Raw genomic sequence first — 442521 nt, 5'->3', positions numbered from 1 at the left:
ATAGGAGTACTTTTGGACTATTGCTCACTCCTTTTCATTACAATGAGATCCTGGAAAAATGGTATAAGGTATTGCTTTGATGGTGTTGCTTTATAATTCATTAATGAACTACATAGATATTACAGCTGAAATTGCTGGATTTCAATATCTAACAATGTCAGATAATATATAGATTCAGATTTCATTGTGCTTAAAGTAAACATATTGAAACCAGTGGGGTTTACTTTGAGTGAGAATGTATTGGTCTCATTTATTACAAGTCCCGATCCAACACATTGAAAGGTACCCCTGATCAACCTATGCTGGATCTGCTCTTGGTCTAACAAACATTAGAGGATGTTTAAAATTCATAATGGGCAGCTTGTTGAACCCATTAATAAATTTTTTAATTTATAGATGACAATGGATATGACAGCAATGAAGAATTCTAAAGGACTGATAAATACAGTACAGTAATATCCTATGTGATTACAGCAGTACAAATGGTTTTGTATTAAATCATGGAGACTAATGAAAGTGACATCTTTGAAAGACCATGGGAAAAGAAAAGAAAAAAGAAAAAATACGTATGTATAGAAAAATTGACAGCTGTCATTTTTTAAAATCTCTAACACCAAAATGTTTCCAAATAATTGTAATAGAGCTGCCATTTCCCTCTATATATCAGCTCTAATCTGTCTTCGACTGATAGTTTTTGTGTTGTGTGTTACCTAAATTTAATCTCCAGTTAGCATGAGCATTGCCATGTTTCCAGGTGCTTCTGCTCCCAGCCAGAACAGGAGCCCTGCACTTTTGATAAAAGGCAATAGGGAATTCACTAAATAACTAGCAGGTCTTTGTCTATAGAGATGACAAAAGTTATTCTGACATCCCCAGAGGCAAAACCCAATACAAGCACACTTCACGTAGATTATTGAAGTTTGTTGTCTCCATCTTGAAACTTTAATTACAGATCCTGCAATTCCAACATCTAGCCATTATTAGATTCTACTCTCCCTCCAGCCGTAAACCATACAATGCTTAGCCTGATAAAGAGTCTTCCAAGATTCAAAAACTCTCCTTTTAATGATATTTCATGGTCCAATAAAGGTATTACTCCACCCTATTTTGAGGTTTGTTGTTAATAGTGGTGGTGGAACTACTGCAGTACTGTACTGTGAATGAATGACTGTACATAGCCTGACCCATCTGATGGTGATCCACTGGTCTCCAGATCAGGAGGTCACCGGGGATCTGAGATATTCTTAGGTTCTGAGATGCTGCTGCCGAGACTAGCAGCTTGCTGATTCTCTCTGACATTGTAGGACAATAAAAACTTCAGAGTTAGGATGGGACTTTGTCCCCACCAGGCTCATCTCTCTTGTCACTCTGTGGCTGCAAGCTTATGTTCTCCTGTCACATCCGTGGAGCACATTTTCATTGGTAGGAGAAAAGAGAGACTAGTTCTGTTTCCTTTCCACTTGGATTCACATGGTAAGAACAAGAAATAAGAATTTTCCTCAGTGTGTGATCTGACCATGAAGAGCTATGCATCAACAGAAAAACTTGCCAAGATGTTCTTAGTTCAAGGACAAAGACTGTAAAATGTTTGACTGGTAAATGTGAAATCTAGAAGCCACAAGGAAACACTTTTGTCTCATTGAATTCAGTGGGAGAGATTTAAGTGTGTAGTTTTTTAACCAGTTAACCATCCAGCTGCTAACTGAAATGAGAGCAATAAATTACAGTCAACCCTTGACTTATGAATGACCACACATGCAAACTTTTCAATTTACGAACAGATCCATTCGCAAAAATTGACATTGACTTGCGAACAGAGCCTTGACCTATGAAAGAGGTCAAGCCTCCATTCGCAAGTCAATGCCATTTTTTGCGAACGGAGCCGTTTGTCACCTTCGGAGGTTTCAAAGGGCTTTTTGCCTGACATTGGAGGAAGCTCTTTGAGACCTCTGAAGGCAAAAAAAGCTCTCAAAGGGCTTCCTCCGATGTTGGGGGGGGGAAGCCCTTTGAGAGCTCCGAAGCCGCCAATTGCAGTGGCGGGGACACCCAGGGAGGTCTCCCATGGTGGCAGGCAAGCCCTGGGAGACCTCCCTGGGGGCCCCCTCCACCGTGATGTGTAATATATCCCATATACATGTATTTAGTTACTACTGTTCTTTCATTAAAGATCTATACCTGAGGGAAAAAGACTGCTTTGAGGCAACTTAAAATGTCAACTTTGTGTAATTGTGTCTCATAACTCCCTCATCCCTGTCCCTCCAACTATTTTGTGAGGTTCTCAAATGAATATTCTTTCAAATTGATATTATAGCCAAAGAGCATTTTCTCAAATGAATCTGAAACTTCAGTCATCCTTGAGTAACAATCTCCGGATTCCCTCCCTTTCCTTTCCTCCTCCTTCAGCCTTTAGAACAGTGGGCTGCCTGGGCCAGGTGAGGATTGGTAACTGATGGTGCATGAAGAATCTGCTCTTGTTTTGACCAGCAAACATAAATAAGAGCCTTAAAATAGCTGTTGATGAATGAAAAGAAGGTGACTGAGGTGTTTTGGAAGACTGTGACAGGAGCAGAGATGCTGAACATAGATAGCAAGAACAGAATCTTATTGTCATAGCAACAGTCCAAAATAATGTAATCATGTGTAACAAAGGTGGGATGGGATGGAGCAGGCTGGAAGGTGGATGCCTTCAGGTGTGCCTGTGTGGAGAAAGGAGAATACTTTCTGGTTTCTTGATAGGGTATATTTCTGACCTCTGGGATAACAGTGCCATCTAGAGAATAGGAATGGCAAGACACTTGAATGTTTTCCCCAAAAAGAAATAATACTAGACTGTTTTAAAAAGTCTTTGTGCCTCTTTTTAAAATTACTTATTGGTGTAATAAACAACTGTGAGATGTTATTTTCTTTATTTACTGTATTTTAATTGTTATAAGCCACCCAGAGACCTTTGGGTAGTGTGGGCAGCATATAAGTTAAATAAATAAATGATTATACCATCATAACTGTAATCTGTTGGGGTAAAAAGGTAAAAGGTAAAGGTTCCCCTTGACAATTTTTGTCCAGTCGTGTCCGACTCTAGGGGGCGGCGCTCATCCCGCTCTTCAAGCCATAGAGCCAGCGTTTGTCCGAAGACAATCTTTCCGTGGTCACATGGCCAGTGTGATTTAGACACGGAACGCTGTTTACCTTCCCACCGAGGTGGTCCCTATTTATCTACTCGCATTTGCATGCTTTCGAACCGCTAGGTTGGCGGGAGCTGGGACAGGTGACGGGCGCTCACTCCGTCGCGTGGATTCGAACTTACAACTGCTGGTCTTCTGACCCTGCAGCACAGGCTTCTGCGGTTTAGCCCACAGCGCCACCACGTCCCTGTTAATCTGTTGGGGTAATGGATGCTAATATTTGATTTCTACAAACAGGGCAAACATTCAAACTAGTTTAAACTTCCCCACCTCAGACTCAATAATACTGATTTAACAAGTGCCACATGTGTTTAGTCAGGACCACTAAAAAGTGAGTGCTCCTAAACAATTCTATTATCTATCAACACCTCAATTTTACATCTTCTCAAACATCTGTCTTTTTAGTGTGCTTTGCAGCACCATCTACAACTGACATACCTAGTGTGGGTGCCTTTTAAGCATCCCAAACCCCCCACTGTGAGATGTTCAATGTTTTTGTAGTATTTGAAAACTGACGTTTTGTTCTTGTTGTTTGTTTGTTTTTTAGAACAAACAGCAAATTTTGTGTTGAAACCGCTTTCTGCACTTTGCTTACCGGAGGCAATCCAAGCAGTGATTTTTTTTTTTACTCTTAAAGGGCCCCCTCCCATCCTGAAGCCCCCAAAGGTTTCCCTAGGGCAGACTTGGGCAAACTGTGGCCCGAGGGCCACATATGGCCTACGAGCCGCTCCTGTTTGGCCCGCCGGACATCAAAACCATTTATAGCTTTTTGTCTAAAGTTGATCAGTTGCTTATCTTTAACATACCACAAAAACCTCTTTAGTATTTGTGAAGATTAACAAGTTTAAAATAAAAACAATAATAACACCACTGTTTCATTTTATTTTTAAGTAAAGTTGGCTTGGCCCCCGAACACAGTTCAGATTTTTCATGTGGCCTCCCTATAGAAATTAATTGCCCTTCCCTGTCCTAGGGCAAGAGGAAGTCCTAGGAAAGAGACTGGGGGGAAAGGAAGATTTCAACTTGCTTACACTGATTATTGGGTTTATGCTGACGTTACTACATGAAGAAGATTTTGCCCATTATTTTGTTAAGCTATTTTGTTTAGTAGAGGAATGGTGGGTTATGGGGTATAATTTTGTTTATTAATATTGAACAGTAGCTGACACTGAAAAATACTGACCTTGATATATAGAACAATTAACCATAGATTTACCTGCATAACGCAAAACACTATACATAGTTCTGCATTTGTTTGTAAGGCTATATTGCTATTCAAATATGATAATCTGCATAATTTAAAAGCTGTGCAACCATGGGAAGGACCAACAGATATACCAGCTCTCCTATCTTGCCTCTTAGTTCCAGATCACATTTCTCCTTCTTTCTGAAGGTGTTCTCCAATCTGGAGTCAGCCAGAATGCTTGCTCCCAAAGCATTCAAAGATTGGATTAGAGTAATCAATCTGATTCCCTCCCAATGTTTATAAGGTAAGCAGGATGCAACCCTCGAGGTATTGCTGAGCAATTAGCATCATCCCTGCCCATGGACCATATTGTCATGGGTTGATTGGAGGTGAAGATGAACAAGAGCTGGGTAGCTGGGATTTAGCTTGCTCACCCACATTTTATTGTTAGCCATTATTTTAGTCTGAAATCCAAAATGCACTTGCTAAGAGAGACTGGGAGACATATTATGGAAGAGAAAGAAACGCCCTATTCCAGCAGCAGAACACTATTTGCTGGTCCCTAGATATAACTGTCACCATCAGACATGGATGAAATCAGCTGTTGCTTTACAAGAAAAAAAAGATTATCCCTCACTGATGGAAAGCCAATTGGGTAACAGCAAAACCTCAGCCAATGAGGTGAGAGTAAAAGATTTAGAATGCAGTGGTTGACAGTTTAACTGCCAGGTAAGGTTTAGACTAGTTTTGGTTAGCAAAGGAGCCAGACTCAGGATGGATTAATAAGGTAGGTTTGATTACTAAAGAATCCAGTGAGGGCTTGAATATGAGAGACACCAAATAGGGTTTGGCTAGGAAAAGTGACTAGAAAGGTTTGGTCAGGTAGAGCTAACTTCTGTATTTTCCTTGGGTAGAGGGAAGGAACCTAAAAAGGGCTACAAGTACTGTATTTTCAAATGTATTAGTAAAAGGAAGGACAAGCTTTCCAGTGAGCAGTTCTGAACTAAGTATTGTGCCTTTAGATACGGTAACCACCAAGCTAAAAAATGCAGGATATCAAAGGAGCCACCGGATAAGAGAGAGGTTAAGATGTGGCAAAGGACAATTTAAGAGAGAAATCAGCCTGCAGACAAAGTAGACTCCACCTCATGCCTATGCTCTGAAATCTCTCTTTTTTAATTCAATCAGAAGCCTGAGGAAAAATTTTGCCCAAGTGAGGCACACACTCCCACCACCAAACAGCTGGTCATAATAACAGTTTTTACCTGCTGACTCTGAAAACCAGAAGACTTGTTTTTAAAGAGAAGTCATATGTCCTCCAGTATCAGATGTTCCTCAACACAAGAGACAAGGTGTGAGGTAGAACCAGCTATTCAACATTGTCCTGGAAGAAAAACTGAGGACTGCACACATCCACACCTTAGAGAATGTCAGGACACTCAGGGTTTCCTTAATATTGGTTGACTCATGCCAGTATGCCTCAAACCCTGGTGGCAGTTTCTAGCTTTAGGGCACCCATGTTGGGAGAAGTAAGGGGAGCATCCATCAGACAAGCCAAACTGGTCATAGAAAGCCATTGCTGTATCTCTTCAGAACATGAAGACTGGCTGGGAGATAGTGGAGATCAACTTTCAAGGTCGGCCAGTGAATCACTTTTAAATTCTACGGGACTATTTGCTTTCTTAGATACCAATTGATGAACCTTCCAAACACAATTTCACAAAGTGAGTTTCTTCTTATTCACAGTTATATAACAGACAACATGAGCAATTATGACAACAAAATGTTACAGTTTGTGCACCCAAGTCCTTGGTAAACGCATCAATTCAGAAGTTGCTCGTGGATCTGCAAAGTTCAAGTGCCCTTTGGAATTCAAATTCAGACAGAAATCCAAGATATCTTCCACCATTGTGTTGGACAGCCATAACATAAAAGGATCAGCTCCACATGCAGAGTTTTCAGAACGCTAGAATAAAACATCAGTTCAATATTTCAATGTACATGAATTCACTATGTGGATTCACCCCTCAAACACAACCATATAAGAATTATACCTAGACCAAATTGGCAAAGGCTTTAACAATCTAAGCGGCAACAGCAGTAAATGTGAAAAGAATATCAAAAGATTTCAAGATGCCAAGTATAGAAAGAAATAAGAATTGGGGGTGGTTATTAGAAGTTATTATTCTAAGGTATCTTTGCAGTTGTTTCTAAAATCAAGCTATATAATAATCAGTCTGTTGTTACTAGGCACAGAAGCAAGGCCAGGAAAATAAGCAAATCAGCTCTGAGCCTGGAAATATTACTGGGTTCTGGCAGAGTTAGGCCGCTTGTACTGGTTCAAAAAGCAGCAGTTGCTGCTTTGGATTCTAAGGCTCTTGTGTTTACACAGCCACCATGACAATGAGGTTCTGAGCCAGTCAGTAGCTGCTCACTGACTTTCTGGACTTGGCAGCTGATGGAAGAACCTCTAGGTCTCTCTTGACAGCAGTTACTGGTTGATCCAGTGCTCACTGCCGCTTGGCCACCACTGAGGTTGTCAGCACTTTTAGCACATGGCCCCGTCCAGGGAATTCAGAGAAAGTCCTGACCACTGCCATGCTGGCTGGGAGATTCTGGGAGCTACAGGCCACCCATGCACTGGGTGGAGGGTAGGATAACCAGAGATACTGCCAACTACATCTACTTTCTACGCAATCTCAAAAAACTCAGTTCTGAAAAGTGGTTTCTGAGCAGCAACAGCTACAAGAGAAAAAAGGTATTTAGAGCAGCCAATTTGGCTCTCTGCTGGCAGAAAATGACATTGATTTCCACCACCTTCGCCTCAGTCCTTCAGTTAGACCCAGTATTCCTTGAATGCCAGGAGCTAGGCTTGGAGAAAGGGGGAAAAAAGAAGGAAAAGAATGAGTGCACATCAAAATCCTTCATATTGCAGCCCTGTAAATGCTGCAGATATCCCTCAGAACAAGTGGAATTGGCTTCTAAAAAAATGCAAAAGCAAACAAGCAAAGTGAATAAGTAAGTCTCTTCTTCCCTCCCTTTCTATACAGTGGTGCCCCGCATGATGACAACACTGCTAAACGACAAATCCGCAGGACGATGACTTTTGTGATCGCTATAGCGATTCACAAAGCAGTCATTTCAGTGGGGGATTTTCGCTTCGCGACAATTAGGTCTGTGCTTCGTGAACTGTTTGTTCGCAAGATGATGATTTTTTCAGTTCTGCAAAATGGCTGCCCTGTCTTTTCCGGACCCATGCTTTGCAGGGCAGCCATTTTAACAGCTGATCAGCGCTAGGAAAATGGCTTCCCCTATGGGCAATCTTCACTGGACGATGAGGTAATTTCCCCATCGGAACGCATTAAACGAATTTCAATGCATTCCTGTTGATTCAGCCCATTTATTAAATAAGTCCCATCTTTCTGTTGCCTTTTGCAGGGGTTGATTTTTCATGACTTCTGATAAGATATCCATTTCCGCTATTTCCCGTATCTTTTCAATAAGATCTTCTTGTTCCGGTACCGTCTGACTTTTCCAGTTTCTAGCATACATAATTCTGGCTGCCATGATAATGTATATAACTATATGTTCCTTTGACTTATCTATATTATCGGGTATCATACTTAGTAAAACCAGTTCTGGGATTAGTGGTACTTTACAAAGCAAAATTTGTTGTAACATAGCATGTACTCTTTTCCAATATTTTTTCGCTACTCCACATGACCACCACATATGATAATAACTTCCCATTTGTGTTTCGCATTTCCAACACTTATTTGATACATCAGTATACATCTTTGACAATTTTTCTGGGGTCATAAATTTCAATGCATTCCAATGGGGAATTGTTTTTTGCATGACGACAATTTCGCTTAACAGCGATTTCATGGGAACAGATTGTCGTCGTCATGCGGGGCACCACTGTATTTTATTGGAGGGATTTGGAATTTGGTTATTCTTTTATCAATGGAGAGAAACATGGACAGTTCTGCCTAGTTCGATCCCTTTCTGTGGAAAAGGATGATCACTCTAGAAGCTTGTCCTAAAATGGTCTTTTCTATCAGTTTGTTAATATTTTAAATAAACCTGCTTTATAACTATCACCTGGCAATAAAAAAGGATGATCTCTAAGACTCTGAGCTGTGTTGAAAAATATCTGTTTAATAGCAGCTACAGAGCATGCTCCCCACAGATACCCAGTGTGAAAGGAGGAGCATACAGGGTGGTATTTTTCAGCACATCAGCTGAGATGGAAATACCACACATTTCTTTATCCCTCTAAACACTGATTAGAATTCATAGTTCACCTTTAGACAATAATCTATGGGGAGACCATGGCCCTCCACAGCCAACCACCCGCGCCACAGGTTTCTAATTTCTCCAGGTTTCTCTAAAAAGTGACCTTGGTCTCCAGAAATCTCCAGAGAACCAGTGCTGAACATCTGATGAGCCAATACTGCTGTATCACACCAGCAGTTGCAGGGTGTTCTCAACCAGCAATCACTGAAAGAAAAACCCATACTTAGAGGAAATTGTTAATTGCTCCAACCGTGGTTCAAGGGAATGGAGAAGCAAGTCTGGGTAAAGTACCTGTATAGGAGATCTGCATGGTGTTTATGTGGACACATGGCTAATTATTTAAAGAGAGGAAAAAACATGGAAACTATTGTTGGGTAAACGTTGCAGGACAAAGTGAAGAGATTAAAAAATCCACTGAATGAAAGGCAGAGAGGAGGTTCAAGCTAATTCCAGCCTTTGGCAATTAATTCATTTTCCCAACACACCTGTTTCCTCATAATTTCTTTGCCAACAAAGAAAAATAGTTTTAATGTGGTGTAAGAAGGGGTAGTGGAGAGTTGCAGTAGAATGCATTCTGGCCAGAAATAAGTTCCTTGTGTGTATGTTTGTGGCACATTGTATAGCAGCTGCCAAACTAGGTCAACGCCTCTGTACACCTTAAGAGGTCTACCATTTTTAAAAATTAAACATACACAAATCAAGCCCTGACAGTAAGTGACACAGTTAAACAGATGCCATATTTGTGTGGCTCTTACAATGAATGGTGGAAAGAAAACACTTTCAAGATACCCTGTTTCCCCTAAAATAAGACCTAGCCTGAATTAAGCCCTAGTATGATTTTTCAGGATGCTCATAATAAAAGTCCTACTCAAAAAATAAGCCCTGGTTAAGTGAAGCCCTGCCCTTCACCATTGTGCAGCAACCAGAAGATGGTATGACTGGACTTGAATAAATGTAGATAGTTGTACATCAGTGGACCCCAATCTTTTTGGGATCGCAGACCAGCTGAGCCTCCAAGGAAGGCGGGGGCCCCCGCAGGTGTGCACGGGTGCACGCACATTCTCAGGCACATGCGCGAAGCAGTGGGGGAACACCTGCCCACCTGCCGGTGCCAGCGTGAACGCTCCCCCAGCCTTTCATGCATGCACAGGGGTGCCTGCACACCCATCCGCGCGTCTGCCCACCCCTTCTTGCGGGTGCTTGGGCACATACGTGAAAGGGTGGAGGAGCGCTCACACTGGCTCTGGCATGCACGCACGTGGGGAGGAGACTGCGTGCGGGGGTGCGGGAGGTCTGCCTTCACGACCTGGTCTGGGCCATGGACCGGGGCTTGACAACCTCTGTTGTACATGACAAAAATAAAACATCCCCTGAAAATAAGCCCTAATACGTTTTAGGAGCAAAAATTATTATAAGACCCTGTCTTATTTTTGGGGAAACAGGGTAGCTTCCTCAAGTACTCTAGGAGAATGAACCTACAGTTTTCCAATCAATATGACGGAACAATAGTAATAAGAAGCTTACAGAGAGCATGTAGCATAAAGAATTAGTGGAACAAGAGAAAAGAACAACATAAATATCAAAAAAAATTCCTTTTTTAAATTTATTTTTAACAAGGGGTGACAGAAAGGAAAAAGGGAATTGAGGTTAAGGGGGAAAAGGAGAAACAATAACATACTAACATCCATTCTATACATATTGCCATATCAAAATTCCAAATTGTTCTTTTTACTATTTTCTGCCTTCCAGATTTAAGTTCTCATTTCACTGTATGCTCTTCATACGATGTCTATTGACTCAATCCATTTATAGAATAAGTCCCATCTTTCAGTTGCCTTTTGTAAAGGACAGTCCTTCATCACTTCTGATAAAATGGCCATTTCCGCTGTTTCCCTTATCTTCTCTATAAGATCTTCTTGTTTCGGTACCGTTGGGCTTTTCTAATTTTTGGCATATAAAATTCTGGCTGCAGTGACTATGTATATAACTATATATTCCTTTGTCTTATCTATGTTATCAGGTATCATACTCAATAAAAACAGTTTTGGGGTTAATGGCACCTTACAGAGCAATATTTGTTGCAACACAGCATGTACTCTTTTCCAATACTGTTTCGCTACTCTACATGACCACCACATATGATAATAGCTTCCCACATGTGCTTCACATTTCCAACACACATTTGATACATCTGTATACATCTTCGACAATTTTTCTGGAGTCATATGCCACCTGTAAAACATCTTTTATATATTCTCCTTAAAATTAGCCGACCTTGTAAGCTTTATATTATTTTGCCATATTTTCAACCATTGATCAATATCAATATCATGCCCTATGTTTTGTGCCCACTTAATCATACATTCTTTAACCATTTCATCTTGCATTTTGATTTCTAACAGATAGTTATACATTTTCTTAACAATTTTGTCTTTTGAACCTAGTAAAAGCTTATCAAACATTGTTTGTTCTGAGTAGAAACCTTCTGTTTAGTCTTTTATATATCTAGACTCCAGCTGTGCTCTGAACCACCAGTCTATGTAAATATTCTGTGACTCTAGCTTTTCTTTGGACCTTAATTCACCATCCTTTTTAAATAAATCCTGATATCTTAAAAGTTTTGCATTTATCATGAAATTAGGTTGTATAAAGGCCTCTATAGGTGATACCCACATAGGTGTTTTTTGATAAATTTGTTGTGTAATCTTTCTCCACGTTCCTAATAAAGCTCTTCTTATCATATGTACATTAAAATGTTTTTGCTCTTTATCCTTTTTATACCATAGATAAGTGTGCCAGCCTAGCTGTAAATCATGTCCTTCCAAGTTGAGTACTCTATCATTTTCCAGAGTTATCCATTCTTTTATCCAATCTAAAATACAAGATCTATAATACAGAACCCAATCTGGAAAACCAAACTGGCCCTCTGTTTGGCATCTTGCATTGCTTTAATTTTAATTCTTGGTTTTTTGCCTTGCCATACAAATCTCATGATTATCTTATTAAGTTCTTGGAAAAAGGTCTGTTTTAATATGATAGGGATTGTCTGAAATAAGAATAGAACTTTTGGCAAGACATTCATTTTAATCGTCACAATCCTTCCCAACAGCGATAGTTGTAGTTTATCCCATTTCTCCAAATTGTTCTGTATCTCCTTCATCAATTTCATATAATTGTCTTTAAATAGTGTACTCGTCTTCTTTGTAATTTGGATCCCTAAATATCGAATTCTCTTTTCCTCTTGGAAGTTCGTCTTCTCTACTAACTTCTGCCATTCTTGTTCTCTTATATTTTTAGTATTTTTGTTTTCTTTTGGTTTATTCTCATTCCTGCCGTATCACCAAAGTTTTTCAGCGTCACCATCAGATCCTCTATTGAATACACTGGATCTTCCAGTATAATGACTAAGTCATCTGCAAAAGCCTGAAGTTTGTAATTTTGGCCTTTTACTTTCAATCCTTTCTATTCCTTTTTATCTGATTTGTTCGGTTAATATTTCTAGAGTCAAAATAAATAGTAGTGGAGAGAGTGGACAACCCTGTCTGGTACCTTTCTGTATTTGTATTTCTTTTGACAGTTCACCATTAATTCTCACTTTTTGCCTTTTGTTGAGTATATATTGCTTTAATTAGCTTCAAAAAATCTTTCTCCAACTTGCAGTGTTTCCAGCAAATACAACATAAAATTCCAATTAAGATTATCAAAGGCTTTCTCCGCATCCAAGAATATCATGGCCATCTGTTTCTCCGGGTGTGCTTCATAATATTCCAAGGAGTTTAGGACTATTCTTATATTATTTTTCATCTGCCTTTTTGGAAGAAACCCAGACTGATCTTGATGTATTAACTGAATTAAAATTCTTTTCATTCTGGTTGCCAGTATGGTTGCATATATTTTATAATCCACATTCAACAATGAAATTGGTCTATAATTTTGAATTTCTTTACCCTCCGTATTTTCCTTGTGGATAAGGGAGATTATCACTTCAGTCCATGTTGTTGGTATTTTCCCCTCTTCTTCAACACATTCTAAAAGCTTCTTAAATGGCTTTAGTAATACCTCTTCCAATTCTTTATAATATTCTGCTGGTAACCCATCTGGGCCTGGTGCTTTCCCATTTTTTGTGTGTTTTGAGAGCTTCTGTAATTTCTGCATATGTTAAGGGCTCATTTAGGGACTGAACTTGTTCTTTAGTCAATTTCATTTTGTTGTGTTTCCATATATATTCTTTCTGAGCTTCTTTGTTAACTTCTTTTTTCTTATATAGCTTCCGATAGAAGTCCTCAGCAATCTTTTTTATTTCTTCCTGTTTAAATTTTCCCACTCCTTTTTCATCTTTCAAAGTTCATATTATTGTCTTCTCTTTCTCTTTCCTTAATTTATATGCTAGCCATCTTCCCGGTTTATTTACGTTCTCAAAAAAAATTTGCTTTGCAAATTTAAGCTTCCTTGCAGTTTCTTCAGTGAGTAATATATTTATACCTTTTATCCTCTCTTTCAATTCTGTATTTGTTGGGTTTTGTTTCAACTGCCTCTCGTCTGAAGCTAATCTGTTTTCCAAAATCTCATATTTTTTCTGTCTTTCTCTTTTTTGTTTTGCTGCAAATCTTATAGCTATTCCTCTAAAGAATGCCTTACTTGCCTCCCAGATCATAAACATTGAGGTATCTGGTCTCATATTCTGTTTAAAAAAGAAATCAATTTCTTCTTTTGCTTGTTTCTTGAAATCTTCATTTTTTAAGTGGAATGTGTTAAGCTTCCAATTAAATTCTCTTGGTCTACTACCTACTTGTAATGAGATTGGGTTATGGTCTGCAAATGTATTAGGTAAAATGTCTATTTGTTCCAATTCTTTCATTAAGCTCATTGATATCCAGCATGTATCAATTCTTGACCATGATTTGTGTCTGTTAGAGTAAAAGGTATAATCTCTTATCCTTGGATTACATGTTCTCCACGCATCTATAATATTTATTTCTTCTGCCAATTGTAAAAAATTTCTTGAAATTCTGCTTCTCTTTGTTTTACTTGTTCTTTCTAATTTTTGTCAAGTTCTTTATTAAAGACGGCATTAAAATCTCCAAATACACAGTAGTAATCATAATCTTTGTTTGCCAATTCTAGTTGCAGTTGTTTAAGTTTTCCTGATTTCCATTTGGTGCGTAAATATTAACAATTAGCAATTCCTTTGATTCTCTTTGGGTTTCCACCATTAATATCCTTCCGTTGTCTGAGGCAAAAATCAGGTTTGGCTCTAATTCTTTCTTAATATAAATAGGTACACCTTTCTTCTTTTTACTTACGTCTGAAGCTGCAAATAATTTTCCTAACCTTGGCCATTCTAACAGTTTCAAGTCTTTTCTTTTCACATGAGTTTCTTGGATGCATATAATGTCAGATTACTGTTTCTGCAATTGTAGAAAGATCTTTTTCTGCTTTTGGGGTGAGTTTAGGCCATTTACATTTACTGAAAAATCTTCATTTGTTTTCTAGACATCTTGTTGTAGATTACTATCCTTTTGTTTTTTCTTCATCATGCTTCTAGTACATCTTGGCTCAGTTGCTTCATGTTCTCCTGATTCTGTGTCTTATTCTGGTTGTGGTAATTGCGTTGGCTTCTCTTGAGGTCTTTCTTCTGGTATTTTCAAGTTCTTCTCATTTTTTTCCATAAAATCTCGTGCTTTCATCAGGGATGTTATATTATATCTCTGTGTGTCAATCCGAAAAAAATAAGCCTTGTGGTGTTAGCCATCTATATGAGATTCCATTTTGTTGGAGTAGCTGTGCCAGAGAGGAATATTCCTTTCTTCTCTGTCTCACTTGCCATGGAATTTGTTTTAAGACATTAATTTTCTTATCTTCTATTATCTTCTTTGTCTTGTGACGCTCTTAAAATCTTATCTCTGGTTGTCTTCTTCGTGAATCTCAGATGAACTTCATTGAGTAACTTATTTTTTCTACCATATGCTGTACTCACTCTGAAGGATGCTTCCAGACATTGGCGGAATTCCACTACATCCATCTCTATTTATGGCACCAAGGCTTCACTCATTAATGTTTCTAAGTCTTCACCTTCCTTTTCTGGTACATTTTGAAATCTTAACATTTTCATTGCTCTCTCCATCTCTAGCATTATTAGCTGGTCTTCACATTGCCTTTGATTTCTCTGTGTCAGCTGTACTGTTTCTTCAGCTCTGTCCAGTCTGGTCTTCGTACTTTTCACTTTTTCTTCTACATCTTGTTTTTTTGTTTTAATTTCTATTACCTGTTGCTTTGTTTCCGTCAAATCTGCCTTCATCTCCTTCATTTGGTCTGTTATTTGAGTCAGACGCTCATTTATTTGTTGGAATCCTGTAGTCAATAGGCTTTGCATAGTGCTTTGCCACTCTTTATCTGATTTTTCTGATTCCTGAGAAGTTAATTTTCCTAGCACTGATGTTTGAGCAGGGGAGGTTCCAGGTGTGTGGGGTTTAGGTTTCTTTGCAGCCATTATGGTTCACTATGCAACCAAAGTACAAGCCTACTATCAACCACCTCACCTAGGCCTTCCTCAGATCTTTACCCAATATTACAGTATATGAGTCAATTTTTAAACTAACACTTTAAATTACAACCTTAATACATGTTCCTTCTTATTCAGAGACTTAACAGCATTGATGTACCCCAACCACTGCTTTTAAGTTGCCCATTTAATACATAAAGAGAAATCCAGGCTAGATAGAATCCCGAAGACACAAGAGTCAATATTACACGATTCACAGTATTATTCCAAAAGGCAAGTTGAAGCTAAATATCAACATTTCTTAACACCCCCCCCCAAAAAAAATCATCTCAGGAATATATGACAATAGAAGAAGTAGCCCAGGTTTAGCACAATGCTTCTACCTATCATTCAGCTTATGTAGGCAAGACAGTGGAAATAAGTGCTTCAAAGAAAATTACCTGTTTCTGAAATTTTCATATATATTGGCATTAAAATAACTAGGATTTTTAACTTAAAAGACTTCAATTGTGTCATTTTTTACATTTCCCCCCTCTTGTACTAAACAAGGAACACAGAAAATCCTTCTCAGTAACTTTTCTTTGTCTGAGGAGATACAGTAGAAAATGATTATCTGTGGAGAAAGACACACTATTATCCCCACAAAAGGTGAAGGTGTGGAAGTAGATATGCTAGTTTCAGGAATCTCCTCACCAGATTTGGCAACTCCACACAAGCATACCAGTTATTTTTTTGCTGATACACATACAGCTCTTCTTTCTTGCTGCTGCTCAGCTATCTCTCCACCACCCATTTGTGCAACATCCTGCTCTCCTTAGACCATCCCTGTGACAAACCCAGACCTACTGGGATATGCCACAGTTTCACTAAGCTGCCACCAACCATTCCCTATAAGGAGTCACACAGACCAGGGATGGATTTTTAACAAATAAAGGAATAAGGTTTATTTAAACAACACACAGGGAAAATAAAATGATCAGGTGAATAAGATACAGTAACGTGGCTTAGTCTTAATCATACATACACACAGTTTGGTTCACACAGAACACTTAACTTGAAGCACAGACCCTGAACCTATCAGTTCTGGCCAACCATACAGACACCTGAACCTATCAGGTTGGTACTGACTGACACACAGTAGTACCCTGTCTGACACACAGACTCCCACTCAAGCTTCTTCTCTCAGCTCTTCTCCAGCTTCTTCTCACACGCTCCACATATATATACAGTACAGCCCCTCCTCCTGATGTCCCGCCTTCCACTCCCCATAGGATGGAACTTTCCCTCCAAACCCATGACAGACAGGTAACATCAGTGCTGTATGTAACACCTCCCCTCTTTATAAGTTGTTTTGTAGGGGGAAAGCTAAGGTGCTTTTCACCAAAAAAACAACCTGGACCCAAAACAAACAAAAACAGTCATATAATAACATACAATACCATACTTACTTATACTTACACTCTATTAGGCATTTAAACATTTACCATTAACAATACATCAAGTTACCTTTATTCATACAAACCAACATGTTTAATAAACAGACACATTTGACTTTTTGTCATCAAAATATATACATAGTCCATGTTTCTTTCGCCGTCTTCATTCTTCAGGTCTTCTTGACAAGGCGTCAGCAACACAGTTCACTGACCCTCTGACCACCTTCACTTCAAAGTCATAGTCTTGCAGGTTTAAAGCCCACCTCATAAGTTTACTATTGTGGGTTTTCATTGTCTTTAACCATTGCAGTGGTGAATGGTCAGTGCACAGAATAAAATGTCTTCCCCAGATGTAAGGCTTGGCCTTCTGGATCGCGTAGACTATGGCCAGGCACTCCTTCTCCACGGTTGCCAAATGTCTCTCACCTTTCTGGAGTTTCCTACTCAGGTAGGACACTGGATGCTGGTCACCATTTTCATCCTCCTGGCAAAGAACTGCTCCTACCCCGCTGTTAGACGCATCGGTGTAGATGATGAACTCCCGGTCGAAGTCTGGAGCACGCAGCACTGGACAGTCGACGAGGGCCTCCCTCAACCTCTGGAATGCCTCCCCACAGTCGCTGGTCCACGGGATGCGGTCATCAGTCTTCTTCCTCGTCAGATCGGTCAGCGGAGCCGCAATCTCGCTAAACCTCGGGATGAACTTTCTGTAGTAGCCCACCAACCCAAGAAATGATTTGACTTTTTTCTTGGTGTTGGGTCTGGGCCAATCACGAACTGCTTCTATCTTGGCCTCTAGGGGTTTTATCACTCCTCCCCCTACTATGTGACCCAAGTATTTTATTTCTGGGCTACCCAGCTGCAGTTTGTTCTCTTGGCAAGGCCTAGGCCAAAGCACTTCCTCCCCTGGGTCAAAGTGCCTCTCCCGGCCTTCCTGGTCATCCCAAGCTTTCTTTCTGACCTTTTGAGCTTGCAGGGTCTCTGCTGCTAGCTCTAGGTTTCTCTTTAGGTCATTCCTTGAAGAGTCTATGTATGTCACAACGTCTTGTGGGTCATCCTGGGTGATCTGCTCCCAATTTTGTTTGATCAAATCAAGGGGCCCTTTCACCCTTCTCCCAAATAAAAGTTCAAACGGACTGAACCCGGTACTGGCTTGTGGCACTGATCGATAAGCAAACAAAAGGGATTGCAGCTTCTGGTCCCAATTGTTTGGATTCTCTGCCAAGTAAGCCCTAATCATGCGCATTAGAGTCCCATTGAACTTCTCAGTTAACCCATTACTTTCAGGGTGATAGGCAGTGGTTTCCTTGTGCTTAATTCCACAGATTTGCCATAACCGTTTCATGAGCTTCGATGTGAACGATGCGCCCAAATCTGTGATTATTTCTGAGGCAAATCCCATCCTGGACATATACCCCACCAAGGCATCTGCCACTGTGTTAGTTTCGATGTTAGTCAAGGGAATGGCTTCAGGGTACCTCGTGGCATGGTCCACAATGGTGAGAATGAACCTGTTCCCCCTTTTTGTGGCCTTGGGCAAAGGTCCCACAATATCCACCCCTATGCATTTGAACGGAGTGTCAATCACAGGCAAAGGGCACAACTTTGCTTTGGTCCTGTCGCGGCTATTCCCCTGCCTTTGACACACATCACATTGTTTACAGAACTCCCTGATCTGCTTCCCTATGTCAGGCCAGTAAAAATTCTGTGTGATTCTCTGCTGTGTTTTGTTCACCCCTAAGTGCGCAGCAAACATGTCAGAGTGCCCCCTTTGTAAGATCATGGGGCGATACTTTTCAGGTACCACTAGCTGACTTCTGATCCCATCTCCCCCTTTTGAGATATTCCTCAGGGTCTCTCTATATAAAATTCCCTTTTTCTCCCAAAATCTCACTGGGGTTTCAGGTGTTAGCTGGGCGTCTGTCACCTGTTCAAAACACTTTTGGAGAGTGGCGTCTGCCTTTTGCTCTTGGCCAAATCGGCTGTCTGTGGTTAAGGTTTCCACCACAGCTTCTGAACTCCCCTCTGCTTCCGTCTCTGGCTCATCAGTACCCCCCTGAACTGTCCCCGTGGTGGCTTGTGAACGTGTAATCACTAGCACCCGTTTCACATGTTCAGCCAGGTCATTTCCCACGAGCACGGCTGCTGGCAGAGTCGATGAAATCGCTAGCCGCCAAACTCCCCTCCAGCCTTGAAAGTTCACAGGTACCTCCGCTACTGGCAGTGAGATCACCTGCCCCTCAATCCCTGCCACCTTCATGCTCTCATTTGGGATTATATATTCCCTAGGAATAATATCTGGATGGCACAGGGTTACCTGGGAACAAGTGTCCCTCAGCCCCCTATACTGATGGTCAAGTATTCCTACGTCCACCCCTGCTGTTTCAAACAACTGAGAATCTGTTCTCACGAGCAAGCAGCGCTTGACCTCCACAAGAGGACCATTTTCCTCAGCCTGATCAGCAGATGTAACTGTTCCAGATTGAGTAGCCATGGCAACAGGCTCCCTCAGTGACAAGGAGCTTTGCTCTTTCTGGACACAGAACACAGCTTTTGGCTTGGTTCCACTCGAATCCTGAGGCACATTTCCCTTTATCTGCTTCCATTTCTCACACCCTGAGATTAGATGGCCCTTTCCCTGACAGAAATAACATTTTCTGCTGTACTTGGAGTCTTTCTCCTCTGGTTTTAGTTTTCCCTCCAAAATCTGAGGTCTTGGTTTCATGTCTGAGGGCTTCCCTTCACCATGGGCCCCTCCCCCTTGCTGCAATTTCTTCCCTTTTATTCTCAAATCCAGCTCCTTTCGCTTAGCCTCAAACTCAGCCCTGATCTGTAAAATTTCTTCCTCAGCCCTAGCTTTTATCTCTTTTACTTTTTCTTCAGTCTTATCTCTGATTTCCTTTAATTTAATGTCTTTTTGCTGATTATATTTTTCAAGATCTTGCTCACTTTGTCTGGCCTGAGCCTCATACTTTTCTTTTTCCAAAATTTCTTCAACTGATAAATTGTTATTTCTCTTATTGAGGAATGTTAATTCTAATTGTGCCATTCTAATTCTGTGTTTCAGTTCCATCTCTTTTATCCTCATGGCCATTCCCCTTTCCTTGGCATCTGCCTCTGCCTGACTGATTTCAGCTCTTTCTTTTCCTCTTATTTTAAGCTGTTCAATTTGTTCCTCCTTCTCTAGTTCTTTCATTCTGAATTCATGTTCTAGTGATAACTTAAATTTTCTTAGGTCTCCCTGTGGTTCTCTCACTTCCTCCATTTCCCTCACCCTCAGTTCATGCTGTTGGGCTAGGAGTATTTTCCTGAGTTCTGGGTTCTGTTCTCCCGTGCTGTCACCCTGCACTGAGCCAAATTCATCCTCAGAACCTTGGTCAACCTGGGGGTCTTTCACTTCACCCATTTCGGCCATTTGGCTTCGAGTCAAGGGCATAATCCCCCCCCCCAGAACAGGCTGCTTTCAAAAGTCAAGCCTCAAAATAAAGCGACCACTTTTTTTTTTCTTTTGCCTCAGAACCAGCTTTCTACAGATTACTGCTGTTCTTCAGCACTAACTTGCAACAGTTGCGAGCCAGAGTCTACCCCCCTCTGCTAGGCCTCTCAGCAGGCAGGCTAGATCACTGCTACTACACAGTTTTGCCTCAGCCTTTTTTCCCGCCAAAACAGGCTGCCTCAGAGCTCCCTAATCTAGTCCCCAGTTGGCACGTTCTTCCACTAGCGCACCTCCCCATGAGGTACACCTAGAAGATTACCTACGCGCCCTCAGATTGTCCCTGACTAGACCCCCCTTGCTCTGGGCACACTTGCCAAGGCTTTGCTGGACCACTGGACAACTGGACCAGTCGTATCCCACACGCTGGACACCAATCAATGTGACAAACCCAGACCTACTGGGATATGCCACAGTTTCACTAAGCTGCCACCAACCATTCCCTATAAGGAGTCACACAGACCAGGGATGGATTTTTAACAAATAAAGGAATAAGGTTTATTTAAACAACACACAGGGAAAATAAAATGATCAGGTGAATAAGATACAGTAACGTGGCTTAGTCTTAATCATACATACACACAGTTTGGTTCACACAGAACACTTAACTTGAAGCACAGACCCTGAACCTATCAGTTCTGGCCAACCATACAGACACCTGAACCTATCAGGTTGGTACTGACTGACACACAGTAGTACCCTGTCTGACACACAGACTCCCACTCAAGCTTCTTCTCTCAGCTCTTCTCCAGCTTCTTCTCACACGCTCCACATATATATACAGTACAGCCCCTCCTCCTGATGTCCCGCCTTCCACTCCCCATAGGATGGAACTTTCCCTCCAAACCCATGACAGACAGGTAACATCAGTGCTGTATGTAACAATCCCCTGTTAAAATTTTTTAAAAAAAATTAAAAAGAATTTGCTTGAAAAAAGAGAAGGCCACTCTATGACATCTCCAGCCAAATGCTGAAGTCTGCAACTCAGTCCCTGCAAGTGGCCTCCAGATTTTTTTTTGTACCTGGCCTAAGAAGCACATTTGAGAGAGACCCACAAGGTTGTCACAATCAGAAACAGTAGTCTCTTCTGCAAATTGTTTTGGGATTCTTGGACTTGTTGATTCTCAGAGGCCTGATGAGTTGGTACTAGTATATAACAGTAACAGGACTATTATATCTACATGTTACTCTGTGGTCAGAGGAGTGTAAGAAAGAAGGGAGTGAGACAATTTAGGGTCCAAGGGTATGTCCAAGGGAGTCACTCTTGGGGTATGGTCACATCACAGAATTGTTCCCTAATTATGCCCAAGTTAGATCATCGCATAAATTTGTGGTCACATGACGCATAGCCGTTAGCAAATCATTTTACTGGCCAGCAGTGTAACTGCAGTTCAATTCCCCCTTGCTGGGAAACTTCCTGTGATTTTTGTTCCAGTGGTGTTTCAGTATTTTCCTGAGCAGTATGGCATGTGTGTATGATCCTATCAATACTTTTTCAAAGCAAATTCACTGGGAATGGCAGCCACCATTACTATTGCATGGCTGGCCTTCTTTTAAAAAAGTCTATTTTTCCCATGGTCAAAGTGTCAATATGTTGGTAAACTTATGTCAACAGCTTTAAAGGCATTGGTAGGTGTTGCATCACTCCACCTACTGTCTGGCAAGCTGAACAGCCCTGGGTGGGGGTGCAAGGACCAATGTTAATTGCACAAGGAAAAGCAGCATCTCCCTGCACACAATGTCTTTGTCGTGCACCCCCCAGTGTCCCCTGTTTGTTTTCCCACTCACATGTTCACCTTCGAACACAACTTGTTTTTTTCACCCTTTTTCGCTGCCACCAGAGGATATTACCCTCCCTGTGCCAATTATGGATCTCAGACTATTTCTGCCAAATATAACAAGGTTTATTTATGGTTTGGTAGGTAAATCACAGAAGTAAAATCATGGATATTCTTTTATTATTCATTCAATAAATGTAGATTTGATTACATATAAATGTGGATTTGATTACATGTAAGCTTGCTTGTATTCCTTTACTTTAATCAAGGTCTCAATATATTCTTACTGTCTATGTATTTCTTATTACTTTTAACTCTTTTATTTTCTCTAACACACCAGCTTTCCAATCTCTTGTCACAATATTTTTCCTAACCAACTCTCTACCCCCCCAATTCTGTTGACTCCACCCCCCTGTCCTGTCATAGGCTCCTGCACTAGAGCTCTACAATGACTGATAGGAGTGACGTGTGGGCTGTCCGCCACATATCTCCCCCCCTTGGAAAATTTGTATAATGGGGTAACACCTACAGTAGGTTACCCTCATGAACAACGTATGAGATAACTTACCAATATTTACAATTTCTTCTTTGAAACATTGCTCAGTTATACATATACCATATATACTCACTCAGTTATACAGTTTAAAGCATATTAGTATCATTACTTTATATTTAAATTACATTTTTCAACATTTTTATTACTTACAATACAAACCTTACTTACCATTAATTCACATATAACTTACATTTTTAATTAATTTTCAAAGTAAAATACACTTAGAACTTTTAATTAGAAAAGTTTTTATAACATTAAAGTTACATATTACATTAGTCCCTTCTGTCAGTCTTCTGGTCTTCTTGACAAGGCATCGGCCACCGCATTTTGAGTCCCTTTAACACTCCGGATCTCAAAGTCAATGTCTTGTAGGAGTAGGGCCCACCTCATCAACTTATTATTGTTCACTCTGATAGTCCAAAACCACAGCAGTGGGGAATGGTCTGTGCAGTGAACAAAATGTCTTCCCCATATGTATGGTCTGAGCTTCTGTAAAGACCATACTATCTCCAGACACTCACGTTCTGTGGTGGAAAGGTGTCTCTCACCAGCCTGCAGCTTCTTGCTCAGGAACATCACCAGATGAAAGTCCCCGTTGTCATCCTCCTGGCTCAGCATGGCTCCCAGTCTGAGGTTGAATGCATTTGTGAAGACAGTGAACTCTCAATGGAAATCTGGTGCTCTCAGGACAGGACTGGTCACCAGCCTCTTCACAGACACTTGATCACTGGATCTTGTCAGCTTTTCTTTTATGGGTTAAGTCCGATAAAGGGGCCACTATTTCACTGAAGTTCTGGATAAAGCACCTATAATAGCCAACTAACCCTAAGAAAGATCTGACTTTTTTCTTTGTTGTTGGTCTAGGCCAGCTACCGATTACTTCAGTCTTCAATGTAAGGGATTTGATTATGCCTCCGAGTGTTTTAACTCAGAGTTACCCAGCTGGCATTTACTAGCCTTCACTGTTAATCCGGCCTCATTTAACCTTTGTAGCACTTTCTCAATATGCTGCAGGTGATCTGTCCATGTCTGACTATATGTTTTTATATCATTGATGTATGCTACAGTGAATTCTCTAAACTTGATCAAGTTTACATGGACCATTCTTCAACCTTCTTCTCCCTCCTCCTGAATTATGTAATTTACTTCCTTCATCTTGGATTTTATTCTAAAAGGACCTGCCCATTTTAATTGCAGTTCAATCCCTTTTATAGTCCTCAGCATCAGGACTTCCTCTCCTGAACAATCTTTCTCTGGCCTTTTTATCATACCATAAATTTTGCTTCCCTTGCTGGCTCTGCAAGTTTTCTGCAGCTAACTTCAGAGATTGTTGCAAGGAATTCATTAAATTATCTATGTACTGGATCACAGTCTCAGGGTCTTCTCCCTGTGGTTCCTCACAATTTTATCTGAGTAAATCCACGGGTCCCCGCACTTTCTGCCCAAATAACAGTTCAAATGGACTGAAACCAGTGCTTTCCTGGGGTACACACTGGTGTGCATATAACAAGGGTTGTCTCTTGTGATCCCAGTCATTGGGGTTTGCAGCCGTATATGCTCTGATCATTCGCATTAGGGTCCCATCAAATTTCTCCACTAATCCATTTGTCTGAGGATGGCATGGGGATGATGTAATATGAGCTATGCCAAAAAGTTGCCACAGCCTTTTCATTAATCTGGAAGTGAATGATGTTCCTAAATCAGTGACAATTTCTGAAGTGAAGCCCATGTGACACATATAGTTCACCAAGGCATTTGCCACAGTTTCAGTCTCTATATTTCACAATGAAATGGCTTCTGGTGGCATAATCTATTATTGTTAAAATGAAAATGTTTCCACCTCTAGTTACTTCAGATAATGGTCCCACAATGTCCAGGCCTATGCATTGAAATGGAGTTGATATAATTGGTAAAGGGCACAATTTAGCTTTAGTTTCATCATTGCCAGTACCCTGCCTCTGACATATGTCACAGCTTTGACAATATGATCTTATTTGCTTCCCCATCCCAGGCCAGTAAAAATTTTGCGCTATCCTCTGCTTGGTGCATGTGATTCCCGAATGAGCAGCAAAAGTGTCTGTATGCCTCTTCCACCTTCCATTCCACCCTTGATAATTCATGTGTACTTTAGCCGTGAATAGAGTATTAATTAATTCAGTCCCTATTCCTTTTATGGTTATCTGTTCATTTTCATGATATCTCCCCGAGGGACAATATCAGAATGACACAAAGTTACCTGAGAGCATGAGTCTCTCAAAGCTAGATACAGTCAACCCACGACTTACAAACTTAATCCATTCCAGAAGGATGTTCGTACATTGAAAAGTTGGTAAGTAGAAGTACCATTTCCCATTGAAATGCATGGGAATGGAATTAATCTCTTCCAGCATTTCAAAATATATATATATACCAAAATAAAAATAAAAAGAGCAAGTCCCATGCTGGGACTGCAAACACACACACACACACACACACACACACACACACACACAGAGAGAGAGAGAGAGAGAGAGAGAGAGAGAGAGAGAGAGACAGAAAACCCCACAGAAACATACCCCCCGTCCAAACCCACCCTCCAAAACCCACATAGAAAAGTTTTTTTAAAAGGACTTACCAGTCCAAAGCCCGCCGGTGCTCTGCTGCCTCCACGAGGTTATTTATTTTATATAAATAGTTTCTCCAGAGCAACAAAGTAGCTCTTGGTTGCTTTCAATAAAATAACATTGCACCACATTTGCTAAAGGTGGCTCTTCTTCCTGGCTCTCTGCTCTAGCAGTCACTGCATCACTTTCAACTGCCTCAGTGTTCTCTCACTGCTGTTGTATACAGTACACTTTCTTGGGCAAACTTTCCCCTCCTTTTTGCTGACTAAAGTATTTATTCTTTGATGTCTGACACTGAGAAATGAAATGTCCTTTTTCTCAACACCCATAACAAGTTTTTGGGGCTCTTTGTTCAAAGAAAGGGGGCTTGTCTCTCTTCCCTTCACTGCTTTCATACCTCTGTTGATTTTGCTCTGAGGGTTTGTCCCTAAAATGGCTTCCAGTTGCCTGTTTGTTTCTGGGGTAATCCCTGGGCTCTTTCTTTCTGTCCTCCCAACTTCTACCACCAAATTTTACCCCAGAAAATTTTGAGTTTTTGATTTCTGATATATAAGCAGCCGTCTCACTTGCTTGCTGTACTGTTTTAGGCTGTTTATCTCTGACTAAATATCTTAGTTCTCCAGGCAAAATTGAATAGAATTGTTTTAGCCCAATAATATTTTTCATATCCTCTAAAGTTTCAACATTAGCTTGTTCTAGCCATTTATCTAAATATCTGACCAGATTTGCTCCTAACTGAGAATATGATTCCTCAGGTTTTCTTGTCAGTGCTCTAAATTTCCTTCTGAGGTGTTCAGCATTGATTCCAAATCTCGCGAAAACCAGTTTTCTGAATGCCTCATATTCTCTTGCTTGATCTTGTGGCATTTGAGAATATATCTCAGTTAATTCCCCACTTATTTGCATTCTTAAAATAACCATTTTCTCTTCTCCTCTCACATTATAATCCCAGCATGCTCTCTGAAACAGGATCAAGAAAGATTCTGGGCAATCACCCATTCGAAATTGAGGGAATTTCTTAATGTCCACTTTTGAGATCCCCTCCGCTGAATTATTACTGTTGTTACAGTTTAGAGATGCTAATTCTAATTTTTTCATTTCTAATTGGTATTCCATTTCTTTTGCCCTCATTTCCAGTTGTCTTTTTTTTCTTCAGCTCTTTCTTTTTCCCTTTCTCTTTCAAAATCTAACTCCTTTTGTCTGACTTCAGCCTCAGCTTTGAGCTGTAATTGTCTTTCCTCAGCTCTGGCTTTTCCCCTTTCCCTTTCAAAATCTAACTCCTTTTGCCTGGCTTCAGCCTCAGCTTTGAGCTGTAATTCCTCAGCTCTGGCTTTTCCCCTTATCTCTAATTCTTTTAATTTAAATTCCTGTTGCAACCTCCACCTTTCAAAGTCCTGGGAGGTCGGCCCAAATTCTCCCCCTGAGGCCTCATCCTGAGCCTCCTCTTGCTCTCTCATTTCAAGAGAGCTCTCCTCTTCATGAGGTAAACTTTGCACATCAGATCCCTCCATAGCTAACTTTTTCCCTCTCTTGGAAGGCATGTTTCTATGTGTTTCTTTGGACAAGTTGGCTGGTGTTTTTACAGAGGCAGACAGGCAAGCCTCAGTTTAAAATCTTTTTTCTTTTCTGTGTTAGAGATATTGATGCACTGTAGTTCTCCACTGGCAGCTACAGATGGCTACATTATTTCTTTAGGCACCTAGCCTTGCTGTTCCTGTGTCTGAGACCCTGTTTCTTTTAGCCTCCAGACACCCAGCTGTTTTAGGAGTATTTCTCTTCTTTAAGCCGTTAGTTTCAGTCACCTCAGCTATTTTTCTTGACCTGGCTTCCACTTTTGTCTCCTCAGTGATCCCTTTTCTTAGAGCGTTGGGATCTACAGCTAGCCCCTTGGTCCTTCCTTTCTAAGCGTGAGGTAAACTTTTTAAACCCAGACTTCTCTTCAGAGTCTTTTCCCTGCCTTAGCCTTTCCTAAAGGTCTGTGATATGGAGTCCCTTCCAAGCTGTTCACTAAGAGCTCTAGGGTTCCCTGCTCCTTCTCCCCAGTCTTCCACTAACAGGTCCCTCAGACTCAGAAGATTTCTCTTCACTTAGGCTCACTGGAATTCATTTGTTTCGAATCCCACCGTTCTGCCACCACTTTTGTAGTGCACCCCCAGTAGGGGATTGTTGAGGTCACCATGGACCTATAGGAGGGGTTCATAGACACAGGGGTCCCCTGTGACCGGAGCACGGCCTCAGGATTGGCCCTAAAGTGATGTGTCAGCCCCGTGGCCCTGTAGGCCAATGGGGTGAGGTTGAAGGGGTTTGGCTACAAAAGGGGTAGGCCTCATGGATCTGAAATGCCACAGAGGTTGCTGAAATGCCACAGTGGTAATTTCAGGGCCCTTCTGCATGTGCTTGCCACTCTTTGCAGAGACTGGTGCAGTTTGGAGATGATGGTGGACAAGGAAAACCTGATCCCTGGTACCCAGGGGTCCCCAAAGGTGGAAAGCGAAAAGGACCTAGACTCCTAAACCAATGACAACCCCAGAAAGCGCTACATAAATACAGAGTCTGACAGTGAGAATATGCCACCATTAGCATTATGACATCTGGAAGACCCTGACAGACCCTGGCATAATATGGAAGCTTCATTTTATACAGAGAAATCTTCTGAAATGCAGGTATGTTATCCTTTGTGGAAGGGTGGTGGCAGAGGGTTGCTATATATGATTACTCTGTGTCTGTGTGTTTGTTAAAACCCCTCTTTGATTCTTCAGGGAAGTTCCAGTCGGCTCCTGAAAAAATGGTGGCATATTCTCACTGTCAGACTCTGTACTCATGTAGCACTTTCTGGGGTTAGCATTGGTTTTGGAGTCCAGGTACTTTTGGCTTTTCACATTTGGTGACCCCAGGTACCAGTGATCAGATTTTCCTTGTCTGCTATCATCCCCAAACCGCACCTTGACATGTCCTACAGCCACCCCTTTTCTAGTCAAACCCCTTCAACCTCACCCCATTGGCCTAAAGGGCCACGAGGGTGACACATCACTTTGGGGCCAATCCTGAGGCCATGTTCTGGTCACAGGGGACCCCTGTTTCTATCAATCCCTCTTATAGGCCCATGGTGGACTCACCAATCCCCTATGGCAAAGCCCTGCCCACCTAGGAGGAAGGCCCTGGGTCAATTTTTGACCCCCTTGTCCTGCCCCGCAAGGGCGGCGTACTTGTCAAAATTGATTTGATGAATGTTAGGTAGTATTACTACTCACACAGTCCCCTTTTCTGAGTTTTGGAACTTCTCTTTTTTTTGGTTTCAGCAGAGGTCCCAGAGGTCCCTTTCCAAATGGCCAGAGCATTGTGATGATTCACATCTGCAGGTCTACATTTAATACTTCTATGAATGCTGTGGTTATAACTTTTAAGGAACTGTGGTAATACATCAACATACCTGTAGGTATTATTAGCTGTGAAATACCTCCACATTTTTGTTTTTAATGTTCTATTAAACCTCTCCACCACCCCCACTTTGACCTCATTATTAATGACAAAATGTTGCATTCCACATTTCTTGAATAAGCTGCTTACAGGCCTGTTTAGAAATTCACCACCGTGGTCCATCTGTATTTTGTCAGATTTTCTACCATCTTGTCTGAAAATGGTATCAAATGTTTTGGCCACTTCTTTACCTGTTTTGCCTTTGAGTACTTTTGCCCAGCTGTACTCAGAAAGGATGTTGATGCATACCAGGATATACTTGTAATCCTTGTTGTACTGCACAAAATGTTGCGTATCGACCAAATCTGCCTGCCATTGAGCATCTACCTTAGAGACAATGGTCTTACTTCTTTTAAAATGAACTCTAACAGCTCTATGCAGTGTATAGGCATCCTGATCAGAAAGCCATTGAGAAACATCTTCTACCTTCAATGTTTTTATCTGCTTTTTGGCTTCCCTAAATAGAGGCTTCAGGCCACCAAAACTTCCCACTGATGAGGGTGTATAATAGATATTGTGCAGTATTTCCCTCCATGCATCCATCTCAGCTGTTGGCACAAATATGAACAAGGTATGGTACAATAAAGACTCTATTAAAAGACAGTATATTACAAGGGTATTGTAAAGCAAACATCTAAGCCTCAGGGATAGTAGAAACACATGACAAGCTTTATATGTAGAAGCACGTGCAATATAGGCTAGATTTACAGGCTGTATATTCAAGCAGGGCAGTTTCTCATCCTCAGCAGCCCAAACCTTCTCCAATGGGGGAGGATGAAACAACATCGTTTGCTGCTTTCAGGGCAGTTCTGCTTGACCCATGTCCACAGTCGCACTCAAGCCCATCATCTTCATCATCATGCCAAGCCTTCTCCTGTGGTTGAGAATGAAACAAGCCTTTAGTAAGTTTTTTAAAGACCTTAAACCCCCCAACACACCCCATAACTAAGGCTTTTAAAAACACCCTTATAACATTCCCCATAACTATAGCTTTTAGAAAATGATCTTACCTGGCTAACTTGATGCTCTGCATCACTCTCAAAGCCTTCATCTGAAACCTCTTCCACTATCTGCTCCTCAGGGCTGTCAGCATCTCCTGCAAAGCCCAGTTTCACCAGCACACAGGCATCCACTTCCTCTGCTGATTTCAGGGCAACACCTTTTGGCTTCTGTAAAGCTCTTTTTGACCATTGCCCACAATCACACTCAAGCTCATCATCCTTCTCATCACCCCACATCATGACTTACCTGTTAAGTGGATTGCCACCTCTCTGAGGTTTTGAGTCTAGGAGCTTTGAGTCATTTTTGCTCTGGGATAAAAAGAAGCAGTTTAGGGCCTTCTTATAATGCTGAAACAAAAACAGAGAAAGGAGGAGTATACTCATTCACTTCATTAAAGAAACACCTCCCAAACTTAACATCCTACTGGTCTATTTATGTGTTCTAATTTTTCAGAACAAGAACATATGCATCCATCTTCACAGCTACCTTGAAGATCCATGATTTTATGGATTCAGGTGGTCCCTCTCTGATGCAGATCACAACTACATCATGTCGATGTTATGTACCTAGTTGCTGTGGGCATTTCTCACATGGTGGCCTGCCAATGATGAGAATTTTGGTAAGCTGATCCTCAAATGGCAGACATGGAGTCCACCACCAAGGTCGTCCTCAGAGTCTTAACAGAAACTTGCCTATGTTAGAAAGAGTATTCCAACAGGAACAAAGCAAAAGAAGCAACCATCTTTTCCTATTGTGTATTTAATATCCAACAAATTACTCTAGAAGCAAATAGTCCAAAGAAACACTTAGCCTCCATTGAGGGTCTTCTGGTTTCCTGCAGAGTCCAAAAAATCAAATGTTTTGTGCCTAGCCCTCGCTCAAGTACACCTTTGTGAAGTGGGTTTCTTTAAAGCTTTACGCCATTGGTTCCTTTCTCTTGAAGGAGTTCACCTGTATCTGGGTTGTGGTATTTCAGATGTCAGCTTCTAGTAACCTCCCTCTTGCACAAGGCAAACAAGCCTATAGTGGAAGCAGATCCCGTTCCTTCTCAAGTTATCTGCAGAGAGGGCCTGTTTTGTGTGATGTAACATTCCAGAGAGGTTCCACCTGTCTTTTGAAGTAGTCAGGCCTTGCCACAGAACTAAATCTTGGAACTGTCTGTCAGATAATTGATCTAATCAGAGTTCTACTTCCTGGGAGCAGATAGGTGACAGCATCAGCAACGTTTCACACTCTTGACAGTTTTGGGCCCACCACCCAACCCCTGTCAAGCACTTGCTGCCTAGTGATGTGCCAAGCCATTGACTGTGACTTTACATTGCAGCAAGAATTCCACTTGGATTTCTGTGGGGTTTCAGTCATGGAGGTGCAGCAAGACCATCATGAGGCTGCAGGCAGCACCAACATTTCTTTCTTCTTCTTTATTAAGCTTTCCTTCCTAGTGAGTTCCTTCTCCTCCTCTTTAGGCACTGGGTTGTCTTTTTTTTTTTTCTAACTTGGCTGTCAAAAAGGGGATTATCATTTCCTCCATCTTTTTGCCTTCTTATTGAGAATAGAAAGCTTCCAACTAAGAGGCTCTACTGTAGATGGGAAGTGCTAAAGTCCAAGTAAATAGTAGATTTTTTAAAAAAGACCAACAGATCTGGGAAGGGGGGAAAGTGCTGGGAACATTTTTTTACAAAATACAACAGCATGTTAATGAGGAGATTGGGTGAGTTGTAGCCTTCTCTATCAGTAGCTCTCCCGTGTTTTGAATAAAACAGAAGTATTTGCAATAGCAATGGCAATAAAAATGTCCTCAGCAAGACTATCAAGTAGAGATGGGCAAATCTTATCAATTTTGCTTTTCTCACCATTTGCATTTTTCAAATTTTGGTGAAATCTGCTCAGAACCAAATGGAAATACATTTCTCACCTATCCATATTATGGATGGACAAATCTTTTCATTTTACTTTTCCTACTTTTGACTTTTGGACATGTTTGCAAATTAGCATCCAAAGCAATCTGAAATGAAATTGTCACTATAGTAATCCCAAATGTCTTTGTCTTTGGACTACATACTTAGCCCTTCATTGCCCCCTGGTGGATATTATTTTGATTTTAGAACTACATTTGAAGTGGTTGATTTTGAAAACAACAGGTAAAAGACAAAGAAACACAAAGAAAGGCATAGCACTTCCTTAATTTCATTCAACTGAGATATGGAAAGAGAATGACCTGCTGCCAAATGCAAGGGAATTTTGATTGTGATTTAGACTGAGGACTAGAGGCTGGCCACCAAGGAAGCTTCACAACTTTCCTTTCAAATGGCTAGTACCAACAGGACTACCACCAGAATCAGTGAGGTCTCATGCAGTCTGGCAGGCAAGACTCATGTGAATATATGAACATAAACTTTTAGTCTATCATTCTGTTCACAAAGTGGCCAACTGGCCAGTCATGAGCTGTCACAGAGAGAATATAAGTGCAAATGCACCGTCCACCTTGTTTTCCTTGGCAAATGCTACATATACTTCCTCTGATGCTGGAATAATAAAGAGAGATCCCAACTTATGGCCATAGGTGGATGAAATAAAATGGAGAGATCCAGATAGCTGTGACCTGCATGGATGCTCCTGACCTTCTGTCAACACTGACCCAGGACATGGCCAGATTACCATTTGTCATACTGTTTGCCTTGCTTTCTTCACCGATCATTTTGATATATTTTTTTCCAATGATCAGGCAATGTTATTGCTAATCCAGGTTGATCTAACCTTTCTGAGTGAACATCTATTTTGTTCAGCCCTTAGTGCTTCCCTTGTGTGTGTGGGGGGGCATGACCAGACAGAATGATTGCTCCATATTGATGCACACCCTCCGTACTGAATAGTCTCAGGTCATACCAAATGTATGATTCACATTCTCTTTTAGCCCAGGATGATTTCAATTGTCCACAGAATGGATGACATTCCTACTCTAGGCCCTCTCCTCATGTGTGCTCTGTGCCATCAAGTTGGAACCAACTTATAGTGACCCTGATAAGGCTTTACAGGTAAATGAGATTTTTAAGGGGTGGTTTTACCAGTTGCACTCCCCCAGTGAGTTTCCATGGCCAAGTGGGGATTTAAACCCTGATCTCTGGAGCCGTAGTCCATCACTCTATCCTCTACACCTGTGGTCACCAACCTTGGGCCTCCAGATGTTCTTAGACTACAACTCCAAGAAGCCTTCCCCATCACCTCTGCTGGCCAGGATTTCTGGGAGTTGAAGTCCAAGAACATCTGGAGGCCCAAGGTTGGGAACCACTGCTCTACACCACACAAATTGTCCTTTCCTTACCCATCATGATTCTTTGCCAACCTCACCACTTTTTATTCCACCCCTTACACTCCATTTTACATGTTGTTTCCACACACAAGGTGCCTGCCATTGCGTGTAAGTGCATATAAACTAAGGGATGGATATACCAAAACCTTTTGTAATGCATATATGTATTTCGCAATAAAATGATTGTTGGGTGTTAACAAAACATGTTAATGTTATGCACCATGGCCCGCAGAACAATGGACTCAGGAAAAGGTGAGGAAGGGGATTAGTTTTGTACATGGGCTCCACTCCACCTCCACAAGGCAGCGCAGCCCCAGCAGAGTCCCAGCTAAGGAGATAGGCAGGAAAAGGAGTTAACTTCTCTTCCATCTCCCCAAACTTCATCCCAATGTTTTCCCCTTACACCCACCACTATCCTCAAATTGGTGAGGGAGCAGAGTATATGGTCAAGAAATTGCAGCCAATCCCTTCCAAAAAAATGTCATGGCAAAGAAAGAGCAAAGGAAAAGCAGCAAAATTCTTTCTTGTCATATTGTCCATTCTTACCAGAATAAACCTTCCTTTGACAATGTAACTGAAACTCAGAAACATTATATAAACTGTCCTGAGTTCCAGTTGATTGATACTGTTACCTGATACTGATCTTTTCCATCTATGTGCTGGAGAATCCTGAAAGTCAGTTCTCACAGTCTCTTAAGCTGGCATCTGTGGTTACTTAAATTCTGGTTGGCTCTCTCAGCATGTTTTCTGTAACAGATTTGATAATGGAGTGCCCTCTACTGGATGAGAGGGAAATAACACTTCAAAAAGCATAATGGTGGAAATTATAAAGGACTCTTTAATATATAAAGAACTTCTCCTTTTAAAATAAAGAATTGATTCATGCCAAAATAGAAACCAAAAAGTAAAAATCTGGAAAGAGTCTGACAAATAAATAGACCTTTGGATTATAGGCTTCAAAGAATCAAACAAGAAGAGGCAGAAGAGATGGATGTGAGAAAATTAAAAAGCCCTGAGAAAGGAAAATGATCAGAATTTGCTCAAATAATGACTCAGTTTAAGAATTTAAGTAACAGATTAGAAAATTAAATGGAACAAAATTATTAAGCAACTGGAGGCAGTCACAAGAAGAATAAAAGAGAATGAAAATAAAATATCAAACTCTATGGAAATAAAAAGACAAGATAAAGAAATAAAAGAATTGAAAAAAGAAATCATAGCTATAGAAAACCAGCAGAGGAAGGAGAACTTACATCTTCAAGGCATGAGAGAGAGAGACAAGACAAAGATGTGAAACAGCTGGTTAGAGAAATTGTTGACTAGGTTGGAAATATAATGCCTGAAATTAAATTTCAGAGAAAAAAGCCAAAAGAGCACAACCTAGAGACATCATGATCAAATTTTCATTGTATTTTAAAAAAGAATGTTTAATGAAATAATTAAGAGGGATGCAAGATATTAAATTGAAAGAGGATATAATTCAAGTCTATACAGATTTATCTGAAAGCTACGATACAATACAGAAGAATCATGAGACAAATCTTCATAATTCTGGAGAGGGATAATGTGGAGTACAATTGGGGGTATCCAATTTTTATGAAAATAAAGTATCAAGGAACATATTAAAGAGTGGAATCCTGTGAAGAATCATTGGAAAATATTGAGGACCTGGGGATAATAAATAAGGAACAGTTCCAAAAGGAGATCAAGAAAATGGAAATGAATCAAGGGAAAGAATCCAGTATGGAGGCTGAGGGGAGAAGAGATATGGACATATCCACATAAATTGGAAGAAGAGAAAGACTTAGGAGCGAGAAAAAAGAAGAAATGGAAGAGGGGGAACAAAAGAAAAGTATAATATAAGATTATATTAAAGGGTAATAGGTAATAAAATATAATAAAATATTAAGTAATTATATACAGTGCTGCCTCGCACAGCGAGGTTAATCCGTTCCGGATTAACCCTCACTGTGTGAAAACATCGCTGTAGGGATCAAAAAAAGCCATTGGAACGCATTAAACTTAGTTTAATGCGTTCCAATAGCAGCTTTACTCACCGTACAGCAATGTTTCTCCGATGGCCGGCAGCCATTTTCGCGCCCTCCCCTCGCTTAACAAGGGCGTGAAAACGCTGCACACGGCTATTTTGGGGCTTCTGGCGGCCATTTTGAAGCTGCTGAACAGCTGATTGGCGGGTCGCAAAGCGAAGGTTGGTAAGCGAACCGCTTACTGACCTTCGCTCTGCGATTTTGAGCCATGGGGCTGTCAGTGTGCAGAACGGCCCCGTTGTGCGGATTCGTCGTTCTACGGTGCACTCGTTGTGCGAGGCACCACTGTATTAGTATATAGTAAAGAATAATAATTTTAGTAGAAAACTTTACACATGTTTTATAAAATGCAGGTTTGAAAGGGGGAAAATAATAGTAGCAAAGAAAGGGACGAATATGGATATATGTATGTGTGTATATGTGTGTATGAGTATATGTAGGTATACATATTTGTGCATGTATTTACATATATACATACAAAAAAACTATAATAATAATTTAAAAAGTTGAGGGTGGGAAGGGGTGAAGGGTGGCAGTCTGTTCAATGACTGTTGGTCTCCCCTCCCCAGAAGCTGTGAAGTGGTGGAATGAGAACATTCCCAGGAGGAAGGAAGGGGGAGAAAAATGGGTACGTGTGGTGTTGGGGATAGGTAAGGGGATTAGTTGGGGGGGGTATAGATTTAGATAATGTTTATGTTTAACTAATAAGTGTAATATGGTATATTTATGTTACATTTTTACAGACACAGAGGGACCTGAAAGTGAAAATGATATTAATAATATTTTGAAATGGTTAAGAGTATAAGATTTGTAATGTGGAATGCGAACAGCTTAGGTAATATAATTACAAGGAAAAGAGATGAAAATATGATTAATAGAGAGAAGGCAGATGTTTTATTTTTGCAAGAGACATATATCAAAAGAAGGAAGGAGCAGATGAACTCAAATTCTATTGGGCTGATAAATATGAAAAAGTGTATGGAAACAGTAAAGCAAGAGGGATGGCAGTTATTATAGGTCAAAGATGTGAAATGAAAATAGAAGAGATAAGAAAAGATGAGATTATAAGATATATTATAATGCAATGTAGGATGAAAGGACAAGAAATAATGTTAGTAAATATATATGCACCCAATAAGAAATTGAGTTTTTTAAAAAATTATGCAAAAAGTGGAAGAAATAAAAAAGGATGTAATAATGGCTGAGGATTGTAATATGTTAATGGGTAAAGAGACACAGAAAACAAATCCAATCAAAAATGAAATGAACTAAATGAACTAAATAAAATAGTAAAAATGAGTCTTATGGATGTATGGAGGGAATTACATAAGGGGGGAAAGAGTTATACATTTTATTCAAATAGATATAAACGCTATTCTAGAATAGATTATATATTTGTAATTTTAGACATATTAAATCAAGTAGTTAAAAGGGATAAAAGTTTTGGACCATGCAGCGGGAATGATGTAAATAAGGAACGGAGAGTAAAGAAGCAAAATGATGAAGGATTGATGTGAATATCCTTAAAAATAAAATGGTAATAGAGAAAATGGAACAATAATTGAAAGAAGCATGGCAAATTAATGAAAATGGTGGAAGTGGTATAAATATAGTGTGGGATAATTTAAAAGCAGTAGGGTGAGGATTAAATATAAAACATTCTTATAATTTGATAAAATTAAAAGAGCAAAAAGTGAAGGGGCTAAAGAGAGAGATTAGGGAACTAGCGAGAAGATATTTAAAGTACAGAGAAAGAAATATATTGATGGAAATTATGGCAAAAAGGAAAGAAACAGAAAATGTGGAGATAGAAAAAGTACAGAGGAGTTTAATATATTTAAAAAATGATTACTATGAAAATAGCAATAAAAATTCTAGAATGTTGGCTAAAGCCACATAATCAAGAAAAACAAAAAATATGATAGAAGCAATAAGAAGGGAGAAAGGAGAAATACATAATAAGATGAAAGAAAAACTGAGGATTTTTCACATTTTTTTTTGAAGATTTATACACTGGGAATACAATTACTGGGAATAAAATTAAACCGCAGAAGTCTCTGTGCTGTCAGGTCAGAACACCAAGCAGTCATAAGATCAAACCCACACAATGCAGTGAGCTCCTGTTGCTTGTCTCAGCTCCTGCCAACCTAGCAGTTTGAAAGCATGTAAAAATGCAAGTAGATAAATAGGTACCAACATGGTGGGAAGGTAATGGCATTCCGTGTCTAGTCACGCTGGCCACGTGACCACGGAAACTGTCTTTGGACAAATGCTGGCTCTACAGCTTGGAAGTGGGTATGAGCACTGCCCCCTAGAGTCGGACACAACTGGACTAAATGTCAAGGGGAACCTTTACCTTTATCTTTATTGCTTCCTCAGAATGTCATCCAGCAGAGCTGTTTCGGGTGGTTCAGGATCTTCTTCAACTAAGAAATCCAGTGGAGGTCCTAGACCGCTCATCAGCTCACTGTGATCAGTTTGCCATTCATTTTGAGGGGGAAATCACTCATATTCGCAATGGGTTGGATTCCACCATTAGTGCAGAATCAGAGGACGTGTCCAGTGTGCAATGCTTAGGTCAAGTATTACTGAATGAGTTTCCATTGTTGAGACCTGAGGATGTAGACAGAGTGCTTGGATCTGTCCGTTCTACCACCACTCTACTTGACGCTTACCTATCTTGGCTAGTTGGAAGATCTGCCAGCGTGGTTCACACCTGGGTCCAGGAGGCTGTGAATGCCTCTTTGAGAGAAGGAGTGGTCCCTACCACCTTGAAAGAGGCAGTAATTCAGCCACTCCTTAAAAAGCCTAATCTGGACCAGAGCTGGTGGTTAATTACCAACCAGTGGTAACCCTTCCTTATTTAGGCAAGGTGTTGGAGTGGGTTGTGGCCGGGCAATTCCAGGCTCTGCTGGATGAAATGGATTTTCTGGATCCGTTTCAGTCAGGACTTTGGTATGGAGACTGCCTTGATTATCCTGTACGATTTGTAAATTCACCTTTGCCAGAAGGGAGACAGGGGTAGTGTGACTCTGTTGATACTCCTGGACTTCTCAGCTGCTTTTGACACCATCGACCATGGTGCCATTCTGGATAGGCTGGCTGGGTTGGAAGTTGGGGGCACCGCTTTATGGTGGTTCCACTCCTTCCTGACTGACTGTGTCCAGAAGGTGATGCTGGGGGACAGTTGTGCTGCCCCATGGCATTTATGTCATGGGGTTTCTCAGGGCTCGATGCTGTCCCCCATGCTGTTTAACATCTACATGAAACCACTGAGAGAAGTTATCAGGAGGTTTGGGCGGAGGAGTCAGCAATATGCTGATGACACTCAGCTCTACCTCTCATTTTCCACCAATCCAAGTGAGGCGGTTTCTGTGCTGAACTTGTGTCTGGACCTGATAATGGACTGGATGAGGGTTAATAAATTGAAACTCAATCCAGACAGGACAGAAGTGCTGTTAGTGGTTGCTTCACCGGACAGGCTAGAGGACCATCTCCCTGCCTTGAATGGGCTTGCACTCCCCCTAAGGGACAGGGTCCACAGCCTGGGGGTGCTCCTGGGCCCTGGTCTAACTCTGGAAGCCCAGGTGGGGCTACCAACTACAGCCCTACCTGGACAAGCAGAGTCTCGTGACAGTTACTAGTAACACCCCGTATAGATTGCTGCAATGCACTGTACGTGGGGCAGCCTTTGATGATGGTCTGGTGACTGCAACTGGTTCAGAATTGAGCTGTGCAGCTGGTGCATGGTGGGTCCACATGGGAACACATCAGGCCGATTCTATTCAAATTACATTGGCTACCAGTTGCTGCCTGGGCCCAATTCAAAAAACTGGAAGCAGAACTGGAATTCTAGCTGCAAGAGTTACACAATGAAATATGGAATATAGCAGGTAATTATAAACTGACTTCAGAAATTAAATTTTAAAAAGGAGCAATAAAGATTAATACATTCAATGAAATATGGGAAGAATTTTTAAAAGCTGTATAATGTAAAGGGAAAGGGGAGAAACGGGCAATAAATATATGTATTTTTGGAAGAGTTTTGGGGGCTGGATAAAGGAGAAGGAAGATTATAAGTAAAAGTATATAAGATATAATGGTCCCTAGAGGGAGGGGTGCACTTCTATTTTATGTTTATATATTATAAGTTTTATTCACTTGTAAAAAAAAGAAGAAAAATTTTTAATTTCCCCCAACCCCTTAAGCTGGCATCTGTGGTCATTTATATTCTGTTTGTCTTTCTCAACATCTTTTCCTTGAGCAAGGCTGGGGATAGCCACCAACAAAGGGGAAATTTTACTTGTATCTGAACCTTGAGCATCAAATTCTTCCAGGCAGCCCTCTGTTACTGCCATGGAAGGAGAAATCACTTGTATATCTGAACATGGAACCTGACACATGGAACCACCTCAAGCAAGAGATCATGTATACTAGATGTTTGACTAGGTAGAAATAAGCATGAACTTGAGACTCCTCAGGTGTGCAGTTGCTATCACCAGAACCTTGATGAACATTCTGGAACTGGAAGAATGTCCCAAGAGCAGAGCCTGATACTGAAAGTTGAGACCATTCCTTGCTGTTGCTTGGAATGTATATATCAGGCCTTCATAGAGGCAGTTCACACATTCAACTGGGAATAATCCAAATATCAAGCAATGTACATACCTCTGTAAATGGGGACCATAGACCTTTAAACATTTGAGATTAGGATTAAAGACTTAACCTCACTCTCAATGTTTACAGCAGGGGTGGGCAACCTGTGGCCCTCCAAGGGCTGCGAGACTCCAGCTTCCACCATTCCTGAGCATTTGTAATGGCACTTGGTGTTGATGGGAGCTGAAGTGCAGGAATATTTAGACAGCCACAACTTTCCCATCCGTGGTTTTCAGGACCAGATGGGACATTTTTGTAAGTCATTATCTGAGGCTGAAATCGTAAATACACTAAGAAACAAGCCTCACTGAGCTGTGTGCAGCTCACCTTTGAGTGAAGAGGCACAAAGTTACACTGCTTATTGTACCGTTTTGTCTCTTAAATGAACATGTGCTGAATATAAAACTTTCTTCCACACAACGTTGAGGACACAGTTCATGCAAATTGCAAAGCTGAGGTACAGCTTCTGTATTATACCATATCCTGGACTATTCCAACAGATCCTGAGGGCTTTGTTGACCTGTGTGTTTGTTCTAGATGCCAAATCTCTATGGCAGTTTGCGGGCCTTATCCAGATTGTTTATACCCCTGCAATGGTTGAGGGGGGAAGAGAGAATGGTGGGGCATGTTCTTTTACATTGTTGCTTCTATTGGGACCTTTGTAAATAACTTGTTTTATCTATTCTTCAAAACTCTCAGGTAGGGTAGAAGAATTTTTTATCTCATTTTTTCATTCTCATCGGGTCCTCCATATAATTAATAAATTAGCCAAATGCTGTGCAGTTGCCATAGCTGTAATTCTTTAATAACACGCTGATTCCTCCCTGACCCTCGTTTTGGATACTTGTGACATAAATTTTACATACTATGTGGATGCAGCTATTTGGCATAATGTATATTGCAGGTTTGTTTTGTACTGTGAATTTGTTTGGTCTTCATTCATAGTATAAGAGCAAATTGAACAGCAAAAGACAGATGATACATCTCTAAAATACATCATTTAAAAATTTAAAGCATTGCAACTTTAAGTTTTTAAGCATATTAAAAATACACACAAACAAAATTCCCTCAAATGCTCACCAGCCAAGCCAGTTTGAATCTATGGAGGAAAATCTATGTGGATTGTTTTGCCGGCTTTTGGAAATGCAGCTCTTGTGCTGCAACCTGATTTTTGCTCTTTGATGTCGGGCGCCCAAGTGGCAGAGTGCTGCCTTGATTATTTGAATAGTGCATTTGTGTGTGTGTGTGCATCTTTTTTCCCTATATTTATAAGTCTTTATAATTTATAGTTTGTTTACAATATCTTTTCCAAGGGCCTGGAGATCCAGGGATCTGCAGCTCCAAAAACACATTTCAGTAGGAAATTCTATTGTTTCTGCACCTCCTGCAAGTCCAAGGTTTTGTAAAACCTGGCAAGCTGCCATCTGTTGTAAAAATACAGGTGTGTTTTATTCCATCAAGAACCAGCTATTTTCAGGTACGTGGAGAGGGAGAGAAGTGACCACAATCCAATACAATAAATGGGATTTTATATTATGCAGGGTTTAATGAAAGATAGCATTTCTTGCAGGAAAGGAAGTGACAGGAGTATAACTCAAATCATGTCAGCTCAACGGTAGAAAAAGAACACATTACCTTTATAGGTCATGAACCATAACAAGCTTGAGAAACAGGACCAGGAGGTTCCTTCGTCAAGGAGAGCCAGAGGTAGTTTGATCTGCAATCCTACTGTGGACTAACCTTGCATATTAACATGTGGTAGTCAGAAGCACACAAGTATATAGAAACATTTGGTTACTTGAGGCACATTCTCACAGCTTTGTAAATACACTGTATACAGAGAGTCAAGTTCATTCTCAGGGAAGCGCCAACCGTTCCATTGTTATCAGCTTAGTGCTCTTAGTTTTGAAGTTCACTTCCTTTTTTACTCCTTATCTGCTCCCTTCCCAGACGAAGCAGAGACAGATTTGTTTCTCTCCCGGGCCTTCCCCTTTCATAAGAAAGCAGTTACTGTGCTTGTGTGTAGCAGTTGGGCAAAATTCCTCTGGTCAGCTGTTTACTCTTGAATGAAGCCTTGTTACACTTGACCTTAGGGTATAGAAGCTTAGGAATTAGAGTATAGTAAGATATATGTATTTAATAGTAAAATAAGGGGAATTTGGTTTTTCCTGCACCACTATCAAAAGAATGTAATTGTTTTGACTAAAATTCTGCAAAGTTTAGAGGAGAACTGAAGGCTTCTTGTATCTGGACCCTCAAACGCCAGAACATTGTAGCTTCAAGGTACTGGAACTACAAAGTACTATAGCTACAAATAGTTCCAGTTATAAAAAGTGCAGGTTACAAGACCTGCAAATTCCACCTCCACACTTACTCACTGCAATCAGGATATTATGATACAGTAACATTGCTTGGCTGGAGAGCTGGCTAATTGTTTTGCAACAGCTACAGTAAACCTCAGTTATAAAAGCACTTTCATTGTCAGGGCTACTTTTTCTAACCTACCCACTCCCAAATTAACACTTTATACACACAAAATGTCATATCTTTACAAGACAAGAATGGCCTATGAGTTGTCTGAAGATGTTGTGATGGATTGAACAGCCAACACCAAGTCCTTCCTTTTGTCACCCAGGCCCCCAGGGATACAGGCTCATTGTTTTGCCTTCCCAGAAGCAAGCTGCAATCCTACCTATCATCATGGATGATCCAAGAGCTGGCATGTGACTGTGGTGATTCTGGGGTGTGTGTGTGTGTTTGTGGTGTTGATGTTTACTTTTTTATATGGATGTACAATAGACATGTTACAGTTGCCTACATGGGAAGAGTGCTGGAGTGATGTTGGAATGCTCACGTGTGGTTCTGGCTGCTGATTGGTTGGTGACAATGAATATGGAATGAGACATGAGAGAAGTGAAGGTTGGCTTCAGCAGTTGGTTAGAAAGCTTGAGAGGACTAGGGAGAATTATGTCTATGGAATATGAGCAGTCTATAAATCAGAGCATGGACCCTTTAGAATAAGGGGTTGTCTTCAGATAGTCGATAAGCATTTTTTTTTCTTTTACACTTTTGGGGATTTAATCTTTCAGCAGATTTTTCCCGCCTAAGAAGTTGGAATATAAAGCAAATCACAGAGTATTCAGAATCTGAGGAAGGTTGTTGCATTTAAATGTAGAAGCTCTAAATGTGGGTGATTTTTTGTAATGTAAGGTGTTTCAGACTCTTGTGTTTTCTCTACTGATAGAGTATGTTTTCTCATACTGCTGAAGCCTATCTTGTAGGATTTTTAGCATAACCTTGCTAGCGTGTGAAATGAGTGCAATTGTACGGTATTTGGTGCATTCTTTGGCATTGCCCTTCTTTGAGATTGGGATGTAGACTGATCTTTTCCAGTCATCTGGCCACAGTTGAGTTTTCCAAACTTGCTGGCATATTGAATGTAGCATCTTAACAGCGTCATCTTTTAAGATTTTAAATAGTTCAACTGGAATGCCATCACCTCCACTGGCCTTGTTGTTAGCCATGCTTTCTAAGGCCCACTTGACTTCACTCTGGCTCGAGGTCAGCAACCACACTATCTGGGTTTGTCCATTTCTGCACACTCTAATTTTTTTTGATAATCAATTCATCTTTTGGCGGGTCTCCTTCTTTCCATACCTGTGCCCATGCTAATCTAGCTTCTGTCAGGACATGTGATACTATATAATAGCTTTGCTTGTTTATATTATTTGGTATTAATCCCAATACTGTAAGAAGATTTCTGGTTTAAATTGTATTTCTTGCTTAGTCATTTGCTTAATCCATGTATGAAATTTAATCCAATATTTCCTTGCAATATCACATGTCCACCATGTGTGGGAATAAGTTCCTTCTTGGTTTTTGCATTTCCAGCATTTATTCGAGATATTGGCAGAAATTTTTGCAAGTCTGGATGGAGGGAGATGCCATCTATAAAACATTTTGTATAGATTTTTTTAATAAGAGGTTGCTAGTGTTATCTTAAGATTTTTAGTCCACATTTGTTGCCGTTTTTCAAGCTATATCCAATTTTTTTTTACCATTTTACCATTGTCTCCTTAACCTCTTCATCTTGGGTGTCCCATTGCAATAAAAATTTATATACTTTTTGAATTTGTTGTTTTTCTATAGTAATACTTGTATATTCTCTATAGAATCTATATATGTTGTATGTTCTCTATAGAATCTATATATGTTGTATATTCTCTACAGAATCCTTGTGTTTTTTTGTCCTGATTATAGATCGATTGTAGTTGCAATTGGGGCCACCATGAAAAAATCAGTCCTTGGCTCTCTAGTTGATCTTTTGTCTTTAATAGTCCTTCCTCATTTAAGAGCTCATTATATGTCATTATTTTCTCAAAATTTAATAGGTTTGAGTGAGTGAATGCTTCCATCGATGAAATTCACATAGAAGTTTTCACATATATTTTGCATTTAATTTTTCCCCAGACTTTTAACAAAGAATTTCTTATTATATTCCTCTCAAAGTATTTATGGGTTTTTGCTTTTCCATACCATAAGAAGGCGTGCCAGCCCACTTGAAGGTCATGTCCTTCTAGATATAATATTCTTCTGTTTTTTAATTTTATCCATTCCTTAATTCAATTTAAAGCACTCACTTTATAATATAAACTCCAATTTGGTAAACCAAATCCTCCCCTTTCTTTTGCATCTTGTAGTAGTTTATATTTGATTCTGGGCTTCTTGTTTTGCCATATAAATTTTGTAACTCAAGTATTTAATTCTTCAAAGAATTTCTGCTCTAATTTAATTGAAAGAGGAAAATTACTTTTGGAAGAATGTTCATTTTGATTGTTGCGATTTTACCTAAAAAGGATAATTGTAATTTCCGCTATCTTGCCAAATCTTGGTTTATCTGCTCAAGAAGTTTCCCATAATTGTCCTCTTTTAATGAGGAACATCTAGTGGTCAAATTAATTCCTAAATATTTTACTCGTGGCGCAGCGGTTAAACTGCTGTACTGCAGAGCCTCGTGGCGCAGCAGTTAAACTGCTGTACTGCAGCCAAAACTGTGCTCACAACCTGGGGTTCAATCCCAGGTAGCGGCTCAAGGTTGACTCAGCCTTCTATCCTTCCGAGGTCGGTAAAATGAGTACCCAGCTTGCTGGGGGGGGGCAATGTGTAGCCTGCATAATTAACTTGTAAACCGCCCAGAGAGTGCTTGAAGCACTATGGGGCGGTATATAAGCAGCACGCTTTGCTTTGCTTTGCTTTACTTTCTTTGCTATTTGGATTTCTGTATTTGATATAAGTTGGGTCTTTTGTTTTGGGGTTAAGTTTTTAGTTAAAACTTTTGTTTTTTCTTGGTTCATTTCTAATCCGGCTACATCGCCATATTCCTTTATTTGTTGGAGTAAAATCGGATCTGTTTCCACTGGCTTCTCCAGAATAAAGACCAGGTCATCCGCAAATGCTTCGAGTTTGTATATTTCATCTTTAATCTTTGTTCCTTGTATTTCTTCACTTTTCCTAACTTCTCTATTCAGTATTTCTAGTGAAAAAATAAACAGCAATGGGGAAAGTGAGCATCCTTGTCGTGTGCCTTTGGCAATCTCAATTTTGTCTGTTCCTTCTCCATTTACAATTATTTTTGCTGTTTGCTTTGTACAAATTGCTTTTATCATATTTAGGAAGTTTCATCCAAAGTCCATCACCTCCAATTGTGTCTTCATAAATTCCCAGTTTAAATTATCGAAAGTTTTTTGAGCATCCAGGAATAAAAGCACCATTTGTTTTCCCAGATGTGCTTCATAGTATTCTAAAATATCTATTATTATTCTTATATTATTCTTTAATTGTCGTTTTGGGAGGAAACCATTTTGATCTTCATGTATAAATTGTATTAAGTATTTATTCAATCTTTCCGCCATAACAGTTGCAAATATTTTATAATCTACATTAAGTAGAGAAATCGGCCTGTAATTTCCTATTTGTGTCGGATCTGTTCCTTCCTTGGGTATTAGCGTGATGTTTGTTTCTGACCAGGTTTCCGGAATCATGGCTTCTTTTAATGCTTGGTTACATAGCTGTTTTAATGGTTCCATTATTTCTTCTTGGAATATTTTGTAATACTCTGCAGGAAGTCCATCTGGCCCAGGAGTTTTCTCATTTTTTGTTTATTTATACTTTCCATTATTTCCATCGTTATTCAGCATTCATCATCTTTTTTTATTTCTTCTGGTACTTTAGGGAGATTTAGTCTTTCCAAATAGTTTCTTATCCTCTTCTCATCTATTACCCACGCTTTATAAAGATTGGTATAGAAATCCATTATTATATTATGTATTTGGTTTTTTCAAGTTTGTAGTACACCTTTTTTATCTTTTAGTATATTTATTAATCTTTTTTCTTTTTGTTTCTTCAATTTATATGCTAACCAACGTCCTGGTTTATTTGCATTTTCAAAGAAATCTTGTTCTGCGGCCTTTATATGTTGTGCCATTTCTTCTGTCTCCATAAGATTCAGTTTGTGTTTCAACACGCTCATTTCCTTTTTCACCAATTTATTGTTAGGGTTCTTTTGTAGCTCTAGTTCCAACTTCTAATGTTCTTCTTTCATATTATTATATCTCTGTCGTTTTGTTTTATTCCTTTTAATTATATATGATATTGTTAATCCACGAAATACCACCTTGGCTGCATCCCATATTGTTTGTGTCGATGTGTGTTGTGTTTCATTTTCTTTGAAGTACTATTTCATTTCTTTTCTTGTGTTATTTATAAATTCTTGTTCTTTCAGGATCTTTGTGTTAAGTGTCCACCTTCCTTTTTGTTTCATTTCTCCTTTCCAGATAATTTTAAGTGGGTTGTGATCTGCCCACATGTTTGTTTGTATATTTAATTCATCTATTCCTATCCTCAAATCACTTGTTGTCCATATCATATTAATCCTGGACCAGATTCATGTCAGTTCAAATAGAAAGTATATTGTAGCTTTTCTTCATTATATCTTCGCCAGGTATCTTCCAATCTTAACTCTTCTGCCAATTGGAAAAAATATTTTAGATAGTGCATTTCTTTTATTTTTTCCTTTATGGTTCTTTTTGTAGTCTTTTACTGGATCCACTATGGTGTTAAAGTTTCCTATTAAACAAATATTTTGATAATTCTTCTCTCTTAGAATATTATAAAGCCTCTTATAAAATGTTTCTTGAGCTTGATTAGGGGCATATATAGCAACTACCAGTGATTTTTTATTATTAATCTCTGTTTCTACCATTAAGATTCTTCCCTCTTGGTCCGCGTAGATAAATTTGGCTTCCTTATGGACTTTAACATAGATGGCAACTCCTCTTTTCTTTTGTTTAGGGGCACATGCATAAAACAAATTACCTGTTTTTGGATATTCTAATAAGTTGCAATTTTTTTCTTTAATATGGGTTTCCTGAAGAACAATTATATCTGCTTTTTCTTTTTGTAGCTTTAAAAAGGTTTCCCTTCTTTTCTTTGGAGAGTTTAGTCCATTTATGTTTACTGAAAATATTGTTGTTATTGTTTCCATATTATATGTTGGATTTTTTTGCTCTAGTTTCCCTCTTTCCCTCAGTTTCCTAGTCAAACTCTTTTTTTCCCCTTTGTTGTCACACATCTTTCTTCTTCTTCTTTCTCTGCTGAAACACTTTGTTTTTCTCTCATAGCTATGTATTTTTCATAGAAATCTTTGGCTTTATCCAAGTTGTCTAATATAAATCTTTTCGATTGCCAATTTATTATGATTCCTTCAGATATTATCCCTCTAAAATGTATGTCCTTCCCAATTAATTTTTTTATTAAGAAGAAATATTGCTTTCTAATTTCTCAGATTTTCCAAGGAATCTGCTTTAGAATTTCAATGTCTTTACCTTGGATCCTTAATGGGTTTTCTCTTGACCTCTTCAATATTCTTTAATTTTCCTCCTCAGGAAAGTTATATGGACATCTCTTGGTGTCTTGTTCCTCCTTGCAAAACTTTTTATTCTGAAAATCTCCGCAATTTCACTACTCATCTGTGATTTTTCTGTATCTAAGAATTCCACCAGGGCTTCTTCCATTTGATCCAATAGATCAATACCGTTATTTTCCAGGACATTGCGGAGTCTCAGAATATTGGATGCGTTATCCATTTCTAATGTCAATTTTGCTTCTTCATACGTCTTTAAGATTTCTTGGGTTTTTTCTTTTCCTGTTTCAATGTTAATATTTCTTCTTTATTTTCTGCAAATTTTTGGTCTAGCTGCTGAATTTGTGATTTATTCTGTTGAACTTTCTGATTTGTTTCTGCAATTTGGTTAGCTAATGTTGATTAATCTCCTCCATTTTATTTTCCAATCTGGCTTGATTTGTGCCAATCGTTTCTTCTACCCATTGTTATTTTATTTTTATGTCTGGAAACATCTCCGAGGTAGATTGCATTTCTTTACTCTGTTGTTCTTTTTGTATCATATCTCCTATATTTTTCTGCTGGGCTGGGCTTGCTGTTGTTGAAGATGCATTTGAAGAGGCCCCTGAAGTTGTCCCCACCTTTTTTGAACCTTTGGCTGTTCTGGTACTCATTTTCTAAAGCTCCTTGCAGTCCTTCCTCCTCAATAGGTCTCTTTAGTACTATAACTCCCACCTATTCTCAAATATTATTGGGGAGGAAAATCACAACCTAGACCAGCTTTCCTTTAACAGAGTATTACTAATATGTCCCTTGTATTAATATTAAGTATTTGTTTGTAACATATTTCCAAGATTCAATTTAAACTTCCAGTTCTTTTTATAAGTTTCCTTTTAGTACTCTCAATACGTTATTTATTTTTAATGTTCCAAAGATCCCTATTGGATCTTAGTAGGTTTTTATTCCAAAATGTCCAAAATTCAGAGAGATATAATAAAGAGCTCCGAAAGTACCAAAGTTCCAGACAGAATCCTAGTAGAATTATAATCTCAGGAGGTTAAGATTGAAATTCTGTAGTGTTTTATCTAGAAATTTTCTAGGGTCGTCAAAAGTTCTCGGAGGTCACTTTGGTTCTAGTGTAATTGTTTTCCAATAAAGCCAGACTTCAATAAATCCAAAATATGAAAAAAGGAGCCAATAGCAAATATAATAAAAATAACAGACAATCGGAAGAGTAATGCTAGAAAAAAAAGCGGGAACAAAAAAAGAAATAAAAAAACAAGAGCAAGGGAGGACAAAATGCAAAAGAAAAAAAGGAAAAATACCACAAAAAGGTAAAAATTCAAAAAGCAGCAAGAAAAAAGAAAAAAGAAAAAAAGATATTAATTTTTTTAAAAAAATTAAAAAATAATATTAATCTTCTTTAGAGTTAATCCAGCTATAGAAACCACAATTCTCTAATGTAGTGTACAAAATAAGGAGTGTAAAAAGGGAAAAAATAAAAAATAAACGTATCCACCAAATTCCCAAATGTTTGACTATCACAATAATACAGTTATTTGTATAGTTCCAACAATCATGATTGGTCTAGGTACAGTAACAGAAGAAAAACAGAAAAAGGAAATCTTCTTTAAATATATGAACGCTCTGTATTCTATTGTCTTCTACTGCCCTCTAATGGTTCCTGAAGCACTTATTTGGTCTTTCCCTTTCTCATAGGGTGTCAGGTACAGGGTTAACTCCTATAAGTTTATCTCAAATGTCCTTGAGCGCTTGGTGTTTTTGATTGTATGCCAGACCTGGGCAAAGTGCAGCCCGAGAGCCACATACAGCCCGCGAGCCGCTCCTGTCCGGCCCGCCGGTCGTCGCTCCAGTCCGGTGTTCAAGCCCTTGTTCAAGCCCAAGACAGACTGGATTTCTCTCATTGAACAAGATGAACATCAAAACCATTTATAACTTTTTGTCTAAAGTTGATCAATTGCTTATCTTTTATTTTTAAGTAAAGTTGGTTCAGCCCCTGAACACAGTTCAGATTTTTCATGTGGCCCTCTATAGAAATTAATTGCCCACCCCTGTTGTATGCCAATAATAGGGAAAAAGGAAGGAGGGGCAAATGGTGTCTTTCAACGCGTGTTCTCCAACATGGCGTTTCTCCTCTCAATGCAAGAGGCACAGTAAATTAATAATAATAATAATAATAATAATAATAATAATAATAATAATAATAATAATAATAATAATAATAATAATAATAATAATAATAATAATAATAATAATAATAAAATGAGCCCCTCTCCCCCCCTTTTTTGTAAAAGTTCTCACCAAATTCCAGCAACGCAAATATAGTGGTTCCTCACAAGACGATGTTAATTCATTCCGCGAAAATTGCTGTCTTACAAAAACATTGTCTTGCAAAATGAAAAAGCCCATTAAAATGCATTGAAACCGGTTCAATGTGTTCAAATGGGCTGAAAACTCACCGTCCAGCGAAGATCCTCCATAGGGCAGCCATTCTCGCTGCCTGTAAAGCAGGGAATCCATCCTGAAAACACAGCGGGGAGCCATTTTGCACAGCGGGCGGCCATTTTAGAATCGCCGGTCAGCTGTTTCTAAATCATCATTTAGCGAAAAATCGGTTCCCGAAGCAGGGAACCGATCATCATTTTGCGATCGCAAAAACTTCATCATAAAGCGGTTTCGTCGTTTAACGAGGCAACCGTTAAGCGAGGCACCACTGTACAGCTCTTTAATGCTTCGTTACCTTTGATTATTCTCTTGCTTTTGTATTCATTACCCCTTCTCAGTTCTCCACACCTCCACATTTGTCTTCGCACAAAGCCGCTATTTAAAAGGAAGGTGTGGGTAATGTAAAAGGAAGGGCTGTTACAAGGCGGGATTTCAAAGGAGAAAGAATGCTTCTTGGAGAATCTCACCATAAAGGATTGCTTGTATCCTGCTGAATTTTTATTCTCCGGAGCCAACAGCTTCTTTGGAAGGGCTTTCCTAGTTCCTCCTCTCCACCACTGCTGGGGAGAAAAAAGGCTGCTGGGTCTAGCACAAGCCGCCGCCATGTTCGCAATCCAGACCCCAGTTGTACCTCTTCTTTGGGAACCCTCCAGGCTCCATTACACCCTCTGGGGCGCCCCTAGGCGGTGTGAACCCCCCTTCGTTCGGAGCTCCAAACTTGGGATAAACCGGAAACTGGAAAGGCGTTAGAGTTCTGATGGTCTCCCTGCCCATTATGCTTCATACAGGGTGCCTCTCAGGAAATTATCAGACACCCCCCCAATGCCTTGCAGCTCCTGTAGAACTTGGCCCCTCCTGGCCATTTCCTCCATCATCATGAAGATTCATCCTCTATGAGAAAAAGATTTATTCCTCAGCTTTAAGCAGTTAAAAACATCCAATAGGGACTTTGATGTTTTAGCTAACACACTCAGAATTCTGGCTGGGAGAATTCCTGCAAACATGTAGCCCAAAAATACAAAAATCCCACGCTTAGCGTTGGATGCATCTACTTAGACCTATTGCGCCATTTGAAGTAAAGAAGGGAACAAAGCACCAGGACTATGATTCATGAGACTTCTTGTTGCACAATCCCAGGAGCAATAATAGAGGACATGAGAGGAAAATTCTTGCGTGTCCAATAGAAGCTCAGAATCTGTAAAAAACCCCGTGCACCATATGTGGTGTAAGTCCTAGGATGTAAGTCCTAGGATGAATGATGGCAACTGCCATAGCTGCCTGGTGCATTTTGCAAACAGCCTGGCTATCAAAATACTTTTGTTTCCTTTTCACTCCAGGTTTACGTGTGACCCGGTTAGATGAATTTTACTTGAATTCTGGGCCTGTTTATCTGGATTCCCAAATGCTTGTTTCCACAATCCACTGGCTCTCAGTAGTTCTCCTCTCACATTGACCTACCTATGACAGCATAAGGATCTGCCCTGATCTATCCTAGGTTCCAGACTCTGGCCCTAAAATCTCAGGGAACAAGAAGCACCTGATCTGGTATACCTACAGCAACTAGAACTGGAACAAGTACAGATTTATGGTCGAGGAAGGAAAGATCAAAAATATTTTAATAGCTTTGTTAAACTAAATGTATTGCAATCCCTCTTCAGTTCCTCTCGCACAAGCAGGGAAGGACAAGGGGGGACAAGGCCAGTATGTGCATCCTCATATTCTTTCTGTGTGTACAGTTTTATAATATCTGGTTAAGGCTTATAAAAAACTCCAAAGGGGTCTTTCCAAACTAAATAATGTGGCAGTTCTTGTTCTAGTTGCATATAATTTTGATCTAAATATTTGAACTTCCTTACAAATACTTCACTGTGAGTCTGATGACTGCTAATCTTAGTTCCTTACACTATACCAGTGGGGGAAAATATTGAGAATATATAAGGAAGGGGTTCCAATGGTTGTTGTGGGTTTTTCAGGCTCTTTGGCCGTGTTCTGAAGGTTGTTCTTCCTGATGTTTCACCAGTTTCTGTGGCTGGCATCTTCAGAGGACCAGAGCACAGAATGCTGTCCTATGAAGATGCCGGTCACAGAGACAGGCGAAACGTTAGGAATAACAACCTTCAGAACACTGCCAAAGAGCCTGAAAAACCCACAACAACCATTAGATCTCAGCCATGAAAGCCTTCGCGAATACAAGGGGTTCCAAATTGATATTTTGTGCCATTTTTATAAGCAATAGGTTTCTGTCACTGGGAACAACGTATTGTGATCTGCCAGTACTTAGTTCCAAATACAAATGATTGGACATGGTAGGAAAAAAGTGAACTGAAATGAGCAGGGACCTAAGAACACCTTCTTAGGAAGGAATAGCAGCCAATTAGTCCTTGTGGGTTTCTGGAGGGAATTTCTACTTCCCCACAAGGGGGCACCATACTGCTTCTACAGTTGCATTTGTAGTCAATTCTTTAAAATAATGCCTTTTCATATACTCTTTGGAACCAGAGACACATACTGGATGGTATTTTTTTTGTACATTCTTTCTCTTGTTTAGGTTTTTAAAGTCTACTTATATAATTCTGGTGCATTTCCTTCCTTGAATGAAGCTACGAATAACTTTTAAAAACATCCGCAATATTACAGTTGTGGTCTTTTCCCAAGCACGTGCTGTTAGTCATTTATTTATTCAAAATTATGTTGCAGTTTTCATATATGATATATGAAGTTAGGAATACACAGAAGCACATCTACCCCAGCCCAATGTGTGCTCAAATACAAGAAAACACAGATCAGGACCAACCACCTCTTTAACATTTAGGAAACATTCTGGTTATTTCTTGTCTGGGACCATGAAATTATTTGTGTGTTTCCAGATCTCCATTTTTTAAAAAAATCTACACAAAGGCCAGCAGCCAATGGTCTTTGCACCACCACAACAAAAAGAGCGGGAGAAATGGAGAGGAAAAAAAGACCTTAAGGCTGTAATTGTTGTGACATATCCATTCATAAACAGCAAAGGCAATATAACAAGCATTCTTACACAAGCACATACAAGCACATACTCAGCACTAACAGTGTAATAGTTTGAGTAAAGTTTAAGAAACTAAGTTGAGAATGGGGGGAGGGGAGGGATAATATTCCAAAATGCAAAGACTACTCTACACAGCAGTGGAACACCTTTGCTTGGCCTTGCAGCTCTGCAAACTGGATGGCCAAGTGGCCATATCGACTGAACAGTGATTTTGTCGAATCCTTCCTAATGTCTTAGAGGTTGGAGTGCTCCAGAGGAGATCAGTTGCCACGCACCTTCTCCAAATCACTGGGCTTCACTGAAAACCTTTAATACAAATGGCAGGTGGAACGTGGAGGATATGTACAGTTGTGTTCAAAATTATTCAACCCCCACTGAAACTGAATGTTTTGGCCATTTTGACATTGATTTTGATCATTCAGTCATCTTGCTTACATTTACATGAAAGAGGCACTTGTAGGTCAGAGAAATATAACCTTAGGTTTATAATGAAATAACCACAAATGTCTTTTCTGTGCTCACATCATTATTAGTTTTTATTCAACCCCCAAGTGACATTCAATCTTAGTACTTAGTACAACATCCTTTTACAGTTATAACAGCTTTTAAACGTGAAGCATAGCTTGACACAAGTGTCTTGCAGCGATCTATGGGTATCTTCGCCCATTCTTCATGGGCAAAAGCCTCCAGTTCAGTCAAATTTTTAGGCTTGCGCACTGCAACTGCTTTCTTTAAGTCCCACCAGAGGTTCTCAATCGGATTTAAGTCTGGTGACTGCGATGGCCACTCCAAAATGTTCCAGCCTTTCCTCTGCAACCATGCTCTAGTGGACTTGGAGGTATGCTTGGGATCATTGTCCTGTTGAAAGGTCCAACGTCTCCCAAGCCTCAGGTGTGTGACGGACTGCATCACATTTTCATCCAATATCTCCTGGTACTGAAGAGAATTCATGGTACCTTGTACACGCTGAAGCTTCCCTGTACCTGCAGAAGCAAAACAGCCCCAAAGCATTATTGACCCTCCGCCATGCTTCACAGTAGGCAAGGTGTTCTTTTCGTCATATGCCTTGTTCTTCCTCCTCCAAACATAGCGTTGATCCATGGGCCCAAACAGTTCTAATTTTGTTTCATCAGTCCACAGAACACTATCCCACAACTTTTGTGGTTTGCCCACATGACTTTTGGCATACTGCAGTCGACTCTTCTTATTCTTGGGAGACAGCAAGGGGGTGCGCCTGGGGGTTCTGGCATGGAGACCTTCATTACGCAGTGTGCGCCTTATTGTCTGAGCTGAAACTTCTATACCCACATCTGACAAATCTTTTTTCAGTTCCTCAGCAGTCACACGGGGACTTTTCACCACTCTACGCTTTAGGTAGCGCACAGCAGTCGAAGTCAGCATCTTCTTTCTACCACGACCAGGTAGCATTTCAACAGTGCCCTTTGCCTTGAATTTGTGAATGATGCTTCCTATGGTGTCTCTTGGTATGTTTAACTTCTTTGCAATCTTCTTATAGCCATTCCCCTTCCTGTGAAGACAAATCACCTCTTCTCTTGTCTTCCTGGACCATTCTCTTGACTTCACCATGTTTGTAACCACACCAGTAAATGTCTAGAAGGAGCTGAGTATCACAGTCATTTTAAAGCTGCCTAATTGGTGCTTATTATGCTTGATTGGTGCTCGGTGACATCCACAGGTGTTTTCAATACCTGATCGAAAACACCTGAATGAACCTCTCTTCTTCAGAGTGGTAGTCTTTAAGGGGTTGAATAATTGTGGCAATGAAGAAACCACAAAAGAAACATTTACTACTGTATTACATAAACAATTGATGTTATTTTAGTTGCATTTGGTTCTTTAAAATGTCCTTGTAGGATTTCATTCTGAATACAATTCCAAATGTACACTATAGTCCCTAAACCCCTTTACAGCATTGGGGGTTGAATAATTTTGAACACAACTGTAGGTATATTAAACCAGAAGCACTTTGTTCTATGCTGTCACTGCTCAAAAATCAAACAAATGGCCATAATCTGATCTGTTTCCGCACATTTATACAAAGACAGTGCACCTCCCTACATGACGTTCTTTACCTTGGAAGGACTATACAACTGATGAACAAGAACACCATGTGAAATAGCATAGTATGTTGCTTTCATCCACAAGCAGCTCATGGACCAGACTGGGAAGCAGGTCTATACCCCAAAATGTCAAGGTGGCGCTCCTTCTGCTCTACTCGTTAGCTGCCTAATGTTCACAAGCAAGCAAGCTCCTATTAATAATATGAAATGACGCTATATCACAGCGGAACCTTCTGTGAATCTCTAGCTTCGGCTGCCTTACTGGAGACTTCATGGTTTATCTGGTTTTAGCCAGTTTTATTCAGTGGAAGATTACTATTTGAGGTGTAACCTGAAATCAAGAGCAAATTTGTGAATAAAGTGGAGGAGATGGCTACACAGAGATGCAGCCAGGCCTGCAGGCACCCATGAGCAGCTTGTGTAGAGTGACTGTTGAAACACTCAGAATCTTTTCTTGATCTCAACAAATGCTGCAATGGTAGATACTACCATTCAGCTGAGGCTGGCAAACCTAGCCCTCAGTCTCCCAAATGACATTACTTTTGAGTAAGATCAAGCATGGTAGGAAAGACTTCTGAAGAGGTTGCTTGTGTGCTTCCTACTGGTGAGTTTAGTCCCAAGATGCTAACTGTTTATGAGCCACTTTGAGGCCCTTGCACTCCTTGCTTATGGTTCTTTATCTTAAAGTAGACCTGAAGATGAGCAGCCATTCAAAAAGAGAAAGCAATCAAACAGAGCACCATATTCTCTAAATTAGGACTGCCCTAGCATAATATAGTGTCTGATGCCTGGGCAAATCTAGAGTGTACTGAAAGCCCTAACATGAGTCCCCAGTTTCCCCAGTTCAAAAAGATTGAGTATCAGCCCCTGGTGGCTCACTCTATCACCCCTCATACTACCATGCTAAATGGATCAGTATTCTGACACGGGATAATAACACATTCAAGACCTGTTCTGAAATCTGGGCATTTCATCAGCTCTGAAATGGATCAATGGGTCAAAAATACAGGTCTCACTCTAAAGTTGCAAATTGTGGAGTTCTTAATCTAATGCGCTATTTTTAAAAATGTATGTTAACAGATTCACTAGCAGGGGTTCTGTGGCAATGATGGTGATATACAAAAACTCTAGAAAATATTGTGGTCAATATTTATCTTTTAAAGGAGAATCAGCTTGATTTTTGGCAAATTAATATCAAACAGAGTAAGAAACTTCAAGCAAAGTGTTATATTTTGTTTGTATTTGGAATCAGTTTGTGAGAACATCAACTTTGAGCTGGGGGTGGTATCATTTGGGAGTGCACTAACATTTTAAAAGGTCATGTAGGCTGAAGCTGATCATAAATAACTTTATGCATAGTCCCATAAAGTCCAAATAAGCCTTTGGAGGGGCAGCCAATTGTACACGATCAAGTGAATAAGCTTGAGGTGATTCTCCCATTAAAACGGCTCCCTTTGGTCTTTGTGAGAGGCTGCCAAGGGAACCTTTCAAAGAGAGCACCCACATGCCAATGTGTGGAGGGCATTGGCTGGGTCTTCAAAGGGGGCTTCATCTCCTGCTAGCTTTTCTGTTAAGGTTGAGGCGGCAGCGGCAGCTGCTGGAATTGGGGGTGGGGGAGAGAATAAAACTTAAATCAAGTTGGAATTCTGTCTTCTTGTTTTTAAACACATACTTTGGGGGGGCATTCAATATCAAATGTAATATTAGTTAAATGGGATAGATGAGATGAGAGAGCTTTCTTTCTTCCTTTTAAAAAATGTATATTTTACATATGAAAAGGAAAAGGAAAATGTTTGTCCATAAAATAGAAACAAATCCTGTCAACTGTGGCACAAATAAATGCTACTTGTTACAATACTTTCAACCAAGAATATAGTTCTATATCATCAAATGGTTTGTGATTCCATGCCATTGAAAATATACCAATTTTGGGGTAGGGGAACCATCTGGATTCTCTCAAATCTATGTGATGGGTGAAATCCTGTGGCAAATCTCCATGTGTACAACAGCAATGACATCAGCAGCAAATCATCACTGATTGTAAGCTTCCATTGGCAATCTCAGGGCGAATGTGACATCATTGCATTGTGCATGAGTCACGTGGTTCCTGCACTTGAGCTCCACATGATGGACAGGAGTGACGTGGGCATTCCGCCACAAGTGGGTATAGATTTAGTTATTTGATATCCAGATGGAAATAATATGCTATAAACTCAGACTAATCTTAAATCTAGAACTGAAACAGATTTGAGAAATGTACAGCTGAAAAAGGTTTCTCCCAAAGAGTACCAAAACCAAATCTGAACATTCTCAAAGATCTTTTAGCAGACCATTTCAGAAGATGGAGGATCCCAGACATTTCATCCAAATCTATCAAGAAATAAAGAAGTAGTTAATAAAAATGTTGAGGAAACAGTCTAGAAGTGTATATATATTTGTAGAGGCTTTGCTCACAAGGAAACACTAGATCAGTGGTCAGAGAACATGGGTAAATTTCCCCAAATGGGCTAAAAATGAAAATCCTGGGGGTAATGAGGACAGTCACGGCAGCGCGACCATCCTCATTACCCCCAGGCATTTTATTTCCAACAATGCTGTGTGTAGATGGAGATTCCATTGCAGGGAGAGTGAGCCCCAACGAGGAACTGCACAGGGCACCCACCTGCCCTCCTCATGTCCAAAGTGGGGGGGGGAGGGTAGTGGACCAGGCCAGCTGGACTCTACCTAGCAGAGCCCTGGTCGGTGCTCTCCTTCCTGCCCAGTGCGCTGACGAGGAGGCCTCCTTCCCACCCCACCTCCCTGAGCTCATGGCCAGTGGACCTGCCGGCCCTGCGGCGCCCACCTCCCCTCTCCAAGAACGTCCCTTCCTGGAGGTGTGGCAGCTCCAGACTGGCTGACTGGGTGACGGCTGTCATGATAATGGTTTATGTGGTTTAGATCTTGTGCTGAAGATGGGATATGCAGTGATGAGCAATATAAAATGGATTCCATTTTGGTTCTCTGTATAAATGATTTCTGCAATGCTGACAGTGTAATTTTTCCAGAAGGAGGGGGAATGTTTTTCTGTAGGCCTGAGAAGAACATTCCAAGATAAGAAGAATGGACTTTGTTGTGGCGTATTGCAGACGGCTAAGACAAACAACACCTGTTACCCATGGGAAGACGACCAAGCAGAGAAGAAAGAAGATAAAGGGGGAATGTTTGCCTGACTTCATGCCGTGATTGGATGACAGCGTGAGAAGTAGGAGATAAGGGATGTGTCAGCGAAGCTTGAAAAAGGAACTTTTTCCTATGGACAATTATTCAGGATTCGGGATTCGGGATTCGGGATTCGGGATTCGGGATTCAGGATTCGGGATTCGGAATTGGGATTGATTCATCTATTCATTCCTTTGGACATTTATTCTTTCTTGGATTACTTTATTCATTATGCTTTTTCTTATGGATTACCTTTTTGGACTATTTTAGAAATATAGTTTTTCTAGGTCTGCTTGCCTGCTATTCAATGCAGGTGAGAGACTGAAATAGGATGTAGGGAATTTTAGAAGGAGGGGGGACATCTGCCTTTTTGCCTTCCCTTAAGTAGCTTTTTGTATATTTTCATGGATTTTTGGTATTTTTGGTATTTTTATTGTTTTTGTATTTTTAATGGATTCATTGCTTCATTTCTATTTTGTAATCAACCTGGAAAATGATCTTTTGCTTGCTTATGCATAAACTGACTTTCCTTCAAGGAATTTTCTATTTTCTCTAATAAAATAATAATTATAAAAATCAATTGGTCTCTTGAACAGTAAAGCTGTCCTAGGTCACCTGAGGGGAAACTTAGGCCACATTTTACTACTGAGTCCTAACCTGTTGAGCATATGGAGTCTAAGGACTACAAAGCTCATGTGTTTGACTTTTTGAATTTTCCTAAGGTACAGAGGTGTTCTTATTAGGGCAGACTTGTAAGAGGGTGTTTGCCACAGGCCTTTGCTGAGTTACCAGGACTCAACCCAGCAACTTAAGGGTGTGCAAACTCCTAATTACTCTCTGTCTGAATGGTCTGGTATCTTCTAGGGGATCCTGATAGCTTACAACGGCCTCAGATCCTGGGTGAGCGCAGAGGTGAGGCGGGGGGTCGGCCACGGACGGCAAGAGTGGAGGGGCAGTGCTGGGAGGGGATTGGATTTCACTCTTTCCTAGTCCCCCCACCATTGGCATCTCCCTCCCTCCCTTAGCAGCTGCCGGTGAAGGCCTTCAGTCTGCGCCTGTAAAGGAAGTGGGTGTTCTCACCACTGGGTGCCAGCCTCTGTCTGGGGCTTGGGGGTCCAACACGGGTGGAGCAGGGGCAGCCCTGGCGGGGAGGGGGATCCGGCTTTATGGGAGTGCCTGTACCCGAAGTCTCAGGCAAACTTCAGGGCCTGCTGCCACTCACGGTGATCGGTCCCATCCACAGATCCTCTCCTTTGGCCTCTTTTGGGTCCGCAAGCAAATCAAGACACAGCCAGAGGGGAACGAAGGCCAACGCTCAGCATAATAAAGGGACGGGAAAGAAGCACAAAGGGATTCCTGGGGACCCAGTCAACCCCCCTCCTCTCCCACCTTGTGCCAAAAACACACTTCCATCAACGTAAAGCCACTGCCACCCTGGGTGTTTTGTGCGCCACAGTTTGGGGTGCCTGGTGCACGTGAGAGAATCTGTCCACTCTCTTTCGCAAACAGAAGTCCCTGAGCGGTTTTGCCTTTAGGCTGCGAAAGAAGGACAGGTTCATTCTCGCCCTGGGCTCCAGGCACCCCAAACTTTGTACAGATAGATATCTAAATAACTGCAAATACGTATAAAAAAGACACTGGAATCCATTAAAAATATTAATTAGAAAAAGAATGTGGAGCCCTTCCAGGAAGCATGCAAGGTCTGGCCTCAGAATATTGTTTTGGTCGAAAGCACCGCATTTCATAACTGAAAAAAAGTCACATGGGGATCTTGACCCAAACGCTCGGTTAGCCAGGCGGGGGAATGCTGTTACTTGGCCGGAGCATGATAGGGGGACACATGCTCATGTGGATGGTACTATGTGCACCTCCTCGCCTCAGGATTTCCTTCCTTTCAAATCAAGGAGGTAATGTTGGTGTATATAAATATTTGGGGGGGGAGGTAAAAAAGTTCCCTGACCCCTGCACTAGATTCATGGAGGATGGGAGCAGAGGCAGTGGACATGGTCGCATTCCACCTCTGCAATGCTAATAGTCATGCCCAGATACTATGTGAAAAGAGGTGGGTTCACCCTGGAAAAGATTCCTGTAAAAAGTGGGGACAAGGTGATTCTTTGTTCACATGGCTCTTCATACGATGCCATGTGATCCCTGGGTATCCCAAAAATAATATTTCTACCTCAGAATTATGGTTGGGGGATGGTATAAAAACACCTAGAATAAAATACAGTAATATAATAAATATATGTATTACTACAAGTGATCTCCCATTATAGAGACATTAATTTTTTAAAGCCTCTATAACTGCCTTTCCTAGTTGGGCCTTGACTTCCATTAGCCTCTCCTTTCTCAGTCAACAAGCAAGCAGTGAGCTTCAGCTGGCTTCTGAATTTGCTTTCCCTTTGCGAAGATCATGAGAGAGGTTGTCTCCATCTGGACTCAGCTTCTAGTCATGGAGCGAATAGCTGTAGAAGCAGCTAGTTAACTCTGCCCTCAGTGCCCTCCCTGATGTCTGGCTGCCCAAGTTTCTCTACCCATCTGTTCAGATGGCACAATGCCCAGTCTGAGGCTGGTTAGGACCTTTGTCTGGCGTATACAAAGGGGAAGCAAAATAAAGGATTTTGATGGTGCATATGTAGAACAATGCAAGTGCCATCTCTTCAGCAGGAACTCCTTTTCACTCCAATGATTAGTGGGGCAACCTGCAGGGTTCCCCGGCAAGCCAGCTTGGTGAGGGGAGACAGGCTGGATTGTACTGGTCTGCAAGCTGTGAGAACTTTGTGTTTGTTTACTCATTTCAGTCCTGGCTACTGATAACAAATAATGAGAGATACACAGCCACAGATCCTGCTGAGACAATGCTTAATACGTTGCACATGTAAGTCTGCTTTAATCATAAATAGTGGTTTTAGGTTCAGGCAATTATAAAATATACCACATTGATAAGACTATTAGATACTGGGTTTACATGTCCTTCACCACCTGTCAACTGCACCTTGTCCCTTTTAGTGCTTCTTTCAGGAATGCAAATAATATGGATATAACTGAGGCATGGTAGAGCAACTCCCATGATTGGAAAAGGACAACTGAAGGCTACAACTTGCAGAACTTCGTTTCTTTTTCTTTTTTACTGTTTTCTTCTTCTTTTTTCTTTTTCTTTCTTTCTTTCTTTATTTTGACTACAGTTCCCAAATTCCCCAGCCCAGCTGGTTGAAGGATCAGGGTTTGCAGCTGAAAAAGTAACTTTTCTGCATTCTCACAACTTGTTCAGAAAGAACAGCTGAAACAGAAAGAGAAAGGGATTAGCACAAGATGTTAAAAACAGGTACACTTGCACATACGTTTCAAGACTCAAGTAAGCATAGTAACCTTACGGGGTACAGCTGAATCAGACTAAATGTAGAAAGAAATAAAAGCAACATATTTAAATCCTCAATCTTTTATAGTGCTCACAGAGTGACCATAAACAGGAAAAAAGCTTCAGGTTGGGTGCTGCAGGGAGAAAGACAATCATTGTGCAAACTATGAAACAATAGACACCAGAAAGTTTATCTATTGATCAATTACTGTAGAATTATCCAATTAATTGATCAATTGATCCATTGATCAATAAATCTGTTGATTTACCAATTAATCTAGACAAGATAAAAATTCTTCAGAAATGGAGAATTTTAATTTTACTGTTACGAAGATTTCTGCTCTTGGCCTAGTACTTGTCACCTCTCTTATCAACAACTTAAATGAAAGAGGGAAAGGAATCCTTCCAAATTTTATGGATGACAAAAATATGGACGATTAAAAGAACATTAAAAATGAGCCTGATAGAACAAGAATATGAGCTGAAACTAACACAGTTAAATTGAGACAAAAGCAAAAATCTGCATTTAGGCAGACACAAACATTAAGGTGGATAAGATGTATTGGATTTTAGTCTTTCACTTGATGATGAGCTGAAGCCAAGTGAGCAGTGTCATAGGGCTGCAAATAAAGTAATGACATTTTGGACAATGTTAGCAGGACCGTTAGTTGTTTCCAGGTGGAAAGCTCTGAGCATTGCAGAACAGTTGTTTTTCCACCATAAAATTACACATTCAGTTTTCAGGTTTGAGTGTTTTACACTCACTTCCAAACGGGATCATCAGAATTCTTGCTGCTGCTGCTTTTTCAATCCCCAGAAACCCTAGAGGCCATTCAGGATGACACCTGATGAGTTTAATTGGAACCTCCACTGAGGTCCTTCACTGACCATATCTACAAACAGGAGGCAGACTATGTGATTTTAAAATGAGTCTTTTCCCAACCAGTCACTGCCATTTGTAACATCATGCCTGAAGAAGAGAGCTGTGATTCTGAAAGTTGGCACAACCATTTGTGAATTTTCGGTGGGCTCAATAAAGCCACAATCACAATGTGGATTTTGCAGTTGGTTTAGTGAGTGAGGAACTAGTGTGTGGGCAGGGAAGAGATAGTTCACCCTTCTTCCTCTTTCCTTTGTCTCAATTTCTTCTTCCCTCAATGTATTTATTTTAAAGAAGTCATACTTGAGAGACAGCTGTCTTTTCACTCTGGCTAACAGATGCACAGAGACACACAGACACACTTCAATCGTTGTTGTTATGTGCTGTCAAGTTGCTTTAGACTTGTGGCGACTGGAAGCACAAGAGAGTGGATAATTTTGGTCTTGGTTTCCAGTAATACATCCTTACACTTGATGATTCTCTCAACCATTTCAATTTTTTAATTCTCAGCATTAAAGTTGTATACTGTAGTTCTGTAGTGATGATTTTTGTCTTCTTAACATTCAGCTGCAGTCCGCCTTGGCACTTTCTTCATTCAGTTTCCCTAACAGTCATTTCAAGTCATTGCTGTTTTCTGCCAGTAAGATGGTGCTATCTGCATATCTTAAATTACTGATGTTTCTTTCATCAGTTTTCAGTACTCCTTCATCTGAACCTAATCTGGCTTTCTGTATATGTTCTGCTTTTGGACTGAAAAGATAAGGGGATAAAATGCACTCTTGTTTGACATTTTTACCTGTAGGAAACCATTCTGTTCCTCCATATTTTGTCCTAACAGTAACTTCTTGTCCACAATTGAAGGTTGCACATCAGGACAAGCAAGTGCTGAGGCATGCCTATTTCTTTCAGAACAACCCAGCTACACAATCAAAGGCTTTGCTGTGGTCTATAAAGCATAGACTTCTGAATTTCTTCTGAAATCTCTCCAGTAGCAAGCAGATATTTGCAATGTGATTTCAAGTGCCACTTCCTTTTTTGAAATCCAGCTTGAACATCAGGCATTTCTCACTCTGTATAAGGTTAAAGCCTCTTTTGTGACACCTTGAGCTTCACTTGAGTGCACTCCTTGGCATCTCCTTTCTTAAGGATTGGAATGTACAGTATATTGAGCATTTCCAGTCTTTCAGCCACTGTTTTGTTTTCCATATTAGTTGATATATTCTTGTTAGGATTTTGTCAGATTCATTCTCTCTGGCTTGGAACAGTTCTGTCCAGCCATTTCTTTCTTTCTAATGCTTTCAGAGCCAAACTGTACATAATATTTAATATCATTAGGGTTGCAGGATTTCTAGTCAAGGTGGACTGTGGGCAAAGTGGGGTTGCTATAAAGAAAAGTGCAGCTTTGTTGCTTTCAGTGGTAAGAAGGACATTGAGGGAGAGCCTGGATGGATTTTGAAGGAGGCAACTAGATATAAATTCAATAGAGGGATGAACAGGGTTGGAATAAGATATAAAATTGTCTATGCATTCCTTGTCTTTCAACCATCTTCCTGATTAGTTGGTGGTTGAGACAGAAAAACAATCAAATCTTAAATATATTTAAACAGAGGAAGAACTTATGGATTTATAAACTTGAAATCTTACCACTTTATGGTCAATCTGACCTTTAGAGGACAACACCTTACCTTGTCCATTCACTTTTGAAATATCAGTCTTTTGTGTTCTGTAATGGGCTTTCATATTTCTTGGACTGCAGCCCCTAGAATTCACCAAGAATTCCCTCAGATAGAATTCTGGAGACTCTCACCAAGAAATCAAAGTCCTCACAGGAATTTTCTATTAAACATGGATGGGAAACGAAGACTTCATTTTAACCTTGTGGGGTAGAGGAAATGTGGGAGGGGGTCTAAGCTCCATGGGAGCTACAAGGAATTAGGGAACTGGCAGATTTTTTTAGAGTTGCCCTGTACAGGGTCTAATGTATATAGAGATAGAACTATCCCTATGGAGTTTAGTCACCACCACCCGTTTCCTCTTCCTTCTTCATGGTATCAAAATGTCTGACATAGCCTTCATTCTCCATCTTTGTGGGAAAATCTTGGTGAATTCTGAGGGGGAAAGTCTAAGAATAGGAAAGCTTCCAAGAAGGAGATAGAACAATTGGTAATAGGCAATAGAGGAAAGCTTCTAAGAAGGAGATAGAACAAATGGTAATAGGCAAAAGAGTATATAAAACAAATATTATCAGTGTTTCCCCTGAAGGCATAATGTAATCAAACAATTAGCAATAATTTTTTTAGGAAGAATGAGGTTTTTTAAAAATGGAAATTTGCTCTGGATTTTGCAATTAATTTACCTGAGCTGGGAAATAAAAAAAGAAAACTCTGAATGGTTCACCAGAGTTCATCAATAATTCACTGATTTTAATTCTCAATTGTTATTCTCTGAGATAATCCCTCCACCTGTAGTCTAGATATCTCCCTATTTACTTCCTTGCCCTTAGATGAAAAATTCACCAAGGATATGCCCAGGCTTTTCCATATAAGAAGATTAATCAAGAGGGACTTGATTAATCATCCGGGTCCTCTTTGCATTCCAAAAATCAATCAAGACTTCAAGAGCATTACCATGCATACAAGCCAGAAAATCTGCAGAGTTCTCTCGAATCAATTGGAATCCATTAGCAAATAAGCCTACATATTGAAGAGGAAAATAGCTACTAGTAGTCTCAATCTAAACAAGATGTCATGTGACTATGGCAAAGTGTGAAGCTGTAAAATCCCATACCATGAGACCATTATGCTCCATCTCAGTAGAGAGAACTGTATCTACTATGTGTCCAGCAACATCTGTTGGTCTAATAGGAAGTTAGGATGTCACATGATTTTCATGATGGCTGTAAAATCTGAACTCCTCCAGTTCCAATGGCCTCCGCATGAGTTATTAAGTCCCAATAGATAATCCAAGTTAGTCATTGACACCATGTCCAAGATAAACACCATCAGCTGGCCAATAAATTGGTGGGTGTTGTATCATCAGACTCTTCAGTATCTTAAGTTTACTGAACACAGCATACAAACACTCCATTCCTGCATCCACCCAAATAAGATGCCAGAGAGAGAGAAAATGAGGTGGTGAAGAGAGATTTCCTATAGACCCCAGCAGTACTCCCTTCCTGGCGACACCAGGCTATTTTGATGCTCAACTGAGCAGGATGTGCCTTGTCACTAGATGGGTGAGGTGATCACCTGAGAAAACACAGCATGTGAGGGCCAATAATTACTTGGTGAATCCACCCACCAGCCCACCCCAGGTTGAACACAGCAAGTAGTTTATGGACAAGGCGGAGGAGGAGGAAAAGAAAGCACTGCCACTGCTGTACTCAGGCAAAGGTAAGAGGGTAAGGAAGAGGAGCAGAAGGTTCGAAGGAACTGCCTGGTGGCACCAGCAGCAGCAGCAACTCAAGGAGGAACAACAAGAGGTGGAAAAAGTTATATGATCAGGCCTCCTGTCAAAAGCTAATTCTGTTTCTTAAATCAATGACTGGTTCTAAATATATTTGTGGTTCCCCCTGCCCTGCCTGCTACAGGATAGTCACAGTTGCTATTTTATGGAAGAAGAGGAAAAGACAGTGCAGAAAGTAAGGAAGAGGTGGCATGGAGGAGGAAGAGGTGTGCACATGGCACATGCCTCCCATTAGAAATTGGTTCTATAGAGCCAGCTATTTCATGAATTAGTGCCTAAAGACCCTTGAAGATAGACACTCTGGTGGAAGATGTGTACCTGGTAGCTTTCTTCTCTCTGGGTTTCTGCCCCAACGGCCATCACAAGAAAGTACCTCTCCCCCATGTCCTGTGAATGTTGTAGTGGACACAGCAGCGCCATCTTCTTCTATACCACCTCCATGCTGGATAGCAGGTTTCTGCCTTTGCTACCACACTCTGTGGTGTGGGAAATGCCCACCTCCCCTCCACTGGCATGCAAGAGGTAGTTGTTTGTTTTACTGTGTCCACTAGTGCAGTGGTCCCCAACCTTTTTGGGACCGCGGACCAATTGGGGGGGGTGCAGGCTCCATGCGCAGGGGGGCAGGGGCACCCCTGCACTCATGGGTGGGTGTGTCATGCTCATGGGTGGGTGTGTCATGCTTGCGGAGGGGTGTGTCACGCTCGCGTGCATGCATATCGGGGGTGGAGATCCACCTCAGTGGCTCAGTTCCAGGAAGCCCACGTATCAGCACCGGGCTGCGGACCAGGGATTGGGGACCCCTGCACTAGTGCTCATGCACACACATGCAAGATGGGATGATATCTTGCTTCTTGACTCAGGCAGCAGGACAGTTTGGGCTGCCTCTAAAACTGAGTACCTTCAGCATCCACAGCTGGTTCTAATTCTCTTCGGCTTCTCCCCATCTCAGGGCATATTTACATTTCTATTAAATAGGGTGTGATGTGCACCCTCTTCCCTGTGTGCCCCCAGGTTGTTTCACTAACCCAAAGCACACAACCCAGATTCCCTTTTTAATTTCACGCTGCCACCAGTTGGTCCTTACCAACACAATTTACTCAGAAACACTGAGGTCCACATGCTGCGTGACTTTCAACATAAAACAGGTTTATTGATTACAGTTCATTTGAATAAATTGTTAAAAGACGTGAAGCCATTTATTGGCTTCTTAATAACTTATTCCTTATTTAACTTTCTTTTACATCCTCAGTCTTAACTGTCACCTCTAACTCTCCACAGCCTAACTCCCCACTTCACAGTTAACTCTCCAATGGTAAAGCCTCTCACTCTAACTCTCTCAGTAACTGTAACTCACTCACTCAAACTCACCTCTCCCTCCTAGTTTCACTCTGGCTCCGCCTCCTAACAACTCCCATTGGTGCAGGCTAATACAATTATATATATGGGAAGGCAGGGTGTCTGCAGGGATTTTGAACTGAGTTCAGCTATTTATAAATCAGTGTTTTAAAAAGTGTTTAAAAATACAGTTATCAGGGAAACAGCCACCAATATGGACTGGAGAAAATTTCCAATCACCTTCTTCACTATACTCAGCGAGTGTGTATCTTGAAATGTATCATTTCCTCACTACAGGAAGACGTGCATGATTGAATGCTTCTCACCTTGGCTGCAGCAGGTTCAACAGTCAGTCCCATGATACCCTTGGCATACAGGGACTTTGCTGATGTCTTTGAGGAAAAGGGGGCTGACCAGCTACCCCTGCATTGACCTATGATTGTGCCATCAATTTGGTGCCTGGGGCACCCCTCCCTGTGGCACGGATCTACCCTATGTCCGAACCAGAACTAGTGGCCTTGCTGGCCTTTCTTGACAAAAACCTGAAACAGGGATTCATCCAGCCATCCATGTCACCCCTGTCTGCACCCCTTATCTTTGTAAAAAAAGGGGGGCAGAGAGCTCCACCCCTGCAATGATTACCAGGCCTTGAATAAAATAACCATTCAGGACCGCTACCACCTGCCATTGATCGCTGAACTCCTGGGTTGCTTTAAGGGGGCCCAGGTCTATACCAAGCTGGACCTCCATGGTGCCTACAATTTGGTGAGAATTCGTGCAGGCAATGAGTGGAAGACGGCTTTTGGGACTCGTTACCTGATCATGCCTTTCAGCCTGACCAGTGCTCTGGCCATATTCCAGCATTCCGAGACCTGCTCGATCACTTTGTGATCATCTATTTGGATGACATGTTGATTTACTCCTGAAACTCCTCTTGCACACAGAACATGTTCACCAGGTCTTACAATGACTACAAGATCACCAACTGTATGCCAAGCTGGAGAAGTGTGAGTTCATCCTGCAGGATGTTGAGTTCCTAGGCCACATCGTGTCACCTCACGGGATCCAGATGGACTCAAAGAAAATAGAAGCAGTTCTGACCTGACAGAAGCCCCGGAACAGTAAAGATGTGCAGTGGTTTCTCGGCTTCATGAACTATTACCGCCAGTTTATACCAGCCTATGCGGATATAACCATGCTTCTGAACTGTCTCCTCTGGTCCAAAGAGCCGTTTCTGTGGACTCTGGAGGCAGACCATGCCTTCACCACCCTGAAAACCTGCTTTACGACGAGGAGGAGGAGCTTCGTCCTGGTGAAGCTAGCAGCTCTTGGGAATAGCTCCCGGAGAAACTAGAACCGCTTCAGTCTGGGATCCCCCTAGGAATGGGGGGAATTTTGGGGGGGTCAGGAGAGACCCTCCTGAAGCTTGTGTGAGCCGCAGAAGTTAGAAGATTGGGCAGCAACTCGATTTTTCTTTCTTCTGGAAATTCACATTAGCACAGACTGAAGACGGGCGCCATCTTTGGCAACAAGCCAGGACAGCTTCAGCGCCGAGAATAAGAGAACAAGAAGCACAGTGAAAATATAAATAAAGTAAGTGGGAGCCCTTGTTCTATGAAAAACCCCATTAAAATGAAGAACAAGTGATTGTGTGAAAATTTATGACCGAAATGAGATAAGGAGGAGCGGCGTATTTAGCATGTCAGCTCGTAATTAAGCTGATCAAGGTCGTGTGGATTTTAAGAGAACAGCCAGGCAGAAACAGCTTGTGTTTTTATTAAGGGAAAAACTTCTGGACACTGGACAGGCTTTGAGAGAATAAAATCTGCTGTAAGCTGTACACTTTGGACCTTCTCTCCTTTTGGATATACAATTCTTAGACTGTGTGGGACTCTGTTTGCTGTGGAAAATACATTTGCTGGGACTCTGATTGTTGGCCCTCCCTGTTTGGGGAAGGAGAAGGAAGCCTTTGGAAGTAAAAAAATAGACTGTGAGCTGCGTTTGAACTGAACTAATGATTTAAATGGCACTCTGATAGTATAGCCCGGCTGGGTGAAGGTAAAAATAAATCTTGAGAAGAGAAAAGAACATCTTCCGGTTTGGCGGCTGGCAACGAGAAAAGGGATTGGACTATAAAAACACTTGAGAGACTCATGTTTTAAATTCTATCTTTTTGTTTGAGTTTCCCTGCTACTTTATTGTTAACACTGCAATAGTTTTAATGTAAAATATTGGTCTTGAGGGTTACTTATATAATATGTATATGTAGGCAAAGGGGAGAGGGAATTCTAAGTGAGGGATGAAAGAGTGGGAATTAAAGAGTATTTTATATATATAGAGAGAGGAGATATATTGGAAAAATGGAACTTCTCCCTGGGGAAAATAGAGATCAATGGCTAGATTGGAAAATTTCCTTTCAAAGGACAGTGTTGGAAGGATTTGCGCAGGTAATTTATCGTCTTGACCAGATACAAGATCTTATTAAAGATCCTAAGGAAGAGAAACTAGCAGAGGTTAAATCATACCTAAGAGAAATGCCAGAGCCGGGTAGATTGAAAACAATACCAGATAATACAAATGGGATGGTGTGTTACCCACTAAGCTATGTAGCCATAACAGCTGAGAAAATTGAGGTTGAAAAGAGAATTACTGCTTTAGGGGTTGTTCCCCTTTCAAAATACGGAAGAAAACAGAGTCACAGAAAAAAAAGAAGCACATGGAGAAAAAGGGAGAAGTGAACAGAATATATACTATTTTAGACCTGTTGAGTGTACTTTCAAGACAAAAGGAGGGTGAAAGAGAGGATATATTTCACAATTGGTCTTGGTGTTCTGATGGTGTTGGAATAACTTAGATGTAAGCTGTGTTATAATTGTAAGTTGAAAGCTAAAGGGGTAAATACATAGATAAATAGCTAGAAGAAGAAAAAGAAGAAGAAGAAAGATGAGCTTTTATTGGAATATGAATAGATTATATGTTTATATACTTAGTATGAAAAGATTGAATGATTATACATTTGATGTTCTCTTATACTCAAAACCCCCTTTCCCACCCTTTCCATTGCCCTTTACCTTCTGTATCCCTTCCCCATTTCCTAATAGTTTTGAAAACAAACAAATAAATAAATAAATAAATTAAAAAAACCTGCTTTACGACCAAGCCAATCTTGCATTATCCTGACCCCCAACTACCATTTACTGTGGAGACAGATGCCTCCAGTGTCGCCCTGGGTGCAGTGCTGTCCCAGTGGGAGGACCCTTCACAGCCACTGCAACCCTGCGCTTTTTACTTCCGGCAGTTCACACCTTCAGAATGCAACTACACCATCTGGGAGCAGGAACTCCTGGCCATCAAAACTGCTTTCAAGATCTGGAGGCATTACCATGAAGGGGCCCGTCACCCTGTCCAAGTTTTGACTGACCACCGGAATCTAGAACGCCTGCAGACAGCCAGATGCCTCAATCAATGGCAGATCAGGTGGTGCCTCTTCTTCTCCCGGTTTGACATCCGCATTACCTATATCCTGCAGACCCAGAATCGTAAAGCCGACACCTTGTCCCCCAAACCGGAATTCACTGTATCACCCTCTGAAGATACTCCGGCCACACCTATCTTATCACCCTCAGTCTTCACAGCCACTACAACCCGCTTATCCCTGGCTGAGGAAATTTGAGCCAGCCAAGTTCAAGATCCCTGGGCCAAGCAATGCTTGTGGGAACTCCAAGACGGCCCTGCTGGAGACTTTGCTAACCACCAGGGTCTCCTATAGCACTGAGGACGCCTGTATGTCCCGCCAGGGCCCCTCCATACTAGTGTGCTCTATTTGACCCATGATTCCCCTCCTGCAGGACACTTTGGTCAGTGTAAGACTCTACATCTACTCACACGGGAGTTCTGGTGGCCCCGGGTTCACGCTGATGTTGCTCGTTACGTTGATTCCTGTGAGGTTTGTCATTGAGCCAAGGACGTACCAGCCAAACCTCCAGGGCTGCTACATATACCCATACCTGCTGGCCCTTGGGACACAGTATCTCTGGACTTCATCACTGACATCCCGTGGTCACAAGGGCACACCTGCATTCTGGTAATGGTGGACCTGTTCACCACAATGGCTCATTTTGTCCCGTGTCCCAAGCCTCCCACAGCTCAGAGATTTGCTCAGAGAGCAACTTCAGCAAGCTAAGGATGCCTACAAGACAGTCCAAGGTCAGAAATCCCGCTGAATCCCCTGGGAATGTGACACCCACAGGATCTCGTTTACCTACCCCTACTTTTTTTTTTGTTTTGTCCCCCTCCCCCTTGATGAAAAGGCACCAAATGCTTTTTGCCTTTCCACACAGGGAAACTCATGGCGGGATATAAAATAAATAAATAAATAATCCATTTGTGAACATTTTTCTTGCAACTATGTTTTTGAAATGTAGTGACAGAACAATATGGAGTTTTCTAAAAGTCACAGAAACAGAGACCTACAGCCATGTGATACTTAGTGGTTTACTTTCAACTATTTTACCTTGAATTACATAGAACCCCCCACTGAAATGTTTTCCTCTTAAGGAACAGTATTAATGCTTTTTTTGTTTTTTCTGTCGCTTTCCATGCCAACTTTGCCTGAAGCCACTCCTTCCTTTCATGCAAAACAAAGAACTGTCTGAATGACACGTTCATTAGTATGTGAATCATCTCACTTTCCCCCCACAAAATAAATAAGGCCATGTGCTGATTTTGCTCCTTATAATGAAGAAACAAACTGGCTCTCACAGACCTTTTATGTTTCCCACTAGAAAAAGCTTGCACAACTTGTGAAAAATCAAGAAAATGCAGACCACCTGGCCAATATGAGAGCCTTCTCACACAGACACACATGCGCCTGTGCACATGCACATATGCATGTACCACTTTTCTTGCCCTCACAACCATCCAGGAACCACAATTCACATATTATGCCCTCTTATTAACTTGTTGGTCAAGAATGGCATACCACAGTTTTTGCTGTTTTTTAAAATACTTCATTAAAAAAAGACAAAAGGTTTTTATTTTTAAAATCTATAAATGATAGCTTTGTTAAATATGTTTGGAAATATTCATTTAGAACAGGGGAAAAAGGAATTAAGTATTATGTTAGCAGCGGTAGGATTGATATTTGCAAAGAACTGGAAAAATAATCAGTTTAATATGGAGGATTGGTACAAAGAAATGTGTAATATGGCTATCAATAATAAATTAATATGTGAATTGAACTTTAGAAATGGAATATTGAAAAAAAATTGTTTTAAGGAGATATGGAATGGTTTCTTAACACGTATTTTGTTTTTTAAAAAGGTATACCCCCAAGACAAGAATCATTATATTTCTGGAGAGAGATGGGGAGAGCAATGTAAAAAAAAATACCGTGGGTGGTGGGGAACACTGTATATTTTGAGTTATGATTCTATTTTAGTTTGTTTCTACTGTTAAGTTTTGTTTATTTTGTTTTAATATAAAATTTAAAAAATCAATAAAGAGCCAAACTTGGTCCTCCTTAGTAAAGATCCATTAAAATCAGTGGGACTTAAATTAGTTGTATTTAGGGTGTAATCACATATGGCAAAAGAATTCCAGTTATATCATTTTTGCAGTTATTTAAATCGTCTTATAAATTTCCATTCACATGACACATGTGTAACATTGATTCAATTGGCCAGTTTTTTTCCACCTCACCAGAATGGCCTTTTAAAAATTATTTGACCCTTGTATTGATTCTGTCCTTATTGATTCAACCCATGTGAATGCAACTGTTGATTTATATACTGTGCAAACTTGTTAAGTTTTTGGGCTCCATGGCTGCTGCATGACCACGATGCTTGTGCCCCTATTTTTTTTAAAAAAATCATTAAATGCTTACTATCCTTGGAAAGTTCTTGCAGCAGTAGCAGCAGCAACAACAGCACAAACTACATTACTTGGAAGGAGACAATCTACCTCCACACATCCCCCGCACCCAGTTGAAGGAAGGAAGGAAGGAAGGAAGGAAGGAAGGAAGGAAGGAAGGAAGGAAGGAAGGAAGGAAGGAAGGAAGGAAGAGCTGCATGTATCATAGCCCACCAAGTGGTGCATTTTCCTGTCACTTCCAACTGTTAAATAGTGACATATCACTTTCAAAGTTATAAAAAGGAAAAAAATTAATTTTTCGGACAGTGGGGACCCAGAAACAGGACAGAAAATGAATCAATTTGTATGAGATGACGTTTGTAGCCTACAGAACTGATAGAAATAGCAATATATATATATATATATATATATATATATATATATATATATATATATATATATATATATATATATATATATATACCGATTGAGCTGACAACCATGTGAATAGGCCCAGCAGCATATTTAGCATGTGACTATACATGCAAATATATCGACATTAAAAAGAAGAAGGAAAAAGAAGCCATTCAAATGGTCCATGTGATTAGGCCCTCACTCTCAGAAGAAGGGAATGGTAAATCACTTCTGAGCACTCTTTACTAGAAAACCTTGAAAAAAGTCACCATAACTCAGAATGGACTTGACAGCATATAATTATTATTAGGAGTACATCTGGATCCAACCCACCATTAACAAAATTATGTTATTTCAAGGCAGAGAAAAGCCTTTTTAGCAAAAGCAAACAAACACAAAAACAAAACATATTGAATAATAATAATTTTAATGGTCAGATTTGTGTCATAGATCTGTGGTCCTCTTTAACAGCAAAAAGAGGCAGGATTTCTGCTGTCATGAGAAAGAGGGTCCCAGGCTGCATGCCTTGACATCTATGTTCCAAAGGATTAGGCCACTGCTATCTGATAGCAAGTGATGGGAAAGATGCTAGTTACTTCTTCACACAGCGCATAGTTAAACTGTAGAATAAACTACCCAAAGAAGTAGCAATGTCTTTTAACTTGGAGGGCTTTAAAAGGGGATTAGAGAAATTAATAGGGGATAAGAGTATCAGTGGCTACCAGTCATGATGGCTATATATGACTTCTGGTATTAGAGAGGCATTATCCCTCTGAATAGGGATGTAAATCCTCCCTCGCTTATCTTGTTCTTTTCTGGAAGAAAGAAAGAAAAAACACCACATTTTTCTACTTGCAACTTCGTGAGATATTTTTTGCTGGTATTGATAAGAATCCCAGCACCTTTTTGTATAGACTTTTTTTAATAACAAGAAGCACCAGAGGAATTGTTTGTGTATTTTAGGATGGTCTTCTGTGCTTGTTCAATGTGTGTGCACTTCACTTCACAAAGAGAAAAGATGCTAGTTTTCTTCATAGGCATTTTGCACAAATTGCAGAAACCATTGTGCTAAAAATTTTGTTATTCCTTATCTTGTTCTTGTACTACAGGCAAGAAATTTCACAGGGACCAGTGACTTCTCAACAGGCTGTTTCGATCTGTTTCGCCAGGAATGATTCAGTTTGCAAGGATTCTTCACATTCCTACCTCTGACTACCATTTGCTGGACAACACAAGCAGAGGGTGCTATTGTATCCACATCCTCTTTGGGTCCTTTCACAGAGGCCTCTGGTTGTCACCGTGTGAACCAGACTAGAGATGTCTTTGATCTAATCCAGCATAGCTGTTCTTATGTTCTTACATTCAGTCCATTGCTCAAGCTACTTTCTCCCAGTCCTGACACTGGAGCTGATTATCAGATTTGAAAGCAAGAAGATCCCTAGAGTAATGTTGTTGTTGTTTAGCTCACTTCCATATAACACTACTGGAAAAACCATAGCTTTCACTACGAGGACCTTTGTCGGCAAGGTGATGTCTCTGCTTTTTAAAATATTGTGTAGGTTTGTCATCGCTTTCCTCCCAAGAAGCAGGTGTCTTTTAATTTCTTGGCTGCTGTCACCATCTGCAGTGATCATGGAGCCCAAGAAAGTAAAATATGTCACTGCCTCCATATCTTCCCCTTCTGTTTGCCAGGAGGTGGTGCGACGAGTGGCCATAATCTTAGTTGTTTGGATGTTGAGCTTCAGACCATTTTTGCGTTCTCCTCTTTCATCCTCATTAAGAGGTTCTTTAATTCCTCCTCACTTTCTGCCATCAGAGTGGTATCATCTGCATATCAGAGGTTGTTGATATTTCTTCCGGCAGTCTTAATTCTGGCTTGGGATTCCTCCAGTCCTGCCTTTCACATGATGTACTCTGCATATAAATTAAATAAGCAGGGGGACAATATACAGCCTTATTGTACTCCTTTCCCAATTTTGAACAAATCACTTGTTCCATATCCAGTTCTAACTATTGCTTCCTGTCCCACATATAGATTTCTCAGGAGATAGATAATGTGATCAGGCACTCCCATTTTTTTAAGGACTTGCCATAGTTTGCTGTGGTCCACACAGTCAAAGGCTTTTGCGTAGTCAATGAAGCAGAAATAGATGTTTTTCTGGAACTCTTTGGCTTTCTTCGTAATCGAGCACATGTTAGCAATTTGGTCTCTAGTTCCTCTGCCCCTTCGAAATCCAACTTGTACTCCTGGGAGTTCTCAGTCTACATACTCTGAAGCCTACCTTGTAGGATTTAGAGCATAACCTTGCTAGTGTGTGAAATGAGTGCAATTGTACATTAGTTGGAGCATTCTTTGGTACTGCCCCTCTTTGGGATTGGGATGTAGACTGAACTTTTCCAGTCCTCTGGCCACTGCTGAGTTTTCCAAACTTGCTGGCATATTGAGTGTAGTGCCTTAACAGCATCATCTTTTAAGGTTTTAAATAGTTCAAAAGGAATGCTATCACCTCCAGTGGCCTTGTTGTTAGCCATACTTTCTAAGGCCCACTTCACTCTCCAGGATGTCTGCCTCAAGGTCAACAGCCATACTATCTGGGTTGTCTGGAACATCCAGATTTCTCTGGTATGATTTTTCTGTGTATTCTAGCCACCACTTTTTGATGTCTTCTGCCTCTGTGAGGTCCCTACCATTTTTGTCCTTTATCATGTCCATCTTTGCACAAAATGTTCCTTTAATATCTCCAGTTTTCTTGAACAGATCTCTGGTTTTTTCCTTTCTATTATTTTTCTCAATTTTTTTGCACTGTTCATTTAAGAACGCCCGCTTGTCTCTCCTTGCTATTCTTCGGAAGTCTGCATTCAGTTTTCTGTAACTTTCCCCTTCTCTTCTCTTCTCTGCTATTTGTAAGGCCTCGTTGGACAGCCACTTTGCTTTCTTGCATTTCCTTTTCTTTGGGATGGTTTTTGTTGCTGCCTCCTGTACAATATTACAAGCCTCCATCCATAGTTCTTCAGACACTCTGTCCACCAAATCTAGTTCCTTAAATCTGTTCTTCACTTCCACTGTGTATTCATAAAGAATTTGGTTGACTATGAGTGCTACTCCATTTCTTCTATGGGATTTTTGCCCACAATAAGTAATGGGGAGCTTTTAATGGAAGATGAAACTTTTCATAGCTGTACTTTTAAAGAGACAGCCCCACCTTAGTTTATTTATTAAAGTGATAGCCAACATGACTCTTGGCTCAGTGTTCTTTTGTTTGCTGGTCTGCCCCTAAAAATCTGTGTTTATAAATATGAGAATAACATACATTGGGTAAACCCTGGATGAAACGACTTCATTGCAATAAACCAAGGAAAATGTAGTTGCCGTGGGTTAGCCACAAACAGGTACCACCCCATGTGGAACACATGCCCAAGTTGCAATGCTTTTTCTCTGTGTTCTAATCTGGCACATCAGCACACATAGTGGGAGATATTGCAGTGTGGGTGGACATGCACACTGCCACCATGGGCCTGTCATGGGATGGACATGATGTCACATGAGAACATCATGCTCCCCTTTTTAAATTTGAACATGATGATGTTTATGCAGTTGTGTGGACATTTGATCTCTTTGTTCCCAAGCCTGTGTATCTGCCTGTGTGAATTAAAATTTGTCAATTACTGTAATTTAAGATGTGGACAACACCCCCCCCCTCCCAACCCCAGCAGAAAGCCATGTATATACATACAAGTTTCACATTACACATAGGACAAACTGCTTGGAAAAGTTATTGATTATGGTGGCTCTTCTGCAAGAGCCTGTTCACTCCCTTGTCATCCAAGATGTCCAGGAGGTCTATCTCCTCTTTGGGGCACCACAACATAGCATGGATTATGGAAGAGAAATCCTCCATGAGGAAATCACAATTTCAATCCTCCACATGTACAAACAGAGGGACAAAGGAGAGGGAAAAATTAAAGACATAATGGAGGGGACCGACATACAGTATAGGGCAGTCAAGGGAGGTGCAAGGAGGGGGCTGGTGAAAAGGGGTGGGGATCGGGAGAGTAGACAACTGGAAGGAAAAAGGGAGCAACCCTGTACCATGCAAAACTGCACTGTATCCAACACAACGACGACGACGATTACTACTACTACTACTACTACTACTACTACTACTACTACTACTACTACTACTACTACTAATAATAATAATAATAATAATAATAATAATAATAATAATAATAATAATAATAATAATAATAATAATAATAATAATAATAATGATAATGATAATGATAATGATAATGATAATGATGATAATAATGATAATAATGATAATAATTTGAGCAGAAAAGAACTGATGTGCCGTTTTGAACCACTGTATGACTTGGCATCATGTACGATAACAGGAGGTGCAGTGTATTTTTTTTTAGAGGTGTATCATTTTGGTCCTTGTATAATAAGGCACTATACAGAAAATGCAGTAAAACATGTGTCTTGCTTCTTGGTCTACAATCAAGGAAACTATTTACAGAAAAGGAGAAAAATCCCAAAGAGAAGAGCTTGATTTTTAAAGTGGTGGATTTTAAGCAGCCCAACAGATAGATGCCGAGTGGTATGGAGTTTCAAAGGTGCATCATTCAAGATTGCTCTGATTGCTTCCGCAATGTATATGAAGTGCTTTGAAGACTTTAGAAGTACCATTATTATTAGCCTATGAGCCAGACAAACAGCTCAGTGAGTTAAGTGGTCAAGAATCTGGTTCCCCTCTGTGCCTCTCCACAGGAGTGACAGTCTGTGTCACTTTGGACAAGCTGCACATTCCCCAGAGAAGAGACTGGTTCTGAGAATTGGGACATTTTCCCACCTTGCTCCTAAGCTGTGGAATTCTTTCTACCAGCATCTTTGTAGACCTTCATGGTGCAGTGGCTAAACTGTTGTACTGCACCCAAAACTGTGCTCACAACCCAGGTAGCCGGCTCAAGGTTCACTCAGCCTTCTATCTTTCAGAGGTCAGTAAAATGAGTATCCAGCTCACTTGGGGGGGGCAATGTGTAGCCTGCATAATTAACATGTAAACTATCCAGAGAGGGATCGAGAGTGCTATGGGGTGGTATATAAGCAGCGCACTTTTTGCTTTCATACAGAACCAGAGTTGGACAAATTTAGATGAGATTTGAAAACCCATCTGTTCAACTTGGAGCCATATGTATCGGGTGTAAGGAGAAGTTAACATATACACACACACACTGGTCATACACACACACACACACACACACACACACACACACACACACACACATTAGTCATTTTACTGGAATGCATTCTGGTTTAGAGCATACATCATTATTAGTAGTATTAGTAGTATTAGTAGTATTAGTATTAGTAGTATTCTAATGCTACTGCTGCTGCTACTACTACTACTAATAATAATAAATAACAACAACAACAACAACAATATAAAATGGCAGGCACAATCAATCAAAATTATAAAGACATTGCCTGATATTATATAATAGACAGCCTCCAATTTTTCTTGGTAAGTATAATCTGTCCATGTCACTTGGATGTAGTGCATGATGCATGTTCATTAGTTTCCGTGTTATTTGATACAATTCTTCTAATTTATTTTGGGTCCAAAATGAGTCATCGTTATCATCTTTGATGCCTAGAAAACGCTGGGAAGAGTCTCCATAATTTAGAACTGACTTGGCATGTAATTATTGATTAAAGACTGGTGATTTGGCAGAAAGGAGAGTGATTGAGAGATGTAGGGTTTTTTTTACCTATCTGCTCCCTCAGCCTGCTCTAACCTCACATTGCAGCTTTCTAGCAATCACAGAAATCATTCCCTCATTGAGAAGAAGGTCCAGGAGCTAGGCTGAGGTCTGCACAGTTCTGTCCTGATTTTCTGCTTCTTGATCACATTCCAACATGACAGAATGTTGGGAACTGATAGCTTCATGGTGGTGTACATTATCCAAACAGTGTACAGTATTTATTATAATCCAATATCCATTCCCATAATAAAATTGTATGTGCTATTATATACTAAACACACATATGTTTTAAGGTGTTTATTTGATGAGAAACCTTGACATCCAAGCGTTCAGCCTGGAGGCAGGCAGTGCATCACGGCCTCTCCCAATTTGAAGGGACCCTTGTCCAGCAGGCCAAGGCAAAGAGGAAGTCACAAAAGCAGCAAAATCAAGGAGCTGGACAGGGGACAGATTGTACTTGTCTTCAGTGTGGACGGGATTGGCACTCTTGAATTGGCCTTCTCAGCCACACTAGACGCTGTTCCAAGCCACACTAGAGCACGTTACCATAGTCTCTCGAGACTGAAGGATGCCTAATCTAAAATATTTGACACTGATTGTCATAAATGATCTTTGAACATCTGCTAACAACGAAAAGCCAGATTTTATGACCAAAAGTTAAGCTTTTTTACAAAATGGAAACATGAAAATATTGTCCTTCCTTCCTCTCTTTATTTCTTTCTTCTAATTTTTTTATTGAAAATGGAAATATATTTATGTGATTATACAAGAAATAAAAATAACAACTGATACTTGGTTGGAAAAAAGAAAATTAGGAAAGGCATACAGTAGTAGGAAAATAGGAAAGGTTTGGTACAGAATTGCAGCCTCTTTCAACTTAAGTGTAATTAAATGTATCTGATCAGAATGATATATGCCTCTTAGGAAAATATAGTGGGGCTGAGAACTCCTTCTTAAGAATGCATTTAAATGCTATCCCAAATTGCTTAGAATACAAACCAGATTCCCCATTAAACCAGTTTTATAGCTTTTGAACCTCCTTCCCTGTCACTCCTATTCCCCACTGTCAGCCTATGGTTTCTAATTGAATTTCATTTCAGAATTAGCATGCATTCAAATTAGTATGCAAATGACCAATGGTTCCCATCCCCTTCTCTCCCTCCCACCTTTATTCTTATAGACTTTGGCATTCCTAAGGTTGCTAAACAGTAACCACAGCCACTACCATCCTTAAAGTGTTGACTGTTCTGGTCTCTTAAGAAAAAAGTTCAACCTTCATACCAAAAGCCTAAGTTTCATTTTCTTCAAAGGACGCAACATGGCAGTCTAGGATGTTTACCTGGTTGCCTCCCCCCCAAAAAAAAAATCAGTTTGAGGCATAAGAGTAATAATGTCTATATTCCACTTATCTCTCTTGCTTACACAGAAAGCTACAAGCAGCCAAGACTACTGTTCTTCCAAGGTGTTCAGCTAGGTAGCTATCCTGCTTCGTCTTCTCAATGACCTTTGGAGTAGTGTTCATTCAAGGCACCATGAACCACATAAGCTAGGAACTTCCATGGTTGAGCAGAAATTTGAACCCAAGTCTCCAATTCAACACTGCCCTTGAAGGACGCCAACTGCCAACCAGTGGCTCACCAAGGTGTAGAGAAGACCTTTGTGCCAAATGAACCTCATGGTCGACCCCTTTAGAATAGGAGGACTGAGGTGCTAACAATTGCAATTGCCAAGCAATCACTAACCAGAGCTGAACCTACTCCATCTGCCTCTCAGGGTCAGGGCTCAGTCTATGTCCTGTGTTTCTTTCGCACTGCTTTGGTCTTCTGCCTCTGTTGTGTGTGACAGAGAGAGCAATGATCAACAAGAGCAGAAGATGAAGCTGTAATTCCAGTCTTTTTTTGTTTTTTGTTTATTTTATTTTTTTGTGGTTGAAAGGACAGCATCAAGATGTTTGTTCCAATAGAACACTTTTTTTCCAGAGTGTATTCCAGACCTGTTAGCGAGTGACTAGAAACAAGAATTTATGGCGTCGGCCTTAGAGATTTGTTGCTTGTTGTTTTTGTTTATCCACCTGTTTTCTGACTCCTTGAATAACTTTTCTCTCTGTCCCTCCCCCTCTTCCCCCCTCTTTCTGAAAAAGAAAGGCCTGCTGTTACTGAAACAAGTATGTACTGTCGAGCATCTGAGTCCCCCTCTTTGTTTTGCTCTTGTATGTTAGGTGGGTTTAGTGGCCAGATGCAATGAAGTTTGCAACAGACAGTCCTTAGACCATCTGTGCATTGTTTGGGGTGGGTGGGGGGAGTGGATGAGTGGGGGGGCGTGAAAGAAAGGCTATTTGTGTAAGTCGTGGGAAACCTAGTGGCTGGCCTTGCCAGCATGCTGTATGAATTGAACTAATTGAAGATTAGACTGGAGAGCTCACCATAGCTGAGGGAGAAGATAATCCTTCATCAGCCGCAGTGGAAGGCTAGTAATTGGAGCTTATTACAGGGTGGAGTTCCCCTACAGTGCTGGAGAAACTGAGACGCTCTTGCTGTTTAATTATGAATTCTTGACAGAAATTGGGGTTATGGGCTCCATGTGTGTGTTAGAGTCTAGAATAAGAAAAGAAGTCCAGCAAGAGGGAAGAAGTGAAAGGGAAGTAATGCAATTTTGATAGTCTAGGCTCAGCTTTTGTTTTAACAGATGAAGGCGTCTTTTGTTGCTCAGTCCAACATTTAGCATGCATAATGAGCCTTGGAATTGTATGTAATTAACCCCGAAACCTATCTGCAGGAATTTTGCTGTTTTTGTTTTTGTGTGAAAATAATTCTGGAAGTATTTTTTTTCCACAATCAATACTGATGCAGACGTTTTCAAAAGGCTGCTATCTGCTACTATTTCCATTAGTACACTTGCTCCTTATAGGTTTATATTTAAACTCCAGAAGACATTCTTAATGCAATGACATTCCCACTTCAATTTAGGACAGACCACATTAAGCCACTTAAATGTTTCTCTGTCTGTATCCTAAACAAAGGTGGGCAGATAATTGACTTTTTACCTAATTGTGCTCATCCAGCCTGTGTGCTTCTTTATTTCCTGTGAAATAAACAATAATGTACTTTCATGTATCATGCCTCGCTAAATTTCAGTTTGACTGTGTTGACTGTCTATACTCAGATTGGGCTGAATCAGGTACATTATGCTGGAGTCTAGACTTCATTTATTCCAGTGAAAAGCTTCCATTTTCTATTACAAAAATGAGTTATTTGGTAACATCAAATTTGGTTCCAGTTACAAAACTGTAAACAATGACAACAAGTTTAATGTAGGAAAATATATATTTTCAAAGTGGAACAATGACAAACATATTCAGAAGTACAAAGCCATAGACTTACTTTTCCCAATATTTACAATTCAAACACTTCTTTTAAGCAAAAATATCCATCATTACAGAGTCTCATAAAAAATAGGGAATTGCCTTTCAGTAGAAGAAAAAGAGAAAAGATAGCAAGAACTTTTGATATCATAGAAGATGTGTAGAAAGTTCAGTAGACCAGAATAATGGAATGAGATGTGCACACATGACTGGAAATCATTGTAATTATCTGATTATTTTTCATTACACTGAAATCCAAAGGAATCTTGGTATAAATGTGGTTATGTGTCATGCGTCTACAGACACAGAAGCAGAATGCAGGAGCATAGGCAGCTGTATGTCAGCAAGGCAGCATTTTTTCTGAATGCCACTAGGATCCGTTTGATTGTCATTAGTGTAACAGCCAAATCCTGTATACCCATCTACTGCACTTCAGAGAGTGAGGGCCATAAAACACAGCCTCAGACGTCTATGAGCATGTAGGTACACCTGCACCATGTCACCCCCAAAATCTCTTTATTTTAAAAATACATTTTTAACTTTAAAAAAAAACACCTCTCTCATGCTGTCTAGTGGTCAAATCTTTTTTTTAAAAAAAGTAAAAGTGAAGGTGAGGCGATGTGCTGGAAATAAACAGTAAAATTGACTGCCGTGCCTTGTAGAGGTCACAAAGAGACTTGGGGGTGACTTTATTATTTTGGATTGGGGCTGGAGGGCTACATGTGGCCCACAATCTGCTCTTTGTCCAGCTGACCAGCGGTCTTTGAATTAAGCCTGGAGACAAACTAATAACCAATGAAGTTGGAATAAGACTGAAGTCACCTGTTCCATTCAGCAAACTTGAGTTAGAACTCTGGCAGTTATACTTCAAATATTGAGATCCCTACCTATCACCACCACCTCTGGGCATCCTAGAGTAGTGTTGAGTCAGGGAGAAGTCCCAAAGTACAAACATGATTCTTTAAGGTATATCCCCACCCCAAACAGTTTAGAGTCCTACACACAGAACAGCAGAATTCTCCTTCCCCTAAACCAGTTGTACTTCTATCTTACCTGAAATAAATCTCAGATGATCCATCTGCCACTTGTCCATCACTAGTACTAAAAACTCCATTACTTTAAAAGAGAGGGACAGAGCTGGTTATCATTAGTATAATGATGATGTGTGTTTAGTCGTTTAGTCGTGTCCGACTCTTCGTGACCCCATGGACCAGAGCACGCCAGGCCCTCCTGTCTTCTACTGCCTCCCGGAGTTGTGTCAGGTTCATGTTGGTTGCTTCGCAGACACTGTCCAGCCATCTCATCCTCGGTCGTCCCCTTCTCCTCTTGCCATCACACTTTCCCAACATCAGGGTCTTTTCCAGGGAGTCTTTTCTTCTCATTAGATGGCCAAAGTACTGGAGCCTCAGCTTCAGGATCTGTCCTTCCAGTGAGCACTCAGGGTTGATTTCCTTTAGAACTGATAGGTTTGTTCTCCTTGCAGTCCAGGGGATTCTCAAGAGCCTCCTCCAGCACCACAATTCAAAGGCATCAATTCTTCGGTGGTCTGCTTTCTTTATGGTCCAGCTCTCACTTCCATACATCACGACAGGAAAAACCATAGCTTTGACTATTCGGACTTTTGTTGGCAAGGTGATGTCTCTGCTTTTCAAGATGCTGTCCAGATTTGTCATCGCTTTCCTCCCAAGAAGAAGGCGCCTTTTAATTTCAGGGCTGCTGTCTCCATCTGCAGTGATCATGGAGCCCAGGAAGATAAAATTTGACACTGCCTCCATATCTTCCCCTTCTATTTCCCAGGAGGTGATGGGACCAGTGGCCATGATCTTAGTTTTTTTGATGTTGAGTTTCAGACCGTTTTTTGCTCCAGCCAAATATCTACACACCCTGGTTTTTGTTTTTTTGTTTTTTGCTTTTTGTAGATGGCATGGGAGAACAGATGTACCACTGTGACATCTCAGAAGCCAATAGCCCGACAATATCTCCCAGCAACCTCAAAACAGTTCTGTGAATGCAAATGGTGCTGAAAGCAAGAGGCCCAGGAGGACTAATGTAGACATAACCCTCCTCTTCATTTCCTTTCCTACCGCACATCACCCAATGGGTTAGCAGTTCCCAAACATTTTTATACTTTGGTGCTTTTTTTTTTTTTTTTAGAAAGCCTCACAGCTTCTCACTTCTCTTTTACCATCACTCAACACTTCTTCTTTAAAAAACAACTGTATTTTAAAATTAAAAGTAAACACAAATAGTTAGCCCAACTTTGGGAAACAATGAGATCATAGGCATCCTTCAGTCTCGAGAGACTATGGTAGCGTGCTCTGTATGGAGGGCTTGGAACAGCATCTAGTGTTTTGACGCTGTACACGAAGCTGGAGTGTCCTCTCCAGAGTACGAAGCCTGGGCAAAAACAATATGGAGGATAGGTTGTTACCCAACAAGCAAATCCCCCCTCTCCACGTCCCTGAAATAGTCCAGTGGAAAGGCAAGAGCCAATACAACTGGTTTCAGCAACGTCGCAGGAGTTGGCAGAATGACACGAACTGCCTCCGGGACTCCAGCTCCGGATTTTTCCTCAAGATTAACTCCTGAAGCCTTTTCCATCAGTGGATGTAGCCACAAGGCAGTGGGGGTTTGAAATCAGAGTTTTCCTTCTCTTAGGTGAGCTGCCTTCCGGGGCTGAACGAGTCCCACCTACCCGGCCTTTTCCCTCATGGCAAGGAGGACGATGGTGGCGCCTCTGTGGGGGTTTGAAATCAGAGTTTTCCTTCTCTTAGGTGAGCTGCCTTCCGGGGCTGAATGAGTCCCACCTATTTAACTTATTGATGCATCAATTAATGTAATTTTACTGGTATAGACGGAAAGCTCTTTAATCTCTCTAGACTGAGAGCGAGGACCAAAGTCCAGCTGAAATGCATGTGGGACTTCCTCTTCGCAGATGATGCAGCCATTGTTGCCCACTCTGCTGAAGACCTCCAACAACTCATGAATCATTTTAGCAAGGTCTGCCAAGACTTTTGACTAACTATCAGCCTGAAGAAAACACAAGTCATGGGCCAGAGCTGTTATGGGAAAGTAAAGCCCTAATAATGAACAAATTTTACCAATAATCAATAAAGTTTTATGATTAACAAAGGCTAGGCAGAAATTGCTTACAGTTGCTGTTGCAAAAAGGTATTTCAGGATATTGCTTGACTAATACGAAAAGAGGAACTGAACTTAGACACAGAAAGGAAGAAGCATGTTTGTTACACCGGATATGTTCTTGGTCAAGGGTGAAAATGGGAAGTTGAGTAAACATTGCTAGTGTCAGTTGACCTGATATAATCTAATGTACTAAAACATATAGTTTGAAAATAACATTTGCTGATTGCTGAATTAGGGTAAAGAGGAGACATTAATCATAAACATAATCAAAAGGGGGTTGGATAATCAGGGGGAGAGATTGATTTGGGTGGCAAAGGGGTGGAATAATGGGAGGATAATTAGCAAGAATGGAAGCCCATTCAGTAATCCGTGAATGGGACAGTCAGGGTTCCTTTGGTATATAAATTTATGCGGCTACCTCATAAATTCGGAAGTTCTTGGGGGGATTTCCAACTTGAACTTCCCCGCTACTGCAGTGCGAAAACAAATAAAGCTTTTCCCTCCATTTTACCTCAGAGCTTGTAAGAGTCATTTATGCTCTCAGCAGATATTTCTACATTTGACACGGCGTGGACTCACCTCCTTCTATTACCATCTCCACACAAGAATTGGAAGTTGTTCATTACTTTGTGTACCTTGGCTCAACAATCTCTGACACACACTCTCTAGATGTCGAGCTGGATAAACGCATTGGCAAAGCAGCCACCATGTTCTCTAGACTCACAAAGAGAGTGTGGCTCAGTAAGAAGCTGATGACACATATGAAGATCCAGCGACTTCCCATCTCTCTTTCCCCTCCCACACAAACAAGGCCCACTAAAGATTCCCCTCCCCCAGGATAGGAGAGGGGGGTGAGGTGGGGTGGGGGTATATTTCTCCCCTTTGGGGGAATATCTTTCTAGAGACCCCCCCACTGCTCTCTCCTCCCCCCTGGGGCCATTGCCCACCTCCATCTGGATCCTCAGGCAGTGGAGGGGGTGGGGGCATAGGAGAGGCCCCAGAGAGATGGGGCTTGGAGGGGGGGAGAAGATAGGGGGTCAACTGGGAGCGAGGGAGGCTAGATCCAGGCCCCTTAGTCTGCCCTCCGGCCAGGCGGCCTCTGCCTCTTTCTCCCTCACCCCCCTCCAGCCAGCACTGGAGGGGTAGATCCTGCCAGCCAGTTCCTCTGGTTCCCCCAAGAAAGGGGATCTCTGCTGGAAAGTTTTCTCCTTGCTGCCAGGAAGAGCCCTTTCCAGGGGTCGGGTCCCAAAGGTCCCCTTCAGGACCAGCCTGTTTCCCAAAGGCCGGCTCCTTGTGTCCGAAGATGAACCACCTCTCCGGCCGCCTCTGATTTTGGAGGCTCCTCTTGACGGACGGACGGAGGGGGCTTTGGGAAGAGACAGAAGAAGAAGACTCGTCCCTCCTATAGGGAGGGCTGGAGAAAATAAAAAGAGAAATGCAACCCAGAAAGAGTCCCTCCTCACAGGGATCATTTCAGCCGTTGCATCTGGGGGTGGGTGGGAGGTAGGTCTTTTGTAAAGCCAATGGCTGTGAAGCATCCATTCCAGACCAACCCAGGCATCACGATAGAGGGGGGAGTCAGCTGTAAGACCCCACCACCTGCGTCCCTCGCAGCTCGTGCGACAGTTGTGAGTCAAGTCTGAGGGAAACGTTCGAGTGGGTAGGTTGGAAGATAGCTGGGAATGTGGATGATGGATACTGCATTTCTATGCTGCCCAACTGGCAGCCAAAGCTGAACCTCAAACCCCCCGCACTCTTCCCACCCACAGCAATGGGGGCAGGAGAGACCCTGGGGAGAGGGCCTGTCCATTTTCTACACTAGGAGAAGTTTGTCTCTGTGTGTGTGTGTGTGTGTGTGTGTCTGTGTGGTTTGCTGATGATGATTTTGGGTTCAAAAATATTCTCAGGAAATTGTCTGAATCTCCTCTTGGTTTCCTATTTCATGCATATCTCATACTGTAGATGTTGTTGTTGTTTAGTCGTTGTGTCCGACTCTTTGTGACCCCATGGACCAGAGCACGTTGTGTCCGACTCCTTGTGACCCCATGGACCAGAGCACGCCACAGGCCCATGAGATACTATTTGTTATTTCTTATTAGTTCTATTTGTAACTTACCTTTTCTTTTGTAGAGTCAATGCACCATACAGTCATGTGAAAAAGAAAGTCCACCCTCTTTGAATTGTATGGTTTTATATAGCATCTGGTTTATTTTATAAATTTTATAAATCATCTGGTCTTTAGCAGGTCTGAACATTATAAAAATACAACAACACATGGCATATTATACCATGTCATGATTTATTTGATAAAAACAAAGCCAAAATGGAGAAACCATATGTAAAAAACTAAGTATACTTTATTATTCAATAGCTTGTAGAACCACCTTTATCAGAAATAACTTGAAGTAAGCATTTTCTGTATGACTATCAGTCTCTCACATCTTTGTAGAAGAATTTTGGCCCACTCTTCTTTACAACATTGCTTCAATACATTCAGATTTGTGGGGATTTGTTTATGCACAGCTCTTGTAAGGTCCCACCACATTTCAGTTGGGTTGAGGTATGGACTTTGAGCCTTCATCAGGCCCCTTTCTCAGGAAGAGCTTAAAACCTATGGATCATCAAGTAAAGATCATCCTATCCTTACAGAGACCAATACATCTCCTGCTATTTGGCCCTTGCAGCTGGCTAGGAAACGAATGTGTGTGAGTAATCCTTTCTTATGTTCACTAAGGAACCTTAGAAGACCAACAGCTGGAACAGACACAGCAGTAGCAGGCAGAATGTCCTCAAGCCTGGTACATATTAAACTGCATTCCCATTGTACTAAGCTAGTGTAAATGACTAGCTAAATGACAAGCTGGAGGAGGTGTGGTGAGCCTGGAGTCGGGGACCAAGAGGCTGGCTGAGGACAAGTGAAGCTGGTGCCAGCTTGTGGTGGTGACTCTTTTGCGAACTTTTCTGGGGGGCTGTCTGGAACTGGGAGTCATCAATACCTATGGCCAAGGGAGGTGCCTTTCCAACAGAGGACCCTGGAATGTTTAAGGGGGAATTCTCTGACTGTACCCCCGTTGCCATGTTTCCAGCAGCTCTCCATCAGCTCCCCCTGCTTCAGATTTTATTGCTTGCTTTGCCTCTGCTTTTGACTGCTCGGCTTGGGGCCTTCGCCCCCATAAACTCAAAACCATCTCCAACAGCCTCCCTGAGGGAAAGAAGATCTGCGGCCAGTGTGTGGTGGGACAGGTTCAATTGTGTGTGGGAGAAACTTGGGCTTATTTTGTTTATAGCATGTATATATGTATGTGTGTGTGTGTGTATATGTGTATATATATGTATATGTGTATGTGTGTGTATATATGTATATATATATGTATATTCTTTTTTTTCCTTTTTATTATCTCACTGATTATTTAGTTGTATAGTTGATTAATTTTAAATATTGTTAATTATTTGATTTTATGTTAATGTTCACTTAACTATTACTTGTTTATTTTTCTTACTGTATTTAGTTTATTTCTATTTGACATGGAGAGGAGGGCCTGCCCCCCCCAGCGAGGGCTCCAACATCAGTGTGATTACGGGAAGAGGGAGATATGGCGCTGGCACAGTGCCTACTCGTGTTAGGAGAACAGTGAACAGATGTTTGAAGGCTGTTCACTGTTCTGACACTGTGACGAACTGCCAGTATCGAGGTAGGTAGTCTAGCTGGATTTTGTGATGCTGCAAGGAGTCTTTAAGAGGTGAGAGTCTTGTGCATGGTTTGCCCACCCCTGGTGCTATACTCTGAGCCTGGTCCTGTTGAATGCCAGGTCTGTATCCAATAAATCCCAGCTTATTCAAGACCTTATTCTGGAGGAGGATGCAGACCTGGCGTGCATAACTGAGACCTGGATGGGTGGGGAAGGAGGGGTTCCTCTGACCCTTTCCTGCCCTCCAGGTTATGCAGTCCAGCACCAGGGCAGACTGGAGGGGTGGGGGAGAGGAGTTGCCATTGTTTATAGAAAATCATTAGAGGTTACTAGGCGCTCCTCGGTCGTGAAGCCAGGTCTGGAGGCCCTTCATGTGCGGATTGGGGCTAGGGATGGTATTGGGATCTTGCTGGGTTACCGCGCTCCCCGTGACCCAGCCACCTCCCTACCGGAGCTGGCGGACTTCGTCTCCGCGGCACTGTTGGAGTCCCTGAGACTTCTGGTCCTGGGTGACTTCAACATCCATGCGGAGGCGGAGGTATCCGGTCCAGCTCTTGAGTTCTTGGAAACCATGGCTTCCTTGAACTTATCCCAACATGTCAACGGCCCCACGCACATGGGTGGCCATATGCTCGACTTGGTTTTTTCCACCGAGTGTAATGAGCGTGGTCTGATGGTGACTGACCTTGTGTCAGTCCCCTTGTCATGGTCAGACCATTACCTAATAAAATGTAACTTCACAATGGCGCTCTCCCCTCGGAGGGAGCATGGATCTATTTTGATGGTCCGCCCTCGAAGGTTACTGGATCCAATTGGTTTTCAGGATACCATGAGAGGGATTCCAGCAGAACTGTCTGGCGCTCCTGTCGAAGCTCTGGTCGATGGTTGGTTCTCCGCCGCTACTAGGGCTGTTGACACGATCGCACCCAAACGCCCTCTCAGGAGCAGAGCTCGGCCAGGACCCTGGTATAGTCAGGATCTACGAGCGATGAAGCGAATAAGGAGATGGCTAGAGTGCGCTTGGAGAAAGAAACCGATGGATTATAGTAAAATAGCTGTCAGGATCGCAACTAACCATTACCTAGCCAAGGTAAAGGCTGCTAGAAGATCTTACCTCGCTGACCGGATAAGCGAAGCTTCCAACCGGCAGGCGGAACTTTTCCGTATAGTTCGCGATCTATCCAGAATTGGTCAGGGTGAAGGGCCTCCCACTAGCATCTCACCTGACCAATTTGCAGCGTTTTTAAAATCCAAAGTGGAGGCCATCCGCCGTGACCTTTCTACTTTTTAAAATACAATGGATCGAGCAGAGATGTCCAGCGCTCCGTCCTGCCCGGTTATTCTCGACTCCTTTCAGCCTGTAACACCAGATTTGGTAGGCAAGGCGCTTGATCGCTGTCGGGCCACCACCTCTTCTCTTGACCCTTGCCCGGCCTGGCTAATCAAAGCAGCCAGGCCGGTAACAACTGAATGGGCCACTGCAATAATTAATGGGTCTCTCCAGGAGGGCAAGGTCCCCCTCGCCCTCAAGGAGACACTCATTAGGCCCATTAGGAAGAAACCAAATTTGGCGGCGGACGAAATTGGCAATTATAGGCCCATCACCAATGTTTCCTTCCTCAGCAAAGTGGTTGAGAGGGTGGTGGCAGATCAGCTTCAGGCGCTCTTGGACTAAACCAATGCTCTGGACCCATTTCAGTCAGGCTTCAGGCCGCGCTATGGTACAGAGACGGCACTGGTCACACTGTTGGATGACCTGTTGAGGGAGGCCAATGGGGGCAACATGTCCTTGTTGGTCCTCCTTGACATCTCAGCTGCCTTTGATACCGTCGACCACGGTATCCTCCTGGGGAGGCTCTCCAAGTTGGGAGTCGGTGGCCTGGCACTTGCCTGGCTCCGCTCCTTCCTGGAGGACCGCCCCCAGAGAGTACAGCTGGGGAGAGGGTCTTGGCCCCGTGGAATCTCAATTGTGGGGTTCCACAGGGGTCGATCATCTCCCCAATGCTGTTTAATGTCTATATGAGGCCGCTGGGCGGGGTCATCAGGGGCTGTGGGGCACTGTGTCATCAGTATGCTGATGACACACAGCTCTACATCTCCTTTACACCAACTTCAGTGGATGCCGTCCGGTCCCTCCAGCGCTGCCTGGACACTGTACTGGAATGGATGCAGTCAAATGGATTGAGGCTGAACGCGGACAAGACGGAGGTCTTGAGGGTGGGCGGCCCTTCCGTCAGCGGCATAGGTGACTCCCTCTCCTTTGGAGGGACGACCCTTGCCACAAAGAGTGAGGTCCGCAGCTTGGGAATACATCTGGACCCGGCGCTTACCATGGAAACCCAGGTAGCGTCCGTGGTCCGCTCTGCCTATTTTCATCTATGGCGGATTGCCCAGCTGCGACCATATCTTGATCGGGGGGCCCTCACTACTCTAGTCCATGCGCTCGTAATCTCGAGATTAGACCATTGTAATGCACTCTACGTGGGGCTGCCTTTGAGACTGACGCGGAAACTTCAGATGGTCCAGAATGCAGCAGCCAGGCTCCTTAGTGGGGTGAGAAAACACCAGCATATCTCCCCACCCTGGCTGCTTTGCACTGGTTGCCCATCCGTTTCCGCGTTGACTTCAAAGTGCTAATGATCACTTATAAAGCCCTAAACGGTTTGGGACCTCAATATTTGGCAGATCGTCTTCTCCCACCCAGATCTACCCGGATCACCCAATATAGCCAGCAGGGGCGGCTGAGGGGTCTGACGCCGAGAGAGGCCCGGAAGGAAAAAACAAGAAACCGGGCCTTCTCGGCGGTGGCCCCTTGGCTGTGGAATGCCCTCCCAACAGAAATTCGGCTGGCACCCTCGCTGGGTGTTTTTAAAAGCCAGTTAAAAACTTGGTTATTCAAGAAGGCCTTCCCTCCAGTCAATTAAGTCTTTCTCTCTCTCTGTCTCTCTGTCTCTCTGTCTGTCTCTCTCTCTCTCTCTCTCTTTTTATTTTATTTTTTATTTTATTTTATTTTTTTGCTATTCCATCTTGGTAATCCTCTCTTTGAATTAATTGTTTTAAATTGACATTTGTAATTTTATGATTTTATATATTTTATACTGTTTTGTTTTATTTTGTAAGCCGCCCCGAGTAGACATGGTCTAGAGGGGCGGGGTAAAAATCAAATAAATAAATAAATAAATAAATAAATAAATAAATAAATAAATAAATAAATAAATAAATAAATAAATAAATAAACAAGGGACGTGGTGGCGCTGCGGGCTAAACCGCAGAAGCCTGTGCTGCAGGGTCAGAAGACCAGCAGTCGTAAGATTGAATCCACGTGATGGAGTGAGCTCCCGTCACTTTGTCCCAGCTCCTTGCCAACCTAGCAGTTCGAAAGCATGGAAATGGGGGTAGATAAATAGGTACCACCTCGGTGGGAAGGTAAAACGGCGTTCCCTAGTCACACTGGCCATATGCCAACGGAAACTGTCTTTGGACAAGTGCTGGCTCTACAGCTTGAAAACGGAATGAGCACCACCCCCTAGAGTTGGACATGACTGGACTGAAAATGTCAAGGGGAACCTTTACCTTTTTAGTGTAAATGACAGAAATGACTCTGGAGGGCATCCAGCTACTGAAGGGAGCAAGATCTGGGACTGGACAGCTTCAGTCCTCCATTTACTCCCAGAGCTGTCAAATCACCACAGCCTTCATCTGTCATATAGAATGGCCATGTGATGCATTAATAGCAATTAAGTCTGAAGTTAGTCAACACCTTTACTGGATCACATTACGGAGAAGAATGCATTCAAATTTTCCAAAACTCTTCATCAGGCAAAGATAGTATAAAAGTTGGGGTTAAAGTAAAGAGTTCAAAAATTGGGCCAGAAGTAATACTGCTAGCTAATGAAGCAGACCACCAACAAAATAAAATGGGTTTTCTACGAGACTGAACCTTCTATGAGGTTTAATGACTGAATTACTATCAATCTGGTGGCATATCAGACAACAAAAGAAAACAAAAACAAAGAAGAGACAAAATTGTTGTGGCATCTCAGAGGCTAACTGCTGTATAGTATTTGAATGTGGGCTTTCATGAATGAAGTCCAGTTCCTCAGACATTGGAGTAAGAGTGTATGACTACCATATTTACACATGGCCCCATGACCATTTGATCTACTGTGCTGATGTAAAGACTAAGACCTTGCTTTATATTTTACTATTACAAGCCTACAAAAAGGCCTGCATAGTTTCATCAAAGGCAACTAGCACATCTGCCAGAGGGTCAAGTCACCCTTTTGACTACAGTACGGGAGGAGGTGGACTCTGTCATTTGTGCCTCATGCAGAATCTGAACTCCATTTTGCTTTGTTGGTAGTTGGGCTTCATGAGTCAAGAGTACTACATATGGCTCCGATTTTCAATAACATGCCATAATGTTTTATTAATCCAATAAAGGTATTGCCCAGAGTTTGGCTACATTGTGTATGTCACACTGTCAAGAGTCTTTTTTTGCCAGACCAGAAAAGTGAGATATAAATGCTTTAAATACAAAAATTATATACTGTAAATCAAGGGCTATTTTCAAATGTTGTTAGAGTTCCATGGACCCATGTTGATAAATGGCCTATTTCTCTTGTCCGTCATTAGCATTTTTAAGACAGTTTGAGATGAGAGTGAAGTGTTTGACAAATGGAACAAGCCAACCGAACTCCCGTGTTTTTGACAAGAAAAACAAAGGCAAGATTTTTGTGTTAGATTAGATCACTGTTTCAGAAAAATATATTCTCTTTTTTGTTCCAAAGATAAGGGGCATATATTGAGACACTCTTAATTTTAGCCACTCCATTTTGTAGAATTATAAATAGCAATAGGAACTGGCAAATATCGTTTTGCCCAATTTCAAATCCACATAAACCTCATGGGTTTGAGAATTGGAAACATTTTGAGGTTTTTGCTCTGCTGGGAATTGGGCCATTGCCAGAGCGTATCTGTACATTAAACTGGAAACCCACAAGCCAAGTACATAATGGTTTCTCATTATAGGTCATTTACATTTCTTTATGTTTCCTGTTGCCTTTTATTCCAGCTGCTTCATTGGCAGCAAATTTGGAACTAAATATGTCATTAATTTCCTTTAGGATTATGTTATGTAGCATTTTGTGATTATCTGGAAGAAAATGGTAACAAAGAACCTAGTGAGAAATTTGGGAAATCTTGGTAGTTTGAAGCCAGCTGGGTGCACAGGTTAGATGGGAAGACTTTATGTAAGCCGTTCAGCTGGGCAGAACAGGGATGGCCAGCTTCTGCATTCTTAGGTAGTGCTCAGTTCACAGGCAGTCCAGAAAATTCCACTGCCTGGAGAAGAGGATGAGGTGCTCCCTCTCCGCCTTCACTTTATGTACAGAATAATAGAGACTGCCCAAAGGATAGGGTCTTCCCCTATTCTTGAGGAGGTCCATCACTTACCTTGGGGCAGACTCACCACTCGGTTCCTCAAGCAGAAGGGGACGGCCAGGAGTCTCAGGGAGAATTGCTGACATTGGTTCACCAATCGCCCACCAACATTTGGCACTTGAGACAGCTTCTCCTCTCTGCCTGAAGGTGGAGTTGCCCCTATCTCTATTATTCAGATAGCTATCTGAAAAACTGAAATGTACTGAAAGGCAACAAGAGAAGATTCCTGTGAGGAAGCACTTGTTGCTGAGGAAAACACTGCAGCCATAGTTCTCTCTCTTTTTACCTAGTTTCATTGGCTTCCCGATTGTTTCCTTCTCAGTTCAAGCACAGGCTTTGGCCTTGAAAATACTTAATGATCTCTGTGATCAGCAGATCTTGGGACTCACTTCCTCTCATATGAATTGTTTGAAATCTTCGCTCAATTTCCATGGTTTCCAATTGCTTCCTCATCAACTACGAGGAAAACCTCAAATCATGGAATAACCTGCTAAGGAAAGCTGAATCTGCCCCCTTTTACAGTTCGTTTTTAGTGTCCTAATAAGCAGAGCTTGTAAACATTGCTTCTTTTATAGAAATGAGGCAGAAATGAGGCAGCTGTATCCAATTTTGACTGTCATGCAGGGGCACCAAACTACTACTTATCCAGCTTCTTATTAACTGTGCTTTTATTGCCTGGAATATGGAGAGACATTTGTGGGATCTTCAGTACTATGTGCAAAATAACTGGGGTGGCCTTGGATATTTTGCACCCTGATATGAGTCAACAGGAAACACAATTTATTACTCCATCTTCTTGGGAGACAACTCTCAACTTGCCCCAGCATGGCACTTGCTGGAGAATTCTGGGAACTGTAGGACAGTTTGATTCCTTAAGGGAAGCTAGTCATTTTCTCTACTGTCCACTGTTGTACTTTATAGTGTTGTTTCATGCAGCATTTATTTTGTACACCACTTTGGTTACAGTTTTCCATAGAAAGTGAATGCTGCAATCAGCCAATCTATCAGTGAATTAACACCGTGCGCAATGCATACTCAGGCAATTCATGTGTCTGATAGATGTAACAACTCTTGTATAAAGACACACAACACACATTACATGCAAAATGTGAAGAGAAATATGGGCAAAGTGCAGCCTGCAGGGCTACAGAGTCCCAAATAAGGCACCTAGTGTACTTTTACTTCTAGGCCTTCTACACCTTCCAAATTTTACAAAGATATTTTGATTTTACAAAGATATTTTTAAAGTCCTCTTTTTGCTGCTAGGCAGTATAGGGAGCAATTTCTCACATTCCCCAGCACCTCTACTCCTCTATCCAAAATGTATTTATTTTAATCATCATTAGAGAGCATGAGCATGCTTTTCCAGAAAACAACAAATTAAATAAATATATTTTGGGAGCTGGGGGCTGCCAGAACAGGTGTGGTTTTCCAGGTTTCAGGTATGTCTACTTGTGGCCTCTTAATCCCTGGAATTTGCCTATCCTTGCAGAAGAGGATATAAACATTAAAATATGGGAAATGTTTTATTCCTTATAATTTTAAAATGTTTCCTTTTCTTTTTGAGTCAAACTGTTTTGAAACTTTTTACTTTCAGGTGACTCAAATTTGATAGGGCTGCCATGATGACAGATAAAAATTATTTAAGTGGAGAGGCAGAATATGAACGTAAAGCTACAGTGAAATTTTGAAACATACAGTATATTATATGTGGTATTTTGTACTTATTTTAGATTGACTTATGAAGACTGCATTTTTGTTCCACAGATGAAATTAATAACTGTCCTTAACTATGCCTAGAATATGTAGGTCAGTAAAGTGACAAGATGCCAAGTACTTATTCACTTCTAGGTTTATATTCACTTTGAACTTCAAACTATCCCATATTTTAAATTTTCCTGTATGTATTTAGAAATCTAGCATTTAAAAGAGAAATGTGTTCAATGGGAATGAGTATCTCGTCCCAAAACCTCAGGAGCTAGATGGGGGCAAATGAACGAACATGGGGTTATTGTTGGTCAGAGGTTCTGGTGATGTAGAACAGTGGTTCTTAACCTTTGTTACTCGGATGCTTTTGAACTGCAACTCCCAGAAACCCCAGTCAGGACAGCTGGTGGTGAAGGCTTCTGGGAGTTGCAGTCCAAAACTCTTGAGTAACCCAAGGTTAAGAACCAGTGATGTAGAAGGAATGTCCATCTCCTTCTGGATGAGGTCAGGGCCAGTCCTTGGATAAACAGCATTTTTCAAATATTTTCTCCAACCCTATTCTGGCACAGCTTGTTTTCACTTCTCGAGGCTTAGCCTCATTGGTTTTAATCTGTGGCCTGCTGCTGAACTCCACTACACACTCAGAAAGGTGCCCTCCCTTAAGGCCTAGCCTCACACCACTACTACGCCTTTCCCTATGGTGAGCGCTACAGATTACTCTCCAGTAGCATCTTGCCTGGAAATCTTAGGTGGCCTTTATCCACTCATTCACCCACACACTGCTTGAGTGGGTGTCTGGACTTCTTTCTGTGACATGAACACGCCAACGAATCTCTTTCTAAAGCTGTCTCTCTTCCTTCTTTCTTTATAACAAAGTCCCTACCTAATTGTGCTGGGCTGATCCTAAGTCTGATTGACCAACTAGGTTTGATTTAAGCCAAATTGGTAGAAAATATACATTTTACAGCCTGCTTGAGTTTGAGCAAAGGAGCAAAAATTTAATTTAACCTGTTATTTACCAGACTGAATCCACACCAATAACTTAAACCAATGCTTCCCAACCTTGGGTCCCCAGATGTTCTTGCACTAAAACTCCAAAAAAAGTCTTCACCACTAGCTGTGCTGGCCAAGATTTCTGGGAGTTATAGTCTAAGAACATTTGGGGACCCAAGATGTACTGCTTTAAACAATCACTGAAGCTTCAAATCATCGTCCACCTTTAAAAATATTTATTTTGTTGCAGCCAAAGAGAGCTCCCATTACAACACATTTACATGTTAAGGTTTGATGTCATTTTACATTCCACATCTTACACAGCAGACCTTGCAACTCATAGGCCTCTTCCCAGGAATATTTTCAAAGAGCTGCCTCTTATTTTTGGCTTTGCTTTCAATGCACTTCTGCTCCAGATCTAGGTTCCTAACAATGGCTCTTGTCATGTGGTGTGGCTGGCTCTCAAAAGATGACTATCCATACAGAACAATGCTGCTAGTAACCTGGATGTCTTTGCTGCTGTGCTATAGTTGTGGCAGTATACTGTGGACCACAGAAACAGCACATTTGACTTTTGTTTTACCTTTAATAATTCTGGCTTTGTCATAGTTCATGTCTTTTGTTAACACACTGCTGACAATACAATAAAAGCACAGTTATTAAAACTCACCTTGGTGCCCTTGGCAAATTTGCAGGTTGGCTATCCCGAAGGCCAGACCCTACAATAACCCTATGAGATTGTTTTTTAGACTGAGAAAGAATACCTGGTGAGTTCAATGGCTCAAAAGGAACCAGAACCTTGATCTTCCAGTTCAGAACTCTAATCACTGCATCATACAAGCGCTCACACTTTCTTTTAAAATTTTGCAGTGAAAACGCTCCGTTCCAAGAAGCTCAATGCATTCTTTGTCTCTTAGAGCATCTACTTCAAAATCAAGAGTTTATTTCAAATACAGCTGTGAATCAAAATGTACAGCAGAAAATATAGCCACCTTTGTGGATTGCAAAGGAGGAAAATAAAAACATTTTTTTTTAAAAAATTACATTTTTGTTATTATGAAGAGAAACAGTTTTCTACATTACACTCAGCCGATAAAGTCAGCTTGCCCCCCCCCAGCTTCACAAGCACTATGGCCAATTACCAGGGGATGATGGGAATTGTAGTCAGGCATCATCTGGATAGTTACAGGTTTCCCACTCCTGCAGTGTATGAACATGACAAATCTCGAAACCATGAGCTGTGTGGAAAGAACAAATCATCAAAATAAATCATCCATTTTTCATAACAGTCAGGAGTCCAAAGTGTTAAGGTTGCAACACTCAAAACTTAAGTAGTTCTCCACACAAACGAAAGGTAGCCATTGCCTTCCCTTTCTGCCAGAGGCATCTGGCTGGCTGCTGGTGGAAACAGAACACTGGGATACAGTAGAGGGACGTTCAGCAAAGCTTTTCTCAAATGGCTAAATCATCAGCAGCGCTCCTGCGTTTTCTCCTGTATCTTTGCCTAAACGCCAAGGTAAATAGGTACTCCATAAGGAGAAATAAAACAGTATATTTCACTCTAGGTAAACTGAAAAACTTCAGTATAAAAACACTGTTAATTCATGTTCCACACTGTATTGAGTTGGAAATATGGGAATAATTATTGCTTTGAAAGGTTTTCCTCTAAGAGCTCTGCCAGTGTATGGTGTGTGTCTTTCAAAAGAAACATATGGATTTCTTTAAAGCTTCTCATTGAAATGTTTTAACTTCAGTGTGTCTGATAGTTCACAAGCTGTTTTACCATATGAAGAGTTCATTTCAGGACTTAGGTTTTCCTGTTGTTGTTTTTTAAATGTCTTCCTGTGTAAATCATGGTTGGGGGGGGGATTAGGTTCTGGACTCTTGATGCTGTTGCCTTCTGGCGTTCTGCCTCTTGACTGTTTTATTGTCTATTTTGGCTGGACTCGAAGTTCCAGTTAGAGCTGCCTGCCAAAAGGAAAGGAGGAAAATGTTAGGTCCTTTAAGGATACTGAAAAGTAAAGCCAGTTTTTAAATCTGCCACGTCCTGTAAGCAAATAAAAACTGAATCTCTATGGAGCTCAGACTCTCTTTCCTTTGCTCCTTTTTGGATTCCAAGTCAAAATGGAGCCATTTTTCTTTGCCTCACGTAAAAAGGGGTTCAAGTGCTTCACAGGCCTCCAAACAAGGTCTTTTCAAGGTTTGTGTTTGCTCAATTTCATAACAGCATGCAATTTTTTTCCCATTTTTTTGCATGTTGATGTCAACAGGGTGCAGATTTATAGCTTTGAGCGGAAAAATTATTAGGAAGTTCATGGTTTTGCATGTTTTAAAGAAGGCAAACAATTTTGATCTATATATCACCCTTGTGGACATGAGCTGCTCTGTAGTTTTGCTGTCAGGTTACTGTGGCCTGAGACATTGACCTATAAAAGCTTCTGGGTTTGTTTGTTTGTTTGAGAATTATGGGCACACTCCTACCAGCAGTTGCACACTTTGAAAGCCCACCATTTTTGATGGGAGGGGTAAACATGCTATGAACATAGTTCTCTGACATTATCTCACACCTGCACTGAGACTTCAAAATAATTTACTTTGCTTGGAAATGGAAATAGGGGAGTGTGCTTGTCCTGGGTGTTATCCTTTCAGGCTGCATGGAAACAATAATTTGAGGGTATTCATGGATCCATCAGTGTCATTTGAGGTCCAACAGACTTCTCTGGCAAGCAGTACCAACATTGTCTGGCATGCCAACTGCAGTATGCCCTTTCCTGGACAGGAAATACTTGTTCACATATTTCTAGCCTTGCACTTAGACTACTACACTTTAGCACATGTTGGCTTATCTTGTGCTTGGCTTGGAAGCTGAGGTTAGTGCTGAATGCAATGGTCAGGATTCTGAGCTGTGTATATATTACATTGGTGCTGAAGCAACTTTATGGGCTGTGTATCAGCTGCTATGTGAAATTCAAGGTTATGTTATTGACACATAAAACCCTGAACAACGGGGACCCAGGTTGCTTGAGAAATAATCTTCTCAAGCATAGACCAATGGGATCAATTCACTGCTGTCATTGGAGGAGGCTTGCTGGCTATCCCACAGCTTGCATTTTGTCATCTTGCAGTGCTTTGAACACAAAACCTCCCCACAGTGCCCACAGTTTAATATCCCTTAACCCACCCACCCCAGGTTTGGATTGCCTCAATTGTGTCATGCTCATAGGCACCTCATAAAAATGTACCTCTGAGTTCAAGGCTTTCCTTACTAATTTGCATCCTGACTGCTTGCATTTTAATTATTATTCTGCTTCTTTTTAATCGGTTTTACTTTCTGTACACCCTCTTTGATATATCTTTTTGTATATACTGAGCAATGTACATAAATTGATTTAATGAGAGCTGTGAAACTTTTAAAAACTTACATATATACATTTATTATTAAATTACCCTGTTTCCACAAAAATAAGACCTAACCTGAAAATAAGCCTTAGTATGATTTTTCAGGATGCTCGTAATATAAGCCCTACCCCAAAAATAACCCCTAGTTAAGTGAAACCCCACCCTCCACCATTGTGCAGCAACCAGAAGATGACATGACTGTATTTGAATAAATGTAGATTGTTGTACATGAAAAAAATAAAACATCCTCTGAAAATAAGCCCTAGTGCGTTTTTTTGGAGCAAAAATTAATTTAAGACTCTGTCTTATTTTGGGGAAAACACGGTATTTCATTTATTATAGAATTGTATGTGTTGTTGTTTGTTTTTATCTTACTGTATTACATTTTCTGCAATGTTTGAAATGATCCTCAGCCTATCAAGAAATGTCTCTGACTTAAAGAGAAAATATAATACGTGGCTCCCATCCTGTAATTTCTGCAATCATTTACAACTGCAAGTAACTAAAATGCCTTCAAGATTTTTACTTCTGGGTACCTACTGCGTCAGCCAGAAATCACCACATCCTTTCTCCTTGCTGGTTCAAACAAGTTAGATCTTATGATCAGGCTGGCCATCCACTACAACAATGAGTCATATGTAACAGCAAATGCATATATCACTTCAAAAAAGGAAAATTCTGTAGTTCTATCCCTTGCACAGTGTTTTAAAGTAGTGTGAACAATTGACCTTATGATGTACGTCTTGGCCACACAAGTGGGTAATCTGGGGAGCAGATTTCTTCTGCATTGGACCTAAAGCCTGCTTGATACCATCATACATTCCCTTGATGTTATCTGTGTTGCTGCTATCTGTATCTGAGAGCAGAGCTGAAGCCAATGATCATTAGAACATCTCCTGGCACTTTGTTGGATTTTGATACAAGCAACTCAAATACAAGTATTTGTATCAAATACTTTGATACAAGTACAACTTGCAAATACATGCAAGTTGTACTCACTAGGACAGGCTTTGTAGGCTGCTAGAGCTCTCCTCTTTTCCTTGATGGCTGGCATCAGCTTCTCCGAATGGGCTTCAAATCAGTCTGCCATCTTTTTGGTCTTCTTGCCAAATGTGGACAAGGCAGCATTATAAACAGCATTCTCTAAATGTTCCCATTGTTCAGGTGCATTTGCACCAGCTGGGCCTGGAAGAGTTTCCTCATGCGCTTGAGCAAATTCCTCCACTTTTCTCTGATTGCGAGTCTTGCCAATGTCAATACAGTACACAGTCTTCTTTCCTTTTTGTGTGATACAATCTCTTTATTTGCAGTTTTACTCTGCTACACACCAGGGAGTGATCAGTATCGCAATCAGCACCTTGACAACTGTGTGTGATCGTAATACTAGGAAGGCTAGAGCATATTGTTATTGTTAGTAGTTAAGTCGTGTCCGACTCTTCGTGACCCCATGGACCAGAGCATGCCAGGCCCTCCTGTCTTCTACTGCCTCCCGGAGCTTTACAAAGCATCTAGTGAGGATCAAATTGAGCTGATGCCAATATTTCGATCTTGGATGTCTCCAAGACATTGCATAGAAGTTTACAAACTCATTGGCATTTGCCAGAAGCTAAGTTCTTGCTGTCCTGAAAACCTTAACTTGTTATTTAATTAATTTACTCCAAACCCTATCCAACCAGTCAACAAGAGATTTAGTATGATTTCTGAAATTACTCTTGCTGAGGATTCAGCTATCACATGGACTTTCTTTACTGTTCCCTAGCACCCAAGTCTTTGAGACCATTATCTGCTGCAGGGCTGTTTCCCACTTCATGGAGAGATATATCTGGGTCTGTCTTTGAATCTGCCTATGTCAAGGAATTACAGTCAATCAAGATTTTCTGACAAGTGTGTACTCTTCACATATATGTTTTCAGACATCTTTGTGTCACATTTGCTGTTTACATTTGCACTTTCAAATTTTTCAGGTGTACCTCTAAGAATATGTGGGGCATGGTGATGCTGCGGGTTAAACCACAGAAGCCTCTGTGCTGCAAAGTCAGAAGACCCAGCAGTCGTAAGATCGCTTGTCCCAGCTCCTGCCAACCTGTGTGTGTTTAGTCGTTTAGTCGTGTCCGACTCTTCGTGACCCCATGGACCAGAGCACGCCAGGCCCTCCTGTCTTCTACTGCCTCCCGGAGTTGTGTCAGGTTCATGTTGGTTGCTTCGCAGACACTGTCCAGCCATCTCATCCTCGGTCGTCCCCTTCTCCTCTTGCCGTCACACTTTCCCAACATCAGGGTCTTTTCCAGGGAGTCTTTTCTTCTCATTAGATGGCCAAAGTACTGGAGCCTCAGCTTCAGGATCTGTCCTTCCAGTGAGCACTCAGGGTTGATTTCCTTTAGAACTGATAGGTTTGTTCTCCTTGCAGTCCAGGGGATTCTCAAGAGCCTCCTCCAGCACCACAATTCAAAGGCATCAATTCTTCGGCGGTCTGCTTTCTTTATGGTCCAGCTCTCACTTCCATACATCACGACAGGAAAAACCATAGCTTTGACTATTCGGACTTTTGTTGGCAAGGTGATGTCTCTGCTTTTCAAGATGCTGTCCAGATTTGTCATCGCTTTCCTCCCAAGAAGAAGGCGCCTTTTAATTTCAGGGCTGCTGTCTCCATCTGCAGTGATCATGGAGCCCAGGAAGATAAAATTTGACACTGCCTCCATATCTTCCCCTTCTATTTCCCAGGAGGTGATGGGACCAGTGGCCATGATCTTAGTTTTTTTGATGTTGAGTTTCAGACCGTTTTTTGCACTCTCCTCTTTCACTCTCATTACAAGGTTCTTTAATTCCTCCTCACTTTCTGCCATCAGAGTGGTATCATCTGCATATCGGAGGTTGTTGATATTTCTTCCGGCAATCTTAATTCCGGCTTGGGTTTCTTCCAGTCCAGCCTTCCGCATGATGTATTCTGCATATAAGTTAAATAAGCTGGGGGACAATATACAGCCTTGCCGTACTCCTTTCCCAATTTTGAACCACTCAGTTGTTCCATGACCAGTTCTAACTGTTGCTTCCTGTCCCACATATAGGTTTCTCAGGAGACAGATAAAGTGGTCAGGCACTCCCATTTCTTTAAGAACTTGCCATAGTTTGCTGTGGTCCACACAGTCAAAGGCTTTCGCATAGTCAATGAAGCAGAAGTAGATATTTTTCTGGAACTCTCTGGCTTTCTCCATAATCCAGCGCAAGTTAGCAATTTGGTCTCGAGTTCCTCTGCCTCTTCGGAATCCAGCTTGTACTTCTGGGAGTTCTCGGTCCACATACTGCTGAAGCCTACCTTGGAGGATTTTGAGCATAACCTTGCTAGCGTGTGAAATGAGTGCAATTGTACGGTAGTTGGAGCATTCTTTGGCACTGCCTTTCTTTGGGATTGGGATGTAGACTGATCTTTTCCAATCCTCTGGCCACTGTTGAGTTTTCCAAACTTGCTGGCATATTGAATGTAGCACCTTAACAGCATCATCTTTCAAGATTTTAAATAGTTCAACTGGAATGCCATCACCTCCACTGGCCTTGTTGTTAGCCAGGCTTTCTAAGGCCCACTTGACTTCGCTCTCCAGGATGTCTGGCTCAAGGTCAGCAACTACATTGTCTGGGTTGTCCGGGATATCCACATCTTTCTGATATAATTCCTCCGTGTATTCTTGCCACCTCTTCTTGACGTCTTCTGCTTCTGTTAGGTCCCTCCCATTTTTGTCTTTTATCATGTTCATCTTTGCGCAAAATGTTCCTCTAATATGTCCAATTTTCCTGAACAGATCTCTGGTCTTTCCTTTTCTGTTATCTTCCTCTATTTCTTTGCATTGTTCATTTAAGAAGGCCCTCTTGTCTCTCCTTGCTATTCTTTGGAAGTCTGCATTCAAGTTTCTGTAACTTTCCCTATCTCCCTTGCATTTTGCTTCCCTTCTCCTCTCTGCTATTTCTAAGGCTTCGTTGGACAGCCACTTTGCTTTCTTGCATTTCCTTTTCTTTGGGATGGTTTTCGTTGCTGCCTCCTGGACAATGTTACGAGCCTCTATCCAAAGTTCTTCAGGCACTCTGTCCACCAAATCTAGTTCCTTAAATCTGTTCTTTACTTCCACTGTGTATTCATAAGGGATTTGGTTTAGATTATACCTGAGTGGCCCAGTGGTTTTTCCTAATCTCTTCAGTCTAAGCTTGAATTTTGCTATGAGAAGCTGATGATCAGAACCGCAGTCAGCTCCAGGTCTTGTTTTTGCTGACTGTATAGAGCTTCTCCATCTTTGGCTGCAGAGAATATAATCAATCTGATTTCGATATTGCCCATCTGGTGATTTCCATGTATAGAGTCGCCTCTTGTGTTGTTGGAAAAGAGTGTTTGTGATGACCAGCTTATTCTCTTGACAAAACTCTATTAGCCTTTGTCCTGCTTCGTTCTGAACTCCAAGGCCAAACTTCCCTGTTGTTCCTTTTATCTCTTGGCTCCCTACTTTAGCATTCCAGTCCCCTAGAATGAGAAGAACATCTTTCTTTGGTGTCAGTTCTAGAAGGTGTTGTAGATCTTCATAGAATTGTTCAATTTCAGTCTCCTCAGCAATGCTGGTTGGTGCATAAACTTGGATTATTGTGATGTTGAATGGTCTGCCTTGGATTCGTATTGACATCATTCTATCATTTTTGAGATTGTATCCCATTACAGCTTTTCCCACTCTTTTGTTGACTATGACGGCTACTCCATTCCTTCTACGGGATTCTTGTCCACAATAGTAGATATGATAATCATCTGAGCTGAATTCGCCCATTCCTGTCCATTTTAGTTCACTGATGCCCAGGATGTCGATGTTTATTCTTGCCATCTCCTGTTTGACCACCTCCAGCTTCCCAGTGTTCATAGATCTTACATTCCAGGTTCCTATGCAGTATTTTTCTTTGCAGCATTGGATTTTCCTTTCACTTCCAGGCACGTCCACAGCTGAGCGTCCTTTCGGCTTTGGCCCAACCACTTCATTAGCTCTGGAGCTACTTGTACTTGTCCTCCGCTCTTCCTCAGTAGCATGTTGGACGCCTTCCGACCTGAGGGGCCCATCTTCCAGCGTCATATCTTTTAGCCTTTTGTTTCTGATCATGGGGCGTTCTTGGCAAAGATACTGGAGTGGCTTGCCATTTCCTACTCCAGGTGGATTGCGTTTAGTCGGAACTCTCCACTATGTCCTGTCCGTCTTGGGTGTCCCTGCACGGCATAGCCCATAGTTTCTCTGAGTTACTCAAGCCCCTTCGCCACGACAAGGCAGCAATCCATGAAGAAGCCTGCCAACCTAGCAGTTCAAAAGCATGTAAATGTGAGTAGATAAATAGGTACCACCACAGTGGGAAGGTAACGGTGTTCTGTGTCCAGTCGCACCGGCCACGTGACCACAGAAACCCTCTTTGGACAAACACTGGCTCTACGGCTTGGAGACGGGGATGAGCACCACGCCCTAGAGTCGGACGCGACTGAACTAAATGTCAAGGGGAATCTTTACCTTACCTAAGAATATAATGCATGAATAAGAATGACTTGACTTGAGAGACCTTAACAAGAAGTCTTGGCCGTCATATACCTAAGAGACTTTAGTGAGAGATACCACAAAGTGAAGTTGGTGACTTGCATGTAAAACATATTCTCATCACAGAGCCATAAACCACTGGGAATTGCAGTTAAAATAAAAAACACGGCATTCCTTCAGAACTCTGATGATGTGCTATTACAGAGAAAATTAAAGACATTTTCTCTTCAATTCATGCAACTGCACTCCCTTCCCCCATCTCTCCCCCCAACACTGCAGTGGTTTTTAAAATATTAATGGTTCTAGCAATAGCAATTTTTCTGCTTATCATATGCTTCTGTCTCTGTGCCATGTTTAAGTGAGTGTAAAAGCCACTTATTTCCAGTAACATTAATTTTTTTAATGGATTCATTCAGGCTTATGGATTTCAGCAAAAAATAGATATCTTTATTTCATTTTACACCCAGCATGTCGACAATAGTAATGTTTGACCAGTTATTAATCAAAAAGCTAAAAGGGCGAGCGTTCCAATTGAGATACATTAGCTTGCATTCAATATTAATAGCTTATGCCAATATTTATTTTGCCCATTTTTTAAGTGGCTGATGTCATTATAGTTGAGCCCTCAGCTTGATGTCAGCTTTTTGAAGCAAAGCTACTGGAACTGGGCGGGGGAGTTGGGTCACTATATATGCTGATATTCACCTATGGATTAAGATTAGACCCATTTTGTGCGAGTGCCATGGAAGTATACAGGGACAAGTATTTGACCTGATACTTCTACATGGGCTATATCAGCAGCAACTCTGACTTTTTGTGTCACTGGCACTTACAAGTCAAACCACACTGATTGCACAAATCAGAGTCCCTACAGCTATTACATGGAGGCACAGTTTCACATAAATTGCCCTTTCCTGGGAGTGTGGTCCAACCTCAAACTCTAGTAGCCCTACAGAATCTGGAGGCGCCTGCCCAAGGCATGCATTTTAAAAATACTTTCAGATATGAGAACTTCTGCCTTGCTGTTATGGATCAGTCTCAGCTGGTGATTTGGGGAGAGACGCAGATGACAGGAGCCCAATCTGACACTGCAGTCCCTTCTGTTTCAGAGGACTCACGGCTCCCATTTGTTATTGTTTTTTCACTCACAATTGTTTTGCAAAAGTTATATGTTAAGTAATACAGCACAGAACCACATCCAAATTCAGCACAAGCAAGGGCAACGTTCTCAGACAGAAATGTTGTAATTATGAGAGAAGTAGGAAGGTTTCCCTGCCCTTGAAATGTGCAGATAAAGGTATCTGAATTACTGTTATAAATTGCAATTTTTAAAGCAATACTGCATTCAAGGAGTGACAGCTTTCCCCGCTTTTCATTTTTTTAAAGAGGTAAATTGCTGTGCACCTACACATCCCTACTAGGAAGTGACCAGAAACCTAAAAGATTAGTGCCTGTAACAGTGGTACAAGCTGATGCAATTAAGTCAAGTTGAAACTGCTATAAAATATGAAGTGGAATAGCATTCCACAGCTATGCAGCAGGTCCGATTAATTATCTCCTGAAGCATCTATCTCCCTTGTTCTGCAGCAGATTATACAGTTGCACCAAGAAGCCATTAGCATCTCTCCAGCTGCTCAGCACAGGAAAGCTTTCTACAGCTTGGGGTTGTGTCGACCTCATGCAGATGTTTAGTTGGAAAATACATGTGTAACCTCCTCTATGCAGGTTACTTGCTCTCTCACTTTTCTGCCCTGAAAGTAGGTCTATGATATAATTCTCATGTTTCAGGATGGATCCTGTAAACAACACACATACCATGGAGCCCTATTTTACACATGCCATGGAGTCATGTTGTATTCTTCTTGTTGTTGAGTATTTTAGTGGAGATGCGGCAAGAACAAGCAGACAAGTGTAGCATGAAGAGAGATGTAAGACGGATGCATTGTTCAGCAAACGTTAGTGTTTCCAGTTTGTAATAATTTCTGATTTCTTACAAGGCGAGATATCAGCAAGAAGGAAATATGCTAAACTGGTGAGAGAAATATATTATCCAGATATAGGACATCAAGCAAATGAGCCACCCCTGATTGCAGCACTTTCATGTGACCTGTGGGATATTTTGTAAAAAATGGTTGAAATTCACCGTACTCTGAACTGGAGCAATAGCATTATCAGGAAGTCCGTATGGCTAAAGAAGAATGTCACCATAACTTTCTAGAGATTGCCAGATATTTGCTTCTGTGAAACAACATCATCATAATTCAGAGTGGGCAGATCTACATGACACAAACTATAATCATAATATGGCTGGGAGTAGAAAATTGTACTACAGAGGCACAATTGGCCAAAATCCTGTTATTGTCAGTGGCAGATTGCCACTGATTAAAAACTTGTTTACTTCAAATTTGGTGTGTGTGTGTGACTTTTTCTCATTGTACGTGAGTTGTGCACACCCCAAAATTGAAAACAGAGAAGTTTTTCATCAGTGACAATTTTCTGCTGCTGCTGCTGCTGTCATTCCTCCTGCACAAGCAGAGCTCTGCAAGGTGATTTTGGCCCACAAGTCTTAGGACGTAAGGCAGGTATGCGTACACACATACTTTTTCTATTTAATGTAGCATCTCTACCACACAGATATGAGAAATTGTTGCTGTACAATTTATAACGCTCCTTTTTAAAAAAAGATAACGGGTGGATTTGGGAACTGATTCTCCTGTCATGTTTGACCCTCACTGATCATATCACAAATAAAACTTTTAATGGGCCAAAACCCACCAAAGACATTGTTCCTATTGGAGTCACTCAGTTCACCAATACAAGACTTCATGAAAAATTGTACACTACACATATATTGAGACTGTGTACAGTATAGTGGTGCTGGATATATTGTACCATCATAGGCTACCTTTAAGGAGTTTTTAGATGGGAGGGACCTTTCTGGACAGGGGTTGCTGTCAATCAACTCAGACTGTGCTCACACTAGAGAAATGCTCCCCTTCTTTCTCACATCTTCTGCTTCCTGCATAGTCATGCATTGTGGTCACATGGCATAGAGCCTCGTGGCGCAGTGGTTAAAACGCTGTACTGCAGCTAAAACTGTGCTCACGACCTGGGGTTCAAATCCCAGGTGGCCGGCTCAAGGTTGACTCAGCCTTCCATCCTTCCGAGGTCGGTAAAATGAGTACCCAGCTTGCTGGGGGGGGCAATGTGTAGCCTGTATAATGAAATTGTAAACCGCCCGGAGAGTGCTTGTAGCACTATGGGGCGGTATATAAGTCCAAAAATAAATAAAAATAAATAAATAGTGGTTCATATGCTTTTTAACTTTTCTACTTTTTTAGAGTGAATTAGATGCGGTACATTCATCTACACCCCTTAAACGGGACATGCCCCTTTCCCTCTTTTTTTTGGTGCCTTTCTCTGCTCCCCTTCCCTTTTTTCTTTTAAATTTGTGTGGTTATAACGATGTATCGACAAAATGCCCATTCTGGCCATGTAGCAATCTGGGCCAATTTTTTTCCTGTTTCCATGCTTCGTGATCCTCTATAGCGGAGAACCCACAGCACACTCCAATGGCAGTCAAAAGACAGTAGGGGGGCTGAGGCTCCATATTTGACAGAAGTATAACAACGTGCCAAGATTTTTGTTTAAAAATTATTTTTTTTAAAAAATTGACAGAGTCGAACGACAGTGAGGGAGTGGGGTTGGACCGCAAGCCAGATGCACACGAAATTAATTAGTTTTGGAGTACAAACTCAGTGGGATGTTGGTTGTACTGCATGATGAAACATGGAATAAATATAGTAGTAGCCTCTCAGTGGGATGGATCTGATGCAGAGATAGCGTGGAGAGGGGGGGGGGAATTGATAATGGCCTTGTGTCATGTGAACCAAAAAAAAAAAAGTTGAAATTCATGAGGAGTAACTCAGAAATATTTTGCTAGTATAACTGCAACCTCAGTAGCAGCCAATTCTTCCTTCACTACCTCAGATTCCCCCCCAGCTCCCCCCCCCATTGAGGATTCTGTGAGTTGTGGAGTCAGAAGTGAACAATTAGAGTGCTCTGTCAGCAGTGTAACTAATAAGTTAGCTAATAATGAAGTAAACTAAGCAATTAAGCTCAATGTAACATTAACATTTCTATAAAATATTATGCTTGTTTTTATATTTATTATTTATTTAAATATTGTTACCCTGCCTTTCTCCTTAAAAAGAAACCGGAGGCAGTTTATAAGAACTGTGAGTAAAATAAAACTTTTTATTTTTATTCATACCAGAGTCTCTGAGTGAATTTATTTAAACAAATAAGTGCCAGTTGAGGTAAACTAAAGGTGGTCTACCAAGAAAGGTAAAGGTAAAGGTTCCCCTTGACATTTAGTCAGTTGTGTCCAACTCTAGGGGGCGGTGCTCATCCTGATTTCCAACCCATAGAGCTAGCGTTTGTCCGAAGACAATCTTCCGTGGTTACGTGGCCAGCATGACTAGGCATGGAACGCCGTTACCTTCCCACTGAGGTGGTCCCTATTTATCTACTCACATTTTTAGATGCTTTCGAACTGCTAGGTTGGCAGGAGCTGGGACAAGTGACGGGAGCTCACTCCGTCGTGTGGATTCGATCTTATGACTGCTGGTCTTCTGACCCTGCAGCACACAAAGGCTTCTGCGATTTAGCCCGCAGCGCCACCATGTCTGCTCTTTAGGTTCCAACCAGAACCATTTTTTAAATCTGCTCCATAATCAGATGGAAAGTTTATTATTATTAAGGGCCACACTCAATTTTCCTCACACCAAAATGCAAAACCGACCAATTTTATTACCCTCCATTTTTTAGATAATGGGTGGATCTGGGAACTGATTCTGTTGTCATGTTTGACCTTCATTGATCATATCATGAATAAAACTTTTTATTTGCCACAGCACATCAAACACATTTTCCCCACTAGAGTCACTCAGTTCACAAATACAAGGGCTTGTGGAAAAACTGTACACTACACAAGTTTTTAGACTGTGTATAGCATAGAGGTTGGAGACATGTAGATATCTTCAAAACTCTGAAACTGGAAAGAGGAGGGGGATTGCTGACATTGGTGCTACGATGCAGGGCAAGACAGCCTGCTCCCAAGTGCAGGATGTCTGGGGCAGGAGAAGCAGTCAAATGGCAGGCTGAATGCCACAGGCAGTCTTTTAAAAATGCCCTCAGCAGAACATGTGTGTTTTGACACTGCCTGCCTGAAGTAACAAAATACCTTGGGCTAGTTTTATACTCTGATAATCATTTGAATTCTGAGAAGTTTGTCCGAGGTGAGACCTTGTAGGAAGGGAGGTAGAAAGGTAAAAGTACAGTAAAAGAGGCAGCAGTCTAAGGATGGCTGTGAATTGCTCTGGAGACTCTCAAAGAGATGCGCTCAGAGAACCGCTTGAGCTTCTTTCTTTTGGCATGCCTAATCAAAACAAAACAAAACAAATTCTAGTACCTTAAAATCTGACCAAATTATTTCACTGTGAGTTTTTGTGGATCACCATCTAGTTCCTCACATACATGGAATGAAACATTTAGCCAGTTATACATGGTGGGAACGGTAGTCCAGTTGAAGATGAGTGCAAATACAAAGAAAGTGAATTCTAAAGTGACAACAATATGATTAACTCCAATACAATCATGAACTCTGAGAATGTTGATGACATAATCATCGTGGCTACTGCTAAAGTGATTGAATGTGTGTGAGGAAAGCAGGAGAAATCTGGCCTTGGGGACTGTGCCTAATATACGTAGCCGAGAGAAGTAATGAATGGAACCTTACATGATCATGCCTTTATATATATGGTAGCTCTGGCAAGTGATAAGCAGAACTATACATGTACATGTTTTGGTGAACAAGCTCAACAGGCCACCATCCCACAGCGGACACAATCCCACAGCATTACAACAACTCTGTTTGAAGATGAGAACTGAAGATCCAAGTATACCTTAAAGTCCCATCCACAACAAGCATATAGTATTCATTTTACCATGCACCCGTGATGCTTGTACTGCATCCTGATAGCTACACAATGTAAGGGTGAAACTAGGACTAACAGGGTCAAAGCAGGACCAACAGAATTTACCTTGTTTTTTTCTGCTTTGTTCCACTGCACCATCTGCTCACGTGGGCCCCAGTTAAGGATTGTAATGTGCTGATTTGTGCGCTTGGTCACTGTGGGTCATCTGATGGTGCTTTCTTATTTATAGGCATGTTTCTGTTGGCTCTTCTCTATCTCTCCATGCCTTAGGGTCACTCCTGTTTAGTTTTCTTGGGATGCCCTGCTTTCTCCTTTCTAATTGTTTTCAATGTTATCACTTTTGCACCGCAGTGCAAAAAGTGAAAACTGAAACTCAAGAAAGAAAGAAAAATTAGAAAGTAGAGCAGTGCAAATATGAAGGGAAGAGAAAAGAAAGTGAGGTGGAGGGCAGAGAAGAGAGGCCCAAGGGCATGGTAGTCTTGGCTGGGAGTGACTGAGTGTCCAAATATACATGAGAGATACCAGCCACTAGGAGGAAATTTCTCAACTGCAGAAACATGGATATGTGTGGCAGGAGCTTTTATCACCTTCTCACAATTTGCAAATTAGTTTGCTTTATTTTATGATTAGTTTTCAGTACATTCTTTCATTGGAAGTCTCATTTTCTTAAGACACAAAATATTGCCTGTTCCTTAAATGCTGATTTCTGCTCTGATGTTGGATTATCTGTAAAGTTTGGCCCTGACCTATGAATTATGCAGGGTTTGGTTTCAGTCTTATCTTTGCTGGCAAGGCAACATTCGCAACCCCTTATTTCGGCAGTAACTCCTCGTCCTGTGCAGGGGATCACCCTGCAACATGGGAATCGCATGGGCCTTCCTTGCAAGGCTGTTTAAAGATCACGAGAGGGAAAGATAGTGCATTTTGAACATTGGAACATGCTACTTAACTGTTCATACGAGATAAATAGGTGAGAAACATGCCAGCACAAACCTGTATTCATACCCTTGTGATGAAACAACTGCAAAACCATGATTTTCCCATTCTTTCTTACCCCGTGACTTTTAGGGGAGACAGGCAAAATAGTTTCAAGAGAGTCAGATGTGATTTGAAAGTCATTGCTTCCCACCATAGATTTACAATGTCTCCACTGAGGTTTTGCATGTTACTGTGTAAAACTTGCAACGCCTGTTACCTGGAGGCAACCAGAATCTCCATCATAACCAGCAATTCTGCTTACAAGCACCTTCTGATGCCTTAAAACAGTTATCTGTTGTCTGTCCCCAGACTTACTTTCTCTCCCCAAGTCCCAGCGACTCTTATGAATCTGTCTGTGATATGTATGGAAACCTCAGAAGGCAGCCTCAACTAACGCCTCATCGGTTGAAAATCCTAGCACTCTGAATTGGAAATGAAGAAGCCTAATGCATTTTACAAATGCTGCTTTTCCACACAGAGCAGCTGCTGAAGCAGAGCCAGGAGAAGTCATATGTTGACCTCTGTATCCATTCTGCTGTATTTGAAAATATATGACCTGGAACTGTAATAGTGTCTGATTGGTTGGCCAGGAAAATATGGACGGGGGGGGGACGCGGCGGCGGAACAGACGACACCCATATTAGTACTGGAGGAGCGTTGTGTAATCCAATTTTATGCGCTAAAATAATGGAGTGTCGAAGATACTGCTTGCCAGCAGATGGCAGCAAAACGGAAAAAAGGAGAAACGAAGCGAGGCTACAGTGGACAAAAGATTTGAGATTTCTAAACAGCTTTAGTTTCACTAGCCTGTTTTTGATATGCAAGGTAAGTTAGCAAGGGCAAAGAATACGGTGCTTGCTTTTCCTCAGCACTGGTATTGCTGTTATTTGACATAAACTGTAATGAATCCTGTAAATGTAAGATTTCTAATGGTTTTGAGAAGTGGCTACTTTTTCCTCCACTATATTTTCTCTGCAACTTTTAATATGTCATAATTGTACAATGTGCAGATCCTTGCCCACCCCTACACCCACACGCACACACCCCCTCCCTTTCTAAACTAACCCCCATTTGCAATATCGATAGTAAAATGTTGCTGGTACTGAAGCTTTGTTAGCTGCAAATAAGGCCACTGTGGGAAAGTTATTTTCTGGAGTCGGTATAGACTGAATTGTAGTTAAGTAAGATTTATATAAGTATATATTGCAACTAATTGTACAATTGAGAAATAGATAAGGAAACATTTTCAGGTCTGTTTACTGGATGATTTTTTGTTTTTAAAATGTTAATCTTTTTGTTTTTGTTTTGTAAAGCTATGTGAATGATACATTACATTTTGTCTTTTTACATGTTTACATTTTCTAATTTATTGACAGGGCAGAGTTAATTTTAAACTGATGTGCTTGTGTGTTTCTTACAGGGTCCAGCTGCAGATTTAGATTTTTCTGGTACCAGTCAATGCAATTCTTGTCCTTCATGAGAGGTAAGAAATACATTTCATAATCCATTATTGATCTTTCAAGGATGTGGTTGTCTTTAAGTTCACAGAACATGCTTTTGAATTAAGGGTTTTGTATGGTGATTTTAAGTTGCCCTTTAATTGTTTAAAAGTCTTGCTGCTGATGCATAACTTTTTCACTGGGTCACTGACACTTTTGCTGCATAAATCTCATTCATAGTGCATGGTGTGGCATGTTTCTGAATGCTTACCCAAATTTTAATAGGTTTGATGTTTAAACTATATTTTTATATGAGTATTCTTGAGGGAAATTCTAGCTACTTACTGCAAGTGTAATCTGTTTCATTTTATACATTGATGCATACTGGCTTGTCAATCTTAATTGTCATACTGATTTTGGCCATTTTTACCAATTTGTGTAGAAGCATTCTTTCTTTCTGCCTCATTCATCTTCCCAGCAAATATTTTGACACTTGAAGTAATATGCTCCCAGTTTTTGAAAAAGTCCAACCAGTTTTAACGATGGGCTCTAGGGATCTTTGGCTGTAATTGGCCCAGGATTAGTTTAAATATGTATGTCATTGCTCAATACAGAATCTGTTGTTTCAAGACCAGCGGAAGGCAGAACTTCTCTTAGTAATTAGAAATAGAAAGTTTTATTTGTGGATGATGTCTGAAAAAGGCAAATAAGGGAAACAGAGAAGGCCCAGTCTGTCAGCAGGATATTGCCTAGGGTGGACACTGGCTATTATCCTGCAATTCCCTGGTTGGCCCCCCAATAAAAAGCTGGAATGGGGAGTACTCACCAGTCATTGTATGACATAGTTTGCCAAATCCAAATCCTTTCATTTCAGTGTTTCCAGATGCGAAATTATAGAAATATTAATGTCCTGGGTTATTGTGAAGTTTGCACTTCTAGAAGGAAAGTAGTTGAATTACCTTGCTGACCTAGTTAGATGTAATTATGGATATTCAAACCAAGGCCAACCTAGAAGCAGGTCGTATGTAGCCTTCCGGTCTCTTTTGAATGCCATTACCTCATCAGGAATCCATTCAGGAAAAAAGAATCACAGTTCCCAGAGGGCCTGACTTAAATTAGCTGAACTTATAGCATTAACTGGATATATAAGTAGATTTTTTTTTCTTACAGTACTAGGAAGCCAATTTCTGAATAGGAAGTTTTCTCTCTTCCCCCCCACCCCCACCCCAATTTAACATTTTACATTTCAATACAATTGTTGTGAAGAAGTGCTAGGCTCAGTTAAACTGGGTTTCTTCCAGGAGAGGATTTTTTTTTTCCTCTGATGTTTCTGAAATGACAGATTTAAATAAGGCATTATTTCTAAGGAAGCTTTCCTGCAATAGATTTAATCAGTGATGTTTACTGTTTTTGATGAAACAAAATTAATAAATGTGGGTAGATCAGGACATAGATTTTATGGAAGGAGAAAATGTATGAATATGCTGATGTTTTGCTCATGTAATATTTCAGCGTGAGTAAATTAAATCCCTTGAAACAAATCACATGTTACCATCAGTGAAGTTACCCTAAAAATGAAAAATTGGGTAGGCCAGCTATAAAATTACATTTTATATTTATGTTATAATTGGCAAACAAAGTCTCCTGTCACTGGGGAGAACGAAGAAGAATGCAAAGATTAAAAATGTAGAATGTGATATAGTCGAAGTTAAACATTTCTGTATCTCATAGGTCTGAATTCGCAATGTCTATTGATTGGTCTTCCCGGTTCTCTTTAATGTGAAACTTAAAAGAATTCAACCGGTTCCTCTTATCACCAAGAGGCATTTGAAATGATAAAATTATCAAAGAAGGAAGAGGAAACTGCATGTAACTTTGAAGCATTGAAAATGAAAGTACCATATCAGTTTGATTTCCTACTGTTTAAAAGTCGAGCAGGGAAATATATTATTTGATCTGGCATTTTTTAAAATAAGAAAACAGAGAATAACAAATATAGATTTGCTGATTTGGATATATCCACTTTGTACGGTAGGCCTAAAAAGATATTAAGGAAGATGAAGAAGGATAATTTCAAATTATTGAACAATGATCCATAGTTCTATCAAGCAGGTACATCTTAATTATTAAGTTTTTGACTAAAGCACTTTCAGACTTATGTGCATTAGAACACTCCATCTAGCAAGGATTGTACTTTTAAGGGAAAAAAATGAAATGTTAGCTTAACTACCTCTTCACCTTAACAGAGAACCATGTAATGTACTGTATGTGAAACTATTACTGGAAATGTTAAGTAAACACGATAAGGTAATAACTCCCACATATAAGGATAAATACGATGCTTCTAGGTTAGTTATTAAATGCATTCCTGGCCCCATAAAAATGCAGACTCTCCCAATAAAAACAATGGAGCTTACTTTGGGGTAAACATACATAGGATCAGATGTGAGGGAAAATTTCATAGTGTGTGATTTGGCCGAAACAGTTCATATACAATATTAATTGTTTGACTTTTTAACAATTCTAAAACAGAAACTTTTCCAGTCATCTTTACGACCTAGAAGTCACATTCATTTAAAATTTTAATAACAGTTAATTATATAGTGAATACCTTGCTAATTGGTTTGCATGTTCTTCCATTCATAATTTTTAAAGTTCACTGTAGTAATGTTGTATTGGTTTATAATGAAGACTATAAACTTTTGCAGTACAATCTTATGCCATCTTGAATCAAGTAGGACTTTCTTCTTTCTTTCATTCAGGATTACAATTTTAATTTGTATAAAATATTTTTGATAATGTATAAGGTACCCAGTTTCAGTGGCCTTACATAGCAAGCTTCCACGTTATTACTGAAAGCATGTAAAAGGTTAAAAATTACTATAGTATGTGTACAAAATTTCAGATTCCTAAAACAAACTTTTAAAAAGCCCTAACATTATTTTTTTTCTAACCCAGAGAAATTGGTATCCTTTGTAATGTTAATGTTTTTTGCTGATTTTTAGGGTTTTAAGGTGGGGAAGGTTTATATTATTTTAATTCAGGTTTCAGCTAAATGATGTTTTTATTTCTTTTAATTACTTTTAAACAAACAAGCAAACAAACAAAAAAATTAATTCACATTCCCTACAAGACTACTGAGACTGAAATGTAGGCAACTAGGGCCTGACCCAGCCTGAGTTGTCGTTGTCGGTGTTGTCGTTGTCGTTGTTGTTGTTGTTGTTGTTGTTGTTGGTGGTGGTGATGATGATGATGATGATGATGATGATGATGATGATGATGATGATGATGATAATAATAATAATAATAATAATAATAATAATAATAATAATAATAATAATAATAATAATAATAATAATAATAATAATAATAATAATAATAATAATAATAATAATAATAATAATAATAATAGTAGTCATCTTAGAACTGCAGAGCTGGAAGGGACCCTATGGATCATCATGGATCATCAGGTGTAGCCCCTGTCAAGGAGGCACAGCAGAGAACTGAACTTCCAACCTCTGGTTCCACAGCCAGAAGCCTAAGTCACTGAGCTGTTCAGGAAGTTTAAGAGCTTCTACATTCCATTAATTTAAGTAGGAGAGTTAAAATTATTTAAATATATGAAGCCTAAAATTGTTTAACTTCTGCTCTTAATTTTTAAATTATTGGATATAAAGAAAATGTTTCTCTATTTTTTTTTTTACATTATAGCGAAATAAGACTATTGCAATATTTTATGTATGTACTATGGACATCTATATAGTTTAGACAGAAAGTCTTGCGACACCTTAAAAATTAATGAATTTATTGTAACATAAACCTATGTGGACTGGAGTCCAATTTAGAAAAAAACACATCTGGTGAAATGGGCTGTCATCAACATATGACATAATAAATCTGTTAGATGTTGAGGTGTGAATGCCACATGGCTCTCTCGCTCTGTGTGTGTGTGTGTGTGTGTGTATGTTACAGACTAAGCTGTGTGTTTCCAGAAGTAAATTTAAGTAAGTGAATAAGCATGCATTAGATTAGGTAGTACTTTATGACTTTCCATCCAGAATCGTCCACATCTTCAGACACGCTTTACATCAGTGGTCCCCAACCTTTATGGAACCGTGGACCAGTTGGGGGTGCGGGCTCCGTGTGCAGGGGGGAACCCCTGCGCTTGTAAGCGCAACGCCCTTGCGAGCGTGACACACCCACCGTGCATACGTGTGGGGGCAGAGATCCATCTCCGCAGCCAGCCCTGGGAAGCCCACGTGTTGGGGACCCCTGCTTTACATAACTCCCTGATGTGTAGCAGATAAGTATGGACCATCTTTTTAACATAGAATATTCTCTGTGCTCTCATCAAGCACGTACACACACAATTAGAAGTTGGTAAAGAACTTTATACTGCATTAGTTGCAATATGTGACTGTGTACAACATGTAGTTCTTTAGTGTTTAGGTGCCGGTCCGTGGGCTTGCCAGAACTGGACCCCCACGCAAGCACACGGAATGGGGGGGGTTGACGACCCCTGCTTTAAAGTCTTCAAAGACTTTGATTCCTCAAAGAGAAAGAAAATATGTTCTTTAAAAAGAACATCTCTCCCTGTGTGCAAAGTTCCTTTTCAAAAAATATCATAAATGGCTAAAATGGAGTCCAACACACATTGCCATTAGTATCATGTCTACTTTAAATATTATTAATGGATATACTTCAGAAGTCCCCAATTAGCAGGAACTATCTACATCTTGGTGTGTCGCGCTCACGGGGATGTGTCGCGCTGGCATGGGGGGCGTGTCAGGCTTGTGTTCATGCGTGCGGGCGCAACACGCTCCCCGCAGGCATGACACACCCCTGTGTGAGCACAGGGGTGCCCCCCACATGAGCTCGCTCCTCCCAACAGGTCCATGGCCCCAACCAAAAAAGTTGGGGACCGGTGCTTTAAAGGACTAGCTCTTTGGCTTGGTGCCAGGTACTGTATGCTTCCTCCTTCCGGGTTCATTGCCCATATTGAGGGTCAGAGGTGTGGATGTCAGTTGTTGGTATGAAGGGGGCAGTTTCGTGGGAGTAGAAGTTTTGGAAGTATGAAAGTTAGAGGTCCTGACTCAGAAACCCCTAGATGAAGGGCTGCATTCCCAACCAAGTTTGCTTCAGCCCCAGTTGATATGTTGAAGCCCTGAGTTGGGTAAGAACATGTTGGCCAGTAGATCTGGCAGTCCCCTCTTCATCCTATCTGAAGATATAGTTCCTATTGCTGTTAAGGGTAAGGATTATAACAACAATTTCATAATCTACAAGCTATTTTTAATAGATTTACCTATGAATTAGAGTGTTGGGCATTAGGGGCTTGGGTTCAAATCTCCATTCAGCCACAGCAAATCTAATTTTATTCTCACAATACCTATGTGACAGGTTAAACTAGATGAGACTGACCAAAGATCGTCTAGTGAGCTTCTTAGGTATGCAAGTCTAACACAATCCAGGCACAGTGTCTTGTATCAACCATAGCACTGCAGTTAGGACATGGATGTTTGGCTTCAACATGAGTTGTATTAAAACTTACACTCTAGTAACCTCTTCCATCTCTAACTAACAGCAGGGACAAGAATTGATCCAAGTTTAGCGCAATGTGAGGAAATAGAAGTTGGCAATAGAATATCAGCATTATTAATTGAAAGGGTTTCTCCATCTCTGTGTTCCTTGTGCTGTGCTTTGTCATCCACTCTGTGGGCATGCATGTTTTAATAAATTACTTGCCTTCGAGATAAACTGATTTGTTTTTATTTCCCTTGTCACAATATATTTTCACCAAATATGATCAGAAGAGAGTTAGAAAGTTGTGTCCCCTCCCCAAAATTTTTAAAATCCCTTCCGTCCATATGCTCCATTTTAATCTCTGATATTCTGTCTTGGAATTAGTAGTGAAAATAAAAGCAAGATCCTCACTAGATAGCAACATTTCCCCATGTTCCCTCTCCTCTGATGATAGCATATACAGTCGTGCCTCGCTTAACGATTGCCTCGCTTAACAAGGAAATCGCTATACAATTAGGTTTTTGCTATCGCTTTTGCGATCGCAAAACAATGGTTTAAATGGGGTTTTCTCGTTTAACAATGATCGGTTCCTTGCTTCGGGAACCGATTTTTGCTTTACAACAATCAGCAAACAGCTGATTGTCGGGTTTCAAAATGGCCGCCGGCTGAAGAAAATGCCCCCCCCGCTGTTTTCCAGGACGGATTCCTCACTTTACAGGCATCGAAAATGGTCGCCCTATGGAGGATCTTTGCTGGACGAGCAGGTATTCAGCCCATTGGAACGCACTGGGTTTTTTCATTTCGTTTGACGATGTTTTCGCTCTACAGCGATTTTGCTGGAATGAATTAACATCATTAAGTGAGGCACTACTGTACGGTGGTGCCCCACTTGACGATTACCCCGTTCCACGATGAATCTGCTTTACGATGAGTTTTTTACAGGCATCAGAAAATGGCCACCCTATGGAGAATCTTCACTGCACTATGAGGTATTTCACCCATTGGAATGCATTGACCGGTTTTCAGTGCATTTCAATGGGTCTTTTAATTTTGCTTGACAACGATTTCGCTTAACAGCGATTTGAACAGAACGGATTATCGTTGGCAAGCGAGGCACCATTGTAGTTATGGAAAAGGGTGGCGCTGCAGGTTAAAGCGCAGAAGTCTCTGTGCTGTAAGATTTGTAGATCAAATGTCTTTCCACTTTTACCTTCCACATGACTATAGAGTGTGAATATGGAAACCACACACAGACACAGTTTTCATAACCCCTGCCACCAACACAATGGAGTTTGCTGCAAAAATATACAACAACTTTAATTTAAAAGAAAACATTTAGTTTTCGAGCTGAATAGAACTCCGGGGAATAGACTTCTGCTTGTTTCCAATGACTGTGCATTGTGTTGCAAGGATATACTGCTGTGTTTTGCTGCCTTAGAGCCAGCATAGTTTCTTTCAAAAAAGAAATGGCTTGTTTCCTTCCGGCATTGCACACTGCCAAACTTCAGGGTGTTGATGGGGGTACACTGTGAGTGTTGGAAGGTTCTGGGGACCAATGCAGCTTGACTCAGTTGTGGTAGGATGGTAGAATGAGTCAGAAGATATGGGTGGAGGAACAGCAACCACAGTTAGCAACTAATGGCACTGGAACGCCACCAGGCCCTCTTTCTCTATTCAACATGTCCTCAGGGCTAACTAGACATTTCTCTGTGCATGAATTTTGAAGTGCAGCAAGTTAATCTCTCTTTCGTGTGTGGGCATTTCATCACAATTACCAAGGGGCTGCTCCAGTTTCATATTTTGCTCTTCTGCAGATGGTGCAGTTGTGCTCCTGTGCTATGTTTGTTTGTAATATATTTAATTCATATGCAATGAAGATATGTGTATTCTGATCCCTCAGCAAAATTTACATCTGCAGTTTTCATGAAAAGAGCTCTAATCCTATATGTACTTTTGGTATTTTCTTCATCTAGAGAAGTAGGGTGCAGCAGTTCCTAGACATTTTAGATTGAGTTAGTAAGGATGAAAACCTCTCCTCTGATTTGACCCCGGATTGTGGTCTTTTAAGTCATTTTAGAAGCATTTTTCGATTTGTATGCCATACAAACATCAAGATATAATACCTTGCCCTCCAAAAAGAAGAGCAGAGAGTACGAGAAAAGAATGAGTAGCACAAGTAGTGAAATAAATTATTTCTTCAGCAGAGCAATAGGTGACAGCAATAGGTTGCTTATCAAACACCAGAATTAATATTGTGGATTAATTCCTTTTACAAAGTAGTTTTCCATACTCTCAGTTTAAGCATATGCTTCACTTTCCTATAAAAATCAATGTGATTCAGAAGAGAATAACTCACGCTAGAATGTATCTTGAGTGGTTTGCTTTGCAGTCATAGGAACATGGAAAAAGCTCTGTCGCTACATTCAGCTTTCTCTTTCCTCTGTTGGCTGATCATAATTTCTGGTGTTCATTAGCAAGGCCTGAAGGTGATAGATGTCTCCTGTTGTTTTTCTTCAGCAGACAGGTTTTAGAGGTATCTGTATGCAGCCTTTGTGTGTACAGTTATGGTGAATCACTCTTGATGGACTTATCCTTTCATTCATTTTAGAGGGATGACTGGCCATGAGCAAATGATTCTAAAGACGTACTCTTTATAAACAATTCCAGATAGAAATCTTTTGTAATACAAAAAATTGTTCTCTCTCTCTCTCTCTCTCTCTCTCTCTCTCTCTCTCTCTCTCTCTCTCTCTCTCTCTCTGTGTGTGTATGTGTGTGTGTGTGTGTGTGTGTTATAGAGAGAGTATGTGTTAAACTTTATATTCACCTTCATGTCTGAGACAGAACTCCTGAAAGCTGTTATTTCTGGGTGGTTGTAAGAGCAGTAAACTAGACAACAGCATCACATGGTCCATCTGATGCTTACAGTAGACAAAAGGTCTATTTATATGATGAGAAAGGGGTCATTGAAGACAAAGGCATCCAGTGATCCTGATGGCAAAATAAATCATCCGACCACTAAATGGATCAAGCATCTTGCTCCTTCAACAATTGTACTAATTCAGTCAGTCTAGTGAGATTCTGAGTCTGCATCATATGCGTTTGAAGTCAAGAGAGGACAAGCAGTTACATTTGTCTGGCTCAAGAGACAGTAAAAAATGCATTGAGCCCATCAGATGTTATAAATGAATTTGATATCACCATGGTTAGAATTGTTTTATCGATGTCTAATAAATGTTAAAAAATGCCTGCCTTGCTATAATAGAAATTACAGTTTATTATTTACTAGAGAAAAAAAAGATACTTGTCAGGTCAAAAGAATTACCGTATTTTTCTGTGTATAAAACAACACATTTTCCTAAATAATTAGACAAAAAATTGAGGGTCGTTTTATACACGGAAGGCAATCATTTTTCCCTGCCTTTTGTGAAGCCATGGGGCTTAGCAAAAAGGAAGGAAAGGCTCTCTTCGGGTAAAGCAGCGATGAAAGGGTTGCACGATCTCAGCCCTTTGATCCTGAAGCCCTTTCCTGGCTGCTTTACCCACTTCCTAAGCCCTGCAGGGCTTAGGAAGTGGGTAAAGCAGCCAAGAAAGGGCTTCAGGATCAAAGGGCTGCAATATTGCAGCCCTTTCATCACTGCGTTACCCAAAGGGAGCCTTCCCTTCCTTTTTGCTAAGCCCCGTGGCGTCACAAAATGAAGGGGAAAACAGCGATCAAATTTTCTAATTTGGGGTTAGAAAAGGGGGGGTTGTCTTATACATTGGGTCATCTTATAAACGGAAAAATGTGGTAGGTGTTTGCAGGCCCATAATAAAGGGATCCCTGAAAAAGCAGGAAGTCTCAATATACTTTGCTCACAGAGATGAACTGCTGCCACTCTTGGGATCTCTGTCATTCTGGATTAGGCTCTTGGAGATTAGTAACATTTCCTCACTGCAACACTGATCCCAGTATGCTGGCTAGATGGCCATCCAACATTTTGCTAAGAGCTTGGAACGGCATTTTTTGCAGCTCCAGCAGTCATGTTGATTAGGGGAGTCTCAGGATTAGTGCAGAGGCATTCTTCAGTCTCGAGAGATTATGGTAACATGCTCTGAATCGAGGAGTGTCCTCTCCAGAGCATGAAGCCCAGGTAAAGTAATATGGAGGATAGGCTGTTACCCAAGCAGCAGATCCCCCCACTCCACATTGCTGAAATGGTCCAATGGAAAGGCAAGAGCCAATACAACTGGTTCCAGCAACGTCACAGGAGTTGGCAGAACGACATGAACTGCCTTTGGGATTCCAGCTCCGGATTTTGCCTCCAGGTTAACTCCTGAAGCCTTTTCCATGAGTGCATACAGTCACAAGGCAGTGGAGGTTTGAAATCGGAGTTTTCCTTCTCCTAAATGGGCTGTCTTCCATGGCTGACAAGCCCGACCTAGCCGGCCTACTCTTTAATAGTGCGGAAGTATGATCTGACCCTTAAAACTTTCCTGCCTCCCAAGTGTATGCAAATCAAATTGGCTTTCCTATTTACCATATTATGGCCAGGGATAGAATCAGAGGAAAGAGCAGGACACGCTTTAGAGGCCATGCAGTGGTGGTGGTGGTGGGGACAAAAAAAAGCCCAGAAAAAAACTCCTCAGCAAAATGTCCATGCAAACATACCTGGCCTTCACCCTCAGCCCAGCTTCCTAGGGAAAAGGGCAGTCTCAGGATTATACTCCACAGAAATACTGTAACTCTTCCAAGCTTTACCCGTGCTTGTGTGATCTGGTGCTACAATATTTTTGTTTGTTTGTTTGTTACCTGTCAGGAAGATAAGGAATATAAAAGTTGTTAAGTTGCTTGTTTACATTTTGTAATGTGGGCTCTGGTCAAAATAGGCTCCTTCAAAATAAAGAGGCTATTATCTCGAAACAGAAAATACACCTAAGGGGAAAAAACTCAGGGGATTAACTGAAGGATATTTAGAAGTCCCTTGAGAATTTTTGCTCCTTCCAGCATAACTGTTTGTTTTCTGTGAAATTCCTCAGGTGGAAAACTCTGACAGAAACATCCATGTTTAAGTTTAAGAAATATTGCATATGGCGACTCACATCTTATCAATTTTTGTAAGGAGAAACCCACCCTACCCCTGTATTTTCTTTACATTTTTGTATTTCATCAGGACTTTTTGTTCCTGCATTTAAATTAATATACTTTTTACCACTTCCCCCTAATATGCACATTTATTTACACTGCTTGTCTAATGCGCACATTTCCGTATGTACACATTTTGCCAAATTAAGAGATTTCTCCCACTTCTTATTTTTCAGTTGCACAACTTTTAGCTATTCACATTGTAAGTTCTGTACATTGTTTTTCATGCCCTTTTTTATCTGAAATATCATATAGGTCACACAGATGCATGGGAAAGTGAGTTTTTTTTTCTTTTTTGCTGTTGCGGCTGCCGCCATTGTTGCAGTGAACCTCAAGAGGTGTGAACACTACTTTCATCAAGACCAGACCTGGGCAAAGTGCGGCCAGAGGGCCACATACAGCCCACAAGCCACTCCTGTCTGGCCCGCGGACAGTTTTGAACATCAAAACCATTTATAGCTTTTTGTCTAAAGTTGATCAGTTGCTTATCTTTAACATACCGCAAAAAAACTCTTCAGTATTTGTGAAGATTAACAAGTTTAAAATAAAAACAATCATAACATCACTGTTTCATTTTATTTTTAAGTAAAGTTGGTTTGGCGCCTGAACACAGTTCAAATTTTTCATGTGGCCCCCTATAGAAATTAATTGCCCATCCCTGATCAAGACTGTTGCATGTAGCTTGATCTTTTCCCATCCATGTCATCAACTGACAATTGCATTCATGCTTTTTGTGGTCCCAGATGGTGTAATTTTTGGAATTGAACCAATTTCTGCTTCCCTTGAAATTCTAGACATATTTCATCTGAGGTGGAACCTTGAAATTCATTTTGGAACTGTTTGACAGAGATGCTTATTTTTCTGTTAACAGAGCTTGAGAATAGACAGAACGGGGTTGAGTAATAAATTTTTATGATACTGTTATCTGGATGTTTCTGTATAACACTTGCACCTTCATAGTTTTGGAGAAATGGTTTTTTAATTTTTTCATACCATACATACCATTGGGGAATGTATGACACTGGTTGGCTTATATACAACTTTTTGAAACTTGAGTAACAATGAATTATTCACTGTCTCTATAGTAATACATTTTCTTCTGTAGCTGCCAAACTTCCAGTGCTAGAGAGAAGCAACAGTAGTAGAAGTGGTTATGAGATTTGAAGGTGGTGTGTAAACATATAAAGTAACTTTTATACCATCATTTAGGCCATTTGGCTCAGCTGTGTCTTCTCAGTCTTACCACGGTTCTCTGAGGACTCAGGCAAAGGGGTTAAAAATATTTCCTTTGCCTAGAGTTGCTGGAAATTTGACTTTGACAATTGTACATAAAAATCATTTGTTGTATTGATTTATTTAAAACTTTGTACATTGTTTTCCTCATTTCATCCACACAGGAATTCTGTTAGGTACGTTAGGGCAAAAAGCAAGTCTAGAAATAATTACTGTTGAAAAAGCAGGGAGAAAATTCTGTCATGCCTCTCTCATTGCCTCCACAGGGAAGCGGTTGTCTGAAGAGAAAAATGTCTGCTATATCTGGAGTCTCTCCATGTAATTGAGAATAATGATATGGAGAGGCTCCACATATAGCAGGCTGCTTCCTCTTCAAAGTGTCTTTCTTCACAGGAAGGCAGAGACAGGCAGGTGGCAGAGCTAGAACTCTCTTCCTACCTATTATTTCAAAATAACCCTTTTTGAAGGCCTGAACAGGGCTAAAATTACTGACCAAAGTCACCTAGCAATTCCGTGTTTCAATTGGCCCTCCCAGGTCTGAAACTTCAGCAAAAAAACACTGGCCAAAATCCTGTTGCTTAGTGTAATCAGTTGTACTAGAGTAGGCCCATTGAATCAGTGGAGATTTGTTGAGTCAACTCCTGTGTACCATTGGTTCTAATAAGCCTACTCTAGTTCCACTTTGCTGCACTAAAGAAGATCAGAAATACTTTGAAACATTAATCGACTCACCAAATCCCCACTGATTCTTTGGACATATTCTGCTATGCTGAGTAACAGGGTTTCAGTCTTTGCTCTGACTGGCACTGCCATGAAGTCTCTGATTTCTACCCTACATATGTGAATGGTGAACCAGGAAGTTCCTAATTCAGATTTGACCACAGCCGTGACTTTTTTAGTTGCCCTTAAGCAAGCCATTATTCAAAAAGGCTTAGTTCTGCTTTTGAAATACAGTGATAAGAATATCGTCCTACTTTAAATGACTGGTGTAAGAACATATGAGCTGTACTCTGTGTAACAGATGCAGAGTGCTTGGACACTCAGCAGATAACTAGGAAGACAGCTGCAGCAATTGGGTGTTTCTTTAAAAATTTTATTTGTTTGTTTATTTTAGTTAGATTTCTATTCTGCCCATCTAGTAATAAGGCACTACTCTGTGCGGCAAAGAACAAGTTAATAAGAATAATAATACAAAATCTCTCAAGCTTCACAAGCCTTGAAATTTGGATTGTGGTGATTTGTTTTATAATCCCTCATAGTTTGACTTATATATCCTTCAATAAAAGAATTTATTTGATTTAAGTTCAGTCTAAAAGGCAGGGCATCTGCTTCCTCCTGTGAGATGGCTAGTAATTACTGCTTTCTATAGAAAGACAGTTAAAAATGGACCATTTTTCCTGCCTGTATGTATGGAGATAATTACAAACACGAGGCAACACCAGCTAGGCTGGACCTCTCTGCCTGCCCTAGAGACCATGAATCTTCCAGGCCAGTATTTTTGCAGGTGATCACAATTTAGGTGAGGTTCTAGCAGCTGGGACTCCCAAAAGGGAGAAAGAAGGAAAGAAAGGAAAAAATAGCGGTACATTCATTTTCCTATGTGTCTGACTTATTTATTTTCAATGCTTTCACCCTTTTCTATCACAATAAATAATTTATTGTTGATTATCCAACTGAGACTGAATCCTAAAAATTATTAATGCCTGGCATTGTGAACTATGGATGAGATAGTGAGGAATGGTGATAAGTAAACTACCACCAGAATCCTGCTGCTGTTCAATAAATTGCGTAACTTGCTCTGACTAATTGACAAAGTGTGTTGTACAGTTGGAGTTGTGACCATGTATACAACTGAGATTTGTTTCGCTACCTTGTCAGTGAGCTGCAGTAGGATTCAGGCCAACAGCTCACAAGTCGGAAATGTTCAATATGCGTGGCAACCTCACACCCAAAAAGGGCCAAATATTATAATAACTCTAAATTCATTGCATAAATTTTCCATGTACATGAAGTGATGCTCAATATTTCACTACATTTTTGATATATATGGAGTGAAGTATAACTGACCTTGAAGTTGGATGCAAAATATGAAGATGCACTAGAGATCAGATCAGAAATATATATCAGCTAGTGGAATGTAGCAAAAAGTTTAAGAAGGTAAGTCTGTGACTTGTAGATTACAGTACAGTCTTTGATTGTGTGGATCAAGAAAAGCTGGAGATTGTTCTAAGAGAAGTGGTTGTACCACAGTTTTTGATTGGCCTAATTCATAATAGTTCACTTGCACTTTATTAGCCAACTAGTTATTTTGCATGAACATCAAACACACAAAGAATGAGAAAAGATAATGAAACAATAGTTAAGCAGTGCATAAGAGGTTATAAATATTTTGAGCATGTTAAAATGCTCCAACACATAATTAATTGAATAACTATTGATTAAAATAGTTTTAAAAGTATTAGCACCAAAGAGAATAGAAATGTTCTTCGTCTGTAAATTTACCATATTTAGCAACCCTAAATGCTGTGTAATTATCATGTTCCTCCCAGAATAAATATACTGTAATTTTATTTAGGAAAATATTGTTTCCAGCATGAGTAAACAAGGGCTCAAGAAACTGGGTTCTTAAGTCAAGATATAATGGGTGCTGTAAGAAGTGAGTCAAGACCCATACCTTTGGCAACTGGCAGGGTGATATATTTTCATGTCTGGTTGACTCCTATATCATCCTGTAACTTCTATTAGCCACAGGGTATTTAGTCTGCATCTAATCAGAAAGCTATATGGGCTAATGAGAACCAGATATGGTGACAGATTCCAGGGAAATGGGGAGTAAAGTTTTTAGGCAGTCTATTACAACGCAGTTAGCCTTGTATGTCAAGGTAGCATGATAATCAATATCAATTATGCAACTCATGATTTCTCAACAAGCCCTCTGGTAGCCTTTTTTTTAGTCAAACAGCAAACTAATCTCCCCACTCCCCCATTCTGAAAATTTCAGCATTTGTTGATAGTCCAGAATTTATATTCTCAGATGCCACTGAGAATATTCTCTTGAGCCAATGGTACATAATTGCTGCCTAGGTTTAAGTTTGTTGCAGAGTTTTGAATTTTTGGTTGAAATTCCTTTTTACTACAGAAATCCCCAGAGGAGAATAGTTTTGAATTCCCCACATAGTCCACACATAGTCTCAATAACTCATTCTGAGACATTTGTACAAGAAAGAATAAAAATATTTATTTACTTACTATTGTGAAGAGATCAACAGCAAACAAAACAACTCTGCTTGCAACAGACTAAAGAGAGGGAAATAAACACTCAGTAGAGAGGCGGGTCTCTCTTTGAATTTAGAGGTGGGAGGGAATGATTGGTTAGTGCTGGATAGATTGACAGAAATGTCCCCTGCATTCATGCATGGAAGTGGCATAGTCAGTGACAAACTTTCCAGTCTGCCTTGTAAATGAAATACTGTACCAAAAGTTAACCTTATTGTTATGCCCTAGAGGCAATGCTGACTGTCCAAAGTATCAGGATTGTTTGATTGTCTCCTTCGTTGTGCTTCTTGAAATTAAAAAAAAAGTTAGCAATATAGAGGTTATTGGAAAGTAACAAACAAGTGCCTCTATATATCTTGGACTCAGGAAAGTATGTCTCAGTGTGGTTAGCTGGTCAGAGGACAACAAGCAGTCCAAATCTTTGAAGTTTGTTTGTCCAGTTGATGCATAGTAACCACAAGACTGGAAGGTAGATGAAGAGTACCCTGCCATAACTTGACCTCCTAGGGCAGTCCATCTGGTATACTACTGATTGGTGATGAGATGTTGGGTAAGAGTCTATTTTAAAGAGTGATATCACTTCAGGAAGTGCTGATTGCTATGTAGTCCACTATAGTATATACGCTTCCAAGTGGTTTACAGAAGTGTACACATTGTATCCTCTGAATAAGAGCTATTTAGGAGGGCTTGGTCTGCTTGAAGGATCAAATAGGCACCCCTATTTTTTGTTTCTTTACATGATTAGATTGAAGGCTACAGAGGTTTGAGTATCAGTTGAAGGGATATCGACCTTGATTTACAGAGGGGATAAAAGCAGTGCCTTCTTACCCTCCCAGGTTTAATATCTGATGGTCAGGGTTGGAGGTTTTAGAATTCAAAATTGTCTCTTCAGAGATAAGACGAACAAGCATTTCCCCATGAGTACGCTGGGAAGGGTTGTGCACTAATATCATTATTGATGTCTGTTAGTTTTTAAACAAAGACAAAAACCGCAACAAAATAAATCCATGAATGCTTATATGAAAATATCAATGCAAGAGTAGGCGATACCTTTTAAAATATAACTGTCTTTATGATGCCAAGACATTTTTGTCTTAGATTTTTTAAAATACTATTTTTGTTTTTTGTCTGAGATGCTTCCGCAGACTAACGTGGCTGCCTCTTTGAAAATTACAACTATATAAAAGTAATATGTTCTTTAAAGATTCATGGTCAAAGAACAGATCTGAAGGATGTGTTTTGAAAATCCATCTGATTCTTGCACTAAATTTACCTAAATAACACCTAGCTGCAAAATAATTGTTGACTTAAGCCTGGTGAATCAAATATCTTTAGATGTGGAACCATAGTTGGCAGCTGTTCTTAACTCTCTCTTTTTGGCACAACCATAAACATTATATGAAATAAATATAGCCTGAATCAGAACCATATAAGGTTCATAATGAGTCTTATAAGATGGTGCGTGTAGAATTGTTAGTCTGCGGACCCTTCAAATGTGCCAGGGGCCCCTAGGAGACCATATTCCCCCCCCCCTTGAGAATGCAGCCAGGAAATAGTTTGTAGAAAATAGTTGGGTAACATTAGGATTTCAAGTTATAACCTTGAATCAACAAATAATTCACATTATACTACTCCAACTTTAGCTGTCCCATTTGATAATGGTGATATTTCAAAAGCCACTTGGTTTGGGACCAGGATTACATTGCCCTTGGATATGGGATTCTTTTGTCTGATCAATTAATCCCCTGTTACGCTATCTTTACTTGAAAAGGCCAATGTACATATAGGAAGGGGATCTGGCATTGATTTGTTACTCTGGAGATGTTTTGACAAAAGATCTCTTAAGAGATATGATAAGGCAATCTGAAGTAGAAAATAATTTATCGTTCGTATACCCCAAATGCTTAGATCAGGGTTTCCAAACTTTTTTAGAGTGAGGGCCACAACAAAATGTCCGCAGTCCCACACATACTCCCACCTGCCTGCCTGTACACACGCATGCCCTCCTGCACACGTGCACGGCAGGCTGTATATGGCCCATGGGCCATAGTTTGGAGACCCCTGTCATAGATGTTTATCATTGTCTTTTAATTGGCAGGCATTGTTTTGCCGTTGTGTCAGGAGTAGAGTCTGGTCCTGAAGTTTGCATCTTGTAGCATTTCTTATAGGGGGTATAGAAGCCCAGGTTCCTTCCTCTATGTTGGGCAGGCACGAGGTATTACTTTCAGGCATTAGAATAGAATACAAGCTTTTCTTTTGGAAACGGAGAAGCAGAAACATGACCATTTCTGAGCAAAGAATAATTGATTTCGGATTAGTTTAAGTTCAGGAATGACAGTTACAGTCACTGGTCACTGGTCTTTAAATTTTTTGTTGTTGTCTGTGGGTGGCTTTGTTGTTTAGTCGTTAAGTCGTGTCCGACTCTTCATGCCCCATGGACCAGAGCACATCAGGCCCTCCTGTCTTCCACTGCCTCCCGGAGTTGGCTCAAATTCATGTTGGTCGCTTCAGTGACACTGTCCAGCCATCTCGTCCTCTGTCATCCCCCTTTCCTCTCGCCATCACACTTTCCCAACACCAGGGTCTTTTCCAGGGAGTCTTCTCTTCTGTGGGTGGCACCGGGACATAATTGCCATTCATTTCTTTCTGCCAAGAACAGTATGTATGCTCAAGTTTACAGGATAAGGACAAATAAGATTAAAGAGAAATTCAAAGAATGTCTGTAATAAGACAGCAATCATAATTGACTCAGCTGTGGGAGTCATTTCTGGAGACAAAAGTTATTTTCAGATTGCAGTTCCACAGCTTATAACAAAACAAGGCAAAAGCAAAACTAAATTAAAATAGAGTAGTCAAATAATAAAAACTCACCCTCTTTGTCATGCAGGACTAATCTTTATTAGGGATGTGGACTTGAAGAAAAGCCAAAGAAACTGATAGGACATAGTAAGTTATATTCCAACTTTAAGCTTAATCAGTTGTACACAGTAAACCTGACGGCTTGAAACTTTTTGTAGGCTGCACAGTTAGATATTTAAAACCTTGAAAGGCTACCACACCAGAGTCTTCATGTTTTCAGCAGATAAGAGGATCCAAATAGGAGGAAAGTTCAAGAGATAAGAAAATAGCTGCCTTTGAGCCTGCTATAATAATTAAAATAATTTCCAGGAAGAATGATATAAAATGATCTACTATGCTGCACCATCTTCCCATTTCATCCATTCTAGACAAAAAGCTATTTGTAGGACAGAATATGGAGAGGTGGAAGGGTTTCCACTAACATGAGAAGGATTGATTCAATAAAGGAAGCCACCGCCTTTAGTATGTAGAACATGGATAGAACTGCTAGTGCTAGTGTATTTTGATGGTTATTAATTCATAAGGTTGCATATAAGTCAGAGTCAACTTGACAGCATATAACAACACCAATAAATAACTCTTCAAGGGCCACGTTACTGTAAATACTATTAGATTTTTCTCATGATCATTTAAGTAATTATGGTGGTTGTGATCATGAATATTCACCCTTAGTAAGGGAAAATCTTGAGTAAGCCATACTTTGGGTTGCTCTTTCAGATGAGGCTATTGTTATGCAGTCACCCTGCCTGATCCGGTTAATTTTTTCCTATTCTTAAATTGTTCTCATTCTGAAAACAAGCTATCATTCTTTAAATGGAGGATGACGTTTTCTATCATGTGATAAATCAAAAAGTTCAAAAAAAGAAAGAAAATAAGGAAAGTGAATCAAAACAAAACAAAAACACTGGGGAGTAGGAAGCACAGCTAGGGGGGGTGCAACCTTCAGGGCTACATACATGTGTCATATTTTTAGAAATTACTGTACATTGGCTACATTGTTCTCTTGAGAGAACAGTGGCTAGTCTAAGGGAACCTAGAAAGATCATAGCTGCGATAGAACTAGAAACTTCCTGGCTCACAGTTCATGTACTGTATGTCACCAGTAAGATAGAAGATAGAGGTTTCATGGCAGTGGCTGTCAGTGTCAATGGCTGATATCCTGTTGCTGAGCAAAGTAAACTACACTAGAGTAGGCCCATTGAATCAATTAGGATTTGGTGAGGCAACTCTTCCATAAATTCCATTGATCCAAGCAGACCTACTCTGACTTGTTCTATCACAAGTCACATTTAGATTAGCTCCATTCCTGTCAATGGAACTTATGGAAGAGGTGACTGCTACATTCCCATTGATTAAATGGGCCGTATCTAGTGCAATTTACTGTACTAATCAACAAGATTTTGGCCAGTGTATGATTATTCAAAGTGCTTTGTTAATTAAAATATATTTTAGGAATGGTGGTAATACTGATTTTTTTAGGGTATTCATTCATGGTCTGTAATGTTCTTGGGGGCAGTTATGTCACAGCTGTGGGATCCTACTTGATGAGCTAAATTTGTTTACATTGGATAAATCTTGGAAACATTGTGATTTTCCCTTTTGGAATGGTTTTCCATTTCTAGATCTAGATTTAGCCACCCACAAATTTTATTGTGAAACTGTAGGGTTAAGGCTGAAATTTTGATCTTTGATTTCATGTTGAAATCTTGCCCTGCTATTAAGCTCTGTAGAGAACTTTGGATTGAACAGTATCTACTACAGTAACCTCCCTCATAGAGTTCTTGCCAGTTCTTCTTCTTCTCTATAAATGTTGTATATGAGGTGTAAAGATAATAATGCACATGTACAATCAGTGGTGAGCTTTGAGGCTTGAGTATAATGTTGATTATTAATAAACAAAAGGATTTGCATATGTATTGGGATTTAGGGTAGACTGAACGCTGCCTATATAACTTCAAAGTGAAGGTTTAAATGATATTTCATGCAATTTTATCAAAATGTGTTGAGAAGAATGTTGGCTGGCATAATAGTTAGGACAGTAAATGTGGCTTGTTATTTTTTTCTCATGCTTTCTACAAGCAGCACATTTGGATTTACTGCAAGAGGCAATGATCTGATTCAACAAAAGAAAAGAAGGGCAGGAGCAGAAAATTCTTTCCCAAGCCGTCCGGGTCGTCTTGGAGGCAAGAGAAATGCCTCCCAAACTCTTAGGACTCAAATACTTCTGCTTAACGATTGCTTTTTATACCTGACCTGTGGCTGCTTTGTGGTTCAGTTGATTTATGGTGGCTTTGAGTAATTGTGGGGAGTCAGTTTATAAGAAGACTCCTCTGGCTTAGGCAGACCAAGAACGCTGAGGATTATGTTGCTTATATTACGATTATCTAGGTCAGTGGTGTGCTCTCAGACATTATTCTTAGAGATCCTGAGGTTTCTTGGAATTTTAATAGGGCTCCTTTCTTTGATTATAGTATCAGTATTGACAGGCAATCTGAAAAGCAGCTTGCTTGCCATTACTGATCTCTTCTGGCTGCAGTAGGTAAAGAGGATATATAGTGTGCTCACTCTTAATTTGTGTGAGGCAACAGAAACAAACAAGGTTTGGCTCCCCCCCCCCCATCTGTACTGAAACTTAAAGTCAGACTGTGTCAAGTTCTCATCTTCACAGTTAGAAGCTTTCTTAACAGGTGAAAGGCATTTGATTTTCTTCAGCTCTGCAAATTGCAATGAGCTTCCCTTGCTAGGTAATCCCAGGTTTAGTTTGTGATTTTTTTTTTGTAAAAACATGGCTCCTTTGAAGGAATGGATGTCTGAAGGGGTAGCATTTTACCAGCTCTAATGAAACTGGCTTCTCTTATAGTTTGGTCAGAAATCATCATCATATCATCTTAAAACTGCAGAGGTGGAAGGGATCTTATGGATCATTGAGTATAGCCCTGTCAAGGAGGCACAGTGGGGAATTGAACTCCCAACCTCTGGCTTGCTAAACCACTGAGCTAACCAGCAGTTCCATTGTGAGAAACCAGTTTGATGAGTTCCTTCATGTTACTGAATGCTAAATCAGTGCTTCCACGAAAAAAATTTTCTCGCACATATAAAACTAGTGTGTCATGAAAAGCTAGAACCATGTCCCAAGACATACTGTTTGCATGTTCGTCTGTTTTGTACAAAGGAGCTTTCTACTTTGTAAGGCTGTATTAACAATCTGAAGTCATACAGTCCCTATAAAAGTATATATAATCTATAAGAATGTGGGACCAAGAATTATGCATCCAGTGCCTGAATCAGCACAGGGCAAATGTTGGGATGCTAGTGTCTAGATACATCTCACAACAACAGTGCCAGTATGCTGGCGGCCACAATAATGCAAATCTTTTTTCCCCCAGTCATCTTGCCTTTGAGATACAGCTATTCTAAGGATATTGTTGTGGAGAATAAAGGTGGTGCTTCATTACTTTTCTTGGAGTCCCATTGCTTGGCACCACTGCCTATACCAATTCGAACCTGTTGGCCCTTGTAATTTCTTTCTTGGCTGGGCAGGCAGGATGGCACAGGCCTTATGTGAGGTGGTAAGCAATGGCGAGAGTAGCTAGCATGTTGGGGGAGATAGAGCTTCTTCAGCCACTCTTGCCAAGCATTGTAGTTTAAGGGAAGTCCCAGATTCGAAGCACTGCAGGTGATGAATTCTCCTTATTTTATTATTTATTTATTTTTATTTTTATTTTTGCTACCTGACCCTTGCAATCTCATTTCCTTAAAATATCTATTATTACCTACTGAGGGGCTTGGAGGTCTAGGCTACACTGTACACTGTACACTACAGTACACTGTTTTGTTGGTCACCCCTGCTGCCCGGTAGATCTGGGTGGGATTCTGATGCTTACTGGGAGAGGTACCCCATGCAAGACCCAAGAAAGCCAACTTGCCCATAGTCCCACAAAACTTGGAACTGGCTGTACAACATGAACGGCTTTACTTACAGTTTCCATGGCAGCCAAACAAGGCTCCCAGGAGATAAGATAGATCTGAGTCAATAGAGGAAAGAAATCTGAAAAATACAAAGGCCTACATTAAGTTATGCTGTGTTCACAGGCAATTTCTGAAATGGGATTTGGGGTGGGACAGCTATTCTAGCCATTTTTTCTCAAAGACCTGCCTGCATTTGCTGTGGTCTGATTTTCATATAGAGAACCAGCTTCATACCATTTACTTAATAGTCATATTGCTAAGAAATAAAGTACTTAATTGTGGTTGGGTTGTACCTGTTGCTTTTGACAGGGCCACTCAATAGTGCTTTAACGGTCCTGTAATGATGCTTCCAATACTGTTGTTATATAAATTGGAACAGGTGGTTGCCAAATGTACTGATCTTCCTTTTTGTTATATGCTATCCTGGGAATAGTAAAAACAAAACTGTAATGAAACATCTGTCACCGGCTGGCCTTGAGAAACCTCCCCATTTTAACCATAAAACCATCAACTAAATTAATCAGACCCAAAGCATTGTAGCAAGGAGTGTGAGATCTGCCCAATATTAATTCTTCAAGAACATTACACATTTTTTTCCTGGTATGCATGCACAATTTTTTTGCATGTAAAGCAAGCTGTCCTGCAGTGCTTTGCTTGCATCTCCCATTTAATTATGTCTTGACCGAACCTCTTCCGCTTGATAGAGGAAAAGGGCATCTGGGGCAATCTCTCTCTTTTACCTTGCTCTTGTTCTCTGCTTTCAGTTGTTACTGTCAATCCTAGTGAAGCAATAGAAAAGAAGAAAACTTTGAGAAATGCACTCTTTCCACCCCCACATACTCATATTACAGTATATTGCTATAGCGATGTTTCACTTCAGTTAGAAACAAGTATTAAAGATAGTCCATGACAGAAAATTCTTAATGTGAGCACCTGAGGGCCACAGGATAAACTTCTATCATTTTAAGGATTTGCAAGTTCACTTGCCTTGTTTGGTGATTGGTCTTCATGGCTTAAATGTGGGATTCCTCTGAAGTCTCTGATGTGACAAACACCAAGCAACTACTTTAGTTGCCTTTCTAAAACATTAATATGCTTTCAGCTCTGAATACCAGCTCTTTCTGAATGTCCCTTTCTAGCCTAAGACTTCTGGTATAGGACACAGTGGTTGTGCTCTTTGGTTTGTGTCTCTGTGTTTTATTTCCCACTCCTACAGTTCTCTGAGGACAGTTCCCCAGGCAGAATTCTGGGAGTTTAAGTCCGCATACACACTCCTACAGACACTGATATTTTGCCCACCTGAAGAAGGGCTTCCTGTTGCTTAATGTGGGGGAATTGCAGTCTCATGCTGAATTAAACTGTATAGAGGGTAACTTCCAAAGGACTATCGTTCCTATGAAGTACTATGGCAGCTGCTGCTTTATTTATTTATTTATTTATTTATTTATTTATTTATTTATTTATTTATTTATTTATTTTAGGGCCACGGTAAAGCAAGTTTGCTCAACTCGGTGCAGCATGTCCTTTGTGAGTGTGACATTGTAACGACTGTGTAAGACATTATGACAACTAGGAAACATATTACAGCAGGCTTGTCCAACCTGCGGCCCGAGGGCCACATGCGGCCCAGGTCAGCTCATAATACGGCCCAGTGCAATTTTTTATTTTTAAAGAAATTCCAAAGTTTCAAGTTACAGTGCTGGCGCTTGCGGCCAGAATGTGGCCGGGGCATGTCACAACAGTAGAGGGGGGGAGAGGGAAGGAAGGAAGGAGTGGGAGGGGAGGGGACAGGGGGGCTGCATGACTGCATTGCGCCATCCCCGTCAATAGGTGGACCCCCTCCAGGCCCCATAAAGCCACCAGAGTTGAAGCTGGCAGCCTCTGCTGTCTGAGATCGCAGCTGCCGGTAAGCGCACTTGGAGTGGGGCTGCGGAGGACAGCTAGGGCTGCCCCCCCCATGTGGCCCAAACCAAATGTATGTGCGGCCCAAACCAAATTTTCATCTTCTAATGTGGCCCAGGGAAGGTGAAAGGTTGGACACCCCTGCATTACAGTATTCAGGTGAGCAGAATGTACTGTAGGTGTCTATTGCAGTGTGTCTGTGGGGAATTCTTCCTGGAGAATCCTTAAGGTATTCTAGAAGCTGGAGTTTAAAAACAACTAACATAGCTATCATGTGCCATGAGGTAGGGAAGAAATGTAACAAGGGAAGCATTTCTAGTCATGGGTTATAGCAATTTACATGCATGCTGTTTTTGTCCCCAGCCTACAGGGTTCCCAAAGAGAAGTGCCAACAATACAGAGTTAGAGTTCCAAATGATCTGGAATCTGCACCTATTGCCTCACAGAGGCAGTGTGGATTTGCTTTTCTGGACAGCTAAAAATGTTCTGGTTTATTTACTTAAAATAGCTCTTGGTCCACTGGTTGTGGATTGCTGATTCAGGAGTCAGTTTAACGCTCCAGCAGAGTTGTTGTGGGGGTAGAGAATGGGAAGAAAGATAAGAAAAACTAACAATAATAGTCTGGAGTTAGATGTAGATGAGGTCACTGACGAATGTGATGAATGCTAATATTATGTGACTGCTTATGATCACATCTTCCCATTGGGAGAACCAGTGGTTCAGCCCTGCCATGCTAAGGGGGGATGCAGTTTGTTGAATCCTAACCGTAAGGTAGGTTAAATCATATTTGGCAGTAGGCCAAGCTGCTTCAGGGCTCAAAGTACCAAATAGATGAATTTATTTCAGAGTTTTTAAGATGGGGAAGTTCTATATTTATGCTGGGTCTACATTCCTGAAACAAAAGCTTCACACATTAGCTGCATGTTGATTTAATAAGCTCAACATTCCTGTTAGCTCTTTGAATGCATGGAGTGAATGTATTTACACCATCTTGACCAGAGCTCCAAGTAGAATTTTTAATGAAGAGATATTCCAGTGAATTTGGAGGGATTCTCGTCATGCATAAATCCATATTTTGGATGCTTCAGAATAGAAGGAAATGCAGGATTAGCTATCGTGAACATCTCAGGGGAATATTTTGAATTTTCTCTGGGCTCCAGCATCTGAGCAATTTCTAGTGGTCTTTAAAATGAGGATGGCTCTAATCCTGTCATTATTTGGCTAACAGCTTGTATGGGTTTTCTGCTAAAATAGCCCATACAGTTCTCCTAATTCATCGACAGTCCACAAAGGAGAAAGGGTTATGCCCATGCCATGCTCCCTGTGCAGGTATTAGCCACATTAATGGCCCTGTGTCTGTACAATACCTGTGTATTGTTCCTCCATGCAGTGGGAAATCCTGAGTATTCTGGGATTTCCCTCCATGTGAACAATCCAGTTAATTGTTCACATACATGTAAGACTGTGTATCTGTATGTCATACATTGGATGTGCAAAGGATGAGATGCTCCTCGCCCCATATGTTCTAGAATATGACTGTGCACATTTCATTCTTGGGTCATACTGCTTTATCTCCCATTTATAATGTTAATTTCATGGCCTCTGCTATTGCCCTCTGATGTTCCATCAACTTCCAACAGTGTGATGCAGCAGGGAAGTACTGGTACCATTTTAACATACATTGGTCTACTCTCACCTGGGATACTGTGTCCAGTTCTGGGCTCTGCAGTTTAAAAATTATATTGAAAAGCTGCAGTGTGTCTGCAAGAGGGGAACAAAGATGGTAAGCAATGTGGAAACTAAGCCTTCTAAAAAATAGTTGAGAAAGTTGTAGTCCCCCCCCCTCCCAAGTAACTTTTCCCATTTCTACTCTTTTCTGTAATATTTTTCCCCACCATTTCCTCTTTTCTTCTCTGAACTGTTCTCCAGTTGCTCCTCATTTTCTAAATGGTACAGAATTCCTTTTCCTTTTCCTTCTTGCTGTCATAGGTAGTCATAGGACAAGCAACGACTCTGTTGCAAGGACTGAAGCAGGGCATTCCCTTCCTCCTCAGGTGTAATGAGGAAGTTAAAGTGAAAAGAAGATAAAGGGTGGCAGTGTTTGAATGTGTGGTGACTAATCAGGAAGCATTTCATGTAGTAAACAAACGGAATAGTCACTAAACACTAAGCCATTTCTCCTTGCCCGAGGAGCCAGTTTGCTTGTTCACACATTACTTTTTAATTTTTTTAAATTTAATTTTATTGAAACATTGTTGCTACTAGGGACTTCAGAGATATTGGGGTAGTGACAGACAGCTCAAAGAAAATGTCAGCTCTGTTTGTAGATGTGGTCAAGAAAAAACAGAGAACTGTAATACAGACTGTCATAAAACTATAAACGTACAGCCATGAAACATTCCATACTAACTGTGAAATAAAAATTATGTATGTTGATAATCATTTATTGATTCAGTAGTTGAAACAATATTAAAGTATAGCCAGAATCCAAATGAATATTTATGCCTGAGTAAGTGTAGCAGTGTAAGTTGGAATAGCAAATAACCATTAATCAACGAGTCCTTGATTGAATTCCCTATGTGCTAGATTGTGCAACTGGCACACTAGTAAGAATTCAATCAGAGACTTATTAGTAGGTATTTGCCACTTCTGAGTTATGCCTTTGCACTTACGTAAGCATAAATATTCAGTTGGATTCCAGCCTGTAACTGAATAGGATGAAATCAGAATAGAATTGTATTGGCGCACTAACATCCTAGTCGAGCTAAATCCAACATGAGTTCTGTTTAGAGGTCCTACATAGAGTAGACTGAAGGATGTGAATGGAACTCTTTATTCACAGATGTTAGTGTCTGTGTGTCCCACCAGACCCCTTGCTGATGGAGCTGGGGTTCCCTGTTAATAACTCTATGGGCACCAGCTCAGCTTCTTGACTCCTGTCAGTTTTTATTACAGCAGCAGTTCCCTCTGCCCTTTCCCTCACAATCCCATAGAGCTGAATTACACCCTCTAAACTACTGGTCAGCTTGGGGGCCCAGTTGGTTTCACTGGAATTCCCCCAGAGTTCAGGTTTGGAAAGCAGGAAGGAGGAGATGGCTTTGGTCCAGCCCACATCTCTTTAGAGCTGGCATGTAGAAGTGATCACAAGAACTCATTCTCTGCAGCTTGTCTCTCCTGGTCCCTTCTCTCATTTGCCCCTCCAGAGCTGTGGTGGGATCCGGGCTAACATAGGCTTACCAAAGCATGTGGCTGGAATTGCCAGTGCCTAGCTGCTGTCACAAGTCAATAAACCTGGCAAGGGTTGACAGCTTCTGCAATCCTCCCACATACCCTCTTCTTCCAAGATAGGTGGCAACCAAGGCACCCTGTAACTTTCTGTTCCGCTAGGCGGGCCTCCTCCTCCTCTCTCTCTCTCTCTCTCACACACACACACACACACAACTTTGCCCCTGCGTGTGTGTGCGACTCCGTCCCTCCACGCGCAGGGTTCCATTGCGATCGGAACCTAACGTGATCGCTGCATGGAGGAAGATAGCTGTGCGCAGGAAGGCAGAGGCATGCACAAGCCCAGCTTAGAGGGAACCTCGGTGGCAGCCCCTTGCCTTCCTAGTTCTGCTATTCCCCCCCCTTGACTCTGCCTTTCTCTGTCTCTCATCAGGATGCTGTCCCTCCTGTACCTGCAGGGACTCCCTCCAGCCAGCCTGATCCTGAGACAACTCACCTTCCTTATGGCTGCTTGATACTTGTGTGCTGCAGTCAGATGGCTCACTAGGGATGTGCACTTGCACCCTCTCACAGTGTCAATAATTTGTTGAGACCTCTCTTGGTAAAGGTAACGGTTCCTCTTGACATTTAGTCCAGTCGTGTCCAACTCTAGGGTGCAGTGCTCATCCCTGTCTCTAAGCCGTAGAGCCAGCGTTTTGTCCATAGACAGTTTCCATGGTCACGTGGCCAGCGCGACGAGACACGGAATGCTGTTACCTTCCCACCGAGGTGGTACCTATTTATCTACTCGCATTTACATGCTTTCGACCTGCTAGGTTGGCGGGAGCTGGGACAAGTGACGGGAGCTCACTCCGTCGCGTGGATTCGATCTTACGACGGTTGGCCTTCTGACCTTGCAGCATAGAGGCTTCTGTGGTTTAACCCGCAGCACCACCACATCCCAGGAGACTTCTCTAGATAGGACTAATATTGGATATAACCCAGTATCTTGACCAATTACTTTTTTGCATTATTCTATTGTAGTTCTTTATAATTATATTTAATATAATAATGAACTTTCTCAGGGTGCTGGCCAGATAACTATAGAGATAAATGATACCCAGTGTGGTTTAGTGCAGGGGTCCCCAACCCCCGGTCTACAACCTGGCAGCCATCTGTGGCCTAGTCAGGACCAGGCCGCCGACACAGATCTCCTGCCCCCCGTGAGCACCCCCCGTGAGCGCCACTGCACACATGCATGCAAGTATGCTCCGCCCTCTGAGTGTACCATGCGCATGCACACAAGTGCACTCCACCCCCCTGCGGACGCGCCACACACACACGAGTGCTACGCCCCCCACGTGAGCATGCCAGACCTCCCCAACCAGTCCACAGTTGGGAAAAGGTTGTGGACCACTAGTTTAGTGAATAGAGTAAAACACTAGGGCTTAGGAGGCCTGGGTTGGAATCTCCACTTAGCTTTGGAAACTCACTAGAGGTGTGGATTTGGTAAAACCACTCTTTAAATATCTCATTTACCTTGAAAGCCTGTGAATCAGTTCTGACCTGAAGGCACATAACATAGGGATAGATGGTAGTTTTCATGCATAGGTGACCCTGCAAAAATCACTCAGATGTCTTGTGAGTGTGTCACCCTAAGAGAGTAGCTGAACACCATTGCTTTCAAAGTGCCCTCACCTTTAAAAAAATTGCTTGCATTTGAAAAACTGAACATTCATCTGGATGGAGCATTAGTTCCCTGGTGATGCACTAATGATGTAATCATTTTCCCACCCTCCAGATGATGCAAGCCTCAAATCAGTTACCACCAATAACAAACAGTGACAAAAAGCCACCTTTCTGTCATCTTTAAAATCATCTTCAGCTGATGCTTTTTCTTCTTTTTCCTCCCTCCCTCCTCTTTTTTTTCTTTGTACCTAGATGGAATTTGGTTAACAAGAGTTTCTTGGGTCAGAAGGTTTCAGGTTTTTCATGTCAATTTACAGACAAACGTCCCCAAAATCCAACACAGGAGATAATTTTTAGAAGGGATCCCTCAGTGTTTTCCAAAGACTGTATGAAAGGCCACTGATTTCCAAAGGAGATTAGGAGTGGAGTGAACCTGTGTGGAAATGGACTCAGCTTGGAAGCGTGCAGTGTTACTGCTAATCTACAAAATGTGCACACTTCAAAGCATCAAACACTTGCTTATCAGCAGCAGCAAGAATAATGTGAATCTTGGAAGATTTTGATAAGGGGCATTTCCCATATTCATTGCCATGTAGTGCAATTGTGTAATGCTACCTTGGAAAGTGGATTCTTAATACTCTTGAAATTCAGAATGTTCCCCAGAAAATTTATGCTCAGAGGAAAGCCTGTACCTTTGGGTTCTTTTGAAAATCTTGTCATATTTTGCCTTTGGGTTTTAGGCAGAATCTCAGTAGCTGCTTCTGCTGCACCCTCTGCTTCAACTTGTGTTTGAAGTACAGTATTTCTATTTTCTGATGCACAGTTGGGTACTCCCCAAGTGAATCAGTCCTGCCTTTTTTTCCATTAGTTCATATTTATTTATCGCAGCTATAGGCAAAGTATCCTTTGCATTTAACTGAGTTACATAGGAGCGGGGAGGACTTCACAGACCTATCAAAAGAATTATTTACTATACAGAGCTCAAAGAAACATTGCCAGTATGGCATATTTTGTAGTGTTTTTTTGCTACTGCATAGCTAGGACTGATTCTCATGAAACCAATAATCTGAATTTCTCCAGGCAATGAAAATAGTATATTGTAGAGATGATACTAAGGTCACCAGAAGGTCAAATGTGGCATCACGTCCTTTCCTTTTGACTCTTTGTGCTATCTATGTATGTCTTGGTCCCAGGATATACTCCCTGCCCCTCTGTTTTCGGCATCGACTAGTTTCTCCCAGGCCATGACACAAACAAAGGGCTCTGTAGTTCAGGCTGGGGAGTACCAGCCTGAACCCTCCAATCTCATTTGCTTTCAAAAGCTAACTAGGATCAGGTAGGAAATACTGGCATATCAGATCAAACAAAAAGGAAAATGAGACAAAAACCTTGTGGCATTGTAACGATTAACTGCTATATTTTAATTAGAGCTGTCATGGATCAAGTCCACTTCCTCAGTCGGATTTGCTTTTTGAAGACAGGAAACCCTAGGTACAGTGGGGTCTTGACTTAAGAACGACTTGAGTTAAGAACATTTTGACTTAAGAACCGCTCTCATAGGAAAATATTGACTTGACTTAAGTACTTAGATTTGAGTTAAGAACTGGAAAAAACCCACGTGGGAGGCAGGGAAAGTGCAAAATGTGAACTTTCAGTTAACTGTTGGCCAGTGAAAAGGGTGCCTGTCTGCTTCCTCACTCCTCCCAGTGTTTAGAGAGTGGATTGGGAGTCTTCAGACTGCCTGGTACTGCCTGGACTGTATTTTCCCTGCCTTCCCTGAACCTTTCTTGACCTAAGAAAAAAAGAAACAAAATATCCCCCTCTAGTGGTCGAAGGCGGAATAGCAGCTTCCCATTAGTTTCTATGGACAGAAAAGAGCAGATACAGATCAAATGGTTTTCAATGCATTCCTATGGGAAATGCAGATTTGACTTGAGAACTTTTTGACTTGAGAACCGCCTTCCAATACGGATTAAGTTCTTAAGTCAAGACCCCTCTGTACTGTGTTGGGCCAGGGCTATATATAACTCTTGGGCTCCTACTCCAGTCTCCAGCATCTTCAGGTGGGACTAAGAAAGAATTCTGCCTAAAAGCCTGGAGAGCTGTTGGATAGGGCTAGTGGACTTACTCAATGGAAGTTGGCTTCTTGTCTTCCTAACCCCTTACATAGATCAGTCAGAACTCTCCTCCTCTTCCCAAATGAACATCATTTCTCAAAAAAGAGAGATGAAGCTGTGTTTTATGACATTTGCTTCTCTGCAAAACAAAAGTTACAGGAGCCCTCTCCTCCTTTGTAGTGGGTAGCGGCCTATCTCATCTGATCCCAGGTTCTCCAAGTTCCTGTCCTATCTCCTAATAAACTATTTTCATCCAAGAAGAGGTGACACATGCAGCATCTCCCAACGTATATTAGCATGGATTTTTAAGTATTTGCCCAACAACATGTGAGTGGGCTTTTATTTTAAATTTTTTTCATATGGAAAAAGAGAGTGAGATTATTAGATATTGTTTAAAACTGTAAAAAAAAGAGCACATTAAAATAAAATTATTATTTTTAAAAATCAAATGGTCTGGTTTTGTGATATTTTATTTTGATTTTAGTCCCTCCAGGTGGTCAATAGTTTCACCACCCAGTTATAACTAGTTAATTTGAACTCAATTTTATCATCTTTAATTTTATCATCTCCAATTTTCACCCCCTCTTTGTTGTGTAATGCATTTATTAGCACTTGATGGGAACACTTTGTCATTTACAAATTCAATGATACATATTCTGTGAAGGATCAGATTTAATTGGAAGAGGTGGAGACAAGCTGTGAAGTGTCCAAACAATGGCCTCCATCATGCAGATCTGATAATTAGTAAAAAATGTGTAGGCACATTGCAAAATAGGGTGGAAATCACATGAGATGAAATATCCTGGCTTACTGGAAACAGGCCTGCAAGTATAAACCTCATGCAGCAGCCATATATAAGATCTTTAGTTCATAAAGTTAATTTTTCACATCAGGCTCAATATTATTAATTCAAACCAGGGTCACAACTTGTACAGTGATGGGAAGAGAGTGTGTGTTTCTTGATAACCACTAGTTAATATTGTCTTTTATTGAAAATTAAACCACTGGATTAGATATACCACAATCAAGTGCCTGCTGGAGTAAGGCAATTTTATTTATTTATTTGTTTATTTGTTTGTTTGTTTATACCCCACCCATCTAGACCAAAGGCAACTCTTTGGAACACAGATCCCCCCCTCCCTCGTGCAGTCTGGGAAAGAGAGAGTTAGATGCTTTGATGGCCATGCATTTGAGTCACTCATCTGTCGGTAGTACCATAGGTCATCAGGGACTCTTGATGCATCCTTCTTCAGTTGGAAGATACCACTGCTGCTCTTCAAGCAAGGGAATGGGCTAGAGTTCTCTAACAGAGAATTCTAAGCATCTAAGGAAACCCAGATTTTGTAGGAAGGAACCATGATTGACAAAGTGATCTCAGACTGTTATTAACTATATAATGCACACCTACTTGATGGAACTTTAGCTCTCCAGGGAACATAGAGTGGAATGTTCCCCTACATCAGTGTTTCTCAACTTTTTTGAGTCACCACTCTCTTTTGTAATAGTCAAGTAACCTGTGAGCCCCCTGCCATATTTGCATAAAATGCATTTGTTTAACGAGGTAAAGAAAGCACATTGAAAATATATAATTCTACAAGCTGGATTCCGAAGAGGCAGAGGAGCTAGAGACCAAATTGCTAACATGCGCTGGATTATGGAGAAATGGAACTCTCTGGCTTTTTCCATAATCCAGCGCATGTTAGCAATTTGGTCTCTAGTTCCTCTGCCTCTTCGAAATCCAGCTTGTACTTTTGGGAGTTCTCGGTCCACATACTGCTGAAGCCTCCCTTGTAGGATTTAGAGTATAACCTTGCTAGTGTGTGAAATGAGTGCAATTGTACAGTAGTTGGAGCATTATTTGGCAGTGCCCTTCTTTGGGATTGAGATGTACACTGCTCTTTTCCAATCCTCCGGCCACTGCTGAGTTTTCCAAACTTGCTTGCATATTGTGTGTAGCACGTTAAAAGCGTCATCTTTTAAGATTTTTAATAGTTCAACTGGAATGCCATCACCTCCACTGGCCTTGTTGTTAGCCAAGCTTTCTAAGGCCCACTTGACTTCACTCTCCAGGATGTCTGGCTCAACACTATCTGGGTTATCCGGGACATCCAGATCTTTCTGGTATAATTCCTCTGTGTACTCTTCTTGGTGTCTTCTGCTTCTGTGAGGTCCCTACCATTTTTGTCGTTTATCATGTCATTCCATGAAGGGGAATATTAATGTAGTAATACATAATTATGGGGGGACTGTAAATCTGCCTCTACCAGATATCGTTTGAGAGGGAAAAGGAAGTCAATACACTTAGAGTTTAATTGACTTTTTGGGTGTGGAAGTAAGCCTCCCTTCATGTCTCCTCTGCTCAAAAAATCCCTCTCAGTGAAGAGGGAAGTCAAAATAAACCACCTCCTGCAGGACCTCCTCCCTGGTTCTTCTCTCTTAACTTTCCTTCCTCCTCCATGACTCTCTGCCCAGCTCCCCTTTCCCTTCAATGCACTGCCATTGCCACTCCCAGAAGAGTGGGCTACTCAGGCGGAGTGAAAGGTGCCACTACTGTGGCAGCAACAACTTTTCAGTCTTCCCATCTTGGGCATCAGTGTTCCCAGTGTGCACCACACACTTGCCTCATTCAGACATCTTTGAGCTGGGCTAACACTCAAGTCCAAATGGCTGACATCAGTCCTCCAAAGGTGGATATAGAGAAGTGCAGAGAAATGAGTGAGAGCAGGGTTTTTTGAGGGGTTAGGAATGATGCACATGCATAAAAGGAAAATCCACCCAAAGAGGTATAGAAATAACTAAGTTGTCTGCAATTTCAGTTCAGATTAAATTTATCAGAGGATTTTTAAAATAACCTTGTGTTCACCGTATTTAATATAATAAATATAAAAATAATTGCAACTAAAAATAACTGTGGTGACAAGCCCCCCCCCCTTGCCCAGAAAACATTTCGCAATCCCCTTGGTATCTTTATGTTTTAAAGCACACATAAGCCTCTGTCAAATTACACAACTCTGTTCTGGTATTCAGTATGGAAATCCCTGGTGAAACTGATAATGGTTGATGAAGTTGGGTGCAAATAATGAAAGCTTATGCTAAATAAAACTTGTTTGCCGTTTAGGTGCTTATAAGACTCTGTAGTTTTTGCTATAACAGGCAACCATAGTTATTCTGCCCAGCGCCCAGTAGAAAATTTTGATAATTGCTGTTAGCATCAAACATTTGAAATTATAAAGCTAACTTATTGTTCAAAACCACATTATTATTTTTGATGCAGTAGATATTTATGAAAAGAACTGCCCTGTCTTTAACAAAATGTGCTTGATTATTAAGCAACTTGGTAGCAGGAGCTTAGATAACAATGTATGTTTCTATAAATAGTGTTTGGCACAAGAAGGACCCATCATGACAAGCATAATTACTAGTCGTGTATGTTTGTTTTATATTAGGGACTATTTATGTAAAAATAGGCAGAGGGCATTGTGTGCTGGTTTATCTTCAGTATGTGAAATTCAGGGAAAATACCAGCTGGCACATTAATATGGTCCAGGTGAATGGAAGCCAAGAGGGGGGAAAATGGGTGGTGAGTGTGGACAGCTTGAAGGGCATAGTCTAGGAAAACTAATGTATTTAACAGCATCCTAGGTTCTTAACTGCATAGCGGCATTTACTACTAATTCAATCTCTATATTCTGTTTAAATAAAGGTTTTAGCTATTTACAGGGATTTAGCTATTTTCTGGTATTTATTGTATTGTATTTTGTATTATTCAGTATATGTGATTTAACATGTTGTGAACAGTATGCAAATATATATATATAGTGAGGCAGTATATAAATATGTATACAAGTAGGACCCCCATGTCCTCTGGGTGTTGGTTCCGAGCCCCTGTCGATACTGAAAGCCGTGGATAATAGTGAACATGAGAGAGAGAAAGCATGGTGAAAGGGAAAGAAAAAGGAAAAAAAACCCTATTTTTACATGTATTACCAGAACCGACAACTAGAGGGTAGTAGAGAGCATGCTATGCGTTCTTCACTAATATGTATGGTACTCATAACACAGTCTCTGCCACCTTTTAGTGGCCAGTTTTGGTAATACTGTTGAACAGGTTTTTTTGGATTTTTTAAAAATATTTTCAGTCAATGGATAATACACACACACACAAACACACACACGTGTGTGTGTGTGTGTGCATGCGTGCGTGTGTGTGTGTACACCTGACAATAACTGAAAAGAACTTTTAAGGTGTGACCTATGGGATGTTCTCACCAGGGAAAGATAGCACAATCCATCATTATTATCTTTTTCGACACAAGCTTAAGAAGTTTCTCTGTTCTCAAGCATTTGATGAAATATAATCAGCTGATTTTTAAATTTTAACTTTAGTCCGGCTGATTTTCTTGGTACTTTGTTATTGATCAGTGGGGGAGCTAGATTTCTACATTACTTTTATTTCTTTATAGTTTTTTGTATTATACAGTAGTTGTAAGATGTTTAGTTTATGTATTTAGAAAAAGGCATTCAAGGAATAGAACAATAAGTAGATAAATAATCTACTATGTACTGGAAATGTAGAATTTAGCTTTCTGATATCCTCAGGTTTCTTTAATTTCCTCATTTTTGAAGAATTTTTTTTTTAATATGTGGGTCATGGTTGCTTAAATCTAGCAAGCCAGGGAACCTAATGAGCATGAGTTGCAGTGGTTTAAGGAGAAGTTTCAGTACAGTACAAAAGACTTTACCCTTGCTCAGAGAAACAAGACAGATTTTTAAAAAATGTAAAATAAGAAAAAAAATCACAGAATTATTTTTAAAAATATAATAAGGACAATTTTTCTCTGATTCTCAGTCTGCAAAATTTATATAGGCTAGAGCAGTGGTTCCCAATATTTTTTTGAGTTGTGATGCCCTTTTGCAATAGCCACGCATCCTACAACAGCCCCTCCTTATTTGTATAAACAGGCTTCGTCGTCATTCTCCCAACGTGGCAGTACCACCAATGCTGTTGCTGCTCGCCCTCCGATCATGCCCGCTGTCAACTCCAGTGCCACAACTTCAAAACTGGGAGGGGGGAACAGGCTGGGGGAGATTAAAAGTAGGGAGAAGAGAAGGCAAAAGACTTCAAAGATGGCCCAGGGGGGTGGAAGGACATTACAGTACCCAGGGAGGGGGTAAAACCTTCACGCAGAGAGGATCCCCCTCAGAAACCAGCACAAAGCTTTCTGTGCACCCGCTGCAGAAGAGACGGGCCATTTCTTTTTGCCTCCCTCTCCTTGGGGGGGGGGGGGAGAGGTTGTTGTGTGGGTTTTTTCTTTTTCTTTTTCCTCCTCTTCTTTATGCTCTATAGAAGTGATGCATCATAGTTAAAATCCCATTCTGGTGGAAGCAGCAGACCTATATCTTTACACTGTCGTTTATTTTTGTAAGTAAAACAGTCCTGGTCATCCCTTGTTAGAAAGCAGAGGCTTCTTTCTTCCCCCAAAAGGCCTGTTTCTCATATATACGTACACATAGACACTAAATAATATCCCGGTCCAAAAGGTCAAGGAAGAAATTATTTGACAAGGGCTGTAACACATATAAAGTGATCCATAACCCCACAGAAAACACTTTGTGACCCCCGGTTGGAAAACACTTGGCTATTGGATTCAACTGTTCTGAACATAGCGTGCCAGAATGTGGCACCTTTACTGAAGATGGGCCGATGCACCACTGTACTGTTTTCTTCAGTTTGGATCAAATGGCATTAACAGCAAGTGTTACTCTGGAACATTCCACAGAGAACGACAATGTGATGCTGTTAAGTGTGTGCTGACTCCTTGCTCCTTAGCTGAAAGCTAAACAAAGATGTCTGCTATTTCACAAAGGCACCTGTATCTGTCTGAACAGAAAGAACGGAACCATTGTACAAATGAACCCAGGCACATATTTGAAGTGTTGTTCATTCAGAGAATCATTTCAAGTACACCTGAATCTATTTGCAAGTCTAATAATTTAACTGTGTGCCTTAAGAAGAAATACTGCATGTCTCACTGTAGTCTAGTATTGCTGAAGTTCTGATTCCAAGGATTACAAACCAGAGCTAAGCAAATGTAATTCAGTATCACAATACATACTTTGACAGACTAAATTTATCAGTGTGCAAGTGCATTGAAATCACTGTGTTTATTTCTATTTAATTTTGTGAAGATGAGGAAAGACATTTCAGCCCCCAATTTTGCACAGCAGAAAATAACCCACTTCTGCTCAGGCCAGTTTGGATGCAGTTCACATTGACTTGAATTCTGAACCCAGGTCAAGATTTGGAAAAGGCCGGAATACAGTAAATTTGAATTAGGCTCCTCAGGAATGGAGGGGAATGAAATGAGACGCAGCAAAGGTGTTAAGAGAAATTGTACTTCTGGATCGCTGTGTGCAGAATCGGAGAAGAGCAGAGCCTTATTCTGGGGTCCAAGTGGCAAAAAAGAGGGAGGGGACAAGAGTCCAGCTCTAATCAGAGCCTGGAAGTAACATGTTACAAATTTTCATGTTACTGTACTTGTAATGCTTTGGGGTGGTTAAGGTGAGCCCAGTAATGTTACTCTGAAAAATTACTTAATATATCATTAATATATTTTTTGATGCAACAAGTAACTTCAAAGCCTGGGGAGGGAGCACTCATTTGGCTGTTTTAAAGTTATTTTAAATTTTTTAAAAAACAAAGCATGAGTAATACATTATTAAGAAAGAGTGGCACTAACATGTAACAGTCAATTAAGCTATCAATTAATATAATTAGTGATGGAGTGACATATTAGAAAATGTTAGTTAGGGATGGCAAGATGCAGGGAATAAAAACTATTGCTAGGCAACGGGATCAACAATCAACTAAATAATAAATGCTTACTACTGTCAGACTGGTTCATGCTGGGGTTTTGAAGTTGATTGTCTCAGTAAGAATTCTACGCTCCATTTGTAATAACGATAAAAATCCATATTACCAAAGCCAGACTTCTTTTTCATGGCCTCTGTGAATGCACATAAATGGGTCTTGTCTGCGCCTGTGCTGACGTTCTCGGAATATTCTAGAGCTAAAAGTAACAATTTTATGGGCTGATACCATATGAGGTACATGCTCCTCCCACCCAAGATTCCTCTCAGTTCCTTTTTTTCAAGGAAATGAGGGGAATTGGACACCCCAATTCCAATTCTGTGAACCCTACTCTTAAAGAGTACAGAAGGATTGATGTCCTTGGCAGGGAGATCTATTCCCTACGGTCATTTCTGCTCCATGTAGCCAACTAACAAGCAGCGATGGGTGCCTACCAAGGGCAATGATGGTCAAAGATTTTACCCATCTTAGATTCCACTCCTGAATCCATCAAAACAAAACTTATAAATGCTCAAACTGAGGCCACGGCTCTAGCAAAGTGACACAGGACTGCTAGACATGCAACGAAAACAGCCTCAATGACTATGACATCCTCAGTATTGAAAAAAAAGGCACCTGGTTAAGATCCACTGACTTATCAGAGGATGCAAAGGCCAGGATTTAAAATCTTCCATTGGATGGTACAAGTCTCTTCAATCTAAAGACTGGTGACACCATGAAAAATTTACACAAAATAACGAAAACAGTTAATCATATACGGACCAACAGCCCTTTCGTCCTTCCAAACTTCAGTCTAGACAATCTCAGTTCTATCCATAGTCTTTTCAACCATATCCGGGGTTCCAGCCTTACAGACAATTGGTTTCATACAAGAATGTCACCACATCTATCAAGCTTACATTCTACAATTTGACTCTGTTCCTCCTTTGAGAAAAATTATACTTGCTGCTTTCTCTATAACCCTCCAGGAAGAGATCTCTGCCCTCCTTGACAAACATGCCGTAATTCAAGTTCCAGCATTGGGCTTATATAGTGGCCTCTACTCCTATATTTTATGTACCTAAAAAAAAAAAGAGGCATCCGTCCAATCCTTGATCTCAAAAATCTTAACACATTTAACCGTAAGTTTAGGATTCTGACCCTCAACACCGTTATCCCTCTTCTCTCACAGTGAGACTGGTTTGTTGTCCTTAATCTTCAGGATGCATATTTCCACATATCGATCCACTCATCTCATCAGAAATTCCTAAGGTTTCACTACCATTCGGTCTTTCAACAATACCAAGGTCTTTCACAAGGTGCAGGGCTTCAGTTCCAATGAACCTTCCCCTGCAGGGATGGCCTTTTTAAAATCCTTCCCAAGACTGGATGTCCACCTCGACTCCTTAACATCATCAGGTTCTTTCATGAAAGAATGAAAGGCACTGTAGTTTTTGATGGCCCAACATCAGATCCTTTTGACATCCAAAGCGGAGTGAAACAGGGCTGTGTCCTCGCACCAACCCTTTTTGGGATCTTTTTTGCTGTCATGCTGAAGCACGCCTTTGGAACTGCAACAGAAGGTGTCTATCTCCGGACTAGATCAGATAGAAAGCTCTTTAGTCTCTCTAGATTGAGAGCAAGGACCAAAGTTCAACTGAAATGCATGCAGGACTCCCTCTTCGCCGATGATGCAGCCATTGTTGCCCACTCTGCTGAAGACCTCCAACAACTCAGAAATCATTTTAGCAAGGCCTGCCAAGACTTTGGGCTCACAATCAGCCTGAAGAAAACACAAGTCATGGACTAGGGCATGGACTCACCTCCCTCTATTACCATCTCCACGCAAGAATTGGAGATTGTTCATGAATTTGTGTACCTTGGCTGAATGATCTCTGGCACTCTCTCCCTAGATGTCAAGCTGGATAAAAGCATTGACAAAGCAGCTACCATGTTCTCTAGACTCACAAAGAGAGTGTGGCTTAATAAGAAGCTGACGACATATACCAAGCTGACCACATATACCTGTGTCCTGAGCACATTCCTGTACTGCAGTAAGTCCTGGACCCTTTGTGCACGACAGGAGAGGAAGCTGAACACCTTCCATATGTGTTGTCTCCAACACATTTTTGGTATCACCTGACAGGACAACGTTACAAATAGAGTAGTCCTAGAACGAGCTGGAATTTTTAGCATGTATACATTACTGAAACAGCGACGTCTACATTGGCTCGGGCATGTCGTGAGAATGTCTGATGGTTGGATTCCAAAAGATCTCCTGTATGGAGAATTAGTGCAGGGAAATCGCCCCAGAGGGAGACCACAACTGCTATACAAGGACATCTGCGAGCGGAAACTGAAGGCCTTAGGAATGGACCTCAACAGATGGGAACAGATGAGCATTCAGCCTGGAGGCAAGTGGTGCATCATGGCCTCTCCCAATTTGAAGAGACCCTTGTCCAGCAGGCCGAGGCAAAGAGGCAGTCACGAAAGCAATAAAATCAGGGAGCTGGACAGGGGACAGATTACATTTGTCTTCAGTGTGGAAGGAATTGTCACTCTCGAATTGGCCTTCTCAGCCATACTAGACACTGTTCCAAGTCCTCCATACAGAGCACGTTACCATAGTCTTTTGAGACTGAAGGATGCCTAACTAACTAACATGTTACCATCATTCTTCAAATCGCCACCATCTCCTCTAGAGCACATGCTCCACAATATCGATGTAAGGCACTTGGTCTGGACACTACCAGGACCTTCAGACTAACTAACAGGATTTTTGTATGCTTTCATGGTCCTCATAATGAAGGTCCAGCTTTATGCTAATCCATCTCTAGACAGATAGTCCAGACTGTATCTATGGCTTATCAACTGTCAGGTGAGTCACCATCTAATCATCTAAAAGCGTATTCCACTAGAGCGCTGTCCACCTCGGCTGCATTCCAGCATAGAACCGAAATTCTCGACATCTACCGTGCAGTAACACAGTCCATGCCATCCACCTTTGCAAAGCACTACCGGCTAGATGTAAGGGTACACAATGAAGGTGGATTTGGCAGAACTGTGTTGGCATCTTTCCTACTGTGACATCCAACTGGCCGATAAGTAAAATTGTTACTTTTAGCTCTGGAATATCCAGAGAATGTCAGCGCAGGTGCAGAAAAGACCCATTTGTGTGCATTCACAGAGGACCACTTGAAGAACCATGGTTACAGGTAAGTAACCTTTCTTTTTCTTTATATCCACAAAATCAATAGACTTCAGGAATTCATAGGAACAGCAGAAATCTATGTGAAATAAAAACAGAGAGAGAGACTTTAAGAAGGTTTGTTCAGACAACTTGCTCCTCTTCTTTTGTCTGAAAAATATATTCATCCTGAGTCACTGAAATTTTTGGTTTTACCAAAGTTGAAGTAAATAGTCATTGAAAAGTGTTTTAAGTGAACATATTAAGTTAATTGCCACAAACCTGATATAGTAAATTATAAGAATGGTGGTTGTGAACTGAAACTGAACTATATTAATGAGTTAATTCTGAAATACATTTGTTTCTTATAGATAAAAATCTGATTGGAATGAGAGATCCAGCTTCAAGTGACACTAAGTCATGAAACTCATTGGGTGACCTTCAGCTAGTCCAGTGATGGCGAACCTATGGCACCAAAAAGGTCGCCACCACTGGGCTAGTCCATCTTTTTTCAGCCTGATCTACTTCAGGCATTTGTTGTGAGCAATAAATAGGGAAGAAGATAGCCAAGTACACAGCTTGGAGATTGTTGTGATAAAGGTGATCATGCAGATAAATAATAAAATCTGAGTAGTAAATAATACACATCTGCATCTATCCAAATTCCAATTACTAATAGAAGTGTCAAAGCATATTTAAAAATCTGGGGTCAAAATTATCTTGCACGCTTATGTAAGTTGAGCAGAAACACCACAACTTTTCAAAGTGAATTGACTTCCGGGAACAGATCATTGTAGACATTATCTATTACAATGAGTCACATGGCTTGTGATACAACAGTAAGTTCTTCTGCATGGTCTCTGTGAATTACACAAAGGGAGTTTCTACTCCTGTGCAGAGGACCATTACAGAATATTCCAAAGCTGAACAGTTTAGGCAGGAGCCCCACCCTCCCCTTGTACTACACATGACCAAGCATGCCTAAATTTAATTCCCTCTGTTCCCTTTTAATTTGCCGCCAGTGCGACTTCTGCCTTGGGGATCTTAGACCTGCTCTGTTTGCAGAGGTTTCATAAAAAGGGGAATCTAAACTCTATTTATCTGTGGGAAAAACTGGTCAAGGTGGGCAACTTAGGCCGCCCCAAACCAGCCCCTCCACATTACCTCAGTCGATCTCTGTCAGACAACCATCACTGATGGCTCTTCAGTCTTGGCTCCAGTACATCCAAAGAGTAAAGTGGAAAGCATGTGTGGTTAGGATAGGGTGTTTGAATGAGACTTGGAAGCTGCAGTCTCATGTTTCTACAGAGCTATAAAATTTAGTGGATGACCTTGGGCCAACCCATCTCACATCCTGACCTTTCTCAGAGAAAACAAAAAAGGGAAGCTTTGAGTCTTTTAAAAATGCAGCGAAAATGGCTGGGCACTGCAGAATTTGGAAAGATGAGACATTAAGCTCTAAAAACCATCCTAGCTAGCTGTTCTGGAATTTTAAAAATGTAATAAATATATTAAGTCCAATTGATTCCAACTTATGGCAACCCTCCCAGGGTTTTCTATGTATAAAGTACACAGGAGTGGTTCACCAGCCAGTCCCTCCTTCTGGTAGAGCTTTGGGACCATGAAGCTTGTCCCAGGCCATGCAGGTGGCACATAGCCCTGTCAGCCACAGACACTCTAGGGTAGTGGTCCCCAGCCTTGGGCCTCCAGATGTTTTTGGACTTCAACTCCCAGAAATCGTGGGCAGCAGAGGAAGTGGTGAAGGCTTCTGGGAGTTGTAGTCCAAGAACATCTGCAGGCCCAAGTTTGGGGACCACTGCTCTAGGGGATCTTGGCTGGCTCCTGTCTTGGGAGGCACTGTGTGGATTCAAAAAGTTAAACTAAAGTTGTGGTAATGTCAGGTTTCACCTCAGGGGATATAGAATCAATTGTCTCTCACTCCCAAGCTGTGTAACTCCCTCCCACACGAGGTTAAATTTCTTGGCAGAGTATGAACATTATTGGCTTAAAAACCTCTGACTGTGCAGTGGAAAAAGGTTCGGAGACCAAATAGGCAGAATTAGCTACAAGTCTCCCCTCAATAGACCACCCCTTATTGTTTGTTCTCATCAAATGGCATTTACTGTCCCAATAACTCACTCAGAGACACTGGTAAGAAAAAGAACTAAAAGTTCAATTTACTTACTACATAGCTAACTACATGACTGACTTTAACCAAATTTAACAGACTAAGAGACTGACTGAAAAATAATGGGAAAAAGGACTTGAGTAGAGAGGTGTGTCTCTTTTCAAAATCTGAGGAACAGAGGGAAGAATTGGTGACTGGACTGATTGACAGTCACACCAGCCTAGAAAAATCCCTCCCTGTCAAAATCTCTTAACAACAGTGTACGAAGGTTGCAGTCATTCCAACAAGATGTACCCCTTCTTTGCTTTCCTTCTGCTGCCAGACAAAGACCTTTCTCTTCAGGCAAGCTTCTTTTCAGTAACTGGCTGCCTTTGAGGGGGCTTTAAAAGTGGGGCTGTTCTGCCTTTTCATGTTTTTAATGTGCTTTGAAAATTCTTTAACATTGTTTTTTATGTACCAATTTTAATTAGGATATTGGTTTTTCAGTATTGTAATAAATTATGGGATTTTAAGCTTTTAATGTTATGTGTTTTAATATTGTAAGTCACCTTTGGTCCACTTGTGGACAAAGGCAGGGTACAAGTAATAAAAATGAGTGAATGAATAAATTAATGAAAGCCATCTGATTCTTCTCTTGATTCAGACTTTGGCTGAATCGTATCCTCATGACAATTACACTTATTTCTCTTGTCAGATATGTAAAGAACAGTGCGAACTTGTATGTCTGCTCAGAAGGAAGCCGCTTTGACAACATTCTGACCGAGATGAAGTGTAAGCATCACCTTATTAAATCCCCTCATGAATAAGTGGAAAATCCACCATCCAAGCCAATTAGTTCTGTGTTCGGTCTCTCCCTGGATCTGTGGTCCATTTCAGACCCTTTCTAATCCGAGTACACATCAGAGTAGTATTTGCTGCTTCAGATTTGATATGGTGAGGCCACAGATGATCATTTTTTTGCTTAATGTTGTGTAACTCTTCCTGCAACCAATGGTTTTAAAAATGGCTATGCTTCAGTTCTTAGTTCTGTCCCAGATTTTGACTTCCTGTTTGTATGTTCCAAAAATTGCTTGCTGCCATGAACCCACTTGTGGTACATGTTGGGTGGGGCAACCAAGCTTTAGTTTATTTTGTGCAGAGTAAGAGTAATGTGATAACTCTACTGTTACCACATTGCCTTTTGCTGAACAAAGTAAATATCTGACCAGACCTAGAGTCTCTGGGCAGAACCCCCTTGTCCTTTCCTTTGTACAGTGTTGTTAACACATCTGTGGAAGGGAGAAAATGACACAGAAGAGGAGGTTCTTAACACTCTGTCCTCACACCATTTCTCACTCTTAGCACTGTAGTAAGCTGCCTGCTCCTCCTTGGCATTTTCCAAACATGTAGAAACCCCACAACCCAATGGCTGGAAGCAGATGTTTGGATTTGAACATACTGGGCAAATGCTAGTTTGAGGAAGGTTAGCCTAAAACATGGCCATCTAACAACCTGTGCATCTTCTCTCTGCCTACTCATGGCAACATATGTATTATTTACACACTCTTCAGATGGTATGGACTGTATAAGAGAGAATCCCATAAATCTTGAATAATTGCTGTTCAAGTGCCTCAAACGCTTTTGAAAATAACTTTTATAAGTAAGCTGAATATGTTCTGAAATAGAGTGCGCTATTCATGAACCCATCACAGACGATGTCATTACCATTTATTATGTTACTTTTGAAATGGAACTCTGTAACATCCTTCTTATTGAAATAATGTTCCTAGTTGTTTTACTTACCTCATTTTTCCTTTCCTGTGCTTTTGTTTTAATCGGTGGTTTGGTTTTTATGAACAGTCAGTCCTACTGAGTGCCGTGCTTCTCTTGTCAGAAATTAAAGCCCTGCAATGTGGCTTAAGTCACTGGTAACTGTGTACAAGATTACATGTTAACTCATGTTCTGCTATACAGTTGTTTAGGAAGTGTAAAAGCGGATGGCAGTCTATATAGTGAAAATAAATACATTTTATGTTCAGTGTTATGAAGACTGATGGTAATTTGAGTATGTGTTTGTGTGTGTGTATACATACACACACACACACACACATACACACACACACTCAAATTACCATCAGTAATTATATTAAATATAATTAATTAAATATATAAATATATCAGTAAATATATATTTATATATTTAAAGAATCAGTACAACATTGGTATCATAAACTTGGAATATCCCTTTGCGTTTATATCCTTTTTGGAAGCTTTCCAAAAGGACCTGGCTGGCCACTGCTGGAAACAGAAGGCTGGACTGTTCCTGCGACTGATCCAGGAGAGCTTGCCATATGTTCCTAATTCTAAACATTATAGAGAATGAAGACTTTTTTTTTAAAATCATGAATTTGTATATACATCTCATTAACGTCAGTAGGATTTAACTTGTGGAAATTTGGTGGTAACTTCAAAAGTTTTGTTTTTCTTTTACAAAGGTTATGGAGATTAATAGGGCTTTAAAATCAAGTCATCAACGGAACAGTTTGCTAACTAACAGACTCACCTCAAATGTATTATTTTTAATTACAATTGCCTATAGGCACAAATGTGCTGACAATGCAGTTTTGCATATTGATCACATGACAGATGCTTTAAAAAACAAACTGCCAACATTTCCTCAACAAATATTTCAGTTGTTTTTAGTACTGTTCTGTATCCTCTGCTGCTTTGATGATCTTTCTTGGTACTTTTTTGCACCCACTGTCCAGAGCCACACTTGCTCAAGTGAACCCGTGTGATTTGTGTAGGAGAATCTCAGTGTTAGCTATTATTAATGTGATGTCATTAACAAACTGATGTAGGTAATGGCCAATGGGATGAAGCAGCAGCAGCCAAGGAATGTTGGATAGCATTGACATAGGATGAATATGTTCCAAATAAGTGCCAAAAGTGTCAAAATCAGAGATTTTGAAAATGAGCGTGCAAGAAAATAATTATATCAGCTCAGAACTATTTTCAAGGGATGGGGAGAGCTTTGTATTAAGCAAGACCCTGGAGAAATTACTGTCTAGTATACAGATCACAGATTACTCTGGTCAGCATGACTGTTGCAGAGATATTTTAAAAGTACTGTAACTTGTACAATATGTGTTAACCACACTTGTAAGACAACTTACCAACCAAGCAGAACATAGCCCTAACAGGAATACAGAGCACTTCATAAGAGCCTCATTAAAGTGCCTAATGTTTGTTGCCTGCATAGGACTTCTAAAATGGGTAATGATGGTTGCTAAGATTTAGGCTACAGTACCTTGCATTGGGGAGGGGGCTGCGTTCTGTTGTGCAGTTCAAGGCTTAACACCTTAATTGTATTTCTGGATCTCTCCAAAAGCCATTCAGCCAGAAGGGTTCACAAGAAAAAGATAAAGAGCACAACCTTTTTCAATGTTATTCAGAAGCATAACAGTTCTGTACAGGATTGTCTCTTCCATTGGTAGACCTGTCTTCACAAATTTATTTATTTAAAATATTTTTACCACGCTTTTCTCCTTGAAAAAGGACCCAAGGTGGATTACAACAATGAAAGACAATATTTAAAGTTGAAAATGAGTATACAACGGTGGTTAACATCATTAAAAGACAATATTTAAAACTACAAACAATGAATAAAGAGGCATCTTACATCATTAACAGGCAATATGAAGGCAAAGATCAATAAGTATACAAATATATAACTAGCTGCCTGTCTGTGATTTTTAGGTAGCTTGCTATGCATTACTGCTTTAAAAATGCCACATATATAGCACACAAGTAATACTAAAAATCCACTCAAAGCAGTAATGCATAACAATCTATCTAAAGATCACACACAGGTAGCTATTGTAGTTACTGAGGGAAGGCTTGCCTGAAGAGAAAGGCCTTTTTTTTAAAAAAAGGCATCTAAGGTAGTGGCCACTACATATCTTGTGGCCACAGGACCCCCCCCCCCAAAAAAAAAAGGATTTGGGAGGGGACACCAGGCAAAAGGAGAAGCTGCAAGGAATGGCTGGAGCTGTTCAACAGAACTGAAGATTTCTAGATATGTGGGAAAGGAAGATGGAAAAGAGCAATGCTTATCAGTAGAGGTACTTCCTTCACTTGTTTGCGCATTGACATATAGTTTTTGCCCAATACTGTGCCCCACATATTGCTGGCTAGTTGATAGTATAGCCATTAAACTGTGGTAATGGTTACATATTAAAAAACATACTGTGAACTGCTACAGTTGCAATTAAAGAGCTGTAGCAGCAGGAAGTAAACATGTTGTAAAAATTCCAATAATTAAGTACAACAATAGTATAAATAAACTGATCTAGCCCAACAGTTTGAAACGTCATAGAAGAGAAGAGTGAAGCATCAGGAGAATGAAGCATGCTATTTTAAATAAAGATCCAAAAACTCTTAATTCCCATTTAAGGCAGCAGTGTGGCGGTCTCCACTGTTAACCCGGGCACACCGGTTGTGAGACACACTGTTGACAACTACAGTAGTGGCAATTTCCTTCCTGGTCCCCCTTGGCTGGTCTGCCTCAGTCTTGTCGGCTGGAGATTCTGAGAATTGTGGTCCCCAAACGTTGTGAGTGCTGTAGTTTTTTAAAAAGCAACTTTTCCAAGCCTTGCATATCCTTCACAAGTGAGCCGGTCCTCATGCACACCGAACGGAGCATTTGGAGGGAGTGTTGTACTCACCTTATATGTTTTTGTTTTTATTTTTAAAATGACTTCGTATTTGCTCTTATGTGAAAACAAAAAAAGAAAGAATATTAGACCATTAGATCCCGGCCGTGAAAGCCTTCGCGAATACAAAGAAAGAATAGCTTTTTCTTTTTGAATATTCTGATTCCGTGAAACCAGAATTCAAAACATACTTGGGCACTCATTTCTTTTCTCTTGCAAGACCCTGCCATCATGAGAAATATGGATGGAGGTGCTGTTTCCCCTCTGTAACATGCTCTGGTTTTGTGTCTTCCTCAAGAGCTTTTCTGAAGCTGGCCTCCCTCTCCCAGGCTGCGTATTTTGCATGGGTGGGACAGTGGGTTATTGTTAGCCTGTTAGACACAACTCAGTCTGAATGCCCTTCAGTAGTTTCTGAAGCAAGTCAGCTCAATTTGCATTTGTTCCAGTCACAAAGGGTTTATAGGTCAGTAGAGGCTGGCTGGAAAAAAAATTGCCATGCCTCCGCACCATTCTTCTATGGTTGTCAGGAATTCAAACGGGCTGGTTTGTATATTTCTTCTTGGCCATGAATATATGATGGCGCAGCCTGAAGACGCTTTGTTCCTTGGGAGCTTGGTACCAGCTGAGACTAAGATGGAGGACATGGCTTGATGCCAAGTTGCCCATCCCTGCCTTCCCTCCCTCTGGAGCCTCTCCGCCTTCCTTTTGCTCATACTAAGCAGCAGCTGCTTGAAATGTCAGTACATCCAGAGACAGTGAGAGGGCACTGCTCACCTGTATACCGTGTTTCTTCCATTTCTCCTCTTCTAAGAAGAGATAGCCGAGGAATAAAAGGCGAGGAATAAAAGGCGACATTTGTCGTTTTCACTGGCAGCTTTGCAGGAGCTTAATCTCCATGCTGTTGATGTCACGATGGATTTCAGTTCTTGCAGGTTTACATCCTGAGCTCATTGGTGCTTAACTGTGGGGGAGTGGGAGGAATTCGTGTTGTGGTCTTAAAAGAAAAGATAAATCATGTGCTTTTTAAAAATGGACACATTAATTGGGAGAATGTTTTGTTTTTGACATCATCTTGAGGGAGGAAGAAAAACCTTCCATGAGAAAAGATTTTTGAGAAGTGTAATACAGTAATGGGACTGTGCCTTTCATGTAAGTCTTTGGGTGAGAAAAAGGGGCTCCTGGAAGAAAAAACAAACACGGCTTTTAAACACAACTGAACTTTCATTTTGGATCAGCTAAGGGGATTTGAAATTGGGAGGGGGGGACAGCTACATTTTGAAACTGTTAAAGGCCACACAGAGGAAAATGGTAGGATGGCAGCCTACCAAACACCGGCAGTTGCTTCTGAGCAGTTTAAGCTTAACTGGAAATGTATATTTTATTGCTTTTGATGTCAGAAAACATTTTTCCCCTCCTGTGTTGTTGACAATATTAGTTCTCCTCACAAAAATCAGTTCATCTGGTAGTCCTCTCATAACTGTAGTTCAGAGATTATCCTTACAGATACATCAAGACGTGCCCAAGTCTCGCGTTTTAATGCCCCCATTTAAATGCAAACAGTGACTCTCCCTTTCTGAATCTACTTGAAAGGGGCTTTCTGCAGAACAGGGATTGTTTTCCAGTAAGAGGTTTCACTTGGTGGGAAGGTTGCATCAGTAAATTAGTGAGCTCCTGGCTTAATCTCATATTGGTGCCTCAGACTGAAATGGCCAAGGAAGCCATTTGAATATGTGAATTGCTGCCAGGTTGGCACTGCCTTTCATTGACTGCTTAGAATTCAGCCCCTGTCTTTAGCTCTTCAGCTGCACAGGCTGAAAAACAACGTTGCCCCCAAACAAATGGTTCAGGTACAATTGGTTTTTTGTCTTACTCTGTCTGAGCTAGGCCCTGTTGCAGTGGCCACTCAGGAATGCACAGCATTTTTTTTACGTGCATGCAAATAAATCTTTTTTTTTTTTTTGTCGGTTCATCAAATACTGTTCTTGAAAAATACAGATTCCATATTTATTGTTACTTTCACAGTTCTGTATTTTCTTATTTTCTGCACATACGTACTTTATAAAATAGGGCTGCAAAAGAGCTGACAAAGCAGCCTTACTTGAAAAGAGATCCTGCTGGCTTCAATGGTGTTTAATATCCACCTTCAAGTGGATAAGCCTTATTTAACCTTCTGGGACTGAGAAGTCATGTATAGGATTGCCATGATAGTTGATAGATGGAGGCTAATTTTAATTGATGAATCTGAAGTTTTGTGAAATCTTGATTGATAGTTTCACCATCCTATTTATCTATAATAGAGATTGGCAGGTAAGCCATTTCTTTATAGTAATAAATGGCAGGTTCTGCTTGTTAAATTGTAAATTATGTTTATGTTAATTTCTTAAAGAGGTGCTTATGTGGAGGAATTGGTAGTACGATAGTTTATTTCTGCTTAATAAATTTAGTAAAATGGCAGGTAGCTGAGAAAGTAAAAACATTTTTGTTGATGAACAGTTCTTTTTGTAAACAATTAAAAGTGGTTTAATGCCTTTACTTAATTAAATTTATTTAAGATTGTCAGTGTTCGTACTGTATGTGAATGACAGCATTCATCAAATTTTGGATATTTACTGTAGTTTACATGCAGCCTTCACCTTCTGCTTTATAAAATTTGTCATGTGCTTGCTGCCTGTACCAATCCAGCAAATAATTTCAGAATGATTTGGATCATTCTGTAAGTTTTAATGATTTTCAGATAACACTTCTTATATGCCAACTTAGCAGTTCTCTATTCTTTGTACATACCAATGTGCACTTCCCCTTAAATGTATCACATTTATGGAAGGGCAAGTCTTCAGATGTCCAGAATACAGCCCAGCCCCTACAGTTTACTTTCAGAATTTCATGTAAGCCATTGTAATCCTATCGTCACTTTCTTCTGTATGATTAAAACTGGAGAGGCTCTCATCATCTGAAGCCACTCTGGGAAATGAAGCTGGCAGCAGACGGCCACACTTCCTGTGGAATGATGTACCATATCACTCTTTAGTATCAAGTTGTGATGGGTGAAGAGAGTGTAGAAGCATTTCTACTTCCATCACTGCTGTTATTATACTGTATACATTATCATTGCTAACAGCATTGTGAAAGGTGGGTGTGTTTTTTGTTTTGTTTTTTGCAGAGATTGGAGAAATGGCTATTTTGGATGACAGCTCCCAGAAACTGACACACAGTGGGACTTGTAGACCAGAAGTAATATGGCCAAAGTCACTTGCTTGCTTGTAGAAAACAACACATTTTCCTTCATTAAGTGAATAATCCTTAAAGTGACCCTGAGTGAAGTCAGTATTACTTTTGTTCTGCGTACATGTGGGCATGAGACTTAGCACAAGTTCAGTTATGTAGTTCTTTCTTGCAATCGTTGCTTTAAATAAAAGACATCCTTTCTTCCCCCTTCTGTCAGTCACACATTGATGTCCAGACTCAAGCACTGAAGTAACCCTCCTTCAATTCCTTTTAATAATAATTTTTCACATGCCATCCAGTTGATTTCAACTTCTGGCAACCCTTTTGAGGGTCTTGAAGTGCTTAACATTCCCATATTTTAGGGGGTCTATGGAACTGTGCAGCTTGCCCCAGACTACACAGGTACAAAATTGGTGTGTTTTTTTAACTGAAACCTCCCACCTTGTGCCCCTAGTGATGAAACACTTTTTTAAAATGTGGGTATGAAGGGACAGGGCTTTTGGAGGTTCCACGGAATAGGGCAATAAAGGACACAGGCATTTGTGAGACTAATTTCCCCCCAATAAAAATATATATATCAAATGGGGGGCCTCCGGGGGACATGAGGAATGCTAAAGGGGCCACTCATTATCCACAGAATTAGTTGTATCTAAGGTCTTCACTGGCATACCCAGTGTGGTGTAGTGGGTGGCGTGACAAACTATGATTAAGAAGATTTGGTATGAATCCCCCCCTCTCAGCCATGGAAACTCGCTGTGGTTATGGAATTGGTAAAACTACTCCTTAAATATATCACTTACCTTGGAAAATCCCACTAGGGTTGCTATAGGTTTGGTCTGACTTGAAGACACATCTACAACAGTGCCTCACTATATAAAATAATCATTCTATATCTAGAAGTAGTCTTTCAAGTAACAGAAAAATGTTTGACTGTAAAAGATTGTAAAATGCAGAAGCATGACTTATTAGAATAATCGCTGAAATATAAACACTGCCTTCCTTTGCAGGTCTAATTTTGGAAATATGCATATCTACCTGAATATGTGTTTTAGCTGTAACTCTCTATAAAATGAAGAATTCATAGCCATGAGCTATTATTTTACTCCTTAACTTACAGTTATGTGTACCATTACATATTTCAGCAGCAGCAGCAGCTTTGAAGTGGGGCAGGTTGAGTCTTCGTAGCAAAATTAAAAGTTCTGATTCTTGTTGCATTTTCTGGTACCTGACCCCTTTAAAACATGATCTTTATTTTCTCTCTCTTTTGTCTTTGGAGGAATGCAGGTGCTGGGTCTTTGATAACCACAGATTAATAGTGGGGGGGGCAAGTGTTTCTTGGTTATTTTTGCCAATGCAAGCAAATGTATGTTCGGAAACTTAAAATTGCCAATCCTTCACTATCTTTTATCCGTTAATCCTCACAACTGTGCCCATAGCATGCCATGGCTGTTGAATGTGTTGAAGTAGCAGCTACATATAATCAGTACCATTTTGCTTCTTCCCCCAATCCTTGCTTTCTGTATGGTTTAACTAGATGAAAGATTAATCAGAACTCTATGTCGGTCTTATGTGCCATCAAGTCAGAATAAACTTATAGCAACCCTTTCAAGAGCAGTGAAATATTTGAGGAGTAGTTTCATCACTTCTACACCCACAGTGAGTTTCCATCCCTGAGCTGGAATTTGAACCCAGGCCATCTGAGTCCTAGTCCATCACTCTATCCACTACTACACCACAGTGAGCCTTACAGCCTTGCTAAACAAGACATTTAAGAGTTGTGCACTCTTAGCAAGTGAAAAAACTGTTTCTCCTAACATAAACTTGCCTCAATCCACATTTTGCAAATTACCTTGCTTTTGTTTTGTGACCAATCAGTTGAGAGATAGTGTAGCTTCAATTGTATGTTTGATGATTCAGGCACTTCGCTGGGAAAGATTTCTGATCCTGTTGTAAGGAGATAAAAATACAGATTTGCCCTAATGTGTGACATGACTCACACTCCTTTGTGGCATTTTGCCTGGTTCAAGGCACATTTTCATCCCAAAATGGATTTTGGCAATTCCCCATCAACCTATGCTCAAATTTAACACTTTGAAGTACTTCCAGCCAAAGCTTTCATTCTGCAGTCACTCTGTCATATTAATGGAATTTTACCACGTAAGGGGGAGAGTTGTAACCCTCCTGTTTTCCCAAAGCTGCTTCAGAACTTTTTTCCCCTTACAAAAAATATTATTAGGTAGAAAGGATAGAATAGCTACAGATTGCATTTCTGTTGATAGTACTATGAGTTCTCTTCCCAAAAGCACCTTGATGTTTGAAAGCATAATGTTTATGGGGAGAGAGTGTTCCAAGAATATAGATTGCAAGTGCCTGTCCCTCCAATGTTCATATCTGAAGTACTGAGTTGAATTGGAAGGCTCCATGTTCAAGCTTCTCCAGTTAAAAAGGCTTAGAAAGAAAATCCCAAGAAAAACAGCTGCCAATCCAACAAGGCTTTGCTGAAGTTGTAGCTCTGAATCACCATGAGGGAACCTTCTGTGTTCCAAATTGTGATTATTATTATTTTTTTGAATTATGCTCAGTTAATGGTGATAGTGATGGTGATGATGCTGTATCAAAAATTAAAGCAAGAACTTAAAAGAATAAGGAAGCAAGATCAGGACATCCTCCTTTCTGTACTAAATTCCAGTAACTGGAGGCATTCCAAAATCTTTGGTTAAAAATTTAACATACTTGCCAATAATAATAATAATAATAATAATAATAATAATAATAATAATAATAATAATAATAATAATAATAATAATAATAATAATAATAATAATAATAATAATAATAATATCATGCAGCCAACATTTGGTAGGTTGTGTATAATACAAATAATAGCCATAGACATACATCAGTCTCTGTGGAACCATGTAGGGCAATTGCCAGATAACAGTTTACTACACAGTGAATAGTGCTATGTTGATTATCAGCCTTCTTAATCAGCGCATTTGTTGTGGTTCCTCCTGCTTCCCCCTCCCCTGATGAACAGCAACGACTTAATAGACTGAGATGGGGGAAAATATTATTTTCACAGACACACGGAGCATTAAAAAATGCAAAATACAAAAAGCCAGACATCCAATTCATTGCAGGCAGACAAGTTCTGTCAGTTGCCAGCCTCTTTGCAAAAATGGTGAATGGAAGGTGAAGTTGCAGACAGAGGCCATTTGGATGCCAAGGCTGCAACTGGGTGCTCTGGAATTAGCATATCCGTCTGGCCACCAGTGCCAAGCTGTAGGTTTTGTGGTGTTGATAATCGATGGGCAGAGGAGAGGAACAACAAAGGCTGCTCCTTGCCGTTGGTTGGTTGGCAGCAGAAAACATGCAGTAGGAATTGGGGAGGGAGAGGAGACTTAGCCGCGTTTTCAATGCAGTCTGCTTGGGAAAAAACGACACTGCTTTGAAATGGGGTTTGTACGTGCGATGGTGACACTGCCATGAAGAATTTTTCTTCCCTTTTTTCCCTAGAAGACACAATTAACTCAAGTTTTATTGCAGCAGCTAATGAGCATTGAAAACACAGGGTGTGTTGTTATTATTTCTTCCATTGTTCCAAGAAGCAACTGAAACAAACAACAAAATAAGAAATGTTGGTACAAAAATAATGATACAGAAAAGTACAGAGGGCATTCCTGGGGCAACTGTTGACATTAGGGGCATAAAAGCAGCTAGCACTATGGTACCTTTATATTTCAGTGATTTCAATAAGATAATGGAGGATACACTTGCCTTTCTCCTACCAAAATCTATTCAGAGCTAAGTAAGATTAATTTTGGCTGGGTTATAGTTTTAGGGTTAAAAACTCTCACTGAAACATTTCTGCTGTTTTATCTTTTGAATTTTAGATGTGACCAAGGCAGAAGACATTAATTACAGTATTGAATCCCCCCCCATCAGCAGCAAGCTAAGTACAATAAGATCCCTTTATCCACTGATTCATTTATCTGCAGCCAGCATATATTAAATTAAATATTAAAAGTATTAAAAAGAAAAATGCAGACAAAAATCACGTTTTACCAGAGGGAGCCAGAGATACCATGATATGAAGAATACATAGCATGGTCTATGGCTGCTCAAGGCCTCTCCTCTTGCAAGCTCTTTCCCCAGAGGCAGAGGTGGCAGCTCCTCCTCCTGCCTGCTGGTTTACCAGGAGGTTAAAAAAAAAAGTCACTGCCAGGCAATCTAGGTGGGAAACAGGATGGGGGCATCTCCAGCCAGTTTGCTTTGAATTGAAGTCTCAGAGCATGCTGGAAAACATCTCAGCATGCAGGTAAGTGATTCTTCCAAGGTGGCGGCCTCTGTGCTCTGCCCTCCCTTTGGGTAATCAGGTTTGTGTTAAAACCCCAGGGGAGGCTTTGTCCCTATACCTTCCAGATAATTGGCAAGGGCAGGAAAGGTGTCTGGTTTGGGGATGAAAATGTTTGCTAGAATCCATGTTTGTCAGCTTCTGCAGCAGTGCTTGGAGCTACCGTATGTTTCCGTGTATAAGACTTTACTTTTGTCTAAAATCTTAATACTAAAAATTGAGGGTCGTCTTATACACAGAAGTAAGCTGAGGAGAGAAAAAAAGTGGAGGGGAAAACAGGGATCAAAGTGATCCTGCAGGGCTTTGATCCCTGCTTTCCCCTCTGTTTGCTGAGTCCCATGGGGCTTAGCAAAAGTAGGGGAGAAGGATCAAAGCAATCCCGTGGCTGTATAAGGGGGAAAGGGATCAAAATGATTGTGCAGTTGTGGAATTGCTTTGAACCCTTTCTCCCTCCTTTTCCTAAGCCACGCGGGGCTTAGCACAAAGGGAGAAGGCAGGGATCAAAGCCATCCTGCTTTTTTACCATACTTTTGCTAAGCCCCACTTAGATTTCTTAATTTTGGGTTAGAAAAGTGGTGGGTGTCTTATACATGGGGGCATCTTATACATGAAAAAATACGGTAATTATCTGTGGATACTGGGGTCCTCTGTATAGCTTTACTTGGTGTACTTACTGTTATGTAGAATATTTTACCAGCCTTAGATATGAAGGGCCAGAGATATGAATAGAATGAACTAAGATGTTAATACCTGCCACATACAGTGGTGCCTCGCACAACGGGCGCCTCGTAGAGCGATGAATTCGCTCTACAAGGCCGGTTTTGCGATCGCAAATGCTATCGCAAAACGGTGTCCGCTTAGGGCGAAAATTGCAGAGCGAAGGGCAGTAAGCGGTTCGCTTACTGACCTTCGCTTTGCGACCCGCCGATCAGCTGTTCCGCGGCTACAGAATGGCACAGCGTTTTTCGCCCTCGTAAAGCGAGGGGAGGGCGCGAAAATGGCTACCGGCCATAGGGAAGCATTGCTGAACGGTGAGTATTCGGCCCAATTGGAACGCATTAAACCATGTTTAATGCGTTCCAATGGCTTTTCCTGCCCCGTTCAACAATGCTTTCACACAGCGAGGGTTAATCCGGAACGGATTAACCTCGCTGTGCGAGGCACCACTGTACTGTATTCTTGTTTATAACACGCCCTCATTTATAAGATGCTCCCCCCCATTTTCTAACCCTGAAATTAAGAAAATATAGCTTTGAGGGTTCAGCCTCTGGGCTCAGAACATCGGACATTTTGTCTCTGTTGAACCTTGACCCTTTAGGCTCCACCTCCAAGGAGGTGTATTCCAATTGGTTTGTTCAGGATCAGCTGATGCCACTTCCATAAGGCTCGTGATTGGAGGAAGCTATGTCTCCTGACTGTAGGAAACTAAGCCTTGTGGAAGGAAGCCTGTTTACAGAAGTAAGGTATGTGCCGTTTTCTTCTCTCCTCAGCTATATCAGCTTACTTCCGTGTAAAAGATGCCCCTCAATTTTTTAGGGTAGTGATTTTAAGAAAAAGCAGTATCTTATAGACAGAAAAATATGGTATATGTCAAGCTGAATTCTGACTCTTGTTTAACTCCTCACAATCTATAAATTTCTTCCCTCATTTAGGGAATTCTAGTCCTGAGACCCTGCCCATAAAATATAGTGGTTGACAGAAAATACAGGATTGGTGTTGAAATTAAGTCTTATTTTTATAAGAACATTGAGCTATAAGAACTATGAAATCAGCGTATGCTAAAGACTTAGGGTATGGCTACAGTAGCAACAGGGAGCAAGGTAGCGTAGGCCTCTTCAGAACAGTGGGGCATGATTAGAAAAATCTAATCAAGCCTGACCATTCACACAGAACTTGCTCCTGCCAATATTGTGAACTAGCTTAATAAGCAAGCCATTTCAGGATACAGTATTAGCAAATAACTTCCTGCTCAACAGAGGACAGGGTAAGTGGGGGGGGGGGAATCCCCTCTGTATATAGACTTTTGCTGATGCGCTGCATAAGATATAAAAAGAATATAAACTTTTTTTGCCTTCTCTTAAAGAGTCTGTCAGACTGCCTGCAGCCAAAGCCACTGCTGTAGCAGGGATTTTTTCCACACAGTGCTGAAAGGCAGTATGACAGGACTAGTGGCAACTCAAAATTACAGCAGTTGTGGGTTCCATCTATGGTCTTGGAAGTGACAGGGCCACTTTTGCAATAAGATGCAGATTGCAGATGAATAGTTCTGGAAATGCCCCATGGATCATTTGGGGTCATAAACAGTAAATAGTAAATCATTCAGTAAATAGATGGAATATTGTTCTAGACCTTGTATCAGATTTCTGTGAGTAGGGCTATCAAGTGAGGCACTAGCTGTTGTGTGACACATCTCCTTGCTGTGTGTTAGATACAACAAGGCTATGTTACAGGCAAGCAACCCACAGGGAAGTCTGTATTAAATGAAAACTACTGGGAGGAATGTCTCTTGGCTGGGCATCCCAGCACCATGGCACTGGAGACGGCCTGTAATTCACAAGGTAAAAACAACTTTTTCATTCAGGGCACAGTCAGGTGTGCTATGGACAGGTGGCAAAAGAGCTGTAATTGCCGTTCTGCAGCCATAGAAGCCAACAGGATCTTGGCCAGAGCTTTTCACTTTGTTTATTGGTAAACATTAAATTGCAGCTCATTTATTTATTTCATTTCATGTTTGTACCATCCAACAACTGAAGCTCATTTCAAAATAGAACTGAAAGCCATAACATAGAAAAACGTAATAAGCAAACAGTTTAAAATTACATAAATTCAAATAAATGTTAAGCTCAACAGCAATAAGAAGTTCTAAATATTCATTAACATGATATTTGAGACACAGGCTGAAATCCTGTTGCTTACTGGAGTAAAACCACTGAGTGAGTTTTGGTGAATGAACTCTCCTGTAAATTCTACTTTACTTGTTATTTACTATGCTAAGCAACAAGATTTCAGCCAGAATGAATTAAAAATCTGTGAGAATAAAAAAGTTTTCATCCAGCTCTGAAAAGACCACAGACTAGGTAGCAGACTGGTCTGTCTGGGGAGATCATTCCATGTGCCCAGAATCCAGAATATTATGTGTGAATATGGTTACCCTATTGCTATCATTGGGGGTGGTGTTGTTGAAACTAAAGATGTCTAAATTGTTGTCTTTACTTTTCTCTAACTTGAAACATTACAAAAGCTGCAATTTATTTAAAAAACACAGACATTTCAGAGTTTTACTAATGCACTTGTGTATGTGCATGGACTGATAAATTATATTTTTGAAGTGAGTGAGATTACTGTACTTTATTATATTCAGCTGTTGATGATTTTAGTATGGTAAAAATGGTATGATAACAATATCAATATGAAGGTGGTAACTATTGCACGGGTGGAAATTACGTCAACTTTGAAAAAAAGAGAAAAAGAAAGGAAAGATATTTAGTGCATGATACCGTTCATATAATTTAATATTGTAAAAGGTGCCTGACAGTTTAAAAACCTTACCTTTGAAATCCTGTTACATCTTTCTTTCTTTCTTTCTTTCTTTCTTTCTTTCTTTCTTTCTTTCTTTCTTTCTTTCTTTCTTTCTTTCTCCTTTCTTTCTTGTGTTGCTGAATAAATAGAACAAAGAAAGCAAATATTATTCCTGTGTCAGATATGGGAGGCAGGACAGAAGATGAGAGGTCAGATTTAAGGAAGTAGTGCAAGGGCATGTAATTGGAGGATGTTCCAGAAAATCTCACGTATGCAAATTAAGTGATGATACAGGCTGACAAACCTGTTGCTGGAAGCAATTGTTCCCATGGAAACAAATGGTTTCTAGCAGAGAGAGATGATGCAGTCACCTTTTTGTAAAGAATTAAGTCATACCTTTTTGAATCTGCACAATGAATGCATGTTCGAAAAGATCCATGATGCTAAGTTGAAAAGAGTGCTTAGAGTTAACAGTCTGTCCTCATAGCCATCCTGCCCTTCTATTCACCAGCATTATCCCATCCTGTCTGTGGCCCTGCCTCTTCTGTAAAGAAATGGAGTAATACATAAGAATGAGAAGTACCTCCAAATTTGTACTAATTAGTTAATTTATTAATTATCATGTACATTCAGGACACGGAGCTCCCAGGTCAGTTTACAAAACATGCAAATATGATTTGCATTTTAAAAGACAAAGATAAAATATATCAGTAACTAATTTAAATTGGCTCACATAACATACATAAAGAATAAAGGTAAAGGTAAAGGTTCCCCTTGACAATTTTTGTCCAGTCGTGTTCGACTCTAGGGGGCGGTGCTCATCCCCGTTTCCAAGCCACAGAGCCAGCGTTTTGTCTGAAGACAATCTTCCGTGGTCACATGGCCAGTGCGACTTAGACACAGAACCCCGTTACCTTCCCACCGAGGTGGTCCCTATTAATGTACTCACATTTCTTTGCATGCTTTCAAACCGCTAGGTTGGCGGGAGCTGGGACAAGTGATGGGCGCTCACATAAAGAATAGGGAGGTAAAAAGTAACTGTATTCTCTCTCCATCTTCCTAGAACAGAGTGGTCAGCTTCCTGTACAGGACGGAATCTTACCTGCTCTGTTTTCTGAAATTAAAAGCTACCACCTCCCTTACCAGCATTCATAAAACACAGTACAAAGTTTGTTAAACAAACAAACAAACAAACAAAAACAAAAAAGGAAAAGGTATTTAAGAAGTCAGAATAGCTTACAGTGATATCCCTAACCCTATAACTGGAGCTTGGGAGTTTTACTTGTTTTGGACAATATGCCTCAGGCCCTCTGAGATATAATTCAAAAAAGTGAATTTTCCTATATCAGATCTAAAATGCATAGTTCCTTCATACAGGACAATATCTTCTTACTTTGCTAGAATACTGTACAGTGTTTTGTTTAGGAAAGTAATGCTCTCCCAGATATCTCCCTGCCCTGTGCCCAGTTTATTTTTGGCAGCCATGAATAAGAAAGGGTGGCAAGCAGTTATGGGGATGTCTGTCAGCCTAGAATAAGAAAGGATGTTTTGCTAGGCCTTTGTCACGATCAGGTGCTGCTCCCAGATTAGAGCACCCAAATGAAGAGATGGTGGTTGGCATATTTTAAAATGTTGATACCTGAAGTAGAAAAGGTAATCAGCATGTTTCACATGGAAAAGGCACTTTTTGGACTGGGTCACCCAGTATTCCAGAGCCCATGCTATATAGGGATTCTGAAAGTTGTCGTCCGAGACAGTAATGTTTCCAAGATGTGGTAGACATTGGTTTAGATGCTAACATGGGATGGAGAACAAATTAAGGTTGCTTGGTTTCCTGGTTTTTCAGGCAGTGGGATCTGAGACCTCACATTATGGTAGTGTGTGAACCAGAGGGTCAGAACATAGTAAAACGTGATGATTTTTAACAGAGGCCTCATGCCTTTTTCTGCCTAACCTGTGGTGCAGTGTGCTGCACTTGAGGCCAGTAGGCTACCTGCAGGGACACAGGAGTGGTTAAGTGGTACACATGCAGTTCCTGCACATCCCCACTCTCTTGTCCATTAGGACCTGCAATAGGACACAGCCACCTCACTTTGCCTAATGGAAAAGGCAGTTTTGGCAATGCCCAGTCACTTTTCCCTACAGGAGGAGGAAGATGGGGGGGACTGGAAAAAACATGCTTTGGGGATGTGTGTGATACAAATTTAAGAATGGAGAGAGGCTGGTAATGGGCCCAATGGGAAACAGGATGGTCTTTCTGTCTGTGGCTCACCATCCTGTGACTGAGTTGCTTCCCATTGAGATTCTGGGAAAGTAAGGCCCTAAAATTTTAGATCAGGCCCCGAGAGCAGGCAATGCACATGCTAATGCTCTACTTCCAATCCAGCATCTTTCTTCCATTTGATTCAAGGAATGGGAGTACTTAGGAGGCAATGTCTACTCTAGCTTTCTGTGAGTCCTTGCACAAGAAGGAATCCACTGGCTTCCCTGAAATATTAAAACAAAACAAAACTTGGTTCTTCTGGTAATATGCAGAGGTTTTCCCCAATGTACTCCTTCACTGTTGCCAGCTTCAAAAGTGATGTTTGCTTGAGATTATTAAGGAAAACTGAGATTATTAGGGGAAGAGGATTCCAATGTAAAATCTGTTATTTTAATGCAGCATCTCTGACTCTGCATTTGTTGAATTGATGCTCATAGAGTACACTCTAGATTCCTGCTGATGATGTACCTGGGAGATGAGAGTTCATGTGTTAGATTAGGGATTGCTGGAGCAGCCTTCCAAAGGAAATAACGCCCCTGACAAGGATTTAACTCATTGCTGCTGGTGCCAACCGTGCTTTGGGAGCTGGCAACCCTCCTTCCTTCCAGTACCATTCATAGGTCTTCTGCCATTTTATCCTTTTAACATCTTTGTGAGGTATCTTAGGCTAATAGTCCAAGGTCGCACATAAAATTCTATGGCTCATTGGGGTCTTAATTAGGACCTCTCAAGTCTTCGTCTGACCTTCTTTGTCACTATCCAGTGGTGGCATTCCTAAACTGTACTTCAGTGGTGTAAGACGTAAGCAGGTCAAGACCTTTCTCTTCAGGCAGGTTTTCCCTTAATAAGAGGTGGTCTGAGAGTGGTTTTGAAATGGATTGTTGTGCTCTGTTGTTTTAAATGCATTTTAGGATTGATTTTATTACACTTTTTAATGCAATGCTTGATTAATTTTTAACAAATATTTGTATACCTACTGTTTTTAGCTTTTAAACATTGTATTTTTAATGATGTAAGCTGCCTTGGGTTCTTTTTAAAGGAGAAAAGTGGGATAAAAATATTTTAAATAAATAAAATAAATAATAAAAAATGAAAGGCATTGAACCTCTGTGTGCCAGGATGCCCATAGCAAGTGGGAGGTGGAGTTAGTACTGGGGAAAGGATTGGAAGTTTGGTTGCTCCACTGGCAAATAGCTAGATGATTGTGGGTATTTTCCACTTGAAAGACAATGAGAAAAAAGATTTTGTATGGTTAAGAAAAAGTCCATAGTAGAAGGGATAATTGTAGAAGCCAGGGGAGAGAATGAGGCATTATTTAACCCCATGGTTCTCAGCTCTGTCAAAAAAACTGAGTCTCAACATGACACTAACACAAAGGAAGCTTTTTTTGAGAACATTTATACATTTACAACCATTGTTTTATTATATTTATTTTCTGTAGTAATATTTTAGGAGATAACAGCTGCAGTAGTATTATTTAGACTAAACATAAATGAAAATAATAGTTCCATTAGTAGTTGAAAATTGCAATAATATTGTCACTATAAATTTTGCTGCTACAATAACTGTGAAATGCAATAATAAATAACGCATTCTTTGTTATGAAAATCTTGTGTCCAACCTAAATGGCTTCTGTGATATGCCACTAATGCAAGCCATCGTAGACATTTAGTCATGGGGCATGTTATGTACATATGAGTGACTAGGCAGAGGGACACAGTCCGTTGCAAATTAATCTGGTGTGTGTCCCATTACAACGAATGGGATCTGTCCAAAGGCTCAACAAGGACCATTTTGCTCTTGCATTTCTCCAGTTCATTTCTGTTGAACTTATACAGGAGAGCTCTTTGGTCGATTTATGCCTGGTGATCAGATCTGGCTATCACCTTTTGGTGGACCTTCAGCCGTTTCTCCTTGTGTCACCACAGGGCTGCCTTTGGGGTGCCATGCAACAATCCAGTAGGCCTCTTCTTAAGGATTTGTTTATTCCCATGATAGTGAATAACATAATTAAGCAAAATGAATGGTATTTAATAAAGTTCAAATTCTACTGTTTCTAAAGACCCTCAGAGCATGAGATAGCTTGTGAATAGAAGAAAGAAGGTGCTACCCAGCCACTGTTTCTGCCCTTTCCCCTCAGATCAGGAGCTGCCAGAACTTGAGACAGGAATTCCATGCATAGTCACTAGGCAGTAAGCCACAATGAGCGCAGTGGGACATACTTCTAAGTAATCACGAGTAGGATCAGGCTGTACAACAGCTGTTGCAAAAGGGTAGTTGAAAAACACTCAAGAGGTCGATAAAAGCATGTGAGTCACACATCAGATCACTTGCATCCACTTAGAAGAAGAAGTGGGGGAGTAGAGTAATTTTAAGTAATTTGTGACTTTTAAGTGTGATTAAATCCACCTTTTGCTTTCATATACACCTAAGGAATAGACTAAGTGAAAAATATCTATTCTTCATCACTACCTGGAATATGTGGTAATTTAGCAAAGTATGTACAGTGTTGAAGAACTGTCAGCCAAAGTCAGAAGAATGTGAAGCTTTAACCCGTTTACATCACTTTAAAGAACCAGAATCATATAGTAAAAAGTATCTGATTTTAACTCACCCACCTTGTATCCTTAAAAGTTCTCTGCCCATAATCTTCATTCTTCTAACCTGATTAATTTTAACTGATTGAAGGTCTCCTGCTCCCTTAAAAAAACTCAGTCATCTCTCTATTGCTATCCCCCCTAATACTTTCATTATGCTATCTCGCCTCCTCAAAAACTCCCTTTGCCTTAGTCTTTGGTGCATGTTCATGATAATTCTTGTTGTGTACTGAACCTAAGACTAAATTAATGTTTTGGAATGCACATTCCTCTCTCTCTCACTCTCTCTCTTGTGAATTTTTTGTTTATCTGGACTCATTCCCAGAGTTCTCCATTTTGGGAGATCCACTTGCACAGACCCAATTGTGCTCACCTGGAAGAACGCTGGGCTGGAGGACTTTTATGGCTTCACACTCTCCCTCATGCTTGCTGGCAACTTCTTTTTCTAACAGCAAACTAGGCTGGAGTTTGGCCTATCTTGGGCCATGAAGCCTTCCAGCCCAACCTTTCTTCCAATGAGCACAATTTAGATGTGGATCTGGCAAGTGGAATTTCCAAAACAGCACACATTTACTGTCTAATTATAGCAGTTGTTTACAGCACTTGTGCCAGGTAGGGCTCTGCAAGTGATTTACAGAAATATCAAAACAATCAACGATAGATTAAAAACAGATTCAAAACATTTTCCAAACTACATTTTAAAAAATAATCCTAAATACCAAAGGCTTTTCAAAAGAATGCAGTGTTAGCTGCCTATGGAAAGCTCAACAGAGATGGGTTGAGTCTAATTTCCTTTGGAAGAGAGCTCCATAGCTGGGGTGCTGCTGCTGGGAAAGTCCTGTCTCATGAAACCACCAACTTAGCCCCTTAAAGTGGTGGGACATACAACAGGGCCTCTAGTTAGGTTCTGACACTTTCGGCAAATACATACTGAGGTAGGCACTCTTTAAGATAACAGTATTCTGACTCCAAGCCATTCAGAGCTTTTGATCAAAACCAGGAATATGAATTGACCTTGGGAGCATATTGGAATCCAGTACAGACTGTTGTTATATGGTCTCTCAAGCATAAATCAGAAAACAATTCTTCCTTGCATGCATTCGCCCATTTCCTCCTTTTGCCTACCTATTTCCTGCTTTGGGTCCAGCTTAATGTGAACACTCCTCAAGATACAAAAGCACATAAACATATATCTGGATCTTAGCTTTATTTAATATAACTGAGACTTGTAATCATGACAGAGCAATTAAAAGAGGGGACTTTGACTTAAAGATGCTCTCAGGTTCTATCCAATGAGATGAACTGGATTTCAGTTTCAATGGACTGCTTTCTGAACTAGTCATAGATACTAGTGGTTCTGTTTATCTCTGAGTAGTACTATTGTGCAGTAATAACAATAAAGCAGCTAAGAAAAGCTATATATAATACAAGGGGAAGAAGCAAGAGTGACCAAGATCTAGGGAGAGTTCACCATAGAAGTAGCATAGCATCTTTTCCAGAGAATCCAAGGTTGGGTATGTATATCACAAAGCCACATGACATAAACAGTGAAAGTGATGGTTCTCATAGGTGTCAGATGGATATGATATATATCATGTGGAGATCTGTGAGTAGTATAGCCACACCAAAGTTTTCTCCCATGAGAATTTTAACAATTGAAATTGTCATTCAATTTGACAGAAACTAAATTTATTTTTTGGGGGGGGGGATGTCAGCCTCTCTTTGGCATACATTTTCACAGAAGTGGGTGACTGTCCATGGAAATTAATGTCAAATAAAATGTGTTAGTCTGAAAGGTGTAATAGGAGTCTTTGTTGCTTTTCATTTCAAAACAAATTCCTAGGAAGGAGAAATTTTTGAGAAAATTGTTATTGTTAAGGTTCAGGATTATCACTAATTAAGGAGGCACTGCTTGCCTTCCTTCTGATGTGCCAAGTCACACAACTCCCATATGTTAAACAGTAGGACTCTGGATGTTGTATTTACAGTGATTCATTAATCTATAATGACCCTCCAAAATGGAACATTGGAAAGGCCCTGGGGGAAGGAACTGAAACCCAAAGACTAAGAAATAATACTGAGCCAAAACTGCATAGAAGACATTCTTCCTAATATTATGAGATTTTTATTTCTGCTCTGGAAAGAGATGATAATTTAAGGAGGATCTTATCCCAAAATGTTCTACTATTTTTGGTTGCTGTCTTCTTGTCACCACCACTACCCTGCCTTAGGATGACGCAAGACAGAGAACACTGTGGAAGAAGCAAAATGGTGGCCAGGTTGCCAACACAGTTGCCTTTGTTGCTACTTGTAGCTGCAGTGCAAAAAAACAAACTCCCAAACCCCAAACATCTTGGGGGGGGGAGAACAAAATTCTGTTCTAACCACTGATAATATTAGCTGCAAGTTTGAGAAATCACTGGAGAATTTCTTCCCTCAGAAAATGTCATGAATTTTTTCCCCTAACTTCTTTGCCCACAAATGGTGTGCAGAATTTTGCGAGACCATTTGTCTATAGCTATAGTAAATAGTAATGAGGGTGAAAGAGGAGAGTGCAAAAAACGGTCTGAAGCTCAACATCAAAAAAACTAAGATCATGGCCGCTGGTCCCTTCACCTCCTGGGAAATAGAAGGGGAAGATATGAAGGCAGTGACAGATTTTACTTTCTCGGGCTCCATGATCACTGCAGATGGTGACAGCAGCCACAAAATTAAAAGACACCTGCTTCTTGGGAGGAAATCGATGACAAACCTTGACAGCATCTTAAAAAGCAGAGACATCACCTTGCCAACAAAAGTCCGCATAGTAAAAGCTATGGTTTTCCCTGTAGTGATGTATGGAAGTGAGAGCTGGACCATAAAGAAAGCTGACTGCTGACGAATTGATGCTTTTGAATTGTGGTGCTGGAGGATTTTGAGAGTCCCCTGGACTGCAAGGAGAACAAAGCTATCCGTTCTGAAGGAAATCAACCCAGAGGATGAGATGGTTGGACAGTGTCATCAAATCAACCAACATGAATTTGACCCAACTCTGGGAGGCAGTGGAAGATAGGAGGACCTGGCATGCTCTGGTCCATGGGGTCATGAAGAGTTGGACACGACTAAACGATAGTAAATAGTAACATGTACGTGTGTGTGTTCAAGAGAACGAGAGAGAATTGTAGCCGCCACAAGAGGGAACACAGTTTTAGGTAAGTGACAGTTACCCTTCCCACACACCCCAGTTTTTCCACTGAAGATCACTGAGTGTTCCGTCTGTGATTGGAATCATTCATCTAATTCCTTCTGGAAAAACATATCTTCAGTTGCAAAGCTGCTGTTTGCATGAAAGTTTGTGCAGTCCTGGAAGCCTTCACGATCCTCGCCTTTTGTGTGCGGTGGAGTGGCAGCAGGGGTAGTTCAGTTTAGACTGGCAATAAGCAGATCTATTTCCAAGTTTGGGGAGAAATTGCTCAGTTTATTCCTGGGTTAATCCATCATGCATGATGAAAATTGCTTTGAGTGCACTGCTGAAAGAAAAAGAAAAAAGGAAGGAAAGAAAAACTTTTTCTTCAGTTTATACTGTTTCTGAAATTAGACATCCATCAAATCTCAGACTTTGCTATCTTCCATTTTACCTTCATGTTAGAATAATTCAGTAAATGAAAAATACTAAAACAAACTTGCTTGAAGAGCAAGTCTTGCAGCATTTCTTTATACTTGGCTGAATTCATGCATGCCTGTTCATCTTTTATGAGTGCAGCATCTGGAGATGACTTGGATGCATGAGTGAGCCACCTCATCCCAGATATATTATTACATATTGAGATTCAGTATTTCCTAATACCACCTCGCATGGTGCTTTTTAGTAGATTCGGACCACACATTCAGCTGCCACTATGAAGTATGTAGCTCTCCTGTTTTTAAGATACAATTCCTATAATCTTTGACTATTAGCTATGCTAACTGCAGTTCATGGGAGTTGGGTGGGTGTACTGATTACTAAATCCTGAAATACAGAATACTCAAGCACAGAGGAATTGGGTGCAATATATATACACAGAGAATTAGACCTTGATTACTTGTTTTTCACATGACTTTGTACTAGTTTGCACTGCAGTTTAAGCAAAAAATCCTTATCTCAAAGAGTTTATAGTATACATTTAGCTAATGAGAAGCTAATGAGAACAGGAAGGCAACAAAGGGAGACACAAAATTTACCTGAGATGAACAGGTCAACAACAGAGTTTATATTATGTGAGAGAGCATTTGTGAGAAAACATGGAGAAATATCTGTGAATGATAACTGAATTGCAATTCATAGTCAAAGAATAAAATGACTCTTATCAGTGTAATTAATTTCAAGGAAACAAATACATAGTCACAGTAACATATAGTATTAAAATTCTCATTTGCTCCTTCTAACAAATTTCCCAGTTTCTTACCTGCTCTCTACTTCTGCACTGTTTGCTATTACAAAATGTTCTCATGCATTCATCACATTCATTACTAGCCATGATTGCTAAGTGGAATCTCCATGTACAGATATGCGATATATCTCAATGCTAGAGGAAGAGGGTAAATGACAGGCACAGGGTGCAACTTCACTGACCTACTTGGTAAATATCTGGTTGGGCCATGTTAGAAAAAGAATCCTGGTTTGAGTGGACCTCATCTTAATATTAGGAAGGCAAGTACTGATGTTCTCAGTGAGCACATGTGTGTGTTACATGTATAGACACAGAGAAACATACTGAACATGAAAGAGAATATATTTTCTCTTTCCACATTTTTATTCCCAGAAGACAGAGTTATATAGCTTTGTGGAAATTTTGGATTACCCGGGCCTTCTCGCTCCCACTCCTTTCCTCTGGTGCAGGGGGAGGGGGGCTTTCTGGCTCTTAATTAATCATACACTGCTTCACCATTTACATATGGAAATGGAAGGCCGTCCGCAATTATTAATGAGCCTCCAGGCAGTCCTGTGGCGTTTCCAGGCGAGGCTATGTTGGTCCTGCAGAAAAAGCAGCCTCGGGGCCACGGCATCTCTCTCTCTCTCTCTCTCTCTCTCTCTCTCTCTCTCTCTCTCTCTCTCTCTGTGTGTGTGTGTGTGTGTGTGTGTGTGTGTGTGTGTGTGTGTGTGTGTGTGTGTGTGTGTGAGAGAGAGAGAGAGAGAGAGAGAGAGAGAGAGAGAGATCCAGTGGTGTACACTTTCATGTGCACGCAAACACCCAAGTTCCTCCTGTGTTCATGGCTGAAGGGACTATCTAAATAAATACAGGGTTTTTGTTTGATGCTCTAACCAGGCTTATGCCTATTCTGACTAGACCATTTCCCCCAACGTCTGTGTTTTATAAAGGAGAAAATAGCGTTTCTGTCGTCATTGTCTTGATTATTGGTCAAAGCCGGCTTGCCTGATCGTGATGACGCCAACGGCACTGCAATTAAGAGAACATACACACACACAAACATGCACAATTAAAAAAAAGTGTGCGAATGGATTGGGAACTGTGAGAAGACGCCTCCTCCAGCTCCGCGCCGAAGGATCCGTGCTTGTGGGCACAGGAGGAGTGTGTGTGTGTGTGTGTGTGTGTGTGTGTCTGTGTCTGTGTCTGTGCTCGCTCGCTCCTGTGCCCTTGACTGACACCAGCCTTGCGACAGAAGGCTTGGCAGCTCGCCAGATTCTCACTCGGCGATAAGAGAAGACCGTGGAGGAGGTGGGGGGGGCATGCTGACAACATGGCCGTTGTTTAGTCTATGCTCGGAGACCTTAATAGCAAGCAGCAATTCGCCAGTGTCGGAACGTATCTGGTGCAATGGGATAATTAAGATGATTGCTCACAGGTTAAAACGACCGGTGTGTGGGGTTGGGTGAGGACTGAGGGGTAATGCTATACCCCGTTTCTTCCTTCCTTCCCTCATTCTGACATGTGAAGGGCTCGTCAAAGGTGTTTGGAAGTAGAGATGTGGGTTCTTCCTCCCCCGCCTCGAGTTCTTGCTATGTGTCTTTAAGCAAAGAGCCCATTGAAAAAGAATGAATAGCCAAGTCGTGTCTGGAAAATCATTTTCAAGACTCTTGGAAATGGAAAGGATGGGAAAATTGGGGAGGGGAAGGGAGGGGAAGGGGTGGCTGGCATAAGAGTAACAAAGAGAGAGGTGTGGTGGGGTGCTGCGTGCACGAGCAGAGTTCTTCAGCTTTTTTAAGCCTCCAGCCTGCGAAAGAAAAGAGGTGGAAAAATACAGTCGTTTAAAAACCGACGCTTTCTCTCTCTCTCGCTCTCTCCACACGCACACACCCCGGGGCAGCTGCAGGATTTGAAAACTGCCTGGTTCCTTCTGCCAGTGCCAGCCTATTAATTTCGCAATGGAGAAGGAAGCTGCCTCTCGCTGGGTTGGACGAGCCTCGTTGCCGTTTCTTTCCATCCAAGACTCTCCCCCCCCCCCCACCTCGACCCGACCCGGGATGCTTCCCGAAGTCCGCAGCCTTACTGTGCGAAACCAAAAAGCATCTTTGCAAACCCATCGTTTTGTGAGCATTGCCACATTAGATTAAAGTGGAACTCTGATGTCATTTCAAGGTGAAAGGGAGCTGGAAGGCAGACAATGCTGCAAGTTACAGTGAGGGAAAGGGGCTGGAAGGCTGAGGCGAGGAGGAACGGTCGCGGGGCGGGGGAGGGAGTCGGGAAACGCCAAGCAAATTGTGTTTACTTTTGAATGCATGGACCGGTGCCAGGTTAGAGGTTTGTGTGTTTTTTTTTTTAAGGCTTGCAGAGGTTGGAGGAAGGGCCAGACTGAGGCGGAGCTAAATGCTGTCAAAGAAAACGGGTGTGTGCGTTGGGGTGGGGGAGAAAAGCAGCATATTTGCATGTTTGTCGGTGTGTGTGGGGGGGTAATGCTTGTTCTAGTACAATCGGTACAGTATTCCAGGGAGCTATAGTATAACCGTTTTTGTTGTGATCTGAGGGAAAAAAAAACACATACTGAATATCCTGATATTGAGATCAATTCGAACAACTGTGAGACTTAATAAATATCACGGCATCTTCTTACCTTTGTAAGACATTTGCCCCCTCATGCTCATTTATCAGCATGGGATCTCCTTTTTCCCATACTCAGCATTTGTGAACCTTTGTTTTATCCTGTCTCCCAAATCCCTATTCAAAACAAGACAGATAATCTGAATTTGTGAAAGAAATGGTTTAGGGAATGCCCACATAGCCTCTACCAAAGATGTTTACTCTGAAGGAAGCCACATTGATTTTAGTGGGGTTTACTTCCAAATGCATTTGCAAAAGAGGTCAGCATTTTCATGGAAGTACATATTGTCTTACATATTTTTGTCAGGAAGAACATTCTTTGTAGATAAGAAATAGATTTAATGGATTTTTACCAGATAATGTACTTCAAGTGTCTCAATAATGACTGACTACATTAGCAACAGTGCCTCATAGTATGATCCAAAATTAACTCACTGGTGACTTGCAGTGCATATGTGTAAGTCTACTGGGTTGTGTAGAGCTTCTTGCCTTGTAAATGTTTTAGGATTACAGGTTTAATTTATTTTCTCTTGTTATTTCATGTACGTTGAGGAAATGGACTTGCCCACAAAAGTTCACATTAAAATATAGCAATCTTCAAAGTGCAACAACATTTTTGTCTTCCTTACTTTTTATTTTTCTTTTGTTTTGATGAAGTATACTGTATATAAGAGGTCATCATGAATTAAGAAGATACACTTATGTCAAAATGAGTATTATTTAATCCTTCTGAACAATTCATGTACATTGGATGTCATTTTGTAAATGGGAAGAAAATGATGTTAATTCATTTGGCAGGCTTAATTTGGTAAGAACATCTAAAATGTTTTTTATAAATGATTTGCCATAATGACTGATATGCTTTTTTTTTTTTACTGTTTTGCTATAAATGGAATATCTGCAATTTTGCAAGCTACCTGGGTATACAATTGGAAGAGTATATATGCCACCCAGAGTGGCCTGGTTGCCAGATGGTGCAGGGTATAAATCCAACAAACAAACAAACAAGAATAATGTTGGTTTTCTTTTGCTTTAAGTTCCACCCATTTCAGTCATGACGTACTTGTGCTGCGTGACTTAAAACCATCTGCACTACTTTCCAAAATATGTTTCCTATGTTTCTCCATGCCCTTTGGTGGAAACACTGGACCAACGGTGTGCTGGAAGTATCTTCCTTTTTCCTTACATTTGGTATAAAGACTGTGTGAAAATGTGCAGTTTGCTTACTTCACAAGATGTGAGGGCCAGTTCCTTGAAGTAATCTGTTAGAGAACAGAACACAGGAATGACTGGAATTCTATAAAATCTCTGATGGCTTAGACCAGAAAATATAGATTCCCACCATTACACACTGCTTCCCCCCCCCCCCAAGCTCTTGGCAACTTCTGGTCTATTTAAATTCTTTTTCTCTCATTGACTGTCTCAAGGGTAAAAATCTCATAGTGAAAGGGGAAAATATTTCCTTATTAATAAAATTTTGGTTGGGTAGGCGGAGGCAATGTACGCAAAATTAATACAATATTGGTAAAGCGTAGGATTTCAGGCTCTTTATTATGTGTAGCTGACTTACAAAGTAACTAAGTGTTGGGAACTGTTAATCAGGAACTAAGCTGATCATAAGTTAGCCTTGACAGCTATATAAGTTTTGCTGTTTTCCTAGGTAACCTCAATTAACTTACTTCCTGTATTTCTGTTAGGACAGTCTCTCTAGACTGAGTTAGAATAACACTTGTAATCTGCAGGTGTTTCAATCCTTGTGCAATTTCAAAATCAGAGACCAAATATTATTAGACGAAGGGGACCTAAAGATGCAAATTATAGCCTGCAAAGATCTATTCAAGGCAAAGGCCTTTATGTGAAATTCTTTTTATTGTCTCCATGCAAGACAACCCCACCCTCTGGATAAATATGCTTCTTTGAAGTCTTATTATCAGTATACTCTCACAAATGTATGCTACTTGGTGAATGGTAGAAGCGTATGCAATGTATTAGGCATATGATTCAGTCGACAGCAGTCAGTGGCACTTCTGCAGAGGCATCACTGTAAGAAGCAGCTGTGCCCCATTTCCTCCCTTCCTTTGTTATGAAGAAATTGAGGTTTTGCACTTTCTTATTTAGAGCATCTTTAGCCAAGGAACAGGATCTTAGAGCTTTGTTTGCAGTGGAGTTTATGATACTAGTCTAGGCTATCAAAGAGTTTTGTTATACAGTACATTTTTGTCTTTTCTGGTCTTGTCTTTTTTAGTGTTTTGTTGAAACCAGAAAGTTTAATAAAATAATTTGGAGTGAATGATTACTTATTGCATGTCTAGGACATTATAAAATCTAAATATGCTGAGATTTTTAAACATCATTTATACTTCAAGATGATAAATGGCAAGCAGATAAATGAACAGATACGTGATTGCTGTTTTCTGTAAGGGAGTTGTTTTTGAAATACTGTAGTCAGAAATAAGGTCTCTGATTCTGCAATCCCTTTCAGTATTTAAGTGAATAGATAAATGAATTGATTTTCCCCTTTAAAGAGCAATATTTGAGGAAGTGCTAGTTTTCTGTACTACTGGATTTCCCTCCCCCCAAACTGAAGAAACTGAATGAGAGATAAAAAGGATATTAACATAGTGAGTCTAAATTCCTATAACGTTAATGTCAATGCACTCAGAATCCAAACTTCCATTGTACATTGGAACAATACTCATAATATTTTTATTTTTCATCAAAGGTTGATCTTTATGATTTTTTTTCAAATGAAAAAGTAGATTTGGTATGAACGCTTTTTCCCATGGTAAGTAAGTCATTAGTTAACACATGAATAATAATCAATGAATATAAGCATCATAATATAACTAATTTTTAAAGTATGAAAATACAATTGTAAAAACATAAGAACTGTGGCTTTCCTTTGTTATGCTAAATAACAATATTAGTAACATTTCATTTTTTAAAAAAGTTTAATTGTGAAATTTAATTGTGGTTTGCTACTGAAATATTATTTTGCTAAAATAATCTGAATTATTAATTGTACCAAATTAACATACAGTATAATAGCAACAGTTTTCATCAATATTACATTTCATTAGATAGTACTTTTCTGAAAATGTGTGAGATATATAATGAGGCTGCAAAATATAAATTATAAAATACTGTAAATTGTTTTACCATTTTAGAGGTTTAAATGAGAATTAGAACATGCATTGTTTCATACTGTGAAGCCAGGCTGATTGAGAAAGAGAAGCATGCTGACCATTTGACAGAGATACAGCAGAGCCCATCTGCCTCTTAACTTTATTCAGTGTGTACAGAATTTTGCCCTACACATTTATTTACAAGTGTTGCACTTTTGTTATCCTGTACTAGTGGATACAAAGTCAATCCTATCAATATTTTTAAGGCACTGTTTGGGTTTTTAATAAAATGTAGGATTTAACTTGAATACCCAACGTGGTGTAGTGGATAGAGACTAGGACTCAGGAGATCTGGATTTGGATCCCTGCTCAAATACCCTGTCTGCCATGAAACGTACTGGTGGTTACGGGACCCTGGAACTGATAAAAGCAATCTGTAAATATCCTTAAATGCTCTGACAGTCCTGTTAAGATCACTATAAGTTGGTTGTGACTTGAGGGCACATAACACAAAGCAGGATTTAATCTGTGGAGTTGATTATAAAATGCAAGCAAAATAATGTGCTGTCTGGTGACAGGCTGTGTTTAAAGTGCTCAGTGAAGAACAATGACTTGTAATTGGTATGAAGAAGAACTGGCTGAATAAACCATGATTCAAGTTTTTAAAAGGTGCATCTTCCTTTGAAAACTCAAATAAAATATTAAGTTGCCTTATTGAGAACTGTGATGATTACAGAACATGCTCCAGAAAGTTTCCCTGAAGATGGGTGAGGTTTGGGATGTTTTGTTTAGATTAGCTTGGCCAATTCTGTTCAAGGTAGTAGGATGCAGTGGAAATACACCATTAAACCCTAGCTGGTGCGTTATTTAGCAACAAATATGAATGGCCAATTATTTAAAATGACCTATCTGGACTGACCGGCCAGTAAAATCACTTTACTTCCTCCAAATAAAGTAGGACCAAACATAATGTGAAAATAAATCCCATTCAGATCAGTGGGATTTATTTTCAACTGAACCATGGCTAGAAGCCATTTGAAATTAAAATATCCTGTAATGCATATTAACTGGCTGGAAGTCAAAACATCTACTGTACATTATATCCATCTTTATTACAGAAGTTTAGCTATTAATTTGCAGAGAATGCCTTGATATAATGCCAGTCATCCTGATTTACATTTCTAATATTCCCTAGTTATGACAATAGCAATAAAACAGGAGAAACAGACATTACAGGTAGCCCATGATTAAAACTGAAAGAATGTTTAGGCTGCAGCCCTAACTAGACAAGATGGCTGAAGGCTGTTAAGGAGGCGACACTATGTTGAATCCAAACCCTCCACAGGCCAAGGATGTTGGAAATTTCTTAGGACTACATTGACCTTGCCTAATTTTCTGCCCTCACAATGGCTGCGGGTCTTGGCTGAGAAGAATCTGGTATACCTCATTTCCTCTTTCTCTGCGTCCCCCCCTTTTTTTCTTTCTTTTTCTTCTTCTTCTTCTTCTTCTTCTTCTTCTTCTTCTTCTTCTTCTTCTTCTTCTTCTTCTTCTTCTTCTTCTTCTTCTTCTTCTTCTTCTTCTTCTTCTTTTTGGATCTATTGGCAGCTAATGTCACCTAGCACAGCAGTTGTCCAAAGAAATCTGAGACCAGCTAGCATAAGGGGATTGTGCCAGCAGATGAGCTGTTGTGCTGGCACAAGAGGATTCTGCCCATTCCAAACCCAAGGCATATCTCTGGATTTGGATTGCCCTGCCCTTATTAGAACCAGGCAGTCTCAAAATCCTGATGTTAAGCCCTGAAGACAGATCACCAAGAAAGCAAACCAATTTGCTGTGCACTTGGTTATTTTCAACAGTTAAAGAACTCTCTTTCTTAATCAGAGCCTATCTGTAATGTCTGTTTCTGCCCTAAATTAGATTCAGCAGTCAAACTGAGAACTTAAATTTTTCACAAGGTTACAATTATTGAGCTTTCCCAGGTGATCACTATCAAATCTGAATTAATATACTGTTCAGTTTACATTCATTTGGTGGAGGGGAGTTAGCTTTGCTAAGAGGAAGTGTGTGACTATATTTTTTAAAATAATATTTCAACTATATACAAACAGTATAAGAAAAAAAGACACATATCTTACAACAACTAAAAAAAATATGTAAAATTCGTGCACCCATTACCAGGACTGGTAAAGATATATGTCCTTCAAAGTTCTGATTATGCCCCATAACCCTTCAAAAATAATGTTATCTCTTGTTTGTGTAGACAGCATTCACCTTTCAATAATAATAAAGTTTAAAACGACTTGCCATATTTCTACAAATTTACTCTGTTTTGACAATCCCTTTTTAAATTTTATATCCCTTGTCATCATGTCATTAACTGCTAATTCTAAGTTTTCTAAGATGTTAGGGGCAGAAAATTACAAAGAAGCTCTTAAAACATTGTTGGAAACAGATTTGGTTAAGGAAATAAATACTAACACATTAAATGATACATGGAGAAAGAGATGTTTAAAATCCATGTATGTCAGAATAAAATAAAAGTATGCAAACTGATTTAGAGATGGTATTTGATATCTGTGAAATCAAATATTATGGATTCTAAATACTCCAAAGTATGCTGGAGATGTGGACAGGATGTAGGTACTTATTTCCATATGTGGTGGGAGTACTTTTAAAAATTAAATTCAGCGCAGGTATACATTGTAACCCTGGAGAAGAAAAATGCATTACCTTCAATGAAGATAATAAATAGCATGTATGTTTTTTTAAACAAGGAAAAGGCTCACAAAGGGGTGTGGCACTGTTCTGCATGAAAGAGTTTATTTTATTTTATATGTTTAGTTTTAGAGGGCAGACTAATTCAGGTGTAAAATAACACTGCCAAGCAACATGTTGTCTCCCAAATAGTAACTAGATGAAGAAACTTTTCCAATTATTTTTGCTCTAAAAAAATTAATACCTGTTTTAAAATTATTAGTGGTCTTTAAATTGTAAGTTATTTTATTAGATGTTAACTTGTTTTTTTTTAATATTGTATTTTATTCTCTCTTTATTTTAATATATTTTAATCCACTTGTGAGCCTTAGGTTCCTGTACTGGGAGAGTGGTAGCAAAAGAAATGAAAACAAATACATTTAATTGTGGTAGGAGTGATAGTGCTGATTGCTCATGGTGGCACAGATGGAACTATCTCAAGGGGCTTTTTCCACTTGTGCTATCTCAGTTCACAAAGTAATGGTAATAACACTACTTAATACCCCATTTAGAGAGTGAAGGTGAGAAGAATTGCCTGTTGATGTCAACAAAATAGAGTATTGTATCTGGATGCCCAGTAATAACTGATACTAAGCCTAATAACTAGGCCTAAGCTTTTCTGGGAGCAAATGACAGCAAAAGATTGATGAATAATGTCCTGGAATTAAATGTTGCAGCTTAAGTGAGGAAATGGCATGTCTCTCTTTCTTCCTCTCTGTTTAATGTAGCAGGATTTTCCTGAAATACATAGAGTACATGTCCTACACTGCACGTTATAATATTTTGTATGGTCTGAATCAGCCTGAAGCTGATTTTTCCCAATTGAGGTTGATTTTGTTCTTTCCCCCTTTTTTACATAAGGAGATAATCACATACTGCACAGAAACACATATACTTTGGGAAGGGGGTGAGGAGAGGCAAAATTTACCCTTTTCCTCAAAAATAAGACCTAACCTGAAAATAAGCCCTAGTAGGATTTTTCAGGATGCTCATAATATAAGCCCTGCCCCCAAAATAAGCCCTAGTTAAGTGAAACCCCGCCCTCCACCACTGTGCAGCAACCAGAAGATGACATGACTGTAAAATAAAACATCCCCTGAAAATAAGGCCTAATGCATTTTTGGAGCAAAAATTAATATAAGATCCTGTCTTATTTTCGGGGAAACACGGTAGATAAAAATTTCCCACCATTTTTCTGCCCCATGCAGCTTTTCTTCCTAGGAGATTTCATATCTGTAACAAATACATAGATGCAACCTCATCAGTTTAATGAGAGAACAAGAAGCTTTGCAATTGAAAAGTAGGGTATGTGTTATGGAAGATAAGTTTTAATCTCATGGATCCTGTTGAAATCATCCTATGTTCAGAGGTTCTGAATGGGGCATACTCAGGTCATACTCAAGTGTGTGTGTTTTTTGTCTATGAACATTCCCTTTGCAGTCAGGTATTCACGTGCCCAATTGCACAGTGATAACCTGCTTTCATAAAGAAATTATGGTGTAAAACCATCCTATGAGTCATTAGAATAGTTCTCTCTATAACAACTGCTAGAGTAAAGTATAAAGGCCAGAGAATAGTAACAGTCTTTATAGTAGGACTATAAGATATTGTGGGCTGAAATTCTGTTGCTTAATTCAATATGTTTTACTAGAGTAGGCCCATTGAACCAGTGAGGATTTGGTGGGTCAACTTCTCTGTAAGTTCCATTAATTCAAATGACCCTACTCTAGTTGTAATCTACTTTAGCAAAGTAGATTACAACTAGGGTAAGCCCATTTAAATCAGTGGAATGTATGGAAGAATTGACTCACCAAATCTCCAGCAATTCAGTGGGCCTACTATAGTGCAAAATATTACGCTAAGAAACAGGATTTCGGCCATGTTCTGGTTGTATTATGTGCTTCTACAAATGGACATATATACTCCGATATGCAGATGATACCACTCTGATGGCAGAAAGTGAGGAGGAACTAAAGAACCACCATCACCACTCTCCGGAGAATGGCTGCTTTATATCACATTACCTTCACTCTCAACTGTGAAATGCATTGTTATTGCCTGATTGTCAAGGAAACATAGTGAGTACTAATGCCATTATGACCAGGCAGTGAAGCTGCAGTACTTCCTCCAGTTGAAAAATGGACAGGTGCATCATTTAAAGTCTAACTGGCATAGACAACTGCAGTACCAACCCCAACTCTTATTTCCTATCCATTGTAAAGCAATTCCATATGAGAGATTCTCATCACTTTGATGTGTTGGTGTATTTGCAGGGGAGAAAATAGTACCAGCTAAAATCTTGAGAACTATAGGGGTGCAGTTACATCAGTCCCTTTATTGGAAAAAAGGTCACAGTAGTGAACAGGCTGAAATCCTCTTGCATAACTACACAGGTGTAAATGGGGATTGTCACCAGCCCATAATGTTAATCTTTAATTTAATTTAGCACTTTCTAACACACACACACACACACAACACAACACATTAGAGCTTATTTTCAGGGGATGTTTTAATTTTTTCATGTACAACAATCTATATACTGTATATACAAATACAGTCATGTCATCTGGTTGCTGCATAATGGTGGAGGGGCAGGGTTTCACTTAACTGGGGCTTATTTTAAGGTTAGGTCTTATTTTCGGGGAAACAGGATATCTGAATATTGCTTCTGGATTGCTGATGACAGGATTGTGACTAGCACTGATGATCTAGTGACAATGTTCAGATATTATGGGGGGCATCCTAAGGTTTCTAAACACTTCCCCCAGGTCAAAAAGGATCCCTAGAGAGCCTTGGAACCTGGGATAGGATTGGGAAGTTTTAAATCACATTAAATCAAAGTAAAGATTAATGTTGCAGGATGATGTCATCGCTATTTACACCCAAATAGCTATATCAACAGGATTCTAGCCAACAAGATCTTAGGGAGTAAATGTCCTTTGTGCTTTTGTAGTCTGTCTTTATGAGAGACACAGCAGTTTGACTGTGGTTGAGTCAAATCTTACAATTTCTTCAAATTCTGGTGTTGTGGAGAAGCAAATTTAAGGAAAAATGCTGGAAATCTCTTTTAATTATAAAGGGCATCTCCTGCCAGTCATTTGAAACAAGTTTTGTGCTAAGGGACATTGTGGTGAACTGAACCCAGAGATCTCTTCTTGGCCTTACAGATGTGTTATTGAATGTTTGAGCCTCTCCAGAGGAGCTATTAGTCATCTTTTGCTCTTCAGACCAATGTGAACTTACAGAGGAGCGAGTGAGTGTGTGCATTTTGTTCACTACCTCAGATTTAAAAATAAAATAAAATGAAATGTCATTTGGAAATGTTCAGACAAATATATAAATACATAAATGAGAGGTACATGCATATGTCTGCTCGTTAGTGATTCATGTCAATGCAACTGTTTCTATTCAGCACTACCACTAGGTATATTCATAATTTATTCCTTTTTTTAATTTTGAAAAAATTAAAAAGTAGAAAACAGCATTTAAAAAATATTTTTCTTAAGAAATAATCAAAAGTTTAATTAAAATATTTTAAATGTTTCCAACATTTCTGTCTCTGTTTCTCTCTCTTTTGCAAAAAAAAAAAAAAAGGGGGGGGGAGGGCGGGGCAGAGGGGATCTTTGTATTTGTGTAAAGTTTAAATAGTCAAATGATTTTGGTGCCTAAGGAAAGTTGCCACTTGTCTGAGCTATATCCCTGGGGATATGACCCTTTTAATCCTCTTTAGTTAATGTATTGGTGATCTTTACTTAGGCAAAGTAAACAGTGCTGATCTGAACAAAGAGGAGGTCATGCTTCCTGCATTACACTCTGACCCTGAGGTCATGGCCTTTGTTCACTTCTCAATAGGAATTGCTCTCAGAGGGCCACCACAAAATGGAGAACTAATTTAGGCGCGTGCTAGTATAGAAAGGAAGAGTATCAGGATTACTTCATTTGAAACTATTCAGTACCAACATTTATACAGTACATACAAAAACTGATGTATGGATAACTTCCTTCAAGCATCTAGCATAACTTCTCTTTGAAATTATTCCTCGATTGTAGCCAAAAGCATTCAATCATTCACAATGCATGGTCCAATATGATAATTAATATTAGCTACTCTTACATTGCAGGTATACAGTTATATTACATTAATTTATCTTCAGAACTCTGAAATTTTAATTATTAAAAGGAAGTGGAAAGTCAAATTAAAACTCTAAATGGTTTGTGTGATATGCTAAATCCAAGGTCTAATACTGAAATCATTTAAAAATACATATACTCTACTTTGAGATAAGTGGGATCTTTAAATAATATTTTTGGTGATCACCAGACTTTTAAGTTATATCACTGAATGTTGATGCTATCAAATTACTAGAAAGACTATAGCATATTCTGTAAATAGGGAAATTATGAAAAATGAAGAATCATAATGGACCGGTGTATACAAGCTATTTTGTTTACAAATTTACTTGAGAAATATTTAATACAGTTTTATCCTTTTTCATTTGTAATTCTTGATAAGAACAGTTTTTTTTACATTGACTACATTTGTTTAGAAGTATCTGCTTCTTTAATCTGAATAAATGCTGTCTGGAAAACAAAATCCAAAGAAAATAAAAACACAAGTTCATTCACAAATTAATATTTATTTTTTATATATATACTAAAAATGGTCTGACTGAAAACCCTTGATTAGTGATTTTTGCACTAATCATATACAATTTCAGGGATTTTACTCAATGTAACAGAGAGATACTTCTGAAATTATATTATACTTGCACCATAATACTTTTCCATATTTCCATACTCAAACCTGTGAATGGACTTCACGGCAGATTAACAGGTGGGTGAGATAAAACAGCTGATGGACATTTATATAAAGCCCCATATTTTGTTTTGTTGCTTAACTTCCTGCTTTTATTTGTTTCCAAATAGTGAAACAGTATCTGTAATACAGTTATGATGACACAACAAATGGTACCGTGTTTCCCTGAAAATAGGACAGGGTCTTATATTAAGTTTGCTCCAAAAACGCATTAGGGCTTATTTTCAGGGGATGGTTAATTTTTTTTCATGTACAACAATCTACATTTATTCAAACAAAGTCATGTCATCTTCTGGTTGCTGCACAATGGTGGAGGATGGGGTTTCACTTAACTGGGGCTTATTTTTAGGGTAGGGCTTATATTATGAGCATCCTGAAAAATCATACTAGGGCTTATTTTCAGGTTAGGTCTTACTTTTGAGGAAACAGGGTATTAACTCTTCTTTCTATATTTATTCAGTAGTTGTTGACTCAAGTTTTGTCAAACCAAACAGCACCTAAGTAAATGTTGATTATTCTGTGAATGTATTCATTGATTTGAAATGGATAATAGGTATTCCTTTTGTAAATGTTTTCTAAACTATAACTCACTATTGTGCATGTAGATATGTAGTGTGTTGATCAGTAGGACTAAATCTTAGATTTGGGTAACATGGGAGTCTAGGTAGGAATAGGATATTTATTTCCACCATGTTTATGGTGGCTGCCTATACTCCCATTTCAGCCAGTATATTTTATAGGTACTATGGTGATAAACATGCTTTGGAGGAAGTTGGGAACAGTATTCTCTGAAGACGATGATTGCTTATGGCCTGTACTTGCTTAAAACCTATCTAGCAGAATAGGAGTAACATCAACATCATAAGCAACTGCTGTGTCAAATGACACAGTACATGGCTCAAAGTGTAAGGATTCTCACTCTCTTATACTTTGCAATAATAATCCTAAATGATACTTGTAAGTAGTGGATCAACTTGTGTAAATATACTTGGGGTACCTAGTGTGGTGTAGCAGTTAGAGTAACAGATTAGGTGTCAGGACACTTGGGTTCAATTTCAAACCGCCCGTGCCCCCCCCCCCGGAAGCTCACTGGGGAGGGCAGGTGGAACTGGTAAAACCACACATTAAATACCTCACTTACCTTGAAAACTCTGTTAGGGTCACTATAAGTCACTACTGACTTGACAGCATATAACAAGAATAAATATATTACCATATTAATATTGGCTGGCTACCTTTCTTAAGGTTTTATGTCAAAGTATTCCAGCTTCTGAATAAATAGGCGTTCTGTATGTTCACCAGTATACAGAAATATTTTTTCCTGAGCAACATTTATTGAAAGAAATGTGTTGCAACATGTGGTCTTATTTGGGGTGTACTCCATCTGGGAAATGTTATTTTTGTTTTAGAACGTAACATCCAGAAAGAAAAACTATGTTTCTTCGTTATGTTCAAAACAAGAAAATCCTGAATTGGTATGTAGAGTATTTTACTGATTTCAGCAGAATACAGTAAATGTTACAAGGGATTATATTTCATAACTGGAAAATAAAAAAAAGTTTAGGATTTTTGTGGATGTCTGCAATATAAACATGAGCATTTCTTGACACTTCTGTCTTTGAAGCAAGGGGCCATTTCTTTACTCTGTCTTTTTAGTAAGCTTTGATAGTAAAATAAAACCTCAAGATTTAACTTTTCTTCTCTACGAATGGTGATTTTACAAGAAAATAAATACAATTTTTAGTTTTGGGTAAGGTGCTGAGTGAATTTTATAACATGTCTCCATTTACAATATGAGATTGCATAAATAAAGATGTGGCAGTAATTGTCAATTATTAACATATTAGGTCTATATCATTTGGAATTTTTTTAAAGTTTTGCCTGTGCTCACTGAGGACTTTTGTGATGTGAATGTGTTCTTGTACAGCAGAAAATACTTTGAGCATTGCTACACCAGTTACAGCAATAAGAAGGCATGTAGGAGTCTCCTCTGTATGTGGCTGATGTGATGCTTTCTTCTAAAAAAAGTGGAAGTTCTGTATACATTTTGATTCAATGTATAGTATAAGAATACAGATGCAATGAAGTAATCACAGACACAGCAATCCCCTTTATAAAAATACCTCTTTTCCAGAAGGTTGCATTTTATTGTTTGGATTCTGTTGCCTTAAGCATTATAATGATTTCCTCATACGGTGGGTTCTTTAAATTTTTAACTTGTTTAATTCACCACACAAAAACTTATTTTCTATTCCAGTAATAATCATTTTTGATAGCTGCAAAAATACAAAAAGGGATGAATTATCTACAAATGAATTTGCATGGGGATAATTCTGTAGTAATAAACTTCAGACAAATTGACATTAGTCTGTGTTAAGAAAAACAGTGAAGACACACGTAGCACCCTAAAGAGGAATAAATAAGATTTGTGAAATTTCTACAGAAACAGGTAAGTGGGTATACCAAGAATTCAGAGAAGAGTGTTTCTTAAAAGCATGGTGATGGAGATGATGCATTATATTTCTGAAAATATGTATCCATCCGCATAGCATTCCCTGAAATATTTAGTTGCCAATATACGTATGTTATTATTTGAGATGCAGTATTATTTGTAATTGCAAACATCAGCTTTAGGTTTCCAGTCCATATACTGTGTATTTTAATCTGTTTCATTACTTTTTCAAAATTCTTCCATACTAGTATTAAATATGGTATGTTAGAAAAATATATTTAAATTTATTTCTTCACAACTCAATGAACGTTCATAATAATCCGATTTAAGAAATTCCTTTTCTACAGAACTTTTAGTTGTACCAAGTATTATATTGTTCCGATTTATTTAACCACTTTAGTACTTTCACAGTACTTTGCTGATTAAATTCATATCCTGTTGAAAACTGCTACATTTTAGAGGTGTCCGATGTATGTATATGACAATATTCCTTCAGCCGCTTATGCCACCTTACTGATTGTTGCTTGGAAATGCTGGAACTCCTGTACCGAGATAATTACATGGCACCCCCTTTATAGAGAAAGAGATTTTGCCTTTGTTTTTTAACTTCTGTATAAACAGTTATACAGTATCTAGTGGTGCCCTTCTGCTGGTGGAGCAGAAACAGCAAGCAGATCAAATTTCCCTTTGCAGCTGCCCCCGGCCAAATTTTCTTCAGATATCTGGGGAATCCTCCAGACCACATTTTGTGGTCATGCAACGGACTTCAATAAGGAGAAAGAAAACTCCCATTGCAAAAGCAGAAGTCGACTTCTGTAGCATTGAATTTGACCCTGTAATGTTTCTGTTGTGGATATCTCTAAAACTAAAATGGGGTGGGTAGTGGATGGGTGGTACAGAATTAACAATACGATTTATATGTTTGAAAGTACCATGTTTCAAAGTCACTTAAAGTTTTGAAGATTGAAAGAGAGTGGCTTTGATTTGTTCCCTTTGGGTCCAGAGAACTTACTTGGTAAAGGTAAGGTACTGTACTTTTGTTTGTATACTGAGTGATAGCTGATTAATAACTGTGCATCTGTTTATGGTATGTATGGACATCCTGCTCTATCTCTGACTGTGGTCAGTGGAAGTAAAATGTTTACATCCTAAGGAGACATAAAAAAAAATTAATAGTGCAATCCTGTGCATAGCTATTCAGAAGTAAATTTCACTGAATTCTGTGGGATATTACAAGCACATGTGTATATTCTTCCACGCTTTAGTTAAAATAACTAATAAATATAGGAGATACCATGAAATAATCCACTTTGTTCCTGACCATTAAAGGGCTTTTACACTTCAAGAAAATACTCAGGTCTGAAAGAAGATAATTTCTAAGTGAAGACACAACCACTAGTATGTGTGCATGCATCTCATATGCAAATGGTCATACTAATGTACCTGAGCATTTCTCATTGTTTTAAGATCTGAGATTTAATTAATCACTGACAGCATTTGCTTACCTGTACAGTAAATGAAGGATAATAAAGTAATCCACCTGGAAATTCTCCTGAGCATGTCTCAGTAAAATTATTAAAAGTTTTAAAGGAATACTACCACATTCTCTTTCAATACTGTAATAATGCCCTTAATTTCAATTGCGTAGCTGGCCATGCTAAGAACTGTGCAAGTTAACATTTGCTATTATTCTTTCAAATGGCCATGTAGATTCTAGGGGGAAAAACCCCTTGTAATAGATTTCTTTCAATGATTTTTAAAGCACATTTATTTTTGCAGCATCTGATTAGGCAATAGTACATCTTAGGTACATTACGCACACACACACATATACACACATATATATATTCAACTACAGTGTCCTGTACTGGCAGCATGAATTTCTGTGTTTGAGGGCCGTACGCTTGACTCTGAAAGCATATTATTTCTAGAACTATCTAGAATCCAGGCATTCAGAATATTTATAGAATGCTGATTTAAATCTTTAGAGCTCTTGCCCACTGAAATCCAAAGGGACATTACAAGCATTTACCTATGGCTTGATTTCTAAATAAATTGATAAAATTAAGTAAGTTGATAAACATCCTTTGGAAAAAAAAATACATTTGTAGACACGTGAAGACTTGACAGCCAGGTTTTTTAAATATTCTGTTTTGGTTTTCATAAATCTCTTTGACCATTGATTAATTTTGTTTTCTGCATATCGCAGAAATATTTGGGTAGCTTAGGATATGGATGACCACATTAGCAACAATAGTAAATGCTATAGCAAAGGAAATTATTTTGAAGGCCATTGAAAGTTATTTGGTCAGTGCATTTAAAATGCTGACATCCCTCAAAATTGTATAAGCTTTCTCTATCTCACTAGCATTTTGCTAACCACAAGAAAATGCTAACCAGAAGAAACATTCTCAACATTTGTGTTGTACCTGTATTAGACCAACTCTTTAAGTTAACCTAACAAAGGTACCCACTAATACAGATGTTGGTATTTATTAAGTAAGGCTCTTTCAGGCAACATCCTGTTTTCGGTTTGTGTGTGTGTGTGTTTTTTTTTTTTTTACAATGGAAAGTGATATGCACATAATTGGCAGTTACTGTAAATGTAACAACAAATGGCAAGTACTTTAGATTTTCATTTTCTTAATCTTGATAACTGTCAAGTGTTTGTGTTCTGGAAAAAATCCTTTCTACTTTGGAATACCAGAAAGAAAGAAAAACCAAAACAAAACCTCAACGTATACCCCATTATTATTTACAAAATGTTACTTATATGAAGAAAGAACGACATACAGTACACTGTAATCTAGTCACCAATGTCCTTTGGCCCAGTGGAGGGGACACACTGATATATTCTAATCTAGAACATATTTACCTGGAAACAAGTTCCTTCAAACTTAGTGAGTGTTATGTTTATGTAGACACATTTAAGATTTTGTTCTTAAATATCACTTTCCATCCAGATTATATTCCAAACTGACATAGAAACACTGAGGATAGTCTTCTCCAGCAATGGCTAGTAGTTCAACTGTGCCTTAAATATCCCTGTGAAAACACTTATACTGTGACTTAGGAAATTAACTGACTGAATCACTTACCTGAGGTTATGCCCCATTTAATTCAGTGGGATATAGCAGTGAGAAAATGTATATAGGGCTGTGTTATTACTTTACCAAAGGTTTAATAAACTAAACTATGTTTAAAATGTAGTAACACTAATTAAAAGGAAGTATTTTGCTTAGTATTTATAATCCTTTAGGCAGGCAGTTTGACATATTTTGTTTGCTTTTTAAAAAGAAACACAATGAAATGTTAAAATAGAAGACACAATAAGAACAAAGCTTACTACTTTTGTTATAATGTTTAATGTGCTTAAAATCAAATTATTTTGAAAACAGGAATCGTATATAAAGGGATTTTATAGAAATAAGACAAATCATGAAGTGAATCTGTTATTTGTATTCATATCAATATATTTTTCTCCTCTGATTTTTATTTTTCTTCATATATGTGCGCTAAACAGAAATTAAGGTAAACGTGAAGATTACATTATGTTCATATGTTTTCATTAATGGGATAGAAAAATAATAGAATTCAGAACAACCATTCATATTATATCTCCTGCTTTATTGATATTTTTATAGTTGATATTTTTTAAAAATACCCTGATTCCCCGAAAATAAGACAGGGTCATATATTAATTTTTGCTCCAAAAATGTATTAGGGCTTATTTTCAGGGGATGTTTTATTTTTTTCATGTGCAATAATCTACATTTATTCAAATACAGTCATGTCATCTTCTTCTGGTTGCTGCACAATGGTGGAGGGCAGGGGTTTCACTTAACTAGAACTTATTTTGGGGGTAGGGCTTATTTTCGGGGAAACAGGGTAGGTATGGATAAACAAAGAGATCAGCAGATCTGCAAACAGGCATCTATCTGTGTACATATATTTACACCCTATCTCTATCTCTGTACAGATACATATGTATCTATATATCTGAAGCTTGACCATATATTATATACTGTATGTGAAAAAGTCAGTGCAAGACAGAGATTTGTGGATCAACACGGATAAAAGTCATATTAAGCCTTTAAATTATATTACTTAATTTCAGCCCCACTCCTTTCAAGTGTTTTGTAATGAGAGAAGAAAGTCTATGCTGTATTAATATGTATTTCTATATAAAATAACACATATAATGCAATTTTAAATATATAACATATTATATATAATATTATATTCAGTTTCTAGTATTATAATGCATTTCCACTGTTTAGTAACAGTCAGTTTATATCTGCTTTTTAAATAAGAAAGTGACTTTGAACTATTTATGAAACGGCATGGCACAGAATTTAAATTGTTTAGTTGTTGAGCAGATATAGTATCAAACTGATTTTACTGAGCATGTCCTTTTGCCTTTAAAAAAAAGGTGATCACAGTCCAGGTGAAAATAACTGTTTTAAAGTCCCAATGCTCAGATATCACCAACTGAGATCAGAACACTACAACATTCTGTGGAAGGGATGATCAATAGTAATTTATAGTAAAATAGTGCTTCCTAATATAAAACATTATGATACATTATATAATGCTGGTCTTAAACTGGCAGAATGTAATCTATGTGTATAATATTATCAATATTAAATTGTTGTCAAGCTTATAATTTTTTAAAAAGCCCAAGAGCTCAAAATCCAGTACTATGAATAATCAATAATACTTATCTTGGTGTGGCAGTTGATCTTCCAGCTAAAATATGAACACATGGATTTAAAATTGTATCTGTCCATCAGAATCTGAGAAAAAGATAAACATTATTTTATAATCTGCAGTTTTGTTTAGTTTCCCCTCAGCATTATTATTTTAAATGCCTTGTTCATCTGTTACAGTACCTTGTATAATTATCTTTAGGTGCTAAAAGAAAAATAAGTGTCAGCAAAGTACTTAAATATGTTTCTTTAAAATACAATTATTGATTACCTATAATACCATCAGATTTAAAGCAAGTTTTAAAGTAAATTAAAATTCAAAGGAAAATGGAAGTGCAGTTACCAAAATAATTTCCTACGTCTGCAACAGATGGGGGTGGGAGGTGAATGACATTACTATCTGGATTCAACAGAAGATTTGCTAAAGAATGATTGCCAATTTACGGATGAAGGTATATTTTATGAGTCATCTGCAGAAGGAGAAATAAATTTTAAATGTTTAGACCATTAACATAAAAATTAAATAGTTTAAAAGCATCACACATAGAAATTATAAGCACTACATGTTTTTAACGGCTTCAAAAATATGGTCACTTTGGAGCTTACTTATAAATGAAATGAGTAAAATTCTTTCCACAAAAAAGCACAGAACACAAGAAACAAATTCACATTTAATGTCCCTAAACCAATCTTGTTTTTTTCCCCACATGCCAGTTAACAGACTGCCATAAGTGCAGCTTCCAGGTATTTATTCTTACTAGAGGTTTGTTATTTCCCCCCCCCCCAAACAGTACAAATCGAATAGGTCTGTAAGTAATAGTAAATACCATAGCTCATAAATATAGCAAATGTGACAAATATTACATTGTCTTTCATCAATACCAGTAAAGTTCTAATGTGCTGTAATACCACTATGTTTCTGTTTAAAGTAAAGAAAATACAATCTAAACAGGCAAGAGAGCAACAGACTGCAAATAAGCCTAAAATTAAGCTTTCCAGTTCAGCATGGTTATTTTCATTGCACTTATATGGTACTTAAGATCTCTTTTTAAAAACAGTGAATAATCATGTTCAAAGCATCCCAGGATTGGGCAGCTGAGAACTTTTACAGCATTCAGTGCCTAATTTTGCCCTTTGCTTCCACAAGAGTGCTCTTAATATTAATTGTTTAGTACAACAGCAAAAACAACATGTTGCTATTGCCTCTTTCAAAGCACATTGTTCTATCCCTTTCCCTGTTTTTTTTAAAGAAAATAGTATGTTGGTAGTACTATTTGTTCAAAACTATCAAATCAATGTAATGTTTAATGCTTTCTTTCTGGTGAAACAAGGGAAGAGTACACGATCTTATTCTACTTGCTAGTTTCATTTTAATAGGGTTACCAGTTTAGCATGCTACGAAACATGGCTGTTAAGCAGATGGTAATGGATCATAAGCTGACACACACTCTGTTGATGTGAATGGAAGTTTTTCCAGAATAGTGCTGCCACGTTGCTGTTAACGGTGCTTCCGTGACTGAAATATATGGTGGACTCTTGCTTTATTGTACTGAACACAAGTATTGTAATAAAAGATATTACTGTGTTCTGAGGATCAATCTACCAACGGGGCGGGGGAGAAGGGGTAGTTACTGTATGTACTGCACTATGTTTTTATTGTGATTAATGTTGGATGGCTCACTTGACACTTCTTTAGTGTTAAAAGATGGGGAAGGAGCATCTTATTCAATTACAAGTGTGAAGATAGGTAAGCATTACATATATAGTGCCATATTACAATATGGTAGGCTGTATGTGATTTAAAATATAAGCATTAATAGGTGGTTAAGTTTAATTTTGCCACATTGTCATATTAAGTTTTTTTCTTCTTTATGGAGCAGGAAAAGTGTCTTTTCTATAATATTTAAGAGTCTTGTGTTTTAGCTTTTAACGTCTGTAGCAAGAGCTAAAACTTCTTTTAAAAAAATTAAAAAGGAGGGGCCATGAACATAGGAACATTAATTTATCATTTAACATAGAAGTAGGAAGACTAATTTAATCCTGCTTTTTTTTTTTTTTACAGCAAGGCTCCTAAAGTAAATGTGGAAAAACATATGTGGCTTAACATGATTTCTGGCACACTGAGAAATAATGGCTACTAAGTTACCTTATCATCTTCAAATTCTCAAAAAATGTAAGACTGATCTAAAAGTAGAGTGGGAATTATTTTCAGTCTCCACACTGATCTGAAATGTGAATGTTAACTCCAAAAGATGCAGTTGATGGACTGTAACAAAGTGATTGTATACTTTGCATTGTTTCTCATTGGATAAAATTATGACACAAACCTACAGTGATCAATTTAAATAACAAATAAAAGATCACTGAGGAGTTATGGTAGTTTTGGAACAAATGAAAAAAAAATGATTCTTTGAGTTAGGTTTCATATTTTCATCCTGCTTTGGAGGGATTACGTCTAGTGTTGCATAAAACTGACTAAATGGATAAGGAATATATATGACACTTGCAAATATTGGATGTGAAATGATTCCAGGACAAATAAACTTCATACCTTTGTGTTATTTTTTTAAGTAGGTAATTTTGGCACTGACACAGGAAAAAATATCAACTGCCTTTTCATTAGCTACAAAAATTAACCCTTGAATACAGTGGCAGTCATGTATAAAAACAGAGATGGCAAGACTAAAATGATAATTTGCTAGTGGCAAACCTGTATAATTTAAGTAAATGCTACAAATCTGTGTCCGTGCTGTGAAAGCTCTGGTATAAGACATGTATTTTATTGTTACTATCCACTTGGTTAATGATTATTTATTTCTGTACTGTACTTCAGTGTGTGTGTCTGTGTGTGTGTGTGTGTGTGTGTGTGTGAATTTAATTTTTATGTGTTAAATGATCTTATAGAGGTTTCTTATCCTCTTATCTAGAGACAGATACTAAAACACTTGTGGATCCTCTCAGTCTAGAAATAAATAAAGAAATCAAGCAGTCGCACATCAAAGCATACATGAGACAAGGCCCAGTTTGTAGGAAAGCAGATTCACTGGATATTTTTTTAAAGCTGGTGACTTTTCAAAAGGATGAAATCTATTAAAAGTCTGGTTTGGAAAGTGAACATTGTTCTAATATATTGCAGTATTCACTTCATGCAACATATACTGTTCGGTGGTTTCAGACTGTAGTTTTAATTACAAGTGGATTGCTTTCTCTGTTAGCTGTTTGACTGGAAGCAGTTAAAATATCAGTTCTGCTTATATTATTGTTGTGCTTTCCCTCAGACAGTAGGCCAGATAATTTCAGTATTGTGCATTTCTAGTACAACTGGAAAAAGATGAAAGTGAACTTTTATCTGGAAAAGGTGGCTGCTGTAGATTTGCATGCCAGGGAGTTGTAAAGCAAAAGGTTTAGTGTGTATCATCTTGGGACTGAAAATGTATCTTGTTATAATGTTGCAGTCACGTCTCTCAGCGACTGTTGCTAAAACCAAAAGGAGAATTTTGTAAATTGAAGCAGAGGGCAAATCTGTATTGTCTTATGGACAGTAAAACCTGGATACAATTCTAAAAAACAAACAAACAGTGGTAGAACTAGCAGCCATATACTCCAAGCAAAAGAGCTCTTGATGTTCCATAGCAATTCATTGGTGCTTCAGTTCTATACCACTTACCTGAGAGTAAGCCCCATGGAACTCAGTGGAACATCTTAATAGCCATATATGGGACTGTGCTGTTACTGCCTCTTTCTATGACAAAGTAAAGAATCAGGAGATTCTATGACTGAATTTTGCATGGTGCGCTTTTTAAAATAGGCATCAGGTTTATCAACCCTGTGGCATTGTGCAGCTTGTGTGTGCAAGTTGGAGAGCTTACAAAACATACTAGTTTCCCATACATACAAAGAGGAGGAAAAATTAAATATCTGTCTATTTATAATATGAAAGGGGAATTTTGGTTGGTTGATTGAAATGGTGAGATGTGACGCAAAAGGACACTTGGATGGATAGAGACGCTGATGTGTGCCAAAACAGGCATACTAAGAAATACTGTTGTTGCTGAGAGAGACAACTTGTGCAGGCCTTTATACCTTGCTTTTTGACTCATCCCTTGAGAAGAGGCATTGGACGAGGATTTTTAATTAGGAATCCAGGTGAACCTATAAAATACAGTATAAGACAGAGACATACTATGTCCTCTACCCTGAAAACAAATGGCTGGGAATGCTGTCCATGTGTGTTCAAACCACATCCCTGACTTGAGCACTGTGTCTTCCCTCATGGACAACCAGCTAAGTGACAGGTTAGTTAACCAGGCAGGCAGGGATGGAACTAACACTCTTCTGGGCAAGAACCAGAATATCAAGAGATGGCTGACTAGGAAAAGAGACAAAGGGTTTCTAGAGGGCTGGGGGCTCGCTGGCCGGTTCTCCTTCTCTACAGGGGCAGATTTTGTAAATAACATACAGTACATCAGACAAGGCAGAATAATACAGTAACAGTCCTCAAGGGCAGCAGGCGTAGCTTTAAAATTGAAAGTAGACGCAAACACACGAGTAAGAATACCGCACCTTTTAAAAGTATGCCGGTTATCCAACTGCGATACAGACGTCTCTTGCGCAACAGTCTTAAGGATCGCTGGACAAAAAAGTTCGCATTGCGAGTCCTCGTCACCCTTCCCCTCCCCTCCCTCCTTAAAGCTGTCAAGGAGGTTTGCACCTCCCTCCCTCCCTCTCTCTTTTGGCGGCCGGGGGGGGGGGGTGATGCTTCTTTAGTAAAGAGAGAGTCAAGTCGTTTTGCTGAGAACGTAGCCTTGTAGCTTCACGAACTTGAGCCAAAAGGAGCAGGAAGTTGTTTTACAATTGCGTTACCGTGATCGGCCACAAATGGAAAAAGCCAAGTGAGGCAAATCTGGGACGAGGAAAGATATAACCTTTTTCTCTCCTCCACCCTCTTTGCTCTTCTGTAAAAGAAGAAGCGAAAAGGAAAATATGGTTGATGGTGTCGAGGGGAGTGTTTCTTTTAAGGAACTGACGGATTATCTTTGCAGAGTCTCTTGGAAGAGAAGGAGGGAGAGGGTATCAAAGAGACTTTCCCCCCTCCCTTACAAAAATGCACTTGGTAACTAGCAACGGGCTTTTGGCACGATTCCTCGAGTTTGCTCGAGGTTATGGATGAGGGCGGGGATAGGAAGAGAGAAGCAAGTCGACGTAGGACGCTCGCTCTCTCCAAAAGACACACACACACACGAGAGAGAAAATGTGGAGACATTTTGGAAGAGCAAGGGACCTGCGCCTTGTTCTTCACAAACGCCGATTCCTCAGGCACTTGCCCCCCCCAATCCTATATTCTCCCCGCTACCATGTGTGTGTGTGTGTGTGTGTGTGTGCGGGAGCGCACGTATGTGTAAGTAAAAGCGGTCTCAATCACACCGCGATCATGGCAGCTGTTTTTCTTCCAGCGCAGCAGTGGAGCTGTCTCGCCCAAATGCTTATCAGCTCTTGACTCGGTGCCAAGAGAATTACAAGGGCCCAGCAGCCTCGGCTTGGGCTGTGCAGCTGGTTGGGAAGGAAGGGTATGAGAAAACAAAATCTCCAACAGGGCTCTCGCTCTCTCTCTCTCCCCCCCCCGCGCCCTCTCCCCCCCCCTCCCGCGCCCGCATCAACGCTATTTTCTTTCCTCCGACAGCGACAGCCCTGGTTTCGCTTCCTTTCTCTCTCCGCGCCCCCTCCTCCCCGCCCGCCCGCCCGGCCATCCTCGGGCAGATTTTCCCGAAGATGCCTCTGGACTGCTTAGTATGATAAACCTACCTGCAGTTTATTCGTAAAGATGGAAGTGAGTTTCTATTTGAGCTTTGTGCGCCTTGCATGGGGTTCATCCCTGGCTGCTAGGGGAAGGGAGGGGGGGAGGGCGGCATTTCAAAAGTTTAATTAACCCAAGCGCCGTTATAAAACATATGGTTTATGCCGTGGGTGCGCGCCCGCGCGTCGGCCTGCCTGCCTGCCTGCCGGCCTCCACGGCCTCTTTCTCTCCTGCCTGCCTGCCTGCCTCTGTTCGGCTCGCCCGGGCTCCGTTCTTCCCCTCCCGTCATAAACACAAGCCCGCATTGTATGGGCAGAAGAATAGCTTCGCTGGATTTCGGGGGCGGAGGGAGAGGCGAAGGCAGGCGAGAGCAGGAGGAGGAAAGGGTTCGACTCGTGTAAGGAAGGGAACGAGAGCGCGATCCATGGCTGGTCGCACGCATGGACAGCATATGTGTGTGCGAGAGAGAGAGAGAAGAGATGTGCGTGCGTGCGTATGATGAAAACTAGCCTGTTCACGCAGGGCCGTGTCCCTGTTTCATCATCAGCTCCAGCCCTTTCTGTTTCGCTAGCTCACGTCCTCCTCCTCTTTCTTAGCCAGATTGCTTTAGTCGCTCACACGGGATGTTGAATTCTGGAAGGCGGGGGGGGGGGGGGCGGCGGTTTGAGATTGCTCCTTGCATGCCTGCTGCAGAAGCCTCCTCCCTCTGAGGCGGCCTCTGTAATATATATTTTTTAATCCTGCAAATAGAATCTTGTGCTCTCTTCCCCCCCCCCGTCTCCGCCGCCGTTATCTTTTTTAGCTGCGCTTTTTATGCCCTTCCAAGTATTTCGGCTTTTCTCCTCCCCATTTCCTTGACGGCACTGTGATCTGCAACTTCTTTATATTGAAAACCTGAGGCTGAGATTCGTGCCTCTTACTTCTGTTTATTGATCTTATTTATGTCTTTTGAGGAAGTAAAGAATCAGGATTTTCATGGCCGACCAGACAGTGGTTTTTTTAAAAAATACCTTGGCTTTATAAGGCTGAGATCCTCTGTTCCTTGGATTTTTAATTTAAAAAAAAAACTCTCTGTATTATGTGAGAAAGGTTTTGTAGCGGTTTTCGCCTGCATCCTTTTGTAAAGTGAACTTGGTAGAAGTGGAAGTGCCGATTCCTCCCCTCATGCTCATCCCAGACCGCTTGGCATTTTTCTCTTCTTCCTTTCCTCCTTCAGCATCAGTTTAAAGGGAGAATTGGGGATGATGCAGTAGGATACAGTCTTCGGGAAAGGTGCCAGCTTCAAGGTAAAACAAAAAGTCAAAAAGGTGCTAAATAAAGGTGGGAGGAGGGAGTTTGCTGCATAAGGAATCTGGAATTAAAACATCTCTGCGCTGCAATAGACTGACCGTTCTGAAATGGTCGAAGAGAACATTGCATACTTTCCCTGCAGGTTTTAAAAGGAAGTGAGGAGACTTTTCTTCTCTTTTCCTTTCTTTCCTTTCTTTCTCTGCCTACTGAATTATTCAAACTGTCAGTAGTGAATCCAGAGACATTAGCATGCATCAGACATGCTGTTTGTCTGTTTGCTAACATTCTTCATTCAAGACTTGTTAACTGCCAGACAAGCTTAACACGCTTCTCTCTTTCTCCCACCCCCCCTTCTTTTCTTACTCTCTCACTCTCCTTTCTGGTGTCCTTCCTCCTCTCTCATGCCACCCCTTTCTGCCTCCTCTATTGTTATTGCTGGGAGCCAGGGGGGCAGTGGTGGCGGTGGTGCGTGGGGGTGGTGGTGAAGAAGCATGTGGCTGAGAAGCTGGAGCCGTTGTTGCTAGGTAAGGACCGCCTTCCCATATTCTCTAGGCCTGCATGCACTTGCAAAATCAAGAAATGCCACAGAGATCACGGAGTGTCTTCCATCTGCTTTCACAGGAGACCGTCGTGCTGGAAGGTGAACACCCTGACGTCCTGCCTCGGCTAGTACTTCTCCCTGTAGCTGGTTCCCATTCTTCCTTAGGTAAGAAGAGATTCCTTCCTTATAGGTGCTTCAGTTTACCATGTGGTAAGATTTCACTCATTAGAATCCAGAGTACAGTGAATGAGCAGGATAATAATTACTAAGTCAGATAATAAAGTTTCAGCAACTCAGACTGGATGTTGCACTTGGATTGCTTAGTTAGGCCACCTAACCGTCAACATCTCTTATCAAACTATCCAGGTTTTGTTCCAGATTGGTAAAGAAAATACAGCTTTCCAGTGAAGGATATGATGTGCTTCATTTTTTTTTCAGTTTTTACTGGTGTCCTTCTCTTTTCCAACTTGCTTTAAAATTAGCTAGCTTTCATTTTTGAAGGGAGACAAAGGGTAATTGCTTGGTTTATTTATTAATGTGGATTTCAGCCGATATAGGGCTTATGTTACTTGTGTTGTTACAAATTTTATTGCAGTTACTTTCATGAACGCTGGTTTTCCTTACTGTCCACCATCCTTTTTCATTATGTGGGTGGATATATCGATAGAGAGAGAAATGTTACATAGATTGTGCCTTTCAAAGATTCGCATGTTATAAGATGGTGCTAAATTAAATTGTTTAGTTCGTGTTCTGATTTTTATTTGGCAGTATTGTCCATTATCAGTTTGATATGGCACTTAAAATTCATTGGGGTCTGCATTCCATTGTATATGAGAGTGAGAAAATATATGCTGTATGAGAAAGAGATCGCTCCATAGAACTATTCTTTACAAACATAATTCTGTCAATAATCTTTTCATGAGAACGGCGGCATCGTGTGTTTAGGCACATCTGTATCACTGCTTCATGAGGAGAGGGAATATGTATTGATGTGTATAAATTCTTCATGTAAAATCTCTCTATCCAATTGGAGTATATTGCCATCATACCCATACATGCTGTGTATAAAGGTGCTCTTAATGTATACTTTTAAAATTATTCATTATAAAGGCATAAATGCAAATCTAATACTTTTTTTCTGGACAATGTGTCCATCGAAATAACATGCAGATGTTGATGCTCTTTTGATGAACTTGATAATTAGCCAGTTTGGCAAACATTCTGGACATTTTGGATATTAGTATTATGCATAAGCTGAACCTATAATATGTTTAGTTTGATTCATACTGTTGCCAGTTAAAATGCACATATGGAAGTATACTAAAAGGTCATTTTATTGAGCTTTTGTTTCTGATGTAGATATTTTTATTTGCTGTACAGTTTTTCTAGAACAGAGCACGGACTATTTTGATTGAACCAGTGAGCTTATATTGTTATCCTTGGTGCTTTTGTGTAAAGTAAATTTAAGTTTTAAAAAACTTGGAACAGATTTTAAAATTCCAAATAAGTAGAATATTTTTAAAGTCATCTTCATACAGAGACATTTTGAAGCCGAGACATTACTCAGTTCGGAGATGATATCTGTATAGTGGCTCTTTCCCAGAACCCTTTATCATGAATATAACTTGAAGCACAAATCACAACTTTTGTAAAGTAGTACCTGTGGTTATGCTGTGGTGTTAAAGTTGAGGGACTAGATATAATATGGTGGAAGAAAAAGTGACATCAGTTTTCTCAGAATATACTTCAGAGGGGCCTATAACATCTGTGCAGCAACATTACTAGTTTACAAATTCTTAAATTTGAACTACTTTTAGAATTTGTAATTTCATTAAATTGTAATGAACATATACAATTTAGAAAATACAGTCCCTGTCCTTTTTTTATAAAAATAATTATTATTTAGTGTCATTTAAAATAAACTAACTTTGCTTCTTTGTCCGTTGCAGTAGTTTGGCAAGGAAACAAATTATATACTGTACAAAAAATGTATTTCCTTCCTTAACACATCCAGAATTTCAGGTTTTGCTGTACAAAGTAATGGGTAGAAAAGGACATAATATTAAGAAGTAAAATTCATACCGTGAATCAGATAAAGATAGTAGTGCTGTATACCATTATATTCATGACAGCCCAAATTTCATTGATCAATATACTGTACTTTTCTGTGCTTCTAACTGCAGGTATATACCCCAATACAATGAAGCACAGTTGGTTCAGCCCTTTTTAAAAGCTAAAATCCTGCTGCTCGGCTACTTGTATGGAGAAGTAGGACTGAATCCAGATGTCCATTCCCTTAACAGGATCATCTGGGTTCAGTTCTAATTTTTTTTCCTAAAAGTGTTCCAATATGTACGGTCTTGCTTCTTAGGCAGTAAGGAGGCCTACATGTACGGCATCTAGTCGTGTATGTGATATCTGTCATGCAAGGGTTACACACATAGAATACTGCTTTTCTGCATGGAACTGTATCCTAAAGTGGAATAGGGTATTTTGGTTAAGGCGTTGTACAGTATTTAAATAGCAGAAAACCAGGCAGTAATGATAAGAAAATTAGGCTTGTCCTGATCACTTATTAGAAGTTAAGGGATTATGATCAGATAATGAATAATATATGAGGATGGTAGCCTGGAAAAGACTAAGAGTGTACTTTTCTTCATTTAATAAAGGAATATTTCTTCTTAGGTCAGGGGTACGATGACAGTGGTTAAAATGCAGGAACACCCGTGACCAGGTTGGATTGTGCGTATAATTTTTAATTTTCATCCTAATAATTGCAGTTTTATTTTTCAATGAATTGTACACGCCCACATAACACCTAAAATGTGGAGCTGACATCTTCCCTACAATCAATATATTTACAAAAATACTCATGACCTAGAGTGGTCCTGAGCTGACTAGATAGGCAGGATATAAAATGAATGAATGAATGAATGAATGAATGAATGAATGAATGGTTTTTGGACATCACCTCTGTCTACGGAAACAAGAAATTGAACATTTCTTGTTAGAAGCAGGGAATTCTATTTACAGTTTGAATAGAATTCCCTTCGTGCCTAAAAAGCATTTTTGTTTTTAGGACCTAATAAATGTTTTAAAATTAAGTCTTCAAATTGAATTATTTTGGGAGCTTCAAAATTCACAGGATCCTTTTCTATTTTGGATATACCTTAGTGACAAGTAAAGTGTCTCACATTTGTTTGTGAATGGTTTTTGTAATAGAGAAAGACTTCTGTCTATGCAGCATAAGATGACTATGGGTTGCAGTGTCAGGTAGTTCCAGATTACAGATAGTTCAGGTATAGTGATGGGATGCTTAATTTCTGCTTGAGGTGAGCAAGTTGGTGAAAGGAACAAGAAATACACAGTCTGGAATAGCGAGGCTGTCCCCTCAGTAACACATTATAGTGAGATCTTCAGTCTGACTTTATACCACATCCTGAGACAGCAGCTGGTAATAAAAACAGCCTTTTAAACTGGGTTATCAGAGCAAGAGTGTATCTATGCACCGCTAGGCCAAAATCTTATTTAGATTCAGCTGTATCCGATGGGGTGCCAGGACAACAGAAAACTGTTTAAAGGGAAAACATGAATCAACACAAGTGTATAAAATGTGCATTTAAACAACACAGAAAAACATTTTATGAATATTACTGCATCAGCCTGATTGAATGTTATGCATTGCGTTCAGTTAGTCTTCATCTATGTACAATACGGATTGGAATGACACGTGGCCCTAGTTGAAGAGAATGGGGTGCTGTGGATAGGAATGGGTGCAATGCTATGAGCTTTTTCAGTGGTATAAATATTCAAAGAATGCATACTGTTAGAACTGCTAGTTTGAAATTTCGGACATATTTTGGTTCAGTCTTCTTTGACTCTTATTTTTCCAGTTGGTATTTGCAAAGTAAAACATGTTGATGAGCCCAGGCTTTTGGGCACATCAGAAGTTACTTTTATGTGATTCAGAGACTGGTGTTAAATGTTCTATTCAGTATCATTATGCTCATGCGAATCTTTATTTTCTCGAACATCTTTTCAGAGTGGGGAAAAAGCATTAAGGGTAGAATCCTGAAAGGATGAAGTCCCATTAAAACCAGCGGCAGTGATCCTTTTGAGCATTGGCAGAGTGGAATTCCCCCCCCCCCCAATAAAATGTTGGCTTGCCATGCTTCCCTTGTGCAAGTAGAAATCACTGCCACCATAGTGGATACCTCCTTATATGAGGGAGAAAGGTCAGACAGACCCTTATTTGATGGTCTGATGTACAAGTGATTTTTACTGGCCATGTAACTTGTTTCTGAATAGATATCCATAGCCACAGTGCTTTGGTTCTGTTCACCTGCTAAAGCATCTGCTTTTATATTAACCTTATAAGAGACGTAGATTTCTTGAGGAAACCCTGCTCGGTGTTCCATGGGTTTCTGGAGTTGTGATGTAGAATATAGAGAGAGACTGAACAATGTAAGAGTCAGGATTGTTTCTGTTGTGCTGCTACAGATATGGGATTCCCTTCCTCCGGATGTATGTTTGACCCATGCTTTGGTCATCTTCCAAAAGGTGTTGGAAACTTTCTTTTTCAGGATGGCATACTGTAGAAAAAACATGGTGTGCTTCGTGATTTCATAATTATCCAATAGATTTTATTAACTAGAGGGATTTTGTTGCTTTGTATCCTACTTTAAGTTAAAAGCATTAAAAAGTATAATACCCTGTTTCCCCAAAAATTAAGACCTAACCTGAAAATAAGCCCTAGTAGGATTTTTCAGGATGCTCATAATATAAGCCCTACCCCCCCCCAAATAAGCCCCAGTTAAGTGAAACCCTGCCCTCCACCATTGTGTAGCAACCAGAAGATGACATGACTGTAAAATAAAACATCCCCTGAAAATAAGGCCTAATGGTGTTTTGTTTTTTGTTTGTTTGTTTGTTTTTTGGAGCAAAAATTAATATAAGACCCTGTCTTATTTTTGGGGAAACACTGTATAATAATAGTAATATTTTTGGAAAAAAATAATGTGAAACACATAAAATGCAACTATGGCGGGACCTGAAAAAATAGCAGACATTCTGTGTCAGCTTTTGTGAATTCCATGGGCATCTTTTAAAAAAGATGCCTATATCACTTCATGGAGAGGCAAATATGTGAACTGAAGATCATGCACATCCATTTGAAAACACTTCTTGCTGCTTCATAGAAATTGGGGTAGAATTCTCTATTTAATCCATGGCTGTGACAGAAGAACTGAAGTCAGATCATGCAGGCCTCCCCTTTGTAGTCGTAAGGGATTATATGCACATTAAACAGTTGCAGCCTAGGCTCCTCTAGTGGTTTAATTTTCAAAATAATATAATATAAAACTGGTATTTGAGCCAATACTGTTAGTACCTTCTACTGTATAGACTGCTTTGTTATGGAAAGTTTCTTCCAGATGGAAATACAGATTTTTTTTTTAAAGTATAGAAATTAGTCTAGTATAGATATAAAGCGTAACAATTATTGCTTTGACAGTAATCAGGATCTGAGATACATAGTAGGCATGTGGATTATTTCACTGTACTAAATTGTGTACTGAGACAACCTATGTGGAGAAACATCAGTGAAAATTGCTCATATTATTTGCAAATAGACTGGAAAAGAAACACTGCTAGCTATGGTTTTCTTGATGCAGATAAGTCAATTAACTGTGGTTAATGAATATCATGTCTGCATACCTTCTTCAAGTTATGGCAGACAGTCTAGGGCAGTGGCAGTGAATCTTTTTGGAACCTTTTTGGGCCAGGGCCAGCTGCTCCGGATCCACCTGTGGAAGTTCTAGCACTGCGGTTGCAGCTGGCTTCTCAGGTTTGACTGCGGAGGGGGGGGAGTAGCAATCAGGTGACTTATGGCTCGCATGCCCGCAGAAAGGGCTCTGCATGCCAGCTGTGGCATGCATGCCATAGGTTCGCCATCGCTGGTCTAGGGCTATGTATTTAGATGCATCATTTGATCATGATACAGGGAAATAAACCAGGATTAAATGTTACATCTGCTTAGAGCTCCACTACTGATTTTGCAGGTACAGTAGTACCTAGGTTTAGGAAAACAATGCATCCTCCAGGATGTTACATAATGCAAAAAATTCATAAACTAGAATGCGGATTGCTGTAGCAATGGTGGTGGCGCTACAAACCTCCAGGCGCAGGGTAACGTCCTTCACAAACAAACAAACAAAAAACCCCACATAAATTGAGGTATTATTTCAAACGGATTTCCATTCGTAAAACTGGAAATTACGTAAAAAGAGGTGTACGTAAACCGAGGTACAACTGTATTGATATTGTTGGCAATTTCAGCTGAAAGCAGTTTGTATGTAACAACTTTTTGAGTCAACATGTTTCCCCCCCCAATGTTGAGCTAATGAAAGATTTTTAGAAATGCTATTGGCGTAATCGTCTTAACTGGAATTGAGCCAATGAGAGAGAGAGAATTTCTGCAAAAAAAAAAAAATCATGTTACCTCCACAACAGGACTGCTTAGCCCTGCCCCTGAAAGGCCATAAGAACAGTTATTTGGGGACATGTCAATTCCTAAGGTGACTGGATCAGTGTTTGCTATCTAGGCATGTTGTAGCACTTTTGTCACTTGCCACCATAGTAGATGTAGAAACATAACACAATTAGGAGTGTTTTTTCAATGGGATAGAGAAGCATTTGCAGCATGGAAAGAGGAGGGAGTGAAGTAGCCCCAGCATGATGGACTAAGACATCATGAGCAAGCTGGTTGTCTCCAAGGCATGAAATTGAGTTCACTGTTTGGTTTTGTAGTTTCATCATAGTGACATCATGATCCCAAAGTGACTGAGGTTGTATAGGAATGAGGAGGATTCCTTAACAAACTACAGATTGCTAATGTTGCTGGAGCAGATTAGGTTGTTGAAAAGGCACCTGTAGAGGGAGGGAGGGAGGAAGAAAGGAAAGAAGGGATTGGTTAGGTAGGGCAAATGGGGCAGTAACCCACTTCAGATACAGTATGGTTATATACATTTCTACATAGGGGACAAGTTGTATTTTTTTGTTCAGGAGAGGGAATGGGATAGGGATGAGTCTGTCTGTAATGGCTGTTTTTGTCTTGAATGAATGCCTGTCTGCCTTTGTTTTTGTGTATGCATGCATGAGTGCCTACTTCCCCCCCCGTGTGTGTGTGTGTGTGTGTGTGTGTGTGTGTGTGTGTGTGTGTGTGTGTGTGTGTGTGTGTGAGAGAGAGAGAGAGAGAGAGAGAGAGAGAGAATACATAGTTTTGCTTCAGGATCTCCTCTTACCCAGGCTCCAGGTTTGGCTCATATAGTTTCCATCCTACCAACCATAACAGGCTGAGCCATGATTGATAACATCACAGAGTGAGTGTATGCAAATCTTGGTTGAGAAAGAATCACAATGGTCCAAGCAGCTTGGAATCTTTTTTTTTCCTGTCAAAAAAATTAATTATAGGACTTCCTGTAGAATGGTTAGGTTCCTTTTTTGAAGTTACATTTTTATCTTCATTTGCTGTTCATTTTTTCTGGGGCTCAAAGTCTTCTTGATAATGCAGTTAGAGCCCGTTACAGTAAATAATGTAGTTCAGCTTGGAAAGAAAATAAAGCATCTATCATTAAGTTTATTTTGCCAAATCCAGTTTTACTTTTACTTCTATCAATTTAGCATTGTCAGTCACATTTGCAGGATTGGCATGGTTGCATCCTAGCTATACTTGTAAGTAAATTTACATCAGAGTAACACCCACTATGTTCAACAAACTAATTTCCCACTGAAAGTCATGATGGAGTCTCTTACATTACTTCCCATTCATTTGCTCCGTGTGCTGAATTCTGTTTGGCCAAGGCCCTTCCCCTTTTATCTTGCTTCCACTTACATAGGATGCTCATTGCTGCTCACATAGAAGGGACTGGATCATCTCCAAAGTGCTGATATAGTACAGCTTTTATATATTTAAAGCTAGGTTTACATATTAGAGAGTAGAAATTTGTTCTGCATTTAGCTGTCATTCATTTTATTTCTATTCTGCCCATCTGGCCTAAGGCCACTCTGAGCGGTTTGCAAGACAATAAGCAGGTAGAGCTCGGATACCCCTATTCTGGCTTTGTTGCTTTTCTGAGCTACAGAGTTTGTCAAAGTTCTGAGCATGGTGGGCCATATTTTGTAACTATGGCTATATCAAAACTGATTCCCCCCCTCTTCTTAGTTACCATGGACAATGAAACATACAAACATAAATAATGGTGCTTTGGAATTAAAATTAAATTGTGAATCGGGTTATCTTACATGATCTTGAAAGATAAGTAATTACAGAAAGTACTGTACATTGATGTGATATAGGACAAGCCAGCTTGCATTTCTATTTCCAATTAAGCAGTGGATTTCTTGAGCCTGTGTTGCTGCATTTTTTGCTGGGCTTTCATGTGTTTTTGAATGCAGTGGGTAATTCAGTAGGAAAAGTATCTGTAATATATAATTAAAAGTTATAAAATGTAAATGTATCTCTCATAGGCTAGAGTCATGACTGCATCATCATCATTTAAAAAACTAGTTTTTAAAACGATATGATTAGCTATAGGGAATAAACTTATGAATTTATAATTTATCTTAAGCAGATATTATGTTATGCAGAAGTCATATATAAATGTAAAATAGAAAGTAAATTTCCAAGCAGCTTTACATTGGTGCACCAGTTCACTTACTGTGTGCAGGGCATAGAATTGTCTCTTTGAATCTGTGCTTTGCTAATTATGTCATATTATAAGGCATTCTTAGAAATATTATATTATATTTGATAACTGATAAAGCAGCACAGTATATCTCAGTGTTTCATGTGTGTTTATGTGTTTAGGCAGTAAAATTTTGACAATCACTGCTTTGCTAAACAAACATACATTCTAGCCTCAGACCCCAATCTAAAGCTTGCCGAGTCTGCCCGGTGGTCCCACTGGGCTTTGATTGGCCCTGTTAATTATTGTAAATTAACAATTACAGCACAGATGTATGAAAGTGGTGTATAAATATATCAGGGCAGTTTCTGAGTTAATACATGTCTGAACCTGTGTTCTGAATATTGTGATTACAATGGCTATTTTTATTTAAACTAGAGAATACTGTCTATATTCTTTGTGCTGAATTATCCTGTTAATCAACTATGGACTGCAAAATGTTCAGAAATAGGAAGAAAACATATTCATAAAACAAAGAGGTTTTGTGGCCTGAAGGAACAAGGAACAAATACTTTTATGATTAAGTCAACAGTATTGTGCAATGCTGAAGGGCTCTTTATGTGTTACATTTCAGTCTTTGAAATTGCTTGGTTGTATTTTAACATTTTCTGCATTTTGACAGAAAATGCATTTTTAAGGTGCTTTATAATTGAAAAAACACAGTATGGCATCAACAACAAACAAAACAGTTTAATATATAAAAAAAAATCCCCACAATTATAACAGGCTCCATCCATCAGTCTCTGTATATGCCTGTTGCAAAAAAATTTATGTTACCCTTTGGTTGGATATCAAAGAGAATGTACAACAATAAAGTTTAAAGTACATCAGTTACTAAACAAGAGTACTTAAACTATGCAAAAAGCAACATATAACAGGTTGTGCTAAAAGAGTGCAGGCAGGAGTTAAACACTCCTATGGTATTAGATATAATATCAAATGCCTTTGAACATAAAACATTGTGGACCATGAAGATTTTAGCATAGGCAGCAGGAGAGCCTCCACGAGGAGAGAATGGGTTGATGCAGCTGACAGGGCTTCCTTTCTAGTTGACAACTATCCCCTCACCTCAGGCAGCAAGGACACTGGAGTAAGGTCTCCAAATGGGGGAAGGATGTTTCTAGAGATATCCAGATTCCAAACCAAGTAATGTTTTAAATATAAGGCTCAATCCTTTGAAGCGTGATTCCCACTGGCTCTTGGACTAATTCCAATCTTCTCATTCTAGGAAGATGTGGTTCCTGAGACTCATCCTGGGTGAACCAGGTATAGTTTTCAAGCAGTCTTCTGAGGCAAAGAGTTAGAGATCTAGAAGTCATAATAATTTCTAGTAGTCCAAGGCTTACGTTTCTGGAAGTAGAACTAAAACCCTGAAATGTTGGATCAGACCCTGAAAGATGGTAACTATACTGCTATAACATTTGGCGGCTTTACATTACTACAATATAGTAATTACTATATTTACATTATAATTACTATATTTACATTACTACAATATTACTGCTCTGGCCATGCTGCACTGGCTGCCCATCCGTTTCCGCATTGACTTCACAGTGTTAATGCTTAGATATAAGGCCCTACACAGTTTAGGACCTCGATACTTGGCGGAACACTTACTCCCAACTAGTTCTACCCATGTCACCCGTGCAAGCCAAGAGGTGAGGCTGAGAAGCCTGACGCCAAGGGAGGCCTGGAAAGAAAGAACTAGAAACTGGGCCTTCTCAGCGGTGGCTCCTCGTCTCTGGAATAACCTACCTCCGGAGATTCGCGCTGCACCCTCGCTGGGTACTTTTAAGAACCAACTAAAAATATGGATGTATAGGCAGGCCTTCCCTTCCAGTTAATTCCTGTCCTCTTTCCTTTTTTTCTCTCTTTATTTGATTTATTTTTATTTTTCCCATCTTATAGAATCATCTAATTAATTAATTGTTATAATTTTTTTAGAACTTGTTATCATTTGTTGTAAGCGGCCTAGAGTGGTCAAAATGACTAGATAGGCGGGGTATAAATACAATCAATCAATCAATCAATCAATCAATCAATCAATCAATCAATCAATCAATCAATCAATCAATCAATCAATCAATCAATCAATCAATCAATCAATCAATCAATTGTACAGATGGTACTTAACCTGTGCCAGAGATGGTTGCATAGTGGTAGCATATGGTTTTGTAGTTGTGTAGGTACAAAGGAGGCTTCTAGATTGGCTTCAAATGGTATCTTCACCCAACCACAGGTTTAGCCTGTAGTTCCCTCCTTTTTTAACACTGCGAAGACTTGGTGATTAATATGTGGAAAATAGGGTTTGCTTTGAAGTTTGTTGCCTCAAACAAGCATTTGGTGTTAAGACCACTCTGAGAATTTTTTTTTATATTCCACCTGTTGTAAATGCTAGGTGATGCTTAGTAGTGCAGTTTTACACAGTGAACGCATAACTGGCCTGTCAAACTGAACATAGCTTGCTGTCTGTGTATTGTGTTCTCCCTGAGAATTGGCAGCTATCCTAATTCACAGTTTCACAGAAGGCACTGAAAGTTTATTATATTCTTGGCAGATAGCCATATGTAGTTGGTATAGACTGTTTGGCTTGCTGGGTCATTCATTGTGCAGGTAGGGGCTTGTAGATCTGATCTGTTTCCAAATAGTGCCACAAATATGCTATGTATGTACGTGCACATGTGTAATTTGCAGTTGATTTTGCAGACAAGTTTTATCAAACTTAGTTTGTGGGAGACATAGTTTTCATATCCTGAATTTGTGGATAAGTTACATCATTGCTCAAGAATACAAATTGTGCTTAGGAGACAATGGCCAGAATTTAGTTGGTTGCTGCATCACAAAGGTATGCAGGTGTAACTTTGCTGGGCATTGTGCCTAGTCAACACAGATTGTACAATTCGATAGTGTGGTCAAACTCACAGTCCCTATTGTGTAATGTGTTGGCGGAAGTGCTTCATGGATAGATAGCCTTCCCACTGTGGACATAATGTTGAGCTACGCAATAGGATTATAGCTTTTGAGAATCAGCTCTAAATCCAGTCTGGCTATTGGAGGAGATCAATATGTCAGTCACACATTGTTATTTGAATTTTTTTTCTTCATTTGGTCAGGCTTGGTTCACAAGACAGTGATGCCATTGACAACAGAAACTCCTGTTAAATTCCTGTCTTTAGTCTTTTATTACTTGTTCAAATTCCCAAATTTCAGGTTTTAGAGATACAGACACTGGGCGTAAGTGCAGGAATCATGTCTCTACAGGAAATTCTTCATAAAAATCAGTGGTCTATGAAAGTGCAAACTTAAAAAGAAAAGATCTGGGATGCCCTTTAAGTTAATTAATTTGCAAATGTGCCTTTGTAAGCAAACTACAAACGTGTGCTGCCATCGCTGTATTTGATGTTTCTCCATCCAGCTCCAACAGATTAGATCCCAGTGACATATCCCATTAGATATTGCAGAGGGGAAGCAAACATTGTAATTGCCACTTTGGGCAGCAGGGACACTTTCAGGCTGCTGGGGTGGCAGTTTTTGCCAAGTTCCTCCTTCCGGTCTGTTTTTGCTATCTTGACACGAGACACATAGAGAAGAGGTTGGAAAAGCCTTGCCAACATACTTTTCTGAAGGCCAGAGCAAGACAAAGAGCCCCTCCTTTCTCAAGGTTCCTTTGGAATCTTTGTACTGTAATATGTTTTCAGTCTCCTTTGCCTTTGAAGTGTAACACCTGCGCTAACACAACTAGTTCAAGATGCCAGCAACACATCTCATGCTTCACAATCATAAACATAGCAGCAGTCGTTCTAGGTTCGGGCAGTTAATACAATTTGTAAATTGCCCAGTTTTGAACTGAGCAGGAACATGACCAGGCAATTCCATGTTCTCCTTGCAAACAAGGGAGGAAAGGTGCAGTTCCTCCTCCTTTGTGAGTAGAGAAGGATCCTCAAAACCATAGTTGGGAGATTTGGGAATATGCAGTAATTTGGGGTGTTTCCTCCTCTCCTTCCATTAAACATGCAATTTAAATGACCTGGTCCTGTCCAACTGCAGTTGACTGCTTTTGTCTGAACCAGCAAATCGCCTCTAAGAAAAACTTGGAAACCTCACATTGCTCAAGGTTGTTTGGAGGATTGTCTGAATACAGCCTTATTGTGACTTCTGGTTGCTTCTTCAGACGTTCCTACATACATACCCAATATTTTTTGTAGAATTGCTACGATGTTTGAGTTCCATATGGTTCATTAAATATTTGTTTTCTTAGGTTTTTGAGCACATTGACAAATTTAATGTTACAATGTTGCATCTCATTCTTACAGATGACCTTGAAAGCAGATACAGTACCATTAAATTCAGTTTACTTTTTTTTTTCATTGTGTGTTTACAGTCCCAGCCAACTTGGCCAAGAATGTGTGTCTCTTCTGCATTTTTATTTCCTATTTGGTGCTGGTGCAGACATGGTAAACCATTACTACTAAATGGGTCATAGTTGCAATTTGGTCTGAACAGAGAATGTGCTTGCTTCGTAATATGCCCACCACGGCTTTCCTTGCTGTCTGTTTCTGAATGCATTTGCCTAGTGTCCTCTTAATGATAGCACACTGCTGCTATATTTATGAATCTAGACATGATTTTAAAAAGAACAACAGCTCTAAAGTCAGCTATAACACTGTGAATGATGAAACAAACTCGTTCTATCAGTTTTCTTGCATAATACATTAAAGCATCATTTAAAAAAAATCAGTTCACCTCTGCATTAGTGCCACATTCTGACAGCTTAATCACAAAACAAATTCAAAAACAAATAGGCACTGTCTTTTATACGGGGTCCCTAAATCCCTGGTAATTGGTACCAGACCTTAGTAGAGAAGATTACAACTCCAGTTATAACAGCAATTATTCAGAGCTACCTCCCACTGAAATGAAAGATAAATGTGATGGTCTTCTTTAAGTTACCTTATCCAGTCTCACAAAGTAATCTTTAGTTCAGTAAAATACTTTGTGGAAAATAAAACTATTTACTTTTGGAACTTGTGCTCTTTGGAACTTTTATAAAGCTGATCTTTAATTTTTGAGACTAAAACTTGAGAGAACAAATCTCAAAATAAGATAATAGAAAACTTTATTATTACTGTAGGGAATTTAAAATATTTTAAATAAGATTTTGAATGAGTTTTCATACCTGTCCTAACTTACCGAAGTTTTGTAGGTTATAAAAATACAACAGTAACACAGAAAAGACAATACATAATTACTGGTACTGTACATTCCTTTGTGATACCACTTAGTCCCATTGTACTGAATTTTGGCCTAATGTTGCTTGATGTTTTTCTTGCAATACTAGAATTTGTTTTGTAGTGTGGCAGCAAATAATTAGAGTGAAATCATCATCACCTCAGAATTGCAGAGTTGGAAGGGACTCTATGGATCACTGCGTGAGTTAAAATACCTTTGGCAATGTGAATCAAACTTCCAACTTCTGGTTCTGCAGCCAGATACCTAAACCACTGAGCTATCCAACCAGTTTTTATTTTTGATTACTTCTAGCTACGTAATTATTTTCTTTTTAATTGCTTCTATATAATTGTTTCTTTTTTCTTTCTTTTTTTAAAAAAAAAACATATAGCTTGCACCATCCCATAAACTATTTTAGTGATTGTGTCGTATCCCTCCCTATCCATGTTTGCTTATCTGGATGAGTATGAGATTTATAATGCACCTGGATATGTATAATTAAATAATCATGTGCTGTCAAGTCAGTTTTGATTTATGGCAGTGAGGGGCACCCTGAGACTGTGCAAATTGCCCATGGCCACCTGGCCTGGTTCTACTCACAGGAGGCACAGCATAGAATCACTCTCCCAATCTTTGGCACCACTGAGCTGTCCAGCCATCTATGTATATTTAGGGCCTCTTGAAATCAAAGGAATAGGCGTTGCAGCTGGACTCAGGATAACAGTATTTTTCAGCACCTCTTGAAACACGGTAGTTCAGAACTGTTGAACTTGTTATATAGCTCTGCGGTTGTTGTTTCTCTTCAAAGTGGAGTCTACTAATAAACCTGTGTATCTACGTAGTTCTTCCAACTTTGGAAAGGAAAAAAAAAAGGATTCCACAGCATTGTTCCATTAAAATTATGTTGTTGCCTGACTAAGATAATAACTGTCTGTTAATGTGGAGACAAAACTCCACAAAGTGATTGGGTTGAGTTACAACTGGCCAGTCAACAAGCCTTTGAAGAATCTTAGGATAACAATGAGAAAAAGAATGGCATAATTGTAGGTTTAGAGCACTGTAACATAGCAGGTTTAGAACACTGTCACAGCATCTTAAAAAGCAGAGACTTCACCTTGCCAACAAGAGTCTGCATAATCAAAGCTATGGTTTTTTATTTATTTATTTATTTATTTATTTATTTATTTATTTATTTATTTAACTTATATGCCACCCACTCTATCCAAAGGTCTCTGGGCGGCTTACAACAGTTAAAATTCAATTAAAATACAATAAAAGATAAAATGATTAAAATACAATTAAAATTGCTATCAGGACCTACAGTTGATGTTATTTCAATTAAAAGACTTCTGGAACAGAAAGGTTTTGACCTGCCACCGAAATGTCATCAGCGTCAGTGCCAGATGAATTTCACTTGGGAGGGCATTCATAGTCTGGGGGCAGATGCCGAAAAGGCCTTTTGTCTACAGGCCATCCCTCTTACCTCCTTGAGGGACGGCTCTTTCAAAAGGGCCCCCTGGCTAGATCTTAACTGCCGGGTAGGCTCATATAGTGATGCATGGAAGTGAGAGCTGGACCATAAAGAAAGCTGACCGCCGAAGAATTCATGCTTTTGAATTGTGGTGCTGGAGGAGGCTCTTGAGGGTCCCCTGGACGGCAAGGAGAACAAACCTATCCATATTGAAAGAAATGAACACTGAATGCTCACTGGAAGGACAAATCCTGAAACTGAGGCTTCAATACTTTGGTCATCTTATGAGAAGAGAAGACTCCCTGGAAAAGACCCTGATGTTAGGAAAGTGTGAAGGCAAGAGGAGAAGGGGACGACAGAGGATGTGATGGATGGACAGTGTCATCGAAGCTACGAACATGAATTTGACCCAACTCCGGGAGGCAGTGGAAGACAGGAGGGCCTGGTGTGCTCTGATCCATGGGGTCATGAAGAGTCGGACACGACTAAACGACTAAACAACAACAACGTACGTAGCTGCTAAAGATATATGTTAAAATATGAATACCAATAAATAACCAGTATTGCAGTTAGCCGCAATGAGTTACCACTTTCTCCTAGGTCACAAGGTTACCAAACCAGTGTGCTTCATGTTATGACGTCCAGATTGAAATGCATAGATCTGTCAGTTTTGTTTTTAGTTTGATCTTGAGATCTATATTTTTCAGAGATTTTATTTATTTATTTATTTGATTTGATTTGATTTGATTTGTATTCTGCCCTGTATCCCGCCCATCTGGTCTATGCGACCACTCTGAGCGGCTTTAAAGGTGTAACTACACTACTGTATGTAATCAGGCATGAAATAAGTCCTGCTTCTAACACAGTTAACAATTTTGGGCCTGACATTTCCTTTAAAACCATGTAGGGGATTTATTTGTTTTTGTTTCTTTGGCTAGACTGTAAGCCTTTTGCATAGTTGTAATATTAACCTGTTTTATAGGGACATGGTGGCACTCTGGGTTAAACTGCAGAAGCCTCTGTGCTGCAAGGTCAGAAGACCTGCAGTCGTAAGATCGAGTTCACGCGACAGAGTGAGCCCCTGTCACTTGTCCCAGCTCCTGCCAACCTAGCGGTTTGAAAGCATGCAAAATGCAAAATGCAAGTAGATAAATAGGTACCACCACAATGGGAAGGTAACGGCGTTCCATGTCTAATCACACTGGCCACGTGACCATGGAAGATTGTCTTCGGACAAACGGCAACTCTGTGGGTTGGAAACGGAGATGAGCACCGCTCCCTAGAGTCAGAAACGACTGGACAAATTGTTAAGGGGAACCTTTACTTTAATATTACCTCTTTTAGCTTAAGCAGCAGCAATTTTTACCTATTTGACCCTTTCTCGGAAAGAAGATACATATAAGTGTATGATATTGCTGAGCATTTATCATCCCCAGTTTTCATGCCCCTAAACTGGCAACTAAATCCATTTCAGTTCTACTATATGTAGATGATGTAATATTGCTGTCTCAAGCAAAAGTGGGTCTGAGAAGACAATTAAGGGCATTTTCAACTACTGCCAGAAAGGTGAATTAGAGCAAGATGAAAGTAACGGTATTTTCAGAACGTTTCAGACTCTGTAAATGGTCCTTGAATGGGCAAGTAAACAGATTAGTCTTCAGATATCTAAGCATAATCTTTCAGACATCAGGAACATGGACAGCTCAACAAGAATATGTTTTGAAAAAACTTGCAAACTACAAAAATTTTAGGTTTTTCTAAACCAAAGGTCACAATTTCATACCAGCAATGCTGGAAGTTTACAGAGCCATGCCACTAGCTCAAATGCTATATGGGATTCCAATCTGGGCCAGCATAAATTTAAAATCATTAGAAATGGTGCAGTCTAAGTTTCTCAGGCAAATATTTGCCATACCTGGCTGTGTTCCAAATGCCTCCCTGAGGTTGGAAAGTAGCTTTCCCTCACTGCACACATAGGCCTTACTCAGGATGTTTAATTTTTGGTTAAGGCTGAATCTATTTTCCTCCAGTGTGCTCACCCTTATTATGGAGGATTCTCATGAGAATAAATAGATGAAAGATATCAAGTCCAAAGTACATACTTTTGGACTATTGCCTGTTTTTTAGGTACTGCATGGTGAGAAATTTATCAGAGTAGTGCCTATACAATATTGAACATCAAAATAATTTTTCTGCCACCAAGAAATCATGTCCTTAGTATGACTGCTCCATGACAAGCTGTCCAAAAACAATGGCACAATATCTGCATGTGCTAACAGCTCCAAAATACAAAAGGTTCTTTTCATGCGCACAACTTAATGTCATCCCTTCAGCACTATTTGAGGGCCATTTCAAAGGAATACCATTACAAAATTCCACATGACCATGTGGTGAAGATGTTGAAATGCTTCCCCATGTGCAATTGTTTTGATCTTTCTATAGAGAGCTACGCAAAGAGCTAACTTGCCCCTTGTTACTTAAGAAGCCAGATCATTCATGTGATTCCTATGTACAGTATCTTTTCTCCTTGAAGATCGAGATAAACAGGTGATGGTACAGTCAGTTAAATTTTTAACAGCAACAATTAAAATAAGGCCAAATATGATTTTAAAATAGTAACCTTTTATAGATGGACTTGTCTAATTTTGGCACAAGTATATTGTATATATCTGATGTGTATGCAATTATTACCGTGACTTTAATATGTTGATTTTATATTTTTGTAAATTTTACAAAGATTTTACTAAGACCTATGGCTAACACAAATGCTATTTAGCTATAAGAAAAATAATGCATTTTTCACAGCTGGAGGAGAGAAGGTAGAGAAATTGTTTTCAAAATTGACATCTGCATCTGTAGTATCCTAAAAAGAATTGTAGTGGAATTGTGTGTTGGGATGGAGTTAGATTCTGAATCAGTTTAGAGAGGAGGCTGTTTAGAAGTGCATAAGTTGCAGTATCTCACTGTACCATGAACTCCTGATTTAGCTATATACAGGGAAGGATAGCAACAGGAAGAAGAATACAGTCATAGGACCTATTCAGAGGAAATTATGGTAAGGAGAAACATTTTTTCCTGTTGAGTACCTGGAAGACATGTACTCAAATGAAATTTATTGGTTGCAATTGCGTGGATTTTCCTGAAAAAGTAGAACCTGAAAAAATTTTCACTGTTCTAAGTAATGTAACCTGATTTAGCATGTTTGGATTAAATGTTATATTTAAGCACATTCAAAGTTACACGTGGGAATTGCTTTGTTAGAATATTTGTAATAATATAAAGAGAATAGTGTATACTTCCCTTATATTTAACAAAAAATAACTGCACCTGAAAGAATGCTGTATTTTTGGGACACATGTTTAATGAGAGCTGTACCTCATATATCAACAGTTTAACTTTATCTTGCTGACGTATAATTGTAGCACCTTCCTCTTCACTCACTCTCTCTCTCTGCTCTACTTTTCGGTTCCATTTCAAATGGAGAAAAATCTGATTCAATATAAAGTATTTACTTGAACATTCTGTTTCACTGAAGGATGGGTGTGAGTCTGTGGGCACAGGAAACTTTCCACATTTTGTCTTGATTTCTTGTACTTCTGACTGAGAAGCAAGAGATTTTGCGAAATAGAAACAAACTGAGCAGTGTGTTAATGTTAATCCAGTCCTCTTTGTTTTCTTGGCTGAGTGGAAAGCCTCCCATTTCCTTCCACAAGAAGCTGTTGTTGGTGGAATGCTTAGAATCTTGATGGCAATTCTGAACAGCAGGCAGGTGTTGCAGTATCATTGCCACCAGAAGAATATACTATATAGTATGGAACGTTTTCCATGGAAAAATATAGCACTGGAATTTTTTTCCCCACAGAAAGTTTTTTGCCTGGCTTTTCTGATGGGCCATGAAGGAGTTCATAAAAACATCAGGCCAAATGCTGTTTGCATAAACTTGGGTCCTCGAAACAGCCAATTTAACAAAACTGAAATCTGCCTATAACCCCCCCCCACACACACACACATACACACAAACACACATCTCTCCCTAGGACTCACTTTTGCTCTGGGTAAGATGTAAGTCCATTCAAGCTTGGGCACTCTCCATCCTCCCTTTCATCCCCCCCCCCCAAGTGAAGACGGCTCTTCAAGGTACATAAACTTTTTATTAACTGACAATGGTGAACCATGAACAACAACTCAGTTAGGACCATCTATCCTTAAACCTGGGTGTTAGGAAAGACTTCACCAACAGGGGTTCACCCTCAAAGCGTTTGTGATTAGTCAGTAGGTTTCTGGTCGGGTTGCACAGGCTGAGGCAGATGGTCCCACAGCAAGGGTGTCAAGTCCTCTCCCCTTCTGTAGGCATCATTGATTGATTGCTCGGTACTGGTCTGCCTCCCTTCCTCCAAAGATCCTCACCTTTCAGGTACACATAAATGGTCCATTCTACAGGTTCTATTTCTCTTAATTGCACAACTGTCCCTCCTTTCCCTTTCTTCTGTATATCTCCTCTCCCTCTCTTAGCCTCAGCCAGAGCAGTTGTATAATACTCCTCTCTATTTCCTCAAGAGGTAATTTCATCCTGACTCTCTCTCTGGTCCATGGTTCCTCCATTTCCAGCCATCCCCATCCAATGGGTATATCTTCATCCTTTTCCTCGCTCTTCTTTCTCCTTTCCTCCTCCTGTTCTACCTCTGTCTCCCAGTCTAGCTCCCTTTTTATCTCTCCCTCCACCTCCGTCACCAGATACCCCTCTTCTATTGGTGTGTCTGCCCTGACCATTGCTTTCCCTCTTTTTCTCCTCCTCTTTACATAAGGACATAAGAAGAGCCATGCTGGATCAGGCCAAGGGCCCATCTAGTCCAGCTTCCTGTGTCTCACAGTGGCCCCACCAGATGCCTCTGGGAGTGCAAGAGACAATGAGATACATACCTGTCTCCTGATACCCCTCCCCTGCATCTGGCATTTTGAGGTACCTTCCTTTTAAGACTGTAGATTATACATCCCCCTCATGGCTTGTAATCTGTGATGGACTTTTCCTCTGGGAATCTATCCAGTTCCCTTTTAAAGGGAACTAGGCCAGACACCATTACCACATCCTGTGGCAACGAGGTCCACAGGAGCTTTGGGCTGGAAGAGGAGCCTGTTCCATGATTCCCCAATGATGTTCTGTACTCTACAACACTTGAAAGAACCTTTCCAAATCAAGTCCTAAGTGCACTTTTTTTTTAATGCAGCAGCCATGCTGATACCATCATTTATATTTCTGCACCTGTACTCTTGAATCGAGCAAATTTGTAGCAATATGACTTGGAAGGCAACGAAGTTCTTCCTCTTTCTTAATAACATTTTTATTGTCCCTTTTTTCCTGTACTTCTAAGTGGAGATACGTTAGATTCTCAGAAGCAGTTGTTTTTATCTTGGCCATCTGGTAAGAAATTTTTGACAGAAGTGCACTATTTGTTTCAAATGCAATTATGGCTGAAAAAAACAGCTTTAAAATCTTTAGGGAGTTCTTCAGCTAAAACTGGAGGACATCCTCATCAACTGCAGTGTTCTTCACACTCCCAGGTACTTCAAGATCTTCAGCTGTTACTGATTCTTGATAGTCTTTGTTTTTTAAAGTAAGCTTTCAGAGGAGATCACCACTCCACCCTATTGAGTTTTACAGTATGTCTTTAGCGTCACTATTTTATTTTTTGTATTTGTTTTCTCCTTGCTGCTTCTTAAAGGCTGCAGTTGCAATGTGAGTAGCTTTTACATGTTTTATAACGTCTTTTGCTTATCTGTAGATCTTTTGGAGGTTGTCCAGTTGCGTGATGTCACTATGAAGCAAGTTTAGCCCATGATATGCGCATCCTTTTGCAGTAATATGCAGATACTTACCCATTATAATCTCCCATACAGCTTTCACTTTACTTGCGTTGTCAGTCAACAAAGCAAATATTTTATCCCCTTCCTGTTTTCTGTAGCATTTATTCCAGTGGTTCTCTACAAAAATGTTTGAGATGTTGTTATTACAAGCTTTCTCATTCCTTCGCACTTTGTATTTTCAAATCCATCTGTAAGTACAGAACTGCGGGACATGGTGCTTCATTGAGTTTTCCTTGCACAGCTTCTGTTATGCCTTTGTATGCTGACTCTTAACAAAGGCTTGGCCTAAGTAGATCTTCTGACAAAGAGTATGATGTTCTCAGTACATTTGAAAACTTCTTGCTATTATCCATTTTCATTTCTTGATACTGGGCTTCCAGAAGAATATCAGTCTTGCAAAAACTTGGTCAATTCCTTCCCAACCTACCCCTCGCCATGGGATATCATCTTGTCTATAAATGCTACTCAAAACTAGCCGCCCAGAGTAGACCTTCGGTCTAGATGGGCGAGATAGAAATCCAATAAATAAATAAAATAAATAAAACTACTGATGTTGAGTATTTCATGGATGCAGTGTTTTGCCATGTTTGTTTACTTGAAGATCCTGTTGCTTACTGAGAAACTCTTTGTGATGATGATGCTGGTACAAAAGGTGCAAAAAGAAGACTTCTTGAGCAAGAACACTGGGAAAAGCTATTTGCACTTTCATCATTATGGTCCTCCTTTCTTAGACCCATGAGAGATTTTTGATGCCTGCAGTACACTTCTTACATGCAAGGACACATTTTGTTTTCTCAGTAGCATTTGGAAGTTCATATTCATTTGACAGTGTTTGCAAGTCACATGTTTTTCTCTCATGTGAGAGTAGAAATGCCTCCATGTGCTAGGCTCTGGGATAGTGAACATTTGGCGCCCCAGATGTTTTAGACTGCAAATCCCAGAATTGCCAGCCTATATTGCGAGTGATAATGAGCTATGGGAATTATAGTCCAAAAGATCTGAAGCACCAAAAGTTTGCTACCTCTGTACTAGACATAGACATTGGTCTCACCATTTTGCTGAGGGGAGAGAAAGAAAAAAAATAATTAGGTGACTAATGTGCTAGTAAACACATCTCTAGAGAGGGGTGCAAAAAGTACCAGAAATCATGAAGGTTATGTAGATAAACTATTTCAGTTGGTTCTCTGAACTGAGATAAATCTGAACTCTTATCTTTCAAATAAGTGTGCTTTCAGCTCCTTTTTGCTGTTCTATATCTCTGAAAAGGGTAATCATAAGTCAGAATTCACTTAAGAGTACACTTTTGTTTATACTTCTTCCCAGTCCTTTGAGCCTCGTTGAGTGGACAGAAAAAGATGCAGTAAGTATATAACTCAAGGTAGCCAGCAGATGAAGAAGAAATAGAAACCTTCTTTCTTCTCTTGTGACAACAGCACTTCCTTGTAGAGGCAAAATGCATCTTCTTCATTTGATCATTTTAATTTCAGTTTACAATGTAGGATTTGCTTGTTCTCAATGTACAAGACTCCAATGATCTGATACTGTACATCGTTACAAAGGGCAGATTTTATTTTTTAAAAAATCAGTTTTTATTTTACAATTTAAAAAAGCAATTTTTTATTATTTATGATTATTTAAATCATTTTGATTTTTTAAAAATTATTTAATTTATTTTAAATTATTTAAATCATTTTGATTTTTTTTAAAAAAAATCATTGATTTTTATTGAAGCCTTGGTCTTCCATAAACATTTAGTACATCATTTTTAGAAAATATTTTGGGAGTAAATATATGAAAGCCTTGTTTCATCAGTCATGAAAAAAAATCCATAATCCCTTCCCCACACACACACACTTTTTGTGTGTGTTTTAGAAATAAACAAACAGTAAAGGCTTCATGAAGGAAAAAGACAGCAAAAAAAAACCTTACACATTTTTTGACAAAAACTTCTATTTTCTTTCCAAGCCATCATTGCTCTCTACCAGAACAGATCGTAGACTGTAGGTGCAAGAAAATGAGATAATGGAAATTTGAGGTGGCAAGGCAGGCCCTCCTAACTTCAGACTGCACCAATGAAATGCCTTTTGTGTACAGTGGTGCCTCACTAGACGATGTTAATCCGTTCCATTGAAATTGTTGTCTTGTGAAAACATCATCTAGTGAAAAGCATTTCCCCATTGGAATGCATTGAAACCCATTTAATGCGTTCCAATGGGGGGAAATAGTTGTTGTCCAGCGAAAATTGCCCATAGGGAAGCCATTTTGTGAAGCGCCAATCAGCTGTTTAAATCGCTGTCTTGCGAAGCATCGGTCCCGAAAACACCCGTTTTGCGAAGATCACCATAGGGAAGCTATTTTGCGAAGCCGCCAATCAGCTGTAAAAATCGTTGTCTTGCAAAAAAACGGTCTGCGAAGCATGGAGCAAATAATCATCCAGCAAAATCCCCCATAGGAAAAACCATTTTGCGAATTGCAAGAGCAATTGCAAAAAATCAACATCTAGCGAAAAAAACGTTTTGTGGGGCAATCGTCTTGCAAGGTACCACTGTATGTACTTCCACATTTAAAAACATGGGTTCAGCTAATAATCATCATGTCGTCAAGTCAATTCTAACTTATGGTAAGGCATATAGTCCTTCAAAATATTTTGGCATAGAGATATTACAGCTGCATCCCAGCTGTTCTTGCTTCTGTCTTGTCCCATCAACTCTAGTGCAGATCATGTGCTCATCTTCTGGGATCCTCTGGCATTGGGAATTCCACATGTTGAATGTTGACAACACCAGTGTCAGCAGTCAAATCCTACAGGATTCCCTCTTGTACTCACTACCATTCACAAAGTGGCACCAAGCAAGGGGAAATCCTAGAAGCTCACGTTTTTCACTAGTTAACCACTTCTCACCCAAACACATGAGTTGTCAGGGCTGCTTTTTGACAAACGTGAGTGGTAGTGAGTACAAGAGGGTACCTATAGACCAGCGGTCCCCAATCTTTTTGGGACTGTGGACTGGCTGAGCCTCTGAGGAAGGTGGGCCACCCCGCAGATGTGCACAGGGGTGTGCATGTTCTCGGGCACATGCACGAAGCGGTGGGGGCACCCACCCGCCCTTTCGCGCAGGCACTCAGGCGCATGTGTGAAGGGGTGGGGGAGTGTTCAGGCTGGCGCTGGCATGGGTCCACATGGACAAAACAGCTGTGAGGAGGGGAGCACATGCGGGGGGGGGCAGGAGGTCTGTCTTCGTGGCCTGGTCCAGCTCAGGCCATGGACTGGCACCGGGCCGCGGAGCGGGGGTTGATGACCTCTGTTATAGACCATCTTGACTGCTGAGATTCGTGTTGTCTACATTTTGACTGACCTTTACTATGTAAAACTTGACATCCTTTTTCCTGCTGGCAACACAGCCCAATATTGTACAGCAGCATCAGTCCATTTCCTTGAATTTTGAATTGAGGGTACAGAAGCACATTATATCACATTCATAAATCAGAGGGTTTTTTTTTAAAAAAATTGAATTTTGTCTTGCACAGCAGAAAATGCAGCTTGACTGCTGAGAAATGCCAATGAGAAATGGGCAGAATAATTGCAGCAATGACAAATTCCTCTTGCAGACCAGTTGCTTCAGTCTAGGCTCATTTCCAGTACATGAGAAATAGTTAACATGCTTTTTTGTTCAGATGGAAGGATATTAACTTTTAAAACATGAAGTGCAGCATTTAACAAAAAGAATCAAACGTGTTTGACTTTGTGAACTGGCTATAAAGGTACTGATAAACTGCATCTAGTATATAGAAATACTTTTAGTATGGAGTTACTGGATACCAAAAATTAGAGAAAATGGCTGAAATCCTGTTGCTTAGTATAGTAAGTTGCAGCTAGCATAAGTAGTTATAGGCCCATTGAATCAAGGGAAAGTGTGGAGAAGTTAATTCAGTGGGCCTGCTCTAGTTGCAACATACTACATTATGAAATAGGATTTCAGCCAGTGCATCCCAATTCCAGCAATAAAATATTAGCTCAACTATTATAAAAACTTAACTACTATAAAATGTAAGATCTATGAACCTTGGTTAGCTGGATGTGATCAAACAGGAGATGGCAAGAATAAAAATTGACATCCTGGGCGTCAGTGGACTAAAATGGACAGCAGTGGGTGAATTCAATTCAGACAGTTATATCTGCTATTGTGGACAAGAATCCCATAGAAGAAATGGAGTAGCCCTCATAGTCAACAAAAGAGTGGGAAAAGCTGTAATGGGATACAATCTCAAAAATGATAGAATGATTTCAATACGAATCCAAGGCAGACCTTTCAACATCACAATAATCCAGGTTTATGCACCAACCACCAATGCTGAAGAGGCTGAAATTGACCAATTCTATGAAGACTTAAACACCTTCTAGAACTGACACCAAAGAAAGATGTTCTTGTCATTATAGGGGACTGGAATGCTAAAGTAGGGAGTTAAGACATAAAGGGAACAACAGGTATGTTTGGCCCTGGAATTCAAAACAAAGCAGGCCGAAGGCTAATAGAGTTTTGTCAAGAGAACAAGCGGATCATCACAAACATTCTTTTCCAACAATACAAGAGGCGACTCTACACATGGACATCACCATATGGGCAATACTGAAATCTGATTGATTATGTGCTCTGCTGCCAAAGATGGAGAAGCTCTACACAGTTAGCAAAAACAAGACCTAGAGCTGATTGTGGCTCTGATCATCAGCTTCTTATAGCAAAATTCAAGCTTAAACTGAAGGAAGTAGGAAAAACCACTGGGCTAGTCAGGTATACTGTAACCTAAACCAAATCCCTTATGAATACACAGTGGAAGTGAAGAAGAGATTTAAGGAACTAGATTTGGTGGACAGAGTGCCTGAAGAACTATGAACAGAGGCTCGTAACATTGTACAGGAGGCAGCAACAAAAACCATCCCAAAGAAAAGGAAATGCAGGAAAGCAAAGTGGCTGTCCAACGAGGCCTTACAAATAGCAGAGAAGAGAAGGGAAACAAAAATGCAAGGGAGACAGGGAAAGTTACAGAAAATTGAATGCAGACTTCCAAAGAACAGCAAGCAGAGACAAAAGGGCCTTCTTAAATGAACAGTGCAAAGAAATAGAGGAAAATAATAGAAAAGGAAAAACCAGAGATCTGTTCAAGAAAATTAGAGATATTAAAAGAACATAGGTAGGCAATGGAACATAGGTAGGCAGTGGGCTTCTTCTTGCAAAGCTTTCCTTTAGTCAAATCTTAATAATGCTATACAGACTAAGCACTTGTCTGATATCCCTCAGGCCCCATGTTCAAGGCTCAAGTTCTGGAAGAATCTGTTTCTCCCAAGAAAACCAATCAGCATATGCATGTCAAATATAACATTAAAGTGTTGACTATACACACAGAAAACAACATCCACAGGGAAAGAACAGGAAAATCGCATCAGAACAAGGATAGGATCCTGGGTATTATTGAGCTTTTGTCCACAAGCATCACTTACACATTACATCTAAAGATGGTAGATGTGCAGGCCTTGGGTGGCAAATACAATTCAGCTGCCCAACAATGCATTGCATAAGTGAATTTTCACAATGGATGAACAGGTCAAGTATAACATTGAATGCAAGGTGAATGAAACTGCAGTTGTACAACATGTCTTTATTCAACATGCATTCACAGGCTCAGAAGCTGCTTTAAATTAGGTTCACCATCATACTCTGTGAAGAGGATGCTTCAGCATTTTTACTGATTCAGTGCTCTCTTGGGAATAATATTGCTCTCTAAAAACATTCTCTTGCTCTCAGAATTTAGAAAATACAATATTTGAAATTCAGAACAATTACATACTTTATAGGGAACATCGTGTATAGAAAAAACAGGTTTAACTGCTTGCTGTTTGGATTTCTGTCTCATTCTGAAAGCACATCTTAATATCTAAATGTTCAAACTAGCTGTGTAGCCCTCAAAAAGGTCAACAGTAATACTAATCTACTGAATTGAATCTTACCACTTCCCTGTCGCTGTTCTTTTGGTTGGGGTGGTCAGGCTATTAGCTTTGAATGCACAACACTGTACATGTACTCTCATTGTAGATGCATATGTCCACCACAGTGATGATGTGATAAGCACACATACCTTTTACTTGGATTGATTTAAAAGCTCTCCTTTTCAAGTTTATCCCCAGAAAGGAGTGTTATTGTTTCGTGACCCCATGGACCAAAGCACGCCAAGACCTCCTGTTTTCCACTGCCTCCTGGAGTTTGGTCAAATTCATGTTGGTAGCTTTGGTGACAAAGTCCAACCATCTCATCCTCTTTCGTCCCCTTCTCCTTCTGCCTTCACACTTTCCCAACATCAGGGTCTTTTCCAAGGAGTCTTTTCTTCTCATGAGATGGACAAAGTGTTGGAGCCCCAGGTTCAAGATCTGTCCTTCCAGTGAGCACTCAGGGTTGATTTCTTATAGAATGGATAGGTCTGATCTCCTTGCAGTCCAGGGGACTCTCAAGAGCCTCCTCCAGCACCACAATTCAAAAGCATCAATTCTTTGGCGGTCAGCCATCTTTATGGTGCAGCTCTCACTTCCGTACATCACTACTGGAAAAACCATAGCTTTGACTATGCAGACTTTTGTTGGCAAGGTGATATCTCTGCTTTTTAAGAAGCTGTTGAGGTTTCTCATCACTTTCCTCACAAGAAGCAGGTGTCTTTTAATTTCATGGTTGCTGTCACCATCTGCAGTGATCATGGAACCCAAGAAAGTAAAATCTGTCACTGCCTCCATATCTTCCCAGTCTATCTGCCCGGAGGTGATGGGACCAGTGGCCATGATCTTAGTTTTTTGGATGTTGAGCTTCAGACCATTTTTTTCGCTCTCCTCTTTCACCCTCATTACAAGGTTCTTGTAAGTACCGTAGATGTTTTTCTGGAAGTCTGTGGCTTTCTCCATAATCCAGCACATGTTAGCAATTTGGTCTCTAGTTCCTCTGCCCCTTCGAAATCCAGCTTGTACTTCTGGGAGTTCTCAGTCCACATACTGCTGAAACCTACTTTGTAGGATTTGGAGCATAACCTTGCTAGCGTGGGAAATGAGTGCAATTGTACAGTAGTTGGAGCATCCTTTGGCACTGCCCTTCTTTGGGATTGGAAAGGCAAAAATGGGAAGTACCCAAGATGGAGCATAGCAGGTAGGCAGGCTGGAGTGAATCTAAGAAGGACGGCACCAACACAGCACACAGAAATTTTACAAGTACAGTGTGCCCTCGACTTACGAACTTAATCCGTTCTAGGAGGATGTTCATACCTTGGAAAGTTCGTAAGTCGACCTACCATTTCCCATTGAAATGCATGGGAACAGAATTACAGCGGTGCCTCGCATAGCGATTGCTCCGTTTTACAATGAAATCGCTTTGCAATAGACTTTTTGCCATCGCAAGAGTGATCGCTTTGTGATGGCCCCTATGGGGAAAATGCGCTTTGCGATGATCACGGGGAAGCGCTTCCCCGCGATCATCCCAAAGGCCCCGCCAATCAGCTGTGCAAAAATGGGGCCTTTGGGATGATTTCGGGGGAGCGCTTCCCCGCGATCATCCCAAAGGCCCCGCCGATCAGCTGTGCTGCGAGGGGTGGAGAGAGAGAGAGAGAGAGAGGAAGCACAGCTGATTGGCGGGGGTTGCGATGATCGCAGGGAAGCCATCATCGCAAACCCCACCGATCAGCTGTGCTTCAGCTCTCTCTCTCGTTCTCTCCACTTGCAGGCGCAGAGGGTCTTAGCCAGGGTGGTGGCAGCGGTGCCTCAGTCTCCCTGCCGAGGCTGTCAGTCTCCCTGCAGAGGCTGGAGCTGTGAGGGGTGGGGGGAGAGAGAGCCGAAGCACAGCTGATCGGTGGGGGTTTGCAATGATGGCTTCCCCGCGATCATCGCAAACCCCCACCGATCAGCTGTGCTTCGTCTCTCTTTCTCCAGCCCTCGCAGCACAGCTGATCGGCGGGGCCTTTGGGATGATCGCGGGGAAGCCATCATCGCAAACCCTGCCCATCAGCTCTGCTTTGGCTCTGTCTCTCCCCTTGCAGCTTTCTCGGCCAGGGTGGTGGCGGCGGTGCCTCAGTCTCCCTGCCGCGGCTGGAGCTGCGAGGGGTGGAGAGAGAGAGATGAAGCACAGCTGATCGGCGGGGCCTTTGGGATGATCACGGGGAAGCACTCCCCCGCAATCATCCCAAAGGCCCCATTTTCGCACAGCTGATCGGCAGTTCCAAAATGGCCGCCCACTGTATTGCCTCACTTTAGAGGCAGCAAAAATGGCCGCCCCTATGGAGGATTTTCCCATAAGGTGAGTTTTTAAGCCCATAGGAACACATTAAACACATTTTAATGCATTTCTATGGGCTTTAAAAAATCGCTTAGCGATGTTTTTTCCTGCATGGATTAATGTCGCTAAGTGAGGCACCACCATTCCAGCATTTCAAAAAAATAATAATACAAAAATAAAAATAAAAAGAGCAATTTCCACGTAGGGACTGCAAACACACACACGCGCGCACACACACACACACAGAAACATAATCCCCCCAGTCCAAACTCACTCTCCAAAACCCACACAGAAAAGTTTTTTTTTTTAAAAAAAGGACTTACCAGTCCGAAGCCTCCCGGCCCTCTGCTGGCTCTGTGCGGACGGGGGCGAACGGCCAGGCACCCAGCCTGCTCTAGCCTCCCAGCGCTCCGCTGCCTCCACTGCAGCCGGGGGCGAGCGGCCAGGCGCTCCGCTGCCTTTGGAGCTTTCAAAGGGCTTCATCCAATGTTCGGTGGGGTGCAAGCCCTGGGAGACCTCCCTGGGGGTCCCCACTGCCGCGATGGGCAGCTTCGGAGCTCTCTGAATTCAAAAAGGCAGGGAGAAAGCACAGGGAGTTCGAACTTTTGTCGGAGGAAGCCTTTTGAAAGCTCCAAAGGCAGGGAGGAAGGGCAGGAAATTTGAATTTCCCACCCTTTCTCCCTGCCTTTTGGGTTCATAACCCGATCCACGTTCGCAAGTAGGGCTTACTACTTGTGATGAGATTGGGTTCGTAACCCGAAAAGTTCTCAAGTAGGGCCGTTCTTAAGTCGAGGGCCCACTGTAATAACTGGAGCAAAGAGAACTCTGTGGGTTCTAGGCACTTTTACATATCCAAACTTCTTACTACCCCACTGAACATTTTGATTGGCTACTGACAGCCCTTGCGGCCTTTCTCCATGAAAAAGACCTTAGTTTTACAGACAAAGGGTTGAAAGGGGGCACCAAAAGGTTGAACAAAAGAGGGAAAACCAACACAAAACTGAAACTTTGTAAACCCTTCTTTTTAAAACATGAATCATTTGGGTTTAGAGGCTCTCTTTCAGCAATCTCCAAGAAAGAACACAGATTACATGAAAGAGGTTGTTTTATGTTTCGAGAAATGAAAGGCCCATCCCTAGCAAATAGCTCTGTGGAATTGACTAAATGGGATTTGTGGTAACCAAAAAAGAATTGTAAAAATGGCAAGTTCCCATGCTGAGTGTTGTGCGCTTACAGATACGCCTTGCAAGGTACCTGAGAAACAAAGGGAAGAACTGTAGCAGTGGGGAAGAAATGGAGAGCTCACATAGAGCTCATGAGAAGCAGAATAGATTGATGGTGGTAGTGCGGAGTTTCACCAATAAAAACATGTTTGCTTCAGAATGCAAAGCAATGGCTTGAGAGTCCTGGTAGTCCTCCATCTGGAAAAAAAACCAGCATGGTTTATTCCCTGTAATAATGAAAGTATTGCTGTGGCTATGGCATAGCTCTGATCATCTCTGAACTGAGTTGAAGGAGAAAATTGTTTCCTTCTTGACACTGCTGACCAGTGCATTGTGCATCTGGCTGATCTTCCTGGGGCTTTTTGAAGGGTTTGATTTGTTCATAGAACAAAGACCCCAAATTCTGGTAGTGATAGCTGATTGCTCAGGGATCCTTACTGTTTGGTAAGTGAGATGTGGCAAGTTTGGTAAGTGATCATGCAACAGATACATAGAAGGACATACAACCCTCAGAAGAGCAAGAGAGGAATAAAAATGAAAACAGTGGTGTGGGTTTTGCAAAATAATCTCCAGCTCCATTTCTTAATAGCAGTCAGGGTGGAAGAGAAGAGATACATCGCTGAACCATATGATCACCCCAGGTAGTTTGTCTCCCCTCAGAATGTAATTAAGAGCTTGGGGGCACAGTGGTTAAACTGCTCTACTGCAGTCAAAACTCTGCTCATGACCTGAGTTCCATCCTTACAGACTCAGGTAGCCAGCTTCAGTGTGACTCAGTCTTTCATCCTTTCAAGGTAGGCAAATTGAGTACCCAGCTCATTGGGGTGCGTGAGTGCAGTGTGTAGCCTGCACTGCACAATTAAGTTGTAAACCACCCAGTGAGTGTTTTAAGTGCTGAGGGGTGGTATATAAGCAGCATACTTTGCTAACTAAGCCACAGCCTTGCAGTCACAGATCCTGACTGTCCCGAAGTATCTATTGGCTCTTCCCTCTGCAAAGCCAATCATGATAACAACTTAATGGCACTCAAGAAAGGCAGAGCCACTGAGACTTTGGTTATCTGTTTACTACTATGAGTGGTGCTCATCAGGTTGCAGTCCAAAGATAGACAGAGCACTCTTGAGTGCTAATGATGTTCTTGCAAGTTATTCTACTTCATGCTTTAGCTTGAAGTACATTGAGGTCTTGTACAGCAAGGCTGAATTGTATCGGATCTTGCTTGCTTCTCTTGTGTTCTGTATCTTCTTGACACCCAGATTTCTACTCTTACTGTGTGGATGAAATGCATATTGACATAATTTGAGGGTTGGAGCATTCATTCTGTGAAAACACTTACCCTGTTTCCTCGAAAATAAGATCTAACCTGAAAATAAGCCCTAGTATGATTTTTCAGGATGCTCGTAATATAAGCCTTACCCCAAAAATAAGCCCCAGTTAAGTGAAACCCTGCCCTCCATCACTGTGCAGCAACCAGAAGATGACATGACTAAATGTAAATTGTTTTACATTAAAAAAAAAAAAACCTGAAAATAAGCCTTAAAGCATTTTTGGAGCAAAAATTAAATTAAGACACTGTCTTATTTTTGGGGATACACGGTAATTGGTATCCTATGTTCTGCATTTTTTTTTGCCAACCAGAAGGGGGACCACAGGAAATGGAAGAGACCCTTAAGTTAAAAAGAAACACTTGTAGAGATTAATCATGCAATTTACCATGCAAGAAGAGGAATGAATGAGAGCTGGTACAGATGTCCTGTCTGGATAAGCCTTTGCTTGTTAACTTTTTCTTGACATAAAATCTAGTCTCTGTTGTTTTATGTGGGGGTTTCTAGATGACAGTGTCCCATTGCCCTCTTTCATTTCGTGTGCAGGAGGAAAATAGAAATAGGCTTGCCAGGTTCCTTAAAAATTCTTGAAAAATTGTACAGATTTTGCTAAAAGAGTAGCCTTATTAAATTTGCTTTAGCAAATGTGTGTGTGTGTGAGTGCACACGTGTGTGTGTGTGTGAACAAGCAAACAGGCTTACAGCCCTTTAAGGCACAATGATCACTTGACAGTTTAAAATTTAAGACAGTTAATTGCTTTTGGGTTCTCATGAAATGGATTTTAATCTACAGATATTTGTGCTGTAATGAATGTGTTAATCTTTAAGACAGTTTTGTTTTTTTCTGAAATGGTGAGGAAGGGACTGGGGTGGGGCAAAGAGAGTAAGTAGTTGTAATTTTGTCAGTCAACTGTCATTGCATTTGTTTTGTTTTTTGTTTTTGTTTTTTAGTTATTTTGAAGGACGGTTTGCTAATGAACACTTAAATTGAGTTCCATTTCTTTCTGGATGTTCTTCCTGATTCCAGATATATCACAACTAGTTGTGATTCCTCTGTGGTAAGAAGTACTATGTACAGGATCAGGGGTTAGTGTTTCTCATATTCAGGCAGGAGCCTTGGCACAGTAAAAATTGGGGTGGTACATTCCAGTCAGTCCTGGCTCATTTTAAACCAATTGGCTGACGTAGTCATTCTTTAGGGAAACATTTTGTATTTGAAACAGAATGCGAAGGAAGGGAGACTGTATCATACAAAAAGAGCAAGTGTTCTTTTATGTTTTAAAAGCCTTATTTTGTGTGTGTACATTTGCTTGTGTGTGTGTGTGTGTGTGTGTGTGTGTGTGTGTGTGTGTGTGTGTGTGTGTGTGTGCGCGCGCGCGCACATTCCTGAAAGTCCTTTGAATTCAAGAATTGATACATGTGGTATAAGTTAATATCTAAATGAGAAAGGCTGAGATTCAGCTCTGTCTGGAAGTCATCTTCATGATCTTTCACATGGAAAACATTCTGTCTGTTCATGGGTGTTAAGAACAGTTGGTATCTTTCAGTGAAAGAACCTTGACATATTGTACAGGTTTACAGGCCTGTTGAATACTTGGAAGCCCCATTGATCTGAAGAATGATAGAGAGTAAAACCAGTTTTCTAACTGCTTCTGAATGCCCTGGCCTTCACTGATGGAATCCAGTGACGTTGTTTTTCTTTCTGTGAACAGAAAAACACATTGCACTTTCAGGAGTCTTGACACACTGTATTCTCCTCAACTCAGCCCACATACCATTTGTCAGATATCTATCTGATGAAGGGAAAGTAAGTCTTTGTGGTGATTAAAATTTCAGTGTTAACTGTTAGATTTTATTTACTACATCTCAGTTTAACGGAGATGACTGTGCATTTCGCTTTACTCAAATGTTCTGTTTGTGGGACCATAATTAAGCAACATTTGCCAGGTTGTAGAAGAATAAAACTCGAAAATGGAAAATGTTTATATGGAGCAATACCAAGAGAAATCTGTTTCATGCCACCTTGTAGCTGATCTTCCAAACAGAGGATGTATGCAAAATTATAAAACCTACTCATTATAGATGTGGCTACAGATACATCATGGTATAGGTTTGTTACCATAGACAGAACTATGTTATCCAGAGTTCTTAAAACCAGTGCTTTTCAGTGGAGATTTCCATATATTGGCTTCAGAATCATTAAGTATTGGCTCTCTCACACGTGTGCACTTCTTAGAGTTCATTTCATTTACCTGTTGACAGCTGAATAACTGAACATATAGAATTGGAAGTGTTTGGTGCAGTTTATTAGATTTGAGAAAGTTTACTCACAGATCACCAAGTTGCTTATGTAAACTGTGAGAGAAAATAATGCATATTCATATCTGAATATCTCTCCATCCATCATTGAGTGACATAAGTAATATTTTATATTTATCACCCCCAATTCATTATAAAGTGCCTGTCTGGAGCTGTAGTTTGGCTTTTAATTAAAAATCAAATGTGGGACTTCTGTAAAGAAAGTTTCATAATAATCCAATTTCAGAGCTGCTACTTTGGTCACATTTTTGTCCTCAGGCATTGATGTGGGAAGGTGCTAATAAAAACTCTTCACTGTATTGGCAGTGCCAGGTGCTTTACCTCAGCGATAATAACAGTGATACGTAGTTTATTTCTGGCTCTCTTAAACCCTAGCTCTGCCATCCTTTCCGTGTGGGCTCCCAGGTCCACCCACAAAGATCCGATCAGTATCATTGCCTTTGTGCTGTTCTGCAAATCCTCTGTTGCTGAATATGCAAGAGTGAGTCTAGATCCATATGTGGAAGTTATTTTAATAGACATGTTGCATGAAAGTGCCCATTGTGTAGGTATAGACCCCCGGCAGAATGACCAGAACTATATATTTACTGCAGTTCCATGAACTGTAGGTTCTCATGATTGGTGTAGAATTCAGTTTTGTGATGATGTACCATAGATGGCTTATGACTATGATAGAGACATCTCACCTCTGAAATCTTGAAGTGAGTTGCACAATCCATATAATTTTTTTAAAAAACTCATTTAATTTTTAGGACTGTTTTAACCTTTTTAGCTGCAACAATATGCTTTGTCTCCAACACATTTTTTGTATCACCTGGCAGGACAAAGTTACAGAGTAGTCCTAGATCGAGCTGGAATTTTCAGCATGTATACGTTACTGAAACAGTGACGTCTACGTTGGCTTGGGCATGTTCTGAGAATGGCTGATGGTCATGGTCGGATTCCAAAAGATCTCGTGTATGGAGAATTAGTGCAGGGAAATTGCCCCAGAGGGAGACTACAGCTGTGATACAAGGATATCTGCAAGCGGGATCTGAAGGCCTTAGGAATGGGCCTCAACAGATGGGAAACCTTGATAACTGAGTGTTCAGCTTGGAGGCAGGCGTTGCATCACGGCATCTCCCAATTTAAAGAGACACTTGTACAGCAGGCCCAGGCAAAGAGGCAGTCCCGGAAGCAGCAAAATCAGGGAGCTGGACAGGGGACAGACTGTATTTGACTTCAGTGTGGAAAGGATTGTCACTTTCAAACTGGCCTTCTCAGCCACACTAGACCCTGTTCCAAGTCCTCGATACAGAGCACGTTACCATAGTCTCTCGAGACTGAAGGATTGCATTTCTGTGCCATATTTAATGTCCTTAAATTTGCATAGAATTCCTGGGCAGATTTGGATTGTATTAGTACTCTTTTTTTAACGTATTGGTGTGGAGTGTACAGAACTTTATGTATTCTTTAACAAAATCCAGAAAAAGCACAGCAAGTATATATTTGAAAAGTGGTTCTTCTAAATGTATATTAAATAAGCAGTGTGTCCATCTCGTGCCTTCCTTGTCTGTGTCTTTTGCACATACGTATTTAGTTATGTTTCTGAAGATTTTCTGGAAGCTTGATCCTCATGTCTTCAAAAGTATTTGACTAACTGGTGAAAACAGCTTAATTCCTGTGCTTTCTGTTGCCTCTGGAAAATATGAGCCATCTTAAGAAGGATGCAGTGTCCCTCCACATAGACTATGAGTATCAGGTTCTTTTCCCTGCTTCATTTGGTGTACCATGTTGCGGCTAGGCTGTACATTGGAAACCATGTTCTTGATTCCCTTAACTCATAGTTCAAGTACATTAAAGTAAAAGAAAGTTGAATGGGAAACAAGAAGCTACATATAACTGCCTATATGTTGTGATACATCTGTCTACCTTATATGCAGTACCAGAAACTGAGATAAAAGGACTCCTCACCCTCAAGAGACATAGCCATACTAGGATGGACTGTAGTCTTTGTTTTGAATAACATTGTCATTTTTAAACATAACTTCTATTTGTTACGCTGCTTTGATATTGTTAATATTGCTGTTTTTAATTATTAAAATTTCTTAGTTTATTGGCATGATTATTAGAGTTATTTTTACAACAAAAATGCAAAGTTGGAAAAACAAAAATCAATTTATGCTAGAGCTACTGTAGATCTAAATGTACTAACTGGCTAAAGCATATAGTAGAATCATGGGGTTCTAAAGGTGAGATAGATATTATGTATAAGATTAATAAAAGTATTAGCAAAGTTCCAATTCAGGCTTTTAAACAAGCTTCAGCATTAAAATTGAGAGCTGAGCATTATAATTCTGCAAATTCTTGTTTATGAAATCCAATCTAGATTTCCTTGCTCTTTTTCCTACCACCCCTTTGTCTCCTGTCCTTTCCTGTCTCCAATAGCCATTTCCCACCACTCTGCACAAAGTTTGTTCCTTTCTTTTTCCTTCCAACAGAAGTAAAATAGGTGGATGGTGGAAATGAGGGTCTGTTTACTCCTCTGGATGGCAGCATCCCCTGATGTCAAGACATTTTTCTTGATTTGGTCTTTTGATTTGGATTTTCTTGATTTGGATTTTCTTGATTACCAACCACATACTGCAGATGAAAGATGTATCTGAAAATGGCAAGACAGTTTGAGAACTATATATGTCAACAACATACAGCATCTGTAACTGTCCAACATGATATATTACCTTACAATTTTTTCATAGTTATTAAGAAACATTTAGAGTGGAAATAGTCAACTAAATGTCTGTTTTGAAACATATCCTTATAAAACATTTCATTTATCATTCTAAATGAGAAAATAGATATATGAATATTCATGTTTCTGATATAAGCATATAAATATATTTTTATATTTATTTCAAAATATAAATAAAATTCCATAAAAAAATAGGGGACAAAGCTAATGCTTTTTTTTTCCTCTCTCTCTCTCTCCTCCACCATCAGGTCTTTGCATTGTCTCTCCCATTAGGATGTACGATCTTCAGTAAGATTCTCTTCCTTGGTGAGTGGCAATCTGGATCTTCTTTCCGTTAGGCAAAGCTAGCATTTGAACACAGTACTGAACACCTAGGACTTGAATTTTTTTAAATAGTTCATTTCTGTTACTCCTCTTGTGTAAATTTACACTGCCTAAACTGGATCACAGCGTCATCCAGCAAAGGGAATGCTTAAAGTTCTTGAAAGTTTACTGTCTCCCCTTTTTTAGATTCTGTGGCTCCCTTGTGCTCTCTTTTGCCCTGGGGAAGCCTTTAGCATCTTCAGAATAGGGCAAGGGAGCCTTCAACAGCCAAATGTTACTGCCAGAATACTGCTGCTGTGATCTGAACCACCACTGATCTGACAGTGATTTTGGGACGCACACACATGCACACGCACACGCACACGCACACACACACACACACACACACACACACACACACACACACACACACACCATCCTGAGTTTTCCAAAGGCTTCCCCAAGGTGAAAGAAAGCACAGGGGTGCCTTAGAATCTGAAGGGGATGGGACAGGAAACTTTCAGTTAATTTAAATTAAATTAAATATTCCCTTTGTTGGATGATGATCTCATCTGGTTTATACAGTGTAACTTTAAGGCATCAGAAATTCAGCTATTATGATGCTTCTGACATGTAATTTGGTTGTAGTCACATTGCTCAGAAATTGGGTATAGATAACCTAATTGCTTATAATTCATTATGGCCAAGCTCTGTCTATACCATATCATGTATTATGTATCTATTTATCTAGCAAGATGTAAGACCTCTGGATTTTCCTGCCTGTGTGCTTTGATGGGTTGCAGGCTGTATAAACCTCTACTAGTCAAAGTAGTTGCTCATCACTATAACAGAGAAGGAACGCTATGTTTATTGACATTGCACTGGGCATGAGCATCTAGAGCAGAGCCCCCTCCACTTATAGTTATTTTGTTTTCTTCATAGAACTCAAGGAGCCTTTAAGAAAGAATTCCTCTCTGTCTGTGCAATCCTATCCTTTTACCTGCCCAAATCAATGCTAGGTGTTGTTCTTTATTTCCCCAACAATATGGCAAAGAGATAGTAGCCAGGGATTGTTTCAGCAGTACTGTGAAGGATTGTTCTGTCTTTACTGAGGTCTCAGGTCTTCAGTCAATCAAAATTTTAAATAAACAGGTTGTATTCATAGGTTTGCTTCACTAAAGAAACCTTTGGGTGGTGTGGGCGGCATATAAGTTAAATAAACAAACAAACAAATGTTTCTCACTTCAGTGGTGTCAGAAAAAATGCATGTGTGTCCTCCATAGTATTCTGAACAGGAAGGTGGGTCTTGTGGCCTTGGCCCCAGGTAAGAGGAAATGAGGTTTCTATTCCCAGCCTGGTTCCTACTTTCCTATGTGACATTTGGCAAGTCAACTTGATATCTCTATTTCTCTGTCATGCTAAGTATAAAATTGTGATAATTATACCTCACGTGGGCACTGAAGTTGAAGTAATTTAAATTCCTGAAAGAAACATGCATATATGAGAAGTATTTCAGTGGTACAAGATATGACAGGCTGGTATTCTTTTCATTTTAGGTCAACAAATCCCATCTTTTTAAAAGTTATTTTCTTGCCTCTTTTTCACGTGAGAAAATACTGATGAATTTAGGTCAGTAATATAGATATGACTGCCCACACAGCAAAACTAACTTAGCTCTAATGCCAGAGCTTAGAAAATTTACTTTTCTGGGCTACAAGTCCCCAAGTCTGTGTGCTAACACAGTCCTTTTCCATGTTGTCTAGGCAGTTATGGATGCTGAATGAAGAAACTGTAGTAACAGCTAATGGTATGTTTATCATTTCACTGAAGGTTCCCTGAAGGACTGGTACACAGATCATACGGCATATTCAACCTGGCCCTAAAACTGCTTGTAAACTTTAAAGTCCCATGGCTTTTACCAAAGAACTGTCATTATTTTATCCTGCTAATATAGACCCCGTCCTATAAGCCTATTTATTTATTTAAAATATTTTTACCCTGCCTTTCTCCTTAAAAAGGACCCAAGGCAGCTTACATCATTAAAAGACAATGTTTAAAAGCTAGAAACAGTAAGTATACAAATATTTAAAAAAAATTAAACAAATATTATATAAAAATAGAAAATAAAATCAGTACAAAAACACATTTAAAAGCCTGTGCTTTCCGAGATACTTCACTTGATGGTGATGATAGCAAAATGGGTTTGAAACTAGTTGAAGCTTATTTGGACACATGCCCTTTTGATATGCATAATGGGGGACCTCTGATCTGTGCTGGTGGGCTTCATTAACCCAGTAGCCCACTCATCATCAGCCTTGTCCATGTCTTGGACTAATACAGTAGCCATGCCCAGCTCACACAGATGGAAGGCACCAAGATATGGAAGTCAAGGTTCGAACTTAATTAGGTATTAAGATCTTTGTTAAGAGCCAATCCTTCTTTAGCAAGCAAATGTCACGTGTATCTGTAAGGTCTTTTTTTTTAGATGGTTACATTTCGACTCCCCAAAGCGATACACTGACATCACACTTTAAAGCATTATGTTGTGTCAGTCTTCCCATAATTGTTACTACCTCTTGCTGCCTTTTTAAACCATTGTTCCTGTTCTGTAGTACTTGTATTTTGCCTGAATTAATGTTCATGTTTATTATATGCCTCCGTGGAATCTTTGGGGTGAATGCTAGTGTGGAATACGTTTACATAAAATAATTCTAAACCTGCAACTTATACTAGAGTAGCAGTAATGTAGTATAGACCTGGGGTTTTGGTTACAGTTTTAAAAAATGGAATATTTGGTTTATTACTTTTTACTAATTGTTTACACATATACCTTGTTTTGAACATACCTTGTTCACAGGAAAACAGGATAATGCTTAAAATGTCATAAGGTGACTAATACATTCACACAGAAATAGCATCTCTATATAATCAGCATTCAAATAAATAAAGAAATTTAAAAGTTTTGGGAAATGGGAAGGTCTTTGCTTTTGCTGAACAGCTTCCAGCTGAAGCTCTCAGAAAACAGTATTCCAAAGGGCTTTCCCCAAGTAGACCCACCACCACATCTTAGATGATTGGCAAGTCCAGAGAAGAAGTTCTAAAACAGAGTGCATAAAAAAATCAATGGTTTTTTTAAAAATACACATTTTAAAATGGGATATTTTAATTTACATCAAGTGTGGATAGTTAACATCTTCAAAGAAAAGGAATTCTTTACTTTCCTGTTTCTATGAAATAAATGCAAACGTTCCTTATACTTCCTTACCTGAATGCTATAAGTTGCTGGTTTGTTTTACCAAACATACAGTCCATTGACCCCTCTTCCCATCACCCCAGCACCCACAAGAGAGCATGGGATGGCAGCACCCAGTACAGTGTGATCCAGCATTTTAATCATCTCACTATCATAACCCTATCCTACCTTTGGTGAGCCAATATCCAGGATACTATAAAAGTTACAAAAGGCCTCCAGTTTCACTTCAAAAAGACTGGTGCTATATCTTGTTAAGATGCAATCATAGATATGGAAAAGGGAATGGACTAAAAGTAAACTGTTTCATCAGAGTATGATAGTAACATTCACCTGAATATCATTGCAGATAAGATTTGTTTGTGATACTGTAATAGATACAACAAGAAAAAACTTGGAGAAGTTTTAAAACACATCTAGCTTGCATCACCTGGATGGAAACTTCTAGATTTCTTAAAATTTTTGCTATAAGCAAATTGCAAGCTTTAGAAAAAATTCAGTGGATACTCAAGATAAAAACAGATTGATAATGGGGGGTGAGAACAAATAAATAATCTGGCTTTTAATTTGTTCTTGGTGAAATCTATTGCAGTTTTAGCCTGGAAGGAAATGTAATGGTTAGTGTTAATGGATGAGAAAAAATATTAGAAATTAGAAAAGTTTTCTACCTGTTAAAATGCTGACAAGAAACTAAACCCATTTGTGGATTATGATTATTTACAGAGCCAATTGTTTTTGGCATGTAACAGATTTCATGTATGTTTTATTATCTAGTATGTTTCCCAGTACCAACCAGGTATGTGTATGAAAGGCTTTTTCCCTCAAAAAGAGCCATGAAATTATGTCTTCCTCAATGAGTACAAAATTGAGTACACCTGTAATAACAAAACGGTAGAATTTTATGCATCTGTTTTAGAGTGTTTGACTATCTTATTTCCCAAATAGTTAGAAAAATTGGAGTCCATGCACTAGTATGTGTTCTTCTCTTTAAAACTGGATGAGAACGTAAATGTTTGGTCTCACTATGAGTTACATTAAGAATTCTAAATATACCTAACTGCATTTTCTTACATTCCCTCCCTTTCCCTCCCCTTCCTGATGTATATGCTACTCTTCCTTTCCCAATCTATCCCATGTCAAAAATTAGATCATATGTTTATTGGAGCATGGAATTCTTGATTCTTTGGGGGCGTTGTTTTGAAAACCCTCCATATTGTAAAGTATGAAAATGGATACCCATTAATGAATGCATGATTTAAATCCAGCGTATATAGGGGAGTTATTTTACTGCACACCACAATACAGATGTGTACACACTCTGAATTTTGGGTGGATTTTGGCTCAGAAATCAAACAATTGTGCAGTCCAGGAGAAGCATAGGAGATTGCAGTCATGACTCTCTAACCAAAATCCTGTTTGTGTTGCTCTGAGTGTGTAAATCTGATGACATAATCAGCCATAGACTTTAATCTTTAATTAAAAGTCCCCTATTTCCCTCTCCAAGGTTCTGAGTCTCCCTAGGGATCTCTTTCAACCTGGGACAGCCTTTGTGGTTCTCAGGATTGGCGCCGGGGGGGGGGAGCCTTTAATGTGAAATCTGCCACTGTTGGGGGGGTGATAAGAAACTTTTAATTAATTAGGGTGCTCTTGGATCTCTGAGCCTGGATGCTCAGGATTTGGCCATTGCCAAAATCATTGATTTTATCCACCCTGACTGAAGGACTAACGGGTCGTTTTGTGTTTTTATAACTTCTGTAGTGTTCCACATTTGAACAGTTTTGATCAGCATATCCCACAGTAGAAGAGCTTCACATGAGAAGCTGGAAACATAGATATTTCAGATTTATTTTCTGTCTGTTGCCATGGGCATTATGGTGCCTAATTGAATACTGCTTTCCAGGATTCACAAAACCCTGAATTGGGAACAAAACTTGATCATGAATATTTCTTTAATTGGATGTCACTTGACTTTTGTTCTCTCGTTGCCATAGTCCAGAACAAGATCGTAGTAGAAATGCATATTGCCTCTCTTGAAATTGGCTAATAAATGCCTGCTAGAGGAATATCTCATCTAGGCAAACAATAGATCCTTTTGTTTTATGTACTGTGTTCTGCTAGTTGTGCAGAATTGTATGGCTGAATATTCTCCCCGTGTGGGATGATTTACAGACCTAGAAATGCTCAATGAAAGACAGAACACTGGTGACAGTATAATAGATTATAGTAGTGGAGTGTTTATGTATTACCAAATCTGAACCTTGAATTAGGAATATAGGAGGCTACCTTAAATTAAATCAGACCACCTATCTATTTGTTTATTAACATTTACAGCCTACCTATGTCTTCATGATTATTCTTTTCCGTATTATTCTGTACTTTCTTAGATTTCTCCTGATTCTATGGATTTCTGGAAGTGTTGATTAGTCTTTTGATTTTGGTGTAAGCAGCTGCTAGCCTTTCTTGCATCATAGGCTAACAAGACATATTACTGTACAAGGAAGGGGAGGCAGAGAGAGTCCAGTAAATATCATGTGCATGTAAACTATTAGTGATGGCTAGGCTTTTTTCTGTAGGGTGGAGCCAAAGCAGGATGGTGCTAGCAAACTAGCTCTCCCTGGTAGTTTTTCACCAGGGGCTGGGGAAAAAAAAGAAAAAGTATATATATGATCTCTGGGTACACATTATATTCAGAGTAAGGACAGTGTAATACAGTACTCAGAGTATTCCTCTCTGAATTGGTTTCAGTTTCAGGTATCATGTAACCAAATTAGAAAACTGGAGATTTTGAGGTACTGTTTCTTTACTATTGATTGCATGTCACATTTAATTGTACTGTACACTGTTTGAGAGTTTTACAATGAATGTCAGCATGTAAGAGTGCAACTACACAGTCAAATACACAGGATATGTGTCACTTATAAAGTGGGTGAATTTCAAGTATTCTTTACTGACCGCATGACACAAAGGCTAATTCAAATAGGACAATTCCTTTTTGCCTCCAAGTGGCCCCTTTTCTCTGCTGTTGATGGGCTTCTACCTTTCCAAGCAGGAATGATTTGAATGGGCTTTTTCTATGTGGTTAGCTGTGATGTGTTCTTGTAAAGGTGGGGTTGTCTGTAGGTGGTTTTGGTGACAAAGGCAGTTGGGGTGCAGTGTTTGGGCCTGGGTGGGGTGGGAAGTAGTAAAAGCAAAGCACCATGATTTTAAGGGGGGATGGGTTGTGTCCTAATCTGGAACCCAGTCAAACACAATAAGCTTCCGATCGTGTGGTAAGGCCCTTTTGCTGTGAAGCAAATACTCAGTGCTGTTCATTACTTTACTGACAGTTCTGAAAGTAAACTTTAAAAGTTTATCATGCCAATAATTTAAAACCATATGTGATCAGAGATGAGGTAATTTCCTGCATTCATTAGTTGAAAGTAAGGGAAAAGAGTAACAGATGGGAAGGTGGTGATCCCTGCTATGGAATCATTCTCATGTATGGATTAGTCTGAAGCTTTAAATGAGAAGCATCTTTGCAGCCAACCATAAAAGGATCAACACAGGCAGGACAAGAGCAAGAAAGAATTGGCAGAGGTGGGACCAGAGGGATGAAGGAAGGAAAGAAGGGGGCTGCGGGCTAGAATGCAACTTGCTTTGCATCCAGTATGAATAGTGAACTCCTGAATCAATCTGCAGCCCCTGAGCACTGATTGTGATTTCAGACATAATAGAAAGTGAATCAAATCAATGCAGTCACACTCTAAGTAAATTCAATGACAAGTATCAATTTAAGGCATCTGTGCATTAATAGTTGTGTGCCTGCTCTTGCATATGAAAGAGTCTAGGAAATAATAGATTCTTCTTCGTAGCCTCTGTGAATGCACACAAATAGGTTTGCCTGCGCAGGACTTCTCAGAATATTTTAGAGCTTAAAAAGACGTGATTAATAGGACATTGCCCCGTGGTACGCATGCTCCGCCTGCCCGTAATACCTCAATTCCTTTTAGCCGCCACTGAAATCGGACTGCTGTGCGATTCCTAGAGCGATTTTGTGATTATAATCTTACGATTTTCTGATCTTTGGACTGCTTAACTTTTTTCAATTCTTGGATCACGGACTTAATCAACTTTTTTGTTTATGGACCTTTCCCTGTTAGTTATCTCTTCTTTTTGTCTCCCTCCCTTCTCTCCCCTCCCTTCCTGCCCTTTTTAAATGGCCTCCTCAGTCCCAGTCAAGCATTGCATGATGTGTGCCAATAAAATTCATTGCTTCTTCTGTTCAGGTGAGAGTCACCAGACTCACTCTTGTCCGGAGTGTAAAAAGTTAACAAAACCGGCTCTTAAACTCCAGCTTCAGTGACTTAGGTCCCACTTGTGGGAAAAATCCTTGGCACCCTCCAGTCTTCCAACCAGCCCCATAATGGAACCTACCCCTCTTCCAGTGCCTCAATCTGAGCCTTCCATCCTGTTGGCTCCTACTACTCCCTCTACCAAAGTTTCCAAGCCTAAATCTCCCTCTGTATCGACATTGTCCTCCACGTCGAAGTCTTCCTCGATTTCAGCAAATGCTCAATCTGTTAAGAAAGAAAAGGATAAGGACAGAGTCAAGCAAAAGAAAGCTAAGAGGGCTCCTAAGCCTCATCAGCCTCGTGAGCCACTATTTGTCCATGTTTCCCTCCCATCTCCCATCTTGGAGGAATCGTCAAGGGACATCCTGGACCAAGATTCCATTTCCAAAGCAGGAGAGTCAGGTCCTCTTTCTCGTGCTCAGGCTTCGGTCTCTATACCGAGCTTGTCTCCAAGTCATGGCCATTCTGAGGCTAATGTCATATCCAGCCCAGCCTCGGCCCATTTTAGCCCTGTTTTGACCAGGTAGGCGACTGTTATCCATCTTTCGAACTCGGAGACATTGGTCTCGCAATCTTCTCCACAGAAGAGGGCAGCAAAGTGGCGTCACATCTCCCCATCCTCACAGTATCGGAAGGTAATCCTTGTTCCATGTCCATCTCAATGCCATGTCTTTCCTGAATATGGAGATCCCCTTTATGACTTCGATCAGCACGGTGATCGTCACCAATACCGTTTTGATGAGTTCAATCCGAGATTTGATCAGGACTGTTATGAGCATCCCAAACGTGTTTGGTATGCTTATGCCCCATCCGAGTCTTCTCCATCGCCACCGCTGCCTCTTCTTCAGAGTCAACACCGAGCTTATTACGAGCTCAGTCCAATGGTACCAGTGTCTAAGAAGTCTGCTAAACACCGTCTATCTATCTCTGAAGTACCATGTCATCATCCAGCTCCCTCTCGACACAAGTCTGTTCCATCCAAGCACCCACGCTCTTCTATGGTGCTGTCGGCTTCGACATTGCACCCGACTGTTTCTTTACCTGGATCCTGCTGTGCCCATCAGGTCCCAGCACCAACCCCTCTTGTCCTTATTTCTTGGGATCGTCAACATTCTCCCTCTCCAACTCTCTCCATCTCTGGAGATTCTTCGGTGTCAACAGTTTCTGAGCATGATCCTCTCTCTGAGGCGTCCAGAGAGTCTCCTTCAAATTTACAAACCCCTGATTCGGATGTTGCAGATGTTCATTCTCCACCCCCATCTGAGTACTTTATGTCTTATTCTCATCCTTTGCATGGCCAAATCATTGGAGCTTGATATTGAACAACCATCTCCAAAACGCAACCTTGTCTTTGATGACATTAACCAAGATAAATCCCCCCATTGATTTTGGCATTCATCCCTTCCATGTTGGACTTTATTAAAGAATCCTGGGACAAACTATCTACGTCTTTACAGATCTCTAGGTGTATGGAGAACTACTACCGCACTCACAGACACAGCATTCCTCATCAAGCGTCCTCCACCAAATTCCATCATCGTACAATCAAATCAGTCCCGAGCTGGTAATTAGTCCTCAGTCACTTCTACTAACAAGGAAGGGAGAAAGCTGGATGTACTGGGTCATCATCTATATCAGTGGTTCTTAACCTTTGTTACTCGAATGCTTTTGAACTGCAACTCCCAGAAACCCCAGTCAGGATAGCTGGTGGTGAAGGCTTCTGGGAGTTGCAGTCCAAAACTCCTGAGTAACCCAAGGTTAAGAACCAGTGATCTATATTCTCTGGCTTCCTTTGTTATGAGGGTCTCAAACTACCAGGCTGCAATGGGGGCCTATCACAGGCAGCTGTGGAACAAAATCCTCCCGGTCCTTCAGACTGCACCTGAAGAGATTAGAGCCAGTGCCCTCAATAGCCACCTCAAGGCCACTACCTTGGCTAAACAGCAGCGTTTGGAATCTCACCATACAGCTGACGCTGCCTCAAAGTCTTTAGCTTCTGCTATTGCCCTTAGATGGCATGCATGGCTGCATTCTGTGGGGATCACTGATGATGCTTGATCCCGTATTGAAGATTTGCCCTTTGATGGTGTTGGCCTTTTCAACAATAAGACTGATGAGGTGATGGATAACTTACACAAGGTTCACAAGACTGCCTGTTCTTACTCCACCCAACAGCCCAGGTACCAACGTAACCAGTGGTGTAGGACATTTACTTTCCATAAATCATACCAGCACCCCTACCACCCTTACAAACCTCCGGCTCCTGAGAGATCCAACTTTTCTCAGTCTTCTTCTTATGCTCCTCCTTTCTGGTCCCAAGCCCCTGCTCAACACAGCCAAGGTTTCCGTCACCCTGCAAGAAAAAATAAACAATATATTTGATTCTCTTGGACTGTCCCCATCATCCCCGACTGGCTCCCTTTTTTGACAAGTGGTCCACCATCACCAAGGACACTTGGGTGCTCGCCATCATATATTTTGGTTATCTATTGGAGTTCAAGGAGCTTCCTCCTCTCGGTCATGTCAGACCCACAACTTACTCACCTGCTCCAGGATGAGGTTACACTCCTTCACAAACATGCTATCCAGAGGGTTCCTCCCCAAGATATTCTGAACGGTTTTTAATCACGTTATTTTATGGTTCCCAAAAAGGATGGGGGCCTTCGTCCCATCTTAGACCTGCGACTTCTGAACATGTAAAAAAAGCATGCTGTATGCTTTTTAAAGGCATTTTCGCATGATCACCCTCGAATCAGTCATCCCTCTGCTTCAGCCAGGTAACTGGTTCATGGTTATAGATCTACAGGACACGTATTTTCATATTTCAGTTCACGAGCACCATTTCAGATATCTCCGTTTTCTTTTCATGGGGGTTGCTTACCAATTTTGTGCCCTTCCCTTCAGTCTGTCCACCAGTCCAAGGACCTTCAGAAAGCATCTGGCTCTGTTCGCTGCCTATCTTCATCTGCACAACATCACAATATTTCCATATATAGACGATTGGTTGATAGTAGCACGATCACACAGCGCAGCCCGAAGGGACTGTACCTTTGTTCTCCAGACTCTGGCAGATCTCGGCCTGCAGGTCAACTACAAAAAACTCATCTTGAGCCATTTCAGACCACGGATTATATTGGGGCGCATCTCGATTCCATCGCAGCCAGGGTGTTTCCCCCTCCAGAGAGAATACTCAAGTTAAGGTGAGCCATTTGCCCCTTTCGGCATTGCACCACAGTCACTGCTTTCCATACGCAGCACCTGCTAGGTCTGATGGCTTCAACTACGTCTGTACTCCAACATGCGAGACTGAAGATGCGGTCCTTACAGGCCTGGTACCTATCCCAGTTTGACCATCTGCTAGACCATCCTTCCAAGCGTCTACTGGTGACTCCAGAGTTAGCTCACCAACTCCCTCGGTGGACCTTTGCCCCTCACCTTGAGGTGGGCCACCCATTCAGGCCTCTCCAGCTCATGGTACAGGTCACAACAGATGCCAGTCAGATAGGATGAGGTGCACACTGCGGTCATCAAGAGGTCCACACTTTTGTGGTCAAGCTCAGGGAGATTGCTGCACATCAGTCACCTAGAGTTGCTAGCAGTCATCAAATCCTTCCGAGCTTTCCAGTTGCTTGCGGCATTCAGGTCATCACAGACAATATGACCACCCTGTATTATATCAACAAACATGGTGGCACACATTCTTTGAATCTTCTATAGTTAGTGATTCAACTGTGGGAATGGTGTCACAATCACCATGTCTTTCCTGTGGCTCTTCACGTGGCTGCAGAGAACAACGAGGTTGCCAACCATTTGAGCCGTCTTACCACCCAAACCCACGAGTGGACGGACCCTCAACAACACTGTTTTCTCTCATCTCTGCAGTCAGTGGGGAACACCAGGTCTCGACATCTTCTCCACTCAGGTCAACTCCAAATGCAGCAGATACTGCTCTTGGGCAGGAAGAGGAGAGAACTCTCTCGGTGACACTTTCGTGGTGGACTGGAGCGACAGCCTTCTTTATCTCTTTCTGCCCATTCCTCTCATCCAGCGAACAATAATCAGGCTCCGTCAGCTGAACTCCGATGCCATTCTAGTAGCACTATGGTGGCCTCAACAACCGTGGTTCACCACTCACAGAGCCATGGCTACCAACTTCCTAAGGTTGCCTCTTCAACCGTCCCTTCTGACTCAGGACGAAGGTCGAATTTGTCATCCTGACCTCAACTCTCTACACCTTACAGTGTGGAGAATTCCCCCACCATGGCTGAAATTCTAGATAGGGCTAGGAAGCCCTCTACTCAGTTATTATATTCATATAAGTGGAATACTTTTACCAAATTTGCTGCATCACAGAATTTGCCCACAGTTCCAGTTTCCTTGGACATCCTTCTCAAGTTCCTTCGTTGTCTTTTTGACCAAGCGAGCTGTCTGCTCTTCGAGCTGATGCCCCTTTTATTCAATTTTACCCAGACAAGGTTGTATTATATCCAGGTGTATCCTTTCTTCCCAAGGTGATTTCAGATTTTCATGTTAATCAACTGTTAATCCTTCCAATGTTGTTTCCAAGTCCCTCTTCTGATGGTCAACACAAGCTGCACTCCTTCATCGAGCCTTAGCATTTTATATTTCCAGGACTAAGGAATTTGACACTTCCCCCAGACTTTGTGTGCTTCCATGGCCCAAGAAAGGGCTCTCCTGCCTCATCGCAGACAGTATCAAGGTGGATTGTCTCTGCTATTACTTTAGCTCATGACTTGGCAGGCAAGAATCCACTACAGGTGCTAAAGGCACACTCCACGAAAGCTATGGCAACTTCTACAGCTTGGTTGTGTGGTGTTGAAGTCCCTGACATCTGTTGAGCGGCCACTTGGTCTACACCTCGACTTTTGTGATGCATTATCGTCTTGACGTCAGGGCCAAGAAGAAAGCAAGTTTTGGAAGGGCTGTGCTGACTTCATTTTTGTTGTGATGTCCCTCCTTCCAGTAAGTGAGCTTGCTAGTCACCCATTTGTGTGCATTCACAGAGGCCACGAAGAAGAAAGAGAGGTTACTTACCTGTAACTATAGTTCTTTGAGTGGTCTTCTGTGAATCCACACATCCTGCCCATCCTCCCCACTGTCTGTCATCTGGTGTCTTGAGCTTTCTTGGAGTTAAAGCCTTGACAGCATCAGACATTTCGGAATTGAGATATTACGGGCAGGCGGAGCTTGTACGCCACAGGGCAACATCCTACTAATTACGTCTTTTTAAGCTCTAGAATACTCTGAGGAGTCCTGCGCAGGCACAGTAAAACCCATTTGTGTGGATTCACAGAGGACCACTTGAAGAACTATGGTTACATGTAAGTAATCTCTCTTTTTCCTTTATTCTAGAAAGGAGGTCCATACAAGATGTCACAGAGTGCATGAAAATTATTGCAGGCAATGCCTAACATGTCAGTAACATGCTACTTTTAGTGACTGCAATACAGTATGGTATAGTAGGAAGCATTCAGGGGCAAGTCCCTGTACTCAGGCATCTGTACTTTCAACTCCCCATAATAGTTTTGGAAAAAGATCCCATGCCACCCACATCTAAAGCAGAAATCAGTACAGTAGTGCCTCACATTACGACATTAATTTGTTCCAGCGAAATCGCTGTAGAATGAAAACGTCGTAAAGCGATTTTAAAAAGCCCATAGAAACGCATTAAAACCCGGTTAATGCGTTCCTATGGGCTGGAAACTCACCATCCAGCGAAGATCCTCCATAGCGCGGCCATTTTCGCTGCCTGTGCGGCAAGGAATCCATCCCAGAAAACAGCGGGTGGCCATTTTGAAACCGCCGATCAGCTGTTAAAAAATCATTGCTTTGCAAGGATCGGTTCCCGAAGCAGGGAACCGATCATCGCAAAATGAAATTCCCCCATAGGGAACATCGTTTTGTGATCGCTTTTTTGATCGCAAAAACATCAACGTCAAGCAGTTTCGTCGTTAAACGGAGCACCTGTCTTGCGGGGCACCACTGTACTATTTTTCCTTTTGGAAGGAGGCCGAGAGTCTCAAATCTATTTGAAAAGTCTGTATTATGACAATTAAAGTTATGCTGTAATCCTCAAAGAATTTAGCATCTCCCAGAGCAAAAGAATTACAGCTACTTATTTCTGATATGCAAGCACTAATGTTAGACACAATGAAGAGCAGATACTTTTAAAACTAGAAGCAGGTGCATAAATGCTTGTAGAGCTATTTGGAGCGTGACAACGAGGGAGAGAGGGAATGTGCAATTGACTTGTGATTGTAGTTCCTCCACAACCTCCTTTGCAGCTGAAATTTTGCTGACAGATCTCTTCAGTGCCAGGGAGAAGTGTGGGAAGATGCTATGCAAGATTAATTTCAGATGGAACAGGAAGTGCACATCAGTTGTGCAACTTGTGTCCCCTCCCCTCTTCTGTAATCTCACAGAGGGCCCTGAATACATTTGTGATGTGTACACTCCACTTTGCACCTGAACAACTATTCCTTGCTGTTCCTCTTTTTGCAGTGCATATGTTGTCTCAGTTTTATGAGAAAGAAGAAAAGTTTGTAAAAATCTATGTTATAAGACATATCTGTAAGTCAGAGCTCAGATCACTAGTGGGTCTTGATTTCATGCCATTTTAAGCCCACAAATATTCAACAAATGGGCAGAGAGCAGAGGGATTGTGCCACCTTGCCCACCTACTAAATGTCTTGTTACAATAGTGGCAGAATTCGATATAAATATTTGTGGTGGCAGAACATTTTGAAGGTTCTAACAGACCTGGTTCTTAAAGGGTCTAATGATCCAAGGCATAGTGTCTTCTGTTTTATACCTTTTCTCCACTGGAGAGTAGATTCATTGGATCAGTTGCTAAATGTAAAGTCAACATTTAGCGAACCCCCTTGAGTTAATGCCTATTGAGATGAGCCATAGGCTATGAGTCACAGTGTCTTACCAGAATGTTTATACTTGACATACCTTGTGTCACTATCCTATGTAATAGGCAGAAAAATATCTGGAAAATGGAAAGGGCCTTAAAGTGTTCCATTTACTTGAAATCAGAGGAGAGAAAGCAGGAGCCAGTACTGTATAACTTTTTTGTAAACACGGCAACTGAATAAAATGCAAGAATAATATTTAGAATTAATATAAGAGACACATACATATGTGTGAAATCTGTCCGTTTCCCCATTCCAGCACATGGATGCCAGATTTTTTAGACCCTTGCCTGTGACAGGAAGTGTCATGAAGTAACAAAGATATTGTGAATTTTGTACACGTTGTTAGTAGTAACCTGTTGTTTAGCCGTTTACTCATGCCCGACTCTTTGTGACCCCATGGACCAGAGCATGGCAGGCCCTCTGTAACTTTCACTATCTCCCTGCATTTTGTTTCCCTTCTCTTCTTTGCTATTTGTAAGGCCTCGTTGGACAACCACTTTGCAGTTTTCTCCTCCTGCTTTTGGAGAAATCTGGTGATAAAGTCACATGCACTACTTTTTCAGAACATGAATCTGGAACTTCAAATTTGTGGGTCTTTGGAAGTCTGAGCTTGGAAGTATTTTAACTTGAAAGTTGGGGACCAAAACTGCCCCTTCAATTTTTAACAGTGATTTTGTGGTAACAACATTCCTTGTGCTAGTGGCACTTCTCTGAGTAGCTCACAGATGCTATTTTTATTGTCCATAAGTACCATGGAAATGATGTGGTGGCATAGCATCATTCCCATGGAGCTCCTGAAAAATGGAAAATAGTAGCTGCTGTCATCCAAAGAGTTATCACCAGGAAGGTTCCTGTACGTTTTGCTTGCTCTTTATATCACTGTTTCACCTTCCCCTGAAAACTGCTACTTCTCCCTTCATTTCCATTGCCTCTGAGAGGGAAATGAACCATGGGAAAGATTTCAGCCTCCCCATGTTTTTACATGTGAAAATTTATACATTCATGACACATCTGCCATAGATATATATATATCCTACTTAAACTGGCAGGGATCAGGATACAGTGTAATATCTATGTACAGTTTGGACATCTTTACACCAGCTTTCTCAAGTTACACACTGGAGCTCCCCCCACTTTAAATTAAAAATCTCTTTAGCTCTTAGTTTTGGCCACATAGTGGAGATAAGAAACTTGCAGGGCACATGAGGAACACCCCCCATGGACTATACAGTATAAAGTAAAAAGTGAGATGTTCCCTCTCCCTCTGTTAGTATTGGATTACAGTGGTACCTTGACTTACGAACTTAATCCATTTTGGAAAGGCGTTCATATGTCAACAAGTTCATAAGTTGAAGTACCATTTTCCATTGAAATGCATGGGAACGGAATTAATCCATTCCAGTATTTCAAAAAAAAAATTATCAAAATAAAACTTAACAGAGCAAGTCCCATGCTGGGACTGGAAAAAAAAAACACACACACACATAACCCCCCAGTCCAAACCCACCCTCCAAAACCCACCCAGAACAAGTTTTTTTTAAAAGGACTTACCAGTCCGAAGCCTCCTGGTGCCCCGCTTCCTCTGCCACGGCTGGGGTGAGCGGCCAAGCACCCAGCCAGCTGACAGCTGCCTCCAATCGCGGCGGTGGGGGACCCCTAGGAGATCTCCAATGGCGGCGGGGAAGCTCCCAGGGCTTCTCTGCCGCCATAGGAAACCTCCCGGGGGTCTCCCACCAGCGCGATCAGCGCCCTCAGGCTTTCCTTGGGAGTAGACTGGGTCTACCGGAGGAAGCCCTCCTGAGGGCTTCCCCCAGTAGGCCCAATCTACTCCCCGGGAAAGCCTGAAGGTGCCGATTGCGGTGATGGGGGACCCCTGGGAGGTCTTTCCTGCCACCATGGGAGACACCTCTGGGGGTCCCTGCCACCGCAATCGGCGCCTTCGGAGATCTCAAAGGACTTTCCCCCCGACATCAGAGGAAACCATTTGAGACCTCCAAAGGAAAAAAGGTGGGGGAAAGGGCGGGAAATCAGAAGGCGCCGATCGTTCCATTTGCAAAAAATGGCATTGACTTGCGAACGGAGCCTCGACCTCATTGGCATGTCGAGGCTCCATTCACAAGTCCATGCCAATTTTTGCAAACGGAGCCATTTGTAAATTGAAAAGTTCGTATGTAGGGACGTTCGTAAGTCGAGGTCCCAGTGTACCTAAATTCTTTCATTTGAAACATGGTTGTCAACACAAAATCTGTGTCAAAATTGCAATAGGAATTATGTGTGAATATGTTTGAAATAAACCACGAGTTGGTGTAATACAATGGCTATATTTGACTTTTTAGCAATTACAGATTTCATCATACACATTTTGGGAATGCCTGTAAATTTACTTTCAGTTTCTTTTTCACTGAAAGTCAGGGATTGTGGAAAGCCCATTCATCCTTAATCCAAGAAGCGTTGCTACTCAGTGTGGCTACTGACGCTCCTTTGAATTTCCCTATTCAAATTCTTAAGATGTGTGGCCTAAGTGAGCTTTGGATTTCAGTTTCGATGAAATTTTGTGGAAGTCCCTAAAGGAAGGACAGATATTTAAAATGTAGAGCTGCTGCATAAATGCTACCATTTAATAGTTTATTTTTAACCTGTTGGGTTTCTAAAAACAAAAGTAAAGTAACAGATGATTATCTTCAACCACCATACTCTTTTTAAAAGCCATCGTATATCTAATGTTTGGTGATAGAGCCAATCTAACTTATAGGGATATCTTGAAGACTGCATTCAATTTACATAAAGGCAAACAATTTGTAGCATTTTAGGGAAAGTATGATATTGTTTAGACCGCCAGTGAGAATTTTGCCTCTTATCTCCTGTCTAGACAATGGGCCGTTTTCCTTAAAATGTTAAAAATTGCCTCCTATTACCAAAACCGTAAGCCTGTTTCCGAGTAATTGACTCTCTTTTGTGCCGCTCTACAACCAAAGCTCTTATTTTGGTCTATTAATGGCAGTATTGATTGCTAAGCCCACTTGAAGGCAGCTTCAAATGACACAATTATAATCCATTATAAAGATGCAGCATTTTAGAAATACCAACCCCAAACCCTAAAAACACATAAATTTAGCTGTCTACAAATTTATTTGGTGAGATGTTTATAAATTGCTCACGTGCTCATGCTAATTTTTTTTTTAAGTTTTGATTTCAGCTGTACTTCCTTTGTAGCTTCCCATGAGTATTTCATGGAGCCTATTGACTAAAAAAAACATAGCTTGGGAATAGGTTTATATGTTGTTATGGGCCATAATATTCCATTGTTCTCAGCAAAGCAACAGTTCTCTTTTTAGGTGTTTCCCCAGTGGTTATTCCAACTGCTTTTGTGGATAGTATCGAAAGCCGTATCTTCCTGACAGTAAAAAAGAACAGCGTACAGAATTGAGAAAAGAAGACTGAGGGGAGATGTGATAACACTTTTCAAATACTTGAAATATAATAATATAGTGGAGAGAGAGGATCTGTTCTTGATCATCCCAGAGTACAGGACACATAATAATGGGTTCAAGTTACGGGAAGCCAGATTTCAGTTAAACATCAGACAAAAGTTATTTACTGTTTGAGCAGTATGACAATGGAACAAATTACCTCAAGACGTGAGCACTCTAACACTGGAGGCATTCAAGAGAAAATTAGGCAACCAATTGTCTATACCTGCACTGGGCAGTTGGTTGGATCTGATGGCCTTATAGGCTTCTTCCAATTCCATTATTCTACGATTTTATGAATTTTACCTGAGACAGAAATACTGTAGGAGCATCTCTGAGTTTTAGAGCTGGCTGGGAAGGGCTAATAAGATTTATTTATTTTATTTATTTATTTGGCTTTTATACCACCCATCTAGACAAATCTACTCTGGCTTGCAGTCCAAAAAGCAATAAAATTAAAGTAGTAGTAGGCATCCTTCAGTCTCGAGAGACTATGGTATCGTGCTCTGTATGGAGGACTTGGAACAGCATCTAGTGTGGCTGAGAAGGCCAATTCGAGAGTGACAGTCTCTTCCACACTGAAGACAAATCCAATCTGTCACCTGTCCAGCTCCCTAGTTTTGCTGCTTTTGTGACTTCCTCTTTGCCTCGGCCTGCTGGACAAGGGTCTCTTCAAATTGGGAGAGGTCATGATGCAACGCCTGCCTCCAGGCTGAACGCTCAGATGTCTAAGTTTCCCATATGTTGAGACCTCAACAATAAAATTAAAAACATCAATAAAAAGATGAAAACAAGCAAACATAATCTAAGATGGAAAAACCAGGGGAAGAAATTAAGTAATGTCAGGAGGGAAGGACTGCCTGAAGAGACAGGTCTTCAGTTTATTCTTAAAAATTTCTGGTGAAGGAGCTAGACAGATCTCAAGGGGGAGGAAGTTCCAAAGGCAAGGGGCTACCGCAGAGAAGGCCCGGTTTCTAGTTTTTTCCTTTCTTCTCTCAGAGTTAAGCCCCTCAGCCGCTTATTCTGGCTAGAACGAGTGACACAGGTAGAATTAGGTAGAAGAAGACGCTCTGACAGGTATCGAAGTCCCAAACTGTTTAGGGCTTTATATGTAATCATTAGCACCTTGGAATTGATGTGGAATCCAATGGGTAATCAGTGTACGGCGGCCAGAATGGGGGAAATACGATATTTTTTCACCCCAGTTAGTAATCTGGTCGCTGTGTTCTGGACCATTTGAAGTTTCCACATCAATCTCCAGAGAAGCCCCACGCAGAGTGCAGTAGTCTAATCTCGAGACTACGAGTGCATGGACAAGTGTGGTCAATGCCCCAAGATCAAGATAGAAGCACAGTTGGGCAATCCGCCAAAGATGTAAATGGGTGGTGCGGACCACAGACATTACCTGGGGTCCCATGGCAAGTGCCGGGTCAAGACCCCCAAGCTGCGGACCACACTCTTTGTGGTGAGAGTCACTCCCCAAAAAGAGAGGGAGCTTCCCATCCCACTGATGACAGGGGTGCCCACCTTCAGGAACTCTGTTTTGTCCGGGTTCAGCCTCAGTGCATTCTCCTGCAACCATTGCAGAACAGCCCACAGGCAACGCTCAAGGGATGTAATGCCATCCACTGCTGATGAAAAAAAAGGAGATGTAGAACTGAATGTTATCAGCATACTGATGACACGAGGCACCACACCCCCAGATAACGCCCCCCAGTGGCCTCATTAAACAGCATTGGAGAGATTATCGAACCCTGCGGGACCCCACAATTGAGGAGCCACAGGGCCAATACATTCCCCCCAAGCTGGACTCTCTGAGAACAGTCCTCCAAGAAGGACCAGAACCAGGCAAGAGCCAGACCACCAATCCCCAACTCAGAGAGCCTCCCCAGGAGGATGCCATGGTTGACGGTATCAGAGGCAGCTGAGATGTCAAGGAGAAACAACAAGGACATTTTGCCCCTGTTGGGCTCCCTCAATAGGTCATCTAGCAGGGCGACCAATGCCATTTCCTTGCCATGGTGCAGCCTGAAGCCCGACTGGAATGGATCCATTTATCTTTATCCTGGAACAGATAAAGGATGTATCTTTATGATTTTTAAAAAATGCTATCTGAAGTGTTGGATTGATTCTACTTTAAAAGTGGCACTACTGTGCCTGTGCGCCTATGTGCTTCCCCCCCCCCCCGCTGTACATATACATACTGCAGAAGCATCCCTAGGGTCCCTTTCCCTTCTCTCACTGACTGCTGCTGCTGTCCTGGAATATTCTAGACATTTTGCTGCACAGAGAAATCTTCTGTGCATAAAAATGAACTTGATTGCAGTTTGTTCTATGTTTTTTTTTAATTTGGTTTGTTGGCTTGTTTTAGGAATAACCGACTTTCAAAGCCTCTACTACATCTCTTTCTTTCTTCCTTTCACTTTAATTTGGTTTGATTTACCAATAAAAGTTGAATGTTATTTGGTTTTGTAGATAGGAGCATTTGCATGTTCGCATAAAGATTTCTTCAGCACAGTTCTAGCTTAGTGAACTCCAAACATAAGAGGTAATTTCTAGGAGAATGAAAGAACCTCTTGTTCTCTCATACGTAGCCTAAAATAACATGCAAAAGCTGCCTTATATTGAATTTAGCCTTTAGTCGATACAGCTCTTTCACTGGCAGAGTCAGAAAGAGGCATCAAACCCTTATACATGAACTTTTAACTAGAGGTGTCAGGGCTCAAAATCAGGGTCAAACCTGTACAAAACATTAACCTCACTCAGTCCCACATTGGGCCTTCCCGTTTCCTAAGTATTCCTAGACTCATACAGTATTTGATGTGTGGGATGTTGTGGTGTGCTTGGCACAATTCCCATCCAGTTTAGGTAGAAGGGGAGAAATATTCTTGTGCTCAGCACTAGGAGGATCACCCCATGCCAAAATTTCTAGAGGAAGCCACCTGTGGCCCCCATATATTCTCATTCACATGAACACAAACAAGTGTGCAGGCGCTTAGGTTTGTGTGCAAAAGGGATGGATTATGCTACTCACGTTTTCCTTTTTATAAAATTACAGTGGAAACACACTTTTACACTGGTAAAACCACTTCTTCTGTATATCTGTGAAGATCCTCAGTCATGCAGGTGAGTTTATCTGGAAGATTAGTCATGGCAAGTGGACTTCTTTCTTATTAGGTGGAAACGTTACACTACTCATCAGAGTAGCTTCTTCAGTCTGAGAAGAGTTGGAAGGAGATCCCTGATATATCATCCGCGTTGGTTTCACTTCTCCCTGGTCTGAATAGGCTTGTTAGATGGACAAAGGATGGGGGGGGGTGTTAGTGAAAATCCCACCTCTGCAGCCCTTCTTCACCCATTGTCATGTGTCGTTAGCAGTGGTCATTCTGGTGTGTGGTCCTGATGAAAGGGCAGCGTGGTAAATGGGAGACAGATTGTATCTAAAGCCTCCACCCCTGTTGAGTTAGGGATTTTCTATATGTATGGCCTCCCTAACCCCTCTCTCCAACCACCTGTTTTGGTCTATCTAATAAGCTTATTCAGGGCAAGGGGAATTGAAGCCAACATGGAGGATGTATCCTCCCAACTTTCCTCAGACTGAAGAAGCTACTTGGATGAGTAGCAACGTTTTAACCTAACAAGAAGTCCAGTTGCCATGACTCAACTTCCAGATGCCTCTCCTGTAATTTGGGGTAGAGTGAAGCGGGTGGGGAAATGTTGCCATATGTAAAGCACATCAGCCTCCTCTGGCTCCTTCTTACTGCTCGTCGGCTCCTTTTCTTCCCCGTAATATCCCCAGAATGATGTTACTTGGGGGGCATTACAGGAAATTAAAGATCTCAGTCAGCAACAGTGGTGAGTGCCAGTATATTTTTTGCTCTTCAAACTGTAAAATTGCCTCCCCCATTTGTTCGAATACTCATGTTGCTGCTTGTGAATGGGGCAGCAGAAAGAGAGCAGGATAAGTTTGGTCCTGCCAAAGCATTTAGTTGTTGTTGTTGTTTTTTTTAAGAATATGAATACTAGTTTCTATTTTGTTATGCCTGTATTTACCGTCAGCTACCTATGCATGGACTAGGTGGATCAGAATATAAATGTCTTAAATCATTATAAATCTGCTAAGAGCATGTCACATATATCTTACACACGTTCTAAACAACTATGAAACCAGAAAGGAGTATTGTTATTTTGCATATGTGGTGCTGTGTTCTCAGTCAGCTTCTTGTACAGTAAAGCAGCGCAAATTGGATGGTTTACAAAACACCCATCTTCCCTCGAAATAAACAGTATTTGACCTCTGGACTTTGGATGACTATCAAAGACCTTGGCAGGAGATCTGACAGTCTCTTAATATAACTTTCCAGATATTTGTGGAAGTCCATCTCAGTGTCACTGAGAGGAGGGGGCTGACCGGGCCAGGGAGAGCTGGGGGTGGCAGCTTAGATTTCCATCCTCCTTCCGGAAGGTATTTTAACCTCACAGCCTATTATGCATCTTGGTGTGCTTTTATAACCTAAGGAGTCATTTGCAGAGGGAAAGTACAGCCATGGGGAAAACCAGAGCAAGCCAGGAAGAATGAAGACCAAGGTAGAGTGCTAGTGTTATTGCATGCACATTTTATTTCAACAAACTGTAGGTTTTGTTAATCGCAATATCTGACATAATTATAAATGTTGATTAAGTTTCAGTGTCTCAGAAGTAATAAAATAGACACCACTCCTGGGCTAAGTATTCCCCTGATCACATACAGTATGCTGTACTAACTTACTACTTTGAAAGTGCACTTAACAGCACAAAACCCTATAACTGTCTACTTAGAATAGGTTTTTATTCATTCTAATGGTTTGATGGATAGATGTTAATAATACAATATGTTGCTACTCAGAAGTAAGCTGCATTGATTTTAATGTGATTTGTTTGTAGGTAAATGAGTGCACAGTTGATGCCCTAAAAGCCAAACTTATATTTCATTGGAGCTATCGGCACATTCATGATAAGACTTTAAGTTTACTGTTTAAGTTTAATGTCGTTTATTTTAAAGAATGTGCAAGTAAAGCATTTAAAAGACATTCTGCTTCTTGTAGATGAAATTTGACTTATTTGTACTACACTTAAATGTACTAACAGTGACTGAATAATCTTTAGTAGCAATATTCTAACTTTTCTAGAGTACTGAAAATATTGATATTTTGTTTTCCTAGTTCTATTGTATTTACAGCTTGAAGTCTCTTGAAAAAGAAATTATACACATTACTATGGAACGTATTTAACAGAACCTTTGTATGCACTTATGCAGGCAGAAGGGAAATGGTGTAACACATGGCAGCAGATTGCTGCTAATTAATGAGCCCGCTCCTGGTTTCCTGGTCACACACCAACCCACTATTTAGCAGACAAAGAGGAATCCAAGTAGGGATTTGTTAATTAGCAGCAATTTGCTGGTTCTGGTTATGCCATTTTCCTCCCAGGAGCATTAAAATGCAGTGGTTTTGGTAACTGACTGAGAAGAATGTTCCATTTCTTTCAGTGATGCATAGGAGTAAATATAGTTTCTGCAGATAGTAGCTTCCCCTTGGTTTACAGTTGTCAGGTGTTTTAATGGTTAGTTACCTCATGCTGCAAAAAGCTTGCAGTATACTGGGATGAAGGAACATATTCATTGAAGAGGAAAAATTATGCCTGTTCCGATTTTGAGGGAAATGCTGCTGATTACTATAAGAGATGGGGAGGGAACACGGTGGCCCATCTTAGTAGCTGAACAGACAAATCCTCAGGACAATAGAGTTGTTGAGATTTCAAGCTGATTGAAAGATCCCTTAAGAGAGAACACAATTTTCTCTCTCCTCGTTCTAAACCTTTGGATGATAGTAGGTGAACGACATAGAATGGGGCTACTTCTTCTTATCATTTCTTTTTCTTGCTTCATGCAGCAAAAATGGCCACTAACTTTTAGGAAAAGAAAAGATAATGGTGTTGCAGAGATATTGATGGACTTATGCTGGTGGTTTTCAATGTTGTTTTCCCGTTGTTATCCCCTTTGTTTCTGGGGTTGTCACAGTTTTCCAGGGCAGCACCTAATACAGTTAATTGGCTTGAATCAGTCCTGGGAAAAGCCACACATAAAAATTAAACACCTCTACATTTCATTGATACTAACAGAAAAAAGTCTAAAAGTTTTATTCTTTTTGGCTGGATCCCATCCAGGCAGGTTTATTTACTGTACATATGCCAAATTAAAAAGTGGCCGTTATCTCAAGAGCTCCATATAAGAGGGCAAAGTGCTGCTGTACTCGGGCACAATGCCTTGCCTGATTCATACCAGTTTCATCACTGCACAGTGCTCTTATGAACATGAGGAAGAGACACCATATATGAGGCAGTAGTGGACAGAATGACTAGAGAAGTCTTGGTGTAGATCATGCTCTCTTCAACCTGTCCAGATCGAAAAAACATAGGACAAATAGAAATACTGTTTCTCAGTGCCAGTAGAAGCAGATGTACTGTATTATGATGCCATGTGGTCTTCTGAGAAAGTTAGTGTTGTCTTACAACAAATAAAACCCTAAAACAGTAAAGCTACAATCATATGCAAACCTATTGAACATAAAGGGATTTACTTTTGGGTATCCATGCGTAAAATACATTATGAAAAGTATGATATACAGTATAACAATCTAAAAACAAGCATAGTCAGCTATATTGAGGATTGCATATCATTTGTTTCTTGATGTCTCCAGTTTCATAAAGCACATTCTGTATAAACTGAAAGTATGCTTAAAAATATGGCGTATGCTTAAAAATATGGAGTACTGTAGAAGAAGGTGGATATTGGTAGTGGGGTGATCTGTCTTTCAGAGAAAAAAAATCACCATTATTGACATTGAAAAATGCGTCATAAACTTCAAAGGTTCCTGGGTTTGAAGGGTTCCCTGGAAAATGGATTTTAAAACATTGCAGTAAGATAACTTGCTGAGCTGATTCCGAATCAAATCCTGTGGCCAGAATCATCTTGCATAGTTACACTGACAAAATGGACTTTGTATTGCTTACATCCTGAAGCAAGCTAAGATAGCTGCCTTTTTGAAAATACACACACATGGACCAGAGATCTGCAGCACACTTCAGCTTGGCCCATGCTCATAAACTTTTATCTCTGATTGGACTTTATATTTCCTCTGCTATAGGAGAAATATTCATATCCCCCTGTATAATATATACTGGCCCACATATGCAAGTGCACTGATTTTTAAGCAGTAGAGCCTGTCCCCAGGTGTGTGTATCATGGGAAGCACATGTCATCTGAAGAAACAATTTTGTATTATAAATGGGAAATTATGTCTATTTCTCTCTTGATATGAAGCTTGTTACATTATCTCATGAGGTGCTGCAGTATGCCTATTATTTTTTTTTATCTTTTTAAAATTTCTGCGCCATACAGTCAATTGTGTGTGGATAGTGCCACTCTGCATTCCCATTAAGGTTTTTTCTATTATATGTGTCATTCCTCTAGTAGCAAAATTTACCCCCACACACACACACACACACACCTGTGGTAATGCTAGATTTAGTGGAAGAACAACAATATTTATTTATTTATTTATTTATTTATTTATTTATTTATTTATTTATTTATTTATTTATTTATTTAATATCCCGCCTATCTGGTCATGTGAGGACCACTCTAGGCGGCTAACAACATAAAACATAATACAAAAAATATACATATAAAACAATTTTACATTACCAAAAATACTGGAATAGAATGGGAAAGCTGTGGGAAAGGGGGGAAAAAGACATATACCATGTCTTCCCCCTGCCTCAAATTGTGGTATTTTAAATTCCACCTAATTTTATTGAAGTTGACAAGACTGAAGGGTAGAATTTTATGTTTATCTAAAAAGGACAGGGGTTTAAAAGATTTTAAGTGTTGCCAGTACTAACCTATGCTGAACAAACATGGACACTAACAAAATCTATAATGGAAAAGTTCTCAAACTGAAAGAGCAGTGGAAAGAAAGATGCTAAATATCAGACTAATAGATGAAGTAAGAAATCAGGTTGTTCAAAAAAAGACAAACATAATAGATGTAAAGGAACAAATGGAGTCATTAAATAGAGGTGGACTGGCCACTCCATGAGACAAATAGATGTGGAATAAAATAAAGAAATACATCAATAGCAACCTTGGATAGGAAGAAAGAATAGAGTAAGATCACAAACTGGATGGCAAGTGATTTTAAAAGATCAGCAGGACTGGTGTGGACTAGAATAATTAAAAATAGAAATCTGTGGAAGCTAAAGAGGAGGCCTACATCCAACCCCGGATGACACTTGGCTAATAAAGAAAAGAAAAAGATACTGTTTCCAGTATAAAGCATTTGACGTAATTACTGAAATAATGTTTATGGTACTTGTGTAAAGCAAAATAAAGTAGTATAAGGTGATTTAGTTGTGTGTCTGCCATCCAGTGTCATTGGATCACTTAATAACCATTTTTGAAGGCAGGAATAGGAGGACTGTCATCACAGAAGGTGGAGTGAAAAGATGAACCCAATGATGAATTTTGCATATCATCTCTTGGTCTTCCTCCATCTCATGACTGTGGCTTAACAGATAGTGGCAGGGCGGAAACTTTCCATCTTATCTGTTCAGCCACTGTAGTATAGTTCATTGTATACTATCACAGTTCAAGCACTAGAATTAACAACTCTTACTGCAACTTCCTGTACTTTTTCAACTAGGCAAAGCATTCCGAAATACAAGCGGCCTTTGTTTATAGGAAAATGTTTAAAATCAGCAGTTTGGCCCAGCTAATCTGAATTTCAAAACATGCACTTCATATTACTGGCTTTAGATGTTACCATTTGGCATTTGTTTCACACTTAAGAGTTTCTTTTCTGTATTTTAGTCTTAGGAACTGTTGCATTTAGTGGCGGTGTATTTCATATGAAAGCCCTGCGCGGTGTAATGAATAAGAGTCATGGACTGGGACTCAAGAGACTGCGGTTGAGGTTCCCATTTTGCCATGGAAATTCTCTCTGTATGTGAGTGTGGAATTCATAAAACCATTCTTTAAATAACTCAATTACCTTAAAATTGGTATTAAGGTTGGTATTTTGATTTAACGGCACATCCCGTAGTCTAATTCCAACTTCTTGTGTGTGCCAAATAAAAGGTTCAGTAGTAGTTGAGTGGCAAACATATTCTCATTGTCATATATATGTAGATCATTTTTAGAAGATGTCAGATGTCTAGAACTTTCAAGGTACTGTAGTTACATTTCCTGATCACAGCTCAGGATATTTGGGATGGCTAAACCAGGAAGGGGTAGAAAAGAGTTCCATAAACATGATAATGGCCGATTAGATCTAAGTCAGCATAAAGTGAGGCACAGAGGGGCAAAAGCTCCAAATGCTGTTGGGGTGTGATGCAGCATGCTTTTATTACGTGTTTTTTTACATATAGTTCTTCAGTGTTAGCCTTTTAAAAAGATCCCTCATACAAATAAAAAGGCACTTTGGGGAAATAAAAAGATGCGTTTGATATTGACAAGTTCAACTTGATATATGTATGATGTGACGTATTTAAAAGCTATCTTCATTCTGCCAAGATATGTGCCATTACTGGAAAGTAGAAGTATTTTCTTCATAAGAATAAAAAGCAACAACTCATCCAAAGAGGAAACAGTATTATTTTCTCCATATTTTAATTAAAAATTTCACTTCAACATGTTTGGCCATTTCTGCCAGTAACGTATGTGGGCTCATCTGTCTTGCTGGAATTGTGCCTACTTGTGTCAACAGTTAGATTTGGTACCGTTTCTGGCGATGAAGGGATTGCAAGCAAAATCATTTGGCGTGCATTATAGTTAATATTTTCAAAGTCAAACATTATACCGTTAAACATACTATCAAGTAGCAGCTTACATTGTTAAGAACAGGAAAGCTTGAGGCTGTAAGCTTTAATATGTTTGATAGTTAATAGTTGATTATTTGGGGGAGGTAAGTTTTAATTGGCAAAATTCGGTTTAATCCACAGTTGCATAAATTAAAAGAAAAGAAGTTTGATTTTGAGGTTATTCTGTTTCTGATGTGTTTTCTGTGTGAGAGAGTTAAAAGGTAAATATTGAAGATGATCATTCCTTCCAGCAACTGAATTATACTGATCTGTTAAGGTTGCAGTTTTGCATACGTTTACTTGGGAGTAAGCCTCATGAACTCTGTGAGAGTTGCAGTGTGGATATGCATGGGATTGTATACTAGGTTGCAAGATGTTTTTACTCCCTTGGTTATCTTTAAAAACACCAGCATTAAATAACTGGTTTAATGCAGTTACATTCAAATATAATTGATTATTTAGTCTGGTAGAAGAAAGGCAGTTAATTAGCTATAAATCTTTTTTAAAAGTCCCCAAAGCAATTAATTAATTTTTTGATAGAATGAGTACCCCCCCATCTAGTCATGAGCAAGAGCTAAAGCTTTTGCGAAAGTTTGTTGCAATTAGAATAGAGACATTGAAAAGAATGAGTCTTGTTAGATTCCACTGAGTCTGTTTTAATTGGGACCAACATCGGTTGTAGCCCTCAGTCCCACTGAAATTCATGCCATGTGATGGATCTTAGAGATCACTGAGCCCTGTCCATTCTCCCCTTATGCATGTGATTTGCAATCACATCTAAAATTTCCTGGAATGCATTCATGTACTTCTGTCAATATAATCCAGCTTCCTTTAGATATACTACTACCATTGAAAAGAAACATTTTTGCAGTATTCTAGTTATCTGTAGTAGAACCAATTATTATTGCAATCATCATCATCATCATCATCATCTACTTATGGCAGTCCTTTCCAGGATTTCCTTGGTGCAGAGTACTCAGAAGTGGCTTACCATTTCCCTTCTTCTGGGGACACTTTGGGCTGTGTAGTTTACCCAAGGCCACAAAGGCTGGTTCTCTTCCTACCAAGAACAGTGGGAAATTAACAGGTGCTCTGACTGACTGAACCAGCCAGCCAGCTCACTAGCAAATCCTTATTTAATAAGCATGATTCTGTTTCCCTCTGACCCTGTTTCCCTCTGGACCTCATAGCAATTCCATAAAAAACTGAAGAGGGAATTGGCAACATAGTGGTTTTGCAACACATGGCAAGTTCAAAATTTTGTAAGCTTTTGAACTCATGAGGTTTTCATTAAGACTAGGTGGAGAGAGGAAAATACAGCTGACTAGTTTTCATGTCTCTGGCAATAATTTTTTGCCTGGGTTTGACGGTGGCACAGAGTAAAGGATATAGAGCAGGTGTGCAAATATTTTTGCAGAACCCAGGAGCTTTCCAGATTTTCTAGGGATTGGCCGTTCTGGGAGGGAGGGAGAGACAAAGAGCTGAATATGCCTGTGAAAGGCAGACCTCTGCTTTTGCTGATGTGTCCTAGAAACCAGGTCTACCTACAGTTAAATGCAGCCATTTCAAAGCCATCCCTATATGGCTGCTCATGGCCGTTATTCAGGGAAAGGCATTCTTCTGTACATGATGGCAGACCACTCTTATTGATAGCGTTTTGTATTTATCAGGATTTGGGAGATGTTGCAGGCAAACGGGAGAAGAGGTTTATTAAAGGAGTTAAAGGTAATCTGAAGGAGGGAGACTTACCGTGGGGATGAATGTGAATTCATTATAAGCATAGGCCTATTATTCTTCGGCTATAATAAGAATTGTGAAAGTTGTGGAGGAAAAGTATGTGGAAAAAGATTTTGTTTGTGCTGGCTTTTTTGGAGGGAAAGGTAGTAAGAAAGGACATCTTGGACCAGGGCAGACCTATATTTGGCAGCCAACATGGGACGGTTAGCAGATCAGAATTTTTGTCCACTCTTGAGCAGTCCATGTGCCAGTGCCAGTTCTGATAAGTGAACCAAAACAGATATAAACATCCCTCTCTTCAGAGTATGTTGAGTTTTTCCAAAGTCACACATGGCTTTGTTTTCTGTCCTTTGGCAAGATTTTGAGTTTTCTTCTTGCATTAAAATTTGTGCACATCTGAATGCAGTTTTCTTTCCGTGTTCATTTATTTGCACATCTTGCCCTAATTTACAGAATACCTCCACATGGACTAAATCAGGGGTCTCCAACTCCCAGCCCGTGGCCTGGTGCCAGGCCATGGCCTGGTCCAGACTGGGCCATGGAGACAGATCTCCCACCCACCCTGCACGCACTCCCCCCAGCCCCTTTGCACATGTGCACAAGTGCGTGTGACCTCTGCAAGCACCTCCTGCTGCTTTGCGCATGCGCCCACATGAGCTGCCCCACTCCTTTGCGAATGCATGTGAGCACAGGGGGTGCCCCGTCTTCCCTGCACATGGACCCCATCCTCCCCCAACCAGTCCGTGGTGTCAAAAAGGTTGGGGACCACTGGACTAATTAATGATGCTAATTTTTTTTTACTTGTGCACACGTATCTATATGCATTTTAAAGTACAGTGGTGACTCGCTTTATGAGCGCTCCGTTTGACGATGGAATCGCATTACGTTGAAGATTTTGCGATCGCAAAACGATGTTCCCTATGGGGGAATTTTGCTTTGCGATGATCAGTTCCCTGTTTCGGTAACCGATCATCGCAAAGCGACGATTTTCGGCCAGCTGATCGGCGGTTTCAAAATGGCTGCCGGGTGAAAAACATGGCCGCCTGCTGTTTTCTGGCACGGATTCCTCGCTGCACGGGCAGCAAAAATGGCCACGCTATGGAGAATCTTCGCTTTTTAAAACCTGTATTTTCATCCAGACTGTCAGCTCCAATGAAAGTTATTTTCATACCTAGGAACTGAACGTTTGCTTCTTTGCTGTAAGGTATATTAATTGCAATGATGAAAACTGGCTCTTTATCAAAGAAATACATAGCATAGACCTAGTTTCAGGAAACACAGAGACAAATAGTTGACCAGCTATAATGCTCACTAGTTTTCCCTGGTTGAATTGTGCCAGTTCCTCATATTAAATGGCCTGCATTACCTCATCATCCTGGTGTAAAGTATTTTTGGGGGAGGACACCCCCCAGATCATGAAACTGATCTTTTTGGAGATCCCCAGATTGACATCATTTGAAATTATTAGCAAAATTCTCAATATTCAGTGGAAATGAGAAATGTGTGTCATCTATATTTTGGTGAAAGTGTACCCCAAATCTCATGGCATTTCTATATGTGGGCCTGCCCGACTTTCCTACTGAATCCCTATCAAGGTTCTACTTCCTGCAAACATGCTTTCATAGGAAGAGGAAGAGTAGCATTGTCGTTTGGAAGGCAGGGGAGAGAAGGTTTACCAGGATCAAATTCAGAATGGAGACCCTACAACTTTTTCCAGGATAAAAGGGTCAGATTTTAAATGTGCTTCATTTAATTGGTTCAGTTTATTTGACATGTTGATTTTAAAAGCTTTGAATTGGTCTTAAACATGCCAGTTCATGACAAAACAGTTTGGAATGTTGTTGCTTAAAAAAACACAACCCAAACATATTATTATAATTTAGAAATCATATAGAGTATTAATATTGTGAACTGGATGTGTTGCTTCTCTGTTGCCATAATATTCCACACTCATTTTCCTCACTACTGTCTTTGATCATATTTTTATGCTTTATATGAATCCTCAGAAGAACTTTTAGGTTTACAAAAGCCCCCTGCTTGATCAGTCCCGAATCTCTTTAGTCCAGTATTTTGATTTCTGCAGCAGTACATTCGATTTGTTGCAAAGACCATGAGTAACCCGTGAAGTCAGTAGCTCCCTCCTGCTGGTGCTTCTCAACTGGTGCTATTCAGTATTGTCTCTAAACAGAGTTAAGGCTAAGCTGAAAGGTTTCTTTAATGACAAGTATTTTCCTGAAATTTCCTCCTGCACTGCCAACTTAACTTATTTTCCTGCCCCCCTATTTTCATCGCACTGCTGCGATGCTGACAGCAGCAGCAGTGCAGTTCCCCTGGAATGGAGGCAAGAAGCATTGCTCTGGCTAAAACTGGCTTCATAACGATGCTGTACCATCTCAGCAACGAAGACAGTAGGTTTTTGTCTGTTCTCTATTATCAGTTTGACTCTTAAGTTATGGGTGGCAGGAAGGCTTCTCTTTGTCTGTATCATGCATAATTCTATGAATGTCTGTTGTACACCCATCTTCTTTTCCTGAATTAAAATGCCCCAGATTCTTCTGCATTCTCGTAGAGAAGTGGCTTGAGCTCCCTGATCATCTTTTCTGTATCTTTTCTGCCTGTGATGCCTTTTTAGGGATAAGGCACACAGAACTTGCACGGGGACAATATCTTTGATTTTGATGAGCAGAATGTATCAATGTACAGTGGTGCCTTGCTTAATGGGTGCCCTGTTTAATGACAAAATCGCATACCGACGAACTTTTTGCGATCGCTTTTGCGATCGCATTGTGATGTTTTAAATGGGGAAAAATCGCTTTGCGATGATCGGTACCCTGTTTAGCTTACCGATTATCGCAAATCAATGATTTCCCCCCCAGCTGATCGGCAGTTCCAAAATGGCCGCCGGGTAAAAAAAATGGCCGCCTGTTGTGTTTAGGGATGGATTCCTAGCTTACCGGGCAGCAAAAATGGCCGTCGTATGGAGGATCTTCACTTAAAGGTCAGTTTCCAGCCCACAGGAACACATTGAAGGGGTTTCAATGCATTCCTATGGGCTTTTTAAAATTGCATAGCGATGAAATTGCTTTGCAGCGATTTTTGCTGCACCGATTAACGTCGCTATGCGAGGCACCACTGTACTCAACATTCCCCGGAAGGATGAGCCTTAGATAGTAGAAATGCACTGTGATCTTAGGAGTACGCATGAGTAGACCCGTGCCTTCTGCGGGCCTTAGTTATTAGTAGACCCGGGCCAGGGATGGGCAGGGAGCGCACCGGCTTCCCGCTCCTGACAGCGATCCGGAGCCACCCCACCTCTCCTTTCTCCCCCTGCACCGCAGGAGTAAAAAAAGTTCCCTGACCCCCTGCTCTAACCGTTGGGGCAAAAAAGCTACAAAGAAACAGTCTCTTCACCACCAACAGTTTGAATTTCCCACCTTTTCCCCCTGCCTTTTCCTGTTCTTAGGTCGAAGCTCTGCTCGCAAGTCGAAGCAAAATTTTGCGAGTGGAGCTGTTCATAAGTCGAAATGTTCGTAGGTAGGAGCATTCGTAAGTCAAGGCACTACTGTATAAGCCCTACCATGAAAATAAGCCCCAGTTAAGTCAAACCTGTATGCATTTTGAAGGAAATCAACCCTGAGTGCTCAGTGGAAGGACAGATCCTGAAGCTGAAGCGCCAATACTTTAGTCATCTCATGAGAAGAGAAGACTCCCTGGAAAAGACCCTGATGCTGGGAAAGTGTGAAGGCAAGAGGAGAAGGGGACGACAGAGGATGAGATGGTTGGACAGTGTCATCGAAACTACCAACATGAATTTGACCCAACTCCAGGTGGCAGTGGAAGACAGGAGGGCCTGGCGTCCTCTAGTCCAGTGGTTCTTAATCTTTGTTACTCGGATGCTTTTGAACTGCAACTCCCAGAAACCCCAGTCAGGACAGATGGTGGTGAAGGCTTCTGGGAGTTGCAGTCCAAAACTCCTGAGTAACCCAAGGTTAAGAACCAGTGCTCTAGTCCATGGGGTCACAAAGAGTCGGACATGACTTAACAACTAAACAACAACTCAAACCCCACCCTCCACAATTGTGCAGTATTGTGCAGCAACCAGAAGAAGACATGACTGTAGCTGAATAAATGTAGATGGGTGTACATGAAAAAAATAAAACATCCCCTGAAAATAAGCTCTAATTTTTGGGGGGGGGGGAGCAAAAATTAATATAAGACCCTGTCTTATTTTCGGGGAAACGGGGTAGAATGGGATTTCATATTTTCACAGCTACCATATGGCTGTTTTTCGTTCAGCCATTTACCAGAACTCTCTCTCTCTCCCCCTTTCTCTTTCTCTCCTCCCTATTTAACTGCCAAAAGTTCAGGTCCTGTCAGTTTATGAAGAATTATATGCGTTAATTGTGTGGTGGTGTTTTTTCCCCAAACATGCTTATCCTGAACTTTGTCATTTGCTGCGTATTTAAATAGGCTGAAATGATCTGGTGTGTTTAACAGTCCACTAGGATTTTACTGTGTTGAATAATTTGATATCTGCCCCCATTTCAACCATCTCAAATAATTCTAAAAGATTGCTAAGTCCATATTTCCCTATAGAAGACATTCTGATTCTTCCTCAGCAAGCCTTGTTCTTCTGCCTTTTAATAACCTTTTATAATGTTTCTGGGCAGTTTACCAAAAACAGATATAAAGCTAAACTGGCCTGCAATTCCCTGATCCTTTCGAAAAAGTGAGCCTTATATTGGTACTTAATAGCTCTCTGCTTTAGAGGCCAGTCTTAACAAGCAGCATAAATTTCATAGAGGTTCAGCTTTCCCACGTAGGAGTTATTGAAAATCACTTGCGTAGCTATCATCCAAAATCTGTGACTTACTAGAGATAAATTATCAAACCTAATGCACCAGGATGTCTTGTTTCAGAACTAGCCTAGAGTTATTGCATTCTGTAGTATTGTCACTTGCAGATTTGTCCTGTAAATAATACAACAGAATATGTCACGCCAGCCTTGCTGGCGTGACATATTGGGACAAAAAAGCCTCATGCCATTTATGGAGAGCCATAATATGGTGAAGTGGAAGTGACAGGTTCTAGTTGTCAATAAGTTGTTCCCATTTGAGAAAAATAGAATTTTCTTCCATCATAGGACCTTGGAATTCATAATAATATAATTTTACTCTTATTCCATTTTCTATTTGGAAACTTTTAGACTCTGTAGACCTACTCTATTGGACATGGAACTTCTTCTTTTTTTAAACCTGCAATGCATTGGAATTCATCTCTTGCCACCTTTATTTAATTCCATTCTTCACATGCCCTCACTTTAAAAAAAATCAATTCTGCTACAAGTAGCTTTCTTTTATCTTTGCCTTTGAAGACACTGCAAAAATCAAGGAACTTATGTATGTATGTATCTTTTTTTAGGGTTTTGGTCTTTCCTCCAGTGAGTTAAAGCAGCAGCACCCCCAACAGATTAGGTTACGCTGAGAGACAGGACCCTTCCCATAGTTCACTGTTTCTTAACCTTGGGTTACTCAGGAGTTTTGGACTGCAACTCCACCTTCACCACCAACTGTGCTGGCTGGGGTTTCTGGGAGTTGCAGTTCAAAAACATCCGAGTAACAAAGGTTAAGAACCACTGCCATAGTTAATGCACTTTCTACTTTTCACATACTACAGACGAGTAGAGCTGGTATTGGAAAAACCGAAAAACAGATTACTCAGAGAATTTGAATATTCTTGTAAACAATCTAAAAGGAGTACAAATGCAAGAACAGGTGATACTTTTATTTGACCATTAAGAATAAAACAAACAACAAGCTTGCAATGATAAATCATCTTCAAGGCTGTGCATCAAGTTCTTGTGGGTAGTATCAAAATTATATGCTGTTATTAATGTCCCAAATTCACATGGCTGATGTTGAGGCCAGGTTAGCTTCTTAGTCGGAAATAGCTGCAGTATGCAAGTTGGTATCAAGCTCCTCCTCAGCTAGTACTGTACTTTTGAATTTATGGCCCATCTCTTTAAAAAAAGGAAAGTCAGGCAACCTGGAGGCCCCTTACCCCTCTTTTCCAACTTTTTGAAACTCAACAAGTTTCTTTTTAGCAGGGAGAGGAGATGAATCCCAGAAGCATGACCTGCCTCTAGCAGAGTTAGAATCAATAATTTAGTTAAACCACCAAGAACAGTCAAATTTAGCCAAAACTATGTATAGTTTTGGCTAAATAGTTTTACCTGGTAGATGCTTTCTTTAGCATGCAGTAGTTCTTGTTTGGTGTCAGGAGTCCATGATGTTCGAGAACTCACTTTGTTCTTCAGTTGGTGCTCTGATCAGCCATTCTGTGGTATCTTACATAGTTCAGGAAAAATCAGAAAAAGGCTGTATGGTTGTGGAAGCAATACAAATGCAGGAACAGGTGATATCTTTATTCAGCCATTTAGAATATAAAACAAAAAGGAACAGCAAGCTTTTGATGATAAATTGTCTTCCTCAAGGTTGTGCATCAAGTTCTTTGTGGGTAGTTCTAAAATTATATGTTAAATCTAAAAGGAGGTAATTCAAAATAAATAAACGTGTTTCTTTTTCCTTCCAATATCCTTTTCCTTCTCTCTAGGGCAACTGATAAAGAGGACTCAATTCGCTGTCATCTCTTTTCTCTGTTCCTTCTTGCAATCACTGGTGGTACAAGCAAAGTGTCCATTATGTGATCTGTATAGAATTAGGTAAGTAAACTACATCCTTTGGATGAAATTCACAATTTTTTCTACTTTATTGATACAGTGTTTTTGATTTGCTTTGTTGAATGTATGTACCAAACCTGTCAGGTGCTTCAGGCCCTATAGAAGTGGTTTTATTTTGTTTTGATTACTCAGTCGTGTGAACAGGGTAACTGCATTATCCTCCTAGAAAGGAGAATGCCAATTTCATTGGAAACCTCCAGCCAACTGAATTTTACCTTTGAGCTTATTTCAGCAGTTTTGGCTGGAAAAATGGGTCACATGGTACATAAAAGGTGTCAGAGTGGAAAGAAATGTGGGTATGGCATTTTGGTTCTAAAAAGATCTCGAACTCCACTGTAATCCATAGGAGCAAATCTACCTCCCAACAGTATCTTCTGACATTTTGAGCAATGTGCCCAAGACAGTGAAAAAAAAGGAATTCTCAAGATTCTGATGGGCCATCATATATTGCTGATGATTTTCATTTGTTTTGAAAATCACAGGTTCTACAGGCATGGTCTTTCCTTTGTAAATAAACATTAGTCATGTCTGAAATATGCAAGGAGTGTAGAATCTACACTCCCTCATCCCCCCACCATTGGTTTTCTTTTACTTACGTAAAAACCAAATGTGCTTCCTGCAGAAAAAACATTCAAAGGAGCCATTTCTAGGTGCTGTATTTTTGTTAAATGATAAGGTTCGTGAAGAATGTTCTTCTCTCAACGTAGACTGAACAAAGAAAGAAAGCAGTTACTTTATCTTTTTAAAGACTGCCATCGTACCTTTCATTGAGACCTGCTTTCAGAGCTCAATGAAAGTAATGGTACTTCAGAGTAAGGATAGAAATGATGTTATGCAATTGTTTGGTTACATAAGAAAATAGGGTTACCCGGAGTGGTCCTCTTCTAAATGAAGGGGAGAAACGTCTAGCTGTCTCATGTTGTATTTTCTTTCCCCTCCTCTTTCTGGCTTCCCTTCTTTGTGTGTTGCCATGCTTGAAGTACATTTTGCTGGGATTACCACTGGCCTTGGCAATGTCATCTGACACAAAGCAAATGAACAAAGGAAGCTTTTCCCATTACTTTGAAACCCTGCAGGGAAAAGCATTACCTCTTTAGTTTCAGCTACTGTTCTGTCGCAGGTGTGCTTAGAAAACAGATGAAATGCATTTCTCAGATGTAGGCCTTGAAAAGTAAAAGATTTATAGGTTTAAGTGGACACATGAAGCTTCATTCTGAATTGGTTGAAGTATATTCATATAAATGAAGAAAATAAAATAAAGTACAGTGAGGCCAAAAAGTCAGAACATGCTGTATAGTTAAATCGTTGCACTACTGATATTGTTGTCAAATCAGAAAAAAAACGATGAGGTTCTATAAGAGAAAATACATTATTTCTAGAGGAAAGAGAGGAAGAATTGAGAGGAAAAGAGGAAATGATCTAAGGTGAGTAGCAATGGATGGTTTAAAACTGTTGTGCTACAGGTTTCATTTTGAAATGAAATATATCAAAGGACATTTGATGTTTGAAATAAAAAGCCCTCGAATATCTTACATTTGATCTGTTTGTTGCTATGAAAATATTGACAAAAGGCAAATGAATGGCCTTCATTTGGTTTTATTATACTTGGCGAGCTGTAGTGCTTTTCTTATGAAAGGCAACACTCTTTCTGAATGTGAAGTTTAACACATTCATTACAGGACTGCCAGGGAATGTCAAATTTAGCTCCCCCAAAGATTTCCTATAAGGCAGGCTCCTAAATACCCACTTGCCTTCTCATGTCTGGTGTGAGCAAGAATACACATCAGAAGGTTAGACAAAGATTTTTGGTCAGCTAAAATTTTGTTCTGTCTCTTGATCGAAACCATCACTGGTGCCAAAATTTCTCAGAGCATATCTTAATATATGTCTGCAAACTACTTCTCTGTGTTCAATTCTATTATTATCATATAGTGAAGAGGTGGATCTTGCATCCCATCTCCAGGCTACAAGCCTTAGTGACTCTGTGCAAAAGTAGGAAGCTTTCCTGGCATTCGAGTTGCCAATTTTCTTCCATTGAAGCTTTCAGAATTTTTAACAGGAGGGTCCAAAAAAGGCAGCTGATTTCTTGAGCAAAAGCCAGATCCTTCAGACTCCAACACATCTACCCCAGAGGCAGGATTGCTGGTAGAAGTTTTGAGTTCTGACAGGTCAAGCCAATGGGACATGGACTTTCAGACTGACTGGTCTTTTACATTCTCCATTTGCTCTCTAGAGACAACTGTTATAAATAATTGTAGCTTGTCACAAAGCATTATACAGCATAAAATGTTGGATCCTGCTCATTTTCTAAACTTACTGTAGTCTCTTCAATTGTGTGTGTGGTTTTGTTTGTGTGTGATATTTTGATTAAAATAATAATTTAGGCTCTTAGGTGGCCTTGGGGGCAGCAAAAAATGTCACGGGTTGCACACAGTCCTCCCCTACCCAAAAGTTCTGTTTGCAGTGAGGTCATTGGGCCTACCCATTGAAATAACTAGTTAGACCAAGCCTGCCTTAAATGAAGCCCCACATCCCTGTTATGCTTAATTTTGGCTGATGTTAAAGTCACAGGAAAATGGTAGATAAAAGTTCAGAAACCAAGATGCTGCCCATTCGCTGATTGCTCTGCACCTGCTAAATTGCTGCGTTGCTGCATCCACATATCACATGGATGGAGTGCTTAAGAATACTGTTCTAAACAGAACAACTCACTCAAGGTCCATCCTTGGTTTACTTGTGAATGTACGTTGGGAAACTTGCTGTGGCAAATGTCCTGGTGCCCTCCAGCAGACACAATGAGTCCCAGTCTTCTTCCGTAACCTGTTGCTGCAGAGGCAGGTGGGAACATCCTAGTAGGTATGTGGCAGTCTCTGCCCTTTCCTCAGCTCCAAGACTGGAAAGAAAGTGTTTTCTCAGACTGTGGCATCTGCCATAGTTCCTTGAATTCTTTGGCTTAACAGTTGCCAAGCCAACACATCCGCCTAGAATGGTCGAAATGACCAGATAGGCGGGGTATAAATTGAATGAATGAATGAATGAATGAATGAATGAATGAATGAATAAATAAATAAATAAATAAATATATAAATAAATATATAAATATATAAATAAATAAATCCCTCTCATCACTTTCCATGCACAATAGAGGGCCTAGTCTTGGGTCACACATGGAAGCACTTAGCAAGAGCAGTGAGAAGGGAAAGGGGTAGAGTCTGGGTGATCACTCTTAATGGTTGAATTGGCTGTCTGGCTGAAAATGATGCAAGAACGATCCAGCAGCATCAGGAATAAGTTGATATGTGCAATGGATTGAGAAGTGGTAGGTTGGTTCTACCTCTCTTGTGAACCTGGTGTATCTGATGCAGTGGACTGGAGTCCATAAATGTTTGTGCCAAATAAAACTTAATAGTTTTTGAGGTGGCCACAAGACCCTTTTATTACTTTGCATCATTTATCCAGTCTGATCCAGTCCCACCCAATGGCGTACCTTTTGTTAGATTTGTGGCATGTCTCTTTCTCTTTCGTAAGAGTATTCCAATACATGAAAAGGATTAAAATAATCACCTTGTTTCCACATTTCATTCTCATGGTGGGAAGGGAAGGGCTTTATTTTAAAGGAAGTCAAGAAAGGGTTATTTTATCCTAATTCATTTTTTCTTTGGTTTTCCTGTTGACATATTAAACAATTATTTTGGTTGTCATGGCAATTGTGCTTATATACATGCTTATGAGAAAAGGTTTATATAAAAAGATACATTAGGTCGTTATGGTAACTTCCATACTTCAAAAACATCAGCCTGCCAATGTGGGGTGTTGATTGCTTTTTCAGTCATGATGATAGATTGATTTGCGGATCAGTAAAAATATGGCTGACTTTTAACTTTTTGAACCTGGCATAGTTTGTTTCAGAACTTTCCAACAGGTTTTTCTCAAAATACACCCACACTTCCTGTACAGTGATGGGCACAATCCCGGAAAACATGTTGCAGCTTTGTACCATTTGAGATTAGTGATACTTGCCTTAGTGGGAACTAAGACCCATTCTGTTGCATGTCTAAGTTATGACTGGATTTTCCCTTTTGATATATTACTTTTCTGGATTGTGTTGCCCACCATATTGTAAATGCAGGTAGTTAGTTCTGTTTTGTCACCTGAAATATCTGTTTCTGTCATCTTGGTTCCTATTTATCAGAGTCTTGGTTGGCCACAAATTTATTTGGTAAATGTGATGACCTGAAGTATCCCTGGCTGTTCAAATCTGCTGTATGCCAATATAGGATTAAGGTAGAGAGGAGCACTATACTTAGCCATTTTAGAAGGCTTTTCTTTTCTATCTTAAGGTCTGTAGATGAGAACCCATCAACAGTTTACAATGAAAAAACCCCAAATAGATTATAGGGCATTATGAAGTGGGAGACAAAGGTTCTATACAGCAGATTGAACACCGAATCATGTTTGATGTTGCAAAGATATTCATAGGGCTTGCATGCAGTCCCAAGTTTTGATTGGGGAACTTTACTTCTAATGTATGTAGAAAAGTATTGAGTGTGTGTCAAGTGAGAGACTGGAGAAACCCTCTGTCTTACTCTTCTTCCCTCCCTCCTTCCCTCTGTCATGTCCATTGCATAATATGTCATCTCATATATATTTTTTTCCTATTGCAGTTTAATTTACTTTGGTTTCAGTCATGTCTTCAGCACAAACACACAAAGATCCATAAAAGTGCATAATCTCCCAAAGGTCCCAGTTTAGCAGGAACACAGTTTTTGTATTGCTATCAGTCCCGGGTAAATGCAAGGTCCTGCTGACTCTCAATGGCCATGTCTTATATCCCGCCTCAGGGAGTAAAGTAGGCAGGTGCTCATCTAACTGGCATGTCAGGATTTCATTAGGTCTGTGTGATTTCAACAGGATGTCAGAAGGCTTCCCTGCAGCCAGCTGGAACCTCAGACTCAGATGTTTGAAGGGAATAGTCTGTGAGATAAAGGGCAGAGCCTAGTGAGAGAGGCCTGGTAGTGAGTGCCTAATAAAAAACAGCAGGCGCTGTGATGCCAGTTAAGATAAGGGTTTTGTCTGTTCCTTTGGGGTGGGCACAGAGGTGACTTGCACAACAAAAATTCTCATCAGGCCAAGCTGAAAGTAGTGTTGACCCATTTGCTCTGGACTTTCAACTTGAGATTTTATTGTTTCTGCTAGAGATCCTGAGAAATCCAGGTGAGTTATGAGACAGACAACCCTACAGAGAGAGAAAGAAGGAAAGAGGTTATGTAAATCAATCAAGTTTCCTCAAAAGAGTCTTGGCCTTTGATGAACTTGTCTGTGAACTGGTTATGTTTCAGATTTTGTGATGTAAATCCATTCCAGATTACATTTGGAGTTTTTCCTAACAAAGTCAAAGCACGGCTGTAATCAGTATAGGAAGGCAGTGATTTTAGAGTGGGTCCAGGAAATTTGAGTTCATAGCTATAAAGTTCTAGATTGTGAGAGAACTGCACACACAGTTTTTCCATCTATTGCCACAATGGTCTTGGGGTTTGCCAGTGCCTCTGAAGCACTGTTGTAGATTGACTTGCAGAAAGAAACAGGTATTTTATAAGCGTACAAGAATGCAATGTTTGTTAAAAGAATGCTGGAATTCTTCAAAGCAAGTCTTCTGGAACATTTGTGATGTGAAGTCAACTCTGCAAGACCACAGTTCACCACAGTATGGAGCTGTTGTTGTTGTTGTTTAATCGTTTAGTCATGTCCGACTCTTCGTGACACCATGGACCAGAGCACACCAGGCCCTCCTGTCTTCCACGGCCTCCCGGAGTTTGGTCAGATTCATGTTGGTAGCTTCAGTGACACTGTCCAACCATCTCCTCCTCTGTCGTCCCCTTCTCCTCTTGCCTTCACTCTTTCCCAACATCAGGGGCTTTCCAAGGAGTTTTCTCATGAGATGGCCACAGTATTGGAGCCTCAGCTTCAGGATCTTTCCTTCCAGTGAGCACTCGGGGTTGATTTCCTTCAAAATGGATAGGTTTGTTCTCTTCGCAGTACAGGGGACTCTCAAGAGCCTCCTCCAGCACCACAATTCAAAAGTGTCAATTCTTCAGCAGTCAGTCTTCTTTATGGTCCAGCTCTCACTTCCATACATCGCTAGTGGAAAAACCATAGCTTTGACTATGTGGAACTTTGTTGGCAAGGTGATGTCTCTACTCCTCCCAAGAAGCAGGCGTCTTTTAATTTCATGGCTGCTGTCACCAATTGCAGTGATCATGGAGCCCAAGAAAGTAAAATCTATGACTGCCTCCATATCTTCCCCTTCTATCTGCCAGGAGGTGATGGGACCAGTGGCCATGATCTTAGTTTTTTTATGACCATTTTTGCACTCTCCTCTTTCTCCCTCATTACGAAGTTCTTTAATTCCTCCTCACTTTCTGCCATCAGAGTGGTATCATCTGCATATCGGAGGTTGTTGATATTTCTTCCAGCAATCTTAATTGGAATTCCTCCAGTCCTGCCTTTCCCATGATGTATTTTGCATAGAAGTTAAATAAGCAGGGGGACAATATACAGTCTTGTCGTACTCCTTTCCCAATTTTGAACCAATCAGTTGTTCCATATCCGGTTCTAACTGTTGCTTCCTGTCCCACATATAGATTTCTCAGGAGATAGATAAGGTGGTCAGGCACTCCCATTTCTTTAAGGACTTGCCATAGTTTGCTGTGGTCCACACAGTCAAAGGCTTTTGTGTAGTCAATGAAGCAGAAGTTTTTTTTTCTGAAAGTCTCTGGCTTTCTCAATAATCCAGCGCATGTTAGCAATTTGGTCTCTAGTTCCTCTGCCCCTTCGGAATCCAGCTTCTACTTCTGGGAGTTCTCGGTCCACATACTGCTGAAGCCTACCTTGGAGGATTTTGAGCATAACCTTGCTAGCACGTGAAATGAGTGTAATTGTATGGTAGTTGGAGCATTCTTTGGCACTGACTTTCATTGGGATTGGATACAGTCAAATATATGCTCCATTTCCGCTGGACTTTCCTCTAATTTTATAGTGTAGACAAGGTTCTATACAGATGGGTCACAAACAGCTCTGCTTGCAATATTCTTCCTCTTCAGAAAAGGGAGGAATCTGATTTTATAGTCTTTCATGTGTTTAGGCTCTATATGGAACATAAGTGTTAAGCACATAGAGAACAAGATACAGGCATGATTGTGCACTGATTGTCATTAATCAGGTATGTATCTGAGCAGAACTTAATATCCAGTTTAAATCAAGAGTACATAACTGTCAGTGCAGCTCTGTGTAATGCGGCCCAGAAGTAAGTCCCAGTTCAATTGGGCTTACTGCTAGTTAAATAGGTATTGAATTACTGCCTAAACCCCATTCTGATGACTTAGCTGTCACTAAACTTTGCTAGAATGTTCTAGATGTGATTAGCTGCCATAAGAATCTGTTAAACCGTGGGCTACCAGTCATTTTTTAAAATGCAGTTGCTGAAACTAGCCCCAGTGACTTATCTTCAGAATTGAGGTCTGTGCTGAATGTTAGTAAACGTATGTACAAGCCCAGTGGAACTTGGACCATGATGTGGGACGAATAATGAAAGTTCGGCAAATTAAAGCAGCACAGTAGAACAATGAATTCACTAATCTTGCACAGAAAACATTGAGGGACAGATAGAATAACAGCCTTCATTTAATACTATGCAAGTTAGATGGGTTCTTTTCTAGTGTACATATCTGCCTCCTGATGCTGCCTCATTCCTTGATGAGTCATTTAAAGAAATCTCTGCTTTGCTCTGGCCACCATTTTGTAGCTGATTGATGACTAATACAGACTGTGAGAAACAGAAAGTAAATAGCGTGGCATGGCAGACATTTCACTAGGAATACAAAATTGGTGTGTTTTGTTTAGTCTTTTTATTGTTGCTGAATGACTGCTTTTAAACAAGCGACTTTACAGTGTCTGGAAGAGGACCAGACCCAAAACCAGAGTTGCCGCCAACTGTTCTTTTCTTTTGGCACTAGTGTGTTGCTGGCGAGCAGCAGTCACTACGGGGAGGCCTCTAACTCATTTCTCTTTCAGAGCTTGCCTGAATACACACAGCCTCAGCTGCATAATTTATTCTGCATTAGCTATAGTGACCGACATTTGTATCTGAGGTTTTGTCCATGCTAGCGTTTTTGTACCCTATTTTTATATGATTGAGATCCCATACAGTGGCCCAAGTTCTGTGATTCATCCAAATCCAGGTTATTCTGACAAAAACTGTTGCTTAATACAAGCCTACCTACAGAGCTTGGAAAAGTTACTTTTTCAAACTGTAGCTCTTAGAATCCCTCATCAAGTAGATTTAGTGTCTGAATTAGCTAGCAGCTTCTGTAAATTCTACTCCAAGAAGTAACACTTCCAAAATCTACTCTGGACATTGCCCTACACTTTCAGTATTAGTAGTTTATTTTGTACTGGATTAGTAATGTCAAATTCAACATGTAATCATTCCTCATTCCTCATTATTTTATTCTATATTTTATTTTATAAGGATAAATGAAGCACAACCATAGCCTTGGAACAAACACATGTAACTAGCAATGAAGGGGGGTGACTACAGGCATTTAGCCAACTGTGATCAGCTGCACGGATAGATGGGTTTGCTCCCAAGGACAGCAGTCGGATTATGTTTTGCTGGAGTGAACGACCCCCTCTGCAGAGTGTTCCTACCTGCCCCTTTCTGGCCCCTATCAGGGGCTTCTGCTTTTTTGGTGAAGGCAAAAATTTCACATGCAATTGGTAGGAATGAACCAAAGGCGAGCCTTCTCTTATCAATTTGGAAATATTGTGAAGTGGGTTTAAAAGAGAGCCATTTCAGAATATTGGCAAATTAAACACTTCCTTGGCTCCATGTAAGCACTGAGGAAATAACTTTTTTAAGTGTTTGAGGACTATATATGTGCTGCATCACTTGGAAAAACAAAAGAGAAATGGAATGTATTCTCAAAGGCTTTCATGGCTGGGATCCAATGGCTGTTGTAGGCTTTTTGGGCTAGTCTCCAGAACACGTCCAAACAGCCTGAGAAACCTACAACAACAATCAGAAATGGAATCCTTCCTCCCTGGAGTGGGAGGAGACGGGAGGGAGCAATGAGTGGGATAGAAAAGCAAACAGGTTCTCCTCATTGCTCCTTCCTGTCTCCTACCACTGGGAGGAGGTTTTCCTTTAAAAAAGAAAGTGGTACAGTGCATCTGCCCTAATATACAGCTGCCCTAATGCACTTAATTTTTTTTTTCACTTTCTCAGCCCCTCCATGGAGCCAAAGAAGTGCTTAATTTGCCAGTATCCCAAAGCATGTCTCTTCTTAACCAGTTCATGATCCCACTGATCAAAGTGGGGCTTACATTTGAGTAAACCATATGTAAGATGAAGGCTGCAGAGTACCCAGAAATCATCCAGGAAATCCTTAGAATAAAGATAGATGAAGGAAGTAGTGCAGAATAGACATTGGGAATAGACTCCTAGAAAGAATGTGGAATAGACGTTCTGCTGAGTTCATGGAAAAGAAGACAAATTTTGATTTCTCTCCGCCCTTCTGCGTAGCTGTTAGGGTACTGAAAGGTTGATAAAAATGTCAAGAGGAAAAATACGTCAATGTGCTGTGAATTTCCTGTTGCTGGGATTGGAAAATTTATATTTTGGACTACAGCTCCCAAACTCTCCAGTGGCCATGCTGGCTGATGTTTATGAGGCTTGTAGTCCAGTAAGACTAAAATTTTACAAGCTCTGGTTCATCTGCACTTGAACAGATAGCTTGTATTCAGCTGACCAAATGTGTATTGAATATTCTGTCCATTGACTTCAGATTGTCATACTGTCAGAATTAAAGCCACTTGAGGGTTTATCTCAGTAAAGGTAAAGGTTCCCCTTGATATTTAGTCCAGTCATGTCCGGCTCTAGGGCGCAGTGCTCATCCCCGTCTCCAAGCCGTAGAGCCAGCGTTTGTCCGTAGACAGTTTCCGTGGTCACATGGCCAGCACAACTAGACACGGAACGCCACTACCTTCCCACTGTGGTGGTCCCTATTTATCTACTCGCATTTTTATATGCTTTCAAACTGCTAGCTTGGCAGGAGCTGGGACGAGCAACGGGAGCTCACTTCGTCGCCTGGATTCGATCTTTCGACTGCTGGTCTTCTGACCTTGCAGCACAGAGGCTTCTGCCATTTAGCCCGCAGCGCCACCACGCCCTGCAATCTCAGTATTTATCTCAGTGCAGACAACCAAAAGAATCTGGGTTAAAATTTGTTCTTCAACGTGGTTCTCCATGAATCCACACTAATGGGTTAAACAGCACTTGTGCTGGGCCCCTCGGAATCTTCTAGAGCTGTAGGAGAAAAGTAACAATATTTTAGGTTGCCCTGTATAGCGCATGCTCCGCCCGCCAACAGCTCAGTTCCTTTTTTCCGCTTGTGAAAGTTGGAACCTCTCGGACAGAGCTCCTATTTTTCGCTATTTTTCGTGTTTACACATTGACTGGACTGGACATCGCTGATCTCCTTGTCGTTGCCCTGACTTTGGACTGGTTTTGACTTCTCTCTTGCCTCTGGCGGTCTTGTTCAGGCCTGTTTTGGCCTAATTGGCCTTCCAGGCCTCCCACTGAGGTGCCACGCGCCAACCGGACTTAGTAATTGAGGTTAATTGGCCTCCTGCGGGGAGCCACGCGCCTACCGGATCTCTTCAATTTACCTTGCCTTGGCTTCTTGGTCTACCTGCCTTTGGACAAGCCTTTACCTTGGATTCTTGGTCTACTTGCCTTTACCCAAACCTCGTCGAGCGCTCGATAAGCTTCGGGACTCTTGGTCTACTTGCATATACCGGTCAGTCTATGCCTCCGAAGGAAAAGCCATCTCCGAGGAGAGGACCCTTTCGTCTCTGCACTGCCTGTTCCCGGAAACTTCCTTTCCAGGACGGACATTCTCTCTGTCTATACTACCTTGGAGAGTCGCACTCGGTCTCCAACTGTAGACACTGCAAACTATTCACTAAAGTCACCCTGAAGGCTCGACAGCAATGCCTGAGATACTCCCTCTGGAAGCAAACTCTGTCAGCCTCTCAGCCATCCGATATGGAGGTAGCGCCTTCCTCCTCCACCGTACGGTCAGAGATTAGAGTAGTCCAATCCACCTCCTCGGAGACTCCTAAGGACATCCCTACGAAGGTTTCCAAGGGCAAGTCTAAGACGAAAACTTCATCTAAGACAGTACTTACCTCGACATCGACTGGCTCCGTAACCCCATCGACGTCTGAACACCTGAAGAAGAAAAAACAAAAGATGAAAGGAGTGTCGAAATCGAAGGAGATTATCCTAGTGGTTCCTCCTATATCCGCCTCACTCCCTTCACTGTTCTTGGAGGACTCATCCCGCGACCGAGAGTCCACGTCGGAACCTGGAGCCTTTCTTCCGCCACGACAAGAACCATTAGTCGTTGTCGAGAGGTCTCCCACGGCAAGCCAGATTGGAAGGATCATCTCTGGCTTGACCGATGCGCCCCAGAGCCCTATTTTGACCGGGCGGGCGTCTCGATCCCGATCGTCTACACCGGGATCACCGGCCACCAAGTCTCTCACACCTTCTCCGAGGAGACTGATGGAGCCGATTGCGCCAGAGCCCCCTCGACGTCCAGTGTCCGAGACCGAGGAGGAGTCTCTGCCTAAGAAGCCCAAGCGCCATCGCAAGCGCAAGCGTGTCGCCGATGTCGATAGATGAAAGAAGCATCGTCGCCGAGATTACTCCTCCTCAGACTCTGACGACAGTCGGGAGAGACGGAGGTCTCGACGGCGTCATCGACACAGGAGAGATTACTCCTCCACGTCGAGGGATAGGAGAAGGCGACGGAAGAGGACCTATTACTCCTCCTCATCCACGTCCTCCACGCCGCCTCCAAAGAAGTGTCGACATCGCAAGCGCCCTGCTGTCGACGACGAGGAGCGCGCTACTCCGACGGAGGGACGGCCTACTAAGCAGGGCCCCTCGGCATCGATGCCTCCTGATAAACCTTCGGCGCCCTTTCCAGCCCTGAGTAAACCACTACCCCCAAAGCCTTCCAAGCCTACAGGGGGGATTCCGCAGCCTATTGCGCCTCGGCCTTTGGAGGAGGAGGATGACCCAGACTCTGTTTCCTCCTCTGATCAAGAGGACAAAGGCACATCTGATGCCTCCCTGGAGACTCCAGTACCAGCGGAACCACTGGGGTCTGATGCTGCTGACATCCATCCCTCGTCTCCATCAGAGGATTTTTCATCCTACCCCCAGATGGTCTCTAGAATGGCTGCTACTTTGAGGATGGAGGTAGAAAAATCCCCTTCTCGTGAAGATGACCTCATCTTTGGGGACATTCATAAGGACAGGTCTCGTCCTGTTAGCCTGTCCTATGTACCAGAGCTCATGGACCTTATCACTGGGTATTGGGAACATCCAGCTGATTCCCCAACCTTTTCGAGAAGAACTGAAAATATGTATCGGGTCCACGGGCCAAAGAGGGAATGTCTTTTGAAACACCCGGCCCCTAATTCTCTTGTTGTGGAATCTAGTGCAGCACGTTTACCCACCAAAGGTCATCCAACCCCAACTAATAAAGAAGGAAGGGATTTGGAGGTACTTGGGAGACGGCTCTACTTGATGACCACCTTTGCCCTTAGGGCCCTCAACTATTTAGTCGCTATGGGGGCCTATCAAAAGCAGTTATGGGCAAGGGTGCTCCCAGCACTCCAGGTGGCACCGGATGACATCAGACAAGCATGTCTTGATGCCCATGCTGAGGCACAGACTGTGTCTAAGCACCAACGTTTGGCCTCACGGCATGTGGCCGATGCCAATGCTCGTAATTTGGCATCTATCATCACATTGAGACGGCACGCCTGGTTGCGTTCAGCGAATATAGTGGATGACATCAAAGCTAGGATTAAGAACCTACCCTTTGATGCCACTGGTCTTTTCAGTGAAAAGACTGACGAAAATTTGAAGACCCTACATGAGAGTAAGAAGACGGCTAACTCCTACGCTATACGGCAACAACCAAGGCCGTCTAAGTCTCAGTGGCGTTCTAGGAGTCAGCAGCAGCCATACCAGCAGGGTTCAACTTCGACATATCGTTAATTCAGGCCCCAACCACCTGCAAGATCTTCTCAGGCCTCGTCCTCAGCCTCTAGCTTCAAACCGCAGAGCAACAAACGCCAGTCTTTCAAACCCTCTGGTCGGAAGTTTAAACAATCAAACAATTGTTTGATTATCCAAGAGTACTATTGTTTGATTAATACAGTTGTTCCTGGGCTAAAATCTTAACAGGGCTTGTTCAGAAGGAAGGCAATATAAAGAATAACCTCCATTTTGAGAGGGAGTTCATAGAAAGAGGTTTGGTGCCTGAAACAGTTCTTTCCCTGATCACCTCTGGACATATGCAGTCTTCCTACAGTTTCAGGTCCCTGCCTACTCCATTAATGGTTGCCCAGCAAAAGACACACTTTTGTAACGGAGTTGTAATGTTCAGTTGTAACCATGCTAAGCAAATGCAAAGCATAACACTTCAGACATGCCTGCTGCATCATAAAAGCAATTTATTATTCTCAGTAGTACATATATAAATTTTTATCTGCTGATAATATGCAAGAACGTTAATTTGAGTCTGAGAACCTGACTGTTCCGAACTTGTTTTTATAAATGGTTGACACTGACAGTGCTTCATACCAGGGAATTTGAATCAGGTGTTTTTTGTTTTTTAATGTGAGTGTAGCATTGCCTTCACCTTGCCCTGACTCCTGGTTTCCTTTTCCATGCTTCCCCTTTCTGGTTTGGGCAGTGAATGGAGAACTACCTTGGTGTTAAGGATCTTGTTAATTTCATGGCCTATTTTCACATGGAGATCAGCTTTTATTTCCCGTATCTGCTTTTATTGTCAACTCTGTGGTCAGTAAGGTTTACTGAGCAAAAACAGAGGAGGTATTATGGGAAGAAATCTAATCAATGCAGCACTGAGGGGACCGTCCTTCAGAATCCTTCCTCATGGCCGTGTGCCAGATAAGAGGTCATTGTGAGGTTATCCTGTCTGACTTTCACAAAAATACTCATCCAGCTGGGGTTGGGGGTGGAGAAGAGTGCTAGCAGTTGTGTCCCTGTGTAACAGAAGCCTTGTTAAAATAAGTTCCTAATATACATACACCTGTTACGCCAGCCCCTTCAACACAAAAGCTGTGTTTCCTATTTTAAACACTTTGGCGTGTCCGTCTGCATTCCCTTCCGTCTGCAGTTGGTCTGGTGTGGTATGGCAGAACCGCCCGTATGCCATACCTCTGGGGAATGTCCAGGGGGCTAAATAAAGTTGCGGCTAACAGATGTCCGCAGACCTTGCCAAGCAATAATTTTTTGTGTCAGCCTGTTTGAAAGCTTCATTGATTAATCCAGACTTTGCGATGCAGAAGAGAGACCACATAAATGTACAGCCTTATTAAGTATGTATTTCTTTTGGAAGCCTGCCCCTTTATCAGGTAGCCATGCGGGAAATTGCACTGACAGAAACTGATGTGTGGCACATTTAAGAGAACAAACTGCTAATAGAATAACTTACGCAAAAAGATTATCTTTTTTTCTTACATGCCGTCAGCTCTCATTCTTCTTACCGCTTTAAGCACTTGTCAGATGTGGCACTTCCCAAGTCTGTTATCTTGTGGCTGTGACTAATATAAGTTACCCAGTCATTAAAATATATGACTCTCTAAGGCGAAATTAATATTCTTTTTGTACAGCACTAATTGTGCTTCGTTACAGAAACTGGCTCTTCTTCAGCAGACTCTCTTCCACTGCCACCATAGTTATCCTTTTGCCAAAATGTATCCAACCCTTATGTAACCTTTTGTGCCACATGGTGCTGCCTCTAAAGTGATGCTGAGGGCAAGGGGTTCTCCCAAACAGGCAGCAAAAACAGGAAAGTTATGAAGCCATTGTTGGATTGCATTCGACAGTCAGACTGCATCTTTTAGACTCAATCTACAGGGGTAGAACATTTTGCAATTGAAAACTGGGAATTGGGCCTCAAAGCTGGGATGAGCATGGGCCATTAGGGCATGGCATAATTTTGGGGAAATAGCTGCAAGTTTCAGTTCTGGAAAAGTCTAAAAAAGCAAAATGATTAAAAATCTTTAAAAAGCAAAACAAAAATTAAAAAGCAAAAAAGAAAAAAAAGATTAAAAATCCCAGAGCAATGAATTCGAATAACATTTTTAAAAGAAGGAAAAACATCACATGGTTACCTCTTTGTATTAAACCTACTTCAGAATGCCTCAGTTTTTCATCTGGGTGCTGCTGCTTCATTTTTGTTTTCTGTGTTTTCAAAAATTCTAACACTTCTTAAAATTTATGCACAGTAAAGAACTCAAAGCGTAAAATAAGGCTGAAGGCAGCTCTGACCTTAGGAGAGAGGTGTGCTGGCCACAGTGAGCATATTGTGACTCCATGTTCACCTGCTTCACTCTTGGTCTTTTATTGGTCTAGCCATATAAGCTCACGGATGTCAAATCAAAGCAATAGCTCTCTTACTCAGAAGTCTATTATATTGTCAACCTTCCCAGTTGATTTTCAGCTATTTCATTAACAAATCTTAATGTGACATTGCTTTTTTCATCAGTGACATGCACTGAGTTTTGAGCAAATGCATGATTTTCCAAACGTACGAAACCAAGGCAAAATATACACTTCTACTTAATCCCTCTTTATACTTTGTTCAACCAAAGCCAAATGGGTTAGTACTGTATTACCTAATGTTTAGAAGATGATTGAGTTTTCTCTGTAGTCCAGCACTTCTTGGGAAATTGTAAAACTATTTCCTCTGGGAGTACATCCTGTCCTAAATGGCTATTCTATATCACAAATACTAATAGCACCACATGAATAAGATAGAAAATAGAGCTGTGCAATGCCCTTTTTGGGCCAACAAAACATTTTAAAAGGCAAGCATTCAAATCCTGTAGAACCCTTTATCAGGCAGGGCATTACAAAACTTGAGATCAGAAAAGAATCAAAAGTTCAAAAATCATTTCAGCCAGATGATACATTAAATGTTGAATACCTGAAAAGTTGTGTTGGGGGAGTCTCCAAGAAACATGATGATGATGGACGCACTGTATTATTCAAGTATTTGTACAGGGGGGATAGAAATATTTGATACCCCATATACGGTATATTATAGCAAGGGAGAAAAAAGAAAAAAAAACCATTTGTGGTCTAACTAACAAATAGGTTTAACATATATTGTTCAGCTTTTGCCTGTTAATAACCATAATCATGCTTCTTTTTTAATGCCTATATATATTTTATTCATATCCACTCCCTTTCCCCAATGAGTCTTCTTTATTTTATTCCCATGAAATCAAGGCTGCAGACCTATCTTCCTCCCCTCCTTAAATAATCTTCACCAGAATCCTGTGAGGTAGGACAGGCTGAGTCACTGGCCTAAAATGGATTCCATCACTCAGTGGTGGCTAGAATCTAGATCTCCTAAGTCCCATTCTCCAACCACTGCAGCACATTGGCTCTCATATCCTGCTTAGCAATGCACGAGAAAGGAATTACCTATATTAGGATGTCAGATGATTCTTGAGATAGTTGATTACTCTCCCCTTCCCACTTTTTGCATCATTTCACTGAACACAGTGGATTTTACACAGTACTCGTTGCAGTAGTAGTAGTACATTTTACACTGTGGTCTGTTACGCATGGCATTCAAAAAAACTGAGTTTGATAGACCATTACTCAGCTTTTATTCATGCACTTTGTGGCGGTTGTCAGCCACAAAAAATATTCTTACTGACAAAGCACTGATGACTAGTATAACCAACCAGAAAATCAGTATGTCATCATCTTACAACCACTTTCCCTAGGAGAAGTCGCTACTGTTAGATCAACGACTGTTCATGCACAAATAGTAGCTTCTTTTTCTCAGATCTCCCTTCTACTAATAATCATTATATGAAGCCCCAAACTACAAACAGCTAAGTTGTCAGTTTTCAGGAGCTACTCCACTTGGCAAACAGTGTTTGGGGTGGAAATGCATTATGTCACAGCAATTTCCTTCAAGCAAGTGGAATCCTTGCTTTAAACATCCACCCACCTTGCTAATTTCTTTCGTAGTGGGGCAGTTTGGAGGCTCATTCCAATGGTAGTTGATACCAAAATTGTTGTTGTTGTTGTCGCCGTCGCTGTCGCCGTCGCCGTCGCCATCATCGCCGCCACCACCAGCAACAACAGCAACAACAATAATAATACTAATGATAATAATAATGAAAATAATGATAATGATAATAATAATATGATGCTGCATTTCTCCCAACAAGGGACCCAAAGTGGCTCACAACATTAAAATCCACACAATTAAAAACACAATAAGTTAAATATTAAAAGACAAATTAAACAATATGTGGATTAAAATAAAATTAAAAGAGTAAAACATGAAAAATATTAAATACTGCTATATTCTAGGTCAGAGTTCCTACTGGCAATAACTAAGCCTTAGGAGAGGAGGTTTCAGCTTTATAGAGTAGGGAAAAAATCCCTACGAAACGCTTGGAATCACAGAGGGACAGACTCGGCTCGCGGCTGAAGGTTCCTTGTTACACCGTATAGTCACCAAGCTTTTTCTCCAACATGTAGGTCATATGATTTATACAGTCTGGTAGCCTTTTGCTTATCTGGAAAAGATACTAAGGAAAAGTTGAAAGCAACAGGAAAATGGAAGACCGGTTATGAGATGGATTGAGCCACAAAAGGAACCATGGTGTTGAGTTTGCAATAGCTGAGAAGGACTGCTAATGATAAGACATTTTGAAGGTCACTCATTCATAGGGTTGCTGTAAGTTAAAACCTTGTGGCACAGTGGTTAAACCACTGCACTGCAGCCAAAACTGTTCACGACCTGGGGTTCAATCCCAGGTAGCCGGCTCAAGGTTGACTCAGCCTTCTATCCTTCCGAGGTTGGTAAAATGAGTACCCAGCTTGCGGGGGGGGGGGGGGGGCAATGTGTAGCCTGCATAATTAACTTGTAAACTGCCCAGAGAGTGCTTGAAGCACTATGGGGCGGTATATAAGCAGCACGCTTTGCCTTTTTGCTTTTTTGGCCGCAGGTAACATGAACATCAAGGTTTGTCTCCTGCTATCAGTGGGAGTGAATTTATTTTCAAAGAACAATAAGCAGTTATGTACATACTGAAACTTGCTACTCTTCCTGATGTTGGTTTCCACTAAAGTTTGTTGTCTCTTTCACTTGTGGATGATCAGACAAAGTTTACTTTGAGTTTTACCTTCTCTGAAATCGTGTAGATATCTACAGAAAACCACAAGCCTAAGATATTTAGGTACTGTTACTCAGTCTTTTTCTAGCTTTCCTCAAAACTCATCACGCATTTCACCTGAGGAACAACCCACAAATCCATTCCAAATTTTGCTTTAGGCAACATTCCACTGGCAATTCTGAAAGAAATATTTTGATTAGTTCATTAAGTACAAGTTTATGATCTGTTTGTTTTTTTAGGTGGTCGCAGTGGTATTCCCACAAACCTAGGGTAGCCATGTTGTTAGTGGAGAAGGAAAAAAACCACTCACTGGCATACTAAACAATTAAATGTTAATTTAAAACTCTGTGGGACCAAACTCATTTGTTTTTTGAATATCATTTTAGGATTAGAAGAAACAAATGGACAAAAAGGAAATCCATAAGCTTCTCACAGCAGGGAAAGGGAAAAGCCTACAGAATTGTGTCATGTAATTACGGAAAGGGTTCTTTTCATAATCTGGTTGCTCATGCTATCAGCCTGCAAGATTATTTATCCTGCACACTTAAAACACTGACAGTGATTTCCATTAATCCTAAAGATAATCTTTTGCTATCTTTTTGATGCACTGTATTAATAAAGAGATACTGACTGGAGGGCTTGGACTAAAAAATTAATTGGGGACTCTGCGTTGGATATCACACTCCAGAGATGTTAAATAAAAGGAGTTGGACACCACATGCTTGGGTTGTATAGCTCATAATAAAATATTGTATTGCCACAGTCCACTCCATAATGTGCATATGGAGCTCGGTGAAATTGGCATTCCATCATTTGTATGTGGGATAGCAGAAGGATCCAAAAAAGAAAACTGATAAGAGTCAGTGCTAGCAAAACTTACTTCCTGTGCCTGATAATGCCAATCATCTTCCTACGTGTCTACTATATTTGTTGTTCTTGTTGTTTAGTCGTTAAGTCATGTCCAACTCCTCGTGACCCCATGGACCAGAGCACGCCAGGCCCTCCTGTCTTCCACTGCCTCCTGGAATTTGGTCAAATTCATCTTGGTTGCTTCAATGACACTGTCCAACCATCTCATCCTCTGTCGTCCCCTTCTCCTCTTGCCTTCACACTTTCCCAGCATCAGGGTCTTTTCCAGGGAGAGTTCTCTTCTCATCAGATGGCCAAAGTATTGGAGCCTTAGCTTCAGGATCTGTCCTTCCAGTGAGCACTCAGGGTTGATTTCCTTCAGCATGGGTAGGTTTGATCTCCTTGCAGTCCAGGGGACTCTCAATAGTCTCTTCCAGCACCACAATTCAAAAGCATCAATTCTTCGGCAGTCAGCCTTCTTTATGGTCCAGCTCTCACTTCCATACACTGCTACTTTCCATACATCACCTTTGTCAGCAAGGTGATATCTCTGCTTTTTAAGATCCTGTTGAGGTTTGTCATTGCTTTCCTCCCAAAAAGTAGGTGCCTTTTAATTTTGGGGCTGCTGTCACCATCTGCAGAGATCATGGAGCCCAAGAAAGTAAAATCTGTGACTGCCTCCATATCTTCCCCTTCTATCTGCCAGGACGTGATGGGACCAGTGGCCATGATCTTAGTTTTTTGGATTTTGAGCTTCAGACCATTTTTGTGCTCTCCTCTTTTACCCTCATTAAGAAGCTCCTTAATTCTTCCTCACTTTCTGCCATCAGAGTGGTATCATCTGCATATTGGAGGTTGTTGATATTTCTTCCGGTAATCTTAATTCCAGCTTGGGAGTCATCCAGTCCTGCCTTTTGCATGATGTATTCTGCATACAGTATAAGTTAAATAAACAGGGAGATAATATACAGCCTTGTCGTACTTCTTTCCCAATTTTAAACCAATCAATTGTTCCATATCCAGTTCTAACTTTTGCTTCCTGTCCCACATATAGATTTCTCAGGAGATAGATAAGGCACTCCCATTTCTTTAAGAACATGCCATAGTTTGCTGTGGTCCACACAGTCAAAGGCTTTTGCGTAGTCAATGAAGCAGAAGTAGATGTTTTTCTGGAACTCTCTGACTTTCTCCATAATCCAGTGCATGTTAGCAATTTGGTCTCTAGTTCCTCTGCCCCTTTGAAATCCAGCTTGTACTTCTGGGAATTCTCAGTCCACATACTGCTGAAGCCCACCTTGTAGGATTTTGAGCATAACCTTGCTAGCATGTGAAATGAGTGCAACTGTACGGTACTTGGAGCATTCTTTGGCATTGCCCTTCTTTGCGATTGGGATTTAGACTGATATTTTCCAATTCTCTGGCCACTGCTGAGTTTTCCAAACTTGCTGGCATATTGAGTGTGACAACCCCAGACCTACTGGGATATGCCACAGTTTCACTAAGCTGCCACCAACCATTCCCTGTAAGGAGTCACACAGACCAGGAATGGATTTTTAACAAATAAAGGAATAAGGTTTATTTAAATAACACACAGGGAAAATAAAATGATCAAGTGAATAAGATACAGTAACGTGGCTTAGTCTCAATCATACATACACCAGTTTGGTTCACACAGAACACCTTTAAATAAAGCACAGACCCTGAACCATTCAGTTCTGGCTACCCATACAGACACCTGAACCTATCAGGTAGGTACTGACTGACACACAGTAGTACCCTGTCTGACACACAGACTCCCACTCCAGCTTCTTCTTCTCAGCTTTCCTCCAGCTTCTTCACACAGGCTTCACATATATATACAGTACAGCCCCTCCTCTTGATGTCCCGCCTTCCACTCCCCATAGGATGGAACTTTCCCTCCAACCCATGACAGACAGGTAACATCAGTGCTGTATGTAACATTGAGTGTAGCACCTTAACAGCATCATCTTTTATTTTAAATAGTTCAACTGGAATGCCATCATCTCCATTGGCCTTGTTGTTAGCCATGCTTTCTAAGGCCCACTTGACTTCCCTCTGCAGGATGTCTGGCTCAAGGTCAGTAACCACACTATGTGGGTTGTCCGGGACATCTGAATCTTTCGGGTATAATTCCTCGGTGTATCCTTGCCACCTCTCCTTGATGTCTTCTGCTTTTGTGAGGTCCCTCCCATTTTTGTCCTTTATCCTGTCCATCTTTGCACAAAATGTTCCTTCAATATCTCCAATTTTCTTGAACAGATCTCTGGTTTTTCCCTTTCTATTACTTTCCTCTATTTCTTTGCACTGGTCATTTAAGAAGGCCCTCTTGTCTCTCCTTGCTATTCTTTGGAAGTCAGCATTCAATTTTCTGTAACTTTCCCTATCTCCCTTGCATCTTGTTTCCCTTCTCTTCTCTGCTATTTGTAAGGTCTCGTTGGACAGCCACTTTGCTTTCTTGCATTTCCTTTTCTTTGGGATGGGTTTTTTTGCTTCCTCCTGTACAGTGTTACAAGCCTCCATCCATAGTTCTTCAGGCACTCTGTCCACCAAATCACATTCCTTATATCCGTTCTTCACTTCCACTGTGTATTCAAAAGGGATTTGGTTTAGATTATACCTGACTAGCCCAGTGGTTTTTCCTTTTCTCTTCAGTTTAAGCTTGAGTTTTGCTATAATAAGCTGATGATCAGAGCCACAATCAGCTCCAGGTCTTGTTTTTGCTGACTGTATAGAGCTTCTCCATCTTTGGCTGCAGAGAACCATCTACTATATTAAGTTCTATTATTTGGTTGTAGGCTTATGGGGTAGAAGGGTAGTATATCTTAAACTTCTGAAAATTGCAGTGTGCCCCTATTTAATAAGTTACAGTGAAATCCCCACCCTGAGGAATCGTTGTCAGTTGCAGAGTTGGATCATTTTGGAGTTTAATTGTGTAGCACATTGTGATCCCACATGTAAATACGTAACAGACTCTTGTGGGTATGAGCAAAAGTGAAGAGGCAGACAAGCTGGCAAGATGGAGGGGACAATAAGCCTGCTTCCTCCTGCTCATGATATGAGCCATTGATTTGTTAAGGGCTCCAGTCACCCTTGAATAAAAAATGGCTGCAAAAGGAACTCACACAAAGGTGAGGTTCATAAAGGGAGAACTTGCATGGAGATACTTTTCTTTCTTTCTTTCTCACACCTCTGAGGCCTTCCTTTGCTGTGTTAAAAACATCATGCATTTGGTGCTGTGAAAGTTGGCTGAATCCCAGTTACAAAGAGCTAGATGGACAAATAGTTTACCTCATATAATATCACTTTCTTCCTCTAGTGCCTTGTGCCACAAGTGCCACCACAGAACTTAAGCCTTATCTAGGTCTCCAGCATGGGGGGGGGGGTGTTTCTGGAGAATGGGAAGTGAGAGGTGCGTTCATCTGTTTTTTCTTCCTGAAACGGCATTCTTTCATTCTGACTTTTTAACTTTTTGGGACATTCTCTTACATCCTCTCAGATACGAGAGTACAAGCTGTTATTTTTATTTATTTATTTTATTTTATTTATTGTATTTATACCCTGCCTATCTAGTCATTTCGACCACTCTAGGCGGCTAGGGAAGAGAGCAGGAAAGTGTCCCCCCCAAGCCCCCAAACTGACACATCAACATCCCATAGATCCTGAAAGCTCTCAAATGGCTATTAGGGCATTTTTTTTAAAAAAAAAATGCTCTTTTTAATACCCTGGGAGCTCCACAAATAAGTAGGAACCACAACCTGGTTTTTGCGTGGCTCTGTTTCCCTTGCAAATATTTGGACTGATTTAGGTGCTTTAAATTCCTTCAGTATTTAAAGCACCCTGATCATGGTTTTTTCTGATTTTGCAGCTTGAAAGCTAGCCTGTTTTAGACACCAGCTTAATTGCTAGGAGAGGATTGTTTCATGGAATACTTAACGTGTTATCTTCTTCTAATGTTGAGTTTAACAATAGTGTTTGATTTGACCCTGATACACACTCAGCTATCCATCATTGCTTCTAGGGGGAATTATATGTCACTTACAGAGTCCCAAAGCATGAAAACAAATACTTCACTGCTGTAAAAACTGCTAAAACAAGTTTTTTAAAAAATAAAATAAAAATTCATTAGTGTTAAGGAAGGAACACACAATTTGTGGAACCTTTTTGGTTTGGGATTTAATTTGGAACCTATCTGATTTTTTCCATTGACTTGGCACCTTTGAGTCGCTATAGCTGTGGACCTAGTATTAGGAAGCATGGCTTTAATTGGCTATCATTCAAAGAATATTTTTGAGTCATCATTGACCTCTTGCTTGTGAGACTAATGGGGAGCAGGAGTAAGGTATGCAACCAGCATCAAGTGTATGGTGTTTTCGTAGTTTTGATTTCTATATATTGGCCTTTATTCTAGCTCTCCCTGTGTATATATGTAAGCATTTGTGTATGTTTATGTGTCCCTAAGACACCGCCTGAATTCAAAAACTATTAACATGTAACAAAAACTACTATCTGATCCGAAAAACTGGGGTTTGGCATCATCTGGAAGACACTCCATTTTTTCCATGAGTGCTATTTATCATTTGAACCCATGACAAGGCATACGTATTTGAAGACCAGTTAAGCATTTTGAAGTCCCAGTGATGAGTGCACTGAATGTTCTTGTTTTGTTTTTTCTTGTCCTAGCAGCCATTCTGCAAATGGACACCCTTATGGCAATCATTTTCTAGCAGCACCCATGACATCTATTCGACATCAACCACTATCACATAAGTGCTGTGGACCGTTCATTTAAATGAAAGCATTTTAAGCATTCAGTTGACTCCTGTACAGAAGGGTTTCAGAGTGATTAGCTTCAGCTACATTTTTATTGTAATTAAACATATTCCTTTCCCTCTGCCATTTCTAACCTATTTTGTTCTAAAAGCACATCTCTTACGACTAGTGCTTCTGTTATTTGCACATGTATAGAAAAATACTGGGTGAGCTTTGGTTTGGGAGACCATGCATTCAGATCTTAGTTTAGAGTCAGACTATAAGTTATGCACTTTCCCATGTTTATATGTGTGCATTTTTACTATGAAAAACTGCTGTCAGTTTCAGATTCAGTTGAAGGGAGAGTAAGAAGGGGCCATATGAGTCCTTACTGTTCATGAGTTTTCTCAGCAAATGCCACCCAAACCTCATTTCCCTGTGCTTTCTCCACTTCAGGAATAAATCAGTTATGGAACATTTCATAGAAAATTTCTGGAAAAGAAAAAACGAAAAGCCACTCTTGGGTGTCATACTTATCCCCCCACCCCCACCCAAGTCAGAGAATAGTAATTCCTATGTAGTTAATGCCTTAGCTACACAATTCACAACTGGACCTGATTTGCTTCTTGTGAGAAGAAAATTGGGATACTCTTCAAAAGAATGTTGTCGTAACATACTACGAATCATTTCTAACATATGACATCCTTATGAATTAATAACTGGCAAAAGTTCTTATAGGTGACAGCCCTGAACAGGTCTTACAAACTATTAAGTCAATCCATCCAATGTTATGTCTTCTTTTCCTGCTGCATTCCACATTTCCTAGTATTATGGTACTTTTCAGTGGGCCTTTTTTTTTATAACGTGTCCATAGTATGATAGCCTCTGTTCAGTCATTTGGCATTTAGCAAAAGCTCAGGTTTGATTTGATGTACAACTTATTTGTCTTTCTGGCAGTTCTTAGTATCCATAAACTACTACTCCAACACCACATTTCCAATTAGTCCCTTTTTTCTTTATTGTCTCACATTTACATCCAGATGTGCTTATTGGAAATGCCAGTGTATGGATTAGCTTGGCTTTGCTCTCCAGCAACATACCCTTATACCTGAGGATCTTCTTTGTTTCCCTCATAGCTATCTTTCTTAATCTTATCTTTCTTTTGATTTCATGACTGTGGTCTCCATTTGGATTGGTGACTGAACCAAGGAATAGAAAAATCTGTAAAAATCTTAGGGTTTTTTTTCATTGTCATCAGTAAAGTCATTTAATATTTCTGTAGTCATTATTTTTGTCTTCACTTCCATGAAAAATTAATGCAGAGGTCCTAGAGTTACTACAGTGGACCCTTGGCTTACAGACGGCTTGACTTACAGACTTTTTGAGTTACAGACTTCTCTGGCCGCAAAATTTAGGTTTGACTTGCATTCTGAGAATTGACTTACAGACCAGAAAAAAACCAAAATGGAACAAAAACGTCCTGTTACGGGATTAATCGGTTTTCAATGCACTGTAGGTCAATGGAGACTTGACCTACAGACTTTTTGACTTGAGAACCGCCTTCCAATACGGATTAAGTTCTCAAGTCGAGACCCCACTGTACATTATTTGGCTTTCCTTTCTTTGGAAATGGAATATACAGTACATATTGAACATTTCCAGTCTGTTGGTCATAGTTTTATTTTCCATAGTTGTTGGCATATTCTCATTAGGATTTTGATAAATTCATTCTCTGTAGCTTTCTTGGTATCCTATCTATTCCTGGTGAGTTAATTCTTCCAAATGTTTTGAGAGCAGTTGTCACTTGGCTTTTTAAAATTGCAGCTTTTTCATCAAAGGATTTTTCTTTAAAGGAATGTGTCATTGTTGTCTCTCTTTGAATAGTTTTTCAATATATTGTTTTCATTTCTCTTTCTTTCATCATGGTCAGCTAATAATTTCCCCTTTTGATCTTGTAACATCTCTAATCTTCATTTAGATTCCCTTTGATTTCTTGGAACTTATAGAAGAGAGCTCTTTTTGCCCCCTTCTTTGGTTGTTCTCTTTTTCTTTTCAGTGGACACAATAATAGTTCTCTGTCTCTGTTTAGGTTGCTGGATAGTTGCATTTAGGATTCTATTTCTGTTTTCTTTTGCTCTCCTCTCTTGTTAATAATTGTAAGTGTTTTATCAGTCATCTGTTTAGGTTGTGGGGTTGTGTGTGTGTTTTTTTTTTATTCTTCTTTGATAATATATTTGATTTTCATCCACAGTTCTTTTTCATACTCAACTTAATTTAATAATACAATTGTGTGTGTTTTTTAAAAACCAGGGTTCTTTAATTTTTGAGGAATTTTAGGATGTGACTACATTAACAAATAATGTCAGAAATGATCTGGGACTGAAACAGTCTGATACATATTATGACGTTATTGTCATACATACTGTATTATTGACATTCTATTGACATGTAAAATTCCATTAGAATCACCCTGGAGTTTCCCTCTCCAATCCATAATTCTTTCCTCCATCATCGGGGCTTCTATGTTTTTAGAGTTGAAGGCATTTGCATCAATTCAGACAATATGATTACTTGAACCAATGTGAAGGGATTTATAATTGTTAGATTTCAAGCCATTCCAGCTGGCTGTAGCAGCAGTGAGAGAGGCAGGGCAGTGGGGAAACTGGCTGGCATTTGAATTCTCTCCTCCACAGACCTGGTGCCTGGGTCTGCTTTCATGTTCAGTTCTTGTTCCCTCCTTCCTTTTTTCTTTTAAGTCTTGCTAACCTAATGCTAAGGCAGCTAGGTGACCCAAGGAGAGAGGGAGAGGAATGAGCAGAAAGAGAGAAGGATGTTATTAGTCTGCCTTGTTTCCAGCTTGTTAAAGTAGCTCTGCTCTAACCATGGTTCCTTGAAATCTATATGGCCAGAACAGAGCAGAGCTACCTTAACAAGCTGGAAACAAGGCTTTGGGTGCTAATTTCCTCCCCTCTCTGCTTACTCCTGTGTGGTGGGCTGAAGTGAATTAACCTGAGGAAATCAAACTATACAATGGATACATTCACATTTTACTTATTTTGTAGTTGTATTCTTATTTAGATTATGTTTTGGCACTATGATTGCTTTCATGTTCTTCTGCTTCTTCGCCCTAATTTTTATATTAACAGTTCATGTTCTGTACATGAATCGGCTACTACCGTAGGTGCTTTTTTGCTTTGCTTTGCTTGTTTCCTTGTTTGCTGTAGGAAGAATGAAGCTAACGTCCAATTTCTGTACTAGCCATCTGGTGACATCCATGTGTAGAATCATCTGTTTTCCTAAAGCATGTGTTTGCAATAAATAAATGGTTGGCTTCACAGAATTCTATGAGTTGCTTTCCCTTTTCATGTCTGATTCCTACGCCAAATTCTCCAACAGTATTTGGTTCTGGCTTTATTTTCTAATCTTGTATTCAGGTCACCCACAATTATCAGCACATCTTATCTTGGTTTATAATATATTTCCTCCTAGACACTTTCTTCTTCAGTATTGGGAGTTGTATTATACATTTGAATGATGGTTATGTTGATGGGGCTTTCCATGAAGTCTGGTTGATCCTCTTCAGTGGGACTTGATAATCCCTGAGTGTAAGGCAACATGCGACCTTATGGTTAGAGCCACATTGTTATGAGTTTGACACTTCCACTTTATAATTATCTGATTTAAAATGTTCTACTCTAGCTGTCTTCAGTTCAGTCCACCCCCAGTATTATAGTGTTTAAATGTTCTGTTTCTTGTTTATAATTCCAACATTGCCCTGATATATACTTCTTACATTTCATGTTCACATTAACCATGTCATACATTATCAGGTTTTCCTTTTCCTCTGAATCCATCATAGATACCATTTCAGCTTTAATCCATTTGTTTTATTAGCAATAGCACTATTCATTCTTTCCCCAGTAGATGACTGAGTGCCTTCCAACCCAGGAGTCTCATCTTCCAAGACATCTTGTTTCCGTCCATGTGAAAATAGAAAAAATTAGTTTGATCATTGCTGCTGTTGTCTATGAAAGATCCTTCTCCAGAATCATCTGCCACTACTGCTGCTGTTACCCAGTAGTTGCCCTTCTAGAATTTCTCTTTCCTCATCATCATTAGAGCTATCAATTTCCTTTTCCTCATGCAGCCATTATTTCCTAAACAGGGCAAGTTCATCTTAAACATTCTTGAAGAAATGATGGGATGAAAATATGGTTAATAAAAATGTCAGCTCTGATGACCTCGTTTAAGCTGCCTTTACTCCCTTCCATTGTTTTTATACCCTCTGAAAGATTTGTAAAGCAAAAAAATGAATCTTACTTCAAACAGATTGTCTTCAGCTGTTCAGTGAGAAGAAGCAATGTATTAACTAAACAGAAGCAGGGTGCTGAAAATGTGAGAGGAGGAGTTTATGGTAACAAAGTCAAACATTTTCTTACCATGGCAGGTTTTGTAGAAGGGACAGGAGCCAGCAGAAGGTCTAAGCCACCTAAGTTGCCCAAGGAGAGATCAGCGGAGAAGAGCACAGTCTTGTCAAGAGAAAGGAGTGGGACTCCTACCAAGATAAACTCTAGAGCTTTTTGAAACAGGTGAGAGAGGAAACACAAACAAACACAAACGCAGTCCCCTGCCTTTTAAAAAAAAAAAGGCACACAGCTTATAAGGCTGTTACTCTTTTCACAAGCATGAGCATGCAGTTAGAATGCAACTCTGTGAAATAACATTGAAACACTTTCGACAGACCTGATGTCTTTTCACTTATTGCTGCCACAGGGACACAGGCGATCAAATGTTAGGTGTTCAGAGGAGGTTGACAAAGGTTAGGAAGGCAAGATGAAGGATTGAATATATTTAGATTGGAGAACAAATGATCTAGAGATGGTATGGTAGTCATCTTAAAATAACTGAAGCACTGTTACATATTGTGACAAACCCAGACCTACTGGGATCTATCACACAGTTACTAAGCTGCCACCAACCATTCCCTATAATAAGTCACACAGACCAGGGATGGATTTTTAAACAACAAAAGAATAAGGTTTATTTTAAATACAAACAGGGTAAATAAAACAATCAGGTGAATAAAATAAAGTAACGTGGCTTATTCTCACACACACAAGCATACAGTTTGGTTCACCTAGAACCTTTAACTTAAAGCACAGACCCTGAACCCATCAGTTCTGGCTAACCAACAGACCCCTGAACCTTTCAGGTTGGTACTCTGACACACAGTAGTACCCTGTCAGACACACAGACTCCCACAACAGCTTCTTCTTCCCCAGCTGCTGCTTCGTCCCTCCCAGTGTCTCACAGTCTGTCTCAGCATCTCCTCTCTCACCACACAGGCATCACATATTTATACAGTACAGCCCCTCCTCCTGATGTCCCGCCTTCCACTCCCCATAGGATGGAACTTTCCCTCCAAACCCATGACAGACAGGTACATCAGTGCTGTTATGTAACACCTCCCCTCTTTATAAGTTGTTTTGTAGGGGGAAAGCTAACGTGCTTTTCACCAAAAAACAACCTGTATAAAATACACAACAACAGTTATACATACCATATTATACTTACTTAACCTTACACTCTAAGTTAAACCATAGCAATTATGCATTTAAACATTTACCATATACATTACATCAATTTACCTTTATTAATACCAACCAAATTCAAAACCAGGTACATTTTAACTTTTTGTTTTCATTATATACATATAGTCCATGTTCTTTCGCCGTCTTCAATCTTCAGGTCTTCTTGATAAGGCGTCAGCAACACAGTTCACTGACCCTCTGACCACCTTCACTTCAAAGTCATAGTCCTGTAAGTTCAAAGCCCACCTCATAAGTTTGCTATTGTGGGTTTTCATTGTCTTTAACCATTGCAATGGTGAATGGTCAGTACACAGAATAAAATGTCTTCCCCAGATGTAAGGCTTGGCCTTCTGGATCGCGTAGACTATGGCCAAACACTCCTTCTCCACGGTTGCCAAATGTCTCTCACCTTTTTGGAGTTTCCTACTCAGGTAGGACACTGGATGCTGGTCACCATTCTCATCCTCCTGGCACAGAACTGCTCCTACCCCGCTGTTAGACGCATCGGTGTAGATGATGAACTCCCGGTCGAAGTCTGGAGCCCGCAGCACAGGGTAGTTGATTAACGCCTCCTTCAACCTCTGGAACGCCGCCTCACAGTCGCTGGTCCACGGGATGCGGTCATCAGCCTTCTTCCTTGTCAGATCGGTCAGCGGAGCCGCAATCTCGCTAAACCTCGGGATGAACTTTCTGTAGTAGCCCACCAACCCAAGAAATGATTTGACTTTTTTCTTGGTGTTGGGTCTGGGCCAATCACGAACAGCTTCTATTTTGGCCTCCAGGGGTTTTATCATTCCTCCCCCTACCATGTGACCTAAGTATTTTATTTCTGGGCTACCCAGCTGACACTTGCTGGCCTTTACTGTTAGCCCTGCTGCACTTAACCTCTGCAGCACTAACTCCAGGTGTATCAGGTGATCTTCCCAGGTATTACTGAAGATCCCTATGTCGTCAATGTAGGCCACTGTAAAGTCACTGAGCCCTACCAAGGTCTGGTCCATCAGCCTTTGGAATGTGGCTGGTGCATTTCTGAGACCAAAGCTCAGGACTCGAAACTCATAGAGACCAAACGGGCTGCAAAAGGCAGTCTTTTCTTGATCCCTGGGATCAATTCTTAATTGCCAATATCCCTTTACCAGGTCCAATGATGAGATGAACCGACAACCCCCTATGGTTTCAATCAGGTTGTCTAGCCTGGGCATTGGGTAGGCATCAGGAGTGGTTACACGGTTTAATTTCCTGTAATCAACACAAAACCTAATGCTCCCATCAGGCTTGTCCACAAGGACTATCGGAGAGGACCAAGGACTAGAAGAGGGGACGATTATGTTCTCCCTCAGCATCTCGTCCAGCTCCTTCCGCACCTTGTCCCTATAGGGTCCCGTTACTCGGTATGGGGATACTGCCTGCGGGGGTGCATCCCCTGTGTGGATCCGATGCATCACTCCCTTCACTATCCCCGGCTTGTTGGAAAACACCTGCTGATATTTACTAAGCAGCATTTTTAGTTCTTGCTGCTGGTCTTGGGTGAGTGCAGGACTGATCTTTACCTCCTCTGGGTTGTATTTTACTTCCCCTCTACCCTCCCAGAAGGGTAATTCAGCTTCCTCACTCTCAGCTGCTTTTATCGCGAATAAAACCCTCTGTTCCCCTCTGTAGTAGGGTTTTAGGGCATTCACGTGAACCACCCTCCTTGCTTGGTTCTCCTCTTGCTCTATTAGGTAGTTCAGGTCTGACATCTTGGAAATGACCCTATATGGTCCTGCCCATTTGAGCTGCAGCTTATTCTCTCTGCAGGGCCTAAGCCAAAGCACCTCCTCCCCTGGGTCAAAGTGCCTCTCTCTAGCTTTGCGGTCATACCATGTTTTCTGTTTGATCTTCTGCGCTTGCAGGTTTTCTGCTGCCAGCTCTAGATTTCGCTTTAGGTCATTCATCAAGGTGTCTATGTAAGTCACAACGTCTTGTGGGTCATCCTGGGTGATCTGCTCCCAATTTTGTTTGATCAAATCAAGGGGCCCTTTCACCCTTCTCCCAAATAAAAGTTCGAATGGACTGAACCCGGTACTGGCTTGTGGCACTGATCGATAAGCAAACAAAAGGGATTGCAGCTTCTGGTCCCAATTGTTTGGATTCTCTGCCAAGTAAGCCCTTATCATGCGCATCAGAGTCCCATTGAACTTCTCAGTTAACCCATTACTTTCCGGATGATAGGCAGTGGTTTCCTTGTGCTTAATTCCACAGATTTGCCATAAGCGTTTCATGAGCTTTGATGTGAACGATGCGCCCAAATCTGTGATTATCTCTGAGGCAAATCCCATCCTGGACATGTACCCCACCAAAGCATCGGCCACTGTGTTAGTTTCAATGTTTGTCAAGGGTATGGCTTCAGGATACCTTGTGGCATGGTCCACAATTGTTAGTATGAACCTATTCCCCCTCTTTGTGGCCTTGGGCAAAGGTCCCACAATATCCACCCCTATGCATTTGAACGGAGTGTCAATCACAGGCAAAGGGCACAACTTTGCTTTGGTCCTGTCGCGGTTATTCCCCTGCCTTTGACACACATCACATTGTTTACAGAACTCCCTGATCTGCTTCCCTATGTCAGGCCAGTAGAAATTCTGTGTGATTCTCTGCTGTGTTTTGTTCACTCCTAAGTGTGCAGCAAACATGTCAGAGTGACCCCTTTGTAAGATCATGGGGCGATACTTTTCAGGTACCACTAGCTGACTCCTGATCCCATCTCCCCCTTTTGAGATATTCCTCAGGGTCTCTCTATACAGAATCCCCTTTTTCTCCAGAAATCTCACTGGGGTTTCAGGTGCTAGCTGGGCGTCAGTCACCTGTTCAAAACACTTTTGGAGAGTGGCGTCTGCCTTCTGCTCCTGTCCAAATCTGCTGTCTGTGGTTAAGGTTTCCACCACAGCTTCTGAACTCCCCTCTGCTTCCGTCTCTGGCTCATCATTACCCCCCTGAACTGTCCCTGTGGTGGCTTGTGAGCGTGTAATCACTAGCACCCGTTTCACATGTTCAGCCAGGTCATTTCCCACGAGCACGGCTGCTGGCAGAGTCGATGAAATTGCTAGGCGCCAAGCTCCCCTCCAGCCTTGAAAGTTGACAGGTACCTCAGCTACTGGCAGAGAGATTACCTGCCCCTCAATCCCTGCCACCTTCATGCTCTCATTTGGGATTATAAACTCCCTAGGGATGATATCTGGATGGCACAGGGTTACCTGGGAACAAGTGTCCCGCAGCCCCCTATACTGACGGTCAAGTATTCCTACGTCCACCCCTGCTGTCTCAAACAACTGAGAATCTGTTTTTATCAGCAAGCAGCGCTTTACCTCCACAAGAGGACCATTTTCCTCAGCCTGCTCAGCATAGGTAGCTGTTCCAGACTGAGTAGCCATGGCAACAGGCTCCCTCTGTGACACTGAGCCTTGCTCTTGCTGGACACAGAACACAGCTTTTGGCTTGGTCCCACTAGAATTCTGAGGCACCATTCCTTTTAGCTGCTTCAATTTCTCACACTCTGAGATCAGATGACCCTTTCCCTGACAGAAATAGCATTTTCTGGTGTATTTTGATTCTCTCTCCTCTTGTTTGGGTTTTCCCTCCAAATTCTGAGGGCTTGGTTTCATGCCTGAGGGCTTCCCTTCACCATGGGCCCCTCCCCCTTGCTGGCTTTTCCCTGGTCCCTGAGAGTACTTGCTGTAGGTTTCTTTGGGTTTACCTACAGATTTCCCCTCACCCAAGGGCTTTCTTATTTGGGAGATAAAATCTGCGATTTCTGCGGCTGCTGCCACAGATTTCGGTTTCCTTTCCCTCACCTGGAATTTCAATTCCCCATGCAGAACTGAATAGAACTGTTCCAGGGCTATCAAGTCTTTAAGCTGTTCATAGGTCTCTGTTCCCTCCTGCGACAGCCATTTCTCAAGCAGCCTCACCAATTGGGCCCCCACTTGGGTAAAAGTCTGTTCTGGCTTCTTGGTGAGGGACCTGAACCTTTGTCTCAGCTGCTCTGCATTTATCCCATGTCTTGCGAACACCAGTTTTTTAAACTCTGCAAAATCTTTCATCCGTTCCTCAGGCATCTCGGCATAAACCTCAGCCAGGCTACCACTGATTAAAGAACGCATGATGGTCATCTTCTCAGTTTCCCTCACTGAGAAGTCCACAAACGCTCTTTCCACTAAGGAAAAGAACACCTCAGGACAATCTCCCTTGTGGTACACAGGGAATTTCTTCAGGTCAGCTTTAGACAGTTGGCCTCCCTCAGAATCCCTATTGTTATTATTGTTCTGGTTCATCAGTTCCAGTTTTCTTAATTCAAACGCCATTTTCTCTCTCTCCAATCTTTCTTCTCTTTCCAATCTCTCTATTTCAAATTGCCTTTGTTTCTCTCTTTCCCTTTGCTCCATTTCAAATTGCCTTTCCCTTTCCTCCCTTCTTTCTCTCTCTAATCTTTCCTCCATTTCCCTCACCCTCAGCTCATGCTGTTGGGCTAGGAGTATTTTTCTGAGTTCTGGGTCCTGCTCTCCTGTGCTGTCACCTTGCACTGAGCCAAATTCCTCCTCAGAACCTTGGTCAATCTGGGGGTCTTTCACTTCACTCATTTCTGCTACTTGGCTTCGAGTCAAGGGCATAACCCCCCCCTCAGAACAGGCTGCTTTAAAAAGTCAAGCCTCAAAATAAAACGACCACTTTTTTCCTTTTTGCCTCAGAACCAGCTCTCCCCAGAGATTGCTGCTGTTCTTCAGCACTAAATTTGCAACAGTATCGAGTCAGAGCCTACCCCCCTCTGCTGGGCCTCTCAGCTGGCAAGCTAGCTCGCTGTTGCTACGCAGTTTTGCCTCAGCGTTTTCCCGCCAAAACTAGGCTGCCTCAGAGCACCTTAATCTAAGTCTCCCCAGTTGGCACGTTCTTCCACTAGCGCACCTCCCCGTGAGGTACACCTAGAAGATTACCTACGCGCCTCAGACTGTCCCTGACTAGACCCCCCTTGCTCTGGGCACACTTGCCAAGGCTTTGCTGGACCACTGGACAACTGGACCAGTCGTATCCCACACGCTGGACACCAATCAATGTGACAAACCCAGACCTACTGGGATCTATCACACAGTTACTAAGCTGCCACCAACCATTCCCTATAATAAGTCACACAGACCAGGGATGGACTTTTAAACAACAAAAGAATAAGGTTTATTTTAAATACAAACAGGGTAAATAAAACAATCAGGTGAATAAAATAAAGTAACGTGGCTTATTCTCACACACACAAGCATACAGTTTGGTTCACCTAGAACCTTTAACTTAAAGCACAGACCCTGAACCCATCAGTTCTGGCTAACCAACAGACCCCTGAACCTTTCAGGTTGGTACTCTGACACACAGTAGTACCCTGTCAGACACACAGACTCCCACAACAGCTTCTTCTTCCCCAGCTGCTGCTTCGTCCCTCCCAGTGTCTCACAGTCTGTCTCAGCATCTCCTCTCTCACCACACAGGCATCACATATTTATACAGTACAGCCCCTCCTCCTGATGTCCCGCCTTCCACTCCCCATAGGATGGAACTTTCCCTCCAAACCCATGACAGACAGGTACATCAGTGCTGTTATGTAACACATATGTAGCGAAGCAAGTTTGTTTTCTGTTGTACCAAAGAAACAAAATCTTAACCGCTGGGTTCAAATTACGAGAAAGGAGATCACAGTTAAATGTTAGAAAGAACATCCTGATAGCTGAAAGCTATTAAACACCATTCTCTGAAAGCCATGTTTGTAAACTATTAGAAGATAAAAATTTTCATTTATCTGGAGCAATTGCTAATTTTGTTGTTGCTATGAATACTGAATTCATCCAAGATAATTGAACCACTTTATCATGTCCAAATATTTTGTTTTACGCTGTTTTTCCGGAGCTTATAAGGGATGAAAGGGAAAGAAGGCTATTTAGTAGTGGAGCAGCCTGCCCTGGAACATAATGGGTTGTCTTTTGATAGAGACTCTAAAGCAAAAGCTGGATGGCTGCCTATGGGTGAGAGTTTCCTGCATTGGAAAGGATTCTACTAGACGATTTCTGAGATATTTTCCAACTTCATGACTAAATGATAATTTACCAAGATGTGTATGTAGTTTTGTCATCAGTGCATCCACTTCAGAGGACAAAGGCATGTCTTCCATCCAACTGCAGACTTACCCAAGTTTAAATCTGAACTCATTTTGGAAGTGTTGAAGAGGAGGTGGAAACCGCAGAGAGCTTGCTCATTAATATCAGGAAAGGGTGGGGAATGTTGAATGAGTTTGGTTAAGTGTTGTATGATTTTGCTGGAAGGGGTTTTTATCCACCCTGTTGTGGAGGGTGGAGTGGACCATAAATATGAATAAAATGCTCTTTTAAGTGGTGTGTCAGCAATGCCTGAATGTAATCACTAGCAAAGCAAACTGTTTGTTACCCTGTCAAGCCTTGTGCCATCCTTTATTCCACACCTGCACTGGTTTGGAAATGCAAAAGAATCTGGGAAGTGTTAAGATTCCTCTCATATATCCCCCTGGGCAAGATCCAAGTAGGCCTGTGCATAGTTTCTGCACCATACAGGAGAGCTGTGATTCTTGCCCTGAGATTTCCCATAGCAGCATATGTTTCTGGAAGATTGTCAGATCCTCTAGAACAGATTCCAATACAGGAAGAAGAGTTGCATTCAGAATGATACAGAGAACTCGAATGCACATGGATCACGTTTGTGCATTCATCAGAGATCTGTGGCCATTTGTGTGAATTGTGAATTAATGACAAGATAATGTGTCTCGTACACACAAGCATAATTAATGATATATTGAATGTTAACTAAGGCAATGACATTATTTAAACCAAGAAATACTGAATAGTCTTTCCTCCAGACTTCAATTTAGCAGTTAAAGCAGGGATCACTTGTGTCAGCCTCAGTGTGACATCTCCAGAGTGCAGATGAGGGGAAGAATGAGGTTGTAGAAGTATTTTAAAATACCTTTTGGAGAACATACTATGCTTTTGTGACCACAGGCAAATATTGTAATGTCTCCTAAGCTCTATTTTGCATGCTGAATCTTGTAAGAATTCTCTGTACCAGAAGAAAATACCATGATCTTTCTTACTAAAACAGAAAGAAAGAAAGAAAGAAAGAAAGAAAGAAAGAAAGAAAGAAAGAAAGAAAGAAAGAACCTTCAGTGAGTTGCAGCTGTAGAAGGAGTACAAAATATAACCAAGACTTGCAAATCCCCACCCCCCAATATCATTTATTGTATTCAATTTCACATTGGTCACATGCAAAAACATCAGAAGTCGTTGACTGTCAAATACTGGCTATTGTACTTTGTTTTCTATATCAGAATCACCTATCATACAATGATACAATTTCATATCAAATATAAAGTGCTGAATTAAATTGCTATTATGTGTTAAAAATATAGAAAATACTTATTGAATATTTAGAGATTAAAAGCAAAGCAGAAAGCAAAGTATGCTGCTTATATACCATCCCATAATGCTTAAAGCACTCTCTGGGTGGTTTACAATTTAATTATACGTACATGCTACACATTGCCCACCCACCAACCCCAGTGAGCTGGGCAGTCATGGAAAGCTGAGTAAACCTTGAAGCAGCAGTTTAACCACTGCACCATGAGGCTCCACTCTAGATTCCCAAGTAATATGCAAGAGAGTTTTGTAAAAATGTTTTAAGGGTAAACTTTTTTCAGCTTGAGCTCTCTGCTTTTATTCTTTGATGAACTCCACTATTCCAAAGAAATTTTGTTAGTATGAGAATATGACTTCAAAATAATGGAATCACAATAGTGCCCTATTCAGGTACTAGGTGATTTTAACAAACCTTTCAAAATTAAATGTTTGTTGAAGCAATTCTTATATTATTTCAATTATGTAATTGACATAGATTACATCCATTTTCAAATTAGAGAATCTATCTGGATTATTTAGCCAAGTTTTATAGGGTTGCATCTACAAATTCCCAACATGCACATTTCCTGTTTCTTTTCACCACGCTATGAGATCAGTTGGAAAATGACGGTTATTTGCTGGTGAAAATGTTGATCATAACAGTTACAATGTCGTCTCTGAAAGGGAAATTACAAAGTATGTATGCATCACAGAATAAACTTCACAGAAAACTATTTTTTTTTTTGCTCACACACGGGTGTGCCAGCGTCAGCACTCCTCCACCCCTTCATGCATGCACGCACCCGAAAGAGCATGGGGGGGGTGACCCGCCTTCCTCAGAGGCTTAGCCGGTCCGCAGTCCCCAACCTTAGATGTAATATATCTGGACTTCTGCAAAGGCTGTCATACAGAGGAGGGGCAGGATCTGTTCTCGATAATCCCAGAGTGCAGGACATGTAATAATGAGCTCAAGTTACAGGAAGCCAGATTTTGGCTGAATATCAGGAAAAATCTCTTAACTGTTAGAGCAGTACTATAATTGACCAATTACCTCAGGATATGAGGAGTGCTCCAGTGCTGGAGGCATTCGAGAGAAAATTGGACAAGCATCTGTCAGATCTGCTTTGATTTGGATTCTTGTGCTGAGCAGGGGTTTGGACTCCATGGCCTTACAGACTCCTTCCAACTCAATCATTCTGATTCTGTGTTAAGCAGCTCACTCTCTGAATGTCAGGGCTTCGCCACATTCAGGAACCAGAATGCATTACCCTCATATTTTGGAATGAAATTTGATCCAAAATGTAGCAGCCTCATTGTTAATTAGGGTCACATACACATGCCACAAACTTGTGACCTCCTTGAGGTCCAATGTCACTGGTACCTCCCAGGTAAAACTGAAAGTGGTATTGTTTATCTTTAAAGCCCTGAAGGGGTTTAGCACCAGGGTATTTGGAAGATCATCTTCTCTTTTGCATGCTTGCCTACCTGTTAAAACCATCCTGTATGTTCGAGACTGGTCTCACCTCTTCAATCTTCCTTTAATAGGAAGACACTTAATATGGATCCTGCATGCCACAACCTTTAGTTTGCAAGATAGAATTTTTTGGAAGTGATTAACACATAGGGTTGCGTGAAGTTGAAAACAATTTGACTGCAAGTAGCAATAACATATGGTTTGCTTCTTTAATAGTTTTCTATTTTTAAAGTAATTAAAATATGGATTTTTGTTGTGTTCTTTGTTTTTAGTTGCCATTTTGTTTTATATCATATTATATATCTTGAGGGAATTGCACATTTTTAATTGTTAAATTATTGACTTCATTGTAAGCTGCTTAGAACTCCTTAGTGTTAAAATGGGGAAAATGTGCTTCTTGTAGCTTTAAGTTGAACTTCGTATAATTTTCTGCCCAACAGTATATGCGTGTATCTGAAAGCAAAGTCAGCTGGGTTCATTGGAGCTTATCCCTAAATAAATATGCATAAGATTATGGTCCAAGGACACTTTTAATAGCTTAAAGCATTTCTCTAATTGCCTCCTACATACATGTTCAGTTACTTCATGCTGTGTGATCCTCTTAGCCACAGGCATTGGGAATTAACAGCCATTTTCCAGGTATGTTATTTACACCATATAGCTGTGGTCCACACATTCCCCTGCATTGCTTTCCAGCAATGGCTGGGGCCCTTTGCTCACCCCTCAGTAGCAGCCAGTCGGTTCATTTAGCATAGCCCTGACCCCCAGACATACCATATTACATGACCATATTAAATTGAAATCTCCTGTTTCCTCTAGGTCCTGCTCATACAAGTAACTGTTCTATTTTTCCCCATCCCATTGTTTCTTTGACATTACACCATGCAGAAAGAGTGACCAATTCTGAAAGTTATTTAGACCTCTGGGTAGTTTGGGCGGCATATAAATTGAATAAATTGAATAAATAAATAAATACATCCATTAATTTAAGAACTGGATTTAAGAATCAAGCCATATGCCACCTTAATAAATTAATGTGTTGATATTGCTCAGTGTGTTGAAACACCTGGCTGCAGAAGCAGGGGATGAGAATTCAAATTCCCACTCTGCCTCCCGGAAGAGGAGCCAACTGGGATCACCTGGAGGGTGTGCAGTGGTGCCTTGACTTACGACCGTAATCTGTTCCAGAAGATGGACGTAATTCGAAATGGTCGTAAGTTGAAGCACCATTTCCCATTGAAATGCATTGGAGCGCAATTAATCTGTTCTGCCAAAAAAAAGTATTAAGCACACAGCAAGCCCGGTCGGAAGGCACTGGGGCTTAAAAAAAAAACACCCAAAAATAAACAGCGAAGCAAGCTCTGTGAATGGGGCTTTTTAAAAAACAAAACAAAAAAAACACAAAATAAACATCAAAGCAAGCCCCGGCGCTGTGGCTGCAAAAAAAAGGAGAAAGAAAGAAATCACCAAAAAAAACAGAACACAGCACAGAAACATACCCCCCCCAGCCAAAAACCACACTGCAAAACCCACCCAGAACAGTTTTTAAAAAGCAGAAAACAGCAGCTTACCTTACAAGGCATCCCAAAGCCTCCCTGCAAACACACACAACACTCTCAGAAGCAGAAGGAGGCAGTCCCAAGCCTCCGATAACGACTGTTGAGGCGAAAGAGCTACAAAGAAGCAGCCCCGTCACCACCTACAGTTAGAAATTTGAATTTCCCGCCTTTCCCCCCTGCCTTTTTCTGTTCATAACTCGAAGCTCCGGTCACAAGTAGAAGCAAAATTTTGTGGCTGGAGCTGGTCGTAACTTGAAATGGTCGTGAGTAGGGTTGGTCGTAAGTTGCGGCACCACTGTTTCTGGCTGATGAGGCTAGGTGCTTGCCAGCTATGCGTTCTGGACCAAGCTGCACAGATCCAGAGTGCCATCAAAGAGGGACTGGTAAACCACTTCTGAGTACTTCATATCTAGAAAACCCTGGGAGTGTCACTATAAATTGGAAATGGCTTGATGAACTTCATTATTATGCTTAGTAGTTTTGTTGTTACTTGAACTTTTGTGGTATACAATCCGCTTCACCTGATGTGATAGAAATGCTGCCAGAAATCGAGTCCCTACCAGGGCCAGTTGTGACCTTAAGGATGCTTTCTCTGTTTCAGGGAGTGTGGGGTGTTTATCCAATTAGTAGATTCAGCTAGGGAACCAGGATGGATGCTGGACTCAGTATTAATTCAAGAACTAGTAGTCATAGTCCCGGCAAGTAGGAGGAATAATTGAGTTGGCCAGGCAGAATTAGAAAACAAAGCACCAGAGGTTGGAAGTTTGATTCATCACTGGGCCTCCCCCGAGAAGATTCAGCTTGTTGATTGGGGCAAGCTGCATGGCTCCCAGCCGTCCCAGACATAAGGGATTGGTAAACAACTTCTGAGTATTCTATGCATAGAAATTTCTGGAAAAGGGATGCCAACTTGCCCCAAGTTAGAATGAACTTGACAGCATGTAGTTAATACATTTTAAAACTAATCTTCATAGCCTTCTCTCAAACGTGGGGTACTTGGAAAAGGACCTCCTCTTCTCATGATCTTTGGGCATGGGTAAAATATATCAAGGAAGAGGTGTTTACCATATGTACTTTATCCATGCTTTAATATTGCCAACAGTGATCCTCCTAGTTTCCCTTCCATCAGAATTCCCAAACCATGTTGGGCTTTATAGATTGTTTATTTTACAGCAGGGTACTGTGGTCTACCAGGACCTTGGTACCAGCCGCCTAGAGTGGTCGAAATGACTAGATAGGCGGGGTATAAATACAATAAATAAATAATAAATAAATAATCTCATACGGCAGAGGTGAGAATAGGAGACAAATAATGAGTGGAGATGTTATAATGTTTGCTCATAGCAATAAATGATAATGGGTACTTTAAAAAACTTTCTCAAATCAATGTATATTTGTTTTAAGTGCAGGACAGACTAATAACTTCTGAAACTCATAAAATGTACAGTAGGTTCCAGATATTATATTATACAGTGGGACCTTGACTTACGGACGTCCCTACCTACGAACATTTCAACTTACAAACGGCTCCGTTTGCAAAAATTGGCATCAACTTGCAAACAGAGCCTTGACCTATGAAAGAAAAAAGACAAGGGAAAAGGGTGGGAAATTTCCTGCCTTTTTGCCTTCAGAGGTTGAGGCTCCATTCGCAAGTCTATTCCAGTTGTTGCGAACAGAGCGATCGCCGCCTTCGGAGATCTCAAAGGGCTTCCTCTGATGTCGAGGGGGAAAGCCCTTGGAGACCTCCAAAGGCACAGATTGCCAGGTCTCCCAGGTCTTGCCCGCCACCATGGGAGACCTCCCTGGGGGTCCCCGCCGCCGCAGTCGGCGCTTTCAGAGGTCTCCAAGGGCTTTCCCCTGACATCGGAGGAAGCCCTTTGAGATCTCCGAAGGCAAAAAGGCAGGGGAAAAGGGCTGGAAATTCGAATTTCCCATGCAGTCTTTGTTATACTTCTCTATCAAGTGCTCTAATTTCAAGCACTGTGTAAAGATGGAATGACCAACCCTAAACCCTGTTTGTTCATCTGTTAAGGTACTTTCCTGTTCCAGCCAGTATTCCCATATTTTAACATGTGAACTAAATGAATGCAGGCTTGACCACCATCATCTAGCGAGCTCTTCACTGAAGATTTCTTGCACTCTGGCAGGGAAAGTATGCCTGTCATGGAATAGAGGGCAGATGTTATCCCTGTGCACAGCTCTACCCTGTTTGTTATGTTCTAGAATATTTCTTAGATGTACATTTGTATGGATATCCAATGCCAAAAGCAGGTTAGGCTAAGGAGAAATAAGATTACATTGGAAAACATTAAATCAAAACCTTTCTGAAGATTATTGAATTTTATTTAATAAAATGTGCTAACTAAAGAGTTGGGCTTTTTGAAAATATATTTCTAAATATCTTATGACATTAATATTATTCAGGAACAGAAGACGTTAGAATAGTATATCTATGCCTCTCAAGTGCAATAAGATTGATAATATTTCTCCTTTTGAGTCTTTATAACTGTCATTATTTGAGTAACTGCCCAACTTTTGAGAAGATGCCCAACTTTTGTATACCAATGGTGTGTACAATTTATATTGGGTTTGCTTTGGCTCTCAAATTTTAACATTTGTAACAAAAGCATTTTTTTCTTAATAATAAAATTCCTTAAACCTTAGGTGCTCCTAGACCTCCAAGGTCTGAGCTCTGGGAATTTTTTATAGAAATTAATTCATTTGAGTAGCTAGCTATTGAAACATCATACACTCCACCCAAATTGTAGTTGGCTGTTGGCTACATTTTCAAAAGAAGCCTACCTTAAAAAAATTAGAAACTGAGATATGGGGAGCAAGTTTACATAAAATGCTCCAAAAACTGTTTAACCCTACCCTACCAACAAGCAAGTGTTATTCAGTACATGATTTTTTTTTTATTACAGTGTTATCAGTCATAATGTTCTGGTGATAACTTTACTGTCAGAGCATCAGAGAAGGGGAGGGGAGAGGGGCACACCAGGGAAAGCTCTCCAGCTGACTTTTGCTTTGCCATAGCAAGCAGAAAGGAGGCTGGCTGAAACATGACAGGCGAAACAAAGCTTGTTTCTTTATTTTTCCTCCCCATGAGTTAGTTTATGTGGCTCAACCTTCAGGAGCCATTGTCCGAGACTTTGTAACTGCAGAAGGTATTAGACCCCTTAACACTCTTTCAGGTTAGCTCTGGATCAGCTAACAAAAGGTTCGCTTAAGGCTAAGTTCATGATTCCTAAAAGCAAAATAAGTACAGATACAGCTAGCCTGACTAGACAGATTAGGAGGTGCCGGGCAGAGATAGTGCCCCTGCTTGGCTTATGCAAGGTTGCAGATTCCATGCCCAGCATCTGCAGTTCAGGATTCCCCAGCAACAGGGCTAAAAAAAGAATCCTGCTTGGGACTTTGGAGAGCCAGTGCCTGTCAGAACGGGCAGCATTGGGCCAGATGACTGACCAATCACCTGACAGCAAACACCTTCCTGCTGTTTTCACAAGTGGAACAGGAGAGCAGGAGAGGGCAACTATGTGTATTCATAACACATTTGAACAGATTTCATGTCTAAACAGCTTTTTTGCTGAGGTAGCACCTTCTGCCTTCTATACCTCATTGCTCCTCATTTGTTTGCAAGATTGGCTTGTGACACCTAGCGGTCGTTGTGGAGGTAGCACTGAATGACATACTGTCTTAATTACTGGAAAGTAAACATTATAGACTGGAAAATATTATTCACAATGCTTTATGAATGTTCAGGAGCTGGTATAGTATAGACTTGAGTTACTTGCCTGTCCGGAAATCTTCAGTTGCAGTCCTGCCTCTAGCTGACCTTAGGTAAACTGCCTTTCCTTGTCTTCAGCCTCTTCTATACAGAAGGGCTTAATCATATTTGCTTCACTTGTGGCATGCTAGGCACCTAGAGTGCAGGACCTTGATCTACAGGTAACCAACATGTTGCTTAAAGGCACACTCCATTGGTGAAAAGGTCAGAAATGTTTAGTGTTTATTTCCTTTTTGTTTACTGTTGTAGACAAAGATAATAAGCCCTAAAAGTTTCTGACATTATCTGCTAAAATAAGGTGACAGAAGCTTAAATTAACTTTGCTGGATTTCTTGATTTCAGTTTGAATTATACAGGTTTGAACTTACGTCATCATATTGGGTTTTAAATATATTTCTACTTATTTATATAGCACCAACATCTTACATAGAGCTTACTGAGGAAATAAGAAAGAGGGGAAGAGCAGGAAGAAACAAAATATGTCAACTTCAAGAAACTAGTAGGCTGTTTTTTTCCTTGACAAGAATAAATCTAGGGTGCACCTCAAATAGGACATCTATACTTATTCAATGTTATTTTGTTTTGTTTTATTTTATTGTGGGGGATAGTTTCATATATAGAGAAACTATCCCATGAAACTGATGGTTTGGTATGGCTGATTTAAAGGAAACGTGAATAGATGGGAAAGAATCTCATTCATCTTTCTTGGTTTTCTCTCCCACCTTTAATTAGTCTAAAATATACCAAGTCACAGCAAATGAAGCAGAAGGAATTTGACAATTAAAACACTAAGTTTAGGGACTTAGAAAGTTATCTAAAAAAAGATTTCTCCCACTATATCATGCCTAGTAGAGAAGGCTAAATCACAGGAAAGCTTTTTTTAGAGTTCCTCAGGAGAAGCCTTTGCTTGTAACATCCCTAATGTCATTTAGCAGCATGCAGGGAGGGGGAAGGGGGCTTAGGTATGAGCCCCAAGCAGGTGGGAGTTCAGACTCTGTGTTGCTTATGGACAGCTATGCTCATGGAATCTTCTCCTCTTCCTCGAGATTCACTCTTTTGTGTACAAACTCAATACAACGAAGCTGTGATCACTGGCTTTATCCCTCTTATCCCTCTCAATGCAAGTGTATTTACAGAGCAGTTCTGGGGGCAGCTTCTGAACAGGAAACCCTGCCAAATGTAGAAGAGTGAAGAAAGGCTTCCATTCAAAGCGAGTCTCAATTTTTCAGTGTTTTTCTTAGTGGATCATCAGAACTGTTCCCTTGTTGCTTTCACTTATGTAAAATTCGAGCCTCCCGTGAAAGCATTGTGAATAATTAACACTGAGAATTCTGTAGAACACAATGCTAGTAGCAATCTGCTTGTTTTCTGACACCTCGAAGCCTTCCTTTCACTCCTCTAATGAAGACTTAACCACATAAAGTGTTCTCTTTTTCTGTTGCTTAAAGGCACACACAGGCACACTGCAAGGGCTATTTAAGAGCAGCAGAATATTACCAAAGGCAAACTGAAAACAACATTGGGTGTGCAACTTGAGCTCAAACTAGATGAGATGCTTAGCTCACATTTAGAAGCTGACAGCATGTTTGCCTTCCACAGCAAGATTCCCTCTCAGACCTAACCTATCAGACTTACATGTTTATCTTCCAATGACCACTCACAAATCAAAGCAAGTTAATGTGCAAGATACATAGGTGAGAAAACTTGTGCTAGGAGAAATACAGATCTCTTTGTTGAGTATTTTGATTATAACGTGTATTCTCATAACATTTGCAGAGTAATTCTGCAGAGTAATTAAGTCTCAATTCTTGATATCCACACCTGAATACAGTCAGTACAGTGACTCAGGTAAAATCAGCCATTTTACATTTAAATATACAACATTTATATTTAATACATATTGACATCAAAATCTCCACACTCTTATCACTTAAAGGAGCTTCACTTCTATTATTTACATCCCCAAATCCTGCATTTGACATGTTACTTCATCCTGCTATAGACTATGTTAATATTCTGCCTATGACAACAAGCGCATTGCATTAGCTAAGTGTATTTGGTGGTGAGAACTCATTACATTTGGAAACAACACCCATGTGATTAGCAGTTCTAAGTCAGCAATCAAATGTACCTTTGCTGGGCAGTGATTTCCACTAATTGCAGTTTGGCTTCTTTCTTAGTTAACTTGCAGAGAATTGAACTTGGAATTTATAATACATCTATGTAACAAGCTGATTCATGACAGAATAAACCATAAGCAAATAATGGATATTATTTTTTTTCAAAAAAGCATAATCTTTCTCATAGCCATTGGCCTTATTGTCCATTTATTTCTTTTCTTTGTCAAACTGCTCTTGAATCCTTACATGAAATTGTCACTATTATTTTTTCTTCTTTAATACCCTCTTCTATTTTCTTATTAACTTGGAACAGTGGCTTAGCACCAACTACTGATCCTCAACTCTTTATTTGAGAGACGTCATTGTCTCCCACTGAGATCACAGAAACACATTTTAGCTTGAGTTCTTCCTACATCTGCTACAATTAGCTGTGTATGCCACATTTCACCACCGTCAGACATGAGCATAAAGCCCAATGGCATTAATGCAGCAAAGCAGTGGCATAGCATGGGTTGCCAGCACCTGGGGCAAGGCAAGTATTGTGCCCGCTTGACCTCAGCCCCCATGCACCGGGGTGTGTCCACCATGTGTCCCTCTCCCTTCAGCCACCAAAGGGAAGGGTCAGGCAGAGGCTTGGGTTGTGGCAGCCCCTTCCATGCAAGCATTTAGTGGCCAACAGTAGCTGGCCCCCTGGGTGGAGTCCACAGGCCTGCTGTGCCTCCTGGGTCCAGGGGCGTTGGCTGCCTTAATGCTCTTTCCATGCAACAGGCGGAGGGAGGCAGCTGCCTCAGTCAGCAGATTTTGGGAGGCAGCTGCATGGTGTCTCTGGCCAGGGCCATGCCTGCATTGCCTTCAGTGCACTCAAAAATGGCTTAATCTAACTAAATAACTGTTCTGAATTCAGACCTGGATTCCATACTAGTTGCTATGGTTGGTGACCTTTAGTGGAAGAAAGCCTGGGAGGAGGGGCAGTGCTACCTGCGGGACACCTGGCAGCCTCTTAGTGGCATTTGATCTCATTAGCCACCAGCTATTGTTCACCCAGTAGCAGGAGCTAGGAAAGGGATGACCTGCAAGGGTGTAGTCTCTATTCCGGTGTGCCATTTGTGGAAATTCCCTTTCCAGCTGATTGTCCATCTGCCCCAGAGTTCAATTGTTCAGACTCAAATCGAAGATCTAATTATATGTTCATTCTGGTGCACCTTGTGATGAATGTGCTTGGTGTGTTCATATTTATCAGTGTTGCTCTCTAGTGCTAGCTACTGTCATGTTAAAGGATTTCCATGTGTTCTACTTTACGGCAGTGCGTACTTTGTGTTACTAGTTGCCCTATGATCCAGCTCATATAAATAAATACATAAATAGCATTGCCTTTTTCTCTAGCATCATTTTAGTATTTTGAGTAGATCTTTTCACAAGTACTAAGGCACACTATAGCCCACCATTTTTAATTTTTTTTAAAAAAAAAAAGATGAAAGTAGTGCCTAAATCAGAAATGCTTTATTAGGAATTAAAGATTTTTTTCTTTTTTTTAATGATCAAAGAAGTACTGATTTCATGCACAAGATTTAAAAAACCTTACATTGGGTGAGTTCTTTTTTTTTTTCTGATCATACTGTGCTAGACAGTAGGTTTAGCATGGGGGCTGAGGTTTGGTATGAACATTTGATGTATCCTCACTACTATTTTCTGAACTCACTGAAAATTCAAATGCCTCCCTCTCCTCCTTGAATGGAGTCTACATTCTAACAGATTACAGTATATAACATCTGGTTCTTGGTGTTATAGGTTTGCCAAAAAACTTTATGGGGCTTTTTTTTAAATTTGAAAATACATCGTTGACAGTGACCAAATACTAACTCAGGGGCACAACGTAATAGCTTTGTTGAAACATTTTTGTCTTATCTTAGGTGTGTTACATGGCAGGTAGATGAAACTTAGTGACACAGGTTATAATGTTGCAGATGATAATATCACAGAATGTTTACCTTGCACATGTAATTGTGTGTGAGTTCTGGGCAAAGCATGATTCTAGAGGACCTAATTGTTGTGTCCTCATGCTTAGGGGATAAAGAACTGTGTGCTCAGAATTGTTTTGTGTGGCTAGAACATGGTAGGATGTACCAAAGAAAAGGCTCCATATCTCTCAGTACAGAGAGTCAACTACAGTCCTACCAATAGTGTCAAACAATATTTAAGGACATAATTAGAAAAGAAAAGTTTTAGAAGAGGTAGCTATGTTAGTCTGTACTAGCGTATCAGGCAAAAAAAATAAAATAAAAAATAAAGACGACAAAAACATTGTGGCACCTTAAAGACTAACTGCTATACAGTATTTTAATGTAAACTTTTGTGGACAGTCCACTCCCTCAAACTTAAGACATAAGAGTTAGAAAAAAAGAGTTTCTTAAGTGCTGAACAACATCTTGATTTTTCAGCACAGGCCTTTCACGCCTCCCATAATTTGCAAATTTAACTTACTTTGTTTTGTGATTAGGAGATAAACGTACTGTAGTCAACATTTTCTAGTATGATTGGTCATAGCCAAAGCTCTGTCAGAATCAAATCTTTGGAACATTAACATGATTTCAGCTTCTAGTGATGTGTGCCTGCAACGTATAATCTGACTCCTAGTTTCCACATGGGAACAGCAATGATTGGGCAGTACTTAGTGCCAGTCTGGAAGTGCCTGTAGTCAAGAGGTGAACCCTCTCTTACAGCTTCTTCTTCTTCTTCTTTATTTTTATTATTTCTTTATTTAATTATTTATTTATTTGTCTATAGGGAGGCATCTTTCAGAGTCTGCCCAGGGAGATCTTAGCGACCTTGAACACAGTGATAAATGTGTTTGCCAGATGTTTGAATGGGTCACATACCATTTATTTATTTATTTATTTATTTATTTATTTATTTATTTATTTATTTATTTATTTATTTATTTATTTATTTATTTATTGGACTTATATACCGCCCCATAGCGCTACAAGCACTCTCCGGGCGGTTTACAATTTAAATTATACAGGCTACACATTGCCCCCCCAGCAAGCTGGGTACTCATTTTACCGACCTCGGAAGGATGGAAGGCTGAGTCAACCTTGAGCCGGCTACCTGGGATTTGAACCCCAGGTCGTGAGCACAGTTTTAGCTGCAGTACAGCGTTTTAACCACTGCGCCACGAGGCCTCCACTTTTAAAAAAATTAATAAATGTTACTAGTTCACAGAGCAATATTATGCCTCCCTACTTATTCAACCTTTCTTCTAGAACTTAGAAAAAGTTATTGGGGACGGGAATTCCCGGCCAGCATGTGGTCTTGCTACCTGAGGAATTAATTATATGACCAATACTTTAAAAATTGACTTTTCCTGGCTCTGATCTTGCTCTAGATTAACCCAGAAGGCAGAGGACACTGCAGCAACTGTACACACAACAGAAGGCTGGGCATATGCCTTTTCCTGTTGCAATAAAAGATATTAGGGGAGCTCAGTTAGCTTCAAAATGGGGAAAGAAGGAGGGGGAAGACAGTTCCCCTCATGCTGTAATTTCTGCGAAAACAACCCTGCTGGAGAATGCTCTTCATCCAGAAATGAAAGTTGCTACTAGTCAGATCTTTTTCAAACAGAATGCTTGCTGTCAACTGCGTCTTTATGTGTTTGATCATTACTAAGTTCCATATCCTGGCAGTTGTTAGCTTCTGGATTGTATATCTAGACTCTCTTGCCTTAAAACTGTCAACTTTCCTGTTACATAACAGCAGGAATTGGCTTGCTGCCTTTTAAGGAGAGACTGGTAAGGTATTTACTAGCTTCAGTTCCAGTCTTCTGAAGAGCAAGGGCGTTGTTCACTTAGCACTGAAGCAGCTGGAAATGGGGTGGGAAGCAAAGAATCAGCTTTCGTACTGCGGATGGACTCTGTACATGCCATTCTGGCTTATTAAGCAACATTTTAACAAGTTAAGATAGATTTACAAGCGCTTAAAAACCCCCCGAAGTAATTTGTGTTCACCCTTAAGCAAAATGTTTCATAACAGCCACATTAACTTTAATGTAACCAAGCATTTTTACTGTTGACAACCACAGAACAATCGGGGTTAAAACTAAGAGTTTGTAGTTAATATTTATGATGGAGTGTATGACTCACCTGTGAAGCAATTAAGTAGTGCTTTTTACTGGCATAGTATTTGAGATAAAGGATTCCTCTTCTGAATACTCCTGGATGAATTTCTTACAATGTTTCTGCATGCTGTTTTCAACACTGTTCTTTCTCAACATGATGCATTACTCTGCTGACCATTCTGCACTGTTAAGATTATTTTCCTGAAGATCACTATATATTTAAGAGAGATAATATGTATAATACATACAGTATTCACTATTAGTCCCATGTCAACACATCATCGGGAATAAGTAGAAGAAAAACTAAATAACAAAGGAGTAGGGAGAAAGTGTGTCTTTTCCCAAGCATGGAAAGGACACTTCATGCCAGCTCACCCCAAACCCCACGTGTGGGCATAGTTACAGCGGTGCCTCACATAGCGACATTAATCCGTGCAGCAAAAATCGCTGCTAAGCAATTTTGTCGCTATGCGATTTTAAAAAGCCCATAGAAAGGCATTGAAACCCCTTCAGTGCATTCCTATGGGCTTAAAACTCACCTTAAAGCGAAGATCCTCCATACGGTGGCCATTTTCGCTGCCTCTAAAGCGAGGAAGCCGCGCGAAAACACAGCATGCGGCCATTTTTTTTTACCCGGCAGCCATTTTGAAACCACCAGTCAGCTGTTAAAAAATCATCGCTTTACGATGATCGGTAAGCGAAACAGGGAACCGATCATCGCAAAACAAAACAAAAATCATAGGAAACATTGCAAAAAATTAATCGCTATGCGGTTTCGTCGCTAAACGGAGCACCCATTAAGCGAGTCACCATTGTATATGTATTTTGGATAACTAGGTAACATAAAGTTGCTGCTCTCGGCATTTCCTTATACCTTGTGTACATCACTGTGGTAGCACCTGGAAGGCATCAGGAAATATTTAGTATAATGACATCGGAGGTGTAGATATGGCTCAACCATTTTGATGTGGGCCATATGGTCCCCTAGGGGCCCCTGGAACATTTGAAGGGGGACACAGTCTGGAAGAATCTTCAGACACCACCTTATAAAAGGTTTGTTATGTGACTTAGGCAATCTTGATTCAATCTATATTTCTTTCACATTGTGTTTATGGCCGTGGCCAAAAAAAGATTGAGAGTGGCTCCTAGATGACATAAGGCTGAGTGGGGAGGAGATATGATCTGTGGCTACACATTTTCAGAAGCAGCACAATGTTTCTGATAGAATGTAGTTCTGCCACATAAATAGCTTCCCCTTTTTTAAATGATGTTCTTAATAGTATACATATACATCTGAAAGGTGGCTCCTCCACCAAAATCCTCATTCTTTTAAGCAGCACACAGCTGGATCCTATGCCTATTTACTCACATTATATCCTAAGTGAATTCAGTAGGGCTTTCCCCTACTTTATATACAGATTGCATTTTATTAGTATTGCTTACCACTCTCTGTGTTAAGTTGGCTATAGATTAAATTTGTCCTACATAAACCATGTTCTGTTTATAAATGTGAAGAAATGTGTCTTTCAGATTAACTGTATGCATTCAAGTACATGTCTGCACAGCCAGAAGATACTGGATTATTAATCCCCAAGGATTTAACAGAAATTTGGAGTGCTTCTGACCCCTGGCAACCCAGTGCAAAGTGCACCCAGCAATCAATATTGAGAAAGAGGTCTCATCCATATTCCTTCAGGACCGATGGTATTTTATGCTCAAGAATGGAGCACAACACCTCCAGCATTTGAAAGAAGGCTAAAGGAAAGGTATGGATACTTCCTGCAAAAATCAGTTTTTAAGTCAGTCTCGATGTGCAATGTGGTGACATCTTCCTATAGTAAATCAAGTTCAACACCTCCACCTTTCTGGATTTGCCGAGTTGCTGCTCTCTATAAAGATGAAGGGAGTATTAGATATTGTTAATTATTCTTTCAGTCTCTTCCTTGGTGCCAGAATTTATAAATTATTGCCTTGTCTTTGAAACATTGACAGCCTCCAAATTCAAAAATAAGAGCAGAAGCAAAGCTCAAGTTCAGTTGATACATGCTTCAGAAAGAAAAGGATGGTTCCTGGTGCAGATGAGAAGAAAGGAGAAATGCCTCCATCTTCTGAATCTGCAAAATCCAAGATCTGAAATGGGAAGTCAAAGTCTCTTCTCTCCATATGCATCTGCAGTCAATTTAAGGGCCAGTTTGCTCATGAATGTGACTGATCATCTGGATGTATTAGCCCCTGTCAAATGCCCACCAAAGCAGATGTTTCATTACAGCACTTGATGATCATATTTTCCAAGCAATACAGGTCTGACAGTTTCTTTGTGTTTGGGTGAGAAGTGATTAAACTGATGAAGCAAGGAGTCCAGTTCTGGGATTTTCCCCTGCCTGGTGTCTCTTTGTGAATGATAGTGATCAAGAGAGGGTATCCTGTAGATGATCTTGACTGCTGACAACATTCAGGCTGCCCTTTGCTGTGTAAACGTGGCATCTTTTTTCCTGCTGGCAGCACAGGCACAATATTTGTGTAGCAATATCAGTCCATGATGAAGCAAAGATGTGAGTAGGTGCAACACCCTTGAAGGAGAAACACACATACCCTTAAACCTCTTGGTTACATGAATTTTGCCTTGCCTGCTCTGCAGAATGCATACTAGAAAGCTATCTTCCAATTTCCAAACTCTTGCTCTACAAACGTTACAGGTGTTAAAGCTGGGAGTTAGCAAAGACTGTCACTTGAAAATAAGGTCCAAATTATCCATACTATATAAAAGATGGACAGTGAAGAAAGACAGGGGAGTGGGAAATCAACTAATCTGAAACATGGTGTTGGAGGTGAGCCTTAAAGGTACCACAGACCACCATAAAAGCAAATAAGTGGGGTGCTCATTCAAGTCTGAAGTCTCACTAGAGCAAAAATGAGTAAGCTGAGAGTATGTATTCTCGAAGGCTGAGAGTATGTTACCCTTGCACATATAATGAGAATGCAGAACCGACCAGAAAAGACAATGTTGCTGGGGAAAGTGATGTGTGTGAGAAGCAGTAGGAAAAGAGAAAGACCTAGCATGAGATGGATTGATTCAACAAAAGAATTAATAGCTGTAAGTTTGCAAGACACAAAACTGTCTTTTACTGGAAAAGCCAGTTTTGCTGGGGGCGGGCAGTAGGAAGAGAGAATGACCTAACACGAGATGCTGTTAGTTTGCAAGATGTGAGCAGAGTTGTTAATGATAGAATATTTTGGGAAATTATTAACGCATATCATCACCACACATCAGAAGTGACTTGATGGCACATAACATCTTTGGAGATTTTAAAAAAAATATTATCATTAAAAACAGTATAATGGCAAGATGGGTGGAATGAAGATTATGACAGGATATAGGCACCAAAGCTCTGTTAACATCAAGTAAGTCCATCCCCAGCCAGGTTAAATAATTGAGTTTCTAACTTTTTATTCAGAGCATCAATAGCATACAAATGCACATCCAAAAACAATGACTAATTAGTCTTTCTTTCTTTCTTTCTTTTCTAGGTGAGATTTGTGATTCGCAGCATGTCTTCCTTTCAGTAAGACAAATACATCAGCAAAGCTTGTGAATTTCTCTGTGTGTCTCTGTAGTTTTACACCATCACCAGAATGAGGAATTCATGAATCATTGCTAGCCCTGATTCACCAAAAGTGGTTGTTAAAATTCTGAGTCATTAAAGTGATTATTGCTTTGGCTGTGGAGAAAGACAGGATCCTTTGACACCTTTTGTTTGATTAATTGTGTTGACATGCTTGCAAGCCTTGGGGTTGTGTAGGAGATGTCCCTTGCTCAGTTAAATACAGTTATTTGGTATTTCTCAGTTAAAGAATTTTAAGGAGCAGGGCTGGGAGAGGCATCTGCCTGAAAACTTGCACTGAGGGGGAGGCAGAGGTAGATTAGATCTAGCATTAAAATATACAGTATGCATCAGCTTGGACCCAGTGTGATTCAGAGCTCTTAAAGCCTGCTCCCAAGTGAATCAGTAAAATGTATTCAGATGAACCCCCTAATGGGTCTGAATCCGTATGAAGTGTGCTGTATGAACCCAGATGCAAAACATCTGCATCTCCAAGAGGGCATCACAATGGTCAGAGCATGTCAGCCTCCCTTGGCGACAAGCTGTTGAGGCTGGATCCCATTGCTGAGGTGACAGCTAAAAGAGACAACAGTGGATTGACAGTGAATGTGCATACAAACTCACAGAATTTTAAGAAACCATTATGGCCAGAATGATTATTTTAAACAGTGTCAGCCACTAAGAAGGCTACAGGTTTTCCACCAAACTGCAGTAAGCGGATCGGCCCAACCACAGTCTGCCTTGATGGGTGCCTGTTCCAGCAAGACACATCTGAAAAATCACGTGCCTGGGCATGAACACACACTTGGAATGCAGGATGATGCCTGTCAAGGGCTATTTGTATGACACACAAAAAATGAAGGTGCCTGTGCTGTAAGAAACATGTCAAAGTCCCTATCAGTGTAATTATCTGTAGCCTAAATCTAGTAGATACTCACAACTAGAACAGACTCATTGAATGAATGGTACTTGTTAAGTCAACACTTAACATACATTCCATTGATTCAGTGGATCTACTCTAGTTGACATAAACAATTGGAACAAGCCTTTTATTAGAGCAGCTGAAAAGTCACAAAAATATGCTTGTAGAAGGACAGCTGTCCCAAGCTTTAAAACAATAATAGTAAGAATGCTATCTTTGTGAATTTTGATTTTGTCACCACTGCACTTAAGGTTGCAATTGTGTGCAGCACAATCAGTTAAAAGTACTATACACTTCTAAGTACTGTGAGATTCAGCTGAGTAAATGTGATGGATTGAATGGAGCATCTGTAAAGTATTGATGGGCTGACAAAATGTGTTATGTCACAGTACAAATCTATTCATTCTCCCCCCCCCCCAATTTTATTTTTGTCTTCCAGATTCCTGAAATGCAACTTTGGGGTACCACTAGACTTCATCTGTGTCAGAGTCAAACTGTCCTTTGGGGTGAGGTAGTAGGTTGTATAGTTTTAGGGTTATACCCTGCATGTCAGATAACTATACAATCTACTGTCTTTCCTGAAGCGGCTGTGATAGCGGCGTAGGACAGATCTCATCACCAACACAGGAAACAATGTCTAACTATCATTGCTGACGTATTGTGTATATTTATAATAAGGACTGGATAATGAGTTGAAAAATCATTATAACATATAAGACTGCACTCCTATACCCTCTTTCTTGGGTGTGCCACTGAACATAGTAGGTGGTTCTGTGATTATTAGGCCACATTCATTAGAGGTCCAAATTACAGTGCGAGACCCATCTAGCAACTGCCACTTAATATCAGCTGGGGGAGTGGAGGGAGTCCCTGTGGTTATTACCAAGGCTTATTACTTTGTGAGAGAGGAAGCAGAGTATGATCTTGCACCACATAAATAATGAGAGAAAATCACCCCAGTAGATTTGCTGTGGTAGTACTTGAGGTAAGTAAAGTGCACAGTGCAAAATGGCTGCTGATACCAAGTGGGATGGGGGTTTGAAGAGGGCCCATGTGTGTCACTAGACAGAGATGAAGGTAGATGGAGATCCAGTCACACATGGTACTAATGCTACAAAACAGCACTTGGAGAGTGGCCAGAAGTGGCAAGCCCAGATACGACCTACTGACAGCGTCAGCCTCTGGCTGGCACTGCAGAATACTCCTCAGACATAAAACATGGCTTCTAGTCAGTGGATCTGGCAGCATTGCATTGCTCACCAACTCTGTTACCACATGCAACATGGAAGCAGAACCCAACAGCTCGTGATGTTATGCTCTGGCAGGGTGAGGTAGTAGGTTGTGTGGTTTCAGGGTAGTGATTTTGCCCCAATCAGGAGATAACTATACAACCTACTGCCTTCCTTGAGGAGCAACTTTGCAGCATACTCTGAAATCAGCATCTTTTAAAATTATATAAGCATACTACAAAATTCTAAACATGGGTTTTGTGCCACTTTAATTTCACTGCCTTCCTCATAAATATACTGGCAGTTGTATTTAGGTTAGAAGCTGAGGATTTCCTGTTAGACATACATTTCCCCCTAAACCAAACTACATCTTCCTGGAGGGGGGAGGGTCCCTAACTTTAAAGCCACTTTCAAGCTACAGTACAGAGAAACCCATCAGGAATTTTGGGGTCTTTGTTACCACCAGAGTAAAGCTGTAGTTTTCTTAATGTGTTTCTAAATATTCCTAAGGTAGCATCTTAAAAATGCAATAACATATTTTGCTTTTTTGAAGAGTTTGTCTTAATATTTAATTTGAAACTACTGTGATCTGAGAGAATAAACACCATGATTGTATAGTATTCATTTTTGCATGGACTTTTCCTTGTTTTCTAACACAGACTGCCTGTCTATAAAACAGTCTTCATAACAGTTATTATTCACCAGCACACTTATGCTGTAAAACTTCCTTTGATTCAGTTTTTCCCCTTTATCACATAGATGAGCATTTGAGAGCAAGGAGACAGCCCTTATCCTCTTTTTGAACAGGATAAGGATTTTGAAATGTAAGGTTGCAGACCTCTCTGTATGTGTTTCCTTAAGAGTAAGTCTCACTGAGCTCTGTGATACATCTGAATTTGGCTTTTATAATAATTTTGACTGTGATGATTCCCCACAAAAAAGTATGAGATACAGTTACAGTGAGTTACTACTACCTCACCCTCCATTTTTCTGGGGGGAAGAAATTTGTGTTAAGCCATGGGAAGGGTGCTTTCAGACTGCTATTTCCTATCACTAATGTTTTAGCTTCCTGTTTCAATGCTGTCAGCCAGTAATTATGTGACAAGACATTCTAGCACAAATTTAAACCCACTCATTCAACTTGGTACTTTCAGATATATTAGACAACAGATTCCATCATCTACAGCTAAGATGGCAAATGAGCAGAGTATGGAACATTGTTTAAAAGTTAATTGTGGTATGTGTATGATGTGCTGTCAAGTACTGAGATCCCAGTAGGGTTTTCCCAGTATTTGAGATTTTCAAGGAGTGGTTTTATCACTGTCATTCCCTCAGTGAGATTCCATGGCTGATTGAGGATTTGAACCTAAGTCTCCTGAGTAGCAGTCTGCCACTCTACCCAGTACACCAAGCTGGCTCAGAAATTAATTAGTTGCAGCCAAATTTCAGAAATTAGAAAATCAGCGTATTGTTGTCAACATTTACTATTGAAATTTTTAACTAGGCATTATTTACACTTTTATTTAAACATTCATGTACTGGACTCTTTGCAGAGGGTATATGTCACTCATGCCTCCTCCCTAAAGGGACAAACACATATGGAAAATTGTTTTATAGTAGATACTTTAACCTTCAGAATATAAATGGAACTGGACCGCGACATCCTAAAACATTAGTTAAAACAGTAAACAATCAACATTATTTCTCTCGGAGTTTGGAATATAGTTTTAAAACCTCCCAGTTTGGGAACCAGTACTCTATATAGAAGTAATCAGCTGTTCTCGGTACTCATTTTCTTGTTGCTGAAGCTGCTTTGTTGAACTGAGAAACAGGCCGCTATTTCCTCGGGATCAGAAATTTCCTGCTCTGAGGCACTCTTTAATGAAATTTATCCTCTCAGGTAAAACTTTTTACAGTTCAGTGCCAAAAAAGTACTAGGCAGATTGGTTGCTTATATAGCATGACTTCCAACCTCATAGCTTCTGGTAGTCTTAGACTATCGCGCCCAGACGCATACCATAGACGCAATGTTCCCTCTAAGTGGCATGCATGCATGCTTGCCCAGAGCTCTGTCGGGTTCTGTACAAGTAGCCAGTGCCTGGTCTGTTTACTTTCCATTTTGAATGAAGCCCCATCCACACCCAGATACACGGAGCAAAGTTCTCACACAGCAAGACAAAAACTTAGAGGGAATGTTGCATAAGTAGTTAAAAACAGGGTGTCTCAGTATTATAATCCAAGTAGATTTGTAGGGTCAGGCTTTAGTTATGTAGTATAAATACTGTATAGTTTTCAGAGCTTAGCTATAGACCGTTTTCCCTTTGGGGGGAGATAATGTGAGCTGGTATATTCCCTTCTTCAGAAGCAAATATAGCTAGTACACAACATATGAAACATATTATTAACATGACTTTTTAACCATTAGAGGGCCTTTTTTGTGTCAGTCTGAAAAAGTAACAAAACTTAATCTATTAACGTTAATACATTAGTTCCAAGCTCTGACAATGAACATGCTACTTGGGACTCATAAGTGATATTTGGAGAGTGTTTGGTTGATGGTGGATGAGCTGAAGATAAATTGCCATAAGTAAACATGCTGATAATTTTGGCATTGACTGGACAGGTAATAGTGAAGATGTGCCAAAGTAGAGTCATAGTGAGTAGCTAATCTTTGCAGTATAGTAGGACCTCTGCATCCGTAGGATCAGTATCTGCTAATTTACATATCCATGGTCTGAAAATATTAAAAATATTAGAAGAAAAATCCTAGAAATAGATATAAAATATATCAAAAGAATGTCCTTGCCAATAAGGTAATTGCTCCTGCTGATCTATTCCCCTCCATCTCACCCTCACCCAAAAGGAATGAGTTTTTTTGCAATTTGAAAAGCAATGTGTACAAGGGGAAGGGAAAAATCCAAACTAATATCAGGTAATACCTCATTAAAAATGTGTTAATGAAGTATGGTTCCTTTACTGGATGTCAAAAAGTAGAAAAACCCCTCTCCTTGAATCCAAGGAGAGAATGGGTCTGCCTCTTCTGGAAGAGAGAAATAAATTTGCTCATTTGCAAACACTCTATTTCAAATATTTTATCCCACCTTCCAGTTAAAAAGGACACACGTTGGCTTACATCATTGAAAGACAATATTAAAACTAACAACGGTAAATGTACAGATACTAAAAAGGATCAAACAAATAGCACATTAAGAAATGGTGAACAGAAGAAACACGTAAAACACATGCAAAGCAAGCAAGACACAACAAATCAGTAAAAAAAAAATCCTACTCAGCTAGTCACTGAAGGAAAGCTTGCCTGAAGGGAAAGGTCCTCGCTTGTGGAAGGGCAATAAAGACCAGGCCAGCCTGGCCTGTGGCAACAACTACACCAGGAAAAAAAAAGAGTTGGGTGCTCTCTGATCTTCATATGGTTTGTAAATGAGAGGCTGTAATACATAGAATATTGCTTATACTGGTGTTGAAATAAATTAGTTATAAGTTAATGTCTTCAAAGCGCTAGCACCTACGAGCTCATTTTTTAAAGATAGAAATGTCTGCTATGTTACATTCATGTGAGCGGACAAAGCTAAATGCTGGCCCTCCCCTGGGTGAGCAGATGACACTGTTTGGCAAGCGGCACTCAAATTCAGTAATACTGTATTCGTAGTCTGTAATAATTTTTAAAAAGGTCTTTCCTGTGGAGTCCTATTTGGCATTTGTTGATTTACCAGGTGTGAAACCTGGATTGGTTCCTGGAAATCTCTCCTATAGCTCCTGGAAGGCTTGAGAAGAGTTAACTTTTTTAGCAGACTTACTTAACAAGTTGGGAGGCAAGAAGAGGGAGGATTATTATTATTATTATTATTATTATTGCCCATTTTAAAATCTGGAATTACAGTGGGGTCTTGACTTGAGAACTTAATCCGTATTGGAAGGTGGTTCTCAAGTCAAAAAGTCTGTAAGTCAAGTCTCCATTGAACTACAGTGCATTGAAAACCGATTCATCCCATAACAGGCCGTTTTTGTTCCATTTTGGTTTTTTTCTGGTCTGTAAGTCAAATCTCAGTCTGCAAGTCAAACCTAAATTTTGAAGCCAGAGAAGTCTGTAACTCAAAAAGTCTGTAAGTCAAGCCGTCTGTAAGTCAAGGGTCCACTGTATTATTGCTGTTTGGGAAGGATGCCGGTTTAATCCAAATTTGGCCAATTTAAGATCCACCATGCTAAAAACCTCCCGTGTACATCAGTGTCCTGCTATACTGGGGGAGGTTGAGTTTGATCTGGTTCTTGTTTCTGCTGCTTACCCGAGATTTTTTTAAAAGCATGTTCTGTTCACACAACCCATTTCTTCTGGGTGGGTTGCATACTTCTAGGGCTCAGGATGGGTCATAAACAGCAAACATGCCAGGTTCTTCTCATTTGTGAACCCCTAACCCAAGTACCCAACCTCCATCCTCTGCTTAGAAAAACAAACATATGCCCTGTGAGTGAACAGTGTGCCAAAAGCTAAAAATAAATTAAAATCTAAAATGTATTTCTCCCCCCACCCCCATTCAGTTACCATGGACTATTTAGCAACAGCAGTGCCATTTTTCTCTGTGCTGCTGATTCCCAGTAAACCACTAGACGGTATTGAGATGAAATTGTCACAGTTGGAATTTAAATCCCTGGGGACATTCAAATAGCAGCAAATGAAACCAGCAACAGAGTCAACTCAAAGAAGAAATGCATTAGGGATGTTGAACATCAGCAGGAGAATATGTAGAATTTCAAAGTATTCATTTATTGCAGAAAATCTCTTTATTTGCATTATGATGCATTATTTATTACAAGGCACTTTCAGTCTCTGAGAAAAGCAGCTGTAAAAGCTTTTCACACCACATACAAATAAATAAACTTCTTTTCATTTCAGCCTACATTGGAGAATATAGTAGAACCTGAAATAGTTTTATCCATGCATCGTCACAGCAGTGGTAGAATACTTTGATCCAATTCATGTTACTTTTAAAAAGCAAACTTTGAAAGGTACCTGGCTGAAACACGTGTTATGGCATCAGTTCCAAATGTTTTCCACAACTGACTTTTGAAAGCAGGAGCAGAATTTTTGCTTCGCAGCTGTCGCCTGCACCCTCCTGTTGCAGCTGTAGTCCAGATCCATTTCTAGAAGGAGTGCTCCTTCAAGCACTGAAAAGAGTGTAGTTGTGTAAAGACACTGAAAGGAGAAGAATGCCATTTGGATTGTCTCTGGCTTTTTTTACCTGTTGACGTACAGAGCAGTAACTGGCCTGTTGCTGAAGACACAAGTCTGTATTATCATTAAGATGAAAGTCACAAGGAGGCTGCAGACATCATGTTATTATTCAGCTTGCACATGCAGGGAGTATTTTTTGTAATTGGAAAAATGATTTGAAAAAAGAAAATACCCTTCCTGTATGAAGTGGTACGTGTCAGGATTCTTCATTCTCCATAAAGCATAGAAGAGCTGTAAGCCTATAGCTTTAATAAGCCTGTGGGGAAAAGAGGAACTGGAAAAACAGAAGGCCTGTGACAAAACCGTTTCTGAATCTGCAGAACTATAGAACAGCTTACCTGTTAGTACTTGTTTGTAATGAACTGGGGGGGAGTAAGTAATACATGCTGTACTTAAAACCCAACACCTTTAAATACCAGTCCCTTTTGTTATTTGCATTGGAGACTGTGACAAACCCAGACCTACTGGGATATGCCACACAGTTACACTAAGCTGCCACCAACCATTCCCTTTAATAAGTCACACAGACCAGGGATGGATTTTTAAACAATAAAAAGAATAAGGTTTATTTAAATACACACAGGGAAAAATAAAACAATCAGGTGAATAAGATAAAGTAACGTGGCTTATTCTCACTCATACAAGCATACAGTTTGGTTCACCCAGAACCCTTAACTTAAAGCACAGACCCTGAACCTATCAGTTCTGGCTAACCAACAGACACCTGAACCTATCAGGTTGGTACTCTGACACACAGAAGTACCCTGTCTGACACACAGACTCCCACAACAGCTTCTTCTTCCCAGCTGCTGCTTCGTCACATCCCAGGGTCTCTCAGCATCTCTCAGTGTCTCTCAGTGTGTCTCTCTCACCACACAGGCATCACATATTTATACAGTACAGCCCCTCCTCCTGATGTCCCGCCTTCCACTCCCCATAGGATGGAACTTTCCCTCCAAACCCATGACAGACAGGTAACATCAGTGCTGTATGTAACACCTCCCCTCTTTATAAGTTGTTTTGTAGGGGGAAAGCTAAGGTGCTTTTCACCAAAAAAACAACCTGAATAAAACATACAACAACAGTTATACATACCATATTATACTTATACTTACATTCTAAGTTAACCATAGCAATTAAGCATTTAAACATTTACCATATACAATACATCCATTTACCTTTATTCATACAAACCAAATCAAAAACCAGGTACATTTAACTTTTTGTCATCATTATATACACATAGTCCATGTTCTTTCGCCGTCTTCAATCTTCAGGTCTTCTTGATAAGGCGTCAGCAACACAGTTCACTGACCCTCTGACCACCTTCACTTCAAAGTCATAGTCCTGTAGGTTTAAAGCCCACCTCATAAGTTTGCTATTGTGGGTTCTCATTGTCTTTAACCATTGCAATGGTGAATGGTCAGTACACAGAATAAAATGTCTTCCCCAGATGTAAGGCTTGGCCTTCTGGATCGCGTAGACTATGGCCAAACACTCCTTCTCCACGGTTGCCAAATGTCTCTCACCTTTTTGAAGTTTCCTACTCAGGTAGGACACTGGATGCTGGTCACCATTCTCATCCTCCTGGCACAGAACTGCTCCTACCCCGCTGTTAGACGCATCGGTGTAGATGATGAACTCCCGGTCGAAGTCTGGAGCACGCAGGACAGGATAGTTGATTAACGCCTCCTTCAACCTCTGGAACGCCGCCTCACAGTCGCTGGTCCACGGGATGCGATCATCAGCCGTCTTCCTCGTCAGATCGGTCAGCGGAGCCGCAATCTCGCTAAACCTCGGGATGAACTTTCTGTAGTAGCCCACCAACCCAAGAAATGATTTGACTTTTTTCTTGGTGTTGGGTCTAGGCCAATCACGAACAGCTTCTATTTTGGCCTCCAGGGGTTTTATTACTCCTCCCCCTACCATGTGACCCAAGTATTTTATTTCTGGGCTACCCAGCTGACACTTGCTGGCCTTTACTGTTAGCCCTGCTGCACTTAACCTCTGCAGCACTAACTCCAGGTGTATCAGGTGATCTTCCCAGGTATTACTGAAGATCCCTATGTCGTCAATGTAGGCCACTGTAAAGTCACTGAGCCCTACCAAGGTCTGGTCCATCAGCCTTTGGAATGTGGCTGGTGCATTTCTGAGACCAAAGCTCAGGACTCGAAACTCATAGAGACCAAAAGGGCTGCAAAAGGCAGTCTTTTCTTGATCCCTGGGATCAATTCTTAATTGCCAATATCCCTTTACCAGGTCCAATGATGAGATGAACCGACAACCCCCTATGGTTTCAATCAGGTTGTCTAGCCTGGGCATTGGGTAGGCATCAGGAGTGGTTACACGGTTTAATTTCCTGTAATCAACACAAAACCTAATGCTCCCATCAGGCTTGTCCACAAGGACTATCGGAGAGGACCAAGGACTAGAAGAGGGGACGATTATGTTCTCCCTCAGCATCTCGTCCAGCTCCTTCCGCACCTTGTCCCTATAGGGTCCCGTTACTCGGTATGGGGATACTGCCTGCGGGGGTGCATCCCCTGTGTGGATCCGATGCATCACTCCCTTCACTATCCCCGGCTTGTTGGAAAACACCTGTTGATATTTACTAAGCAGCATTTTTAGTTCTTGCTGCTGGTCTTGGGTGAGTGCAGGACTGATCTTTACCTCCTCTGGGTTGTATTTTACTTCCCCTCTACCCTCCCAGAAGGGTAATTCAGCTTCCTCACTCTCAGCTGCTTTTATCGCGAATAAAACCCTCTGTTCCCCTCTGTAGTAGGGTTTTAGGGCATTCACATGAACCACCCTCCTTGCTTGGTTCTCCTCCTGCTCTATTAGGTAGTTCAGGTCTGACATCTTGGAAATGACCCTATATGGTCCTGCCCATTTGAGCTGCAGCTTGTTCTCTCTGCAGGGCCTAAGCCAAAGCACTTCCTCCCCTGGGTCAAAGTGCCTCTCTCTAGCTTTGTGGTCATACCAAGTTTTCTGTCTGACCTTCTGAGCTTGCAGGTTTTCTGCTGCCAGCTCTAGATTTCTCCTTAGGTCATTCATCAAGGTGTCTATGTATGTCACAACGTCTTGTGGGTCATCCTGGGTGATCTGCTCCCAATCTTGCTTGACCAAATCAAGGGGCCCTTTCACCCCTAAGTGTGCAGCAGACATGTCAGAGTGACCCCTTTGTAAGATCATGGGGCGATACTTTTCAGGTACCACCAGCTGACTTCTGATCCCATCTCCCCCTTTTGAGATATTCCTCAGGGTTTCTCTATATAAAATCCCCTTTTTCTCTATAAATCTCACTGGGGTTTCAGGTGTTAGCTGGGCGTCAGTCACCTGTTCAAAACACTTTTGGAGAGTGGCGTCTGCCTTTTGCTCCTGTCCAAATCTGCTGTCTGTGGTTAAGGTTTCCACCACAGCTTCTGAACTCCCCTCTGCTTCCGTCTCTGGCTCATCATTACCCCCCTGAACTGTCCCTGTGGTGGCTTGTGAGCGTGTAATCACTAGCACCCGTTTCACATGTTCAGCCAGGTCATTTCCCACGAGCACGGCTGCTGGCAGAGTCGATGAAATCGCTAGCCGCCAAGCTCCCCTCCAGCCTTGAAAGTTGACAGGTACCTCTGCTACTGGCAGAGAGATTACCTGCCCCTCAATCCCTGCCACCTTCATGCTCTCATTTGGGATTATAAACTCCCTAGGAATAATATCTGGATGGCACAGGGTTACCTGGGAACAAGTGTCCCGCAGCCCCCTATACTGACGGTCAAGTATTCCTACGTCCACCCCTGCTGTCTCAAACAACTGAGAATCTGTTTTTATCAGCAAGCAGCGCTTTACCTCTATAAGAGGACCATTTTCCTCAGCCTGATCAGCAGCGGTAGCTGTTCCAGACTGAGTAGCCATGGCAACAGGCTCCCTCAGTGAGACTGAGCCTTGCTCTTTCTGGACACAGAACACAGCTTTTGGCTTGGTTCCACTAGACTCCTGAGGCACCATTCCTTTTAGCTGCTTTAATTTCTGACACTCTGAGATTAGATGACCCTTTCCCTGACAGAAATAACATTTTCTGGTGTATTTTGATTCTCTCTCATCTTGTTTTGGTTTTCCCTCCAAAATCTGAGGTCTTAGTTTCATGTCTGAGGGCTTCCCTTCACCATGGGCCCCTCCCCCTTGCTGGCTTTTTCCTTTTATTCTCAAATCCAGCTCCTTTTGCTTGGCCTCAAACTCAGCCCTGATCTGTAAAATTTCTTCCTCAGCCCTAGCTTTTATCTCTTTTACTTTTTCTTCCGTCTTATCTCTGATTTCTTTTAATTTAATGTCTTTTTGCTGACTATATTTTTCAAGATCTTGCTCCCTTTGTCTGGCCTGAGCCTCATACTTTTCTTTCTTTGACATTTCTTCCACTGATAAATTGTTAATGAACTTATTTAGGAACTTCAATTCTAATTGTACCATTCTAATTTGGAGTTTCAGTTCCATCTGTTTGATCCTCATGTCCATTCCCCTTTTCTTGGCATCTGCCTCTGCCTGACTGATTTCAGCTCTTTCTTTTCTTCTGATTTCCATTTCCCTCACCCTCAGTTCATGCTGTTGGGCTAGGAGCATTTTTCTGAGTTCTGGGTTCTGCTCTCCTGTGCTGTCACCTTGCACTGAGCCAAATTCATCCTCAGAACCTTGGTCAATCTGGGGGTCTTTCACTTCACTCATGTCTGCTACTTGGCTTCGAGTCAAGGGCATAACCCCCCCTCAGAACAGGCTGCTTTAAAAAGTCAAGCCTCAAAATAAAACGACCACTTTTTTCCTTTTTGCCTCAGAACCAGCTCTCCCTAGAGATTGCTGCTGTTCTTCAGCACTAAACTTGCAACAGTATCGAGTCAGAGCCTACCCCCCTCTGCTGGGCCTCTCAGCTGGCAAGCTAGCTCGCTGTTGCTACACAGTTTTGCCTCAGCTTTTTCCCGCCAAAACTAGGCTGCCTCAGAGCACCTTAATCTAAGTCTCCCCAGTTGGCACGTTCTTCCACTAGCGCACCTCCCCGTGAGGTACACCTAGAAGATTACCTACGCGCCTCAGACTGTCCCTGACTAGACCCCCCTTGCTCTGGGCACACTTGCCAAGGCTTTGCTGGACCACTGGACAACTGGACCAGTCGTATCCCACACGCTGGACACCAATCAATGTGACAAACCCAGACCTACTGGGATATGCCACACAGTTACACTAAGCTGCCACCAACCATTCCCTTTAATAAGTCACACAGACCAGGGATGGATTTTTAAACAATAAAAAGAATAAGGTTTATTTAAATACACACAGGGAAAAATAAAACAATCAGGTGAATAAGATAAAGTAACGTGGCTTATTCTCACTCATACAAGCATACAGTTTGGTTCACCCAGAACCCTTAACTTAAAGCACAGACCCTGAACCTATCAGTTCTGGCTAACCAACAGACACCTGAACCTATCAGGTTGGTACTCTGACACACAGAAGTACCCTGTCTGACACACAGACTCCCACAACAGCTTCTTCTTCCCAGCTGCTGCTTCGTCACATCCCAGGGTCTCTCAGCATCTCTCAGTGTCTCTCAGTGTGTCTCTCTCACCACACAGGCATCACATATTTATACAGTACAGCCCCTCCTCCTGATGTCCCGCCTTCCACTCCCCATAGGATGGAACTTTCCCTCCAAACCCATGACAGACAGGTAACATCAGTGCTGTATGTAACAGAGACATCCTTCAACTAGAACAGTTCTTAAGGCAACTGACGTGTCACACTGATGCTAAATCTCTGAGCTTTGGGGCTACAGCTGCAGGCAGAGGATCAGATGGCGGCACGCTCCTCCATACAATTAAGCAAATCAGAGTATGCCCCTCTACATAGAAACCCAGCATTTCAGGGAGATGGGTTTTCTAGAGATGGGAGTATTCATATACAAATAGCTCCGCACAGCTGGACCATCCACTCGCACATCCACCGCCGTCTTCATCTCCCTTCCAATCATTCTGGAGCTCCCAGTCAGCTAACCACTCCTGGCAGAAGGAGGGAAGATGAGTCTCCCTGCAAGGCTGACAAGTGGATAGCCAACTGGAAGTCCTGGAGCAATTGGAAGGGAGAACGGATCCGCCGCTGCCAGCGGCTGTGAGAGTGGACGGTCCAACCCCAGGGCGCTGGACCCTCATTATGTCCAGCTGTGCAGGTGTATTTGTATACCCCCCCCAGCCCTTTTTTGTGTAGAGAAGCACTCGAGTTATGTGTGCTGTTGCTTTACAGCCGAATGTATTATGGCCCAGCTTGTTGTAATTCTGTGCCCTCAGAACTGACTTACAGTAACCCTAATAAATATTGTAAATAAATAAATAATAGGGCTCTCATTAGAGATTTGAGTGGTTTTACCAGTTCCACACCTTCAGTGAGCTTTCATGGCTGAGTGGAGATTCAAACTGAGGCCTACTGTCACTCTATCCACTATACCACATGGGATATCTCATATAGCTTTACCACAATGAAAACAGAATTACTTGGTCACCACAGAAAGCTCTTGCGGCTGTTTCCACTGTTAAATATATATGGCACATCAAATCCTGACTTGTGCTGGCTTCTAAACCAGAATGTTTTAGCAAACTGAGTACTTGTAATTAGTTTAACTTCGGCAATATTTTCAGATCAATAGCATACAGTAGATATTCACAATTGCTCCACTATCCACCAATATGACTAACTTCACAGGTAAATCTCAGCAACACTCAGTTCCTGGTCCCCAAAGCCTCTCTTGCTCCTTAGATACAGTGACATATTTGGATGGGAGGCTCCATCAGTCTGTGCTACATTAGTCCATCAATAGATCCACTCTCTGAATATGAATACGTATCTTAAAAATGGATTTGATTTATACCAATACCTTGTGGCTCACATGCATCCAATTTGTGTACAATGTCTACAAACTATAGTACAACCCTATCTCTTCAGATTCATTGGACAAAGATCTGCAACTCAAGAATTTACATCAGTCATTTCTCCAGCGACATTCCCCTCGCAACAAAGTCACAAAAGAGATGGACAAGGTCAGAGTAGCACCTAGAAACAATTTACTATAGGACAGTACTACAGTAGTACCCCGACTTATGAACTTAATTGGTTCTGGAACTCCGGTTGTAACCCGAAATGGTTGTAGGTCAAAACACCATTTCCCATAGGAATACACTGAAATGCAATTAATTTGTTCCGGCCAAAAAAAAAAAGTACCACGCCCAAAAAAACTCACTGCAAGACCCATTGGAAAGGTGATTAATACAGTTGTGTTCAAATTTATTCAACCCCCAATGCTGTAAAGGGGTTTAGGGACTATAGTGTACATTTGGAATTGTATTCAGAATGAAAAACTACAAGGACGTTTTAAAGAACCAAATGCAACTAAAATAACATCAATTGTTTATGTAATACAGTAGTAAATGTTTCTTTTGTGGTTTCTTCATTGCCACAATTATTCAACCCCTTAAAGACTACCACTCTGAAGAAGAGAGGTTCATTCAGGTGTTTTCGAACAGGCATTGAAAACACCTGTGGATGTCACCGAGCACCAATCAAGCATAATAAGCACCAATTAGGCAGCTTTAAAAGGACTGTGATACTCAGCTCCTTCTAGACATTTACTGGTGTGGTTACAAACATGGTGAAGTCAAGAGAATGGTCCAGGAAGACAAGAGAAGAGGTGATTTGTCTTCACAGGAAGGGCAATGGCTATAAGAAGATTGCAAAGAAGTTAAACATACCAAGAGACACCATAGGAAGCATCATTCGCAAATTCAAGGCAAAGGGCACTGTTGAAATGCTACCTGGTCATGGAAGAAAGAAGATGCTGACTTCGACTGCTGTGCGCTACCTAAAGCGTAGAGTGGTGAAAAGTCCCCGTGTGACTGCTGAGGAACTGAAAAAAGATTTGTCAGATGTGGGTATAGAAGTTTCAGCTCAGACAATAAGGCACACACTGCGTAATGAAGGTCTCCATGCCAGAACCCCCAGGTGCACCCCCTTGCTGTCTCCCAAGAATAAGAAGAGTCGACTGGAGTATGCCAAAAGTCATGTGGGCAAACCACAAATGTTGTGGGATAGTGTTCTGTGGACTGATGAAACAAAATTAGAACTGTTTGAGCCCATGGATCAACGCTATGTTTGGAGGAGGAAGAACAAGGCATATGACGAAAAGAACACCTTGCCTACTGTGAAGCATGGCGGAGGGTCAATAATGCATTGGGGCTGTTTTGCTTCTGCAGGTACAGGGAAGCTTCAGCGTGTACAAAGTACCATGAATTCTCTTCAGTACCAGGAGATATTGGATGAAAATGTGATGCAGTCTGTCACACACACCTGAGGCTTGGGAGACATTGGACCTTTCAACAGGACAATGTCCCAAGCATACCTCCAAGTCCACTAGAGCATGGTTGCAGAGAAAAGGCTGGAACATTTTGGAGTGGCCATCGCAGTCACCAGACTTAAATCCGATTGAGAATCTCTGGTGGGACTTAAAGAAAGCAGTTGCAGTGCGCAAGCCTAAGAATTTGACTGAACTGGAGGCTTTTGCCCATGAAGAATGGGCGAAGATACCCGTAGATCGCTGCAAGACACTTGTGTCAAGCTATGCTTCACGTTTAAAAGCTGTTATAACTCTAAAAGGATGTTGTACTAAGTACTAAGATTGAATGTCACTTGGGGGTTGAATAAAAACTAATAATGATGTGAGCACAGAAAAGACATTTGTGGTTATTTCATTATAAACTTAAGGTTATATTTCTCTGACCTACAAGTGCCTCTTTCATGTAAATGTAAGCAAGATGACTGAATGATCAAAATCAATGTCAAAATGGCCAAAACATTCAATTTCAGTGGGGGTTGAATAATTTTGAACACAACTGTATGTTCTGGCGGAGGGGAGGGGGAGAAAGCAAAGCAAACAAACCATGCAAGACCTTTCAGGAATGCAAAAAAAAAGCAAAAAGCAAACAAACCGTGCAAGACCCATTGGGAATGCAATTAATCTGTTCCAGCTGAAGGAGAAAAAGAAAGAAAGAAAAGCAAACAAACCATGCAAGACCCTTTGGAAATGGAAAAAAAAAAGCAAAGCAAAAAGCAAACAAACAGTGCAAGATGCTTCGGAAATGCAAAAAAAGCAAAGCAAACAAACCCCGCAAGACCCATTGGAAATGGGGGAAAGAAACACGAAAAAACAAACAAACCCTGCAAGACCCATCTGAAATGGATGGGGGGAGACCAAAAAGCAAACAAACCTCGCAAGACCCATCGGAAATGGGAGAAAAAAACAAAAAACAAACAAACCCTGCAAGACCCATCACAGCATAGAAACAAAATCCCACCACCCAGCCCGAAACCACGCTGCAAAACCCACCCAGAACAGTTTTTTAAAAGCAGAAAGCAGCACTTTACCAGACAGTTCGAAGCCTCCTCGAAGCACACTCTCGCTCTGCTGGGGCAAAAGAGCTGCAAGGAAGCAGCCTCTTCACCACCAACAATTAGCAATTTGAATTCCCCGCCTTTTTTTCTCTGCCTTTTTCTGTTCATAACTCAAAGCTCCAGTAGAAGCAAAATTTTGCAGCCAGAGCTGGTTGTTACTCAAAATGATCGTATGTCAGGACGTTCATAAGTCGAGGCACCAATGTAGAAGCAAATGATAGAGTACCAGTTATTGTCACATCCATCTCCCAGCTGAGCTTGTAACCACTTTTGATTGAACTACAGATCCTCATGGACAATGGCATGTCCTTATCACAGGTTTTGGCATGCTAGGCCTGTGCTTTTCTATAGACAACCTTTTAATGTAAACAATTACTATTAACATCAGGCCATATACTACAGATGCAGCATAACAGCCAGCTTTTGCTATAGACGCAGCTTGCAATTCTATCCTTGTATTTACGTACTTTGATATCATTATCATCTTGGAAGGGACCCTATGGATATGAAGGACACCCACTCTCATTCACTTACCCATCTTCCAATGTGATGGTACAGCATCTCCTGACAGCAAGGAGCTCCTACTCCCAAGTTAGGATGAATGGACCAATCTCTACACTAAACAAGAAATGATAGAAAAGACAATTATAGAAAATACAATTTTCACAAAACAGTGGGGTTAACATTTCAGACCCTCAGCGCACACAGTTGTAGACCTTTAGGTAGCCTTTGTGGAACAAAGATACCTGGAACAAAAGTTAGAGACAGAAGAAAACAATGAAGTACAATTCAGTGGCCAAAATCCTATTGCTTAGTGTAGTGGGGAATCTGCTAAGTCAACACTTTTGTATGTTCAGTTAATTCAATGGGCCTACTCTGGTTGCAACTCACTATTGGATTCCGTCTGGACATATCAATTGGCTTACCAGGAAGTGTCAGCAACTCTTTCGTAGTGTATTTGTCAATAACTTCTGCATGCAATGTCCCTTACTTGTCACTGTAGTTTACAATGGCTTAAGTTATGACACAATGGTTAGTCTTTAAAGTACAAGAGGATTCATTGCCAGCATTCCCTTTTATTTGTAGAAAACAATGTGTGACAGAAGGTGAAATCCAAATGTTGATCTCCACTAGACTGCTAGCCTTACAAAAGTAATCCCTGTCTGCTAAGGACATAGGAGGACCAAGTCACAATAAGTAGGTGCACTCCAGGGGAGGTGCTCACTGCTGAACTACAGCAGCTACATACGAGGGTTTACTTTATAGGAACACAGAGACACCTGCTGGTGGGTTAGCTGGAGTTTTCACTGCCCTTTACAAACCATTTTGCCAATACCTGTAAGTACTACCTAATTTAGCAATAAGAATGAATAGACAGACATTGCTTCTCTTATCAAGAGTATTTGCTTGATTTTTTAAAAAAATATAGTTTTAATTTAAAAAAAGAACAACATCCAGATTGGCCTTGTAGTCAGATGGGCACTATAGAAGTTGAATAAAAACATAAATAATATATAAATAATAAATAAATGTACTAGTCATTCTTCCATACCAATAGCTTTCAAAGCAGCTTACCGAACAAGAATGCCATTTTGAAAAGCATTTAACTACTATACCAGCTAAAACTAAGAGGAAAAACACAGCAACAGGAGCAGCATCAGCAGCTGAGAAAAGCTTCTATATGAAAATGCTTCAAATCCAGGTCAGCTGACAGGCTACATGGATAAAACATTTAAAATCTGGGCAAAATCCGGTCACCTGGGTAATATGGCAAACCTACAATAAGGCCACTGATCTAAGAGCATGCACTGCCTGGATCTCAGGGCTGAAAAGGTTATGCACACCTGCTCATATACTGGAGAGAGTCTTCAGTTGGAACGTCTGCCATGAGATAGGCCATGTTAACCATTGGACTCCTCTGAAGCCCAATAAGGAATCGGGTCCCTACACCTTCAATCTTTGCTGACAAAAAAGTTATCTGTTGAACAGATAACCTTTTGGCAATAAGTTAGTAAATAGGGTGGAGATAGATCCAGGTCAGACCCAAGGACTTTTTTTAAAAAATACTTTCTCCCTTCCAAAGGCCTTGATATAAATTGGTTTTGCTGTGCTGCTTAAGAAAAAAACTAGCTTATAGCTGCCTCTGTGAAATATTGTCTGATTTTGTCCTTGGTCTCAATCTGTTTCTCTTTTTCTTCTCCCAAATGGAACTTTGCTTTGTTGATTTATGAGGCCTAATGACCTCACTGGATGGAATTATATCAGCCGCCCCCCACGTTACACACATCCCTATGTTACACAGTACTCTGTTATTCTTACTGCACTCTATAGATTTATGATGGCTTTTACACCAGGCAATATATGATGAAGTATGATGTTTAAAGAAAAAACCCAAAGGGCCAAGGGACATTGATGTGGTCGGAACTGAACATAATACGGTGATCTAGGATTTCCTTTCCTTTACAGGTTTCACTCTGCAGTAGACTTCCGTGATTTGTCAGCTGTTACCAATAACCAGTGGTACGAGGATATAAGCTTTATGAAAGCTGGAAAGAGGCTTTCCAATTTTATATATTCACTTAGCACAAACATCTAAGCATCATATAATTAAAAGTGAACATGACAGTATACAATACCAAAAGCAAAAATAAAAACACAGCATAAAAAGTCATGAAGCTGTAAAATTTGGGATAAAAAGACCTGCTAAATCTGGAATTGAAACCTATACTAGAGAAGGTACAGTAAGTTGCAGTATTATGAGGATGCAACTGGATGACGATACGCCTTCCCAATCTCCCTTCAATGGATCTCTTTTGGAACTTTGAAATAAAATACCAGAACCAGGAAAGACACCAACCAGAGTAACTCCAATAGCATAATGTTTAGCAGCAAATTGCTGCCAGTAGGAATGGTTTTTTTTTAATTTCATGGACTTTGAATCGATACTTTTCTATCCTGAAGTTTTGCCAGACAGAGATGCATAAATGTGGCTCACCTGGGGAAAAGACCTTACCTGGAAGGCTTTGAGGCCCAGCTGAGGTCCTGATTATACTGGTAAAAGAACTGGCATCTCAACCACATTTAGCTAATTGGCTCAATATTTTTAAAAAGTTGATAACAAGATTTATTTATTTATTTATTTATTTAATTTATACCCTGCCTATCTCGCCCACCGGGCCACTCTATAGATCCACTGTGCATTGTGTAATTTCCTCTCCCTCCCACCTGACTTGCGTTATTCTGTTCAGAAGCGTGTCATTTAAGCTCCTCCTGGCAGGAGGTTGAGTGCTATGTGAGAGAGCCTCAGAATTGTTTTTGTCGCGCACCCCCAGGGTCTCCTGTATATTTTCCCACTCACACAGGTTCACCTTCGGACACAACTTGTTCTTTTCACCCTTTTTCGCTGCCACCAGAGGGTATTACCCTCACTGCACCAATTATGAATCTCAGACTACTGCTGCCAAATATAACAAGGTTTATTTATGATTTGGTAGTTAAATCACAGAAGAAAAAACATGGATGTTCTTTTGTTATTCATACAATAAATGTGGATTTGATTATATGTAAGCTTGCTTGTATTCATTCACTTTAATCAAGGTCTTGATATATTCTGACATTCTATGTATTTCTTACTACTTTTAACTCTTTTATTTTCTCTAACACACCAGCTATCAATCTCTCTCTGTCTCTCCCAGTTCTCTTGACTCCGCCCCTCCTGTCCTGCCATAGGCTCCTGCACTAGAGCTCCAAAATGACTGACAGGAGTGACGTGTGGGGTGTCCGCCACAGTGTGTTCCCTGCTTTCTTCTCTTCATTCATTAAGGTGTCAAGCAGACAGTTTTAACCATATGTGGTTAAGCTATATTCCCCCTCCCCCCCAAACAACAACAACAACTCAAGGTAAAATATGAGGGTTCTGGTCTTGGATTAGCCAAAAAAGCCACAGTTAAATCGGAGACAGGAACAGTTACTTTCTAAACTACAGCCGACAGAACACAAGCGGCCACAATGGCTTGGGTGTTCTGGGAGTCGTACTCCCAAAAAATTCCCATCTATAACTGAAACTAGCTGTTCTTGATTCACAGCAAATGGGGAAAGTACAATTAGTTAAAAATGGAACCAGATGCTTTTGATCTGGGGGAGGAGAAGCACGCTTCTATAGATCATACTAAACTCTGACTAAATATAACATTGAAATCAAGTTCAAATTATATTACCTTTGAACTGAGAGTGCCGCCATGGGAGGAAAGTTGCCAAATGCTTCAGGGAAATTGATGGAGAACAAAAATCATTTTCCACATCACAGGTGCAAGCCTGTACACAGTAGCACAGAAACACATTAAACTGTGGGATCTTCTGGGTGGAGAATTTGTTCTCTGTTATGTACCCAACAATCCAGATGATGCAAAGCTTATCTCAGGAGCAACAGTAGTGAAAGTGACCAATACCCTGACTTCTTGAACTGTTTTAACCACCTAGAGCAGTGGTTCCCAACTGTTTTTGGTCTGCGGACTGTTTGGGGTGTATGTGCTCTATGCACAGACCGGTTTGGGGGGGCACCCCCCGCTTACTGGTGAGCGTGTCATGCTTGCAGGTGGGTGTGTGGCCTTCATGCTAACGCTTCCCCCAATGCCGCTTCCCTACGGGGAAGCTGCTGTGGGGCAGCCAGCCCGAGAAGTGCCCCGATGCACGACTTTGCTTCTTTGCTTGTTTGGTCACTCCCCACCCTCCAGCCGGCTAACAAGCAGCTGCTCTTCTCCCCCCCCCCGGCTTACCTGCCTGTGTCCTCCTTCATCTGCAAGAAGCCGGGATGTGGAGCTACTTGGGCCGCGGACCAGGGGTTGATGACCTCTGACCTAGAGCTTTGTAGCAGAGGTGAAGGCCAGGCAGCAAAAGCTTCTTGGGTAGGAAGCTTTCAGTTTTAACAACAACTTACTACTAAACAGCAAAAGAAAAGAAAAGAAAAAAGAAAAGACAATATTGCAGGAAAGCTAATTTTTGAAAGATTATTCCATGGTTGTTGTTTTTTTTAAAGTTTTTTTCAGAAAAAGCTCATTAGCAATCCACTGTTAAAGGCTTTAAATTCTAGTGCCAATATAACAGCAAATAAGGAAGAACAGAATAACAAAAATCTTGCAAATGCTAATTTTAAAGAGCTTTCCAGACTTTTCAAGTATTTTTATATGATTTCTTAGGATGATGCTGGAGAAGTAGGATTTTTAAAGTAAGTGTGACACCTCTGTGCTCATTTACTACCAAGTGGGACAAGGGGAAAAGAATGTGAAAGAAATGTTCCATCTGAAAGGGGCTCTGAGTAGGATTTATTTCCAGGTAACTGTTAATAGGATTAAGATTTTGTGTGAACTAAATACAATGGGGAAAAGAAACAACCTTCAGAAGTCAGCTGCAGTTATACTTTTATAGACTAAAGCCAAAATATAACACCTGAAGCAAAAATTAAGAAATCTTATATGACAGAATCAAAAAACATTAAAAACAATTTCAACATTAAAAAAAACCTAAGATCATGGCCACTGGTCCCATCACCTCCTGGGAAATAGAGGGGGAAGATATGGAGGCAGTCACAGATTTTACTTTCCTGGGCTCCATGATCACTGCAGATGGTGACAGCAGCCGTGAAATTAAAAGACGCCTGCTTCTTGGGAGGAAAGAGATGACAAACCTAGACAGCATCTTAAAAAGCAAAGAGATCACCTTGCCGACAAAGGTCCACATAGTCAAAGCTATGGTTTTTCCTCTAGCGATGTATTGCAGTGAGAGCTGGATCACAATGAAGGCTGACCGCCAAAGGATTTATGCTTTTGAATTGTTGTGCTGGAGGAGACTCTTGAGAGTCCCCTGGACTGCAAGGAGATCAAACTTACCCATTCTGAAGGAAATCAATCCTGAGTGCTCACTGGAAGGACAGAACCTGAAGCTGAGGCTCCAGTACTTTGGCCATCTCATGAGAAGAGAAGACTCCCTGGAAAAGACCCTGATGTTGGGAAAATGTGAGGGCAAAAGTACAAGGGACGACAGAGGAGGAGGTGGTTAGACAGTGTCATCGAAGCTACCAGCATGAATTTGACACAACTCCGGGAGGCAGTGGAAGACAGGAAGGCCTGATGTGCTCTGGTCCATGGAGTCACAAAGAGTCAGACACGACTTAACAACTAAACAACAACAACAACATGATAGAACAATCTTGGAAACCAACGTTCCAATGTGTTTAGGCGTTACCAATTCATTTCCTTCAGTCTGAATCATTATGGCTGCCTACACTGTGAAGCCAATTAATTTTCTCTCTTGCGTTTTGGGCACCATAGCCCCATAACTTTATTATTATTATTAAATGATACATCAATATATCAGGTACCATTTCATTATGGGTATGTTTTCCTCAGTTGCACTGATACCTCTGGAAGTGATACAATACACGCAATGAACGAGGCACCTCTGCCTAGGGCTGTGCTGCTTCCCTGACAATTTCATCTGTGCCAAGAACTTATGTTGAACCATCAATATAAGTTTGCCAATGCATCGACACTTTAAAAAATTAAATGGGCAGCTGTGAAGTTGCCTTCCACAGTGGTTTGAGTTTGAAAAAGGTTTGATAGAATTATTTATTTATTTATTTATTTATTTATTTATTTATTTATTCATTCATTCATTCATTCATTCATTCATTCATTCATTCGTTTAATTGATCCCACCCATCTAGACAATGTTTACTCTGGGCGGCTCACATCAAATAGAATAAAAACGGTTAACATATAACAACAATTTCACAACAGTGAACAATCATTCAAGATGGAGATAAAAGATAAATCAAGTGGTGCCCAGAGGGAAGGCCTGCCTAAATAGCCAGGTTTTGAGTTGGCTTTTGAAAATACCCAGCAAAGGGGCCAAGCGGGTCTCGGAGGGGAGATTATTCCAAAGATGGGGAGCCACTGCCGAGAAGGCCCAGTTTCTTGTTTTTTTCCTTCCGGGCCTCCCTCAGCGTTAGGCTCCTCAGCTGCCCCTCCTGGCTAGAACGAGTGATATGAGTAGATCTAGATGGGAGGAGGCGTTCAGCCAGGTATCGAGGTCCTAAACCATTTAGGGCTTTATATGTAATCATTAAGACTTTGAAATCAATGCGGAAATGAATGAGCAGCCAATGTAAGGCGGCCAGAGTGGGAGAGATATGCTGATGTTTTCTCACCCCACTAAGAAGTCTGGCTGCTGCATTCTGCACCATTTGAAACTTCTGCAACAATCTCAAATGTAGCCCCACGTAGAGCACATTACAGTAGTCTAATCTCAATATTATGAGCGCATGGCCAAAGTGGTGAGCGCCCCAACATCAAGATAGGGACACAGCTGGGCAATCTGCCAAAGATGGAAAAAGGCAGAGCGGGCCACTGACGCCACCTGGGTTTCCATGGTGAGTGCTAGATCCAGATGGACCCCCAAGCTGCAAACCTCACTCTTCATTGTGAGGGTCACCCCCCCAAAAGAGAGGGAGTTCCCCAAACCACCAATGGTGGGGCCACCCACCCTCAGGACTTCCATCTTGTCTGGGTTCAGCCTCAGCCCTTTTTCTTGCATCCATTGCAGTACAGCCTCCAGACAGTGTTGAAGGGACAGAACGGCATCCACTACAGTTGGATAAAAGGATATGTAGAGCTCGGTATCATCAACGTACTGATGGCACAATGCCCCACATCCCCTGATGACCCCACCCAGTGGCCTCATATAGATATTAAGCAGCATTGGGGACATAATTGAGCCCTCCAGAACCCCACAGTTGAGGCTCCATGGGGCCGAAGCTCTCCCCCCAAGCGGTACTCCCTGAGTGCCAGGCCACCAATTCCCAACTTAGAGAACCTCCTCAGGAGGATACCGTGGTCAACAGTATCAAAGGTGGCTGAGATATTGAGGAGGACCAGCAGAGATGTTTTACCCCATCAGCCTCCCTCAATAGGTCATCCAACAGGGCGACCAATGCCATTTCTGTACCATGGCACAGACTAAAACCTGTCTGGAACTGATCCAGGGCATTTGTTTCATCCAAATGAATCTGAAGCTGATCGGCCACCACCCTCTCCACCACTTTGCTAATGAAAGAAACATTGGCGATGTAGCTGCCAATATCGTTCGCCGCCAAATTTGGTTTCTTCCTGATGGGCCTAATGAATGTCTCCTTGAGGGCAAGAGGAACCCTGCCCTCCAGGAAAGACCCATTAATTATTGCTGTGGCCTATTCATTTGTTATAGGCCTGGCTGCTTTGATTAGCCAGGCCGGGCAAAGGTCAAGGGATGAGGTGGTGGCCCGACAGCAATCAAGTGCTTTGTCCACAATATCTGGTGTCACAGACTGAAAGAGATCAAGACTCACCAGGCAAGGTGGAGCGCTGGATGTCTCCACTTGATCAACTGTATCCAAAAAAGGAGAGAGCTCCCGGTGGATGGCCTCCACTTTAGATTTTAAAAATGCTGCAAATTGGTCGGGTGAGATACTAGAGGGAGGCCCATCACTTAGACCAATTCCGGATATGTCGCGGACTATACGGAAAAGTTCAGCCTGCTGATTTGAAGCTTCGCTTATCCGATCAGTGATATGAGCTCAGCTAGCAGCCCTTACCTTAGCAAGGTAAAGGTTAGACGCAACCCTGACAGCTTTCCGATTATGAACCGTTGGGCTTTGGCTCCACTTCCACTCTAGCCTTCTCCTAATTTGGAGAATGCCATACTGTAACTGAATACATCGAACCACTCCGGATCAAAAATAGTAGAAGCCTCCAGGTGAGTGGGAAATGAGCCGCAGTTAGCACGCTGGCTGGGTAAATGATTTCTTAATGGTCGTATGTTGTTTGACTGCATATTTAATATACCTTCTCACTGGGGCATAAGTAGAGAACATTTTGCTGGTGTGACCATGGCCTAAGATCATCCATGATTACTATGTACGGATGTGAAAGTTGGACAACGAAGAAAGCTAACTTGGAGGAAGGGTGGAGGGAAATCTCATGCAATTCCAAAAGCTGAATTTTAAAACACAAATAGAATCTTATAGCAAAATATTCATGTGTAAGGCGAGTTAAGTGGGTGATTTTTGCAATTTTCTGCCTATCTGAATGTCTGTGTGCAATAGCTAGAATGATCATGCCCTTCAGTAATACCATTACAGATTTATGCAGAATCCCATAGAATTCTGATCAAAGGGTTGAGTTAACAATATACTGTAGGAAGAGTAGAAAATGTTCCTACTTAAATTTATGTTAGACAAATAACTCCAAAATGAAAGTATTAATTAATTCCATTTTTATTTTTCATGATGTTAAAATTCAGCCTCATCTCAATTTTCCTTTTTTTTTTTTTTTTTTTTTTTTGCTGGCATTGTAATACTTATATTAAAATATATTTTTAAAAATCAGTGATTTTCCCTCTTGGCTGTTGTAAATATTTCTGTTTTAACTTTATTCTCATTTCCCCCTAAGATTCGGGCTTCAGAGCTATTCATTTCCATGTCAGTTCCTTTTGGAGTCCTGTTTGTATCCCCTTTGATGTCAAGCAACAGCTTCTTGGTTTATTCTTAACCTTGCAAAGGAAAAGGGACTTAATAAATGAATTTCCACAAAACAAAATCTCCAGAGCTGGATTTGGATAAAGACATGGGGGAAACTGCCTTTTCTGATTTTAAAAAAAGTACAAAACAAATAAGCAATTCTTTAGAATGTAGTTATAAAAATCTCTCTTTTTTTAATGGGGGAAGAGTCTAGTGAAGTAAGAAGAATTGATGCAGACTGGGGGAACATTATATATTTTGCTCTATGTTCAGTCACAATGAAATGTGACTATTGAAGCCAGATACAAAACACTGTGGAACAAAAGCCGTGACCATCTTAAGAGAATAAACATATTGATCGTATACTTCAATGGTCTCAAAAGTGAGGAAACAAATATGTGAATGGGAAGTCTGTCAATGGCCATTTACTGTGAAAGATAGTTCAAATTTCTATGTACAACATAGATGAAAGGATGAGAGGCAACTGGAAGATTCCTGAGTCAGTGTCCTTTTGATCACCAAATATTGGGGGCAAAGAAACAAAGCCCTGCTTTGGCTTCCCGCTGAATATTTGTTCAGCATTTTAAAGTAACATTGAGCTGATTCAACAAGGTCGTTCTTACTCCAGTATGAATAGGACAGTTTAGTCCAACTGGTGGTAGGATCTTGAGTGGCATCTGAGCAAGGGCTACCATTGAGAGGTAGGGCACCTAATTAAAATAATTGAATAATTGAATTGGAAGGGGCCTATAAAGCTAACCCCTAATCAGCACAGGAATCCAAATCAAAGCAGATCTGACAAATGCTTCTCCAGTTTTCTCTTGAATGCCTCCAGTGTTGGAGTGCTCACCACCTCCTAAAATAATTGGTCAATTGTCATACTGCTCTAATAGTCAAGAATTTTTTCCTGATATTCAGCCGAAATCTTCTTTAACTTGAGCCCATTATTACATGTCCTGTGCTTTGGGATGATTGAGAACAGATCTTGCCCCTCCTCTGGATAACTATCTTTCAAGTATTTGAAAACTGCAACCATATCTCCCCTCAGTCTTCTTTTCTCTGGGCTAAACATGCCCAGTTCTTCCAGTCTTTCCTCACAGGGCTTGGTTTCCAGTCCCCTGATCATCCTTGTTGTCTTCCTCTGAACCTGTTCCAGTTTGTTGGCAACCTTCCTAAAGTGCCGAATAGAGGGAAATTAGTACTTCACAGGATTTGTAGACTATACTTCTATTCATGCAGCATAAAACAGCATTTGCTTTTCTTGTAGCCACCTGCCACTGATGTCTCATATTAAGCTTGTGGTTACAACAGTCCAAGATTCTTCTTGCTCAAAGTATGACTAAGCCAAGTATTCCCCATCTTGTAACTGTGTGTTTGTTCCCCCCCCCGCCCCCACAGCTGTAGAATTGTGCAGTTATTCCTGTTAAATTTCATTCTGTTGTTTTCAATCCAGTGATCAAATCTACCAAGATGTCTTTGAATTTTGTTTTTACATTCCAGGGTATTAGCTATTCCAACCAATGTTGTGTTGTCTGCAAATTTTATAAGCATTCTCTGCATCCCCTCATCCAAGCATTAATAAAAATGTTGAAGAGCACAGGGCCCAGGACTGAGCCTTATGATAGATACCCCACTTGTTACATCCTCCCAGTTTGAGAAGGAGCCACAGATAAGCACCCTCTGAGTATGATTCTGTAACAAACTGTGTCAATCAACAGCCTGACAGTTGTTCACCTCGCTAACTTGCTAATCAGAACATCATGGGGTACTTTGTCAAAAGCATTCCCACCATCTACCAAAAGGGTGGGAATCAAAATGAGATGAGATTGGTTTGGCAGGATTTATTCTTGACAAATCCCTGTTAGCTCCTAGTTATTACTGCATAGTTTTCAAGGTGCTTGCAGACAATCCTCTTTATAATTTGCTCCAGACCTTTCTCTGGGATTGATGTCAGAGTGACTTGTCTGTAGTTCCTAGGTTCCTCCTTTTTCCCCTTTTTGAGAACATGGACAATGTTAGCCGTCATCCAGCACTTCACCCATCCTACACGATTACTAGAAAATAATGGACAGTGGTTCTGAGAGTTCTTCTGATAGTTCCTTCAATACTCTTGGATGAATTTCTGGAAATTTTTATTTATTTATTTATTTATTTATTTATTTATTTATTTTATACCTCGCCTATCTGGTCGATATGACCACTCTAGGCGTCTTTGAACTCACTATTTGTTTATCGAGTTACAATCCTGTCTCCTCTACTTATACTTCACATTTGCTGTCTTTTGGAGAAGGACTGAGCTGAAATAGGAATTGAGCACTTCTGTCCTTTCTTTGTCATCTTTTATCATGAGTATATAGCAAAGTGTGCTGCTTATATACCGCCCCATAGTGCTTCAAGCACTCTCTGTGCAGTTTACAAGTTAATTATGCAGGCTACACATTGAGTACCCGGCTTGCTGGGGGGGGGCAATGTGTATCCTGCATAATTAACTTGTAAACTGCACAGAGAGTGCTTGAAGCACTATGGGAAGGTATATAAGCAGCACGCTTTGCTATATCCTTTAATTCTTTAAAGATTAGCTTCCAAAATTTTTGTACTTTTTCGCATTCCCATCACATATGAAAGCATGTACCAATTTCTTTCTAAAATTTCCAACAGTCATTAAGATAACTAGCATTAATTTTATTCAATTTTATCAGTGTCAGATACCATTTTAAGCCTAGTTTGAAAAAAAATTCTTTTATTCTCACCGACACAAATCGCAAAACCCTCATTTTCCACATCTTGATCCATTCTTCACCATTTATTCTTTTTCCTAAGTCTTGTTCCCACACTAGTTTGAATCTTTCATTCTCAGTCTCTTCTTCTTCTAAATCTAGCAGGAATCTATATATTTTACTCACTACACCCTTCACTGAATCAGTCATCTGGGTATCTTCATATGATAATAGAAACTGTTCATACTTTGTATATTCTCTAGCTTTATTATACTTCTTTACCCATTTGTTAGTCCGTCTTTCTAATTGCATGTAATTCAACCATGATATACTCTTATTTTGAAGAATCTGGTTCATTTGTTCTTTCGATCTCATTTTATTTTATCCAACCAGTTTTTTAATCTAACCACCTTATTTATTTAAATAATTCTAAATAGACTTTCATATTGCTCAGAAAATTCTCTATTTCAGTTACTAATCCTAATGGAGAGTGAGATGGACATAGATTATTTTTATACTTACACCACATGTTTAACATAGTTTTTTAAAAAGGGTTATTAATTTCACTTATTTTATGTTTTTTAATTATACCAAACAGATGTTTTTCAATATCAAACTGTAGTTCTGATGATTCCATTTTCCACCAAATAAACATTTCAGGGTTATATATAATTTCCCCAATAAATCTCAGCTGATTAGCCATATAATTTTTTTTTGTCTTATACAAATACTTTTTATTTATTCTGGTTTTCTTCCCTTCATTATGATATCTATTAATTAGTCTTCGCCAAAATTTGAAATCATCTTCTGTTAGCTGTACTGGTAGCATCCTAAATAAAAAATTAATCTTTGATAAAATCTTCATTTTTGTCAGCACAATCCTTCAAAACCAAGAAAGTTTCAAGTTAGAATATTCCTGTAATTTATTTTTAATATCTCTTTTTAATTTATTATAATTATTCTCCCTTATTTTCTGAGTATCTTTTACTTGTTCTTGTTCTGTTCTGGATTTATTAAAATTTATTAAAATCACTTTCCTAAAATTTAGCATATATGTGTGGCTACACTCTGCTTTTGTTTCCTCTGAAATCAAGAACTCAAGTAGAAGATGGTCATCTCCCCCACAACCAAAGTTCCCCTTACTGTCAGTCCTTCCACTAAGTCATCTCTATTGGTTAGAATCAAGTCTAAGATAACTAATTCTGCAGTTTCTCCCTCTATTTTTTGTAGAAGAAAAGTATCAGCAATCGACAAGCCAGAAATTTATTGGAAGGGCCATGTTTAGCAGAATTTGCCTCTCAACAGGTATCAGGATAATTGAAATCTCCATTATTACTACATTCTATCTCTCTGAAATACTTGCAATTTGTTGTTTGAAGGTTTTGCCCACATCTCCTCATTGATTGAGTGGTTGGTGGTAGACTTCAACTACCATGTTCCTTTTGTTTTTGCCTCAATTAAATTAATCCAGATGCTCTTGGTAGGACAACCAAGCTCATCCTCCTGTATTTCTGGACAGGATAATGTGTTTTTGACATATACTGCTACTCTACTTCCCTTTCTATTCTTTCTGAACAATATATATCCTTCTGTACTCCAGTCACAGGAGTCATCCCACCAAGTTTCAGTTACCTTTATCAAGTCTTATTTACCCTCTTAAGCTAAGATTTCCAGCCCTTCTTGTTTCCCCTATTCCTGGCATTCATATATAGACACTGGATATTATGTGACTTGTGACCTGGTTTCCTTCATATGGTTTTATGAAGATTATTACTGGATCCTGTTAGAGCTGCTCGATCTATTCCTCTTACTGTGCATAAGCCTCCATCTGTCTTTACCTCTGAATTTGTATTTCCCTCCCCATTCCAATTTAGTTTAAAGTCCTCTTGATGAAGTTCTTCATGCTGTGGCCAGGAGAGGTCACTCAGAAGTAGATGGTGAGCCCAGATGGTAGAAGATATGGCAGCAACCGGATCTTTCTTCCCTCTGAAAATTCACCAGAGCACAGATTGAAGACGGGAAGCCATTATATGGCAGAAAGCTGTGAGAAAACTCCGCCCCCAAATTCCTGAGGAGAGGAGAACAAAAATACGGCCGAAAATACACAATTACAAAGTAAGTCTTTGATTTATGAATAACCTCATTAATATGTAAAAGAAACTAAAGTGAAAATATTTGACCAAAAGAAGAGAGAAGAAGCGGCGAGCCGTGCCTGCCAGCCTGCTTCTTCAAAGCGAAATGTCTCTTAAACAGCAAGTTTATAATTAGCAGGCTGGCTCAAGGTCAGTGAGATAGACAGTGAGATGGAAAAATATTGTGTTTCTGGAAAAAAAATCCCAGAGGAAATACTACTCAATAGGCTTCAAGGGACTGAAATCTTGGCAATGCTGTGTAGTCTGGATTTTTCTCCCTAGTTTGAGTGGGACTTTGAAAATAAAATCTTGTCTTTGGAGCAGGAGGAATAAGCTTTTGGGAATAAAAAACAGGCAATGAATCATCAGTGTGGCAACATAGACTGAAGAGCTGGAGAAGCCAGTGCTAGAGTTGAATGGGACTTTGATATTAGAAGCATCTTTGGTTTTAGAAGGAAGAATAAATTTTTGGGAGCAACTGACAGTGAATCATCAGCTCATAAGCGAGAGGAACATAACAGAATAAATAGACTGAGGACCTAAGAAAATCAGGAGTTACTGAAGGACTACAACAATATCTTTTGGAGAGACTGGCTCCCTGTGTTTGCTGTTTAGTCTGGACTTTCTCTTGGCTGGACTGTGTGGATTTTGATAATATTGTTATAATATCTGGGCAGGGAGCGGAGGACATACCTAGGGGAGGTTTGGTTTGTTGATAAAATAGTGGAATAAAAAATATATTATTTATACAAACCATATGTATTGGAAAGATGGAAATGACCTCCGAAAATTTTAAATATCATCAGTTGGGAATTTTGCCAGATAAAGAATGGCTGGTTACCATGCAAATGACAATAATAACAGGGTTTCAGCAGGTAAATGAGCGCCTCAAACAGGTTTAAGAGCTGATGAAAGGGAAACCATCAGAGGTTAAACAACAGTTAAATGAAACTGTACTAACTCCAGAACAATTTTTATTGAGAGTGATGCCAGGTATCATAGATGAGATTAAGAGTTACCCTGTGAGATACTCAGCTATAATAGTCAGAACAGACGATGTTAAAAATCAGACTACTGCCCTGAATTCAATTTTATCTCCCCAAAACTGGAAGAAAATAGAGTCACAGAAGAAGAGAAGGGTACTGAGAAAATATGGGAAGTGCTAGAAATGGATATTTTTTCAGGCAGGCTGAATATATGTCCAAGACAGAAGGAAATTGAAAGAGGAGATGCATTTTATAATTGGTCTCAATTTCCTGATAGAGTTGGAATAACTTAGATTTAAATTAAAACATGAATATAAGCCAAACAGTATTTAAAAAAAGAATATAAAGTTGTTTTTTGCATTGAAAAATGAATAGATTAGATGCATGTATACCTAATATGAATAGATTGAATGATTGTATACTTTGTGTTCTCCTATCCTTAAAACCCTTTCCCCATCCCTTACGCTTCCTTTTACCTTTTGTATTCCCTACCCTATTTCTAGTAGTTTAAGAATAAAATATTTAAATAATAAAAAAGTTCTTCATGCTATGGCCAAATACATTCCTCCCAATCCTTGTAAAGTGCAACCCATCACTTTCCAGCATTCCATCTTTCAGGAAGCAGCCCAATGTCCTCAAACCCTCACATCAGCACTACTTTTGTAGTGAGTTATGCACCCAGAATATCTCTCTTTCCCTTTCTATTCCTCTTCTGAGTACTGGAAGGAGGGGCGGGAGGATTATTTGGATTTCAAAGTCCTTGAGTTTCCTTCCCAGAGCTTCATACTCTGGTGTGATTTATTCGTAGTTCCTCTTGGCTATCTTATTTATTCCCATGTGGATGAGAAGAAAGGGATATGTATCTGTGGATTTTATGAATGATGGCAATCCTTCTGTCACATGGCCAGTCCGTCCTCCGGGGAGACAGCATCTTCCCACAATATTTCAGTTTCAATCCCATGCAGTAAGGAGTGTCCTGCTATAACTACTGTTCTCTTCTTTCTGCAGAGTGTGGGTTCAGTGATGGTGCTTGGCTGAGCCTCAGCCTCTCTCATGTCCTCCTGCAGAATCTCCTGTATTTCTTCCTCTGCATGCTGTCAGCCAGATTTCTTTTCAATAATCTGAAAACAGTTTTGCAGTTCCACTAGTGAAGAGTGTATTCTTCTTTTGCTCCTAAATGTCCCTCTTTTCCATGGTGCTTCCTCAATGATGTTTGTTCTCTTCTCAGCATTCTCCTCCTCTGCTTTGTCTTCTTGTTCTTCTAGCTCCAGTACTTTGGCTGCTGATGCTCAAGAGTACTTATTCACTAAAATACTTTCTCTCACTCTGTTTCTGAAAAACTCAGGGTAGGGTTCTATCATGGAAACAACTCTAACATTTATTTTCCTAATGGAAAAAATTAAAACATTTTGCTTCATGATTATAAAACTCAGATTTTGGCTGTGTAAAGGGTATCAGATTAGAAAACTGGGAAACATCTCCACAGATATTATGAAGCTGGAGAGACACCTATCTGATCATTCTGACTGTGACCTAGCCTATGTACTGTTTACAGGGCAAGCAGAATAAGGCAGTAAGAAGGATAGTATTAGTTCGCAAAGATGAAGATTTATTTAATCCTCAATATACCTTCTGCATATGATAAGTGTTAAGAATGATAAGGATTCCAGAGCATTGGATCAAAAAGAAGAAATTCAGCTTATATTGAGCTTCTTTAAAATCCGGAGCCTGTCTATTAAATCATCTCAAATTTCAGTCGTTTCATCAAATCTGTACATTCCTTTTTCTGTTCCTGAAAATATATCACCAGAGTAGAAACTTCTAAACCACACCTTGAAATTTCTCTTTCGTTAATCTACCCCAAGAAAGAAAGAAAGAAAGAAAGAAAGAAAGAAAGAAAGAAAGAAAGAAAGAAAGAAAGAAAGAAAGAAAGAAAGAAAGAAAGAAAGAAGTTTGAATATACAGTACTCTTGTTTTCTTAATCTACCTTCCAACCACTAGGTGGCAAATACTCCTAATAAATGACAATACACGAATGTAAAAGAATGTTACTAGTTTGTGTCACTCATTATTTCTGCAACCAGACAGGCATTTAGCCCACTGGTCAGTTGTGGGGGTGGACTGGTTCACTCCCTTTGCCTGCGAACAGGCAACACAATTCCTAGAGTGAACCAGCCCATCCCTAGAGCGTTCCTACCAACACTTTTCTGGGTCCCTGGCAGGGGCTTTTTCTTCTTTGGTATGGATGGGATTGTTCCATTATGGTTCATTTCCAGCAAAGGCAAAAGCTGGAAACAAACAAAAGCAAGCTTAGGGCCGTCAAAACTCCTACCTTTTTGAAAGTTCCATGTAATCAAGTGGTATAAGAAGACAGCCACTTCAGGCAGGATACAGGCAAAATTAAAAATAGAAAACATGATCCCGGGAACAGGAGGGAACAACAAGAGATTTCCCACCTTTCCTTTTGACTTGTTCAGATTGAGAACCTGCCCACAGCTGAATCTACAGCTGACTTGTACTCAGTGGTGGATTCGGCTGCAGGCAGGTTCTTGAATGAAACCACACAATCATTTCCAGTCATGTCAAAATTCATCAGAGTATCAAAGTACATGAAAATTCTTACAACTATGAGAAGCTGCAAACCAAAGTACATTCAAAAACAAAACTTAAATTGTAAGCAAATACTAAAATTAGAATTCAATCCAAAATACAATAGAAGTATATACTGTATTAAGAGTAAAAAATGAACAAAGAGAATGTTTCAATTACATTGAAAAAGGGATGAGTTTATAGCCTAAAAAGGCACATTTAAAAGGAAAAGACAGAAAATACCTCTAAAAACATCATTAAAAACTAAAAAGTATTATAACTATTATTTATTAAAAAATATTATATCTTTAAGCTTTTTACTCAACACACCTAAAATTTATTAAACCCAACATGCATGCTTACTGTGCTTTAGTGCAGTGGTTCCCAACCTTGGGCCTCCATATGTTCTTGGGCTTCAACTCCCAGAAATCCTGGCATGCAGAGGTGATGGTGAAGGCTTCTGGGAGTTGCAGTCCAAGAACATCTGCAGGCCCAAGGTTGGGGACCACTGCTTTAGTGAAGCAGGACAACATTGTTTCAGTATGCTCCCCAACAAGAGTTTATGATAATAGAAGAAAAAGCCTGCCTAGTTAAGTAGGTTTCAGTATCTGCAGCTGGGATTCCAAATGGGCCAAAGAGAGTTTTCAGCATGTGCTCTGAGAAGAAATTTAGTAGTCAGGGGCAGAGTCTGTACTCCAGCAATGAGTGACTCCAGTGGCAAAAGTGGATGGGGGCGGAATTAATTCTTACCTTTGTCAACTATTGCAGATTACAATTCTGGGAAGGCTAGAGGGTATGGTTTCCACTTTCCTTCCGGTTGCAAACAGTGGGAAATGCTGAAGACATGGATCAAGAATTGTGAACTCCTTCGCTTTGGGTGGGAGTGTCCAAGTGACTCACATGTTCAATCCGAATGTTTTTTTAGGTCAATACTAAAGATGGAAGTCTGCCAGTTCATTATTATTGAGGCAAAGATATTTTAAAATAGGAGAATTGTTTTTTTTAATATATGTACCTGCAATAAAGATATTAATAAATGAGAACATGGACCTCTGGATAGCTCCGTGGTTTAAGTATCTGCCTGAGGTTGGGAGTTCGATTCCCCTCTTTGCCTCCTTGACAGGGGCTGGACTTGATGATCCACAGGGTCCCTTCCATCTCTGCAGTTCTAAGACTGAGAATCATGACTTTATAAGGATCTAAATGTTATGCTGCAGTAAAGTAACTAAGCTAAAACTCTGCAAGGGAAAGATAGATTGTACATTGCTATTCTTGAATTAAGAGCATAGACTTGCAGCCATGCCTGTCCTGCAAGGGGCATTCCCCTCTGAATTCTAATAACATTACTTTAATGCACATAACCATGCACACTGGGCAAAATCCTGTTCATACATATATGCTGGTTTAACCTAGATTGGGCACTAGAAAAATGTAATTTAAACTAATTTAAAGCTTCCTATCCCCTCCCCCTTTCAGGTTCTGAGATTCCCTAGGCCAGGCTTCCTTTTACTCTGAGAATGTCTTTGGGAACCTCAGGATGAAGCATGGAGAGACTTTAATAGTAAAATAAATTTCTGCCAGATCATCACTGCCCAGACTGGGACCACGACCAGCAATCTGGCAATGATTTTTGACTAATAAAGCCTCCCCACCCCCACACACCCCAAAGCTCCCAAACACTTCTCCAGAGCAAGAGCAAGTCCTAAGGAGCCTCAAAACCCATAGGAGAAGAGCTAGGAAGTTTCCCATTAGTTTACATTAAATATTTCCAGTACTCAATCCAGGTTATGCTGGCATAAATTTGCACCAATGGAATTTTGCCCACTAAATTTTAGTTGGCGCATGCTGTGCATGCAAATTATGCTAACATTCTAACATGCAACTTTGATCCCTTCCTTGAAAAATTCCTGCAGACACTCTTGGTTCTCTTTAATTCAGCCCGATCTCTTTAGAGTTCACAATTCCTTTAATTTCAGTCTGACTTCAGGCCAGGTTATGGGAGAAAGACAGCTTTGGTTGCCTTGGTGGATGCCCTATGCCAGGAAATGGAAAAAGGAAATATGTCCCTGTTGGTTTTGTGGGATCTCTCGACTACTTTCAGTGCCATGAACCATAATGTCCTTCTGAGCTGTCTATCAGTACATGGGAGGTACTGTTTTAAGGTTGCTCTGGAGCTTCCTGGAGAGCAAAATTCAGTAGGTGACGCTGGAGGACTCCTATTTGATGCCCTGGCGATTGGCCTGTGGCAACCCTCAGGCTTCTGTTTTGTCCCCCATGCTATTTAACATTTACATGAAACCGTTGGAAGAGGTTGTCCAGAGTGTTGGGGTTCAGTGTCACTGGTATGCGGATGACACCCAACTCTTATCTCTCCTTTCCATCAACTTCCAAGGAAGCTGTCTTGGTTCTAAACTGGTACCTTAAGTCAATTATGGGCTGGATGAGAGCAAACTAGTTGAAACTTAATCCAGACAAGTCAGAGGTGATCCTGGTCAATTGAAAGGCAGATCAAGGAATAGAGATGGAACCTGTGCTAGATGAGTTTACGCTCCCCCTGAAAACCCAGTGTGATGTCCACCCTCGTGCCCCTTCCTTGACCGTCAAGCCTCAGAGCACACAAAGGCAAACAGTCTCTTCTTTTACACTTGCTGCCACCAGGTGATCTCTAAATCACCATTACTTCAGAAAGATTCAGGTCCACACTTCAAGTTCTTTTAGATAAAACTTTGGTTTATTGATTACACAGATTCATAAATATCTTCAGTAGCTAATCACTCCTCAGAATTTCCCCAAACTACACACACGATTACTTTCTCTGACTTCTCTCTACCGCCTGACTCTTACTCATACTCTTGCTGGCTGACTGACTGGCTCTCTGACTCCATCTCTTATAGCATCTCTCTCAGCTCCGCCTCTCAGCAACATTCATATGCATGAATCGCTCCATTACATAACAAGCATGAACCATTACATAATATAACATGAACCGTAGACCTAATAAATAGAGAACACTACACCCAGGTGCACAGCTTGGATGTATTCCTGGGTTCATCCCTGAGCCTGGATGCCCAGATTTTGTTGGTGGCCAGAGGTACATTTGCACAGTTAGAACAGGCGTGCCAGCTGTGCCTGTTCCTTGACATGTCTGATTTGGCTATAGTAACACAAGCCTTAGTCACACCTGCTTGGATTACTGTACCATGTTCTGTGTGGTTCTGCCTTTGAAGATGGCGCATTTCAAAGTGCTGGTTACCACCTATAAAGCCCTATACAGTTTGGGACCAGGCTATCTGCACAGAATTATAAAAAGCCAAGGAACAAACAGATTTAAACTTAAGATGCAACTCAAGCTGTATCCAGTATGAAGGACTGTATTTGGTCCTATTGACATTGCAGGCATGTTTAAGAGGGACATGAGAGAGGGCCTTTTCTGTGGCTGCTCCCAGGTTGTGGCATCTCTTCTCCATTGGGAGGTTAGGTTAGCCCTCTCCTTTCTATCCTTCCACCAACAGTTGAAGACTCATCTCTTCAGGCAGGCTTTTAAGAACGACGACTAAGGCCCCCTATGCTGGATTTAAGCCCCCCTCTACTTTTTCTTTTAAAGTTTTAAATGCTTTTACTTACTTACTGGATTTTAATTACTGTAATTTAATTGCTTTTTAATCCTGTTATTTATTGTGGTTTTAGTATTAATTGTTTTTAACATTATGAAACATCTTGGTCCCTCTCACTTAGTGGAGAAGCAGCCTATAAATAATACTAAATAAATAAAACTTCTTTTCGGTCATCTAGACTAGTCAAAAGAAGTCCAGTGTCTCCTATGATAAAGTGCAGCTGTAAATAAGTATGACATGACCACCCAGAACCCATCGGAGTCATTTGAAATTCCTAATTCTCCTGACATCAAGGTAATGGTTTTCAAAAAGCTCCTCTGGAAGATTAAATCTATCAAAACCCTCAAATGACAGATAATAAGTTTGTGAGTAGCAGAATCAGTAGTATTCTTGGTGCATGGAACACATGGTCTGCACGCATAAAGTTCAATTCTGGGCAGCTGTCCCAGAGTCTTCCAGGGAAAACCTGGTTAGTAATGATACCCAAGCTGGGTAAAGACTTGGCACAACTGAATTCCTATCAGTCAATAGCCTAATTAAATGGGGATGCGAAATGGTTGACAGCAATGCTCATTAATAGGATTATACTATTATTTCAAATATACTGCAGTGGATCAAACAGACTTCATCTCTCAAAGGCAGTTAAGAGATTAAGTTAGAAGGTGTGCCTCTAGCCATATTCATATGCTCAAAGAAAAAAAAACCTTACAGCACAAAGAGGGAGAAATCTAGACCAGCTCCTTGCTTTCTCAACAGGGAAAGAGATTATCTGAAGAGCAAAGATCTCCATCTGATTGGGATCCTGAAAAATCAGGGTTCCTGATCCTATGGAAAGGATCCACATGCAGCAAATTGTCCCCTAGATAATAATTGAATTTTTCAGTCAATAAACCATGCTATAGCCACTTACCCAGGATTGATAACTACTGGTACTTTCACTCAATTTACTCACTTTTTTGTTGAAGTGTATATTCCTGCACTATTAATGGCCTGGAAAATGAGCTGAAAATTTTATTTGTAATAAAAATTACAAATAGACTGTAGGGTTTAGCATGTACAAGACATTCCCTGTAAGCTGAAACACACACACACACATGCACACATATCCTTTACAATGCAAATACTATGAACAGCAACAAAAATCAGAAAGTAGTTGCTATCCTGGAGGTTGGCCATCAGAGAAAATAAACGATTGCTTCTAATTTATCTTGGAGGATATGAAAAAATAAAACAGTTGCAGCACAGAGGAAATGTGGAGAAAAATAGCTGAAAATCCTGGTTTCCACCCAGCCCCTTTTGATCTCACAGAGACTCGCCTTTTGGATATAAACATCACTCTACAAGTAAGTAGAAAAGAAAATAAATGTTTACTTACAGTTGTAGAACTTTAGTTACAATCAGAAGAGTAAAAAGATAAACAAGAGGGGCTGGATCTTTCAGCTATCTGGAAGAGAGAGAAATTGATATGACTACATAGAAACTTTTAAGGAGAAAGCTTAAAATATTTAAATAAATAAAGAATATTTAAATTGTTTAATATTAAAATATTAATATTAATTATTAAAATAATAATTTTCAAATTGTTAAATTAAAAATATTAAAATATTTTAAATAAAAATTTGTTTGTTTATTTAAATTTATTTGTTTATATATTTAAAATAAACAATATTTAAAATACAATATTTTAAAAATAGTTTAAATAAATAAATAATAAATAAATCCAAAGATCAGAAACAGAGATTACATGTCTGCTCTGGTTGATGGTATAAGAAGAAAAAGCACAAATAAACAACTGAAAGCAAGTAAATAGGAAGAGGAGGTAGGGGCTTGCCTCAAGGTTTAGTAAAAAGGACCTTGCTAATTGGTTAATGGCAGAAAATAGACACCTTAATTTGTGAAAAATCACTTCTCCCACTGAAACCCAGTATTAGGTTGTATGCAACATTCTTCCCATGTCAACAATTTCTGCCTAAAAATCAGCATGACATTGCTGATAGAAACCTATGGTGCCACATAATCAAGCAACTCAGTTCGTTAAAAAAACTTCTGGTTTATGAATGTTGGACATTGTGCTTCTCTATCCACAATTCAAAATCCCAGGAAATGGTCCAATATTGCTGTGAAATATCATTATTTATTTTATTAGTCTTACTTATAGGCCATCTTTCTCCTGAAAAAGGGAACTCAAGGCAGCTCACAGTATTAAAAGTAATAAAATTTAAAACACAATTAGTTACACATTAAAAACAAACTATAAAACTGAATAAAATACACTGAATGATAAAAAAACATGTAAAGCATTAAACACTGTCCTTTTTTAAAAAAAAATGGCATTCAGAGACTCAGACATGATTGCTAAAAGCCTGCCACAGAAATATCATGCCCTCTTTGCCATCAGGAAAAAGGATGCCAAGCTTTACATGCCAAAGGGCTGCCTGAATGTTGACAAAACCAGTGTCAAAATGGACTACAGGATACCCTCCTGTGCTCACTACCGTTCAAAAACAAAACAAAACAAATCACGGAGCAGGAGAAAATCCCAGAACCAGACTCTTTTTTTCATATTTTAACCATTTCTCACACAAAGCAATAGCAGGGCTGTTTTTCAACAGGTTATCTAGGTATCTGTTGTTTAGGGGCACAAAGTAATCAAGATACCTAAAGAGTTAAAGATTCATTGTTTCCCGTCTGCTCTCCTCCGTCCTTTCTAGCTCTTAGGATGTTAACACCTCTGTCTTGAGAGTAGGCTAAACCCCTCCTCAGACCATGGTCTTCTATCTAAAGCAGAATAGGCTTTTCTATCAAATATTTTTCTAAATGAACTTAATAAACGTCGATTAAGTTTAATCTTTTGTCTAGTTTATTGCTTCAGATAACAGAACAATAAGGTGGGTTTAAAAACTCAGAGGAACTCTGTTGTTTTTTTACTCTGCTAAGGGAACAATTATAGTGGCAAGTAATGTGGGAAATACTCCAGGATTGCGACGGTCTGATTAGTATTATTTTCATTGACTACGTATAAGCTGTCAAAGTCAACATGAACACATCTGGAGCCTTCCCAACCAATCTACACTTTCCCCCTCCTCTCCTGGGGTTTCTATTTGTTTCCCAGCCAAACACTTTTGCATTGGTTCAGGCAATGTGATCACTTGAGAGAGAACATAAAGGGGCACACATGGGGGTGGCATTCTACTCAACCAAGCAGCTCTTGTCTCCAAACACTTTTTAAAAGGTTTTAATGCAAGTGCTGGTGCACTAGGGCAGCTGGAAACCAAAGTGGGGGACAGGGGAATAGTGAGGAGTCAGCAGAGAGCAAGGAGAACATTGCTAATAACAGCTTGTCAACACAACTCTTCATAGCTTGTTAAGGTAGCTCGGATGTAGTCATACATCCTGCAAATCTAGACAGACCCTGCAGAACTATCTTAAAAGCTGCACACAAGGTGGATTGCCAATTTTCTTTTTTCTCCTTTCTGACTCCCCTGTGGTCAGCAAAAGTGAACACAGCTGAGGAAACCCAACTTCCTGGGTGCAATTTCACAGTGGATCCATTCACATTTTTCCTACTGCTTAGTTGCACCCCAAGAGATCTCCTAACAGATATTCCCACAGAATTCACAGTCTGAATCAATGTTTAGAGGTCTGTAGACACAGAGACACATAAAATGTAATAACTGGGGATACAGTTTCTATTTCATTAAGCCTTCTGCCACAGAAACAATAACTCTATAAGCTTGTAAGGTTCCCAATTTGAAAGGCCATCTGACAGCAAAAATAGCTGTTTTCATAACCATAGGTTCCCAATACTGATCAAAAGTGGGAACATTAAAAAGAACAAGGATTTTTCTTGAGGTTTTGAAAGGGAAGGAGATTCTTAAGGCTTTGTCACATTAGGAGGGAGACATTGCTGTTGCTGCTAAACAGTGATAATAACTGTAGCAGCCGTGGCATAAAACTGATTGCCTTCCTCAGAATGTGGTAATGGCAGTGCAACCCCAGTGGGTTCCAGATGGTCCAGTGTTCTCCTAATGCCAACAAATTCCTCCTGTGTTTTAAAATATAAAAATTAAATTTAAAGGAATAATTGTAAAAAAATATTGTAACTGCAAATTCATTGCAATATCACTATATTTAAGCAAGGAATAATATAAAAATAATAAAATATGGTCAAGTCTATCACTGATGTTATGTTACATGCTGTCAAGGTAGAAGCGACTTATAGGAACCCTAATAGGACTTTCAAGATAAGATCTGAGTGGCTTAACAACATGAAGGAGACTTTTGACTGGAAGAACCTGGACCAGGCAAAGAGATGGTCATGCTGATTGATGCCTCACTGGTTGAGGAGTTACTGTACATTTCCCATTAAGTGAAGTTCTTTTCATCACAAACAATCATTCATCAACCACTGCCCCTGGTCACAAACTGAGAGAACATCACTGACAGCCATCAAACTCATGACACTGTTTCAGATGAGGCCAGCCCAGCATTAGGAGAGTGCCTGATCACCTTATCAGTCTCCTGAGAAATCTATATGTGGGACAGGAAGCAACAGTTAGAACTGGATATGGAACAACTGATTGGTTCAAAATTGGGAAAGGAGTACGACAAGGTGGTATATTGTCCCCCAGCTTATTTAACTTCTATGCAGAATACATCATGCGAAAGGCCAGACTGGAGGAATCCCAAACTGGAATTAAGATTGCCAGAAGAAATATCAACAACCTCCGATATGCAGATGATACCACTCTGATGGCAGAAAGTGAGGAGAAATGAAAATACCTCTTAATGAGGGTGAAAGAGGAGAGCGCAAAAAATGGTCTGAAGCTCAACATTGCAAAAACAAAAACAAAAAAAACCGCAAGATCATGGCCACTGGTCCCATCACCTCCTGGCAAATAGAAGGGGAAGATATGGAGGCAGTGACAGATTTTACTTTCTTGGGCTTCATGATCACTGCAGATGGGGACAGCAGCCACGAAATTAAAAGACACTTGCTTCTCGGGAGGAAAGTGATGACAAACCTAGACAGCATCTTAAAAAGCAGAGACATCACCTTGCAAACAAAGGCACGCATAGTCAAAGCTATGGTTTTTCCAGTAGTGATGTATGGAAGCTGGCCATAAAGGTGGCTGACCACAGAATAATTGATGCTTTTGAATTCTGGTGCTGGAGGAGACTCTTGAGAGTCCCCTGGATTACAAGGAGAACAAACCTATCCATTTTGAAGGAAATCAACCCTGAGTGCTCACGGGAAGGACAGATCCTGAAGCTGAGGCTCCAATACTTTGGCCATCTCATGAGAAGAGAAGACTCTCTGTAAAATAAAGACCCTGTTGTTGGGAAAGTGTGAAGGCAAGAGGAGAAGGGGATGAGATGGCTGGACAGTGTCACTGAAGCTACCAACATGAATTTGACCAAACTCCGGGAGGCAGTGGAAGACAGGAGGGCCTGGTGTGCTCTGGTCCATGGGGTCACGAGGAGTCGGACACAACTAAATGACTAAACAACAAGAAGAATGGCTGCATCCAACATGTTGATGCTGCAGCAAGGGAAAATCTCTGGAGACTGATTGAACAGTTTCAGTCTATGCCCTTGTTTCATGGCTAAATAAAAATTGTATCTTGGAACTTAGTTGGCTGGAAAGGAAAGTACAAGGAGTTTATAAATTATACTGGAGATTTTGATGATATTCTTCTCCAGGAAACATGGGGACAGATACAAATAACTTTAGAGGGGTTTAAATCCTTTTCCTTACCTGCGTATAGAACCCAAGTAAGGGGTCCCTCACAGGCTGTTCTTGCTAGTTTGATTTCTGTAGAGGTAAATTCTGAATTGATAGCTATGGGGAATAGCAATTGTAATTTGCAAGTCATTACGGTACTTTTAGGTGGAAAAGTCTTAATTGTAACTAATGTGTATATGCCCACCTGCTCTAATAATTTGTAGCATGTCCCAGAGTGGAGCTACTTGACAAAAACTATGCAAGACCTTGAAAAAAGGTTCCCTTTAGCAGAATTGATTCTTGCTGGGGATTTTAATGCTAGGGTGGGTAAATATGAGTGGATATTGCACAAGGCCATGGAGGTTGAGAGGGATGCATTCTTACCAACACTTTGTTCCCACCTTAGGCAGCCTAAAGATAATCATATTAAAGCTCTTATTGATCAGATTTAGCATTCAGTTTAACAGCATCTAGTTCAATGGTTTGACTGATTTTACAGATGCTTCTGAATTCACCTATACTGTACATAATTGCAAGGCTGTAGCGTAATCCATCATGTGGTGATCCCTATGTCATTAAAACCATTGGTGCTTGAATTCATGGCAGGAGACTATATTATCAGTGATCATCTCCTACTCATACCCCAGCTCGATTTTGAAATTCCTAGAAAGCTGCAATTGGCTGGCCCTAAATTAGAATTAGAAACATTGCCAAAAATAAGTTGAATAAGTTATCCATCCAAAAATTGCAACATACATTGGAAAGGAATATGTATGCTGACTTTAGATCCACCATTATACTTTTAATATCCACTGTATTAGGGGTCAAGAGGGGCGTGGTGGCGCTGTGGGCTAAACCACAGAAGCCTGTGCTGCAGGGTCAGAAGACCAAGCAGTCGTAAGATCGAATCCACGCGACAGAGTGAGCGCCCGTCGCTTGTCCCAGCTCCCGCCAACCTAGCGGTTCGAAAGCATGCAAATGCGAGGAGATTAATAGGGACCACCTCGGTGGGAAGGTAACAGCGTTCCGTGTCTAAGTCGCACTGGCCATGTGACTATGGAAGATTGTCTTCGGATAAAACGCTGGCTCTATGGCTTGGAAACGGGGATGAGCACCGCCCCCTAGAGTCGAACACAACTGGACAAAAATTGTCAAGGGGAACCTTTAACTTTACCTAGGGGTCAAACCCACCCTTGTGATAGAATCATATGATGGGCTGATCGGTTATATAGTTGCTGAGTTAGGTTGCAAATCTACTGCACATAACACTAGGGCTGGTTTGACAAGGAATGTACAATATTGAAAGAGTGTAATAGGAAGATATATATAGACAATATCGAATGTTCCACATTCCAGAGTTACTAGCCAATTACTTAGCATCCAAGAACCAATTAAAAATACTGATAAAGGAGAAAATAACATGTCATATTCAACATCAATGGCACTAGCTAATTCAGCCTGTGTCTTCAAAAAAATCCTACATCCTATTTGGGACATTTTGGCCAGTTCTTTCCTACAAGAAAAGCAGGAGCCTTCTGTGGAGGGGGCCACAGATATTGGCACTAATAGAGCCAACACTTTTCTATCCTTTTTAAATGAGAAAAGTAGTGCCCACAGGTAAACGTAAAGGTAAAGGTTCCCCTTGACAATTTTTGTCCAGTCGTGTCCGACTCTAGGGGGCGGCGCTCATCCCGCTCTTCAAGCCATAGAGCCAGCGTTTGTCCGAAGACAATCTTTCCGTGGTCACATGGCCAGTGTGATTTAGACACGGAACGCTGTTTACCTTCCCACCGAGATGGTACCTATTTATCTACTCACATTTGCATGCTTTCGAACTGCTAGGTTGGTGGGAGCTGGGACAAGCAACGGGCGCTCACTCCGTCGCGTGGATTCGATCTTACGACTGCTTGGTCTTCTGACCCTGCAGCACAGGCTTCTGCGGTTTAGTTAATTCATGAGCTAGCGAAATGGCCCCAGGTGACAATTGGAGAGATAAGGGAACAAATTATTCATTTAAAATCTAGAAAAGCTCCCAGACCTGATGCTATTCCACTCGACTTGTTAAAATCTGATCCAGATTGGTGGACCTTGCTTCTGGTCCCTCTTTTTACAATGATAGACAAAACAGGCATCATACCCAAAAGTTGGACTAAGGTAATGGTTACCCCTATTTACCAAAAGTGAGACAGCAGATCACCAGATTACAGACTTATCAACCTATTATGTAGCATTGGCAAACTATACGAAATATTTATTAAATACACTCAGTCATTGGATTAGGAATCAGACATTACTGGCTGTAGAACAAATAGGTTTCAGACCAGGCAATTCAACACTAGATCATGGCCTTATATTGTCACATCTAATAAATAAACAGATAAAAGTGGCCAATGCTAAGCTTTATGTGTCATTTTTGGATCTAAAGGGGGTGTTTAGTTCAGCAGACAGAGCCATGTTACAATTCAGGCATAGGCAAAAGATTGCTGTATCTCATTAAAAATGTGTACTCCAATACTACTTGTCAGATTAGACTTTCTTCAGATGGACAGTTATCCGAGCAAATTTTAACAGAGGAGTAAAACAGGGCTGTGTGCTAGCCCCTACATTATTCAACCTTTTAAAAAAATGACTTAGCCCCCTATCTAGATGGCGTACAGCAGAGGTCCCCAACTCCCGGTCCACGACCCGGCAGTGGTCCACAGCCTAGGCAGGACTGGGCTGCGGACACAGATCTCCTGCCCCCACAAGTGTGCCACACATCCCTGTGAGTGCACCACATCCCAGTGAGAATGCCACCCCCCCCACGAGCATGCCACACCTTCCCCAACTGGTCCATAGTTGGGAAAAGGTTGGGAAGCACCCAGGGGCTGGACCCTCATTAAGTCTAGCTGCACAGGGATATTCGTATTAGTATACTGTGACATTTACCCCGTGGCCCCTGCTTGCTTCACCCAACACAGAGCTCACGCAAGTATCCCAACACGTCCTTTACCTCGCCAGTTGATCTCTTTATCAACCTATATTTCCTATGAAAGACTAAGGTCCCTTCAGTACTGAACTTTTAAACAGACACATGTTTATTAATTACAAGTTGTTTTAGGAATAGTTCTTAAGCACCTTCTTGAAGTTACACAAAGCTTCAGTATTTTACTTTAACCTCTTCTATCTTAATTAAAACGGGTCACACTCTGACTAATCACTCCTTAAACACTCCCTCTCTGTCTCAAGCCCCCAAACTCTTTTTCCTTCCCTCAGAACTTTGTCTCTGACTGAACTGACTAGACTCTGACTCACCCCTCTCTTCTAGTTTCTCTGGCTCTGCCTCCCGATAGCTCCCATTACTATTGAAGATGGGGGCTTTGTATTCATATACAAATACAAAGTCTACCAGCACAGGTGGCTATCTTGGCTAACACCCACCCCCAGAATGCATTGAACCACTTTCTGCTGCAGTGGAGAGTGTCATCTTCAGCACCCCAGTTGTGTCTGTAGCCTCGCAGCTGCAGGGAAGTGGTGCTGTGGCAGCCAGGCTACTGCTACAATTGGGGTGCTGAAGATGACGCCAGCCAATAGTCCAATGGGCTTTGGGGGAGGTTGTTAATCAGAGTGGCCACCTGTGCCCACCTCTACTCACTTGTTGAAGAAGAGCCCTATTGCTTTGAGTTTGGGTGACAAGTGGATAATAGACGAAAAAAGGAGTCACATTCTGGGATTTTTTTTTCTTATGTGGTGTCACTTTGTGAATGGTAGTGAACACAACAGAGTATCCTGTAGACCATCTTGACTACTGTTGCTGTTGTCAACATTCAGGTCGCCCTTTGCTATGTGAAGCTTGCCATCCTTTTTCCTGCTGGCAATGCGGGCATGACATTGCCCAGCAATATCAAGCCATTCCCTGGCAATTTTTGAATCAGGGATACAGGAAACACAATATCCCACATTCAAAAACTGGAGATTTTTTTAAGAATTGAGTTCCCATATACCTGTAGTAGCAGGTTTTCACCCACACATTCCAGGTTTAAACAGGAACAGTAGAAATTAATTAATTTTAGATTAGGAAATGAAGTTGGAATTGCTTTAAGCTAAACATCAAGCAGTCCTTTCAGAGCCAATCTTCATGAGTAGGCATGTACAGGTAAAGGACATTCATACTTCGATAATCAAGGCCATTGCAGTTAAATATACAATGTACTGTGGGTAGAAGCTAGATTCAGCCATATTTAAGAGTACACCTACTGAAGTCAATGGGACAAGTTAGCCATGTCTTGTCAGTTTTTTAGGTATCAATCTTCAGGTGAAATGTTTTTAAAGTTTTGTTTCTTAGGCTTAGAATCAAATATCTAATGAACTAATTAAAACCAATAGGGGACATCTCAATGTTCATAATTCTCCTAGAGTGGGTTTTCAGAGGACAGGGATAAGCTATCATGTTATTATTTTTTCTATCATCAAAAAAAAAACATACTAGAAGTAAACGCAACACCTAACAGTTGCAGAAACAGTTGTATAAAAATTTCAAAATGAGTTCTATATGTTTGTCAAAGTAAAACAGACAATGAAGATTTTCTACACTACTCGCTACAAAAATTTAGTACATGCACTATCAAGGCAGACACAACTTTTTGCTGATTCAGTGTGCTCCGGACCCAGCTGAGAATAGAAAGGTGATAGATAGATAAGCCACTGTACCCAATAATATCACACTTTCTCATCCTCCAGCATCGCATATTGCTGCCTGGAGAGTCAAGAAACCCAAGCACCTGCTACGTATATAATTGCTGCACAATAGTACAACAACAGATATTGTACAGTAGAGCAAATCAGCATTCCATAAGGAAAGTAAAAAAAAATAGGGACACGCTAAACAAAAATTTATAACTTTGGTCTTGATATGGACCTCAGATCTACACCAAATTTGATACTGATGTAGCAAACAGCCTGCTCCTGTGCTGTGCCAAATTTGGGGAAGTTTAGGCAAACAGTTTTCGAGTTAGGTTTTTTAAAATGTAATACTGCTCTTCATCCCATGCAGATACGAGCAATGTCATGTCTGCAGATTTTAAAAGATCAAATACATTATCAAGGCCAAACTTGCTTATCTTGAAAGAGAATGATTAGTCACAGCTGCTTTTTTTACTTGGATGGAATCCAGGCTTTGATGGGGAGCGAGACCGATTCTGAAAGAAGCCATTTGAAGCAGGAAACCTCTGATTTTCTGGCTTTCTTAGCAGTACAAATTTTCTAAACATAAACATTATTGCAAGGTTGAGAGCAGGGAAGAGAGATCTGAACTTTTGACCAAATTAAATGACTCAGGAGGAGAACTTCATAACTTTTTCCTGGCCAAACAGACATTATAAAGAGTTTCTACTTCTTGTATAAAAATATTTTCAAATATATTTTAATTTTTTTTTTTTAAAAAAAAAGAGAGAATAAATATTCAGAAGCTCACTCATTTATGTGGTGAAATTACTTTTTTATTTTATTTTATTTATTTTTTGCTTTGTGGCTGGGTGTGTTCTTACAGAGCTTCAGTGCCTATTTTACTCATTTGTCAATATACCTTTGTTTGGTAATTGAGAAAAAAACTTCAAAGATGCTATGTCACGTCTGATGTGTTGTATCTATGTGAGTTATTGACTTCCAAAATGTTATATCATTAACAGCTCTGCTCAGAGCCTGCAAATCAAAAGCATCTCATGTTAGGTTGTTCTCTTTTCCTATTCCTCCTTCCTCCACAATATTATCTTTTCTGCTCAGATCTTACAAACTAACAGCTGGTGGTTAATTTATTGAGTAAACCCCTCCCATTTTGGGTCTTTCTCTTTTCTTACTGTCCCACCCCACTTTCCCCAGCAATATAGTCTTTTCTGGTCAGTGCTGTATTTTCACTATATGTGCATGGTAGGATAGGCTCTGGTTACTCATTTTTCCCTAGTAAAAGTTCAAGCTTGACATCTGTACGGCCCTCCTCCAACACCACATTTCACATGTCTCTGTCTTTTTTCACTGTCTTTCTTTCACATAGTATGGATGATTTTGACTTTGGTTGCCAGAAATGTTATTTCCTAACTCCAACTTCTCCATTTTTCATTTCCAAAGGGTCATCTTTTGAAAAACATGCACAAAACATGTCCACAGAGCTTTTTATCTGATATAGCTTTTCTTCCTCAGCTTGCCTAACTCAAGCAAAGGTTTTGGAAATTGGACAATAGCTTTCTAGTCTGCATTCTGCGGAGAGGGTATGGAAACATTAGTTTACCTGAGACATTCAAGGGTGTGTATGTTTCTCCATTGTACATGTACTTACTCACACCTCTGCTTCACCATTTCATTAAGCCCAAAACAGCCCTACAAAATATTTTGGCACAGATGGACTATAATAGTCTGGCTCCTGAGGGTGGTGTGCAAAGCAGACAGTATTACATATGCGCAATCTAATCAGGGGAGAGTGGGGAATTGCTGGTTTGTTCATTGTTTATGTTTATGACTTGAATCTTCAAGTATGACTTGAATCTTCAAGAACTTGTTTTACTTATTTTTGTTTCCAGTTCCTATTCATCATGAGTAAATTACAAGCACTACTCTAGTCAAAGGTCCTCTACATGACTGAAGCTCTGTAACTATGGAACAAGCTCCTTCCAATAAACAGGAAAAAAGACATGAATCAGCCACAATTAATAGTTTGCCCCAGTAACATCAGGTAATACGTTAGTAAAGATAAAGATTCTCCTTGACACATGACCAGTTGTGTCCGACTCTAGGGGGTGGTGCTCATCCCCGTTTACAAATCGTAGAGCCAGTGTTTGTCCGTAGACAGTTTCTATAGTCACGTGACCAGCACCACTAGACACCGAACGCCGTTACCTTCCCACCGTGGTGGTACTTATTTGTCTACAGTGGTGCCTCGCTTAACGATGATAATCCATTCCAGGAAAATCGCCATTAAGCGAAAACATCGTAAAGCGAAAATAAAAACCCCATTGAAACGCATTGAAACCCGTTCAGTGCATTCCAATGGGGTAAAAACACACCATCCAGCAAAGATCCTCCATACGGTGGCCATTTTCGCTGTCTGTATAGCGAGGAATCCATCCCTAAACACAGCGGGTAGTCATTTTAATTACCCGGTGGCCATTTTGAAACCACCAATCAGCTGTTTAAAAAACATCGTTTTGCGAAGAATAGGTCCCCGAAGCAGGGAACCGACCATCACAAAGGGAAATTCCCCCATTTAGACCATTGTTTTGCGATCGCAAAAAGATCGTCGTAAAGCAGATTCATCGTAATGCGGGGCAATCATTAAGCAAGGCACCACTGTACTTACATTTGCATGCTTTCGAACTGCTAGGTCGGCAGGAGTAGGACAAGTGACGGGAGCTCACTCCTTCATGTGGATTCGATCTTATGATTGCTGGTCTTCCAACCTTGCAACACAGAGACTTCTGCAGTTTAACCCGCTGCACCACCACATCCCTGGTAATACGTTACCAACTTGTATTTGGAATACTGAAAGAATAAATCATTCCCTCTAATAGTGTGAAGTGGGTGGAGTGAAGAACACGTCTGCCTACAAATGTAATTGAGGAAGAAGTTTTTCAGATTTTATATTAGAGATACCAGATGTAAATAATATTCAGGTTCCAACAAACTAATTAAACTAATTAAACCATTAATAGTCTATTTATTCTATATAAATAGGAATTAATATAAATAGGAATCTAATTAGGAAGAATCAGAATGTAATCAGTAAGAATCACAAAGAGCTATTACACACAACTTTTCATAAAAAGAGCCTCAGTCATGTATAGAAATGCCTATGCTATGCTATGCTATCAGATGCCAGAATCTTGTAAAGTTTGCTTAAATTGCTATGGCTAATTATATTTCATTGACAAGGTGTCAGTTTGTATCTTAGTTATGTACCTGGTCATGTGCCCAACAACACAACTCACATGAGCCCCCAAATTTCACTAATTAGTTGCAATCAACCACAGCAAAGTTATGCAAATCTTCAGTAAACATCTATAGGATTCCAGTCAAAGGATGGATAAGAAAGTATATTTTTGAAAATAAGTTACCTATAGCTGAAAAGATATGTGTGCAGGAGAATTAAGTTCATCAGAACCTGAAGACCCATTTCTTGTGATTGCTGAAAAGTAGCATGCTATAAAGTTTATTGTCATTCTAGAAATAAATTTCATAGAATGTTGACTATTTTTGAAACTATAGAAATTTAATCAACATGAGAAATTAATTTTAATTGTTTCAGACAAAGCAATTACTATCTCAACTTACACGTCTAGTACGCTGATATGACAAAAAGCTGATAAATAGTTTTTGTTCAATGTATAGACAGTTACCAGTATTTCTGGTACTCCTTGTAGTATTGATGCTCCTGAACAATAATCATACAAAAGGCTGCATTTCACAGAATTCCATTTTAATAGAATAAAGTTCAAGCATCTCTCATTCCCAACTGTAGACATTTTAGTATAAAACCATATCATGCAAATGCATTCCTGAGAAAAAGATCTGTAGTAGATTAGTTAAAAAAATTAAGAAGTTTATGTTCGTGACATTTCAATCAAATCATATTAAGAAACGTATGTTTCAAGCACTAAATATATATAAAACTTTGCATAACTACTCTTATGACACACAAAGCTCTTGCTGATTTTTTAAGTTTACAGTATTTACTTACAGTGGGGTCTTGACTTGAGAACTTAATCCGTATTGGAAGGCGGTTCTCAAGTCAAAAAATCTGTAAGTCAAGTCTCCATTGACCTACAGTGCATTGAAAACCGATTAATCCCGTAACAGGCCGTTTTTGTTCCATTTTGGTTTTTTTCTGGTCTGTAAGTCAATTCTCAGGCTGCAAGTCAAACCTAAATTTTGCGGCCAGAGAAGTCTGTAACTCAAAAAGTCTGTAAGTCAAGCCGTCTGTAAGTCAAGGGTCCACTGTACTTCACTCAGACCTTCATAATAGAATGGTGCTGGATTTCTTCCATGTGAATGTTTTTATTGAATACATTATTTCTATATTGTTCTCCATATTTGAAAAATTACACATAGCATAGCTTCATTTATATGTCTACACCAGGAAAATAGTATTGAAAAAATTGCACTTCTCAAGGATAACATTGTATGAGGAGGAAATACTCAGTTGCCTTAACCCATGATCTCGTGCTGATGTCTTAGGCATGTCACACTGAAAGAGTTGCATGTCTGTAGAGATAACATTATAAAAGGAAGAATTTGCATGTGTGATTTGAACCACATAAAAGCATTTATTGAATGGCATTTAGTGACAGTGAACTCTAAAAGTAAAAAAATCCAGCCTTTTTTTATTTTCAAAATTCAAGTAAAAGACAGTCCACCTTCCACGCTAACTCATTCCTCTGCCAAACAGTTGTTATTGTCAGAAAGCTCATGGTCAGAATATTGTTTCTTGTAAACAGAAACAATTGGTTTGTGATTTACTCTCTAGAAGAGCAGAAAACAAGCTTCCTCCATCTTCCATGTGGCAGCTCTTTAGAAACTTGAAGATGGCTACAGGATCGCCTTTCATATCATATCGTCTCCCAATGTTGCATTTTCCAGGCTAAATATAACCAGCTCCCTCACTTCCTCCATGGGGCTTGGTTTCCAACCATTTTGGTAATCCTGTTCTGAACATGTTCTAGCTTTTCAATATCCTTCTTAAACTGTGGTGCACAGAGATGGATACAATACTCCAACTGAGGTCTGGCCAATGCAGAACAGATTTGTACTAATATTTTCTTTGAGATGGCCACTGTATCACTACTATTGTGGTCTAGAATTCAATTTGCCTATTCTGCTGCATCCTAGAGTTGACTCATTTCACCCATCACATATTTGGGCTGCCTAAATGTAGAATTTCACATTTATTGCTTCCAAAATTCACTTTGTTTTGGTCTAATTCTCTAACCTATTTAGGTCATTTTAAATCTTGATTTGATCCTTTGAAGAAGCAGCTATCCTTCCCAGGTTGATACTCTATGCAGATTCATTGACCATCTATATCTACATCCAAATCATTTGTAATCATGACGAATAACACCAGAGCTTTACAGAACTCTGAGGTATCCCACTGGTCACTTATGTCCAGGATGGTGAAGAAGCACTGCTACTAGCAATGTCTAGCTCAGATTTTACAAGCTTCTCTGCACCAGTATTGGAAGGGTCTTACTGAAATAAAGATGCACTACAGACTACATCCACTACAATATACAGCCTTGTCGTACTCCTTTCCCAATTTTGAACCGATCCCTTGTTCCATATCCAGTTCTAACTGTTGCTTCCTGTCCCACATATAGCTTTCTCAGGAGATAGATAAGGTGGTCAGGCATTCTCATTTCTTTAAGGACTTGCCATAGTTTGCTGTGGTCCACACAGTCAAATGCTTTTAGATAGTCAGTGACGCAGAAGTAGATGTTTTTCTGGAACTCTCTGGCTTTCTCCATAATACAGCGCATGTTGTTCCTTTTACCTCTTCACTCCCTACTATAGCATTCCAGTCCCCTCTAATGAGAAGAACATCTTTCTTTGGTGTCAGTTCTAGAAGGTGTTGTAAGTCTTCAAAGAATTGGTCAATTTCAGCCTCTTCAGCACTGGTGGTTGGTGCATAAACTTGGATTACTGTGATGTTGAAAGGTCTGCCTTGGATTCGTATTGAAATCATTCTATCATTCTTGAGATTGTATCCCAGTACAGCTTTTCCCACTCTTTTGTTGACTATGAGGGCTACTCCGTTTCTTCTATGGGATTCTTGCCTGCAATAGTAGATAATTGTCTGAACTGAATTCACCCATTCCCGTCCATTTTAGTTCACTGACGCCCAGGATGTCGATGTTTATTCTTGACATCTCCTGTTTGACCACATCCAACTTACCAAGGTTCATAGATCTTACGTACATTCCAGGTATTTTTCTTTGCAGCATCGGATTTTCCTTTCACTTCCAGGTGTGCCCACAGCTGAGCATCCTTTCGGTTTTGGCCCAGGCACTTCATTAGCTTTGGAGCTACTTATACTTGTCCTCTGCTCTTCCTCAGTAGCATGTTGGATGCCTTCCGACCTGAGGGGCTCATCTTCCACCGTCATATCTTTTAGCCTTTTGTTTCTGTTCTAGGAGTTTTCCTGGCTAAGATACCGGAGTGGCTTGCCAGTTCCTGCTCCAGGTGGATCACATTTAGTCAGAATTCTCCACTATGACCTGTCTGTCTTGGGTGTCCCTGCACGGCATAGCCCATAGCTTCTCTGAATTACTCAAGCCCCTTTGCCACAACAAGGTAGTAATCCGTGAAGGGGCAGCAATCCGTAAAGGGGACAGCAATCCATGAAGGGGCAAGTGCTCATAGACTTACTTAAATAGGCTGTTCAATTATCTGTTCTAGAATTTTTCCTAATTTTGATGTTAACTGGTAGATAGTTGTTTGGATTATGTTTTTTCCCATTTCTGAAGTTGGGACACTTCTCAATTTTCAGTTTTCTTGGACTTCATCTCTTCTCTAAGTATGTTCAAAGATTATTGATAAAAAAAAATCTAGATTACATTTGCAAAATAATTTAGTAACCTTGGATAAAGTTTGTCTGGCATTGCAAATTCATTTCATATAGTTAGGTGTTTCCATACCATCTTTTTCTGTCAGTTCACTCCCTGCATCATTTATGTTGTTTTCATCAAATTGAGAGAAGACAAGAGAAAGCAGTTGTTTGGCATCTCTGTCTTCCTTCTTCCACACACTAGCATTTCTTGCTTTTCTCCATGCAGTAGACCTATCACTTACTTTTCTTCCTTTCGCTTGGAACATGCTTTATGTAAATCTAGAAGGGTCTAGAAGGAATTCTGAAGCTTTATGTATTTCTATCCATAAACATATTGCGGATGGAAACACATAAAAACACTTTAAATCCCCTTTAGAATTCGGAAAAAAGTTGCTAGAAAATAAATTCTTAGTGAAAAGAAATGGAAAGGAGAAGAAAGTGTGGAGAAATTTCCACAGTAAATTCCCATGAAATTCTTGTGCTTACCTTATTATGCAGCAGATGATTATAAGAACATATGTCCATATCTCGTATTTCTTTATACAATCATCTCTGGGATAACACACAAACACCACACACATACAGAGTCCAGGGCAAGATGTCATAAAGTAATTCCTCTCATAGGACTTTTTCAGATTAGGAAGTATAGGAAACTAGAAGAGATACAGTGTAATGAAACACTTGATGGATAACAGAAAGAAGAATCAACACAGCACCATCAGGTATCATACTGTGTTATAATAAGCTAAATAATATAATGAAAAAAAATTCTAAAAGGCCCCGAGAGTGAGGCAAAAAAGGGGAGGGAAATAAAACTTCGAAAATTTAGAATGACAAATTATGGGATTCTAATGCACGTTTTTCCTGGAGCTGAGCATAAAACTACATTCCCTTATGTGCTCTACAAGGCTTAAAGGAGCTGCATTATAAGCAGGGATGTGAAAACCTTTGTTTTTGTTTAATATTGGGATGTTTCATATTTGTGTTTTTCATGCACCACACAACACACCAAAACTACTAGAATATGAGGTGTTTTTTCTGCTCACTGCTACCTGATGCCTTCGCTTCTCTTTTTTGAGTCTAGCTGGCAGCAGTAGGCAGAAAGGAATGAGGGTGGGAATTATCCAAATTGGGGATGGGGGGTTATAATAAACAATCCCAAGGAGACAGGCTAGCACAGGCAGGCAGGCAGCAGCAAAAATAATATGAAGAAATGCCAAATAGGTGGGAAATAGAAATGGAACACCCCCACAATCAAGGAAGAAGACAAAATAAAGAAAGGGTAAAAGATGAGGACATATGTTCAGTGTACTAAATCCTCTGGCCTGGGAAGCACAACAGAAAAAAGGCAAGGAAAAGCTAGCCAGACAGACACTAGCTGTCTTGCAACAGAAACATCTCACTCACCAAAGCAACCAACAACAGTACATCACCAAGAACAAGAGAAAAATACCTCAAGCAATGCTCAAACAACAACAGTCACCAGCACTCACCACAGCCCAGTGGCACACTGGCACAGTTGTAAAGCTCATCACATGGCCTACCCTAAAACCATAAAAGCAAACAAATAGATTTCCCCCAAACCCCAACAAAATATATAACTTTATGAAATAAATACACAATAAATTAATCAAATGGTATTTTTAAAATATCAGTCTAAGAGGAAATGCCCTCCCAACACAGGGGGGAAATGGCAAATCAGTGTGGAGTGATTTCTCTTTCCCACCTCTTGATACCTTTTCTTCTCTTCTTAGGGTCCAAACAGCAACAGCATTAGGCAACAAACATAAGCCAAAGGAGGCCATTGCTAAAGGGGGGATTCCCTCAGGGAGGAAAAATTTAAAAATTAAAATAAAAAGACATCCCAGGGAAGTCCACTGACACAGACTGCCTGGCAGTAGTAACAGAAATAATCCAAAGAAATATGAAAAGATTCCCCCAAAAAATCAAGAAAAGGGAGGCAAAAAAAGGATGGATCCAGGATGGAAGCACAGGAGGCAAAAAGACACACCCCTAGTGCATAGCTATACATTTCTGCATGTATATACATCTGACAAATGTGACAGGATGTATATGTAACAGAATATACGCAGAAAAGGACCATACAGTGGTGCCTCGCACAACGATGTTAATTGGTTCCAAAAAAACACCGTTCTGTGAAAACATCATTCTGTGAAACACCATTTCCCATAGGAATGCATTGAAAACCGGTTAATCTGTTCCAATTGGAACGGATTACTGTCCTTAAGTGAAAATCGGCATAGGAAACATCGTTGAGGGAAACGCGGTTCCCCAATTGAAATGCATTGAAGCCGACTCAATGCATTTGAATGGGTTTGCGAAGTCCCTTTTCGCTCCTGTAAAAGTGTCTTAAACTGTTTGAAACCTGTTTTAAATGCTTGCAATCGTTAGCCCACCTCCTGAAACCTATGCAAACTTAATTTGGTGTTGTTCTGAGTTTTCGTTAATTTTGGGTGAATTTTTTAATTCTCCATTGAAAGCTATTGGAAGGACCTCAATTTCAAATGGGTGATTGCCCAGAATCATTCTTGATCCTGTTTGAACAAGTATGCTGGGATTATAATGTGTGAGGAGAAGAAAAAATGGTTATTCTAAGAATGCAAATAAGTGGGGAACTATGTGAGATTTATTCTCAAATGCCACAAGATCAAGCAAGAGAATATGAAAACTGGTTTTCGTGAGATTTCGAATCAATGCTGAACACCTCAGAAGGAAATTGAGAGCACTGACAAAAAAAACCCCTGAGGAATCATATACTCGATTAGGAGCAAATCTAGTCAGATACTTGGAAAAATGGCTAGAACAAGCTAATGTTGAAACTTTAGAGGATATGAAAATTATTATTGGGGTAGAACAATTCTATTTGGTTCTGCCTGGAGAACTAAGATATTTAGTCAGGGATAAAAAGCCTAAAATAGTACAGCAAGCAAGTGAGATGACTGATTATATATCAGAAATCAAAAACCCAAAATTTTCTGAGGTAAAATTTGCTGGTAGAAGCTGGGAGGACAGAAAGAAAGAGCCCAGGGTTACCACAGAAACAAACAGGCAACTGGAAGCCATTTTAGAGACAAGCCCTCAGAGCAAAATAAACAGAGGCATAAAGGAATGAAAGGAAGGGAGACAAGCCCCCTTACTTTGAACAAAGAGCCCCAAAAACTTGCTACGGGTGTGGAGAAAAAAGATACTTCATTGCTCAATGTCAAATCTCAAAGAATAAAGAATTTAGTCAGCAAAAGGGAGGGGGAAGTTTGCCCAAGAAAGTGTATTGTATACAACAGCAGAGAGAAAATGCTGAGGCAGTTGAAAATGGTGTAATGACTGCTAGAGCAGAGAGCCAGGAAAAACAGCTGCCTTTAGCAAATGTTTTGGAATGTTATTTTATTGAAACAACCAGGAGCTGCTTCGTTGCTCTGGAGAAAATATTTATATAAATAATACTAAATATCTAGCTTTGAGAGACTCTTGCTCTCATTCTGATATTGTCCCTCAGGGAGATATCATGAAAAATGAGCAAATACCATAAAAGGAATTGGGACTGAATTAATTCATCTACTCATGGCTAAAGTACACATCAAATATCAAGGGTGGAATGGAATGTGGAAGGTAGCTATCACAAATCAAATTCCTGCCCCTTGTTTGATTGGGTTGGATTTATCTGAGCATGTTAAGAGTGTTTTGATAACTACTTGCTCCCAGATAGAAAAGAAAGAAACACCTGAGGAAAAATGTGAGCTCTCTGATGAAGAAATAGGAGAAAATGAAGCAAATGAACTAGCTGAGGTAGTGGATATAGGGATGAAAGTGGATATAAGTGGATGAAAACAGTTTCAGACAAGAAGAAAGACAGGATTATACTTTCCAACAATGATTTAGGTTGGCCAAAGAGGGATCAATAACCCCAGAGTATCCTGAAAGATTCTTTGTGGACAGAGACCTGTTATATAGGGAGGTCTTGGTAAATCCTAAGAGGGGAAAGCATCCAGAAACAACTGGTTGTCCCTTGTAAGTACAGGGAAAAGATTATAGAAAAGGGACATACAGACACCTTTGCTGCTTATTTGGGAATCACACACCCAAAGCAGAGGATAGTGCAAAATTTTTACTGGCCTGGGAAGCAAATAAGATCATATTGTCAAAGCTGTGACATATGTCAGAGGCAGGGTACTGGCAATGACAAAACTAAAGCTAAATTGTGTCCTTTACCAATTATATCAACCCCATTTCAATGCATAGGCCTGGACATTGTGGGACCATTACCGAAAGAAAGAAAGAAAGAAAGAAAGAAAGAAAGAAAGAAAGAAAGAAAGAAAGAAAGAAAGAAAGAAAGAAAGAAAGAAAGAAAGAAAGAAAGAAAGAAAGAAAGAAAGAAAGAACGAACGAACGAACGAACGAACGAACGAACGAACGAACGAACGAACATACTGCTTCCGGTAAAAACAAAAGTAAAACTAAATTAGGAAAATAACTATTTGATAGCAAATCTATTTGATATTTCTCCACAGTGTAGGAACATGCAAGTGAATGGTGCTGAGTGGCTGACAGACAGCATATGACATCTGTTGCTACTACGCAGACAGAAACCATGGGAAGAGAAAGTCAGAATCAATCAGTGTCAGTGAGTTTTGGGACCAACTTTGTGATTGTATTTCTTCTTCATTTTCAGCTTTTAAAACCATTTGGTTATTGTCAGGTAAAGTGACTTTACAATATTATCACAGTGAATTTCATAACAATACATTTTGTCTGAGCCTTAGAATGGACTGCTGGTTGAATCTGAATCACTGAAGCACTGATGCTGTTGCTGACAGTGTATCCCATTCAAAGGAAAATGAAGCTTTTTCCGGTCATCTTAAAAAGTGTTGCCATTATCGCAAGGAATATCTGTCAATGAGAACCTTCATGAGAAACTTTAAATAAATATTTGATGTACTTTAGGTTTTTAAATCTTGATTTAGGTCTTGGTGGTCCACAGCAACAAAAGATATTTAAAGGTGGTCCATGGTAAAGAAAAGGTTAGGAACAGCTGCTGTCCCCTTCAAAAGTTATGTGCCATGGGACCAAATTTAATTTGAACCTGTAACATGGAACACGTGTTTAATTTTTATCAATGTAAATTGCCATCTCTCTTTTCTGTGACTTATCCCATAAAAACAGACTAAGTCAGAACAATATCTAAGTAACCCAGCATTTGCTTGCTAATAGTTCTTAACCTCTCCTTTCTCCTCTTTAAAACAAAATGTTAAAAACAGAATGGTGGGGCTACTTCTGCTTTTGTGACTGGTGTGACTATAATAAACTATGTGGGAAATGCTCTGAGACAAATTAGGAGAAGAAACAATCTTACAGAGCATCCAAGTGTGTGTGTGTGTGTGTGTGTGTGTGTGTGTGTGTGTGTGTGTGTGTGTGAGAGAGAGAGAGAGAGAGAGAGAGAGAGAGAGAGAGAGAGAGAGAGAGAGAGAGAGAGAGAGAGCCTTTGGAACACATAGTATAGCCATAGGGGAATATATGCCTTTTTAAATACAGTGGGGTCTCTACTTAAGAACTTAATCCGTATTGGAAGGTGGTTCTCAAGTTGAAAAGTTCTTATGTTGAATCTGCATTTCCCATAGGAATGCATTGAAAACCATTTAATCCGTATCTGCTCTTTTCCATCCATAGAAACTACAGTGGAACCTCTACTTCAGAACTTAATCCGTTTTGGAATGGTGTTCTTAAGTTGAAATGTTCTTAAGTTGAAGCAAAATTTCCCATAGGAATGGACTGAAAACCAATTAATCCGTTCTGGCTGTTTTTTTGTTATGTAGAGGTGCGTTCGTACATTGAAGCATTAGTTCCATAGGAACTAATGCAAAGCTGGTTAATACGTACTCTACCACTAGGGGGAGAACTTTTTTTTAACCTAAGATGACCTAAGGTTAAAAAAAGAGCAGGAAAGGTTTTTTTTCCTCTTCTTATCTTGGATTTCTGTTCTCAAGTAGAAGCAAAATTTAGCAAATGGAGCTGTTCTTAAGTTGGATTGTTCTTAAGTAGGGACGTTCTTAAGTAGAGACCCCACTGTAAAAGCACAGAAACGAGGCCAGTGAATAGTAACAATGTTTACAAATCTGTCTTCTAGTTTCATATTGCTCTCTAAATATTTCAGTTTGGATGTCTTTTTTTAAATTTTTTTTTTAAGTTAGGGCTGCAGCTGTTTTTATTCCTCTTTGTATTTGAGAAGACCCCGTGTTTTTTTTTTAACTTTTCTAAGCACACTTTCAAACAGTGACGTGCAGCCATTTCTCTACCCTCATGCTACGAAAACTCCTGTATGTAGGCAAAAATGCCACAACACATCCATTAAGTACCAGAGGACTCTTTGAACTCGTAATTCTGTTTACACAGATTTCAAAATCCCAAATCGCTATAAATGAGATTTGTTCTCTGGTTAAGTATACATTGGGAACTCTTTCCTCAGTTGTGGATTCTGGGAAAGCTTCGCTTCCTGAATTCCTGTCACGCAGCCACAACACAGCTTACGCCCGATCCAGGCGGTGGAGCTGCCGACCAAGTCACCTCACGGCCAAAGTTCAAGGTGAGCGGCTCCTCCTTACGGGTTTCGGGGAGTGTCGTGTGGCGACGACGTGGGTGTCTATTCATAGCCGCGCGTCCTGTCAGGCCGGCGCGGCGGGCGGGTTGTGCGCGCCCGCGGAGGTCTGCCAACTCCCAATACCACTTTCCGACGAGCATTACTTGGCAGGTGGCGCTCCTGCCTTCTTTCCACCCAGGCCGGGCAAAGCGTCGCCCGTCCATTCTTGGAGAGCCCGTTCACGTTAAAGGCAACGGCGGGAGAAGGGTTCCCGTCAGCAGCGGCCAAGGCGAAGGGGCGCTCGTTTTGCGCCTGCAGCAACGCGACCGCCTTGTGGTCTGGCTCGTCAAGGGCGTGTGTGTGTTGGTGTACGTGTCACTACGAGGAGCCCCTCGCCCTCCCCATGGCTTGAACCGTCGGTCTCTCCTCAGCCGCCCCCCCTCCCCCGCTGCTCAATTTTTCCTTTCCCTTTTTGCTCATCCAATAGCAACCAGCCATGGAAGGAGGTGTGTACGGGCGTGTGCGTCGCTCCGTCTCTGTCTATATATGTGTGCGCGCGTGTGTCCGTCCATATGCACGCACACACAGAGGGACACACACACAAACTTTTGCACGCAAACGACCTCATTTCCGGTACCTGTCATTGAGCGACCGCCCTAGAGCGGGTTGCGTGAGGGGGACAAGGCTAAGTTACGTCTCTCTCCCTCCTGTCGTCGTCGTCCTCCTCCTCCTCCTCCTCGGTCTCCCGCGCTTGGCTGCTGGTTAAGTTCACCGCGGCGGGGCAGCCCCCGGGGGGGGGGGACTCGAGCCCGCTCAGCCCTGCCAGGCGAGGAGGAGCAAGAAAGGCGCTCTGGCTCAGGCGGCAACGGCGACAGTCACGACGGAGCCCCGTGGCGCAGGCGGATGGATTCTTCCTTGACTGGCTGGGACTTTCCGTCTGGAGGCGACCGGGGACCTGCTTCGCTCTGAAAGGAGCCCAGGATATTGGCGGCGGCCCGGCGGCCGAGGGATCTTCGTACGGCGAAGAAGTCGGGAGGCGCCCGCGTCCTTTCGGTGGCCAAGGCAGGCGCCCCTGGGCAGCTCCTCGCTCCTCAAGACCAGGTGTGCCTGCTTTGAGCGAGTGGCCTGCTTCCTTTCCCCGGGTTCTCAGGTATAGGAAATACCAGGGGCGCAGGTAGGCAACAGGGGGCGAAGGAGTCGTTAAGAGGGCTTGTGGAGTCAGTCGTAAAGAAAGTTGGGCGAGGCAGAAGGAGTGCTATGCTTTTCTTCTCCTGAAGCAACTTGTGCGTCGTTTAAAGATGAAATTCAGCAAGTGATGTTCTGCTCCTCTTCCTCTGATTCATCGGGACAAGGAAGAATGAAACGTTCTGTTAAATGACTGAATCTCTCTCTCTCTCTCTCTCTCTCTCTCTCTCTCTGTGTGTGTTACCTGTTTTCCATGGCAGAGCTGCTTCACCTTAAACTCCTTGCATTCTGGAAGAAATTCAACAGGTGTTGCAAACAAGGACAAAATATTATCTCCCAAGTTTGGGGGAAGCTACATCTGTTGAATTGCTACCTCTTAAGGGCTGCAGAGCTAAGTTTCTATACATGGAGAGCCAGTGTCCTGTAGTAGATAAAGGATTCAAATCCTTGCTCAGCCATGGAAAGTCATGGGGGTGTGTATTGCTGGAACCACTCCTTGAGCTGAACAACAACAGTGGGGCTGGAGAAAGCAGTGACAGAAGCAGTGGTAAACCTGGTATTTGCTTTTTGTTTGGAGAAACATTTGTGCACTTACAGTATTTCTTCCACCCAGGTGAAATGAAACCTAAGTGTATGTAAGCTACTGTAGGCTTTGATTTTGATTCTCTTGCTGCCCTTTCTTTCCTGTTGTTCCTCCCCATATCTAAAATCAGATTATCCAGAGAACATTCTACTAGTTAGTTTTTGTATACAGTATTGTGCTTTTTTAAATACCCAGTTTATTCAGAGATCAATTAATTATGTACCTCATCAACAGCAGCCGTAAAACAGTTGACTCCCCTTCATTTTCACCCCTCACACCATATGACTCATGTGGTAGTTACAATATTGGCTTTGACTGTGGAGGTCAGAGTTCCAATTGTCCCTCAGGTGTTGCAACTCAGTGGGTGACCTTTGGCCAGTCATTTCCTCACATCTTCATCTATCTGCCTTTCATGGTTGTTGTGAGAACTGCTGAATAGCTCAATGATCCTGTGGAGCCAGGAGTTGGGAATTTTGATGGACTTAATGATCCATAGGGTCCCATCCAGCTCTGTAGTTGTAAGATGATAATGGATGATAAAATGTTGTTATCCACATCTATATATGGTGCACTGAACTCACTGGAGAAAAATTGGGGAATGAATATGATAGGCCACCAAAGTATGTAGAATATGTTTTAACTGGACCAGTTTTAGGATTATGTAAATGTCTGAGTATCACAACATGAAGGTGAAGTGGGGAATTCTAATCAGTGTTATGACACATGAATCAGAAGTTTATGTGGTGATAGGTGTTACGAACAAACTACATATTATCACACCTTGGACTGTGTGTTTGGAGGTTTCCTTGCATTTTCTAGTTGAACATCTGGTACATTACATGTGGCAAACTAAAAATTGCCAGTAAATTCTTCAAGAAAGACCTTTTAATAGCGACAAAAGGCCAGTCCTGCCAATACACAAGAATTCAGAGGAAAAGAGAAATGGTCTTGTAAGATGAGGAAATATAGTATTTCTGCCTCTGTGTGTTCAAAAATCCATACAGCAATTTCTTTCTTTTCAATATACAAGTAGCAGTATTTCCTTGGTTATATATGTGGATCATGTGTGTACTGGAAAAAAATGACTGTGTTTTATGAATTACTAAATGAGGGTGATTCTGCTTAAGGGGTTCTTTATGGGTAGCAAAGTTGTTGTTCTGGTGTGAACAGTTTATACATTTCCGAACATGAGGTTTTGGTGCTGCCAAAAGTAGGATTTCTTTGTTGGAGCTAAAAGGAAAAAAAATCATCATCATCTTAGAACTGCAGAGCTGGGGAATCAAACTCCCAACCTAAGCATTGATCGCCATTAGTTTTCTTTTCTAACCTACATAACTACCTTATTCTTTTGCCTACAGCCGCCCAGAGTGGTAGAATATACCAGATGGGCGGGATATAAATTGAATAAATAAATAAATAAATATATCCCATCTTCCCATCCCCAGGCATTCTTGGGATGCATACTGTAGTTCCATAAGCATTCAGAGGCACTGTAACTTTGCAAAGCTGTTTATTTTGTCTTCATGGCAATAGTTGAACAAAAGATACTTGATTTTCCTAAAAATTTCTGGGTGTCTTGGGGAGCAACTGGATTAATATTTGTCCCAAAGCTTCTGCCATGCTTCTTGCTGTTGCTTTCAGTATTTATTCGATCAACTACACCACAATAGCACCAGTTACAAGTAAATCCAGTCTTTTGGAATGGGCATATGGTGTATTTTGTTTGACTGGAAGGGCTTGTGTCTGTGTGTGTTTGTAAAATTTCCAGTCACATTGTTTTGTCTTACTTTTGGCTTGGGTGAGTGCCTGTTTGGTCCTTTGTGGCATTTGCTGGGCATGACCAGATGACATCACTGATGATGCACAGAGTGGGACGTAGTATGAGAGTGAACATTGCTGCTTCTGCCTGCACTGGTCAGGACCATAAATGCAATGTAATTTGTGAAGTGTAATTTAAAAACATATTTTCTCCTAGTTTAGGGCTAAGTGTAGCACTATAGCTCCATATTCATACAGCACTAATTAAAATGTTTACCATGTATTGTCAGTTCAATACTATTTTGCTTGCTAAACATGAAAATAGAAGGGATTTGAATGCTGGTGAAAGAAGTTGATAAGAGGGTGGTGACAACAGCAGAGAACGGGGGAGGGGAGGGGACCATGTGATATGTGAAGCCTTAAAATATACCTTCATAGAGTAAACATTTCTGTGAATGGTGACAGCAATTGAAATGCCCAAGGGGTGGTATAGAAAATTTCTAATCAACACAGGACAAACTTCTTTGTGGTTATGCCTTTAGTTATTTCTTTAGTGTGCAGATGTATATGGAACTGCATGTTTGTGCACCAATTGGAAGATCTGGCAATAACTTCTTGGGGAGGAGTTAGGAACTATAATGGCAAAAAGTGCTGATTTTTCAGCTCATACTTGCATTTAATACTGTTTTGATAGGTGTCGCAGCATATTATGCACATACATTGATACACTATAGTCAGAATGTCTAAACTAAACAGAACTGGTTAATTATACGTTTTTGCCAGTAAGCATAGGTAAATAAGATCAAGCTAATGGATAACACAATTTTATTTATTTATTTATTTATTTATTTATTTATTTATTTATTTATTTATTTATTTAACTTATATGCCGCCCACCCTACCCAAAAGTCTCTGGGTAGCTTTCAATTAAAATTCAATTAAAATACAATAAAAGATAAAATGATTAAAATACAATTAAAATTGCCCTCAGGACCCACAGTTGATGTTATTTCAATTAAAAGCCTTCTGAAACAGGAAGGGTTTGACCTGGCGCCGAAATGTCATCAGCGTCGACGCCAGACGAATTTCAGTCGGGAGGGCATTCCATAGTCTGGGGGCAGCTACCAAAAAGGCCCTTTGTCTACAGGCCATCCCTCTTACCTCCTTGAGGGACGGCTCTTTCAAAAGGGCCCCCTGGCTAGATCTTAACTGCCGGGTAGGTTCATATGGAAGGAGGCGGTCCTTCAGGTATCCAGGGCCCAAGCCGTTTAGAGCTTTATATGTCAAAACAAGCACTTTGAATTGGGCCCGGGCAGCAACTGGTAACCAATGTAAATTAAACAGAATCGGCTTGATGTGTTCTCTAGTGGCCCCACCACTCACAAGCTGCGCAGCTCGATTCTGGACCAGTTGCAGTCGCTGGACCGTCTTCAAAGGCAGCCCCACATAGAGCGCATTGCAATAATCTATACGAGATGTTACCAGTGCGTGTGTAACTCTCATGAGACTCCGCTCATCCAGGTAGGGCCGTAGCTGGTACAATTTCCACAGCTGAAGGAAGGCGGCCCTGGCCACCGAGTCCACCTGGGCTTCCAGAGTTAGACTGGGGTCCAGGAGCACCCCCAGGCTGCGGACCCTGTCCCCTAGGGGGAGTGTAACCCCATTCAGGGCAGGGAAATGGCCCTCCAACCTGTCCGGAGAAGCACCCACTAACAGCACTTCTGTCTTGTCTGGATTGAGTTTCAATTTATTAACCCTCATCCAGTCCATTATCAGGTCCAGACACGATTAGTAGATTTTCTATACTCAGAAGTTTATTACTGTATTCACTTTCTGGTAGTAAAAAGTATTTTGTGAATATGAAACTGACCTTGGTCTCTTACTCTCTTGTTGTCCCATGATGCAATTACACAGCATATTCTTTCTCTCTCACTTCCCCACCCGGGTCCATTTCCTTATTGAGAAAGTGGCTAAGTTATGATGGGATATGGGAGGAGAATATTGTCAAATTACTAGTGGCCTGCATTGTTTCCTTTGCTGCAGTAATAAGATGGAATAGGGATATTAGAATTGAGGATTTGCAGGGACAGAGTAGTTTATGTTTGCTTGCTTACTTTGCTTGCAAACATTAACTATTTGTTAGCCTTTTACCTTTGCCTCTAAATAATTTTAGTTCCAACATTCTGAAATTAGAAGATTGTGGTGACAGAGCGGTGTTTTTGTTATACTTTTTTTGTTTCGGTCTTATTACTTCAAACTAAAAACAGATTTCAACAGTCTGCCAGCCATCTCTGGCCCTCAGGGAGCTCTTGCACTTGTCTAATTATTCCAAAGATGATGGGGGTGTTTTGGTGTCGTTCGGGACATACATTTTTGCTAGCAAATCTTTCCTGACCCAGCTTTCTTAACAAATCTTCAGCTATCTAAATAGAACATAAGAATGGGATTTTAGTTACACGAAGTGGCAACTTTTTCAACTTGTTTTAGCACGTAAGCAAAATTGACATTTGAAATGCTTTGTTTAATATATAGCATGAATTAATTTAAATGCAATCATATTCTGTTATTAATTTAGGATCTTATACCTTATAGCTTTAGCTCTCTTGTTTTTTAAGTCTGAAATTTTTATTTGTTTTCCCCTTTCGAATGGGTGGATAAGGGAGTGGATATAATCAGTTCACTATTTACTTTTAGCTCTCTTGGGAATAGGGTGTGTATTAATCTTAAAACAAGCATTTTAACGTATGGGAATGAAACGTCTACCTTAAGGGTATGACTGGTACTGCAAAACACATTATGATACTGCTCTGTTTGTGTGTATAATACGGGCAGAAATGTGGAATGTATTAATCGTTAATCTTTTGACTACATTTTTGGAACAATTTTCAGTCTTTAGAACGCCATTAGTATTGATGTAAACAAAATGTTAAGAAGTAAAAGAGTGGAAGATTCATTGCATTATGTCGGACTGTCTTTTGTTCCTTGTATGGAACAGGGGTGTGCAATTGTAGTCCTTCAGATGTTGTCAGCTTGCAGTTCCCAGCAGCCCTAGCCGGCAAACTAGCCCATGGTTAGGTATCATGGAAGTTGTAGTCACACAGTGTCTGAAGGGCTACAGTTGACCAGCACAGTATGGAATGTTTCATACCTTCTAGAAATAGGAAACAGATATTGATTTTTATTTAATAGGGTCTTACTTGAATATAACACAGGGAATTAGTCTTCTAAAATTTTATTTGACTTTATTAAACAGTACATGATTGATTGCTGTAAAGAAACTAGAGTACATGCGCTTACGTATGATTTGCCTTTTATATTTACTTTATGAGAAATATAATGGTTGAAAAGAGCCACTGGAGTAATTAATAAAAATTACTTGTTGTGAGTCTCAGAATTGTAGGTATTTACAGGTGAATAAAGGATAATTTAGTTTTGTTGCAAAAGATTATAGTAATAGAATTTGTGTGCACTTTTACACAAAAATTGTGTCAGCTTTACTAATACCTATTTCAGTTTCTTAGCCATCCTACCTCTAATTTAGATTTTGGGTTTAAAAAGCATATTATAAACACAATGTATAATATGTTAACTATATATGTGAAATTTTGGTCAGTATAGATTATCTGTATCAATATACAGACAGTGCTAAAACTAATATAACACATAGCAAATTCTGTGAGTTTTTACTTTAATTCTGTGGCCTCTTGGCCATTTACAGCGACCAGGTTAATTATTGTAATCTTGTCCCATATTTGTTCCTTATGTGCCCTTTTCCTTGAGTTGCCATATATTTTCCTGTTTTCATGTGCCTTTGGCAGCAACCTGATGTGCCTTTGGCAGCAACCTGATGTGTAGAAACTGAGCATGTAGTGTTTACTCTATGACAGAAAATGTGACTGTTTCTTAATTTCTGGGAGCTAGCGGCCCCTTCATGGATTGCTGCCTTGTCGTGGTGAAGGGGCTTGAGTAATTCAGAGAAGCTATGGGCGATGCCATACAGGGACACCCAAGACGGACAGGTCATAGTGGACAGTTCTGACCAAACATGATCCACCTGGAGCAGGAACTGGCAAGCCTCTCCAGTATCTTTGCCAAGAAAACCCCATGAACAAAAACAAAAGGCTAAAATATATGACGGTCAAAGATGGGACCCTCAGGTCGGAAGGCGTCCAACATGCTACTGAGGAAGAGCAGAGGACAAGGACAAGTAGCTCCAGAGCTAATGAAGTGGTTGGGCCAAAGCCAAAAGGACGCTCAGCTGTGGACGTGGCTGGAAGTGAAAGGAAAGTTTGATGCTGCAAAGAAAAATCCTGCATAGGAACCTGGAATGTAAGATCTATGAACCTTGGTAAGTTGGATGTGGTCAAACAGGAGATAGCAAGAATAAACATTGACATCCTGGGCATCAGTGAACTAAAATGGATGGGAATGGGTGAATTCAGTTCAGACGATTATCATATCTACTACTGTGGGCAAGAATCCCGTAGAAGTAACGGAGTAGCCCTCATAGTCAACAAAAGAGTGGGAAAAGCTGTCCTGGGATACATTCTCAAAAATGATAGAATGATCTCAATATGAATCCAAGGCAGACCTTTCAACATCACAATAATCCAAGTTTATGCACCAACCACCCATGCTGAAGAGGCTGAAATTGACCAATTCTATGAAGACGTATACAACACCTTCTAGAATTGACTCCAAAGAAAGATGTTCTTGTCATTATAGGGGATTAGAATGATGAAGTAAGGAGTCAAGAGATAAAAGGAAGAACAGGTAAGTTTGGCCTTGGAGTTCAAAATGAATCAGGGCAAAGGCTAATAGAGTTTTGTCAAGAGAACAAGCTGGTCATCACAGACACTCTTTTCCAACAACACAAGAGGTGACTCTACACATGGACATCACCAGATGGGCAATACTGAAATCAGATTATATTCTCTGCAGCAAAAAATGGAGAAGCTCTATAGAGTCAGCAAAAACAACACCTGGAGCTGATTGTGGCTCTGATCATCAGCTTCTCATAGCAAAATTCAAGCTTCAACTGAAGAGAGTAGGAAAAACCACTGGGCTACTCAGGTATAATCTAAACTAAATCCCTTAAGAATACACAGTGGAAGTAAAGAACAGATTTAAGGAACATGATTTGGTGGAAGAACTATGGATGGAGGCTTGTAACATTGTCCAGGAGGCAGCAACAAAAACCATCCCAAAGAAAAGGAAATGCAAGAAAGCAAACTGTCCAACGAGGCCTTATAAATAGCAGAGAAGAGAAGGGAAACAAAATGCAAGGGAGATAGGGAAAGTTAACAGAAAATTGAATGCAGACTTCCAAAGAATAGCAAGGAGAGACAAGAGGGCCTTCTTAAATGAACAGTGCAAAGAAACAGAGGAAAATAATAGAAAGAGGAAAAACCAGAGATCTGTTCAAGAAAATTAGAGATAGTAAAGGAACATTTTGTGCAAAGATGGACAAAGATAGTGTGATTGCTGATCTTGAGCCAGACATCTTGGAGAGTGAAGTCAAATGGGCCTTAGAAAGTATGGCTAACAACAAGGCCAGTGGAGGTGATGGCATTCCAGTCGAACTATTTAAAATCTTAAAAGATGACACTGTTAAGGTGCTACACTCAATATGCCAGCAAGTTTGGAAAACTCAGCAGTGGCCAGAAGACTGGGAAAGATCAGACTACATCCCAATCCCAAAGAAGGGCAGTGCCAAAGAATGTTCCAACTACCATACAATTGCACTCATTTCACACGCTAGCAAGGTTATCCTCAAAATCCTCCAAGGTAGGCTTCAGCAGTATGTGGACCGAGAACTCCCAGGAGTACAAGCTGGATTTCGAAAGGGCAGAGGAACTAGAGACCAAATTGCCAGCTTCCGCTGGATTATGGAGAAAGCTAGATTTCCAGAAAAATATCTACTTCTGCTTCATTGACTACGCAAAAGCCTTTGATTGTGTGGACCAAGCAAACTATGGCAAGTTCTTAAAGAAATGGGAGTGCCTTACTTATCTCCTGAGAAACCTATACTTGGGACAGGAAGCAACAGTTAGAACTGGATATGGAACAACTGATTGGTTCAAAATTGGGAAAAGAGTACAACAAGGCTGTATATTGTCCCCCAGCTTTTTAAACTTATATGCAGAATACATCATGCGAAAGGCTGGACTGGAGGAATCCCAAGCTGGAATCAAGATTGCTGGAAGAAATATCAACAACCTCAGATATGCAGATAATACCACTCTGATGGCAGAAAGTGAGGAGGAATTAAAGAACCTCTTAATGAGGGTGAAAGAGGAGAGCGCAAAAAAAAATGGTCTGAAGCTCAACATCAAAAAAATTAAGATCATGGCCACTGGTCCCATCACCTCCTGGCTAATAGAAGGGGAAGATATGGAGGCAGTGACAGATTTTACTTTCCTGGGCTCCATGATCACTGCAGATGGTGACAGCAGCCACGGAATTAAAAGACACCTGCTTCTTGGGAAGAAAGCAATGATAAACCTAGACAGCATCTTAAAAAGCAGAGACATCACCTTGCCAACAAAGGTCCACAAAGTCAAAGCTATGTTTTTCCAGTAGTGATGTATGGAAGTGAGAGTGGGACCATAAAGAAGGCTGACTGCCGAAGAATTGATGTTTTTGAATTGTGGCTCTTGGGAACCCCCTGGACTGCAAGGAGAACAAACCTATCCATTCTAAAGGAAATCAACCCTGAGTGCTCACTGGAAGGACAGATCCTGGAGCTGAGGCTCCAATACTTTGGCCATCTCATGAGACGAGAAGACTCCCTGGAAAAGACCTTGATGTTGGGAAAGTGTGAAGGCAAGAGGAGAAGGGGACGACAGAGGACGAAATGGATGGGCATTGTCATTGATGCTATGAACATGAATCTGACCAAACTCCGAGAGGCAGTGGAAGTCAGGAGGGCCTGGTGTGCTCTGGTCCATGGGGTCACGAAGAGTTGGACACGAGTAAACAACAACAAAAGCTGCATTAAGGAGGAGCATACAGAACTAAAAGGAGCAGTAGACTACTTCTGAGTATTCTGTAACACGAAAATGCTGGAAAAGGTATCCATGAGTCAGAACTGGCTTGATGGTATGCAGTTAATTAATTAAACTATCTATATGAAGCCTTGTCACATCATTTCTTAAGGAATTAACTTGGCTCTCTGCATGCATTAATTGGAGTCAGTGATTTTAAACCCTAAATAGCTTGGGTCTGAATAACCAAAAGAGAGCCTTACCTTTTCTCATGTCACCCATCTTTCATTAACAGGAGGCTCTTCTCTGAGTACTGTCACTGAGAAAAATAAATTATGTGGTTTTAAAAATACATGGTTGGGCCCTGTCTTTGGAATGCCCTTCTGAGGGAGACATGATTTGTGTCAGACTTGCTCTCTGTTCAATATGAAGCCAAAATGGAAGAAAAATTATTCCTTTCAGCTGTTTGTATGTGTTGGGATAATAGCAATCTTGCATGGACTGGGTTTCAGTGAGAGGGAGAAACTTTCAAAAACCAAGTTATTAACTTCTGCCACTAACCAATTAGCAAAGTTCTTTTTCTTGCTTCTGGCTTGCCCATCCTTTCTTCCTGTTTACTTTCCTTCCATTATTTGTTTGTTCTCTCTCCCTCTTTTTCACTGAGTTCCGACTAAAGTATACACACACTAAGTCTCCCATGTGGTTTTTTTCTTTTTCCTCTCTTTTATACTTCTGACTGTAACTGAAGATCGCAACTGTAGGTGAAGATACTTTTTCTACTTAAGATGCTTTAAAGGTGATTTTTATTATGTTGTGTTGAGGGTAGATACTGATAACTTCGACTAATCTCTCACACACATTTTTTGCTTCTGTTGCTTTTTTATGATATACTTAGTTTTTTTACCATATACTCTGCTAACTAAAAAAAAAAGAGAGAGAGAGAGAGGGACCGCCAAATTCCAATAACAACATCCAGTGTTACATAACTACAAGCAGGTTTCCTTTCTGCTCCTCACATCTGCTTCAGATAGTTGTGGCCTCCAGTGAAGTCTTAGAGGGAACATATTGCAGAGAGGAGGGGAGAACAGAATAGTTCTATTGCTGAAGGGAATATGGTTCGATGGGCTGAATCCAATGTAATGAAGAGAAAGGCTACACTGGCTAATGGTATGGAATCTGCTGCAGAAGTAGAATGGATGAATTTAAACCTTTAAAAATTAATTACATGACATAAAGGCCAGTGTGAATCAGCCTGGCCCTTCTTGCTTCAGTTGCAGAAGTTCTGGGAGCTTCTACTTTTTTTTAAGCTGGAGTGATTCAAATTGTGTTTTCTCCATCTGATCAGTTGTTTTCTTCTCCAAAAGGTGGGGGGCATGACTTTGAGTGGTATTCTGAGTTACTGTGGTGGGCACAATGTTTTGGACGGTGAGAACACCCACCCCACCATCTTTCTCCCTAGTCACCCTGAAGAATTTTTTATATACTGTTGAGTTAGCACTATATCATCTTATCACTCTATTGATACAGTGGACTTCTGCATGGACCAAAAAAGAGAGAGATAAAAATCAATAAGAAATGGAAATAACCCTGACAAATTATAGCAGATTACTACCAGTATGTTTCCATTTCTTCTGTGAATGTGTTTATACATTGTGCAGAACTTTGGACGACTGCCCCTTTTTCCTAACACTATGCAACACTTTAACCAATCCATTGGCTTTATATTGAATCATAAAAGGAGAACCAGGGAATGGCGGAAGGTAGGATCAAAGGAATGGGGGCTTTGTTGCAGATCAAACCACATAGGATTGAGGGGCCAGTGTGGTCAGTGGCTCCATGGTCTCTGTGCGATCACTTAATCCAAAGAAAAGTGTAAAATAGGTTGCAATGTAGTTGCAGCCCCAGTAGCTTTTAATTCAGGTAAACCCATTAAATGTGAATGTTTTACAATAGTGATTATTCAGATAAAATGTCTATAAATTTTCATTATATCTTGGAAATATGAGTTGGATTATTCCAGTTTTCAGGTGTCTTAGCAATAGTTTTGAGCCTCTTCCTACAATATCTTCTCTGATGTTTTGTTCTTGCTCTTTTTAAAGAGAATCGTTGCAGTCCGGAATTCATGGTGCATCAAACAATAATGAACAAGTGTGCCTACACAATGGAAGGGAAACATATTTTGGATAACATCCTCACTTCCAGCCATCTAAGAACCTGTCAGAAATGGTAAGTTAAATTTGAATCTTGTATTTTATAAAAGTAATTTTGGAAAGTGTCTTTAAAACATTAGGAAAGAAAATTATCACGAATAAACATGGTTGCGGTGGCCATGGCCATTGTTAACTAATCTTCTGTGGTGGTGGCAGAAAAGGTACTACTTTTTATTTCAAAAGAAAACAAGGTGAGCACTGTCTCTGCACTTCATTTGAAAGTGGCATTGTATTTCTGGAAGCCTTCTAGGAGTGCATTTCTACTTGTAAACACATTCCAGTTGGTAGATTTTTTTTTGTCACAACAGACCTGCTACAGTGACAAACTTTGCAGTGGGGGACACCCACTTTGCAGTGGGTGGACTTGCATGGTGTCAGAAATTTCCTGTCACTAGTATAAGAGATGCAAGTTGACAGAGGTGTGTGCGTGTTTGTTTGCGGTGGGAACAAGAGGATAACATATTGATTCTTATGTTTAGTCCATTACCAAAACAAGCAGTGGGATAAAAATGCAATGTAATAGCTATGCAAAGAGAAAAAAATCCAGTTTTAAATGATGTTGGATCCCCAAATCTTGTTTTAAAAAGTGGTGCCCATTGCTGGAATGTGAAACCTGTGTTTGGGTTTACAGCAGCATGCCTCTGAGCATGTGCAGAAATCATTTTCCCTTACTAATTTACTCAGTCCTTATGCTTGTAATGATGAACAGGTCCTCTGTGTCAAGAGGCACATTTTGGAGAAATATCTATGTTCATATGATTAAATTTGAACTATTATGAAAAAGGAAAGTTGATATCCAGATTTATACAGTACAAAAAAGAAGTGTATATGCAAAGCGTTTTCAATCCATGCTGTAACTGGAGATTTTCCTCCAGTCTAGATTTCCACTGGTGACTGTAATAGGTATTGCTGTCTACTGTAGTGTGTGGCTTGACCTGTTCCAATTAATTAACTCAAATAATTTCCCTAGGATCGTGCTCTTGCTCTTTTTGGCTTTGAACACCTTGTAGGCTGATGCAGGATGGAGAACTGGACTGAGTAATGCTCTGGTCCTTTTCTAATTGCTAAACAGCCAGTGAGAATAAATTATAGGGCTTGAAACCTGACAGTGCTTGACCCTAAAAACGATACAATGTTTGCGGCCACTATCATATTTCAGAAGTTTCAAATTCAGATCTGGATGCAGATGCCATGTAGAAGTTGGGTAGAAACCAGAGACCAAGCTTTTCTTAAGTGAGGTTCCCCAAGGTTCCTGGTCCTTCCCCAGTGCCCTTTTTCTTTTGGGAAGTGAACTTTATTGTAATCATTCTTAATGAGAAAATGCACACATCTATATTTTCTTGAAGATGCTGGCCTGGAGTTTGAATCTCCACTGTGCCTCCCAGCAGAGGGTCAGTTGAGATCCCCCACAGCACATGTTCCAGGATGCTATCAGAAGGTGGGACTTGTACGTTGCATCTGAGTACTTCGGATCTAGAACATCCTGGGAAGGTTGCCTTAATCTGGAATCAGCTTCATGGCACATTATTATTATTAAATTAAAGGCAATTTAAGTCATGATATAAATCAGCAAGAAACAGGGTATATTCATGTAATTAGTACTATATCTGTAACTTCAATTTTTGTATGTGATACATATGTGTTTCAATATTTCATATATTGCTTGAGCAACAGCAGACATTATAATGCCATTGTACAAAACGCTGGTAAGGCCGCACCTGGAGTATTGCATACAGTTCTGGTCTCCGCACCTCAAAACAGGCATAGTGGAACTGGAAAAGGTGCAGAAGAGAGCGACTAAAATGAATACTGAGCTGGGGCACCTCCATTATTAGGAAAGGCTACGGTGTTTGGGGCTCTTTAGTCTAGAGAAAAGGCAGCTGGTGGGGGGGGACATGATTGAGACGGAAGAAATTATGTAGGGGATGGATAAAGCGGATAGAGGGAAGCTCTTTTCCCTCTCGTGCAATACCAAAACTGGGGGCATCCACTCAATTGAGTGTTGGGTGATTGAGAGCAGACAAAAGAAACCTTTCTTTACCCAGTGTGTTGTTAGTCTGTGGAACACCTTGCCACATGATGTGGTGATGGCATCTGGCCTAGATGCCTTTAAAAGGGAATTGGACAGATTCCTGGAGGAAAAGTCCATCTCAGGTTACAAACCATGAGGTGGATGTATAATCTCCAGGCTTAGAAGGAAGATACCTCCAAATGCAGGGGAGGGGTATCAGGAGACAGGTATCTAGTTGTCTCTTGTGCTCCTTAGAGGCATCTGGTGGGGCCACTGTGAGATACAAGAAGCTGGACTAGATGGGCCCTTAGCCTGATCCAGCATGGCTCTTCTTACGTTCTTAATTACATTGATTGCTTTAGTCACTGCTCCTTAAGTGACTAAAGGCTATAAAGAAAATTAATTAACACTGTTCCATTCTTATAAGCAGGGTTTGGCTAACTAAGTCACTGGGTATATTAAAAAGGCATACTGAGACCCAAGGAACCTTACAAGCAGGATATGTGTGAAATAGCATTTCTTTGTTCATGTTCCTCTGATCTGCAGAGACATTTTGTCTGGCACTTTTAGAGGTAATAGTATTTATAGCCAATAATATGCTGATCAGTAGCCATTGATATTCTGATCCACCATGAATTTGTCTAATATGCTTTGAAAGGCACCTAACAGTCATCACCACAATTACTTTTGTGGATCACAGCTCCTAGAATCCTCCAGCCAATGAGCTATAGGAGTGTGGGACTTGTAGTCCAGAAAACTAAAAGCATTTACTGTATTATAGTATTGAATCTGTGCTCCAAACATGTGCTCCTGAGAATTGCAGGGGTGACTTGTTATTTACTGGCAGGGAGCAAGTGAATGATATGTCATTAGTCTTCCATGTGTGTGGAAAGCAATAGGATTTCAGCCATTGATTATGTCCTGTATGAAGAAGTACTACTTTTTATAGGTCCTGAATCTCCCTTCAGTCAATTAATTTGGATGACTCTGAACTCTAAAATTATTAGCAAAACAACTTTTTGCTATCCATTTTCACTACACTTCAGTTTTATACTCCATCATCATATGTTCCTTTATTGTTTTTTTTCTAAGCTAGAAGGCCCCAAATGTGGCAGCCTTTCCTCATAAATGGAGTTTATTTTGTTTGCCTTTTTCTGCACTCCTTTCAGCTCTAATGAAAATTATACACAGTATTCCAAATATGGTCCTTTTGTCAGCATGGAATGACGCAGTTTTGTTTCCAGTTCCTCTTAGCAGTTACAGTATGTGAAAAGAAGAGAAGTGCTCTTATGGATGAGTAACAAAATTGTCTTCTAATGGTGTCCAGTACAGGTTTTGCCTTTTTTTATAGCAGCTATGCACTTCAATGTTTATAGTGAGCTATCTATCACAACCTCAGGACCTCTTTCTTTGTCATTCACTCTCAACTCAGTTCTATCAATGTATCTGTGAAATTACAAACATTGTGCTCCAGTATACGTTACTTTCCCTTATTAAACTGAAGAGCATTTGCTATTTGAATGCTTATTCCCCCAGTTTGGAAAGTTCTTTCTGGAGTGCTTTGCATTTCCTCTTTAAAAGCCTCTCTGAATAATGTGATGTTGTCTGCAAACCTGTCCCATATCACTGTTCACTTCTGACTCCACATCACTTGTAAATAAGTTAGAAAGCAGTCCCAATACAAATCCTCTTGTGATCCCTTTGGTTTGCTTCCCTCCATTGAGAAAATTCATAATTTATTTTGACTTTCTTTCTTTCTTTCTTTCTTTCTTTCTTTCTTTCTTTCTTTCTTTCTTTCTTTCTTTCTTTCTTTCTTTCTTTCTTTCTTTCTTTCTTTCAAGTAGTTGCCTATCCATAAGAATGCTGTTCCTTTTTTCTCATGACTGCTGAGCTTGCTCAGGAGTCTTTCATGAAATGCTGTCAAAAGCTTTTTGAAATGCCTACAGTATTCCTATTTGGCAATTCCACTGGAAAGGTTGAAGGGCTGAAATCATGGGGAGCGGGGTGGTGGTGGTGTAAGAACATGAACATATGCTTCAGCGCCTACTACAAAATAAAGTAGATCTTCATGCATTCAGTACAACAGTCTATAGAGGGCCAGAGGCACTTTCAGCAGTACTCAGGTAAATGTGCTTACAGTGATCAAGAGCCCTTCTTATCAAGGCTGTCCCTCACAAGAGCTCTGTAAGTGCATTCTGTTTAACATGCTTACAGTTACCTCTGCACATTTTTGCACCGAACACACAAGGGTCTGCTTTATTTATGGTTAGGGTGGGGACAAGAATATGGTGTTTACATCCATCGCAGTGTCCCTTATCACCCATTTAGTCCTTCATAATTTCACTCATAACACCAAATAAACAAAACAAGACAAGACAAAAACATGTCCCACCTTAAGGACTAAAATAAACAAAACAAGACAAAACATGCGGTACCTTAAGGACTATTATATTTTAATGTGAGCTTTTGTGGACATTATCCACGAAAGCCCCCATTAAAATATAATAGTCGTTAAGGTGCCACATGTTTTTGTTTTGTTTTGTTTCTTTGGATTTTGCCTGATATGCTTGCACAGACTAACACAGCTATCTTTTCTAAAACACCAAATAAGGTTAACATCTTCTTACTCACCCTGTCCATGTGTTTGTTGAGTCTTAAAAAACACTTAAAAATTATTGAGACATGACTTATTTTGCACAAGCCACCTTGATTCTTTTTGCAGCAGGATCTATTGTTCCACATTGGAACTGCTCGGTGAACAATGATAATGGAAAGACTTGCAGGCAACACCAGATTATTCAGGGAGGCTTAAAAAAGGGATTACAAAAAGCCCTTTAATAACACTTTTCTCCATTTTACAGAGAAATGATTCCAAACCTTATGATTATGATTTTGTTTTTGCATTTATTTGAATTCTTTTTTAAAATGAGGTTATATTCTCCACTCTCCAGTTTTACTGCAGAGGCTTCTCCTTGTGGCCCCTTGAATATCCCAGAATTTTTTTAAAAACTGTGGTTACAGTTTGCTGCCAAAATTCAGTGGAAGTTTTTTAAATCTAAAGAGCCTAAGTAAAGACAGTAAGCAAACTTCTTTGTCAATGTTAATTTGAACAGGGAACCTTCCATCCTCTTTCCTGGTGTTTTTCCAGACTTTCTTGATTGTAAATTGCAGGAGATTCAGAGGCTGACTACATACGGTTGTTTAACCAACTGTTTGGAGCACTGCATGGACAGGCTGGTGTGCTCTTAAAGATAGCAATCAGACAATGTTAGGGTGCACAAACAAGCCCACTCACAGAGCTTTCCCACTTGCACTTTTCTGTCTTCTTGCTCAGTGGCTTCTATTTTCCAGCGATCACATGCATTGGAAGGGATCCAAACCACAGTATTCCTAATTGTACTTTTCTAGCTTTTGTCAAAGTGTTCCTACTTTTCTAGTGTAGGTAGGATTGCTTTGGTTTGGATCGCTTCCAACATGTGCAGTTGCTGGACCCGATCCAAAGCAAGAAAATTGTGGTTTTGGCTGCAGGCAATTTCTCAACTGGCCCTTTAAGAAAAGGCAAAAAAAGTTTTTAAAATATTTATGACTGATACACCACATCAGCAATAGTTTGTATTCAGGCTGTATATATATATAACTTCCTCTTCCCTTTGTTGAGCAGGGGAAGTAATTAATTTGCCAATATTCTGAAGCAGCTCATTTATTATCATTTCACAATATTGGCAGAAGCTATTTCTGTGTGAATGATCAGGCTTGATTAGATCATTCTAATCAAATCTGTTTCTTAGTGGCCCACAATAGCTCACTCCCTACAGATAGTGTACCCATACTGTCAATCTTTTGTTATTTAATTGTTAACTTTTATTTAAAACCTAATGTTTGGTGGACTCTTAACCAAATAGCCCACAAAATGCTGGATTTGCTGCTGCTGTCCTATGCTACTCAGTGCTGCCTTGAACTGCTAGATAGCTCGGTAGTTAGACATCTGGCTACGGAACCTGAGGTTGAAAGTTTGATTCCCCACTCTGCCTCTTTGATGGGATGGATTCAATGATCCATAAGGCCCTTTTCAGCTAAGCAGTTCTAAGATTATAATATTATTATTAGAGTAAGACTGAATAAATACTTTAAAAAAGATAGATATTACTGAATTAATTTTGTTTAATGAATTAGCCTGAAAAATAAATTGGATTTTCACATAATGAGTAACGCTTTATGTCTATTTCATAAACTTCTAAAATTCAAAAAGCTTTTATTCATCATGCATTACTCATAATGTATTAAGTGTGTGGGTTTATATTTTCATTTGGGAATCCAAATACCTGACAGGCTCAGCAAAATTAATTTTATATAAATAATAATGTTCAGTGACATACGTAAAAGATATCATTGCATGTTACTTCAAATATTTTTATCAGTTCTGCATATATTACCTATCTATATTAAATACATATATTGTATATATATTTCCATATACTTACTTATATTTACATATTGTGTATTTTGTTTATATTATATACTGCTGTAATTGGTTTGTACATCTTTTTTTAGATTTAATTAAAGTGCTGAAATACTATAAACAATTTTTAGAAATAGAAATAGTTAATTGCTTTTGTGATTGGGTTTTTTTCAAAGTTGTGGCAGTTCCTCTGTTTTGGCAGGAAAAAAAGACTGAGATCTTCACTCTCAACTTCAACTTTATTAACTTGTGGTGTTTCAACCATAATTCCAATGGGATCAAAACATGATAAATCAGGCAACTGTCCATAACTAGATGTTGATAACTGTTGTTGTAGGCGGTGATGATTCATTGTGGGGCTGGACCAAACCGCTCGCGATCCGTGATTTTCCATAGAGGGGCACTCTGTACCGCGCAAATGGTGCCACAACACGGGTGACGAGCCCAGCCCCCTTCCTTCGGTGGGTTGTTGTAGGATTGATCCGGGGGTATCACTCTCCTTCCATGCTCCTGTCCCTGTGGAAAGACAATTACTGTCCATTCCTGTGTCTCAACGGTAGTTTCGCCTTCTGTCTTAGTTTCCGGGTCTGGCAGCAATCCCCCGGCTTTTAGGTTTGAAAAGTCCTTTAGAAGATCGCACGTTCTTTCATATTCCAAATTACTTTCTCCCTTCTCCTTCTCTTCTCCACTCTCCCTTCCTTCATTCTCTTGTCTGCTCTTGAATCCCCTCTCCCCTTGATCCTTTATACCTTCCTCCCATACTGACAGTTTCAGCTCCTCCCCTTTCCCTCCTTCTCCTTCTTCCACCAGACAAACCTCTATCTTCCTAGTTTCCTCTACTAAGGTTTCTTTCATCATCTCTATTTCACCCCTAGTGATTCCTTTTTCCTCTTCTGATGGTTCTATCAGTGAGGACGGCTCACTTACTTCCTGCTTTCCTTCACAGCTTTTTTTGTCCACACTTTTTTTTCACTTTGTGCCCTTTTGGGAATACAGCCCTAAAGTAGCTGACAAGATCGAAATGCAGGTCTCAGCTCTGCTGAAGTTGCTAACTCCTGCCATAGACTGATATCATCTGGACCTGATAATTGATTTGTTTTCAATTTATGGGTAAGTTCAAATTTCATTTCTCTTCATCCCCTTTTGCCTCAGTTCCTTAGACCCCTTCCCTTCGTTAACTTGTCAGTACTAGTAAAGAGATGAAAAGGATCAATTTACCAGGGCTTGAACATTTTTAGAATGTCTCACCAATCAGTCAAAAATTTCACCAGTCAGCATGACCAGACTATAGCCTTGCAATTTATGTTTAAACATAAATGTAAATTTAAACTAGGCACTTTCTACATAACAATGCGTACAAGCCCAAAATAAATATACCCTCAGACTTGGGTTGCTCTATTACCTGTGTGCCTGTGGGGGTCATGAAGCTTGTATTTTGAATGCCTTTCTTTTGAATGTCTCCAGCAAAAACAAAACTGAAAGCAAAAGTGCCCAGCCTCTTAAGGAGCCAGGTGGTTTGGTTGAAATTGGCAGCAGGGAATCTCCATATTCTTCAGCATGGGACTACTCTACATTCTTCTGCAGATCTATATGTCTATGTGCTGCTTGAACTCCCTTCTCCTGAGAGAGGGCTGTTTTTCCTTTTGCGATAGGAAGGGGTAGGGGAGAACTGCATGATCAGAGAGAGAAAGAGAGAGAGAGAGAGAGACGGACTGAAGGAGGGAGGGAGCTGTGGCTTGTCAAGCAGTGTTTTTTCACTTGTCACGGCGAGGGGGTTGAGCAACTCAGAGAAGCTATGGGCTATGACGTGCAGGGCCACCCAAGGCGGACAGGTCATAGTGGAGAGTTCTGACTAAACGCAATCCACCTGGAGTAGGAACCGGCAACTCCACTCCAGTATCTTTGCCAAGAATGCCCCATGATCAGAAACAAAAGGCTAAAAGATATGACGCTGGAAGATGAGCGCCTCAGGTCGGAAGGCATCGAACATACTACTGAGGAAGAGCGGAGGACAAGTACAAGTAGCTCCAGAGCTAATGAAGTGGTTGGGCCAAAGCCGAAAGGACGCTCAGCTGTGGACGTGCCTGGAAGTGAAAGGAAAGTCCGATGTTGCAAAGAAAAATATTGCATAGGAACCTGGAATGTAAGATCTATGAACCTTGGTAAGCTGGAAGTGGTCAAACAGGAGATGGCAAGAATAAACATTGACATCCTGGGCATCAGTGAACTAAAATGGACAGGAATGGGCGAATTCAGCTCAGATGATTATCATATCTACTATTGTGGGCAAGAATCCCATAGAAAGAATGGAGTAGCCCTCATAGTCAACAAGAGTGGGTAAAGCTGTAATGGGATACAATCTCAAAAATGATAGAATGATGTCAATATGAATCCAAGGCAGACCTTTCAACATCACAATAATCCAAGTTTATGCACCAACCTCCATTGCTGAGGAGACTGAAATTGAACAATTTTTTGAAGATTTACAACACCTTCTAGAACTGACACCAAAGAAAGATGTTCTTCTCATTCTAGGGGACTGGAATGCCAAAGTAGGGAGTCAAGAGATAAAAGGAACAACAGGGAAGTTTGGCCTTGGAGTTCAAAATGAAGCAGGGCAAAGGCTAATAGAGTTTTGCCAAGAGAACAAGCTGGTCACCACAAACACTCTTTTCCAACAACACAAGAGGTGACTCTACACATGGAAATCACCAGATGGGCAATATCGAAATCATATTGATTATATTCTCTGCAGCCAAAGATGGAGAAGCTCTCTACAGTCAGCAAAAACAAGACCTGGAGCTGATTGTGGCTCTGATCATCAGCTTCTCATAGCAAAATTCAAGCTTAAACTGAAGAGAGTAGGAAAAACCACTGGGCTACTCAGGTATAATCTAAATCAAATCCCTCATGAATACACAGTGGGAGTGAAGAACAGATTTAAGGAACTCGATTTGGTGGACATAGTGCCTGAAGAACTTTGGATAGAGGCTCGTAACATTGTACAGGAGGCAGCAACAAAAACCATCCCAAAGAAAAGGAAATGCAAGAAAGCAAAGTGGCTGTCCAACGAGGCCTTAGAAATAGCAGAGAGGAGAAGGGAAGCAAAATACAAGGGAGATAGGGAAAGTTACAGAAAATTGAATGCAGACTTCCAAAGAATAGCAAGGAGAGACAAGAGAGCCTTCTTAAATGGACAATGCAAAGAAATAGAGGAAAATAACAGAAAAGAAAAAAACAGAGATCTGTTCAGGAAAATTGGAGATATCAGAGGAACCTTTGGTGCAAGGATGGACATGATAAAGGACAAAAATGGAAGGGACCTCACAGAAGCAGAAGACATCAAGAAGAGGTGGCAAGAATACACAGAGGAATTATATCAGAAAGATTTGGATATACCGGACAACCCAGGCAATGTAGTTGCTGACCTAGAGCCAGACATCCTGGAGAGTGAAGTCAAGTGGGCCTTAGAAAGCCTGGCTAACAACAAGGCCAGTGGAGGTGATGGCATTTCAGTTGAACTATTTAAAATCTTAAAAGATGATGCTGTTAAGGTGCTACATTCAATATGCCAGCAAGTTTGGAATACTCAACAGTGGCCAGAGGACTGGAAAAGATCAGTCTACATCCCAATACCAAAGAAGGGAAGTGCCAAGGAATGCTCCAACTACCGCACAATTGCACTCATTTCACACGCTAGCAAGGTTATGCTCAAAATCCTCCAAGGTAGGCTTCAGCAGTATGTGGACCATGAACTCCCAGAAGTACAAGCTGGATTTCGAAGAGGCAGAGGCACTCGAGACCAAATTGCTAACTTGCGCTGGATTATGGAGAAAGCCAGAGAGTTCCAGAAAAACATCTACTTCTGCTTCATTGATTATGCAAAGGCCTTTGACTGTGTGGACCACAGCAAACTATGGCAAGTCCTTAAAGAAATGGGCGTGCCTGACCACCTTATCCATCTCCTGAGAAACCCATATGTGGGACAGGAAGCAACAGTTAGAACTGGATATGGAACAACTGATTGGTTCAAAATTGGGAAAGGAGTACGACAAGGCTGTATATTGTCTCCCTGCTTATTTAACTTATATGCAGAGTACATCATGCGGAAGGCTGGACTGGAGGAATCCCAAACTGGAATTAAGACTGCCAGAAGAAATATCAACAACCTCCGATATGCAGATGATACCACACTGACGGGAGAAAGCGAGGAGGAACTAAAGAACCTTGTAATGAGGGTGAAAGAGGAGAGTGCAAAAAATGGTCTTAAACTCAACATCAAAAAAACTAAGATCATGGCTACTGGTCCCATCTCATCCTGGCAAATAGAAGGGGAAGATATGGAGGCAGTGACAGATTTTACCTTCTTGGGCTCCATAATCACTGCAGATGGAGACAGCAGCCACGAAATTAAAAGACGCCTGCTTCTTGGGAGGAAAGCGATGACAAACATTGACAGCATCTTAAAAAGCAGAGATATCACCTTGCCAACAAAAGTCCGAATAGTCAAAGCTATGGTTTTTCCTGTCGTGATGTATGGAAGTGAGAGCTGGACCATAAAGAAAGCTGACCGCCGAAGAATTGATGCCTTTGAATTGTGGTGCTGGAGGAGACTCTTGGGAGTCCCCTGGACTGCAAGGAGAACAAACCTATCAATTCTAAAGGAAATCAACCCTGAGTGCTCACTGGAAGGACAGATCCTGAAGCTGAGGCTCCAGTACTTTGGCCATCTCATGAGAAGAGAGGACTCCCTGGAAAAGACATTAATGTAGAGAAAGTGTGAAGGCAGGAGGAGAAGGGGATGACAGAGGATGAGATGGTTGGACAGTGTTACCGAAGCAACCAACATGAATCTGACACAACTCTGGGAGGCAGTAGAAGATAGGAGGGCCTGGCGTGCTCTGGGTCATGGGGTCACGAAGAGTTGGACACGACTAAATGACTAAACGACGACAGATGAGTGGACGAGTTGATTTTTCAAGCCCTGTCCATTTACTTTCTTAGCAATGTACTTATCCACTTTTAATATTCTTTTAATTTTATCATCCATAAGATAACATTTGGTTAGAGTCCTTCACTAAAGACAATAAAGTCCCTGAAATCTGACCTCCTTCATTTAATCTTTCAGCTTCCTTTTTACAATTTCCATCATTTTCTCAGTTTCCTCCTACTGAAGTTAAATGCTACTGTAGTGAACCTCCTTAACACTTTTCCACCTACAAATAGAATTTGATGGTGTTAAGGTCACTATTTCTCATTGATTGAATTGCACTTGCATCTTGGGCAGTACCATCTACATCCTGGGTTACCTTCTCTTCGCTTTGTTTTCTCACTTACTATTTTAGGGTAGAGTCATTTAAGACACCACATTTTACCGCTTCTTCAGTGCCAGAACACACATCTCTCCAGTTGTGATAAAGGTGATTGTAGTTTCCTGTTACTAAAATGATACCACAGTCATTTGGTGTTGTCTAAGAATGTGTGCTGAGGGATGTGGTGGTGCTGCAGGTTAAACCTCAGAAGGTTCTGTGCTGCAAGGTCAGAAAACCTACAGTCGTAAGATCGAATCCACGTGTCGGAGTGAGCGCCCGTCGCTTGTCCCAGCTCCTGCCAACCTAGCAGTTCAAAAGCATGCAAATGCGAATAGATATATAGGTACCACCTTGGTGGGAAGGTAACAGCGTTTGGTGTCTAGTGGCGCTGGCCACGAGACCACAGAAGATTGTCTTCAGACAAACGCTGGCTCTACGGCATGGAAACGGGGATGAGCACCGCGCCCTAGAGTTGGACACAACTGGTCTAAATGTCAAGGGGAACCTTTATCTAAGAATGTGTGCATTTATCTCGCATTCTAACGAGTGGAAAGGCAGTCGAAACCTGGGTCTGAAAAATGCTCAAATCTTGCATTTGGCTTTTACCAACTACAGAAATCAGCTACTAAAAAACTCTTTCAAATTGACTTTGGTGTTTGGGCTGAAATAGGGCCCAAAGTAGATCATACAATAAGCATGTCTTTAGTTTTATGAGTGGCCATCAGGAGGTAATTACAGCCTTTATTCACAAGTCTGATTTCTCAGGTACAGAACTTTGAAAGAACAACATGCTTGGGCATAAAATGCTGTAATAGCAGGAAATAATGCATTTAATGTATAATTTTATTCTGGATTTCTTATCTTTCCAGCAGAGTTTGCATTCATGACTGTATTTCAGCTACTTTCTGTTGTGACCAACAGGTTTATATTTTCTCTTAAAACCAAGCAGTCCAAATCTTCTGCCTTAGCTCAGAGGTTCTAGCATTAGCAAACAAACATCATTTTTGTTTTCTTTTCAAGTGTGTACCTTTTGTAATAATAATTGCATGCTGTCAAGTTGATTTTGACTTATGGTGACTCCTTCCAGGGTTTTCCAGGTAGGGAATACTCAGAAGTGGCTACCATTACATTTTTCGGGGGACATTCTTGGACTGTGTACCTTGTCCAAGGCTACACAGCCTGGCTGGTCTCCCAGGAGGCACAGTGGGGAATTGAACTCCCAACCTCTGGCTCCACAGCCAGATATCAAAGCCACTGAGCTATCCAGCTAGATGTACTTTTTATGCTGTAGCTCATTTATTTATTACACAATATTATAATAGCCCTGGGACTTCTGTCTGTTGTATTATGTGCTTGTGATCTATTTCTATTCCACCCCTATTCAGGGAATGGGCAACATTTTGACTTTCATTCCCTGTGGATGATTCAACCTGAAATGGATGCTTTCTAGCTCCCATTTGCTTTTACCTAAGATGGAGTTTAAATGCTGCTTTTCTGCTTTTTTCTTTTCTTTTTCTTTTTAATGTTAAGTGCAAATAGTCTGAAGTCTTGGCTCAAGTGAAGTCTGCCCCATCTGTAGAAATTGGGCTTCTCCCAAAACAGTCCCAGTACCTAACAAATTTAAACCTTCCCTTTCTGTATTGCTGTCTCATCTGTATAATGAGGGTCTTCAGTTTTACCAGTCTAGCCATCCCCACATGTAGAATAGCCAGCATTTCAGACAACATTATCTAGGAAATCCTTATGTTTAACCTTGTATGTAACAACCTAAATTTGCTTTCCAAGACTTCACAATTACACATTCCCAAGTTGCTACTGCTGATGCACAACACCAGCAGTTACTCTGTCCCAGCTCTATCTCCTGGGCTATCTAGATAATATGTGGTATCTGTAACCTTTGTACCAGGCAGTTCAGCACACTTTCTATGTACCTATTATAAACTCAGCTGTTTATGACTCTTATTATTGGATCCTCCACTATCATCGACTTTTCCAGGTGTCTTTAGCACAAGAGAACATCTATTCTTCCTGTTAATGAACCACTTTAAAAGTATTCTTTCCTTCTTCATCAGAGTGACACCCCCTTTATTTCATCAAGATCCTCATATTCTGTGACTGCAAGAATTTTTCATCCTTCCATAGTTAGTTAGTTAGTTAGTTAGTTAGTTAGTCAGTCAGTCAGTCAGTCAGTCAGTCAGTCAGTCAGTTAGTTAATTAGTTAGTACTTCTAGATGGATTTTTTTTTGGCTTTTTACTAACATCTATGCCAGTTTGAGATGTAACAGCATGGGCTTCTATATGTCTACTCAGAAAGAAGCTTTATTTGGGTAAGTGGATTTTACTTTTCTTCTAATGTGCAGTGGATGCTTATTTTTTCTTTCGAGAGTGAGTGTGAAAGAGACATTTATTTGTTAGAAAATTATGGGTATGGGTTCAGCATGTTTGTAATAAGTTCTAATTGTAATTAGTTTTTTTAAACAAAAAATTACCCAAAATAAGTAAGGTTTAAATCATATTTCTTTTAAAAAAAACATTTTAAAATCTGCATTTACCTTTCTACATAAACTACTGCTCATGTACTGAAATGTTCCAGGATTCTCACTTAGGGACACATCAATGTTGTCATTTTCATAACTCTAATCACAAAAAACTCAGGGAGATAAGTGTAGAGTTTTGTGCATTCAGATATTTTCAAAATATAAAGACAGCTGTTGCACAAAAACTCCCTGTACCTGTTTATCTGAAATGTGAGAAGAGACAATTATGTCTGCATATTTCATCCTCTTGTGCTGAGAATTTCCAAAGTTATCTAAAGTTAGTTCCAGCTGTTCTAAAAATCATCATCTGAAAACCCCCTGCACCTTCTGGGGTGAAATTTATCATTGCCTATTAAAGCCCCTTCATGGATTGTTGTGGGGAAAGGGCTTGAGTAATTCAGAGAAGCTATGGGTTATGCTGTGTGGGGACACCCAAGACAGAGAAGTCATAGTGGAGAGTTCTGACTAAACACGATCCACCTAGAGCGGGAACTGGCAAGCCACTTCAGTATCTTTGCCAAGAAAACTCCACGAACAGAAACAAAAGGCTAAAAGATATGATGCTGGAAGATGAGCCCCTCAGGTCGGAAGGCATCCAACATGCTACTGAGGAAGAGCGGAGGACAAGTACAAGTAGCTCCAGAGCTAATGAAGTGGTTGGGCCAAAGCCCAAAGGATGCTCAGCTGCGGACGCACCTGGAAGTGAAAGGAAAGTCCAATGCTGCTGCAAAAATTCTGCAAAGGAACCTGGAATGTAAGATCTATGAACCTTGGTAAGCTGGATGTGGTCAAACAGGAGATGGCAAGAATAAACATTGACATCCTGGGCGTCAGTGAACTAAACTGGGCGGGAATGGGCGAATTCAATTCAGACAATTATATCTATGATTGCAGGCAAAGAATCTTGTAGAATAAATGGAGTAGCCCTCATAGTCAACAAAAGAGTGGGAAAAGCTGTACTGGGATACAGTCTCAAGAATGATAGAATGATTTCAATACGAATCCAAGGCAGACCTTTCAACATCACAGTAATCCAAGTTTATCCACCAACCACCGATGCTGAAGAGGCTGAAATTGACCAATTCTATGAAGACTCACAACACCACCTAGAACTGACACCAAAGAAAAATGTTCTTCTCTATTGCTAGTAAGATGAGTGTCTAGCCATACTTTCTTTTATTGAAAAAGAAAGGTAGGATATGGACATATTGTTCTCTTGAGACATGGTGAGAAAATGTAGCAGAGCACACATACACCAACAGGACATTGGGGCACTTCCAGAGAAGCATTTCTAAAATTGTGCAGTCATTCATGAAAATTTCCAGTGGGTCCAGATGACATTATGTTCTGCTTGAGACCCTCCCATATTTTTCCATCACTTCTTTCATTCCCTCCTTACTACAGAACATGCATTGAGAAAAGGAAGATGGAATAGCTCTACAATGTTTCTTAGCTGGCTCAAGAAACATAAGTGTTTGGAGGGCTGAGTACCTAGTAGTATATAGAGGTTCTTTACCTAGGACTCGACTTCATACCTGCCAGCATGACGTGGAAGTTTCTATATATTTATATCTGTGCCTGCTTTATTTCCAGATGCATTTTTATAGCTTTTTATTATTACAACACATTAAACAATTAGAGCTAGGAATGTCCCAGTCTTGTAAATCCCAACAGCCCTCCATAATCCAAAACAGTGGGTGAGCAAAGGTGCAGAAGAAGCTGCCAGGCTTTTCCCCAAGTACTGTACCTGGATTGAAAAGTGAAATGGTTCTCTGCTGCAGCCTATGAAGGCTCCTGCATTTCAAGGAAAATGGTAACAAGTTACACCTCCTTGGAGGAGGGAAGAGACCTTCTGTTCAGCCAAATGTCCTAACAGCGTGCTTGAGTTGCTTAGTACTTAAGGGAATGGTTAAGATCACTTTTGTGGTTGTTCGGAATGTTAAAATCAACATGAAAGTAGAGAAACAATCCACTCTTCATTTGATAGGATAGCGAAGCTTGCCACCATTGTAGCATTTCCTTCTAGTCTTCCAGGAAGAAAAGCACATTGCTGTGCTGTTGCAGTTATAGTGCATTTCCTACCCTGGGACAGCAGCTATGTACTTACATGGTGATCAATGTGATTGGGTGTGTGCAGATACAAGTTAGATTAAGTGGCTAGGGTAGATCATTCTTATCCTGTTGATTAATAAAAATGAGCAAAATGTGTTTTATTGTTAATTATTTTTAACAAGTTCATGATAAAATGGTATATAATACTTGGAAGGAAGGCAGTGATTTCTTATTGCAAATCTGTGATTTCTTGCCTAATGTTGTGCTAACATTAAGGGACAGGAAAAGTGATGATGCATGCCAGTAAATGGATACAGAACCATTTTTCTCCTCAGCCAAGCAGAAGAATTCACTCTTGTTCAATCTCTGCCAAAAACAGATGTCAATTCCACTGTAGCTTTTCAAGTTGTAAATAATTGTGGCCTTTTTGTGTTTTGTAATGAATCATGCAGGAGGCTGCAGATGGTGTGAAAACTGCAGCTGTGCCAACTCAGAAGGAGCATGGAGAAGATTGGGATGTCCAAGGGGGAAGGGACTGCACTGGTATTCCTGTACAGGAGAGGGAAGCAAACAGCTGAGTGAGAAGATTGACACACAAGGGAGGAGAGTAAATTGAGCTGAAAGATAATGGAAGTCCTGTTCTGAATGGGGCTAACAGACTATGTTGCACATTGTGGGGATAAGCCAGGATCGGATTTTACATACAAATTTACTTATTAAATGAAATAATTAACAGTCTTTTAAATGACCATGTTAGGCAACCTGGTGCCCTTCCAGATCTTTTCAGTTTTAGCTCTGGAAAGCCCTAGCTACCATGGTCAGTGGTCAGGAATTATGGACACTGTAACTCAAAAGCAGTGAAAGTCACCAAGTTGCCCTACCCCTGTTCATTCAAAAGTTATGGTCTCTGGTCAAGTTATTATATCTTTGAAGAGTTTTCTGCACCTGAATTCATGTTTAAAAAGAACATTTATATATGATACATGGAACAGTGACAACAGTCTAAAGAAGCAGCAAGGAATGCTACTGCCAGGAGTGCATTTTTACTATCTCTGCATAATCACAGCTTTTCTATAGAATCATACTCGGGAAACGTGAACTGTTTGTTAGGAAGCAAGTGGTGCGTATTTTACGCATGTTTTATGGCATGGCTTTCAAAAATAGGAATTCCTAATGGATCTAAAGTATTACTTGTAATGTAAATGGGGACAAGGTATAAATTAGAACATGGATAGAACTACTACTGAATTTTCTTCATGAGATGAGGGAAGAGCTAAAATGGCAGAGGTTTAAGAACATATTTGCAGATGATAAAATAAGAAAGAATCAAACTCACAGAAAGTGGCAAATTTTCAGGAGGTTATCTCAAAACAGAGAATCTGGGTAGATCTGTGATTCAACATAGATTGAGCACTAAAGCACTGATATCACAATCAACCAGCCCATGCCATTATAAATACAGAAAAAGTAGTGGTGGAGGGAGAAACTTTGCCCTTTTATATACAGAATGCTGGGCTTGAATCTTTATAGAACTAGTGTTTTTGTCTTAAGGTCGAAAGTCCTAAACAAGATGTGAATATTTAACTACTCATCCAAGGGCAGTCAGCAATCTCTCTTTATTGGAACATGAGAGATTACAGGAGGGGAAACAACAGCACCAGAGACCTACAACTTCTGGTAACTCAGGCAGCTGGTGCATCGTCTGCAAATGTTACAGACATTTCAGTGACACCCTGGGCACCCTGTGATGGCAATCTCGCTTCGGCTAGTGGCAGGACCAGTTGTGACCTAACGCAGAGTTTTGAAGGCAGCACTGTGATTATTGCAGAATCAAAGCCCGAGGGGCAAACTACACATCCAGCCCTAGCTTTTACTTTAAACTGGAACATTGCCTTGGGAGGCTGCATTTCTCAACAGAGGATTGTTGGAGAAGAGATTTTTTCCTGCTCTAAATGATCCCCTAGCTGCTTTTCCCTCCACCACCCTCCAGATTAATAGTTAAAGCACAGATTGTACATCTGTAGCCCTTCCTGTGCGCAGAATTATGGCCTGTTCAATCTTTTGAGCGTTGTTGCTTACATTTGCTGCCGTGTGTTGTCCGTGGCTGAAGCAAGAGCCCTCGTGGCCTGAAGTACAGTTTTGTTTACCCTTGGAAAAAGCCGTTACTCTCTAATGGGTTTTGCTCATAGTCTGTTGATGTAGAAGGTCTTGGACTTTGTGTTGTGTACCCACAGAGCTGAGTGGGATTAATCTTTAGCCATACCCAGTATATTTTCATATTATTAAACTATAATATGAGGCTTTTGTTTTCATATCATTTGTGCAGCAGAAGTTCTGTACTGTATGAATACATTGTTTCCATCCCAGTCAGTGAAGTAACTGTGTTAATGGTTTTAATAATGATCTCTTCTGCCTCTTCGTAAGTATACTTCTAAATGCATCTGTTGAAAGTTTACATTGTAAACATTTGTAAATTGCTTCATAATATCTGGCATACGAAACAACTTGAAATTTTAACACCCTGTGCTTTTTGAATAGTCCTGATAAGAGTACAAGTAGTTATTAAACTTCTCTTGTTAATACTTTGATGTAAACTGTTACCATATGAGTGAATCTTGTTAGAATGAAACTTACGAAGGGTAACTTCTACTCTAAAGAATGTACTGTATATATACAGTAACAGTTATAAGGATTACAATTTAGGGTGTGTTGAATGGGTGTATTGATGCTATCCATAAAATTGTTATGTGAAAAAGAATCTAGTTCCTATTCTACTGTAATCCTGTTAAGACTGATAATGCTGTTAGGATACACTGCTGCCCAAGTGATTCTTTCTCTAGTGGTAAGATGCAATTCCTTTTCTAGAAATGTTCACAATTTCAAATCTATACAGTAGCCAAGTGTGATTTTTTTTCGTGCTACAAAGCTAGTGTTTTTTTTTGCCATTCACAATAGAATTTCCTACTTGTCTACTTTGTAGCTTTGATTAGCATTACATACTGTACTTTATTTCTGTGCTTGTCCCATTCTCTGTTTCTTTTTCTGGCACACACTTTCTCATTCCCAATTCTATTTAAATCGGGTTATGTTAGGATAACTGGACTGTTTCCCAGGATTAATGCCTTGGGTTTCCTTGTCTGCTACTTTGCCAGATAAGTCTCTTTCTCACTGCTATTTCAAATTTTCCTTTTGAAAAAGTTGTGCAATTTCAGGAATCTTCCAATATTGCATTAAGAGTAGTTTTAAGCAAGAAAGTATGGTTGTTATTGTTATTATTTTATTATTTTGATTTGAATAATTGAGTATTTCTACCATAAAAATAACATATTGCCCATTAATTGCTTTTCTAATTATGAGTGAGACATTAGTTTCTGGATGGTGTACCTAGCACTATGGAGCTTCTCAGCATTTTTGGGGACTTGAAAAGAGCTACAAGATGAGTATTGCTGGACCAGCTTAACTAAAAGATAGCTGGCCTGTTGCTGCTGCTGCTTGTCCTGTCTAATGCATAGCTTCAAGGAAGTGGTTGGTGTGTTGCAGAATGTGCAATGTACATGGAGAGATGCTAAGGCCTAGCTATCCAGTGCCTCATGAGAGGAAGGAGTGCATCACAATGCTCCTCGAATCCCCTGCAATGCACAGGGTTCATGTATGCAAGATATCTTTAGCAAACAAGTCATTGTGGAATATGGGTTGCCATGCAGTAATGTTTGAAATCTATTCAAGATTGTTGTTGTAGCTACTAAACAGATGATGCTATTTTGTTTTACTTGTTGTGTATAAGCTGAAGAGTAAGAATGCAACTAGTCTGAAAATAGAAGCTATTTGATTCAAATGAAGTCAAACAATGAACCTACCTCTTTCCCCCTTTTATTAAAAGGAGGACTCATTTTCTCAGCCTAAATAAGACAGAAATCATATCAATTATTTGTTAATACTTGAGTGGTAGAACTTACTTCTGCTGACACCTTGCTTGTATCTTGCTTGACTGCCAGAAATTCATAGTCACAGTTGAAATGACAGTATAAAATGGCATATCAGTTTCATGAGAAAAATATGAATACACATTTTGCCATTCAGGTCTTTGGAATGAAAACTGCTTTTTTAGTTCCTTCTGTTCTGGAGTTCTCTGCAGTCATAAAGGTGAGAGAAAAACTCTCGAATGAAGTGCAAACTCAGATTTGTAAGTTCCTGAATGTCAAAATGACTTCCAGACTTTACAGCTGCATTTCTAGTAGGGGTAGCAGCACTAGCCTCCCAGCTGAACTTTGCCACTGAACAGATTTTCCTTTAATGAAGTGGTACTGGCTCTTTTGGGTGCAGTACAGATCATAGCCTCACAAGTAGAACAGATCGCTGTTCTTTGCTTCTCTCTCTTGGTTTGTGAGCACAGTATTCAGCTTCTCACAGAAAATGCTAGGGAAACTCCCTACATGTAGAGCATGGCTCATTTTCTGTATGAGGCAAGGTATGTGGGGAGTATAGTTTACAAATATAAAGACATTCAGGTGCACAACCTTTATAAAGAATATTCAAAAGTAGAGACAGTGATATTTATATTATAAAGCCTGGCCATTCACAAAATAGTTTCTTGCTGGTAGCACAAATACCCTGGCAGTAGCTGAGTGAATTCACATATGTAATGTGATGATGTGATGGGAAATCTTTATCCTGATTCATGCCTTCACTGTCACTGTAAATACCTCTTGCATTAAATTTCTCTCTGGCCTTACTGTCTACAGCCTTCTCCTCCCCTCATATATGTCATTATATCTGACGTTCTGGGTAACACTTGATGCATGTGATAATTGTAGTCAGGTGATTGCATAAAGTATTGCATAAATACATACTGACAATTGATTTTTAGAAGGCTGTCTTATGAATAATATCAATCTTAATAGATAAGAGCTTGACTATAAAGATGACTGACTGGAGTCTTTGCCTGCGAAACAATGGATAACGTTGTCATTATAATTACACTATCAAATGCCATTATTGCTAGGATTAAAATAATGTAATATGTTATAATTTACTCCAAATCCATGGGTTAGGATGAGAAGGAAATCTGAAATGGTATATTTACATTTTGTCAAGTTTTCAGAGAAGAGACTTGCTCTGTGAAATATTTCATGTTTGTTTCATTTTTATTTCTTTCAGAGACTGCCTTTCTTGTGTTCTGTTTTTTTTTTTTTTTTTTTTTTTTTTGTTAAACACAAAAAGGCCTGGCTCTTTCAGATGCTTTCATTTCATTTCATTTTTTCTCATTCTTGTTCAAACTACTTCAAAAAAGCAGGGGTAAAGCAACAGAGAATCAACAAGGCCCCCAAAAGTGGGGAAAAGTACATGACAAAGAAAAATCAGTCATAATCAGACCTATGCAGACACTGGTTTACATTACATCATCATATTATTATTATTAATCAGTCATCATCAGTTAACAGTACAGGTAGGAAGGAAAAATGATCATAATAATTACCAGATTCAGACTTGTGTTAGGTGGCACTATTTTATTTTGATTGGTTGAAATCGTGTTGAGCCATTATACAAATGGTGTAACTTTTACACTTGAATTACCATAAGTTAATAAATCTGTAGATGTTTATCTGTTACATGTCGGGACATGGAGGGAGCCTCATCAAAGAACGTGAGGGATGTGAACAGATCTGGGCTTCCGCTGGGCAATGATAGCACTCTGTTGGTTGACATTTAGACTCCAGAAGCACCATTGGATTGCTTCTGACACAAACAAAGATGATCTGTTGCATACTGAGTCACATGACTCAATGTGCAACATATTATGTTTACAGAAATTTCTTAACTTACAGCAGTTTGCATCTAAATGTTACGCTATTTGTGTAACTGCAAAACAATATTTCAGCTATTACTGTCATTATCAGGTCATCTTCCTCAGTTATCATGGCACACGTGTTGCCTTGCTTGCTTGGCACTGGTAGCCCAATTCGCTCCCTCCCCATCCTTTACAGTGGACCCTCTACTTACGGAATTAATCCGTATTGGAACGGTGGCTGCAAGTCGAAAAGTCTGGAGGTCGAATCTTCATTGACGTACAATGCATTGAAAACCGATTAATCCCATAACTGGCAGTTTTTATTCTATTTTTGTTCCATTTTGGTTTTTTTCTGGTCTGTAAGTCGATTCTCCGGCTGCAAGTTGAATCTAAATTCTGCGGCCAGAGAAGTCTGTAACTCGAAAAGTCTGTAAGTCGAGCCGTCTGTAAGTCGAGGGTCCACTGTACAGCAGTGGTTCCCAAACCTGAATAACCCAGGTGTTCTTGGACTTCAATTCACAGAAGCCTTCACCAGTAACTGTGCTGGCTGGAGGTTCTGGTAGTTGGAGTCCAAACACCTGGGTTACCCAAGGCTGGGAACCGCTGCTTTATAGCAACGACTGCACCGAACACTAGTTTTGCCAGTGCAACCCGTGGTGCCACACACAGCAAGTTCTTATTAGACAACACAGTTGTTTAACTGTGGAGGTTGTCTAAGAGTTGGAAGAGAAAAAGGATGCCCTCATCTTTGGAGGTCCCCTTAAGGGGACTTGGGTGAAGGGTACTATGCATCACCCAGTTTCACTGCCCTCATACCCCAGGTGGCAGCTAGCCTGGGCAGTGGCTACTGAATGGCAGGTGAATGGCCCATTGCATAGATCTATTATTGTATGCAGCTTAAAGGCTTGGCAGCTGTAATCAATAAAGATGAGACCAGTTGCATCTGTTTTAAACTAGTGGTGTGTGCTTTTCTTGTTCTTTAGACCCTGCTCACCTGTATACTTCTTGGGCCAGGAATAGCAAGGAAATCTTTGATGCTTTGCTATGACAACTCAATTCTTCTCTGTTTAAAACAAAAGGCCTACATTGTCTAAAAGTAATTTTTATTTTAAAATAGGTTATATCACAAACAAACAGCATTGTAAGCACCAACATGAACCAAAAAAGTTATTTAAATAGCTAATTCCTCTATATTAAAAACTATACTTGATTTCTACTTGTAGTGGAACAACTTGTAAAATCTGAGTTTAAAATGGCACTGAAACAGCTGTATTTTAAAATTATTAACATAAACTGTAATCATTAAGATGCCATTGTATATTAAGAACATTTGGAAATATAAAGATGTAGGAAGTGTGCTGACAGCTTTTTAAAATATTTGATCTTCCAGTTGCTCAACAGGCTCTGGAAACCTATTTCATGTAATTTTGAAAACATATGTAAAGATGCTATTTGTACACTGGGATCGTCAGTATCACTCTCTGTTTCCCTGTGTATTGTTTCATTTCGTTTAGTCGTTTAGTCGTGTCCGACTCTTCGTGACCCCATGGACCAGAGCACGCCAGGCCTTCCTATCTTCTACTGCCTCCCGGAGTTGTGTCAAATTCATGTTGGTTGCTTCGCAGACACTGTCCAGCCATCTCATCCTCGGTCGTCCCCTTCTCCTCTTGCCTTCACACTTTACCAACATCAGGGTCTTTTCCAGGGAGTCTTTTCTTCTCATTAGATGTCCAAAGTACTGGAGCCTCAGCTTCAGGATCTGTCCTTCCAGTGAGCACTCAGGGTTGATTTCCTTTAGAATTGATAGGTTTGTTCTCCCTGCAGTCCAGGGGATTCTCAAGAGTCTCCTCCAGCACCACAATTCAAAGGCATCAATTCTTCGGTGGTCAGCTTTCTTTATGGTCCAGCTCTCACTTCCATACATCACGACAGGAAAAACCATAGCTTTGACTATTCGGGCTTTTGTTGGCAAGGTGATGTCTCTGCTTTTTAAGATGCTGTCAAGATTTGTCATCGCTTTCCTCCCAAGAAGCAGGCGTCTTTTAATTTCGTGGCTGCTGTCTCCACTGCCTCCATATCTTCCCCTTCTATTTCCCAGGAGGTGATGGGACCAGTGGCCATGATCTTAGTTTTTTTGATGTTGAGTTTCAGACCGTTTTTTGCACTCTCCTCTTTCACCCTCATTACAAGGTTCTTTAATTCCTCCTCACTTTCTGCCATCAGAGTGGTGTCATCTGCATATCAGAGGTTGTTGATATTTCTTCCGGCAATCTTAATTCCGGCTTGGGATTCCTCCAGTCCAGCCTTCCGCATGATGTATTCTGCATATAAGTTGAATAAGCTGGGGGACAATATACAGCCTTGTCGTACTCCTTTCCCAATTGTTCCATGTCCAGTTCTAACTGTTGCTTCCTGTCCCACATATAGGTTTCTCAGTAGATAGATAAGGTGGTCAGGCACTCCCATTTCTTTAAGAACTTGCCATAGTTTGTTGTGGTCCACACAGTCAAAGGCTTTTGCATAATCAATGAAGCAGAAGTAGATATTTTTCTGGAACTCCCTGGCTTTCTCCATAATCCAGCGCAAGTTAGCAATTTGGCCTCGAGTGCCTCTGCCTGTTCGGAATCCAGCTTGTACTTCTGGGAGTTCTCGGTCCACATACTGCTGAAGCCTACCTTGTAGGATTTGAGCATAACCTTGCTAGCGTGTGAAATGAGTGCAATTGTGCGGTAGTTGGAGCATTCTTTGGCACTGCCTTTCTTTGGGATTGGGATATAGACTGATCTTTTCCAATCCTCTGGCCACTGTTGGGTTTTCCAAACTTGCTGGCATATTGAATGTAGCACCTTAACAGCATCATCTTTCAAGATTTTAAATAGTTCAGCTGGAATGCCATCACCTCCACTGGCCTTGTTGTTAGCCAGGCTTTCTAAGGCCCACTTGACTTCACTCTCCAGGATGTCTGGCTCAAGGTCAGCAACTACATTGTCTGGGTTGTCCGGGATATCCACCTCTTTCTGATATAATTTCTCTGTGTATTCTTGCCACCTCTTCTTGATGTCTTCTGCTTCTGTTAGGTCCCTCCCATTTTTGTCCTTTATTATGTCCATCTTTGCGTGAAATGTTCCTGTAATATCTCCAATTTTCCTGAACAGATCTCTGGTTTTTCCTTATCTGTTATTTTCCTCTATTTCTTTGCATTGTTCATTTAAGAAGGCCCTCTTGTCTCTCCTTGCTATTCTTTGGAAGTCTGCATTCAACTTTCTGTAACTTTCCCTATCTCCCTTGCATTTTGCTTCCCTTCTCCTCTCTGCTATTTCTAAGGCCTCGTTGGACAGCCATTTTGCTTTCTTGCATTTCCTTTTCTTTGGGATGGTTTTTGTTGCTGCCTCCTGGACAATGTTACGAGCCTCTATCCAAAGTTCTTCAGGCACTCTGTCCACCAAATCTAGTTCCTTAAATCTGTTCGTTACGTCCACTGTGTACTCATAGGGGATTTGGTTTAGATTATACCTGAGTGGCCCAGTGGTTTTTCCTACTCTCTTCAGTCTAAGCTTGAATTTTGCTATGAGAAGCTGATGATCAGAGCCGCAGTCAGCTCCAGGTCTTGTTTTTGCTGACTGTATAGAGCTTCTCCATCTTTGGCTGCAGAGAATATAATCAATCTGATTTCGATATTGCCCATCTGGTGATTTCCATGTGTAGAGTCGCCTCTTGTGTTGTTGGAAAAGAGTGTTTGTGATGACCAGCTTATTCTCTTGAAAAAACTCTATTAGCCTTTGTCCTGCTTCGTTCTGAACTCCAAGGCCAAACTTCCCTGTTGTTCCTTTTATCTCTTGGCTCCCTACTTTAGCATTCCAGTCCCCTAGAATGAGAAGAACATCTTTCTTTGGTGTCAGTTCTAGAAGGTGTTGTAAATCTTCATAAAACTGTTCAATTTCAGTCTCCTCAGCTCTGGTGGTTGGTGCATAAACTTGGATTATTGTGATGTTGAAAGGTCTGCCTTGGATTCGTATTGACATCATTCTATCATTTTTGAGATTGTATCCCATTACAGCTTTTCCCACTCTTTTGTTGACTATGAGGGCCACTCCATTCCTTCTACGGGATTCTTGCCCACAATAGTAGATATGATAATCATCTGAGCTGAATTCGCCCATTCCTGTCCATTTTAGTTCACTGACGCCCAGGATGTCGATGTTTATTCTTGCCATCTCCTGTTTGACCACCTCCAGCTTCCCAAGATTCATAGATCTTACATTCCAGGTTCCTATGCAGTATTTTTCTTTGTAGCATTGGACTTTCCTTTCACTTCCAGGCGCATCCAAAGCTGAGCGTCCTTTGGGCTTTGGCCCAACCACTTAATTAGCTCTGGAGCTACTTGTACTTGTCCTCCGCTCTTCCTCAGTAGCATGTTGGACGCCTTCCGACCTGAGGGTCCCATCTTCCAGCGTCATATCTTTTAGCCTTTTTTTTCTGATCATGGGGCATTCTTGGCAAAGATACTGGAGTGGCATTGCCATTTCCTACTCCAGGTGGATTGCGTTTAGTCGGAACTCTCCACTATTACCTGTCCGTCTTGGGTGTCCCTGCACGGCATAGCCCATAGCTTCTCTGAGTTGCTCAAGCCCCTTCGCCACGACAAGGCCGCAATCCATGAAGGGGGTGTGTATTGTACTCATATCAAAATTCACTATTTTTCTCTCAAAAACCGAACAGAGCTGCAATTTGTAATTGATCTACTGTGTAATCATATAACATGGCTACTCAGAACTAAGCTGCTACTCAACTTAGTAGATTTTCTTCTTGAAAACCTATAGGAAAGGGGTGCCTAAGTTATTGGTTATATCATAGCTTTCTAATGTTGACTGAGGCATGCAGGGTTGTGTGCGAGTGGGCTGTCATGTTATTACATGTGTGAAAGTCCTTAAACATAATGAATGTTAATATATTTACTAGTAGTGATAATGTCTTGTTGGACTTTGATTGCTGGCCCTCCTGGATGACTAATTAAATGGTTATACTGTGGATTAGTTGATTATATTAGAATATTGGCACAGGATTAAGCATCTGCATGTTTCCAGAGATCTCTCTCCTGTTACACAGAGGGTGAGAATGCCTTCTTTTCTACATGTTAAAGGAGGACAGTGAGCACACATTTGGTTTTTTAACCAGCATAGGGAGTCAAGGTGAAAGATACTAAAAGAAGTTAGTGAGGCTGAACATTTCAAGTACCACCAAGCTGTAGCTTCTTCCTTCTCCATATTATCAAGATATGACTGAACCAAGAGAGCAGGGCATTTGTTGACAAAATTTAGAAAGGATGAATTTTTGAGTCTTCTGAAAGAACAAACAAAATAAAAGAGGAGGCTTGAAACTCCAGGGACAAAAATTCCATGGCTGAAAGCATATTAAACTGTTGAGTGAGAGAGGCTACAGGGCAAGTAATAAAATAATATATTTAAACACACTTTCAACAGGAAGTATTGAGTAATAAAGCATTGAGTGTGATGATAACTTGTGTTCTCATATACTGTCACCTGAATAATAAAATAAGTTATCTTATTGTATACTGTGAGTGGGGAGAGCTCATGTGGCAGACGAAATGTCAGAGAAGGACTTGAAGAGACCTGGCTTCAAATCCTTGTTCAGCCATGGAAACTCAGTGAAAGGTGATAATGACAAAGCACTCCTTGAATCTCTTGCATATCTTGAAAAAACTTCCAGGAATCAGTATAAGTCAGAAATGACTTGACAACATGACAATAACAACATTATGTGAATCAAAAGTATGTGATACACACCATTCCTTCTTATTATGATAACATCTGCAAGCGGGATCTGAAGGCCTTAGGAATGGACCTCAACAGATGGGAAACCCTGACATCTGAACGTTCAGCCTGGAGGCAGGCGCTGCATCATGGCCTCTCCCAATTTGAAGAGACCCTTGTCCAGCAGGCCAAGGCAAAGAGGAAGTCACGAAATCAGCAAAATCAGGGAGCTGGATAGGGGACAGATTGGATTTGTCTTCACTGTGGAAGGGACTGTCACTCTCGAATTGGCTTCCTCAGCCACACTAAACACTGTTCCAAGTCCTCCATACAGAGTACGTTACCATAGTCTTTTGAGACTGAAGGATGCCTAATGAATGATAAATCATAATGATTGTGTGGCATCAAGTCAATTCTGACTTGTGGTGACCCTTCCCAGGGTTTTCAAGGTAGAAAATACACAGAAGTGGTTCACCATTCCCTCCTCCTGAGGGCACCCAGGAACTCTTTACCTTGTCCATGGCTACACAGGCCAGCTCTTCTCCCAGGAGGTACAGTGGGGAATTGAACTCCCAGCCCCTGGCCCTCCATCCTGATACTTAAACCACTGAGCTATCTAGCCAGCTGTACACTATAAAATGGCATCTAAATTGGTAGATTTGAATGTGCGAAACCCAGGTGATTGTATAGCTTTATGCCCAGATTATGTGAAAGATTGTTGTCATGTGAAATCAACTTATGTCTATCTATCTTGTTAGCCATCAAAAGCAATCAGGACTGGTGAGCAGTCCTGTTTTCACACAAGTTTTCTCAATTTGGGAGCTGCACATCATATTGATCCAACTGTTGCTGTGTACTGTATGTTCTA

At 40.5% G+C, this 442521-nt stretch overlaps 1 protein-coding gene and 5 long non-coding RNA genes across 23 annotated transcripts in view; 3 read left to right on the top strand and 3 right to left on the bottom strand.

Annotated features, from left to right (window-relative positions):
* LOC140707446 (uncharacterized) overlaps positions 1-1054 on the top strand; it is a 9031-nt gene extending 7977 nt beyond the window's left edge. For both annotated transcript variants that reach the window (XR_012087513.2, XR_012087514.2), the window contains exon 3: positions 397-1054. This is a non-coding gene — a long non-coding RNA (uncharacterized LOC140707446). The remainder of the gene's footprint in view (positions 1-396) is intronic.
* Positions 1055-22568: 21514 nt separating this feature from the next.
* Positions 22569-49246, bottom strand: LOC144589478 (uncharacterized). Its single transcript, XR_013545614.1, has 2 exons — positions 41164-49246; positions 22569-29861 (listed from the first exon to the last, which is right to left on the bottom strand). It is a non-coding gene; the product is annotated as an uncharacterized LOC144589478 (long non-coding RNA).
* A 62440-nt stretch (positions 49247-111686) lies between these two features.
* LOC144589476 (uncharacterized) lies at positions 111687-168693 on the top strand. Of its 5 annotated transcripts, XR_013545609.1 has the most exons (4): positions 111687-114349; positions 114945-115007; positions 158717-165023; positions 165877-166152. It is a non-coding gene; the product is annotated as an uncharacterized LOC144589476 (long non-coding RNA). The 5 variants fall into 5 exon arrangements; XR_013545612.1 differs by lacking the exon at positions 158717-165023 and having other exon boundaries at positions 165877-168693; XR_013545610.1 differs by lacking the exons at positions 158717-165023; positions 165877-166152 and adding an exon at positions 125864-126170.
* Positions 168694-168989: 296 nt separating this feature from the next.
* LOC110074998 (uncharacterized) lies at positions 168990-209150 on the bottom strand. Of its 2 annotated transcripts, XR_013545606.1 has the most exons (11): positions 208110-209150; positions 203890-204016; positions 201713-203633; positions 199850-199985; positions 198509-198661; positions 186754-186952; positions 185704-185807; positions 181459-182183; positions 174211-174358; positions 173845-173951; positions 168990-169552 (listed from the first exon to the last, which is right to left on the bottom strand). It is a non-coding gene; the product is annotated as an uncharacterized LOC110074998 (long non-coding RNA). The 2 variants fall into 2 exon arrangements; XR_013545607.1 differs by having other exon boundaries at positions 181881-182183; positions 198509-203633.
* A 57-nt stretch (positions 209151-209207) lies between these two features.
* Positions 209208-341434, top strand: LOC144589475 (uncharacterized). 12 transcript variants are annotated; one of them, XR_013545604.1, is made up of 7 exons: positions 210544-210626; positions 211077-211154; positions 211252-211336; positions 248624-248681; positions 284917-285025; positions 336592-336827; positions 338590-339391. XR_013545604.1 is itself a non-coding variant. In XM_078394153.1 (5 exons), the coding sequence occupies exon 5, from the start codon at positions 297063-297065 to the stop codon at positions 298176-298178; it is 1116 nt and encodes a 371-aa protein (XP_078250279.1). In that variant the 5' UTR covers positions 210544-210626; positions 211077-211154; positions 211252-211336; positions 248624-248681; positions 284917-297062; the 3' UTR covers positions 298179-305211. The 12 variants fall into 12 exon arrangements, 7 of the variants coding, with proteins under 7 accessions (XP_078250282.1, XP_078250283.1, XP_078250278.1 ...); XR_013545605.1 differs by lacking the exons at positions 211077-211154; positions 338590-339391 and adding an exon at positions 340025-341434 and having other exon boundaries at positions 209917-210626; XR_013545603.1 differs by lacking the exon at positions 211077-211154 and having other exon boundaries at positions 209917-210626.
* On the bottom strand, positions 340990-358648 carry LOC140707448 (uncharacterized). The gene is made up of 2 exons (XR_012087528.2): positions 356065-358648; positions 340990-346336 (listed from the first exon to the last, which is right to left on the bottom strand). It is a non-coding gene; the product is annotated as an uncharacterized LOC140707448 (long non-coding RNA).
* Between the last annotated feature and the right edge of the window lie 83873 nt (positions 358649-442521).

The sequence above is a fragment of the Pogona vitticeps genome, chromosome 5 (genome assembly GCF_051106095.1).
Source record: "Pogona vitticeps strain Pit_001003342236 chromosome 5, PviZW2.1, whole genome shotgun sequence".
Taxonomy (NCBI): domain Eukaryota; kingdom Metazoa; phylum Chordata; class Lepidosauria; order Squamata; family Agamidae; genus Pogona; species Pogona vitticeps.
This window is presented reverse-complemented; position numbering and strand designations above follow the sequence as displayed.

Excerpts from the sequence above, each read along its gene's own strand:
- LOC144589475 (XM_078394155.1), top strand. The coding sequence starts at position 297,063 with ATGCCTCCTGATAAACCTTCGGCGCCCTTTCCAGCCCTGAGTAAACCA.